At 46.2% G+C, this 498889-nt stretch overlaps 6 protein-coding genes across 15 annotated transcripts in view; 3 read left to right on the top strand and 3 right to left on the bottom strand.

Moving 5' to 3' along the window:
* Positions 1-28468: 28468 nt before the first annotated feature.
* Positions 28469-129066, bottom strand: LOC125448682 (protein phosphatase inhibitor 2-like). Its single transcript, XM_048524111.2, has 11 exons — positions 128901-129066; positions 127010-127065; positions 126194-126254; positions 122773-122823; positions 119678-121985; positions 112752-112859; positions 104886-104909; positions 100793-100861; positions 90896-90993; positions 85508-85624; positions 28469-28570 (listed from the first exon to the last, which is right to left on the bottom strand). Coding segments are annotated over exons 5-11 (507 nt in total). The 5' UTR covers positions 119767-121985; positions 122773-122823; positions 126194-126254; positions 127010-127065; positions 128901-129066; the 3' UTR covers positions 28469-28568.
* Positions 129067-141065: 11999 nt separating this feature from the next.
* neurl4 (neuralized E3 ubiquitin protein ligase 4) lies at positions 141066-259673 on the bottom strand. Of its 5 annotated transcripts, none has more exons than XM_059642604.1 (28): positions 259366-259673; positions 247157-247577; positions 238595-238863; positions 227128-227239; positions 222995-223083; positions 222034-222106; positions 219336-219597; positions 217859-218040; positions 217419-217504; positions 215471-215633; positions 213357-213555; positions 205942-206018; positions 200674-200779; positions 194112-194281; positions 192443-192571; positions 190735-190880; positions 180469-180684; positions 179262-179360; positions 177054-177197; positions 171901-172065; positions 169793-169951; positions 167725-167904; positions 162303-162396; positions 159758-159865; positions 156725-156869; positions 156180-156292; positions 152615-152774; positions 141066-147660 (listed from the first exon to the last, which is right to left on the bottom strand). In XM_059642604.1, the coding sequence occupies exons 1-28, from the start codon at positions 259528-259530 to the stop codon at positions 147456-147458; spliced, it is 4437 nt and encodes a 1478-aa protein (XP_059498587.1). In that variant the 5' UTR covers positions 259531-259673; the 3' UTR covers positions 141066-147455. The 5 variants fall into 5 exon arrangements, with proteins under 5 accessions (XP_059498587.1, XP_059498586.1, XP_059498588.1 ...); XM_059642603.1 differs by having other exon boundaries at positions 152615-152777; positions 259366-259672; XM_059642605.1 differs by having other exon boundaries at positions 152615-152777; positions 200674-200752; positions 259366-259672.
* A 108-nt stretch (positions 259674-259781) lies between these two features.
* gps2 (G protein pathway suppressor 2) lies at positions 259782-303180 on the top strand. 2 transcript variants are annotated; one of them, XM_048524278.1, is made up of 11 exons: positions 259782-259914; positions 260659-260786; positions 265626-265735; positions 270055-270173; positions 285552-285631; positions 287576-287649; positions 289321-289489; positions 291172-291258; positions 292733-292812; positions 300147-300230; positions 300771-303180. In XM_048524278.1, exons 2-11 carry the CDS (start codon positions 260693-260695, stop codon positions 300852-300854), a joined length of 981 nt encoding a protein of 326 aa, XP_048380235.1. In that variant the 5' UTR covers positions 259782-259914; positions 260659-260692; the 3' UTR covers positions 300855-303180. The 2 variants fall into 2 exon arrangements, with proteins under 2 accessions (XP_048380235.1, XP_059498591.1); XM_059642608.1 differs by having other exon boundaries at positions 259793-259931.
* A 12811-nt stretch (positions 303181-315991) lies between these two features.
* LOC125448714 (eukaryotic translation initiation factor 5A-1-like) lies at positions 315992-330603 on the bottom strand. Of its 2 annotated transcripts, none has more exons than XM_048524185.2 (6): positions 330580-330603; positions 324691-324884; positions 322333-322437; positions 322117-322248; positions 318570-318643; positions 315992-317456 (listed from the first exon to the last, which is right to left on the bottom strand). In XM_048524185.2, the coding sequence occupies exons 2-5, from the start codon at positions 324859-324861 to the stop codon at positions 318581-318583; spliced, it is 471 nt and encodes a 156-aa protein (XP_048380142.1). In that variant the 5' UTR covers positions 324862-324884; positions 330580-330603; the 3' UTR covers positions 315992-317456; positions 318570-318580. The 2 variants fall into 2 exon arrangements, with proteins under 2 accessions (XP_048380142.1, XP_048380141.1); XM_048524184.2 differs by lacking the exon at positions 330580-330603 and adding an exon at positions 330335-330420.
* Positions 330604-396786: 66183 nt separating this feature from the next.
* Positions 396787-437433, top strand: LOC125448626 (Y-box-binding protein 2-B-like). The gene is made up of 11 exons (XM_048524036.1): positions 396787-396934; positions 400343-400406; positions 403231-403264; positions 412873-412968; positions 416296-416415; positions 418147-418338; positions 422312-422424; positions 424015-424192; positions 434278-434496; positions 436280-436381; positions 437160-437433. Exons 1-10 carry the CDS (start codon positions 396883-396885, stop codon positions 436355-436357), a joined length of 1146 nt encoding a protein of 381 aa, XP_048379993.1. The 5' UTR covers positions 396787-396882; the 3' UTR covers positions 436358-436381; positions 437160-437433.
* Positions 437434-481488: 44055 nt separating this feature from the next.
* LOC125448720 (misshapen-like kinase 1) overlaps positions 481489-498889 on the top strand; it is a 256094-nt gene continuing 238693 nt past the window's right edge. For all 4 annotated transcript variants that reach the window (XM_048524198.2, XM_048524197.2, XM_048524196.2 and 1 more), the window contains exon 1: positions 481489-482184. In XM_048524198.2, coding sequence (XP_048380155.1) covers positions 482128-482184 — 57 coding nt within the window. In that variant the 5' untranslated portion in view covers positions 481489-482127. The remainder of the gene's footprint in view (positions 482185-498889) is intronic.

Genomic DNA, 498889 nt, shown 5'->3' with positions numbered 1-498889 from the left:
ATTGCCACAGATTGCAGTGGAGGCCGGGACGTTGGATGCCTTTAAGGCAGAGATTGACAAATTCTTGATCTCAGAAGGAATCAAGGGCTACGGGGAGAGTGCAGGGAAGTGGTGTTGAAATGCCCATCAGCCATGATTTAAATGGCAGAGTGGACTTGATGGGCCCAATGGCCTTACTTCCACTCCTATGTCTTATGGTCTTATGGAGTCCACGCCATGCCCTCAAAGGGCTTTCCCCACCCAGACCCACCCTATCCCTGCATTTCCCCAAGGCTAACCCACACATCTTTGCACTGTGGGAGGAAACCCATGCAGACATGGGCAGAACACGAACACACACACACACACACACACACACACACACACACACACACACGCACACACACACACACATGTCCTTGACGCTGTGAGGCAGCAGTGTTAACCACTGAGCCACCATGCTGCTCCTGCTTGGGGAAGGTGGGACTTGGTCACAGACCTTCTGGCTGCAAGATGGATGCTGCACAAGTGGAGAAAAGCTGATGTTTCGGGCCTAGACCCTTCATCAGATAAAGGGTCTAGGCCCGAAACGTCAGCTTTTGTGCCCCTGAGATGCTGCTTGGCCTGCTGTGTTCATCTAGCTCCACACTTTGTTATCTTGGATTCTCCAGCATCTGCAGTTCCCATTATCACTGCTGCACAAGTGTCAGGTTTACATGTGGGGACCCTTCGCATGCTGGGTAAATGTGAGAGCCACTTCGCTACAGAAACACAGCCCATGCCAGGTCTAAGGTTACACAAAAGGGGATTGGAGATGAACTGGGATGGTGCTTCTCGACAGCTGTCAGCTCCAGAGACAGTGCACCACAGGAAAACACAAGCTGCTACATAAACATTAAACAAACGTTGCTGTTAAGTACCTTAATCCCTGTCAAACTGTGTAACAAAGGACTAATAGTTTGCAATTTAGGACAGATATTAGCGGCTTTGAGTATGGGTGTTTTATACACTGGGAATTGGCGATGTAACTCCTGAGATTAGAGACATCCATCATGCAGAGGCACAAGGACATAATGCCACTTGTTTGACCAGAAGGAAGGAAGTTTGAATGAATTGTTCAAAGTGATGAGTGTGTTTTCATCAAAGAAAACATATGAAGAAAGGCAGAATTGTTCAGGAATATATCCATTGGAATTTAGAAGAGACGGCGGGGTCGGGGGGAAGCGGGTTGTCTCACAGAAACCTATAAAATTCTTATAGGAAGGATGTTGTGAAACTAGAAAGGGTTCAGAAAAGATTCACAAGGATGTCGCCAGTGTTAGAAGGTTTGAGCTACAGGGAGAGGCTGAATAGGCTGGGCCTGGAGCGTCAGAGGCTGAGGGGTGACTCTAGAGAGGCTTATAAAATCATGAGGGGCATGGATAGGGTGGACGGCCAAGGTCTTTTCCCTGGGCGGGGTGGGGACTCTAAAACTAGAGGGGCATAGGTTTAAGGTGAGAGGGGAAAGATTTAAAAGGAACCTTAGGGGCAATTTTTTCGCACAGAGGGTGGTGTGTGTATGGAATGAGCTGCCAGAGGAAGTGATGGAGGCTGGTACAATTTCAACATTTAAAAGGCATCTGGATGGGGACATGAATAGGAAGGGTTTAGAGGGATATGGGCCAAATGCTGACCAATGGGACTAGATTTATATCTGGTAAGCATGGGGAAGTTGGGCCAAAGGGTCTGATTCCGTGCTGTATATCTCTATGACTTTATGAGGACCAGGTAGCACAAGTGTAGAAAGGTTGTTTGCAATGACTGGGGAGTCCACCTGCAGGGTTCACAATCTAAGGATACAGGGGTAGGCCATTTAAGATTGAAGTGAGGAGAAAGTCTTCACCCAGAGACTAGTGAGTCTGTCACATTCCCTGCCACAGAAAGTGGTTGAGGCCAAAACATTAATTCTGATAAATGTGAGGCATTGCACTTTTGAAGAAGGAACAAAATGAGGGAGTCCTCAATGAATGGGCAGACATTAGGAAGCTCAAAGGAACAGAGGGATCTTGCAGTACTTGTGCACAGGAGGCAGAAGGGCAGGTTAATAGGGCAGTTAAGAAGGCATACAGGACAGTCACAGCATAGATTATTAAAGCAATGAGGTCATGTACAGAAATCTGGTTAGATCGCGGGTGGATTACTATGTACAATTCAGTTAACTGCATTATAGGAAAGACGTGAATGCATTGGAGAGGTGCATAGGAGATGGACCGGGATATTGCCATCGATTGAGCACTTTAACTATGAAGAGAGGCTGGATAAGAAGCGTCCAGACCCGAAACGTCAACTTTCCTGCTCCTTTGATGCTGCCTGACCTGCTGTGTTCCTCCAACTCCGTACTGTGTGGTCTCTGCATAAGCTTGGGTTGTTTTCTTTAGAGCAGGAAAGGTTGAGGTGAGATTATGAGAGGCATAGACAGGTTGAATAGAAAGCAGCTGAAGGGTCAACAAGGGGATACAATGTTACAGTGACAGACAGGAGGTTTCGAGGGGGTTTGAGGAAAAATCTTTTCAGCCAGAGGGTGGTGGGGGTCTGGAATGCACTGCCTGGGAGGGCCGTTCAGGAAGGACTACTTGAAATGTTATAACATTCAAAGCAATGGGCCTAATATGGGAAAGTGGGGCTGATGTAGGCTGTAGTATATTTTTGGAGGTACAGACTTGAAGGGCTGAAGGGCCTTTTCTGTACTGTATGATTTAATGATTTTAAAAAGTTAGATACGGTTCTTAGAGCTAAGAGTGACTGAAAGTTTGGGGAGAAGGTGGGCACAAAGTCAGAGATGGATGAATAACCCTAACCCTATCGCAGGTGGAGTTACTCCTACTTTGTGTGTTTACAGGAATCAGGGAAGTTGCTCTTTTATTGTTTTATCCATTACCACAGAACATCAACTTCATACCATCAGCAAAAAAACAGAAAAGGCGATGCTTAAGAGGGATTTCTTTTGACAACAAAAGATTGTTAGGACATAAAATGTTGGGTGGATCAGGTCCCCTGGAGTGGAACGGTGAAAGAGGTGCCTTCAACAGAAGGGGCAGGGAAATGACTGTCAAAGGAAGGGGCACAGTGCTAGATCCTGTGGCTCTCAGGTTAGAGGGAGCAGATTTAGGGCTGAATTGAGAAGGAACTTCTTCACTCAAAGTGTTGTTATTCCATAGAATTCCTTGCCCAGGGAAGTAGTTGATGCTACTTCAGCAAACATTTTTAAAGCTAAGGTAGATTTTTTTTTGAACAATGAAGGAATTAAGGGATACGGTGAGAATGCGGGTAAATGGATCTGAGTCCACGAAAAGATCGGCCATGATCTTATCAAATGGCAGAGCTGGCTTGAAGGGCCGAACGGCCTACTCCTGCTCCTAGTTCTTGTGTTCACTTCCCTCATGCTTTAGAATTTTGACGTTGCAGTAATTAAGAGACCAATACCACAGAATTGTTATTAGATTCGATTCCATACAGTGTGGAAACAGGCCCTTCGGCCCAGCAAGTCCACACCGCCCCTTGAAGCATCCCACCCAGACCCATTGCCCCATAACCCACACATCCCTGAACACTACGGGCAATTTAGCATGGCCGATACACCTAGCCTGCACATCTTTGGGCTGTGGGAGGAAACTGGAGCACCCAGAGGACACGGGGAGAATGTGCAAACTCCGCACAGAAAAATACCCGAGGCTGGAATCGAATCCGGGTCCCTGGCGCAGTGAGGCAGCAGTGCTAACCACAGAGCCACCGTGCCGTCCTTAGGGTGCAGAAGGACACCATTTGGGACAAGGTGTCTGCATGTGATCATGCAACGCTCCCTTGACGCCACCTCTTCCACAGTATAGTGCTCCCTCAGCACTGACCCTCCGACAGTGCCCCCTCCCTCAGCACTGACCCTCCGACAGTGCCCCCTCCCTCAGCACTGACCCTCCGACAGTGCGGCACTTCCTCAGCAGTGACCCTCCGACAGTGCCCCCTCCCTCAGCACTGACCCTCCGACAGTGCCCCCTCCCTCAGCACTGACCCTCCGACAGTGCGGTGCTCCCTCAGCAATGACCCTCCGACAGTGCCCCCTCCCTCAGCACTGACCCTCCGACAGTGCGGCACTTCCTCAGCAGTGACCCTCCGACAGTGCCCCCTCCCTCAGCACTGACCCTCCGACAGTGCGGCACTTCCTCAGCAGTGACCCTCCGACAGTGCCCCCTCCCTCAGCACTGACCCTCCGACAGTGCGGTGCTCCCTCAGCACTGACCCTCCGACAGTGCCCCCTCCCTCAGCAATGACCCTCCGACAGTGCCCCCTCCCTCAGCACTGACCCTCCGACAGTGCGGCACTTCCTCAGCAGTGACCCTCCGACAGTGCCCCCTCCCTCAGCAATGACCCTCCGACAGTGCGGCACTTCCTCAGCACTGACCCTCCGACAGTGCGGTGCTCCCTCAGCACTGACCCTCCGACAGTGCCCCCTCCCTCAGCACTGACCCTCCGACAGTGCGGCGCTTCCTCAGCAGTGACCCTCCGACAGTGCCCCCTCCCTCAGCAATGACCCTCCGACAGTGCGGCACTTCCTCAGCACTGACCCTCCGACAGTGCCCCCTCCCTCAGCAATGACCCTCCGACAGTGCGGCACTTCCTCAGCACTGACCCTCCGACAGTGCGGTGCTCCCTCAGCACTGACCCTCCGACAGCGCGACGCTCCCTCAGCACTGACCCTCCGACAGTGCCCCCTCCCTCAGTACTGACCCTCCGACAGTGCCCCCTCCCTCAGCACTGACCCTCCGACAGTGCGGCGCTCCCTCAGCAGTGACCCTCCGACAGTGCCCCCTCCCTCAGCACTGACCCTCCGACAGTGCGGTGCTCCCTCAGCACTGACCCTCCAACAGTGCCCCTTCCCTCAGCACTGACCCTCCGACCGTGCCCACTCCCTCAGTACTGACCCTCCGACAGTGCCCCCTCCCTCAGCACTGACCCTCCGACAGTGCCCCCTCCCTCAGTACTGACCCTCCGACAGTGCGGTGCTCCCTCAGCACTGAACCTCCAACAGTGCCCCCTCCCTCAGCACTGACCCTCCGACAGTGCCCCCTCCCTCAGCACTGACCCTCCAACAGTGCCCCCTCCCTCAGCACTGACCCTCCAACAGTGAAGCCCTCCTTCAGCACTGACCCTCCGACAGTGCGGTGCTCCCTCAGCACTGGCCCTCCAACAGTGAGGCCCTCCCTCAGCGCGGATCCTCCGACAGTGCAGTGCTCCCTCAGCACTGACCCTCCGACAGTGCGGCGCTCCCTCAGCATTGACCCTCCGACAGTGAGGCCCTCCCTCAGCACTGACCCTCCGACAGTGCGGTGCTCCCTCAGCACTGGCCCTCCAACAGTCAGGCCCTCCCTCAGCGCTGATCCTCTGACAGTGCGGTGCTCCCTCAGCGCTGGCCCTCCGACAGTGCCCCCTCCCTCAGCACTGACCCTCCGACAGTGCCCCTTCCCTCAGCACTGATCCTCTGACAGTGCGGTGCTCCCTCAGCACTGACCATCCAACAGTGCCCACTCCCTCAGCACTGACCATCCGACAGTGCCCAATCCCTCAGCACTGACCCTCTGACAGTGCGTTGCTCCCTCAGCACTGACCCTCCGACAGTGCGGTGCTCCCTCAGCACTGACCCTCCGACAGTGCCCCCTCCCTCAGCACTGACCCTCTGACAGTGCGGTGGTCCCTCAGCACTGACCCTCCGACAGTGCGGTGCTCCCTCAGCACTGACCCTCCGACAGTGCCCCCTTCCTCAGCACTGACCCTCCGACAGTGCCCGCTCCCTCAGTAGTGACCCTTCGGAAGTGTGGCATTCCTTTGTGTAATCCCAAAACTGAAGCTAACAGGATATTTGCGATTACTTCAGTGGGCTGTAATTAGAAAGTGAGTGTATTTTGTTTCAGGTGTAAGTACCTTGGTCAGTCCCCATACCCTTTGTTGCGAGGGGAATGGAGTACAATTGCATGTGGCCTTGATGAAATCACACCCAGTGGACTGTGTGCAGGTTTGGGTTCTGTTTTTAAGAGGTGCAGACTAACATTGAAAACAGTTCAGGGAAGGCTCAATTAGCTGATCCCTATGACAATGGGCTTGTTTTATGAGGAAAGGTACAGATGGACCTGTACTTATTAGAGTTTAGAAGAATGAGAGGCGACCTTATTGAAACATATAAGACCCTTGGGTGGTGAGGCGGGGGTAGGGGCATGGCAGGAAGGAAGATGAGTGAATGCCTCCTCTTGTGGGACAGGAATACTTCAGTGCACAGGGTGTCTTTCTGTGTGAATTGAAGAAACCTAGTGCAACAGGTAACAAGGAAGGCAAATGGAAAAATGGAATTTTGGCAGTTATTGCTAAAGGAATAGAGTGTAAATTGTTGCTGCAAATGTGTAAAGCATTAGTGAAACCTCATCTGGAGTACAGTGGGCAGTTTTGGTTCACTGACTTGAGGAAGAATGCAACTGCATTGGAGACAGTTCAGAGAAAGTCCACTAGATTCATTACAGAGATGAAACGCTTGTGCTCCGAGGAGGGATTGAATATTTTAGGCCTATGTTTCTGGCATTTAGAAGATTGGGAGGAGAGCAAATTCAGAGATTTATTCCTAAAGGGGTCTGACAAAGTAGATGTGGAGAGATGTTTCCTCATGTTGGGCAATCTAGAATGAGAGATCTAGATTTAAGAAAAAGGGTGGTAGGTTCAAAACAGAGATGAGGAGGAATTACTTCTTGCAAAGGGTCATGAGTCTGTGGAACTCACTGTCCAAGAGTGCGATTGATGTGGGGATGCAAAAAATTTGATGAGGAGGTCGATTTTTGCAAAGTAATGGGTTAAAAAGTTAAGGGGATCGGGCAGGAAATTGAAGTTGAGACTGACATGAGGTCAGCCATGATTGTATTAAATGGGGGAGCAGGTTCGAGGGGCTGAAGGGCCTGCTCCAAGTCCTTATATTGTTATGAATATATTCAATGACGTCCCTCCAAGATCATCCATGAGAAAAAAAATCTCCTCTTCGGCCTCCTCTTAAATGAGAGACTCATCTTCCGTAAACCATGTTCCTTTGTTCTAGTTTCTCCATTGAGATAATAAATTGCCTTTTTATCATGCTGTGCGAAACGGAGAACTGTTTCCTCCTTCCTGCTCCCCGCCTTTCTGAATAAAGCTGTTACATTCACATTTTTCCAATCCACTGGAACCTTTCCCACATTCAGGGAATTTTGGAATATTATAACTAATGGATCCCCCAGTCTTTACCAACCCCTTCCTTTCTAGCCTGGGGGCTTGTCTGCCTTTACTTCCAATCGTTCCGTCAGCACCTTTTCCCTAGTGATGGTGCTTCCTTTAAGTTCCTCATTTTCTGTAACTCCTGCATTGTTTATTACTGCTGGCATGATTTCAGTATACTCCACTGTGCAAACACAGGCAAAATATTTTGTTCCCCACGATTAAACCGCACCCCCCATCTCAATCTCCAATGGATTAACATTCACATTAGCTACACTTCTCCTTTCTATATTTGTATAGAAGCTTTTGCTAACCATTTTTATATTTTACATCAGTTTTCTTTTATTACTTTTAGAAAATTTCCAATCCTCCAGCCTGTCATTAACCTTTGCGATATGTTATACCTTTATAGAGCCGTTGAGACATATCGTACAGAAACAGACCCTCCAGACCAACCAATCCATGCTGAACATTATCCCAAACTAAACTAGTCCCACCCACCTGCTCCTGGCCCATATTCCACCAATCCTTTCCAATTCATGTATTCATCCAAATGTCTTCTAAACGTTGTAACTGTGCCCACATCCACCACTTCCTCAGGAAGCTCATTCCACACGCGAACCGCCCTCTTGTGTAAAAAAAATTGCCTTTCACATCTTTTTAAAATCTCTTTAATCTCCCCTTAAAAATGTGCCCCTACCCTTGAAATCCCCTATGTTAGGGAAAGAGACACCTACTATTCACTATATCTATATCCCTCACGATTTTATAATCATCTATAAGATCGCCTCTTAACCTCTTACTCCAGCGAAACAAATCCCAACCCATCCAGCCTTTCTCTGCAGCTCAAACCTTCCGGCAACATCCTGGTAAATCTTTTCTGAACCCTCTCCAGCTTATTAATATCCTTTCTATAACAGGGCGACCAGAACTGGGCACAGTGCTCCAGAAGAGGCCTCACCAATTTCCAGTGTAACCTCAACATGACGTCCCAACTCCTATACTCAAAGGACTGAGCAATGTAGATAAACGTGCCAAATTCCTTCTTAACCAGCCCATCCATATGTGAGGCAAACTTCAAAGAATGATGTATCTGCAACCCTAGATCCCTCTGTTCAATGACAGTACCATTAATTGTATTAGTCCTACCCTTTATGTTATCTTCCTTCCTTGGCTATGGATGCTTTCTCCCCTGGAACAATCTTTCTTGCTCTTTGGAATATATTAGTTTGAAGGAATTGATTATCTTGTCCTTTTTAGCCCTCTTGTTCATTCCAGAAGAGCCAAATCTGTCCTCAGGCCAATGTAATTACATTTGTTGAACCCCAGAAGACTGGTGTAGGACCTGTGTTACTCAAACTGAATCTAAAATTCCAACATGCTCTGACCATTCTTCCCCAAAGGATCCTTTAATGTGAGATCATTAATGATTCCTCACCCCAAAAATAGGCTTCATCGTTAGTCGCCCAACACAGCCCTCCAAGAAATAATCTCTCATACTGTCTAGGAAGTCTGCCATGATACTACAATTGCCAATTTAGGGCTGAGTTAGACAGATTTTTGATTAAGAAAGGAATTGAGGTCCATCAGGGGTGAGGCTGCAATCAGATCAACGCAAATTGCTTTTCAATCTTAATCTCTTTTCAAAGGATAATTCCTGATCCCAGGAATGAATTTGACGAACCTTTGCTGTGCCTTTCTAAGGCAAGTACATCCGAACCTCTTTTGGGAAAAGGCCAAAGCATTAACAAATTCAGTAACAGCCCAGTCACATAGTTTACATCTGATACAATAGGCAGTTTGAACCAGCGTGATCGGTGGAAGAATAGGGAGGCAGGGAGTGGTGAGGATCAGTGGAGAAGGTTTAACTGTCTGTAACACTGCTTCTTAAAGCAATGGGAAAAATAAGTAACATAAAGATCACACTGCAACTGCCTATAAAGTCAATCTGACTGTCAACTACTCCCTCAAAAACACGCCAGCTCATTATTTGTGCTTTTTTAAGCTAAATCTGAGGCCTCAAATTAAGTTTTATTTGATGAATGTGTAAATTGTTCATATTTAGCACCTTTGCTGACGTCTGCAGGTTTTACAGCCAATAAAATATTTATAAAGCACAGTCACTGATGGTAATTCAGAAATTGTAGCAACCAATTTCCAAAAGGGACAATGTCTCACATCATCTACTTTTGACATGTTGATTGAAGGGTAAATATCAGCTCCAGGGACTGATAGTTCCCCACCGTCCCTGCTCTTCTTCCAAACCAGACCATGTACCAACATGAGAGATGAGTTAGAATCTCAGCTGGACGTCTCATTGACGGATCACGCCTTCAGCAACACAGCCCTGGCTTGGTGCAACTTTGGGATTATCACACTCAGGGCTCCTGAATGGGGCTTGAACATCCAACTTGCCAACTCAGGAATGAGCATACTCCCCAAATGAGGCACATTGGATACTTTTACAATCAATACACTGAGGGAACTTAGCTTCAAGATATGGATTAACAAAAGTGGGCTTATACAATTAATGTTAGGGCCATGGGTAGTGTTGTGGGGTTCTGGTAGATAATTGTTTGAAATTTGTGTGACATGTAGACAGGGAGGTTAGGAAGGCATTTGGCACACTTGCCTTCATTGCTCAGACCTTTACATTTAGGAGTTGGGACGTTATGGTGAGGTTGTAGAGGATGTTGGTGAGGCCTCTAAAATTGTACTGTGTGCAGTTCTGGTTGCCCTGCTGTAGGAAGGATATTATTAACTTGAGCGGGTTCAGAAAAGATTCACCAGGATGTTGCCGGGAATGGAGGTTTGAGTTATAAAGATAGGCTGGAGGAGGCTGGGACATTTTTACTGGAGTGTAGGAGGTGCGGGGTGACACTATAGAGGCTTATAAAATCCTGAGGGGCATAGATAAGGTTAGTAGCAACGGTCTGTTCCCTAAAGTTGGGGGTTCAAAACGAAGGGGTGTATTGTTAAGGTGAGAAGAGAAGGACATATGGGGCAACTTTTTTACACAGAGAGAGGATCATATCTAGAATGAACTGCTAGAGGAAGCGATGGGTTTAGATATCTTAAGAACTTTTAAAAGACGTTCGGATAAGTACATGAATAGGAAAGGTTTGGAGGGATATGGGCCAAACGAAGGCATGTGGGACTAGTTTGGTGGTTCGGGAACATGGTCAGTGTGGATGGAGGGTCTGTTTCCATTCTGTATGGCCCTATGGCTTTATGACAATGCTTGGCCAAAGGATAACTGTGAGCATTGACTTTGTTGCAGCAAACACAATCAACAGCAAAGCTTTAGCCATAGGGCATAATCATCTCTAAATGAGACAGCCACGTGATAGCACAGAGACTGGGAATTGGTAGGATTTGATGGTTTGTGTTCACAAAGTGATTTCTCAGTCTGACTTAACACGAGGCCTGAATAATAGGAAGGGTTAGGGAGAGTGTGTAAAAAGGGCCCTGAATCCCTCGACACTACTTAAAGTGAGGAGCCAGAGAAGGACTGAGATTTCTGTTAACAGGACAGAAGTCTGATAAGATGAGGAGTATATTGAAGTTACCCTCGCTTCCAGTAGTGGTCAACATGTCAACATTCAAGATACAATTGGAGAAAAAGGACAGGATCAACCAAAGTTTAGATAGTGAAGCTTTGATTAGGGATAGTCAGCATGGATTTGTGCGCGGGAACTCATGGCTGGCAGATCTTTTAGAGTGTTTCAAAGAGGTAACTAAGAGGATGGATGAGGTTAAGAATGTGGGTCTTATCTATATGGACTTTAGTAAGGCCATTGACAAGGTACTGCATGGCAGGCTAGTCATGAAGATTAGGTCTCATGGAATCCAGGGAGAGCCAGCTAATTGGATTCACAATTGGCTCGATGGTAGGAAGCAGAGGGTGATGGTTGAAGGTTGTTTCTCAGACTGGAGGCCTGTGACTAGGGGTCGGTGCTAGGACCTTTGTTATTTGTTGTTTACATAAATGAACTGGATGTGAATGTACAAGACATAGTTAGTAGGTTTGCGGGTGCTAACCATGAAGAGGAGTCATTGATAGCGAATGTTGTCAAAAATTGCAGAGGGATCTTGATCAATGAGAAAGAGGGCTGAGGACTGGAAAATGCAATTCAATAGACAAGTGTGAGGTGTTGTACTTTGGAAAGTTAAACCAAGGTAGAATTTGCACAGTTAATGGTAAGGTCCTGAGCTGTGTTGTGGAATAGAGGAACCTAGGAATACAAATACATAGTTTGTTGAAAGTGGCGTCACAGATGGACAGGGTGGTGAAGGCATTTAGCATGCTGGCCTTCAATCAGTCGAGACGGTGAGTACAGAGTGGGGATGTTATGTTATAGTTGTGTAAAAGTAATTGGTGAAGCCGCACTTGGAGTACTGTGTACAGTATTGGGCACAGTGTTATCAGAAAGACCTAGTTAAATCGGAAAGGACGCAAAGATTTACAAGGACGCTGCAGGACTAGTCAGCCCGAGTTATAGAGGTTGGCCAGGATAGGGCTTTATTCCTTGGAACGCAGGAGAATGAGGGGTGACTTTATTGAGGTGTAGAAAAGCATGAGGAGCATAGATAGGATGAATGCATATAGTCTTTCCCCCAGGGTTGGAGAATTGAAGACATGAGGGCATAGATTTAAGAAGGGCCTGAGGGGCAACTTCTTCATGCGAAGATTGGTATGTATACGGAATAGGCTGCCAGAGGGAAAAAAAAGTGGTTGAGGCAGGTACAATACCAACTCTTTTTAAAAACATTTGGATAGGTACACGGATGAGAAGGGCTTAGAGGGATATGGACCCAATGCAGGTAACTGGAACTAGCTGAGTGGACACCATGGACCAGTTCGGGATGAGCAGCCTGCTTCCAACCTGTATCACCCTGTGACTTTACTCCACCATTCAATGGGACCATGGCTGATCTAATTATTCTCAACTCTACTTTCCTGCCTTTTCCCCACAACCTATGATTCCCTTACTATTTTAAAATCCTTCTCGACCATTGAATACATTTCAATAACCAGCCCTGACAGTCCTCTGCAGCAAAGAATTTCAGTTCACTCTCTTCTGAGCGAAGAAATGCCCCCTCAAATTCCTACCTCCAATGACAGTGCAACTTTCTCTAGACAAGGGGCCGAAACTGTTCACAGTATTCCAGCTGTCTAACTTGTGTCTTTGCTTACAGTTTCAGCTACGTTCTAGCTTTTATAAGATGTCCCGATATCTACATTCCATTCCCTTTGACATCAAGGTCAACACTGCATTTTCCTTCCCTATCATCTACTGAACATGAAGGCTAGCTTTAAGTGATTCCCAAAGTTCTCTGTTCCGTGGCTTTCTGTGTTCCTTCTCCATTAAAATGGTATTCAGCTCCTCTATTTTTCCCACCAAACCACATAACCTCATATTTTCTCAAATGATATTTTGTCTGCTAGGTTTCACTTCACCTGTCCATATCCCTCTGCAAACTCTCTGTGTCATCCCGACCGCTCACCTTCCCACCAATTTTTATGTCATCCACAAACTTGGCTATATATGATATATTTGCTTTCCTCATCCAAGTTATGAACACATATTGTGAATAATTAATGCCATAGCGCTGATCCCTGTGCTACTCCACCAGTTACAAGTTGCCATTCTTAAAATGCCCTCCCTTATCCCAACTCTCTGTTTTCTGTTAGTTAGTCAATCCTCTATTCGTCATAGAATCCCTTCAGTGAGGAAACAGGCCATCCAGCCCAACAAGTCCATACTGACTCTCCAAAGAACATCTCACCTAGACTCACCCTTTCCCCCAACCCCCAGAATTCTGCATTTTCCACATCTAATCCACCTAGGCTACACAACTCTGGACACTAATAGGCCACTTAGCATAGCCAATCCGCTGTAGCCTGCACATCTTTGGACTGTGGGAGGAAACCGGAGTACTCGGAGGAAACCTACGCAGACACGGGAAGAATGTGCAAACTCCACACAGACAGTCACTGAAGGCTGGAATGGAACCGGGCTCCCTGGCGCTGTGAGGCAGCAGTGCTAACCACGGAGCCACTGTGCCAATCCAGTGAACCCTGTAGGCAGGGGCCATTCAACTTCTTTACCCCTGCCCACAACCCCTTTGTCTTTGCCTGTCTGTATGTGTGTGGAGGGAGTGTTTATAAGGCCCTGGAGTTTTAATTAGTCGAGTTATTTGGCAACAGTTTATGGTTGTTGACCTGTAGTTAGAATAGTAATAAATAATAATGCTTGCCAAGTTGAGTTATTCTGAGTACTTTCTAAAATAAACTTTAACCTTTGTGTTGACTTTGGAAATAGTGGGGCTTAATTTTCAGCACATGACTCCAGTGAGACGTGAGACTTTGCAATTACCCATGTTTTCAAACCATGTTTCACCCTCTTAGTGATTATGTGGAACATTTTATGATCTTTTGCCCACTTATTGGCTAATAGGATTTTAAAGTACAGAAGAAGGCTGTTGGATCTATCTTGTCTGTACTGGTTCCTGAAAGAGCTAGCTTCTCAGCTAATCCCACTCACCAGCTCTATCTCAATAGCGCTCTTAATCCATCACTTTCGAATATACATCCAGCTCTGTTTTGAACCTATGGAATCCATCTCCACCACCTTCCCAGAGCATTTCAAATCCTAACAACTCTCACCTCACTGCTAGGTCTCTTGCTGACAACCTTGAAATTGTAATCCCAGTTATTGACACACCAACCAGTGGAAAAAAGACTATCCTTCATCACCCTGTCAAAATTGGTCATAATTTTGAACATCTTAATGAGGTCACCTCCTTAATCTTTTCTGCTCCAAGGAGAATGAGCCTAATTTCTCCAATCTTCCCTTATATCTAAAATCCATCATTCCTGGTACCATTCTAGTAAATCTCCTTCGCACTCTCTCCAGGGCTTAAATATCCTCCTTTAAGTGAGATGCCCAAAAATGAATGCAATGCTCCAAATGTTGTCTGACCAATAGTTTGTAGGTGTTTGGTGTATTTTGTTTTGGGTGTTGAATTCACTTGGTTTAAACAGGGTGTGCCTTGTGTAGTAATGGCTCTTTCAATCACGAAGAGTTTTCTGGGGGTGGAAGAAGTGGCTTCGGGAGGTTTACTTGGAGTAAGCAAGGCAAAGCTGTTGGAATTAGCAGACAAGCTGGAGGTGGGTTTGCCTTTGTCTGTGAGAAAATTGCAACAGCTCTATATTTAACTTTGCTGTAAATGCCTTCAGAATCTTTGGAAATAGCTAGAATTTAATCGCAGATGAAGCCGCTTGAACATGAAAAGGAAATGAAACAGTTAGAATTATGATTAAAAGCAGAAGATAAAGAAAAGGAGAAAAAGGCCCTTGCAGAAGAAAAGAGAGAAAAGAGAAGCTGAAGGAGAGAGAGTTTGAACTTTACAAGCTGGCAACTCGAGAGGGAAGTCAACTGAAAAGGGCGGAGGTGAGGGTAGAAGGGAGACTCAAGAAGGAGGATAATGATGATGAGCAAACCCATCATAGACAATGACCTGGTGGGGATCTGTCTAAATATGTCCAAGCATTGTCTAAATTTGACAAGACGGTTATAGAAGACATTTTCATTTCATTTCAGAAAGTGGCAAAACAAATGAAATGGCCAGTGACCAAGTAGGTTTTGTTGATTAAAACAAAGTTGGTAGGTAGAGCCACTGAGTTATTTGCATCACTATCAGAGGAGGTGTCTGGGGAGAATGAGGCGAACGAAGCCATCTTAGTGCATATAAGCTTGGACCAGAAACCTACAGGCAACATTTCAGGAATCTAAGGAGGGACTCTGATCAAATGTACATTGAGTTTGAAAGAATCAAACAAGGTAATTCTGATAGGTGGATAAGGGCATTAAAAATAGATCAAGCATGTAACATCTTAGAGAGACGATTATTTTGGAGGAGTTCAAAAAATCACTTCCTGAGGCAGTGAGACTCATGTGGAAGAGCAGAGAGTTAAAACTGCAAGATTAGCAGCTGAAACAGCTGATGGTTATGGGTTGGTTCATAAATCAAAGTTTGGCTTCCAGCATCAATTTCAATCTGTGAGGAATAGAAACTGGGGAAAAGAGAAACCCTCAGGCGGGAAGGGAAAAGGAGATCTCATTGAAGATAGTAACAATAGTTTACTATGGGGGAGAAAAGAAACTCATGAGGGAGGGAAGAGAAGTTAAAAAGCTCAGTTATTTTCACTTCAGTAACATCGGTCATATGAAATTGCAGTGTTAGTGGTTTAGAAAAAGCACAGGGAGATGGGTGTGGGAAAAAAGGATAAGCCAGGAATATTGTGGAAGTGGGAAAGGAAAGCACAGTGGAAGCTAAAAACCAGAATATCCAAGCTGGTCAGGGGCTTGTTGAGAAGAAAGTGCCCGATCTCTTTAAACCATTTGTTTGAGAGGGTAAGGTTTTTTCGATTATGTCAGGAGAAGCAGGTAAAGAAATTACAATTTTTAGAACTATGGAAGCGTGTTAATCTTTGATGGTGAGAGATGAAAAGATACATAATTCAGAAGGAGCATTGCCAGAAAAAGTGGTAATATGTGGAATTCAAGATAAGATGAGGAATGAGAATTATATGAACTGTGGTTGTGGTGTCCAGTGAAATGTGGAGAAGTGGTGGTAAGAATACTGGAGGAATTCTCAGCTCCAGGAATACAATTTGTTGTTAGTAACAATATAGCTGGATAGCAGGTGAGAGTGATGCTTACTGTGGTTGAAAAGCCAGTGGAACATCAGGCAACTGAGGTATTCCAGAAGTATGTCCTAGGATTTTTCCTGACTGTGTGATAACAAAGTCACAAAGCCACAGGTTGAGGCAGGAGGAGAAATCAAAGAATAAAGATACGGAGGTTGAAGTACAATCATCACAGGCCATGTTTGATCAAATAGGTGAATCTAAACATAAACAAGTGGAGGACAAAGTGGATACTTGTAGTTCAGAAAAATTTACTGATTTACAACGGAAAGATGAAAAAGCAGTTCTGCTGTTCTACTTTTAATCTTTCCCTAAAATTTGATACTTTATCCAAATGTGTTGTCTTGGAACTCTGACTCACTCAGTAATTGAGTTCAGTGGTCTTCTCACCTCAAGCCCAAAAACTAATTCAAATGGACTCAAGTTGGTGGATTCAATTGGTGCATCCCTTATTGCAAAATGTACAAGTGGAATTCCTTTATTCCAATCATCTGGATAGTTTTGGCTACCAGCCCTTAACATGGTCTTTAAAGCTTGATGCCATCTTTCTCATGCCCTTTGCAATTCTGGATGGTACACAGTGGATTTGAATTGTTTTATTGAATTGAATTTTTAGCTATAGCATTCATAAGCTGTTTGGGTCCAAGGAGAGTTGGAAGCTTCAGTAAATGATTCCTAGCTGCTCCTTTCTCTGAATTCTCTCTTGATGTTGTTTTCTCCTGGATTGGAGAACTGCACATAAGAATCTGCAATTGAATTTAACTTTTTACCAAGGTGTGTGTTTATGGGATGTTACTGTGTTATTTTCCTTTATTCATTAATGGGATGAGGGCGTTGCTGGCCGGTCAGCATTTATTGCCCATCCCTAATTGCCCAGAGGGCAGTTAACATTCAACCGTATTGCAGTGGGTCTGGAGTCACATGGAGGCCAGACCAGGTAAGGATGGTAATTTCCTTCCCTAAAGGACATTAGTGAACCAGATGGGTTTTTCCCAACAATTGACCATGGATTCATCATTAGATTATTAATTCCAGATATTTTATTGACTTCAAATTCTACCTTCTGCTGTGGTGGGATTCGAACCCAGGTCCCCAGACGTTATCTGGGTCTCTGGATGAATAGTTCAGTGATAATACCATCTCACCCATCACCTCCCCTTACTATACTGGAACAGTTAATTCGTAAAGGCTACTGTACCTGTTGCTTGGTTAAGTTTAACAAAAATTAAGTTATTCTAAGTTCTTCTTTCTTTTGTTTGTATTTTAACTATAGTGCTAAAATAAATACTGTTCTGCTTAAAATGTCAAGTAGTTTGACCAATTGGAACACAGTATTTCACATCTAACTTTAAAATAAGAAAAATATGTGTGTAGGTGACCTTCTTAAAATATTTTGAGGGGGTCTTGTCTGGTCCATAACGGGACACTGTCGACAAATTGGTACTGAGCTGTTGTTATGCTCAGGCCTGCAGCTAGGTGGATGTTCAATTGGTCAAATTAAGGAAGGTCCAACGCCAAAGAATGTTAATTGAAAATAGTAAAAAGAAAGCAAGAAAGAACTAGTTCTGATGGGGAGGAGGTAGCGTGATATTTGAAGTCTTCTGGAGATGGTGCTGCTCAGTTTTGCTGTCTCTAGTTTCTCTCTAGTTATCAAAGGTTCTGGGAAGAGTATCCCAGTCTGTAACAAATAAGTAACCATTTCGAAATGTCTGTGGAAACAGCTTGCATTAACTGGTATCTTGGGAATTCAAGCCAGAGATGCAGGTTTATTTACCTGTGAACTACCCATAGTCCAAGGATTTTATAAACGCCTGATATCAATTATTTAAAACTGTTTATTGAACTGACAAATTACAATTTTTTCATCTTTTTTAAAAAAACTCCCTAACTATGCCTGTTTGTCAGTGAGGTCATGATCAAAACAGTTGGGCTTTAGATCACAGATAACCTAATTGTTTATCTGAATTCTGTTAAAGTCACAATATTAATAATAAATTGCTCATTTTTATTTACATTTTAAAGCATTTGGTGTTGAAGGCCTGGTATTTGTAAAGTTTGGTTAGAAGCAATATGGCAGTTTGGTCATTGAATGTTTTAATTTCTCGCTGTTGCAAATCCAATGAGAGTGAGGTTTATTTGGCTTGGCTTGCTATCCTTGGGTCGCAACATCATGTAGTCCCTATTATTGATCATGCGGTACTCTTAGTGGTCATCTGGAAACTAATACTGATCATGTAGTTTCAATTAGTAACTGTGCAGACTCCACTGGTGATCAAATGATCCTTATTATCGATCGTGCAGAACTTATTAGTGATAACGAATTAGGAATCATATGGAATGTATTTGTGATCTTGTAGACCCCATTTGTGATCACTGCCTCCATTCATAACCACAGAATGTATTAGTGATGATGCAGACCCAATTACTGATCATGTAAATCCTGTTAATGGTCATGTAGACTTTATTAGCGATCATGTGGAACACAGAACTGTACAGCTCAGGAAAAAGTCCTTTGGCCCACCGTGTCTGTGCTGACTATGATGCTATTCTAAGCTAATTCCAACTGCCTGCACATGGTCGATATCTCTCTACCCCTCTATCCGCTGCCTGTTCACATGTCTGCCTAAATGCACCTTAAACTTTGCTACTGTATTTGCTTCTATTTAGACCCTTTTGGTGACCATGTCTTCCCTCATACTGATCATTTGGTTTTGATTGGCACAGACCTGATGGCCAGAGGGTTTTTCAGTGCTTTAAGATTCTCTGTAGAAACTATTAGTGATCATGGAGACTCCATTAGTGCCATGCAATTCCTATTATAAATCGTGTAAAACCTATTAGTGATCCGGGATCACGTAGACCGAGGGGCAGAACGGTGGCTCAGTGGTTAGCACAGCTGCCTCATAGCACCAGGGACCTGGGTTCAATTCCACCCTCAGGTGAGTGTCCATGTGGAATTTGCACATTCTCCCCGTGTCTGCGTGGGTTTCCACCGGATGCTCCGGTTTCCTCCCACAGCCCAAAGATGTGCAGGCCAAGTGGATTAGCCATGCTAAATTGCCCATAGTGTCCAGGGATGTGAAGGTTGGGTTGATTCAAGGGATGGGGGAGGGTTGGGTCTGGGTGGAATGCTCTTTGGAGAGTTTGGGCTGAATGGCCTCTTTCCGCACCATTTAGATTCTGAGTGATCGTGTGCCCCAACTAATGACCAACTGGAAGGGTCTCGACCGAAATATCAAACTTTCCTGCTCCTCTGATGCTGCTTGGCCTGCTGCGTCCATCCAGCTCTTCATCTTGTTATCTCAGATTCTCCAGCATCGGCAGTTCCTACTATCTCTGATGACCAACTAGCCTCTATTAGTGGTCAACCAAACACTGTTAGTGATCATATATTCCATGTAAGTGACAATGTTGATTCCATTAGTGATCATGTAGATTTGATGTGTGGTCATTTAGAATCTATAGAGACCTATAGCATAAAAGATACCCTTCGGCCCATCGTGTCCTACCATCTAACTATTCTAATCCAATTTCCTGCATTTGGCTCATAGTCTTGAAAGCACATGTGCACATCTAAAAACAGAAGTTGCTGGAAAAGCTCAGCACATCTCGCAGCATTTGCGAAGAGAAATCAGTTCTTTCAGCTTTTGTTTAATGCACATCTAAATACTTCTTCATTGTTATGAGGATTTCTGCCTCAACTATCCTAACCCTAACCCTGGGCAGTGATCTCTAGTTTCCCACCACCATCAGGTCCATTGTTCCCTGAAGGTGACAACGCAGGTCAATTGGGTGGTCAAGAAGGCATATGGCATGCTTTCCTTCATTGTGCGGGGTGTTGAGTACAAGAGTTGGCAGGTCATGTTACAGTTGTATAGGACTTTGGTTCGGCCACATTTGAAGTACTGTGTACAGTTCTGGTCGCCACATTACCAAAAGGATGTGGATGCTTTGGAGAGGGTGCAGAGGAGGTTCACCAGGATGTTGCCTGGTATGGAGGGTGCTAGCTATGAAGAGAGGTTGAATAGATTATTATTATTTTCATTAGAAAGACGGAGATTGAGTGGGGACCTGATTGAGGTCTACAAAATCATGAGGGATATAGACAAGGTGGATAGCAAAAAGCTTTTTCCCAGAGTGGGGGACTCAATTACTAGGGGTCATGAGTTCAAAGTGAGAGGAGGAAAGTTTATGGGAGATATGCGTGGAAAGTTCTTTACACAGAGGGTGGTGGGCGTCTGGAACGCGTTGCCAGCGGAGGTGGTAGACGCAGTCATGTTAGCGTCTTTTAAGATATACTTGGACAGGTACATGGATGGGCAGAGAGCAAATGGACACAGACCCTTAGAAAATAGATGACAGGTTAGACAGTGGATCTCGATCGGCGCAGGCTTGGAGGGCTGAAGAGCCTGTTCCTGTGCTGTAGGTTTCTTTGTCTCTTTGTTTGTTTCATCTGTGAAAACCGTTTTTCCCCTAAACCTTCTGCACCCTTACTTAAAATCTATGCCCCCAATCATCGATCCATTCATCGAGGGGAAAGGTTTCTTCCTACCTACTCTATCCAAGCCTGTCATAATTGTTTTTACATCCCAATCATGACCCTCAACCTTGTCTGGTCTAAGGAAAACAATCTCAGTCTGTCCAATCTCTCTTCATAACTGAAACTCTCCAACCCCAGCAACATCCCACTAAATTTCCTCTGCATCCTCTCCAGTGCTTTGATGTGCCTCCTATAATGTGGATTCCAGAATTGCACACAATACTCTGAACATGGCCTAGCCAACATTTTTCTATGGTTCTAGCATGGCCTCTTAGCTGCTGTGCGTCACACAATAAAGGCAAGAATCCCACAAACCTGCCTATCCACCTGCCCCGATATCTGAAGGGACTGGTTGACCTGAGCACCATGTCATTTTGATCATTGGTGCTTCCCAGGGTCCTACCATTCATCATGTATTTGTTGCCTAATTTGTTCCTGGTCAAATGTATCAGCTTGTCTTGGCCTGAAACATCAGCCTTTGTGCCCCTAAGATGCTGCTGGGCCTGCTGTGTTCATCCAGCCCCATACTTTGTTATCTTGGATTCTCTAGCATCTGCAGTTCCCATTATCTCTCATCAGCTTGTATTTGTCTGAAATAAATTCAATTTGCCATGGGTTAGTCCATCTTACCAGCAAGTATGTATCCTCCTGGAGCCTAAGGCTTTCATCCTCATGATTTACCACACCACCAATTTTTGTATCCATTGAACCGCAGACACAGCACATGAGGAGGCCATTTGGCCCGTCCTGTCTATGCTGACCTAAAGACATCCAGATGCCCTTTCTAATCACAACTTCCAGCACATGGTGCACATTGCCCATGGCCTTGTAACTTACAGCATCACAGTACCTGCAGATCTAGGTACTTTTTTAATAAAGAGTTTGGGATGTCTGCCTCCGCCACCAACACAGGCAGTGAATTCCAGGCATCCACCATGTTCTTCATCAAAAAAATGTTTTTCCCTCTGTCCCCTCTCATCCTTCTGCCCCTGAGCTTGAATCAATGGCCCTGGGCTTTTGAACTTTCTGCGAAGGCAAACACGTTCCTCCTGTCTACTCTATCTCTACCCCTCACAATGTTGTATACCTCAATCATGTCGCCCTTGAGCCTTCTCTGTTCCAAGGAAAACAATCCCAACCTCTCCAAGCTCTCCTCGTAGCTACATTTCTCCAGGCCTGGCAACATCCTAGGAGAGTCTTCGCAAAAATTTGTAGCTCAGGTTGTGGGTGCAGTTGTATGTTAGCTTGGCAAGCTGGTGGTTCTGGTGGGCAGATATTTTGTTACCTTTCTAGGCAACATCACCAGTACGGCCTCTAATCAAAGAGTTGGCGCTCTGCTTCCTTCTGGATTTAGATGATCCTCTGGTGTGATGGTCTTGTCGCTTCCAGTTCTGTTGTTTTAGCAGTGGTCTGTAAACAGGGCTTATTTCCGAGTGTCTGTTAATACAGTCCTGCGTTAAAACCCAGGGCTTCTGGACATCCGGATGTTCGCTTGTCCCAGTATGGTCACTTTGTCCCAGTCAATCTGACGGCCCGTATTGTCCGTGTGTATGGAGACAAGTGAATGTAGGTCGTCTCCTTTTCACTGCCAGCTGGTGTTTGTGATTCCCGGTCGTCAGTTCCCTCCCTGCTTGCCCAATGTAATGTTTATTGCACTCACTGTGCGGTATTCTGTGTATCACATTGTTTACTGTCAGTATAGGGTCTTTGATAACAGTTGATGCAGTGTTGCTGTGATAATGGGAACTGCAGATGCTGGAGAATCCAAGATAATAAAACGTGAGGCTGGATGAACACAGCAGGCCAAGCAGCATCTCAGGAGCACAAAAGCTGACATTTCGGGCCTAGACCCTTCATCAGAGAGGGGAATGGGGAGAGGGTTCTGGAATAAATAGGGAGAGAGGGGGAGGCGGACCCAAGATGGAGAGAAAAGAAGATAGGAGGAGAGGAGAGTATAGGTGGGGAGGTAGGGAGAGGATAGGTCAGTCCAGGGAAGACGGACAGGTCAAGGAGGTGGGATGAGGTTAGTAGGTAGGAGATGGAGGTGCGGCTTGGGGTGGGAGGAAGGGATAGGTGAGAGGAAGAGCGGGTTAGGAAGGCAGAGACAGGTTGGACTGGTTTTGGGATGCAGTGGGAGGAGGGGACGAACTGGACTGGTTTTGGGATGTGGTGGGGAAAGGGGAGATTTTGAAGCTGGTGAAGTCCACATTGATACCAGTGGGCTGCAGGGTTCCCAAGCGGAATATGAGTTGCTGTTCCTGCAACCTTCGGGTGGCATCATTGTGGCACTGCAGGAGGCCCATGATGGACATGTCATCTAAAGAATGGGAGGGTGAGTAGAAATGGTTTGCGACTGGGAGGTGCAGTTGTTTATTGCGAACCGAGCGGAGGTGTTCTGCAAAGCGGTCTCCAAACCTCCGCTTGGTTTCCCCAATGTAGAGGAAGCCACACCGGGTACAGTGGATGCAGTATACCACTTTGGCAGATGTGCAGGTGAACCTCTGCTTAATGTGGAAAGTCATCTTGGGGCCTGGGATAGGGGTGAGGGAGGAGGTGTGGGGGCAAGTGTAGCATTTCCTGTGGTTGCAGGGGAAGGTGCCGGGTGTGGTGGGGTTGGAGGGGAGTGTGGAGTGAACAAGGGAGTCACGGAGAGAGTGGTCTCTCCGGAAAGCAGACAAGGGTGGGGATGGAAAACTGTCTTGGGTGGTGGGGTCGGATTATAGATGGCAGAAGTGTCGGAGGATGATGCGTCGTATCCGGAGGTTGGTGGGGTGGTGTGTGAGAACGAGGGGGATTCTCTTTGGGCAGTTGTGGCGGGGGCGGGGTGTGAGGGATGTGTTGCGGGAAATGCGGGAGACGCGGTCAAGGGCGTTCTCGACCACTGTGGGGGGAAAGTTCCGGTCCTTGAAGAACTTGGACATCTGGGATGTGCGGGAGTGGAATGTCTTGTCGTGGGAGCATATGCGGCGGAGGCGGAGGAATTGGGAATAGGGGATGGAATTTTTGCAGGAGGGTGGGTGGGAGGATGTGTATTCTAGGTAGCTGTGGGAGTCGGTGGGATTGAAATGGACATCAGTTACAAGTTGGTTGCCTGAGATGGAGACTGAGAGGTCCAGGAAGGTGAGGGATATGCTGAAGATGGCCCAGGTGAACTGAAGTTTGGTGTGGAAGGTGTTGGTGAAGTGGATGAACTGTTCGAACTCCTCTGGGGAGCAAGAGGCGCCGCCGATACAGTCATCAATGTAACGGAGGAAGAGGTGGGGTTTGGGGCCTGTGTAGGTGCGGAAGAGGGACTGTTCCACATAACCTACAAAGAGGCAGGCATAGCTGGGGCCCATGCAGGTGCCCATGGCCACCCCCTTAGTCTGTAGGAAGTGGGAGGAGTCGAAAGAGAAGTTGTTGAGGCTGAGGACGAGTTCTGCTAGGCGGATGAGGGTGTCGGCGGAGGGGGACTGATCGGGCCTGCGGGACAAGAAGAAGCGGAGGGCCTTTCTGTAGGAAGTGGGAGGAATCGAATTTTCTCTTTTCTTTTCTCTTTTTTTCTCTCCATCTTCGGTCCGCCTCCCCCTCTCTCCCTATTTATTCCAGAACCCTCTCCCCATCCCCCTCTCTGATGAAGGGTCTAGGCCCGAAATGTCAGCTTTTGTGCTCCTGAGATGCTGCTGGGCCTGCTGTGTTCATCCAGCCTCACATTTTATTATCTTGGATGCAGTGTTGCTGTAGGTTTGTGTGCAATCATGATCTTACACGGTCTTAGGAGCCTGGTAGCCGTTTCTGACATATTTTTGATGCTGGGCTGCGTTGCTAGTGTCTTCTCTTGTACTGTGTCCTCTAACTGGTGTTTGTTTTGTAGGTGTCGTGGATGAAACTTCTTGGGTATCTGTTGTCAGTGAAAACTTTGTAGGTGTTCCTCTTCCATTCTCTGGAGTTCTGGGGTGTTGCAGTGTGATGCAACTTGTTTATTTAAACATTGTGCTTTGTACTTTGTTTCCTGTTACTAAACCAACCAATTTGACAAAATACCCTGTATCCCATGGGCTTTTGGGTTTTTTGACCATTCTGCCATATAGGACCTTGACTTAAATGCTTCACTAAAATCCATGTAAGACAATACCCACTACACAACCCTTATTGATCCTCCTTGTCATTTCCTCAAAGAATTCAATCAAATCTCAAAGCCATGCTGATTAACCCTGACTAGCCCATGCTTTTCTAAGTGACAGTCTGGCAATCTTTCAGGATTGATTCTAACAATTGGCCCACCAGCGAGGTAAAACTAAATGGCTTACAATTGTTTGGCATTTCCTTTACACCTGTTTTAAACAAGACAATCACATTTGCATGACCCTGGTTCTCCAGCACTCACTAATAAAGCTGGAAAATAATCTGCTATTTCCTCGCTGACCTCCTCCAACATCCTAGCAAGCTATCCATCTGACCCTGCATGACTCATCCACTGTCAAGGACACCAGCTCCTCCAACACTTCCTCTCTCGTTACAATTATTTTGTCCAGTATTTCCGGCTGCTCCTCTCGGATTACTGTATCCGCATCATCCCTTTCCTTTGTGAATCCTGAGTCCAAAAATTAATTCAAAATTCTTCCCATATCCATCTTCAGACAAGTTCCCCTTTTTCATCTCTGATAGGTAATCCTTTTGCTCTTTATATACTGGTAAAACATCTTTGAGATTTCCTTTATCTTATTTGCTAATATTTTTTCATGATTTTTCTTTGACTTCCTCATTTCTCTTCTCATTTGCTGCCTGTACTTTCTATACTCCTGTAGGCTATCTGCAGTGCTGTGATGTTAGTGACTATCATAGCCTTTATTTTTCTATTTAATCTTTCCCTGTATTCTTCTGAACAACCATGGGAGTCTAGATTTGGCAGGACCATGCTTATATCTGGGGGGCATATGTCTGCATTGTGCCCTAAGGATCTCACTATTTAGTATCTCCCATGGGTTTACCACTGATTTATCCATTAGCAGTCTTGTCCAGACCACCACAGCCAAATCACTTCTCAGTCTTGTAAAATTTACCTTCCCCCAGTTAAAAACCTTTACTCCTGATTTATCTCTGCCCTTTTCCATCATAGTAAATCTAACCAGATTGTGGTCACTATCCTGGATATGGTCACCAACTATGGTTACCTATGGTCACTTCACCCACTTGTCCATCTTCACTTCCCAAAACCAAATCCGGAATTGCATCCCGTCTCATTGGGTTTGTCACATATTGTTTAGAAAAAATGAATTTATTATCCTCAATGCCCCTTGTATTATTTGAAATCCATTTGATATTGCAATAAAGTCCCCTACACATATTGCTGTCTTATTCTGATTGGCAGAAATTTGTCCACATACATGTTCTTTCCCTCCCTCTCACTATTTGGGGGGCAGTAGTATACTCTTAGCAGTGTGACTGTTGCCTTTTCTGCTCCTAAACCCAACCCATAAAGCCTCATTTATTAATCCTTATCATGCAACCTCACTGGCCAATCCTCCTACATTCAAGTCTGAATCATTTATATAAACCACAAACAACAAAAGTCCCACCACTGACCCCTGTGGGGCACACTGGACACAGACTTCCAGCCCGTCAACCATCACCCTCTGCTTCCTGCCACTCAGTCAACTGTGGATCCTGTTTGCCAGGCCTCGTTGGACCATGGGGGCTTCTTACCTTTGCAATCAGTCTCTCATGCGGGGTCTTATCAAAAGTTCAAGCAAAGAACACATTCATGGACCTCACTGATACAAGTGGTCACCTCTTTGAAAGTTCAGTCAAGTTGGTCAGGCATGACTTCCCCCTGACAAAGCCATGCTGTCTGTTCTTCAACCCCTGCTTCCCCAAATGCAGAATAATTCTGTCCCTCAGAATTGTTTCCCGTATTTTCTCCACCATTGATTGGCAGCATCTGTGAAGGAAAAGGAGTTAACATTTCGGGTCCGGTGACCCATCCTTGGAACCGGGCACCACAAACAAAACATTAACTGTTTTTTTCCCTCCACAGATGCTGCCAGACCTGCTCGGCTTTTCCAGCTACTTTGTTTCTGTTCCTGATTTACAGCATCCGCAGTTCTTTTGGTTTTTATTGAAGTTAGACTGACTGACCTATAGTTTCCTGCTTTATGTCTTGCTCCCTTTTGTGAACAGCTGCAACACATTGGCTGCCCTCCAGTTACACAGCACCTCTCCTGTGGCCAAAGAGGAATTGAACATTTATGCAAGTGCTCTGCTGTTTCCTCCCTTGACTCACTCAACAACTTGGGATGCATTTCATCTGACCCTGGCAACTTATCTGAGTCTGTCAGATCACCTAAAGCCTCCTCTCTGACTTTGCTAATTTCTTAATTTGTAGCAGAGCCCTTCTCCCTGATTTTATACCCATCGTGTCTCTCTCACTAGTGGATACTGACACAAAGTATTCATTTACCTAAATCCTCTGGCTCCATGAACAATTTACTACACTGGTCCTTAATGGGGACTATTCTATCTCTTGTTATCCTTTCAACTGCTATGTATCTGGAAAACAATTTGGGATTTTCCTTTACTTTCCTTGCCAGTGTCCTTTCATTTCCCTTTTTAGCTTACTTAATCTCCCATTTAAATTCCATCTTGCAGATTCTATATTACTCTATGGTTTCTGCTGCTTTGAGCTCTTAGTATTTGACATAAGCTTCACTTATCTTAATCCAATGCTGTTATCTCCCTTTATAGCGAGGGTTCACATGATTTGATGGTGGCTCAGTGGTTAGAATTGCAGCCTCACAGCGCTAGGGATCCAGGTTTAATTTCACCCTCAGGCAGCTGTCTGTGTAGAGTTTACACATTCTCCCCGTGTGAGCGTGGGTTTCCACTGGGTGCTCTGGTTTGCACCCACAGTTCAAAGGTGTGCAAATTAGGTGAATTGGCCATGCTAAATTACCCACAGTCTTCAGGGATGTGTAGGTTAAGTGTGTAGGCCATGGGGAATGCAGGGTTCCAGTGATAGGGTAGGGGGATGGGTGTGGGTGGGATGGCCTTGGGGGGGGGTCAGTGAGGACTCATTAGGCTGAATGGCCTGATTCCACACAGTAAGGATTCTCTGCATTATTATGGTTACAACCAGTACTGTTATGTTCTTTACTTGAGCATGTTGGCTCTGTACTGTGCACATCTCCTTCTCGAATGCATGCTGCTGTTCTGGGACCTGAAATATCTGTTCCCAGTCCACCCTGGCCAAATCATATCTGATCTTATTAAAATTCCCCAGTTGAGAACTTTCATTTGAGACCCCTCCTTGTCCATTTCCATGACAATATTGAATCTTAGTGATCATGTCATCCTCTGTGAACGATCATGTAAATTCTGTGGTGAAAATATGGTGTGAATGTTCTATAGTAAATACTTGAAATGATAGGGTCTGGATTGTCACTACCGGTGACCATGTCCCCCATGTTAATAATCATTTGTCCCATCAGAGGTCCATGGTACCCTATTGATGACTTTGAAGATCCTAGTCCAACAGGAATGTCTCCATCATGAAGGTCTGTTGATAAAACAAAGGCCAGAAGTTGCTGGAAAAGCTCAGCAGGTCTGGCAGAAAAAAAATCTTAGTTAATGTTTCGGGTCTGGTAACCCTTCCTCAGAGCTGATGCTGCCAGGCCTGCTGAGCTTTTCCAGCAACTTCTGTTTTTGTTCCTGATTTACAGCATCCGCAGTTCTGTTGGTTTTTATTTTGTCTGTTGATAAATGCAATGGCCCACTAACAAGGCAGTAGGCCAGTACCATCAATTCTGTTATTCTAGTTTATTAAACCATACTGATAAAACATAAAGCACCATACACCAAAACAAAATTCTCAGTATTTACAAAATCAAAATCCCAAGATAAGTGTAAAACATTTATAAATGACAGTCCAGTCAAAAAAAATTTATGGGACACATCATAAGGCAACCACATAGGCAGTTTTTCAACAAAGTAAAATAGTCCAGGAAGCAGTTACTTTGTGCAGACATTGCAATTCCTAGGCAGCAATTCTTGGGAAGCTAGCAATTTGCAGCTCTCTGGGCTGGGATCTTGGAAGGATTCTGCAGAAGAAAGAAAGCAAATCAGATCTCCATGGAACTGACTACACAAACCATTTCTTAATCACGGCTGTCTTGGCATTTCGGTCCAATCTTCAGTCAAGATCAGTGGATGCAAGCCAGATGGGGAAAGTCACTTCGCAGTTTGGAATGTGAGCTGATTCCAACAGAACTAGATGGTATGTGTACACAGCCTGGTTTGATAAATGAAGAGAATGTGAATATACGTTGGCTCCTTTCAACATGGATGATCCCAGAGATCTATTGGCTTCCCAAGGATGGATATTAATTCAAACACAGGAGTTCTGGAACTAGGGTTTTGAGCAGGGCCTCAATGTAGTGTTATAGCCAGTCACAAGGTTCAAATCAGAAAGTCTTAGAGAAGGTGGCCATTCAGCCCTTCTTGTCAGTGCTCAGTTCTCCTTAAACACTATCCAATTTTGCCCCAATCCCTGCATCCCCCACCTACCAGCCCCAGTCTGCTTCTACATTGCCCTACAAACCAGTCCATGTTCTGGTCCTATCAGTTGCGGGATATTAAGAACCTCCATTGCCAACAAAATTATAACCGATAAAGGCCTGAGTACCTATTTAGCATGGTGTCTCATCATTCAAAAACAGCCCAAGGTGGTCAAAACTAGCTATCTGAGGCCAATGTAAATGCAATGTTGGCATTTATTTCAACAGGGCTAGAATACAAGAGCAGGGATGTACTGCTGAGGCTGTGTACTGTTCTGGTCAGGCCCCATTTAGAATACTGTGAGCAGTTTTGGGCCCCGTATCTAAGGAAGGACATGCTGGCGTTGGAAGGGGTCCACAGGAAGTTTGACAAAACTGAGCTTGTTATACGAGGAGCGGTTGAGGACCCTGGGTCTGTACGCGATGGAGTTTAGACAGATTAGTGGGAATCTGATTGTAGCTGACAAAATAATGACAGGTCTGGATAGGATGGAGAAGATGCTTCCATTAGTAGGAGAAACAAGGACCTGAGGGCGTAGCCTCAGAGAGAAGAGATGACCTTTTAGAACTGAGATGAGGAATTTCTTCAGCCAGAGTATGGGTAATATGTAGAAATCATCGCCACAGAGGTCTGTGGAAGCCAAGTCATTGAGTGTATTTAAGACAGAGATAGCTCTTGATTAGTAAACGGATCAAGGATTAGAAGGAGAAGGCAAGGGAACTATGACTCTTTTTAACGGAGTTGAGAAACAAACCAGCCATGATTGAATGGTGAAGGGAATCTGATGGGCCGAATAGCCTAAATCTGCTCCTATATCTTATGGTCTTGTGGACCACTTAGGAAACAAAAAAAAGGAGACCATTCAGCTTTGCAAACCTGCTCCACCCTTCAGTATAGAAGTTGGCATGGCAATGTTGGGTGCACAGTGAGATCCCACAAGTTACTCACGAGACGACTAAGTACTTCTGCTTTTTAAGTCAATCCTGAAAGGCTCGGGGGGAGCTGGAATGGTGTCTGTGATACTGAAACAACAGATCCCACAACAAACCAGCAAGGAGCTGGAGCAAGATTAACTTCATTATTGAACTGTGGTATTGCAATGGTAATGTCCCTACACAAGTAATCCAGGAGCACTAGGGAGATGTGCTGAAATCCTATCATGGCAGATAGTAAAATTTGAATTCAATTTCAAGAAATCTGGAATTAAAGCTAGCGATCATGTCAACTGCCATTAAATTAGGTCCATCTGGTTTGCTGATGTCTTTTAGGGATGGAAATCTGACATCCTTACCCAGTCGGACCTACACGTGACTCCAAATCTTAACTGCCCTCTGAGCAATTAGGGATTAGTAATTAAAGCGGACCCAGCCCGTGATGCCCATATCCTGTGAATTAATGAATTAAAAATGTAACGCCTGTTAATATAAATATGGTCAAATGTCACGCGATGGAATCTTGTGCAGGTACAATGTGCTGCCTGGGGAAGCTTCACTTCGGGATGTCTCTCCTTTCATCCTATTCCATTCTGTCCCATCTCAAAATGTTTACTGCATCTCATGTCCCTGTAAGACATCCACTGTCCACCATCTAGGCCAGGATAAGAACACTCAATGCATTCCAAAACCATGTGTTTCACCACACACACACCACCTCCCCCGCAACAAATCCCTGCTCCAAATCCTCACCCTGCTGACCAAACACTTTGAGGTCATTCAATTTCCTCCTGGCTGGAAGTCTCCAATGATAGGAATAAGCTGTGTAGAACGGGCATGTTACCAAGGCAACCTGTTCTATAGTCCAGCCTGTACCACCTGCAAAGTAAGCTGCAATGCACCATAGCAACACACCCGAACACCTTCTGCAAAGTATTTCCAGTGTAGCACCAGGGTCACTTGGCCCATCTAGCTGGAGTTTCTGCCCTTTATGAAGCTCCTCCCAATGCCCTCTGCATTTCTCCCTGTAAACATACCCTTCTCCTAACTTCATACAAGATGATCAGAGGATTAGATGGGATGGACAGTGAGAGCCTTTTTCCTCGGACAGAGATGGCTAGCACGAGGGGACATAGCTTTAAACTGAGGGGTGAAAGATATAGGACAGATGCCAGAGGTAGGTTCTTTACTCAGAGAATAGTAAGGGCGTGGAATGCCCTGCCTGCAACAGTAGTAGATTCGCCAACTTTAAGAGCATTTAAATGGTCATTGGATTAACATATGGATGATAATGGAATAGTGTAGGTTAGATGGGCTTCAGATTGGGTTCACAGGTCGGCACAACATCGAGGGCCAAGGGACCTGTACTGTGCTGTAATTTTCCATGTTTTCTATGTTTCCCCTTGTGAGTTCTTCCTGCTTCCGGTTAAATCTTTTGATATATACAAAAGAAAAAAACAGCATTCAGCCCTATACTCCTGCTCTGCCTCTTACTATTAATGGGGCTGCTTCAGTTCCTGCTTTTGCTCTGTACCCCTTTTGATCCTCTTAACACTGTTCATCTTGACCATTTTCTTCCTTTGGAGACACAATTGTCGAAAATATTAAAACAAATCCTTCAGCCCAGTTTGCACCAGTCAAAGACAACCAACTAACTGTGCTAACCCCATCTTCAGACAAGAATAACAGAGATTGCTAGGAAAATGCAGCAGGTCCGGCAGCTTCTGTGGATTGTAAACAGAGTTAACTGTTCAAAAACTGTTCAAAAAATTGAACTCAGAACATTGATTGATTAGAACAGAGCGGCAGACACGATCTTTATGGACTTCAGCAAGGCATTTGTCAATGTTCCTCATGGTAGACTGGTTAGCAAGGTTAGATCGCATGGAATACAGGGTGAACTTGGCACTTAGATGCAGAACGGGCTCGAAGGTAGAAGGCGGAGGGTGTGGTGGTGCAGTGTTACCTGTCAGGCTGGAGGCTGTGACCAACAGTGTGCCACAAGGATCAGTGTTGGGTCCCATTATTTTTCGCCATTGATATAAATGATTTGGGTGTAAATACAGAAGGTATGGTTAGTAAGTTTGCAGAAGATGCCAAAATTGGAGGTACAGTGGACAGTGAGGAAGGTTACCTCAGAGTACAATGGGATCTTCATCAGATGGGCCAATGGGCTGAGTGGCAGGTGGAGTTTTATTTATATAAATGCAAGGCGCTGCATTAAGGAAGGGCAAATCAGGCAGGATTTATATAATTAATGGGGAGTGTTACTGAACAGAGGCCTTGGAGGGCATGTTCAAACTTCCTTGAAAGTGGAGTCACAGGTAGGTAGGACCGTTAAGAAGGTGTTTTGGTACAATTAGACAATAGACCATAGGCAATAGACAATACGTGCAGGAGTAGGCCATTCAGCCCTTTGAGCCAGCACCACCATTCATTATGATCATGGCTGATCATCCACAATCAGTATCCTGTTCCTGCCTTATCCCCATAACCCTTGATTCTACTATCTGTAAGAGCTATATCTATCTCTTTCTTGAAAGTATCCAGAGACTTGGCCTCCACTGCCTTCTGGGGCAGAGCATTCCATATATCCACCACTCTCTGGGTGAAGAAGTTTTTCCTCAACTCTGTTCAAAATGGCCTACCCCTTATTTTTAAACTATGTCCTCTGGTTCTGGACTCACCCATCAGCAGAAACATGCTTCCTGACTCCAGAATGTCCAATCCCTTAATAATCTTATACGTCTCAATCAGATCCGCTCTCATCCTTCTAAACTCAAGTGTATACAAGCCCAGGTGCGCCAATCATTCAACATATGATAGTCCCGCCATTCCGGGAATTAACCTAGTGATTCTATGCTGCACTCCCTCAATAGCCAGAATTCCCTTCCTCAAATTGGGAGACCAAAACTGCACACAATACTCTAGGTGCGGTCTCATCAGGGCCCTGTACAGCTGCAGAAGGACCTCTTTGCTCCTCTTGTTATGAAGGCCAGCATGCTATTAGCTTTCTTCACAATTGCCTTTATTGGTCAGTGCATTGAGTCTAGGAATTGGGAGGGCATGTTGCAGCTGTACAGGACATTGGTTAGGCCACTTCTGGATACTGTGTTCAGTTCTGGTCTCTCTGCTATAGGAGGGATGTTGTGAAACTTGAAAGGATTCAGAAAAGCTTTAAAAGGATGTTGCCAGGGTTGAAGAGTTTGAGCTACAGGGAGAGGCTGAATAATCTGGGGCTATTTTCACTGGAGTGTTGAAGGCTGAGGGGTGATCTCATGGAGGTTTATGAAATCATGAGTCGTGGAAAGGGTGAATATTCAAGGTCTTTTCCCTGAGGTGGGGGTGGCCAATTGTAGAGGACATAGGTTTAAGGTGAGAGGGGAAAGATTGAAAAGGGACCTAAGGGGCAACATTTTCACACAGAGGGTGGTGTGTTTTTTGAAATGAGCTGCCAGAGGAAGTGATAGAGGCTGGTACATTTAAAAGGCATCCAGATGGGTATATGAATAGGAACGGAGTAGAGGGATATCAGCCAAATATTGGCAAAAGGGGCTAGATTTGTCTAGGATATCTGGTCAGCATGAGCTGAAGGGTCTGTTTCCGTGCTGTACATCTCTATGACTCTGTAACTGAAACTCTACAGCCCAGGCAGGATCTGACATGATTGCTTAGAGTCAGACTGGCCCATACTCAAGAACTCAGCAGCCAACATAAATGATTATGCCACAACCATCACAGACTTCATCAATAAGTGTGTTGAAGACTGCACGCCAACGAAGCGAAACCAAGCGTTCCCCAAACAGAAACTATGCATGTACTACAGCAGCCACTCCCTACTGAAGTCTTGGTCCGAGGCATTCAAGTCAGGTGGTGATCTTAACCTCTACAGGAAATCTAGGTATGATCTTCACAAAGCCGTCAGGGATGCCAAGAGACAAACTAGACTACCAGGCTGACCACACAAACACAAGTCAACTGTGTCGTGGCTTATAAGATTTAACAGGCTACAAAGTGAAGTCCAGTCGAATCGCTGACGACAACGCATCCCTCCCTGACGAGCTCAATCCATCTTATGCTCGCTTCGAACAGAAGGTCAGTGAAATGACCAACAGCCTCAGGTGTACCTGTAACCACAGTCACTGCCCACAGACATCAGATCGGCCTTTTTGACAGTGAACCCAGTGGCAGCGACTGGTCTGGATGAATTCCACGACTGCGTATTCAGATCTTGCATGGACCAGCTGGCGGGAGTATTTGCAGGCATCCTTAACCTCTCTTTACTGTAATGTGAGGTTCCCACCTGCTTCAAGACGACCACTATCATTTCAGTGCCAAAGAAAAATCTGGTAAGCACATTAATGATTATCACAAGGTAGCTCTGACAGCCATCATTATGAAGTGCTTCGAGAGGTTGATAATGGCACACATGTAATGGCTGCAGTTGCATCTGACCATGACAGTATCGCTGAGAGCGACCATTGCACAGTCCTTGTGGAGACAAAGTCCCACCTTCACATTGGGAACAACCTCCATTGTGTTGTGTGGCACTGTCACTGTGCTAAACAGGACAGACTTCGCACCGATCTAGCAACACAAGGCTGTGCATCCATGATGCACTGTGGGCCATCAGCAGCAGAATTGTACTGCAACACAATCTGTAACCTCAAGGCCCAGCATATCCCCCACTCAACCATCACTACCAAGCCAGGGGATCAACACTGGTTCAATGGGCAGTGCAGGAGGGCATGCCAGGGGCAGCACTAGGCATACCCGAAGATGAGTTATCAACCTGGTGAAGCCACCAAACAGGACTACTTGCACACCATACAGCAAAAGTAGCAAGTGATAGACAGAGCTAAGCAATCCCACAACCAATGGATCAGATCGAAGCTCTGCTGTCCTGCCACATCCAAGTGTGAATGTTGGTGGTCAATTAAACAATGCATCGGGGGAGGAGGCTCCACGAATACCCCCATCCTCAATGATGGAAGACCCTAGCACATCAGGGCAAAAGATATCAAAAGATCGAGGTGGATGATCCATCTCGGCCTCTTCCAATGGTCCCCAGCATTACAGATGCCAGTCTTCAGCCAATTCGATTCACTCCACGTGATATCAAGAAACAGTTGGAGATCCTGGACACTGTAAAGGCTCTGGGCCCTGGCAATATTCCGGGAATGGTACTGAAGACTTGTACTCCAGAATTTGCTGCTCCCTGAGCCATGCTGTTCCAGTCCAGTTACAATGCTGTTATCTACCCGACAATGTGGAAAATTACCTAGGTCTGTCCTGTACATAAAAAGCTGGACAAATCCATCCCGGCCAATTACCGCTCCATCAGCCTCCTCTCGATCATCAGTAAAGTGATGGAAGGTGTCAGTAACAGTGCTATCAAGCAGCACCTGCTCAGCAATAAGCTGCTCAGTGACGCCCAGTTTGGGTTCCGCCAGGGCCACTCAGATACTGACCTCATTACAGCCTTGGTTCAAACATGGACAAAAGAGCTGAATTCCAGGGGGGAGGTGGGAGTGACAGCCCTTGATATCAAGGCTGCGTTCGACCGAGTGTGGCATCAAGGAGCCCAAGTAAAACTGAATCAGTGGGAATCAGGGGCAAACCCTCCGGTGGTTGGAGTCATATCAGACACAGAGGAAGATGGTCGTGGTTGTGAGAGGTCAATCACCTCAGCTCCAGGACATCTGTGCAGGAGTTCCTGAGGGTAGTGTCCTAGGCCCAACCATCTCCAACTGCTTCATCAATGACCTTCCCTCCAACATAAGGTCAGAAATGGGGATGTTTGCTGATGATTACACAATGTTCAGCACCATTCATGACTCCTCAGGTACTGAAGCAGCCCATGTTCACATGCAACAAGATCTGGACAATATCCAGGCTTGAGCTGACAAGTGGGAAGTAACGTTCGCGCCACACAAATGCCAGGCTATGACCATCACCGATAAGAGACAATCTAATCATCATCCCTTGACATTCATTGTTATTACCATCACTGAATCCCCCACTATCAACCTCCCTGGGAGTTACCATTGACCAGAAACTCAACAGGACTCACCACATTAACACAGTGGCTACAAGAGCAGGCCAGAAGCTGGGAATACTGCGGCGAGTAACTCATCTCCTGACTCCCCAAAGCCTGTCCACCATCTACAAGGCACAAGGCAGGAGTGTGATGGAATACTCCCACTTGCCTCGACGAGTGCAGCCCCAACAACACTCAAGAAGCTTGACACCATCCAGGACAAAGCATCCCGCTTAATCAGCACCACATCCACAAGCATTCACTCCCTTCACCACTGACACTCAGTAGCAGCACTGTGTACTATCTACAAGATGCCCTGCAGAAATTCACCAAAAATTCTCAGACAGCACCTTCCAAACCCACGACCACTTCCATTTAGAAGGACAGGGGCAGCAGATATATGGGAACGCCACCACCTCCAAGTTCCCCTCCAAGTCACTCATCATATCGCCGTTCCTTTAGTGTCGCTGGGACAAAATCCTGGAATTCCTTCCCTAATGGCATTGTGGGTCAACCCGCAGCAGGAGGTTCAAGAAGGCAGCTCACCACCACCTTCTCAAGGGGAAACTAGGGATGGACAAGAAATAGTATCAGAGATAATAGGAACTGCAGATGCTGGAGAATCCAAGATAATAAAATGTGAGGCTGGATGAACACAGCAGGCCAAGCAGCATCTCAGGAGCACAAAAGCTGACGTTTCGGGCCTAGACCCTTCATCAGAGAGGGGGGATGGGGAGAGGGAACTGGAATAAATAGGGAGAGAGGGGGAGGCGGACCGAAGATGGAGAGTAAAGAAGATAGGTGGAGAGGTCTCTCCACTCTGCATCTGGATCCTCAACTTGCTGACCCAAACACCTCGATCAGTAAGGATAGGTAACAACACCTCCTCTACAATAATCCTTAACACTGGTGCCCCGCAATGATGTGTACCAAGCCCCTTACTATTCTCATTATACACTCAATTCTGTGTAGTCAAATTCAGCTCTGACCCATTTACAAATTTGCTGATGATGCCCCCGTCATTGGTTGGATCTCAAACACTGAGGAGACAGAGTACAGGGAAGAGATAGTCAGCTTCTTGGTATGGTGTAAAGACAGCAATCTCTCCCTCAATATCACCAAAATGAAAGAGCTGGTCATCGCCTTCAGGAAGCTGTACAGACCAGACTAAAGCCCCTCAAAATATATTAAGCAGATATTTAGCCTAGACCCTAACTTTTTATTATTTCAAAGGTAAGTGTAAGGCATTACATTCCAGATGCAATTCAATTGGTCAAACTACTCGACTTTAAGCAAAACACGCTTTATTTTAATACTGCAGTTAAAATACAAAATAAAAACACAAGAAAAGAATTAGCTTAGCTGTAAGTCTATTGAAATGTTTAACAAAATTACATATATATTCATTATTACTAATTAGCTGTTCCAATATACTAACATCCCATAAACACACACATGGCAAAGGCGATTTCAGGAAAGCAGATTGTCTCATATACAATTCTAGCAGCAGGAAGAGAACCCCACAGCTTTTAGCTGTAACATAGAGAGGAATAAGAGATTCTGCATCTAACTTCAAGACTCCAGGAACTGCAGAAAGCTAAAACTAAAAATCCTGCTTCTGTGGGAGCTTGATCCCACCCATTCAGGCTGCTTATATTGTTCCAACTTTAAACAAAAAATCAAGACCTCACAAATTGTTTCCTCTATTGGCATTGAGCAGACTGCTTGATATCTCTGTCTCAACCTTTTTTCACAAAAAAACCCTGGACAAAATACCCCTCTGAGAGCCATTGTAATGTCATAAAGTAGAGTGAAGGACATACCACTGTCTGTATCAATGGTGCTGAGGTGGAGATGAGATGAACAGCATCAAATTCCAAGGAGTAACTATGACCAATGAACTGTCCTGGTCTATCCACATCAATGTACAGTCAAGAAAGCTTCTACTTCTTTAGAAGATTAAGGAAATTCAGCACGTCCACACTGATTCTTACATTTTAAAAAAAAATACCATATGGCAACTGCTCTGGCAAGTCCACAAGAAACTACTGTTACAAAGTTGTGTAGAGTATGGTTCATAGAACATAGAACATAGAACAGTACAGCACAGGACAGGCCCTTCAGCCCACAATGTTGTGCCGACCATTGATCCTCATGTATGCACCCTCAAATTTCTGTGACCATATGCATGTCCAGCAGTCTCTTAAATGTCCCCAATGACCTTGCTTCCACAACTGCTGCTGGCAACGCATTCCATGCTCTCACAACTCTCTGTGTAAGGAACCCGCCTCTGACATCCTCTATAATTTCCTCCAACCAGCTTAAAACTATGACCCCTCGTGCTAGCCATTTCAGCCCTGGGAAATAGTCTCTGGCTATCAACTCTATCTATGCCTCTCATTATCTTGTATACCTCAATTAGGTCCCCTCTCCTCCTCCTTTTCTCCAATGAAAAGAGACCGAGCTCAGTCAATCTCTCTTCATAAGATAAGCCCTCCAGTCAAGTTCCCTATGCTATCCCTGATCGGCCCTACTCTTTCTTTGACCATTCTCTTATTCCTCACGTAAGTGTAAAATGCCTTTGTGTTTTCCCGGATTCCTTCGGCCAAGCCTTTCTCGTGCCCCCTCCTGGCTCTCCTCAGACCATTTTTGAGCTCCTTCCTTGCCTGCATGTAATCCTCTCTAGCTGAACTTGACCCTAGCTTCCTCCACCTTATGTAAGCTACCTTCTTCCTTTTCACAAGAAGCTCCACCGCTCTCGTCATCCAAGGTTCCTTTATCTTACCCCTTCTTGCCTGTCTCAGAGGGACATATTTACTCATCACTCCCAACAACTGTTCCTTAAACAGTCTCCACATGTCTATAGTTCCCTTACCATGGAACAATTGCTGCCAGTCCATGCTTCCTAAATCATGTCTAATCGCGTCATAGTTTCCTCTTCCCCAATTAAATATCCTCCCATTTTGCCTAATGCTCTCCTTCTCCATAGCTATGTATCTTTAATAGATAACGTGCTCTTCTAAGCTTTGATCTATACAGAAAAAAAAGAGTCTGCATGTAGCTGAAGATGTACGGCTGGTTCTGAAATTGAAACCTGTATCAATTGGAAACCTAAGCTTGCTTTGGTGTTTTGGAACCAGCCAATTAATTTAAACCAAGCACTTAGCGATTGAAAGCCAATTGAATTTAAAATTGATGGTCTTGACAACCTGGACCAATGCTCTTCTAAGAAGATTGATATGTCATCCAAGGTGGATAAGGAGAGGGTTTTTTGAAGATCAGTGTGAGAATAAGCTGCCATCTGAGAAATAGGCACCTAGCTCCTACAAGAAATTGTCAAGTTCTCCAAGAAAGTACCATTTTATCCATAAAAGGTACCAAGGCACTTACAGCTAACAGTCTTCATGGAGAAAACATCCTTGACAGCAAGAACGGAGGAAGAAAGACATTTATGACTTGAGAACAGCAGAAGAAAGGCATTTATGATTTAGAGAGACAGTGGCAAATACACAGCAATCTGGAAGACACATTCTGTGCAGACCTTGAGAGATCAAGTTTTAATTTTCTTTTCTTACTACCTGGGTTATATAGGTGGGACTTGTGTTTATTGAAATAGCATACCACTAGAACTTTGTTTAGTTAGGGAATATTTAGGAGTTGGGCGTGGGGGTAAACTTTTTCGGTTTGTTAGTGGTTCTGTTAATTTGTTCACTGTTAGGGTTAAACAGGGATTTTCTTTCAATTCACCTCGCCTTCTCTGTAACACTACAGAGAGCCAGCTTTCCTTCCATTGACTCTGTCTGTACTTTCCACTGCCTTGGGAAAGCAGCCAACATAATTAAACACCCCTCCCACCCTGGTTAAACCAACCCTACTCCATCAGGCAGACGATGCATAAGTTTCAGTGCATTTAAGAACAGCTTCTTCCCCGCTGTTATCAGACTTATGAACAGGCCTCTTATATATTGATTGCTCATTGCACTGTTAGAGTAGCGATTCTCTGTAGCTGTAATACTATATTCTGTATTGTATTCTATTACCTTGATGTACTTATGAAAGGCATGATTTGTCTGGTAGCATACAAAATAATACTTTTCACTGTATCTTGGTATGTGACAATAATAAATCAAATCAAATCATCCTGGTAAATTTACTCTGCACTTTTTCCTGTGAAATCACATCCCTCCTATAATGTGGATTCCACAACTGTACCCAGTGCTCCAACTGTGGCTTAACCAACATTTTATACAGTTCCAGCATAACCTCCCTGCTCTTCAACTCTATGCTTGGCTAAGAAAGGCAAGTATCCCACACGTTATACATCTGTCCTGATAACTTTAGGACTGGTGGGCATGCACACAGTGGCCCCTCTGATTCTCGTTACTTTCCAGGATACCACTGTTCATCGGGTGTTCCATAGCCCTGTTTGTCCGGACCAAGTGCACCCCCTCATAATCAGTTGTTGAATTCCACTTGCCACTGATCAGCTCATCCGACCAGTTAATCTACAGCCTCTGGTAATCAAGGTTATCCTCCTTACCATCTCACCCTTTTTCTTTATCATCTGCAAACTTTCTGATCAACCCTCCTACATTCGAGGATAAATCATTTACACCATAAGGTAAAGAGCAGAACTGGGCCATTGGTCCATTGAGTCTCATATCTGGTTGATGTATTTCTCAACCCCGTTCTCCTTGTAACCCCCTTAATAACCAAGAACCTATTTCGCTCTGACTTAGACTGCAATAGAATCAAAGATGGTAGCAGAGTTGGATGCTTCAGCGAGACCTCGTCCGCTCTGAGCGTTTCTTTTTCTTTAATGTTTTTTGTGTTTCTTTTCTGTCTTCTCTTTTCTTACTTCTTTCTACTCAACCTCAGATTCCCTGCCTCAGCCTGGACTTGAACTCCAGGCGTCAGACACCCAGCATGAACTCCAGGCCTCATCGCAGACCTGGCGAACATCCTCTTGGCCTGGCATGGTGGTCTCCCTTCTGGTCTGGCGAGACAAACTCCTGGACCAGCGTGGCAGTATTTTGATCTGGTGTGGTGTCTGTTGCCTAGTGTGATGATCTCTCAGCGACTCAGTGTGGTGGTCTTTTGGAGGTACGTGGAGATCTTTTCCCCCAGCATGGCCTCAGTGCGGACTTGCAGTCTTGAGGGGAATCCACTGTGGTCTCCCAGCCTTGAGAATCTTGAGGTGAAGCCTGGCACAGTCTGGAGTCAAGGCTTGATGCAGACTGAAGGCTAGCAGCTAGAGTGGACTGGGTTGGAAGGACGTTTGTTCTGAACTTTTAAATTTCTCTATTTTCTAATTTATTCCTACAATCTGCAATACTGGGCTTATTATTTCTCTACTTTCTAATTTTTTTCCCCAAAGAAATTGTGCTGAAGAAACTGTGCCATATTTTTCTTTTATTAATTCACAGGATGAGGGCATCGAAGGCCAGGCAGCATTTATTGCCCATCCCTGATTGCCTAGAGGGTGTTTAAGAGTCAACCACGTTGCTGTCACATGTCAGCCAGACCTGGTAGGGATGGCAGTTTCCTTCTCTAAAGGACATTAATGAACCAGGTGGGTTTTCCCCTTAACAATCGACAATGGATTTATGGTCATAATTTGACTATTAATTCCAGATATTTACTGAATTTAAATTCCACCACCTGCCATGGGGGGATTCGAACCCGGGTCCCCAGAACATTATCACTAGGCCATCGCCTCCCCTATGTCCCTAAAATGACAACTTGTAAACTTTTCACTGTAACACCTGAGTATGTGACATTAAAGCTAATTCAGTTCTTAAATACACTCAATGGCCTGGCCTCAGCAGCGCAATGAATTCCATAGATTCATCACCCTCTGGCTGAAGAAACTCCTCCTCATTTCATTTCTAAAGGGTTGTCCCTTCACTCTGGGGCTCTGATCCCGGGTCCTAGTCTCTCATATTAGTGGAAACATCTTCTCCATGTCTACTTTATCTAGACCGCTCAGTATTCTGTAAATTTCAGTGAGATTCCTCCCTCTACTTCTAAACTCCAATGAGTACGGACCCAGGGTCTTCAGCCGCTCCTCATATGACAAGCCCTTCATCCCCAGGATTGTTCTTGTAAACCTCCTCTGGGCTCCCTCCGATGCCAGTACATCCTTCCTTAGACAGAGAGCCTAAAACTGCTGACCAAGTTCCAAATGCAGTCTGAGCAGAGCCTTAAGCAGTCTCAGTATTACATCTCTGCTCTTGCTTTCTAACTCTCTTGAAATGAATTCTAACATTACATTTGTTTTTCTATCTACAACTGAACCTGCACGTTAGCCTTAAGAGAATCCTGAACTAGGACTCCCAAATGCCTTTGTGATTGCCTCTTTGTAGATTACGTGGAACAATCCCTCTTCCGTACGTACACTGGCCCTAAACCCCACCTCTTCCTCCCTTATAACGAAATGTGAGGCTGGATGAACACAGCAGGCCAAGCAGCATCTCAGGAGCACAAAAGCTGATGTTTCGGGCCTAGACTCTTCATCAGAGAGGGGGATGGGGTGAGGGTTCTGGAATAAATAGGGAGAGAGGGGGAGGCGGACCCAAGATGGAGAGAAAAGAAGATAGGTGGAGAGGAGAGTATAGGTAGGGAGGTAGGGAGGGGATAGGTCAGTCCAGGGAAGATGGACAGGTCAAGGAGGTGGGATGAGGTTAGTAGGTAGGAGATGGAGGTGCGGCTTGGGGTGGGAGGAAGGGATGGGTGAGAGGAAGAACAGGTTAGGGAGGCAGAGACAGGTTGGATTGGTTTTGGGATGCAGTGGGTTGGGGGGAAGAGCTGGGCTGGTTGTGTGGTGCAGTGGGGGGAGGGGACGAACTGGACTGGTTTTGGGATGTGGTGGGGAAAGGGGAGATTTTGAAGCTGGTGAAGTCCACATTGATACCATTGGGCTGCAGGGTTCCCAAGCGGAATATGAGTTGCTGTTCCTGCAACCTTCGGGTGGCATCATTGTGGCACTGCAGGAGGCCCATGATGGACATGTCATCTAAAGAATGGGAGGGGGAGTGGAAATGGTTTGCGACTGGGAGGTGCAGTTGTTTATTGCGAACCGAGCGAAGGTGTTCTGCAAAGCGGTCCCCAAGCCTCCGCTTGGTTTCCCCAATGTAGAGGAAGCCACACCGGGTACAGTGGATGCAGTATACCACATTGGCAGATGTGCAGGTGAACCTCTGCTTAACGTGGAAAGTCATCTTGGGGCCTGGGATTGGGGTGAGGGAGGAGGTGTGGGGGCAAGTGTAGCATTTCCTGCGGTTGCAGGGGAAGGTGCCGGGTGTGGTGGGGTTGGAGGGCAGTGTGGAGCGAACAAGGGAGTCACGGAGAGAGTGGTCTCTCCGGGAAGCAGACAGGGGTGGGGATGGAAAAATGTCTTGGGTGGTGGGGTCGGACTGTAGATGGCGGAAGTGTCAGAGGATGATGCGTTGTATCCGGAGGTTGGTTGGGTGGTGTGTGAGAACGAGGGGGATCCTCTTTGGGCTCTTCTTTTCTCTCCATCTTCGGTCCGCCTCCCCCTCTCTCCCTATTTATTCCAGAACCCTCTCCCCATCCCCCTCTCTGATGAAGGGTCTAGGCCCGAAACGTCAGCTTTTGTGCTCCTGAGATGCTGCTTGGCCTGCTGTGTTCATCCAGCCTCACATTTCATTATCTTGGATTCTCCAGCATCTGCAGTTCCCACTATCACTCTTCCTCCCTTACATTGATGACCGTATCAGTGCCGCCTTGTGTTTCGAAGAGGAGCTCGAACAGTTCATCCATTTCACCAACACCTTCCACCCCAACCTCAAATTCACCTTGACCTCTCTCTCTCCTTCATCGAACTCTTTGTCTCCATCCCTGATAACTACCTGGAAATTTTCTGTCTTCTCTCCATCTATCAGCTCCTCTATTCACCTTCTATCATCGCCTCCCCCTCTCTCTATTCATTTCAGAGCCACCTTCCCCTCCCCCATTTCTGAAGAACGGTCCAGACCCGAAATGTCAGCTTTCCTGCTCCTCTGATGCTGCCTGGCCTGCTGTGTTCATCCAGCTCCACATCTTTTTCTGAAGCCTTTCCCCATTTGGAAAATAGTCTATATCTCTATTCCTCTGGCCAAAGTGCGTAGTCTCAAGGTTATAATGGACTCTGAAATCTTACCAATGAGCGAGGTCAAGCTAAATGATCTTTAATTTCCTGTCTTTTGCCATTCCCTCCCTTTTTTAAATGGGGGGGGGGTTACATTAGCCATTCTCCAGTCCTCTGGGGCCCTGCTCACCTCCAGTGATTCCTGAAAGATCATCACCAATGCCTGTACAATCTCCTCAGCGACCTCCTTCAGAACTCTGGGGTGTTGTCCATCTAGTCTGGCTGATTTATCTACCTTCAGGTCTTTGATCATTAGTGATGGTCACTACACTCATCTCTGTCCCCTGGCTGTCTTGAAGTTCTGATGTGCTACTGATGAAGATGATGAGAAGTAACTATTCAAGACAACCAGTTAAGAAGGGAGAGAGGCAAAGACAGGAAATTATGAGCCAGTTTGCCTGCAACACACCTACCCCCCCACCCAACACACATACCCCCCACCCAACACACATACCGCCACCCAACACACATACCGCCACCCAACACACCTACCCCCCACCCAACACACATACCCCCCACCCAACACACATACCCCCCACCCAACACACGTACCGCCACCCAACACACATACCGCCACCCAACACACCTACCCCCCACCCAACACACATACCGCCACCCAACACACATACCCCCCACCCAACACACATACCGCCACCCAACACACCTACCCCCCCAACCAACACACCTACCCCCCCACCCAACACACATACCGCCACCCAACACACCTACCCCCCACCCAACACACATACCCCCCACCCAACACACATACCCCCCACCCAACACACGTACCGCCACCCAACACACATACCGCCACCCAACACACCTACCCCCCACCCAACACACATACCGCCACCCAACACACATACCCCCCACCCAACACACATACCGCCACCCAACACACATACCGCCACCCAACACACCTACCCCCCCAACCAACACACCTACCCCCCCAACCAACACACATACCCCCCCACCCAACACACATACCGCCACCCAACACACATACCGCCACCCAACACACCTACCCCCCCAACCAACACACATACCGCCACCCAACACACATACCGCCACCCAACACACCTACCCCCCCACCCAACACACCTACCCCCCCAACCAACACACATACTGCCACCCAACACACATACCCCCCACCCAACACACCTACCCCCCACCCAACACACATACCCCCCCACCCAACACACATACCGCCACCCAACACACCTACCCCCCCAACCAACACACATACCGCCACCCAACACACATACCCCCCACCCAACACACCTACCCCCCACCCAACACACATAACCCCCCACCCAACACACATACCGCCACCCAACACACCTACCCCCCCAACCAACACACATACCGCCACCCAACACACATACCGCCACCCAACACACCTACCCCCCCACCCAACACACCTACCCCCCCACCCAACACACATACCCCCACCCAACACACCTACCCCCCCACCCAACACACATACCGCCACCCAACACACCTACCCCCCCACCCAACACACATACCCCCCACCCAACACACCTACCCCCCCACCCAACACACATACCGCCACCCAACACACCTACCCCCCCACCCAACACACCTACCCCCCCACCCAACACACATACCGCCACCCAACACACCTACCCCCCCACCCAACACACATACCGCCACCCAACACACATACCCCCCACCCAACACACCTACCCCCCCACCCAACACACATACCGCCACCCAACACACATACCCCCCACCCAACACACATACCGCCACCCAACACACATACCCCCCACCCAACACACATACCCCCACCCAACACACATACCCCCCACCCAACACACACTTCCCCACCACCCAACACACACCCTCAACACCCAACACACACACCTACACCAACACATATACACCACCCACCAGGCAACACAAACACCCCCACCAAAAGCACAAACCCCACCACCCAACACACCCACCCCACCACCCAACACACACACCTCACCACGCAACACACACACCCCAACAATATACAACACACCCACCCCACCACATGACACACACACCCCAACAATATACAACACACCCACCCCACCACCCAACACACACACCCCACCACCCAACACACACACCCCAACAATATACAACACACCCACCCCACCACGCAACACACACACCCCAACAATATACAACACACCCACCCCACCACCCAACACACACACCCCACCACCCAACACACACACCCCAACAATATACAACACACCCACCCCACCACGCAACACACACACCCCAACAATATACAACACACCCACCCCACCACCCAACACACACACCCCAACAATATACAACACACCCACCCCACCACCCAACACACACACCCCACCACCCAACACACACACCCCAACAATATACAACACACCCACCCCACCACGCAACACACACACCCCAACAATATACAACACACCCACCCCACCACGCAACACACACACCCCAACAATATACAACACACCCACCCCACCACGCAACACACACACCCCAACCACCCAACACACACACTCCCATGCAAAACACGCACTCCCACCACCCAACACACACACCACCACCACCAACACCCAACACATTCGCCCGCACCAACACCCGAAACGCACACCACCAGCAACACCCAACACACACACATCCATCCACCACCCAACAGACATCCCCCCACCACCAAACACACACAACTACCAACACCCAACGCACACACCCACACCACCCAACACACACAACTACCAACACCCAACGCACACACCCCCATCAACACCCAACACACACACTTCCACCACCCAACACACACACCCCCATCAACACCCAACACACACACTTCCACCACCCAACACACACACCCCCATCAACACCCAACACATTCATAACCCCACCACCCAACACACACACCTCCCCACCACACAACACACCCCACCCACCACCAAACACACAAACCCCTAACAATATGCAACACTCACAGACCCCCATCACACACACATACCCCACCACCCAACACACACTCCACACCACCACCCAACACACACCCCCCCACCAATACCCAACACATTCACACCCCCCACCACACAACACACCCCACCCACCAACCAACACACACTCCACATCAACACCCAACACACACTCCACACCAACACCCAACACACACACCACAACAACACCCAACAGACACTCCACACCAACACCCAACAGACACTCCACACCAACACCCAACAGACACTCCACACCAACACCCAACAGACACTCCACACCAACACCCAACAGACACTCCACACCAACACCCAACACACACACCCCACCACCACCCAACACACATCCCCACCACTCAACACACACACACACCCCACCACCCAACACACACACCCCACTCAACACATACCTCCCACCACCCAACACACACCCCACCACCACCCAACACACATCGCCACCACTCAACACACACACCCCACCACCACCCAACACACATCCCCACCACTCAACACACACACCCCACCACCACCCAACACACATCCCCACCACTCAACACACACACCCCACCACCAACCAACACACATCGCCACCACTCAACACACACACCCCATGATCAAACACATGCCCTCACCACTCAACACACACACCCCATGATCAAACACATGCCCTTACCACTCAACGCACACACCCCACCACCCAACACATACCCCCATCACTCAACACACATACCTCCACCATCCAACACACATACCTCCACCATCCAACACACATACCTCCACCAACCAACGCACACCCCACCACCCAAAACATATCCCCACCACCCAACACACTTACAACTCCCACCATTAAACACACACCCCACCACCAAACACACGCCCCCAACACCCAACACATACACCCCACCACCCAACACATCCCCCACCCAACACATGCCTCTCACCCCCCACACACACGCCACTACCACCCAACACACACACCCCACCATCCAACAAACCCCCCCAACCACCCAACACACACCCCTCATGACCAAACACACACCACCTGTGTGTTAGGTGGTGGGGTGTGTGTGTTGGGTGGTGGGTAGTGTGTGTTGGGTATTGGTGAGGGTGTGTGTGTTGGGTGGTGGGGGGGTTTTGTGTTGGGTATTGGTGGGGAGGTATGTATTGGGTGGCGCTGGAGGGCATGTGTATTGGGTGGTGGGGTGTGTGTATTGGGTGGTGGGGGGCGTGTGTTGGGTGTTGGTAGGGGTGTGTGTGTTGCGTGGTGGGGGGCTGTGTGTTAGGTCATTGTGTGTGTGTTGGGTGGTGGGGGGCATTTGTTGGGTATTGGCGGTGAGGTGTGTGTTGGGTGGCGCTGGAGGGTGTGTGTATTGGGTGGTGGGGTGTGTGTATTGGTGGTGGGGGGCGCGTGTGTTGTATGGTGCTGGGAGGTGTGTATTGGGTGGAGTTGGGGTGGTGTGTACTAGGGGTATTTTTTACTGTGCAGTTCTTCAACTGTACCCACACAGATTCTAAGCCTTCCAATTCTATATCACTTCTTACTGTTGATTTAATTACCAACAATGCAGACTCTGCCCATCCTTTTGATAGGATGCATATCCTTGAATATTTAGTTCAGAGCCCTGATCCCCTTGCAGCCATGTCTCTGTGATACCTACAACATCATACCTGCCGATTTCAATCTGTCCAACAAGCTCATTTACCCTGTTTCGTACGCAGCATGCATTAAAGTACAATACCCTCAACCCTAAATTGACAGAACCTCTCATTCTCTATAATCTCCACCAGCCCCTATAGGCTCCCTCCAATACCCTCCTCCAGTCTCTATAGACCGGTGTAACCTCCTCCAGCCTTAAGATCTTCCCTTTCTCTATAACTGCCTCCAGCCTCAAAACCCTCCCTATCTCTGTAACCTCCTCCAACTACTTACACCCCCTCCCTATCTCTGTAACCTCCTCCAACTACTTACACCCCCTCCCTATCTCTGTAACCTCCTCCAGCCCCTCCATCCTTCCCTATCTCTGTAGCCTCCCCCACCCCCTACAACCCCTCCCTATCTCTGTAACATCTCCAGCCCCTACACACCCTCCCTATCTCTGTCACCTCCCCCAGCCCCTACATCCCCTCCCTATCTCTGTAACCTCCCCCAGCCCCTACACCCCTCCCTATCTCTGTAACCTCCCCCAGCCCCTACACCCCCTCCCTATCTCTGTAACCCCCTCCAGCCCCTCCCTATCTCTGTAACCTCCTACACCCCCTCCCTATCTCTGATGTCCTCCAATTCCAGTCTCTTCCTAATTCACAGCACTGCAGCACTGAAGGCCATATTTTCAGCTCCACGGGCTTTGATCTCTGCAATTCTCTCCATAAAATTTCCGTCTCTTCTCCCTCTCTTCGTCTAAACTTTGCATCAACTGCCTTCATATCTACTCAATGTGCCTTGATGTCAAAGGTCATTTGATAATTGTGTTGGTGAATCATCTTAGAAGGACCTTCCACTGAGTGAGAGGTGCCATATTAATGCACGGTATTATTATTTCTCTTGGGTACAGTGTGGGATCTAGTAAAGTCGTATAGCAGTCGTTCAAATCTTGGAAGACTTTAACTTTTAAACAGTTAAGTAGATCATTGATAGCAGCGAAGGACGCAGCTTTTGCAATGATAGAAATGCCTTGATGTTCATGGAGAAAATGAAGCAAGGAGAGTCTGTCAATGAAGAAATTGACGGATAAAGTTGATGTTGGCTATAGTGTGTTCTGGCTTTGCAAAGACATGAATGACGCTACGTTTTAAGGATGGACAGATTAAAAACAGAAAAAAAGGAAATGATTGTAGAAACCTAAAGGTGGCCAGGCAAGTTGAAATAGTTGATAGGAAGGCTATAGGATCCTTGGCTTTGTAAATAGAGGTACAGGTCCATGAATTCATCCAAATGCCTTTTAAATGTTGTTAATGTTCCTGCCTCAACCACTTCCGCTGGCAACTCATTCCATATGCGTACCACCCTCTGTGTAAAATTGTTGTCCCTCAGGTTCCCATGTATTCTTTCCCCTCTTACCTTAAACTGATGCCCTCTAGTCCTTGATTCCCCAACCCTGGGAAAAAGACTGAGTGCACTCACCCTCTCCATGCATCCCATGATCTTATGCACTTCTATAAGATGTCCCCCCTCAGCCTCCTACACTCTAAAGAAAATAGTTCTAGCTTGTTCAACCTCTCCCTACAACTCGGTCCCATGAGTCCTGGCAACATCCTTGTAAATTTCTTCTGCACTCTTTCCAGTTTAATAACATCCTTCCTACAGGAAGGTGACCCAAACTGAACACAATACTCCAAGTGCGGCTTCACCGACTGAACCATAACTTCCAAATTTCTATACTCTGTTCCCTGACTGATGAAGGCCAGCGTGCCACAATCCTTCTTCATTGCCCTGTGAACCTGTGTTAAAGCCCTGGAGAGAGTGCAAACGGAATTTACTAGGAGTGCACGATTTCAAATGCAAGCAGAGAAGATTAAGAAGGTGACCTTATTGAGGTGTCCAAAATTAGGAACAATTTTGACAGGGTAAAGAAGACACTCTGTTTCCACTGGTTGATATGTCAGCAACTAGGGGTCACAATTTCAAGCCTGTCGGCAAGATAGCTGGGCATGAGGTGAGGGAAAACGTCTTCACCCAGAGAGTTGTTAGGATTTGGAATGCACTGTCTAGGAAAGTGGTGGAGGTGGATTCCGTAGGAAGTTTCAACAGAGTGCTGGATATATATTTGAAAGTGATGCATTTAGATGGCTATGGAAATTAGAGCTAGGAAGTGGGACTAGCTGGGTACAGGAGACAGTATACACAGAAAGGGTCGAATGGTCTCCTACTTTATTGTAAAACTCTGTGACTTTATGATTCTATCTGATAACATTCCAAATCCTGACTGAAGTATAAAACCAGGCTGAAAGATGACCATAACCAGAAACATGTTCCTTAAGGAAATGGCTGACTGGACGCAGTGTACATGGGGGTGAGTGGAAATCTAGACTCATCTCTTCAAAAAGTGTCAGCAATGTTCAGTAGGTCACACACATTCGCTCTGAGCCAGAATGCTGTGTGTTTGAGACAGATTCCAGAGGCCTTCATCATCACTCCCTTGGCAGAGGCCTGAGGTAGCACTGCACGTCTGGCTGAGATTCCAGTCAAGGTAGACAGTCATCAGCGGGGGAGCACGTCTGTGGCACATTGACCTCATTGCAGCTTGTGGGATCTTGCTGAGTGTGAACATTGGTTCAATCCGTTTCAATCTGTTGTACGAAGTAAGCTCCTTCTTTGCTCGAATCTATACAAATACGTACTAATTGATGCCACTGCATGATTATGTTGAACAGGAGGCCATTTGGCCCATTGAGTCAATGCTGGATTTCTGCAAGAGCAACTTTACTAGCCCCATGCCCCTGCCCATAGCCCTGTGAGGTTTTGTTTTGTACAAATCTCTAGCTGGAGATTTACTAGGATGTTGCCTGGTATGGAGGGAAGGTCTTACAAGGAAAGGCTGAGGGACTTGAGGCTCTTTTCATTAGAGAGAAGAAGGTTGAGAGGTGACTTAATTGAAACATATAAAATAATCAGAGGGTTAGATAGGGTGGATAGGGAGAGCCTTTTTCGTAGGATGGGGACGGCGAGCACGAGGGGGCATAGCTTTAAATTGAGGGGCGAAATATATAGGACAGATGTCAGAGGTAGTTTCTTTACTCAGAGAGTAGTAAGGGAGGTAGTAGATTCGCCAACTTTAGGTACATTTAAGTTGTCATTGGATAAGCACATGGACGTACATGGAATAGTGTAGGTTAGATGGGCTTGAGATTGGTATGACAGGTCGGCACAACATCGAGGGCCGAAGGGCCTGTGCTGTGCTGTAATGTTCTATGTTCTATGTTCTATGTTTGTTCAATTTCCTTTTTAAAAGCCTCGAATGAACATGCCTCCACCACACTCTCAGACAATGTATTCCAGGTCCTGAACACTCGCTGTGTGAAGAAATTTTACCTCATGACTCCATTGCTTACATTGCCAATCACCTTCAGTCTGTGCTCTCTCACTCTACTTCTATTTCCAATGGGAGCTTTAGTCCACATTTGTCCATGTGACTATTACTTTTCTCCTGAATGATAGTTTCCTGATGTTTCCCTTATCACAGCAGTTAAACTGACTGGCCTGTAGTTACTGAACTTATTCTTATTCCCGTTATTGAAAAAGCATTTGCAATTTTCCACGTGTCTGGCACCAGCCAAGTATAAAAAGGATTGGAAAATTACAGCAGTGCCTTGGCATTTTCTATCCTTTCCTTCAGCGTCCCTAAATATAACTCATCAGGCTCTACAGTGTGGAAACAGGCCATTTGGCCAACAAGCCCACGATAACCCTCCAAACTGCATCCCACCCAGGCCCTCCCCCCACCCTTTCCCTGTATCCCTGCATTTGCCACGGCTAACACACCTAACCTACACATCCCTGGACACTATGGGCAATTTAGCACGGCCTATCCACCTAGCCTGCACATCTTTGGACTGTGGGAGGAAACCGGAGCACCCAGGGGAAACCCACGCAGACACAGGGAGAATGTGCAAACTCCACACAGAGAGTCGCCTGAGGCTGGAATCGAACCCAGGCTCCTGACACCATGAGGCAGCAGTGCTAACCACTGAGCCAGTGTGCCACCCGTTGGTCCTGGTGACTTATTACTTTTGAACACAACCGGCCTTTCTAGTGGTGGTAGTAAGAGCTGCCAATGCTGGAGTCAGAGATAACAAGGTGTGGAGCTGGATGAACACAGCAGGTCAGGCAGCATCAGAGGAGCAGGAAAGCTGACGTTTCGGGTCAGGACCCTTCTTCAACTTTCCTCTGCTTTCCTTCTTCTCTGATGCGCCTGGCCTGCTGTGTTCCTCCAGCTCCACACTGTGATATCTTAGCCTTTTCAGCACCTTCGCTTGATCAAGATTTAATACCCAACCTGTGTCTCAGCTTCCTGTTCTTTTCCTATGATTCTGGTAGCATTTGCTTCCTTGGTAAAATAAGACAAAGCACAGATACATATGGTCAAGCAGCAGGAGGAGGCCATTCAGCCCTTATGCCTGCTCTGCCGTTCAAAAAGGTGTGGCTCTGCATACCGTCTTCCCATCTACCCCGATAACCTTTCACCACCCTTGGTTACAACCACCTCTGCCTTAAAAATATTCAAGGGTTCTGCTTCCAACACTTTTTCAGGAAAAGCGCTCCAAAGGCTCCCTGAGGGAAACAATTTATCCTAATCTCTGTTAAACACTGACCCTAGTTCTAGATGTTCCCACAAGAGGAAATATTCTCTACACATCCACATGGTCATTACCCCTCAGGGTCTTCTGTTTTACGCAAGTTGCCTCTTAGTCTTCTAACACCCAGTAGATACAAACCCAGATAACAAAGTGTGGAGCTGGATGAACACAGCAGGCCAAGCAGCATCTCAGGAGCACAAAAGCTGACGTTTCGGGCCTAGACTCTTCATCAGAAAAGGGGGAGGGGGAGAGAGTTCTGAAATAAACAGGGAGAGCGGGGGAGGCGATTGAAGATGGATATTACAAGAGAGTTGCAGTGGGAGAGAGATCCCCTGAGGTTTGTCCGGAGGGAGGAGGGTAAACTCTTCAGGTTAGGCATCCCTGGAAGAGGCTTCGCAGTGAGGTTAAAATTGTATCAGAGATAATGGGAACTGCAGATGCTGGAGAATCCGAGATAACAAAGTGTGTGGGGCCTAGGCCTGAAACATCAGCTTTTGTGCTCCTAAGGTGCTGCTTGGCCTGTTGCGTTCATCCAGCTTCACACTTCGCTGTCTCGGATTCTCCAGCATCTGCAGTTCCCATTATCCCAGATACAAGCTTAGCCTGTCCACCCTTTCAAAGAACAAAGAACAAAGAAAATTACAGCACAGGAACAGGCCCTTCGGCCCTCCAAGCCGGCGCCGATCGAGAGCCTCTGTCTAAGCCTGTCATCTATTTTCTAAGGGTCTGTATCCCTTTGCTCCCTGCCCATCCATGTACCTGTCCAGGTACATCTTAAAAGACCCTATCGTGTCTGTGTCTACCACCTCCGCTGGTAATGTGTTCCAGGCACCCACCACCCTCTGTGTAAAGAACTTTCCACGCATATCTCCCATAAACTTTCCTCCTCTCACTCTTCCTCATAATGCAATCCAGCTATTCCAGGGATTAATCTGGTTAACCTTCTCCAAAGTGTCTCCAATGGAATTACATCTTTCCTTATATAAGGAAACCAATATCGTGCAACATGCTCCAGATGTGGGTCTCATCAGTGCCCTGTATAATTCAAACTTAACTTCCCTCCGTCTGTATTCAATTCCTGTCACAATAAACCATAACATTCTATTAACTTTTCTAATTACTTGCTGCACCTGCATACTAGCATTTTGTGATTCACTCACAAGGACAACCAGATCCCTCTGCACAACATGGACTGAAGGGTCTGTTTCCATGTTGCCAGTTCTATGACTCCATGGCTCTACACCGGAACTCTGCAATTGCTTACCATTCAAATAGTACGCTTTTTTAAAAAAAATTCTACCAAAATAGATAATGTCACATTCTCTCACTCTATTTGCCACAGCTTTGCCACTCACATAACCTATTAATATCTTTTTGCAGCCTCCCATGCTCTTCTCACAACTTACTTTTCTACTAACTTTGTGTCCTCTATTGACCCTTGGGGCACATTGTTTGATACATCCTGCCAACCTGCACCCATTTACACATACTTTCTGCTTCCTGTTAGCCAGCCAAGCTTCCAAACATGTCAACATGCTATCCCCTATTCTCTGAGCTCTTTAATTTTCCACAATAACCTTTGATGTGGGACTTTATCAAATGCTTCCAGGAAATTGGAGTACAGTACATCCACTTTGTCCACAGCATGTCACTTCCTTAAAGATCTCCAACAGATTGGTTAAAGATTCACAAAACCATGTTTATTCTGATTGATAAGCCTTGAAACTAGCCAAATGCCCTTCCTCAATAATCCTTAATAATAGCTTTAAGCATTTTCCCTGATTGATGTTAAACTAACTGACCTGTAATTTCTTGCTTTTCATTTCCCTCCCTTAATGAATAGTGGAGTTACATTCCTTATCTTTTAATCTAAAGGGATCTTTCCCAATTTAAAAGCATTTTGGATCATTTTAAAACCAATTCATCAACCATCTCACTAACTACTTTGTTTAAGATGAAGTCTATTAGGACCCAGGGACTTGTCAGCCCAAAATTTGAACAATTTTCTCTGGTGATAGTGATTTTCCTGAGCTTCCCCTACTCCCTTCCATGTCCAGACTTATTGCTCCTATTATGATATTCCTTGTACTTGCTTCAGTGAAGACTGATGGAAAACAGAACTTATCTGCCACCTCTTTATTTTTCCCTACTAATTTCAATACTCAATTCTGTAACTCCAATGCAAACTTTGCTAACTTTTCTTTTTTAAATATTTGTACAATTTGCACCTCTATTAGGTTTCCAGGCTGTGCATTTCGGACATGGGCCACTCGTTAAGTGAAAAAGATTTTTCTCACATTTGCTAGTTTTGCAAATCTGTGCCCTTTAATTCCCAAGCTTCTCACAAGCAAGAATAGATTAATCTTAGTAGGATAATAGGTCAGCACACTATCGTGGACCAAAGGGCCTGTACTGTGCTGTACTGTTCTATGTTCTTTGTTCAATAGTTTCTCCCTGTCTCTTTAGTCCAGACCCCTCATGATTTTGAAACTTTCCATTGGATCTCCTCTCACCTTTCTTCTCTCCAAAGAAAACAGTTCCAACTCCTAAAATCTATTCCCATAACTGAAGCGTCTCATCCCTGGAACTGCACTTGTAAATCTCTTTTGGGCCCTCACCAGACCATTCACTTCCTTCCTTTACAGTGGGGTTGAGAACTGTACACAAGACTCCAGCTGGGCTCTAACAAGTGTCCTGTATAAGTTCAGTATAGCCTCCTTGCTCTTGTACTCTGAGCTCTTCATCATAAATTCTACAATACTATAAGCTTTATCAACTTCTCTCTCCACTTATTTTGCAAGCTTCTCTGATGCATGTATTTACAGATCAAGGTCCCTCTGCTCCTGCACCCTCTTCGGTATCAAAGCTCTTATTTTGCTTTGGCTGTCCATGGTTTTCCTGCCAAAATGTATCACCTCACACTTCTCCACATTGAACCTCATCTGCTACCTACTTGCCCACTCCACCAGTCAGTCTATGCTCTTACGAAGTTCTACACTGACTGTCTCGCAGTTTACCACGCTTCAAGTTTTTTTTATCACCTGATAGCTCTGAAATTGTTCCCCGCACACTGAGATCATTAACGTACATCAGGAAAAATGAGGGTCCCAATGCCAACCTTTGAGGAACTCCAGTACAAACTCTCCTTCATTCTGAAAAATATTCATCGATCATTACTCCGTTTCCTATCATTTGGCCAATTTTCTACCCTGTCACCACTGTCCCTGTTATCCCATGGCCTGTAACATTCCCTGCATATCTGTTGTGTGGTATCAAGCACCTCAGAAAGTCGCTATACCACATCAACAGCATTACTCTCATCTACTCTTTCTGTTACCTCTTCAAAAAAAACTCCAGAAAATGGTTTCAACATGATTTGCCCTTGTGAAATCCATACTGACTCTTCCAAATCAACCCACCTTTTTCTACACGACTGCTAAGAACAATGAAGAATAATTTAGAAATTTCTCAACAACTGAAGTTAACCTGACTGCTCTGTAATATCTTATTGTTACAGCCTTAATCAAAAAGGCTGCAATATTTGCAACATTCCAGTCTCCTGGTATCTCCCTGAGTCACTAAGTAGAGACAGTGTCCAACAGTCTCTCTAACACTTCTTCCTGATCTATTTTGACCTCTTCCAGTGCCTTAATTTCCTCCTCCATCATCATGAACTGTGTAGCATCACTGCATCCTCCTTGGTAAAGCTGGAGTTGTCTTTTCACACTTATATGATTTCTCTTTAAGTCTGATTCTATCTTTTACTTTTCCAGTTAACTGTAGATGTAATGTATCTATTCTGTATCCTTCCCTATTTGCCACTGCATCAATGTTTGCAGATCCTTTAGCCTAACTTACCAATTCACTTAGAGAATTCCCATTTAATTTAGAAACTAAAACAGAAGTTGCTGGAAAAGCTCAGCAGGTCTGGCAACATCTACGGTGAGAAATGTTTCGGGTCCCAGTGACCCTGAGAAAGTTCTTAGGAAGGGTCACTTGACCTGAGAAGTTAACTCTGATTTCTCTCCGCAGAGGCTGCCGGCCTGCTGAGCTCTTCCAGCAATTTCTGTAGTTGTTTCAGATTTGCTGTATCTGTAGGCCTTTCAGTTTTATTTCCTATTTAACTTAATTTTATCCAATCTCCATGTAAATCCTTTTATTTGGTCAGTATTTGATCCCACTCCTCCTTTATATCTATTCAAAGACTTTTCAATTCCCTTTTATTTTATGGTCTTATGGTCTTATCAAATTCTTAATCTCAAAAGGAATCAAGGGCTACGGGGGGAGTGTAGGGAAGTGGTGTTGAAATGCCCATCAGCCATGATTTAAATGGTGGAGTGGACTTGATGGGCCGAATGGCCTTATGATCTTATGGACTTATTTTAGCTGCTGTTTTCTTCTCATACTCTATCTTTGCTGCCTCTGTATCTTGTTTCTCATTGCCCTTCTACATGCATTTGTATTATTGCGCACATGTATTATCAACCTGGTGTTTGTCATATGTTCAATCTCCTTGTTGTTATCCTACTCTCTGTTCTGTTCCCCATCCAAGGAATTATGGATTTGGTATTCCTACCTTCCTGCATCGCGGAATGCACCCAAACCTTTCAATCTTTCATTCCAGTTTCCCTGGTCCAATAGGCTACAGGTCCCCTCCCAGTCTGTTGTGAGAGTTCTTGGACCTCCTTGTACCGATGCAAATGAGTGGATGGAAATCTTCTGGACAGAGTTTAATTGCGGAATTACTCGGCACGTTAAGTGATATTAGCCCACTGTGTCCAAGAGATGAGAGGTCAATGGAAACGGTCAGCAGGATGCCTGCGTAAAGTCGTGTATGGGAAAACAGCCACAATTCCCTTTCGTGTGGTGATGAAGCATCATCAGCCCAAGGAATCTTGTGGGTCGGGTGGTGGGGGGTTTGCTCTGAAATGAGTCACAGTGCACGTTTCAACATCGCAACTGGTGAGCTCTAAGGAGAGAGATAATGGGAACTGCAGATGCTGGAGAATTCCAAGATAAAATGTGAGGCTGGATGAACACAGCAGGCCAAGCAGCATCTCAGGAGCACAAAAGCTGACGTTTCGGGCCTAGACCCTTCATCAGAGAGGGGGATGGGGAGAGGGAACTGGAATAAATAGGGAGAGAGGGGGAGGCGGACCAAAGATGGAGAGTAAAGAAGATAGGTGGAGAGAGTATAGGTGGGGAGGTAGGGAGGGGATAGGACAGTCCAGGGAAGATGGACAGGTCAAGGAGGTGGGATGAGGTTAGTAGGTGGATGGGGGTGCGGCTTGGGGTGGGAGGAAGGGATGGGTGAGAGGAAGAACCGGTTAGGGAGGCAGAGACAGGTTGGACTGGTTTTGGGATGCAGTGGGTGGGGGGGAAGAGCTGGGCTGGTTGTGTGGTGCAGTGGGGGGAGGGGACGAACTGGGCTGGTTTAGGGATGCAGTGGGGGAAGGGGAGATTTTTAAACTGGTGAAGTCCACATTGATACCATTAGGCTGCAGGGGGTATCAATGTGGACTTCACCAGCTTCAAAATCTCCCCTTCCCCTACTGCATCCCTAAACCAGCCCAGTTCGTCTCCTCCCCCCACTGCACCACACAACCAGCCCAGCTCTTCCCCCCCCACCCACTGCATCCCAAAACCAGTCCAACCTGTCTCTGCCTCCCTAACCGGTTCTTTCTCTCACCCATCCCTTCCTCCCACCCCAAGCCGCACCCCCAGCTACCTACTAACCTCAGCCCACCTCCTTGACCTGTCCGTCTTCCCTGGACTGACCTATCCCCTCCCTACCTCCCCACCTATACTCTCTCCACCTATCTTCTTTACTCTCCATCTTTGGTCCGCCTCCCCCTCTCTCCCTATTTATTCCAGAACCCTCACCCCATCCCCCTCTCTGATGAAGGGTCTAGGCCCGAAACGTCAGCTTTTGTGCTCCCGAGATGCTGCTTGGCCTGCTGTGTTCATCCAGCCTCACATTTTATCTTGGAGCTCTAAGGAGACCTCGCAGCTGTAATGGACAGAAGGGGACACTAGATGTCAGTGGCATGCTCCAGGCCATTGTGTGTCTCCTATACAAACAACAGCTTCGATTTCCTCCCATTGACAGCCTTTCGTCCCATCTCGCACCGTCCGACTGACAGGACAGCCGGTCACCTTCGGCATCAGGTTCGGGCTCTGACTCCCACACCTCCCGAATGGCGCCATTTGTCCCCCCACCCCCGCACAAACACAACACCCACACTCTTCCACTGACATCCAAAATATCCTTTTAATGCCCCTGGTCACTTCTCTTACTTTTGACTACCCTTGTCATTCCTGTGTCCTTTTGCTCTCTCTCTTTCTCTGATTGGACTCTCTCCTCTACTCACGATAGACAACAGCATTTGCCAATCTTCCTGATCAGGGAGATCTGCCAGTTCTTGGGATCTTCAGGCACATGGGTACCCGAGGCTGTGGCAGTGACAGAGATGGTATCACATTCAGAATGCAGAATTCCTTTTCCTCTTCTAACAGGCAGTCAAACCCCTAACAGACTAAACAGCAAGGTTTAGATGCCTCCTAATTACGAGACTGGACCCTAATGTCCTCCGCAGCCCCGTTCCAAGCTAAACTGGACCCTCTTGTGACTGCAAATAAAAATTGGAGCCTGACTCCCCGCCTTCCTTGACTCGGGAAGACCTGGAAAATCTGAAAAATGGCTAACGTGCTGCATGGCTCCCCAGTCACAAATGGGCTGTACCACAAACAGGTTCTGCCTTCCACAGCTGAACAGCCTGTTGGTAGGAATCCGAGGGGCGTAGCGCAGCAGCTGTCTGCCTCCCCTCACTCTCACCACACCTCCCCCCCCACCCACCCCGGCCCCCACAACCCGGGGATGGGTTTTTTGCAGGAGAATGTCATCCTGGGGAAATAACCAGCCTGCTGTCACAGAACGGATCGTGCTGAAGGGTGGGGATTCAATAGGAGGGCTGGATAAGCAAACACGGAGAAAGGAGAAGTGGGCTGGGGGAGAAAAGCGGCGAAAATGATAAAACCGAACAACGAGATCTCACGCAAATGGCCAAAAAGCCTCCAGCTGTTCAAGACAGTTCCAGAACCTGGGCATTCCAGGGTCACACGAAAATTTTGGGCATAAGGATATGTCAGCCAGCAGGCTTTAACAGACCAATATCCACATGGTATGTTAAGCAGCGAAAGACTTGCAGAGATTCACGGGTGTTGTATTGTGAATTTATGGTACAGTGCAGATATCAGAGTCCACCTTCTCATGTCCACAGGTCAATTCGTCTCTGGGGAAGAACTCTTTTTTAATCAACTTGTTCTGAGATGTTACTATACACTGCTGGAGCAAGTGAGAGTTGAACCCTGTGCCTCCTGGCTCAGACAGAGGGACAATACCACTGCACCACAATAGCCCCTTACAAGCTAGCTGTTAAATACAAAGGCCAAAGATCAGCACTTCTCAATAAATCCGGAACTGGAGCTGAAAATGGCCTGCACTTCTTTCACAGCTGTAACTTTAGCAGAGGAAGAGAGAACACTGGTAGATATGCTTCAACCTGGTTTTTCGTTTGTTTCTGAGCTAAGGGTGTCTCTGGTCCTTTCCCATCCCTAAGAGCCCTGGAGGAGATGGTGGTGAACCTTCTTGATCCACTTCAGTGCGTGTGTTAGAGGGATACCCACAAAGCCGTTAGGGAGGGAGTTCAAAAAATTAACCCAGTGACAATGAAGGAATGGAGATATATTTCCAAGTCAGGATGGTGAGTGGCTCAGAGGGGAACATGCAGAGGGAGGCGTTCCTGTGTATCTGCTGCCCTTGCCCTTCTAGATGATGCTGGTCACAGCCTCAGTGAACTTCTGCAATGCATCCTGTACATAGAACATAGAACAATACAGCGCAGAACAGGCCCTTCGGCCTTCGATGTTGCGCCAGCCTGTGAACTAATCCAAGCCCATCCCCCATACTGTGGCTAGTGAGTGATGGAGGGAGTGGATGTGGCGCAGATGCTTTGTCCTGGATGGTGTCGAGCTTCTTGAGTGTTCTTGGTGCTGCCGCACCGCGCCCCCCCCCCACCCCCCACCCCGACCCAGGCAAGTGGGGAATATTCCATCATACTCCTTACTTATCAACCTGGTAGGCACCCTGGTGTGGATAGGTGGTGTGTTAAGTGGAGTGGAATTACTAGCTTGTGGCATAAGAGGCCATTCAGCCCCTCTTAACCCTACTATACAGGAACAAACGAGGGCCATTCAACCACTCTGCAGCCTGTTCACAAAGAACAGGAGGAGGCAGAAGTTTGGCAGGGTCACAAAGGCCCCACAATCTGGGCAAAAGACATCTTCCATGTTGTGCCGATTCAGCACAAGGATTTCAAACAGCTTTCTGCGACAACCTCAAACCACCCCCAAGAGCTAACCACTTCAAACTCGACCGAGATCTGAAATAGGGGAGTAAGTCTTTGAGGAAAGGGTTAGACCTTTCTCCATTGGGTTTAGAAGAATGAGAAGTGATCTTAGGGAAGCCTGTGAGTTCCTGAGGAGACTTGCTGGTGGAATCTCAAAGGACGTATCCTCTCATGGGACTAGAAGTGCACAGTTTAAAAATAAGGAGTCTCGAATTAAGAAGGACACAAAAGGAATTACATCTCTTTAGAGTCGGATGAATCTTTGGAATTCCTTCCCTTGAAAGCAGTGGAGACTGACTCACTGAGTATATTTGAGGCTAAATTGGACAGATTTTAAATCATGAAGGAGGAATAGCATGTGGAGTTGAACCGCAATCAGATTGGCCGTGATCTGATCAAATGGTGGAACAGGCTTGAGCGGCCGAATGGCTCATTCCTGCTCTTATCTCATGCCTGGTGAAGCAGGCTGAGGCAAAGATGAGGAACAGAAGTGCTGTGTGAAGGTTATTGATCCCTAGTAGTTGGTCTGTCACTAGGTTTACAGCGATAATAATTGAAAGGCTTTAAGTGGACTGTAAAACAGTGACAGATTGATGGGACAGAGTGATGGGTGTCAGGTGCATTTTGATGGCTCAGCTTTTTTATTCACGATGTCATCACGTGGGTCAGTTTCTGTCTGATAATTCAGTGAGAGTGTGCTGGAGATTAGAGGTAGATCTGGTATCGGGGTCTGAGTAAGCTCTTGGATGTTGTATCAGATGGGGTTTGCGAAGTGCATAATGTGAATTGCATAATGAATTGAGAATTTAATAGAGGCTGACGAACATCTGGAATCATCTCATCCTATTGCTTAGGCTAATGTAAAGTCAAAAAAGACCTCATTCTGTGACTGATTATTGTGTATGAAAGGAATTAACTTGAACACTGAATCAAACCCAGCACAATCCCGGTGAGCAGACTGTCCTAGGGATACATTACAATGGATACCTCTCTCTCTCTTACAATTCTTTGCAGGGAACCAGTAGGAGCCTACTTTAGCTACGAAAGTGGGTTGGGCAGTGACGGTGAATGAGTGTCACATTAGGCTTTCTTCCTGCTGCTATCTCCATCCAGTGTGAGCTCTGACCCAATGAGTGGGTTGTGCTGTCTATGGAATATGCTTAAAGAGCTTCATGGAAGTTTGCTGACTCAGTTTTAATGATGCCCTGAGCCGGGTAAAACAGCCTAATGGGCTTCACATCAACAATAGGGTGGCACGGTGGCTCAGTGGTTAGCACTGCAGCCTCACAGTGCCAGGGACCTGGGTTCAATTCCAGCCTCAGGCGACTGTCTGTGTGGAGTTTGCACATTCTCCCCGTGTCTGCGTGGGTTTCCTCCGGGTGCTCCAGTTTCCTCCCACAGTCCAAAGATGTGCAGGCTGGGTGGATTGGCCATGCTAAATTACCCAGAGTGCCCAGGGATGTGTATGTTAAGCGGGTTAGCCATGGGAAATGCAAGGTGATAGAGTGGGGTGGGGGAGGCTTGAGTCTGGGTGGGATGCTATTCACAGAGTCAGTGTGGACTAGTTGGGCCGAATGGCCTGTTTCTGCACTGCAGGGATTCTAGAATAATCAGGCAAAAAGTGAATAGTGGCTCAGTGAAAAAGACAAGGGGTGTGGAGTAACGAGGAAACAAAGAATTGGGCTTCAACCGCACAGAAAGAAAGTGGTCAGACAGATGTTACAAAGCATTGGGTCCAGGCTACAGAAGGCACGGCTGCCGAAACTGGTTTCTCACATAGTTGTTTGTGGGATCTTGCTGTGCACAAATTGACTGCCACCTTACCTGCAGTGACCTGGCTTTGGAAAAACCGCTTCATTGACCGGGAGGGCTTGGAAGGTTGAGGGAATCTGGTTAGGTGCTACACAAATGCTCTTTATCTTGAGGAAGGAACTAATTGATCTTTAGGGAGTTAACTATCAACCGTTAATGGGAGGGAGGAGGTGGAAAACGGATGGCAACAGGACACGCAGTGAGATTCAACCTACAGAGCAGCTGGTTGTACCAGGGACAGGGACACTCTCTCTATAAAGACCTGACAGAAAGAACGGCTTTGGGTTACTGCAAAAGTGATTGAATTATCAAGACCCAGTTCAGGAGTGACAGGGAAATACAGCTAGAGATGAGCAGTGTGGTTTGTGGGGAATGGACAGTGGAGAAGGCCAGCCTCAGACACATGTGTGGAAGGATTTGAAAATCTCTCCCTGCTCTGGGAGTGTTTAAAGGGGACAGTGGATAACGTAGAGAGAGCTTTACTCTTATATCTAATCATGCGATGTATCTGTTCCAGGAGTGTTTGATAGGGACGGTGTACAGTAAGCTTTACATTCAGTGTGAAAGATTTAAGGAATTTTAACCCTGTACGCAGCCAGCTGCAATATCAGTGCTGGTGAAATTGATGAGGGTAGTTTACAGGGAGCTTTATGCCTAACTGTGCGATGTACCTGCACTGGGAGTACTGAGATGGTGAAAGTGTAGAGGTAGCTTCGCTCTGGATCTAATCGCTTGCTATACGTGCCATGTGAATGTTAGATGGTGACAGTGTAGAGATAGATTTACTCTGTATCAAATAATCAACAATAATTTTTTGCTGGGAATGTTCAATGGGGACAGCATAGACACAGTTTCACTCTTAATCCAACCCCATACTTTCCTGCACTGTGAATCTTTGATGGGAACTGCATACTGGGAGCTTTACTTTCAGTTTAGAAGAGTAGAGGCAACTTTAATCTGTATCTAAGCATGTACTATCCCTGTCTTGGGAGTGGGGGGAGGTTTAAATTCAATTTAAAACAATTGAGAGAGCTTTATTCTTTATCAAACCCCATGTTGGATCTGTCCTGGGAGTGTTTGATTGGGACATTGGACAGAAAGCTTTCCATTCAGATTAAAAGAGTAGATGAAACTTAATGAGATAACAAGGTGTAGAGCTGGATGAACACAGCAGGCCAAGCAGCACCAGAGGAGCAGGAAGGCTGACATTCAGGTCTGAACCTTTCTTCAGAACCTCTGATGATGTTTGGCCTGCTGTGTTCATCCAGCTCTACACCTTGTTATCTCAGATCCTCCAGCATTGGCACTTTCTACTATCGATGAAACTTAACTCGGTGTCTAACCAGGTGCAGTACATTTGGTATAAAATTTAAAGGGAGCTTTACCCCATAACTAACCACATGGTCTCCGTGTTCTGGGAGTATTCAGACGGGGACAGTGTAGAACGAGTTTACTCTGGCTCTAGCCTCCTACTGTACGTGTCATTTGAGTGTTAGATGGTGAGAGTGTAGAGGTAGCTTTACTCTGTACCAAAACATTTACATCAGTATCTTTGAGACTACTTGATGGGAACAGAGGGAGCTTTGCTTACAGTCTGAAAGGGTAAGAAAGCACTTTAATTTCAGTTTCAAAGGGCCACAGGAGTTTTAATCCGTGTTTAATTCTCTGTCCCTTTCCTGGGAATGACCAAATAACAGTGTTGAAAGCCCCTTCGATTCAGTTTAAGGGGGTTTTATTTTCAGTTTGAAAGAGAAGAGGGAGTTTTACTCTGTACTGAACCTTATGCTGTCCCTGAGCTGGGAGTGTTTGAAGGGCGCGATGCAGTGGGAGTTTACTTTGAATTTGAAAGAGTAGAGAGAGCTTTACTGTACATCTAACCCCTTGCTGAATGCGTTTGAGAGTGCTTGTTGGGTACAGTAAAGAGATAGTTTTCCCTATGTTCTGTTTGCCCTGGGATGGATGGATGCAGAAGTATAGAAGCACCTTTACTTGCAGTTAAATAGACGGAACTATATTCTACTTAATCACATACAGACCCTGTCCTGCGGGTGCTTTATGAGGACAGTGTGGAGGAGGGTTTACTTTCAATTTAAAAGTGTAGGGGGAGCTTTACTCTATACCTAAATACATGTTCTCTGTGTCCTAGGTGTATTTGATGGGGACAATGTAGAGAGAGATTCACTTTCCGTTTAAAAATGTTGCAGCAGCTTCACTCTGTACCTAAACTTGTGCTGTTCCTGTCCTGCAAGTGTTTGATGGGCACAGTGTCATGGGAGTTTGCTTCATAATTTGAAAGAGTAGAGAAAGCTTTACATTGATTCTAACCCCATGCTGCACTGGTCCTGGGCGTATTGACGGTGTTGGTGTGGTAACAGCTTCATCTTCCATGTGAAAATAAAGCTTTACCCAGTATCCAAACCCCTCCTGTCCCTGTCCTGAGAGTGTTTGATGGAGATTAGTGTTCAGGGAGCTTTATACTATAAGTAACCCTGTGCTGTTCCTGTCCTGGGAGTGTTGATGGGGACAGTATAGAGGGACCTTTACTCTGTGTCTAACCCCATACTGCCCCCATCCTGAGACTGCTTGATGAGGGCCAGAAGAGAGACAGCTTTGCTCTGTATCTAACCCCACGCTGTCCCTGTCCTGTGAGTGGCTGATGGGGGACAGGTTAGAGAGTGCTTTACTCTGTATCTAACCCCATGCTGTCCCTGTCCTGTGAGTGGCTGATGGGGGACAGGTTAGAGAGTGCTTTCCTCTGTATCTAACCCCACGCTGTCCCTGTCCTGGGGAGTATTTGATGGGGGACAGTGTAGAGAGAGCTTTACTCTGTACCTAACCCCGTGCAATATCTGACCTGAGTGTCTCTGATGCTGATCCAGTCCCCTGTGTGTATGACCCTCATTCCGACCAGCTAGGGAGAGAGATCATACCAAAAGTGTGAATTTCAAAAAGTAAACATACTTTCCATTTGACTGGGTTGTATTTTCTTGTTTGCAACTCAAATTTATCTGGCCACAGGCTTCGGTCTGAATTCTGAATGTGTGCTTGTGCATGCACATGTGTAAGTACAGTTTTAACTCAGAATTAGGAATTCGAGGCCCATCAGAGAGTTGTGTGAACTTGAACTCAGCGTGGGCCTCAGGAACTGAGCAATGTGACCCTGTCCTGTTCACCAGAGTGGTTTGCTCCTATCTAGACCTGCGCCATATGTCTGATACCCCCGAATGCCACCCCGAGGAACACTCTAGAATGATGTGCACCACCTTCACCACAGCGATGATGAGCAGGAATGCCCTGGCCCAAGTGCACAAAACATGGGTAGAAAATACTCAGGTCATGCCAGCTGTTGGGCTCGACTGGCACACCAGCTCTGCACAACAGTGGAATAGAGGGTATGTTCTCTGATCCACCATACAGGCCCTAAGCCGTTTGTGCTAACTGCCTGGTCCCTTGTTGCACCTGCCCTGTCTGGTTTTTACAGTTCTCCCCGAGCGCACGTTTCCAACGCAGTTGGTGGGCCAGGCAAGGAATCTATACCCACACCCCCTACCCCCAGCCCACTGCCTCTTCCTCTTCACTGACCCTCGGTCTGAACACATAAAACACGCTGTTTCATTACTTGAACCACACGTTCTGGGTGTCAGCAGAGGACTGGCACCAGGAAGATGCTGCCCCACCACTGGGGGCATTAGTTGTCAAGACCCCTAACCATAGTCTGACTCTCTGTGGAAGGGCAGACCAACAGGGGCATTGCCAGACATAACCGTACCCCCCTCCACCTGCATCAATCAGAGCTGTCTTCCCTGGCACCTCCTGAGGACAAGCTCACACCCATTGAGCATTTTGAAGACCGTCCCTGAATTCCAATGGTCTCACTGGATCAGGTAATGCAAATTGCAGGCTTTCTCACTGTTCCCACAGCCCTGAGGCCATTTGCTAAGTCAATCTGAGCCACTTCAGAGATAATGGGAACTGCAGATGCTGGAGAATTCCAAGATAATAAAATGTGAGGCTGGATGAACACAGCAGGCCAAGCAGCATCTCAGGAGCACAAAAAGCTGACGTTTCGGGCCTAGACCCTTCATCAGAGAGGGGGATGGGGAGAGGGAACTGGAATAAATAGGGAGAGAGGGGGAGGCGGACCGAAGATGGAGAGTAAAGAAGATAGATGGAGAGAGTGTAGGTGGGGAGGTAGGGAGGGGATAGGTCAGTCCAGGGAAGACACTTCAGGTTTTGTTTGAAATGAGAAGGTCTGCAGCGCAGTGTGGCAGACACCACTTGGAGCTGGTAAAGCTCCCTGGCCAATGGTACAGACTGGCACAGGGTATGCCATCAACACTGCCCATTAGTAACAAGTACAGCACCTAGGCACTGAGGTGAGACAGAGGACCTCTGACTGCAACAGGTGCAAAGGATTTGATGCGATTTTCTACCATTCGGGCCTGGCAGTGACCACCGCGCTGCCCACACACGTAGGTGGAACACCATCACACAGTCTGTAACTTTCAAACTGTAACAGCTGGCAAACACTCACTGTACAGATCGATTAAGGTAAAATTGGGGTTTCTTATTTCCACTGTGGTGAGAATGATGTGTCTTAATCCTCTCTTTCTCTCTGGGAAACAGCTGTACACTGACTTATCTCTCTCAGGGAGATATCTGTACACTGACTTATCTCTCTCAGGGAGACAGCTGTACACTGACTTATCTCTCAGGGAGACAGCTGTACACTGACTTATCTCTCAGGGAGACAGCTGTACACTGACTTATCTCTCTCAGGGAGATATCTGTACACTGACTTATCTCTCTCAGGGAGATATCTGTACACTGACTTATCTCTCAGGGAGACAGCTGTACACTGACTTATCTCTCAGGGAGACAGCTGTACACTGACTTATCTCTCTCAGGGAGATATCTGTACACTGACTTATCTCTCAGGGAGACAGCTGTACACTGACTTATCTCTCAGGGAGACAGCTGTACACTGACTTATCTCTCTCAGGGAGATATCTGTACACTGACTTATCTCTCAGGGAGACAGCTGTACACTGACTTATCTCTCAGGGAGACAGCTGTACACTGACTTATCTCTCTCAGGGAGATATCTGTACACTGACTTATCTCTCAGGGAGACAGCTGTACACTGACTTATCTCTCTCAGGGAGATGGCTGTACACTGACTTATCTCTCTCAGGGAGACAGCTGTACACTGACTTATCTCTCTCAGGGAGACATCTGTACACTGACTTATCTCTCTCAGGGAGATAGCTGTACACTGACTTATCTCTCTCAGGGAGACAGCTGTACACTGACTTATCTCTCTCAGGGAGACATCTGTACACTGACTTATCTCTCTCAGGGAGATAGCTGTACACTGACTTATCTCTCTCAGGGAGACATCTGTACACTGACTTATCTCTCTCAGGGAGACAGCTGTACACTGACTTATCTCTCTCAGGGAGACATCTGTACACTGACTTATCTCTCTCAGGGAGATATCTGTACACTGACTTATCTCTCAGGGAGACAGCTGTACACTGACTTATCTCTCTCTGGGAGATATCTGTACACTGACTTATCTCTCTCTGGGAGATAGCTGTACACTGACTTATCTCTCTCAGGGAGATGGCTGTACACTGACTTATCTCTCTCTGGGAGATATCTGTACACTGACTTATCTCTCTCAGGGAGATAGCTGTACACTGACTTATCTCTCAGAGAGACAGCTGTACACTGACTTATCTCTCTCTGGGAGATATCTGTACACTGACTTATCTCTCTCAGGGAGACAGCTGTACACTGACTTATCTCTCTCTGGGAGACAGCTGTACACTGACTTATCTCTCTCAGGGAGATAGCTGTACACTGACCGGCGTCTCTCAGACCCCTCTCACTTGGAGGTATTTGGACACTGATGGTGTCTCTTGGTGTCCTTTCTCTCAGTGACATACCTGTACATTGATTACTGTCTCTCAGTCACTATCTTTGTCTCTTCTCTTTCTCTCTCATAGATATCTGAACACTGACTGGTGTCTCTCAGTCCCAGCCCGCCTCACTCTCTCTCTCTCTCTCAGAGAGATATCTGAACACTGACTGGTGTCTCTCAGTCCCTCCCCGCCTCACTCTCTCTCTCTCAGAGAGATAGCTGTACACTGACTAGTGTCTCTCAGTCCATCCCCAACTCACTCTCTCTCTCTCTCTCGCTCTCTCTCTCTCTCTCTCTCTCTCGGAGAGATAGCTGTACACTGACTGGTGTCTCTCAATCCCTCCCCACCTCACTCTCTCTGTCTCTCGGAGAGATAGCAGAACACTGACTGGTGTCTCTCAGTCCCTTCCCACCTCACTCTCTCTCTCTCGGAGAGATAGCTGTGCACTGACTAGTGTCTCTCAGTACCTCCCCGCCTCACTCTCTCTGTCTCTCAGAGAGATATCTGAACACTGACTGGTGTCTCTCAGTCTGTCCCCGCCTCACTCTCTCTGTCTCTCGGAGAGATACCTGTACACTGACTGGTGTCTCTCAGTCTGTCCCCGCCTCACTCTCTCTGTCTCTCGGAGAGATACCTGTACACTGACTGGTGTCTCTCAGTCCATCCCTACCTTTCTCTCTCTCTCTCGGAGATATCTGAACACTGACTGGTGTCTCTCAGTCCGTCTCCACCTCACTCTCTCACTCTCGGAGAGATATCTGTACACTGACTGGTGTCTCTCAATCCCTCCCCGCCTCACTCTCTCTCTCTCAGAGAGATAGCTGTACACTGACTAGTGTCTCTCAGTCCCTCCCCACCTCACTCTCTCTCTCGGAGAAATAGCTGAACACTGACTGGTGTCTCTCAATCCCTCCCTGCCTCACTCTCTCTGTCTCTCGGAGAGCTAGCTGAACACTGACTGGTGTCTCTGAGTCCGTCCCCACTTCACTCTCTCTCTCGGAGATATCTGAACACTGACTGGTGTCTCTCAGTCCGTCTCCACCTCACTCTCTCACTCTCGGAGAGATATCTGTACACTGACTGGTGTCTCTCAATCCCTCCCCGCCTCACTCTCTCTCTCTCAGAGAGATAGCTGTACACTGACTAGTGTCTCTCAGTCCCTCCCCACCTCACTCTCTCTCTCGGAGAAATAGCTGAACACTGACTGGTGTCTCTCAATCCCTCCCTGCCTCACTCTCTCTGTCTCTCGGAGAGCTAGCTGAACACTGACTGGTGTCTCTGAGTCCGTCCCCACTTCACTCTCTCTCTCGGAGATATCTGAACACTGACTGGTGTCTCTCAGTCCGTCTCCACCTCACTCTCTCACTCTCGGAGAGATATCTGTACACTGACTGGTGTCTCTCAATCCCTCCCTGCCTCACTCTCTCTCTCTCAGAGAGATAGCTGTACACTGACTCGTGTCTCTCAGTCCCTCCCCGCCTCACTCTCTCTCCCTCTCTCGGAGAGATATCTGAACACTGACTGGTGTCTCTCAGTCCCTCCCCGCCTCACTCTCTCTCTCTCTCTCTCTCGGAGAGATAGCTGTACACTGACTGGTGTCTCTCAGTCCCTCCCCACCTCACTCTCTCTCTCTCGGAGAGATAGCTGTGCACTGACTAGTGTCTCTCAGTACCTCCCCGCCTCACTCTCTCTGTCTCTCAGAGAGATATCTGAACACTGACTGGTGTCTCTCAATCCGTCCCCGCCTCACTCTCTCTCTCTCTCTCTCAGAGAGATAGCTGAACACTGACTAGTGTGTCTAAGTCCCTCCCTGCCTTACTCTCTCTCTCTCTCGGAGAGATAGCTGAACACTGACTGGTGTCTGAGATAATGGGAACTGCAGAAGCTGGAGAATTCCAAGATAATAAAATGTGAGGCTGGATGAACACAGCAGGCCAAGCAGCATCTCAGGAGCACAAAAGCTGACGTTTCGGGCCTAGACCCTTCATCAGAGAGGCTCTCTGATGAAGGGTCTAGGCCCGAAACGTCAGCTTTTGTGCTCCTGAGATGCTGCTTGGCCTGCTGTGTTCATCCAGCTTCACATTTTATTATCACTGACTGGTGTCTCTCAGTTTTCTACCTCTCTGGGAAATATTTGTAACCTGATTGGCGTTTGTCTGTCCCCTACCTCTCAGGGAGAATTCTTACATTGCTCAGTGTCTCTCAGTTCTCTCTACCTCTCTCATAGTGAGATATATGTACAATGTTGGGCCTCTCTCTCTGTCTCTCCTCTGGGAGATACCTGTACCCTGACTGCTGTTTCTCTGTTGCCTACCACTCAGGGAGGTATCTGTATGTTGACTTAATGTTGAATCTCTGTCCCCTCTCTCTGTCCCTCTCGCTCTCTCTCTCTCTCTCTCTCTCTCTCTCTGACTGGTGTCTCAGTCTTCTTTCTCTCTCAGGGAGACATCTTTACATTGAGTGGTATCTTGTAGTGCCCTCTTTCTCAGGGATAGGTCTGGTGTTTTTCAGTCTCCTTGCAGATGTGGAGATATCTGTACACTGACAGGTATCTCTCAGTCTCCCCTCTCTCTCAGCGAGGTATCTGTACACTGTCTGGTATCTCTCAGTCTAGGATGAAGGGTCTAGGCCCGAAACATCAGCTTTTGTGCTCCTAAGATGCTGCTTGGCCTGCTGTGTTCATCCAGCCCCACACTTTGTTATCTTGGATTCTCCAGCATCTGCATTTCCCATTATCTCTGATCACAGGTATCTGTACACTGACTGGTATCTCTCAGTCTCCTCTCTCTCAGGGAGATATCTGTACACTGACTTATCTCTCTCAGGGAGACAGCTGTACACTGACTTATCTCTCAGGGAGACAGCTGTACACTGACTTATCTCTCAGGGAGACAGCTGTACACTGACTTATCTCTCTCAGGGAGATATCTGTACACTGACTTATCTCTTAGGGAGACAGCTGTACACTGACTTATCTCTCTCAGGGAGATAGCTGTACACTGACTTATCTCTCAGAGAGACAGCTGTACACTGACTTATCTCTCTCTGGGAGATATCTGTACACTGACTTATCTCTCTCAGGGAGACAGCTGTACACTGACTTATCTCTCTCTGGGAGACAGCTGTACACTGACTTATCTCTCTCAGGGAGATAGCTGTACACTGACCGGCGTCTCTCAGACCCCTCTCACTTGGAGGTATTTGGACACTGATGGTGTCTCTTGGTGTCCTTTCTCTCAGTGACATACCTGTACATTGATTACTGTCTCTCAGTCACTATCTTTGTCTCTTCTCTTTCTCTCTCATAGATATCTGAACACTGACTGGTGTCTCTCAGTCCCAGCCCGCCTCACTCTCTCTCTCTCTCTCAGAGAGATATCTGAACACTGACTGGTGTCTCTCAGTCCCTCCCCGCCTCACTCTCTCTCTCTCAGAGAGATAGCTGTACACTGACTAGTGTCTCTCAGTCCATCCCCAACTCACTCTCTCTCTCTCTCTCGCTCTCTCTCTCTCTCTCTCTCTCTCGGAGAGATAGCTGTACACTGACTGGTGTCTCTCAATCCCTCCCCACCTCACTCTCTCTGTCTCTCGGAGAGATAGCAGAACACTGACTGGTGTCTCTCAGTCCCTTCCCACCTCACTCTCTCTCTCTCGGAGAGATAGCTGTGCACTGACTAGTGTCTCTCAGTACCTCCCCGCCTCACTCTCTCTGTCTCTCAGAGAGATATCTGAACACTGACTGGTGTCTCTCAGTCTGTCCCCGCCTCACTCTCTCTGTCTCTCGGAGAGATACCTGTACACTGACTGGTGTCTCTCAGTCTGTCCCCGCCTCACTCTCTCTGTCTCTCGGAGAGATACCTGTACACTGACTGGTGTCTCTCAGTCCATCCCTACCTTTCTCTCTCTCTCTCGGAGATATCTGAACACTGACTGGTGTCTCTCAGTCCGTCTCCACCTCACTCTCTCACTCTCGGAGAGATATCTGTACACTGACTGGTGTCTCTCAATCCCTCCCCGCCTCACTCTCTCTCTCTCAGAGAGATAGCTGTACACTGACTAGTGTCTCTCAGTCCCTCCCCACCTCACTCTCTCTCTCGGAGAAATAGCTGAACACTGACTGGTGTCTCTCAATCCCTCCCTGCCTCACTCTCTCTGTCTCTCGGAGAGCTAGCTGAACACTGACTGGTGTCTCTGAGTCCGTCCCCACTTCACTCTCTCTCTCGGAGATATCTGAACACTGACTGGTGTCTCTCAGTCCGTCTCCACCTCACTCTCTCACTCTCGGAGAGATATCTGTACACTGACTGGTGTCTCTCAATCCCTCCCCGCCTCACTCTCTCTCTCTCAGAGAGATAGCTGTACACTGACTAGTGTCTCTCAGTCCCTCCCCACCTCACTCTCTCTCTCGGAGAAATAGCTGAACACTGACTGGTGTCTCTCAATCCCTCCCTGCCTCACTCTCTCTGTCTCTCGGAGAGCTAGCTGAACACTGACTGGTGTCTCTGAGTCCGTCCCCACTTCACTCTCTCTCTCGGAGATATCTGAACACTGACTGGTGTCTCTCAGTCCGTCTCCACCTCACTCTCTCACTCTCGGAGAGATATCTGTACACTGACTGGTGTCTCTCAATCCCTCCCTGCCTCACTCTCTCTCTCTCAGAGAGATAGCTGTACACTGACTCGTGTCTCTCAGTCCCTCCCCGCCTCACTCTCTCTCCCTCTCTCGGAGAGATATTTGAACACTGACTGGTGTCTCTCAGTCCCTCCCCGCCTCACTCTCTCTCTCTCTCTCTCTCGGAGAGATAGCTGTACACTGACTGGTGTCTCTCAGTCCCTCCCCACCTCACTCTCTCTCTCTCGGAGAGATAGCTGTGCACTGACTAGTGTCTCTCAGTACCTCCCCGCCTCACTCTCTCTGTCTCTCAGAGAGATATCTGAACACTGACTGGTGTCTCTCAATCCGTCCCCGCCTCACTCTCTCTCTCTCTCTCTCAGAGAGATAGCTGAACACTGACTAGTGTGTCTAAGTCCCTCCCTGCCTTACTCTCTCTCTCTCTCGGAGAGATAGCTGAACACTGACTGGTGTCTGAGATAATGGGAACTGCAGAAGCTGGAGAATTCCAAGATAATAAAATGTGAGGCTGGATGAACACAGCAGGCCAAGCAGCATCTCAGGAGCACAAAAGCTGACGTTTCGGGCCTAGACCCTTCATCAGAGTGGCTCTCTGATGAAGGGTCTAGGCCCGAAACGTCAGCTTTTGTGCTCCTGAGATGCTGCTTGGCCTGCTGTGTTCATCCAGCTTCACATTTTATTATCACTGACTGGTGTCTCTCAGTTTTCTACCTCTCTGGGAAATATTTGTAACCTGATTGGCGTTTGTCTGTCCCCTACCTCTCAGGGAGAATTCTTACATTGCTCAGTGTCTCTCAGTTCTCTCTACCTCTCTCATAGTGAGATATATGTACAATGTTGGGCCTCTCTCTCTGTCTCTCCTCTGGGAGATACCTGTACCCTGACTGCTGTTTCTCTGTTGCCTACCACTCAGGGAGGTATCTGTATGTTGACTTAATGTTGAATCTCTGTCCCCTCTCTCTGTCCCTCTCGCTCTCTCTCTCTCTCTCTCTCTCTCTCTCTGACTGGTGTCTCAGTCTTCTTTCTCTCTCAGGGAGACATCTTTACATTGAGTGGTATCTTGTAGTGCCCTCTTTCTCAGGGATAGGTCTGGTGTTTTTCAGTCTCCTTGCAGATGTGGAGATATCTGTACACTGACAGGTATCTCTCAGTCTCCCCTCTCTCTCAGCGAGGTATCTGTACACTGTCTGGTATCTCTCAGTCTAGGATGAAGGGTCTAGGCCCGAAACATCAGCTTTTGTGCTCCTAAGATGCTGCTTGGCCTGCTGTGTTCATCCAGCCCCACACTTTGTTATCTTGGATTCTCCAGCATCTGCATTTCCCATTATCTCTGATCACAGGTATCTGTACACTGACTGGTATCTCTCAGTCTCCTCTCTCTCAGGGAGATATCTGTACACTGACTTATCTCTCTCAGGGAGACAGCTGTACACTGACTTATCTCTCAGGGAGACAGCTGTACACTGACTTATCTCTCAGGGAGACAGCTGTACACTGACTTATCTCTCTCAGGGAGATATCTGTACACTGACTTATCTCTTAGGGAGACAGCTGTACACTGACTTATCTCTCAGGGAGACAGCTGTACACTGACTTATCTCTCTCAGGGAGATATCTGTACACTGACTTATCTCTCAGGGAGACAGCTGTACACTGACTTATCTCTCAGGGAGACAGCTGTACACTGACTTATCTCTCTCAGGGAGATATCTGTACACTGACTTATCTCTCAGGGAGACAGCTGTACACTGACTTATCTCTCTCAGGGAGATGGCTGTACACTGACTTATCTCTCTCAGGAAGACAGCTGTACACTGACTTATCTCTCTCAGGGAGATAGCTGTACACTGACTTATCTCTCTCAGGGAGACAGCTGTACACTGACTTATCTCTCTCAGGGAGACATCTGTACACTGACTTATCTCTCTCAGGGAGATAGCTGTACACTGACTTATCTCTCTCAGGGAGACATCTGTACACTGACTTATCTCTCTCAGAGAGATAGCTGTACACTGACTAGTGTCTCTCAGTCCATCCCCAACTCACTCTCTCTCTCTCTCTCGCTCTCTCTCTCTCTCTCTCTCTCTCGGAGAGATAGCTGTACACTGACTGGTGTCTCTCAATCCCTCCCCACCTCACTCTCTCTGTCTCTCGGAGAGATAGCAGAACACTGACTGGTGTCTCTCAGTCCCTTCCCACCTCACTCTCTCTCTCTCGGAGAGATAGCTGTGCACTGACTAGTGTCTCTCAGTACCTCCCCGCCTCACTCTCTCTGTCTCTCAGAGAGATATCTGAACACTGACTGGTGTCTCTCAGTCTGTCCCCGCCTCACTCTCTCTGTCTCTCGGAGAGATACCTGTACACTGACTGGTGTCTCTCAGTCTGTCCCCGCCTCACTCTCTCTGTCTCTCGGAGAGATACCTGTACACTGACTGGTGTCTCTCAGTCCATCCCTACCTTTCTCTCTCTCTCTCGGAGATATCTGAACACTGACTGGTGTCTCTCAGTCCGTCTCCACCTCACTCTCTCACTCTCGGAGAGATATCTGTACACTGACTGGTGTCTCTCAATCCCTCCCCGCCTCACTCTCTCTCTCTCAGAGAGATAGCTGTACACTGACTAGTGTCTCTCAGTCCCTCCCCACCTCACTCTCTCTCTCGGAGAAATAGCTGAACACTGACTGGTGTCTCTCAATCCCTCCCTGCCTCACTCTCTCTGTCTCTCGGAGAGCTAGCTGAACACTGACTGGTGTCTCTGAGTCCGTCCCCACTTCACTCTCTCTCTCGGAGATATCTGAACACTGACTGGTGTCTCTCAGTCCGTCTCCACCTCACTCTCTCACTCTCGGAGAGATATCTGTACACTGACTGGTGTCTCTCAATCCCTCCCTGCCTCACTCTCTCTCTCTCAGAGAGATAGCTGTACACTGACTCGTGTCTCTCAGTCCCTCCCCGCCTCACTCTCTCTCCCTCTCTCGGAGAGATATCTGAACACTGACTGGTGTCTCTCAGTCCCTCCCCGCCTCACTCTCTCTCTCTCTCTCTCTCGGAGAGATAGCTGTACACTGACTGGTGTCTCTCAGTCCCTCCCCACCTCACTCTCTCTCTCTCGGAGAGATAGCTGTGCACTGACTAGTGTCTCTCAGTACCTCCCCGCCTCACTCTCTCTGTCTCTCAGAGAGATATCTGAACACTGACTGGTGTCTCTCAATCCGTCCCCGCCTCACTCTCTCTCTCTCTCTCTCTCTCAGAGAGATAGCTGAACACTGACTAGTGTGTCTAAGTCCCTCCCTGCCTTACTCTCTCTCTCTCTCGGAGAGATAGCTGAACACTGACTGGTGTCTGAGATAATGGGAACTGCAGAAGCTGGAGAATTCCAAGATAATAAAATGTGAGGCTGGATGAACACAGCAGGCCAAGCAGCATCTCAGGAGCACAAAAGCTGACGTTTCGGGCCTAGACCCTTCATCAGAGAGGCTCTCTGATGAAGGGTCTAGGCCCGAAACGTCAGCTTTTGTGCTCCTGAGATGCTGCTTGGCCTGCTGTGTTCATCCAGCTTCACATTTTATTATCACTGACTGGTGTCTCTCAGTTTTCTACCTCTCTGGGAAATATTTGTAACCTGATTGGCGTTTGTCTGTCCCCTACCTCTCAGGGAGAATTCTTACATTGCTCAGTGTCTCTCAGTTCTCTCTACCTCTCTCATAGTGAGATATATGTACAATGTTGGGCCTCTCTCTCTGTCTCTCCTCTGGGAGATACCTGTACCCTGACTGCTGTTTCTCTGTTGCCTACCACTCAGGGAGGTATCTGTATGTTGACTTAATGTTGAATCTCTGTCCCCTCTCTCTGTCCCTCTCGCTCTCTCTCTCTCTCTCTCTCTCTCTCTCTCTGACTGGTGTCTCAGTCTTCTTTCTCTCTCAGGGAGACATCTTTACATTGAGTGGTATCTTGTAGTGCCCTCTTTCTCAGGGATAGGTCTGGTGTTTTTCAGTCTCCTTGCAGATGTGGAGATATCTGTACACTGACAGGTATCTCTCAGTCTCCCCTCTCTCTCAGCGAGGTATCTGTACACTGTCTGGTATCTCTCAGTCTAGGATGAAGGGTCTAGGCCCGAAACATCAGCTTTTGTGCTCCTAAGATGCTGCTTGGCCTGCTGTGTTCATCCAGCCCCACACTTTGTTATCTTGGATTCTCCAGCATCTGCATTTCCCATTATCTCTGATCACAGGTATCTGTACACTGACTGGTATCTCTCAGTCTCCTCTCTCTCAGGGAGATATCTGTACACTGACTTATCTCTCTCAGGGAGACAGCTGTACACTGACTTATCTCTCAGGGAGACAGCTGTACACTGACTTATCTCTCAGGGAGACAGCTGTACACTGACTTATCTCTCTCAGGGAGATATCTGTACACTGACTTATCTCTCAGGGAGACAGCTGTACACTGACTTATCTCTCAGGGAGACAGCTGTACACTGACTTATCTCTCTCAGGGAGATATCTGTACACTGACTTATCTCTCAGGGAGACAGCTGTACACTGACTTATCTCTCAGGGAGACAGCTGTACACTGACTTATCTCTCTCAGGGAGATATCTGTACACTGACTTATCTCTCAGGGAGACAGCTGTACACTGACTTATCTCTCTCAGGGAGATGGCTGTACACTGACTTATCTCTCTCAGGGAGACAGCTGTACACTGACTTATCTCTCTCAGGGAGACATCTGTACACTGACTTATCTCTCTCAGGGAGATAGCTGTACACTGACTTATCTCTCTCAGGGAGACAGCTGTACACTGACTTATCTCTCTCAGGGAGACATCTGTACACTGACTTATCTCTCTCAGGGAGATAGCTGTACACTGACTTATCTCTCTCAGGGAGACATCTGTACACTGACTTATCTCTCTCAGGGAGACAGCTGTACACTGACTTATCTCTCTCAGGGAGACATCTGTACACTGACTTATCTCTCTCAGGGAGATATCTGTACACTGACTTATCTCTCAGGGAGACAGCTGTACACTGACTTATCTCTCTCTGGGAGATATCTGTACACTGACTTATCTCTCTCTGGGAGATAGCTGTACACTGACTTATCTCTCTCAGGGAGATGGCTGTACACTGACTTATCTCTCTCTGGGAGATATCTGTACACTGACTTATCTCTCTCAGGGAGATAGCTGTACACTGACTTATCTCTCAGAGAGACAGCTGTACACTGACTTATCTCTCTCTGGGAGATATCTGTACACTGACTTATCTCTCTCAGGGAGACAGCTGTACACTGACTTATCTCTCTCTGGGAGACAGCTGTACACTGACTTATCTCTCTCAGGGAGATAGCTGTACACTGACCGGCGTCTCTCAGACCCCTCTCACTTGGAGGTATTTGGACACTGATGGTGTCTCTTGGTGTCCTTTCTCTCAGTGACATACCTGTACATTGATTACTGTCTCTCAGTCACTATCTTTGTCTCTTCTCTTTCTCTCTCATAGATATCTGAACACTGACTGGTGTCTCTCAGTCCCAGCCCGCCTCACTCTCTCTCTCTCTCTCAGAGAGATATCTGAACACTGACTGGTGTCTCTCAGTCCCTCCCCGCCTCACTCTCTCTCTCTCAGAGAGATAGCTGTACACTGACTAGTGTCTCTCAGTCCATCCCCAACTCACTCTCTCTCTCTCTCTCGCTCTCTCTCTCTCTCTCTCTCTCTCGGAGAGATAGCTGTACACTGACTGGTGTCTCTCAATCCCTCCCCACCTCACTCTCTCTGTCTCTCGGAGAGATAGCAGAACACTGACTGGTGTCTCTCAGTCCCTTCCCACCTCACTCTCTCTCTCTCGGAGAGATAGCTGTGCACTGACTAGTGTCTCTCAGTACCTCCCCGCCTCACTCTCTCTGTCTCTCAGAGAGATATCTGAACACTGACTGGTGTCTCTCAGTCTGTCCCCGCCTCACTCTCTCTGTCTCTCGGAGAGATACCTGTACACTGACTGGTGTCTCTCAGTCTGTCCCCGCCTCACTCTCTCTGTCTCTCGGAGAGATACCTGTACACTGACTGGTGTCTCTCAGTCCATCCCTACCTTTCTCTCTCTCTCTCGGAGATATCTGAACACTGACTGGTGTCTCTCAGTCCGTCTCCACCTCACTCTCTCACTCTCGGAGAGATATCTGTACACTGACTGGTGTCTCTCAATCCCTCCCCGCCTCACTCTCTCTCTCTCAGAGAGATAGCTGTACACTGACTAGTGTCTCTCAGTCCCTCCCCACCTCACTCTCTCTCTCGGAGAAATAGCTGAACACTGACTGGTGTCTCTCAATCCCTCCCTGCCTCACTCTCTCTGTCTCTCGGAGAGCTAGCTGAACACTGACTGGTGTCTCTGAGTCCGTCCCCACTTCACTCTCTCTCTCGGAGATATCTGAACACTGACTGGTGTCTCTCAGTCCGTCTCCACCTCACTCTCTCACTCTCGGAGAGATATCTGTACACTGACTGGTGTCTCTCAATCCCTCCCTGCCTCACTCTCTCTCTCTCAGAGAGATAGCTGTACACTGACTCGTGTCTCTCAGTCCCTCCCCGCCTCACTCTCTCTCCCTCTCTCGGAGAGATATCTGAACACTGACTGGTGTCTCTCAGTCCCTCCCCGCCTCACTCTCTCTCTCTCTCTCTCTCGGAGAGATAGCTGTACACTGACTGGTGTCTCTCAGTCCCTCCCCACCTCACTCTCTCTCTCTCGGAGAGATAGCTGTGCACTGACTAGTGTCTCTCAGTACCTCCCCGCCTCACTCTCTCTGTCTCTCAGAGAGATATCTGAACACTGACTGGTGTCTCTCAATCCGTCCCCGCCTCACTCTCTCTCTCTCTCTCTCAGAGAGATAGCTGAACACTGACTAGTGTGTCTAAGTCCCTCCCTGCCTTACTCTCTCTCTCTCTCGGAGAGATAGCTGAACACTGACTGGTGTCTGAGATAATGGGAACTGCAGAAGCTGGAGAATTCCAAGATAATAAAATGTGAGGCTGGATGAACACAGCAGGCCAAGCAGCATCTCAGGAGCACAAAAGCTGACGTTTCGGGCCTAGACCCTTCATCAGAGAGGCTCTCTGATGAAGGGTCTAGGCCCGAAACGTCAGCTTTTGTGCTCCTGAGATGCTGCTTGGCCTGCTGTGTTCATCCAGCTTCACATTTTATTATCACTGACTGGTGTCTCTCAGTTTTCTACCTCTCTGGGAAATATTTGTAACCTGATTGGCGTTTGTCTGTCCCCTACCTCTCAGGGAGAATTCTTACATTGCTCAGTGTCTCTCAGTTCTCTCTACCTCTCTCATAGTGAGATATATGTACAATGTTGGGCCTCTCTATCTGTCTCTCCTCTGGGAGATACCTGTACCCTGACTGCTGTTTCTCTGTTGCCTACCACTCAGGGAGGTATCTGTATGTTGACTTAATGTTGAATCTCTGTCCCCTCTCTCTGTCCCTCTCGCTCTCTCTCTCTCTCTCTCTCTCTCTCTCTCTGACTGGTGTCTCAGTCTTCTTTCTCTCTCAGGGAGACATCTTTACATTGAGTGGTATCTTGTAGTGCCCTCTTTCTCAGGGATAGGTCTGGTGTTTTTCAGTCTCCTTGCAGATGTGGAGATATCTGTACACTGACAGGTATCTCTCAGTCTCCCCTCTCTCTCAGCGAGGTATCTGTACACTGTCTGGTATCTCTCAGTCTAGGATGAAGGGTCTAGGCCCGAAACATCAGCTTTTGTGCTCCTAAGATGCTGCTTGGCCTGCTGTGTTCATCCAGCCCCACACTTTGTTATCTTGGATTCTCCAGCATCTGCATTTCCCATTATCTCTGATCACAGGTATCTGTACACTGACTGGTATCTCTCAGTCTCCTCTCTCTCAGGGAGATATCTGTACACTGACTGGTATCTCTCAGTCTCCTCTCTCTCAGGGAGATATCTGTACACTGACTGGTATCTCTCAGTTTCTCCCTTAGGGAGCTATCTGCATAATAATGTTATTAATGTTAATGTTATTGCCCTGAGATGTTATTAATGTTGTTAATGTTAATGTTACGGTTATCTGTTAATGCTACTAATGTTACAGTGTGGTATCTGTACACTGAGTGAACTGAGACCTCCCTCTTTCAGAATCATATCTGTAAACCGATTGGTGTTTCTCAATCACTTCTCTGTTAGAGTTAGATATATACACAGACTGGTGTCTGTCAGTCTGTCCGAGGGAGATAACTGTGCACTGACTGGCTTCTTTCAATCCCCTATCTTTTAGTGAAATATCTGTAGACCAATGGTCTCTCTCTCTCTCTCTCTCCATCCGGGAGATATCTATAGACTGATTGGTGTCTCTCACTTCCCTATTCCTCAGGGCAATATCTGTATACACACTGGTTTCTCCCAGTCTCACCCTTCCCTCTCTTAGGGCAATATCTGTACACTGACAGTGTCTCCCAGTCTCACCCTTCCCTCTCTCAGGGCAATATCCGTACACTGACAGTGTCTCCCAATCTCACCCTTCCCTCTCTTAGGGCAATATCTGTACACTGACAGTGTCTCCCAGTCTCACCCTTCCCTCTCTTAGGGCAATATCTGTACACTGAAAGTGTCTCCCAGTCTCACCCTTCCCTCTCTCAGGGCAATATCCGTACACTGACAGTGTCTCCCAGTCTCACCCTTCCCTCTCTTAGGGCAATATCTGTACACTGACAGTGTCTCCCAATCTCACCCTTCCCTCTCTCTGGGCAATATCCGTACACTGACAGTGCCTCCCAGTCTCACCATTCCCTCTCTCAGGGCAATATCCGTACACTGACAGTGTCTCCCAGTCTCACCCTTCCCTCTCTCAGGGCAATATCTGTACACTGACAGTGTCTCCCAGTCTCACCCTTCCCTCTCTCAGGGCAATATCAGTACACTGACAGTGTCTCCCAGTCTCACCCTTCCCTCTCTCAGGGCAATATCCGTACACTGACAGTGTCTCCCAGTCTCACCCTTCCCTCTCTCTGGGAAATATCCGTACACTGACAGTGTCTCCCAGTCTCACCCTACCCTCTCTCAGGGCAATATCCGTACACTGACAGTGTCTCCCAGTCTCACCCTTCCCTCTCTTAGGGCAATATCCGTACACTGACAGTGTCTCCCAATCTCACCCTTCCCTCTCTTAGGGCAATATCTGTACACTGACAGTGTCTCCCAGTCTCACCCTTCCCTCTCTCAGGGCAATAACCGTACACTGACAGTGTCTCCCAGTCTCACCCTTCCCTCTCTCAGGGCAATATCCGTACACTGACAGTGTCTCCCAGTCTCACCCTTCCCTCTCTCAGGGCAATATCCGTACACTGACAGTGTCTCCCAGTCTCACCCTTCCCTCTCTCAGGGCAATATCCGTACACTGACAGTGTCTCCCAGTCTCACCCTTCCCTCTCTCGGGGAAATATCTGTACACTGACAGTGTCTCCCAGTCTCACCCTTCCCTCTCTCGGGGAAATATCTGTACACTGACAGTGTCTCCCAGTCTCACCCTTCCCTCTCTCGGGGAAATATCTGTACACTGACAGTGTCTCCCAGTCTCACCCTTCCCTCTCTCGGGGAAATATCCGTACACTGACAGTGTCTCCCAGTCTCACCCTTCCCTCTCTCAGGGCAATATCCGTACACTGACAGTGTCTCCCAGTCTCACCCTTCCCTCTCTCAGGGCAATATCCGTACACTGACAGTGTCTCCCAGTCTCACCCTTCCCTCTCTCGGGGAAATATCTGTACACTGACAGTGTCTCCCAGTCTCACCCTTCCCTCTCTCAGGGCAATATCCGTACACTGACAGTGTCTCCCAGTCTCACCCTTCCCTCTCTCGGGGAAATATCTGTACACTGACAGTGTCTCCCAGTCTCACCCTTCCCTCTCTCGGGGAAATATCTGTACACTGACAGTGCCTCCCAGTCTCACCCTTCCCTCTCTCGGGGAAATATCTGTACACTGACAGTGTCTCCCAGTCTCACCCTTCCCTCTCTCAGGGCAATATCCGTACACTGACAGTGTCTCCCAGTCTCACCCTTCCCTCTCTCGGGGAAATATCCGTACACTGACAGTGTCTCCCAGTCTCACCCTTCCCTCTCTCTGGGAAATATCCGTACACTGACAGTGTCTCCCAGTCTCACCCTTCCCTCTCTCAGGGCAATATCCGTACACTGACAGTGTCTCCCAGTCTCACCCTTCCCTCTCTCAGGGCAATATCCGTACACTGACAGTGTCTCCCAGTCTCACCCTTCCCTCTCTCGGGGAAATATCTGTACACTGACAGTGTCTCCCAGTCTCACCCTTCCCTCTCTCAGGGCAATATCCGTACACTGACAGTGTCTCCCAGTCTCACCCTTCCCTCTTTCGGGGAAATATCCGTACACTGACAGTGTCTCCCAGTCTCACCCTTCCCTCTCTCGGGGAAATATCTGTACACTGACAGTGTCTCCCAGTCTCACCCTTCCCTCTCTCTGGGAAATATCCGTACACTGACAGTGTCTCCCAGTCTCACCCTTCCCTCTCTCGGGGAAATATCCGTACACTGACAGTGTCTCCCAGTCTCACCCTTCCCTCTCTCGGGGAAATATCTGTACACTGACAGTGTCTCTCAATCCCTTAGAATTCAGATTCTTATCTATTGGTGTTTCTCGGTGACCGGTCCCTTGGGGAGATATCTGTGCACTTATTGCTGTTGTCATTCAGTCCTTTCTCCTTCAGGGCAATACCTGTACACTGACTGGTGTCTCTCAGCTTTCTCTCTCTCTCTCTCTCTCTCTCTCAGGGAGATATCTGTACACTGACTGGTGTCTCTCAGTTCCCCTCCTCTCTGTCTCTCTCAGGGAGATATTTGTACACTGACTGGCATCTCTCAGTGCCCTCCCTCACTCTCTCCCTCTTTCAGGGAGATATCTGTACACCGACTGGCATCTCTCAGTACCTTCCCTCACTCTCTCCCTCTCTCAGGGAGATATCTGTACACTGACTGGTGTCTCTCAGTGTCCTCCCTCTCTCTCTCTCCTTCTCAGGGAGATATCTGGACACCGACTGGCGTCTCTCAGTTCCTCTCTCGCCTTGGGACATATCTGGGGACTGATTAGTCTCGATCAATCCCCTCTGAGCATCAGGCATCTTGCAATGGTCCTCACAGGCCCACCAACTCACCACTTTATATACATTCCTCTCTTACTTTCTGAATACAGAGATCTCACAGAGCCATCAGTAATGAGATTAAGAAGCGACCAAAGTGACTCACAATCGGAATCGTCATGGTCATCCACCTCTTCACGAGCTATAAGTTCACGGGCCCGCTGGATATTTTGCCCTTCATCATAAATCTGCTTCCGTTTCATCTCAAACTGGTGTCTCTTCTCTGTGAAGAGGAACGGTGTGATATGGAATAAAACACACAGCCAGAATCGGAGAAACACAGACACTCTAATGCCCTATTTCAATTTATTGCATGCTTTCAGTTTTCCTGAGTGACTATCAGTAACAGGCAGATTTCTAATTTCCTCGCCAAACTATTCCAGGGACAGGGACAGCATGGGGTTAGATACAGTGTAAAACTCCCTCTACACTGTTCCCCCACCCCCCCTATCAAAAACTCCCAGGACAGGGACAGCACAGGGTTAGATACAGAGCAAAGCTCCCTCTTCACTGTCCCCCATCAAACACTCCCAGGATAGGGACAGCACGGGGTTAGATACAGAGTAAAGCTTCCTCTACACTGTCGCCTCCCCCCCATCTAACACTCCCAGGACAGGGACAGCATGGGGTTAGATATAGACTAAAACTCCATTTTATGTCCTTCCCATTGGTCCTAGGACAGGGACAGCATGGGGCTAGTTTCAGCGTAAAGTTCTCTTTATACTGTCCCAATCAAAAACTCCCCACACAGGGACAGAACGGGATTTGATAGAGTATAAAGCTTCCTCTCCACTGTCAGACTCCCAGGACAGACACAGTAGGGGGTTGTCTCCCGGTGCCTTTAGGGAAGTGGAAATTGCAGTGGACATCGAGCTTTATCTCCCCATCTAACGCTATTTTCATTTAGTCCCTTCCTCTGTCCCGATGTCTCCCTCATCTTTGATGGTCTTTACCAGGCTTTGCATGTAAACTAATCAGTTAGAAAACATGGGTGTTTTACTGGTGGTGATTTAGAATGATAAATGCCACAGGTGAATTTCGGTGAAGGGAAAATGTGTTTGGTTAAGTGTCTTAGCACTTCCAGACATGAAAAAGGGCTAATTTTCCTCACTGCAGGGACCTGAGTGCCTTATCATTGCTTCATTTTGATTTCGCCTCATCCCTCTTTCCCTACCTCTCAGAGAGTCATACAGCTCAGGAACAGACCCTTCTGTCCAACCAGTCTATGCCGACCACAATCCCAACTAAAGTAGTCCCACCTGCCTGCACTTGGCCCATATCCCTCCAAATATTTTTGTATTCATGCATTCATTCAAAATCTTTAAACTCACATCCACCACTTCCTTTGGAATTTCACTCCACACACATATATAAAGTTGCCTTCATGTCTTTTCTAAATCTTTCTCCTCTCATCTTAAGTATATGCCCTCATCTTGAAATCCCCCACCCTGTGGAACAGACATGTGCCATTCACCCCATCTATCCCCCTCATTATCTTATAATCCTCTACAAGGTCACCCCTCAACCTCCCTATGCTCCAGTGAAAAAAGTCCCAGCCAAATCCAGCTTCTCCTTATAACTCAAACCCTCCATTCCCAGCAACATCCTGGTAAACATTTTCCGAACCCTCTCCAGTTTAATAATATCCTTCCTATAACAGGGCAACCAGAACTGGTACTCCAGAATAGGCCTCACCAAAATCCTGTACAACCGACGTCCCAACTCCTATACTCAAAGGTCTTAGCAATGAAGTAAGTGTGCTAAACACCTTCTTATCGCCCTGTCCACCATGATGTAAACTTCAACGAATTATGTACCTGAATCCCTAGGTCTCAGTTCTACAATGCTACCCAGGACCCTACCAGTAATTATATAAGTCCTGCCCTTGCTTGTTTTACTAAAGTGCAATATCTCGCATTTATCCAAATTAAACACCATCTGCCACTCCTCAGCGCATTGAGCCAATTGGTCAAGATCTCCTCGTAATCTCAGATATCCTTCTTCACTGTCCACTATACCACCCAATTTTGGTGCCATCTGCAAACATATGAACCAGTCTTCTATATTTTCATCTAAATAATTTATATAAATGACAAACAAAAGTGGACCCAGCACCAATGCCCGGGGGAACAACACTGGTAACAAGCCCCAGTCCGAAAACCAACCCTCCACCACCACTCTCTGTTTCCTGTCATTAAGCCAATTTTGAATCCAATTGGCAAGCTCACCCTAAATCCCATATGATCTAACTTTACTAATTAGTCTGCCATGTGGAACTTCGTCAAAGGTTTTACTAAAGTCCAAGTAAACAATGTCTACCACTCTGCCCTCGTCAAGCTGCTTGGCTACTTTCTCAAAAAAACCTAATCAAGGTTGTGAGACACAATCTCCCCTCGCACAAAACCATGCTAACTAATCCTATTCATTCCTTGCCTCTCCAAGTACATATAAATCCTATCTTTCAGAATCACTTCCAATAACTTACCCACCTCCGAAGTCAGACTCACAGGTCAGCAGTTCCCAGGCTTCTCCTTACGTCCCTTTCTAAATGAAAGCACAACTGGTACCTCACCTGCAGTTACAGATGATACAAGTATTTCTGCAAGATGCCTTGCAATTTTCTCCCTAACTTCCCATAAAGTCCTAGAATACATGAGATCACATCCCACAGATTTATCCACACGTACATTTTCTAGTACTTCTTCTAATATCATGTGAGCGGTTTTCAAAATGTCAATATTTATTTCCCTGAATTGTCTCGTCTTTCTGCACAGTTAAAGCAGACGTGTAATATTCACTTGATAGCTCTCCCATCTCCTGAGGTGCAACACAAAGGGTAGCACGGTGGCTCAGTGGTTAGCACTGCTGCCTCACAGTGCCAGGGACCCGGGTTCGATCCCACCCTTGGGCAACTGTCTGTGTGGAGTTTACACATTCTCCCCGTGTCTGTGCAGGCTTCCTCCGGGTGCTCCGGTTTCCTCCCACAGCCCAAAGGTGTGCAGGTTAGGCAGATTGGCCATGGGAAATTGTCCCTTAGTGTCAAGGGGTGTGTAAGTTAGGTGGATTGGAATTTGGAAATGAAGGGTTAGGGGATTGGTCTGGGTGGGAGGGAGGGGTGGTGTGGGCTTGTTGGACCGAATGGCCTGTTTCCACACTGTAGGAATTCTTTGATTCCATGGAAGATAACCTCTTTGATCTTTAAGGGCTCTTAATGTGCTGGTCGAGTCTCCTTGGAATGTCCTTAATATTATCTGTGTCCCCACCTTTGATGGGCTGCATTACCCTTGCCAGGTATTACATGTAATTTGATTAACTGGAAACACAGATGATTTAGTGCTGGTGGTTCATAGATGAAAACTACACGGGGTCGGTGGGGGGGGGTGTGGTTTGGTGATGGGATAAAGGCTGTTCAGTTGTGGGTAAGAGCATTCCCAGATATGTAAAAAGAGCCGGTCTTCCTCAGTGAGTGACGTTGAGAAAGATGATAGACAGCAGGCTGGAGATTGTATTGAACCATGGAATACAAATCAACAGATATGGAGGCGAGTAGACTCCTGCTTCCTGCTGACTAGCGGGTAAAGCAGTCAGATCTGGAAGGTGCTTACATCCTGAACCCAATAAATCTTTGCCTGTGGATTATCAGCACCCAGTCAGCAGGACCGACAATGCAAGTTCAAACTCTGCTAATGACCCTGCAACCTCGTTACCGTATTTTATACTATAACCACTTCCATTTGTATTTTCTAATCGATCTCATCAAAGATGTTATGAAGCTCCTCCAGAGCAGGTGTGACTTGGATTCGGGCCTCCTAGCTTAGAGGTAGGATCACTACCGCCACACCACTAGCGGCCTTTGACCAATTCCCTTGTTCTGTTTGGAAACAGAACTGCCACCCAATCTAGCTAGATAGGGGGAGGCAGATGGAAGATGGATAGAGGAGAAGATAGGTGGAGAGGAGACAGACAGGTCAAAGAGGCGGGGATGGAGTCTGTAGAGGTGAGTGTAGGTGGGGAGGTAGGTTCGAGATGGGTCAGTCCAGGGAGGACAGGTCAAGAAGTCGGGATGAGGCTGGTAGGGAGGAGATGGGTTGGGGCTTGAGGTGGGAGGAGGGGATAGGTCGGAGGGATAACAGGGTTCAAAATCTTCCCTCTCCCGATGGCATCCCAAAACCAGCCCAGCTCGTCCCCACCTGCCTAACCTGTTCTTCCTCCCACCTCAAGCTCCACTCCCATCTCCTACCTACTAATCTCATCACGCCCCCTTGACCTGTCCGTCCTCCCTGGACTGACCTATCCCCTCCCTACCTCCCCACCTACACTTACCTTGACTGGCTCCATCCCTGCCTCTGTGACCCGTCTGTCTCCTCTCCACCTATCTTCTTCTTTATCCATCTCCATCCGCATCCCCCTCTCTCCCTATTTATTTCAGAATCCCCTTCCCCTCCCCCATCGCTGAAGAAGGGTCTAGACCCGAACTGTCAGCTTTCCTGCTCCTTTGATGCTGCTTGGCCTGCTGTGTTCATCCAGCTCTTGTTATCTCAGATTCTCCAGCATCGGCAGTTCCTACTATCTCTCCCACCCAATCTAAACCTTTTTCATTTGGCTACGATTTTGCCCATGAGTTTGAATTTTAACCTTTCATCGAAAGTGGTGCAGGTTCTTAACTGGAGTTGTGTTTTTAGCAAACATGCGTTTGAAGCCTGGGGAGGGGGAGAGAGATTGGTGACCTGAATAAGATGTCTGATAGGGTGGAAGGAAGGACAGGGAAAATGACAAAGGGGAAGTAACATCAATTCCATGTGAACTCTGTTTCTCCCTCTCTCTCTCTCCCTCTCCACAGATGCTGCAGACCTGCTGAGTTTCTCCAGCAATCTTTGTTTTTTGTTTCAGATCTCTAGCATCTGCAAGATTTTGCTTTTGCATAAATTAATCTTGCACAGTCTGTCAGGATGAGAAGATTTTGGGCTTAACAAGGGTTAAATCTAACACTTGTTTTGTCACAATGAACTTGTGTATTGCTGATTAATGCTGTCATAGATTTTCATCTCGTGCTCATCAGGGAAGTTTGCAAGATTAGGCAGATCACTACCACCTTGTCAAGGGCAACCTGGGATGCACATTAATGCTGGGCGGCCATCAGTAGCCACACTACTCAAAGGATAAATAAAAACAAGCTCAAGGGGTAAGATGAACATTTACAGTGTATGCGAAGTCAGTGCTGACTGGGTGGCAACAGGGTTCTGGTACAGGCTTTGCCTTGGAGACTGAGGCCAGTAATTATGAGTGGCAGTTAACTGCCAACACTCTCGGTGCCAGGAATGGAAACAAAACTCTTTCAAAGCCAGCTATCAATCAATTGTTACAAGTGCCCTGACTCCAACCTGGGTGAGCGGATTGAGAGTTGGTAAATAAAGTTGAGACACAGATCAGCCATCATCTAATTGAATGAAGGAATAGGCTCATGGGGCTGAAAGCCTCCAACTGCTAGACTCACCTCGGTCAACGAGTGGAATATCTTCCTCATCAGAATCTTGTGCTTTAACCTTTGCTGTCTGTTTTTTGCCTTTTCTGGTTTTATTCAGATTGCTCATCCTAAACCAGGCACAGACAATTACATGCAAACAATATGAGCCAGCCTCCATTTAAACCCTTCCTAGCTTCCAGAAAGCAGTAAGCCCGAAGAGATCAGTCCCTGGTCGATACCGCAGAGTTGAATCAGGAACCCAACCCCACTCCCCGTCCCCAATCTTTTGTATTCCTGACCTCACACCTCCTTAACCCTCATGCCCCCATTCCCACTCCATCCATCCACCTAGTCCCCCACCCCCCCCACCCCTCATCCTCAGGAGCCTTGAGATTGAGTGAATGGTCCTTGTTGAGGAGGAATGAATGGGGAAATGGGCGGCTTTGACAACAATGTTAATTCAGAGACTGGCAGGATCAGTTCGGTAAAGATAGCCTAGCTTAGGAGTTCATAGGATGTTCTCGGAATGGATTCTTACAACAACATGTTCTGAAACCAGCTAGAGCAGGTTCTACTAGACTGGTGTTGTGCACTTAGATTAATTAATTGTCTCAGACTGATGATAAACCCATGACCATAATATAACTGATGTTGCATTCAATAGGAGATAAGAGATGGTCCAAAACCAAAGCTGTCTAGAGGAAGCAAATGAGGTTAAGAGATAGGTCAATAAATTTACAGCAGCAGACATGTAAGAAGATATTTCAGAATGCACAGTTTAGATACATCCCAATGTGAAAGAAATTTTCAAAGGGGAGGACCCATCATTTGTGGCGAACAAAAAAAAACAAATTAACAAGCAGGTCTGGAAGCACCTGTGAAGGAGAAAACAGTTAACGTTTCGGGTGACCCCAGCTGCCAGGCTGGCTGAGCTTTTCCAGCAACTTTGTTTTTGTTCCTGATTTACAGCATCTGCAGTTCTTTTGGTTTTTAAAAGAAATTTCAGATCGCATCAAAGTTTTGGATAAAGCATACAATTGGGCACAGATAGGTGTAGGTGAGAAAGGTCGAAAGAAGATAAAGAAAAAGCAAAAAAAAAAGATAAATTAATTGATGACTTAAAGCTAGCTAGAAATGTGAACCGAGAGCAAAGGTTTCTACATATATTTTAAAAAGTTGATAAAGTGAGCACTTATTCAAGGAATTGAGTCAGGGCATTAATAATGGAAAATAAGGGGAGGGCAGATGAATTGGATAGGTATTTTGCAGTGGTCTTCACTGTAGAGGTTAAAAATAATATCTCAGAAATATCTGTAAACTAGGAAAGGGAAGGGCCAAGAACTCAAGTAAATTACAAGCACCAGGAGAGTGGTACTGGGTAAATTGTTGGAGCTGTTTCCGAAAAGCCCTTCAGTCCTGATCGACTACATCACAAGCTCTTCAAAGAAACAATGACGAGAATAGGTGAGGCATTGCTTTTAATTTTCCAAAATTCCCTCCAATCATGGAGTGAGAGCTTGAGACACCCTCATTGATAAATCACTGAGGGCTAAAATGCATGTGCAACAAACTCCTGTGAAGGCAACTTTATTTCAAGAGGTTTGAGCACAGGAGCAGTGAAGTCTAGCTTCAGTTGTATAAGATAGCAAGGTCCAGAAGGGTCCAGACCTGAAACGTCAGCTTTCCTGCTCCTCTGATGCTGCCTGGTCTGCTGTGTTCATCCAGGCACACACCTTTGTTATCCCAGACTCCAGCATCGGCAGTTCCTACTATCTCTCAGTTGTATAAGGGTTTGGTTAGACCATAGCTGGAGTAGTGTGCGCAGTTTTGGTCTCGTTATTTTGAGGAAGGTATTATTGCCATAGAAGGAGTGAAACAAAAGTTCACCAGACTTGTTTCTGGGATGAAGAGAGATTGAGCAAACTGGTCCTATATTCTCTACTTTGAAAAAATGAAGAGTGATCTCATTTAAACGTGCAAAGTACTAAAGATCCAGGTAAGATGTATTCCCTGGCTGTACAGCCTAACATCAGAGGCATGATTTAAAAATAAGGGGCATGCCTTTGGTCCGAGGTGAGATATTTTTAATTGTGATTTTGATTTCACTCCCACAGAGTGCTATGGAGGCTCAGCCTTTCAGTATGTTCAAAGTTAAGACTCAGAGATTTCCAGCAGGGTACAGAATTTATAGGGGTTGGCTGGGTAAAAGTGTTCACTGAGCCCATGATTGTATTAAATGGTTGGGCTTGTTAGATGGGCTGAACAGCCTGTTCCTACATTCCTAAACCTCTGTTCAACTGGAAAGTAGCAAGTTTGACGCCATGATTTAAAAGCGAGTCCAGACCGCAGGAAAAAGCAGGTCAGTCAGTTTAACATAGTGCACGGGAAAGAAATGAGTACATGTTATTGAAAATGCTACAGCAGGGCTTTTGGGGAAGCTTGGGATGGATAGGCAGAGTCAACATGGGGTTTTGTGAAAGAATAATCATGTTTGACCAATCTATTGGAGTTCTTTGAAAAAGTAAAATGCTATGTGGGTAGACGGGACCTGGTAGACACATCATACCTGGATTTTGATAAGGTTCCATATTAGATTCCCTACAGTGTGGAAACAGGTCCTTTAGCCCAACAAGTCCACACCACCCCTCGAAGCATCCCACCCAGACCCATCCCCCTGTAACCCACACACCCCTGAACACTGCGGGCAATTTAGCATGGCCAATCCACCTAGCCTGCACATCTTTGGACTGTGGGATGAAACCCACGCAGACACGGGGAGAATGTGCAAACTCCACACAGACAGTCACCCCGAGGCTGGAATTGAACCCAGGTCCCTGGTGCTGTGAGGCTGCAGTGCTAACCACTGAGCCACCATGCCGAGCAAGGTTATTATGGAAAATGAAAGGGGTAACATGTTAGCACAGAGAGAAAATTGGCTAGCTGGCAGAAAACAAAGAGGAAGCATAAGTGGATCTATTTTCGGTCGCAAAATGTAATGAGATAATTTCCACAGGGATTGGTACCGGGAGGTCTCAAGTATTTACAATTTACACAAAAAGGCCTGGAAGAAGGAACAACAGGTATAGTTGCCAAATAAAACCGAAAGAACTGCAGATGCTGTAAATCAGAAACAAAATTAGAAATTGCTAGAAAAGCTCAGCAGGTCTAGCAGCATCTGTGGAGAGAAATCCAAGTTAATGTTTTGGGTCGAGCGACCCTTCCTCGGACAAATCAGTTATGTGGTCAAACAAGGACAGCGCAGATGGCGTACAGAGTGGGAAAATGTGAAACTGTCCATTTCAGCAGGAAGAATAATTAAAAGCCATTACTTAAATGGAGAGGGATTTGGGAGCTCTGAGGTGATTTTCTCATTCATGCAGCACAAAAGGTTATGATGCAGGCACAGCAAGTATCCAGGAAAGATAACAGAATTTTGTCCATTTATTACAAGGGGAATGGAATACAAAAGTAGAGAGGTTATACTTCAGTATTACAGGGTACTGGTGAGATTACGCCAGGAGTCATGTGTTCAGTACTGTTCACCTTCGAAAACAGCACAGCACAGGAACAGGCCTTTTGGCCCATCATGGCTGTACTGACCGTGATCCTATTCTAAATTAATCACATCTGCCTGCACATGGTCCATAAATCCCTCTATTCTCAGCCTGTTCATGTGCTTTACTGTCATATCTCCTTCTACCACCTAACTCTGGCAGCAGATTCCAGGCACCTACTACCCTCTCTAAAAAAAATTCCTCACACATCTCCTTTAAACCTTCCCCCCCAACTTTAAACCTATGCTCCCTGGTATTAGACATTCCCAACCTGGGACAGAGACTCCAACTATCCAACCCTCTGTGCTCCTCAGAATTTAATACTTCCATCTCTTGCCCTATCCCAATCTCAGCCTCAAATGTTCTAGTCAAAACTATCCAACATCTCCTTATTGCTGACACTATTCCAATCCTGCTGACCCACCTAGCCTGCACAGCTTTGGACTGTGGGAGGAAACCTGATCACCTAGAGGAAACCCACACAGACACGGGGAGAACGTGCAAAGTCCATACAGACAGCTGCCTGAGGGTGGAATCGAACCTGGGTCCCTGGTACTGTGAGGCTGCAGTGCTAACCACTGAGCCACCGTGCTGCCCCTTATATATTACAAGCCACAGAGTCCCAGCACTAATCCATGTGGAAAATCACTGGTCACAGATCTCCAGTCAGAAAAACGACCCTCCACAACTACCCTCTACCTTTTGTGACCAAGCCAATTTTGTATCCAACTTTCCAACTCACCATGCATTTCATGCAGTTTGGTCTTCCAGACTGGGCTACCATGATTTGGTAAAGTCCATACTGCCCTACGTCCATCAACATCTTTGTCATTTCCTCAAAAAAATCAAGTTTGAGAGTCAAGACCTTCCCTGCATAAAGCCATGCTGACTGTCCCAAATAATTACATTCTTGTCCAAGTGCAAGTAAATCCTGTCTCTGAGAATCTTCTCCAAAGTTTCCCTACCACTGATGTAAAGATCACTGGCCAATCATTTCCTGGATTATCTCTGTTGCCCTTCTCGAACAAAGGAATAACTTTGGCTATTCTCCAATCCTCTGGGACCTTGCCTGTGACTAAAGAGGATACAAAGATACCTGTCAAGGCCTCAATAATCTCCCCCCTTGAATCTTTCAGTATCCTGCGATAAATCTCATCAGGCCCTGGGGACTGACCTACTTTAATTTTTTTCAAGACACTCAAAACCACCTTCTTCTTGATACCAACATGCCTTAGAGTATCAACAAACCACAAACTGAACTCACAATTCTACTCAGCTTTAGTGGACAAAATTCCTGCTCCTCTGATGCTGCTTGGCCTACTGTGTTCATCCAGCTCCACACCTTGTTATCTCAGATTCTCCAGCATCTGCAGTTCCTACTATCTCTAAGCTTACCATCTTCAATGTCCTTCTCCTTGGTGAGTAATAATGTGAAGTACTCATTAAGGACCTCACTCAATTCCTTTGCTTCCACAGATAAATTCCTCACCTTGTCTTTGACTGGACCTACCTTTCCCTAGTTATCCTCTTCCTCCTAATATACATATAAACTACCCTGGGATTCTCCTTCATTCTACTTGCTAAGGACCATAAGACCATAAGACATAGGAGTGGAAATAAGGCCATTCGGCCCATCGAGTCCACTCCGCCATTTAATCACGGCTGATGGGCATTTCAACTCCACTTCCCTGCACTCTCCCCGTAGCCCTTAAAATTCATTGTGAGGTCAAGAATTTATCGATCTCTGCCTTGAAGACATTTAATGTCTCAGCCTCCACTGCGCTCCGTGGCAATGAATTCTATAGGCCCACCACTCTCTGGCTGAAGAAATGTCTCCTCATTTCCGATTTAAATATACCCCCTCTAATTCTAAGGCTGTCCCCACACGTCCTAGTCTCCCCGCCTAACGGAAACAACTTCCCAGTGTCCACCCTTTCTAAGCTATACATTATCTTGTAAGTTAGATCCTCCCTCAACCTTCTAAACTCTAATGAATACAATCCCAGGATCCTCAGCCGTTCATCGTACGTTAAACCTACCATTCCAGGGATCATCTGTGTGAATCTTCGCTGGACACTCTCCAGTGCCAGTACGTCCTTCCTGAGGTGTGGGGCCCAAAATTGGACACAGTTGGACATTTCATGGTTTCTTCTAGCCCTCCTAATTTCCTAGAGTCATACAATCATACAGCATGGAAACAGACTCTTCGGTTCAACTAATGGACCGGTTGGATCAAACGGCCTATTTCCATGCTGTATGACTCCAAATGTTTCCTATTCGTGTAATAATCCAAATGTCTTTCAAATGTTCTAATTGTACCTGTGCCAAACTCTTCCTCAGCAAGTTCATTTCACATACGAGCCACTCCCTGCGTAAAACAAAAACTGCCCCTCATGTGCTTTGCAAAATTTCTCCTCTCATCTTAAATATACGTCCCTAGCTTTGAAATCCCCTACCCCAGGGAAAAGGCCTTTGCTCTTCACCTTATCTATGTCCTTCATGATTTCATATACCTCCATAAGGTCACCCTCCAGTGAAAAGGTCCCAGCCTATCCAGTCCTTCATTATAACTCAAACACTTCGTTCCTGGCAACATCCTGGTAAACTTTTCTGAACCATCTCCAATCTAATAATATCCTTCCTGTAGTAGGGCAACCAGAACTGCACATAGTACACCAGAACAGGCCTCACCAACGTTCTGTAAAACGTCAACTCTTGTACTCAAAGGTCACAGCAATGAAAGTAAGCATGCTAAACACTTTCTTAACCAACCCATCTATATGTGACACAAATTTCAAGGAATTATGTACCTGCTCTCTGAGGTCTCTCTTCCTCAGAACATTTCTGAGGAAGGGTCACCAGACCCAAAACGTTAACTCTGTTTACTCCTTCATAGATGCTGCCAGACCTGCTGAGCCTTTCCAGTTACTTTGTTTTCATTCTTGATTTACAGCATCTGCAGTTCTTTTGGTTTTTACCTAGGTCTCTCTGTCTTCTACAAGACTACCCATGTCCCTACCAGTAACTGTATAGGTCCTGCCCTTGTTTATGTAATATCTCACATTTATCCAAATTAAACTCCATCTGCCACTCCTCAGCCCATTGACCCAATTGATCATGATTCCTTTGTAATCCCAGATAACCATCTTCACTGTCCACTATACCCCCAATTTTGCTGTCATCAGCGAAATTACTAACCATGTCTCCTGCATTCTCATTCAAGTTGTTTATATAAATGACAAACAAAACTGAACCCAGTACCAATCTCTGTGGAACTCTGCTGGTAACAGGCCTTCAGTCCAAAAAGCAACCTTCCACCACCATCTTCTGTCTTCTACTGTCAAGTCAATTATATATCCAATTGGCAAACTAAACCTGAATCCCATGTGACCCAACTTTGCTATTTAATCTATCATGCAGAACCTTGTCAAAGGTTACTAATGTCCATGTAGGGGCGGCACGGTGGCTCAGTGGTTAGCACTGCAGCCTCACAGTGCCAGGGACCCAGGTTCGATTCCCGCCTCCGGCAACTGTCTGTGTGGAGTTTGCACATTCTCCCCGTGTCTGCGCGGGTTTCCTCCCACAGTGCAAAGATGTGCAGGCTAAGTGGGTCAGCCGTGCTAAATTGCCCATAGTGTTCAGGGGTTATAGGGGGATGGGTCTGGGTGGGATGCTTCAAGGGGCAGTATGGACTTGTTGGGCCAAAGGGCCTGTTTCTACACTGTAGGGAAGCTAATCTAATCTCAACAATATCTACTCCCTTGCCTTCCACAATCTTTTTGGTTACTTGCCCAAAGAAAAACTCAATCAAGTTTATGAGATAATGAGTCCTTGCCTCTCCAAATGCCTGCAAATCCTATCTTTCAGAATCACCTCCAACAACTTACCGACCACTAATATCAGGCTCACAGGTCTATCATTCCCAGACTTACATACCTTTTTAAATAATGGCACAACATCAACCACCTTCCAGTCCAATGGCACCTGGCTTGTGGTTATAAATGATACAAATATGTCCGCTAGGGGGCCCTGCAATTTCTAACTTCACTTCCCACGACATCCCGGGATACACTTTATCAGCCCTGGAGATTTATCCACCGTTACGTTTTCTAAGACCTTCAGCATTTCCCTCTTGTTTAAGTTTTTTCTCTGCTTCCTCTATACTCCTCAACGGCCTTATTTTATTTCTGTTTCCTAAACCTTACATTTGCTTCCTTTATCTTTGTGGCTGCACTTCCAACATTTCTCATCACCCAGTTTCCCAAATCCTTATCTTTCATTCTCACTGGAACATGCTGGTCCTGAACTCTGGGGTCAACTGGTATTTAAAAGTCTCCCATGTGTCAAAATGGACTCACCTTCAAAAATCTGCCCCCAGTCCAATTTTTCCAGTTGAGGTCTAAGACTGTTGTATTTAACCTTCCCCCCAGTTTAGATCACTGATCACTGTTCCTAAAATACTCCTCAACTGAAATTTCAAACACCTGGGAAGGCTCATTCCCCAACACAAGGTCCCTTGTACAGTCCCTTACCTGGTCTACATATCGTTTTAAGGATCCCTCCTGGATGCACTGAATGCATTCTGCACCATCTAAACCCTGGCATTCAGTAAACATTGGAAAAATTAAAATCACCCGCTATCACAACCGTGGTGCTTAACATCCTTCCATGACCTGCTTACATATCTGTTCTGCTATTTCCTGTTGCCTATAGGGAGGCCTACATTTTAAACCCATCATAGTGATTGCATCCTTCTTATTTCCAAGGCGTACGGATATTGCCCGGCTGGATGAGCCCTACCAGCCCTTCTCTCTAAGTCGTAGCTGTGAGATTCTCCTTAAACAGTAATGCAACTCCCCCACCTCTTTAACATCCCTCTCTATCTCACCTGACTCCTGGAACATTAAGCCCTGTCCTTTACGCAACCAGGTTTCTGTAATGTCTACCATAATTTAATGCCATGTACCAATCCAGGCTCTAAGCTTCTCTGCCTTATCTGTTGTAGTCCTTGCATTAAAATGAATACACTTCATACCACTAGGTCTGCCATGTTCATTAATTTGACCCTGCCTGTTCTTTTTATTAGACTTCTTTGATTTAGCCCCTCTCTTCTCTTCACACTGACTTCCTCCTCTGGTTCCCAGCCCCCTAGTTTAAACCCTCCCACGTGACACTGGCAAGCCTCCCCGCGAGGATATTGGTGCCTATCCAATTTAGATCAGAGATCATAGAATCCCTACAGTGTGTAAACAGGCGACTTGGCCTGTTGAGTCCACACTGATCCTCTGGAGAGACGTACCCCTACCTTATCCCTGTAACCCAGCAATCCCATGGCTAATTCACCTGGGCCTGCACAATCCTGAACACTCTGGGCAATTTAGCATGGCCAATCCACCCTAACCTGCACGTCTTTGGACTTAGGTGCAGCCTTATAAAGTCCGCCTGCCCTGTAACAGATCCCAATGATCCAGATATCTGAATACCTCCCTCCTACACCAACTCTTTAGCCACACATTCAAATGCATTACCTTCCCTTTCCTGGCCTGACTAGCATGTGGCACAGGCAGTGATCCCAAGGTTATAACCTTCTTTCAGGAAGGATCGGAGACAATTTGGAGAAAGTTTACCAGACGAATCCCTGGAATGGGTGTGCTGTGCAATGAGAAAAGGTCAGGCAGGCTGGGTGGGCTTGTACCCCCTGGACTTCTGGAGAGGAAAAAACAGGTTGGTTGAAATCTGTAAGATTGATCGAGTAGATGTGGAAACGGTGTCTCCTCTTTAAGGAGAATCTAGAACCAGGGCTGTCCACTTAAGACAAATTAGAGAAGAAATGGGTCATGAGCCTTTGCAATTCATTCTTGCAAAGGAGATGGAAGCAAAGTCTTTGACATATTTTGGGCAGAAGTCAAACAGATTCTTGTTCAGCATGGGGGTGAAAGGTCATCTGTAGCAGGCAGTGGAGTACAGTTATAAGATCAGCTGGGAGTTTGAACTGCCTTCTGCTGCTTTTAAGTCATATTCTACTAAAAGGACAGGGTGGTTATATTATTTGCAAGCAATCTCTGAAGTCTCACCATCATCCTGGGTGGAGATGAGCAGAAGTGGAAGAGGGTGAGAGGGAATTATCCAGGGCTCTTCTGTGGGTTCACACCGGGTCTGGCTGGTATTATGAGTTTCAAAGGAACAGCGAGGGAGAGGATCCGCATCATATGTCACTTTCCTTCCCCTCATCCCAACCCCAAAGAACCGCAGTCCAAGCCCTGCCACCCACCCAGCACGCCCTCCCTCCCAGGCTCCACGCTTTAACACACCATCTCATCAATCTGGCCACTAGCAGGGAATAATTTCAGCATAGAAATGTCGGCTACCCCACCTTGCTGCTAGCTCCTCCATGGAAAAAGCAGGATTGGAGCTGCTCCCCGCTTCAGCATCGATATCGTATCTGACCAGAGGGGAAGGGGGGGAAGTGAAACACGTTAGCATTTGTGTATGCAAGACACTTGAAACATTTGCGCACATTCTGAACAAATCCCGAAACTGATATCTTTTTATATAACTGATATCATTTTCTTTCTGAAGAAGGGTCTAGGCCCGAAATGTCAGCTCTCCTGCTCCTCTGACGCTGCTTGGCCTGCTGTGTTCATCCAGCTCCACACCTTGTTAATACTGATATCGCATGTATTTCTGAGATCTCACCCTACAGTGTTGTGGAACAATACAAACTGTTCGGGAGATTGGTGAACTTCAGAAGGTCATTGAGAAATGCCAAATCAGTCATATATTCTTACTGGTAAGGTCCTGGGGAGTGTTGCTGAGCATAGAGACCTTGGAGTGCAGGTTCATAGTTCCTTGAAAGTGGAGTCACAGGTAGACAGGATAATGCAGAGAGCATTTGGCACGCTTGCCTTTATTGGTCAGTGCATGGAGTATGGGAATTGGGAGGTCATGTTGTGGCTGTACAGGACATTGGTTAGGCCACTTTCGGAATACTGCATTCAATCCTGGTCTCCCTGCTATAGGAAGAATGTTGTTAAGCTTGAAAGGGTTCAGAAAAGATTTACAAGGGTGTCACCAGGACTGAAGGGTTTGAGCTACAGTGAAGGGTTGAACAGGCCGGGGCTATTTTCCCCAGAACATCGGAGGCTGAGGAATGACCCTATAGAGGTTTATAAAATCATGAGGGGCATATGTGAATAGTCAAGGTCTTTTTTTCCCCAGGAATGGGAGTCCAAAACTAGAGGGGCATAGGTTTAAGGTGAGAGGAGAAAGATTTAAAAGGGGCCCAAGGGGTAACTCGTTCATAGAGAGGGTGCTGTGTGTGTGGAGCGGCGGAAGCTGGTACAATTACAACATTTAAAATTCAAGTGGATGGGTACATGCACAGGAAGGGTTTAGAGGGATATGGGCCAAATGCTGGCAAATGGGATTAGACCAATTTAGGATATCTGGTCCGCATGGATGAGTTAGACCAAAGGGTCTGTACAGATGAAGTTCAATGCAGGGAAGAGTGAGTTGATCCAGGTAGTGTATCCCCAGACCTGAAATACTCGCTCAGTGAAAATATTTTTTCCTCAACTTTGCAAATAAAACAACTTTTTCCCTCTTGTTTTCAATCTTTTTATAAGTGAGAACTGTTTCTCCCAATCCAACCATTCCAGACACCTCAGGATTTTGAAAACGTCTATCAAATTTCCTCTCAGTCATCCCCTCTCCAAGGAAAATATTCCCACCATCTCCTTATTGCTGAAGGGTTGGAACCATTCTGGTAAACCCTTCTATATTCTCGTCCTGCCTATAGTGTGATGCCCAGAGCTGTTAGCAGTTCTCCAATTCAGGTCTAATCAGTGACTTTGACATGTTCAGCATTACGACCCTCCTTCTGTCCTCTATGTCCCTGTTAATGAAGCCAAGGAAACTGTGTGTTTTATTAACAGCCATTTCTAATTGTCAGACAGCATAGTAGATAGGCCATAGAACACAGAACAGAACACCACAGGAACAGGCCCTTCAGCCCACAATGTTATGCCAAACATGATGTCAAATTAAACAAATCCCTTCTGCCTGCCCCTGGCCCATATCCCTCCATTGTTCACATATTCATGTGCTTATCTAAAAGTCCCTCAAATGCCCTTTTTGTGCCTGCCTCCACCACTACCCCGGCAACACGTTCCAGACTCCTTCCACTCTCTACGTAAAAAAAACTTACCCCTTGTGTCTCCTTTGAACTTTCCCCCTCTCACCTTAAATGCATGGCCTCCAGTTTTGGATATTTCAACTCTGGGAAAAAGATTCTGACTATCAACCCTGTCTGTGCTTCTCATAATTTTACAAACTTCTATCACGTTTCCCCTCAGCCTCTGCCCCTCCAGAGAAAACAACCTGTGTTTTTCTACCTTCTTCTTGTAACTCATACCCTCTAATCCAGGCAGCGTCCTGGGAAAGCTCTTCTGCACCCCTTCCAAAGCCTCCACATCGTCCCTGTCATGTGGCGGCCAAAATTGAACGCAATACACTAAGTGTGTCCTGCCACCTGTAATGCACACATACCCCCGAGTCTCTCTGCTCCTGCATGGAGTTCCTACACTGTTTCTTAAAACAGCTCCTTTTAGCTTATACTGCCTTTCTATGTTCTTTGCATCAAAGTGTGTCCTCACCACATTGAACCTCAGGTGCCAGCTGTCCATCCGTCCCACCAACTTGTCAAAATATCTTCGAAGTTCCTCACTGCCCTACTCCATTACAGTATTCCCAAATGTTGGATCATCTGTGAACTTGTGCCCTGCACACCAAGATCTAGATCATTAATATGTATCAGGAAAAGCAAAACTGACTCCTGGTCATAATGTAAAACATAACATTTGATAACACAACTTCATTAGTAATGTTAAATAACAAAATACGATAAGCACATAATAAAACCATGTCAATCATTAATTTTTTAAAGTTGTCGAAACAAAGAGGGTTGTCAATTGACTTTTATAATTTAACATGCCTTTTAATACCTGTTTTCATTTACCGAGAATATCAACTGGTGCATTTTTTAAAATTAATTCATGGGATGAGGGTGTCGCTGACCAGGCCAGCATTTGTTGCCCATCCCTAATTGTCCAGAGGGCAGTTAAGAGTCAACCACATTGTTGTGGGCCTGGAGTCCCATGTCGGCCAGACCAGGTAAGGATGGCAGTTTCTTTCCCTAAAGGACATTAGTGAACCAGACGGGTTTTTCTCCCAACAACGGATTCATGGTCATCATTAGACTCTTAATTCCAGATATTATATTGGATTCAAATTGCACCATCTGCTGTGGCGGGATTCCGAACCCAGGTCCCCAGAACATTCCCTGGGCCTCTGGATTAACAGTCCTGTGATAATACCACTGGGCCATCACCTCCCCATCATTTGGGATGGGGGAATGTTGTGGCTCCATCTTGCAGATTTGGCCTCTACTGGAATCAGTGATGAATTGTTATGCTACACAGGCTATGCCTGTAGCTCCCAGCATTACAGGGGCTTTGACTGATGTCGTTAATGTTGTGTAATTTGTTGGTAACTTTGTTAATGCATTAACGCCTGTCAACGAAGCGTCTGGCCTTCTCTTGCTGGTTAGTGATGTCACCAGTGTTGCAGATCTCTCAGGCTTTTCCAGCTCAGGGGCAATTTGAACATGGATGCTGCTCTTTCTCAACTTGTTTGCCCGTCTCAATCTCAAACAGGCCTTCATCAACAACATCCACTGGGTTCCAGATTTTCAGGAGCAGAACCTGTTCTTGCATAGATTGTGCTTTCACCCTCTTGGCACTCAGAAGGCAAGACCGTTAACTTCTTTCTACCCATCCGACAATGAGTTGTTGTGGCACGGTGACTCAGTGCTTAGCACTGCAGCCTCACAGCGCCAGGGACCCAGGTTCGATTCCACCCTCGGGCGACTGTCTGTGTGGAGTTTGCACATTCTCCGTGTGTCTGCGTGGGTTTCCTCCGGGTGCTCCAGTTTCCTTCTACTGTCCAATGATGTGCAGGCTAGGTGGGTCGGCCATGCTAAATTGCCCCATAGTGTTCAGGGGTGTGAGGGTTATAGGGGGATGGGTCTGGGTGGGATGCTCAAGGGGCGGTGTGGACTTGTTGGGCCGAAGGGCCTGTTTCCACACTGTGGGGAATCTAATCCAATTTCCTCCTGGTCACTTCGGTGGGCAAAGGTGTCTTATACATCCTTCAATTCAGCAGCTCTGCAGGTGATTCCAAATGACCTGCAAGAAGTGCAGATCGGTGCAACTAAAAGCCAAGGTTTCGGTCTCCATCCACCACTTGGCCTTTCCTGAAGGGCCATCTGGGCATGTATCTCTGCAAAGCCCTGACACCAGGATGCCAATGTGATGAGGTGCTGGTGCTGTAGCCATACTGATGAGTAATTTGCCCATGTTATCTGGGATCCGTTCCCCCTCATGTTATTTATTCAGGGATTCCCGTGCTTGGTGGTTATTGTAGCCTTAACTCTGGAGATAAAAGAGAACTTTGAGTCACAAACTGTAACGATGAGATGCCATTCTTGAGGTTGTGTGAATAAACTGACTCCTTCAGAATGCTGTGGCCTGGTCGGGCCCTTTTTGAAGCTGAGATGAACAGAATTTCCTTTCATTGACACCTGTAGTCCATTGCAGAAGTACTGTGAGAAATTTTCACAACGTCTGCCTCCTTCTGGTAACATCTCAGGTACCAGCACCTCGGTACAATTTTTGAATACAGCAATGGAATAAATGTCATTTTACTACTTTACAGTGTTTAAAAATTAACTTTAAAATAGGACACTATTGCAGGTAGGCAATTTCAGATAAACATTACATTGCAGTGGCTCAGCGCAGAGGCTCCACACATGATCTGACCGCCCGCGCCAGACCCCTGCCCAACAGCCGTCCCCACTCCAGTCCACTCTGTATCAGCCCTCCAAGGAAAGTTCCAGGACTGCTTCCTCTGAGTTGGTCTCTGCCCAGGATTTGCTACCAGTGTGCTACACTGGAACCGCTTCCCTGCGCCGTTGAAATTGAAATCCCCCACCCCAGGGTACACTCTAGACCATCACCAGCCTCAGTGCTTCCACCAAGTTCTGTTCAACATGGAGGAGCACTGATTCATCAGCCCGGGGTGGGGGGAATGATGACATGGTAATCAGCAGGTGATTTCGACGTCTGACCTGCTGTCATGCCATCCCATGGGGTCCAGGGTCCTCCTGACTGTATAGCCCTGAGCTGCCATCTCTGCTGGGTCTGTGTGCCAGTGGGATGGGACTTGTCTAGACTTGGTGATGATGGTGTCTGGCACCTTGTCTGCAAGATACAATTCTGTGAGTATAACTATGGGATGCTGATACTTGTGTGGTCTGTGAGTTAGCTCTCCCAGATTGGCTCCAGAAGTTATTAAGGTTCACTTCACTGGGTCAACAGGGCTGAGTTCACCATTAACATTTCTGATGCCAGGTAATTCATCTGGTTTCATTTCCTTTTTCCTCTCAGCGATTGTTACTATTGACTGGCTTCCTTAGCAATTTCAGAAGGCATTTAAGTATTGACCACACTGTAGTTCGGATGGAATCGCACATGGGTCAGTCTAGTTGAGGACATCAGATTTCCTTCCCTGAAGGACGTTAGTGAACCAGATGGGTTATAATGACCAACGTTTCATGGTCATCATGAGGCAATTTTCTTCCCAAATTAAAATTGTTGTGGTGGGATTGTTTTCTATAAATCCAAGTGCTACACTAGCATCCCAATTATTTCGGCCATGCTTTAGAACTGACTGTATCTAGGTATATGTGCAGAAGACTGTGTCTAGGTATACGTGCAGAAGACAGGGTCGGGGGGAGTAAGGAGTGAGCGGATAGGCGGAGATGGAGCCCAGAGCGAGAAAACAACTGCTAGGGAGACAAAAGTATAGATGGTAGTATGCCAGAAAGAAAGAAAAGTTGATATTAGGGACCATAAGTAGGTGAGAATGGGTGGGCTGTACTGACAGTTGGGTTATATGGGGATGGGTCTGAGGGTCAGTGTGGACTAGTTGGGCCGAAGGGACTGTTTCCACACTGTGGGGATTCTAAGGATTCTAAGAAATGCCATGTGGGGGTGGGTTAAGGACATGGAAGAAGGTGCTCAGGCTCTAAGATTATTGATGTTGAGTCTTGAAGGCTGCAGGGTCCCCCAAGCAGAAAATGAGACGCTGTTCCTCCAGCTGGCGCTGAGCACTGCAGCAGGCCCCAGATGGGCAGGTTGGCCAGGGAACATGGCAGTGTGTTGAAGCTGCAGGCAACTGGAAGCTCGGGCAGATTTTTGTGGACAGAATGTAAGGTGTTCTGTGAAGTGGTCACCCGGTCCGGTGCTTTGTCTCCCCAGCGTAGCGGAGACCAAGCTGGGAGCCGCGGATACGGCAGAGTAGATTGTGGGAAGTGCAGGTAAAGCGCTGGAAGGTGTGTCTGGAGCCTTGGATAGCAGGGAGGGAGGATGGACATGTGGTAAGTGTGCACTTACCGTGATTGCATGGAAAGGTGTCTTGGGGCATGAGGAAGTGTTGGGAGTGCAGTCGGAGTATCCTGGAGGGAATGGTTCCAGTAAAATGTGCCCAAGGGACGGGATAGTGTCTGGGGTTGGGGTGGGGGTTGCAGTTAGTGGCAGTGAAGATGCCAGCTTCTGATCCTGTGGTGGAAAGGAGAGGGAGGTCCAGGGGGATCCTATCATCGAGGGTAGAGAAGGGGTGGGAGCAAAAAGTAGGTTGAACACAGCTAAGGGCACCATCAACCACTGTAGCTGGTTATTCACACTGGAGCACATTACAGTGGACATCCCTGAGGCCTCTCTGCGGAAGGTGGCGTTATCAGACCAGATGAGACAGACACAGAGAAACTGGGAGAATGGAATCGACTCTTTACAGGAAACAGGGTTTGCAGTTGGCATGGTGGCTCAGAGGTTAGCACTGCAGCCTCACAGCGCCAGGGACCCGGGTTCGATTCCAGCCTCGGGCAACTGTCTGTGTGGAGTTTGCACATTCTCCCTGTGTCTGTGTGGGTTTCCTCCGGGTGCTCCGGTTTCCTCCCACAGTCCAAAGATGTGCAGGCTAGGGTGGATTATTCATGGTAGATGTGGAGTTACAGGGACAGGGGTGAGGGTGTGGGTCTAGGTGGGATGCTCTTCGGAGGGTCAGTGCAGACTCAATTGGTCGAATGGCCTCAATTTGCACTGCAGGAATTCTATGAAGTACTGTCCAAGTAACTGTGGGAGTCAGTGGGTTTGAAACAGTTATTGGTGGCCAACCTATCCCCAGAAATGGAAACAGAAGTGTTGAGGAAGAAATGGAGGAGTCAGAGATGAAAGGATGTTCTTTGGAGGGTCGTGCAGACTGGATGGGCTGAATGCCCTCTGTCCGTCTGTAGGTATTCTGTGACTCCATACAAACTGTTCAAATGCCCTGGAGCCAATCACATTGTTGGTGAATATTAAGGGGACCAAGCAGTGCTCCACGTGCCCCAGAAAGACACAGGCATGACTGGCTTTCTACAGGCTTCAAGCCTTATCCCCTGCAGTGTGAGAAACTACCACCCATTCCAGGGAACCGAAGAACTTGTGGCCATATCCAGTCCAAAGATGTGCAGGTTGTGTGGATTGGCTGTGCTACATTGCCAGTGTCTGGAGATGGGAGGCTGGTTATAAGTACAACATTTAAAAGACATCTAGCTGGGTAAATGAATAGGAAGGGTTTGGGGGGATATTGGAAAATGGGACTAGATTAATTTAGGATATCTGGTCGGCATGGTCAAGTTGGACCGAAGGGTCAGTTTCAATGCTGTACGGCTCTATGACTCTCGATGTGTAAGCTAGCTAGGTTAGCCATAGTTAATGCAAGGTTACAGTGATAGGGTGGGGGGTGTTGTGGGAGGGATGTTCTTTGGAGGGTCGTGCAGACTGGATGGGCTGAATGCCCTCTTGTCTGTGCTGTAGGTATTCTGTGACTCCATACCGTTCATAGCCACAAACTGTTCAAATGCCCTGGAGCCAATCACATTGTTGTTGTTAGTCAATGTGGCCTTTGTCAGCCAATCCAAATTGTTGCTTGTTATCAGCTGGATCTCACTTCATTTGCATCCCTGGCGCTTCGCCTCCCCAGCCAAGCGGAGACCAGGCTGTGAGCAGTGGATGCGGTAGAGTAGATTGTGAGAAGTGCAGTGGGTCTGCAGCCAGTCTCTTCCACTGGCGCAGCAAAACAACAGTGTTTAGAGCATTTACTTCGAAGGAGTGCCAATAATTTCCTTTTAGAAAGGGCAGCAGTCTATTTCACAAATGCTTGGTTTTGAAAAATAATGCTTTCCCGTCATAGGCCACAATCAAAAGCACATAAAAACAAAATTACCACAGTCTTTAAACAACACTTTCGGGACAGTGGGATTAGTTTGTGCTTGATACAGACCTACTGGCAGAAACCAGGACAGTGGGTTAGTCTGGGGGCTGAAACAAGCTAAGGTGATATCAAACTGTAGGGGGCGTAGTTTGGGGATTGATACAGGGCTATAGGCAGCAGAGAGTTAAAGTGGGATAGATTGACAATGGTATGGGGAGAGACTGGAGGGGAGAGTGCTGTACAGTAGGAAAATTGTGTGAATAACAGGGCCACTGGGCAGCTGGGTTTAGTTTACGGACTGGTACAGGGCTATGGGCATAGAGAGTGGTGCGGTCGGGTAGGTTAGGAACTGGTATTGGGGCAGTGGGATTAATTTGTGACTGAGACATAAACTTTACATAAATAATCTGGATGTGAATGTATAAAGCATGATTAGTAAGTTTGTGGATGATACAAAATGAGGACGTACTGTTCATAGCGAAGAAGGTTATCAAAAATTACAGAGGAATCTAGGTCAGACAGGGAAGTGGGCTGAGGATTGGCAAGTGCAATTCAATAGATAAGTGTGAGGTGTTGCACTTTGGAAAGCCAAACCAAGGTAGGACTTACACAGAAAATGGTAAGGTCCTGTGGAACAGAGGGACCTAGGAGTACAAGTACATAGTTCATTGAAAGCGGTGTCACAGGTGGGCAGGAACAGGGCATTTAGCAATGCTGGCTGTCATCGGTCGAGGCAATGAGTATAGGAGTTGGGATGTTATGTTACAGCTGTGTCAGTTGTTAGTGAGGCCGCACTCGGAGTATTGTGCACAGTTTGCAAATCCATTTATGAGCACGTTACCAGAAGTAGTAGACCTGAGTTATAGGGAGAGGTTAGCCAGGATAGGACATTATTCCTTGGAACGTAGGACAATGAGGGGTGACTTTATTGAGGTACATAAAATCCCAGAGACGGGGAATTGAAAACTACAGGGCATAAGTTTAAGGTGAGAGGGGAGGACCTGAGGGGCAACTTCTTCACACAGAGAGAGTGATATGTACATGGAATGGGCTGCTGGAGAAAGTGGTTGAGGTAGATACAGTCGCAACATATAAAAAAAATTTGGATAGGTACATGGATGTGATTGATTTCAAAGGACATGGACCAAATGCAGGCCATTAGAACTAGCTGAGTGGGCACCATGGTCAGGATGGACCAGTTTGGGCTGAAGAGCCTGTTTCCATGCTGTGTTACTCTATAACTGAGACAAGGCAATGGGAAGATGTTGGGAAAGTAGGATACGTTTGGGGATTTTCCAGAGCTATGGGAAGAGAGATGGGCAGCGGGAGTGGTTTGGGATTGATACAGGCCTATGGGTAGTGAGTGTGATACTGGGATAAGTTTGGGATTGACACAGGCTAGGAGGAGAGAGTGGGGCAGTGACATTAGATTGGGACTAGTGCAGCGTTGTCAGAGAGAGAGTTCACATGGTGATAATTTGACACTGTACAGGGAGAGGCCGAGGAAAACGTGCCTACAGTAGGAATCACTGATGGAGTCACTGGGAGAGAGGTGGGCATTGGGAGTAGTTTGTAACGATACGAGGCAATTGGGAGTGAGTGATACTGGGATCAGTTTGTATTGATGCAGGGGATGTGGAGAAAATGGGGCAGTGCAATTAGATTGGTTTTGATGCAGGGTTACAGGGAATGTTCAGGGGGATATAATGTGGCAATGGTACAGGGAGAGGCTGTGAGGACTGAGCTCTACAGTGAAATTGTGAGATTGATATAAGTCCATTGAGAGAATCTAGAGAATTCAGACTATTTTGGAGATTGATACAAGGCCATGGGGAGAAAGTGAGACAGTAGGATTAGTGTGGTGATTGATAGAGGGCTACGCAGAGTGAGGAGAGCAATAGGGTTTGTTTTGAGATTCATAGAGGGTTTTGGGAGAGAGTGGTGCAGTAGGATGGATTTGGGATTAATGCAGGGTTGTGGGGAGAGAATTTACACAAGGTTGTGGGAGAGAGCAGGGCATTGTAGCAAACCCCACACTAATTCCATTGCCCTTTTCATCCCAGTCCACAATTAATCTGGGGATTAATTGTGGACTGGGATGAAAAGGGCAATGGAATTAGTGTGGGGATTGCTACAGAGCCTTGGGAGGGATTAGGGCTGCGAGATTAGTTTGGGTTTGATGCAGGTCTATGGTGAATGAGAATGATACTGGGATCAGTTTGTGATTGATAACGGTGCACAAGGAAGGAGAATAGTGGTATTAAATTGGGATTGATTACAGGGCTATAGGGAGAGAGCGTTTAAGTGGGAGTGCCTTGACAATGAGACAAGATGCTGCAGGGAATGTGCTCTACAGCAGGAATATTGTGGAATTGATACAGGTCCATTGAGAGAGAGTAGGAAAGTCAGATTGGCTTGGGAATTCTTGCAGAGCTACGGGATTAGAGCAGGGCAGTGGAATTAGTTTGGGAGTGATATGGAGCTACAAAGTGGGAGCAGGTGTAATGGGATAGTTTGGGATTGATACAGGGCTGTGGGAGATAGTGGGGAGTGGATTAATTTGGGGATTGATTCAGGCCCACTGGAGGGAGCAGAGCAATGGGATTAGTTTGGGGATTGATACAGGAAATTCCATTGATATGAGGAAAGAGTGGGGAAGTAGGATTAGTTTAGGTATTGATGGTGGGAGTGGGAAGTGGGATTGATGCGGAGCAATGAGGAGCATGTAGTGCAATGAATATTTTGGGATTTATTCAGGGATTTGGGCAGTGGGATTAGTTTTGTGACTGATACAGAGCAAAGGGGAGACAGTGGGAAAGTGGGGCAGTGGAATTAGTTTAGGATTGATGCAGGGCTTTGCAGACAGTGTAAGAGCGCATTTAGTTTGTCAAATGATTCTGGGCTATGGGGGATTACTTCCGTACAGAGAGAGGGTGGGGGGTTCAAATTTAAAAAGAGGAATCATCAAGTTGCTCACAGCCCCTTGTAAGGAAGCTGCAAAAAGTTGGTTGAATAGAAATGTGATAGCTGTGATTTCTCTGGACTGGAGCCTCTGCAGCATATAGTGTTGGGAGACAGGTTGCAACTTGGATATTCTGTGGGTATTAGATCATTCTATTTTCTATTTCTAAGTAGCATTTTATATCAAGATCTGTAATGGTAAGGTCCTGGGGAGTGCTGCTGAACAAAGAGACCTAGGAGTGCAGGTTCATGTTCTGTGAAAGTGGAGACGCAGGTAGACAGGAGAGTGAAGAAGGTGTTTGGGACGCTCGCCTTTCTTGGTCAGTGCATTGAGTGTACGAGTTGGAGGTCATGTTGCAGCTATTGGTTAGGCCACTTTTGGAATACAGCATGCAATTCTGGTTTCCTTACTATAAGAAGGATGTTGCTGAACTTGAAAGAGTTCAGAAAAGACTCACAAACATGTTGCCAAGGTGGGAGGGTTGTGCTATAGGAAAAGGTTGAATAGACTGGGGCTATTTTCCCTGGAGGGTCGGAAGCTGAGGGGTGACCTTACGGATCTTTTCTCCAGGGTTGGCGGGGGGGTCCAAAACTAGAGGGGCATAGGTTTAAGGTGAGAAGTGAAAGATTTAAAAGGGACCTAAGGAACAACTTTTTCACTCAGGAGATGGTGCGTGTACGGAACGAGGTGCCAGAGGAAGTGGTGGAGGCTGGTACAGTTACAGCATTTCAAAGGCATCTGGATGGGTACATGAATAGGAAGGGTTTAGGGGGATATGGGACAAATGCTGACCAATGGGACTAGATTTATTTAGGATATCTGGTTGGCGTGGACCGGTTAAACTGAGGGGTCTCTGTGACTCTAAGTCAGTTTTAATTGTAGGATCTGGCTTGCCCAGCGGTACCATCAGCTTGAATCAATAACAGAAGATGGAAGCTAGAAACATTCACTATATTCTAGGCATGCAGTAGGCTCTACACTGTGGAGCCTCTATTACCTGTAAGGAGTTTTAGGTTCATTAATACTCATGAGCCCATAGTCCTTTCCTGGAGGTTTGTATGTGGACAATATGTTCATTTCATCCCAGGACTGAGATTTCTTTTGACTGGAATTAGACAGGAGAATGCAATGTCAGTACACATGACTCTGAACAACCGCACCTGCTGCCCACAAACCCGGAAATTCCCAGTGCCTGGAATGTTTGAAACTGGCCATGTCACAAGAACTCGCCCACACTGTTTAAAACACATCTGTCACAACCTCACCACATGCACTCTGCAGGGGCACTTGCTGCCAGCAGTCCAGGGACTTTGTGCACAGTAAGATCCCACAAATAACCGCTTGATGGGTGACAGTCTGCTCTGCTTCCAGTGGACGGAGTTTCATATATTGTACCACTCGCTGTAAAGGGCAATGAAGCCATCACAGTGTTAAGTGTTCCAGTGGGCCACACTCACAGCTGCACTGGAGAGTCAGGGGATATGAAACAGGGCTCTGCTCTGTTACATTCACCACCAAGTCTTCACAGAGAGGTACAGCCTTTCCCTCCAAATCCATTTGAAGTTAACCAGCCCCCACCTCTTTCCCTTGTACTGGGCCTGGTGGGCCTTGCTTGTATGACGTTACTCTCATGAGAGGCCTGAGTTATTTGGTGGTGGTTTAATTTTAGAAGGAGACGGTCTTCAATCTAGCCAGGATGGCATCTTACACCCAACGCAAAGATCCCTGAAAATCTGTTGTGTGATTAAGTCAAACCAGAAGATACGACCAGGAGGAATGTAGACCAGGACACGGGCAGACACACCTAGAGATATCCCAGTGAACTTTATAGCCAATGGAATATACTTTTATGGGCAGCCAATACACAGGCAGCAACTTCACACAAAACCCCAGTGAGATTATGGCCGCTTTTCCCCTCCAGTTGGTATTAGCTGATGGACACATGTTGGCCTCAGGACACCAGGGGGGAAATGACCAAGCACTTTGGCCATTAGCAGCTTTGGGATCTTTGACATTTTGAAAGGTTAACATTTCAACCGACAGCTTAGGGATCCCACCGTATTGACCCACAAGAATTGCGTTAGCTCAGTACTGCCCCTTTAATAGTGCAGGGATCCCCCGTATTGACCCACCGACAGCACTGCGCTAGCTCAGTACTGACCCTTTAACAGGGCAGAGCTCCATCAGTACTGACCCCGCCGACAGTGCGGCGCTCCCTGAGCACTGACCCCCTGACAGTGCTGCGCTCCCTGAGCACTGACCCTCTGACAGTGCTGCGCTCCCTGAGCACTGACCCCCTAACAGTGCTGCGCACCCTCAGCACTGACCCCCTGACAGTGCTGCGCTCCCCGAGCACTGACCCTCCAACACTGCTGCGCTCCCTGAGCACTGACCCTCCGACACTGCTGCGCTCCCTGAGCACTGACCCTCTGACAGTGCTGTGCTCCCTGAGCACTGACCCCCAGACAGTGTGGCGCTCCCTCAGCACTGACCCCCAGACAGTGTGGCGCTCCCTGAGCACTGACCTCCTGACAGTGCGGCACTCCCTCAGCACTGACCCCCTGACAGTGCTGCGCTCCCTGAGCACTGACCCCTCTGACAGTGCTGCGCTCCCTGAGCACTGACCCTCTGACAGTGCTGCGCACCCTCAGCACTGACCCTCTGACAATGCTGCGCTCCCTGAGCACTGACCCCCTGACAGTGCTGCGCTCCCCGAGCACTGACCCCCTGACAGTGCTGCGCTCCCTGAGCACTGACCCCCTGACACTGCTGCGCTCACTGAGCACAGACCCCCTGACAGTGCTGCGCTCCCTGAGCACTGACCCCCTGACAGTGCTGCGCTCCCCGAGCACTGACCCTCCGACACTGCTGCGCTCCCTGAGCACTGACCCTCTGACAGTGCTGCGCTCCCCGGGCACTGACCCTCTGACAGTGCTGCGCTCCCCGAGCACTGACCCTCCGACACTGCTGCGCTCCCCGGGCACTGACCCTCTGACAGTGCTGCGCTCCCTGAGCACTGACCCCCTAACAGTGCTGTGCTCCCCGAGCACTGACCCTCTGACAGTGCTGCGCACCCTCAGCACTGACCCCCTGACAGTGCTGCGCTCCCTGAGCACTGACCCTCTGACAGTGCTGCGCTCCCTGAGCACTGACCCTCTGACAGTGCTGCGCTCCCTCAGCACTGACCCTCTGACAGTGCTGCGCTCCCTGAGCACTGACCCTCTGACAGTGCTGCGCTCCCTGAGCACTGACCCTCTGACAGTGCTGCGCTCCCTCAGCACTGACCCTCTGACAGTTCTGCGCTCCCTCAGCACTGACCCTCTGACAGTGCTGCGCTCCCTGAGCACTGACCCTCTGACATTTCTGCGCTCCCTGAGCACTGACCCCCTGACAGTGCAGCGCTCCCCGAGCACTGACCCCTCTGACAGTGCTGCGCTCCCTCAGCACTGACCCTCTGACAGTGCTGCGCTCCCTCAGCACTGACCCCCCGACAGCGCGGCGCTCCCTGAGCACTGACCCCTCTGACAGTGCTGCGCTCCCTCAGCACTGACCCTCTGACAGTGCTGCGCTCCCTGAGCACTGACCCCCTGACAGTGCAGCGCTCCCCGAGCACTGACCCTCTGACAGTGCTGCACTCCCTGAGCACTGAGCCCCTAACAGTGCTGCGCTCCCCGAGCACTGACCCTCTGACAGTGCAGCGCTCCCCGAGCACTGACCCTCTGACAGTGCTGCGCTGCCCGAGCACTGACCCTCTGACAGTGCTGCGGTCCCTGAGCACTGACCCCCTGACAGTGCGGTGCTCCCTGAGCACTGACCCTCTGACAGTGCTGCGCACCCTCAGCACTGACCCCCCTGACAGTGCTGCACTCCCTCAGCACTGACCCTCTGACAGTGCGGCGCTCCCTAAACACTGACCCCCTGACAGTGCTGCGCTCCCTCAGCACTGACCCTCCGACAGTGCGGCGCTCCCTGAGCACTGACCCTCTGACAGTGCTGCGCTCCCTGAACACTGACCCCCTGACAGTGCGGCGCTCCCTAAACACTGACCCTCTGACAGTGCTGCACTCCCTCAGCACTGACCCTCCGACAGTGCGGCGCTCCCTGAGCACTGACCCTCTGACAGTGCTGCGCTCCCTGAACACTGACCCCCTGACAGTGCTGCGCTCCCTGAGCACTGACCCCCTGACAGTGCTGCGCTCCCTCAGCACTGACCCCCTGACAGTGCTGCGCTCCCTGAACACTGACCCCCTGACAGTGCTGCGCTCCCTGAGCACTGACCCCCTGACACTGCTGCGCTCCCTGAGCAGTGACCCCCTGACAGTGCTGCACTCCCTGAACACTGACCCTCCGACAGTGCTGCGCTCCTTCAGTACTGGTCCTCCAACACTGCAGCACTCCCTCAGTTATGACCCCGACAGCGCAGATCTCCCTCAGAACTGACCGTCTGACAGGGCACCGCTCCCTCAGTGCTGACGGTCCGAGTGATATAATCACTGGACTATTAAAGCAGAGACCCAGGTAATAGAACATAGAACATTACAGCACAGTACACGCCCTTCAGCCCTCGATGTTGTGCCGACCTGTCATACCGATCTCAAGCCCATCTAACCTGCACTATTCCATGTACGTCCCTATGCTTATCCAATGACAACTTAAATGTACCTAAAGTTGGTGAATCTACTAATGTTCTGGGGACCTGAGTTCAAATCCCATTGTGGCAGATTAACAGACTAATGATGACCATGAAACCATTGCTAACTGTTGGGGGGAAACCCATCTGGTTCATTAATATTTTTCAGGGAAGGAAATCTGCCATCTTTACTTGTCTGTGGCCTACAAGTAGTTGACTTACAACTGCCCTCTGGGCAATCAGAGATGGGCAATAGATACTGGCCTGGCCAGTGATCTCTACATCCTATGACTGGATAATAATGGAATAGTGTAGGTTAGATGGGCTTCAGTTTGGTTTTACAGGTCGGCGCAACATCGAGGGCCGAAGGGCCTGCACCCCGCTGTAATGTTCAATGTTCTATGAATAAAAAATAAATGGTGCTGCATTACCTGGTCTACAAGGGTCAGCTGTACTTTGGGCTCAAACCTCTGGAGTCGTACAATTTGTTGATTCAGATACAAAAATATTACTGGAACCAAAATGCTATTACATCTTATTAACTGTAAAATTTTACCATTAATATACAATTGCATTATTTCATAAAATATTCAAATGTTTTCACACATATGATGCCAGGTCATTTATAGTCAGTCACACATGGTTACATTATACACCAAAATTTTGTACAGTAATCTGATTTTTTCTGTGCTTCTGGGTCTCACAGTGAGTAATCTGCCAAGTTCCCAGTGAGGACAGCAGACACACTGACCGGTGCCACCTCTTCATTTGCTGAATTGTGCCATTGGAATTTGCCAGTAATGCTACATAAAAAAGAAACTGCATTAAAAAAAATACCCACGGCACCACTGGCTACTCTCATTGCCAGGATGCACCTCCAGCTTTTCGGCTATGGTGGGCACTGTGCCACCACGCATAGTATGGCACTCCCTTTCAGTATTGGTGAATAGCAGCTTCAATCAACCTGCCACTCACAGGCCACAGCTGGGATATTAGCACTCTGAGAATGTCGTGGAGAATGTGGTCATCCAAACTGGGGTGGGGGTAGAGAATGTGATTGACCACACGTTAAAGTGGGCATCCCTTATCTCTGAGCAGCCACGCCTCGAGTGAGTGTGCAGTGACTGGTAAACATTGGGAAAGGCTGAATGACTCGGGCTGACGGTATTCACCGGTAAAATGCTGGCACGTATTTCTAAAGAAGGATCTAGACCCGAAACGTCAGCCTTCCCGCTCCTCTAATGCTGCTTGGCCTTGCTGTGTTCATCCAGCTCTACACCACATATTGAATGCTCTTACCTCTCTGACATGTGTGCGCCTCATGGGAGCAGTCAATGGCCCCTGCACCACTGAGATCTTGCTATCCCAGTAGAATAAAAGAAGACGGCATAGTTCTTCAATATTGGGAGGTTGGGAAGTGCAGGTGCCCAGGAGATCTGAGTGTCCTTGTCCATGAGTCACTAAATACAAGTGCAGCAAGTGATTCGAAAGTAAGTTGGGATTTCAGTACAGCAATAACAGGGTCCTGTTGCTGGGGCGGCACGGTGGCTCAGTGGTTAGCACTGCAGCCTCACAGCGTCAGGAGCCTGGGTTTGATTCCAGCCTCGGATGACTGTCTGCGTGGAGTTTGCACATTCTCCCCATGTCGATGCGGCTCCCTTTCCTCCCACGGTCCAGATGTGCAGGGTAGGTGGATTGGCCATGTTAAATTTCCCATAGTGTGGCCAGAGGTGCATAGGTTGGATGAGCTAGTCATGGGAAATACTAGATGGAGGATGGGACTGTGGGTGATGCCCTTCAAATTCAAATTAGTACACTGATCCTGTTTTCTCCCCATATCCTTTGATCCCTTTAGCCTGAAGAATGATACCTAACTCTGAAGCACAGCTATGCCCATTCCTTCCTTTTAGGGGAGGGAATGCACATTTACTGCCTTTGGGCAGCATTGTTCATTGATGTCATTTAAAAAAAAATTGATATGTGCATTTCTATAGCACCAATCTTGGTCTCAAAACATCACTGAAAGCTTTACACCAATGAGAAAGTGTAGTTTGGGTCATGCATAGCAATTTCACTCAGCAAGCTCCCAAACACAGCAATATGAATTATCACTGGACTCAACATGGTACCTGTTTCTCTTTCCACAGATATTGTCAGATATGCTGAGTTTTGTCACCACTTTCTGGTTTGGTTTCACATTTCAAGTATCTAAAGTGCTTTGCTGTTTTTATTTAAATGTACAGATCATGCTTCTTTTTTTGATATTGGTTGAGGTATAAATATTGGCTATTCATACTTGGGATAACTTCCCCTACCATTTATAGAATTGTTGCAGCTCAGAATGAGGCCATTCAGCCCATCATATCTGCATGGCCCACCTAATCTGCATTCCACCTCGTGCCATTTACCTGCTTTGTCTTGCTGTAACCCTGCATATCCATCGCTTTCAAATAACTTCACCTGCATTCAAGGCCTCACCCACTTGCTATGTGAAAATATTTATTTTTTTCATGTGAGTTTGGTTCTTTCGCTTTAAACTTGTGCCCCCTGGTTCTCGATCACTCAGGAACGGGAGCAGTGTCTCCACATAGACCCTGTCTTAGTCTTGGACACCACCTTTTAGAACCAGCACCACAGGAATCTTTCACAACCACCCATGTGAGTGGGCAACAGGGGCTTCGAGTTAACATCTCTTTGAGAAGCCAACACCTCAATAGCGCAACAATCTCTCAGTCAATTAGTGGCACTTTTAAGCTTCACAAAAGGGCAGCGAGCAGCACGCTCTCACTCGAAGGCACGTCCTTGTGGTCACAAAGCTCCAAACATAAGTAGTTTTGTTTTAAAACAGCTTTCCTCATTCTTTCACGGGATATAGGCAACATTGGCAAATCCGGCATTTGTAACCCATCCCTAACTGCCCTGGAACAGATCATGCTTTGCTTAGCTATGCCAGACCACAGCAAAGAGTCACTCGCATTGCTGTGGATCTGGAGTGACATGTCAGTCAGACTGGGTGAACGTGGCAGATCTTCCTTCCCTAAAAAGTGTTAGTGAACCCATGCGGATTTTACAACTTTTCATGACACTTGCGCTCAGGCATTCTGGCCCACTCTGCCTCTCCAGGCATGACCATCTTCCCCTATGCCCATCAGTGGCAGGAGGCAAAGCAATGTAAGGTGGCAATTGCGATAGCAGGCTTGTTGCATCTTCAGCAGCCATGCTTGTAACTCCACCAAACTAATACCACTGCGGAAGGAGGTAGGAGACTTGAACCCCCCCAACCACCAACTCACCTGTCCTCTTCAGAAAACTTTCGGCCCTTGGCAAGGTTGGAGCTGCTGGTCTTCTTAAGGATGCCTTTTACCGGTTTGCCACGGTCCATTGTCTGTGTCTTGGGCGGTGGGTGCAGGGGAAGGGTGGGGACTGAGCTGGGGGGGGGGGGGGGGGAATAGGGTAGTGGGAGAGGGGTGTCTCTCTGGGTGAGAGGATTTCAGGGGTATAGGCTTAGGTCCTTCCCCAGGGTCTGAGAGGCTTCCATGGGCTTCTCAGGGTCACTCATGACCCCCACTTTTGCGCCACTGCTGAGGTCTCAAAGACCCCCATGCAAGGAGGTGGGTGGGCGTGGCCCACACCATGACCGCACCCCTTCCTACACATCATAGTGGGCAGAGTCAACTCTATTGTGATGTCTTTCTGGCATGAGCTGGGCCAACAATGGCAACAAAAGTTTAAAGGGACAGCTACCCCAGAACAGGCTTTTGCCTGACAGAATGAACCACTCCCTCAGGAGATAGCAAACTTACTTGTTGTAAAAGGTTCCCCATTTAAGGGCATCGTTCCTCTCAACTCCAGAAAGACTGGTGAAAAAAAACTGAATCACGTGGGAGTCAGACATACTTTGAGAACCGTCTGCCCTCAAACATCCCTTGCTTCTTCCCACTAGGAAGCTTGAAGATTTTAATGGCCCCCTCTAAGAGGATTCTGAAATTGGGAAGGCAGGGCCTGCTGAAGAAGAATGCAGTTATTCCACAATTTCAGCAAGCCATCCCAAGTGGGGGTCCAGCCTCCTACCACTTTGGAAAACCTTGTTACAGTTTCAGGAAATTCTAGTCTAACCTCTCCCATACTAGGCCATGGACTCTTCTGATGTGTCAAGGTGTCACAGGGGGAAAAGATCCCAGCATCTTGGCAAAATCATTTTCTAATTAACTTTTGGGGCAGCACAGTGGTTAGCACTTCAGCTTCAGGTGACTGACTGTGTCGAGTTTGCACATCCTCCGTGTGTCTCCCACAGTCCAAAGGTATGCTAAATTGCCTGCAGTGTTCAGGGGTGTGTTGGTTATGGGGGAAGGGGCCTGGGTGGGATGCTTCAAAGGGCAATATGCACTTGTTGGGCCAAAGGGCCTATTTCCACACTGTAGGGAATCTAAATCAATCAATCTTCCACACTGTCTGAACAAAAGCATATTGGTGAGCACTCACCAATTTATGGCATTGTCACACTGGGTAGTGTATTCAAAATTAATGAGTGATTACAAAGAAAATACTAGACAACAATGTTTTCAAGTGATAATGGGAAGTGCCAACATTGGAGAACCTTGAGATAACAAGGTGTAGGAGCTGGGTGAACACAGCAGGCCAAGTAACATTAGAGGAGCAGGAAAGCTGACGTTTTGGGTCTGGACCCTTGGCTTGGCCTGCTGTGTTCCTCCGGCGCACTATCTCAAGATTACACAAATAGGACGAGTTTAGAGGGATATGGAATTGGGGCTAGATCAATTTAGGATACTTGGTTGATACAGACAAGTTGGATTGAACCAGCCATTTGTGCAGTATAACTATTTCCTCAACCAGCAGAGTCAATTTTTAAAAATGTAGGTTGTCTTTTAAACCTTTAGACCATTTGAAGACTTAAAGTAGACTAACCAATTAATGTTTACTGTACTCTCCAGTTGCAATCTGGAGACATTCACAGGAAATGTAACTGAACATCCTTCGGTAGCATAACATTATAAAATAAAGGCTGTATAACCAGAGTCAGCAAGATCACAGCCAGAGCATTTCTTCTACTTGTGGGATAAATACTGATCACAATCAAGATGGTGGCCATTAACACCGATTGAAATGCCAACAAGATTGAGCCAGGCTGGGTAGAAGGACGGAGAGAAATACCAGTCAGAAACCCACCATTCTGAAGGAAGTTTCTCATTCAAAACACAGAACTGTCAATGATTTTAATCAACAGGCAATTCAACATATTGAAAAATGCCACAACAAGAGTTTCATCTAAGAGTCCAAATTTATTTGGGAGTGTTCGACTGTGTGTGGAGCTTGCACATTCTCCCGACATCTGCACAGATTTCCTCTGGATTCCCCTCAGTCGAGAGACATATAGGTTAGCTGGATTGGCTGTGTTAAAACTGGCCAGATAGTGTTCAGGAATGTTCAAGTTGGGTGGGTTATCCATGGGAAATGGAGAATTATGGGGGTAGGTTACTGGGCACATGGCTGGTGTGGACTTGTTGGGCAGAATGGCCTGTTTGCACTGTAGTGATTCTAAGAATATCAGGCCCTGGTATCACCAGTCAAAGACTGGAAAATCTGTGAAGAAAAGAACAATTGATTTATGTAGCACTGCTCACAATCACAGAAAATCACAAATCAACTTACACTTTGCAGGGCCCCCAAACACTCCCAGGACAGGTACAGCAGAGATTGTAGGTACACACATCCGGATAGCCTTTCAGTGAATAAATACAGGTTATTCTGATGTAGAGTAAAATTTGAGTACAGTGCCTTGCAGGCCAAGTGTGTTTCACTGCTTCAGTTTGCCTGTTCAATGGAAGAAGGGCTTCTGGGACCCCATTCACTCATCCCCAGCTGGAGGCTCACACAGCTATCATGAAAAAAAGTTTAGCTCCTAGACCACCCGGCAGCCGGAACTGGATTATAAAATAAGCTCTTAGAGCTGAAGGCCCTGAGGAAAGTACAGCAAAACCCAGTTCCTCCAATGGTTTCAAATAGGGGTTGACCCTCCACGTTGGTGTAGTACTGAACATTCTACAGGGTCACAGACATCAGGAGGCTTAGGATACCACCAGCTTAAAAGAGATCATGTCTGACAATTGGTCAAACATGCTGCAAAACCTCACAGCATACATCATGCAGCATGGTGACTACTGACTTCAACAATCAACTACAAGGTGAAGCTTTGAATCTGTTTCAGTGGATGTCGGCACAGCTGGGCCACAGGTCAGACCTTTGCTGCTTCCTACACTGAAATTGTTACTCTGAGCCTTGCCTTGGCCATACACACTCATGGGACAGGAGGTGGTACGATGGCGGTGGGCTCCGAGAGGCAGAACATTGCAAAGAAAAATGTCATTACCTGCAACGGTGCCAGACAAGAAATCGCTTTCACATTTCATGAGATTCCAAACTGTAAATCAAAAGTTAGAATGGATTTAGGAAGTCAGATACAAGATGATTTCAATATAGAAGAGGTTTAAGAAAATTGCACTAAAATTCCACTGACGACCAGAACATTACAGGTTAGATACAGTAAAGCTTCCTTGCCACCAGCCCCAACAAACCCAAAAAGGTCCAGCAGTAGTAAAATGTCATAAAAGTCAAACAGCATGGAAACACTTGGGATTAACCAGTCCATGCTGACCATAATCCCAAACTGAACTCAGTCCCACTTCTTCCTCTCCCCGATTTCTGATGAAGGGTCTACCCCAAAAGGTCAGCTTTCTTGCTCCCAAGATGCTACTTGGCCTGCTGTGTTCATTCAGCTCCACACCTTGTTTTCTCAGCACCACCTGCTTGCATTTCACTCATACCCTTCCAAACATTTCTTGCTCATGTACTTACAACTGTACCTGCATCCACAACATCCTCTGCAAATTTATTTGACAAGAAACAAAACTGCCCACGTGTCTCCTGAATCTCCTTGCAGCTCAAAAATACACCCCTCGTCTTGAAATCCCCCAACCTAGGAAAGAGACACCTTACCTATACCCTCCATGACTTTATAAACCTGCATAAAGGTCACCCCTCAACCTGCTAGACTCCAGTGGGGAAAAAGTCCCAGTCTATCCAGCCTCTCCTTATAACTCAGACCCATCAAACCTGTCAATATCCTGGTAAATCTCTCTTGTGCCCTCAGCATCTTAAGAGCAACCTTCCTATAACTGGGTGACTAGAACTAGGCACATACTCCAGAAAAGGCCTGATGTCCTGTACAACCTCTATATAATGTCCCAACTCCTATATTCAAAACTTTTCAGCAATAAAGGGCAAGCATGCGAAGTGCCTTCTTAACAACCCTAAGTGTGATGCAAACCTCAGAATTATGCTCTACAAGACCCAAGGCTCTACTTTTAACTGTTTCTCTGTTGTACAGCTCATTACTATTTCCCTCAACTGGCACCGTATTGACAGGTGTCAATTAATGATGGTCAGCAAACAAGATTACAATCCACAGCAAGTCCTGCTCTTGCTTGTTTGAGCCAAAAACACAATACCTCATGTTTATCCAAATTAAACACATGTATCACTTCAGCCATTGACCCAATTGATCAAAATCTTAGAAATCTTGGATAACCTTCTTCACTGACCACCAACTTTGATGTCATCCATAAACTCAGTAACCATGCTGTCTATCTTTTCATCTAAATCAATCATTAGATAAATTACAAACAAAGACTGGAGCTTGGCTAACATCCACTATTTCTGAAAGGTGGTAAGGAAAAGCCAGGGAACTTTAAGCCAGTGAGCCTGGCAAGTTGTTGGAGGGAATCCCAGGGACAGGACTTACATGTATCTGGAAAGGCAAGGACTGATTAGGGAGTCAACATGGCTTTGTGTGAGGGAAATCATGTCTCACTACTTCAAAAAAATTCAACTGTTAGTAAAGGAGAGGACTGACGTTATCTAGACAGACTTCAGTAAGGCGCTCAAAGTTCCTCATGGTAGCCTGGTTAGCAAGGTTAGATCACAGAATACAGGGAGAACTAGCCACTGGCTTGAAGGGTGAAGGGCTGCTTTTCAGACCGGAGACATGTGCACAAGTATCAGCGCTTGAACCCACTACTTTTTGTCATTTACATCAGTGATTGGGATGCGAACACAGCAGATGTAGTCAGTAAGTTTGGAGGGGACACCAAATTTCAAGGTGTAGTTGACAGTGAAGGTAACCAAGTACAGTGGGATTGGATCTAATGTGCCTATGAGCTGAGGAGAGGCAGCTGGAGGTTAATTTAGATAAATGGTGCTACATTTTGGAAAGGTAAATCAGGGCAGGACTTACACACTTAAACAGTAAGATCCTGTGGAGTGCTGCTCAACAAAGAGTCCTTGGAGTACAGGTTGAAAGTGGAGTTCAAGTTGACAGGATAGTGAAGAAAGCATTTGATACGCCTGTGTCTTCATTTGGTCAGTGCACTGAGTGTAGGAGTTGGGATGTCACGTTGCAACTGTACAGGCCACTTCTGGATTACTGCATGTAACTCTGGTCTCCCAGTTACAGGAAGAATGTTGTGAAACTACAAAGGGTTCAGAAAAGATTTATGTATGTTGTCATGGTTGGAGGGTTTGAGCTACAGGCAGAAAGCTGAATAGGCTGGGGCTATTTTTCCTGGAGTGAAGGCTGAACAGGAGGGTGAATAGCCACGGTCTCTTTCCTCAGGTGGGGAGGTGCAAAACTGTAGGGCATAGGTTTAAGGTGATTTAAAAAGGACTTAAGGGGCAAAGTCTACATGCAGAGGGTGGTACATGTTTGGAATGAGCTGCCACAGGAAGTGGTAGAACCAGGTACAATGACAACATTTAAAAAGCATCTGGATGGGTACGTGAATAGGAAGGGTACAAGAGGGATATGGGCCAAATGCTGGCAAGTGGGACTAGATTAATTTAGGACACCTGGTTAACACAGATGATATGGGCCAAATGGTCTGTTTCCATGCTGTACACGCTATGACTTGAAGTGGACACATCACCAATCCTGTGGAACACTGCTGGTCTCACACCGAGTCCAAACAAAACATCCTTCCAATATATGTGTGCTACATTCCCCCTCAGTGCTCCATATTCCTTAATAACAATCACAAGATATCAAACAAAATAATCTAAGTTGCCCTACACACTAACTGAATTTCTACTACAGCCAGAGATAGTAGAAACTGCTGATGCTGGAGAATCTGAGTAACACGGTGTGAAGCTGGATGAACAAGCAGGCCAAGCAGCAGAGCAGGAAAGCTTGACATTTTGGGTTGGGACACTTCTTCAGAAATCTATTACAGTCAAGCTGGTTCTGTGGGATAAAGGTGGAATCCCCAGCTTGAATCAATGAAGCCAAAAACTTTATTCCCCACCAGTATAGGAGCTGAAACTGGATTTAAAACCATCTCTCACAAATGAAGGCCACTGAACAAGTACAACAAAACACAGTCCCTTTAATCGTCTACAATGGCTTCAAACAGAGGGTTACTGAACATTCTACTCGATCACAGCCATCAAGAGGCTCAATTTACTGCCAGTTTAAAAACAAATGTCTGAGTCAAACACAGGTCAATCCTCTGCATACATCAATGCTGCACGGGCAGCAAAAACCCTTCTCGGTTAGCAGTCACCAGCAACCAACACAGGGTGAAGCTTTGAATGTGATTGAGTGGATGTCGGCACAGCTGGGCCACAGGTCCGACCTTCGCTGCCTCCTACTCTGAGCCTTGCCTTGGCTGTACACACTCACAGGACAGGAGGTGGTACAATGGCAGTGGGCTCCAGGTGACATAGCAAGAGATTCATACCTGCAACACTGATGCCGCCAGGCTAACAGAACATTTTCACAGCTCACTCTCAGATTCCAGCCTGTAATTCAAACAGAAAAATTAAAACGCATTTAAAGGAAGTCAAACATAACAACATTTACACATGGCTAGATGACCCAAGCATCAAGGGTTAGATTAAACCTCCCTCAACTCATTTAAACAAGAGGAAAGCTCCCTCTGTTTTGTTTTTAAAAAAACAAAATTTATTGCTCCTCAACGCTGTCCTCAAATACTCACAGGGCAGGCAGGTATAGCACAAAGTTCAGTTCAGAGTAAAAGTCCTCAACACTGTCTCCATTAAAAATACTCCAGGACAAGAACAGCATAGTAAAGTTATGGCACATGGTATAGGAGACAATGTGGGCATGGAGTACCGACTGGCCAACAGGCAGTAAACAGCAGGAATAAGGGGGATCAGTCTCACTTGGCAGACTGTGACCAGTGGGGTATTGCAAGGATTTGGCCTCCAGTCCTTCAGGACATTAATTAATTATAACGGATGCAGAGATCAAAAGTAAAAATTCCCACAAAGCTCCAAGAATCAAGAGGAGGATGCAATGATGCTTCAAGGGCAGAGGTGCCTTCCTAGTGACTCCAAACAACCAATACAGAGTAAAGCTTTGAATCTGTTTCAGTGGATGTCGGCACAGCTAGGCCACAGGTCAGACCTTCACTGCTTCCTACACTGAGACTGTTACTCTTAGCCTAGCCTTGGCTGTACACACTCACAGGACAGGAAGTGGTACGATGGCGGTGGGCTCCAGGTGAGATGGAACATAAGAAAATGACTCCTACCTGTGATGGTATCAGGCAAGTGCTCACATTTACACCACAGTTTCAGATTCCAACCTCTAAAACAAACAAAGAGTTAAAGTGCATTCAAGTATAACAAGAATAAAAACAGAAAAACTACATCTATGTAACGCCACTTAAGACCAGACATCATGGGTAAGATAGTAAAGTGAGTGTTCCTATACATTCCCAATATAGGTACAGACTGGAGATCAGGCAGGAGTAAACCTTCCTCAGCCAAAGTGTAATGAAGGTTCAGTTGATTGAACTTTGGGATGGTGGGGTTGAGTATTGAGGAGAGGGGGAGGCAGGCTGGGTCTGCAAACGTGACACATGCAAAGTAGAAGAGCATATAAATTCTGGCAGGATTCTACAAACAAGATGCAGCAAGGGGAGGAGATGGTGCTGGAGGATTATGATGATGGTTCTAATACAGGAATAAAAAGGAGGCAAGCCACATGGTTAGGATACGAGCTGCCAGACAAAGAGGCCGATAAAATTACAACTTTTAAAAGTCAGCTGGATGGCTACATGAATAGAAAGGGTTTGAGGGATATGGGCCAAAGGCTGGCAAACAGGGCTCCATCAGCTTAGGATAGCTGGTCGGCACTGACAATTTGTTTCCTTGTTGTATAACTAGCTTATCAGGATTACTGGTCCAGAGACCTTAGGATTAGATTTTAGTCACCAATTCAAGTACAGAAGGAGTAGTGAAAAATATGCAATGTTAGCATTCCCCACACCATCTTAGGCACAAAATCTTAGGACAAAGTAGAAAAATAAAGAAACTAGGTTAAAGTTAATATTAAGAAGGCCTGTAATGTTAGAGTAGAAAAGTTTTGAAATAAAATGGAGGGCCAACAGTCTGAAGTGCTTAGCTATGCTGGCGTGCACTCCCTACCAGGCCTCAATATCCTCGACTTGGGCCCCCCCCAAGACTGCCTGCTGTCTGTAGATGCCAGGGGACTGACCTCACCACCGCCACACTGGACTCTATCTTCAGTGCGAAAAGCCTGCTGCTGCCATGCTCTGGATCTGACAAAGCTATGGATGCCATCACCGCCACGAGCACACCCGAGTTCGCTCCATGAGGTAAGTCAGCAGGAACCAAAAAAACACACAGATGAGTCACAAGGACTCCCGCCACCACCTCTTGAATTTTGCAGGAAAAAGAATGGAGACACCGCTACATCTCCATGCACTACAAATTACCATTGTGAAGTGGACAGCAGACTTGTGTTGAAACAAATGCCATTCATATGGTCTTGCCAGAACAAAGCATTTGATTGAAGGGATACAAACTTAATAAATACACAACTTCATTTGAGAAAATACCAAACCATAATTTTATTTCAGTTAGTTATGTATCAAGTGATCAGGAGAGGTGGGGATTCCACCACCCCACTGTATTCATGAGGGTTTAACACCTGAAACTGTAGAAACCCTTAAAATTTAAAGACACTTGGTAAAGCACCACAATACAAAGAGTGGGAAGATTGGATTAAATTGACACTCATTTTTTCCAGTTTGTACATCAACAACCGGCTGAGTAGCCTTTTTCTGTACATTTTCTATACAGGCAGTCTCTGTCACAACTTCCCTCCAGAATTGCTAGATGCCCATTCACCCACTTATGCTATCATTTAACATCAAGGCATGCCCAACATCAGGAAGGAGCTTTTTTTACCCTATATATGAGGGCAGGAGTGAATAAATTATTGCAGATTAAATGTTTGCTTAAGCAGCCGACCGCTTCCCAGATGTTGTTACTTTAAATTTTTCCCTGAAGTTGCAGACTTGTTTAGGAAGCCGCCATCCGCTTGCTTTCTGCAAACAGCCATAGGTGAGACATGGCCACGTTTTACCCAAAACAAATCGCGCCGCTTTCAAGTACCGTTTAATTACATCTTGGCGAAGGTTTACTCGAAGGAGCCGCAGCAATCACATCCAGCCATCGGCGAATTTGTCCGAGGCTCCACGATGGAGGATGCCGATGGATACAGAAAGGATGCTCCACGACATCCTCCGCCATCTTGCTGCTACCGAGAAAGAGAGAAACTCGCCGGCGACAGCGGATATAAAGGCGCGCAACTTCCGGAACCCACCGCGCCCTGTCCAATGAAGTGCCTTCGTAGATTTCCGGAGCCCACCCCGCCCTCGCCGAGGAATGTTCGTACATTTCCGGAGCCCACCCCCGCCCTCGCCGAGGAACGTTCGTACATTTCCGGAGCCCACCCCGCCCTCGCCGAGGAACGTTCGTACATTTCCGGAGCCCACACCCGCGGTAGCTTCGGGAATCTCCGGCAAAGGCAGCCATGTTTGTTACTTCGAGTTAACACCATTAACGTCCATTTTCAATTCTTCTCATTACAAATGAATTCATAGAACATAGAACAGTACAGCACAGAACAGGCCCTTCAGCCCACGATGTTGTGCCAACCATTGATCCTCATGTATGCACCCTCAAATTTCTGTGACCATATACATGTCCAGCAGTCTCTTAAATGACCCCAATGACCTTGCTTCCACAACTGCTGCTGGCAACGCATTCCATGCTCTCACAACTCTCTGCGTAAAGAACCTGCCTCTGACATCCCCTCGATACTTTCCACCAACCAGCTTAAAACTATGACCCCTCGTGCTAGCCATTTCTGCCCTGGGAAATAGTCTCTGGCTATCAACTCTATCTGTGCCTCTCATTATCTTGTATACCTCAATTAGGTCCCCTCTCCTCCTCCTTTTCTCCAATGAAAAGAGACCGAGCTCAGTCAACCTCTCTTCATAAGATAAGCCCTCCAGTCCAGGCAGCATCCTGGTAAACCTCCTCTGAACCCTCTCCAAAGCATCCACATCTTTCCTATAATAGGGCGACCAGAACTGGACGCAGTATTCCAAGTGCGGTCTAACCAAAGTTTTATAGAGCCGCAACAAGATCTCACGACTCTTAAACTCAATCCCCCTGTTAATGAAAGCCAAAACACCATATGCTTTCTTAACAACCCTGTCTACTTGGGTGGCCATTTTAAGGGATCTATGTATCTGCACACCAAGATCCCTCTGTTCCTCCATGCTGCCAAGAATCCTATCCTTAATCCTGTACTCAGCTTTCAAATTCGACCTTCCAAAATGCATCACCTCGCATTTATCCAGGTTGAAGTCCATCTGCCACCTCTCAGCCCATCTCTGCATCCTGTCAATGTCCTGCTGCAGCCTACAACAGCCCTCTACACTGTCAACGACACCTCCGACCTTTGTGTCGTCTGCAAACTTGCTGACCCATCCTTCAATCCCCTCATCCAAGTCATTAATAAAAATTACAAACAGTAGAGGCCCAAGGACAGAGCCCTGTGGAACCCCACTCACCACTGACTTCCAGGCAGAATATTTTCCTTCTACTACCACTCGCTGTCTTCTGTTGGCCAGCCAATTCTGTATCCAAGCAGCTAAGTTCCCCTGTATCCCATTCCTCCTGACCTTCTGAATGAGCCTACCATGGGGAACCTTATCAAATGCCTTACTGAAGTCCATATACACCACATCCACAGCTCGACCCTCATCAACTTTTCTAGTCACATCCTCAAAAAACTCGATAAGGTTTGTAAGGCATGACCTACCCTCACAAAGCCGTGTTGACTGTATTTGATCAAGCCATGCTCTTCCAGATGGTCATAAATCTTACCCCTCAGAATCCTTTCTAACACCTTGCAGACGACAGACGTGAGACTTACCGGTCTATAATTGCCGGGGATTTCCCTATTTCCTTTCTTGAAGAGAGGAATTACATTTGCCTCTCTCCAGTCCTCAGTTTCAAGATGGATTTTTTGAGTGAATGTGCTCTTTTTGTGAGGTAACCTGTTGCATAAGAACACATGAAAAGGGACATGAGGGGAAGGCTATTTGGCCTGTTCAGGTTGTGCAGCCACTCAGTGCTACACGTGGCTGCCCTTAGACTTCAATTCCACTTTCTTGCCCTGTGCCCATGTCCCCAAGAGACCAAAAATCTGACAGGACATTCCTAAATATATTGAACGGAGACCGCCTGTGGAACAGAATTTGAATAATTCACTACCCATTGAGTGAAGAAATTTCTCCTCCTCAGTCCAAAATGATCAGTCCAGTGCATACAGGACTTTCTGGAATTTTTTGTGTGCCAAGTTCTGGACTGTGGGCATCCTGAGACTCTGAAAGTAGTTCTGCTGGGGAGACTAGTGTGTTAGTAACGGTGAGTTTGTGTGCCAGGGAACAACATGAGCATTTGGGGAGAGTTGCCTGCACAGGACAAAGACGACACGCACCGTAATTGGATATTTTGTTGGTGGAATGTTGCAAGCATCTGGTTTATCCTTTTTCTTGTGCAACTCATCCGAACTTCCTTGACTCTGTAGACACTGTGCACTTCCCTATAACTTGCACGTGTTGCCTAGTCAGTGGTTTCAGAATCCGATCCAATCCCCTGCCTGAGATCTCACCAACATCCACCAAGCTCAGTCAGGAAACTTGCCAGTGCCACCTGGTTAGATTGTCCGTTATGGTGCAAGCTGCTGTCTCTAATATGCAAACAACACTTTTCACTGTATGTCGGTGCATGTGATACCAATAAATCAAACTCTGACTCAAATGCAGCATTGGTCACCATGCAGTGTTCCAGGTTCCTGAGCTTGGGGAAAGAACCTCTGAAGTGTCTACCATGCTGAGCCCATTCACAATCTTGAATGATTAAATAATATTACCTCATTCTTCTAAATGCCAGAGCATAGATCCAATTTACTCATTCCCCAAAGGACAACCCTTTTATCTCAATGGTGAACCTTCACTGTATCACGTCTATCACAAATATGTCCTTCCTTAAATATGGATATCAAACCATGAAGTATTCCAAATAAAAGAACGAACTGCAGATCAGAAACAAAGTCAGAAATTGCTGGACAAAATGAAGTAGGTCTGGCAGTATCTGTGGAAAGAAAGCACAATTTCAGGTCCAATGACCCTTCTTCAGAATTGTAGTATTCCATCTGTGTTCTCGTCAAAACCCTGTACAATTCTAACAGGATTTCTTCAATCATTTACTCCAATCCAATATAGGCCAACAGACCATTTAGCTTCTTAATTGATAAATTGTTTTCAGTGACTAGGAGATAGCAAGCACTGAAGATGCTGGAAGTCAGAGTCTGTCGGAGGAGACCTGTACCTGGCTATGTTAGGTGGCTTGTACCTGAACACACTAAGCAGCCCATGTCTGATTACAAGATGGCATACAGAAGCAAAGCAAAATGAAGCAGCCCGCTCACACAGTGAAATACAATGGTACCCTTGAACAGAACCTCTAGGAGGTCAGTAAAAGAACGCTGATTTTATTGGATGTTGTTGAGCTGCGCCATATAATGTCGCTTTTTGAAAGCAAAAAGAGGATGCAAGTCATTACTGAAAACGGCACCCAGAATCTTACAGGTTGAGGAAATTCTGCCCAGCAACAGCTAATTGGTTGAGTTGCAGAATATTAAAAAGATGTGCTAAGAGCAGGAGTGAGCTTCACGTAAACATTGCCCTTATTGGGCCTTGCTGGTTACTGGCCAAATGGGCATTTTCCTGGTGGTGGAAATATTGAATAAAAAGATTCTTGCAGAATGGGTCTTCACTGAGTTCCTGCACTTACACACACACACGCGCGCTCATACACATCATGGGTATTAAAGAAGAGAAAACAGCAGGAGTAAAACCGTCCAGCCTGCAGGCATCAATATCGCTGTGTGTTCACATGGGAGAATTAATGATGGAGCTATGCAAAACTATCTGCCAGCTGAAGCCCCACACTGGCTGTATCATTGCTAAATGCGGCAAGTGGAGCATAGGAGTTGCAGGGTATTCCAATGGAAGTGGACACCCTTCCCAGTCTGATTGAGCTTGGGGAACATCACTTGAGTGAAGGCAATTGCATAGCCTCACTCAGGACAGTTCCAGAATGGAGGGACTCAGGGTCAGCCCGTAGCAAAACTCCGAGACAAAGCCCAGCCTCAGCCAAGCGGTTACAATTTTCTTGAGGATCTGGACCAGCAAGCCATTATAGTTGCTGCCAATATGTGGACTCAAGGCAGCAAAAGATTCCCAGGAGATCGAAGGTAGACAAACAGGAGGCTGGAAGAACATAGCAAGCTAGGCAGAGAATCTAGAGGAAAGGAGAAGTCAATGTTTCAGGTATTACCCTTCAGGACGCTGCCTGGCTTGCTGTGTTCTTCCAGCCTCCTGTTTGTCTACTTTGGATTCCAGCATCTGCAGTTTTTTTGTGGTCCCTAACCCACTAGAACTAAATTGAATAAAATAACTCATAGGCTGGTATTCAGGAGAGTGCACACCTTGGAAAGTCTACTGAAATCTGATTTGGAACAGTTAAATTGCTTGGTAACATCCAAATCAGAACCAACCAAAATGGTCTGATTAAATGGTCACACTGTTCTAATGGAGATTGATACTATTGCAGCCATATTTAGTGAAGGCACAACCAGTCTTTAACAAAATTTGCTCTGGACTCCAGCCCTTAAGTTTGCGCAAAACCTCAGCTAGACTGAGAACCTATACCGGGGGACCTTTACAGATTAAGGGCACAACTTTGGTTTCATGCTCATATGAGAAGCAACTGGTTCAGTTATCACTGATTGTAGTAAAAGGCTTGGGCCCAAGTTTGATTGGGCGAAATTGGTTGAGAAAGATTCATCTTAACCGGTTCAACGTATTTTTATTAGAAAATGGTTGCCTGAGTGAAGTCCTAATTAAATAACTGGAAGTTTTTCAGGAAGGCCTGGGGACTATCGAAGGAGAGAAGACCACCTTGTGCGTTGACCAGGAAGCAATTGCACAATTCTGCAAGGCCTGCTTAGTGCCATCTGTCTGATGGGCAGAAGTAGAGACAGAAATTAGGAGGCTGGACATTGGAGGAATCATCAATCCAGTCCAGTTCGCTGAATGGGCAGCACTGGTTGTACCACTTGTGAAGCCTGAAGGGTCATTTCGTCTGTTGTGGGGAATTTTAAACATACGGTAAACAGCATTTTGCAGCTGGATATTAACCCAGTTCCTACCACAGAGGATCTATACTCAAAGCTGGTGGGGAGGGTGGATGTACTTCATGAAGCTGGATATGAGCCCTGCGTACTTACAGTTGCGGTTAGATGAGGATTCCTAAACGTAGCCTACAATTAATAGCCAAAAGAGTTTGTACCAAAATCCGAGATTGCCGTTTGGGGTATCGGCAGCCTGTGTAAGTCTTCAGTGGATAATAGAGAACATTTCACAAGGTTGCCATTTATCCAGATGATGTGCTAGTGACAGGGAAGACCGTAAAGAGCACTAACAGAACTTGGACATAGTCCTTAGATGTTTCTCTCAGATGGACATATGCCTTAGAAGGGAAAAATGCATGTTCCATGAACCCCAAGTGACCTACATGGGCTACAGCGCTGACAAGACAAGAGTTGACAAGTTGGAAGACAAAGATGGGGTGATCAAATGTGCCCCTGCTCTTTTGTCTGTACTGGAGCTTAGGTATTTCCTTGGGCTGGTGAATTACTACGGAAACGTCATACAGAACCTGGCCTCCATCCCTGCATCTTTGTATCAACTCTTAGAAAAGGGTCAGCCTTGGAAATGGTCATGTAGCCATAACACAGCTTTCAGGGAAGTGAAGTAACAGCTATCATCACCTAGTATGAGAATTAGAATTAGCTTTAATGTCACATGTGTTCAATAAGTACAATGAAAAATTTACAAGTCACCATTCACAGCACCATCTCAGGTACCATGGCACTTAGGTGGAGATTCTTAAATACAAATTTTTGGGGAAAAATTAGCTACATAAAGAAATTAAAACTCCCTCAATAAATTAGAAAATCAGAAAAATAAGAATTCAGAATAATAGTCCTTCTGCCCAGGCTGTGCTGGGTTTATCTCAAGGCTGGGAGTCCATGCTGGCTTTCACCACAGACATCACTGATGCTCCCCAAGGATGGAAGCTAGAAGTTTTCTTTAAAAATGTGCAAAAGGAGAGAGAGAAAGAAGAAATGGAGAGAGTCGGTGAGCTCCAGCTCAGCTCCTACAACCCCGTTATCTTGTAAGTAGCTCAGGAAGCACAATAAAGTAACACACTATGATCCCAAGTGAGATCTGATATTGACATGTGATGCCCCCTTGTATGGTAGCGTGGTCACTCAGAGGAGGCCCAATGGAGAGGAATGCCCAATAGCCTATACATCCAGGACTTTGGCTCATGCAGAGCATAAATACACCCAGACAGAGAAGAAAGGTTTGCTGGTCATATTTAAACTCAGGACGTTCCACCAATGCCTTTACAAATATAAATTTGTAATAATAATGCACCACAAACCACTGCTAAGTCTACTTAAAGAGGATAAGGCAGTGCCGCCCATAACTTCAGGCCAAATTCAGCAGTGGGCTCTAATTCTAGGTGCATGAAATTACAAGTTGGGACACCCTCTGGGAAGTCAAGTAGCAAATGCAGATGCATTGAGCTGCCTCCCGCTGACTGGGACACCGCTGGAAGGTTCTGTCATGGTTTTAAATTTTCTGGACACATCTCTGGGTCACAGCTGACGATTTCAGACTTTGGGTGCAGAAAGACCTGGTCCTTGTACGGGTGAAACAGCTGGTGGTGGCAGGGGAAAAACCAAAGGGCCATCACAACCAGAGCTGAAACCTTTTCAGACCCAGAGAGACCACGTCACAGGAGAGGATGGCATATTATTATGAAGAGCAAGAATCAGCGTACTGAGCTAAGTTCGCTGCCAGATACTGGCTGAACTTCACCAGGGCCAGGGTTTCCAAGATGAAGATGTTGGCAGAGATTATGTCTGGTGGCCAGAACTGATGCAGACATAGACACATTGGTGGCTAGTACCCAGAGTGCCAACAAGGACAAAATTTACTACCAGCATTCCCCCCACATTTGTGGGAATGGCTGGGTAAACCCTGGGCTCAGTTACATGTCGACTATAAGAGATAGGGTTTATAATCATCTAGCAAGCAACAATTTGATTGGAGATAGTCAATATGGATTCATCAAGGGCAGATCGTGTCTCACAAATCTCACTGAGTTTTTTGAGAAGGTGACCAAGTATGTGGATGAGGGTAGGACTGTTGACGTGGTGTACATGGACTTCAGTAAAGCCTTTGATAAGGTTCCACATGGTAGGCTATTGGAGAAAATACAGAGGCACGGGATTGAGGGAGATTTAGCAGTTTGGATTAGAAACTGGCTTTCTGTAAAAAGGCAACGAGTGGTGGTTGATTGGAAATATTCAGCCTGGAGTCCGGTTACTAGTGGTGTGCCTCAAGGATCGGTTTTGGGACCACTGCTGTTTGTCATTTTTATAAATGACTTGGACACAGGCATAGGTGGATGGGTTAGTAAGTTTGCAGATGACATGAAAGTCGGTGGAATGGTGGACAGTGTGGAAGAATGTTGCAGGTTGCAGGGAGACTTGGATAAACTGCAGAATTGGGCTGAAAGGTGGCAAATGGAGTTCAATGTGGATAAATGTGAGGTGATTCACTTTGGGAAGAATAATAGGAAGGCAGAATACTGGGTCAATGGAAAGATTCTTGGTAGTGTGGATGTGCAGAGGGATCTTGGCGTCCATGTACATGGATCCCTGAAAGCTGCCACCCAGGTTGATACTGCTGTTAAGAAGGCTTACGGTGTGTTAGGTTTTATTGGTAGAGGGATTGAGTTCCAGAGCCGTGATGTCATGCTGCAACTGTACAAAACGCTAGTGCAGCCTCATTTGGAATATTGCGTACAGTTCTGGTCACCCCATTACAGGAAGGATGTGGAAGCATTGGAAAGGGTGCAGAGGAGATTTACCAGGATGTTGCCTGGTCTGGAGCGAAGGTCTTATGAGGAAAGTCTGAGGGACTTTGGTCTGTTCTCAATGGAGAGGAGAAGGCTAAGAGGGGATTTAATTGAGACATACAAGCTGATCAGAGGATTAGATAGGGTGGACAGTGAGAGTCTTTTTCCGAGGATGATGACTTCAGCTTGTACAGGGGGGGCATAGCTACAAATTGAGGGGTGATAGATTTAAGACAGATGTCAGAGGCAGGTTCTTTACTCAGAGAGTGGTAAGGACGTGGAACACCCTGCCTGCCAATGTGGTTAACTCAGCCACATTAGGGGCATTTAAACAGTCCTTGGATAAGCATATGGATGATGATGGGATAGTGTGGGGGATGGGCTTAGATTAGTTCATAGGTCGGCGCAACATTGAGGGCCAAAGGGCCTGTCCTGTGCTGTATTGTTCTATGTTTGTTCTATGTTCAATGACTATGCAGGTCCATTCACGGGCACAATGTTCTTAGGCATTGTGGACATCCATTCAAAGTGGTTGAACGTGTTTGGAGTTCGTTTATCAAACAAGGGGATGACAATAGACAATCTGCATGCATCTTTTGCCTTCTCAGACATGTTGGTCACAGACAGTGGGCCATCACTTAACAGCACTTTAATAACATTGAATGTTATTCATCATACAAGGATAGCTCTATACCAAATATCATCCAATGGTCTGGCAGAGAGACCAGTCTAAACTTTGAAGGCTTAAGAAAACAGCCTATAGCTTGACTGGATACCAAACTGTCCCAGTTCCTATTTGATTCTCGGATCACCCCTCATGTAACTACAGGGATAACTCCAGCAGAGTTGCTAATGGGGAGAAAACCCCACAATGGGTTAAATCTGATCTTCCTGTACTTGGGCAGGGGAAGGTGAAAAGCATCAGGAGCACCAATGCTGGACACAAGACTCTGCCAAGTGAGAGAAAGAATTTACTTCAGGAGATGAAGTTTAGTGTATGAACCATAGGAATGGCCCTGTATGGGTAAGATGCACGGTCAATGCAAGATCAGGTGTAGTGACATTTAAAGTTGGGTAGGTGCAACAGTCCTGAACAAGCAATGCACCATATGAAAGCTACAAACTGTGAGAGCAAAATATGCCCGGCTCCTGGACAGCCTTTCGCTATGCTCTAGAACCCGTTGGTTATCCCTCTCTGTCATGCATGAAAGATACCTTGGAATCTGAGATGGGCATGGTGGATGTCACTGCCTTGATGCCTTTAGCTTTTGCTAACTAAAGAAGAGAATGAAATTTTTCCAAGATACTCTAGATGCTAGAGGTGAGCTACTGTGTGTTACACACTGCCTGTATCCGAGGCAGAGTCAAAGGAACCTGACTGGTGCTAAAATGCCCCAGGAAGAGCTACAAATAAAAACAAGTTTATATCCTTGGACTCAGGGGTGGAGCGATGTAACAATTCCATTCCCAGTTTTTTCCCATACTCTATGATCCTGTTAGGCTTCAAAACTATATCTAACACCTTCTTGAAAACATTCAATGATTTAGCCTTTTCCCTCTTATGTGACAGAGAATTCCCACCGGCTCATCACTCTCTGGGTGAAGAAATTTCTCCCCATCTCAGTCCTAAATGGCCTATCCCATAACCTTAAACTGCGACCCCTGATTCTGGGCTCCCTAGTAATTGGGAAAATCCTTTCTGCATTTACTGTGTTTAATGCTTTCGGAACTTTAAGGGTTGCTATGAGATCCTCCTTCATTCTTCTGAACCCCAGTGACCGTAATTCTAATCCAGCCAGTCTCTGCTTTTGTGCTGTGTCAACTGTCTCTTCCCATCTTTTGCGATCAAATTGTGCAGTTAATTGATGGCGATGTTACGGTGATGTAATATACTCTCGCAATCATTACCATTTCAACAGAGCACTGAATCACCCAGAAACCAGCACAGCTCTGTAAATACGTCCATGAGGTAGGCATGGTGGTGGTGTCGGCCTATAATGTTGTGGATGAGGGATAAAATAAATCAAAACTTAAATTTTAAAAACCTATTAAACTGATGACAAATTTGTATTAGTGAATAAAAGTTATTTTCAGTGAAGGCTAACACGAACTGGAGGAACATCACTGCATCTTCTACTAGGGCACTTTAGAGTCTTCTGGACTGCAACGCTCAGATCAGAAGAAAAACTAAGTCCTCCATTTTGGTTACCCCCATGTCTTGTTTCTGTGAATTTGCTCTCAGTAGAGCTGACCTGGTTTTTACTTGAACTCTTCATACTATCATCCAAACAAATGGACCTGTCAGACAATTGCAATGACTGAGCCATCTAAAGTGCTAACTCTTCTGGATCTGTGTCTGCTCCATTTAAAGTCACACCCTCCCATTCTTGACCAAATCGGGAGTACCTAGCCCAAGATGTGCAACTGTCTCCCGGAATAAACATGTCCAGGTAATTTTTGCCCTCTCTCGTGTATGTGATGGTCAGACTGCATTAGAGCAACCTGGAGTCCAAGATCATTAAAGTATTAAAAAGCTGCACCTCCTTTTCTCCCTGCATGAAATGCTTCACATTTATTCTTTCATGCCATATATTTCATAAAAACCCTCCAGTGTGGAAACAGGCCCTTTAGCCCAACAAGCCCACACCAACCCTTGGAGCATCTCACCCAGACCCATCCTGTTATAACCCACCTAAGCTACACATCCCTGAACACTACTGGCAACTTAGAACGGCCAATCCACCTAACCTACACATCTTTGGACTGTGGGAGGAATCTGGAGTACCTGGAGGAAACCCATGCAAACACGGAGTGATAATGAGAACTGCAGATGCTGGAGAATCCAAGATAACGAAACGTGAGGCTGGATGAACACAGCAGGCCAAGCAGCATCTCAGGAGCACAAAAGCTGACGTTTCGGGCCTAGACCCTTCATCAGAGAGGGGGATGGGGTGAGGGTTCTGGAATAAATAGGGAGAGAGGGGGAGGCGGACCGAAGATGGAGAGAAAAGATAGGTGGAGAGGACAGTATAGGTGGGGAGGGGATAGGTCAGTCCAGGGAAGATGGACAGGTCAAGGAGGTGGGATGAGGTTAGTAGGTAGGAGATGGAGGTGTGGCTTGGGGTGGGAGGAAGGGATGGGTGAGAGGAAGAACAGGTTAGGGAGGCAGAGACAGGCTGGACTGGTTTTGGGATGCAATGGGTGGAGGGGAAGAGCTGGGCTGGTTGTGTGGTGCAGTGGGGGGAGGGGATGAGCTGGACTGGTTTTGGGATGCGGTGGGGGAAGGGGAGATTTTGAAGCTGGTGAAGGCCACATTGATACCATTGGGCTGCAGGGTTCCCGAGCGGAATGTGAGTTGCTGTTCCTGCAACCTTCGGGTGGCATCACTGTGGCACTGCAGGAGGAGAACGTGCAAACTCCACACAGTCACCTGAGGGTGGAATCGAACCCAGGTCCCTGGTGCTGTGAGGCAGCAGTGCTAACCGCTGAGGTATTGTGCCACCCTATAGATACCACTGGTTATAGACAAAGATGTCACTGGTTAGGTCAGAATTTGTTACCTGTCTCAACTGCACATAAACTGAATGGCTTGCTCGTCCATTTCATAGATCAGTTAAGAGTAAATCACATTGCTATGAATCTGGATTTACATGCAGACCACATCACATGGGCATGAGTAAACCACAGTGGCTCTTACAATAATCAATGCTAGTTGTCACTCCAGATCGTATAAATTGTATATTTAAATTCTACCAAGTGGCCTGGTGGGATTTGAATCCACATGTCCAATGGAATAGACTGGGTCTCTGGATTACTCATCCAGTGACATTACCACCTCTCCCCCCAGATTCCAAAGTTAGCACTTGTTCCCTGGCTTCATCCTGTGCAGTCACAGAGCCTATATGGAGGACTAGTGACTGTCATGTTTATGAATAAGTCAGCTTTCTGCAAAACTCATTCAGAGCATTACTTACAATTTGTTGTCAGATAACTACTGCTGCCAGCCATTTTCTACTAAGCTAAGCTTATGAACCCGCTTGCAGTTTAATTTCTAAGTCAGAATCTGGCTGTTCATCTAAATTACAGGAAAAGAAAACCTTTCCAGAAATTCTCACATGCACCAGTTTCTCATTCCTAGTTCCAGTCATTATTGTCTTCACTCTGTACTTCCAAAAAATAGACAGTGTTATTATAGTCAGTGAAATGTTTATTGAAAAAAAACTTGTTTTATCTTAATATTATTACAGATCAAACCATGGCTTTCCAAAGCGAACTGGAAGCACCTAAACAGAAAATATTTGCAGGGCTAGGGGGAAGTCTGTGCATGTGTGAGGGGTAGGAGTGGTTGTAGGAATACTTGATGTACTCTTGCAAAGAGCTGGTATGGACACAAAGGACGGAATGGCCTCCTTCATATTGTAATAGTTTTGTGATTCTATGTAACTTATGGACATTCCAGACAGTGGAACTCTCATAGGGATCATCCCCTTTTCCCTTCATTTTCTGATTTTTGGGAGGGTTACTGTGAAAAGAAATATCTTCACAGCTGCCAGACATCTCAAAGTTTAGTCACAGGAATCATGTTGGAAATACAGCAAACATGTTGTACATTGTACCTCCCAAACACAACAATGTAACATTGACCAGATTATTTTAGTGATGCTGATTGACGAATAAATGTTGGCCAAATACAGTGCACAACTCTAAAATATAACAAAGAATTGTTGATGCTGGAAATCTGAAACAAAAAGAGAAATTGCTGGAAAAATTCAGCAAATCTGGCAGGAGCTGTGGAGTGAAAGCTGTGTTAATACTGAGTCCAGTGTCCTTTTACAAAACATTCTGAAGGAGGGCCACTGGACTCGAAACTTTAACAGTGCATAATTCACCTGCTTTTCTCCAAATAGCAGTAGGATTTTGCACATCAATCTGAGCAGGTATGTTGGGACACCGTTTAACATTCCATCTCACAGTCTGCACCTCCAGCAGTCCCTTAGTATTGTCTGCAAGGCACAAGCCAGGGGCACGATGGAACGTGCTCCACTTGTCTGGATGAGTGCAGCTCCAACAACGCTCAAGAGACTCAACATCATTCGGAACAAAGCATCCTACTACATTCAAGATTTACATTTTTCACTGTAAATGCAGAGTAGCAGCAGTGTGTACCAGTTACAAGATGCACTGCAGCAACTCATGAGTTTCTAAACCCACGTCCCCTACCACCTGGAACGACAAAGGCAGCAGATACATGGAGACAAAGCTGCAAGTTCCCTCCAAGCCATAAATCCTCCAGACTTCAAATTACACAGAGTTCCCTCATGTTGTTAGGTCAAAATCCTGGGGAAACTCCATTCCTAACAGCACTAGTATTGATCCACCCATGGTCCGTAATGTTTCATGAAGGTAGCTCCCCACCAGCTTCTTAAGGGTAATTGGGGATGGGTAACAGATTCCATTAATACTCCCATTCTGTGAAAGTATTAAAAAAGATCAATAGGAACCTTCAAATATTTGAAAGGGGAAAAGGAATCTGTATTACCTTTGACAAAATTGGATAAATCAGTCCAAGCTCAAGTTGCTTGTGGTGTCATTCAAGTTGTTTGGCTGAAGATCAAATGCCAGTGGTAGCTTGCCAATCATGTCATCATCCGGTTCAGCAGGAAGTTTGAAATGGGTAAGTGTGACTAACTTACATTTATACAATGAACAACTTCAGCACATCTCAAAAGCATTTCCCAACCAATTGGAGTAATTGAGTGGTCACTGCTGCAAATGTAGAAAATGCAATGACCAATGGGTGTAAAAGGGCCTGTTTTAGTGATATTGGTAGAAGCAAATAAAGATTAGCCAGGACACTGCAGTTAATTGCAATTGCAGATGTGAGATCTTTTAAAATCACCTCTGAAGGCAGATGGAGTCTTGACTTAATGTCTTCATGGAGAGACAGCACCTGTGACACTGCAGCATTTACTCAGCAGGGCATTAAAACAGCAGCTTTGAACACGGTCTCAGGACCTATACAAGAGTTTGTCAGTAAGTGTGAAAGTGGACAAAACTGGAGGCAACCTTGTAAGGTGAACTGGAAATTGAGGTGACAAATGGGGCAAAAACAACCTGTCTTTGTCAGGGTAAAACAAATGCAGGGTGGTGGTGATATAGCTGTCATTTCACCAAATGAGTAATCTAGAGGCCCAGGCTAACCTTCTAGGATTGTAAATTCAAATCCCAAAATGGAAGATTGCATAATTGGAATTCAATGCAAAAGAAAAACTGGAATAAAAAGTTTGTCTGATGGTGACCACATCAATAATTTTTTCCGTTCACAGCACGTGGGTGATGCTGGCTAGAGAGGCATTTGTTGTCCGTCGTTAGTAGTCCAGAGGGCAGTTAAGAGTCAACCACATTGCCATGGATTTGAAGTCACATATAGACTGGACTAGAGCAGATCATGATGGTAGTTTCCTTTGCTAAAGAACATGAGTGAACAGATGGGCTTTTATCCCAACAATTGACAACGGTTTCATGGTCATCATTGGACTCTTAATTCCAGACATGCTGCTGAATTCAAATCTCACTATTTACCGTGGTGGGATTTATATGCGGGTGCGCAGAACCCTATCAGAGTCTATGGATTAACGATACCATCACCACCTGTGCTGTAAAAGCCATCTGGATCATGAACGTTCTTTTGGGAAGTTGTCTTTCCCCAACAGCTCTACATGACTCCTGACCCACAGCAATGTCATTGACTCCAAACTGCCCTCTGGCCATTTAGGAATTAGCAATAAATACTGGTCTAGTCAGTGATACTCGATATCCCAAAAGTCAAGTGGTTACAGAAGGGGTATGGAAAGAAAAGTCAAACAAACCAAAGCAGACTCTGAATCAGCAGAAGACTAAACAGAATGTTTTCTTCATGACCAAGGTAAAGAGAATCTGTCGTAGAATCAAGGAATTGGAAGTGTTTTGACGACGAAGATAGCACTGGTCTCGCAAGTAAATCATAAACACTATGAAACATTAGTCTTCATCTGAAGGGACGTAGGTTGCAAAAGTGAAATGCTCCACCACCCCCTCTGCCAAACATTTCATCCCCCTCCCTTTACAAAGTGCACATTGAAATATCAGCACAGGCTGAAGCAGCTGATGATGGACCCCGAAGCATTGTGCTCAGTGCTCCACAACCAGCAAGAGGGGCTGGTCCTTGAAACAGATGAAGTCTCTTCAAACCCAAAGAAAACACAAATTTGAGAGGACCTTTTCAGAAGTGACAAACTACCACATTGACTACAGTTGTTATACTGGTTCAAGCTGGAATAGGATAATGATACAGGGAGAAATCAGGCAAGTCAAGTTCCAGCTTGCTGTGAGGAACATGGTAAGTGTTATAGTTAAATATAAAGCTGCATAGTCTGGGCTGGTATTCTCTCCACTAAATTTTAAGAATAATCCAACAGTGGCATCTGAGCTAAGTGGCAGTGTTAATAGAAAGAAACAATTGTTTTAATGTGGTACCTCAACTCCTGGGCATTCCAAACCATTTTAAGCCAATCACAGACTTTTGAGATGATAGTCACTGCAATAGTTATGATTATTTATAATCAACTGCTAGGCTTTATACAAAACCTGGCATTTTACTGTTAATTTATCGTTAACTGCTGCATTCTCCTTGGTAATGCTGTTACCAATACTCGTTTTGGCTTCAAATTACAGCAAGGGTTGGCAGATGGCAACTAAGATGAAGGGCGGGCACATAATCTAACAGGATACAGAAATTTCAAGGGGCTGAATAGCCTACTCTTGTTTCCTTGGTGTTTAAATACCTGGGAACAGTTGAGGAGACAAACTCTCTAAAAACATTTGCCAGTTCTGGATAGAGGAAACCGCAGATCTAATTTTTTTGGGGTGTGGACAATGTTGGACAGGGCACGTTCCTTGGTCCCTGGTAGAAGCTCTCCTTGAATCACTGCACACCTTGAGGTGGAAACTCCTCGTGCCACTCCCACAAGTCTCAACCTGCTTACATTCTAAAAGTAGATCCTTGAACAGCAAGACATTTCCTTTGAAATAAACTTTTGTGAATGTTGAACGTAATTGTCTCTGAAAATCATTTGTTCCCTTTTTTGTTAAAAACAGACTCTCATCGGTAAAGGAAGAGGGAGAGAAATACAGATGTCTCCATTACAATAAAGATAAAACAGTGTGGATATTGAAACTTTGGGGGGAAAAAAAGAGTGCTGGAGAAAATTGGGCGATCTGGCAATGTCTGTGGAGAAACAGTCCTCGTTGAGTCCATTATGACAATTCTTCTGAAGTCATACTCAACTTGAGAAGTGAACTCTGTCTCTCTCTCTCTCTCTCTCTCTCTCTCTCCACAGGTGCTACCAGACCTGCTGAGTTTCTCCAGCATGTTTGGCGATTTTTTTTATTAGTCTCTGACCATCGACTGCAGTGTTCCACTTCCTTCTCTCTTCTCCCAACCCTCACGGTTCCCCAGGCTAAAGAACAGAATGTGATTAAATCACTTTAATAAGAGGGGATGTGCATCTAGCTAGTAAGACACCTTGCCAGGGAAGGTCAAGTTGAAGGAAGGAAAAAGAAGCAAGGGAAAATGAAGAATCTCATGTAACTTAAAAAGTTTCCAGACTGCAGTCTTATATTCCTCTGACAGTGTTATATTAATTCAGTTTAAACACCAATGGACACTTACCATCTCTATTAAAAGTGCCAACTCCCACTCTGAAAACTGCTTCCAGTCAGGATTATTCATCACAGAAAATTTGAAAACTGTTGAAAAATTGCTCTTGAAAGGATAAATCAGCCACATGGCTTGAAGTGGTAAATGATCGGAGAGTAGGTGACCTTGCATTTAGTCTGACATTAGACTGTGAAGGGCTAAACAACTCAGCAGAACTGATTGTCTAGAGTATGTCTGAATGGGGTGTAGGATATACACAGCCCAGGAATGACTCCAACCTCTCCATCAATCCCATTTCTCTTCCAGCTTCCTGCGCGTCACAGCCTAAACATGAACAAGTTACAACATATGCACATGCATTTTGAGTTAACGTTTTAAAGCAGTCTGCTTTGTTCGCAAGAAGGTCTGCATTGGTGAAAAAAAACCTTCCAGTGCAAAATACATGAAGCCATCAAATAAGTCCAGGTGGTGTTTTCAGTCAGCTGTTGTCTTCACCAGTTCACACTACAGCAGTGGGACCTTCTCAGTTTATCCCTGCATTCCTTAGTTGCAGTCATACTCACCCCGTAACTGCTAGCCCATCCCATAAGATTGTGATCCCTTCCAATTTCCACCAGATACTAAATGGCAGCTTTACATCAAACATGAAATGGCAGAAAGGTGACAACAGGCAGCCAACAGACAGTCCAAAGATGTGCAGGTTATGATGGATTGGCATTGCAAAATTGCCCCACTGTGTCCAGGAATGTTGCAGGCGTGGGGTCGGAGAGTCAGCCATGGGAAATGCAGGGTTACAGGTATGGGGGTGGTGTTGGGATGCTCTTCGGAGGGTCGGTGTGGACTCCATGGGCCGAACTGCCTGCTTCTACACTGCAGGGATTCTATGGAGTCCAACTTATGTCAACAAACCCCACACTGATCACAATGGGATATGTGCCAGTCCACACTGCAGTTGCTGAGCTCAGAGGGTGAAGGCAGGCTGCAATTACTTGCTGGAGGTGCTGCATCACACTCGAGTCTCTGGCGATTCCTTGGTGCAGTAACCGGGACAACTGACAGGGGGCAACACCATGCCCTCATATTGCTTCTCCCTTTCATCCTGAGATTTGGGCAGATTTAGAAGATCTATGTAACCGTTTCCCCCTTTCCAGCCAATTTACTGACAAACACATGGTCATGCCCATCCTTCCCTGCCCTGGCAGCTCACACATGACACGTGTTTGTAAGTTTTTCTGTGGTTGGCATGCAATCATGTGCACAGTTCAGAAGAAAGTCTTGCTGCCTTAAATGTTGCTATAGCATTTGCACACACCTGTCCCTCCGATGGGGACACTTTTACCTTTCTGTGCCCCCTCTTTCCAATCCCAACCCCCTCAAGAAGAGGAAATCTCCAGTGTTAAATGTTCTATATTTTAGTAATGAATCAGGCTTCTGGCCTGTCCCTCAGGCTGTGTGCAGCCCAGGCCTCAAGTTTCTATTGTCCAGGGAGTTAAATGGAAACTTCTTCTGAAAATAAAACAAACCTACAAAACTGTTCACCTCAGTGGAAACCGGGCCCACACCCGTCCCTAACAAGAATACCTCCCCAAAATGCAAGATTAAACTCAACTGAACATTTTAGTTTGAGGTTTTTTCTTGTGTGTGTTTTTTTCTCTTTTGAACATAAGAGTCAATAGAGCAGCATTCCACTGGTGTAACAGCAAATTGTGTAAAACTGTGCAAATGTGTCCCAACTCTGTGCTCTCTCGCCACCCCAAACCCCACCCAATACACCACTGTTGCTGTAGCACCAAAGTGGGATCATCCCCTGCTCCCCTAGGGTTTGGTCCATGCTCGCAGTCTTTCTCTCCTCCAGAGGTTCACAGGGGCAGGTGGGTTAGATGGGAAATCCTTCATTCCACACGGATTAACAGGCCATAAAGGACCGTTGAGGCTCTCTCCTTGGTGATCCACTCGATTTCATTGTTGCTGAACCTGGGATCGATTGACTCACTGGCCCCCACAGACTGTGGGCCCACCTTATACGATCCTGGCCGCACGCACACCTGGAAGGCCACTTGAGCATGGTGATGTCGTTGGGATTTCAGGTCCTTGAACCTAAGGAATGAATTAGCATAATTAACCAGAATAAAAGATGAGAATTATTTAACAGCTTGGAAAAAAAGATGAATTTGTGCTGCCTCTTTGGAAGATTTATCAAATTTATCCCAATCCCCACAATCCAGTTAATGCCACCTTTTCAGTAAAAGGATCACCTTGACCAACCAGACTCAACCTGCAATCTCCTTTCATGCTTTGCAAATGTTAGTTTGCCCCTTGAATTGGTATTCTTGTCAGTGGCCCTGAAGTGTGCAAGCTGAAAAGACTTGTCAAATTGTGTAGCTTTTATCAATAATACTCCTTTCTCAAATATTGATCCTTTTCGAAATTTCCAGTGAATCTGCTTCGAACAGCCTCTTTAGGTGACGCTGAATTAAAATCTTCCTGTCGCTTCTTCTGTTTCTTTGGCAAACGACTAAATCTGTGTCCTCCTGTCACTGAAAACATTTTAAACACCTCAGTTGAATGTCTTCTATTTTCTCTGTTTTGATATGTTTGCTTGTCTTTATAAGGTAGACAGGTGAGTAGGGCAATTATGAGGAGAACGGTTTTATAGTTTTTTTTGTTTTAGAAGAAGTTTCTTTTAAATCCTTGGACAGTAGAAACTTGAGGCCTGGGCTGCACACAGCCTGAGGGACAGGCCAGAAGCCTGATTCATTACTAGAATATGGAACTCCTGACACTGGATATCTCCTCTTGACGGTAAAAGGTAAAAGTGCCCCTATCAAAGAGGGACGTATGTGCAAATGCTGTAGCAACATTTAAGGCAGCAAGACTTTCTTCTGTGATGTGATAATGGGAACTGCAGATGCTGGAGAATTCCAAGATAATAAAATGTGAGGCTGGATGAACACAGCAGGCCCAGCAGCATCTCAGGAGCACAAAAGCTGACGCTTCGGGCCTAGACTCTGATGAAGGGTCTTGGCCCGAAGCGTCAGCTTTTGTGCTCCTGAGATGCTGCTGGGCCTGCTGTGTTCATCCAGCCTTACATTTTGTTATCTAAGACTTTCTTCTGATCTCTTCATGCCTCGGGCCTAATCTTACAGCTTCAGTGTAGCACACACCCAAGGTAACGGTAAGTAGGAGCACTTAATGCAGAGCCTCAAGTAACAGCACAAGTAGCTGGGCTCTGAGCACAACTTCCTGGATGTTTATTCCACAGCAAATGTAGCAGTCAGCGGGTTCAAACTCACACGTTATGTACACATAATACAGGCCGACATTCACATTACTAATACTGAGCGGGTTTATCCCTTCACAGCGTCAATAATAAAGGAGTGCCACTCTGTCGGAGGGTCAGTAGAGGATTTTTGAAGATTCATTACTAAGAGGGCACTGCATTGTCAAATATTCTGCCTTTCAGGATGAGATGCCAAACCCAGGCCCCAACTGTAATTTCAGGCAAATCGAAAAGATTCCACGGAAATGAACCCAGCAGTTTGGGGGGTACCACTTTTGCGCTCACCAATCAATTACTCAACATCACCAGATTGTTGTTTTAGGGATTTTGCTGTATCAAAATTGGCTAAAGCATTTCCTGCAGCAGCGACTGACTTCATAGGGTGCTCCATTGACTCTGAAATACATGGCAATGTTCAAAGGTTGTGAACTGGGCTATATTAGTGTAAATCTTTCTTTCAAATCACCTTCTGCACCTTGCGAGGCACAGAGAGTGTGGCATAAACAAACAACCAATAAAGTTTCAAGGTGATGGACAAATCAAGTCTCACTAGTTGTGAGAAAATCTAGTTTGAAAGCTTAGCGTGGGACTGGATGCTGAAGAGTAAGAAGGGGTGGAGATTTGGATTTGGGTCCAGTTACTCAGTTTCTGGCTGCAGTCAGACAAGATACCTTAGCTCTTGTGTTGGGAAAAAAATTGGTTCATGAAACTTGATACCAGGGTGCAAGGGAAATTCATGAGCCCCCAGAATAAAGTAGTCCATGTCCAAATGTAGCAAGACCTGAACATCACCCCGGTCTGGGCTGACAAAGAGAAAGTTATACACATGCCACACAAGGGCCAGACAGTGACCATCTCCAACAAAAGAGAACGTAACTTCTTTGAGGATGTGACTAGAAAAGTTGATGAGGGTCGAGCTGTGGGTGTGGTGTATATGGACTTCAGTAAGGCATTTGATAAGGTTCCCCATGGTAGGCTCATTCAGAAGGTCAGGAGGAATGGGATACAGGGGAACTTAGCTGCCTGGATACAGAATTGGCTGGCCAACAGAAGGCAATGAGTGGTAGTAGAAGGAAAATATTCTTCCTGGAAGTCAGTGGTGAGTGGTGTTCCACAGGGCTCTGTCCTTGGGCCTCTACTGTTTGTAATTTTTATTAATGACTTGGATGAGGGGATTGAAGGATGGGTCAGCAAGTTTGCAGACGACACAAAGGTTGGAGGCGTCACTGACAGTATAGAGGGCTGTTGTAGGCTGCAGCGGGACATTGCCAGGATGCAGAGATGGGCTGAGAGATGGCAGATGGAGTTCAACCTGGATAAATGCGTGGTGATGCATTTTGGAAGGTCGAATTTGAAAGCTGAGTACAGGATTAAGGATAGGATTCTTGGCAGCATGGAGGAACAGAGGGATCTTGGTGTGCAGATACATAGATCCCTTAAAATGGCCACCCAAGTGGACAGGGTTGTTAAGAAAGCATATGGTGTTTTGGCTTTCATTAACAGGGGGATTGAGTTTAAGAGTTGTGAGATCTTGTTGCAGCTCTATAAAACTTTGGTTAGACCGCACTTGGAATACTGCGTCCAGTTCTGGTCGCCCTATTATAGGAAAGATGTGGATGCTTTGGAGAGGGTTCAGAGGAGGTTTACCAGGATGCTGCCTATACTGGAGGGCTTATCTTATGAAGAGAGGTTGACTGAGCTCGGTCTCTTTTCATTGGAGAAAAGGAGGAGGAGAGGGGACCTAATTGAGGTATACAAGATAATGAGAGGCATAGATAGAGTTGATAGCCAGAGACTATTTCCCAGGGCAGAAATGGCTAGCACGAGGGGTCATAGTTTTAAGCTGGTTGGAGGAAAGTATAGAGAGGATGTCAGAGGCGGGTTCTTTACACAGAGAGTTGAGAGAGCATGGAATGTGTTGCCAGCAGCAGTTGTGGAAGCAAGGTTATTGGGGACATTTAAGAGACGGCTGGACATGCATATGGTCACAGAAATTTGAGGGTGCATACATGAGGATCAATGGTCGGCACAACATTGTGGGCTGAAGGGCCTGTTCTGTGCGGTACTGTTCTATGTTCTATGTAACCACCTTCTCATGACATTCAATGGCATTACCATCATTGAAGCCCCACTATCAATATTCTGAAGAGATAACCATTGTCAACAGACTGAGCTGGGCTAATCGTATAAATGTATAAACATAGAATTGTGCACAATTCTATGGAGGCTTTGAAGAAGGTGCAAAAGAAGTTCTCCAAAACATTGGCTGGATACTAGCGAAAAGGAGAAGTTGGACAAACCTGGATTGTTTTCAGCGGAGTGCCGGAGGCTGAGGGGGTGATCTGATAGAAATATGTAAAACTTTGAGAGGCATGGACAGGGTGGATATTTGGAATCTTTTACCCCCAGGGTGGAAATGTCAAATACTAGCAGAGCAGGTTTAAGATGAGAGAAGAAAAGTTCAAAGGAGTTATGTTCGGGAAGTTGTTTTGTTTTTAAACATAGAGGGTGTAGCTGCCTGGAACAAGCTGCCAAGGGAGTTGGTAGAAGCAGATACAATAGCGAAGTTAGAGGCATTTAGACAGACATATAAACAGGCATAGAACAGAGGGATACACACCACGTGCAGGTGGATGGGATTAATTTAGAATGGTATCATCGTTGGCATACGCATGGGGGGACAAAGGGGCTGCCCCTCTGCTGTACTGTTCGATGTTCAATGTAAATAACGTGGCAGCAAGAGTAGGTCAGAATTCTGCAGCAGTAGCTCCACAGCTTGTCCACAATGTACTTGGTACAAGTCAGGAGTGTAATGGAATGCTCACCACTTGCCTGGATGACTGCAGCCCCAACAAAACTCAAGAATCTCGACACCATCGAGGCCAAACCAGCTCGCTTGACTAGTACCACATCCATAAACATTCACTCCCTTCAGCACAGACATTCAGTACCAGCAGTGGGTACCCAGCTACAAGATGCACTGCAGAAATTCACCACAGCTCCTTCAGTAGCATCTTCCAGACCCAGAGCCACTACCATCTAGAAGGACAAAGGCAGCAAATATATGGGAACACCACCAAATGCAAGTTGCCCTTAAAGACACACACATCCTGGCCAGGAACTATATCACTGTTTTCTCAGTGTCACTGGATCAAAATCATGAAACTCACGCCCTAGTAGCAATTGCAGCGACACAGAGGAGTCCCACTACCACCTTTTGGAATAGCTGTAACAAAAGTTGGCTTAGTCAGCAACGATCACTTCCCGTGAAAGAATTTAAAAAAAAATTGGCATACACTTCCAAGTAATCTTTCTGACTGTTTCTTGGGATGTGGCTGCACCATTACTCACCCCTACTATCATGGGACTACCACTGTGCTTTACCACAATGATCCAGAGAGCAGGGTAGGGAAAGCTACGAAGTGGGATTGGACTACTGCAGAGACGAGACCGAGCAGCAGTTGGTAGCTTTCATCTCCTGAACAGTAGTAGTTTATGGGCAATTAATGCTTGGCCCGGCTAGTTCTGTTTTCGTGCCAAATTAACAGATATATAAATTTAAATTTCATAACATGCATCAGTGGGATCTGAACACCCATTCACCTCAATTTCTGCCAAACAAATATCAAACCATCCTCCCAGTGAACATGGGCTCTGGGCTACAAACTGAGCAGCAGTATTATTTTGTGCCTTCACTGTCCCCCAACTCACCCTGCCCAACGAAGGGGTAATATTAATTTGACCACATACATGGATTTGCTCAGTACGTACCGTATTTTAGGACAGAACCGGTCAAGACCAATATATCGCATTGTTGGAGAGAGGCTGACTTTTACAACGTCCTTTTCCTGAATACTGTTCTCCTCAGGATCATTGTATCCATTCTGGAGCTCAACTTTAGCCTCATTGGTGCAGAAGATCGAGGAGCTCCCTGCTTTAATGTGGAGGCGGCCAGGTTGAGCAGTACAGTAACGGTATGGAGGCAAGGTGGCAGAGGGCAGAGGCAGGGAGGAGGAAAAGAAATTAGAGGACAAAAGCAAAGATTTTACTTGTTTCTCTTATTTCATCAGAAAACAAAAAAATGCATAGTTACACAAGTTTGGACTGGCAAACATGACTGCTGCCTCAGCTCAGACACTGGCTTTTTCGAAACACATGCTGCACCTCGGAGTGTTTAGTGGGCACAGTGCAGAGGTAACTTTACTCTTTATCCAACCCAGTGCTGAAGCTCTCTTGGAGTCGTTTTATGGGGTTAACTTAGATGGAGCTTCACTTTCAATTAAAAAGAATAGATAGCTTTGGCTTCAAATAAACGGCTTTACAAATTGACAAACATTTGTCTAGATCTCCTTTCTGTTGAAACAGGAAGGCCAAGGGGTGATCTCATCAACATTCTTACAATGATAAACAGTGTTGACCGAGTGAATGTGGAGGGAAAGTTTGCTCTTGTGGGATACAGTAGTAATAGAGGCTGTAGGAATGCAATAATTATGAGAAATCAGGTTGGGAATCCAATTTACTCAGAATATGAAGCTTGGACCCACAGAGAACAGAAGGCCATTCAGCCCCTTGAGTCTATCCCACCATTCCAGATCATGGTTGATCATATGCCTCAAACCACGATCTCTTTACATCATTAGTAACCAGGAATTTATCAATTTGAACTTGAACTTATCAATGATTGAATTTCTACATCCCTCTTCCGTGAAAAATTCCAAGCGTTACAATCCTCAGATTGACAAAATTCCTCCTCAAATCAGGCTTGCCTTGCATTCTGAGACTGTGTCCATGGCTCTTGACTCCACAGCTGGGGAAACATCCTTTCTGCATCAACTCTGTCCCTTCAAGAGTTTTGAAGTTTCTATGAGAATGCTTCTCATTTTTCTAAAGTCCGAGAGTGCGAGCCCAATTTCCTCAATCTTTCCTCGTGGTGCAATCCCGCTATCCCAGGAATCAGATGGGTGAACCTCCGCTGCACTCCCTCTAAGGCAGGAACATTCTTCCTTAGGCAAGGCGAGCACATCTGCATACGATATGCTATGTATAGTCTCACCAGCGTTCTATACAATTGACTGCTCCTGCATTCAAATACCCTTGTAATAAAGGTGAACATGCTCTTTTACTTGTGAATTGCTTGCTCCACGAGCATGTGAGTTTTAGATATCGATATAACAAGGTGTAGAGCTGGATTGGCAGTTCATACTATCTCTGAATCATCTTTACACATCAAGAGTTATGGATCTCTTCTCATTGAATAAGTAACCTGTAGCTCTGTTCCTCCTACTGAAGAGGATGACATCTCACTTCTCCATATTAGATTGTCTGTCATGCTGTTGCCCACTCACTCAGCCTGTCTAAATCCCCCAGAAGTTTCTCTGCATCCTCTTCAAAACTCTCATTCTCCGAGCTTTCTATTGTCAGGAAATATTACAAGCAGCTCCACACCCGAATCATTCTCACAGATCATGAAAAGCATTCATCCTCGAGATATCTGACTGGTATCACTGGTTGGAGTCAAGCTCCCACAGAACCAGGATTTTTAGTTTTACATAGAAAATAGGCACAGGAGTTGGGCCTTCGAGCCTGCACCATCACTCAATATGATCATGGTTGATCACACTACTTCAGCATCTCACTCCTGCTTTCTCTTCATATCCCTTGATCCCTTTAGCCATAAGCTAACCAACCTGCAAAGTCTCCCACCGCTTCTCTCTATTTTCTGAGGTAAGAGTGCGCACAATACAAAAACACAAATATCTCACTCTGTCAAGAGTGCTGCAGTCTGCAAACATTCCACTACTTCACATTGTTTCAAAGGAAGTGTGTCAATAAACAGTACAACTCTCCCTTCCTGAATGATGCTTTGCGGTGTTAAGCTTTACCTGCGTATGCGAAGAGGGTACGTGCTACATATGCATCTCAATGTCCTGACAAGTTTCTGGCATCAGACAGAATGAATTAATGCAACTGTCACAAGGTAAACTTTAAACAGGGCTGAGGCAAGAATCTCTCCACAGCTCAGAAGGCTGATCTACGAGGGAAATGTTAACTGATTACTGTATTCACAAACATAAAAAAATCAAAATATAATGAGCCATATAACTTCACTCAGAGGGATGTTAATCTATGGAATTCCTTGCCCAGGGAAGTAGTTGATGCTACTTCAGCAAACGTTTTTGAAGCTAAGGTAGATTTTTTTTTGAACAATGAAGGAATTAAGGGATTCGGTGAGAACGCGGGTAAGTGGATCTGAGTCCATGAAAAGATCGGCCATGATCTTATCAAATGGTGGAGCAGGCTTGAAGGGCCAAATGGCCTACTCCTGCTCCTAGTTCTTATGTTCTTATAACCACAAATGAATAGGAAGAATTCAGACAAGCTGAGGGTATCTCTCTTTCTGCCTGCATGTCGCTATTGTGAATGGCACCTTTATGTATCTTTGATCTAAAGAGATCAGGGGAGTAATTAAAGCTGAATTAGTATGACAGCAGTGAACAAACCACAGTATTATGTTCTCATGTTGAATTGTGAAGCAACATGGAGATCTCAGATTGAACATAAACGCATGTAGGATCCACCAACAGATGCTGGAATTAAGAAGTGTCCTGTCTCATTAATGACCTGATTCTCTGGTTCTTTTGACCAATGCCAGTAGGAATGAAATCAATTCGAAGATGAAAACAATCCTTATATCCATAATTTGTCCACTGACACATTTGGTTGATGTCACCGTGCTATCTTTGACCTGTTTTGATTTCACTACTCCTTAACTACCTAAGCATCTGTCTGTACTCAGCCTGGAAATGGCTCTCCAGAGTACGCTGAGAGTGTTTGGCTTTCTGTCTGACCTACAGAAGGAATATTTCCATCTCTGAACCAGATGGTGGAGATTTCAAGCCCTGTCTGGGACCACTCCTAGCCAGTGCTGACTGGAGCTCAGGATTTTAAGTGGTAACCTAGGAGACACTTTTTATCACAGCAGAACCCTCCCACCAGACAGGACCAGGATTGTAACAATGTGGGGACAGATGGGATGCGCAGCCAGCAGGTGGTGGTGGGGAGGGGGAATACTTTCAGTGTGGGGTTGGGAAGATAAGAAGCAACAAGCTTAACTCAAACAAACCATCCAAAGTTGAACAGGCTACTCACTCAGTAAAGGCATATAAGATACCAAGACCGTCATAAGATGAAATGGTACATCTAGACAACAAGATAAACCTTTCTGCACATGAACGATGGGGACAGTGGTGGTTCCAGTGTGTTAAAGGTGAAATGATTTCCTCCCTTCCCCAGTCCTCAACCCAACAACCCACTGAGATTTTGCCTGGTCACATACCTGATACCAGCTCCCCGTGATCCAAGGTTCGTCGCAGGGAGCCCACACACGTTCCATGATACGCTGTGTGCCACTTCTTGTAGACATTAGCAACTTCACAGCGTGGATTCAGCCTGCAGAATACAACAGTTAGCACAGCTCATGCAACATACAAAACAAAGAAAAACTTACAAAGCTAAAGTCTCTGTGTTTATACATCAGTTTCTGCAATTTGTTTAGATGGCCTCAGAATGCAGCGTGGCTAATAAAATGCACGAGCTATGGCCAAAAACCTCAGGTGCTAATAGCAACCAAAGGTCACCACTCAGAGGTGGGACAAGTACTTATGGTGACCGACCAAGCCCATGGTCCACCGGTTACCTCCCCCACCATGGCATCCATGTGGGTGCATAGATGGACAGCCCAGAATCTCACTTTGTTGATTAAATCCCACAAGGTTATTCCAGCCCTTGGTTAGCTCGGCAGCCTTCTTAAAACTCCCAGATGTGCTGCCACTAGGTGTGTTCAGACCAAACAGCGCAAGAACCAGCCCCTTAATCATTTACCTGAGTGCGAACCTGCACCATCCGAATGGAAGGGCGTAGTCCTTTGGCGGGTCACCCCGCTTGTAGTAGGCTTCATCTCCACGCAGTTTGTGGCAGGATTCACAGTAGCACAGGTTGCACTTCAGCTCCTCGTCGAAGTAACCATCTGCAATGCAAGCCCATCTTCATGACAACCAAAACTCATTCCAGTCACTCTGACAGTAATATTCCTTCTAACACTTCCAACCGTTTCAGTCCATTGTTACAGAATCACAGAATTATTCCAAAACACCCTTAACCCTTGAATATCCCTCTCCTCTGCAGACTGAGCTACTGATTGCTGGCATAATGATAGCCCTAAGACCACCACCTTTGCACGGATCTTGAATGGTGCACGGCTGCCAAATTAACTGTAGAAGGTATCAAAGGTCATTCTCAAATTCATCCACACTTAACCTCCTTATATGGGGAGGGGTCATTGGGTGAAAACCGATCTTTCAGCAGGACAGGCCTGTACTCACCTCATTCCATTCTTATGCATCTAACTGTAGCTGCAGAATCACCTGCAACAGCTTCTCTTCTTGAGCCCACACCATCAGGTCTGGTGTTTTCAGAGAATCAATCCCTGGTCAGTTCATGTTTCTTGTCGACATGTTGCCTCTTGGTGATATAATTGGAAAACACACCCAATTCTATAAGTCTATGCTGACAAACCGTTACTCCATCTCAATACCAAGATAATAAAATGTGAGGCTGGATGAACACAGCAGGCCAAGCAGTATCTCAGGAGCACAAAAGTTGACGTTTCGGGCCTAGACCCTTCATCAGAGAGGGGGATGGGGTGAGGGTTCTGGAATAAATAGGGAGAGAGGGGGAGGCGGACCGAAGATGGAGAGTAAAGAAGATAGGTGGAGAGAGTATAGATGGGGAGGTAGGGAGGGGATAGGTCAGTCCAGGGAAGACGGACAGGTCAAGGAGGAGGGATGAGGTTAGTAGGTAGATGGGGGTGCGGCTTGGGGGCGGGAGGAAGGGATGGGTGAGAGGAAGAACCGATTGGGGAGGCAGAGACAGGTTGGACTAGTTTTGGGATGCAGTGGGGGGGGGGGGGGGGGGGGGGAGGAGAGCTGGGCTGGTTGTGTGGTGCAGTGGGGGGAGGGGACGAACTGGGCTGGTTGAGGGATGCAGTAGGGGAAGGGGAGATTTTGAAACTGGTGAAGTCCACATTGATACCATATGGCTGCAGGGTTCCCAGGCGGAATATGAGTTGCTGTTCCTGCAACCTTCGGGTGGCATCATTGTGGCACTGCAGGAGGCCCATGATGGACATGTCATCAAGAGAATGGGAGGGGGAGTGGAAATGGTTTGCGACTGGGAGGTGCAGTTGTTTTTTGCGAACTGAGCGGAGGTGTTCTGCAAAGCGGTCCCCAAGCCTCCGCTTGGTTTCCCCAATGTAGAGGAAGCCGCACCGGGTACAGTGGTTGCAGTATACCTGCGATAGGGTTAGGGTTACCCTAACCGCTTTGAAGAACACCTCCGCTCAGTTCGCAAAAAACAACTGCACCTCCCAGTCGCAAACCATTTCCACTCCCCCTCCCATTCTCTTGATGACATGTCCATCATGGGCCTCCTGCAGTGCCACAATGATGCCACCCGAAGGTTGCAGGAACAGCAACTCATATTCCGCCTGGGAACCCTGCAGCCATATGGTATCAATGTGGACTTCACCAGTTTCAAAATCTCCCCTTCCCCTACTGCATCCCTCAACCAGCCCAGTTCGTCCCCTCCCCCCACTGCACCACACAACCAGCCCAGCTCTTCCCCCCCACCCACTGCATCCCAAAACCAGTCCAACCTGTCTCTGCCTCCCTAACCGGTTCTTCCTCTCACCCATCCCTTCCTCCCACCCCAAGCCGCACCCCCCGCTACCTACTAACCTCATCCCACCTCCTTGACCTGTCCGTCTTCCCTGGACTGACCTATCCCCTCCCTACCTCCCCACCTACACTCTCTCCACCTATCTTCTTTACTCTCCATCTTCGGTCCGCCTCCCCCTCTCTCCCTATTTATTCCAGTTCCCTCCCCCCATCCCCCTCTCTGATGAAGGGTCTAGGCCCGAAACGTCAGCTTTTGTGCTCCTGAGATGCTGCTTGGCCTGCTGTGTTCATCCAGCCTCACATTTTATTATCTTGGAATCTCCAGCATCTGCAGTCCCCATTATCTCTCTCTCTTACCCATTTCTTTGCCTGGTCATCTGATGTTCTCTCCGGCCTCCACCTCCGTCTATTGTTTACTTCTCTCTTGATCCCACCTTCAGCTTACATACCAACCTTTCCCTAGCTACAATCCATTCTGAAGAAGGGTCACACTGCACCCTTAACGTTAACTCTGATTTCTTTCCACAAATGCTGCCAGACCAGCTGTGCTTTTGCAGTAATGTCTGTTTCTGCTTCAAAAGTAATGTGGAGGCAAGTGTCCAGTGAAAGCTGCTCTGTTAATATGCCCCCAAACAAACCCGAGGTAATGCTAACAGTTTGGGCCTCTGACGCTGTGCAATCTTGACATGGGCTAATCAAGGCCTTGCAGTTCTGTGTTACCTGTCAAAGTCTCCCCACTCCCACTGCGGTCTCCCTATAGCACCTGCAGGAGTATTCCTTGCAAGCGTCTGTCTGATTTCCTTTTGAAGTTGTTCATTGTCACTGATTAAACCTGCATCCCCTAGTCCTTGCACCATCAACTGACAGAAACTGTTCCTTGACTGTCTCATTTGATCTTGTCATCACTGTATGCTCCTTGTTCGAATCTCTCCTCAATCACCTTCGCCCTGAGGAAAACAAGCCCAACCTCTCCAATCCAACCATGTTGCTTGATGAAAGCCCCATATGACAATGACACCTTTTCTCAGCCAGAAGCTGTGATGTTCTCGGTCTGACCATGTTCCAATATATCTGCCAGTTGTTGAAACTAATGATACCCTGGTGCAGATCAACAGCACCTCTGTCCCCAGAATGTTTTTTGTTCAAATCGGTCCCAAAGTATGAAAATCTCTCTGTTCACCTGGCAGTGGGAGGAGTTCCTTGAATCTTGCACAAAGGGCCTGATATTCACAGGTTTTCATGGGATTCACTTCAGGTGGTGGTGTCCAGCACAAATTCTCCTTAATACCTGAGAAAGGAACAACCAAGTGTTTAATGGGAAAAAAACAACAATATTACCTGTTGGATACCTCTCTGCGGCATGGCACCTCAATGGTTAGCACTCCTGCCTCACAGCGTCAGGGACTTGGGATCAATGCCAGCCTCGGGCAACTGTCCGCACATTCTCTCCATGTCAGCGTCTGCTTCCTCCAGGTGCTCCAGTTTCCTCCCACAGCCCAAAGATGTGCATGCTAAGGAACGTGTAGGTTAGAAATATTAGCCACAGGAAATGCAGGGTTATAGGGAAAGGGTAGGGGTTGGTGGGATGCTCTTCGAAGGGATGGTGTGGACATGATGAGTTGAATGGCCTGCTTCCACACTATAGGGATTCTGTGATGATACCTGGAGGAACAAGGGTTGAGTGCTGAGTCCATCCCCATCAGAAAGCCAATGAATCATAAAGTCATACAGGGTCAATGAGTCAGCACTGACATAACTACCACAAAAAGTGCAGTAATGCTAATTTCCTGCACTTGTCCCAAATCGTTGAATGTTATGAGCAATAAGGTGCTCATCCAAATTTTTTTTAAGCTTATAAGGTTTCTGACTTTCACTACCTTCCCAGGCAGTGCACTCCAGATTCTTACCATCCTCAGTGATTTCTTTTTTCTCGACTCCCCTCTGAATCTCCTAACCCTTACTCGAAAATTATGTTCCCTTGCGATTGACCCTTCAACCAAGGGGAACAGCTGCTCTCTATTCACCTTGTCCATCCCCTTTATAATCATGTACAACTCAATTATGTCTCCCCGAGTCTTCTCAGCTCTAAAGAAATCAATCCAAGCCGATCCAGTCTCACCTTAAAGCTCAATTTCTCCATTGCAGGCAACATCTGGCGACCTTCCTCTGTACCCCCTCACATCCTATCTGTAATGAGGTGACAAGAACTGCACACAGTACTCCTGCTGTGGCCTAACCCATGCTCCGTACAACTCAAACATCATCTCCCCGTTTTTAACTCTGTGCCAGGGATGATGAAAGCAAGTGTTCCATATGCTTTCTTAACTATCCTATTCACATACTCTGCTGAGTTCAGGGATCTGTGAATAATTACCTCAAGATCACACTGTTCCTTTAAGTTACCCAGCGTCCTGTCATTCACTAAATACGCTCTTATCTTTTTGTTTCTTCCAAAGTGCATCACCTCGCACTTATCAGGGTTAAATACCATCTACCACTGCTCTACCCCAGATAGCTTGATAGATCAGAAATTTTACTTCTGCAGTGTGGCTACCATGGTGGTGAGTCACTGAACGTACGAATACAAGGGTGACAATTGTTTTTAAACAAAATAACAAAAGTTTATCTCACAGAAGATAAAAAAAATCACAAAGCTATCAAAAACAATTTAGAAAGATAATAGGATTCAGTCCAAAGACAAATTCAACCCATTTCCCTGTAATATCCTTTACAGACACTCAAATGCTGCAAAGTATCACTCCTATCTTAACTATTTAGTTTCTTACAAACTGATAAGGTTGCAAAATCTTGATTCAGTGACTTTGTACATTGGCCCAACGCAATTCTCTCCATTACTGTTTCTCCCTCAGATACATGGGCTTCTTTATTGATTTTTCCATTTGTTTGAAGTGCTAAAATAAGTTAGGAGACTTCTTGCCAGATCTAACAGCTTGAAACTGCAACAAGCTAAACTGCCCTTCTGCTGGCATGAAACTGTTCTCCTCAACTGAAACCTGATTGCAGCCACTTTCTCAATGTCAAAAAGGTCCAGCTTTATAAACATTTCCTCAAATAACTCCCCAGGCAGTTTATCAAGTCAGTTGGCTCAAGCAAAATGCTTTCTTGAAAATGATGTTTGAACTTGCCGAATAGAATTTTTAGAGGATTTTTAAATTAGAATCCTTATAATGTGAAAGCAGGCCATTCAGCCCATTGAATCCACACTGACCTTCTGAAGAACAGCCCACCTGAACCCACCCCACCTATCCTATCCATGGGCAATTCAGCATGGCCAATCCATGTAAACTGCAAATCTTTGGACGGGAGGAAACTGAAGCACCCAGAGGAACACACACAGAACAGACATGGGAAGAATGTGCAATCTCCACACAGACAGTTGTTCAAGGGTGGCACTGTGAGGCAGCAGAGCTAACCACTGAGCCACAGCGGTGTCCAGAATCTTAACTGTTAAGAAGTGGCTTTGGAAAACGAAATTAACCTCACAGAACTGAAAGCTAAATCTATTTAGTTCAATTTTAAATTCTCAAATGGTAATATATTATTAACCTTCACTATCACTGGCAGTGATTACTAGTAGAAAAATAACTGCTTGCACCACCAGTTTAGGCTTAAATGGAAGTCTTGTCATGCTTATAGTATCCTTACTTGCCATCTACACTAAAAGATCATCTGAGATTAGGTACGTCCAGACTGCATTCACTTACCATCGACGACATCAGCTTTTTCCACATCACCTTGGCAGCGTAAATGGCCACTATCACCTCCTATAGCCATGGCGTCATTGGTCACTATGGTAACCTGTCAGACATGAAGATTCATTAATCTTGAGGCATCCAGACTGGGAAGGCCAGACAGCAGTGGAAATTTTGTTGAGGCCCACTGTCAAAAACACCAAGTGAAGCCACACGTGATCGAATCAGAGAACAGGTACAGGTCAGTTAGAGGCCATTCAGCCTATCAAATCAAGTTATGATGCAGGGGTAGTAAAAGGAAGTAAGTGAGGAAATTGCAGAGTAAGGATAGCTAGTGGTTAGTGATTTTAACAATAGACTATTAATCCAGAGACCCTGGGTAATGCTTTGGGTACTTAGGTTCGTATCCATGATGGTGAAATTTGAATACAATAAAAAAAATTCTGGAAACAATGATGAGCATGCTTCCATTGTCAATTGTCAAAAATACCCATCTGGTTCACTAGTGTCCTTTAGGGAATCATGCTGGCCTACATGTGACTCCAGACCCACAGCAATGTGAGTGACACTTTAAACTGCCCTGTGGGCAATTAGTTGAAGGCAATAAATGCTTGCCTTGGCAGTGATAGCCAGGTCCCGTGAATGAATATTAAAAAAAATCGTGAAGTTGCGTTTTGTCTAATGATCTAAGCTGATAGCTCTGAGGAAGCAATTTCTGTTGAAGGGTTGGTTGATAGACATCCACAAACATTCTTAAGCGGATCACATGAAAGACTCAGAGCTAAAGTTAAAGGAAACAGAACAGAGGTCAAACTGCTGCCCTGGTCAGGTTATTGGTCAGAGAGTAGGGATAACGTGTAGACATTTGAACTAGAAGCTGGTGATTAGTCAGGTCCCATAAAGATTTGTGTTGGGGCCTCAACTATTCTATATACTCACTAACAACCCTGCTAACATAATAAAAATCAAAGTTTTAAGCTTGTTAATGACAAAGATTGGTGGTAATCAGTAATCTAGGTATAGAAAAAAAATGCGAAGGGACATTGACAGATTAACTGCACACACCAAACTATGGTAAGTGGATTACCTCTGCAGATGTGCAAGACAGTTTCTTTGCACTGAAGTGCAAAACAGTACAGAGAAGGCCATTCTTTTGTTTTCTATTCATCTGTGGGACGTGGGCATCGCTGGTTGGTGAGGATTTCTTGCCCATCCCTAATTGCCCTTGAGAAGGTGGTGAGCTGCCTTTTTGAACTGCTGTAGTCCATCTGCTGTGTGTTGACCCACATTGCCATTAGGGAGGGAACTCCAGGATTTTGACTTAGCAACAGTGAAGGAACAGCGATATATTTCCAAGTCAGGATGATGAGTGGCTTGAAGGGCAACTTGGAGGTGGTGGCATTCCCATATGCTTGTTGCCCCTGCCGTTCCAGATGGAAGTGGTCACGGCTTTAGAAGGTGCCGTCTGAGGATCTTTGGTGAATTTTTGCAGTGCATTGTGTAGATAGTACACACTGCTGCTCCTGATCTTTGGTGGTGGCGGGAGTGGATGCTTGTGGTCCCAATCAAGTGGGGGCTGCTTTGTCCTGGATGGCATCAAGCTTCTTTAGTGCTGTTGGGGCTGCACCCGTCCAGGCAAGTGGGGAGTATTCCCTCATGCTCCTGACTTGTACCTTGTAGATAGCGGATAGGCTTTGAGGAGTCAGGGAGTGAGTTACTTGCTGCAGTATTCTGAGCCTGCCGTGTCTCAGTTACAGCTGCTAAGTCATACTCATGATCCTGCATTTCCCAGTTAACACAATTCACTTCTTTCTCAACCTAGCTGGAACCTTAATAATTCATACACTTGTATCTTGGAGATCCCGGTGCTCTATAAACAATCTTCTGAATTGTACTCAGTTCGGGGGGAGCCTGTGTTCCAAAGGGATTAAGGGGTGCACCGGTCATTATATGTCATTATACATGCACAAACATAATCAAGATGGAATTTTAGTTTGTACAGTGAGGAGGTCTTGAATTTGAAAAGAAGGGAGTTTCACAAAAATTGTAGAAAGCACTGATCAAGCAACATCTGCAATACAGTTCTGGGTCCACTCTCAGGTGTATTGCCACGTAATCCTGAAAGGTGTGCTGAGGTTCACTGGAATGTTACCGGGTCTCAGAATGAAGATTATGAGAGGAGATTAGGTAAACTAGGTTTATAGTGCCTGGAATATACAAGGCCAAGGTGCAAACTGATTGACGTTTTAAGGATTTTGAACACAGTCAGAAATTTTTCCTGCTTTTTTGGAACAACACATCTATCTTTAAGATTTTTAAGTATTTGGACATAGTCTGCATTGAAAAGAGTTTTTGCCAAGTGATTTCTTGGAAATGAAGCCAACAACTTAATGAGTGCTATGGATTACCAACTGTTTACAAGAAATCAGGAGACTTAGGAGAAATAGTCAAGCAAAGCTTCCAAGGAAATACGAGTTGTTTATTGCCATAAACACTGGGAAATTATGGCTTCAGAAGAACGGGGTGCTGTGGGGTAAAGACACTGTGGCTTTAAGAAGTATATTTTGTCTTTTTTTAATTGGAGAGGTTTTAAGACAGAGGTACAGAGCTGTCTATTCCAACCCAATAAAGTAAACAGCTTGTGTGGCCTTGGGGTGTGTGTTCTTCTAAAAAAAAAGCTGAAACAATAGAAGCAGCCTGAAAGCATGGGGGTCAAGCTCTTCCAGAGCCAGGATGTTTAGTTTTAGTTTTTCAGTAGCAGTTGATGGGGTTTTGAAGCTGGGTTTGGGAGTACATTTCTCCCTGCAACTCTCTCTCACAGTTTTCTCAATGTTTTTCCCTCCTGAAGAGTAGCATGTGAGATAGTCCCTGGTACAGTGAGACAGCAGTGCTAACCACTGAGCCACCTTGCCACCTGTGACCCAAGTTTTTAATTTCTCCTGGCCCCAAGGGAAGGTGCCAGCAGACTGGAGGGCAACTAATGCAATTCCACTTTTCAAGAAGGGCAGTAGAAATAAACCAGTGAGTCTTACATCAGTGGTAGGGAACTATTAGAGAAAATTCTTAAGGACAGAATTAATCTTTACTTGGAGAGGCAAAAATTAATAAGAGAGAACATGACTTGATCAGAGTGCATGTCTAACAGATTAACTGAAATTTGAGAATGACCAAGTGTGAATACAAGGGTAATGTAGCTGATGCAGTTCATATGGATTTCAGCAAAGCCTTTGACAAGGGCCCACATGGGAGACTGATAAAGAAGGTAAAAGCACTTGGGATCCAGGGTAAAGAGATAATAAAGGGAGCTGCAGAAGCTGGAGAATCCCAGATAACAAAGTGCGAAGCTGGATGAACACAGCAGGCCCAGCAGCATCTCAGGAGCACAAAAGCTGACATTTCGGGCCTGGACCCTTCACCAGAGAGCTCTCTGATGTAGGGTCCAGGCCCGAAACGTCAGCTTTTGTGCTCCTGAGATGCTGCTTGGCCTGCTGTGTTCATCCAGCCTCACACTTTGTTATCTGGGATCCAGGGCAACTTGATAAGTTGGATCCAAAATTAGCTTTTGAGGTGGGTGACACAGGGTGCTTATAGAAGGTTGTTTGTGTGACTGGAGCCCGGTGTGAAGTGGAGTACCAAGGGATCAATGACAGGTCCTTTACTATTTGCAGTTTATATAAAAGATATAGAAGAAAATGTAGGGCATGCTAAGTTTGGAAAGACACAAGGATTGACCAAGTGGTTTATAGTGAAGAACAAAGTCTTAGATTACAGGAGGATATTGCTCAGTTGGGCAGATCAGTGGAAGATGGAATTTAACTTAGGTTAGTGTGAAGTGATGCACTTTGGAACAAGTAACAAGGGATTACTAGATGGATGGCAGGACACTAGGAAGTTGAGAGCAACAGAAGGATCTTGAAATGCTTGTCCTCAAGCCCCTGAAGGCAACAGAAAGGTTGACAGGTATTTAAGGCGGCATACAGGGCACATTTTTCTGAAGGGTCCCAGCCCGAAATGTCACCTTTCCTGCTCCTCTGATGCTGCCTGGCCTGCTGTGTTCCTCCAGCTCCATACAGTGTTGTCTCTAACTCCAGCATCTGCAGTTCTTAATATTGTACAGGACACTTGCCTTTATTAGTCATACATATATTATAAGATTTATAGGAGATGGGAGGTCATGTTGGAGCTGTACCAAACTTCAGTTAGGCCACAGCTGGAGTACTGTGAGCAGTTCTGATCACCACTGGAGAAGACGCATGGGAGATTCACCATGATATTGCTTCGGATGGTGCAACTTAGCTGTGAAGCGAGACTGGACAATCTCAGGTTTATTTTTGAGCAGAGAAGGTGGAGCAGGGACTTGATTGATGTTTATAGGACTATGAGGGGCATGGATATAGTGGATAGAAGGCTGCTGTTCCCCAAAGTGAAGGAGTCAAATATCAAGGAGGCATAATTTTTAGGTGAAAGGCAGGTGGTTAAGAGTGGATTTGAGGGTGGTGGGAATCTGGAATGCATTGCATGGGAGATAAGATGAGGCAGGAGACCATATAAGCTTTAAAAAGTATTTGGCTGAGAACTTAAAATTACATAACATTCAATGCTAAGGGCCAGCTGCTGGAGAGAGGGCAGAGTATAGATTTAGAATAGTTCTTTTCTTAGTACAAATGCAATGGGCCAAACGGCTCGTTCTGCACTGTATGACTCTATGTATATCATGGGGGCGTCTCTCACTGGGGATGTGCATTTCTTGACATTTGTATGGCACGAATGTCATTTGCCAGTTTTCATCCCAAGCCTGTGCATTGTCCAGGTCTTGCTACATTTGGACATGCATTGCTTCAGTATCTGAGGAGCTGTGAATGGTAATGAACATCGTGCTATAATCAGCAAACGTCCCTACTTCTAACTTTATGATGGAGGGAGGGTCATTTATGAAGCAACTGAAGATATCTGGGTCAGGGACCCTACCCTGAGAAACTGAGGTATCCTGGAACTCTGATGGCTGACCTCCATCAACCACAATCATCATCCTTGGTGCTAGGTATGACTCCAGCCAACGGAGAATTTTTCCTCTGATTCTCACTGACTCCAGGTTTGCTACAGCCTCTTGATGCCACACTCTGGTAGTGATGTCAAGGGCTGTCACTCTCACCTCACCTCTGCAATTCAGCTCTTTTGTCCTTCTTGAAACAAGACTGTAATGAGGTCAGGAAGGGAATGTCCCTGCAGAACCTAAACTGGGTGTCTGCAATTGAAGTAAATAGATTGGCGTTCAGTCATTGAGATTGTTTGTAACAAGTTTTAATAATCCATTGACATTCATGTACTGGGAGTGATCAGGGTCAGGCTGATCCACTGAGATTGAATATAAACATTTAAATGGATTTCAACCCTCTCTGCAACACCCAACACTGCCCCCAGAGGTGCCACTCACCTGCTCGCACTGGCCATACAGGTCAATCACAACAAAACATGGATTGGGAATGTCTTGGGCAGCTACACCTTGGTCCATTCCATTAACAAACAGATGAAGACTGTGTGCATTATCTACCAGGAGTCCAAGAATGGTTCCCTCAGGGCATGTATCCAAGTTGGGACCATAATTGTCACAAATCTGACCAAGAAACAAAAACAGTAGAGAAATAAAAATGGATATTCTGATACTCTTTATTTAATTGACTACATTGGCCAACAGTTGACTGGCATCACCAACCTGCACAAAACAGTGTTTCTCTCAGACACTCATCAACATTCTATCTGCTAGTGCTGCCCATTCACTTAGCGCATTCCAAGTCCCAATAACTCGCCGCATAGAAATGATGAGCATCAAATCACCACTTTCAACATTCATCTCCTACACTATTGATGCCCTGTGTGTACCATCGATAAGATGCACCGCAGCGACTTGTCAAGGCTCCTTTAATAGCATCTTCCTAACCCATGACCTTTACCATGTTGGAGCAGCACACACACAGGATCCCCAGCACCTGCAAGTTCTCCTCTGGGCAACACACAATCCTGGCTTAAAAACATATCACTGTTTCTTCACTGTTGCTGGCACAAAAACCTGGAAGTCCTTCCTAACAGCACTGTGGGAGTCCATGTATCACAGGGGTTGCAGTAGTTCAAAACCACCACTCACCACTACCTTCTCCAGGGCAAATGTGAATGGTTTTAGCCAGCAACTTTCACAACACATCAAACAATAAAAATGAAAGCTTCTGTTAGCACCTATTTTGGATCCATCTATTCTCTCTACTTCTTCAGGTCTACGCCTCTAGAAAGTAGTTCTAGAGCTATGTTTGTTTTTCTTTTAATTGGCAATATTAACCTGCACAGCTATTTTTATGTGATTTATGTCTCTATGGTTTGAAGAGGAACGTGCTGGGCTGGTAAAATAGCGCACTCACAATTCAATTCCCCCTCTGCTACACCTCTCAGGTCAGGAAGAACAATGCACCATCTATGAGGAGGCAGGTGGTGAAGTCCCTTGAGTACCATGTTTATCTTGTGAGGCAGCCAGTTTGTGAAACACCTAAAAATCAGAAGGGTTTTCCTGCCTTACGTAACGAGAAGTGTGTGCATTGATGTTGTTTTTAAATACGACTGCACTGTATGTCTCATGTGAATTAGGCAGACATATAAACAAGAATCGGTCAAAACTATTTGCTTTCAGATTCTGCCTTTTAATTAGAGAGATGCAGCTGGGTGATGTCAATCTCTGCACCAATGTAGTCAGGAACCAAGGGGATAAGGCCAAGATGGAAGTAGGGTCAAAGTGCTGGGAATGGTGGCGATCAGGTTGAGGATATCGGGACGGAGCTAGTGAGGAATCTGGGGAAAATGTTAGGGATAAAGGGTATGGGGAAGAAGTGAGTATAGATGGAGCCAGGAAGGAAGGAGTGGCAAGTTGTGGGTGAGGGGAAATGGGGAAGCGAAGGAACCCAGGCAGAGTGGAGAATGTGGATGAAGGAGTGTGCGAGTGGACGCAAGCAAGGGCGAGGTGCTCTGGGATGAATGCAGGGAGGGGAATGAGGCAAGGGCCTTCCTGGGGTGATTTTTGGCAGTGGTGGGGATTGGGGGAGGGAGGAGAGTGGGGAGAAAGTGGGAGGTGGGTGGAAAGCAAGTGGAAGTGGACTGGGTGGAGTATTAGGATAACGATGTAGCAACTATTACAAAATATTTGCTCTTTTATTTGAAACAAAAGCAGATTGCTGTTCAGAATCTAAACTACCTTCACTCTCAATTCCTGGTATGTTCTTTGTGCACATTCTCTAAACACACACCTCTAAGCACTGCTCTGTATGTTGTTCAAGAGGATTGTTTAAGAACAACAAAAACTGCTGTTGAATGTCACACATTCAGACCTGGCAATAATACAGCTGATCGAATACTCATGCTGAGTTCTTCTGGGGCCAATGAGATTCAGGTCAACAAAGAGCTCTTGAGGTGAGTTTGCCCACGGAGGGCTCCATGAGAAGAACACTGTTCAGGACTCTCACCTTTAATGAATTGTGAAAAACAGAATCTCGCTGGATCAGCCATGCAGAGCGTTTGATCGATGAAGCAGTGCCTGGGAAATTAAACCGTTCAGGGGAGTTTCCAATCACACCTAGTGAGAGTGAAGATGTCCACTGTGGGTTTAAACGATCAATCTGTATCTGAGTAGAAATACATTAAAGAATGATTGGTTAATGGTTTCCGACATGCCTCATCCGCTTTCTTTAAGTAGGGGAATCCAGAACAGGGGAGAACAATCTTAACATTCATTCAGGACATTTGCTATGGACCTAAAGCTTATCAAAACAGAAGAAATTAACCTAGGTACATCAGCTTTACAGCAAATTTGTTATACATCTGTGCAGGAAGTGTTAAATTCTGGTCAGACAGAGTCCAGATATATAGTTTTCTACTCAGAGCTTTATTCACAACCAAAGATGCCAACGTCATTGATTATTTATTCCCTCTATACATATTATATTTATATCATTTTTGGTTATCGCAGCTCCAGGTCATGTCTTCAGGAGTTCCTCAGGGGCATGTCCTAGGTCCAACAACTTTCAGCTGCTTCATTAATCACCTTCCCTCAATTGTAAGGTGAGGGATGCTCGGTGAAGACTAAAAAATGTTCAGCACCATCCTTAGATACCGAAGTAGTTCATGCAGGAAGGTCTGGACAACGTCCAGGTTTGGGCTGACAAGTGACAAGTAACATACAGACCCGACTGCCAGAATGTAACAATTACTCCTTGACAATCGATGGCATTATCATCACTGTATCCCCTACTATCAACATACAATTGGCCAGAAACTGAACTGGACTGGCCACATACGTACTGTGGCTACAAGAGCATGTCAGAAGTTAGGAATTCTGTAGTGAGTAGGTCACCTCCTGACTCCTCAAAGCCTGCCCAACATTTACAAGGCTCAAAGTCAGGAGGCTGATGGAAATCTGCCCCATTTACCTGGATGAATGCAGCTCCATCAGCACTTAAGCCTGACGCCCAGGGCACTGCAACGCGCTTGATTGACACCATATCCACAAACATTCACTCCCTCCACACTCAGTGTATACCATCTCTAAAATGTACTGCAGAAATTCACTAAGGATCCTTAGCACCTTCCAAACCAGCCACTAACATTTATCAGGACAGGGACAGGGTATATGGAAACACCACTACCTGCAAACTACCTACACCATCCTGACTTGAAAATGTATCACCATTCCTTCAGTGTTGCTGGGTCAAAATCCTGGAAGTCCCTCCCTACCAGCACATGAATTGCAGTGATTCAAGAAGGCAGCTCACCCTAACCCATCTTTTCACGGATTACTACAAGCAGGCAATAAATGCTGATCCAGTCAACCACTCCACATCCATGAATAGACTAAAAAAATGCATGAGTACAGTACAGTTATTTTTAATCAATTTGTGTGGACATGGTATGACATGTTACCAGGTCAGATGCTACTTCAACTCACTGTGCTGCCCTCTAGGCCAGTAAGCCTATCACTGCATCACAAGAGCCCCTCTATTTATACACGTAATTCAGGCACACAATCACCCAACTACCCTTTAATTTATCCATGAGCATCTTCTACTTCTGGGTTTTGATATTGGGCATTTGGCAGGTGGTGCAGGGAAAATGTTACTGCACCAATAATCCAGTGGACAAAACTCAAGATCTCTGGATACAGATTCAAATCTGACCACCGTAACTGGTGGAAATTATATTTAATGTGTACATCTGGATTTGAAAACTAAAAATGCTGCCCATTAAACTATCGTCGATGGCCATAAAAGCTTATTTGGCTCCTTAAGGGAAGGAAATCTGCTGTTCTTACCAGCTCTGGCCTACATATGATGCTAGGCCCATAGCATTGTGGTTGGCACTTAAGTATCCTCTGAAATGGCCTAGCTAGCTAATCAGTTCAAAGGAAATTAGGGAGGGCAATAAATGCTGGCAAATGTGCATTCCCTGAAAGAATAAAGAACAAAAAACCTGCCAGAATCTATGAAATGACAACAGGAATTGTTATCCAGATCTGACAGGCCAGGCATAGCTCATTGTGCTCACTGGTATCCAGCTGAATTTCCTGTACACCGATTACCTGAAACAGCAGTTGCCGGGGTAATGGCTGAGCAGATGCCACCACGCCTTGGTTGTAGCTGGCCACTCGGGTGGCAGTGTGGCCAATGTTGGACAACAAGATGTTTCTGCCATGATTCTCCATGAACTCAACGGTGGCCATGAAGACTGATGTTTCATTCTCACACTGAAAGAGAAACAGTACGTGATTAACAAGGAGTGTCCCGATCAAACATTTCCTGGGCAGATTTAGAAGCTTGATGGGCTCCAACAACAAGTGATTCTTCCTTTAAGCCCAAGTGATGTTGCAATTTCTGTTGCATATCAGGTAAATATGTGAACATATAAATATATGTGATGTGAGTCCCATAATTTCTCAAATAGAGATGCAAGCTGCCTATGTCAGGCAGAAGACATTTAACTCTTAGAAGCCTTTGGAAGAGTTATATTAGACACAAAAATGTTAACTCATTTCATTGCTACACAGATGCTGCCAGATTTCTCCAGAATTTTGTGTTTTTACTAAATACACATCTCATTCGGGGCTGCATGTGTTTAAACTCAAGTTCAAAACGTCTCCTTATTTCTGTGGGAAGAAAACATTGCATTCCTATATTCCTATTCACTTATCTTTAACACACTGTAGGGAATCTACGAGTCCATGACTTGCATATTCACAATTAATGTGTTGCTGTTTTGATGATCTGTGACTTTCATTGGGATCCATGAAGTTGTCATTTTGTATGCAACACCATGGCGCAGACTGCAAGGGTGGATGAAGCAAGTATATTGATGAGATCATCTGCTGCATATTCTGACTAATACTCCAATAAGACCTTTCAATTAAAACTATGCACCAGCTCAGTGGAATTATGTCTTAGCTGAACAACGGCACCTTCAAGGCAAAGCAACATAGAATCATACAGTGCAGAAAGGGCCCTTTGGCTCATCGAGTCTTCACCAACATGTGAGAAACACTTGAGCTTCAACCTAATCCCATTTAGTAGGACTTGGGCCCATAGCCTTGCATACTATGACATGCCAAGTGCTCATCCAGGTATTTTTTTTAGAAGGACGTGAGGCAACTCACTTCTACCTCCTTCCCAGCACATTCCAGACCATCATGAGATTCTGGATAAAAAGTTTTTCATAATATGCCCCTTAAGCTTCCTGCATCTGACCTTGAACCTGTCTCCCCTTGTGACTGACGCTTCAACTAAGAGAACAGTTGTTCCTTATCCACTTTGTCCATACCCCTCATAATCCTGTATTCCTCAAACAGATTGCCCCTCAGTCTTCTTTGCGCCAACAAAAACAAGCCAAGCTTATCCAACCTTTCCTCTTAACTTAAACCTTTCCATCCCAGGCAGCATCCTGCTGAATCTCCTCTGCACCCCCTCCACTGCAATCATGCCATTTTTTGTAAGGCAGCAATCAGAACGGCACAGTCCTCCAGCTATGGTCTCACCAAAGTTCTGTACAATTCCAACATGACTTCCCTGCTTTTGTAACCTATTCCTCGACTGACAAAGGCAAGTATCCCATATGCCCTTTTCACTACCCTACTCATATACCCTTTCGCTTTTAGAAACTCATGGACGAACACACCAAGGTTTGTTTGTTCCACCGAACTTCCTAGTGTTATGCTGTTAATTGAATGCATTATTGTCAAATTACATTATATTCTGCATTCTAATCCATTACTTTGATGTATTTATGTAAGGTATGATTTATCTGGTTAGAATGCAAAAAAGTACTTTTCACTGTACCTTGGTATACGTGACAAGAATAAATCAAATCAACTGCACTACCCCCATCTCTACATCTGGTCACCTCCTCAAAAATTTCAATCAAATTTGCTAGACATGACCTCCCTCTGACGAAGCCAAGCTATCCCTGATTAAGCCTGGTCTCTTCAGCTGCAGATAGATGCTCTTCTTCAGAATTTTCTCCAGTAGTTTCCCTACCACTGACATGAGACTCACTCATCTGTAGTTCTCTGGTTTACGTCTACAGTCTTCCTAAAATATTGGAATCACATTTGCTGTTCTCCAGTTTGCTGGCATCTCCTCATGGCCAGAGAGGAATTAAAAATTTGGGTCAATGTGTCTGCAATTGTCTCCCCTGCATCCCACAGCAACCTGGCACACCATTCATCTGGACCTGGATGTATGTCCACTTTTAAGCCTGCCAACCCTTCCAGTGTTTTGTCTTTCCCTCCATCAATTTGGTCAAAAACCTTGCAGTCGCTCTGTATCCCAGGTTCCTTACCTTTATCCTCATTCTTTGGGACAAAGATGGATGTAAAGTATTGGCTTAACATTCTACCAACGTCCTCTGGCTCTACCCATAGATGCCCTCTTAGTCCCTGGTTACCTTCTTCCTATTGTTATACTTGCAGAACATCTTGGGATTTTTCCTACTGTTACCAGCCAGATCTTTCTTACGTCGTCTCTTGGCTTTCCTAATTACTTTCTTAAATTCCGCCATGCACTTTCTGTACCCAACTAAGCCTCCGTTGATTTGTTCCCTTTGCACCTGCTAAAAGCCTCTCTTTTCATTCTCATCATATCCTGACCATCCCTGGTCATGCATGATTCTCTGGGCTTCTTACTACTTCTTATCACCCTAGAATGAACATGTTGGGCTTGTTATCTCTCCATTTCCTTTTTGAGCACTCTTACAGCTCTTCGATAGACTTCCCCACTAGTAGCTGTTGCCAGTCCACCTTGGCCACATCTTGCTATATTTTACTAAAATTGACTCTCCCCAGTCCAAAACTTTCTTTTTCAATTTGTCCATTTCTTTGTCCATAAGAAGTTTAAACAATTGCACCATGTGGTGTTTGCTATCAATAAAGTGCTCTCCCACCACTATCTCAACGATCTGTCCAACTTCATTCCTCAGAATGAGGTCCAGAACAGTTCCGTACGTTGTTGGACCCTCCACATATTGGCCTAAAAAAGTCTCCTGTACACATTTCAAGAAATCCACTCCATTCAAGGCCTTAACTCAGTCAATTTTGAGGAAATTGAAATCATTTTGTGTAATTTTCTTTTTTCTTTTACACACCGCTGCAAATCATGCACAAATTTCTTGCTGGCCCCCTGGGTGTCTGTAATAAACACCCAGCATTGGCTGCCCCTTTTCTATTCCTAAGGTCTACCCATAAGGTTTCATTTGATGCCAACTCAAAGATATCATCTCTCCTTACTGCAGTAAGTGATTCCTTAACTAATAATGCAATGCGTTTTCCTCTTTTACCCTCCTGTCTCACCAGAACATCCCTGGTCCTGCGAGGGAGACTGACATTAGACCAGAGGCCTGGTCTCCTTATGATGATCTGAGTCAGAGAATTCTAGCAGTTGTCACTAGAAAAGATTTACAAGGATGATGCCAGAACTGGAAAAGTGGATAATCAGGACAACCATACCGAATAATGGGGGCAGCTTGAGGGGCCTATTCCTATTTCTCGTGTTCTTGTGTGAATGAGAGGCTATAGTTACTAGAAAAGGCTGATCGTGCTGGCTCTTTTCACTTGGAGAGAGAAGGGCTGAGTGAATAACCTGATGGAGGTTATGGAGACGTTTGTTCCACTCAGTGTGAAGTCCACAACTAGGGACTGTTGAAAACAAATGGGTTTATTTATAATCTAAAGCTTTCAGAACACTGCTCCTTTGTCAGGTTCACTTCACCTGATGGAGGAGCAGCACTCCAAAAGCTTGTGATTTTAAATAAACGCGTTGGGCCATAACTTGGTGACATGTGACTGCTGACTTTGTCAACCACAGTCCAACACCAGCATTTCCACAGCAAAATCAAACAGGGAATTCAGGAGAAAGGTCTTTATCCTGAGAGGGTGAGAGGTTTAGAACGTGCTTCCAGAGAGAAACGAAGTTAAATAGCTATGTACCACAGCACTTTCTAACCCATGACTTCTACTAATTAGAGGGATTAGAGCAAAAAGAAATCACGGGAACACCACTACCACGTAAGTTCCCCTCCAAAACACTTACCATCCTGACTATATCATTGTTCCTTCACTGGGTCAAAATTCTGGAGCTGATTCTGTTTTCAAAAACAGACCTGTGAAAGTCTCAACACCACATGGACTGCACTGTTTCAAGAAAGCAGCCCACCACTACTTTCTCAAGGGATAATTAGATAATAAATTTCAGCCGAGCCAGCAATGTCCACATGCCATGGATTAATAAAAGAATTGAGTAGTCAAACCCATGAGGGGGAAGGGAACAAAGGGATATACTAATATGATATGAAGAGTGGACAGAAGGAGGCCTATGTGGAGTGGAAACAGCAGCAAGGAATAGATGGGCCAAATGGCCTGCTCTTGTGCTGGAAATTTCAATGTGATCCTATGTAAATGTAGATCAGTAGTGCTCTAGCTGTGGGCTATGGAGCACATGTGTGCCATGGAAACACAAGCAATCAGGCCCATTTGTGTCTTTGATTTGTGTTAATGAACTTCGACAGTGGGAAATTTATTGGAGTTTTCAAAATGGCACTTCATTCAAAATGGTTACTTCATTGGTGAATGGTTCCTAAAATCAGAATCCCTTAAATCCAAAAAGATCCGAAATCTGAGGTGTATTGGGATAACAGAAACAGGGATTCGATTAACACCTGAGCCCAAGGCTCTGGGATTATGCAGGCCAACAGTACAAAACCCACACGTGAAGGGCAAAAACACACCATGTCAACTATTCAGACTGATCACCTCTCATTAGGTGGACACCAACCACCCTCTCCTCTTCCCCTCAGCCCCTGTTTCTTGAAAACATTGTTCATAGTTACAGGAATCCAGAGTTTCAGACTCAACATTGCCTTCTGATTTGTAAGGTTCAAAACCCAAGGGCAAAAGGTGAGAGCACATTGATTTATGGGGAACACTGACAAGATCTCAAAAAGCTTGCCAAATACACTTTGCCTCAAATGAGATCTTTCAGAAGAGTTGCTGGGTCACAGCAGCTGAGGGCTGGTGTGAAATACCATGCCTATCATTCTGATCATTCAATCGGCAACTGTCCAGGAGTCATACACACGTGAGAATAAACACAGGCGTCCCGACAGACAGTTCCTATCCCACTCTGTCCCTGTGGGATCCAGTTTTTTTTTATGGAAAGGAGGAGAAAGAAACACAATAGAGACATTCCTTACAGGGCTCAGCTCTTCTTCCTCCTCACTGCCACTGTCCGAGGACATAGAGGGTGGTTTCGTACTCTCTGCTTCCTCTAGCACGCTGGAACTCACAATGGACACCGATGCAACTTTACCGTACAAGTCCACCACTGCAAAAACATTCTGCAAGGATGATGAGAGAGGGAAAGAAATATCCATTATTCATCAAAAACAACAGTCAAACCAGACAGAGACCAGCCGTGTAGGGACTGGAATGAAATATATTACATCTTCTTTCAAGCACAGCAACAGGCCATTTGGCCCTCTGCTCTGTGCTGGTACTTCTGAGGCACACGAGCTCCTACCATTCCCTCTTCAACTTGCTCAATTTGCATGGCCTTCCATTCCTTTATCCCTTATGCTTATACAGCTTCAATGTATCAATACTACTTTCTTCAACTATTCCTTGTGAAAGGGAGTTGCTCACCCTTTTGCTAAGTGAAGTTTCACCATTTAATTTACGAACATGAACGTTAGTGCAGGGTTGATAACAGGTCCCAAACCTATCATTGATACAATGTAAAAGGATAACAGCAGCAAATTCAGGGAAACAAAATACATTCTTGTAATAACTGTAAATCAGGAGATGGAATGGAGAGAAGAGCTTGGTGAAATTACAATCGGAGGGAGTGGTACCGAGCAAACTGATGGAGCTACTTCTAACACCCTAGGATGAAATTCATTAGGACCTGGAAGCTTGTCACCTTGCAGTTCAATTTGCTCAGTACGACTTCCTTGGCAACTGCAATTTTGAGTTCTTCCCTCCCTTTCAATTCCCGAGGTCAGAAGTCACACAGCACCAGATCATAGTCCTAGTCATTTCACCTGACAAAGGAGCAGTGCTCTAAAAGTAGGTGATTTCAAATGAATCTGTTGGACTATAACCTTGTGTGACTTCTAACCTCTTCCTCCCCAATCCAACAGCGGCACCTCCACATCATGGCTTCAATTCCTGGCCCCTGGGATTCTACTTGTATCCTCTCTAGTGAAGACTGACACTATCTGTTTGTCTGCTATCTCATTACCTTCCTTACGAATATGACGGACTTATTTTCTATATAGCCAAAACTTACTTTGTTAACTGTTTTTTTTTTCTAATTACCTGAGGAAACATTTTCTATTTACTTTTATATTTTTGGCTAACTTTCTCTTGTAATCTAACTTTTCCCTCCATATTAATCTTTAAAGTAATTCTTTGCTTCTTTAAAAAAATTCCGTCCAATCTTCTGAATACTACTTTTGACTTTCTCAGTTATTCGTAGATGAAGGGTCCATGCCTTAGAATTTTCTACATCTGTTAGAAGAAGGTTAAGTCACCCCCAAAATTGTTTTGCATCAGGATAGCTGCACTTGGATGCTTACATCTTTACACAGTTCTTTGCTTCTCACCATTCATAAAATAGTCTTCCCAATATTAGATCATCAATTGTCCATAAATTACTGTACAAAATGCAGGTGCAGCAAGCAATTAGGAGGGCAAGTTGTGCGTTGACCTTGATCAAAAGAGGATTTGAGCACAAGGGTAAAAGGTGTCTCATTGCTTGCGCAGAACCTTGGTGAGACCACATTCTGTGTGCAATCTGGCTTTCTTTCAAGAAAGGATATAGGGTGATTTACCAGACCAATTCCAGGCATACTGGGAATATCCTTTCAGAAGTGATTGAGAAGACAGTCCCTATTTTTCTGAGGTTTAGAAAAATGAGAGGTGATCTCGTCTGAACTACAAACTTCATATAGAGCCACCAGGGGAGATGCAGGAAGGAGAATTCCCCTGGTTGGAGTGCAGACAAAATCCAAGTTTGAGAGATTTCTGACATCCAATGACATTAAGGAAATTGATGATCAGCTAAGATCCAAATGGCAGAGTAGGTCTGAGGGTTGCAACAGCCTGTCCTATGTGGCTGAAATTGATTGCTCAGTGTTTGCCCATGCTGATGATGTGGAGGTGCCATTGTTAGACTGGGGTGGACAAAGTCAGAAGTGACCTGGCACCAGGCTATAGGCCAACAGGTTTCTTTGGAATCACAAGCTTTCAGACTGCTACTCCTTTGTCAGGTGAAGTCACTTGTGATTTCAAAGAAACCTGTTGGACGCTAACCTGGTGTCGTGTGATTTTTGACTTTGCCTATGCTGAGATCTAGCTGCTGTGGTTTTGGGTCTGTATTGAGTTGACTGGAGATCTCTTACCTTAGCAATGCCTGCTGCTGCCACACCCATGTCCTCTCCATCAATGAAGATATGCATGGTGTCATCACTGGCACGCTTTACTCCAACTCGATTGCCAACCTGCAGTGAAAAAATGCAACGTGAAAATGGCCTTGGCTCAAAAGAAAGCACACATTGGGATGGTTTCCATGCAATCAGCATCAACATGGGTTCAGCTGCACAGAGACTATGGAGTAATCCCTGTAGCCAATGACTGTGAGCAAGAGAGAGCATGCCCGCGCAAGAGATTGAGAGCGCGCAAGAGATTGAGAGCGCGCAAGAGATTGAGAGCGCGCAAGAGATTGAGAGCGCGCAAGAGATTGAGAGCGCGCAAGAGATTGAGAGCGCGCAAGAGATTGAGAGCGCGCAAGAGATTGAGAGCGCGCAAGAGATTGAGAGCGCGCAAGAGATTGAGAGCGCGCAAGAGATTGAGAGCGCGCAAGAGATTGAGAGCGCGCAAGAGATTGAGAGCGAGAGCAAGAGAAAACCAGAGAGTCAGAGACAGAGACACTGACATGTAGTTGGATGAACTGCAGCGACCCATGCATCTGTTTGCTTTACATTGCAAACTGTTGGTGGACACTCAAGGGAACTGGGATGCCCTGGTCCCAACTGGAAGCCCTGTCCCGCCCAGGCCAGCTCCAACCCTGAACTTCTGAGATCAGCAAATGCCACACAAGGCAAGGTGAGATGTGCCAGTCCAAATAGCTCAGTGCCACTGCTTGCCAATTCCCTCCAAACTAAATAGCTCAGTGTCAGTCCAAAGCAGTGCTGGCTTCACACTGACCAAAAGAACCACTGACAACCCACTTTTCTGAAATAAAGGGATTTTTTTGCCCACTTGATGAGGCCAGAAGCACCTTGGTTTTGAAGGGCCCATCTGCAAAATGGCACCTCTGACAATGCTGCACTCCCTCATTCCTGACTTCTGCAAAGACCTGCTCAGATGAAGAATGTGCTGAGGTCTTCAACAAGGAGGCAACAGAGGGGGTGCTCAGTGAGTCACTGTTGACATGCAAACATTAATAAAGGAAGAACTCAACTCAGGTGAAACCGCGATGTTAGATCACCAAAATAAAATTATCCCATTGCCAGGTCATACCCTACGTTCAGGATCCATGCATGTTTGCAGAATAACAGGCCTTACTGTGAAACCCAGACTTCATCAGACTCTAACATCCCCTCTCACCGTCAGCCGTTCCATCGAGAAACCGTAGTTCTGCTTCTGTAGCATTCCGTTGCGTCTGATCTCAGAGCCACTGACCAGCCAGCTGACTTTTGACCTCAGCTCCAGTAACGAAGACGGAAGCCCGGAGGAGGAACAGGAGACATCCAAAGGCTGAAGGGTAGTCAGCCCAATGTGCAGAGAACCAGACCACTGTTCGTTGATCTCATCAATCTTAACCTGTGGGCGGCAGTAACATGACAGGAATTTGAGAAGTGAACAAGGGCAGATGAGAAGGGTCCTGAGGGATCGTTCTACACTGCGATACTGCTAAGATTTACAGGAAAACACTTCATTATGCTCGAGTTCCCTTCCATGTGGGATCTGGATGGCAGGAAAACAGAATAAAGTCTCACTGGTTTTTGTTCACGGCTCTCGGATACAAAGGAATTTGTATAGTCTCAGCCCATGCTGGGCTCACAGCAGCATACTGACAATTCAAATCAATTTGATATCAAATGTAAATCAAATTAAAGGAGGACTTCTAAAAAATTATCCACAGGATGAATCCACTTATTGTGCACTGCTGCATGCCCAGAGGGGAGTTTAGAGTCAACCACACTACTGTGGGTCTGGAGTCACATGTAAGCCAGATCAGGTAAGGATGGCACTTTTCTTCCTTATAAGACATTAGTGAACTAGATGGGGATTTCCAATAATTGATAATGGCTTCATGGACATCATTAGACTCTTATTTCCAAATTATTATCGAATTCAAATTCTACCATCTGCTATGGTGAGAATCGGACGTAAGTCCCGATATCATTACCTGGATTAATAGTCTAATGATAATACCACTTGGTCATCACCTCCCCAGCACGGCATGATAGGTGGAAACATTTGATATTGGTGCTCTTCTACAACTGGTAGAGATAGAAATACCATTGTGCACAGTATTTCATACATGTTGTACCAGTCTGATGAGACACCGTACAGGGAGCATTTCCTTGTATTTAATCCCATGCTGTACATGTTTAGGGCTCATTTGGAAATAAAAACAGAAATTGTTGGAAAAGGTCAGCAGGTCTGGTAGTGCCTGAGAAGAGAAATCAAAGTTAACATTTCGGGTCCGGTGACCCTCCCTTATGTGATAAAACTCATTGAATATGCTTAATGATCCGGTCTCGGTGGTCCTCTAAGGTAAGGAATTCCACTGATTCACAGACCTCGGAGAGAAGACATTCCTATACATCTCAATCTTAAATGGGTATCTCCTTGCCCTGAGATTATGCTCTGTGGTCCTAGGTTCTCTCACAACGTAAAACAACCTGCATCTACTCTGTCCAGTCCCGTAAGAATCTTGCGTCTTGATACATATCCCATCGATGCTCAAAAGCAGCAGTGTGTACTAACTACACAATGCACTGTTGATATTCAAAGATCCTCAGACAGCATTTTCTAAGCCCACGGCCACTTCCATCTAGAAGGACAAGGGCAGCAGATACATGGGAACACCATTCCTTCAAGTTCCCCTCCAAGCCACTCACAACCCTGACTTGGATATATATCGCCATTCCTTCATTGCCACTGGGTCACAGTCTTGGAATTCCCTCCCTAACGGCATTTGCGGGGGGGGGGGGGGCAACCGACAGCAGGTGGACTGCAGCAGTTCAAGAAGGCAATTCACTATCAAATTCTCAAGGGGCAACTAGGAACAGCTAATAAACGTTGGCCAGCCAGCGACATCCACATCCCACAAGTGAATAAAGTATTTTCTCATTCTTCTAAATGCCAATGAGAAAAAGCTCAAACTTCTCAATCTCTCCTCATAAGACAGACCTTCCAGTTCACCTTTGTGGACTGCCAGCAATGCCAGTATATCTTTCCTGGCAGTTGTTGGGGGGGCGGGGGGGAGCATTTCAGGAACGGGCTAAATACCGTGAGTTAAGATACTCATAGATTGGGATACAGCAGTCCTTGGGTGAAGATGTCAAAATGGGGGCAGGCAACCTACAACAATATTTGGCAGGAACTGCAGAATTTTGATTGGAGGTGACAGTTTGAGAGTAAATCGACATCAGACATGAGGGGGTATTTCAAATGGCAGTTGTTAAGAGTTCAGGAGCAGCACATTCCTGTGAGAATGAAGGATAAGCATGGCAAGTTAGGTGAACATTGGATGCCCAGGGATGTTATGACCTTGGTCAAGAAGAAAAAGGAAGCATATGTAAGGCCTAGAATGGGCACTAACTAAGCCCTTGAAGTATATCAGGAAAGTAGGTAGGAATTTAAGGAATTAGAATGGCTAAAAGGAGATGGCAAACAGGATCATGGAGAATCCAGAGGCTTTTTACACATATATAAAAAACAAGAGGATAGCAAGGGAAAGGGCTGGCTGGCCCCCACTCTAGGGCAAAGGAGAGAATCAATGTGCGGAGCAAGAAGAGCTAGGCGAGATTTTAAACTGATACTGTGTGTCAGTATTCACCAAAGAGAAAGAATTGCTGCAGGATAATCTCAGGGAAGGGAGTGTCGAATTTCTCAGCCAAGTTGCTATTAAAACGGAAGAAGTGCTGGGTGTCTTAAAAAGTATTAATTATAGAGTCAAGGGTTAGGTAGATAAACCCCCAGGTCCTCAGTGGATACATCCCAGAATATGGAGGGAGGCAAGAGAACAAATTGCTGGAGCACTGACAGACATCTTTGTATCTTCTTTGGCCACAGGCGAGGTCCCAGAGGACTGCAGAACAGCCAATGTTGTCCGATTGTTTAAGGAGGGTAGCTAGGATAATCCAGGAAATGACAGGCTTGTGAGCCTCACATCATGGTAGGGAAATTATTGGAAAAGTTTTTCAGGGAAGAAATCTATGTGCCATTTAGAAGCAAATGGGCGTATTAGCGACACACAGCATGTGGAGGAGGTCATACCTCACGAACTTGATCAAGCGTTTGAAGGATGTGACATGTGATTGATAAGGGAAAAGCAGTTGTCACCAGGGGCTTCAGTTAAGCCTCTGACAAGGTCCCTCATGGCAGATGGGGAGCAGTGGAAGGATGTTTTTGGAATGGAGGGTTGGGACTACTGGTGTTCCACAGGGATCAGTGCTGGAATCTCTGCTGTTTGTAGTCTACATAAATGATTTTGAGGAAAATGTGGCTGGTTTAATTAGTAAGTTTGTGGACGATACAAAGATTGCTGGAGTTGTGCGTAGTGAGGAGGATTGTCAGAGGATACACCAGGATACAGATCAGTTGTAGGCATGCGCAGAAAACTGTCATATGGTGTTTAATCAGGACAAATGTGAGGTGATACATTTTGGAAGGTCAAGTACAGGTGGAAATTATACAGTGAATGGCAGAGCCCTTAGGAGTATTGATATGCAGTGGGATCTGGGTGTGAAGGTCCGTAGGTCTCTGAAGGTGGCAGTGCAGGTAGATAAGGTTGTGAAAAAGGCCTATGGCATGCTTGCCTTCATCAGAAGGGGCACTGAGTACAAGGATAGACAAGTTATGCTGCAGCTTTATAGAAGTTTAGTTAGGCCACACTTGGAATATTGCGTGCAGGTCTGGTTGCCACACTACCGGAAGGATGTGGGGTGCTTTGGTGAAGATATGAAAAAGGTTTACCGGGGGGGGGGGGGGGGGTAGTTTTAGCTATGGAGGAAGGTTGAATAGACTGGCTTTGTTTTCACTGGAATGCAGGAAGTTGGGGGGGGTGACCTGAAAGAAGTTCATGAGATTGTGAATGGCATGGATAGAGTGCAAGTATGAGCCTTTTCCCAGGGTGGAGGGGTCAATTACTAGGGGGCAGAGGTTCAAGGTGTGGGGGATGAAGGGAGGTAGGATTTAGAAGAGATGTGCGAGGCAGGTTTTTCACACAAAGGGTGGTGGCTACCTGTAAAGCGTTGCCACAGGAGGTCTTAGAGTCATACAGCACAGAAACATACTCTTTGGTTCAACCAGTCCATGCAGAAGGTAATCCCAAGCTAAACTAGTTCCACCTGCCTGCTTCTGGCCCATATCCCTGCAAATTCATGCATCCATCCAAATAACTTTTAGAAGTTATAATTGTACCTGCATCCACCACTTCATCAGGAAGTTCATTCCACATGAGCCACCCTTCGTGTAAAAACATTAGCCCTTCCCTTTTCTCAAATCTCTCTCCTCTCACCTTTATTTTATAAACTTCTGTAAGATCACCTCTCAATCTCCTATGCTCCAGTGAAAAAAGTTCCAGCCTCTACTTATAACTCAACCCTTTCATACCCGGCAACAGCCTGGTAAATCTCTCATGAACCCTCTCCAGCTTGACATTATCCTTTTTCTAACTGGGATATCAGAACTGGACACAGTATGCCAGAAGCGGCCTCACTAACGTCCTGTACAACCTCAGCATAACGTCCTAACTCCTATGCTCAAAGGACTGCAGCAATGCAGACAAGCATGCCAAACGCCTTTTTAACCATCCTGTCTATTACACACACAACAGCAGCATTCAAGACGCACCTGTCGAAAACATGAATAGGAAGAGGGTAGAGGTATATGTATCCTGTAAAAGACGACAGTTTTGGTGTGGAGGGCAAGATGTGTCGGCACAGGCTTGGAGGGCCGAAGGGCCTGTTCTTGTGCAGTATTGTTCTTTGTTCTTCGGGTCCAAAACTGATCACAGTATTCTAGCTGTGGTCTGATGAATGTGTTTTATAGCCTCAGCAAGACCTCCCTACTTTTACATGCCATTCCCTTTATTTCAAAGGCCAACAATCCATTTGCCTTCCCTATTACCCACTGAATGTGGATGCTAGCATGCTGTGGTTCATGCACGAGGACTCCAAACTTCCACTGTGCTGCAGCTGTCTGCAGTTTCTCTCCATTTCACTAATATTCAGTTCTTCTATTCTTCCTTCCAAAATGCATAACCTGGCATTTTTCCACATTACATTCCATCTGCCAGGTTTTCTGTCCAGTCATATATATCCTGTCTATATCGCTCTGTTCATTCTTTAGGTTATCCCCCCCACTTGCCTTCCCACTGACTTTTGTATCATTTATAAACTTGGTGAAAGTCTATTCACTTCCTTCATGTAAGTCACGAATACATATTCTAAATAGTCGAGACATTGATCCTTCTGGCACCCCACTAGATGCCATTCTGAAAATGCCTCCCTTATAGCTATCATCTATCCATGCTAACACACTATTCTCTCAACACCACTGGCTCTTATACTATTAAGCTGAGGGACTAATTGGCTTTCAGTCCCATTAGTTTCCCCAGTTCTTTTTCTCTAAGCGATAGTTATTATATTTATTTCCTCTCCCCTTGACTATTTTATGTTTTTGGAATGCTGTTAGTATTCCTCTATCTTAAGAGGCGACACGGTGGCTCAGTGGTTAGCACTGCTGCCTCACAGCACCAGGGACCCGGGTTCAATTCCATCCTCAGGCGACTATCTGTGTGAAATTTGCACATTCTCCCCACAGTGCAAAGATGTGCAGGCTAGGTGGACTGGCCATGCTAAATTGCCTGTAGTGTTCAAGGATGTGTAGATTAGGTGACCTATAGGGGGATGGGTCTGGGTGGGATGCTGAGGGTCAGTGTGGACTTGTTGGGCTGAAGGGCCAACTTCCATACTGTAGAGATTCTAATAACCTAATAAAAAATAATCTAATAATAAAGGCTGATGCAAAGTATTTATTTGGTTCTTCTGCCATTTTCTAGTTCCTCATTATTTTCTCAGCCTCATTCTCTGAGATGGCTAAGTTCGCTTTGCCCCAAGTCTTTGTTTCTTTGTCTTTTAGAGAAGCTTTTATTCTCAGTTCTGATATTACTTGCTAGTTTACCGTCAGTTTATTTTTTGTGTTTTCACCTTTTTTGTTGGTTTTTAAGACTTTCACAATTCTTTGCTCCACCACTAATCTTTGCCATGTTGTATGTTTCTTTCCTTTAATTTTGATTTTATCTTAAAATTTCTTTGGCTAATTTATCCACTTCAAAGAATCCTCCTTCCTCAACAGAATTTTTGTTTGCTGCAGTTCATGAGCTAGTTTCTCTACTGTCTTTTCTACTAAACTCCTTTCCAAGTTCACTTCAACCGTGCTTTCATCCATATGCAGTTACCCTTATTTAAGTTTTGTACAGCTGTTTCTGATCCAAGCTTCCCACTCTCAAACTGAAGAGTGGCTGAGAAGAGAACCAGACTCTTGAGAAATAGATAAAAATGTGGAGTTGAGAACATAGTCAGATCACATTTGATCTTATTGAATGGTGGAATAGGTTGAATGACTTCCTCCTGTTCCTATTGTCTAATCAGGTATCATCTTGCAGGTTGGTGCTATTGGCTGTATTCAACTGTGTACTAGGGAGCCATTTGCAAAACTGATCAAGCACCTTCAGACCTCACACCAGAAGTAGACAAAGCTTCCTCATGATGCTGGTTGAAGGCCCACAAATCCATTCTGCACTCAACCTGGGACAGAAAAGCCTGGTCTAACTTGGTGCTGACCATGTCACGCTCACATAATCAAAGCTGTGAAGGAGCTTGCCAACTCAGAACATTTCTGCCCTCCATGACCCATCTCTCCCAAGTCTTTCTTCCGATCACTGTTAAGTTCTCTTTCCAAGTATTTATCCAAATCTCTTTTCGAAAGTTATAAATGAATTTCTGTTCATTGTCCTTTCAGGCATCTGGTAGATCAAAATTACTGCTAAATAAAAATATCATTATCAGTTGCTCCACCAATTATCTCACATCTGTATTGTTCAGTTACCAATGGTTCTCCCATCAGGGGTCCAGTTGTATACTGAGTTCCCATCTATTGCATAACACTGACCCAACCATTAATAACAAGACAGGGGGATCAACTCTGGTTCAAAGGAGATTATAGGAGGGATGCCAGCAGCAGCACTAGGCATGCCTCAAAAATGAGGTGCCAATGTGGTGAAGCTATCAAACAGGTCTATTTGCATGCCAAAGAACATAAGCAGTAAGTGGTTTAAAAAAAAGCTAAGTGATCCCACAACCTATGAAACAGATCGAGGCTCTGTAGTCCTGCTACATCCAGTCATCAATAAACTTCCCTCCATTGTAATGTTCTTGGATGACTGCACAATATTCAGCACCATTTGCAACTCCTCAGATACTGAAGTAGTACAGGTTCAAATGTAGCAAGACGTCAGTTCAAGCCTGGATATTGTCTACAAGTGTCAAAGTCACAGGGATGTCGAGCACAGAAGCTAACCTTTCGGTCCAACTTGTCCATGCCAATTATATTTCCTAAATTTTTTTCAGGTCATATTGGCCAGCATTTGGCCCAAATCCCTCTTAAACCCTTCTTATACATATACCCATCCTTTTTAAATGTTGTAAATGTACCAGCCTCCACCACTTCCTCTGGCAGCTCATTCCATATACACACCACCCTCAGCGTGAACACACTGGTCATAGGGTTCCTTTTAGATCTTTCCCCTTTCGTCTTAAACCTATGCCCTCTAGTTTTTGACTCCCCCACCCTAAGGAAAAGACCTTGTCTACTCACGCTATCTGCGCTCCTCATGATTTTATAAACTATAAGGTCACCCCTCAGCCTCTGACACTCTAGGGAAAACAGCACCAGCCTATTCAGCCTCTCCCGAAAGATCCAACCCTGGCAACACCCATGTATATCTTTTCTGAATCCTTTCAAGTTTAACAACATGCTTCTTAAAGTAGGGAGACCAGAACTGCACACAGTATTCCAAAAGTGGCCAAACCAATGTCCTGTACAGCCACAACATCACCTCCCAACTCCTATACTCAATGCACTGACCAATAAAAACAAGCATACCAAAACACCTTCTTCACCATCCAGTTTACTTGGGACTCCACTTCCAAGGAACTATGAACATGCAGTCCAAGGTCTCTTTGTTCAGTAACACTCCCCAGAACCTTACTATTAATTTGTATAAGTCCTGCCTGGTTTGCCTTTCCAAAATACAGGACCTCACATTTATCTAAATTAAACTCAATCTGCCACTCCTCAGCCTATTGGCCCATCTGATCAAGATCCTGTTGTATTCTGAGGTAACATTCTTCACTGTCCACTACACATCCAATTTTGGTGTCATCTGTAAACTTACTAACCGTACTTCCTGTGCGCACATCCAAACCGTTTATATAAATGGTGAAAAGCAGTGGGCCCAGCAATGATCCTTGAAGCACACCGCTGGTAATAGGCCACAAGTGTGAAAAATAACCCTTCTCCATCACCACTCCCTATCTTCTTCTCTCGAGCCAGTTATGCTCCAAATAGCTAGTTCTGCCGTATTCCGTGCGATCTAACCTTGCTAACCAGTCTATGAGGAATGTTCATGACACACAAATGTCAGGCAATGGCTGTCTCCAAAAAGAGATAATCTTAAGCACTGCTCTGCTGGACTCACCATACAAATTTTGAGAAGATTTGTAACATACAAATACTGTGGCTACAAGACCATGTAAGAGTTTCAGAATACTATAGCAAGTAACTCACAGCCTGGCCCCCACCATCAATGAGGCACAAATCTGCAATGTTACGGAATACTCCTCACTTGCACAGATGGGTGCAGCTCCAACAATATTCAAGAAGCTTGACTGCATCCAGAACTAAGCATCCTGCTTGACTGGCACCACAATGGCGAGGCAATGGCCCTGTGGTATCATCACTGGGCTGTTAAAACAGAAACCCAGGGTTCAAATCCTGCCACAACAGATGATAGAATTTGAATTCAATAAAGAGAGTCTGGAATCAAGGTCTGCTGACAACCATGAATCCATTGTCAGTTGTTGGAAAAACCCATCTGATTCATTGATGTCTTTTAGGGAAGGAAGCTGCTATCCTTACTGACTCCAGACCCAAGCAACGTGGTTGATTTTTAACTGCCCTCTGAGCAATTCGGGATGGGCAATAAGTGCTGGCCTGGCCATCGACCGCCCACATCGCATGAACGAATAAAAAAAACCCACAAACATTCATTCCCTCCAACACTGATGCTCAGCTGCAGCAGTGAATATTCTGAACAGCAGAAAATCACCCAAGATCCTTGGACAGCACCTTCCAAACGCACCAGTATTTCCATTTAGAAGGTCAAGTGCAGCAGATATATGGGAACACCATCTATTCTCTCCAAGCCATTCATTATCCTGACTTGGAAATGTCTCTCCATTCCTTCTCTGTCGAAATCCTAGAACTCCCTCCCTAAGGGCATTGTGGGTCAACATACAGCCCATGGACCGTAGTCGTTCAAGAAGGCAGCTCACGACCACCTTCTTAAGGGCAACTAACAGTGGGCAATAAATATTGGCCAGGCAGCAACACCCGTGGCCTGCGAGTAAATGAAAAGAAGTCCCATTTCATTGACTGATGGTCAAAGAAGGTGCGACTTCGTGTGGTTCACTGTCAATCTGCAGACTCTTCCAATATGTAGATTGAACAGATTCTTGCTGTGAGCTAGTCTCACCCTTGATCTGAGCAACTACCACACACATTTCTGGTATCAAAACTCCTTGCTTATTTTGAACACCACTTTTGGAAGGAGACAAGTTCAATCCAGTTAATCTCATGCTCTTTGATTTTTTTCTATTGCATGGCCATGTTTTTTCACCTTTAAATATTTACCCAATTCAACCTTTCAATCAGAGAATTTCAAATTCTAATCATTGGCCGTGTCAAGATTATTTGCTGATATTGCCTCTGGTTCTTTTTGCTGATCAGATTTAATCTGTGGCCTCTGGCTAGCAAATGGTCAGCCATTGGAGGTGGTTTTTGTTAATCCATCCCTCTAAATAGTTGATGATTTTGAATGTATTAATCTAATCAGTTATTAAGAGAGATTGGAAAGGCTGGCGTTGTTTTCATTGGAGCAGAGGAGATTGAGAGGGCATGTGATTAAGATGTATAGAATTATGAAGGGTGTAAATAGGGTAGAGAGAAAGAAACCTTTTCCCTTGATGGAACGACCAATGACAAAGTGGCATAGACTTCAAGTAGGAGGCAGGAGGGCTACAAGTGTGAGGAAAATGTTTTCATCCACAGGGTGTTGGGAATCTGGAGCTCATTGCCTGCAAGAGTGGTAGAGGCAGAAACCCTCATAACACTGAAATATTTAGATGACCACTTGCAATGCCAGGGCATACAAGTCTATGGGCTAAGTGCGGTGGCTGTGTTTGACTGGTACAGGGACTCTATGGGCCAAGTGCCTTTTTCAGTCTGTAGATTTATATTACTCTAATTGCCTCTTTGGCATGTCAGCTGCAAGAAGATTATTGTTTGAGTTACCTCGAAGAGCTCATCAGACCTCAACTCCTTCATGCTTAGGACAACTCCATGGGAAAAGCCATGGATCCGAACAGCTCGACATCCGTCATTCTGCAATGCCACGTTCTTCCCGCAGTTGGAATGGAATCGGTGCGCGATTCCTGGAACTGAAAGGTGAGAGTGTGCGTCAGTTTGAAGCGTCAACCACATTTGCCATTCACCTGCCTAAATCCCACACTTGTGCAACCCCTTTAAAGCAAAAGAACTATTGGCATGACGTGTTCATTGGAGAAACTGGACTGCTGCGGTAAGCAGGGATGCACATCAGTGTTTGCGGTGTCTGGACCTTACCTCAGGGGTCTGAATTGGACATTTATTATCCAGGCTACACATGGGTGGTACAACTGTTGCTCTGCGAAGAAGGGGTGGCGCTGATAATTTGACATGCCCGTGAACCACTGCTGTTCAGGTACCTTGACCAAACGGCCATCTTTCATGGGCAAAACATGGAAGGTGGATCTTTGATAATGGGAACTGCAGATGCTGGAGAATCCAAGATAACAAAGTGTGGAGCTGGATGAACACAGCAGGCCAAGCAGCACCTTAGGAGCACAAAAGCTGACGTTTCGGGCCTAGACCCTTCATCAGAGAGGGGGATGGGGAGAGGATTCTGAAATATATATGGAGAGAGGGTGAGGCAGACCAAAGATGGATAGAAGAGAAGGTAGGTGGAGAGGTGGTTTTGGGTGAGGGGATAGGTCAGTCCGGGGAGGGTGGACAGGTCACAGAGACGGGATGAGGTTAGTAGGTAGGAAATGGAGATGCGGCTTGAAGTGGGAGGAGGGAATAGGTGAGAGGAAGAACAGGTTAGGGAGGCGGGGATGAGCTGGGCTGGTTTTGGGATGCAGTGGGGGAAAGGGAGATTTTGAAGCTTGTGAAGTCCACATTGATACCATTGGGTTGCAGGGTTCCCGAGCGGAATATGAGTTGCTGTTCCTGCAACCTTCGGGTGGCATCATTATGGCACTGTAGGAGACCCAGGATGGACATGTTGTCTAAAGAATGGGAGGGGGAGTTGAAATGGTTCACGACTGGGAGGTGCAGTTGTTTGTTGCGAACTGAGCGGAGGTGTTCTGCAAAGCGGTCCCCAAGCCTGTGCTTGGTTTCCCCAATGTAGAGGTAGCCACACAGGGTACAGCGGATGCAGTATACCACATCTTGGGGCCTGGGATGGGGGTGAGGGAGGTGGTGTGGAGGCAAGTGTAGTACTTCCTGCATTTGCAGGGGAAAGGTGGGTCTTTGTTAGGTTATCTGGGCTGCAGAAAGCATTGCATTGAAACATATCACTGCCTCTCTGCTACTCGGGTGGAGCCGGTGAGGACAACAGGCAGGAGGGCCAAGCTTTCTCCCCATCCCGGACCCTTAGACCCAAGGATTGGGAAGCAAACATGTGGTGTCATTATACCCTTTCCCCAGCTAGTGGTAAACAGGTATTGCAGCAAAGAGCTTGAGACTCTGGTGGCCAAAGTATTCTTATCTGGTTAAGTAAGTTGCAGTGGGAGGGATGGGGCTAAGATGGCTGGGGTTAGAAAAAAGATCTCTAAGATTTGCAGCAACATCTCAACCCCAGGCTTTCTACTGAACAACAGACTACTGGAAGTGCTGAGTGACAGAGCAGGTGCTGCTGGTGATGGCAGAGGAACACGAATGGCAGACGTTATATGCATACCTGGGGATTGTATTGGGAAGGACTTCTCTGTGGCATTGCTCAGTGACAGGCTATTGTCCACAGGTGGTGAGCCGCTGGTAATAGATACTTGGACGCACTGTCCATATAGATCAACCACAGCATAAAGCTCTGTAGGCAGAGGACACAGGACAGTAAATAGCAGCTGCAGTACACTCGCTGAACTTCAATTAAAACAAACACCTCCTGCCACTCTTCATCAGAAACTGAGGGGGACTGTAGGGGTAAGTGCGGAACAAGAAGCAAGCTCATAGTAGGTAGCCCTGTCTCCGAGATGTAACCGAACATGAAAATCTAACAGAGGTAAGAGGTGCTGCAACTGTGCACTGAGTGTTTTGTTCATGGTCCTTTCTTTGCTGAGGAATATGATGGAGGCAGAGATCACTCTTCTTAGAGCCTATGGATTCCCTTTGAACAGCCTAATGACAGGTATTTCTACAATGCCACTCAAGGCTTCATCTGTCATCCCACAGTTTAAAAGGATGACACTTGCACTGTTAGCTCATTGGTAAATTCGCCTCCCTTTGCTCTCAGGCAATTCTCTCCCACTTCATCTTGAATCATGCCAATTGGGAGACAAGCAGTTTCAGAGGCAAGGGCAAGACCTCCTGACAACACCAGCTTCTGCTGAGTTAATACACTGCAAGGCTTCTGTGCCCCTGGACTAGACACAAACTGATGCAATTTTTCCCTGACTCCTGACTGTTGACCTCACAGTAATTCCTTTCTCAACGCGCTTATGCATTATGTCATGCACTAGCCAATTGGAGTGCTGATTCAAAGCTGAGCATCATGGGGGACCGAAGCTCTTCTCTCCAGTGAAAAGTAGAGAGGGGTTCTGTGCAGGGGTCCTAAGTTTTAAACACCTCTTCTCAAAAGTACTGCTTTCACAACTGGGCAGTGTCAGTCTGGGAATAATAGCCCGAATCCCGATAACAGGGGTTAAACCAACAAGCATTTGGCCTAGAAGGAAGAGCAAGTGACGGAAAGCGATAGAGTGTGAAAGATGAAATATAGAATCTTTAAAATTCCTCTGAGGCACTCACTACCCTGGCTTGGAAAAATATTGCTGTTTCTTCATTGCTGCTGGATCAAAATTCTGGAACTCCCACCCTAACAGTATTCTGCAACATATTAACAACATAGCAGATCAAGAAGGCAGCTCGACACCATTTCTGTAGGGCAATTAGGGATGGACATCAAATGCTGGCCCAGCCAGCAGTGCCCACATCCATGAACGAATATTTTAAAAAATTAAGGAGAAGGGGAAAGAAAACAAGATAGCACAAGAGGCCATAAGAGTGAGGGAACAAGTGTGAAGGAACGAGAGAACAAGACCAAGCATGAAAGACAGCAAGACATTATGACACCGTAAAAAACTGAAAGATCAAGGCTGAGGGAACATGAGTAGAAGTGAAGTAGAATAATTCAGCAATGGAATGACAGCATCATGAGAGAACGAGAGAGAGAGCACGAAAGAGGAGAAAAAGTGCTACCCCTATTTAGAGAAAGCAGTCAAATTGAGCGACAGATCGCTGTCTCCATATGCCAGGTATTGGTGAAAACTGGCTAGTAGATCAATGTTTGCTAATGGTTCCTCTCTTCACCAGGGTTGGACACCAAGCACATTGATTTCACAGTGATAATTTACCTGGCGGTAGGCCTGAGCACGCCACTCCCTGATCCACCCCATTGATGTAGTAATGGAGGTCACCATTCGAGCTGCGCATCATCCCAATTCGCGAGCCAGTGGTTAATGAGTCCAGATCGCAGCCATAATTGTTGCGCATCGTGTTCCCGTCTTGCATAATAGCTGTGCCACTGAAAGCGGGGTTGGGATGACAGGTCAAGATCATCAGAAAGATGTTTAGAACTGTAACCACTCATGACAGGCAATGATAGACGCCCATGCATACCTATGCAGCAAGGCCCCAGGGAACTGGCCATCATTAAAGACTGGGGTAAGCTCTCTCATGATTGGTCAGGAAAAACATGTGCAGACCCTCAGAGGCAACAGGGCTCAAAGTAAGGTCAGTCAGGATCTAAAAACGTGAGCACAGGCTCGAGACCAAATGGCCTTCTGCGCTAATGAGCCGCAAATGCCGACAACATCAAATGTTGAAATTCTCATGAGTGTTTTCAAAATTGATTGGTGACCTTGCCCTCCTTAACTAAAATCTACACTAGTTCCCAAAATCTCCCCACCTCTGTAATCTACACCTCTTCCTAACTGTATAACCTGATCTAGTTTTGATGTCTCTTCCTATCTGTAATCTCCTCCAGCCTCTCCATCTCTATAACCTTCTCTCGGCACTATAGCTCTCCCTGTCTCTGTAACCTGATCTAGCTCTGATGTTCCTCCCTATCTCTAACCTCTTCCAGCCCCTACACCTCTCCCCATCTTTGTAAACTCTTCAAGCACTACAAGTTTGTCCATCTCTGTAATCTCTTCCAGCTACTACAATCCTACAAGATCTCTGCCCTCCTGTAATTCGAGTATCTCCAGATTTGTACTGGTCCACAACAGGTGGTCTCTCTCTCTCTCACTCACTCAAAATTTCTCTCTCCCCCCCTTTCAGATGTTTCCATGAATCTCCATCTCTGCCTGAGTTACTGACCTGTCTCTACGGTGTACTTGTTGAGAGATCTGCTAGGTGATGCTCTGTTCAAGCACCTCAAACAATTTACTACTTTTAAGGTGCATGCTGTTACTGTAGGACACACAGTAAAGTCAACAAAATTATCGCATTAAAGCACATCTTCCTAATTTGGGCTTCCAACTCCTTTTGCCCAGGCCTTTCAACTTACTGCAAGGCACGTGGAACGAGAAACCACTGGACCAGTAAGATCCACTGGCTGGGTGATTCATTTACAGAATCATACAGTACCAAAGAAGCCCTTTGGCCCATCGAGCCTGTGCTGCCAAAAATATACTAATACCTGCACTAGTCTCACTTTCTCTCATTAGGCCCATAGCCTTGAACTTTTTTTTAACAGAATCCCTGCAGTGTGGAAACAGGCCCTTTAATCCAAGTCCACAACAAACCACACAGCATCCCATCCAGACCCAAACCTCTACAGACCTACCTAATCTAAACAAGTTGGAGTGCTCATCCACATTTTTAAAGATTGTGAGGTTCCCACTTCAACTACCTTCCCAGCCAGTGCATTCCATACCACCACCACAACCCTCTTGGGTGAAAATATTTTCCTCAACTCCCCACTAAACTTCCTGCCTTTCACTTTGAAGGTGTATTCCCTTGTTATTAACCCCTTAAGAGGAACAGCTGCATTCTATTTACCCTGTCTACGGTCCTCATAATCTTACAGACCCTGATCAGGCTCCCCGCTTCAACCACGTCTGTTCTCAAGAAAACAACCCAAGCTGATCTAGCCTCTCTTTGACAATAAAGAGCTCGATCTCAGGCAACATCCTGGTAAGCCTCTTCTGTATCTCCTCCCAATCACACGCTTCTCAGTGTGGTGTGGAGACCAGAACTGCACATAGTTGTGGCTTAACTGAGATAACAAGGCATCGAGTTGGATGAACACAGCAGGCCAAGCAGCATCTTCAGAGCAGAAAAGCTGACGCCTTCTTCGTTTTCTGATGAAGGGTCTAGGCCCAAAATGTCAGCTTTCCTGCTCCTCTGATGCTGCTTGGCCTGCTGTGTTCATCCAGCTCTACATTTTGCAATCTCAGATTCTCCAGCATCTGCAGTTCCTATTATCTCTGTGGCTTAAGTGAAGTGCTATATAGTTCCAACATGACGCCCCTGTTCTAATGCCACTGCTGATAAAGGCAAATGTCCTGTATACCTTCTTAGCTACCTTATTAACCTGTCCTGCCACCTTCAGGGATCTGTGGACAAGCACTCAAACATTCCTCTGAGCTTCCTGGTGTCTGCACCCAAAGATTCCTGAGCTTCCTGGTGTCTTCCTACTCATTGAATTCTCCTTTGTTCCTTCTTCCAAAGTGCGTCATACACATCCATACAAACTATATCAACTTCTCCACCCTCATCTAAACTCATCATCATTTTCTCGAAAAATTCCACTGTATTTGTTTGGTATGACTGCCCTGACAAAGCCATGCTGACTATCCCAGATCAAACTTTCCGTTCTGACAAAGAACCACTGGTCCCAAAATGTTGATTCTGATTTCTCTCCACAGATGCTGTCAGATCTGCTGCAATTTTGCAGCAATTTTTGTTTTGGTTTCAGATTTCCAGCATCTGCAGTTCTTACTTTTTTTTGGCCTGATCAAACCTTGATTCTCTAAATGGAGATTAATTTTATCCTTCACTATTATCACCAATATTTTCCCTAACATAGATGTTAAAGCCACTGTTTATAGCTCACTGTTCTACGTCTACCACTCTTCTTGTAAAATGGAACCTCATTAGCTATCCTTCAGTTCTAGGCACTTCCCTTGATTTGATTAGAAATTTGGGCCAGGGGCCTCTGTAATTTCTTCCCTCATATCCCACTGCAGCCTGGGATACAACTCATCCAGGCCTGGGGATCTGTTTATTTTTAAATTTGCCAAAGCCTCAAATACCTCCTTGGTTCTCACATTAATATGTTCAAGAACTACTGAAGGATCTACATTCACAAACTCTGTACTTGGATCCTCCTACACCTGAATAAGGACTGGTGTGAAGTAATTATATAACACTCTACCAAACATCCTCCAGGTTCACACTCAGATTGTCCCCTTGGTCCTAGTCCTTTCCTGGTTATTCTCTTCTTTGACATACTTGTGGAATATCTTGGGATTCTCCCTAATCTTGCCTGCCGGCATTATCACATACTCACTCATCGCTATCTTCATTGCGTTCCTGAGGTCCTCCCATACTTTCTCTACTCCTCTAGGGCTTCTATTATTTTTCTCCCTTTCTGCCTGTAACACATCGCTCTTCTCCCTTTTATCCAGTCCTTTTTGTTCATAGAATCATGGAGTCATACAGCATGGAAACAGACCCTTCAATCCAACTTGTCCACGCTGACCATAATTCCAAATTAAACTACTCCCACCTGCCCACACTTGTTGATACCCCTCTAAACATTTCTTATTCATATTCTTATCTAAATATTTTTTACACAACGTAACCGCACCCGCTCTGGATGTTCATGAACCAGTCTCTTTTAAAACAAAAAAAGCTTTCTCCTCTCACCTTAAAAATATGCCGCCTTGTCTTGAAACAACACTTGCCATTCACCTTATCTACACCCCTCATGATTTTATAAACCGCGATAAGGTCACGTCTCAGCCTCCCATGCTCTATCCAGCCTCTCGTTATAACCCAAACACTCCATTCCCAACATTTTGATAAATCTCTTCAGAAGCCTCTTGAGCGTAATAATATCCTTCTTATAAAAGGGAGGACAGAACTGAACACTACGCTCTAGAAGAGTCCTCACCAAGATCCTGTACAACTTTGACGTAATGTCCCAACTCCTATGCTCAAAGGTGTCAGCAGTGAAGGAAAGCATGCTAAACACATTCTTAACCATCCTATTCACATGTAATGCAAACTTCAAACATTTATGCATCTGAACCCTGAAGTGTTTTGGTTCTAGAACATTACCCAAGGTCCTACTTTTAATTGTACAAGTCTTGCCTTTGTGTTTATTTTACCATAATGCATTCATCCAAATTAAACTTCAATCTTCACTCCATTGACCCATTTGATCAAGATCTTTTTGCAATCTTAGATAACTTTTTACACTGCCCATTACAGCACCAATCTTGGTGTCGTCCACAACTTAGGAAACATGCTTTCTATATTCGCATCTAAATCGTTTATATATATGACAAACAAAAGTGGGTCCAGCTCCGATCCCTGTGAAACAACGCAAGTCATAGGCCTCCATCATTGACAAACAACATTCTACCATTTCACACCGTGTTCTCTCAGATTCTCCAGCATCGGCAGTTCCTGCTAACTCCACCACTCATTGGTTAATCATGAGGGGTATAAATAAGGTGAATGGCAAGTGTCATTCCCTAGGGTGGGGGATTACAAGACTAGGGGGGCAGATTTTTAAGGTGAGAGGAGAAAGCGTTTTCTTTTTTAAAAAAAAAGAGTGGTTCATGAACATCCAGAGCGGGTGCAGTTACAATGTTTAACATCTCTTGCTGTTGAGCCAATTTTGTATCCAATTGGGAAGCTCGCTCTGAATCCCATGTGATCTAAATGTACTAATCAGCTGACCATGTGGATCCTTGTCAAAGGCTTTACCAAAGTCCACGTAAACAATGTCTACCACTCTGCCCTTAATTTTCTTGGTTACATTCAAGAGTTCAAGTTCAACAGACACGATTTGCCTTGTGCAAAACCATCCTAACTAATCCTAATCATTCCTTGTCTCTCCAAATACATATAAATCCTATCTTTCAAAATCACTTCCAATAACTCACCCACCTCCAAAATCAGACTCACAGATCAATAATTCCCAGGTTTCTCCTTAAACAAAAGCACAACATAGCCACTCTCCAGTCATTAAGCACCTCACCTGTGTTTATAAATGATGAAAATATTTCTGCAAAGGGCCCTGCAATTTCCTTCCTAGATTCCCTGGGATACACTAGATCAGGTCCCAAAGGTTTATTCACCCTTATATTTTCCAAGACCTCCTTCCTCTTCCTAGATATCCGCGATTCTCTGCATTTGCTGCTGCTCCTTTTGACCCTAAAGGGAACATGTTGGAACTGTACTCCGCCCTCAGTAACTTTCTGAATGCCTCTTACTGTTCTGCTGTAGATTTACCCTGGAGTAGCTGTTCTTAGTCTACTTTGACCAGAAAACTGCTCCCCCTAAACTCTTTATGGCATGATTATCCCATTTATGTTGGAGTAGTCAAAATCCCCTTATATAATTACTGTATTGTTGTTTGTACACACCCTAGTGAATTGACTACATATCTGCCCCTCAATTGCCTGCTGATTGTTTGGGGCCGTATAATTCACTTCTAAGTGTGACTGCCCCCTTCTTATTTCTAAATTCTATCCACAAAGTCTCATGGCAATTCTTCCAAGATATCCTCTTTCCTTACTGCAGTAACTGACTTCCTATCTAATAATGTGACACCAGTTCCACTTTTGCACCCGTCCCTGTATTGCCTGAAGATTCTTTATCCCAAATCATTAAGTTGTCCCTCTCTCAACCACATCTCTGTGACAGGAACAAAATCACAGTTCCATGTGTTAATCCATACCCTTAATTTATCAGCCTTACTGCTAATATGCCTGACATTAAAGTAGAGGCCATCCAGCCTCTCCTTCCTCCCTTGAGGTAACATATGGCTGAACTTGCTCTGCCTTAGTTGCTTTTCCAGCTATGTCGTAGTGCTACTGAATTAGACACGCACTAACACTAGGTTCCATGCTCTCTTCGTCACCCCTATTCACCTCTCCCCACCTTGATTCTGATTGACAGCTAATGACCCAGTTCCTCTCAATGCCTGAAATGGTTCCAATATTAGATAAATTGCCACAAAATGCCCACAAAGGCTTTATTGTCCTCTGATCAGAATACTGAATGGCCTGGACAGAGTGGATATTGGGAAGATGTCTCCACAGGTAGGAGAGATTAGGACTCAAGGGCACAGCCTAAGAGTAAAAGGAAGACTTTTTAGAATGGAGATAAGGAGAAACTTCTTCAGCCAGAGAGTAGTGAATCTATGGAATTCACTGCTACAAAAGGCTGTGGAGGCCGTGTCATTGAGTATATTTAAGACAGATAGATAGGTTCTTGATTGTGAATGGGATCAAGGATTCTGGGGAGAAAGCAGGAGAATGGGGTTTAGAAGCTTATCAGCCATGATTGAATGACTGAGCAGACCCGATGGGCTGAATGGCCTAATTTCTGCTCCCAAGTCTCAGTGTCTTATGATCAATGGCCCACCTGACTTTTTCCTGCAGGTGTCAGAGCAGAGAGGAGGAGGTGGGGAGCCACTTTGCAAAGAGTATCATGTGCCTCTCAAACTCCAGCCTGCTGGCTCTACAGCCATCTACCAACACTCTGGGCTAGTTGGAGCTCAAACCACGGCTTGACCAGTATAAGCGACATTCCTGGTCACAGCTCAAAAGTGGAAGCCTCCCTGGACAAGGAAAAGTGAATCAAGATAAAAGTCAGATTCAACATGGAATAAATTCACCACCCTTTCTACCACAAACCCCACTAAACAGAGCATACCAATTTTGGAATTACCTCAACATCCAAGTGTCATAGTCTATATCTGTCATAGTGCTGGGAAATTCGAGGTCCTCCGGACGGATTGCTGTAACTCCTAAATAAGGGGGAGTCTCAATATTAACTATGACAGGAAAAATGTGATTAAAGTGGACAATATGGGAAAAATACACAGCAGAATGAATACAGTACAACCAGTGGACTTAAAACAGCTTGTTCAAACAGAACATATACAAACAGCATGCAACACCAGGAACTTACAACATAGGCACAGGCTACATTATCAATGCAGATATGTGCATATCCAGAACACTGTCAGAAACATCCCTCAGACTTCCCAACATAGCATTTCTAGATTCACACACTATATAGGCACGTGCACAGTAATGCAAAGCTGTCTAAAATAGTCGTGTAGTCATCCACATCATTTGGCTACACAGTCCATCAGTAACTGCGACAGATGCATTCACACCTAATTGGTCTAGAATAAAAACAAATACCCAGCAGGTCAGACAACATCTACTTACACTTCACCAGTAGGTGAAAAAGGTTGGGAGCCATAAAAAATTCTTTTCTTTACTCTTTCATGGAATGTGGAGTATTGCTGGCAAGGTCAGCATTTGCTGTCCATTTCTTACTGCTTTTGAACTGAATGGCTTGCTCAACCATTACTTAGAGCAGTTGAGAATCAACCTCAATACCATGGGTCTGGAGTCCTATGTAGGCCAGAATGGGTAACGAATCATAATTCCTTTCCAAAAGGACAACTGTGAACTGAATGGGTTTTTAATAACTCAGCTGTAGTACTTTGCACACAGTTCTGGGTGCTACTCAAAACCAATTTGGGCATAAATCAATCTTTTCTCTATCTGCAGTCTCTTTGAGGGTCTGTGGCATGGTAACTGGTGAGCCAACACTGTTTATGGCATTGGCTTCTGGCTCTGGAAGTCACTGCCACACACAGATTAATGGGCCTGCCCTGAGAGAGAGAAATGATGAGCAACATTGATGTCGACATATTGGAGAGAGTGTAGAAGAGGTTTCACGGGAACAGGGGAGGCAATGGCCTAGTGGTACTATCACTAGACTGGTAATCCAGAGACCCAGACCAAGTTCTGGAGGCCCAGGTTCTAATCCTACCGCGGCAAATGGTGGAATTTGAATTCAACAAGTATTGGAATTAAGAATCTAATGATAACTATGAATCCATTGTCGGAAAAACCCAACTGGTTCAGTACTGTCCTTTAGGGAAGGAAACCGCCATCCTTACCTGGTCTGACCTACATGTGATTCCAGACCCACAGCAATGTGGTGACTCTTAACTGCCCTGTGGGCAATAAATGCTGCCTGGCCAGTGAAGTGCCTCATTCCGTGAACAAATAGATAAAAATAATCCAGGAATGAGACACTTCAGTTATGAATAAAGATTGGTGAAGTCGAGATGCTTTCAGTGGAGAGGAGATGGCTAAGAGGACGTTTGATTGAAGATTTCAAAATCACGACTGTTCTTGACAGAGTGGATAGAGAGATGTAAAAGGACCAACAAACAGAGGGCACGGTCTCAAAGTGTTTGCAAAAGAAGCAAATAGGAAATAAGGATAAAACGCCCTTGTACAGCAAGTGGTTAAGTCAGTGTACATTGCTAAAAGTGTGGTGTTAGCAGGTTTAATTGAGGCCTTCAAGAAGGCATTGGATTCTTATTTAAATGAAAACAGTGTATAAGATTAAAGGGAAAAAGGAGGAGATTGGCACAAAGTTAAAAACCCAGACAGCCAGTGGAGATATGGTGCCTCCTGTAATAATGCTATGGCTTTAAGAGGTATATTTTGTCCTGTGTTTTTTTTTAAAGGTTGCAACAGAGGTGTTAAGTGGTCTCTTCCCAACCAATAAAGTAGACAGCTTCTGGGTTTTACTTTAAAGTTGGAACAATAGAAGCAGAATGAATGGGTGGAATCAGGCTCCCACAGAACCATGGTTTTAGTTTAGCTTTCAGTGACTATTGGGGTTTGGAAGCTGTTATACATCTCTACCTGCTACAACAAAACCATTGAGTCCCCCCTCTCTCTCTCTCACTCACACAGAGAGTTTTCTCTTGAGGTTCTGTCCTCCTGGAACTGGAGGATTGGGTGTGATACACTCTATACAACCCTGGGGTTTTCCATGATTCTATCTGCATGAGAAAACTGTGGCAGATAGGATCAAGGAAGACCCCAAGGCATTTTACACGTATGTGGGGAATAAGATAACGACCAGGGAAAGGGTAAGGCCGATCAAAGATTGTAAAGGGATTTTGTGCATGGAGCCCATAGAGATAGGAGAGGTCTTTAATGAATACTTTTCTTTGGTATTCACAACTGAGAGGGAACTAGTTGTAGGGGAGGACAGTGTGAAACAGTCTGGTAGGCTAGAGGAGGAGGATGTTAGTAAGGAAGATGTACTAGCAAATTTGAGAAACTCGAAGATAGACAAGTCCCTTTGTGATGATCTTTTCGTCCTCACTGTCCATGAGTATAATGCTGGAAGATTGGAGAGTGGCAAATGTCATCCCCTCGTTCAAATAACCCTGGAAATTACAGGCCAGTTAGTCTTACTTCAGTGGCGGGCAAATTATTGCAAAGGGCTCTGAGAGGAATTATGATCGCTTGGATAGGAACAGTTTGATTCATGATAGTCAGCATGGATTTGAGGGGTAGATTGTGCCTCACAAACCTTAGTGAATTCTTTGAAGAGGTGATCAAACGCATGGATGTTTTGGAATACATGGATTTAAATAAGGCATTTGATAAGGTTCCCCAATGGTAGGCTTGTGCAGAAGGTAAGGAGGCATGGGATAGGGGGAAAAGTGGCAGACTGGATTCAGAATTGGCTGACCCTTAGAAGGCAAAAGGGTGGTAGTGGGTGGAAAATATGGTGCTCAGTTATGAGTGGTGTACCACAAGGATCTGTTCTAGGTCCTCTTCTACTTTTGTAATTGATTTGGATGTAGGAGTGGAAGGGTGGGATTAGTAAGTTTGCAGATGATACGAAGGTGAGTCAACTAGTAGACAGTGCGGAGGGCTGTTCTAGGTTACAAAGGGACATTGATAGGTGGCAGAGCTGGGCTCAGAAGTGGCAGATGGAGTTTAACCCGAAAAAGTATCAGACTCATTTTGGAAGGGCAAACTTGAAAGCAGAATACAGTGTTAAAGGGAAGATTCTTGGCAGTGTGGAGAGGCAGAGGGATCTTGGGATTCATATCCCCAGTTCCCTGAAAGCTGCCACCCAAATGAATAGAGTTGTTAAGAAGGCATACGGTGTGTTAGCTTTCATTAATAGGGGGATTGAGGTCAAGAGCCATGAAGTTATGCTCCAGCCATACAAAAGCCTGGTTCAGCCACATCTGGAGTATTGTGTCCAGTTCTGGTTGCCTCATTACAGGAAAGATGTGGAAGCACTGGAAAAGTTGCAGAGGAGATTTCCCAGCATGTTGCCTGGAATGCGGCGGGGCGGTTGGGGGGGGGGGGGGGGGGGCGGGGGTGGAATCTGTCTTTTGAGGGAAGGTTAAGAGGTCTAGGGATTTTTTTTCTTTAAAACGACGAAGGATGAAAGGTGACTTGATAGAGGTGTACAAAATGATCAGAGGTATAGATAGAGTGGGCAGCCAGAGACATTTTCATAAGGTAGAGGTAGTTATTACGAGCGGGTATAGTTTTATAGTGAGTGGAGATAGATGTGGGGAGACAGAGGTAGGTTCTTTACTCAAAGAGTGGTCGGGGCATGGAATGCATTGCTGGAGAGGGTTGTGGAATCGGCTTCATTGGGGGCATTTAAGCAACTATTAGACAGGCATAAGGATGCTTGTATAAGGTAGGGGTGGAGGTTAGATAGACTTTAGGTTTAAGATAAAAGTTCGACACAACATCGTGGGCCAAACAGCCTGTACTGTGCTGTGCTGTACTGTTCTATGTTCTATTTTACTGGATTTGCCTTTGCCAGGGGAATGTTTATGGGATGTCACTGTACTGGAACAGTTGCTGTTTAGTAGTTAAATAATCTATTATTCTGTTAAGTTTTCCAACAGAGTTAAGTTATTCCAATTCTTTCTTCCTTTTGTTTGTATTTTAACTACAGTGAATCAATAAAGCATGTTTGATTCAAGCCGAGTAATTTGGCCAAATGAACTGTCTCCAGAACAGAACGCCTTTCACTTGCCTTTTAAAAATAAGAGAGCATTAGGGCCTAGGCTATTTTCTTAATATATTTTGAGGACCTTTGGTCTGGGCCATAACACTCCTGCTTCAGAATAATATTTCTGTGACTTGGTAAACGATCTGTGATAGATTTGTGGTCACCACTACTGAGACTCACTTTATTTTCCAGATTTATTGGCGGAACTCAAATTCTACCAGCTGCCGTGATGGAATTTAAGCCTGTGTCCGTCGAGACTGAATGTGAGTCTGAGCCTTGAGATGGCTAGTCTTGTAACATTATCATTACATCACACCTTTGTCCCAAAGGTTTCAAGGAAGTGTAAATGTCAGGAGTACCACATTTCCCAGGACATGACATCACCCCTTGTCACAGCTTTTAATACCTCTGAACTTGGTTAAAATTCTTTCCAGTTCTGATGAAATGTCTCAAACTTCAATTGTTTCTCTGCCTGACCCACAGAGTGTTTTCTGCACTTTCTGTTTTTATTTCAGATTGCCAGCTTCTGCAATGCATTGTTTTTCAAACGCATCCCAACTTGGGAAACACATGGGCCACTGTGAAGCTCACTGGCCCTGCAACTGGATCCAGAGGATTAGATTAGAACAGGGAAAGTTGACATGAACGGGACTTTAGATTGTGTACTTGGGAGGTGGTTCTCCATGAGATGATTCAGAACGAAGCTCACTGGTCGACAGAAACCCAAAGCTGCAGCACCTGGGTGCTGTCAAATGCAGCCTGGAATTCTGGGTAGCCATGTGGAATTGATAGCTAAGCCGTCCGCAGAGCTGGATCTGATCTTGAGGTGCCAACTTCTGGGCATCAAGGCCAGAAACATTTTGAACGACCCCACCACAGGCTTCTGTGAAAACCAGCGTGGTGGCTACAAATTGTTACTTGACCAGTGACCTCATTGCTTCCTGGGCGAGTCACAGGCTCAGTCACCGTCCACGGGTAGAGTCTTTACAGCAGGGAATGGGCGGTAGGGGGTTGCAAACCTTGGTCGCCATGCTGGGCCAATACAGCCCCCTTCCAACGTGAGCCTCAGTTCAGCTCTCTCTATATTCTCTAAGGAAAGCCACCTATCTTGTTACTCACCTGCCTCGATGGATCCAGACCACCGGTCTACCATCTTCTGAATCAATATTTCAAACATCTCTCCTTCCCTCAATGCTCTGAAAAGCAAATCAACAAGCCAGCGGTTGAAAATAGTTTTTAAAAAATCAGTAGCTCAGAACATCACAAATAGAAGCAGAAGGCATTTTAACCCTTCAAGCCTGCTCCTCCAATAAGATCAGTCACCTCAACTCCACCTTCATGCCTGATCTTTATACACCTCGATTCCATCTGTGCCCAAAAATCAACGGATGAGTCCCAATATTCTCAACAATACCTTGTGTAGAGAATTCCAAAAAAATGGAGGCCCTCATGGTGAACAAACCCTTTCCTCATCTCAGTTCAAAATGGTCGAGCCCGAGAACATCAGCATATTCTACTCTATTCAGTCACTCCCGGCTAGAAAAGTCTCTTAACCAAGGAATCAGTGGACCTCGATTCTGGAGTGAGTCGTAGTTCCGAGGAAACTGCATCAGAATCTTTCACTTGTCCCTGAATGACTGCAGGAACTTAAAACCTTTAATGAAAATCAAGATTCCTCTTTTTCAACTGAATATGTGCCTTCCCTTATCAGGGTCAAAATTCTGACAGAGGACACAACAATGATCCTTCATAGCAGAAAGACTTACGTTTCCACTGCACCTTTCAAGGTCCGAGGATGTTTTAAGGGGCTTCATAACCAATCTAAGAGCCTGTCCCTGCCTCCCTAACCTGTCTTCCCTCCCACCTATCCCTCCTCCCACCACAAGCCCCATCCCCATCTCCTACTACTAACCTCATCCTGCCTCCCTTGACCTGTCCGTCCTCCCCGGACTGACCTATCTCCTGCCTAACTCCCCACCTACACTCACCTTTACTGGCTTTTTGACCTGTTTACCTCCTCTCCACCTATCTTCTCCTCTATCCAGCTTCTATGCCCCTCCCGCGCTCTCCCTATTTATTTCAGAACCCCTTTCCCTCTCCCATTTCTGAAGAGGGTCTAGGCCTAAAACGTCAGCCTTCTTGGTCCTCTGATGCTGCTTTGCCTGCTGTGTTCATCCAGCTCTATATCTTGTTATCTAGGAGCTTTGCAGCCTAGTTCATGTTATAGTGGAGGCATGCTAACCTCTGCCAACGCCCTTTACCTCACACCTCTTCACACTGTCCCAAGTTCACATTTTGTGATGATAGCAAACCTTTACCGTAGTCTCCCAATGTTGTCCTGATTCCACGCCTCTCAACATCATCCCTGACTCCCCACACCTCCTGACATCTCCTGACACCCACGTCTCTCAACCCCAGCCCGTGATCCCATGTCTCCCAACATCATCTCTTGACCCCATGGCAACACCAGATCAGGTGTGAAGCAATTAGACATTTGTAACCGAAAAGGTGGAGTGGTGGATGGAAAGAGGGAGGAATATTAGGGATAGATAGATAGCACAGAACTTGCACATTGATGAAAAAAAATCTTCTCAAAGTTCTTCATCTTGCACTCAGAGACAATTCAAAATTGCAGAAAGAAAGAAAGAAAACAACATCTATAATGAACCCTCAATTCACACGAAGCAAATGTTGTTCTTTTAGTTTGAAATTCTTATGAAGTATCCTGATAAGAGAAAAAACAATAAATCTTCAACAAAACCTGCCTTTTTCAGCAATGTTGCAGGAGAATTGGGATGCCACAATATAAAATGGGGAATGCAATGCCTTTGAGAGAATAGAGAGTCTCCGCTGTGGCAGCTGCTCATGTTCTGTGCACTTCTGAGGTACAGCCGGACCAAACCGTGATTGGATCAGAGTTCACATCACATTAAACAAATATAAAAACAAAAAGCACATTTCTTGAGTGCCTCCCACAACTTCAGCACATCCTAAAGTAGGTTTGCAGCCAGTAACGTTCCTCTGACATACAGTCACTGTTCTCATGGGCAGTGAAACTATGCATAGCAAGATCCAAAATTCAGCAACGCGAAAATGAACCACATAACCTGTTTCTTTTGCCAATGTTAATTGAGGAATAAATAAAGGGTCAGACATTCTCTCCCCATTTTGCAGCTAAGGTCTCTGAGTGGAACTTGAACTGATGACCTTCTGACTTAGGTAAGAAAGCTACCCTCTCAGCGTGGAGACTGAATACTTTCCTGGACTTACTCAATTACCTAATCAACGGCCTGAGAAGAGGTTATGTGGCTTTTTGGGGAGGATGCATGTGGGGAAAAGTGTGGAATGACAGGGCAGGGGGAGCAGTATTGTGTCTAGACATCATATTCCAGTTAGGATGCTGCATTTATTTGCTGGACTGACTCATCTTTTTAGGCTTGTGTGTCTGTCGCATGATTTGTTTGATTGCTTCAATGAACACACCACTGACCATCCTCCCCATGATCCACGAATCAGGAAATACAGCCAACTAAATTCTGACATCCATGCCCAAATTTCTAACCGGACTCGTTTACCAATTGAATTCTCTCAATTCACTTACAATGCCTCCTAGTTACAGAAGCCTCATTCTGGTTATTGAAGCACTGCACAGAGTCATCTCTCTTGAAACCTGACAGCTCCTCCTATCCTAAACACCTCCCTATCTCTGTAATCTTGGTAACTGGGCATAATTTGTCTGTGGAGTCAGATGGTGTAGGTAGGGTCTAAATGAATACTGTATGTTGGGTGCAAGAGGGATGATATCAGTATAGAAATCACGGAGAAGGTCTGTGATACAAGTAATAAAATTAGCATACGCAGTGAGGAGATTGAGTGGTTTGACAGGCTTCAAAGTAGATAGATGTCTACTGGATGAAATACATCCAAAATTGTTCAGTGAAGCAAGAGAGGGAATTTTCAATTCCTCTCTGGCCACAGCAGATGACTGGAGGACAGCCAACGTTGTGCCATTATTCAAGAAGGGAACAAGGGATAAACCAGGAACTACAGGCCAGTCAATCTAGTGGGGAACCTATTGGAAGCAATTCTGAGGGACAGAGTTAATCTGGACTTGGTGAGGCAGGGCTTCATCCAGAACAGTCAGCATGGTTTTGTTAGGGGGGAGGTCATGTCTGACAAACTTAAGTGAATTTTCTAAACAAGTGCCAAGTGCGCAGATGATGGCAATGACGTTGTCTACTTGGAATTTGGCAAGGCTTTTGACAAGGTTCCACACAGACTGATAGCAAAGGTAAGGGCCCATGGGATCCAAGGAAATTTAGCAAATTGGGTCCACAATTGGCCAAGTGACAGGAAGCACACGGTGATGTTTGACGGGTGTTTTCCAACTGGAAGTCTATGTCTAGTGGGGTTCAAATGGGGTCAATGTTGGGGCTCTTGCAGTCTGTGGTTGATATATTTGATTTAGGCTTGAATGTAGGACAATTGATCAGTGAATTTGTCGATGATTCAAAAATTGGTGGAGTGGTAAATAGCCTTAGATTACACGAGGTTATAAACGGCTGGCCAGATTGGCTTATCAGTGGCAAATGGAATTCTATCCAGACAAACGTGAGATGAAGCACTTGGTCAAGACAAACAAGGCCGGGAATACATGATGAATGGTAGGACCCTGGGAAGCACTGAAGATCAGAGCAACCTTGGTGTGCACATACACCAGTTCTCTAAGATATCAGGGCAGGATAAAGTGGGGAAAGAGAAAATAGAATATGAGGATATAAAAGACTTGGTTAGTAAGTTTGCGAGTGAAACCATGAGTGAAAAAAGTTATCTGAGATTACAAAGAGATTTTGAACAATTGGATCAATGAACTGAAGAGTGGCAGAGGGAGTTTAATTTGGTATATTCTGGTATATCAAACAGGGGTAGGACTTATACAATTAAAAGTAGGGCCTTGGGTAGTCTTTAGGAACAGAGACTTTGGGTTCATGTACATAATTCTTTGAAGTCTGCATTACATAAAGACAGGGTGAGCAAAGAACAACACAGTCCAGGAACAGGCCCTTTGGCCCTCCAAGCCTGTACCAACACATTTTGCCCTTTCATACTAAAACTGTCTTCACTTACAGGATCCGTATCCCTCTATTCCCTTCCTATTTATGTACTCATCCAGGTATTTCTTGAATGCTGCTATTGCGTCAGCTTCTACCACCTCCTCTGGCAGCAGGTTCCAGGCACTCACCACACTTTGTGTGAAAATCTTGCCTCGCACATCTCTTTTAAACATTCCCCCCATGCCTTGAACCTACTTCCCCTAGCAATTGACACCTCTTCGCTGGGAAAAAGCCTCGTACTTTCCACTCTATCCATGCCATTCACACTCTTATAAACTTCTATCAGATTGCCCTTCAACCTCCTGCGTTCCAGTGAAAACAAACTCAGTCTCCCCTTTGCTAAAATCCCCCATACTAGGCAATATCCTGGTAAACCTTTTCTGTATCCTCTCCAAAGCATCAACATTCTTTGGGTAGTGTGGTGACCAGACCTATTTGCAATATTCCAAGTTGGCCTAATTAAAGCTCTATAATGCTGCAGCATAACTTGTCTATCCTTAGACTCAATGCCCCTTTCAATGAAGGCAAGCTTGCCATAGGCCTTTTTCACTACCTTATCTAGGAGGCGCTGCCACCTTGAGTGCTCTGTGGACCTGCACACCCAGATCCCTCTGCATATCAATACTCCTAAGTGCTTTGCCAATTACTGTACAATTTCTACCTGTACCTGACCTTCCAACATGCATCACCTCACATTTTTCTGGATTAAACTCCATTTGCCATTTTTCTGCTCATGCCTCCAACTGATCTGTATCCTCTGACAATCATCCATACTATCCGCAACTCCAGTAATCTTCGTATCAAATGCATACTTACATATTAAAACAGCTAAGTTTTACTCAAAATCATTTATATAGATCATGAACAGTTGAGGTCCCAGCACTGATCCCTGTGGAACACCACTGGTCACAAATCTCCGTTTCAAAAAGCAGTGGTGGTTAAGAAGTGGTTAAGAACGTGTTTAGCATGCTTGCCTTCATTGCTCAGGCTTTTGAGTATCGGAGTCAGGATGTTATATTGAGGTTGTACAGGATGCTGGCGAGGCCTCTTCTGGAATACTGTGTCCAGTTCTGGTTGTCCTGTTATAGGAAGGATATTGTTAAGCTGGAAAGGGGTATGAAGAGTTTTATCAGGCTGTTGCTGGGAATGGCGGGTTTGAGTTATAAGGAGATGGTGGATAGGTTAGGACTTTTTTCACTGGAGATAGGAGGTTGAGGGGTGACTTTGTAGAGACACATGAAATCATGAGGAGTACAGATAAGGTGAATGGCAATTGTCTTTTACCTAGGATGGGGGGCCTTCAAGAGTAGGGGGCACAATTTTTTAGGCAACAGGAGAAAGCTTTAAAAAGGGGGTAAATTTTTTTTTTATACAGACAGTGGAAGAAGCTTCCACAGGTGGCAACGGATGCTGATACAGTCACAATGTTTAAAAGACATTCGGGTAAGTACATGAATGATAAATGTTGGGAGCAATATTGGCCAAGTGTAGGCAAGAGGAACTAGTCTAGCTAGCAATTATGAGGACTCTATGGAGAATAAAAAGCATTTATGTTGTAGAGCCGTATGGCCTACAAACACCTTTGGCCCACCACGTCTATGCCGACCAACAAACTCCAAACTATACTTACCTCAGTTACTTGGACTACTGCCTGACATTTTACGCGATCGTCCAGCTGCTTCTTAAATGTTTTGAGAGTACCTGCCACCACCATCCTTTCCGTCAATGCATTCAATATTTTTACTACCTGCTGGGTGAAAAACCTTCTCCTCACATCTCTTCTGAACCACTCATTCATCACCTTAAAAACTTATGCCATCCATCTTAAACGCATCAGCCACAGGGAAAAGACCTACTACCTCCACCTATCAATTCCTCTGGTCCAGGAAAGACAATCACAGCCTACCCAGTCTCCTTTCATAACAGACTTTTTATCCCAGGAACTATCCTGGTGAATCTTCTCTGCACTCTCATCCTTCCAATTGTGCGGCGCTGGTCGCCACACTCAGCATCATCTACGGCCTGACTAATGTTTTATAAAGTTGCAATAAGACTTCCTTACTCCTTTATTCTATGCCCCGGCCAATGAAGGCAAGTAGCCCATATGCCGTCTTCACCACCCTGCCTACCTGTGCTGATACTTTCAGGAATCTACGGGCATATTGAACAAAAGTTCCATTTGTTCCTCAGTACACCTGAATGAACCTATTATTCATTGAGTAAATCCTTCCATTATTAGACCGCTAAAAATGCACTATCGCACACTTATCAGGATTAAATGCCATCCATCATTGCTCTGCCTAATTTACTAGCCGACAATATCAGATTATAGCCTGACATCATCCTCCTCACTACCAACACCATCAATTTATGTGCCATCTGCAAAATTAATAATTACATGGTCTATATTCACATCCAAGTCGTTAACGTACATGACAACAAGCATTCCAACATTTCTGCAGTGATGGCCTCTTTCATCAAAAATGTAATGCCCCCACATGGTATACTCGCCCTTATTAGCTGAGGCATAGAGTTTAAAAGCAGGGACGTTATGCTGACACAGTACAAAACATTGGTTAGGCCACAGCCAGATTACATTGCGTGCTCTGGAATCCGCATTATAGGGTATACATGGCAGCTCTGGGAAGGGTGCAGAGATTTACCAGGACATTGCCTGGGCTGGAGAGTTTCAGTTATGAAGACAGGTTAGACTGACTGTGATAGCTTTCCTTTCAGCAGAGGAAATTGAGAGGCCACGTAATTGCAACGTAAAACTTTTGAGGGGTACAGATAGAGTAGACGGGAAGGAACTTTTCCTCTGGACGGAGGGGTCAATGACCAAGTGGTGTACAATTTAAGGTAAGAGGCAGAAGGTTCAAGAGAAGATGGGAGGATAAACCTTTTTCACCCAGAGGGTAGTGGGAATCTGGAACTGACTGCTTGTGAAGGTGGTAGAGGCAAAAACTTGCATCATATTTAAGAAGTATTTAGACATGGCGCTTGTGATACCAAGACATACAAGGCGATGGGCCAAGTGCTGGCAAAAAGGATTAGAATAGTTAGGTGGCTGTTTTGGACCAGCTACAGTTCTCACCATCTCTGTGACCTCTTCCAGCTCTGACATCCCTCCCTATTCCTGTAACCTCCTCCAACCTCACACCACACTGAGTTTTCAAGGTTTGAAGCTGATGAATTTTCTCTCTACATCTGCTTTCTTTGCAATGCTCTTTAACAATCTTTTATTTTAACCAAGCTCTCATCTAATTTTCCTTAATATCTCAATCTGAGCTTTGGTGTCAAGCAATTCTCTTGTGAAGCACACAAAAATGGTTTATTACACTGCAGATGCTAGACAGATAGTTATTATTGAAAATTCCCCTGTCTGGGAATAGGTTTGCAATTTGCAGCTTGCAGCTTTACCTGCTGGACATGACAATAGCATCATTGAATTCGCTGCGGCAGTTCTGCCGAAAGGCAGTGCGGCCACCGTTAGTGATCACAGCATTATTGCCATGGAGATGGTGGAAGCGGAGGTCATTGCTGGGGGTTAGTGAGAAGAGGCTGCAGGGAGAGATCTGGTTGTTGCCATCCAAAGGCTCATCGGGCAGAGGCGGCAGATCTGGAGAGGGTAACAGAATAATAGATCACGTCAGGGATCAGACACGGACCCTGAGACATACACACACACACACACACACACACACACACACACACAGGCTCCGACATCACTATTCCCCAGAGGCAGGCACCCCAACAGGTTGCCAACCCCTAGAGAGACTTACCCGGATGTCACCAACCCATAGGAACAGGCACACATGCCACCCCCATCAAATTGTTGCTGGATTGATCACTCACACACGAAGCCTGATCAGACTGACACAGGATTAATCAATGATGGATAGATACTGCCATCAGATTTACCAAATATTCATTTCACATCCTCCCTCCTCAACATCCCCCACCCCATCAAATTAACCCAGGATCAATCCCTCACACATTGTTATCAGACCATTGACATCCAGCAATTGAATATTTACAGTTATTTGTAAATACTTGGAAAACTGGTGATAGAGTATGAGGAATTGAACAGGAGGGATCAGAAGAGATGGGATTGAAAGGAGAAGAACTGGAAAGGGGATGGGGAAAGAGATGGGAATTGTATGGTATGGGTACATGAGCCACTGTGAACAGATCAGAACAAAGATGAAAGTTCAGATAATTCAGAAAGACAGCAAGCAGGTTACTAAGGGAGTCGAGGAGTCCCAGTCTTTGGAGGAAAGCTTGTTATTAGGGCTGGAACACTGTGAGGACACATGCAGGATTCCCACAGACAAGGAAAGCCAGACAACCACCAGCTGCAAGATGAAGAAACAAGGATAGTTGCAATATTCTAACGGATCTTTGGGATTAATACATTGTCCTACGAGGAAGGATGGAGTTAATTGGGGAGAGCGAGAGCGAGAGCGAGAGCGAGAGCGAGAGAAAGAGCGCGCGAGCGAGAGAAAGAGCGCGCGAGCGAGAGAAAGAGCGCGCGAGCGAGAGAAAGAGCGCGCGACAGCGAGAGAGAGCACGCGACAGCGAGAGACAGCGTGAGCGAGAGAGCGAGAGCGAGCGCGAGAGCACGAGAGGCGCACGGATATGGGGGTGGGTCTGGGTGGGATCCTCCTCAAAGGGTTGGACTCTGTGGACCAAATAGCCTCTGTATGCACTACGATTCCAAGGGGCTGCAATTCATAGGCCAGAAAGTCTAGAATCATCTCAGAATGAGGGGTCAACCATTTGGGACTGACAGGAGGAGAAACTGGAACAGCACAGTGGCTCAGTGGTTAACACTGCCGTGTCATACTACCACTGACCCAGGTTCGACTCCAGTCTGTGTGGAGTTTATACATTTCCCCAATGTCTGCACAGGTTTCCTCCAGGTGCTCTGGTTTCCTCCCACAGTCAAAAAATGTGTAGTTAGGTGGATTGGCCATGCTGAATTGCGCACAGTGTTCAGAGATATGCAGGTGAGCTGGGTTAGCCACTGGAAATGCAGGGTTACAGGGTGTCAGTCTGGGTGGAATGCTCTTTGGAGATGTGGTGTTCACGTGATGGGCCAAACGGCCTGCTTCCACACTATAGGGATTTTACAATTCCATGAAATTCCTTCAGTTGTGGAATTCTCTACTGGAAGAAGTTGTAAATGCTCAATCGATGATTAGTCAAGACTGAGATCAAGAACTGGGCAGTAGGGGAATAAAGCTACTGTATATTCAAACAAAGCAGGCAGAAGTAGCTTAGAAGATCAGACATGATTTCATTAAATGGTGGAGAGGTCCAAATGGCCAACTCTTGTTCTTATAACCTGAGAAATACTTGAGGTACAAGACAAACTTAATGGGAGATCTGGTCTTTTCCCACTCAAAATTCCATGTATTCAGAAGGAGGAAGTGGATGCAGGGCATAGAAGGGCATGAGGAGCATTGACTGTGCTGGGTTTGGTAAAATGGCATGGATTCAAGTGCAGCCAAGGCTAGTTAAACAACACTCACCTATATCATCAATGATAGTGGCTTGGGCAGCTTGGCCGTACAGATCCACAACGGCATAAACACTGGACGGCACGTTGGATGCTGCAAGACCCTGGTCCACATTGTTCACAAAGAAATGCAAACTTCCATCATCCTTGCGCATAACGCCAACGGTGTCACCCGCCTTTGTCCAGCCAATAATGGAGGAAGAATGATGTAAGATGTTAGAATGGGAAGTAATAGGGGAGGAGTGAGAAACCAACATTTACTGCCCTTCCATTTACCTATTATTCATGGGTCCCAGCAATGACTAAAAGAGGTGGCACACACGCCCTCAATTTGACTGTCAAATGCCTCATGCCAGATAAAAGTTTTCACCTCACTGTCACTGGCCACATCAAAGCTCTGCATAGTGTCATTTACATTCTACTTATCACTGCAACCTGTACTGACTTAATTTGTAATTAAGTATAATGGTGTGCTGCCCAGTCTGAGGGTCAGCACTAAGGGAGCACTGCACAGTCTGAGTGCCAGTGCTAAGGGAGCACTGCACTGTGTGAGGATGTGATAATATTCTGAAAAATCAACTACATTCTCAAAATGGTAACCATCACCCAATCTTCCAAGATTCTGGAAGGAAAAGTGCAGCTTGAAAGTGTGCAGCCACCCTCTGAATTTTTAAGAAAGGAGCATGGGCAACAAAATACACAACGACAGACCAATCAGCCTTCCATCAGTGGTATGGAAAATGCAAGAATGTAAAACATGATTAACAGAAACTGGGACAAAAATGATCCGACTGGGCACAGTCAGCATGGATTTACAAATGGAACACGGTGCCTGACAATCTTGTTGGAGTATTTTTGAGCGTGTAACAAACAAAATTGATAAATGGAAGTTGATGGATGTACTAGATTTGGATTTCCCCACAGGAAGTTAGTTAGCAAAATTAAATACACAGCTTGGAGATCGTTGGCGTGGATTAATAATTGGCTGACAGGAAAGACAGTACAAATAAATAGATAATTTCCACATTGGCAGGCTGTGACGAGTGGGGTACCACAAGGATCAGTACATGGGTTCCTGCTGTCCACAATATATATCAAAGATTCCAAGGTAGGGACCAAATATAAGTTTTTAATTGATCAGATGACAAAAAGGTACAGAGGAATGTGCTGAATCTTTCTAATTTTGTACTTTACAAGTTTGTGAAAGCTCAGTCTTTGAGTGTGTTTAAGGCAGGGGTTGTTGGATTTGTAATTACCAATGCTCTTTGGATTATTGAGTTAGTATGGGTAAAACACATTGAAGCATTTGATCAACCTTGAATGCGATAAATGGCAGAACATGATGGAGGGGTTGTGTGGCCTACTCCTGTGCTTGTGTCACTAAAACAAATTTAGTTCAGTTGAAACATAAAATTCTTACAGAATCTAAGAGATCAGATGCTGGACTGTCAGGACTACTGAGGTCATGCTTTTGTGGACTGTATTATGCAGGTATGTGCTGTGAGCATGCATACTGTCTGTCCCTGTTCTCTATGTGCGTATCGTACTGTACGTGTGTTGTGTATGACTGGTCACTGTGTTTGACTGATCATTTTCACGTGCAACGGGGAGGCACTTCACACAAAAAATTGTGATTTTAGATAATAAATATATCAATTGGCATGGAGATAGCATTGGAAAACGACACTGAGGTACACATTCAGCCATCTTCTTTTAGAATGGAGGAGCAGGCTTACTCCTGCTCCTATTTCCCATGCATGTTTTAAATTCTCAAATGCAGGGCATTGTGAATCTCCAGTTGTTTAGCATTTTCAGTGCAGAAATTGATAGATTTAAGGATAACATGGGAATTAGGATATATGAAGATAGTGCAGGATCATTTACTCAGAAAAATTCACAAACGAGCAATGAGACAAGGCTGTCTTCAACTGCAGTAACATGTTAATACTGAACGATCCCACCTTCAGTCGATCAAGGTTGTGTCCGTACTCATCAAGAATTGTGGTCCCGTTATGCATCACACCGTTACCAGTCATCATCCAAGTACCTAAAGAGGGAAAAGTAACAGCATTTTTCCTTCAATGACAAGTCAGCAAGCAGAAACACAAACTTGCTTCTCTTTTCACCAGAGCTGCTTCCGCCAATAGCAAGTAGTTAGTTGGCTGGATTTATCTTGGATGTTCTCCAGGAAAAGTCCGCAACGCAAAGGCTGTTTTCTGCAGAGAGGTGAGGAACTAGCACGAGAGGAGAGAGGTGGGACGATGATGAGTTCTGGGCAAAGGGAGTGGGAAGGATGGCAGGAGGGCAAAGATTTTGGTGGGGGGGGGGGTAGAAAATGGGGGACGACAGACGACAATGACGGAGGATCAAGTGAAAGGTTGTGTGACCCAGGAAAACCCACCAGAACGGAGATTGGTCATGGTTGATGGTAACTGAAGGTAAGCAGGATTGTGGGTAGTCACGCCAATCTCAATGGATCCCGCCCACTTGTCCACCATCTTGTCAATACGGACTTGGAAGATTTCATTGCTCCTGAGGGAACGGTTGCTGAGTACCACCCCGTGGTTGAAATCATCTGTCGCGCTGTTGAGAAAGAATGACAAGAACATTAGGTATGTTTACATGACTCAAGCACTGAAACACTTATGTAAATGGTGTGAACACACTGGGGACAAATAATTAGTGTCGAAATATCCTTTTCTTGACCCTAAAACACTTCTTGAAGTCCAGTTGTAAAGTAAGAAGCACAGCTGCCAAACGATGCACAGCAAGATCCCACATACCACAACATCTTAGAATAATCTACAGTGTTTAAAGACTGGGTACATTTCGACTCAAGGCACCTTGGAAAAGTCTCCTGTTCATATCTGAAAAGACCATGTGAAAGACAAGACCAGGAAAACTTAGCGTCATATCCAAAGGAGAGTAGCACAGACAGTGCAGCATTCCTTCCAAACCACACAGAAAATGTTCACCACAATTTTCTTTATGCCCCTCTGGATGAGGCTTGAATCTAGCAGTTTGGCATTCCAAGATTTGAGTTGCAACTCAAAATAGAGAAATTGAAAGGACTCCAAAAGCTTCAAGTTATGTACGTGTTGGAAAGCAAACTGTGCATAAAATATTCACCAACAATAACATTGTGAAGCTGAATTAAAACACTCTCAAACAGTTCAGAGTCCACTTCCACCTGTATAATGGATTTTCCAGACTGGGAAATGTGACCAGACTAGAGCATCTTTTACATCGCTGTAGCTCAAGTACAATCATTTACCTTTCATTCTTTTATCTGAAGAAACAGGAGAAGGCCATCCAGCGACTTGAACCAACAGCAAATGTACGTCAATGTTTTCTTCATCCATCGTTACTCCACAAACACTCACCACTTGTCCAGTAATATCATCTCTCCATACCTAATTTAACATTTTCAACAAACCCTGCTCAGCCACTTCAACATTTTGCGGAACAGAGTTTCAGATTTGTGCTCACTTTTGTACGAGGAATTGCTTCCTGACATCACCCCAATAGGCTGGGCTCAAATTTAAAGTTCAGTCCCCATGGTCTGGATACTCCCAGGCCAACTACAGCATTGGGTCAGACACAGAGTGAAGCTTCTTCAACATTGGCCACATCAAATAATCCCAGGACATATACAGTATGGGGTTAGATTCAGAATAAAGCTGTGCACTATGGGACTTGATACAGAGCACAGCTGTACAGCATGGGCTTAGATACACAGAGTAAAGCTATAATGTTCCCCAGCAAACACTCCCAGAACAGGTACAGCACGCGGTTGGATACAGAGTAAAACTCCCTCTACACTATCCCCATTCTTCCAGGACAGGTACTGTACAGTTCAATTCCTCTTGCTTACTTACTGGGGCCTCAGTGCTGTCCTGCCATCACACACGATCGCTGCCTTCTGCCCACAGTTGGGATGGAAGAGCAGCCGCTCCACCTCGGTGTCACCTGAGTCGAATACTCGCCGCCCCACGTCTGGCGACAGAGCCCGCATGATGGCGTTGTTCCTGCGCAGTCGGTCAGAGTGGTTGTGGTTGTGGACAATGGTCACTTTCACTGCCATGCCATAGAGATCCACCACCCCGTAAACAGTGGGCAGAGTCTGGGTGGCAGCAACGCCTGTGAGAGACAGAGGGACAGGGAAGGAGACCGAAACCAAGAGAGAGAGAAAGATAGAAACAGACAGAGAATGGGGGAGGCAATGGACAAGACAGAAAGAGATACAGATCGGGGGTGGGGGTCAAGAGAGTGCACAGAAGATGGGGAGAGAAAGAAAGATGGTGAGAATGGGAGAGGGAGAACAAGATGGTAGATGGTGGGGAGTGGAGATTGAGGGTGGGATAGAGAGAGGGGGAAGGGGGCAGAAGAGCGAGAGCGAGAGGGAAGAGAATGAGGGGGAGGAGGAGAGGGAAGTGGAGAAGGCAACAGGCGGACGAGGGTAGGGTCAGAGACAGAGAGAGGGGTGAATCTGCACACTTTTGAAAGAGCGACAATATACCCACTGTTGTTGTTGAACAGTTTCTGGCAAAGTACAACTTGCTTGGCATGGCAGGATGCTGGTTATGGCATTAGACAGGCCGAGTGCCGAGCTGGGACCAAGCAAAACCATCATGAATAAAATGTAACCAGTTCAGAGAAGAAGCTTTGCCATGACCAAGACTCAAATCTGATACAAGTAGTTCGGGGATTGAATAAAACTCTTCATACCCAATTTTATGGTAAACTGTTCAGTCAGAGCAAATGATTCTTGCTTTGGTGATTCAAATTTGAGAGAGATTCTGGCTTCAAATCCCAGATGAGATTTTGCATATCACAATCAGTATAGCATACTGGCAGCACTCTTCCTTCCAAGTCTGGAGGTGAGAAGTTCAAACCTCCCTTGAGGACTTGAAAGTATAACATCGGCTGACGTTACTATGTACTCTCGGGGAATGCCATCTTCCCAGATGTAATGCTGGACCCGATCTGCTGCAGTGAATAATTCAGGTACTGTGACACTCCAACAAAAGGCAACTGCACTTATATGGGAACATTAATGTTCAGGGCTGTGGGATTAATTTGGGCACTTTTTTCAAACAGTATGATTGCTAAATGGTTTGATGTACTCGAATGTTCTATGATATCCCAGAAATGGGTAGCCCTGTTGCTTGGAACTCTTACACACCAGTTACTCGTAATGTTAAGATTTTGAGAGGGTTGCGTCTCAGCACGACACAGTGGATCACCATATTTTAGGTCCAAGTTTTAGGTCCGTTGGTAGCAGCCTCACTTCAGTTGAAAGGTTTTGGGTTCAAACTCTGATCCAGAAAATGAGTGCTTAGGCCAGGCTGATACTCCCAGGGCCAATGCTAAGGAAGCAACATTCACTCAAAAGAATCCAAATAGAGGAGGCACACAGCCGAGAGCACAGCTGCTCTCCTGAGTGGGTGCAAATGAATCTCTTGCCATTATTTTAAAGAATCATGGATAAAGGACAGCACAGAAAGTGGTCTAATCATGTCTGTACCAACCAGGAAAGAGCTATTCAGCATATTCCTACTTTCTAGTTCTCGGTCCATACCCGCTGTGGCTTATATTAAGTTTCTTTTAAAATACAGTAAGGACTTCTAACTCCATCACACTCAGGCTGTATTCTCCAGACTCCGCCACGCTCTGGTAATAATATTTCTTAAAATGCTCTCCAATGGAAGGGGAGGAACCGGAGCATGGACGGTGGTGCAGTGGTATTGTCATGAGACCTATAAATCAGAGGCCCAGGCTAATGAGGCCGAGAATCACAGAGTGCTCCAACTGTGAACCAACGTGTGTTTTAGAGTTCCAGTTCGATCTTCCCATTCAAATATTTAATTCAGCTAATAAATCTGACTCCTTAACTATGTTATCTTTCCTGTTCCATTGAGGATTTGTGTGCCTGCCCACAAATCCTCGCATCACCTTTACATCTCGCCTTACCAGCAAATGCTCTATCCTTTCTTCATGTCTATCCAGCCTTTCTCTTCAATATATCAATTCTGTCCCTCTGCTTTCCAAAATGAGGAAAGCATGCGAGTGGAGAACATTGTACAGTGCAGTGCAATGGTCTCCCGCTCAAGTGGAAACACTTGACAACACAGAACAGGCCCTTCGACCCATCCGGCTTTCATCAACCTGTCAACATCTTCTCCACCTAAAGTTCTTCGTATAACTGGAAACATTCTCTGTGTTTCTTTATTAAAATCTCTGTTTTGACACCTTCAACTGGGAGACCCTATCAGTTCTGGTACCATCCTTGTAAGTCTTTTCTCATACTCAGTATGGCTAGCTGAACAGTGTCACAAGCAGAGCCTTAGCAAAGGATCAACACAAGTCTCAGATAATTATTTTCTAATTCTCTCCAAATAAATGTTAGATCCTGGTCTGCATGTTTTTTAAATGGCCTTATTAACCTGTGCAGCTACTTTGACTGATCTGTGTATTTGCCCCTCTACCAAAGTTGGAATTTTATCCCTTTCACACTGAACAAGGACACAGAGACCAAATTAACCACAGGTTAACAGCAGCAAGTGAGGATCTTACCTTGATCGATGCCATTTATGTAAAAATGCAAAGCCCCATTGGACTTTCGCATGAGTCCAATGTGATCTCCTTCCTGCGGACACAAAGGAAAAAAAAATGCTCAAAACAGTGAAAACTGTTCTGTTTCCTGGGAAGCCGAACAACAATTTCCAGCTACACATGGACTTTGGCTTTTTGTCTATGGCTGCTGCATTTCAAGCATGAGAATCTCCTTGCTACATTCATGAAACAGAAACTGGATGATGAAAGGTACCAGGAATCAGCTGATGAGATAGTAGGGACTGCAGATGCTGGAGAATCGGAGATAACAAGGTGTAGAGCTGAATGAACACAGCAGGGACAAGCAGCACAGGAGCAGGAAGGCTGATGTTTCGACCCTTCTTCAGAAAAATTGTTTGGCCTGCTGTGCTCACCCAGCTCCACACCTTGTTATCTCTAGGAATCAGCTGATATTCCCTCCTCCTCTGTTACCCACTGCCATTGCAACCACCTGCAGAGCTTCTGTCCAGTAGCACAATGAAACCTGTCCCCAACCGCTACAAGATTGGCACACCCAATGGATTAAAACTGACGCATTTCAACATCTTGGCCTTGGGTCCAGACAACAGTGGTTGGGTTGTTTGTTCGTTTTCCTGATTCTCATTGCTAGAAATAGGGGGATGTACACATAGAATGTACAGCATAGACAGACTATTCAGCCCAACTGGTGCTTGCAGCTCTATAGCACCACAACATCAGAGGATCTTCCAGTTTCTTTCTCCCTTTTAAAATGTCCTTTTAAATACATTTGCAATACCCAGTACAGCTACTCCGTGTAGTGAGGCCGCCATTCTTACCACTCCCCAGTGATTTTTTTCTGCATTCCCGATGGGAATTATGAGTGCCTATTGCACATTGCTAGCACTTGGTTCTGATCTCCCCCTCCATTGGCCCCTTGTTGTGAGAGAAGCAGTTATATTACCTGCAGCTCATCCAGGCTAAACTCACAGTATTCCCTTCGTGTCCCCTTCCCATTGGTTAGAATTCCACAGCCGCTCATCATAATTGTTCCTGAAAAGGGAAAGGAAGGATTAGACATAGCTCCCACAACCGAAGCCCAGCACACACAATGCACCGACAGGATTCTTCTTGATGCATTGTCTGAAATGACAAGGGAAGTGCTTGCTTGGAAGTGACACAATGTTAATTTCACCACTGAACTGAAAGTATTGTGGATCTTGCAGTTGCTCCTGAGATTCAGGCTTATTTCTAGATTTACTTCTCGATTTTATTTTTAAGGGATAATGGCCAAGCACAGGCAGGTGGGACTGGTTTAGTTTGTGATTATGGTTGACATGGACTGGTTGGACCAAAGGGTCTGTTTCTGTGCTGCATGACTCTATGGCTCTTCAATAGCATTCTTCAAACACAAGGAAACTTTGCCAGTTGAGATCATCACAACACAGCAGGTGCCATACTGGGCTGACAGTCTAGTGACAACTTTAACATTTCATCTCAGAATTCTCCGATTAGTCAACATTCACCCACTTGTGTACCATCTTCAGGTCACACCATAACTGGCTAGGGTGTACTGCACAGCATCAGTTGGACCCCTTAATTTATTAATTCATGCGAATGTGAATGTTACTGGCTCGGCCAACGTTTACTGCCCATTTGTAGATGCCCTGGAGAAGTTGGTGTGATTTATTTTTCAACAATTTGGTATAGGCCAACAATTCCATTAGGGACAGACTTCCGGGATTTTGACCCAGTGACAGTGAAGGAACAGCAATGTCTTTCCAAGTCAGGATGGTGAGTGGTTCAAAAGGGAACTTGCAGGTGGTGATGTATCTGCTGCCTTTGTCTTTCTAATGGTCGTGGTCACAGGTTCGGAAGCCTTGGTGAATTTCTAAAGTGCATCTTGGGACCAGGGTCACACTGTTGCTAACATACATCAGTACGGAAGGAGTGAATGTTTGTAGATGTGGTGCCAATCAAGACAGCTGCTTTGAACTAGACAGTCACAAGCTTCTTGAGTGTTGTTGTAGCCGCAATCATCCACAGTACTTCTATAATGAGTCAAGTTCAGTTTCCAGTCAATAGTAGCCCTCAGGATATTGATGGTGCGAGAGTCAATGATGGTAACACCATTGAATGTCAAGGAGAGATAGTTGGATTTTCTTCTGTTGGACATGGCCTTTGCCTGACAATTTTGTGGTGCGAATGTTACTTGCCGCATGTTAGCTCAAGCCTGAATGTTGCCCAACTCTTGCTACATTTGGATATGGACCATTTCAGTCTGGGGTCTCATGAATTGTCTGAATATTGAGCAGTCATCAGTAAACTTCCCCACTTCTGACCTTGTGATGAAGGGAAGGTCACGGACAAAGGAGTTGGCCTTGTAACACCTAGCAGACATCAAGCACAGTTAGCACAATGAAACAGCACAAATCCCCTCCATGGTGTGCATCATTCCCACTACAGCAAGCATCAGCCACTGATTCATTGTTGCTGGGTCAAAATCCTGGAATGTCCTGACAGCAATGCGAAAAACGTAGTGCAGCAGTTCAAGACGGCAGCTTACCCTCATCTCTTCAAGGTAGGGGATAGTAAACGGTGGAAATAGTGGCATAGCAATAATGTCATTGGACTAGCAATAAAAACCTCAGAAATTTTGGGGGGCATAGGTTCGAATCTGACTATGGTAGATGGTGACATTTGAATTCAATTAAAAAAGCTCACCTATTGGTCAATCATCATAAAAACCTATCTGATTCAGAATTTGCCAAATGATCCAGCCTACATGTGACTCCAGAACAACAGCAATGTGATTGACTTTTAACCACCTTTTGGGCATAAGAACATAAGATGACCAATAAATACTGGTCTCCAAGTGAAAATAAAACAATGCCGGCCTTATCAGTGAAGGCCACATTGCAAGCATTTATATTAAAGGAAAATTTTAGTGCCTTTGAACTCAAGGATAGAATGAAAAGCAAAAGGAGAGACTTGAGACATGGGATTATTTTCACTGGAATAGGAGTGACTGTGTAGATCTAACAGGCATCCATGTATTTTTTTTAACCAGAGGTGGATTATTTCATACATGCTGTCCAACAGCAAAATCATATCCAGTCCTGGATGCTACATTCTGGAATTTGCAAGCATTGGCAGGCTGAGTACAGTCAGCACGTTGTTTGCTGTGAATCAAAAGGACGTGTTGTTTGATCCAGTTTGCCAGTCATTGAAAGCCACGGTCTATATATCTAGTATCACATTGCTCATTGTAGGTGACATGTCTTTTTGGTTTGATGGCAGCATCCTGTTGCTGGAGAACATTATTTGTGCATTTACTGCAAAGTAGCAGTGTGGGCACTCCGTTCACCTTAGAAGGCAAGAGTGTCGCAAATATTTGAACAACAGGTGATTCCAGCCTCCTGCACTGCTACTTGAGTCTATCAAATGCCCCTTTGACAGTCTGCAACGGGGAATGTGCTGACTGCGCCTCACCAGCCACACCTGCACTGTGTCCTAAAATAAATATTTTCCTGTTTTGGACATTTATTAAATAACCCAGGTTTTAGCGTAAATTTTAAAATACTGAAGGTTATTATAGAGCCCAGGCTGTTTTTGCTGCAGTGGATAGCTTGAGGCAGAGACCAATGTATGTTTCAAACTAAAACAAGATGAATGGCTGCCACAGAGGAAGATAAGAGGATTGCATGCATTTTGGATGGTCCTAACACATGTTGGCACTCAGAAAATGAGCCAAGAGCCATGTCCCATTACTAACTCCTGTGAATCAATGCGAGTGGTCAGCATTGACATCATCAACAATCTGCTCGCCCTCTTGGATGGTGCCCACATCAGAATGTTCGGCAGGGGTGGGAGTTGGCTCGGCTGCAATGCCACACAGTCCATCTGGTGGGCAAACACCAATCACCTGGGAGAGGTTTACATACAGTACCCACAAACCCACACCCTGGCAAGGGATATCAGTGAATGGCAGACAATGTCACAATGTGGGTAATTGCAATAAGATTCCACAAACAACAGTGTTTATAGAGAGATTCAGTTTGCCCAGTGACCATGCTGCTCTTCTTCCTTCAGAATCAGTACTGAGAGAGTACTACACAGCTGGAAGTGCTGATTCTTTTCGATGACACATTAATCCAATACCCCATCTGCCCTTGCTCAAACAGCAACTATTTAAAGGAGAACACGGGAAGTTCTCTTGTGTTCTGACCCAATATTTATTTCTCAAGCATCAGTCAAAGGGCCTTTTGCAATGCTGTAGATTTCTATGACTCTATGACTAAGATATGTAAGAGGTTGCTAGGGCAGTTGGCTAAAATCTGTGTCAAAGAGGTAGCTGTTAATGAGCGTCTTATTGTGACGGTTGGGGCAGAGGGATAGAGGAAAGGTGTCATATCGGGCTACAAGACAGAAAAGGCTGATCAAGACAATAACAGTCAAAATAAACATCTAACCATTCTAATCCCATTTTCCAGCACTTGACCTTTCGCTTTATACGCTGAGAGATGGGCAGAAAGTTTTAGTAAGGATATTCCAGAACTCAGGGCCTATGCAGCTGAAAGAACAGCCACCAATAGTGCAGAAAAGGAAATTGGGAGATGCTTGAGAAGCCAGAGTTAGAAGACTGTAGAGATCTTGGAGGGTCATGGGGCGGGGGCAGGTTTACAGAAATAGGGAGAGTTGGGTCTTAAGATGGATTATCAAGATAGTATTCTAGGTGCTGAGAAGGTCATCGTGATAGGAAGGAATGTAGGTGTTGGAGGAGGTTGCTAATACTGTGAAGGCTGTAAGACGTTACCAAGTTCAGAAGCATGGCGGGGGCTGGAGGAGGTTACAGAGATAGGGAAATGGCAAGGCTATGGAGAGATTTCAAAACGAAGATGAGAATCTAAACTCAAAGTACTGCTTGACTGGGAGTCAAGAAAAGCCAGCGAGCATGGTCAGAGGACAGTGGTGATGAGAAATGGACGATCAGAAACAGGAGACACTGTTGCAAATGCGTTGAAATTTATGAAGGTGGGAAGGCAATAAATCCAAAGATTATTTCCCCAGTGCAAGGGCAAAGGAGAATCTCCCAACCTGAACGGAGATTGGTCATTGTTGCTGGGTAGTCCAAATTGTTTGGGTTGTGCACAGTGATACCAATCTCGATCGAACCCGACCACTTGTCCACCAACTTGTCTATCCGGATCTATTGAGGAAGCAAAGACAAGTTCATTAATGATTTTTAATGCATACAAAGCCAAGTGAAATGTTACATACACATTCAATTTTAAATCAACTTATTTATTTGATTATAACACTTACAGAAACAGAGACAGGGTATACAAAGATAGTGCCTCACACAACAATCATAATGACATTGTCCTGAATGTCTGCAACGTCATATTCACCTTCATAGCTCCATATTTAAGGGGGAGAATATCAGGGATTTCACCTTTAATTCTGACTTCCAACATGAAGTGTGACTAAGTTCTGAATGACCTCATCTTGTTTCAGCTACAGAATACAGAACTCGTGATCTCAAAAACAAACAGAATACACTTCTCTTTGTACTAAATAACATCCTTTTTATATCATCTGATACATAACATTATTGTATCAAAGATACATATTGTATCAATGCCACGTCAGATTTGCCAACAAAGGAAACTACTTCAAGAGGAGGACTGATAAACTCAGTCACTGAGCTGTGCAGCGTAAGGGTCAATAGTTTTTTTAGACACTAATAACATCAAGAGATATAGGTCAACATGTGAAAATGACACTGAAGTAGACGATCAGTCATGAAAATGAATGTTAATGCAGGCTCAAGTGGCTCAATGGCATATTCCTCCTCCCATGTGCCTCATAGGCAGAAGAGGAGTCAGAATTATACAGCACAGAAAAGGCCCTTTTCGGCCCATTGAGTCTACACTGACACAACTACAGCAAAGGATCGCTAATCCCAATTTCCTGCACATGTCCCATATCCCTTAATGTTATATTTCAAGCGCTCATCCAAACACTTTTTAAAGGTTCTAAGGTTTCCAACCTCCTCTACCTTCCCAGGCAATGCATTCCAGATTCCCACCACCCTCTGTGAAAAAGTTTTTTCTCTAATCTGCTCTGAATCTACTGCCCCTTACCTTATAACTATGCCCCCTCATGACTGACCCCTTGGCCAAGAGGAACAACTGCACTTTATTCACACTATCCATACTCATCACATCAAAAAGCAATTATCACTCCCACCAAAAGCAAAGTTGCTGGAGAAGCTCAGCAGGTCTGGCAGCATCTGCAAAGGGAAAAATCTGAGTTAATGTTTTGGGCCCAGTTTTTTCCTTCACAGATGCTGCCAGACCTTGCTGTGCTCCTCCAGCAACTTTGTTTTTGCTCCCGATTTACAGCATCCACAGCTCTTTCGGTTTTTAATAATCACTCCCAGGGCTGATTCTTGTGGTACACCACGGATATCGGCCTCCAGTCATTCAAACAGCCTTTGTGTCCCGCTATTAAGCCAGTTCCTGATCCATTTCACCAAGTTTCCCTGACTTCCACGTGCTTTAACCTTCACAATCCGTCTCCCATGTGGGACCTTGTCAAAAGCTTTGCTAAAATCCATGTAAACTACATCAGCTGAACTTCCCTCATTCACACAGTTGATCACATTTTTAAGAAATTCTAACAAATCTGACAGGCATGATCTTCCTTTTACAAAGCTACGCTGGCCACCAGAATTTTCTCCAACACTATCTCTACAACTGATGAGACACTGACCCGGTGCACAATTTCCTGGTTCATCTCTACCATACTCCTTGAAAGGTGGAACCACATTAGCCGTCCTCCAGTCTTCTGGCACTTCCCTCATGCCAGGGAGGAATAAAAATTTATGTCAGAATCCCTGCAATTTCCTGTGTCACCTCCCACAGCAGCCTGGGATGCAATTCATCTAGGCCAGGAAATGTCCCCATTTTTAAGCCTAACAGAGCCTCACACCTCCATGGACCTCCAAGAGGCTTTGGGAATCCTGTAGATATATACGACACTGGGACCTTGAATGTCATAAAATTTCCCCAAAATGCTTCATAACAGCACTAACACTTACACATTTAAGGAGACAGTCAGGGAGATGATTGAAGGCATTGGTTGGTTTTAATGACATAGAAAAAGAGTTCTCTAGCTGCTAGGTTCAGGGATACAGCTCCAATATTCAGGGTCATACATCTGACAGCACAGTCATTTATAACGAGCAAAGGAAACTAAAAATATTGAAAAGATTAGACGGGAAGGGGTATAGATATTCTGAAGTGATGTGAAATTGGTAGGGGATGAGAGAGATAGGGTTAGGGCAAAGCAATGGAGGAATTTGATATGGTTGGAAATTTTTAACACCAAGATTCTGCTTAACCAGAAACTGATGTAGCTCTGCAGGGAGTGAAGACAAAGTGGCAAAAGAAGAAAGCACACTTCACCTGCTTTTGGTGACATTGTTAGATAGAAGGGAATGTGTAACAGCAACATTGTCAGATCCCAACAATTACTGTACAACTCAAGTGAACTAGGATGATTAACAGAGGTGAAGGCACTGGATAATTGTAGCACAGTATAGAAAGGTAGGAGTTACGAAATCAATCAAACTCTTCAGAGAATTTGGAAAAGCCAAGTTATGGGAAGTAGCCTTGGAGAAAATAATCACAATTCATGTGAACCAAAGATGCCCACCACTTCATCCCACAGTTTGGTGAGTCAGACCATAAGGCTGTGCTTCTTTTCCTGGCTTACAAGCAGAAACTGAACCATGAGGATCTGGTACAGAAAGTCATACAGGGCTGGTCTGAGGTAATGGATGGGCTCCTACATGTCTGCTTAGAGTCAGACTGGCCCATACTCAAGAACTCAGCAGCCAACATAAATGATTATGCCACAACCATCACAGACTTCATCAATAAGTGTGTTGAAGACTGCACGCCAACGAAGCTAAACCAAGCGTTCCCCAAACAGAAACTATGCATGTACTACAGCAGCCACTCCCTACTGAAGTCTTGGTCCGAGGCATTCAAGTCAGGTGGTGATCTTAACCTCTACAGGAAATCTAGGTATGATCTTCACAAAGCCGTCAGGGATGCCACGAGACAAACTAGGCTCCCAGGCTGACCACACAAACACAAGTCAACTGTGTCGTGGCTTATAAGATTTAACAGGCTACAAAGTGAAGTCCAGTCGAATCGCTGACGACAACGCATCCCTCCCTGATGAGCTCAATCCATCTTATGCTCGCTTCGAACAGAAGGTCAGTGAAATGACCAACAGCCTCAGGTGTACCTGTAACCACAGTCACTGCCCACAGACATCAGATCGGCCTTTTTGACAGTGAACCCAGTGGCAGCGACTGGTCTGGATGAATTCCACGACTGCGTATTCAGATCTTGCATGGACCAGCTGGCGGGAGTATTTGCAGGCATCCTTAACCTCTCCTTACTGTAATGTGAGGTTTCCACCTGCTTCAAGATGACCACTATCATTTCAGTGCCAAAGAAAAATCTGATAAGCACATTAATGATTATCACAAGGTAGCTCTGACAGCCATCATTATGAAGTGCTTCGAGAGGTTGATAATGGCACACATTAGCTCCAGCCTCCCAGAATGCCTTGACCCACTATCATTTGCTGACTGTTGTAATAAGTCTTTGGCAGACACCATCTCCCTGGCCCTATGCTCATTCCTGGCACACCGAGATAACAAGGGCACCTATGTCAGACTCCTATTTACTGACTTTAGCTCCACCTTCAACGCCATAATTCCAACCAAACTCATCTCAAACTTGGGCACCTAGGACTCTGCTCCCCACCCTGCAACTGGATCAACTTGCTGACCCAAACACCTCGATCAGTAAGGATAGGTGACCACACCTCCTCTACAATAATCCTTAACACTGGTGCCCCGCAATGATGTGTACCAAGCCCCTTACTATACTCATTATACACTCAACTGTGTAGTCAAATTCAGCTCTGACCCATTTACAAATTTGCTGATGGCACCATTGTAGTGGGTCAGATCTCAAACAACAAGACAGAGTACAGGAAAGAGATAGATAGCTTAGTGGCATAGTGTAAAGACAGCAATCTCTCCCTCAACGTCAGCAAAATAAAGGAAGTGATCATTGACTTCAGAAAGTGGAGTGGAGAACATGCCTCAGTCTGCATCAATGGGACTGAGTGGAGTAGGTCAACAAGAGCTTCAAGCTCCAAGTAGCAAATATCACAACAATCTATCCTGATCTGTCCAGGTCAATGTTACAGTCACGAAAGCTCACCAATGCCTCTACTTCCTCAAAGATAAGCAAATTCAACATGTCCCACAATGACTCTGACCAATGTGAGTTTGCTCGCTGAGCTGGAAGGTTAGTTTTCAGACGTTTTGTCACCACTCTAGGTAACATCATCAGTGAGCCTCCGCTGAAGCGCTGGTGTTATGTCCCGCTTTCTATTTATTATAATAAATAGAAAGCGGGACATAACACCAGCGCTTCAGCGGAGGCTCACTGATGATGTTACCTAGAATGGTGACGAAACGTCTGAAAACTAACCTTCCAGCTCAGCGAGGAAACTCACATCGAGAAACTCAAGCTGAGCCACAAATCTTCTCAAAACTCGCTAGGCTCTGACCAATTTTTATAAATGCACCACAGAAAGCATTCTATCCAGATTCATCACAACTTGGTCTGGCACTCTCTCTGCTCAAGACCGTAAGGCATTACACAAGAGTTGTGAACGAAGCCCAGTCCATCACAAAAACCAGCCTTCCTTTCATTGACTATGTTCACACTTTCTGCTGCCATGAGAAAGCAGCCAACAGAATCAAAGACCCCTCCCATTCCAGTTATACTCTCTTCCACCGTCTTCCATCAGGCACAACATAGAGAAGCTTGAAGCCAACAGATTCAAGAACAGCTTCTTCTCTGCTGTTGTCAGACTTAAGACTAGATCTCTTGTATATTAGAGTTGATCTTTCTCTGCAGCTGTAACAGTTTATTCTGCATTCTGTTCTATTTCCCTAATGTATTTACAATTTGTCTAGTTAGCACACAAAACCCTAACCCTATCGCACACAAAACAATGTTTTTCACTGTATCTCAGTATGTGACAACAATTAAATAAAATCAAAATAGCAGAAGTCATGAACAGATATAACAAGAAGCCTTATATGTGGCAGTGTCATATTTAAACTATGGTGAAGAAAAGCATGGTTTCAGACAGATATTTAGAACATACAAAACAGAGATTAAAAGCCATCGTGCTTATTTAAATGAAGCAATTGCCTCTCCTGCCTATGAATTAAGCTTGCTCCATGTTTATATTTATCCTGTTTATCTGCAGTACATCATATGAAACACACAAAGGTGGTTTGACGAACAGTAAATATTAGTGACTCACCAGTCATATTCCTCAATATTACAAAATAAACATCCATCAAACTTGGCTCTGAAAGTTTTAATTAAGCCAGCACCCAGTGTGTCTTGGAAAAGAATATTTCAGCTGGGGAAATATGTTGCTCATCTCTTTTTAAAAGAGCTCACTATCATTCTAAACTGATGAACCCCACCCACAGACAACTGATTCTCTATTAACCCCATTAAAGCCCTTTTATGATTTTGAACATTTCACGAACAATCACAGCTGTATAACTTCTAAACTTAGAGAAATTTGATGCAGTCTGTTGACATACATTCAACTCCTTCAAGCCCTACCAGTAACCTGGTGAATCTGGAGCCTACTCCCAACCAAAGTCAATATATCTTAACTAAGTGCAGCCGCTCCAGCTGAGGTTCCTGAAGTATTTCTGCCTCATATTCAGACTCCAATGCCCCCAAGATAACAGCCACACTTGACTCACCTCTGACTTATCTTTCCTAAATTGTGCACAAGTTTCAAATGATTTGTGAATCTGTCTCTGTCCTCCCAAGCACCTCATGGATTGTCAAGAAAAAACCATTTTGATGTGCCTTTCTCGGATGGTAGAAGCCTCACACTTTCTCATGTTGTCCATCCAGGAAAAAGCAGCCCTGACTAAGCAGTGCCACATTTGCCACCTTCAACATTCATCCCCTCCACTCGCAATTCAAAGTAGCAGCTGTGCACATCATCTACAAGATGAACAGAAATTTACCAGTGCTGTTCTGACAACACCTTCCAAACTCACACCACTACAATCTAGAAGGACAAAGGAATAGAAGATACATGAGAACTTCACTTAAAAGTTGTCCTCCAAGAAATCTGACAAATATACCACTGATTCTCACAGTTACTGTACCATAATCCCTGAACTCACACCCTAACAACATTGTGGATGCCCCTAGACCACGTGGACAGCAGTGGCCCAAGAGGCAGCTCACCACCACCTTCTCAAGGGAAACTAGGGATGGACCACAGTGGTTCAAGGATACAGTTCACCACCACCACCTCCAGGGCAATTCGGGATCTGAAATCCATATCGGCCCAGCCAATACAGATAGCCCATGAACAAATAAATTTGAACGGCTACTGTTCTGGCCATTCATTTCTTCAAAATCAATATGGAGTCTCCTGCTGCCATCTATACAATTTTCCATCTCCTGCCTCCAATTCAATGTCAGCTGCTAACCTGGCTGCACATCTCCCTCTTCCCTTCCCAATTCATTATAAACATGGGAAAAGTGGTGGCTCCATAAGAAAACATTCAGCATCATCGCTAGTCACATCCTATTTACTCAAGATATTGCATTTATTGCAAAATTGCATTTGCCCTGACTCTGATTTCTACCTTCACATCCATGTTGCAAGCTTAAATCCAATTCTGTGCAAGATCTTTTTTACTTATGATTGCTCGTATAGAACACAGAACAGTAGAGTGTAGGAACAGACCTTTTAACCCACCACATCTACACAAACTATTGCGCTATTGTGGACTAATCCAATCTGCCTGCAGATGGTACACATTTCTGTCAGTCATGTATCTGCCTAAATGCCTCAAACTTTGCTACTGTATCTGTTTCTACCACTTCCCCTGGCAGTGCATTCCAGGGACCTACCATACTCTGTGTAAAACACTTAATTCCCAACATTTCCCTTAAACTTTCCCCTCTCTCACCTTAACCCCATGGCATGTAGTATTTGGCATCTTCACCCAAGGAAAAACACACTGATTATCTACCTATTCATGCCTCTCAATATTATTCACTTCTATCAGATTGTCCAATGCTCTACCAAAAACAATTCAAGTTTGTCCAACCCTCTTCTTATAGTCGATACACTCTAAACCAAGTAACATTCTGGTAAGCCTCTTTTGCAACTCTCCAAAGTTTCCACATCCTTTCTGTAGTGTGGTGACCAGAATGGCACACAACGCCCCAAACGTGGCCTAAATAAAATTTTGTACAACTGCAACATGACATCCCAATTTCTAAACTCAGTGTCATGACCAATTAAACATACTGAATGCCTTTTACCCATCTTATCCACTTGTGTTGCCACTTTCAGGGAGCCACACTCCAGTATCCCAACATCCCTCAGTATATCAATGCTCCCAAGAGTCCTGCCACTTACTGTACACTTTCCTCTTGCATTTGACCGGCCAAAATGCATTTACATTTGTCCAGATTAAACTTTAGCTGCCATTTCTCTGCCCAATTTTCCAACTTATCGATATCCTGCTGTACCCTTTGACAAGTATTTTCATAATCCATAACTCTGACAATTTTTGTGTCGTCTGCAAACTTACTAATCAGACTATGTATCTTTTGTCATCTAAATGATTTATATACATATTACAGAATTAGGTCTCAGAGCACTGATCCTTGTGAATCAGTAGCCTCAAAGTTAAGTCATGCCAGAAAATAAATTGTACCTAACTGAAGTATCTCAAAATAAAACCAAAGAACTGCAAATGCTGGAAATCAGAATAAAAATAAAAAAAAGCTGGAAAAACTCAGCAGGTATGCTAACAGCTGTGGAGAGAAAGCAGAAATTTCAGGCCCAGTGACCCTTCTTCAGAAGTATCTCAGTGTGTCAGTCGTAAACACAAAAGCATTAAGTTGGACAGTGAGACTCAAATGACGTTTTCAGTTCCTGCTCCAAACTCATTTCCTAGTCACTGACTATATCCATTCCTCAGGCAAAAGCCTCGAGATGAAACCAGTTTGTTCACAATCAGATGTCCTTCTGACTGCTATCCATGGTGCCACTAAGACCACCTATAGCCACCTCCAAAGTATCATACGTCATTTCCCGCTTCAGTTCATCTGCTGCTGAAAACTTCATCACCTCTGAACTTGACTTTTCAGAGGCTCTCGTGGCTGGTCTCCCACATTGTCCCGTCTGTAAGCTTAACAGCATCTAAAAAACTCTGCTATCCACATCTTAACTTGCACAAAGTTCTGAAGGCCTATTCTACCCAATAATTTTAAAATTCTCATCCTTGTTTTAAAGCTCCCCTGTGATCTCTCCTCCTGTTATCCTGAAACCTCCTTCAGACTGCCAATTCAGAGAGATCTTTCTGCCCTTCTAATTCTGGCCTCTTAAACATCCTCCATTTCCTCTTGCTCCATCACTGACAGCCAGGTGATCAACTGTTTGGGCCAAAAGCTTTGGAATGCCCTCCCTGAACCTCTTTGAGCCCTAGTTCAATTTCCACCTTTAAGATGCTCCTGTAAACACAATCTCATTGACCAAGCTTTATGTCATAGAATCTCAGAATTTACAGTAAGGCCATTCGACCCATTGGGTCTGTACCAGCTCGCGAAAGAATTATCCAGCTAGTCCCATTCTCTAACTTTATCTCTGTAGTCCTCTTAATTCATCACTTCCAAATACACATCCAGCTCTCATTTGAAACTTCCTATGGAAATCGCCTCCACCACTCTCCCAGGCAGCGCATTCCAAATCCTAACAACACTCTGAGGAAAGAAATTTCTCATCTCATTTCTAGCTCTGTTGCCAACAATCTTGAAATTGTGACCCCTAGGTCGAACATAACAAGTAACGAAAACAGAATATCCCTCTTTACTCTGTCCAAATCTTCATAATTTTGAACACCTCAATAAGGTCACCTTGTTATCTTAATAAAAACTGAAAGAATTGTGGATGCTGTAAATCAGGAACAAAAACAAAGTTGCTGGAAAAGCTCAGCAGGTCTGGCAGCATCTGTGAAGAAAAAAAAAATCAGAGTTAACGTTTTGGGTTCGGTGACCCTTCCTCAGAACTGAGGCTATCTTGCCTGCACCAAGCAGAATAAGCCCAATTTCTCTAATCTTTCCTTGTACTCAAAATCTTTCACTGCTGTTATTATTCCAGTACATCTCCTTTGAAATCTCTCTGGGGATCTTACCTACCATCTCCTTATGAGAGTTGGTCAAATTTAGTTTTTGAATGTTCATGTGAAAGACATGAAACAAATAAGTTGTTGCACTGGCGCACATATTCTGCAATGAAAACCATGTTTGTTGTACACAACTTCTACACTGTATGCCAACCTCTAAAAATGGCAACATTTAGGGAAGACAGTTCCAAAAGGACACTAAATTTGACTGGGTTCCAAAATATTAGTTACCTTCAACACGGTCCAGGAACAAGGCAGCTTTATCATACAATTCCTACAGAGTGGAAAGAAGCCATTTGGCCCATCAAGTCAGCACCGACGTTCTGAACAGCATCCCACCCTGTCCCAGCCTTACGCTCTATCCCCGTTACCCCACATTTAGCATGGCTAATCCACACCTGGACAGTGTAGATAATTTAGAGTGGCCAATTGACCTAACTCTCATCTCTGGACTGTGGGAGGAAGCCGGAGGAAGCCAGAGGACGCAGAGGAACCCAACACAGACACCAGGAGAACGTGCAAACTCTGCATAGATAGCCTACCCAGGGCTGGAATTGAACTTGGGCCCCTGGTACTTTTAGGCACCAGTGCTAACCACTGTGCCAGTGCAACCTTTTCAACAGCCCAATTTCAAAGGACAATGAAAGGCAGGTTCAATTGTGAATGGCAGTTAAAAAGCAAATGCATATGAAAGACACAGAGAGAAAGGGAGAGGAAGCAAGCTCCAGGCAGCAACAGTGCTGCCTTTTACTGTAATGCCGGAAAGGCAAACTGACCTATACTGGTTCTGTGCAGGGGACTCAATGAGGAGTCCCAAAATCAATTGGATAGCTCCATTCGGCTAGGAGTTCAGAAAGGCCTGGAAGACGCAGGAGCTTAAAAAAGCTTGGAAATAATTCAGCACAGCTGAGATTGGGTTTTAAAAAGCCCACAAATACTATTTGCTTGATGCAACTGAGTAAGAATAGAGTTTAGGGGAAATTCAAGGTGCAATACTAGCATGGTAAACCTGACAGACAGTGAAAAGCTGAAAATACAAGTGTGGCTAAGTGCTGGAGTGCAGTGTCCAGAATCCAGCCGACGGCAGACCCCCAGAAAAGGTCTTGAAATACAAGAACGTGAGTTATCTGTCAGGCTGTCCATCATGGAGAATGAGCTTGAAGGCCAGATCATCGATAGTGATAAATGGGAATGCTTTGCAAAGTTTGACCAAGAGCTGATTATCCACTGTGTCACTGACATTTGGGGCTGGGGCGAGGGGGAGGCATTGTGGAGAAATCCACAGGATTCGCATTTGCACTAAGCTGAATATTTGATCACAAATTGTTACCTGCATTTGACTTGTGTTAATTCTGGATGTTAGAAAACAAATTGTACACACATTGTTGATTGTACTCCTGTTCTGTATAGAAAAACCATGGAATCGTGCCTTTACTCTCTTAATAAGTGCATGGAATCTAACACTTTTGTCAACTTTTAAAATAAATTGCTGGTCAGATGAAAACAAAGTTACAAGTCTGACCCAGCATCGTCACAATTACCCCAACAGCCAGTAGTGTGCAGATATTGGTCATTATTGTCTAATTATTTGATCTCCAGCCTCTTTTGTCAGTTAACTGCAGAAAACCTGCCAACTGTTGGCGTTGTACATGCAAAAACTATCTGGGGAAGAGGACAAACATGCTGGTATGCTTACCAGACCAGTTATCCACAGAACAGGAGTTTAAAATCACATTTTGCAGTTAGGAAAATTAATTTATTTAAAAGAAAATGGCATAAATCAGAAACCGGTATCAGTGTAGCAAAGTGAGAGACTGTAGGTTTGCGGAAATAACCACCAGATTGACAAGTTGCCCTGTACAGAGTTAACTTTTGTCTTTATTTGCGCTGGGTTTGTAAATGGCTCCTGTGGCCTTATCAATGGGGATGAGCTTCCTGCCCTCAGTTATACCGAACTACTTCAGATCAAGAAGACTCAACACTAACATTCCAAGATCACAAGGTCAAAGCACAACAGCAACCGCCACATACAGACCATGATAAGCAGGAGGGTGGAAACGGTTTGACTTTGTCAAGTCAATTCTAAGCAAAGCATTGGAGGCCACGCTGGTGGGAAGGCAAGATGGAGAGGGGAGGAAAAGATCAGTTAAAATGCAGGGATCAATTAACACGACCTGATACTAGACAGCTAATTAAGCTACCACTGCTCACCTCAAACATCTCATTGTCCCTCAATGGGCGGTTGGTCATGACGACGCCATTGTTGAACTCGTCAAGCGGGCGGCGACGCTCGGCTGTCTTGTTGTTGTTGCTGAGCTTGATGAGGGTGCCACACTTCTCGTGGAAGAGAAGGGCATCGTTGGAAGTGACTGAGCAGCTGCCATCCAGCGGGCTGCCTAGGCTGACGTTCAGCAAGCTACCACTGTACGCTGAGAGAATAGCATTGTTCACAACATCCGACAGCTCCATCCCAACAAAACCTGGAGAGGAATGGGAGGAATGTGGTGCAAGAGTGGGAAGGGTTGAGACAGCAAATGGATAGGCAAGAGGGAGAAAATGATGGGGGTGTGCAGGAAAGATGAGGGAATATGGGGAGCAAGAGAGAGGAAAGTGGGGGGAGTGGGGGCGAGAGGAAGGGAAAGTGCAGGTGGAGTGGAGAGTGAGGGAAAGTAGGGGAGGATGAGAGGTGTAGCAAAGAGGGAGGGAAAGTGGGGGAGACACAGAGACAAAGGGAAAAGAGAGATAAGTGGAAAGCGGGAAGAGGAGGGAGGAAGGAGCGAGGGGGGAAGGGAAAGGGGGAGAGCAAAAGCAAAGCAGAGGGAAAACAGTTACAGAAGTAGTAGGTGGGAAGACAGAGTGGGCAAAATGTTACAGGCAGTCACCTAATAATGAAACGTTAAAAATTCCATCTACCACCAAATGTTGAGTTTAAACCAGATGTCTTTTGGACTTCTGGACAGCACTTTCACTCCCTCCCCTTGAGGCATATCTTCTCCTCCCATACAGTGCTATCTACACTCCCGCCCTTGGGAACATATCAAAACAGAACTATTTTATCTTTGCACCTCTAGACCAGGTTGAACCATATCAAGCAACACAGTCTCACATTCTTGTATCAAAACAAACTTTCTGTCCTCCAACATCTAGCTGCTGGCTGTCTGCTGAAAAGATTCCTCACTGCCCTCTCCACACTCACCAATTCCAGTAACTTTGAGTCACACTTGTACTATACATTAGGATTATACCTACCATTCCCCAACAACTAAAGATTCTCCTTTCAAGTCCCTGTGATTCCAAATCTTTCTCCTTCCAGTCTCATCTCCCTTCGTACTCCCCAGTTCATCTCCACAGCAGTTCACTCTATTCACTCCATTTTCACACATTCCACTATAAAGACCACAATGTATCATTTTACTTTATTTTGATTGAGGATGGAAATGGGAAAGTGGCTATTTCAAAATCAAATACCGTGGATGAAATTGCCAGATGTTGGAAAACAACTTGCTGAAACTTATTGAGAGTTGTATTTATGCGCTCCTTTGTTCAAGCAGGTAAGATAAGAATGTTTGTGACCAGGTTGTGAACAGAGTGAGGTTCATCCAGCGACAGGTAGCTGATCAGTTTGCACAATTGTGACTGGTTGTGGATGCCAGAGGGTATCAGCCGAAAGACAACTGGTTGGAGGGCAACTGAACAGCTAGTATGTGACAGCAATACATGGAGGAAGCTCACAGACTGGAAGAAGGAGTCGCGGACTCTCCCTCGCTGCCTGCAGTAAAAGTACTGAAGCAAATCACTGGTACAGTTATATATTGATAATTCGCAGTTTTGTTTTGTCGGTGGTTAGCATTAATTTGCTTGGAAAAAATAGGAGATCCTGTTGAGCACAGGAACCTGGCCCATGATTACTGTTCACTTGATTACATCAGACAGGTACACTGGGGACTTATATACTTTGCTTAAATCGTTAATGTTTATGACCACATTGGGAGTCATGGGGCTTGGCAATCAGTGCACTTTTCCAAGTGGACCATAACAACACTTTTCTCTTAACCCACAGCAAGTTGTTGTGATCAGAAAATCTGGGAGAAGATTTGGAAAGGAGATTTGGAAAAAAATCCACAAAAGAAAAGTAGGGCAACTGGGAAGGAGTAGTGTTATGAGACTAATTGAACATTACTTGTTAATAGCTACCCTGGGCACCATGGGCTGAATGTTCTCCTGCACTCCATCAATGGTTCTGTCCCAACCCAAACATCGGTGAAGCCTTCACTTGTCATAAGACACTTCAGACTGGACTATTCCATTGTCCTCCTGTTCTTTCCTTAGTCATGGGACGTGGACTTTGCTGGTAGGCCAGCATTTATTACCCGATTCTAACTGCCCTTCAAAAGGTGGCGAGTTGCCTTCTAGATCTTTGTCAGTCGTCGATTGCAGGGACACCACAATGCTATTAGGGAGGAAGTTCCAGAATTTTATTTATTTAAATATTGAACAAGGAGAAAATAAACATTGCGGGTAAACTTGCAAGAAATATCAAAATGGGCAGCAAGAGCTTCCCTAATCACAGTATAAAAAGAAAGAGAGGTGCACAAAAGTGAATATAAGCTCTTTAGAGAATGAGACTGGAGAAATAATAATAAGGAAACATGAAACAGCAGAGGACTCGAATGAATACTTAACATCAGTCCGCACAGTAGAAGATATTAATGCCATTCCAAAGACAGTAAATAATGAAGGGACAGGAGGAAAAAATAAAAAAACTGAGAAAAAGCATAAGGGAAACTAATGGGGTTAAATACCAATAAGTCCCCTGGACCTAATGGAATGCATCTCAGACACAAAAAAAAAGTCATGCAGAGATAATGGATGCATTGGTCGCAATCTTTCCAAGTTTGCTTAGATTCTAGGAGTGTGCCAGAGGACCAGAAAATTGCCAATGTAACATCTTTACTCAATAAGGCAAGAGACCAAAAAACAAGAAAAAAAACCTAAAGCCAGCTAGCTTAAAATTTGTTCTTGGGAAAATGTTACAGTCTATAAAAAATGTTACATAAGATCAATCAGAAACACATAACATAATCAAGCACAGTTAGCATATTTTGATGAAGGGGAAATCATGCTGTACAAATTTATTAGAATTCTCTGAAGAGGTAACAAGCAGGACAGATTAGCAGGTGGTGGTAGATGTAAGTATACCAGCTCAGCAGCAATGGGCTCATGTGGCACAATGGTAGTGTCCCTACCTCAGGGACAGGAGGTCCAGGTTTAAGCTCTACCTGCTCCAGGAGTATATAATGTCATTTCTGAACAAGTATTTATAAAATATTGGTAAGTTTAGCAAGTAATATGGAAGGCAAATGGAATGTGGTCTTCACTTCAAAGGAAATGGAATATAAAAATTGGATAATATGACACTAATTAGATCATACATGGAATACTGTAAATAGTTTTGGTCCCTTACCCAAGGAAAGATACCCTGGCATTGCAGGCAGTCTAAAAGTATGTTCACGAGGTTGATTCGGGTATGGAAAGATTGTCTTATGAGGACAGGTTGACAAGGTTGGCCTGTACTCATTGGAGTTAAGAAGAATGAGAGGCAACCATATTGAAATATCCAAGATTCTGAGGGGACTTGACAGGGTTGATGCGGAGAGATTGACTCTCCTTCATGGGGAAACAAGGGCCAGGGAACACAATCTCAGAATAAGGGGTTGCTCAGTTATGATGGAGATGAGAAGGAATTTTTTCTCTCAGACCATTGCGTATCTGTGGAAATCTTTGAAGCAGAGGACTATAGCTGCTGAATAGTTTATTAAAGGCTGAGATAGACAGATTTTTAATCAATAACGGAATCCAGGGTTACGGGGAAATAGCATAAAAGTGGAATTGAGAATTATGCAATCAGCCATGATCTTCCTGAATGGTGGTACGGACTTGATGGACTGAATGGACTACTTCCATTCCTACATCTTAAGGTTTTATTTTGATTCAGCAACAGCGAAAGAACTACTAGTCTTTTGAGTGTACAAATGCCCATACAATGTAGCTAGAGAAGGAGTTCCACGATTCTAACACAATGACAGTTGAAGAAACAGTGATATGGTTTCTTGACAGGATGTTATGTAGCTTCTAGGAGAACCTCAAACTGTGATATTCCCATGTATGTGCTGCCCTTGTTGCTCTTGTTTAACATGAATGTGCCACTTGTTACACTCGTCAGCTGCTGTAAATTGTCCAGGTTTTGCTGCATTTGAACATGGACTGCTTCAATATCTGAGGAGCCACAAGTGGTGCTCAACATTGAGCAATCATCAGCTCACATCCTCATTTCTGGCCTTGAAATGGAGGGCAAGTCATTGGTGAAGCACTTGAAGATCATTGAGTGATGTTCTGGAATGGAGATGTTTGACTACATAGCCATGTGTGTTAGGTATGCTTCCAACCAGCCAACAGTTTTCTCCTGCATTCCCCTTGATTTCAGTTTTGCCAAGGCTACTTGATATCGTGCTCAGTCAAATGTGACCTTGCTATCAAAAGCAGAAACTCTCACCTAACCTCTTATGTCCATGTTTGGAACAAGTTTTTAATGAGTTTAGCGGCCCTGGGAGAACCCAAACTAAGCATTAGTGAGCAGGTTATTTGTGGGGAAGGCTTGGCCTAGTGGTGTTATCAATGGACTGTTAACCAAGAGACCTAGAAAATGTTCCGGGGACCCGGGTTAATCTCGCCATGGCAGATGGTGTAATTTGAGTTCAATAAATATCTGGAATTAAGAGTCTAAAGATGACCACAAATCCATTATTGATTTGTCAGGAAACCCGTCTGGTTCACTACATGTGACTGCAGACCTGCAGCAATGTGGTCGACGCTTAACTGTCCTCTGGGCAATTAAGATAGGTATTAAATGCTGCCTAGTGAGTGACACCCTTATCCCGTGAACGAATAAAGATGATTACCATTGAGAAGTGTTTGATGGCACTGTTAACAACACAGTACAGATGGCTAAGTAGACTGATGAGGTATAATTGGTCAGGATTGATTTGTTCCACTTTTTGGGAGACTGTACATACTGAGACAAATTACATAATGCTAAGTAGATGCCAGTGTTCTACCTGCATTGAAACAACATGGCTAGGTGCCAGCTCTAGACTACAGATATTCAGTATTGTTACGAAATACTGTCAGACCCTATCAGTTTTGAGGAATCCACTGCCTTCAGTTGCTCTCTTATCTCATGAAGTTGAGGACTGAAATCTGTGATATGTGGGATCTCTGGAGCTAAAATGGATCATCCACTTGGCTGCAATTGACTGCAAATACCTCAGCCTTTTATTTTTTGCTCTGATGTGTTAGGTATCCCTAATCATTGAAGAGGGGCACTCTTGCGGAGCTGCTTCTATTTGTTCCCTTCTTAATTGCCTTGTACTAGATGTGGTACAACTGTACATCTTGGATTTGACCTTCAGTTGTAGTCTCACATTGCAACTTCAGATTGAAGCCTTATTCTCAGAAATATCTAGTATTGCACCTGGTACGAACACTTCATCAAACCAGGCTTTATTGTAGTGGTAGAGTGGTGACATGCACGAGTTTGCAGCTGTGGTTGAATACAATTCTACTGCTCATGGCCCTCGTGCTTCCTCTTGGTCAGGCCTCTGCATGCCAAGTCACACTAAGTCTGGTTCATTCACTCTTCTGTAATCCTTTGAACCGCACTGGCTGTTCGTGTTTGATGCTCTAACTTAATGAGGTGATCTTCATGGTTAAAGCAACTTTATTATCTCTCCTTCCTGTGTTTACAGCATTCTGTAATTCTTCAAGGATGCCCCTTCCCTCCAAAGTTGGTTTCACCACGTACTGGTAGACATGAACCGATAATACCCCAATCTCCCATTTAGCTGTCTGCTTCCCTCACTCCTTAAAAGCCACACAGACTATCCTCTCCTTCAACACGTCTGCTACCATTCTGTTCTTGAAACTCTAATAGAAAATAGGACAGTACAGCACAGGAACTGGTCTTTCAGCCCAGGATGTTGTGCTGAACATGATGCCGAATTAAACTAATCCCTTCTGCCTGGCTTTGATCCATGTTGAGGCCCTTCACAGGGCTGGGTGATGCCCATGAGCTACAGCCACTGCAGTGCACATTTTCTCAGGTGGACTCTAAGCCATCTCCTGATCTAGGGTGCAGGCTATGGAACTGTGCCATTGCAATGGGGTGGCACGACGGCACAGTGGTTAGCACTGATGCCTCCCAGTGGTAGAGACTTGGGTTCAATTCCACCCTCGGGCAATTGTGTCGATTTTGCACATTCTCCCTGTGTCTGTGTGGGTTTCCTCCTGGTGCTCTGGTTTACTCCCACAGTCCAAAAATGTGCAGGTGAGGTGGGGTGGCCATGTTAAATTGCCCGTAGGTGTCCAGGAGTGTGTAAGTTAGGTGGATTAGCCATGGGAAATGCAGGGTTATAGGGAAAGGATGGGGGGGTGGGGGTGGATGGGTTTGGGTGGGATGCTCTTCAGAGGGGTGGTGTGGGCTTGTTGGGCCAATTGACCTGTTTCCACACTGTAGGCAATCTATTATTCTCTTCTGCAGTCATCCTTCAAAAGCCTTGCTGTCCGACCCCATTACTCACATTGTGTGGAATATCATTCAGGTTACTGAGTCCTGGATCACAGAAAATTTTGATAGCATTGCCTTCAAGAATGATTATTGGTTTCCTTCACTTCAGAATGACAAATGGGAGATTCTTTGCACAATGTGCCATTTGCGTCACCTAGGAGTAGTATCTGCAGTCTAAATCAGTGTAAATTGTTCTATCAGCTTCAGCTGGAATGCTGAGTCCAATTCTGGGCAGCACCTGAGGAAGGATGTGGATGAAGAACTTCAGTTATGCGGATAGATTGAAGAAGTTGGGACCCTATTCCTCATAGGTCTGGATGTTTAAATAAAATTTGACAGAGGTATACAAAGTCATGATTGGTCTGGATGGATACAACAAAGAGAAACCTTTCCCATGGGCAAGTGGAATCAAGAACTAGACAGTGAATGGTAAAAGAAGCGACAGAGACACAGAGAGAACCTCTTTCATGGAGTAGTTAGGGTCAGACATGCACTGTCCAAACGTTAGTGAAAGCAAGGTCAAGTGTGGCTTTTAGGAAGGAAATGGGCTAATTAGACTGAAGAGCAAAACATTGTTCTGCTATGGAGAACTGGCTCGGGATGAGTTACTCTTGTAGAGAAATGGCACTAACACGATAGGTTCAGAGGCCTCCTCCGAGCTATATTCTACATCGCTGTTGATTCATTAGGAAGAAATCAGTTGTAAAGGGGATGTAGGGAATCCTTGGTGCTTGGAAAAGCATTTTATTCCCCTAAAACAGAATGGAAGTATTCATAAAATATAGTGGAATTACAGGCCATTCAGCACTGCAAGCCTGTTCTGCCATTTGGTTAGATTACACATAATCGGTATTCCAACTTCAATTACCTGCCTTCACGCATACCCTCAAGTTTCCTAACTAAACAAAATCTACTGACCAGGAGAAAATATCAATTGAGCTCCAGTCTTTGGGAGGTTTGGCAGGTTTGTACTATCCTCTATGTTGGGAACTGAATAGCTTGGTTCTATATTTCAAGATTGCACTCCCATGTTATGATTTTTCTCCCCCCCCCCCCCCCCCAAGAGAAGACATCATTTCTTTGATCATTTATCCAAGATGAATTCAATCAACTCTCCCCACTACTTTATTTAAGTAAATGCAAATTATGTCTGTGCAAGTTGTCTTCATTGTTTAACTCCACTCATTCCACCAAATTGAGATTGAACACCTCCAACCCACCCTCAAAACCCTAAACCTAATGCTCTCACCTCTCAAACTAAACTTGTGCAAACTACATTATGAGCACCATGAATATCTCTGATCACCATGTTACATAAAGGATATCAAGACAATGAAAAATTGTCAGAACTGGCAGGTTTTACCAATCAGGAGAACCTGAACTGGCCAGAAGCTCTTTAAAGAAGGCCGAGGGATGCCCTGACCACAGTCTTTAATGTTTTAATGAAGATCTACAGTTTGAGTTGTGGTTGGAGCTGTTGGTTGGTTTGCTGAGCTGACTGGTTTTCGTGCAACCGTTTCATCCCCTTTCTAGTGATGTTGTCATCGCTGTGTAGCCTCCGTTGAAGCAATGTTGTTCTGTCGTGTCCTAAATTTGTATAGTCTGCTCTGTCACGGTGGGCTGTCTTGTTCCAGGCTTTGTACTGTAGTGCTATGTAGACAGGGTCATTAGACCGGACCATATAAATTTAGAATGGGACAGAACAACAGCACTTCAGCGGAGGCTGCACAGCATTGATGACGTCATCTAGATGGGAGACGAAATGTTTGCATGAAAAACAGTCAGCTCGGGGGTCGTGGTGAGCAGAAACACCAGCAGACAGACCGAATGGTCCACTTCTCTGCTGGAAGTACCATGGATACAATGCAAATCACTCTCCTACTTTTAGTAGAAGTGGAGCAAATGCATGTGAGGTGTTGGAATCTCATTTACCAGTGAGCTATTATTAGCAACTTAATTTTCAAAGTTAAAACATGAGAACCGAGTTGTACATATATAGATCTTTCAAGAATCCACATCCTCTACAACAGACTACGTACTCTGTGCAGAAACAGCTTCACTGCAACCTGTTAATAGCAAGTTCCCACAGAGTGCAGAGAGATAAATAGGTGGATCTGTTTTACAAGAGATGGAAAGACATGAGCCGTTACCTTCATCAGTGCTGGTGGTGGTCGTGGTGGTGGCGGCAGTGGCAGTGGGTCTCCGTGTTTCTTCCCGTCGAGAGATGGTGTCACAGCCCAACACGGTCACCTGAGTACACTTGCCGTACAGGTCAACCACGCCCCAAACCCGTGGGGGCAGCCCTGAGGCTGCTACCCCACAGTCTCGCCCATTCACCCACAGGTGCAGTTCACCCCCAGCAGTCCGTTGAATGCCCACTTTGTCACCCTCACTCAGCTGGTCCAGATCTTGGCCGTACTCCTCCAGAACTGAGCGCCCATCCCGCAGCACTGAGCAGCCCGAGATGATCCAGGAGCCACCCTTCAGCCCAGTGGCACTGCTGGGGAAATCCAACGTACTGGGATCCAAGGCAGTCACTCCGATCTCAATCGAGCCACTCCAGGAATTTACCTGCACAGCAGAGGCAAAAGAAGCAATTAGAAACATTGAAACAAATAAAGTGATTACTTTTACTAATCAATTTTGTGACATCTGATCATTGGCAAGCCCAGGGTCTGTTGTCTCTTACGTGTGGCGTGAAAAGCATGCATTTTCATTTCTATGTGCTTTTGATAGTGGGCTGCAAAGGGAAAACTGTTTCAAAGATCAAGGATTGCTGATGGATTACCGCAGTTTTGAAAACACTGACACTCAGTCAATGCCATTTTACAGAGTTCCTTGTTCAAGCAGTAGTTGAAGTGTATTAGTGATAATGGGAATTGCTGATGCTGGAGAATCCGAGATATTAAAACGCGAGGCTGGATGAACACAGTAGGCCCAGCAGCATCTCAGGAGCACAAAAAGCTGACGTTTCGGGCCTAAGCCCTTCATCAGAGAGGGGGATGGGGTGAGGGTTCTGGAACAAATAGGGAGAGAGGGGGAGGCAGACCGAAGATGGAGAGGAAAGAAGATAGGTGGAGAGGAGAGTATAGGTGGGGAGGTAGGGAGGGGATAGGTCAGTCCAGGGAAGACGGACAGGTCAAGGAGGTGGGATGAGGTTAGTAGGTAGGAGATGGAGGTGCGGCTTGGGGTGGGAGGAAAGGATGGGTGAGAGGAAGAACAGGTTCTACGCGGATGAGGGTGTCGGTGGAGGGGGACCGGTCGGGCCTGCGGGACAGGAAGAAGCGGAGGGCCTTGAGGCCATCTGCATGCGGAATACAGGTGTATAGGGACTGGACATCCATGGTGAAAATGAGGTGTTGGGGGTCGGTGAATTGGAAGCCCTGGAGGAGGTGGAGGGCGTGGGTGGTGTCACGGACGTAGGTAGGGAGGTTCCTGGACCAAAGGGGAGAAAATGGAGTCCAGATAGGTGGAGATGAGTTCGGTGGGGCAGGAACAGGCTGAGACAATGGGTCGACCAGGGCAGGTAGGTTTGTGGATTTTGGGAAGGAGATAGAAACGGGCCGTGCGGGGTTGGGGAACAATGAGGTTGGAGGCTGTGGGTGGGAGGTCCCCTGAGGTGATGAGGTCATGAATGGTGTTGGAGATGACGGTTTGGTGCTCGGGTGTGGGGTCATGATCGAGGGGGCGGTAGGAGGTGGTGTCGGAGAGTTGGCATTTGGCCTCGGCGATGTAGAGGTCAGTGCGCCATACGACCACTGCGCCGCCCTTGTCTGCGGGTTTGATGGTGAGGTTGGGGTTGGAGCAGAGGGCTGTCCATTCTGCAGGGAACCACACATCAACGAATACCAGTCACGGTTGGACATAGAACAGTTTTTCCGCCGCCTTCGCCTCCACGTCTACTTCTTCAACCGGAACCTAACCCTCCCTCCACTGACCCCTTCTCCCACTTCCAACACAAGTCCTCCTCCTGGACACCACCCCCAGGCCTCCTACCTTCCCTCGACCTCTTCATCTCAAACTGCCGTCGAGACATCAACCACCTCAAGCTCTCCACCCCTCTCACCCACTCCAACCTCTCCCCTGCAGAACGGACAGCCCTCCGCTCCAACCCCAACCTCACCATCAAACCCGCTTCTTCCTGTCCCGCAGGCCTGACCAGTCCCCCTCCACCGACACCCTCATCCGCCTAGAACCTGTTCTTCCTCTCACCCATCCCTTCCTCCCACCCCAAGCCGCACCTCCATCTCCTACCTACTAACCTCATCGCACCTGCTTGACGTGTCCATCTTCCCTGGACTGACCTATCCCGTCCCTACCTCCACACCTATACTCTCCTCTCCACCTATCTTCTTTTCTCTCCATCTTCGGTCCGCCTCCCTCTCTCTCCCTATTTATTCCAGAACCCTCACCCCATCCCCCTCTCTGATGAAGGGTCTAGGCCCGAAACATCAGCTTTCATGCTCCTGAGATGCTGCTGGGCCTGCTGTGTTCATCCAGCCTCACATTTTATTATCTCAGTAGTTGAAGTGTAGTTTGTAGATCAGTAGAGACCATATACAAATGGAGACTTGGCCAGCAACAAACAGCTGATTTGTCTGCAGACTGGTGATCAGTTTTCCACAATAAGGGTCTCCTGCCTGTCAATAACAATGTGATTCATTTTAAGGTAGTTGAACAGCTTGGGGGTCCAAACTAGAAGTCATCAAACCTCTACCAGATCAAGAACTCTGACAGATCAAGAACTCTGACAGTTTATGGTAGAATAACTAACTTGAATGCTCATGAAAACCAGGTTATAATTTACAGCAGTTGCTGAAGAAACTAATAAATAAGACAAAGGCCTTTTATAAGTGTGCACTGTTCAACCTGGATCTCCGGCAACCAGTAAAAGCAGCATTCTGATGTGCATAAGAACCACCTCAGTTGATCTAATAAACATAGATGACTGATTGAATTGCATTCCCAGTTTTCCATCTATCCATGACACTCATTTTATTTTTCCTGTCCATGTGTGTGTAAGGGAGAGTTAATAAGGAAATTTACATTTTATTTAGCACAATTATGTTGACAATTTTTAAATCATTTACGTGGCTATTTACTTGTAATAAATAGCAATTCTTGTTAAATATAGGATGGGCATGAGTGGGAAGGGTTTGGGGGAAATAGGGACAATATGCTGGCAAATAGGACAAGATGAGTTTGGGATATCTGGTCAGCATGGATGGGTTGGACCAAAGGGTCTACAGCTCTATGATGCTAACCTCAAGGTAACCCCACCGTCCCAAGAATCATTCAAATGAATTTCTCTAGCAGTTACTTCATATCCTCTCACAGAATGTGTGAAACTGTACACAGTACTTCAGATGTGGTCTCAGCAATGCCCAGTACAACTACAGCAAATCTTTCCTACTTTAATACTGCGCTCCCCTGTCATAAACAGCAACCTTATTTGCTTTCCTAATCATTTGCTGTAACGAGTACTTGTGTTTTGGAAGGTGATGGCCGACTGGTATTATCACTAGACTTGTACGTGTTTATGGAATGTTTCTATATTGGAACAGTTCATTAGCAGTGGTTAACAAGCGATAATTTTCCAATAGAGCTATAAAGTTTTCCAATAGAGTTATGCAGCAAAATTAAATTACTGCCTTTTAAACCTTGAAACATCAGAACCAAAGCCGTTGGTCCAGAGCTAGCTGTACCCTGCTGGTGCTGGAACCTGGAGCTTGGAGCCTCACCTGTAGCGGGCACTACTGACTGAGGCCTAGGGCGTGTGGCCCTTGACTGCTGCTGCTGACTGGGGCACACCACCTGCAAAGCAGTTTGAGGCCTGGAGATCGGGCAACACTGCATTCCCAAAAACCTGGAAATTGGCAGGCCATGCTGCCCGCTGGTTCTGAGGAAAGGTCACTCCACCTGAGTTCTCTCTGCAGATGCTGCCATACCTGCTCAGCTTTTCCAGCAATTTCTATTTTTTGTTTGAATACTGCCTGAAGGCATGGATGTTAGGAGGCAGTGTTGCATAAAATAATCTAATTTTTTGGAAAATGGGGTGGGGTGGTGCTTTGGAGGGATGATGACATCAGGATCATGAACGTCAACATCAGTGACAAGGCCCAACCGTTCTTGATCTTCTGCAACCCCCACGCCTCGGTGGGGGCCCCATGGCCTTCCTCTCTCGTAACCAAATAGCATGGAGTGAAGTGCAACATTCACCCCGAAACAGCAACCAAAGCAAGTACAGTAGCCAACGGTGGTGGTGTGGGGGCAAGAGTAATCAGTTCTCCTGCCATTAATCGCCGAATTCGAAATGTACAGGAAGACAGTGTTCTTCTTGAGAACCAAGCGGGTGAGGTACCTCATTCTGGAGGAGAAGCTCACTGTAGGTGGGATATTCTTATCAACTAGCTCTCCAGAGGTTTTGATTGACGTTTTGTTGAATGCCTCACCCTTTGTTCCATTCCCTTCTCCCCAATTCTGCAAGTTTGAGGGCAGCGAGATTAGGAGTGGCACCCATACTGCTTGGTCTTCACAATGCATACCTTCACCACATCGACTCCTTCTGGTCCCAGTTGTTTATCTGCCTGACCTAAGAGATGATCCCAGAGGGTGTGTTGTCAGTGGAACATAAAGGAGCTGCTTACTGTGCGTTCTGGTCAACGGACGGTGCGTGGTGCTGCGCTTGTGAATAGGTGCAGCACCTTAGAAAGAACTCTCCCATCTCCAACGCCGTTGCATCCAGCTGAGCAACCATGGGTGGCACTGCTGACCCTCCCCTTACAGAGCCTCCTGCAGGAGGGAGCTGTGCTAGCTAGTAATATCACAGTCACTGCTGAGGATGCGGGCAGAGCACCGGCAGGGTAGGAATCACCAACAGATGTAAACACAGTGACGGTGGTACAATATTTTTGTTAGGAAGATGTCCACAGCTAGCCTCAACATCAATGCCAGTAGAGAGGCACAATGCAGGTTTCGTAACTTTACATTCCTCAGGTAATGGGAGTATGCGGTGGAAACCCATACTATTATGCTCTGGCAGAGTGGCAGTCTTGATGGCAACATGATTTCAACCTCAGAACCGGAGGGTCATGGAGCATGTGCCAGTCTGTTTACTCCAACTCACCGTTTAGTTTGGGGGGGTACACTGCTTCACTTTGTGAACACATACATGCCTCAGCTGAGACCAGAGCAGACATGCTTCTTCCAACTGTCTAACTGAGCTCCATCGATGAGGGCAAAAATCATTCTCCTTGGAGCAAGATTTTAATTGTCCTCTCAAGGGGAGGGTCTGTAAAGGTGATCAGAATAATTCGGTATTAGTGGGGAAGTTGAGGGACTTGGTCAAGTCATTTGACTCGGTAGACATTTGGCAGAATCTCAAGTCTGGAGTTAGACCATCCAAGATTGACCAGCTCTACACGGTCAGGTCATACATCTCCTGCGTCTGATGGCCTCCACGTGGCAGGTGCCATTCATCGATCACAAACTGGTGTGGGAGGCACGTGTTCCCTTCTGCATAAGGGGGAGGCTGGCATACTGGCACAACCTGCCGTTGGAGGACAGGCAGTTCCAGAACTTGTTCTGACACTTCTGGGCCAACTGGAGAAGGAAGCTGAGAGGGCTTTGCGCCTCCTTTAGGCTTTAACGTGGGCAAGTTTCATAGAATCATAAGAATTCCTACAATGCAGAGAGAAGTTTTTTGGCACATCGAGTCGGCACTGATCCTCCGAATAACATCCCACCCTCCCTCCTCATCCCGTAACCCTTTTGCTATGGCCAATTCACCTAACCTGAATGTGGAACGTGGGAGGAACCGGAGCACACAAGGGCAACCTAGGCAGGCATGGGGAGAACTCACATGCATGTCTTCAAGCAGCAGTATGCGTGGTGGTCAAAGGGGCGGAAATCCAGATGCAAAGAGTTGGAGAAGGAGACGCTCAATCTGGAGAGCCCAATGTCGACCAGTTCCTATTGAGACCGTACGAAGAGAAGAAGGACATGCTCCGAGAGCTGCATCTTGTTGAGTCCTGGGATGCGTATGTGAGGTTGCAGATCCAGTTTCTCAAGAACTAGACTGTGGCTCCTTCTCTTCTATTCGTTGGAAATAAAGTACCTTGTGCTGCTTGCTGACAACAGATCTCACATCTTGGATCTGGACAGTATCAGAGTCCAAGTAAAGGACTTCTATTCCCATGCTTTTCTTTCCAGATCTATCCAGTGAGGAAGCTCACAAAGTTCTGTGGTAGGACCTGTCACAGGTCAGCCTGGAGGGTGGGGAGAGGATCAATGCCCCTCTGAGGATGTCCTTGGGGACGACTACATCTGGGTCATCAAGGAATATATCATGACTGATGAAATGCCCCCTTGTTGGCAGAGAGCTGTCATAACTCTATTGTCTAAAAAAGGGGCATCTCCATTTATTGAAGAGCTGGTGTCTGGTCTCCCTACATAGCTTGGACTACAAAATCTTGGCCATGGCACTTTTGTCTCACTTCAGTACCATGCTGGATCACGTAATCCACCCATATCATACTTACCAGTCCCAGGCTGGAGCATTCACAAGAGCATCAACCCAACCGGGATGTGACCCTTCATTCCCAGAGGACTGGTCTTGAGTGCCCTTTCTCTCCCTTGATCAGGGATAGGCATTTGACAGAGTGGATCACAAGTGTCTACTTGGGCCTCTTTGAGCTTTTGGGTTTGGGACACACTTTGTCGCCCAGATTCAACTTCTGTACACTGCTCTGGAGTACCTAGGGAAGGTAACCAGGTCCCTCATGGGACCCGTGTACTTCCGGAGGGGAGCGCACCAGGGTCACCCTCCCTGTCTGGACAATTGCATTCTCCTTGTGTGGAGTCATTCGAGTGCCTCTTGCAGAGGTGGCTGTCGTCTCAGGTTCTGTGAAGGAGCTGGGGTGGTCCTTTCAGTTTAAGCCAACGACATGCTCCTCACGTTTGTGGAAGCGGCTGACTTACGGAAGAGGCACAAGTGCCAGATGGTCTACTCTGTGGCGTCCTCCATGAGGATCAAGTGGAGTAAGTGTTCAGGACTTCTGGTGAATCTGTGGCAGTTGGACTTCCTGCCGGAGCAGCTTCAGCGGTTCTTGTGGAGTATCACTCACCTCCTCTACCCGGAATGCCACGTTTGCCCTGCCGAGGAATCCTGGCCAGTGAGTTAGCACAAATAGCCAAGGTGATTACTCACCAAAGACACGAGACAGGGCTACTTGAAGAGTCATTTTACAGGGCACGAGGTCTGGTCATAAACCAGATGGGAGCTGCCACATTATGGTACTGGCTGCTCACTTTGGTCCCAACCCCTGGCTTTGTCAAACCATTCACAAAAGGGTCATAGCATTTTTCTGGGACAAAAAGCAACACTAGGTCCCTGCTGCAGTTCAGATGGGGGTCTGGCACTGGTGTGCCTCCACACCTGGGTAATGACTTTTTGCCTTCAGACTCTGCAGTGACACCTTTACATTGGCCCTCCAAGTTGTTGCGCCCTGATGATGTCATTTTTCTGTCAGGTGCACAGCCTCTATACTGACATGCAGTTCCTGTTCACAGAATAGTCTCGCTCTTGAATCTACTCCCAAGAATTGCCTGTCTTTTACTTGGACTTGTATCTGGAACATGGTCAGCTCATGTTGGATTGCCACTCCTATAAGAGTGGCAGCTATTGTGAGGGAGCCACTGCTCAGGAATGAGTTCCTCCATCAGCGTGAACTCTGCTGGCTGAAGTAGGGGAGGGCTTGGGATGCTGGGCTGACCAGGGTCAAGGCTGTGTTAGATGGAGGAGGAGTGGGCTGAGTGACACTGCTGCAGCTGGCCGAGAGGGTTCACAGCCTGACCCATACGTAGCCTGAGGCACAACGTGCTCAGCCCCGATGCCCTATGCAAGACCCAGACAGCTCAGGCGTGTGCGCAGCGGGCTCCCGGCTGAATTGACTCCTGTACGTTCGGAACCCGACATCAGTCCTGCACAAGCCACCCTTCCCCATGACGTGGTGCCTCACAATCTGAGCTGTCTTTCAGAAATCACTGCACAGAGGTATTTCCTGTACTGGCTGCTGTTGCACTCTCCACTTCTGCACCTTCATCTGTTGCTTCGAGACTATTTTGCCCTCCAGCTGCAGAGATCCCCAGCGGAGGGCCATTTACAAAGAGGTCCTTCCCCTTTCCTCTGGGGATCCGGGGTGGAGAGTGCTGCATGTGGCAGGCCGGTACACCATAGGATGTGAGTCCACTGGATGCCAGGTGACGCGTAATTTTTGTGCTTGACATCGGTGTAGAATGTTTCCGTTTGCAACTCCTTTTTGGTTTTTGAAGGGGTTGCTTCTTCAATTTTGCTTGCACTTCAGTCCCATGGTCCTGATCTACGGACACCTAGTGCAGGCTGACAAGTTGGTGGGCCTTCTGCTGGGTCTGGCCAAGATTTCCCCCATTCCTGATGGGGTGCCACGCTTTCACAATTATGTTTGAGCTGGGGAGTTGCTGAAGACAGAGCAGTGCTCACAGATACAGCAAAGTTCTTTGGAGACCATTGGGCACCACAAAGCCTGGGCAGCATTGAATCACAGGCTGACAGGGTGGTGAAGGCAGCATTTAGCATGCTTGCCTTCATTGGTCAGTGCATTGACTATAGGGGTTCGGATGTCATGTTGTGGCTGTACCAGACATTGGTAAGGCCACTTCTAGAATTTTGCACACAATTCTAGATGCACTTCTACTGGAAGGATGTTGTTAGACTTGAAAAGGTTCAGAAAAGATTTACAAGGACATTGCTGGGACTGGGAGGCTTGAGTCATAGGGACAGGTTGAGGGAGCTGGGGCATTTTTCACTGGAGTGAGGGCAGCTGAGGTGCAATCTTACAGGGGTTTATCAAATCATGAGGGGCATGAATTCGGTGAATAGTCAAACTTTTTCGAACGGGAGGGGAGTTCAAAATTAGAGGGGATAGGGTTTAAGGCAAGACAGGAAAGATTTACAAGGTACCCAAGGGGCAACTTTTTCACACAGAGTGTACTGTGTGTATGGAATGTGCGGCCAGAGGAAGTGGAGGAGACTGGAACAATTACAACATTTAAAAGGCATCTGATGGGTATATGAATGGGAAGAGCTGAGAGGGAGGTGGGCCAAATGCTGGCAAATGAGTAAGCCCTCCAGATTGGGGTCCCATAAGTCGAACGAAAGGATCTGTTTCCATGCTTTATGGCTCTATGGGTCTACAACATTATTTTGACATGGGTAATTTCTGTTTGGTTCTGTAAGTTTCCATTTGACTGTTAGTTTATGTTCAATTGCAATACGATGCACAGCAGTAAGCGTTTCATTATTATTATTTTGGACTTCCAGTTTTCATAAAAGAAATAGAACATAGAACAGTACAGCATTGTACAGGCCCTTCTGCTCCCCATGCTGTGCTGAACTTTTACCCTAAACCTAAGGTCTATCTAACTCCCACTGCTACCTTATACTATCATCCATGTGTCTATCTAATTGCCGCTTAAATGCTCCTAATGAGGCTGAGGCTGACTCCACTACCCTCTCCGGCAATGCATTCTATGGCCCAACCACTGTCTGAGTAAAGAACCTACCTCGGATGTCTCCCCTATATCTACCGCCATTCACTTTATAACTATGCTCCCCTCATAATAGCTACCTCCACCCGAGGAAAATGTTTCAGGCTGTCCACACTATCTATACCTCTCATCATTTTGTACACCTCTATCAAGTCACCTCTCATCCTTCGTTGTTCTAAAAACAGAAAGGCCCTAGCTCTCTCAACCTTTCCTCATAAGACCTTCCCTCCATTCCAGGCAACATCCTGGCAAATCTCCTCTGCACCTTTTCCAACGCTTCCACATCTTTCCTGTAATGAGGTGACCAGAAATGGACACAATATTCTAGACGTGGCCAAACCAGGTTTTTGTATAACTGGAGCATAACTTCACTGCTCTTGAACTCAATCCCTATTAATGAAAGCTAACACACCATATGCCTTCTTAACAACTCTATCCACTTGGGTGGCAGCTTTCATGGAACCGTGGACATGAACCCCACGATCCCTCTGCTCCTCCACGCTGCCAAGAATCTTTCCGTTAACCCTGTGTTCCATTTTCAAGTTTGTCCTTCCAAAATAAACCATTTCACACTTTTCAGGGCTAAACTCCATCTGCCACTTCTCAGCTCAGCTCTGCATCCTATCAATGTGCCTTTGTAACATAGTGCGGAGGGCTGTTCTATCTACAATTTGACCCACCTTCATGTCGTCTGCAAACTTACTAATTCACTCTTCCACTCCTACACCCAGTTCATTTACAAAAGTCAAAAACAGAAGGGGACCCAGAACAGATCCTTGTGGTACACCACTCATAACTGAAAATGAAGGAGTTTATTCTGCATTTAACCCTGTGCTGCCACAGTTCCAGAGTGTTTGATGGGGATGGCATCAGTGGACCATTACTTAAAGTTTACTTTTAGTTCAAAGAGTGGAGATGGCTTTACTCTGTACTTAACCCTCTGTTGTTCCTGCCCCGGGAGCGTTTGACACAGATGGAGGTGCCTTTCAGTTTTAAGTGTAGAGGAAGTGTTAGTTTCAGTTTTAAAACCGTAGAGGATGCTCTGATTTCAGTTTACCATAGAATCCCTACAGCATGGAAGCAGGCCATTTGGCCTGTCACACCAACAGCGGCCCTCTGAAGACCATCCCATCTAGACCCACCCTCCTGCCTTAACCCTGCATTTCCCATGTCTAATCCACCTAGCCTGCACGTCTCTGGACATTATGTCCAATTTAGCATGGCCAATCCACGTAATCTGCTCATTTTTGTGGGAGGAAACTCAAGCAGACATGGGGAGAATGTGCAAATTCTATACACAAGGTTGCCTGAAGGTGAAAGTGAACCCAGGTCCCTGGCACTGTGAAGACAGCAGTGCTAACCACTGAACCACTGTGATCTTTACTCTGCACCAAAACGCCTGCTTTATCTCTTCTTGTGGTGTTTTAAGCAGACGTTGTTGAGGGGGCTTTACTTTCAGTTTAAAAGTGTAGAAGTATATTCTGTATCTAGCCCTGTGCTGGGAATGTTTGATGTGGACAGTGTACAGACAGCCTCACTCATTATGTAACCCTGTGATGCCCCCATCCTAGACATGTTTGTTAGGGTCAATGTTGAGCAAGCTTTACTTTCTATTTATTTTCAGTCTGAAAGACTAGAGAAATCATGTGCTGTTCCTCCCCTGGGAGTGTTGGATTGGAAGAACATAGAGGCAACACTTTGTATCTAATCATACGTCACCCTTGTCTTGGGAGGGCTTAGTGGAGACACAGTCAAGTACCCTGTAACTAACCCTGTGCTGTACCTGTTCTGAGAGTATTTGATGGCTGACATCTGGTGCAAACCATCACATGGAGCACACAAGGGCCCTCGAAACCAGATGGTGCAGTCCCACTGACAAAGCTGTGGCACCAGGCCAGTGAACCAAAGCATCACCTTGGTTTCCTTCTCTACACTAGCACTGCCCAGTCTTTTGCGCCCTTCCGGGACCTTCTACCAATGTTCCATTCCCTGGCGCCTCTGCACCTGGCCCTTGCCAGGAGTTGGCACTGTCCATCACATTGGGCTGCCTTCACTTGGGGGCTGGGGGGGAACCCTCGAGATGGTGTCCAAGGGCATGCTGGGGAGGAACCTTTACAAAATGACCAGAGAGGGATTTTGAATTTTTAAAACTGGGGACGGCAGGGGGCTACTTGACAAGCCACGTCGAGCCGACAGACAAATACCAGCCCGGGGGGGGGGGGGGGAAGAGGGGGTGCTTAGGGTCCTCTCTGCTGCAAATTGGGACAAGCTCCAGCTTTTTTCTGCTGGACCAAGTTCCACTCATTACATTTAATCCTCTAGCGATATCCACGATGTTTTTTTTTGGGGGGGGTGTCGCAATTATGATTAAATATGATTTAAGAAAATAAAATCACAAAACCTGCTATAGCGATGTTAAAGCTGGGGGGGGGGGTGTGTTCCCCCTTTTTACCTGCTGAGATTCCCCTTCCCGTGCACCTTCTGGTGTAGGCCTCAATCACCGGTGTTTCTTACTGAGCTTACCCCTGGGTATGAGGGTGGGGGTGAGGGTGAGGGTGGGGGTGAGGGTGAGGGTGAGGGTGGGGGTGGGGGTGGGGGTGGGGGTGGGGGTGAGGGTGGGGGTGGGGGTGAGGGTGGGGGTGGGGGTGAGGGTGAGGGTGGGGGTGGGGGTGGGGGTGGGGGTGGGGGTGAGGGTGGGGGTGAGGGTGAGGGTGGGGGTGGGGGTGAGGGTGGGGGTGGAGTTACAAACATCTACATCTCCCCCTGGACTCACCTTCCTGTCGATCCGGACCTGGAAGAGCTGCCCGTCCCCCAGCGGCTCTCGGCTCATCGCCAGCCCGTGGTTGAACTCCTCGGTCGGCTTGTTACGCTTGGCCGTGCGGTTGCCGTTCAGCAACGCCACCAACTTGCCGGTCCTCAGGTGGAACTCGGCCGCCATTCCGAGAGCGGAGAGAGGGGCTTACCGCCCCCTCCTCAGCCCGCTCCTGCTCCACGACAGCCTTCTCAACCGGGTCCTAAAGGAGTAACAGGGCCGGGGAGACTAACCCGCTTGACGGCTGCGGGGCAGCTGTATCGAAATCCGCTTTACGACGGCAGCGCCGTTTGATTTGACCGCCCCTCCGCGCTGGAAACCGGCGGCTCCGCTTTACGATCCCGTCGCGCGCCAAGGCCGTCGCCCGCTTCTCAGCGTCCGTCTCGCTTTACGGCTGCGGGGCGGATCTGACGGTGGGCGGGCGGAGTGTGATGGCGTTGGTGGAGTGAAAAGAGAGAGAAGAGAGAGAGAAAAGGAGGAAAGCGGCCCGGGGCCTGGAAACAGGGAATGGTGAGGGGAAGAACAGGGTGAGGGTGATGGGGACCTGGAGCTGCGGGATGTGGGGGAGATCAAGGAAAAGACCCGTGGAGAGAGGAGAAGGGTAGGTGGGAGGGGTGTTTGTGGAAGTGGTTGGGTAGAACAGTGAGAGGGAAATGGAGAAGGGAGGACATACCGATGAGAGTGGAGGGAATGGGGCACAGTTCTTGAGAATCCGGGAAGAACAGGGAGATTTGGGGAGAGCACAGCACCCTATGTGTAGCCAGCGTGTTTTGAAAGAGAATGCAATCTGTGGGAAGCCTGGCCTCTTGTCCTCCTGGGGTCTAATCCAGTATGGCTCTGGCTGTGGCTCATTCTGGGTTTCAAGCGAAACAGAATGGTATTGACTGGTTGATCCGGAGTTATTTGTTTGTGGTACGTTCTGTGTAAAGTGTGGGCTTCACTAGCCGAGCCAGCATTTACTGGTCATCCCTATTTGCCGTGGTGGTGAGACGCCACCTTAAACTGCTGCAGTCCCTGAAGTATAGGGACAGTGCTGTTAAGGGAAAGTGGGAAGTGTGACCCAGTTGCTGTGAGGAAACAGCACTGTAGGTCCAAGTCAAGTGTTTCAGAGGGGAACTTTTAGGAGTTCTAGTTAGCTGTGCTACACCGGGTGGTCTTGGGAAACAGTGTGGTGACTGTAGGTTTTCCAGATTTACTCTTGCGATTCTGTACCTCACACAAAGCTGATTTATGGCTTTTTCTCACCTGTTTTAGGTTCTAGTGTCTGGATCCTTCTGAAACAGAGACGATGCCCGCCCTACTGGAACGACCCAAGATGTCGAGCGCGATGGCGCGAGCTCTTCACCAGCACATCATGAAGGAGAGAGCACGGAAACGACAAGGTAGAAGTGCTGGGAAGGAAGTGTGAGTGTGCTCACACAATGTCTGGCAGGTAGATCAGGGCGGGACAATCTGGCAAAATGCTCAACAGAAAAATCTGCATGTGTCATGCTGTCACTGGCTCCCTGGGATATGTGCTGTTGTTATATCAGAATGCTGTGTTGTTATTGTTATGATCTGGTAGATGCCTGAAAGGGCAGCTTAAGCAGATCCAACTGGGCTTTCCAGAAGGGGAGTGCACAAGAATTTTGCAGGCCTCTGGGACAAAAGTGCTCGAGACCGTTGGACAAAGGAACACAGGGGAAGCCATTTGGCTCATATCGACCTTTATGCCAATCTGGGAGATGACGACTAATTATTCAAAGACTCTTTCTCCATGTTTTTGTGTTTCTCCCCTGGCTGGGGAGCATTCTTCCTTCTCGAAGAATTTTATCCATTTTAATTAGATCTCTGCTCATTCTTCTAAACTCAAATATATTGGATCTGTCTGTTCAAATTATACACGTAGAATAATTTCAGTATCCAAGGGATCAGGTTGAGATCATCTGCAAAGAATGTGGGTGCAACTCACTCAATCATTCCTCGCAGGACCTTGCCCACAGCCTATTAATCAATCCAGGGAATCTTCAATCCTATGCTACCCATAAGTCAGTTAAGGCATAAACTGGATAACTCTCACTCTTTTCTGGTGCCCTCCCCCTCTGCCTTGCCGGTGCCCTCCCTCTGCCTGTTGACCTTGCCATTGTTCTGTCTGTTCCTCCTATCCACTCCCATTCTGCGTGTTGCTCCACCTGCTTTGCCAAGCTTCATAACTCTCTAGCTCCACCTATGTCCCCCACTAGTTGGTCTATCCATCCCTGAGAGATCTACCCAGCTAGTTTCATTCTCCAGAGCTCTCCATCTCCACCTCCACCACTCTTCCAGGCAGCTCATTCTAAATCCTAACAACACTGAATAAAGATTTTCTCCTCATCTCACTCCAAGCCACCTTGCTGACAATTTTGAAATTGTTGTTACTGACATACCAACCAGTGGAAACAGAATATGCTTCTTTATTCTGTCAAAATTATTCATAAATTTTAACACTTCAATAAGGTCATATCTTAATCTTCTCTGCTCCATGTAGCATAAGCCAGATTTCTCTAATCTTATCTTGTATCTAAAATTCCTAATTCCTGGTATCATTCTAGCAAATCTCCTTTGCACTCTTTCCAGACCTTTAATGTCCTTCCTTAAATAAAGTGCCAGGACTAAGCACAGTCCTCTTAATTTGGTCTGATCAATGATTTGTAGAGGTGTAGCATCAGTTCCTTCCTTTTCTATGCTATACTTCTTTTTATAAAGTCAAGACTCCTATAAGCCTTAGTAACAACTGCTCCAACTTGTCTGGCCATCTTCAGAGAATTATACATGTGAACCCCGAGGTCCCGCTGCTCCTGTATTCCCTTCAAAGTTGTACCTTTGAGCCCATACTGTCTCACCCTGTCTCCTCTGTCAAAGTGCACTATCTTGCATTACTCTGCATTGAAATTCAGGTATTGCATATTTGGAAAACTTGCCAATATCTCTGCGAAGCCGCTCAATGTCATCCTCTAATTCACTATTCTACCTCAGTTAGTATCATGTGCAAATTTAGAGATTTTTCCCTCAACACCTATCTCCAAATTGTTCTTTTAAATCAGAAAAGGCAAGGGTCCCAACACTGATGCCTGAGATACATCACTTTCAACTTGTCTCCAATCTGCAATATGCCCACTTTACCCTCTTGCTCCTACCTTTTAGCTAAATTCTAATCCATGCTGCAAGATTCCATCAATACCAAACATTTCTAATTTGCTAACCATCCTGGCATGTGGCACCATATCGAATACTTTCTAATGTCCAAATATACAACATCCACAGCACTGCCTTCATCTGCTGCCTGGATCACCTTGTTAAGGAACTCAATTAAATTTGTCAGACATGACCTGCTATTGGCAAAGTCATGTTGACTGTCAAATATGAACTTACTTTTCTTTAAGTGTAAAACAGTCCTAAAACAGTGGCCCCTAATCACAAGAGGAGACATCTTTTCCATGTTCTCTTTGTCAAAACCATTTAGTATCTTATATCTTTCAATCAAGTCACTCCTCACTCTGCTAAACTCCAGTGGAAGCAAGACTGGCCCATCTAACCAATCCTCGTAAAACAACTTGGTCCAGCTCTCAAGAGTAAATCTCCACTGAACAGTCTCCAATGCATTTAATCCTTCCTTAAATAAGGAGACCAAAACTGAATGTAGTATTTGAGATGTGGTCTCACCTATGCCCTGTTTAACAGAAGCATAACATTCAAACTTTTATATTGAATTTCCCTGGTAATAAAGCATAGCATTCCATTAGCTTTATCGGTTACATGTTGTACCTAGATACTAAAGTCTTGTGACTTCTGGACTAAAATACCAAGATATAGCTACCTATCCAGAGTTCTAAAGTTATTTTCTGTTGAGCAGCACGGCATGGTGGCTCGTTGACTAGTACTGCTGTCTTCACAGCAGCAGGGACCTGGGTTTGCTTCCACCCTTGGGTGACTGTCTGTACTGAGTTTGTGCATTCTACCCTTTTCAGTACGCGTTTCCTCTGGGTGTTCCGGTTTCCTCCCACAGTCCAAAGATGTGCAGGTTTAGTGTATTGACAATGCTAAATTTCCCACAGTGTCCACGGATGTGCTGAGTGGATTAGCCATGGGAAATGCAGGTCTGTAGGGATAGGAACGAGGGTCTGGGTGCTCTTGGAGGGTTGGTGTGGACCCGATGGGCTGAATGGTCTACTTCCACACTGTAGGGATTCTATGAATACTCTGCCTTTTGATTCTTTCAGTGTGTCAACCTTGATGGAAAGAGATCACTGGAAATTAAGTGCCTGTATTCCACAAGTTTTAGGATTACCAATTTAATCTCTAGGATGGTTAATATCTGATTGTGATCACTGTCTAAGAGAAAAGTAGCTCACACCAGGTTTTAGCAATGAATGAGAAACCAAAAACGTATTTATTATACTAAGCTTATTCTCTCATGTGTGACAAAAACAGATTATTAATTACTAATGTGCAAATTTAAGCTGAAGCCCTTGAAATCCAAACACACACATTGATAAACGGCAAGGACAATGCAAACAGTTTTTCGGGAATATTGTTGGGGGATAATAGGCAAAATCAAACAATGTCTGTGGATCAAGAGTCCAAATGCTGAAATAAGTGTCGTGACTTTTTCATTATTCTTTGATTTTTGGTGCTGTATTGTTGTTGACTTTGGCAAACCTCATGTCAGTAACTAGTCATTTGGGCTTTGGCCTTGCTTAAGCTCTCTCTTGACAAAGCCTCTTCAGTGTTAGTTTGTTTCTATTCAGAGCGAGGGTGGGCGAGCACAGTCTGGTTTGCTGAGGGTTTTTGGAGTCATGGCAGCCCAACTGCGCTCTCTCCTCTCAGTTCTGTGATGAACTTCTGCTTACAACCAGTCCAAAAGCTGTTGCTTGCCAGTTTATGTTTTTCCTAACTAAGGATCTTGGTGCCAGCATGTGTCTCAGAAGTATCAAATCCAATTTGTCTCAAATGTCATAAATGCTTGTGTGGCCCAGGAGTGAACAGCGCACAGTCCAACTTTTGTTTCCAGTTATAAAGATAAAATTTGGTTTGCTGGTTTATATTTCCAATAAAATACGTAGTCCCTACGCCTGCCAAAGTAAACGACTCACGTTTGACCACATTGCACTGAATGTACAAGACCTCTGCCAATTGGCTCAATCTTTGTCTGTCTGCAAACTCCTCCTCCATAGCATACTTTCCTACCTATCATAGTGTCATTTCTGAATTTAGCAACTCTGCCTTCACTTCTCTCATTGATATATAACTATAAATGTTAAGGCCCCAGCAAGTGTGGGACCCCATTCATCACATCCTGCCAATGGATCCGTTTATACACACTCTCTGTTTTCTGCTAGCCAACCAATCTTCTATCCATGTGAATACATTACCCCCAAAACCATGACTTTTTCTTTTCCACAGTTGCCCTAGTATCCCAGAGACTGAATGGGACCTGGCAGGATAGAGCTAAGGGCCTGAGACCCAGTTAGCTGTCTTTGATCCACCAAAACAAGATGGTGGGGAGTGGGTGTGGGTGGCAGGAATATGGATGGATATGGTGCCTGAGGCTTTGTGCACTAAAAGATTTGAAACCCTCTGAGTGTCATGGAGCTAGCCCCAAGTGTTATCTTTTCTGCAACCTCTTATTCAGTGCAGCAGGAGGCTATTCAGTCCCTTTTGAGCCTGTTCCATTATACAGGAAAGTGGTGGCTGATCTATGACCTAATTCCATGTAACTGGCTTTACTGTGTAAGAAAACTGCAAACCTCAGACAGGAGTCGGAAGAGGCCATTTGGCCCTTCAATTCTGCTCCACCTTTCAACAAGATTGTGGCTAACCTGTTTGTGGGTTTCAGTCCACTTGCCTGATTTCCTCCTCTAATTTTCCAGTAACTCCCTTATTGATCAAAAATCTACCTATCTCAGCCTTTAATAAGTTTAAAATCCCAACCTCCACTGATTTCTAGGGACGAGAATTCCACACACTGTAATGACCCTCTGAGAGAAAACTGTTCTCCTCATCTCTATTTTGTTTGAAACAATGTCCTGCAGTGCCAGTCTTCCTCATAAGAGGAAACAGCCTCCTGGTATCTTTCCACTCCCTACAGGACCACGCATGTTTCAATATGATTACCGCTCATTCTTCTAAACCCCAATGGATACAGGCATCTAATTTAAATTGAGAAATGAAATCTGTAACTGCTGCCCTTGTGGCCATTGCAGAGGAAGAGGAGGTGGACAAAATGATGGAGCAGAAGATGAAAGAGGAGCAGGAACGGAAGAGGAAGAAAGAGATGGAGGAGCGCATGTCACTGGAAGAGACGAAGGAACAGGTAAAGTTTGTGCCTGGTGGGGGTGGAAAAGTTTGTCTGGCTACTGAATCTAGACGCAGATTGAGGTGGCGATTGGTGATTGAGGCATCGCCTCAACTCAGTGGGAATAAGTGCCCTCAACTGGCATGAATCCATTGCCTTCGTTTCAAGAGGGCACACATGCCTGTTGTGGGAAATCAATGGGATATGGTTGTGACACGGAAGGATTTTTAGATGCCGGAAACAGGGCATTGCCTGTGCAACAGTTTTCTAGAGGTTTACAGCACAGAAAAACACTCTTTGAGCCATTCAGTGATAATTGGAAGTGCAGATGCTGGAGAATCTAAGATAACAAAGTGTGAAGCTGGATGAACACAGCAGGCCCAGCAGCATCTCGGGAGCATAAAAGCTGACGTTTCGGGCCAGGACCCTTCATCAGAGAGGGGGATGGGGAGAGGGTTCTGGAATAAACAGGGAGAGGGGGGGGAGGCGGACCGAAGATGGAGAGAAAAGAAGATAGGTGGGGAGGGGATAGGTCAGTCCAGGGAAGATGGACAGGTCAAGGAGGGGGTGATGAGGTGGTAGGTAGGAAATGGAGGTGCGGCATGAGGTGGAAGGAAGGGATGGGTGAGAGGAAGAACAGGTTAGGGAAGCAGAGACAAGCTGGGCTGGTTTTGGGATGCAGTGGGGGGAGGGGAGATTTTGAAGCTTGTGAAGTCCACATTGATACCATTGGGCTGCAGGGTTCCCATGCGGAATATGAGTTGCAGTCCTTGCAACCTTCGGGTGTCATCATTGTGGCACTGCAGGAGACCCATGATGGACATGTCGTCTGAGGAATGCGAGGGGGTGTTAAAATGGTTTGTGACTGGGCGGTGCCGTTGTTTATTGCGAACTGAGCGGAGGTGTTCTGCAAAGTGGTCCCTGAGCCTCCGCTTGGTTTCCCCAATGTAGAGGAAGCCACACCAGGTACAATGGATACAGGATACCACATTGGCAGATGTGCAGGTGAACATCTGCTTAATACGGAAAGTCATCTTGGGGCCTGGGATGGGGGTGAGGGAGGAGGTGTGGGGGCAAGTGTAGCACTTCCTGCAGTTGCAGGGGAAGGTGCTGGGTGTGGTGGGGTTGGAGGGTAGTGTGGAGCGGACAAGGGAGTCACGGAGAGAGTGGTCTCTCCGGAAGGCAAACAAGGGTGGGATGGAAAAATGGCTTGGGTGGTGGGGTCAGATTGTAGATGGCGGAAGTGTCAGAAGATGATGCGTTGTATCCGGAGGTTGGTGGGGTGGTATGTGAGAACGAGGGGAATCTACTTGGGGCAGTTGTGGCGGGGGTAGGGTGTGAGGGATGTGTTGCGGGAAATGCGGGAGAGGGCATTCATGACCACTGTGGGGGAGGATGTTGCGGTCCTTGATGAACGTGGACATCTGGGATGTGTGGGAGTGGAATGCCTAATCCTGGGGGCGGAGGCGGAGGAACTGGGAATAGGGGATGGAATTTTTGCAGGAGGATGGGTGGGAGGAGGTGTATTCTAGGTAGCTGTGGGAGTCGGTGGGCTTGAAATGGACATCAGTTACAAGCTGGTTGCCTGAGATGGAGACTGAGAGGTCCAGGAAGGTGAGGGATGTACTGGAGATGGCCCAGGTGAACTGAAGGTTGGGGTGGAAGGTGTTGGTGAAGTAGATGAAATGTTCGAGCTCCTCTGGGGAGCAAGAGGCTGCGCCGATACAGTCATCAATGTAACAGTGGAAGAGGTGGGGTTTGGGGCCTGTGTAGGTGCGGAAGAGGGACTGTTCCACATAACCTACAAAGAGGCAGGCAGAACTTGGGCCCATGCGGGTACCCATTGCCACCCCCTTTGTCTGGAGGAAGTGGGAGGAATCGAAAGAGAAGTTGTTGAGGGTGAGGACGAGTTCGGCTAGGCAGATGAGGGTGTCGGTGGAGGGGGACTGGTCAGGCCTGCGGGACAGGAAGAAGCGGAGTGCCTTGAGGCCACCTGCATGAGGAATACAGGTGTATGGGGACTGGACGTCCATGGTGAAAATGAGGTGTTGGGGGCCAGGGAATTGGAAGTTCTGGAAGACGTGGAGGGTGTGGGTGGTGACACGGACGTAGGTAGGGAGTTCCTGGACCAAAGGGGAGAAAATGGAGTCCACATAGGTGGAGATGAGTTTGGTGGGGCAGGAACAGGCTGAGACAATAGGTGCCATGGCAGGTGGATTTGTGGATTTTTTGGGAAGGAGATAGAAACAGGCTGTGTGGGGTTGGGGAACAATGAGGTTGGAGGCAGTGGGTGGGAGGTCCCGTGAGGTGATGAGGTGATGGATGGTGTTGGAGATGATGGCTTGGTGCTCGGGTGTGGGGTCATGATCAAGCAGGCGGTAGGAGGTGGTGTCGGAGAGTTGGTGTTTGGCCTCGGCGATGTAGAGGTCAGTGCGCTATACTACCACTGCGCCTCCCTTGTCTGCGGATTTGATGGTGAGGTTGAGGTTGGGGTTGGAGCGGAGGGCTGCCCATTCTGCGGGGGAGAGGTTGGAGTGGGTGAGAGAGGAGGAGAGGTTGAGGCGGTTGATGTCTCAACAGGAGTTGGAGATGAAGAGGTCGAGGGAGGGTAGGAGGCCTGGGGGTGGTGTCCAGGAAGAGGACTTGTGTTGGAAGCGGGTGAAGGGGTCAGTGGAGGGAGGGTTAGGCTCCGGTTAAAGAAGTAAGCGTGGAGGCGAAGGCGGCGGAAAAACTGTTTGATATCCAAGCGTGACTGGTATTCGTTGATGTGTGGGTGGAGGGGGACAAATGTGAGCCCCTTGCTTAGGACTGACTGTTCGTTTTCAGTCAGTGGGAGGTCTGGGGGGATGGTGAAGATTCGGCAGGGCTCAATGTGGCTGTCTTCTCTGGGGTGCTGGCTGTGGAGCCCACTGACTCCCACAGCTACCTAGAATACACCTCCTCCCACCCACCCTCCTGCAAAAATTCCATCCCCTATTCCCAATTTCTCTGCCTCTGCCACATCTGCTCCCAGGATTAGGCATTCCACTCCCGCACATCCCAGATGTCCACGTTCTTCAAGGAGCGCAACTTTCCCACCGCAGTGGTTGAGAATGCCCTTGACCGCGTCTCCTGCATTTCCCACAACCCACCCCTCCCACCCCGCCCCCGCCACAACCGCCCCAAGAGGATCCCCCTCATCCTCACATACCACCCCACCAACCTCCAGATACAACGCATCATCTTCTGACACTTCCGCCATCTACAATCTGACCCCACCACCCAAGCTATTTTTCCATCCCCACCCTTGTCTGCCTTCTGGAGAGACCACTCTCTCCATGACTCCCTTGTCCACTCCATACTCCCCTCCAACCCTACCACACCCAGCACCTTCCCCTGCAACTGCAGGAAGTGCTACACTTGCCCCCACACCACCTCCCTCACCCCCATGCCAGGTCCCAAGATGACTTTCCGCATTAAGCAGAGGTTCACTTGCACATCTGCCAATGTGGTATACTGTATCCACTGTACCCGGTGTGGCTACCTCTACATTGGGGAAACCAAGCGGAGGCTCGGGGACCGCTTTGCAGAACACCTCTGCTCGGTTCGCAATAAACAACGGCACCTCCCAGTCATGAATCATTTTAACTCCTCCTCGCATTGCTCAGACAACATGTCCATCGTGGGCCTCCTGCAGTGCCACAATAATGCCCCCTGAAAGTTGCAGGAACAGCAACTCATATTCCGCTTGGGAACCCTGCAGCCCAATGGTGTCAATGTGGACTTCACAAGCTTCAAAATCTCCCCTTCGCCCACTGCATCCCAAAACCAGCCCAGCTCGTCCCCTCCCCCCACTGCATCCCAAAACCAGCCCAGCTTGTCTCCACTTCCCTAATCTGTTCTTCCTCTCACCCATCCCTTCCTCCCACCTCGAGTCACACTCCATTTCCTACCTACTAACCTCATCCCGCCTCCTTGACCTGTCCATCTTCCCTGGACTGACCTATCCTCTCCCTACCTCCACACCTATACTGTCCTCTCCTCCTATCTTCTTTTCTCTCCATCTTCGGTCCGCCTCCCCCTCTCTCCCTATTTATTCCAGAACCCTCTCCCTCTCCCCCTCCCCCTCTCAAGTTTTGGGTGGGGCAAGGGAAAACTCTCTTCTTCAAAGATCCCGCCTAATGGATGCAACTCAAAGGGTGGAGACAGTTATTGCATTCTCTCACTTGGAGAAAGACAGCTAAAACATCACGTGGAGTCAGTGTGGCTGTAGCTGTTAGGATCTTTCATCAGTCTCGCCCCGTGCTGTGAAGCTCTTAACTTACCACCCTCACTCATTTCTCCATTACTGTCCTCAGATCTCCAAGATGGAGCTGAAACTACAAAATCTGCAGGAGGAGAAGCACCAACTCTTTCTGCAGCTGAAGAAGGTCCTGCACGAGGAGGAGAAGCGACGGGCCAAGATGAAGGAACAGAGGTACGGCTCCTACTTTTGGATGTGCCCACTTGGATTCTGGATAGGTCTGCACGAAGCTATTAGGCTGCCTGCAGTAGAATAATGGGTTTTGTAGCTGCTGGCTGACCCCTGGTATTTGTCAGTGTGCGGGCATTGACTACTCTTACACAGCTCAACCAAATGCAAGCCTGACTCTGTAGGGAGGCTTGGGCAATGTGACTAAACCTGATCCTGCCATCTGTATTTCCGGTGTCTGCACACATACTATTCGAAATGAGCTGATGTTTAGGAAGGGGATTTCCTATTTCCCAGGGGTTTTGGTTGGTCAACACTCTGTGCACCCATCTGGACACCTTCCTTAATGGCACTTGCAGTCAAATAGCTGGCCAAAAATTTGCACCTTAACTTCAGACTTGGAGCCAAGTATTGGAAGGAAATGAGCAGGAATCAGGAGAGCAATGGGAAGTGAAAACGAGGCTGTGGTTTGCCTAATGATAGGGTTGTTCTGTCAGGAGTGTCAGGCGGAGTAAATGGAGTGAATCATAGCATCCCTACAGTGTGGAAGCAGGCCATGTGGCCCATCGAGCCTACAGCGACCCTCGGAACAATCCAGCCAAACCCTATCCTGTGTAACCCAGCATTTCCCATGAATAGTCCATCGAGTCTGTGCACCCCTGGGCACTATTCGTAATTTTAGCATGGCCAATCCTCCTAACCTGCCCATGTTTGGACTGTGGGAGGAAACCAGAAAACCTGGAGAAATCCCGTGCAGGCATAGAGAGAACGTGTAAACTCCACACAAACAGTTGCCCGAAGGTGGAATCGAACCTGGTCCCTGGTGCTTTGAGGCAGCAGTTCTAACCACTGAGCCACCCGTGAGTGGTTCAGCTTTGGTTTCAACCCAAAACAAAGCAAATTCAACAACTCTCAACGTGACCCTCAGTGTAACATCAGCTACCCCGGTTCAAAGTTTTTCAAATTTTATCCACAGGAAATGGGTGTTGCTGGCTCGGAATGTATTGATTGCCCATTCCTGATTGTCTATGAAAATGTGTTGGGCTGCTTTTCTGAACTGCAGCCATTCATTTGGGTAGTTAGACCCACAGTGCTGTTTAGGAAGGAGTCCAGTCACGCTGAAGAGAAGATACTATGTTTCCCCGTTAAGAATGGTAAGTGGTTTGGATGGGAATTTGCAGGTGATGGCATTCCATATATCTGCTGCCCTGGTCCTTTCAGGTGCTTGTCACCATGAGTTTGAAACGTGCTGTCGAAGGAGTATTGGTGAAATTCTGCACTGTATCTTATGGTATACACTGCTGCTGCGTGTCAGTGGTAGAGGGAGTGAATATTTGTTGCGAAGGTACCAATCAAGTGGATGGTGTCAAGTTTCTTGAGTGTTGTTGGAGTTGCACCTATCCAGGCAAATGGAGAGTATTCCATCACACTCCTGTCTTGTGCCATGCAGATAGTGGATAGGCTTTGTGAATCAGGAGATGAGTTATCACTGCAGGATTCCTAGTCTCTGACCTGCTTTTGTAGTCATAGTATTTATGTGCTTAGTCCAATTCAGTTGGTACTCCATGGTAGCCCTTAGGATGTTGATTGTGGGGATTCGGAGATGGTGATGCCTGGAATATTGCGTGTAAGGTATGATTCTGTGAATATGTCTCTCCAGCTATTGCTTAACTAGACTTAAGTGTTTTGCTAGGCTATTTTAGCGGCAGTTAAAAATCAACTACATTGCTGTGATTCTGAAGCCATGTGGCCAGACCAGGTAAGAACAGCAATTTTTCCTTCGCTAAAGGACTTTTAATGAGCAATGTTATACCTCACTGGGGTAGAACTTCAGAACATCAAGCCCTGCCATTCTTGAAGTTACCACAAAAAGTTAAAGCTTTTTAAAAGTGTACAATACCCAAATTTACCTAGCTTTCAGACACAGTTGACAGAAAGCGTGGACCAAGTTTCTGTGCTTAACAAATCACTATAACTAAATAGACACTAGCTACTGGGTGACAGTTATGAACTGCCAGCATATGACTACTTGTTAAAACTAATCTCTTTAACCACCACGGCCCCCCGTAGACACACCTTGTCAAGCACAGGGTAAAAATCATGGGTGTTGTAGACAAAGGAAAAGACTAGGAAGGCACTTCAGTCGTTCCTGTTGACAGGCCTGCTGAGATGGTGAGTATGCTACTTATTGGTCTTACTTCTTTGGATGGTTCCCCTAGTTTACGGGAGGCATTGCCTGATTGGTTCACAATTGTAGATTGTCTTGATTTAATTAATAAAAAGTCACAGCTTACAGCAATTGATGAAGAAAATGTAACCTAATTTTCTTTTGGCTTAAAGCTGCTTTTCCTGCAGAGAGCAGAGCTCCTGAGCTGGTGGAGGTGAGAAGATTTCTCTGTGTCTTGTTCACAGCCTTGAGCAGTTGAGCTGCCTGAGAACCAATCGCATAGTTGTTGAAGGGCAGAAAGCCTTTGTCATTAATAACTGGTCGCTAGTTCACAGATCAATCAGCTGCAGTTGCCAGCTGAAGCTCAGTTTATATGCAGCCCTTGCCTCCAGCTCGTCAGCAAGCTACACTCAACTCCTGCTGGAGCCAGCAACTGTATAAACTGCGCTTACGATGATTGTCCGATTAGTTGCTTCCAAAGCATGCAGCAATCCTCCAGCCATCCTTGGTTTTAAAATATTTCTCCTTTCAGTCCCCTGTTACAGACGCAGAAAAGTAAAAGGACCTGGTCTTTACAATAAGGTGTTTCCTTTTCCACAACAATTAGCAATTGTTTAATGGTGATCATTAAACTTTTAAATTCAGATTTAAGCCAGAACATTACCTAGATTACTGGTCCAGCAACAATATGATTGAGCTATTGCCTCCCCAGGTGAGCTTGACCCTGGCGGCTGGCACTTGCATGGTCACTCTCCAGTTTCCCCTCATCACCTCTGCGTGCCTGTGCTCAAATAATTCGTGACACGCTGATGTTTCTGAGGGAGTTTACCATAGAAACCCCACTACCTGATGCAGTGAAGATCCAAGAGCATGTTTTATGCCCAACAGGCAGACATCTGAAAGATGAGAAGTAGTGCCTTGGTTTCCATATTTAAGGAAGGATGTCAATGCATTGGAGGAAGGTTTAATTGTCTAATATCTGGAATAGGTGCATTGCCTTAGAAGTAATGGGTGGACAGGTATATTTCAACTGGAGTTTGGAAGGACCGAGAGGTGTCTTGATTAAAACATGCAAGAACCTGAGAGGTGTTGACAAGATAGATATAGTCATTGAGCTGTACAGCATGGAAATGGACCCTTCGATCCAACTCCTCCATGCCGATCAGATTTTCTCAATTAATCTGGTTACATTTGCCAGTTTTTGGCCCATATCCCCCTTAAACCCTTCCTATTCATGTATCCATCCAGATGTTTAAATGTTGTAATTGTACCAGCCTTGACCTCTGGTTCATTCCATACACACACCACCCTCAGCCTGAAAAAGTTGCTATTTTGGTCCCTTTTACAGCTTTCTCCTCTCATGTTAAACCTATGCCCTTTATTTTGGACTCTCGCATCGCGGGAAAAATACCTTGGCTATTCACCCTGTCCATGCTCTTCATGATTTTATAAACCTCTATAAAGTCACTCGTCAAGCTCCAATGTTCCAGGAAGAATAGCTTCAGTCTATTCAGCCCTTCCCTTTAGCTCACTTCAATCCTGGCAACATCCTCTGAAGTCTTTTCTGAGCCCTTCCAATTTTAACAACATCTTTCCTGTTGTAGGGAGACCAGAATTGAATGCAGTATTCCAAAAGTAGTCTAGCCAATGTCCCGTACAGCCACAAAATGACATCCCAACCCCTACACTCAATGCACTGACTAAAGGCAAGCATACCAACACCACCTTCACTACCCAGTCTAATAGCAATGCTACTTTCAAGGAACTATGAAGCTGCACCCCAAGGTCCCTTTGCTCAGCAACACTCCTCAGGACGCTACCTGAAACTGTATAAGCCCTGTATTGATTTGTCTTGCCAAAGTGCAACATCTCACGTTTTTCTAAACTCCATCTGCCACTCCTCAGCCCATCTGATCAAGCAACACGCAAATGCTTGTACTCTGAAGTAACCTTCTTCACTGTCCATTACACCACCAGTTTAGGTGTCAACTGCAAATTTACTCACTATTCGTCTTGTATTCCCATCCAAATCATTTCTGTAAATGACCCAAGATAAGACGATGTTTCCACTCTGGGAGAACCTAGAACGTGGTTCAGATATCAGGGGTCACCCAGTAAACTGAGATGAGGTGTGATTGCTCATAACCTTCATTGAAAATCAATCTTCCCTCTAACTTTTTTTGTCTACAGCATGGACCTCTAGAACCAGAAGCCAAAAGTTGCAGTTGATGTCTGCAAGCCAATCACGATGCATCAAACACTGGAGCAGCGGCATTTGCGTGTTGCTGGGCAGCTTAGAGGGGACATTGGTCATGAATATTTGGAGTCCTTGTCCTGAAAAGGTGGTGGAAGGAGTGTTTTTGAATATTTTTAAGACAGAGGTAGATAATTTCCCACCTTTCTTAACAAGAATCTGCCAGTGGTAGGTGGGAATGTGGATCAACCATTAACTTTTTGAATAGCGAAGCAGACCTAAGGAAAACCGAAAGTACTGCAGATGCTGTAAATCAGGAACAAAAACAGAATTGGCTGGAAAAGCTCAGCAGGTCTGGCAGCATCTGTGAAGAAAAATCAGTGAACTCTTTGGGTCTGGTGACCCTTCCTCAGAACAGATGGCAGCTACAAAATTGTTGGTTTATGTAGGGAAGGTTGGGTTTGGGTTGGTGGGGCGGTGGGTTAGAGGTAGACGTAGGGGTAGATGGGGTAGGGAGTAAACAGTCGGTGGGGATAGAGACCAAAGAGAGGGAAGAGCAGTTGAATAGACAAAGAAGTTGATAACAATCTGGCTCGGAGGGTGATTAGCTGTTAATGGGGACTGTTAGTGACTAATAATAGGTAGTGTGTAATGGCAGGCTATGTGATGACCAGGCCTTTGTGTGGGGTAAGGGGCTAGGACATGGCAGAGTTTAAACCCTAAAATTATTGAACTTGATGTTGAGTTCTGAGAGTTGCAGGGTCCTCAAGCAGAAAAGGTGGTGTTCTTACAGCTTGCTCTGTGCTTTGCTAGAACACTGCAGCAAGCCTGAAACAAAGATGGGGGCAGATAGGAGAAAGTAGCTGAGAGCTGGCACTAGGCCTCCGCAATGTAGCGGTCCATATGCCAATCTGCAACAGCACCACGCTTATCAGCAGACAATAACAAAATCAGGATTGGATCTAAGTGCACAGAGTGCAGTCCGTTTGGAGGATGATAGGTTGGAGTGGGTGACAGGAGCAGACTATTCCTTGCCTCAGTTCTCAATGCTGGGATCTTGCTGTGCATTACCACCTTACCCTGTGTGCCAAAAGCCATGCAGCTTCACTTTAATGCGCTTCATGTGAAGTATATGGTTCGAGATGTACCAATGCATTGCCTTATAGAAATACTGGTATTTTTAACATAACTTCATGTTCACGTAATACATCCTTGCTAAGTTTTATTCATAATTTCCATATTGGCTACCTGATGTTCTAAAATTTTATTTATTTTTTACCTGCCTCAGAAAATACTGACTCTTGGCAGTGCAGGTTGAGGTATTCAGCTATGCTCCAACTTTGCAGGGCCTGTTTGTCTCAACCCTGAACCAAACATTTCTAGCCTTTGTCACTCAGCCACAAGATCAAGAGCTATGTGATGCATTGAAAAGCAAAGGAGTGACAATGTGGAATCAGTTGATTTCCCTGAATACCAACCTATCAAATAGCAACCTTCCTAAATGTAAATGCCTCCTTGGATGAGGTTCGAGTGTATAACTGCTGGCCAGTGATGGCATTTAGTCACTGCTTCATGACATAGCCAGGTTCATAGCTGGCCTAACTTTCCAACAGCCTAATAATACTGCACAGTCTGTGGTATAATTAGGCGGTCAAAGGGCACTGACTATGAGGCCGTAATCTTGTGTTAGAGTTCAAGTGACTTTCACAGGCAGAACTGATACCCTGTTTACCATTTAGCAACACAGGATTTACTACCTGGACTGGATTGCCCTGGAGAAGGCGGTGGTGAGCTGCCGCCTTGATCCACAGCAGTTCATTTGCTATAGGTACACCCACAATGCCGCTAGGGAGAGAATTTTAGCGTTTTGAATGACAACAGTGAACACACAATCTCAGTGTGGAACTATATCATTATGTAGAGCTCAGAGGGGAAACTTGCGGGAGGTGGTGCTCCTATGCATCTGTCCTGTAGGTGATGGAGGTGCTTTTGAACGAGCTTTGGTGATTTACTGCTGTACATCTTGTATGTGTCAAATACTCTGTTGTTGTGTGCCAGTAACGGACAGCGTGAATGTCAAACATGTTGGGATAGGGTGCCTGTTAAACAGGCTGCATTGTCCTGGATGGTGCAGAGCTTGAGTCTTGTTGGAGCTAGACTCACCTAGTCAGGTGGAGAGTATCACACTCCTAATGTTGGATGGGCTTTGGACAATCTGGAGTTTACAAGGTTTTTTCATCTTCCTGGTGAGCTTATAGTCTCTTCCTCGTTCTGAAGGCCAGGAGCTGACTCCTTTGTCATCTAACTCTGTTGAGTTTCTTCGTCCAGATGCATGCATCTGTTTTAAAGATTTACAAATTATTCCTTTCCAGGAAGGCCAGTTCCGCTATATCTCCTTGAACCAGTTGATGGAGCTGTGAAAAAATCCAACAGTGGGTAGACAATTTCCCCTTTAAAAAGGCAATATTTTAAGCCCAATGGCCTAGAATTTGGTTCAAGGTCCACAGTGAGGAAAACAATTTAAACAGTTGTTGATTTGCCACTGTGGGAGCATCCTGGCAGCAGAACAGTTGGATATAACCAGAAGAAATTGGAACCCAGCAGTGGGAAAGTTGGCCTCTTACGAATTTCCTGATCTCCATCAACTGACCACAGGCAACGATGCCTTCAGCTGCCTTGGCTCTGACTCTGGAATTCCCTGCCTAAGCCACTCTGGCCATCGTTCTCTCCACCTCCCTCTTTCCAGCCACTTGTCTCCTTTTCCTATTGTACCATCCACCGACCCCGGAATGCCACAAAAGGAACATTGAAGGGCAAATAAAGGCTCTTAGCCATAATATCATTATTAGACAGAAACAGGAACATCCAACACATTTGCACCTTGGAGAGCTGACACAACTGAGAACAACTCAATTTTCAAATTGTATAGGTGTCATCTGTGGGTCAGTGCGTAGAGGTCCTGTTAGCAGTGTTGTACCATGCATTGGAGACCTGTGCTCAAAGTCTGTGGCTCGTGCATCAGGACTGAAAGGCTACTGCAACCATCAGATTTTTGTTCGTGGGACGTGGACATGACTAGGAGTGCCAGCATTCATTGCTTGTCCCTAGTTGCCCTGGAGAGGATGATCATGAGCTACCGTCTTGAACTGCTGCAGTCCATGCACTGTTGGTTGACCCGCAATGCTGTTGGGGAGGGAATGGTTGACTTGTTTGTAGATTGTTGAAAGATTCCAGACAAATGCCTTTGCCCTCCCCTGCAGGCACTCTCACCGTGATTATCAATGAATTGGCAGCTGGAATCGGCTGTACAGCCTTCTTCATTTGGCTTTTGCCAAAGGTCCCCAGTATCACAGCCTTTAGCCAATTCAGTTCACATCACATTGTCAAGAAATGGTTGGTGGCACTGGATGCAGCAAAGTTTATGAGCTCTGACAACATCCCAGTTATGATACTTAAGGCTAGTGCACCAGAATTTGCTACTTCCCCCGGCCAAGCTGTTCCAGTACAGCTGCAACACTGGCATCTACTTGACAATGTGGAAAATTACCCAGGTATGTCCTGTACGCACAGTGCAGGTCAAATCCAACCCAACCAATTACTAGCCCGTCAGTCTACCGTTGATCATCAGTGAAGTGAGGGAAAGTCTCATTAACAGTGCTACCAAGCAGCACCTACTCAGCAATAACATGCTCAGTGACATACAGTTTGGGTTCTGCCAGGGCCACTGGATTGTTGAACTCATTACAGTCTTGGTTCAAACATGGACATAACAGCTGAATTCCAGAGATGAGGTGAGGGTGACTGCACCTAATTGTCCGAGTGTGATGTCAAGGAACTGTAGCAAAACTGGAATTAATGGGAATGAAGGAAGTTGAGGAGGGGTGGGGGTGGGGGTTGGGGGGGTGCGGGGGAAGGTTGGTGGATTTCTTTGCTGGTTGGAATCATACCTGACACGTGTTTGTTGAAGGTCAGTCATCTTGGCTTCAGGAACTGCTCAGGATAATGTCGTAGGACCAACCAACTTCAACCTCTTCATCAATGATCTTCCTTTCCTATGGTAAGAAGTGGGATGTTTGCTGATGAACACCATTCACAAATCCTCACATGCTGAAATAGTCCATATCCAAATACAGCAAAATCTGGACAGCATCCAGGCCTGGACTGAAAAGTGGCAAGAACATTCATGCTAAATATGACTACCTACAATAAGAGATAATCTAATCACCACCCCTTGATAATCAATGGCATGAGTATCACTGAATCCTACACTATCAACACCTTGGAAGTTACCATTGACTAGAAACTCAACTGGACTAGCCATTTAAGTACAATGGCCACCAGAGCAGGTCAGACGCTAAGAATACTGCAATGAGTAACTCACCACCTGACGTCCTAAAGCATGCCCACCATCTACAAGGCTCAAGTGAGGAATGTGATGGAATACTTACTACTTGCTTTTGTCAATATAATTGCAACAACACTCGACAAGGCACCATCCACCTCATTGCATCCTGCTTGACTGATGCCATCCACAAACATTCACTGCCTCCTTCAGTGACACTTGATAGCAGTAGAGTGTACCATCTACAAGATGGATTGTAGAAATTCATCGAAGGCATCATCTTCCAAACCCATGACCACTACCATCTAGAAGGACAAGGGTTGCGACACAACTTACAAGTTCTCCTCCAAGCCTCTCACCAACCCGATTTGGGGAATATAGTGCCATTCCTTCAGTGTCACTGGGTCCAAATCCTGGAATTTCCCCTCTTAACAGCATGGTGCGCGTCCTTTCACCAAATAGACTGCAGAGGTTGAAGAAGGCAGCTAATCACCACCTTCCAAAGGAAGGGAAGTGCAATAGATGCTGGCACCCCTAACAGTGCCCATGTCCTGCGAGTGAAGTTTTTAAAAATCCCCTTCAATCTTGGTTGGAAGACTAAGGCTGGGATCTGCTTGTGGCCTCTTTTGCATTTATACCCATCTCCCAATATCCATTGACTTCTCTGTAGATCAGGAACTTACCAGCCTCCACCCCTAAATGTATTCAAAGACCCTGCTACCTACACTTTCATAGACTCTTAACCACCAAAAAAAATTTCTCCACCCTCTGTCTTCAATGGGAGATCCTTTTAAAAATGTATCCAGTAGAACTGCTAGTCTCTCCCACAAGAGCAAATATCTTTCCAGCATTCCCCCTCTACGTCCAGGAAGCATCGCATGTTTTAACAATTTTGCCTCATCCTTATAAAAGCCAATGGATACAGCGTGCACAACATGTGCGAGTGAAAGTAGGAACAAAAGGATAGGGTAGATGAATGCATGGCTGAGGACCTGGTGCAGGGACTGGGATTCATATTTTTGGATCATTGGAATCTCTTCTGGGGTGGAATTGACCTGTATAAGAAGGATGGATTGCACCTGAATTGGAAAGGGACCAATATCCTGGTGGGGAGATTTGCCAGTGCTGCTCTGGAAGCTTTAAACCAGTAGGGGGAGCCCAAAGATATAGTGAGGAAATATAAGTCTGAGACTTGTACTGTAGAGAAGAGGTGCAAATCAAATAGCCAAGGCAGGGAATGAGGTAAGACTGATAAATTAAACTACATTTATAGAATGTAATAATAAATAGAAAGCGGGACATAACACCAGCGCTTCGTCGGAGGCTCACTGATGATGTTACCTAGAATGGTGATGAAACGTCTGAAAACTAACCTTCCAGCTCAGCGAGCAAACTCACATCCAAAACTACATTTATATCAATACAAGAGGCTTGATGGTAAGGCAGATGAACTCAGGGCATGGTTGGGAAATTAGGACTGGGATACCACAGCTTTTACAGAAAGGTGGCTCGGAGAAGGACAGGCCTAGCAGCTTAATGTACCAAGTTATAGATGCGAGAGGAATGAGAAAAGGTTCAAGAGAGGAGGGGAAGTGGCGTTCTTTTGGTTAGGGACAACATTATGGCTGTACTTGGGGAGGATGTTCCTGGGAGTGAGTTATTTTGGTGGCTCTGAGGAATAAGAAAATAATGATCACCTTATTGGTATTGGCATACAGACCCTCCCCCCAATAGAGAGTGGGAAATAGAGAAACAAATTTGTAAGGAGGTCTTGGTTATCTATAAGAATAGTAGGATGGTTATGGTAGGGGATTTTAACTTTCTAAACATAGACTGGCATTGTAGTAGTGTTAAGGGCTTTAACGGAGAGGAAGTTGTTAAGTGAGTACAAGAAAATTTTCTTATTCAGTATGTGGATATACTTACTGTTGGGAAATAAGACAGGGCAAGTGACTGAGGTGTCAGCAGAGGAGCACTTTAGGACCAATAAATAAAATTCTATCAGTTTTTAAATAGTTAAGGAAAAGGATAGACTGGAAGTGTAAGTCAGAGTTTTAAACTGGAAGAAGGCCAATTTTGATAGTGTTCGGTAGGAACCTTCTAAAGTTGATTGGCACAGGCTATTTGCAGGCAATGAAGCGGTTGGAAAATGGGAGGCTTTCAAAAATGAGATAACAAAGCAGATGCAGTATGTACTTGTTAGTGTGAAGGGCAACGCTGGTAAGTGTACAGAATGATGGATGTCTGGAGGAATTGAGGCTCTGGTCAAGAAGAGGAGAGGCATATGTCAGGTACAGACAGCTGGGATCAAGTGAATCCCTAGAGGAGTGTAAGGGTAGTAGGATTATATTCCAGAGGGAAATTGGAAGGGCAAAAGGCACATGCTTTGGCAAATAGGATTAAGGAGAATCCAAAGAGATTCTACAAACATGCTAAGAACGAAAGAGTAATGAGGGAGATAGTAGGGCTCCTTAAAGATGAACAAGGATAGGGTGAAATGTCAAGGTTTTTTTTCCAGTTAAGGGGAGTCCAAAACTAGAGGGCATAGGTTTAAGGTGAGAGTGGAAAGATTTAAAAGAAACCTGACGGGCAACGTTTTCACTCCGAGGGTGGTGCATATATAGAACGAGCTGCTAGAGGAAGCGGAGGTGGATGATACAATTACAACATTTAAAAGGCATTTGGATGGTTATATGAATAGGAAGGGTTTAGAGGGATGTGGACCAAATACTGGCAATGGGGACTGGATAAATTTAGGATATCCGGTCAGTATTGGACCGAAGGGTGCGGTACACCTGAGTCTGACTCTTTGCTCGCAAGATAACCTCCATGTCCCAAGAATCAGTAAAATGAACTCCTCTAGCTGCTTCTTTCATATCCTTTCTCACAGAATTTGTGAAAAACTGTACACAGTACTTCAGATGTGGCCTCAGCAATGCCCTTTACAACTGCAGCAAAACCTGCCTACTTTAAACTGCGTTCCCCTGTCATAAACAGCAACTTTATTTGCTTTCCTAATCATTTCCTGTAATCCGCACTATCATATTGGAAGTTGAGGCCCGAGTAGTATTATCACTAGACTTTTAATATGCAGACCTAGGTAATAATGTGGGTACCCAGGTTCAAATCCTGCCACAGCAGATGGTAGAATTTGAATTCAATAAACATCTGGAATTAAGAGTCAAACGACGACCATGAGTCTGTTGTTGATGGGTGAGCCGGGAAGAAAACTGCCATCCCTACCTGGTCTGGCCTGCAGTTATGTACACCCACAGAAATGTGGTTGACTGTCTACTACCTTCTTGGCAACTAGGAGTAGGGAATAAATGCTGGCCGAACCAGCAATGCTTTCATCCCATGAATGAATTTTAAAAAGTACCAGGACTCTTAGATCCCCATGTTCTGCAGTCTTTCTCAAATAATGTTGGAGTTTTTTTTGTCCCTGTCAAAGTGGACATTTCATGATTTATCACATAATTCTCCATTTGAATCAGCTTTCCCCCAGTGGTCAGGCACTCACTAGGTGTGTCAGTGATGGGGCCATTCTTTATCCGTGAGTTCAGCTGGTGTTACTGGTTTATTTAAGTACAGACAGAAGAACCGTGGGGGAACACTGGTGAGCCATAGAAACAATGTGAAGGTGCCTACGTCGGATTGGAGTTGACAAGGTCAGAAATGACATGACACCAGGTTATAGTCCAGTAGGTTTATTTGAAAAGACAAGCTTTCGGAGCCATGCTCCTTCTCTACAGCAAGCGTTGTAACTTTGAAATCGCAATAGAGACTATATTCTCAACATATTCTCAGGATACAGCAGTACGATTAAGGGACACTGCAGAGCAAATGAGGCAACAGAACTACACCATGTACATGCACATCAAGAACAAGAAAGTACACTTCTTTGCAGTAGTCTGTTCTATTCTTTGTGAGAAGAAACTTCGCATCACCACCACACCCCCACCACCACCTCCCGGTACCGTGGTTGAAAGTGGTACCACCATGGAAAAGTCCATTGTCAACTTTTCTGACCACATCTTCCAACTGGACGAGATTGAAGTTCTCAGCCGATGACTACATTTCTACACCACCACTAAAGTGACCCCCACTTCCGCCAGATGCAGAGGAATTCATCAGACAAATAAGACTCCAGCAATTCTTGCAAGGAGTCAGCAGTAAGCCTGATGAGCCAACCACCAGACAGGATCAGTCAACAGAGATCCATGGGGGAAGCGGGCAAAGAAGGATTTGAATTGGACTCCTCTGGAGGGCGCTTGCCTGGGGCTTGATAAGTATGCTCAAGCGTCAGAAAATGTGTGAACTCCAGATTATTCAGCCACACTCGCAAGGTAACGCAAAACGTTACTGCACCACATTGCAACACCATCCAAGCTCTCTTGACCAATTGTAATGTTGTCATCAAACCAGCAGACAAGGAGCTATCATCACAAAGAATAGAACAGACTACTGCAAAGAAGTGTACCGACAGTTGAACAACCAGGAACATTACAAACAACTACCTGCCAATCCAACCAGAAAATGGTGTTGCAGTGTGGTACGGTAACATGTTGCGTTACCTTGCGAGTGCGGCTGAATAATCTGGTGTTCAACCAGAAAATACACCCTTCAACTGAACAGACTTTTCAAAACTTTTGATCCAGTCCTTCAGAGTACCCTACGCATTCCCATCCTGCGTACTTCTCATGTAGGGGACTTCTACTGCCTTCCAGAGATACACAAAGGCAACGTACTTGGATGTCCCATGGGATCCTGTGTGAGAACCTCTCCAGCTATGTCGAAGGCACCTTGAAACCCATTGTACAGATAACCCCCAAATTCTGTCGCAACTGCAGATTTCTTACAAAACCTCAGCATCCATGGACCAGTCAAACCAGGAACATTTCTCATTACAATGGATGTTTTGGCACTCTACACCCACTTCCCCCATGGATGTTTTGGCACTCTACACCCACTTCCCCCATGGATGTTTTGGCACTCTACACAAGCATCCCCCGACCATGACGGCATCGCTGCAACAGCCTTAGTATTCAATGCCACCAACTGCCAATTTCCGGATGCCATCCTACAACTCATCCACTTTATCCTCAACCACAACATCTTCACCTTTAACAACCAGTTCTTCGTCCGGACACACGGAACAGCCATGGGGACCAGATTTGCTCCCCAATATGCCAACAAGTTCATGCACAGGTTTAAACAAAACTTCTTTGCTTCACTGAACTTCCAGTCAACGCTATACACCTGATACTTTAATGACTTTTCTTCCTTTGGACTCATGGTGGAGAATCACTGAAATGACTGCATAGCAATATCAATAAGTTTCATCCCACAGCCAGACATACCATGGACTACTCTTTAGAATCAGCCTCATTCTTGATGCATCTCCATCAGGGACGGACATCTCAATACCTCACTCTACCGCAAGCCTATGGCTAACCTCATGATGCTGCGTCTCTCCAGCTTCCACCCTGAACATATGAAAATAGCCACCCGCTACGGACAAACCCTGTGCATTCCCAGGATCTGTTCAGATGAGGAGGAACGAGATGGATATCTGAAGGTGTTGAAGATGCCCCAAGGCACGGTAAATTGGCGAAATCATGCAGACACTATGACTACGGATGAATGGATACTGCACAACAATCGCAAGACTGGAATGTTCCCTCCCATTGGGGGAGCACTTCAGCAGTTATGGATGTTCAACCTCAGATCTTTGGGTAAATGTCCTCCAAGCCGGACTTCAGGATTGACAACAAAGCAGAGTTGCTGCAGAGAGGCTGATAGCCAAGTTCGGTACCCATTGTGATGGCCTCCAACAGGGATCTTGGGTTCATGTCTCACTACAAGTGACCCCACCACACTATGTCCTCTCATGCACACATGCGCAAGCATGCACCTAAGCTTGCTCTATCTCGTTCTTGGTCACCCGTTTACCCTTTCACTCACTCACTCTCTCTCTCTCTTCTCTCCTCTCTCTCTCTCTCACACACACGCACAGACACACACACACACAGACATACACACAAATAAATCTATGGGGTGACTGTATTTGCAGATACATTCTGTTCTATTCAAAAAGCGCACAGTTTTTAGACAGGCAGTCAATGTGATGTTTTATAAATTCCTACTTTAGAAATAAGACCAGTCTGATTTTAAATCAAAGCACAAACAGATTAGAAACAAGGCCTGACACCTAACATGCATTGTCTGGAAAATGTCAGTTCTTCTTTACGCTAATTAAAACCTTCAATTTTCTTAGGGCAGAGAGTTGAAAGAAATTTGGGGATTTACATATACATATTAATCCATTAAAACCTTCTAACAAGTTAAAGATTTGACAGCATTTTAGATTTGTTTAATACATCAATACATCAACACAGTGATTACTTATAATTGCTTATAATTTCTGTATTTGATACCACCTCACTAACATGTGGAGAAGGAATGAAGCTCTGAAAGCTTGTGTTTTCAAGTAAACCTGTTGGACTGTAACCTGGTGTGGTGTGATTTCGACCGAGCCATAGAAACACAGTCTGGGACTGTTGTGATGCATTAAGTGTAGATCAGGCTGAGCAGCACAGAGATTGGAGCTCCCCTTGTACATGCTTTCATCGATTGCATCAACAGTGTGGTTATTCCTCTGCCTTGTGCCTTTTGTTCCAGTGATATGAGCACCCTGACCCAGGCAACTTACCCACAGGCGCTAGCTGTCCACTCCAGCCAGCATCTCATCAACATTCAAGGTAAGATCAGCCTCAACCATCACAGTGTGAACTTTCAAACTGCTTTTGGTAAAAGAATCAGGAGGGTGTCTTTCACCCATCCCTTCAAACCTGGGCTGCCATTCAATTGCATCAAGGCTGATTTGTGTCCTAACTCCATATAGTCGATAATCAGCTTGGTTCACTAAAACTGAATATCCTTACCCCAGCAAAAATCTGTCAGTTTCAGTTCTGAAATATTCAGTTGAATAGGTTTGGACCGGGCAAAATTTCTAGATTTCTACACATATTTAAGGGAGGACTTCCTGACATCACCCTGCCTAGCTCAGATTTTAAGTTCTTCCCCACATTCTGGACCCTACTGTCGCCCTCCCTTCCCAACTAGAAGAAATAGTTTCTCTCTATTGAATATTTTAACCACAATGAGATCATTCCCTAACCAACACAATATGAGTTGAGTCACTTTTTATGAAATTCTTTCTACATCCTGCATGCATTATGTGAGTTTGAGCCGAAAAGTGCCTCAACTACATGGAACCCTGATCAGCAACATTCCTGGGAAAAAAAATCAAAGCATTAGTACTGGATTCCACTCTTTCAGTCTCGGAGACTGCTGGGTGATCTAATTGAGGTTTCAGATGATTAAAGGATTCAATTGATTGGTTGCTAAGGAGGAACTGTTTTCATGAGGTGGATGTTCTGGAAGAAGGAGGCAGGTCCTTTAAAAGTCAGACGAGTTGCTTGGGAGTTATGTCAGGTACCACTTCCTCACACAAAAGAGAACAGAAATCTGGAAATCCATGCCCCCCTATTGAGGCTTGGAATCAATTGTGAAAATTTCACAAGTAAGCTGGATGTCTTTTTCTATTGGGTACTTTAATTCAGGATTCCGGAGTTAAAGTTACTTGAGTGGAATCCAGTACTAATGCTCAGAATAAGCTCAGACAAATCAAGAAGGATCTGATTGAAAGGGAGAACAGAGTTGAGGGACTATTGTGACCTCCGATTTCAATGAAAGACCATTGACACCTTCCAGATTTTCACTCTTTGTTCCCAGTTTCACTTTCAGTCCTTTTTCTCTGAAGGAGGCTCTGGTACCACAGCACCTAATCACACCTCACCCAATTGGCTGATCTTGAAGATGGTACATGACAGTCCAGTTCAGCTTTGCTTACTTCTCTGCCCCACTTTGCAATGGGAAAGAATCGGGGATGGAAGCATGATTGGCTGGCTGACTATTATTGAATCATTGTCTTCACCACTTGTCCGTGCCCTCATTGCAATTAACATTATAAACAATTCTTTATATTTATTGAACTCAAAGCATCAAGTGGCTATTATGGACAATCCCAGAAGCCTCTTGCAACATATTGCACTGTGATCAAACTGCTGGCTGCAGTCCTGAGATGCTGGCTGCCTATGCTTTTCGGGAGAAGATGGAAACAAGATACTGAGTTGGATGATCGGCCATGATCATGTTGAAAGGGTTCAAGGGCCAAATAACCCACTCCTGTTCTTATTTTCTATGCTTCTATGCTCCCAGAAGTTTTACCTGCCCCCAAGACAAGTCCCAAATCTCCAGCAGCAGCCCTTGTTAATACTGCAATTCTCTAGAATCTTCGATTCTAAAATACAGAATGGCAATTTGTCAGGATTCAGTGGAAGTTATTTTGAATATTTAACATCAGTTACTACAATCCCTTGTACTATATTGTGAGATTGTTGAGTCTCAATCCTATAAACAATATAGGAACTGTGATGAATTCAGCGGGAACCATGCAAATGAATCTGCCTGCTGCGAGCAGGCAGAAATATCTCCTTGGGTCATTTTTAGCTTGTGCTGACTGTGGATGGGAGGAGGTTTGAACATAGATGATGTTTCCCCTCATCACTGACCCCTCTTGCCAGCAAGCAGTCAAGGACAGATAGTATTTTCACCTTAATCCTCTTGTATTCATTCCACAGAAGGCCATGGGAGACCAGGTGGACTGCTGGGCGATCGGCCAAAATCACAGATGTTCACATCAGCCATTGCACAGGTAAATATTCCCCAGGGCTGACTGAGCTCTTGGAAGTTCAGAGCACAGACCACTGCCTGTGGTCAGTAGGTAGCGCTCTAGCCCCTTCATCAAGAGGTCGTGGATTCCAGTCCAGAGGCTGCAGTGCCTCACCTAGTCTGACACTTAGAACACTTCGGTGAGGTGCAGCCTTTCTGTTGATTAATTAAAACTAAGGCCCCTTAAAAAGAAATGGCCAAAAGAGAAACATTGGCCTTGAATGTGATGAGTAGAGGAGCATGTTAGACCAAAACCGCACTGCCACAAAATTCTTCATCCTCCTAGTTGGTATTTTAGAATCTTGATAAGGCAGAACCAAGGTCTCCTTTCGCATATAGTTATCTTTCGCCAAATCTTCAGCAGTAGTCTTATGTGGGTTTTTAAAATCAGGAACGTTACTTATTGGCACAATTTTCCTGGAAAGATTTATCACTGCAGTGTGTACACACGGGTAAGATACGATAATAGAAAATGGGTTCCACTTGAGAATAAACCAAATAGTTAATGTTTCATGTTAGGAATCCAATGAGGGTCATGGTCTGGAAGTTCAGGAGCAGCTCACATAATATCATCAGATATAAGAGCAGGAATTGGCCATTTACTCCATTGAGTCTGCTCTGTCATTCAAGCATAGATCTGCTTCTCAACCCATTCTCCTGTCTTCTGTCCATAACCATTGATCTTCTTTCTCATCAAGAACCTATTGATCTGTTTCTTAAGGACACTCGATGACGTCGCCCCCATGGCCTTTTGCAGCAATAAGTTTCACAGATCCACTACCCCCGGCTGATAAAATGCCTCCTCATCTCAGACCTAAAGAGTCGTTCCTTCTCTCTGAGGCTGGGCCCTCAGTTCCCAGTTTCTCCTATTGGTGGAAACAGCTTCTCTACATTCACTGTATCCAAGCCTGTCAGTATCCTTCAATAAGATCTCCCCCCACTCCGCTGCATCCTTCTCAAGGTCCATCCAGTGTAGACCCAGAGTCCTCAACTCCTCCTCACATTTCATGCCCTTCATTCCCAGGATCATCTTTGTGAACCTCCTCTGGGCCACTTTAATGCCAGCATATCCTGGGTGCAGAACTCCTTACAATATTACAAATGCATTCAATCAGAATTTTATGAGGCCTCAGCAGTACACCCTACCTTCTGCCCTACTCATTAGTCTTCCTTGTGATGAGCATGAGTGGGAAAGGGGCTGTTCTTCACTATGCCAGGCTCAATATAATAAGCATTAAATTGAAAAAGAGCCAGAACCCTAACCAAAACCCTCACTTCCTCTCCTCTATCCTATGGTTTATCTCCTTCTCTATGTCACTTCCTTTTTGAGTGTATTACTGTATCACTGTATATCTGGTGCGGTGTATGCCCATTCTGCTCCCTTGCCTTGTCTCTTTCACCTGTGGTCACTATCACTTGCTTTCTCTGGCCTGGGTGCTGTTTCCTCATTGACATCCCAGGTGTCTCATTTGTGCCTTTCCTTGGTTATCTCTCTCTCTCTCTCTCTCTCTCTCTCTCTCTCACTCTCACTCCTTTCTCCTATCCCACCCCCCAACCAGGCTCATCTCATTGACTTATTCCAGACCTGCACCGACATCTTTCTCACTGTCCGCCCAGGAGCCATGTCTGATTATTTCTCCTATTTTGTTCACAGAGTCGTGCGTTCACTGCACAGGCTGGATTCACAGCTGCTCAGCCAGACCATGCTCAGTACCAGACTGGACAGTCAGGACATAGCAGTTACCCAGTAAGCCAGCCCCAACATGGAGCACCTTACGGTCCGGGACAGGCTGTCACCTACGCCAGCAGCCAGCAGCTCCGAGGTGAGTCCAGGAAACCACTTAGCTCAGAACAGTTCGTCACCTCGGATACTGAATCCTGGAGTGTCTCCCTTGCCCCAGAAACTAAACGTCAGAGTATGCCCTTGCCCTGGATCTGAATCTAGGAGCTTCCCCTTCAGCTCAGGTAGCAGAACCCTGAGTGAACTTAGTCTGCAGACTGATAAAAACTATTGTGGTAGTTGGGTGGATTGAGACAATGTTTAACTGGGTTTTAATCAGGAAATTCTCAGTCACCTGAGCATGAAATATTAATTACACATTTGTTATGGACATGAATTGGGCAGTGATTCAATTCTGTGAGAAATAAACACAGACTGTAACTTGGTTGCTTTTTTAGACGAAGTTGGCTTGCAATGTATAAGTCTGTAAATAAATTAAAATTGTGGAAACATTGACTTCAGTTCTACCCCTTACGTCCAGGCTTTTATGGAATAAAACACTCAGCCTTGGAATTCTCTGCCTCAACCACTCCTCCTTTAAAATGCATCTTAAAACTTTCTTTGCCTGGATTTATGTTCTAATGTCTCCTTGTGATTGAGCATTGCATTGCTGAACAATCCTCTGAAGTGTTGAGGCTGGTAGGCTCACCGAGCTGGTTTGTTGTTCCGCAGATGTTTCGCTATTGTGCTTGGTAACATCCTCAGTGCAGCCTCTGATGAAGCATCAATGTGTTTTCCCGCCTGGTTTTTAAACTCTGGGGTTTGTTGCGATGGAATGCCTCACTTCCAGGTTTCCTCCGTAGTGAAATGTATATGGGGTTGAGTTCAATGTGTTTACTAATAGTCTGCTTCGTGGAGTGCCATGAACAACACACTACAGCAACATGGAACCACGCCGTGACGAGGAGGAATACCTCTTCCAAGTGTTCAAGGACAATGGATATCCAAAGAACTGAGTCAGGAGATGCCTACAGGAAAAGCATCAGAAAAATTCTACACACCCCGATACACTCATCACACTACCCTACACCAGGAACATGTCAGAACTCACAAGACTCATACGACCGCTGGGCATCAGAGTGGCACACAAACCCACATCAACCCTACGACAAGTGCTCACCTGAACTAAAGACCCACTCCCCGCCATGGACAGGACCAGTGTCATCTACAAGATCCCCTGCAGAGACTGTGAGAAACACCACATCGGACAAACAGGAACGAAACTAACAACAAGAGTACATGAACATCAACTGGCTACAAAAAGACACGACCAATACTCACTCATCTCAATCCACTTGGTCAAGGAGGACCACCACTTTGACTGGGACAATGCCAGGATCCTGGGATAGGCTAGACAGAGACAAGCACGAGAATTCCTGGAAGCACGGGACTCCACGAAGCATGCTGTTAATAAACACATTGAATTCGACACCATATACATTCCAGTACGGAGGAAACCCGGAAGTGAGGCAATCCATTGAAACAGACCCAAGAGTTTAAAAACCAGGCTGGAAACACACCGACGCTTCATCAGAGGCTGCACTGAGGATGTTACCAAGGACGGTAACGAAACGTCTGCGGAATAACCAGCTCAGGGAGCTAACCACCCTCAACACCCACAGATCTACTCCAAAACCTTAGAATCCTCTGAAGTGCTGTGTGGCTATGTTAAAGGTGCTCTGAATGCACATTGTTGTCAATGATTCTCTTGTGTTCTTGTACCAGGCCCATCTGCTTTCCAGGCAATGTCTGCATACCTCCCACATCAGCAAACAGCCTACGCTGTCCATGGGCATTTTTCGCCTCAGCAAGGTAAGGACCTCCAAATAGGAGAAGGCCAGAAGCTCATGCTAACCATTAGGGCATTACTGGTGCCTTCCCTATTGGCATGATGGTGGTAGCAGCTCTTCACTGCTGGCTGTTCGACTAACTGGGGGTCAAGATTTAGCCTGGTAACTATGGATTACAGAGACGCTGCTCAGAATCTATTGCAGAGACGTGTGCACATAATCCACCGAGTCCAGGTTGTGAGGGAGTGCAGTACATATTTTCATTTGAAGTTCTGCATTTGCCCTCTGATGTGAATAAAAAAGAAACAGCAGCAGAGAGATTTTCCAGACATCCTGGGCGATATTTACCCATCAGCTAACATCACTATCGAATGCTTGGCTGTTTGTCATGTTGGTATTTGTAAGATCACGCTGTGCATAGATTAGCTGCTGCATTTCTGGCACTGTATTTGTGACTGCATTGGGGAGGTGATGGCCTAGTGGTATTATAGAACATAGAACAATACAGCGCAGAACAGGCCATTCGGCCCTTGATGTTGCGCCAACCTGTGAACTAATCTAAGCCCATTCCCCCACGCTATCCCACCATCATCCATACGCTTATCCAAGGACTGTTTAAATGCCCCGAATGTGGCTGAGTTAACCACATTGGCAGGCAGGGCATTCCACACCCTTACCACTCTCTGGGTAAAGAACCTGCCTCTGACATCTGTCTTAAATCCTTCGCCTCTCAATTTGTAGCTGTGCCCCCTCGTACAAGCCAACATCATCATCCTAGGAAAAAGACTCTCACCGTCCACCCTGTCTCATCTTTCTCTGATCATCTTGTATGTTTCTATTAAAGGCCCTCTTAGCCTTCTTCTCTCCAATGAGGACAGACCCGAGTCCCTCAGCCTTTTCTCATAAGACCTTCACTCCTTATCATTGGACTGTTAATCCAGAGACTCAGATAATGTTCTGGTGACCTGGGTTTGAATCCTGCAACGGCAGATGATGGAATTTCAATTCAATAAATATCTGGGACTAAGACTCTGATGATGACCATGAATCCATTGTCAATTGCTGGGGAAAAACCCCTGTGACTCATTAATGTCCTTCAGGGAAGGAGACTGCTGTCCTTGCCTGGTCTGGCCTACATGTAACTCGAGATCCACAGCAATGTGGTTGGCTCTTAACTGCCGTCTGGGCAATTAGGGATGGGCAATAAATGCTGCCTAGTCAGCGACGCCCCGATTCCATGAATGAATAATGGAAAAAAATGTACACTTTAAATGTGTATCTATGTGCACACACATGCATGAACATACCAAGAAAATTAGGGTGATGAATCAAGCCCCTTCTTCAGTTTCAAAGTATTGAGATTACCATGGGCCTGGTTTTTTTCCTGGTGGCTGGATCCTAGCTAATCTTTAAGCAGTGTTAGGTGCTGACGACATTTCCACTGTTTGATCTCTGCTCTAGGTTCTAACCTATATCTCCCTTGCCTTTCCTTACAGGCTTCATTCCCCCGAGTACGGCAATTCCTCTGCAGAAACAGCTGGAACATGCAAACCAACAGTCTGGATTCACTGATTCTGTATGTAGTCCTGCTAACCGCATTCTCACTACACTGTTCAACACCGTCAGGTTCACACAAGTAATTCGATTTGATTTCCTTGAGGCAAACTACTGCCCATTATGCACAGTTCCCAAGGATCAAACCCCTTCGCGTTTGTTCGCATTGAACACAATCTCAACATAGCAAACCCCTTCCTGTTCATTCCCATTGTGCACCATCTCAATGGACCAAATCTCCTCCCACTAATGCAACTGTACACAATCTCAATGTGCCGAAACGACCTAAGTCTGTCACCCCCATATGATACGAATTTATGACTGTTTTTGCCTCGGGTCCACAGATTTTTAACTTTCATTCTTGCTGCTATATTGACTGAACATTTACAGTCGGTGTCTGGTCTTCCCTCAGTTGTCCTTTGTATAATCACAGTAACTATTGCCTGAATGCAAGAGTACGTTCTAAGCATATAATTTCAAAGCCTTTGCTGGAATCTCAGTTGTCCCTGGTGCTGAGTCAGTTTTGGAGGAGGCTGTGATCAACTTCAGTAACCCAGGATCAGGGGAATGATTTACACTTCTAATTGAGTAAGCCCACTTGGTAAGATTATGTAAGTACTAAGAAAGCTATGAAAAAGGATAAGAGATGGGTGAGATACCAAATGAGTATTTTGCATCAGCATTTATTGTGGAGAAGGATATGGAAGCCAGAGAATTTGGGGAAATAAATAGCTATACCTTGAAAAATGTCCATATTACAGAGGAGATGCTAGACGTCTTAAGACGCATAAAGCTGGACAATCCCTGGGACCGGATCAGGTGTACCCTCAAACTTTATGGGGAGTTAGTGAAGTGATTGCTGGGCTCCTTGCTGAGGTATTTGTAACATCTATATCCACGGGTGAGGTGCCAGACGACCAGAAGTTGGCTAACGTTGTGCCATTATTTAAGAAACATGGTAAGAGAAAGCTAGGGAACTAGAGACCAGCAAGCCTGACATGGATGGTGTGCAAGTTTTTGGAAAGGATTCTGAGGGCCAGGATTTACATGTATTTGGAAAGGCAAGGATTGATTAGGATAACAAGGTGTAGAGCTGATGAACACAGCAGGCCAGGCAGCATCAGAGGAGCAGGAAAGCTGACGTTTCAGATCTGGACCCTTCTTCAGACATGGAGGAGGGGAAGGGTGCTCTGAAATAAATAGAGAGAGGGGGAGGCAATGATAGAAGGTGGATAGAGGAGCAGATAGATGGAGAGATGATGGACAGGTCAAGGAGGCGGGGATGGAGCCAGTAAAGGTGAGTGTAGGTAGGGAGTTGGGATGGGGGTTGGTCAGTTGGGAGGGAGGGGCAGGTAGGAGGGAGAGAAGATGGACAGGTCAAGGAGGCGGGGATGAGGCTAATGGGTAGGAAGCGGGGGTGAGGGTTGGTCAGTGAGGTGGCAGGAGCGGATAGGTGGGAGAAAAGATGGACAGGTCAAAGAGGTGGTGACAAGCTGGGCTAGTCTTGGGATGAGGTCAGGGCTGGGGAGATTTTGAAGTTTGTGAAGTCCACATTGAGACTTTTGGGCAGCAGGGTTCCCAAGCGGAATATGAGGTGCTGTTCCTGCAGCCTTCGGGTGACATTGTTGTGGCACTGCAGGAGGCCCAGGATGGACGTGTCATCCAAGGAGTGGGAGGGGGAGTTGATGTGGTTCGCAACTGGGAGGTGTTGTCGTTTGTCATGAACCGAGAGTAGGTGATCCACAAATCGGGGATAGTCAAGCTTTGTGCTTGGGAATCATGTCTCAGTAACTTGATTGTGTTTTTTTTGACGAAGTAAAGAAGAAGATTGATGAAGGCAGAGCAGTGGATGTTGTCTGTATGGACTTCAGTAATGCGTTTGACAAGGTTCCTCATGGTAGACTGTTTAGCAAGGTTAGATCAAGTGGAATACGGGTAGAACTGGTCATTTAGATAAAATTGGCTTTTAGGTAGAAGACAAAATGTGGTAATGGAGGGGTGCTTTTTGGACCAGAGGCTGGCGACCAGTGGTGTGGCACAAAGCTTGGTGCTGGGTCCACTGTCATGATGTGAATATGGGAGGTGTGGTTGGTAACAAAAATAGAAATTGCTGGAAAAGCTCAACGGGCCCGGCAGCACCTTTGGAGAGAAGTCAGAGTTAATGTTTTGGGACCAATGACCTTCCTCAGAACTGTTCTGAGGAATGGTCACTGGACTCAAGACATTAACTCTGCTTTCTCTCCACAGCTGCTGACAGACTTGCTGAGCTTTTCCAGCAATTTCTATTTTCGTTTCTGATTTACAGCATTCACAGTTCTTTCAGTTTTTATTACGTATGGTTAATAAGTTTGCAGGTGACAGCAAAATTGGCGCTGTAGTGGACAGCAAAGGAGTTTACTTCAGAATACAACGGGACTTTAGTCAGATGGGCAGATATGTTGAGGAGTGGCAGATGGAGTTTAATCTAGGTAAATGTGAGGTTTAAGGTTTTTGCAAAGATTTGTAGCTTGGGTTGTGGGTGAGGTGGTTGACGAGTTCGCCGAACTGGCTTGTTTTTGTTCAGCCATTCCCTCCAAATAAGTGATGTTGGTCTACTCCGTTTGGAATTTATACTGTCCGGTCCGTTATGGTGACTTGAGTCATTTACAGTTCCGTAACCATAGTGGCCCAAGCCAAACGTAGACATCCATGGGAATTCCTTGGGGTATGGTTCTCAAGCCATAATGTAATCACAAACATATAGAATTGGACCCCATATACAAACCCATATAGAACAGAACCGGAAATGACACAGCTCACCATAAAAGGACTGTATAAATTCCTAGCAGAATAGAACAGCATTGCTTCATCGGAGGCCTCACTGATGATGTTACCTAGCACGGTGACGAAATGTCTGAACGATAAAAAAAACCAGCTTGGCGAGCAAGTCAGTAAATGAAATGCTACATTTTGAAAAGGCAAATTAGGACAGGACTTGTACACTTAATGGTAGGATCCTGGGCAGTGTTGCTGAACAAAGTGACCTTGGTGTGCAAGTTCATAATTCCTTGCAGGTAGACAGGGTAGTGAACAAGGTGTTTGGTATGTTTGCCTTTATTGATCAATACATTGAATATAAAAGTTAGGATGTCATGTTGTGATTGTACGGGACATTGGTTAGATAACTCTTGGAATACTGCATTCAGTTCCAGTCTCCCTGCTACAGGGAAGATATTGTTAAACTTGAAAGGGGTCAGAAAAGATTCACAGGGATGTTGCCAGAGTTGGAGGGTTTGAGCTAAAGGGAGAGGCTGAATAGGTACGGCTGCTTTCCCTAGAATTTTGGAGGCTGAGGGCTGACCTTACAGAAGTGTATAAAATAATGAGGTGTATGGATGGGATAAATAGTCAAGATCTTTTTCCCCAGGGTAGGGGCATCCAAAACTAGAGGGCATAGGTTTAAGGTACAAGGGTATTTAAAAGGACCAAAGGGGGAACGTTTTCACAGGGTGGTGTGTGTATGGAATGAGCTGCCAGAGGAAGTGGAGGAGCCTGGTATAATTATAACATTTAAAATGTATTTAGATGGATATATGAATAGGAAGGGTTTAGAAGCGTTATAGGTCAAATGCTGGCAAATGGGATGAGATTAATTTAGAATATCTGGAGGCATGGATGAGTTGGACCGAAGGGTATGTTTCCGTCCTGTACATCTCTGTGACACCACTCAGGACCTTACGTGAAGATATTAAATTGGGGGAGGGCAAATTACATCAGTGACCGGCAGGAATTAGCGAGTCATTGGAAGCAATTGACGTCGGACAAATTCGCATTTGACATGTGGGAGTTATTTAAAGACCCACTGATCAGAGCTCAGGACCGGCATCTTCCAGTAAGGAGGAAGGACAAGGATAGCAAAGTAACGGACCCTGGATTACAAGGGAGGTTGTGAAATTAGTCAAAAGGAAAAAAGAAGCATATGTGAGGTTTAGGAAGTGAGACTTGTCTGCTAGGCCATTTTGACACCAAGAAAGAACTGGTGTTGGATCTCATGAAGATCATTAAGGTCTCCAGGGCCTGATGGTATCTACCTCAGGTTATTGAGAGAGGTAAGAGAGGAGATTTCTGCGGCCTTGATCAGGATTTTTGTACTCTCAGTAACCATTGGAGAGGTTCCGGAGGACTGGTGAGTAGCTAATGTTGTTTCTCTGTTCAAGAAGGGAAATAGGGATAATCAAAACTATGGACTGATGACCCTCAAATCAAAGGTTGGGAAGCTATTGGAGAGAATTCTTTGGAAATGATTTAAACGATTTGGAAAAGATACCCTAATTAGGGACAGTCAGCCTGGCTTTGTACGGGACAGGTCGTGTCTTACTAACTTGATTGGATTTTTTGAGGAGATGATGAGTGTAGTGCAGTGGATGGTCTTTACATGGATTTTGACACTGTCCTTCATGGTAGGCTCATCCAAAAGATTGAGATGCATGGGGTCCATGGTGATGTGGCTGCTTGGATTCAGAATTGGCTTGGCCATAGAAGGCAAAGGGTAGTGGTGTAAGGCTGTTCCCCAGGCTGGAGGTTTGTCACTAGTGGTGTTCCACAGGAATCCATACTGGGATCTCTGCTGTTTGTGATGTATATAAATAACATAGATGAAAATATAGATGTGTGGGTTACTATGTTTGCAGACGATACAAAGATTGGTGGAGTTGTGGATAGTATAGAAGGTGGTCAAAGGATACAACGGGATATAGATCAGTGGCAGATATGGGTGGAGAAAAGGCAGATGTAGTTTAACCTAGGTAAGTACAAGGTGCTGCCATTTGGGAGATCAAATGTTAGGGAAATGTATATAACTATGAACTGCATTGATGTACAGAGGGATCTTGGGGTTCACGTCCATAGCTCCCTGAAAGTGGCCGCGCAAGTAGATAGGGTGGTAAAGAAACTGTATGACATGCTTGTCTTTATCGGTTAAGGATTTGAGTACAAGAGTCAGGATGCCATGTTGCAGCTCTATAAGACTTTATTTCGGCCACACTTAAGAGTATTGCGTTTAATTCTGGTCACCACATTACAGGAAGGATGTGGAGGCTTTGTAAAAGTTTGCAGAAGTTTACCAGGATGCTGCCTGGATTAGATGGCATGAGATATAAGGAAAGGCTAATTTTCTCTCAAGTAACGGGAGGCTGAGGGGAGACTTGACAGAAGTAGGTAAAATTGAGATACAAATATGGGGTTGACAGTCAGAATAGTTTTGCCAGAGTTGAAACTTCTAATCAAAAACAGAAATCGCTGGAAAAGCTCAGAAGATTTCACAGTAGCTGTGGAGAGAAATTAGGGTTAACATTTCGGGTCAAGTGACCCGTTCTCAGACCCGAAACACTAACTCTGATTTCTCTCCACAGATACTGCCAGACCTGCTGAGCTTTTCCAGCAATTTCTGTTTTCGTTTCTGATTTACAGCATCCACAGTTCTTTTGGTTTTGAAATACCTAATACAAGGGGGGCATGCATTTAACGTGAGAAGGGGAAAGTTCAAAGGAGATGTGAGGGGCAAGATTTTTACACAGAGTCGTAGGAGTCTGGAACAAACTGTCATGGGTGGTGGTGGAGGCATTCAAAAGACTTCTGGATAGACAAATGAATATGCAGGAAATGGAGGGATATGGACCAAGGGCAGGCAGAAGGGATTGGTTTAATTTGGCACAACATCGTGGGCTGAAGGGGCTGTTCCCATGCTGTACTGTTCTATGCGTATGTGTTCATGTTTGCATGCGGGCTTTATGCACATGGAGTGAGTGTCAGATTAGGCCCAGGCAGGGAATGCTGATACTTCTGGTGATTGCTGTGGGGTTCATTCTTATTTCAGAAAGTGCAAACATCATCTGATGGATAGAGGATTGAACAAGGTTAAATTCCCAAGGAGTGGATGCTCGTTTTTTGACAGGAGAGGAATGATGCTCAGAGTTTTGAGGTTTTAAACTTCTTCATGTTGTAGTCAAAAAGGTTTGAAAGCCTTTATTTTTGTATCAGTGACGAACGTTTTGACTTTTCTGTTCTTGTCGAGTCAATGTGTTCACAAGTCCTTGTTCCAACAAGAACCTTCTCCTGACCCAGCTGAACTTCGTCGATATCCAGCAAGGCAATGAACCAGTTCCCCGCCAGCCCTCCTCAGGGCCAACATCACTTCAAAGGGCGCTCAATAGCAAACCGTACCATGGCTGGCCAAGGGTTCCGGATCATTTTAAAGCTGATTCATTGAATTTCAACAGGAGAACATAGTTGAGGGACAATGGCCAAAACACTGAAACCAAAGCCTTTTTTCAAATATAATAGTGACAGCACAGACAGAAGCCATTTGGCCCATCTGCTGAGGTGCTGGTGTTTCTGCTCTACATGAGCCTCCTTGCAACTCCCCCCTTCATCTCCACCTTTCAGTCCCTTCTCCCTCATGTTTACCCCCTTCAATACATCAATACTATTCCTATCAACCGCTCCTAGTGGGAGCAAACTCCACATTCTCCCCACTGTGTGGGAGAAGACATTTCTCCTGAATTCCTGATTGGATTTATGTGGGCCGATCTGAGATTGGTAGCCTCCAGGGACAGCAGGTTCTGGACTCCTGTGCAGGTGGAAACATGCTTTCCTGCTAAACTACCTCAGTCGTTTTAAAGACCTCGATCGGGCCACCCCTTTCACCTTCTCTTTCTAATCTCCACCTTTTCGGAAGCTGCCGCTTCCCAAAACATTCTGCTTTCCTCTCCCAATTCTTGGCCTGGTCCTGTCGGGAAGGATGGAGGGCAGGTGGGGTGAGTGGGCTTTGAGAGAACACTCCGATTGCATCCTTTCTGCGCCCTGCACAGCTGCAGCCAGCCCCACAACAGGAACCCAGGGAGGGCGAGGAAAATATGTCCGCTGTGGTGACTGCATTTAACTGGAGGGCAGGGTGCAGGGATAACATCCCAATTCTTCAGCGATTGTTAAACCGTCGTCATCACGTTCTCTCTTTTCAGTTTCTCAGCTCAGATTCGAAGCCCCTTGAGACGATATAAGGCTGATGTTTCTGCTAATCTGACACCCTTCGTTACTAATCCAAGGTGGGAGAGCAGTAACGTATCCCCTTTGACCCAGCAGCACAGTGGGTTTAACATGAGGAAGAAAATCACCCAGAGCACGCTGAGTCTGGCCAAAGCCTGTTAAGCTTCCAAGAGGTGGGGGTGGTGTCAGAGCTCTTGTTTCTCCTTTGACCCACCGTGGGCTATCCTCTATAATAATGTTAACAGCTTCCCTCAAAGAGGGAGAAAGTAATGAACAGTGTGAATCAGGGTTTACTGCTGCCATTTAAATGAGTCTGCTTCTCCTGTTTTTCAGGCTGGGTTAACCTATGTCCACCCTCAGAGACCAGCATCGCCCGGGGGATTTCCACATGGGACCCCACCTCAGCAGACCCTGCCAGTGAGTATCTGACAATCGATGAGTGAATCACTGTGCTTTTCTGAGAATGGGGGCTATGGTTAGTGATCAGTTCCCTCTTGTTTGTCAGACTGGTTTCATTCAATAATTGCATGACCAGGGAACTGGTGCAGTGAGCCCTAAGCTCAGCTGAGGCTCTGTGAAGAGGGAGAACTACTCTATCTAAGCCCATGCTGCCCCATCCTGGAGTGTTTAATGGAAACACTGTCAAGAGACGTTTATTTTCTGTTTAAAAGACGAGAGGGGGCTTTACTCTATATCTAACCTGGCTCTGTGTCTGCCTTGGTGTTTTGATGGGGACAGTGTCCAGGGAGCTTTCCTTTTAGTTTAATTTCAATTTAAAAGAGTATAGGGAACTTAACTCTATACATTTAATTCGAGAGCAATTAATTTTGTAAGTTAGCAGGGTTGCGCTAGACAGATACCCGATGGGTTAATGGGTCTCAATCTGTTGTTGTGGTTTTCTTCCTGTGATCTTACATAACTGTATCTGACTGAACTGTTTTCTTGTGTCGTTACTAGGCTGGATTCCAAACAACTGGCCAGCCTGCTCCCCGACACGCCTACCTTCAGCACAGTCAGGGGCAGCGCTACTATCATCAGTAAGAGCGGTTCGAGAAGTTTCAGTCAGCCTGGCCCCACTCCTCACTGTGGCTTAGCCCTCACCGTTTCTCAGCTTGTGGGAAAGAGGAAAATGTTCTTCAAGTCACCACTTTCAGGACGGATGCCTCTTGTGAATAGTGAAACATTAGCCATTGCTTCTACGTACAAATGGTGACAGATTTCCGTCAAGTAAATTATCTCCGTTTCACCGCAGATTCTAATTGAAGAGAGAGGGAAGGGTAGATTTTAGCTTGCCGTAATCAATGAAGCCCCAGCCAAACAGAGCAGTGTGGTACCTCTGTGGCCTTGTGTGTTGATTGAATGGTGATGCTTTTTGCACAACAGACCCTATGCCCCAGGTTGCTGAAGTGGTTGTTGTTGATGTACCAGGTCTAAGTTGCAAGAAACTGACAATTTGAGTTCTTTCTTTGCCACCCCCCCACCCTAGGTTGGAATCCTCTGCAGTTCTGTACTTCCTCAGGATGTGGGCGTTGCTGTCAAGCCTGGTGTTTACTCTGCATCCCTTATTACCCTTGAAGTGAAGGGCTATTTCAGAGGGCTGTTAAAATTCAAGCTCGTCACTGTGGCTCTGGAGTTGCATGTAGGTCAGACTGGTTAAGGTGAGCAGATTTCTTTCCCTGCAGGATACTCGTGAGCCCTCTGCTCATCCTGTGGTGCATCCCTTTAATCCGCAACTTCCTGTGGCTCATGACTTTTAAAGTTCTCTTTGTGCTTTTGCTTTTCTCTCTTTTGAGATGAAATATATTGTGTGGGGACCTATCAGCATTCATGTGCTCTCAGGAGATTGCTGGTCTTCATCAGCAATTCCCACCCTGCTGGTAACCCCCTCCCCAGCTGACTGATATCAGATTGGTCTCATGCCAGCTGAGTGTTGCATGAGGGGCTTTGTAACCAGTGGAGTGAGTTGTAAAGTGCAGTCAAGTTGGACAGCACAATCCCACCATAGACAAGAGACTGAGTAATGAGATGCTTTGCTAAGTGTTTGTTGAGGGGTAAATATTGATCAGGGCCCAGTGAGGGTTCTGTACTTTCATTCAGTACTGAGCTTTCACATCAAAATGAGACAGTAGATGGTGAGAGGTGCATATCTTTGTCTAGATTTTCATCAGAAATACAATACCTTCCACGCTTGCTCACCCTTTGACACGTGGTTGTGGTCCTGTCAGTCATGACTGCCTTGTGGTGGGAGATGAATATGGTCTGTGCGTAAGCAGGTTGGCAAGTGTGTGCAGGAAACTTTAACCCTGTGGAATTCTGCTCCACTCGAAGCATCTCCCCTTCGATCAGTCATTTTAGTCTTGTTAATTACAAGACTGTACCTTTAACTATCTATTTGTGCCAAATATGCTTTACCATCTAAATCAACGTATGTTGAGATTATCTGAATTTCTGCGTTTGGTTTAAGTCAGCCATGGTGCCAGATGGTCTCCAAATTTGGGACCAGATTAACAATTGCTCAGAGAAGGCATTGGAGAAAATCATAATGAGATTGATCCAGGGCAGGTCAGCACCTCCGAGACGGGGACTGAAAAATCTTTGTAGAGTCAGGGAAAAAAAAGAGCTTTACTCTGTATCTCACCCTGTGCTGTCCCTGTCCTGGGAAGTTTGATGGGGACAATGTAGAGTGAGCCTCACACTGTAACTAAACTTGTATCACTGTTTGATTAGCAGTGCTGCCCTCAAGATAACTAAATAATTGAGCCTGTAATGTCAATAGACATGCTTACAGATCCATGTGGACAATGACCTATTACTGTAACCTATTGCTGTTTACCAACGCTGGAGTTATTCATGGCGTGGAATTGACGAAAGTTTTAATGGGCGATTGCCAGACATCTTATTTTCAGGGTGACCCTGTCCTTTCTGGCTGTTCTGTGGGTGATTACCAGCTTCCTTGGTCTTACTGCCTGCCATTCCCCGGCCTTCAGTATCAAAGCAGCAAGTGTGGTGCTGAAACGGTGAGCTGAGGGATTCACAGAATGAGAATCTGTCACTGAGTAGACCCACATCACCTCTTTTTCAGAGAACTCTGCAATATGAAACTGACCGTTCGGCCCATCGTCGGTCCACCTGCATTTTCAGCAACCTGTCCCCAATTTGCCCCCCACCTGGCCGTGTCCTCACCCGTGTCCTTTTCCAATATTTTTTGAATGGGCCTGCTTCTACCATCCTTCAGAAAGCAGCTTGTTTGGAATGTGTGACTTTTAACAAAACATGTGTTTTCGACTGAGAAAATTTTGAAATCTGGCACCTTTGTTCTGCTGCTTAGAGTGAATTGTAGAAATTAAATATGTATCTTAAGACTGAACATAGTGTCTCTGTGCTTACAGTTAGTATGAATGGCAGAGCTGTGTACAGAAGGCCTGTGACTGGGCAAATGTCACTTGTTACTCTGATCTAGAATCTCCTGGCAAAGAAACCAACTTGTCCAATGTGGACTAGGCCTGGGAGATATTCTCAGCCTTGATGAACTGGTCTCAATTGGGAATCGATATCAGATCCCCTAACCAGGGGCCAGGGCCACTCAGCTCCTGACCTCATTACAGCCTTGGTTCAAACATGGACAAAAGAGCTGAATTCCAGAGGGTGAGGTGAGAGGGACAGCCCTTGATATCAAGGCTGCATTCGACCGAGCAAAACTGGAATCAGTGGATATCACGGGGCAAACGCTTTGGTGGTTGGAGTTGTACCAGACACATAGGAAGATGGTCGTACTTGTGGAAGGTTAATCAACTCAGGTCCAGGGCATCTCTGCAGGAGTTCCTCAGGGCAGTGTCTGAGGCCCAACCATCTTCAGCTGCTCCATCAATGACCTTCCCTCCATCATAAGGTCAAAAGTGGGTATATTTGCTGATGATTGCACAATGTTCAGCACCATTCATGACTCCTCAGATACTGAAGCAATCCATGTTCACATACAAGAAGATTGGGACAATATCCAGGCTTGGGCTGACAAGTGGCAAATGACATTCAACGCCAGGCTATGACCATCACCAATAAGAGACAATCTAACCACTGCCCCTTAACATTCAATGGTGTTACCATCACTGAATCCCCCACTATCAACATCCTGGGGTTTACCATTGACCAGAAACTGAACTGAACTCACCACATTAACACAGTGGCTACAAGAGCAGGCTAGAAGCTGAGAATACTGCGGTGAGTAACTCATCTCCTGACTCCTCAAAGCCTGTCCACCATCTACAAGGCACAAGGCAGGAGTGTGATGGAATACTCCCACTTGCCTGGATGAGCGCAGCCCCAACAGCACTCAAGAAGCTCGACACCATCCAGGACAAAGCAGCCTGTTTGATTGGCACTATATCCACATGCATCCACTGCCTCCACCACCGACGCTCAGTAGCAGCAGTGTGTACTATCTACAAGATGCACTACAGAAATTCACCAAAGATCCTCGACAGCACCTTCCAAACCCATGACTACTTCCATCTAAAAGGACTGGGTAGCAGACATACGGGAACAGCACCACCTCCAAATTCCCCTCTGAGTCACTGACCATCCTGGCTTGGAAGTATATTGCTGTTCCTTCACCTGGAATTCCCTCCCTATTGGCATTGTGGGTCAACCCACAGCAGGAGGACTGCAGCGGTTCAAGAAGGCAGCTGACCACCACCTTCTCAAGAGGCAACTAGGGACGGGCAAGAAATGCTGGGCCCAGCCAGCGACGCCCACATCCCACAAAATGAACAGAAAAAAAATGTTCAATGACCCAACATCCCCCGGTCTCTGGGGAATAAACTTCCATAGACTAACAATTCTCTTCCTCTCCGTGTCCCTCTTCATGACATGTTTCTGTTGTGGCAACAGCATCGCACTGCCGTGTGCGCCTCAGCAAATCTCTTTTATTGATTGTACTCCTATTGCTGATATATTTACAACTACTAATCCTGCCAAATTCCTCTGCCTTACATCTTTCTTCTGAAGGGCTCCCCTAACAGTTTCCTCTCGAGCCGCTTTCACAACATCATTCGATTCCTACATAGGTTCACTGATATCATCATGGACCACAATCTCTGAAATAGCCTCGAGCGGGAGAAGGTGCTGAAGCCATTTTGTAGCAGCGTTTACCTTGACACTGAAAGGTATCATATCACCCTGGTGTCATGTTGACGGCTGCAGAAATGCCTGTATGACTCCCCGACTATGGAATCCCCTTCTGCTATTAGTCTATCCTTCCTATCCCATTCCCACTCCAATATGGTTGAGCCATCCATGGTACTAGCAGTTTGGCTGTGGCTGCACTCTTGAGGAATTATTGCCCTTATCAGCATCCAGAATAAAACATCTTTTCGCCATCAACATAAATTCAAGAGACTCCTAAGGTCTACCTGGTTTTCTTAGAATGCCTCCTTCTTCCATTCCCTCACTGGCTGGACACTTCTAAACTGCGATGTGACCACCTCCTTAAATATATTATTCAGATAGTCCTCGGCCATGCAATTACATAGCAGTAGCTCTAAACACCACTTCTCAAGTTCTGAAACCCAGAGCTCAAACGTGCAGCTGGAGCTATCTCCTGCAGATCTTCCTGGCACACAAGTGTCAATGACTTCACACATACCATGAAATATACACACCATTTAACAAAGCTGGAGTGTGAATTTGAGATAGTAAGAACTGCTGATGCTGGAGTCAGAGATAACAAGGTGTGGAGCTGGAGGAACACAGCAGGCCAGGCAGCATTAGAGGAGCAGGAAAGCTGACATTTTGGGTTTAGACCCTTCTTCAGAAAAGGGGGAAGGGGAAAGGAGGAAACTGGAGGAGCAGCACCTCATATTCCACCTTGGGAGCCTACAACCTAATGGTCTCAATGTGGACATTACTAACTTCAAAATCTCCCCACCGTGGCCTCATTCTGTGACCAACCCTCCCTCTCATCCCCGCCTCCATGACCTGTCCGTCTTCTCTCCCACCTATCTGCCCTTTCCACCTCACTAACTAATCACCACCATTACCTACCTGCACTCACCTATCGCCATCCCACCTACCTTCCCCAGCCCCTCTCACTCCCACCTCCTTGACCTGTCCGTCTTCTCTCCCACCTATCCACTCCTCCCACCTCACTAACCAATCCCTGCCACTCCCTACCTGCACTCATCTTTTTCCATCCCACCTACCTTCCGCAGCCCCACCCTTCCTCTGTTTATTTCAGAGCCCCCTCCCCCATTTCTGAAGAAGAGTTCTGACCTGAAACGTCAGCCTTCCTGCTCCTCTGATGCTGCCTGGCCTGCTGCGTTCCTCCAGCTCCACGCTGTGTTGGCCTGTGATTTTTGCCATTTATTGTAATTAGAACAAGAATAACTGACCAGCAGCCACCAATCAGCTTCTTCCCAGTAAATGCCAACACTAGGAGGCTAAAAATACAATCAAATAAGAAAACCCAACTCCACCAAACTGCCCGTTTACACCATAGGGGCACTTGGGGTAGACATGGCAGCAGGAAGGTCTCTGTGCTTCCTGAAATTTACTGGAGCACGTGGGTTGTGAACCTGGGCCTCTTGGAGCAGAGGTAAGGACACTTCCACTGTGCCACGAGGCATTGTACGTTCCTGAATTAAGGCTGCAATGAAGCTTCTCTTAACATAGTCATGTCTACTTAATCGCTAATTTGAAGAAAAAATCCAGAATTTGGATAACAATTAAGGCTTAGAACTATCACTCACCAGCTACCAGTGCAGGCATTTTTCTTCTCCCATGAGATGTTTCAACATTATTATCTGTTCCAAATTGTCCCTGGGAAGGTGGTGGTGTGCTGCCTTTTTGAACCACTGCAGTTCATGGAACGTGATCTAGAATGGTGTTGGGGGGAGTTCCAGGATTTTGACTAAGTGACAGTGAAGGAAGAGCAATATATTTCAAAGTCAGGATGGTGAGAGGCTCGGAGAGGAATTTGAAGTTAGTGGTATCCACATTAACCTGATGCTTTTGTCCTTCTAGCTGTGGAGGTCATGGGTTTGGAAGATGCTGCTAAAGGAAGCTTGGTGCACCTTGTGGATAATAGACACTGATTAGCAGACAGTGCTGCTGCTGATTGTCAGTGGTGAAAGGAGCGAACGGTGAAGGTTGCAGATGGGTTGTTGATTAAAGGGTGTCACGCTGTTTGTGAGTTGGTCTTATTAAACTGTAGCTCATAATTCCAATCTTCATCCATTATGGGAATTATCAATTCAGCATCCACCCGTGAAGTGTGTCAGGTTCTTCCCTGTTTCAATAAGATCCCCTCTCATTCTTTTAAATTCCCTGTCTCTTTTATCTCCGCCAGTCATGAAACCATCTGACAATTCTCTGCTTCTTGCATTCTGGCACCTTGCCATTTCCAAATCTTACTCCATTCATCGTCAGTTACTGTGATTATAGCAGCCTGGATCCCAACATCTGAAATTCCCTTCTTTACATTGTTCTACCTAATACCCCCGTTAAAACAACATGTTTGACTAATTGTTTGGGCACCTGCGTTCATACTTTTTTCTTACACTTTGTTTATATCTTACATGGCTCACTATCAAATTTTATTCTTCTGATGCTTCTGTGAAGCATCTTGGAATGTTCTGATGTGCAAGACTGCTATACTATAACTGCCAGTTGTTGTCAGGCAAGATGGTCTATATTGTTGCTGAATCCATCATTATTGACTATCCCAGCTCAAGCAGCCATGCTGTAGTTCTGTGGATTGAAATCAGAGTTAATGTTTCAAGACGAGTAACCTTCCTCAGAACTTCATTAGCTTTGATTTCTTTCCATAGATTCTGCCAGACCTGCTGACCTTTTCCGGCAATTTATGTTTTTGTTTGTGATTTACAGCATCCGCAGTTCCTTCAGTTTTTATTTATGCTGTAATTCAGACTTGCCTGGATGAATATAGATTCCAGAAGCTCAACTCCACACTTAAAGCAGCCCATTTGACTGGCACCTGTTCCACGCTGACACACTTTTGAAGCAGTATGTACCATCTACAAGATGCACTGCAGGAACTTACCAAAGCTCCTCTGATACCACCTTCCAAAACATCTAGGTGGACAGGGGCAGCAGATACATTGGAACATGCAAGTTTCCCTCCAAGTCACATGCCATCCTGACTTGCAAACATATCACTGTTCCATCAGTGTCACTAGATCAGAATGTTAGAAAACCACTTTGTTAACAGCATTGTGGGTATGCTTATTGAATTAACTCTACAGAGGCTGGTCTCCTGTCACCAAGCCACCCTTTATTTACATATGAACAGTCCTTGACTATAGTATAATTCAAACAAAGTATCCCTGACACAACCTTTCCTTGTCAGCTACGCCTTCCTGTTTGGACCACATTAACATGCCCTATCAGGGAACTCATTCTATGAGGTCCAGCTGGCTGACCTCATTACACCAACTATATTCCTCTGATTCCATGGACCTTTGGTTCTTTTTCTTTGAGGACTTCCTGGGGCATTTTAGCACCGGGTCAGTTTCCGCCAACCCAGTGTCTGACATTTGCACCAGGAGCAGCTCAGCAGATTTTCCTCCTTCTCCCAGCAGCAAAATTGAGGCAGCTTCTCCTGTGATGTCCGTCTCTGATTTAGAGAACTTGACAACATTTGGCAAACAGGGTGAGCCCATGGATTCCAGCAGCGTTTTGCTTCTGCACCATTTGTGAATTTGTGGCTTTCATATGGTCCATCTGCTTACTCAGCCCTCTTGGACCTACCCGAAATTTATATATTACTGGTCCTGACCTCACGTCAACCATGCCTTTTACCCGCATGGGGCCATTTCCAAGATTTTTTCACCAAACTTTGTCTCCTAATCAAACTGTCACTCGCTTGTTGGAGTCTTGGGTCTGGCATTAGAATTCCTGATGCCATTTCCCCCTCTTCCCCCAAGCCTGGAAAGATCAGACTTAACTGGTATGGAGACTTGTACCCATTAGTATCTCAGCCAGTCCCAGCATGTGGAGTTATCCTATCATCAAATAAGAACTGAGAGAGCTCGGTATCACATGAGGCTGTAGACTTTTTCTTCAATCCAGCCTTCATAGTTTGGACCGCTGTTTCTGCCAGGCCATTGGATAATGGTTGATAGGGAATTGCCCTCATATTTTGATTCCCATTGGAATTAAAGAAGTAACAAAATGTCTTGCTGGTAAACAATGGCCTGTTATCTGCGACCAACACTTCAGGCGCATGTCCAGCTTCCGCACAAGGAGATGTGTTCCAACATGTGCACAGTTTTTCTATCATGCATGTCTAACCACAATGTTGTGTCAAACTTTTACCTTAAACCTAAGGTCTATCTGACCTCCACCCCTACCTTATACTATCATCCACATGCCTATCTAATAGCCACTTAAATGCCCACCACCTTGACTTCTCAGTCTTCTCTCCCACCTATCTGCCCCTCCGTCCTCACTGACCAACGTCCCATCCCACTTCCTACCTACTAGCCTCATCCCCACCTCCTTGACCTGTCCATCTTCTCTCCCACCTATCTGCCTTCTATCACCGCACCCCCCCACTTTATTTCAGAGCCCCCTCCCCCTCCTCCATTTCTGAAGAAGGGCCCAGACGTGAAACGTCAGCTTTCCTGCTCCTCTGATGCTGCTTGGCCTGCTATGTGCCTCCAGCTCCACACCTTGCAACATCACCATCTTGATGGGTAATAAGTGCTGATCTTTTCAATAATGCTCAGAGTACATAAATTAATGTTTTAGGAAATAATTTTTTTTTACAAATCCAACAACTATCTTCCCCACATTTGTGGTCTCTGGGCCAGTCACCTTGTAATTAGATTAGATTCCCCACAGTGTGGAAACAGGCCCTTCGGCCCAACAGGTCCACACCGCCCTTGAAGCATCCCACCCAGACCCATACCCCTATAACCCACACACCCCCTGAACACTACGGGCAATTTAGCATGGCCGACCCACCTAGCCTGCACAGCTTTGGTCTGTGGGAGGAAACCCACGCAGACTCGGGGAGAACGTGCAAACTCCACACAGACAGTCGCCCGAGGCTAGAATCAAACCTGGGTGCCTGGCGCTGTGAGACTGCAGTGCTAACCACAGAGCCACTGTGCTGCCCTAAATGACACTCTTGCACCACTGGTTGACCATGTCGGCTGGAGACCATTCAAGACTGGCATTTTTGTCCCACCTTTCACAGGGCCAGGACGTCCCAAAGTGTGTCACAGCCACTTTTGAAGCACTGTCATTTTGGTAAGGTAGGCAACCTAGCAGCCAATTTGCACACAGGCCACTCCTACAAACAGCACGGCAGGGATGACAAGAATCTGATGCTTAAGGATTGGGTTGCAACTCGTGGTAAACCCTTGTTGCCCTTGTCATTCTGATCATGGTCATAGGATCTTTTCCATTGACTGAAGATGACTGCGGAGGCTTTAGTTTTAATGCTTCATCTGAAGGCTGGTACTTCCAACAATACCATGCTGAAGAGTCAGCCACAATTACATGCCTCAGTGATTGCAGTGGAGCTTCAATTCAGAGTGTGCTACTGTTAATAAGTCTAAAGGGCAATTCCATTGTGACTGTCAGAGTGTACACAGGACGACAGAAGAGGATGTGTATTTACTATTTACGCACCACTTATTTGAGTAAAACCCAAACGTGGCTTCTAAATGGTTAGACTGCAGATTAATGGTATTCTCATGTTGAAGTTCTCTTCCTTGGTTTCTCTATTCACTTATATTACTGAAATGAATGCACATACAGATAGGATTGTAGATAATTAGTGTGGGGTAGATCTGGCAGCATTTGTAGCGAGAAGGTAGTGTTAATATTTTCAGTCCAGTAACCCTTCTTCAGAAGTGGCCCTTCCATTCTGAAAAACGTCTCTGGACTCAAAACAGTAACAGGCCCAACTCAGGCCCATGCCTACCAGATACCTTAAATTAATCTAGCCACATTTGCCAGCAATTTGGCCCATATCTCTTCAAACCCTTCCTATTCATGTTCCTATCCAGATGCCTTTTAAATGTTGTAATTGTACCAGCCAATCCTGTCACTATCTTGTCTGCTAGCAACTCCATTTTCAAGGAAATATGAACCTGCACCCCAATGACTCTGTTCAGCAGCCACTTTGGATCCTTATTATTTTGTACCCTGCCCTGATTTGCCTCACCAAAATGCAACACTTTGCAATTATTTGAATTAACCTCCACCTGCCACTTCTCAGCCCATCTGATTGCATTCCATTGTATTCTGAGATAACCTTCTTTGCTGCTCCTACACCACCAATTTTGGTGTCATCTGCAAACCGTGCCTCCTCTATTCAGATATAAATCATTTGTACAGGTGACAAAATGCAGTGGACCCAGCAGCAATTCTTGCAGCACACGGCTGGTCATAGGCCTCCAGTCCAAAATGCCTTTCTTAAATAGCGGTACCACATTAGACAATGTTGCCTTCTGGCACCTCACCTGTGGTTATCAATGATACAAATATCTCAGCAAGGGGCCCAGCAATCAATCAATTCCCTAGCTTTCCACAAAGTTCTGATCCCAGGGATTTATCTACCTTTATGTGTTTTAAGACATCCAGCACCACCTCCTCCATAATAGGGACATTTTTCAAGATCTCATTATTTATTTCAAGTTCTCTACTTTCCATATCCTGGTAAACAGTAAAAACTGGTGTGAAATACTCTTTTTGGTATCTCATGCATCTCCTGTGCTTCCACCTATTGACAGCCTTGTTAATTACTCTTTTGTCCTTCATGTATTTGTAGATACCCTTTGGAATCTCTTTGATGTATCTGTCAAAGCCAGATCGTGTTCCCCTTTTGCCGTTCTGATTTCCCACTTGGGTATACTCCTCTAGGGATTCACTCAATCCTAGATGTCTATACCTGACACATGCCTCCTCCTTTTTCTTGACCAGAGCCCCAATTTCTCCAGTCATCCAACATTCCCTACACCTACCAGCCTTACCCTTCACACCAACAGGAACATACTAATTAAGAAGCCAGATGGAAACTTGGCCTTTGCTAGGAGTTTGGAAATTGGAAATAGGAAATAGAGATCTGTTAAGAGTCAGTCCCCACTGACCAACCACAATAACCTCCGACCTGCATCCACTTATCTCCGTCTCACCTTCCCTCCCCCCAGCCCCACTATTTATTTCTGGGCTTCCCTTCCTAGTCGTGAAGAAGGGTTTCCTCCTGAAACATAGTATCTGTCTTCTCAGCTCTTCAATCTGAAGTACTGTGCTCTTCCAGCTCGTTTTTTTGTCTCTAGCTTCTAGCATCTGCAGTCCTTTCTGTCTCCTACTCTCAGTGCACTGTCCACAAAGGCAAGCGTACCAAATATCATCTTCACTATCTTATCTACCAATGAATCCACTTTCAAGGACCAAGAACCTGCACTCCAAGGTCTCTTTGGTCAGCAACACTCCCCAGGACTTAAGATAAATGCAGTACCTCACATTTATCTAAACTCCATCTGCCACTCCTTGGCCCATTTGTCCATCTGATCAAGATACCATTATACTCAAGGGGTAACCTTCTTCGCTGCCCACGACACCTCTAATTCTGGTGCCGTATGCAGACTTACTAAACTTATCTCTTAAGTTCACATCCAAATCATTTATATAAATGACAAAAAGCAATGGACCTAGCACAGAACCTGGTGGTACACCACTGGTCACAGGCCTCCAGTCTGAAAAGCAACACTCTACCACCAACCTCTGTCTTCTACCTTTGAGCCAGTTCTGTATCCAGAACTGCTCTGCCCTCATCCATCGTTTTGGACCCTGCATTTTTAAAAAGCTTATTTAAGGTTTTGGAAGCAAGTCAGGAGATTCAGAAGGCTGATTCTTGGGTTGAAGGAATTGATTTATTGGGGACAGCTACACCTTTATTCATCAATGTTTAGAAGGAAGGAAGAGAGGCGATCTTATCAAAACATGCAAAATCTTTTGGGGGGGGTGGCATGTCGGGTAAATTTTAAGACGACTGTTTCCATTAGTGGGGGAAATCTCAATGAGGCAACATTGTTACTTACTACTTTGGCATGGTATGTTGGCATCACTGCCTAGACCAGCATTCATTGCCCAGGCAGCAATTAAGAGTAAACAACTTTGAAAACATGGGCAGGCCAAATCAAGTAAGGACAACAGATTTCCTTTGTGAACCAAACGGACAAACCCTTTATAAATTATTTGGATGAATACTTGAAGCATCATAATATTCAAGGCTATAGGCCTAGTGTGGGAAAGTGGGACTACTGTAGGTGGTATATTTTTGACAGTAGACTTGATGGGACAAAAAACTGTATGATTTGGTGATCACTGACCATCCTAACCTCAATGGTCAGAGCTGGGAATGCTGATGATTGTAAGTGATCCATAATCAAAGAACAAAGAAAATTACAGCATAGGAACAGGGCCTTTGGCCCTCCAAACCTAGGGTCTGTATCCCTTTGCTCCCTGCCCATACATGTACCTGTCCAGATATAATCTTAAAAGACACTAACATGTCTGCACCTACCACCTCCGCTGGCAACGTTTTCCAGGCACCCACCAGCCTCTGTGTAAAGAACTTTCCACGCATATCTCCCATACTTTCCTCCTCTCACTTTGAATTCATGACCTCTAGTAATTGAGTCCCCCACTGAGAAAAAGCTTCTTGCTATCCACCTTGTCTATACCCATCATGATTTTATAGACCTCAATCAGGTTTCCCCCCCTCAATCTCCATCTTTCTAATGAAAATAATCCTAATCTACTCAATCTTTCTTCATGGCTAGTGACTCCACACCAGGCAACATCCTGGTGAACTTCCTCTGCACCCTCTCCAAAGCATCCACATCCTTTTGGTAATGTGGTGACCAGAACTGTACTGATTCTTGGCTTCTGGAACCAAAGTCTTATACAACTGTAACACTACCTGCCAACTCTTGTCCTCAATATGCCGTCCGATAAAAGAAAGCATGCCATATACCTTCTTGACCACTCTATTTTGACCTGTGTTGCCACCTTCAGGGAACAATGCATTAGTCCAGACCTGGGGAAATTCTTTTTATTGGAATTTGGACTTGCAGCAACACTGTGCACATTAGGCTGAGACCAAACTCAAGAGGTTTTACTTACATACCTGATTAAGAAGAAATCTGTTCAATCAGGAAAAACATTAGTTTTTCATGTGATCACAAATCAGTGGCTCAAACATTTATTTGCATGACAGACTTCCATTCCTGTCTGATCAGTTGATACTTTTAAGGATGTAGCAAGTGCAATTCCAAAAGTTACAAATATGAGAGTTTAAAATAATTTCCACACTTATTGGACACGCATAAGGCAGAGATCATGAATGGGCATGGAGAGTCTTTTCAATAGGTTTCCAAACCCTGACTCTGCTTCACAACTCCTGCAAGGGACCATGATCCCCTAACCATAGAGAAGGTAGCCTGACAGTTGGGAACTCACCAAATGCCACAAACTAAAATAGAAACCATGGTATCAGTTTCCACTGGTGATTTTGTATGGCTTAATGTTCCATCTCAGCAAATATCTGTCCCAATGCCAAAAGTTGCAGAGTTTAAAGGGAGAGGTATATAGACAAATCATCAAGATGTTTTAACAGATAGACAAGACTTAAATTGCCTACAATTGCTATATGGTTTCAGAAGACTTAGAACTGAAGGTTACAACAGTCTCTGGAACTTTGGTTTGTTTTGCCAGTATCAGTCATTTGGTAAATGCTAATCCTTAAGAAAATAATGGGAGACCCCTTAGTGAAATATTTCCTGAGAATCAGAGACAAATGCATCCCACAGTGAATCCAAATGACAATCCGAAATACAGGACTATCCACATGTTGAAATTAGTGAAAACAAGCTTTCTCAAACCTGAGTTTTGAAGGATGAAGGGAATGTGAACAAACCAGCTGCAGGAATTTTCTTTTCCTTGGTTGTCGAGTTAAGAAACAGGGGGGATATGGGTAAGCTATTTCAGCCAGATAAAAGTTCACCTCAGAGGATAGTGAATCTGTGGAATTCTCTACCACAGAACACTAGAAGCCAAGTCACTGAATATATCCAAGGGAGGAAACTTTTTAAAAGGCATCAAGAATATGGGTAAAAGAAAAAGCCAGAATTTGGCAGACCAAAGATCAGCCATAATCAAAGAATGTAGGAACAGGCTCAAAGGGCCTATTGGCCTACTTCCATATAGTTTCCAAGCTGTTTAACTCCAAAAAGACTTGATGTTTTAAAAAAATTCAGATTTCAGTGTCACTAGTCAGCCAGCATTTATTGCCCAACCCCAGTTGCCCTCAGAGACTTTATAGTGAGCAGTACAGATGAATGGCTTGTGGGGCCATTTCAGATGGCAGCTGAAAGTCAACCACATTGCATATCTGGAGTCACATGTAGGACAGACCAGATAAGAATGGCAGGTTTCATTCTCTGAAGGTCAATAGTGAACCAGATGAGTTTTTCCAACAGTCTACAATAATTTCATGGTCACCAGTAAGTTCCTAAGGCCAGATTTAAAAAATTAGATCCAAATACCACCATGTGGTGTGGCAGTACCCAGAATAATCCAGCAATGTCACAAAGCCATCCTCCCCGCCTCCCCACAGGTGATCTAACTCAAGCAAGGGCAATTACTGGCCCAGATTTTCTACTGAACTAGTCCAAGCGAGTAAGGAGAATGGGGAAAGTGTCTCTTCCTTGCCTACACACGAAGATGAAGTGCTCGTATACAGAAATGAAGCACCGCTGATTGAAACACTTTGTAAGGTTAACTTTATTTTAAACTGGTTTGCATTTAGTTATTCAGAGTAATGTTAGACCCCCTCCACCCCACACCAACCCCCTCCCCAAACATCAACAAAAGCTGGAGTTGGGTGTTGCGAGTGACAGAAGTGATAGTTTACAACCGGCAAGGGGTAGCCATTGCTGCTTATGATGTTTGAGACACTGGGTAGCCACTTACTGTGGTCAGAGCCAGCCACAACCTACAGGGAAATGAGGCAGCCTTGCAGGCACCAAAATGCTTTGCAGCTGTCTTCACGCACATACACACAAATTAAGCTATTCATTCACATGAGAATCCATACAGTAAACTACTCATTCACACAAAGCAATTCACAGGCAAACATCACCAAATTTCAAGGCATAACAAAACGTGTGTTTATTTTCTTTTAAAATGCGGTGGAATTAAGCCAAATAGGTGTACACAGTTTAATTGTTTGCAAGGTTATTTTGAATTTAAAACAGGGATTCCCATTGAGAACAGAGCTGAGCCTATTCAGCAACACAGTTGAGACAAGGTTCATAGCACCATGTCTGATGGCTCAGCACCCCCTCATGAGAAAGTTCTTATAATAGCAACCCCCTCCTGATTCACAATATTGTTATGGCGCACAGGATTTGCTTGTTTGGAGGGGGGAGGGGGCACACAGGGTTGATGGCGGTAGGAGCAATTTGAAGAGGCCTAGCTTCCCCCTTCTACTAAAGGCTGGGAGAGAAGTGGGGCTGGGGTATCCCCCCAAGGGGACCAAGCACCATTTACAGTCATACCAAGCAGTTCAACCCTGAGTTAGAGTCAAGCTGTTAGGTGACTTGCTGCTCTTTAGCAGGTCCTCTGCTCATATGCTTCCCACATTCAATCTTATAGCAGAGGCAGGATGGATGGAAAGTTAACCTTCAAAACTGGTGCAAACAAAACAAAGGAAGCAGGGGCAGGGGTGGGATGTGAGAGAAAGAAAATGTTTGACCTGCGTTGAAACAAAGTGGCACTGCCCTTTCAAAACTCAAATTCTTATTAAAATTCAGACTTTTCCCACTTCGAAGAAGGAAATCCAGCCCCAAGCCTCAAAACTCCCCCTGATGGTGTAAACAGGTGAAGGCAAGACAAAATTCCACAACACAGGGGTAACACACACTTTATTTCAGCTGAACTACTACCCACTGGCTATTCAAACCCCTCCCCAAAAATAAAGACCAGGCTTGCTACAGCATCAGAGTTCACACCTACATTCTGTAAGTCCCACATTCCTCTCTGCAAAAGACAGGACAGTAAACCACGTGTGAGATCTATGTATAGCCAATGAATGAAGTAACCTTGACTAAAGTGACCACACATACAGACCAGTACAGAATGATGACAGCTAAGAACTGGAAGCCAAATGAAAATAATCAAAAAAGTAAAGCCACCATTCCCATTGGTAATTAGGGAGTGGTTTGTAAACTTGGAAGAGAGGTGATTGGAGTAGGACAAAGGCTGGGTTGGGGGGGGGGGGGGGGAGAGGAGGTGGTCACCACTCAATTCAATGCCTTTCTCAGACAGAACACAATCATCTCACCAAGTTTCCCCAGCAACAGTGGGGTAAAAAGAATCAGGGCTCCAAAATAAAACCCGTTTGCTTATGTCTACAGAGGGGCTTGTTTTATTGCCAGGGTTTCTGAAATAAAGTTAGTGTTCGCTTGCAAATTTTTTTTGTTTTTTTTTTGGTTTTTGATTAAATTATACTTTGTCATTTTCTCACTGAAATAAAAAGTCTCTCAATCCCAAAGCGCACTTTTAGCCTCTCAGGTCTGGGTTTTTTTTTTAAAAACCAGAAGCGGTATCCTGAAAAAAAACAAAAAGACAACTCAGTACAAAACACAAGACAATCAATTTGACAAGCTGAAATCACAAATTTGTTCCTGGTTAGTTTTGTGGGGAAAGGGAGAAAGAGAAGATGCTACTGCACAACTGATGGATCTGTATTCCTCTAGTACCTTTCACAGCTTTAGTATATCCCAATGCGCTTTACAGCCGATGAGCTGCTTTAGAAGTGTGGACCACTGAATTTTTAGAAAGAACACACAGGATGTTCATGCCACTGGCTCCACCAGTGGCTTTTGCCCACTTCTAAATACCCTTAAATTGAATGGGGGTTGCTCAAGGCATTTCAGAGCACAGTCAAAAGTCAATATTGCTATGGATCCAGAATCACACTCTTGCCCCTAAAAGACAACAGCAATCAGATGGGAGTTTTACAACTAGACAGGGGCTACATGGCTGCCTTCAGCTTTTCAATGGACATTTTATTGAATTCTAATTCCACCACCTGTCAGGGTGGGATTCAAGCTCTCAGTCCCAGAACATTAACAGTACGCCAACACTGATGTAGGAAACATAGCAACCAGTTGCTATACGCAAGCCCCTAAAAAACTCAATCATTTAGTTAACAAAAGAAAGGGAGTGATAAATAATCAATGCTGGAAATACTCAGCATGTCTGGCAACATTTCTGGATAGAGTTAAAGTTTCCAGTCTGATGTTACTGGAGTTTCTCCAGTGCTTTTTATTTCCGATTTAGAGCAGAAATATGAATTTACAGGATAATTGTTGGCCTCAGATCAAAATGGCACCTGCCACCCCAGGTTCTACAAAGCTGCAGCCATCTGATCCTTTGTATTTGGAGGACAGTGATTAAAAGCACAAGAGGGACTTGGAGTGACAATGCACAGCTCATCTGCTGCTTCACCTTCCATTCCTATTTAAAATTCACTAAATTAGATCCTATTCAAATGTGATGCCCCTTGCGAACAGCAATCCTGATGTTGTGCCAATGGAGGGGAGGTGAGAGTAAAACAGAGCAGGAGTTCAAACAGCAAGGCCCTGGATGGAGTTTGTGTTTTTCTTTGGGCCACAAGGTTAACCGCCAGCTAGCATGGCACTGTCTCATAACACTAACCTATGTCGCAGTTACTTGCTCATGACCTTGGCAGCAATAGCAGATTCTTCATTCATGGCGCTGAGGACAGTGATCTGAAGAGTGAACAAAAGAAATAAAAAAGTATAAGAACATACATAGCCTGTGCAGTAATGTAAAATGTCGCAAGCTTTCTCAATCGTTCGTGTCCTGAACCAGATAAAAGCAGGAAGCCCATTCGTGGACTGTTATCTGTGTTAATGTTCTGGGGACCCAGGTCCCAACCGTGCCACAGCAAATGGTGAAATTTGAATTCAATAAATATCTGGAATTAAAGAGTCTAATGATGATCATGAATCCAGTGTCAATTGTCAGGAAAAACACATCTGGTTCACTAATGTCCTTCAGGGAAGGAAACTGCCATCCTTGCCTAGTCTGGCCTACATGTGACTCCCAAGACATGGCAGTGTGGTTGACTCTTAATTGCCCTCTGGGAAATTAGGGGTGGACAACAAATGCTGCCTGGCCAGCAACGCCCTCATCCCATGAATGAGGAAAGGAATCAGGATGTCAGAGATTGCCATTTGATGCTGGGACAGGGCTTGGAGACAGACTGCCAAAGATTAGGAGTTGGCCACACTTGGCTATAAGGGCGACTCGCCAGACATGTACACAAATTAGACCATTCAGCCCCAGAGCCTGCTTTGCCATTGGATAAGATCACAGCTTACTTGATCATGGCCTCAGGGTCACATTTCCATCCGAGTACCAATAGACTCATTGCAAGTCAAGAATCCAACTCAACATTAAAAATATTCACTGACCCCACCACCACTGATCTCTGGGCTAAAAGAAAAGTTCCTCAGACAGACACAGCCATCCAAATGAAAGCAGATCTCATGAGAACAATGAGACTGGAGACAATTTAAGAGTAATACACTCTGCCTACTTTCAAATGTTATTAAAATCAATCTGCTGTGTGTGTGTGTGTGTGGGGGGGGGGGGGGGCGGGGGGGAGGGAGGAGTGACAGGAACAGGCAGACGAAGTGACACATTCACCCTGTCAACTTTCACAGAGGACGATTCAGGGACAAAGTAGTCCAGGGAACATCTATTCATCCATTAATTTCCACCTAATGGGGTTGTGGAGTTAGCATCTCAAATACTGAACCTGCTGACAGGAACATGGTCCCTCAGCACAGCCTATGAACACTAGCCTGGATTTCTGTGCTTTAGATTTGAATGGGTCCCAAACCCAATAAATGGAAAAATGCATGCAGGCTACTTGCTCAACAGCCGGAATCTTTGGGGAAAATGGCCAACGCAATGATCACATTAAGTTCTTTTTAGATACTAGAATCAGAATCCCCACAGACTGGAAGGCAGCCATTTGGTCCAACAAATCCACACAGGCCTTTGGAACAGCATCCCACCCAAACCCCCATCACCACCCTCCCCTCACCCTGTTCCTACATTCCTCTTAGCTAATATGCCTAACCTAGACATCCCTGAACACTATGGACAATTTAGCATGGCCAATTCACTAACTTGCAAGTTTTACGACTTTGGGAAGATGATATCAGAGCACCTGGCAGAAACCTTAAATACACAGACCCAAGATTTATTTAGCAAAATGCAATGATCTTTTCACTGCAGACCTGCTGAGACCATCATTTTTTCAAAAAAATTGGCCATTCACACCAGTCTGTTACAAGTTATGCAACAAGTTATGGAAGACACCAGCTGTCATTATTGACTCCCCACAGGTAGTTCTGTGATATTGTGTTTTGTCGATGCAAATTGGCTGTGATTGATGAATAGTGGACACTTCAGATAACTCAAACCTTATACCTGTACAGGTATAGCAATTTCCCATTTTGCACTTTTCTGTAGCACAACATCACACAAGAACACGGCTATCACGTTATACCTGTATTTCCTCACGATGCAGCACAGAGTGGCAGTTCAAATTCCTTCAGTCACACCAACACAAACAGGTTATGGCCATTCAGCACAACCATGGCTGATCTAGTGCTTCAATGCCACAGTCCTGCCTGCACCCTCAATTCCCAAATTCATCTACAACACTCGGGTCCAGAATTCCAAAGACTGACAACAGTCAAAAAATTTCTCATTTCAGTCCCAAACAGCAGACTCCCTATCCTAAGCCCTTTTTTTCTGGTAACAAGAACCTGTATCAATCTTGTCAAACCTCTTCCAAACATTGTTTAAATGAAGTCACCTCCCATAAATAAAGACATCTCAATTGTCTTTCCAAACCTACATGCTGACTTTCTGCATCCCTTAGCAAGTTCACCCAATGAGCATAAAGATTTGTTGGATATTTTCTCAATTTCCTTTTTATAAAAGAAAGTGTCAGTTACACAGTACAGAAACAGACCCTTCAGTCCACCCATCCATGCCAACCAGATATCCTAAATTAATCTAGTCCCATTTGCCAGCACTTGGACCATATCCCTCTAAACCCTTCCTATTTATGAATCCATCCAGATGCCATTTAAATGTTATAATTGTACCAGCTTCCACCACTTCCTCTGGCAGCTCATTCCAGACATGCACCACACTCTGCATGAAAAGTTGCTTCTTTGGTCCCCTTTAAGTCTTTCCCCTCACCTTCATGGTATCACCACGGCACACCCTCACAGGTGAGCTAACATATTCCATACTCCCCTACGAGAAACGTTCTGATGGAATGAACGTGTGCTTCTTAATACGTGCTCATTTACAACATGCAATCTTTGAACCTGTAATTGTTAAGGCCAGTCGGCCAGCTTTCTTTCTCCCCTTTGAGGCAATAAGGCCGCAGGCTTTATTGAATCTTAGTCACTGGAGTTTCTCCAACAGTCTCTTATGTTGGACACCTTAATTTCCCATCACATTTTAAGCCCGGAAGACAAATCACCATCCTGAATGGGTTTTAGCCTGTCTTCTGTGAAGACTATTTCCTCACTCCCCATATGTTTTTTACATTTCAAGAGATCTAGCATGGTTTAGCTACTCTCTTTTTTTTAAAAAGAGACAAAGATCTTATATTTTGGCCCAATTTACTTTCATCTCACTTTCCCCCCGACATTTTAAACTTTTTGATCTCAAAACACTCAGAACCCTCAATGTGCTACTGCCTTTTGCAGTATAAGAGTCTTCCTTAATGTAATATGATGCAGAACTTACAATCTGCTTTTTTGAATGAAATGTGCTCTAAATATTAAAAATCCAAATATAGCTCATTTACCACAATACTTGGAGTAACACAACAGTTGTGGCAGATCACTCACCCTCTATCAATACAAAACCTCTGAACTGTATGAAGCAGTGCAGAGGCCTTTACGTCCATCAATTTAACCTATTTTCCAAACAGAATTAGTCAACCCTTCTCTCAAACTTAAAGCAGATGACTTTTATATATGACTTTTGTTTGCACCTCCATGAGAAAGATCAAAACCCAGTACTGAGACTGACCAATGTGCCTTGCCTTTCCAACTCCACCCTAAAATAACAAGTAAAACAGCACTGGAAAGAAACAAAATACCAGAGAGGGAAGGAAAACAAAGCTTAAAAAAATACACACCAGTGTCTCCTCGCCAGCATTGTAACGTTGTTCAATATCCTTGCCCAGGTCTGAATCAGGAAGTTTCAGGTCTTCACGCACCTCACCACCATCACCCAACAGAGACAGGTAGCCATCCAGAATGCCAATCAGCTGCAGAGGAAACAGTAAGTATGACTGGGTAGTCCATTCCCCATACACAAAAACCCCCATCACCCACTCCCCTAACAACTATACCTGATAATCAGATCTTCTGATGTTGGGAACATCCATGTTATGGGTGGAAGGGCAGATGTCCTCATACTTTCTGCCAGTGAACAGATCAATGCCAACCAAGTGAACCTAGAGGCAAGACAGATCTGGTGAGGAATCATGCACGAGAAGCTGACAGTCACTTACACGCGCTATACAAATAGTGTGATTTATAATGGAAAAGCTATGAGATATGACAACATTTTTAATGAGTGAAGCTCACTCAGTCGGTAAATGGTCTCATCAGCAAAGGTGTGGAGACTGCAAATCTCAGGGGAGTTGGGTCTGGGCGAGAACAGCAACAAGGAAAAAAGGAGGCAGCAAAAAGGAAGGAAGGGAAGCAGAGAAAGAGACACTTGGGAAGGAAAGTGTGAAGACAGTCAGAACGCAAACATTTTAGTAGAACAGAAGAACATAGGGGTTCGGTACAATTCAAGTACAACCACAGGGTGGATAAAAAAAGCGTTTAGCATGCTGGCCTTAAATCGGTCAGTCCTTTGAGTGTAGGAACTGGGAAGTCACGTTGAGGTCGTACAGAGTAAGGCGTCTTCTGGAGTACTGCATCCAGTTCTGGTTGCCCAGTTATAGAAAGAATATCAGTAAGCTGAAGGGGATTCAGAAGAGATTTACCAGTATGTTGCCAGGAATGCAAGGTTTGTGTTATGAAGAAAGGCTACATAGGCTGGGAGTTTTATTACTGGAACATAGGAGGTTGACAAGTGACCTTTTAAAAAGTTTGTAATATGAGAATTTAGTAGAGTCAATGGTAGTGGTCTTCTCCCTGGGATGGGGGATTTCAAGACTAGGGGCACTTTTTAAGGTGAGGAGAGAGATTTAAAACAGACGAGTGGAATTAAAAAAAACACGCAGAGGGTAGTTCGTGTGTGGAATGAACTTCCAGAGGAAGTGGTGGTCGTGGCTGCAATTACTATGTTTAAAAAAACTTGGATAAGTACATGAATAGGGAAGGTTGGGAGGGATATTGACCAGGAGCAGACAGGTGGGACTAATTTAGTCTGGGATTATGGTTGGCATGGACTGTTTGGAAAGAAGGGCCAGTTTCCATGCTGTATGACTCTACAATTCTATAACTCCAGCACAGAGGACCTGCAGATAACCAGGGTCCATACTGGCTGACACATCCCTGAGGCACGAGTACCAAAATTAGTCACTATTACAAAGCACAGGCAATTTACTTCAGCAATGACAACAGTGGCAACTTTCTCTGCAGACCACCTCAAGAAACCTCACACCTGAGAACAAGTCAAAATTGAGCAGTTTCAAATTCTGTAAGGTATTGATGATAGAGAAACTGTTGCTAGTGACAGAAAGGTGGCTTACCAGAGATGGAACAGACAGAAAAGAATAAAATTACAAAATAAAAGGGCGATGCGGAGAATATTTTTCTCCAGTGAGTTGTGATTTGGAACATGCTACCTCAAGTCAAATAAGATTCAATAGAAACTCTCAGGAGAAAAAAAAGGGGAGAAACTGGAAAAATATTTGGAGGTGTGCAGACTCATCTGGAGAGAAGGGGTACAGGATTAATAGAATTCAGCCAGCACAGGTATAATAAGCTGAATGGCCTCCCTTTACACTAAGCCTCAGGCTGATCAGATTTTGTGTTGATCCAGTGTCTGACTGTCTGCCAGCCACAGCACACTGTCTGCCTCTGTGACAGGAAGAACCTCACTCAGAGCAGGGGAAGCACAGGTTACTGCACACCATTAGAGGAGCAAAATGCAAGCGTGCAGCTATCCAAGAAGGCTCAGCATTGTTCACCAGTTGACAGTCAAATTCACAGGTACTGCAGAGGGAGGGGTAACACAGAAAGCTGTTTTTTTAAAAAAACAGTAGCACTAGCAACCAAATTCATTTCAGGGAAGAGTCGCCAAAACTTGAGTGAGCCGTAGGAGTTTTGACCACTTTGCCTGTCAGGCCTGCCTAACAGGGAAGTTAAGGAATTTAAAAGGAGATTGAAGAGACACGGAATTTTACAGCAGGGATTCTAAAACTCAAGGTCTAAACAGCCAAAGGGACGGCTGCCATGGTGCCAAGGGACAGTGAACTGAAGACTGGGGAATACTCAAGAAGTCGTTATTTAAGTGTTCATCCCCGAGTACCTTCAGAGGTTACTGAAATCAAGTGGGCTCTCACCTAGAGGGGTCTGAAGAATATGATATTTAAAATATTACTGTACCAGAAGCCAAGGCAGGGGATGTTGAGCTCAGTGCTTTCGTTTGGTGTACAAGACAGTGCCAGTTAGAACACTTTCAGGATGAGCTTTGATTTATAGAGGGAGGCCAGTAAAGCCTTGAGAAGTTGCCATCACACCACTCTTACCTTGGCATGGCCATGTTTGCCAGTTTTAGAAGTTGACATGTCCACAATCTTGCATGGACGCCCTTTCAGCACCACAAAGCCATTTTTGCGCAGAGCAGAGCATTGCATTGGATAGGTGGTGGAAGCCCCAGAGTGGCCAGTCTCAAAATCCACATCGGAAGGATCAGCCATCTTTGAACGTTGATTGAGTGGTGCTGCCAAAGAGGAAGCAGAGGCAGTGAGCTATGGTCAGTTAGCCAAGTGTCTTATTTGCATAGCTCTGACATTTACTAACATAACCGATTCATAACAGACACAGAAAGCCCATTTCAACATGACGAAGCAGGAATGTTCAACCACACCCTTCTCAAACTACTTCCCATCCACTCGTACTTGTTCCAGCAACACTGGAATCTTATTCAAAAAGTCAGTGACTGGAAGTAAATTTCAAGACCCAGACAAGGAATTTACAGCCTCGGCTATTTAAGATGCTTCAGTCATCAATGACTGTTCATGAAAAATCAATTCTCTCCAGAACTGTGATTAAGCCTAATCTGATCAGGCAACAATTTGCAATTACATCACAACTATTGAAACTGAGGCACTTCACAGCCATGTTATCAAGCCATAACTGGCACTGGGACACAGCATGCAATCTAGGCAGCTCAAAGTCCTTTTATTTCCAAACAAGCCAGATTTTAACAGTTAAATACCCAATAACTAAGTGACCTTCATTGTTCTCTCTCCTTGTCTGCCCTTGTCTTAAGCACAGAGAATGTTAATGTTTCAGCAGACACATTCTCCTGACTATGTTAACCCATCTCCACAGACTGTATTACCACATTGTGGTTCAATGGGTTGCAGTTTCTCCTCTGAATAAGGTGTTTGGGGTATAACTCACTTCAAAAGGCCTGAGCACATTCAAGCACTGCTGCACACTCAAAGGCCCTGTCCTGCATGGTGTATAACTGGGTTCCATCTCCAATGGGCCAATAGGTCCCACAGGGGACAACAGCAGGAAGATTGCTCTCTGCCCCACGGCAGTTAGTGAACATAGCCGAGACCACTTAAGCGTCAGCTAGAAGCCACCTCGTCTGGTTCTAGAATAAAAAGCAGTCAGGCCTTTGTGGTGATGTCAGGAAGCACTGGTTCACATGAAAGGGAGTGGAAATCTGTAACAGATTTGAGAAACAGTAGACTATTCAGCCTGCTCAAAATGATCATTACTGACTTTTGGCTTAAACTTCTTTCTGTCCTGCTTCCCATATCCCTCAAAACACCAGAATCTGCTGACTGCTCCCTCCGAAATATTCAAGGGCAGATCCAACTTAACATTGAGTGAAGAAAATTCCCTTCATCTTTGTCCAAAATGGCTGATCCTTCACCCCAATACTCGGTGCTTTGTGTTTCAACTCCCCAGCCAGGGTAAAAGAACCTCATAGCCGACCCTGTCAAGCACCTCCAGAATCTCACCTATTTTCATGAGACTATCCTCATTCGTATAAATAAGGGACAATAGGCAAATTGTTCAGCCTGAGGACTAAACGCTTATTTGCGAAGACAAATTCAGTCAACCTTTATCTTGCAAGCACATCCTTGCTTAAACAGAGCAAAACTGCACACTTGTACCAATTGTGATCTCAAAGTCTGGTACAAAAGTAGCAAGATTACCTTACGTGCTAAACCCTTGTAAAAAGGCCAACATGTCAATTGACTTCTTAGTCACTTGCTATACTTACAAACTAACATTTTGTTTTCAATGCACAAACACTAAGTATTTTTGAAAAGCAAGATTCCTAAAGTTTCACGCTTTACAAAAATATTTTTTATTCTTATAAAGAAAATGACTAATTACACATTTCAAATCTTCTTCAGCTAGAAGTGAATGATCCATCATGGCCTTCTCAAGGTTCCTGTTGCACTGATGCCTGTGAAACGAGTAATGAACACACTAGACCCTGAAAAAAAGCTATGCTCTAGAACTAGCCAAGCTCATTGGTAAACTGTTCCAGTACAGCCACACTGGTATTTGCCTGATGCGGAAAAATCACCAGTCATACTCCAGACAACTAAGACGACAATTTCAGCTGTGACAATCATCACATCAACTATTCTTAATCGAAGTGATGGAAGGGGTCAATAGTAGCATTAACAAGCAGCAAACAAAACTGGATCATTAACATTTTGTTTGGACCTCTCAGCTCTTGACCTCATTGCAGCCTTGATCCAAACACGGGCAAGATAGCTGAACTCCAGGGCTGAAGTGAGTGACTGACTTCGATATCAAGGCAAAATTCGAGTTTGTCGACTTGCTCACTGAACCTGTGTGTTCGGTTGCAGATGTTTTATCAGTCTGTGAGGTAAATCATCAGCGCGCCTCTGGTAAAGCACTGGTGTTCTGTTCCGTTTGTTATTTACATGCTTCGGTTCGCTGGATATGGTTTGGCCAAACAAACATGCCAGGGCATTCTTGGAGGCCTGGCATTCCAACTAGAACTCCAACAAACAATGGTTTAGACCCTGTGCACAAACCACCGAAAAACAGAACTGCAAGTAATACCACCCACCCCAGCAAAGAGAGGCATGTATATAACAGGCAGGACAGAACAATGCTTCACTGGGGGTGCACTGATGACGCTGCCTAGCAGGGTGAAGTGTTCACAACCAATGGCTCAGCCAGCAAGTTTAAACCTTATCCATAACCCAAGCTACAAATCTTCTCCAAAACTTTGACAGCAATATTTGACTGAATGTGGCTTGGAGGAGCCTAAGAAAACTGCAACCAATGGGAATTTCCAGGCTCAGGCGTATGAGTGGCTAGTGATATTTGCACCACACAAGTGCAGGACAATGACATTTTCCAAAAAGAGAGAATCTAACCACCAGTCAATGGGATTACCATCAGAGAATCCCCACTATCAACATCCTAGGTGGGGGCGGGTAGATGTCAACATTCGTCAGAAATTGAAGTGGACTAGCCATAATTATAGCAGCCACTAAAACAAGCTTACAGCTCACATACTAACTGGTGAAAGCCTGTCCCACCATTTACAATACAATCATGGTGTGTGTTGAACTACTCCCCACTTGTCTGGGTGGGTGCAGCTTCAAAACACAAGCTCAACATTAATCAGGATTAAAGTACCACTTGACTGGCACCTTGAACCAGTGATGCTCAGAAGTAGCAGTACCCTTTGCAAAATGCACTGCAGAAATCCACCAAGGCACCTTCTGTCTTTCTTTATTCTAAATATGCCACATTGGTGTCACGGGCAACATCGGCATTTGTTCCACATCATTCGTTAGATTTGAACTGATCGAAATGGTCATTTCGCTGGAAAGAACCACATACCTGTGGGTTTAGAGTCACATGTAAGGCTTGAAAGGGTAAAGATTAGTTACCAAACCTACAGCCACCTCCACCTCGGAGGAGGACGGCAGCAGATACATGGGAACATCACTTCCCGCAAATTTCCTCTCCAAGCCACTCACCCACTTGATTTGGAAATACCTCTGCTCCCTCATTGTCACCAAGTGAAAATTCTGGAATTTGCTCCTTAACAGAAGTGGTCGGACCTAACAGAATTCAGTAGATCAGGGCAATTAGGGATGGGCACATCCCATGAAAGGAATAAATTATTTTATATCTCACGTGCCATTCAATTATCTTTGATACCTGTGAGCAGTCCACAGCTCATTTCTCCATCTAGCTTTGTATCATTAACAGAAATGTACCACTGCGTGGCTTTCATCTAAAATTATTAATATAGATTGTGAATAGCGGAGGCCCAATGATTCCTGCTGCACTCCACTCGTCTCAACTCAAATACTCACTTTCTGCTTCCTGTCTGTTAAGGAGTCTTCTATCAATTCAAACAGGTCACAGCCATGAGCTTTTCTATTAAAAGCATGGCACATTATCCAGTCAATATTACACCATTGTCTGTGGGAGCGTGCTGTATACAGATCAATTATCCTGTTTCGCACATCTGGAAGTTGAGAAAAGAGCTGACAGAAGCAGCATCACTACATCAGGGGTCAACGACACCCGATTGATGAAGAAAATCTGAACTGCCCAATTGCTGTGGCCAACCTTTTCGAACAACTGCTCAGATGTACAATGAGTGTGGGCGTGACTATTTCAGGTCATGACATGAACTTCTTTACAACTGACATGCTGAACAAGCTATTCAAGAAGTGACAAAGGATCCCAGAAAAGTGTGAAACCAGAATGTGGTATTTTGAGAAACTGGGGACCAAGCTAATCAGCAGGTAACTAACTACAGTGGTATTGTGGAATCTAAGTGAAACAAGCTGCAGAAACCCTTCCAGTTAGGAAGAATTTACTGTACAAACTACCTCAAAGCATTCAGATGCAAATGTAGTTTGCTACATAAAATTACAGAGCTTCTGGAACAACTTTACAAACAGTGCTTAAGTTTCATGTGCACATGCTCCCACCATCAGGATATCCCTTTCTCCCACACTTTTATATCCAGCTTCCCCCTTCAATTTACCAATGCCATTCCCCTCAACCAGTCCCTGTCAGACTAAGTTTAATACTGTCTTTGAATTTATTATGTTATCCTGACCTACCCAACCCCCACAAGTGCAGTATGGTTACAGATATCAGGATGCTCCCAAAATCAGAAATTCAGCAAGCCTATATCAAACATGAATCAGATCCAAGCATGGTTAGTCAATAAAACACCATCTACACTAAATGACATCTTACAAACTACTGAAAAAACAGCTCATAATGCAACACATGACTGGGCAAAGCACATTTCTCCATCACCACAGTCAATGGTAAGATAGTCCTTTCCAGTCAGAGCACAGCTATTACTAACAGTGCAGACCAAATTGAGTGTGTCAAGAGACACTCCATGCGGTATACTAGAATCAGCTCACATTCCCCCTTTACCAGGCAGCCCAATATAGAAACTTCTCCAGCAGTAGGCCTCAGGGACCACCCATTGCTACCTTGTCTCATTACTGCCTTATCCTCATTGCCCATGATTTCACCAAGCATTCTTCCAGCACTGATACCCTGAATATAACACCTCTGCCCCAGATGCCAACGCCTAACTTACCCCAATACCTTCTACCCACATATAAGTGAACCCACGAGGCCCAGAAGAAAATCACCTTGTCCCCTACCAGGGTCAGGGACCAAACCACTTTACATCCTCCCCCCACGGCAGGCTTTCCGTCCAATCTCATCCCTACATGACCAGCCTTCCTGGATTTTACCCCAGTATCTATCCCGGGCCTAGGATTTATAGCCAGTCTCAACCCTCTTGCCTAGGTTTGACCCCAGCCATCCTTACCCCGCCACATCAGTCTCCTATTTTCTCGGTGTTCTGACCACCCCCCCCGGGTTTTACTTTATCGCCCCGTAGCTCTTATTTCGCCCGGCTTTTCCTTCCCAGCCCCCACCCCGTCTCTCCCCTTCTTCCACAGCCCAACCCCAATGGCGGCCGCGGCCTACGCTCCCCTCCCTTCCTCCAGCGCCACACCCTGCGCTGAAGTCGCCGCCACCCCCTGCCCTCCCCTCTTCGGGCCACCCCATCTACTCTAACACCGCTCCAGGCGGCCACAGTCGCCTGCCCGCGGGACCGTTACCGCCGCCGGACCCCGCCGCCGCCACATGGACGCCACTCACCGTCCGAGAGACTGGCAGGAAAGGGCGGTGCTGCGCATGCGCCTGCCCGGCTGATACCAGCCGCTGCGCCTGCGCCCAACCGAGTCCCGCCCCCTTCAACATTGCGCAGGCGCGATCCTCTCCCACGAGGGGCGAGAGCACGGGCGGAACACCTATGCGCCTGCGCAAGACCGTCTTGGCCCGACCCGCCCTGTTAGCGCCTGCTGCGCTCTGAGCCTGCGCTAGATGTCCACCCACTGGCTCACCTAACCATTATTTCGACGTGCGCCTGCGTGTGGCTCCCCTTCGCTTCCTTACATGCCTTAGTCACGCAAAGTGCCTGCGCATAAGGTCTCCGTCCCTGTACCGCACGAGGCCGTCAAGCAGTGCGCGTGCGCGGTTGATCCCTTCCCCCACCCTCTACTGTTGCGCACTGCGTCCTCGCGGCCCCGCGCTGCGCATGCGCAACATTCTGCTGACTCTGGCCCTCTCAGACTCTGGGTTTGGGGGGGGGGGACCCTTAAAGGGCCATCCCACCGTCCCTTTCCCCACCCCCACCCCCATCCTCATCCCCATCCCCATCCCCATCCCCAAACCTCTCGCCTTGCCACTCAACCAAGGCCTACCAGTATGGAGTTAGCAACAGAAAGTAGATGCAGGGTAAAAGGAAAGTTTCATTCCATGTTAAAGCCTGAAGTGGAAGATTATTGTAATGGGGTTCTCAGGCTTGAAGGCATTGACTGGTGTATTCCTGCTTCTGATTTTGATGCTACATAGTTAAAGCCATCCCCAACGGTACTACTGAAATGATGTGGCACTTCAGTCATTGATCTTATCTATGCCAATAGTCATGAGGCCACAGTGTTGCCTGAGGGAGTGCCATGTTAATGGTGGAACTGTAGGTCTGGTTAGAATGGAGTATGAATTTAGCCACAATGAGCCAAGTGCCCTTTTTCTTTGCCATAAACCCCCAATGACTCTGGAGAGCTCCTATCGACTCTCCTTCCAATTGTGGCGATGGGATCTTTTACATCTATGTAAAAGGTTAGACAATGGAAGGTGCTCTAGACTTAACATCACCCGTAAAACAATGGGCCTTTGATAGTGTACCACCCCCTCCTGGGAGTGTTGTCTTGCATCATAAGCTCAATTATCTGCAGCGGGATTTGGACTCACAAGTTTCTGAATCAGAATTGAGCAAAGTGATCCAATCAACGGTGCCAGAACACACTTTGATTCTCAAAATAATGCTTGACTATTTTGTCATATGTATATCTGCATTTTTAACCAAATTTTACTTTGTTGTTCATATGGAGCACACAGCAATTTAACATGCCCAGATGATCCAGCCAGCAGCTCAGACCCTATCTAACAGTGGAATGTATTTGATCTCCTAGCTTGAAGATTTAAGTAACAACTCAGAGATAGCAAGATCCACCGTGGATATGGTAAGTACTACACAAATCCCACATATTTTCTTCAGCTTATGGTTTGCAGTCAAGATGTAAAACCCATTATGACTTTAATTTGCATTGATACAAACTCTTTAAGCTGGTCATCATATCCTGAAGCACTGTCCCAAGTGATCAGGATCCAGGAAGTTGAAGGCACAGCCACCAATGGGGGAGTGATGGGATTGGGGTCAGAAAATACATCAAAATTTCTTTCCTGGCATAGCCCTATTGTAGCTCCCTCAATGGAAATCTTTCATAAGAATGTAAGATGTATTTAGGAACAAGAGAATGCCGTTCATTCTCTCAAGCTTGGCCTGCCAAACAATGAGGTCACAGCTGATCTGTAGCTTAAGTCCATATATATGCATTTGGCCCATATCCTCAATGCCTTTGCTCAACAAAAATTTCAGATTTAAAATTAACAAATGATCTAGCATCCAGTGCCGTTTGTGGAACAGCGTTCTAAACATCTCCCATCCTTTGTGTGCTCAAATGCTTCTTAAGTAGGACCAGAAATGGGCCATTTGGCCCCTCGAACTCTTGCACTATTCGTTAAGATTATGGCTGATCTGATCATAGCCTTAACTCCACTTTCCTGTCTGATCTCCATTAACCCTGACTCCCCTATGGTTAAAAAAAATCTGTCTAATTCGGCCTTGAACATATTCAATAATGCAGTCTCCATGCTATCCAGGGAAAAGCGTTTCAAACACTAACAGCATTATGAGAGAAGACATTCCTCCTTATTTCAGGCTTAAGCCTCTTAATTTAAACTGTCCCGCTGTTCCCCTAAAGGAAAACATCCTTTCACTGCCTACCCTGTTGTGTAATGTTTTAATAAGATTGCCTCTCATCTTCTAAACTCCAATAAGTACAAACCCAATAAGTTCAACTGACAAACCTTTTGACCCAAGATTTAGCTTAGTTAACCTTCTGTCACTGCTTTGTTGCAAATATGATCTTAAGGAGACCCAGACCTGTACACTAAATTGTAAATGTGGTCTCGCTAAGGCCCCTGTACATAGAGTCACAGACATCTACAGCTCAAAAAGAAGCACGTTAGCCCACCATGCCTACGCATGTCAAAGACACGTGCCTAATGAATCTAATCCAATTTCTCAGTGCTTGGCCCGCAGCATTATTTGCCGTGGTGCCACAAGTGCACATCTTAATACTTCTTCAATGTTATGAGGATGTCTGTCTCAACCAGCCAACAGACAACCAGTCTATCCAATCTCTGTTCATAAACTATTAAAACTCTCCAGCCCTGGTAACATCCTGCTGAACCTCCACTGCACCTTCTCCATTGTAATCACATCCCTCCGATGTGAATTCTGGAACTGCACACAATACCCAAGCTGTGGCGTCATAGATCATAGAATCCCTACAGTGTGGAAACAGGCCCTTCGGTCCAATGAGTCCACACTGACCCTCAGAGAATCCCACCCAGACCCATCTCCCTATAACCCACTTAATCTACACACCCCCGAACACTATGGAGCAATTTACCACAGCCAGTCCACCTACACTGTACACCTTTGGACTGTGGGAGGAAACCCGTGCAGACACGGGGAGAATATGCAAGCTCCTCGCAGACAGTTGCCTGAAGATGGAATCAAACCCAGGTTCCTGGTGCTATGAGGCAGCAGTACTAACTGCTGAGCCACCGTGCCACCCCAAAGCAAGGACACCCAAATCCCTTTGTACTGTAGCATTTTACAGTCTGTCTCTTTCTCCATTTAAATAATGTTTTGCTTTTCTATGCTTCCTGCCTGGGTAGATAAGTTTATTGTTTTTCCATGTTATATTCCAACTGCCAAATATTTGCCTACTCATTCAGTCTATCCATATTCCCATGCACACTTTCTGTATCCTGTCAATGCTCAAACCTGATGTCAATACAGTCATTACCTTCTTTCAAGTCAATGATATAGATAGAAAAGAGTTGAAGACAGAGTACTGATATCCGTGGCACTTCACTAAGTCCTAGTGGGCCAACCTGAGAATGACCCATTTATTCGATTTCTTTGTTTCCTGTTAGATAATCCTCAATCTGGCTGAAACATCACCCTCAACACCATGAACACTTCCCTTGTGTAGTACTCTTTAGGTATTACCTTATCAAATGTCTTTTAAACATCCAAAAATACCGTAAGGCCTTAAGATGTATGAACACAGCTGAGCCGTTCGGCCCACCAGATCTGCTCCACAATTCAGTGAAATCGTGGATGATCTGATAATCCTCCACTCTACTTTCTTGCTTTATCCCAATAACCTTGATTTCCTTGCTGATTAAAAATCTGTTTATCTCACATTTTAAACATATTTAATGACCAAGCCTCAACAGCCCTCTGCAATTAAGAATTCCACAGATTCACCACCCTCTGAGAGAAGACATTCCTCTTTACCTCTGTCTTAAATGGGCAACCCCTTACTCTCTGGCCCTAGTCTCTCCTGCAAGAGGAAACTACCTCCCTGCATTTACCCTGTTGAGCCCCTTAAAAAATTTATATGCTTATAACGTCTACTGATTTCTGTCTATCCGCACGGGTTGTTACATCCTTGAATAACTTTAATAAATGTGTCAAACGTGATCTCCCTTTCACACAACTATGATGATTCTGTCTAATTTGTAATTTTGTTTTATTTTAACCTTCCAGTTATAACCTTCCAGCATTTTCCCATTGACACATCTTAGTCTAACTAGCCTGTAATTTCCTGCTTCCTGTCTCCTTCCTTTCTTTAATAGTGGTGCTCCATTTACAGTTTTCCGATCCACTGGCATCCTTCCAAATGGAGGGAACTTTGGAAGATTACAGGCTATTGCATCTGAATTCTCTGCAGCCACTACCTCAAAAACAACAGAATAGAAGAGCTTTTATTGTCACGTGCAGTGAAAAGTTTTAATGTCGCCTCTCTGGCGCTACCTCAGGTACAGATAGAATTGAAAGAATTTTTTTAAAAAAGCCTAGCGTAGCAATCAGATAGTAAGAACTGCCGATGCTGGAGTCAGAGATAACACAGTGTGGAGCTGGAGGAACACAGCCGGCCACGCAGCACCAGAGGGGCAGGAAAGCTGACGTTTCAGATTGGGACCGTTCTTGGAGGACAGAGGGGGAGACAATCCGAGCCCAGGACGACCTTTTCTGAAGAAGGGTCCTGACCCGGAACGTCAGCTTTCCTGTTCCTCTGATGCTTGGCCTGCTGTGTTCCTCTAGCTCCACACTGTGCTGGCATAGGAATGCAATGTTTTAAAAATTATTCGAATTACTCAAAGTCCAGAACAAGAATAAAATGTATAGTTAAGGTACTCAAATTATATTCCTTTTCACTGAATCTGTGCCTGCTGGGCCTCAGAACATGAGGCCTCGCTGTATTCATGCTCTGGACTCACATTCGGGATCCGACTCCCAGGCCGTCTTGAGTTCAGATTATCTCCCACTCTGTGCTGTGGCCTGCAACTAGCCTTTGGGACACAGCTCCCAGGCTGGTTTGAATTCAGATTATCTCCCACTCCGTGCTCTGGCCTGTGGCTAGCTTTTGGGACACGGCCCCCAGGCTGGCTTGAGTTCAGATCATCTCCCACCCTGTGGTCCGGCCTGCAGCTAGCCTTTGGGACATGGCTCCCAGGCCGGCCTGGGCTCCTGCTCTGGCTCCAACTGCGACGTGCTTCTGGGACTTGCCCCCTGCGCTGGTGTGATCTCCGATTTGTTCCCCACGCGGGTATGGACTCAGACCTGCCTCCATTCCTCTGGGAGGGGCAATTTAAGAAATTAAATTTTGTGGGAGAGGGGAAGAAAAACTGCAGGAAAAGGGAATAAAAAAAGAAAAAGGAAAAGGAACTAGCTGGAGCTCTGGCTGGATTGTCCTATTCTTCTGCTCCTTTGGATTTTGGATGAACTGTGTCAGAGTCCAGCCTTTACTCCTGTTAATAAGTCCAATACTTTTCTTTAAACAGTACTGTTTCTTTTAAGTTCCTCCTTTTAGTTTTAATTTCTCTTCTTTGAATTTTTTTACATCTGCTAGTAGAAAGCCATGCAAAATACCTGTTCAAAACAAAGTCAAAATACTGACGATGCTGGAGATCTGAAATAAAAACAGAATATGGGCAGGTCTGGCAACGTCAATGGAGAGAGAAACAGAATCGGCATTTTGAGTCTAGTGTGATGTTTACACACAGGAGACCATTTGGCCCATCATGTCCATTTTGGCCAACAAAAGATCAGACTACATTACTGCATCCCAAAACCAGCCTAACCAGCCTCCCTAACCATTCCTCCCACCTCAAGTCCCACCCCCATCTCCTACCAACAAACCTCATCCTGCCTCCTTGACCTGTCCGTCCTCCCTGGACCGACCTATCCCCTCCCTAATTCCTCACGTACATTCACCTTCACTGGCTCCAACCCCGCCTCTTTGACCTGTCTATCTCCTCTCCACCTATCTTCTCCTTCATCCAACTTCTATCCGCCTGCCCCCCTCTCCCTATTTATTTCAGAATCCCCTTCCCCTCCCCCATTTCTGAAGAAAGAGCTGGACCCAAAACGTCAGCTTTCCTGCTCCTCTGATGCTGCTTGGCCTGCTGTGTTCATCCAGCTCTATACCGTGTTGTCTCAGATTCTCCAAATCGGCAGTTCCTACTATCTCAAACTACATTAATCCCATTTTCCCGTATATGGCCCATAGTCCTGGAGGCAGTGCAAACACAGCTGAATATCTACATACTGCTTAAATGTAATGCAAGTTTCTGACTCAACCATCCTGTCCAGACTCCCTCCCAGGCTCCGGGTGAAATATTTCTCCCCAGCTCCTCTCTTAGTCTTAAATCTATGCCCCCTGGCTATTGGAATGGAATGGTAAAAGTGATTTCCTATCCATCCTTCCTGTGCTTCCCCCCCCAACCCCCCAAGTCTTATACACCTCTATTTGGTAACAACTCTAGCCTTTCCAATTGTTATTTATAGCTCAGGCCCTCCAGCCTGGGTAGCATGCTGCTAAATCTCCTTTGCACCATCTCTGGCACAATAACATCCTTCCTATCATGTGTTGACCAGAACTGTGCTCAGTTTTCCAGTTGTGGCCTAACTAGTGTTTAATACAGTTCCAGCATATCCTCCTTGCTCTTGTATTCTGTGCCTTGGTTAATAAAGGCAAATATGCCTTATGCCTTCTTAACCACCTTATCTGCTTGCCCCGTTCCTTACTTCAGGGATCTGTGGATATGAACACCATCTTATTTTCAGTATTTTCTGGGCTCCTATGTTTCATAATGCAATTTCTTACTTTGTTAGCCCTCCCCAAGTGCATTATCTCACAGTTTTGCTGGTTGAATTCCATTTGCCGTGAATCACACAAACTCTTACTTCCTTGATCAGTTCGTCTTCTTCAGAACTCACTTGTTCAAAATCTCTTCCATTTCCTCAATCCTCCCTATTAGTTCCTGTAAGGGACCAATACTCACAGTACTGTTTTTCTGTTTGTATACTTGAAGGAGCTTTTACTTTATTTTCATTTCATGCTAATTTTTACCTGTACTCCAATTTCTCCTGTTTTTTGTTAGTTGCCTTTTGCTGCTTCCTAAACTTCCATCCTACCATTAAAGACCTCAGCATTGAGACAGGCTCTTTCAACTTGATAAAGTCCTTAATTTCTTCAGTTCTCAACAGATGTGATAGTATTTCCTTCTCAGTGGAAGAGTATTCTGAGTTACGACACATCTCCTTTAATGTTTGTCATTGCTTTCTTACTGTCTACCATTTAACCTATTTTCCCCTCCTACTTTCATCAACTCTGTCCACATTTCTTTATATCTGCCTTTATTTAGTTGGGAGGCTTGTTTCACACTTCAATTTCTAAACCTCAAATTAAGTGTGATGCGCTATCATTGTTGTGATCAGTTTTACCCGCTGTGAGATCGTTAATTAATCCTGTCTCGTTGCGTATTATCAAGTCTAAAATAATCTGTTCTCCAGTTAGTTCCAGAATTTACTGTTTTGAAAAGCTATCCCAAATACGCTTGAAACCCATTTCCCAGGTGATCTTTGCCAATTTGTTTCATTCAGTCTAGATGCAAACTAAAATCACCCAGAATACAGAACTAGAGAGAGGTTGTGGCACAGAAAAAGGTGTTCAGCCCACTGAGTCTGTGCTGACCAGTAAAGAGGAAAACAAAACTAGGTTCTCATTTTAATCACACTTTCTAGCACCTAGTCCTTGTAGGTTACAGCACCTTAGGAGCAGATCTGGAACCTTTTAAATGAGCTGAGAGTTTCTGTCTCAAGCACCAAACTGGGTGGCAATAATGCAGAGATTAGTGCCCTTGAGGTTCTGCCTTTTAAGGTAACCCTGATCTGCTATTAGCAGTATCTCAGCAGAACCCCTTTTTTTGGTCCTAACTCTGACATTGGTACCTCAAATGATGATGGTGTATGGACCTTCCCCTTTCAATGCAAATCCCCAACCAGGCACGGGGAGTTTTTTGTTTTTATTCACTCGTAGAATGTGGCCGTTGTTAGTTGGCTAGCATTTATTGTCTGACCCTAGTTGCCCTTGAGAAGATGGTGAGGAGCTGCCTCCTTGAACTGCTGCAATCCATGTGCTGTAGTGGCCTTCGGGAAGGAATTTCAGGATTTTGACCCAGTGACTGGGAAGGAGCAACAACCTAAGTGAGGCTGGTCAGTGGCTTGGAGGGGAACTTGCAGGTGGTGGTGATCCCATGTATCTACTGCCCTTGTCCTTCTAGAAAGAAGTGGTTGTGGATTTGGAAGGTGCTGTTGAAGGTCTTTGGTGAATTTCTGTGTTGCAACTTTTAGATAATATGGACTGTTGCTACTAAGCGTCAGTGATAGAGGTAGTGGATGCTGTAGATGCAATGCCAAACAAATGGGCTGCTTTGTCCTGAATGGTATTGAGCTTCTTGAGTGTTGTTGGAGCTGCACCCATTCAGACAAGTGGGCAGTATTCCATCACACTCCAGAATTGTGCCTTGCAGATGGCAGACAGGCTTTGAGAAAACAGTATGTGAATTAGTTGTGGTATTCCTAGCCTCTGACCTGCTCTTGTAGCCACTGTATTTATGTGGAAAGTCCAGTTGAGTTTCTGGTCAATGGTAACCCCCAGAATGTTGATGATGTGGAATTCTGTGATGATAACACCATTGAATTTCAAGGGGCGGTGGTTAGGCCATTTGTCTAACTGATGATGGTAATTGCCTGGCACGTGTGATGTGAATGTTACTTGTCAATTATCAACCCGTGCCTGCATATTGTCCAGATCTTGTTGCATGTGAAAATGGACTGCCTCAGTCTCTGAGGAGTCACGAATGGTACAAACATTGATGAACCTCCCCACTTCTGACCTTATGTTGGAGGGAAGGTCATTGATGAAGCAGCTGAAGATGGTTGGGCCTAGGATAGTACCCTGCGGAATTCCTGTAGAGATGTCCTCGAGCTGAGATAAGTGACCTCCAAAAACCACAACTATCTTCCTTTGTATCAGAGTTATTGAGGAACTGTAGATGCTGGAGAACCTGAGATAACAAGGTGTAGAGCTGGATGTACACAGCAGGCCAAGCAGCATCAGAGGAGCAGGAAAGCTGACGTTTTGGGCCTAGACCCTTCATCAGAAAAAAATCTTCCTTTGTGCCAGGTATGACTCCAATTAGCAGAGAGCTTTCCCCCGATATCCATTGATTCCAGTTTTGTTGGGGCTCCTGATGCCACATTTAGATGTCAAGGGCAGACACGCTGAACTCACTTCTGGAATTCAGCTCTTTTGTCCATGTTAGAATGAAGACTATAATGAGGTAACATACTGAATGGTCCTGGTGGAACCCAAACTGGGTGTCACTGAGCAGGTGCTGCTTGATAGCACTGTTACTGACACCTTCCATCACTTTACTGATGATCGAGAGGAGACTGATTGGGCGGTAATTGGCTGGATTGGATTGGAGGTGTCCTTAAACTTGGTGCCAGATAGACAAAACAGCCATTGGGATTTGGGCCCTCAGCTGCAGAAAACATCATTTATCCTCCCTAGCCATACAGCTCCCTACGCACCTGCATATCTTTTGCTGGAATGGCACCATGTACCACGGTGTGATAGTCAGTTTTCTTGTCCTTCCCAAAGTCCTGGCTCTGGTCCATGCAAGCTGCAAAAACCCTGGACATTTTGAACAGTTGCCAGGGCCAAGGCTCCTCCAGTTGGTACCTTCTAGATCCCCATACTTGCCTCATTTATTGTCAAACACCCTGGGCCATGACTGCTGACCAGATCAGAAGTATCTAGCCCAAGAGGTATAACTGCTTCCTTCAGCAAGGAGTCCAGGCATTTTTCCTTGTCCCTGATGCATAACAGTGTGCAGTGCACAGACTTCAGCTCATCAACTTAGATTCTGATTTCCTCATGTTGCAGGTACTATGTGCGTGATAAATATTTGATGTTTCTCCTTGTATTGGTAGTCTTGCAAATTGTCTTGAAGAGTGCAAGACTGAAAAGCTTTGACAAGATATGCCTGTTTCTCAGCAATTTTCTGTTGTGCAGAACAATAATTAAAATACCGCTCCCACTTTTCCTTAAGCTGTCTGTGATGTTTATTCCCACATATCACTTGCTGAAGCCCTGACAGTTAGTGACAAAGTAAGAAATGGGAACAGGAGTTGGCTGTTCGACCCCACATGCCTTCTGTACCATTCATATAGATCATGAGAAAAGACGGTGGACTTAAAGTTATGTCTTTGGTCGCAAGACAGAGTAATAAGTCATCAACAACTTGCATTTATACAGTGTCCTTAGTATGGTAAAATATGCCCAGCAAATTCACAGGCAAAGATTGGAGGAGACTTTAAAATCCATAAATTTTTTTTTGAGCGTATTTATACTTCAGAAAAGCAGTGAAAAGACACAATGTTACCTCAATATTGGCACAATGTCTTTCCAAAATTGGTCCATCTTGACGTGAAATGTTTCAGTGAGTGTACACAGACCATGTAAAGGTCACAGCATAGAACGTCCTGTCCGCATGCACATCATTCTTGTGGGATTTGTAACATAGGTTTTGGATCTTGAATTGGGCTGATTTTCTCCTCTTTGTCAAATGAGCTTCATAGCACCTGTGGCTGAGCACAACTTTATCATGCTATCTTCCAACCTTTATAAATTAGGCCGCCAGACTTTCAGGTGTTTTTCTCGGGGAATTGCATGTCCAGAAGATGGAAGTATTACCACTGGCGGGACCGTTTGAAGTAACTGTATTTAAACCCCAGGAAAGCTTGGAGGTATACTGATGAATGGGCTTGTGAAGGAGAGTGCAGTCCTTTTTCCCTCAAACCACCACAGAAAGCTGCATTGCCAGATCCCAGCCAGACTGAACACAGATTGCAGCCCGAGCCAGTGCTGCTTCCCGAGTGAAGTTGGATGCCCAGTAGTGCAGGAAGAAGGTCAATGCTCTTCTTCACTCTGTAAAGGTAAGTGCCATCATCTTTCTTTGCTACCTCACACTTAGCAGGCCGCCGTTTGCTTCAGCTTTCTGGCTGCACACATCTCTCACCAAAGCTCATGAACCACAATTCCCACTATCGCATGGATTATGACCACTTCTATAGCTTTCGTCCACCTTATCCTTCTAAACTACTTCCTGCCTCTGCACTTCCTACTGACTCGTTGGGGACAGCTCACAACCTCCCCTGCTCACACATCTCCTTTAAAGGCTCTTCCATCCATTTCCATTGTTTTCGATTCTTCCTAAAGTCTCATTGCAGGAAATATTGGCCTACCACCCTGGATTGATGTCTGCATTAAATACCAAATGAGTTACCTGTGATCCCCAGACTGTTTACACTTGATGTGCAGGGCTGACTTTGGCCCAATCCCCAGATTGCAAAGACATGGATTCCCACACTCTGGAAAAATCAACACCAGACTTATTTTGGCTGACCCTATTGTCTGGAATCAGACTAGCCTATTGACTGAATGTGGCTGTAGTTCTGACTGATTGTAGGCACCCTTCACCCCACAAAGGACTGTTCCCCTTTGACTTTCACACATGGCCGTTTGCATGAAGCACATAGTGTGCTTGCTATGTAACCCCTGGCACATGCTGCAGGTCTGATACTGATGTAGAGTGGTGCTGCAGACGACCTTATCGAACAGAGATTGTTCAGTACTCCCTACTGTCATAAGCTGCCTTTTCCTCTGCACTCAAGAACAATACCTGCCACAGAGGCTAAGCAGGATGGAACTAATGATCTGGTTTGATAAGAAATAGTGTAAAGTGTGCAGAGGACGGCAGCTTTTAAATGAGTATAAAATGAGTGAGGGCTCTGAAAGTGAGCTAAGACTCATTAGATGGATCTCGAATAACTGCATGAGTTGCATTTATGTCCCTGCCTTCAAAGTGAACTGATAGAAGCATACAAGTAGTCGTGCCCAAGGTTACTTATTGACGTCTCGAACTTGGAATTCCAACATGTTTTTATTTAAAAGGATGTACAGAGGAACAGGAGTAGGCCACTCAGCCTGTCCACTCCCTTACACCATTCAATGACAATGTGGTTGAACTGTGGCGTAACTCCATACACTGGACCTGCCTTTGGCTCATATCCCTTAAATACCTTGTACTTAACAAATATATAATAGATATATCTATCTAAGATTTAAAATTAACAATGGATCTTGCACCCGCTGCAGCTTATTGAAGAGAATTTGAAAAATGTACCACCCTTTGTATGTTGAAATGCTTCCTAACATCTTTCCTGAATGGCCTCGCTCTACTTCTCAGACAGTGCCCCCTTGTTCTGGAATCCCCAACCTGTCGAAATAGTTTGTCTTTACCTACCTAAGACTAAGATTGGTGGAGTAGCAGATAGTGAACGGGACTGTTGGAGAATGCAGCAGAATATAAATAGATAGATTGGAGAGTTGGGCGGAGAAATGGCAGATGGAGTTCAATCCAGGCAAATGCGAGGTGACACATTTTGGAAGATCCAATTCAAGAGCGAACTATACAGTAAATGGAAAAGCCCTGGGGAAAATTGATGCACAGAGAGAACTGGGTGTTCAGGTCCATTGTACCCTGAAGGTGGCAACACTGGTGGATAGAGTGGTCAAGAAGGCATATGGCATGCTTTCATTCATCAGACAGGGTATTGAGTACAAGAATTGGCAGGTCATGTTACAGTTGTGTAGGACTTTAGTTCGACCACATTTAGAGCACTGCTCACAGTTCTGGCCGCCACAATACCAAAAGGATGTGGATGCTTTGGAGAGGGTGCAGAGGAGGTTCACCAGGTGTATGGAGAGTGCTAGCTATGAAGAGGTTGAGTAGATTAGGATTATTTACATTAGCGAGATGGAGGTTGAGGGGGGACCTGATTGAGGTCTACAACATGAGAGGTATAGACAGGGTAGATAGCAAGAAGCTTTTTCTCAGAATTGGGGACTCAATTACTAGGGTTCACGATTTCAAGGTGAGAGAGGAAACGTTTAGGGGAGATATGCATGGAAAGTTCTTTACGCAGAGAGTGGTGGGTGACTGGAACGCGTTGCCAGTGGAGGTGGTAGAGGTGGGCACAGTAGTGCCATTTAAATGTATCTAGACAAATACATTAATGGGCAGAGAGCAGAAGGATACAGATCTTTGGAAAATAAGCGACAGGCTTAGACAGAGGATCTGGATCGGCGCAGGCTTAGAGGGCCAAAGGGCCTGTTCCTGTGCTGTAATTTTTTGTTCTTTGTTCTACCTTGTGTTACATCCAGAGTTGACTGGAGGTAAAATAATTCAGTGACTGCTTTGGGGTGGAGAAGGAGTGAGTTTGTGGAGAGGAGGGAGAGAGAGAGAGATACACACACAGACACACTCTGGAATGTCACACCTGATGAGGTGCCAAAGAATCTTTTTAAAATGAAAAAGTGCACTCCAAACTGAATTTGAAATCTGTGCATATCTTAGACTATGAGCATGATTGCTAAAAAGATTGAAGTCTGGGTGACAGACATTGAATCTCTACAGTGTGGAAACAGGCCATTCACCCCAACAAGCCCTCACCGACCCTTCGAAGACCGACCCCCGAACCTATCTCTGCATTTCCCACCATAGATACTTTGAGCAATTTAGCACAGCCAATCCACCTAACCTGCACATCTTTGGACTGTGGGAAGAAACCAAAGCATCCGGAGGAAACCCACACTGACACTGGGAGAACATACAACCTCCACACAGATAGTTGCCTGAGGCTGGAATCAGTCCCAGGTCCTGATGCTGTGAGGCAGCACTGCTAACCACTGAGCCACTGCCACTGTGCCACTCCATTTGCATTTTTCCCCTTTCAAGAATGCAGTGTCAGAATCCTGAAGCCAGAATTTACTATTTTAATCATTTTTAGTTTGGAACTGAGAGCTGAAGATAGCTTTTGACCTGTCAGCTGCAGCTTGTTACAAGAAAAAAACAATAAACAAACTGATAATTGTTTATGAGGCCAGGTCTGGAAATTATTTGCAATCGATTCTTCTTCGAAGGACTCTCGACCTTTCAATTCCAGAGATGCTTAACGTCAAACAGATAGCGGATGTTTGAGTGTTAACAGTGGCCATCATAGGGAGGCTGGTTCCGAGCAGCCCTATGAAGAGAACTTGGAAAAAAAGGCAAAACCAATGTTTGAGAGAGATCGTAGGAACTGCCGATGCTGGAGAATCTGAAATAACTAGGTGGAGAGCTGGGTGAACACAGCGGGCCGAGCAGCACCAGAGGAGCAGTAACACTGACCCTTCTTCAGAAACCAATGTTTGAACTAGTCTTGAACTGTATTTTTTGTCAGAAGGATTGTGGCTGTCAACGCTACAGGAAGGAGACCTGACTGCTCTGCAGTTGTCTTCCCTGATTTAATTGAAAGTTCAGAGAATAGAGTCTCAGTTATAAGTATTAAGTGAATATTCCTTTGAGCCTACTGGAAGCTATTTTTATTCCCCACTGTCTTTGGAAACCAATGGAGATATAATCCCATGGGCCTGTGTTATTACAGACTATGGGAACTACTTAAGTGAACTGGCCAGTTACATCTCTTTTTTTACTTTTGATTTATCCTTTAACTATGTCAGTTTGTCCATCAGTCTTTGTGTGGGTGGGGAGTGGGAGTGGAAAAACGCCACAGAGGCTGGTATCCTGTCACCAAGTCATCCTTTATTTACTGTGCACAGTATTTGACACTCTTTTAGCTTCCACAGAGCCAGCTGTCAGATTGAACAGGTCCACATTAACAACTCCAATCAGTGAACTCATATTCTATGAGGTCCACTTGGCTGACCACATTCAAATTGCTACACCTCTCCTCTGCTGGCCTGGGGATGCAGGCGTGTGCTTTGTCTTGTAGCCTCTCCTGGTGAGTTTTCACACTGGGTCCAGTTTGTCCCAACTTGGCCTTTCCCTCTTTGAATAGCCCGAGCAGGGGTTTATGATCTGTTACTGTAACAAACTTACATCTGTAAAGGTGTTGGTGGAGCTTCCTCATACCAAAGATGGTGGCCAAACCTCCCTTTAACTGGCCGTATTCGCGCTCCGCATCAGGCAAAGTCGGGGAAGTATACATTTGGATGTTCCTGTCTGTTGGACCATGTGTGAGCCAAGACTGCCCCGATACCGGAATGGTGGTTGGGAGCGGGGGCGTGGTGCGGTGGTGGTGTGCATGTCGTATCAGCACCAGATCTCACTTGGGATCATAGTTCGCCAGCACCTTAGACTATGATAGCTGCTTCTTCTCTTCCCTAAAGGCTGTGACTTAGCTACCGAGGCTGCCCATTTCTCAATAGCAGGTGTAAGGGTGCCAGGTTGGAGGCCAGCTTTCTGTAAGAATTCACCAATCTAAGGACAAACCTAAGCACCAATACAGGTGAGGGAGCCGGGCACCTTTGATCGCCCTCTCTCTGTCTTCCAACAGGTGTAATCCAGTCTTGTCAGCAGTAGAGCCCAAGTAGGTCACTTGGGGTGCCTGGAACACACATGTTTCCCTTCTAAGGCATATGTCTGCCTGGGGGAAACACTAAGAACTTTTACCTCAGTCAGTGGTAACTGAAGCACCTGCTTCTCATACAAGACTGTAACTGAAGTTGTACCCTTAATCTGTAAAGGTTCCCCGGTATACATTCTCAGTCCAGCCAAGGTCTTATGCAAACCTAAGGGTCCAGGGCAAATTTTGTGAAAGTCTTATTTTGCAATCACCAATATGGCCGCGCTGGTATCAACTCCATTAGAGCTGGGTGACCATTTAACCAGATGTTTACTTTTGGTTCTGATTTGGATGCTGCTGAGCAGTTTAACTATTCCAAGCCTGTTGGCTTTCCAGGATGTGCACTGGCCTGGCCTTTGAGCTCTCTCATACAATTCAGACTTAGTGAGACTCTTTTGCTGTCTCGATTCCGCGTACTGGTAGCAACTACAGTGGCTTACTGGCCTAGATCTTGAAGAAAATGTCAATCATTTGGCCAAAGCTTGTCTTTGTTTTGCAGTTTTGTTGTGGACTGACCCAGAGTCCCTCTGTTCAGGATATGTTCTGAGTGAAACTATGCAATTGCCTTCACTCAAGTGGTGTTCGCCAAGCTCAATCAGCCTGATGAGAGTATCCACTACCATCGGAATACCCTGCAACTCATTTGCTTCACTTGTCAGATTTCCGAATGATAAACCTGGATATAGTGCCTGTTTGAAGTCCCGTGGAGGAGCCTCAGAGGAGCAGGAAGGCTGACATTTCGGGCCTAGACCCTTCCTCAGAAATCTAGGCCCGAAACGGCAGCCTTCCTGCTCCTCTGGTGCTGCTTGGCCTGCTGTGTTCATCCAGGTCTACACTTTGTTATCTCAGATTCTCCAGGATCTGCAGTTCCTACTATCCCTTTCCTCACGAGCGCTGCCAGTCAGCAGCTGCACAAAGGGTTTCGATCGATCTCCAAAACTAAAGTTCCTGGAATTGACAATTTAACCACCAATGCCAACGCTATTGGAAGTATTTACTACAATGGCTGCAACAATCAACTATCCTGTCTTCACAAACAATTCAGCCACTGACCCTTTTTTTAAAAACCTTTATTTGTGTTCACCTTCCTTCTAATCTGTGCACAGCATTATTATTTCTTCTCAAGCTCAGTAATAAATGCACTAATTCTGTTATTCAAGAAAGCTGCTTAAATTGGCTTCTTTTATAACGTAAGTTCATTTGGGTCTGGAAGAAAGGTATCGACAAGGTGAGGGATCCTTTTTAAAATTAAGCTTGTTGTCACCAAATGAGGGCATAGATGAGCAAAGGAAGTCAGCCATTCCTTCTTTGGCAGGAGCCTAATAGTTTGGGCAGCCTGCCTGGAACCATAACAAATTTGGTGGGGCCTGACTTGGAGATTGGTCATAGTTATCCCTGAGCTCCAAAGTGAAGTCCTAAAGGGGTAAAGGATTTGGACTGAGAGCAGGTGGGAGGCATGGTTTGCAGATACTGACTGGCGTGAGTAGTGCTCTGTAGCCAGTGAAACTACTTTTTGATGTGAAATCACTGGCATTACGGAGAAAAAAACAGCAGCTGGTTTGTGTATGGCAAGCTCCTGGAGCATTGCAGTAATGACCCAAATAATCTGTAATTTTTTGGGATGCAGATTGACCGATAATTATTGGCTAGGATTACCAGGAAGAACTGCTCCCAGTCTTCTTTAAACATGGATCCCTCATATTCACCTAAATAGACTAATAGATCCTGAGTTTAATGTCACATCCTAAAAGACTTGGTACTAGTTAGAGCATCTCATTGGAATTATGTGTTCCAGCCCTGGCTAGTAAAGAACTACCATTAGGGACTGTCCCTAAATAACCATAAATTTTAATAAATGTATCATGAAGCATTAACTGAAACACTTGTTAGGCGCTAAAAGGTATCTAGGGAAAGGGTAGGCCCATTCGAGGACAAAGAAGGGAATTTGTGTCTGGAGCCAGAGGAAGTGATGCGATCCTTATTTAATCAGTTTTCACCACGGGGAAAAAATGGATTAAATTTAAGAGATAATGGGAACCGCAGATGCTGGAGAATCTGAGACAACAAAATATGGAGCTGGATGAACACAGGAGGGCAAGCAGCATCTCAGGAGCACAAAAGCTGATGTTTTGGGCCTAGACCCTTCATCAGAGAGGGGGATGGGGAGAGGGTTCTGAAATAAATAGGGAGAGAGGGGGAGGCGGACTGAAGATGGCTAGAGGAGGAGATAGGTGGAGAGGAGAGTATGGGTGGGGAGGTAGGGAGGGGATAGGCCAGTCCAGGGAGGACGGACAGGTCAAGGCAGCGGGATGAGGTTAGTAGGTAGGAAATGGAGGTGCAGCTTGAGGTGGGAGGAGGGGATAGGTGAGAGGAAGAAAAGGTGAGGGAGGCGGTGATGAGCTGGGCTGGTTTTAGGATGCAGTGGAGGGGGAAGGGGAGATTTTGAAGCTGGTGAAAACCACATTGATACCATTGGGTTGCAGGATTCCTAAGCGGAATATGAGTTGCTGTTCCTGCAACCTTCGGGTGGCATCATTGTGGCGCTGCAGGAGGCCCAGGATGGACATGTCATCTAAAGAATGGGAGAGAGAGTTAAAATGGTTCATGACTGAGAGGTGCAGTTGTTTATTGCGAACCCAGCATCGGTGTTCTGCAAAGCGGTCCCCAAGCCTCTGCTTGGTTTCCCCAATGTAGAGGGAGCCACACCGGGTACAGCGGATGCAGTATACCACATTGGCAGATGTGCAGGTGAACATCTGCTTGATGTGGAAAGTCATCTTTGGGCCTGGAATGGGGGTGAGGGAGGAGGTGTGGGGGCAAGTGTAGCACTTCCTGCGGCTGTCGGGGAAGGTGCCGGGTGTGATGGGGTCGGAGGGGAGTGTGGAGTGGACAAGGGAGTCCCAGAGAGAATGGCTTCTCCAGAAGGCAGACAAGGGTGGGAATGGACAAATGTCTTTGGTGGTGGGGTCGGATTGTAGATGGCGGAAGTGTCGGAGGATGATGCGTTGTATGCGGAGGTTGGTGGGGTGGTATGTGAGGACGAGGGGTATTCTCTATTGGCGGTTATTGCGGGGACAGGGTGTGAGGGATGTGTTGCAGGAAATGCAGGAGACATGGTCGAGGGCGTTCTTGACCACTGTGGCGGGGAAGTTGCGGTCTTTGAAGAGCGAAGACATCTGGGATGTACGGGAGTGGAATGCCTCATCCTAGGAGCAGGTGCGGCGGAGGCAAAGGAAATGGGAATAGGGGATGGAATTTTTGCAGGAAGGTGGGTGGGAGGAGGTGTATTCTAGGTAGTTGTGGGAGTCGGTGGGCTTGAAATGGATATTGGTTTTGTGGTGGTTGCCAGAGATGGAGACAGAGAGATCCAGGAAGGTGAGGGATGTGTTGGAGATGGACCAGGTGAACTTGAGGTTGGGGTGGAAGGTGTTGGTGAAGTGGATGAACTGTTTGAGCTCCTCTTGGGAGCATGACGTGGCACCAATACAATCATCAATGTAACAGAGGAAGAGGTGGGGTTTGGGGCCTGTGTAGGTGCGGAAGAGGGACTGTTCCACGTAACCTACAAAGAGGCAGGCATAGCTGGGGCCCATGCGGGTGCCCATGGCCACCCCCTTAGTCTGTAGGAAGTGGGAGGAATCCAAAGAGAAATTGTTGAGTGTGAGAATGGATTCGGCGAGGCGGATGAGGGTGTCGGTTGAGGGGGACTCGTTGGGCCCGTGGGACATGAAGAAGCGGAGGGCCTTTAGGTCAGCTGCATGGGTAATGCAGGTGTATAGGGTCTGGACGTCCATGGTGAAGACGAAGTGTTGGGGACTGGGGAATTGGAAGTTCTGGAGGAGGTGGCAGGCGTGGGTGGTGTCACAGACATAGGTAGGGAGTTCCTGGACCAAGGGGGAGAAAATGGAGTCCAGATAGGTGGAGATGAGTTCAGTGGGGCAGGAGCAGACAGTCAGTGGGTCGACCAGGGCAGGCAGGTTTGTGGAGTTTGGGAAGGAGATAGAAGCGGGCGGTGGGGGGTTGTCTAACAATGAGGTTGGAGGCCGTGGGTGTAACATGACCTCCCAACTCCAGTAATCAGTGCACTGGCCAGTAAAGGCAAATGTTTGAAATGTCTCCTTTACTATATCCTGTCTACCTGCGGCTCCACTTTCAAGGAACTACGAACCTGCACGCTCCGGTCTCTTTGGTAACACTCTCCAGGACAAAGAACAGTACAGCACAGGAACGGGCCATTCAGCCCTCCAAGCCAGTGCTGACACATTTTGCCCTTGCGTATTAAAACTTTCTTCACTTGCAGGATGCATATCCCTCTATTCCCTCCCTAATTATGTACTTGTCCAGGTGCTTCTTGAATGTTGCTGTTGTGCCAGCTTCCACCTCCTCCTCTGGCAGGGTGTCCCAGGCACTCACCACCCTTTGTGTGAAAGTTGCCTCGCACATCTCTTTTGAACATTGACCCCTGTGCCTTGAACCTATTTCCCCTTGTAACTGACCCCTCCACCCAGGGAAAAAGCCTTGTACTTTCCACTCTATCTATGCCATTTACAGTCTTCTAAATGCCTATCAGATCACCCCTCAACCTCTTGTGTTCCAGTGAAAACAAAACCAGTCTATGCAACTTTTCTTCACAGCTAAAATCCTCCACACCTGGCAACATCCTGGTAAATCTTTTCTGTACCCTCTCCAAACCATCCATGTCCTTCTGGTAGTGTAGTGACCAGACCTTATGCAATATTCCAAGTGTGCCTAACTAAAGTCCTATAAAGCTGCAGCATAACTTGTCTATCCTTATACTCCATGCCTCTTCCAATGAGGGCAACATGCCATAGGCCTTTTTCACTACCTTATCTACCTGCGCTGCTACCTTCAGTGCTCTGTGGACCTGCACACCCAGATCCTTCGGCATATCAATACTCCTCAGTGCTTTTCCAATTACTGTACAATTTCTACCTGTACCTGACCTTCCAACATGCATCACCTCACATTTGTCTGGATTAAACTCCATCTGATAGTTTTCTGCCCATGTCTCTCACTGATCTGAATCCTGCTGTATCCACTGACAATCCTCCTCACTATCCAGAACACCACCAATCTGTTTATCCTCCACAAACTTATTAATTAGACCAGCTTTGTTTTTCTCAAAATCATTTATGTAGACCATGAACAGCAGAGGTCCCAGCACTGATCCCTGTGGATCACCACTAGTCACAGCCTTCCATTTCAAAAAGCATCCTTCCACTGCTACCCTCTGTCTCCCAGGACTAAGTCAGTTCTGTATCCATTTTGGCAGCTCACCCCAATACTATGTAACTTCATCTTTGTACCAATCTGCCTTGTGGGGCCTTGTCGAAAGCTTTACTGAAGACCACATAGACAACATCAACTGCTTTTCCGTCATCAATCGTCTTTGTCACCCTCTCAAAAAACTTGATCAGGTTACTGAGGCATGACCTCCCCTGCACAAAACCATGCTGTCTATCCGTAATAAGTTCATTTGCTTCTAAAAGCGTGTAGATCTTGTTCCCGAGAATCTTTTCCAATCACTTCCCTACTACTGACATGAGGCTCATAGGCCTGTAATTTCCAGGGATTTATCCTATTCATATGACACGTTCTGAGAGTTTTCCTTCTATCTGGTGTTTAATATACAATATACCTCACTGAATTTCCTGTCAATTTGATCAGGCTCACTTCATGTTGCGTTTAAAGGTTCATCTACCACTGGTAGTAATGCTCACTATTTATCTTCACCAGTGAAATTACAAACTTTAGATTTCTTGTCTGCTTCCTGTTTCATTACATACTATGCTACTTTAAATGCTGTCTAGCCAACTCACCTGCTCTATTTAATCTCTCCCTAACATTTGACATCGTCCAGTAATGTAACCCCTGAAATTAAAAAAATGATAATTGCTGGAAAAGCTCAGTATCTGTGGAGAGAAATCAAAGTTAACATTTTAGGTTGAGTGACCCTTCCTCAGATCTGATAGTAGCTAGGAAGTGTTGGTTTATATGCAGAATGGTGGGGACAGGGAATAAGGGGTAAATGATAGGTGGGGCTAGAGTTCACAGAGAGAGAACAGCCTTGATAATGATCTGGCTGGGAGGGTGAAAAGCTATTACTGGGGAATGTTAGTGGCTAACAATGGGAGATTACATGTGGGAATTGGGGTAAGGACATGGGGGAACTCAATATTTTTGAGTCCAGAGGCTGCAAGATTCCTAAAGCTTGAAAATGAGATGTTGTTCTTCTAGCAGGTGCTGAGCTTTGCTGGAACACTGCAGCAAGCCTGAGACAGAGATGTTAGCCAAGGAACAGAGTGGTATATTGAAGTGGCAGGCACCTGGAAGCTTTATTGTGGGCAAAATGTAGGTGCTCTGTGAAGTGGTCACCCAGTCTATGCTACGTTTCTCTAATGTAGAAGAGACCACATTGTGAGCGGCAAATGCAGTAGACTAGATTGAGTGAAGTCCAAGTAAAATGCTGCTTCACCTGGAAGGTGTATTTGGGCCATTGGATACTGAGGAAGGAGGAAGTAAACGGGAAGGTGTTACACCTTCTGTGGTTGCAGAGGAACGTGCTAAGGGGGTGATGTTGGGAATGAAGGACGAGTGGACCATGAAGTCCTGGAGGAAACAGTCCCTGTGGAAGGCTGACGAGGGAGGTGAGGGGAATATGTATCTGGTGGAAGTGGGTAGAAATAGCGGCTAATGACACTCTGAATGTGGATGCTAGTGGGATGGTTGGTAAGGACAAGGTGGACCCTAGCCCTGTTGCAGGAGGGAATAAAGGGTGTGAGGGCTGAAGTGCAGGAGAGGGGTCAGACACAGTAGAAGGCTCAGTCAACAACAGTGCTGGGGAATCCTCGGTTAAGGAAGAAGGTAGACATTTCGGAGGCTCCCTCGTTAAAGTTGGCCTCATGGGAACATCTGTGAAGGAGATGTAGGAACTGGGAGAATGGAGTAGAGTCTTTACAGGGCCCAGGGTGTGAGAATGTATTGTCAAGGTAACTGTGGGAGTCAGTGGGTTTATAGTGGATATTGGTGGCCAGGCTATTTCCAGAAATGAAACAGAGATGTCAAGGAAGGGAAGGGAGGAATCAGAGATGGACTAGGTGAAAGTGTAACAACGGTAAATGACATTTGAACAGTTACATGAATAGAAAAGATTTAGAGGTATATGGGTCAAACACAGGAAAATGGGACTAATTTAGTTTGAGAAATTTGGTTAGCATGTACAAGGTGGATTGAAGGGTGCATTTCTATTTTGTATGACTCTATAACTTCTGCCCATTTTTCATCTGCCTTAATATATAATGGCCTGCATTTCCTCATTAAGACTGCACTTTTAAGATAATAACATAGGTAGAAGAAGGCTACCTCAGAGTACAACAAATTTTTGATCAGATGAACCAATGGGCCGAGGAGTGGCCTATGGAATTTAATTTATCTAAGTGTGAGGTGCTGCATTTTGGAAAGGCAGATCATGGCAGGATTTATGCACTTAATGGTAAGGTGTTCCTCAACAAAGAGACTTTGGGAATGCGGGTTCATAGTTCCTTGAAAGTGGAGTTGCAGGTAGATGGATTACTGAAGAAGGTATTTGGTATGCTTGCCTTTATTGGTCAGTGCGTTGAGTATAGGAGTTGGGAGGGCATGTTGTAGATGCACAGGACATTGGTTGGACCATTTTCAGAATATTGCATGCAATTCTGGTCTCCCTATTATAGGAAAGATGTTAAACTTGAAAGGGTTTGGAAAAGATTTACAAGGATGTTGTCGGCGTTGGAGGATTTGAGCTATAGGGAGAGGCTGAATAGGCTGGGGCTAATTTCCCTGGAGTGTCAGAGGCTGAGGGGTGACCTTTGAGAAGTTTATACATTCATGAGGGGCATGGATGGGGTGAACAGACAAGGTCTTTTTCCTGGGATGGCAGAGCCCAAACCTAGCGGGGCATAGGTTTAAGATGAGAGGGAAAGACTTGAAAGGGACCGAAGGGGTAGCTTTTTCATTGCACAGGACGGTGCGTGTATGGAATGAGCTGCCAGAGGAAGTGGTGAAGGCTGGTGCTGTTACAATATCTAACAGGCATCTGGTTGGGTATATGAATAGGAAGGGTTTAGATTAGATTCAAGAATTAGATTAGATTCCCTACAGTGTGGAAACAGGCCCTTTGGCCCAACCAGTCCACACCGTCCCTTGGAGCATCCCACCCAGACCCATCCCCCCATAACCCACACACCCCTGGACACTATGGGCAAGTTAGCATGGCCGACCCACCTAGCCTGCACATCATTGGACTGTGGGAAGAAACTGGAGCACCCAGAGGAAACCCACACAGACACAGGGAGAATGTGCAAACTCCACACAGACAGTTACCCGAGGCTGGAATCGAACCTGGGTCCCTGGTGCTGTGAGGCTGCAGGGCTAAACACTGAGCCACCGTGCCGCCCCAAAGATTTAGAGGGATATGGGCCAAGTGCTGGCAAATGGGACTAGATTAATTTAGGATATCTGGATGGCATGGATGAGTTGGACAGAAGGGTCTGTTTCTGTGTTGTACATCACTATGACTCCATAACGTTCTGAAATATACTCATATTCTTCCTCTGTGTACATTTTTTTGATACAGCTGCTTTAATTTTCTTTGTTCCTGTTGTAATTCAGCTAACCACGAACTAAAAATATCCACTTTGTCTTTTACCGTGCTTGTTTATTTCTCATTCGTTGGTCAAACATCGTTTCAGACCATTGAACTTCAACCTCCTTATCTTTACTCGTGTAACTTATCCTTCTGCTTTAACCTGTGGCTTTGTGACCTTGTTTCCACACAGTCAGGAAAAATCCCAGGGTATACTTCCCGTAACACCTCAATTATCTGATTTTCCACTGGCTTTTCAACCACTGTAAGCATCGCTCCCCGCTGTGATCAACTACAATACTATTGAGGATAAACTGTATTTATGTAACAGAGAATTCTTCCTTTACTCCTATCATCACTTCACCAATTTTCACCAGACTCTCCAACCCCATCTTATATAACACTACTCTTCCTACCATGAATCCCACATAGTACCACCTTGTCTTGTAATATTCCTTCTGAATCACATATCTCCTCATCTCTCAACATCAAAGACTGACTTACTCCTGTATCTCTTAAAATCTTAGTTTGTTTCCTATTCCTCCTGGAATACATAAGGAGATCTAGCAGAGATAACAAAGTGTGGAGGTGGATGAACACAGCAGGTAAAGCAGCATCTTAGGAGCACAAAAGCTGTCGTTTTGGGCCTAGATCCTTCAACAGAGAGGGGGATGGAGAGAGGATTCTGAAATAAATAGGGAGAGACGGGGAGGCGGACCGAAGATGGATAGGGGAGAAGGTAGTTGGAGAGGAGAGTATAGGTGGGGTGGTAGGGAGGGGATAGGTCAGTCCGGGGAGAACGGACAGGTCAAGGGGGCGGGATGAGGTTAGTAGGTAGGAAATGGGGGTGCGGCTTGAGGTGGGAGGAGGCGATAGGTGAGAGGAAGAACAGGTTAGGGAGGCGGGGACGAGCTGGGCTGGTTTTGGGATGCAGTGGGGGGAGAAGAGATTTTGAAGCTGGTGAAAACCACATTGATACCATTGGGTTGCAGGGTTCCCAAGCGGAATATGAGTTGCTGTTCCTGCAACCTTCGGGTGGCGTCATTATGGCACTGCAGGAGGCCCAGGTTGGACATGTCGTCTAAGGAATGGGAGGGAGAGTTGAAATGGTTCACGACTGGGAGGTGCAGTTGTTTATTGCGAACCGAACGTAGGTGTTCTGCAAAGTGGTCCTCAAGCCTCCGCTTGGTTTCCCCCATGTAGAGGAAGCCACACTGTGTACAGTGGATGCAGTATACCACATTGGCAGATGTGCAGGTGAACCTCTGCTTAATGTGGAATGTCATCTTGGGGCCTGGGATAGGGGTGAGGGAGGAGGTGTGGGGGCAAGTGTAACACTTCGTGCAGGTGCAGGGGAAGGTGCTGGGTGTGGTGGGGTTGGAGGGCAGTGTGGAGCGAACAAGGGAGTCACGGAGAGAGTGGTCTCTCCGGAAAGCAGACAAGGGTGGGGATGGAAAAATGTCTTGGGTGGTGGGGTTGGATTGTAGATGGCAGAAGTGTCGGAGGATGATGCGTTGTATCCGGAGATAGGTGGGGTGGTATGTGAGGACGAGGGGGATTGTCTATTGGCGGTTATTGCGGGGGCGGGTGAGAGGGATGAAGTGCAGGAAATGCGGGAGACACGGTTGAAGGCGTTCTTGACCACTGTTGGGGTGGGGTGGGGGGGGCGGCACGGAGGTTGTGGTCCTTGAAGAACGAGGACATATGGGATGTGCTAGTGGAATGCCTCTTCCTGGAAGCAGATGCGGTGGAGGCGAAGGAATTGGGAATTGGGAATTTTTGCAGGAAGGTGGGTGGGAGGAGGTGTATTCCAGGGAGCTGTGGGAGTCGGTGGGCTTGAAATGGACATTGGTTTGTTGGTGGTTGCCTGAGATGGAGACTGAGAGATCTAGGAAGGTGAGGGATGTGTTGGAGATGGCCCAGGTGAACTTGAGGTTGGGGTGGAAGGTGTTGGTGAAATGAATGAACTGTTCGAGCGCCTCTTGGGAGCAAGAGGCGCTGCCGATACAGTCATCAATGTAATGGACGAAGAGGTGGGGTTTAGGGCCAGTGTAGGTGCGAAAGAGAGACTGTTCCACGTAACCTACGAAGATGCAGGCTTAGCTTGGCCCCATGCGGGTACCCATGGCCACCCCCTTTGTCTGTAGGAAGTGGGAGGAATTGAAAGAGAAGTTGTTGAGGGTGAGGACGAGATCTGGCACTTTCTTTTCAATGAGCTCCTGCCCAGGCTGTGCATTCTTTTGCAGCTTTTCCACTGTGGTCTCCCTTATCTGGCTTTACCACGTCTGTCTTCCCAGTGCTGTTTTGAAAAAAACATGAACACTGTGACTTCATGTGGCCAATTTATGACGGTGAAAACAGTTGAGATATTTTACTGAGATAGTAGGAACTGCAGATGGTGGAGAATCTGAGATAATAAGGTACAGAGCTGGATGAACATAGCAGGCCAAGCAGCATCAGAGGAGCAGGAAGGCTGATGTTTCGGGTCTAGACCCTTCTTCAGGTTTTTCTGATGAAGGGTCTAGGCCCGAAACATCAGCTGTCCTGCTCCTCTGATGCTGCTTGGCCTGCTGTGTTCATCCAGTTCTCCACCTTGTTATCAAGATATTTTACTTCTCTTCTCCCCTCGAAGGTTTCCTGAGGAAGGGTCACCAGACCGTTAACCCTGTTTTATCCTTCACAGATGTTGCCAGCCCTGCTGAGCTATTCCAGCAACTTCTATTTTTGTTCCTGATTTACAGCATTTAGTTTTTATTTTGTTCCGTTTTATGCTGTGGTAAACTATCTTTACTATCTTCAGTAAGATCTCCTTTTTCGTCTCCCACCTGAGGATTTCTCTTTTCCCCAATTTCTATCCATCGCAGATCAAAACTGCAGATCTTAAATGAAATGAAAAAGGCTTCTGTGCCCTTCTTGCTGAACCTAGGAAATGTTTGGACATACTTAAACAGATCCCAAGCAGGCCATTGGTTCACTCTTTATCACTGTTCTCATCACCGCTACCTTTACCTCCACCTTTTTAAGTTGACTTTCACTTTTCAGCTCCAACTCCAAAAGTTCTCTCTTTCTCCCTTCTCTCTCTTTATCTGTTTCTTCTGCTAGGGCTATTGTTTATTTCTGTTCTGTCTCTACTTCAATCTGCTTCACTTTGCAATTGAATTTTAGCCATTTCCAATGATTCCAATTGCATTCCAGACAATTATAAATACTGACCCAATGCAACAAGTCTCTACCTTTCCTCATTGACACAGGCAACCTCAGCTTCAGCATGTCTGTCAATTCTGAAAGATTTGCCTAATTCACCTTCTGTAAATGACTTCTTCCACACCCAGGAGTCATTATTATACATGGCACCCTCTATTCAAACCAACGAAATGCAACACCCGAAAAGAGAACATCAACACGCACCACGTGCTCTGTTTGAGTCCAATAATCCTAAACCCAACCTGGAATTAGAGATTTTGATCCTGAGAAAAGAGCCCACTTTGTTACTGATCAGACCAAACCTCCTCAAGATTTATTAAGGATTAAAGCCCGGATCCTAACCTTTAATTTAAAGGCAAGTAGAAGGCAACTGTGTTCCAAATGTATAATGTTCTAAAAGGGGAGGGCGAACAGCCAGAAATCGTGTTACATATTGGCACAAATGATATAGCCAGAAATAGGATTGAGGATATAAAAAGTGATTTCAGGGAGTTAGGATGGAAGCTGCAGAGCAGGACGAACAGAGTAGTGTTCTCTGGTTTACTACCGGTGCCAAGAGATAGCGAGGTGAGGAACAGGGAGCGGGCGCAGCTGAACACGTGGCTACGCAGCTGGTGTAGGAGGGAGGGCTTCAGATATGTAAATAATTGGGATGCCTTCTGGGGAAGGTGGGACCTGTACAAGAAGGACGGGTTGCATCTGAACTGGAAGGGGACCAATGTCCTGGGTGGAAGGTTTGCTCGAGTAGTTCGAGAGGGTTTAAACTAGTATGGCAGGGGGGTGGGAACCTGAGCTGTATACCAGAGGTGAGCGTTGATGCAGGTGAGGCAGTAGCAAGAGGTAGACCAGCTAGTGGGAAGGATTTTCCTGGGAAGGAACCAAGGGATCGGTTAAAGTGTGTTTGCTTTAATGCAAGGAGTATCAGGAATAAAAGTGATGAACTTAGAGCATGGATCAGTACCTGGTGCTATGATGTTGTGGCCATAACAGAGACATGGGTTTCTCATGGGCAGGAATGGTTGCTGGATCTTCCAGGGTTTAGAACATTTAAAAAGAATAGGGAGGGGGGAAAAAGAGGAGGGGGTGTAGCACTACTAATCAGAGAGGGCATCACAGCTACAGAAGCTTCCATTGTTGAGGAAGATCTGCCTACTGAGTCAGTATGGGTGGAAATTAGGAACAGCAAGGGAGTAGTCACCTCGTTAGGGGTTTACTACAGGCCCCCCAATAGCAGCAGGGAGATTGAAGAAAGCATAGGTCGACAGATTTTGGAAAAGTGTGCACGCAAGTAGGGTTGTTGTAATGGGTGACTTTAACTTTCCTAATATTGATTGGAACCTCCTTCGAGCAGAAGATTTGAATGGAGCTGTCTTTGTAAGGTGTGTTCAGGAGGGTTTCCTAACGCAGTACATTGACAAGCCGACGAGGGGAGAGGCCATTCTAGACTTGGTGCTTGGAAACGAGCCGGGGCAGGTATCAGATCTTGTGGTGGGAGAGCATTTTGGTGAGAGTGACCATAACTGCCTCACATTCTACATAGCTATGGAGAAGGAGAGGATTAGGCAAAATGGGAGGATATTTAATTGGGGAAGAGGAAACTATGATGCGATTAGACATGAGTTAGGAAGCATGGACTGGGAGCAGTTGTTCCATGGTAAGGGAACTATAGACATGTGGAGACTGTTTAAGGAACAGTTGTTGGGAGTGATGAGTAAATATGTCCCTCTGAGACAGGCAAGAAGGGGTAAGATAAAGGAACCTTGGATGACGAGAGCGGTGGAGCTTCTTGTGAAAAGGAAGAAGGTAGCTCCACATAAGGTGGAGGAAGCTAGGGTCAAGTTCAGCTAGAGAGGATTACATGCAGGCAAGGAAGGAGCTCAAAAATGGTCTGAGGAGAGCCAGGAGGGGGCACAAGAAAGGCTTGGCCGAAGGAATCCGGGTAAACACAAAGGCATTTTACACTTACGTGAGGAATAAGAGAATGATCAAAGAAAGAGTAGGGCCGATCAGGGATAGCATAGAGAACTTGTGCGTGTGGAGTCTGAGGAGGAAGGTGAAGCCCTAAATGAGTTTTTTGCTTCTGTCTTTACGAAAGAAACGAACTTTGTAGTGAATGAAACCTTTGAAGAGCAGGTGTGCATGCTGGAATGGATAGAGATAGAGGAAGCTGATGTGCTGAAAATTTTGTCAAACATTAAGATTGACAAGTCGCCAGGCCCGGACCAGATTTGTCCTCGGCTGCTTTGGGAAGTGAGAAATGCAATTGCTTCGCCACTTGCAAAGATCTTTGCATCCTCGCTCTCCACTGGAGTTGTACCTGAGGACTGGAGAGAGGCAAATGTAATTCCTCTCTTCAAGAAAGGAAATAGGGAAATCCCCGGCAATTATAGACCAGTAAGTCTCACATCTGTTGTCTGCAAGGTGTTAGAAAGGATTCTGAGGGATAAGATTTATGACCATCTGGAAGAGCATGGCTTGATCAAATACAGTCAACACGGCTTTGTGAGGGGTAGGTCATGCCTTACAAACCTTATCGAGTTTTTTGAGGATGTGACTAGAAAAGTTGATGAGGGTCGAGCTGTGGATGTGGTGTATATGGACTTCAGTAAGGCATTTGATAAGGTTCCCCATGGTAGGCTCATTCAGAAGGTCAGGAGGAATGGGATACAGGGGAACTTAGCTGCTTGGATACAGAATTGGCTGGCCAACAGAAGACAGCGAGTGGTAGTAGAAGGAAAATATTCTGCCTGGAAGTCAGTGGTGAGTGGGGTTTCACAGGGCTCTGTCCTTGGGCCTCTACTGTTTGTAATTTTTATTAATGACTTGGATGAGGGGATTGAAAGATGGGTCAGCAAGTTTGCAGACGACACAAAGGTCGGAGGTGTCGTTGACAGTGTAGAGGGCTGTTGTAGGCCGCAGCGGGACATTGACAGGATGCAGAGATGGGCTGAGAGGTGGCAGATGGAGTTCAACCTGGATAAATGTGAGGTGATGCATTTTGGAAGGTCGAATTTGAAAGCGGAGTACAGGATTAAGGATAGGATTCTTGGCAGCGTGGAGGAACAGAGGGATCTTGGTGTGCAGATACATAGATCCCTTAAAATGGCCACCCAAGTGGACAGGGTTGTTAAGAAAGCATATGGTGTTTTGGCTTTCATTAACAGGGGGATTGAGTTTAAGAGTCGTGAGATCTTGTTGCAGCTCTATAAAACTTTGGTTAGACCGCACTTGGAATACTGCATCCAGTTCTGGTCGCCCTATTATAGGAAAGATGTGGATGCTTTGGAGAGGGTTCAGAGGAGGTTTACCAGGATGCTGCCTGGACTGGAGGGCTTATCTTATGAAGAGAGGTTGACTGAGCTCGGTCTCTTTTCATTGGAGAAAAGGAGACCTAATTGAGGTATACAAGATAATGAGAGGCATAGATAGAGTTGATAGCCAGAGACTATTTCCCAGGGCAGAAATGGCTAGCACGAGGGGTCATAGTTTTAAGCTGGTTGGTGGAAAGTATAGAGGGGATGTCAGAGGCAGGTTCTTTACGCAGAGAGTTGTGAGAGCATGGAATGCGTTGCCAGCAGCAGTTGTGGAAGCAAGGTCATTGGGGTCATTTAAGAGACTGCTGGACATGTGTATGGTCACAGAAATTTGAGGGTGCATACATGAGGATCAATGGTCGGCACAACATTGTGGGCTGAAGGGCCTGTTCTGTGCTGTACTGTTCTATGTTCTATGTTCTATGTATTCAATCACTTTCCACTGAAGGAGTCATGGAACGTCACACCCACAGACTGCCAGGGGAACATTATAAAAAGAAAAATGACTGGAAGAGATAATAGAACATAGAACAGTACAGGCCCTTCGGCCCATGATATTGTGCTGAACTTTTACCTGAAACCTAAGGTCTATCTAACCTCCATACAAAGAAGCAAGAAACAAAGAAACCTACAGCACAGGTAGGTTTACCTGAAACGATGGGGGACAGTTGTAACTGGAGAAAGAGAGAACTGGAGCCCAGGTTTCTGCACTGTGCAAGTATATGGGACCTTATAGGAGTGTTAACTCTTGGTGACCTGGTTTGAGTGCCCCCTTGTTTGTTGGTTGCTAAATGTTGTCTTGTACAATTAATGTGTTTTTTTGTTCCTTGGAGCTCGAGATCTAGAGTTACTTTGAAGTTAGTTTGTATTTTGGGAACGTATGGTGATTTGAAAGTGTGTTGTGTGCCTGTATCTATGTGGGACATGTATGTTTAATGTAATGTCCTTTTAAGAAACCATCAGTGTTGTGTAAAGTAAAAATGTGCAAAATGTTGATGCAAAAATTTGACTTGTGAAGCTTGGTAAAAATGTACCTTTTTGGAATTGGCTCTGTGTTGTGTTTGGACTTACGTAGATTTTAATCATAGAAATTACTATGTTTAGAATTTCATGTTCTGGCTAGAGTAAACTTCCAAATACTGTTTTAACACATTTAATTCCAACTGATAGGATTGACCGACTCATTGTTAATATTCAAGTGATAGGGACATAGGGAGTTGCATTTTCAACATTGCAGTGTGCGAGGAGTTTTGGAAAGGCAAATTTAACAAAGGGGTTGGTTTTTCTTTCCTTCAAGGGGGAGGAGAGACTGACATAATTATGTGCAGGAGTTTACACCCCACCCCCTTTTCTGAATCCACAGTTGATGAATACCATTTAACCCATTCCACTTGACATGGAATGGATGCTGTGTGTGTGTGTGTGGTGTGTGTGTGTGTGTGTGTGTGTGTGTGTGTGTGTGTGTGTGTGTGTGTGTGTGTGTGTGTGTTTTTTTAAGAAATTGGAGACTCTGAAGCCTGAACCTGTTTGCAGAATTTCAATGTCGCAACACCCTCAACCCATCAAGCCATTCACAAACTGCACATTTCAGTGTTGGGGACGTACTGTGGAAACATCCATTGTAGTGAGTGTTCGGAATCTTGAAACCACTGATCCTGGGTACGTTTAAGCATATCATGACGAAAACTACATTTAGACGCACATGCCTTGGTACTCTAAAACATTAAAATGAATTGTTATCTGAAAATTTAAAGGGATTCTGTGTGCATGCACACAGTCTCGATGGTTTCATTGCATGAAAATGGTTAGTCACTTTAAGAGAGTCAACAGAATATTGAATTTGGACAAATTTACGTACAGATATATCAAATATCTAGAATGAGTCATCAAGTAATGTTAAGAGAAGTGGGTCATCGTTAGAAAATGAACAAACAAAGCATGTTGAGCTTGAATCAAACAGAATTTAAAAAGAAAAATTATTCATGGGATGAGGGCATCATTGGTTAGGCAGCCTTTATTGCCCATCCCTAATTACCCAGCGGGCAGTTAAGAGTCAACCACATGGTTGTTGGTCTGGAGTCATGTGGGCCGGACTAGGTAAGGAATATGCTTTCCTTCCCTAAAGGACCTGAGTGAACCAGATGGGTTTTTTTGGATATTTGACAATGGATTCATGGTCATGATTAGATTCTTAATTCCAGATATTTATTGAACTCAAATTCCACCATCTGCCATGGCAGGATTCGAACCTGGGTCCCCAGAACATTATCTGGGTTTCTGGATTAACAGTCCAGTGATAATATCGTTGGGCCATGTTTAACTTCTTGTCTTAAAATGTTCCATGGACTACAAATCTTGACAGATCTCTGGAATGAGAAATGGTGGTAATAGTGAAATTGCAGAATTAGATGAGATGGAGTAATTAAGGGTGGAGACTTGTGGCAGAAGACAAAAAAAATTAGAATAATGAGTTGAAGCGGCAGTTCAAGTTAAAATGTTACAGAAATGAAAAGGGGGTTTAGATGAGAGCACGAAACTCATAGCTTTCTCTTGGTGATGTTTGTGTTCTTGCCTTTCCTTTTAAGAAAGATAGAATTGGTGGTCATGCCACCGGCTTGGACCAGACATGGAGAGGTAACTAAAACCGAGAGATCATTTGATAAGATCTTGTGGGAGTCAAGAATGCATGACATGGCCTTGGGATACTGATGTAAGCACACAAGTCTCAAGGGGGATACAGATGAAGAGAGCTGTAGAAATTTTAAGTCCATGTATTGTACTTTTATTGGGTGAAGTGATCTGTGGACGGGGAACTGGAATATAAAACATGCACACATGCACGCGCACACACACGCACACAAATTAAAGAACCTGAATCTAGAATATACTGAATTTTAGAGCAAATTTTGTAAATAGATAAACTGAAAGAAAGAGTAGGCAATATTCTGGTCAACTCAGTCAGGTAGCATGGTCTTGACTGTGCATTAGGGGTAGGATATATATTTAAGGGTTGGTCCCCAAAGGCCACTGCAATCATTAATTTGGTGGGACACCCTATTGTTGTATTCTTTGTATTGATGCTCGTTATTTTCATTGTAGTTTTATTCTTCTAGTGCAGGTTACATACTCATTATGCATTCTTGTGCAGTTGTCATTGATTTGCATCTGCATCTGTAGTAATTGTGACATGCACTGTCAATTATCATCAGGGATGGGATGTATAGGATGGCCAAAGGGCTAAAAGTTAATGGTAATATTTGACAGCTGCACGGCCTTGAATGAGTCCTGTCAACATTCCTTTATGGGCCGAAGACAGCACCAGCAGCTTGTTTTCTTTGCTGTAGCTATGTTTTCCCTATTAGACAGTAGTTTTGTCTGCTGTATTTGTTTTCTTGGTGCTAGCTGTTTGTTATGCTGTATAAGAGAAAGATAGTTTTCTTCCAACTAGCTGAACATCACCTTGGACCAGGATTGCAAATGGTGCCAGGAACAAGCTCAGACTCCAGACCAATCGTTGATCGAGGGGTCCCACAAGGGCATGAGGCTTATTTTCCTCTCTTTTTCATTCTTTTTATTTACTGAATAAATGTCCCTTTCTTTTGAGCAAATTGCTATTGGTGAGTCTTCTCTTAGCTACATGTAACAGAATCTGAAAGGGACCACTTGGATACATCCCATGACACGAAGCACTGGGCAAACATATTGAAAACCATGAAGCACCTCACACTGGCAGCGAGTGATTACGTGATTCTAGTACTCGTGGGAACAAGTGGATACAGGATGTTGGTGACAGAAAATTGGTGCTGAAAGCTGAAAAGGCAGTTGTGAAGAGTTATGTTTCCAACAGTGATCCTGTATCACCTACATGTGTTCAGAGCTGAAATTACAGTTTAACAGCCAAGACTAAGGTCAGCAGTTCTATCAAAGCAAGAAGCTGCCTCTGAGCTCTCTTCCCACTGTCTTCACAAACAACGGCAGGCCAGAGTTGAACTGATTTGAAAAAATTTTTAAAAAAGGGACTTTTTAAAGACAGCTCTAACCTAGCAATCCTAGAAAAAAAAACACAGGAAAAATAAACTGAAGAAACCATTCTAAATATCGAGAAGTGAGATGATTTTACTATTTGATTTTCTCAAAGTCAGCTATTCATTCTTTTTAGGTGTAAACGTTGTAGATGCAAGCATGCGACTGTTATGAAAATAACCTCGAAGCAGTAAGACAGAAAGACAAGTTCCAGTTATTTGAGGAATGAATCTTCACTTTAAACCTTCTATAATCACAGACAAAAAGAGACAAACTGTCAACATTTTTATCGCTTTGGGGTAATGAAAGTTAAGAAGAATTAAATCCTCCTGTTTATCAAGAAATGATCACAAAGATCCTGATGAGATTCCTTGGGAAAACATCAATCAATTTGTAGGGCAAATGCTGATCATAGAATCCCCTCAGTGTGGAAACAAGCCATTCAGGCAAAAAAGTGTACACTGACCCTCTGAACAGCATCCCACCCAGACCCATGCCATCCCTGTAACCCTGCATTTCCCACGGCCAATCCACTCTAACCTACACACCTTTGGATGCCAGAGTACACAATGTAATTCTACCAAAGCTAACAACTGCTTGTTGACCAAATCATTGCTTCCACACCAATCGAGTTAGAAACATAGATAATAGGAACAGGATGTGAGGCCACTTGGCTTTTTGACTCTGCTCCAGCATTCAAATGATCATGGGTGATATTATCTTACTTCATACCCGATTCCTGCTTCATCCTTCCAGGTGAGATGCAACCAGTCAAACTACTCGATGTTAAGCAGAACATAATTTATTTAAACAGCATAGTTAAAATACAAACAAAAGAAAGAGGAATTTAGAATAACTTAAATATTGGAAAATGTAACCAAATAATAGATACAGTACCTATTACTGTGTGTTTGCGCATATGAGTAAGTGTGTGTGTGTGTGAGCAAGAGAGAGAGCGCATGAGAGAGATTCCATGTGAGTGAATGTGTTTGTATGAGAGAGTCTGTCTGAGTGTGGGTGTGTCTGTGTATGTGCAACGTATGTATGATGATTTTACTATTTGAATTTCTCAAAGTCAGCTATTCATTCTCTCATATAATAAAATGTGAGGCTGGATGAACACAGCAGGCCAAGCGGCATCTCAGGAGCACAAAAGCTGACGTTTTGGGCCTAGACCCTTCATCAGAGAGGGGGATGGGGAGAGGGAACTGGAATAAATAGGGAGAGAGGGGGAGGCGGACCGAAGATGGAGAGTAAAGAAGATAGGTGGAGAGAGTATAGGTGGGGAGGTAGGGAGGGGATAGGTCAGTCCAGGGAAGACGGACAGGTCAAGAAGGTGGGATGAGGTTAGTAGGTAGATGGGGGTGCGGCTTGGGGTGGGAGGAAGGGATGGGTGAGAGGAAGAACCGGTTAGGGAGGCAGAGACAGGTTGGACTGGTTTTGGGATGCAGTGGGTGGGGGGGAAGATCTGGGCTGGTTGTGTGGTGCAGTGGGGGGAGGGGATGAACTGGGCTGGTTTAGGGATGCAGTAGGGGAAGGGGAGATTTTGAAACTGGTGAAGTCCACATTGATACCATATGGCTGCAGGGCTCCCAGGCGGAATATGAGTTGCTGTTCCTGCAACCTTCGGGTGGCATCATTGTGGCAGTGCAGGAGGCCCATGATGGACATGTCATCTAGAGAATGGGAGGGGGAGTGGAAATGGTTTGCGACTGGGAGGTGCAATTGTTTGTTGCGAACTGAGCGGAGGTGTTCTGCAAAGCGGTCCCCAAGCCTCCGCTTGGTTTCCCCAATGTAGAGGAAGCCGCACCGGGTACAGTGGATGCAGTATACCACATTGGCAGATGTGCAGGTGAACCTCCTGCTTAATGTGGAATGTCATCTTGGGGCCTGGGATAGGGGTGAGGGAGGAGGTGTGGGGGCAAGTGTAGCATTTCCTGCGGTTGCAGGGGAAGGTGCCAGGTGTGGTGGGGTTGGAGGGCAGTGTGGAGCGAACAAGGGAGTCACGGAGAGAGTGGTCTCTCCGGAAAGCAGACAGGGGTGGGGATGGAAAAATGTCTTGGGTGGTGGGGTCGGATTGTAAATGGCGGAAGTGTCAGAGGATGATGCGTTGTATCCGGAGGTTGGTAGGGTGGTGTGTGAGAACGAGGGGGATCCTCTTAGGGCGGTTGTGGCGGGGGTGGGGTGTGAGGGATGTGTTGCGGGAAATGCGGGAGACGCGGTCAAGGGCGTTCTCGATCACTGTGGAGGGTCACTGTGTGACACGAATCCAAGATCCCAGTTGAGGCTGTCCTCCTGGGTACTGAACTTGGCTAGCGGCCTCTGCTCAGCAATTCCGTGTTGTCGTGTATCCCAAAGGCTGCCTTGGAGGATGTTTACCTGAAGATCCAAGGCCAAATGTTGACATGTTGTAATGTCAACACCAAGCTCAAAGTCTCCTTCTCAATTGTGGAATGTTTCTGTTGATGAGTATTCAATTTTCTGGAAAAAAAACCCCAATACTTGAGAGGGTAAGGGTTACTCACACAGGCTATGGGGAGCAGGTAAAGAAATTACAATTATAAGAGATATGGGAGAATGTCGCTGTTTGATGTTGAGACATGAGGAGATAAGTTATTCAGAAGTACTTTTGTTAGAAGAAGCAGTAATATGCCGAATTCGTGATGAGACAAGAAGAGCTCCAATACGTAGAGTGAGGTTGGAGTGTCTAATGCAAAATAGAGAAGTGGAGGTAAGAATACTGGAGCTACATTCAGCCCCAGGAATACAAGCTGTCGTTGGTAATGATACAGTTAGATCACTGGGTAGGAGTGCTGTCTACTGTTTTTGAAAAGCCAGTGGAACATCGGGCAAATAAGTTATTACAGTAAGTATATCCAGGGGCTTTTCCTGACTGTGTGATAACAAAGTCACAAAGCCACAGATTCAAGCACGAGGAGAAATCAAAGAATAAAGATAGGGAGGTTGAAGTGCAATCATCACAGGCCATGTTTGATCAGTGTTTGAGACCAAACAAAAACAGCTGGAGTACAAAATGGATATTTTTAGATCAGAGAAGTTAACTGAGTTACAACAGAAAGATGAAAAACAGGACGTAGACAAGAAATCCAAAATTCCCAATTTTCCTCATGGAGACAGTGTTACTTCCAGTGGGAGGTGAACCTTTAAACGCCAGGTTTAGTGGATCTTGTCAAATGGAAAGGTGATTGAGTGAGGTGAATTTTTGATAAGAATGCCAGATAAAGAAATCTCACAGTGTGTCATGTGACGATGTTCAAAAGGTATTTTGATAGGGAAGGGAAGCAAAAGGAGATTGTGTCACTGGTTACAATGCAGAGTGAAGAGCCAAGTTCACAGGATTCAGTTCTGAGGGAGGGTCACTGGACCCAAAACGTTAACCCTGATTTTTCCTGCACAGATGCTGCCAGACATACTGAGCTTTTCCAGCAACTTCTGTTTTTATCACAGGATTCTGAATTGGACATGCCTCAAATTAAATTGGAAGTTCTCAAAAATTGGGATAAGTTATTCAGTTGCCTTTTCCCCAGTTTCTAACCCGCACAGATTGAAATTGATGCTGGAAGCCAAACTTTGTTTTATGAACCAACCCATAACCGTCAGCCATTTCAGCTGCTAATCTTGCAGTTTTAACTCTCTGCTCATCCACATGAGTTCTCACTACCTCAGGAATTTTTGAACTCCTCCAAAATAATCGTCTAAGATGTTATGTGTTTGATCTATTTTTAATGCCCTTTTCCACCTATTAAAATTACTTTGTTTGATCCTTTCAAACTCAATGTATGTTTGACCAGGTTCCCTCCTTAGATTCCTGAAACATTTTCTGTAGGCTTCTGGCACATATGCACTTAAATTGGTTTTTTTCACTTCCTCACACTCCCCAGATACTTCCTCTGATAGTGACGCAAACACGTCACTAGCTCTACCTACCAACTTTGTTTGGATCAACAAAACCCACATGGTCACCGGCCACTTCATTTGTTTAGCCACTTTCTCAAATGAAATGAAAAACTCTTCTACGTTCTTCTCATCAAATTTAGATAATACTTGGACATATTTAAACAGATCCCTACCAGGCCTTTGGCTACAATGGATTTGTTTGACATCATGATCCTCCTCACTGAACCTACCTCTACCTTCACCTTCACCCTTTCAATTCGACTTTCCTTGCAGCTAGAAGCAGGTGCATTCATAATGGACAACAAAGAGATAGCAGACGAGTTGAACAGATACTTTGGATCAGTCTTCACTCCGGAGGATGCAAATAACCTTCAGGAAATACTAGGAGACAGAGGGTCAAGCATGAGGAGGAACTGAAGGAAATCCTTATTCGTCAGGAAATTGTATTGGGGAAATTGATGGCATTTTAATCAGAAAAGTCCCCAGGGCCTGATGCTGTGCATCCCAGAGTACTAAAGGAAGTGGCCTGGAAATAATGGATGCATTGGTGATTGTTTTCCAGCATTCTGTAGACTCTGGAAGAGTTCCAATGGACTAGGGGGTAGGTAATGCAACTTCACACTTTTAAAAAAGGAGGGAGGGAAAAAATTGGGAATTATAGCCTGGTGACCCTGACATCAGTAGAACGTGCTAGACAATTATTAAGGATGTAATAACCGTGCATTTGGAACGTGGTGACAGAATCCATCCTAGTCAGCATGGATTCACTAAAAGGAAATCATACTTGACAAATCTTCTGGAATTTTTTCAGGATGTGAACAGAAGAGTGGACAAGGGTGAATCAGTAGATGTTGTGTATCTGGACTTTCAAAGGGCTTGTGACAAGGTTCCACACAAGAGATTAGTAAATAAGATTAAAGCTCATGGTATTTGGGGTAATGGATTAACATGGATAGAGAACTGGTTGGCAGACGGGAAGCAGAGAGCTGGAATAAACTGGTCCTTTTCGGAGTGGCAGGCAGTGACAAGTGGGGTGCCGCAGTGCCAAGACACCAGCTGTTCACAATATACATTAACAATTTAGACAAAGGAATTGAATGCAATATCTCCAAGTTTGCAGATTACACTAAGCTGAGTGATGGTGTGTGCTGTGAGGAGGATGCTAACAGGCTGCAGGGTAACTTAGGTTGGCAGGCTGAAGGGGACAACACTTGGCACGCAATATAATGTGCACAAATGTGAGGTTATCCATTTTGGTCACAAAAACAGGAAGGCAAACTATGATCTGAATGGTGGTACTTTAGGAAAAGGTGAGGTGCACCGAGACCTGGGTGTCACAGTCGCTGAAGGTTGGCGTACAGGTGCAGCAGGCAGTGAGGAAAGCCACTGGCATGCGAGCCTTCTTAGCGAGAGGATTGGAGTTTCAGAACATGGATGTCTTGCTGCAGGTATACAGGGTCTTAATGAGGTCACATCTTGTATATTGTGTGCAGTTTTGAGGAAAGACATTCTTGTTATTGAGGCAGGCCAGCGAAGATTCACCAGACTGATTCCCGGGTTGGCAGGACTAATATATGAGGGAAGACTGGATTGACTGGGATTGTACTCGCTGGGATTTAGAAGAATGAGGGGGAAATCACAGAAACATTTAAACCCTGATGGGACTGAACAGGCTAGATGCGGAAAGAATACTCCTGATTTTGGAGAGGTCCAGAATAAACAGTCTAAGAAAAAGGGATAAGCAATTCAAGACTGAGATGAGGAAGAATTTCTTCTCTCAGAATTGTGAACCTGTGGAATTCCCCCCCACAGGAAGCTATTGGTGTTGATTCATTCGATATGTTTGAGAGAGCTAAGTGTGGCCCTTGTGGCTAAAGGGATCAAGGAATATTGAGAGAAAATGGGTCCCCAGTTGGTTCTGGACCAGGCCAGACCCCTTCAAAATATTGTAGGAAGGTAGCCTAGACCCTAACTTTTTCTTACTTTAAATGTAGATGTGAAGTGCTATGTTCCAGACATGATGTGACTTGTTCTCCTACTTAAGGTTAAGCAGAACACAATTGTAGTTATATAAACACCAGAAAGAGGAATTTAGAATACCTTATCTATTGGAAAAGTTCACTGAATAATAGATACAGTACCTATTACTAATTAACTGTATCAATATAGTAACATCCCATAATCACTCCCCTTGGCAAAATGGCAACCTCCGACACACATTCTTACATGCAGTTCTTCAATCCAAGAGCAAGCAACATCAAGAGAGATTTCAGAGAATGTAGCCATTAGGAATCATTCATTGAAGCTTCCAACCCTTCTGGGACCCAAACAGCTTCTGAATGCTACAGCTAAAATAAACAAGGAAGCCTGGTCTGTGAGAGCTGGCCCAGCCCTTCTATTGTTCCAACTGTTTTAAAAAAACTTCTAAGGGCCTTCTAAATTATTCAAATATGCCATTTTCAGTAGCCAGTTGGCATGTCTGCCTTTACAACCTTTTTTAAAACCCAGGACAAAATAACCTTTCTAAAGTAACAGCATCATCACAGTCCCCATATTCACCAATCTCTGGGTAAAAGAATTTCTCCTCACAGAACCATAGTCATAGAGCTGTACAGCATGGAAGCAGACCTTTCGGCCCAACTCGTCCATGCCAACCAGATATCCTGAATTAATCACTTCCCATTTGTCAGCATTTGGCCCACATCCCTCTAAACGCATCCTATTCATATACCCATCCAGATGACTTCTAAATGTTACAATTGTACCAGCCTCCACCACTTCCTCTGGCAGTTCATTTCACACATGCACCACCCTCTGCGTGAAAAAAAGTTGCCCCTTAGATCCCTTTTAAATCTTTCCCTTGTCACCTTAAACCTGCGCCCTCTGCTTTTAGACTGCCCTTCCTGGGTAAAAGACCTTAACTATTCCCTATCCATGCCCCTCATGATTTTATAAACTTCTGTAAGGTTAACCCTTAGCCTCCATGCTCCAGTGAAAATAGCCCCAGCCTATTCAGCTTCTCCCTGTAGCTCAGGCTCTCCAACCCTGGCAACATCCTTGTAAAGCTTTTCTGAACACTTTCAAATTTCACAACATCCGTCCTATAGCAGGGAGACCAAAATTGCATGCAGTATTCCAAAAGTGGCTTAATCAATGTCCTGTACAGCCGCAACATGACCCTCCCAATGCTTATACTTAGTGCACTGACTAATAAAGGAAAGCATACCAAATACTTTCTTCACTATCCTGTCTATCTGCGACTCCACTTTCAAGGAACTGTGAACCTGCACCCCAAGGTGTCTTTGTTTAGAACTCTCCCAGAGCCCTACCATTAAGTGCTTAAGTCCTATCCTCATTTTCCCTACCAAAATGTAGCACATCACAATTATCTAGATTAAACTCCATCTGCCACTCCTTGGCCCATCGGCCCATCTGATTAAGATCCATTGTACTCTTCACTGTCCCACTATACCATTAATTTTGGTGGCATCTCCAAACTTATTAACCATACCTCCCTTATTTACATCCAAGTCATCTCACTCCTGAATGGTCTACCCTGTATCCTTAGACTATGATCCCTGGCTCTGGATTCTCCAGTCATTGGGAACATCATTTCTGTCCACTTCTGTTGGATTTTATAGGTCTCTATGAGATACCACCCTGTCCCCGACCCCCACAATCCCCAACCATGTTTCTAAACTGCAGTGAATAAACTCCTCACCGACCAGTTTTTCTTCATACATCAGATCTATCTTACCAGGAATCAGTCAGGTAAATCTTTGTTGCACTTCCTCCATAGTGAGAATATTCTTCTTCACGTAAGGAGTACAAAACTGTACAAGATGCTCCAGGTGAGGTCGCGCCAAGGCCCCGTACAATTGCAGTAAGACATCCCTGCTCTTGTACTTGGATCTTATTGCTTTGAAAGTTAACATGTCATTTGCATTCTTCACAGCCTGCTGCACCTCGCTGTATAAGGACACCCAGGTACACCTGTCCCTTTCCCAGTCTATCACCATTCTTTCTGAAAATTGTTCCGAAAGGCACGTGTGGACAAAGCTAAAAAGTGTAGGGTAGCACAGTGGCTCAGTGGTTAGCATCGCAGTCTCACAGTGCCAAGGACTTGGGTTCAATTCCACCTTCAGGATTTGTACATTCTGCCTGTGTCTAATTGGGTTTCCTCCCACAATCCAAGGATGTGCGGGTTAGGTGGATTGGCTATGCAAATTACCCTATAGCGTCCAGGGATGAGATAATGGGAACTGCAGATGCTCTCTGATGAAGGGTCTAGGCCCGAAACGTCAGCTTTTGTGCTCCTGAGATGCTGCTTGGCCTGCTGTGTTCATCCAGCCTCACATTTTATTATCTCAGCGTCCAGGGATGAGCTGGTTAGGTGAATTAGCCATCGGAGATGCAGGGTTTCAGGGTCTGGTTGAGTCTGGGTGGGATGCTGTTCGTAGGGTAAGTTTGGACTGGATGGATGAAAGGGCTTACTTCCAGATGGCAGGGATTCCACATGATTGACACACTGCTTTTTCACATTCAATCACTGAATGGTCAGCATTTAGTGTAAATCCATGATTGTGTTTGAGATGGTGCTGGTGGGCTGCCTTCATGAACTGCTGAAGACCATACAGTGTAGGGACACCCACGTTGCCTTGAGGGAGGGGATTGCAGGATGTTGAGCCAGTGACACTGAAGGAACAGTGACGATTTTAATTGAGGATAATGAGTAGCTTGGAGGGGAATTTGCAGGGGATGGTGTTCCCATGTATCTACTGTCCTCGTCCTTCTAGATGGTGATGGTCATGGGCTTCAAAAGCTCTGTCTAAAAAAGCTTGGTGAATTTCTGCAGTGCATCTTCTCGACGGTACACACTGCTGTCACTGTATATCTGTGGTGAAGATGTGAATCTTTATGGATGTGGTGGCAATCAAGAGGCTTGCTTTGTCCTGGATACTGTCCACACTTCTTGAGTGTTGTTGGGGTTTTGCTCATCCAGGCAATTGGAGAGTATTCCATTACACCGCTGAACTGTGCACAGTATTTGCACAGTACAGCATGATGGCTCAGTGGTTAGCACTGCTGCCACACGATGCCAGTGACCCAAGTTCAATTCCACCCTCAGGCAAATGTCTGTGTGGAGCTTGCACATTCTCCCCGTGTCTGTGTGGGTTACTTGCGGTGCTCCACTTTCCTCCCACAGTCCAAAGACGTGCATGTTAGGTGGTTCGGCCATGAAAATTGTCCGTAGTGTCCAGGGATGTGCACGTTTGGTGGATTAGCTACGGGAAATGCAGGTTGACAGGGATATGGTTGGGGTCTGTCTGGTGGGATGCTTCCGGCATTGATATGGGCTGAATGCCCTGCTTTCACACTGTAGGGATTCTATGATTCTATCAATGGGATGTAAGAGGATGCAAAGGAGATTCACTAGGATGTTGTCTGGAATGAAAAGTCTGTTATGCGTAGAGACTCAGTAGGCTGGTTTTTTTTTCCTTTGGGCGGGAGGAAGCTGAAGGGATTGAGATATACAAAATTATGAGAGGCATAATTCGGGTAGATTGTGAGAATCTTTTCCCATGGCAGACATGTCTAAGAGGGCATGAATTTAAGGTGAGAAGTAAATGGTTCAGAGGGGATCTGAGAATATCTTTTTCACCCAGGGGGTGGACGAAATATGCAATGGCCTGCCTGTGGTAGGGTAGGGGCAAGTACTCTTGTAGCCTTCATGAAGTATCTGGATGAACACTTAAAATGTCAAGACATCATAGGCAATGGACTGAGTGCAGGTAAATGGGATTAGCATAGTTTTGTTTTAGCATCATAGAATCCCTACAGTGTGGAAAGAGGCCCTTCGGCCCAACAAGTTTACACTGAACCTCAAAGCATCCCACACAGACCCATTTCCCTATAACCCATACATTCCTGAACACAATGAGCAATTTAGCATGGCCAGTCCACCTAGCCTGCACATCGTTAGACTGTGGGAGGAAATCGGAGCACCTGGAGGAAACACACGCAGACACCAGGAGAATGTGCAAACTCCACAGAGACAGTCACCCGAGGGTGGAAGCGAACCTGGGTCTCTGGCACTGTGAGGCTGCAGTGCTAAGCACCGAGCCACTGTACCACCCTAAGTATTTGTTGGTTGGTACATGGTGGCCAAAGGGCCTGTCTCAATGCTGCATGACTCTAAATTTATGAATCTAAGAAAATAGTGTCGTTAGTAACAAATTTTCATTAACCAATGGCAATCAGGAAATATGAATTGTTAATTTATAACTCTACAATTTAAACTGTACATCTTCTGAAACTCCCCCTTCACAAACAGAAGTGGTATAGACAAATGGATCATGGATATTAAGGGTGGAAGTAAAAACATTATTAATGCAAACCGATGGTCTCTTTCCTACAATGGTTGAGAATGCATCCTTTACTGTTGGCTTATTCCTCCTTCAGTTGGGGATATGCTGAGAAAAACATGCTTTTATTATTCATTCATGGGATAAGGGTATTGCTGGATATAGAACAGAATAGAATCCGATCCCCACCCCTGTCTGCTTTCCGGAGAGACCACTCTCTCCGTGACTCCCTTGTTCGCTCCACACTGCCCTCCAACCCCACCACACCTGGCACTTTCCCCTGCACCTGCAGGAAATGCTACACTTGCCTCCACACCTCCTCCCTCACCCCCATCCCAGGCCCCAAGATGACTTTCCACATCAAGCAGATGTTCACCTGCACATCTGCCAATGTGGCATACTGCATCCACTGTACACAGTGTGGCTTCCTCTACATGGGGGAAACCAAGCGGAGGCTTGAGGACCGCTTTGCAGAACACCTCCGCTCAGTTCGCAATAAACAACTGTACCTCCCAGTCGCAAACCATTTTAACTCCCCCTCCCATTCTTTAGATGACATGTCCATCATGGGCCTCCTGCAGTGCCACAACGATGCCACCCGAAGGTTGCAGGAACAGCATCTCATATTCCGCTTGGAAACCCTGCAGCCCAATGGTATCAATGTGGACTTCACAAGCTGAAAAATCTCCCCTCCCCCCACTGCATCGCTAAACCAGTCCAGTTCTTCCCCTCCTCCCACTGCATCCCAAAACCAGTCCAGCTCGTCCCCTTCCCCCACTGCATCCCAAAACCAGCCCAGCCTGTCTCCGCTTCCCTAACCTGTTCTTCCTCTCACCCATCCCTTCCTCCCACCTCAAGCCGCACCTCCATCTCCGACCTACTAACCTCATCCCGCCTCCTTGACCTGTCCGTCTTCCCTGGACTGACCTATCCCCTCCCTACCTCCTCACCTATACTCTCCTCTGTACCTATCTTCTCTTCTCTCCTTCTTCGGTCTGCCTCCCCCTCTCTCCCTATTTATTTCAGAACCCTCTCCCCATCCCCCTCTCTGATGAAGGGCTTAGGCCTGAAACGTCAGCTTTTGTGCTCCTGAGATGCTGCTTTACCTGCTGTGTTCATCCAGCTTCACACTTTGTTATCTTGGATTCTCCAGCATCTGCAGTCCCCATCATCACATGGAAACAGGGCCTTCAGTGCAACAAGTCCACCCCACCCTTGGGGCATCCCACTCAGACCCATCCCCCTATATCATACCTAATCTACACATTCCAGGGCACTATGGGCAATTTAGCATGGCCAATCCACCCTAACCTGCACAACTTTGGACTGTGGGAGGAAACCGGAGCACCCGGTGGAAACCCACGCAGACACGGAGAGAATGTGTAAATTCCACGCAGACAGTTGCCTGAGGGTGGAATTGAACCTGGGTCCCTGGCGCTGTGAGGCTGCAGTGCTAACCACTGAGCCCCCGCAAGCATTTATATATACAAGCATGTACCAAGACTCTATCCCCGAAACTGTCTGTGGCAAGGAATTCCGAAGATTCACAGCTATCTGATAGAAAAAAGGTTACTCCTCATCAGAGGCTTAGATCGGGTCCCTTAATTCTGAGACTTGCCCTCTATTCCTAGTTGCTCTCATGAAGGAAAACATCCTCTTAGCATTTGCCCTGTAAAGCCCATTAAGATTCCTAAATGTTTCAAAGAGATCACCTCTCATTCTCCTAAAATCCAATGAGTAGAGTCCGAGCCTGTTAAACCTTTGCTCATAAGGCAATTCCTCCATACCAGGGACGATCCTAGTCATAGAGTTAATTTGCCCTTGTTGACCAGGTTTCCCAAATGATCCAGTCCCATATGCATGCATTTAGTCCATGTCCCTCTAAAGCTTTCCTATCCATGTACCTGTCCAAACGCCTTTTAAATGCTGTAATTGTACCCGTCTGTACCACTTTCTCTGGCAGCTCATTCCTTCGATGCACTGGCCTCTGTGTGGAATACCTGCCCCTCAGGTCCCTTTTAAATTTTTCCCTCTCACCTTAAATCTATGCCCTCCAGTTTTGGGCTCCCCTACCCTGGCAAAAAGACATTGGCTTTTCAACTTATCAGTGCCCCTCAAGATTTTATACACCTTTATAAGATCTCAGCCTGCCAGGCTACAGCCGACCCAACTCCTCATTATAATTCACACCCTCTAGTCTTGATAACTTTGTTGTAAATCTTTTTGCACTGTTTCCAGTTTAATAACATCCTTCTTGTAGCAGGGAGACCAGAATTGTATGGCAGTACTCCAAATGTGGCCTTACCAATGTCTTGTTCAGCTGTAACATGATGTTCTAGCTCGTATACTCAGTGCCATGACTGATGAAAGCAAGCATGCCAACACATTCTTTGCCACCCTGTATACCTGTGACGCCACTTTCAAGGAAATATGTAAATGCACCCAAGTCTCTCTGTTTTATGAAACTCCATGGGGCCTTACCGTTAGCTGAGTAAGTCCTGCCTGGTTTGTCTTACCAAAGCTCAACACCTCACATTTATCTGAATGTGTACCCTTCTATACTTTACATTCTATAAATTCCATCAGGCCCAGTTGATGAAGGTCCTGTTGTGCTCAGATGACCTTCACTGTCCACTATGCCACCGGTTTGGCATCATCTGCAAACTTACTAATCATGCTTTCTACATTATCATCCAAGTTGTTTATACAAATGATGAAAAACAGTGAGCCTTATGGCACAGTGTTGGTCACAGGCCTTCCCTGAACCTTCATTGAGCCTACTCTGAATTGCATCCAGTGAAATAATATCTTTTTTTAAATGCGAGGATGAAAACTATTCTCAGTGCTTTGGATATGATCTCACCACACTTTGTACAGTTGCAGTAAAACCTCTCTAGTCTGTACTCCAACCTTCTTGAAATAAGGGCCAACACAAAGACCATTAGCCTTGCAACATCAAGTCTATTCATGTCTAACCTCTGCCCAGACCCTTTTATTCCAATCATAACTTTAAAGGCTAAGTGAAGCGTCATACAAACATGACAATGTTTATACTGACCAACAAACTAATTCCATTTACCTGGTCCATAGCCTACAATGCGCTGGCATTTTAAACTCTCATCCAGATGCTTCCTAATTGTGACAAAATATCTGCCTTCACCACTATGTCAGGCAGCAAGTTGCATATATATCTACTACGCTCTGGATGGAGTTTCTTTTTCCCAGATCTCGTCTAAACCACTTGCTTGTCATCTTAGACTTACAGCTTTCAATCTTAGACATGTCTGCTATGAGGAAGAAATTCTCACAATCTACCTTGTCAATGCCTCTCATAATTTTATATAGTCACAGGAACAGTCAGATTCCGCTGTTCCAAGGAAAACAAAGCCAGTCTCTCCTCATAACTGAGACTTTTCATCCCAGGCAACATCCTGGTGAATCTCCTTTGAAATTTCTCCAGTACTGTCATATTCTTCCAATATTATGGCAAATAGAGCTACAGACAGCATCTGTGGCCTGACAGAAGTTTTATAAGGTTGTAATGAGACTTTCTTGCTCCTGTATTCTATGCCCCAGCTAACGAAGACTGATATGGTTTCGCTGTCTCCCTCCATCATGCAGTAGTAGTGTTACATCTTAAAAATGATGTCCAAACTAGCATTGTAAGTGCAGCTTTCATATTCAAGATAAAGTGAATCTAGGCTGGACTCCATGGTACTAAACACCCTAAGTTGCAAACATAAGCATCACACGAACTGGTGCAACACCACAGCTTTGATTTGGAGAAAAATGGCATTCCATGTGTGTTTATTTCCAAGGTGACTGAATATTTGTTAAAATGATACTGCCACAAGATTCCTATCCTGGAAGAGCTAAATCCCAAGTTCTCAGATGTGAAACAATCTTTCAAGCTGGATTCCAAGAATGTATATTTGTCCATACATTGTTTCCCAGATTCACAGGAACCAACAACTTTTAGATTCAGTAAGTCCTGTTTCAGGTTAACATTTGGATTCCCTGTCAACCACAATATAATTAGACAGCAAGCTAATAAAATGTGAGGCTGGACGAACACAGCAGGCCAAGCAGCATCTCAGGAGCACAAAAGCTGACGTTTCGGGCCTAGACCCTTCATCAGAGACGGGGATGGGGGGAGGGAACTGGAATAAATAGGGAGAGAGGGGGAGGCGGACCGAAGATGGAGAGTAAAGAAGATAGGTGGAGAGAGTGTAGGTGGGGAGGTAGGGAGGGGATAGGTCAGTCCGGGGAAGACGGACAGGTCAAGGAGGTGGGATGAGGTTAGTAGGTAGCGGGGGGTGCGGCTTGGGGTGGGAGGAAGGGATGGGTGAGAGGAAGAACCGGTTAGGGAGGCAGAGACAGGTTGGACTGGTTTTGGGATGCAGTGGGTGTGGGGGAAGAGCTGGGCTGCTTGTGTGGTGCAGTGGGGGGAGGGGACGAACTGGGCTGGTTTTGGGATGCAGTAGGGGAAGGGGAGATTTTGAAACTGGTGAAGTCCACATTGATACCATATGGCTGCAGGGTTCCCAGGCGGAATATGAGTTGCTGTTCCTGCAACCTTCGGGTGGCATCATTGTGGCAGTGCAGGAGGCCCATGATGGACATGTCATCAAGAGAATGGGAGGGGGAGTGGAAATGGTTTGCGACTGGGAGGTGCAGTTGTTTTTTGCGAACTGAGCGGAGGTGTTCTGCAAAGCGGTCCCCAAGCCTCCGCTTGGTTTCCCCAATGTAGAGGAAGCCGCACCGGGTACAGTGGATGCAGTATACCACATTGGCAGATGTGCAGGTGAACCTCTGCTTGATGTGGAATGTCATCTTGGGGCCTGGGATGGGGGTGAGGGAGGAGGTCTGGGGACAAGTGTAGCATTTCCTGCGGTTGCAGGGGAAGGTGCCGGGTGTGGTGGGGTTGGAGGGCAGTGTGGAGCGAACAAGGGAGTCACGGAGAGAGTGGTCTCTCCGGAAAGCAGACAGGGGAGGGGATGGAAAAATGTCTTGGGTGGTGGGGTCGGATTGTAAATGGCGGAAGTGTCGGAGGATAATGCGTTGTATCCGGAGGTTGGTAGGGTGGTGTGTGAGAACGAGGGGGATCCTCTTGGGGCGGTTGTGGCGGGGGCGGGGTGTGAGGGATGTGTCGCGGAAAATGCGGGAGACGCGGTCAAGGGCGTTCTCGATCACCGTGGGGGGAAAGTTGCGGTCCTTAAAGAACCTATCTGGACTCCATTTTCTCCCCTTTGGTCCAGGAACTCCCCACCTACGTCCGTGACACCACCCACGCCCTCCACCTCCTCCAGGACTTCCAATTCCCTGGCCCCCAACACCTCATATTCACCATGGACGTCCAGTCCCTGTACACCTGCATTCCGCATGGAGATGGCCTCAAGGCCCTCCGCTTCTTCCTGTCCCGCAGGCCCGACCAGTCCCCCTCCACCGACACTCTCATCCGCCTAGCTGAACTCGTCCTCACACTCAACAACTTCTCTTTTGACTCCTCCCACTTCCTACAGACTAAGGGGTTGGCCATGGGCACCCGCATGGGCCCCAGCTATGCCTGCCTCTTTGTAGGTTACGTGGAACAGTCCCTCTTCCGCACCTACACAGGCCCCAAACCCCACCTCTTCCTCCGGTACATTGATGACTGTATCGGCGCCGCCTCTTGCTCCCCAGAGGAGCTCGAACAGTTCATCCACTTCACCAACACCTTCCACCCCAACCTTCAGTTCACCTGGGCCATCTCCAGCACATCCCTCACCTTCCTGGACCTCTCAGTCTCCATCTCAGGCAACCAGCTTGTAACTGATGTCCATTTCAAGCCCACCGACTCCCACAGCTACCTAGAATACACCTCCTCCCACCCACCCTCCTGCAAAAATTCCATCCCCTATTCCCAATTCCTCCGCCTCCGCCGCATCTGCTCCCACGACAAGACATTCCACTCCCGCACATCCCAGATGTCCAAGTTCTTTAAGGACCGCAACTATCCCCCCACGGTGATCGAGAACGCCCTTGACCGCGTCTCCCGCATTTCCCGCGACACATCCCTCACACCCCGCCCCCGCCACAACCGCCCCAAGAGGATCCCCCTCGTTCTCACACACCACCCTACCAACCTCCGGATACAACGCATTATCCTCCGACACTTCCGCCATTTACAATCCGACCCCACCACCCAAGACATTTTTCCATCCCCTCCCCTGTCTGCTTTCTGGAGAGACCACTCTCTCCGTGACTCCCTTGTTCGCTCCACACTGCCCTCCAACCCCACCACACCCGGCACCTTCCCCTGCAACCGCAGGAAATGCTACACTTGTCCCCAGACCTCCTCCCTCACCCCCATCCCAGGCCCCAAGATGACATTCCACATCAAGCAGAGGTTCACCTGCACATCTGCCAATGTGGTATACTGCATCCACTGTACCCGGTGCGGCTTCCTCTACATTGGGGAAACCAAGCGGAGGCTTGGGGACCGCTTTGCAGAACACCTCCGCTCAGTTCGCAAAAAACAACTGCACCTCCCAGTCGCAAACCATTTCCACTCCCCCTCCCATTCTCTTGATGACATGTCCATCATGGGCCTCCTGCACTGCCACAATGATGCCACCCGAAGGTTGCAGGAACAGCAACTCATATTCCGCCTGGGAACCCTGCAGCCATATGGTATCAATGTGGACTTCACCAGTTTCAAAATCTCCCCTTCCCCTACTGCATCCCAAAACCAGCCCAGTTCGTCCCCTCCTCCCACTGCACCACACAAGCAGCCCAGCTCTTCCCCCACACCCACTGCATCCCAAAACCAGTCCAACCTGTCTCTGCCTCCCTAACCGGTTCTTCCTCTCACCCATCCCTTCCTCCCACCCCAAGCCGCACCCCCCGCTACCTACTAACCTCATCCCACCTCCTTGACCTGTCCGTCTTCCCCGGACTGACCTATCCCCTCCCTACCTCCCCACCTACACTCTCTCCACCTATCTTCTTTACTCTCCATCTTCGGTCCGCCTCCCCCTCTCTCCCTATTTATTCCAGTTCCCTCCCCCCATCCCCGTCTCTGATGAAGGGTCTAGGCCCGAAACGTCAGCTTTTGTGCTCCTGAGATGCTGCTTGGCCTGCTGTGTTCGTCCAGCCTCACATTTTATTAGCTTGGAATCTCCAGCATCTGCAGTTCCCATTATCTCTGATAATTAGACAGCATATGGGTTGTACTGAAAATTGGCCAGATTGTTTCTGTATCGCAGATGCCATCACCATCCTCAGGAAAACTAAAGTTACTAGTGGTGTACCGCAAGGGTCGGTGTTGGGTCCACTGCTGTTTGACATTTTTATAAATGACCTGGATGAGGGCGTAGAAGGATGGGTTAGTAAATTTGCAGACGACACTAAGGCCGGTGGAGTTGTGGATAGTGACGAAGGATGTTGTAGATTACAGAGAGACATAGATAAGCTGCAGAGCTGGACTGAGAGGTGGCAAATGGAGTTTAATGCAGACAAGTGTGAGGTGATGCACTTTGGTAGGAGTAACCAGAAGGCAAAGTACAGGGCTAATGGTAAGATTCTTGGTAGTGTAGATGAGCAGAGAAATCTCGGTGTCCATGTACACAGACCCTTGAAAGTTGCCACCCAGGTTGACAGGGCTGTTAAGAAGGCATACAGTGTTTTAGCTTTTATTAATAGAGGGATCGAGTTCCGGAACCAAGAGGTTGTGGTGAAGCTGTACAAAACTCTGGTGCGGCTGCACTTGGAGTATTGCATACAGTTCTGGTCACTGCATTTTAAGAAGGATGTGGAAGCTTTGGAAAGGGTGCAGAGGAGATTTACGAGGATGTAGCCTGGTATGGAAGGAAGGTCTTATGAGGAAAGGCTGAGGGACTTGAGGCTGTTTTCATTAGAGAGAAGAAGGTTGAGAGGTGACTTAATTGAAACATATAAAATAATCAGAGGGTTAGATAGGGTGGATAGGGAGAGCCTTTTTCCTAGGATGGTGACGGTGAGCACGACGGGGCATAGCTTTAAATTGAGGGGTGAAAGATATAGGACAATTGTCAGAGATAATGGGAACTGCAGATGCTGGAGAATCCAAGATAATAAAATGTGAGGCTGGATGAACACAGCAGGCCCAGCAGCATCTCAGGAGCACAGAAGCTGACGTTTCGGGCCTGGACCCTTCATCAGAGAGGGGGATGGGGAGAGGGTTCTGAAATAAATAGGGAGAGAAGGGGAGGCGGACCAAAGATGGAGAGAAAAGAAGATAGGTAGAGAGGAGAGTATAGGTGAGGAGGTAGGGAGGGGATAGGTCAGTCCAGGCAAGATGGACAGGTCAAAGAGGTGGGATGAGGTTAGTAGGTAGGAGATGGAGGTGCGGATTGGGGTAGGAGGAAGGGATGGGTGAGAGGAAGACCAGGTTAGGGAGGCAGAGACAGACTGGACTGGTTTTGGGATGCAGTGGGTGGAGGGGAAGAGCTGGGCTGGTTGTGTGGTGCAGTGGGGGGAGGGGATGAACTGGGCTGGTTTTGGGATGCGGTGGGGGAAGGGGAGATTTTGAAGCTGGTGAAGTCCACATTGATACCATTGGGTGGAAGGTTTCCCAAGCGAAATATGAGTTGCTGTTCCTGCAACCTTTGGGTGGCATCATTGTGGCACTGCAGGAGGCCCATGATGGGCATGTCATCTAAAGAATGGGAGGGGGAGTGGAAATAGTTCATGACTGGGAGGTACAGTTGTTTATTGCGAACCGAGCGAAGGTGTTCTGCAAAGCGGTCCCCAAGCCTCCGCTTGGTTTCCCCCATGTAGAGGAAGCCACACCGGGTACAATGGATACAGTATACCACATTGGCAGATGTGCAGGTGAACCTCTGCTTAATACGGAAAGTCATCTTGGGGCCTGGGATAGGGGTGAGGGAGGAGGTGTGGGGGCAAGTGTAGCATTTCCTGCGGTTGCAGGGGAAGGTCCCGGGTGTGGTGGGATTGGAGGGCAGTGTGGAGCGAACAAGGGAGTCATGGAGAGAGTGGTCTCTCCGGAAAGCAGACAAGGGTGGGGATGGAAAAATGTCTTGGGTGGTGGGGTCGGATTGTAGATGGTGGAAGTGTCGGAGGATGATGTGTTGTATCCGGAGGTTGGTGGGGTGGTGTGTGACAACGAGGGAGATCCTCTTTGGGCGGTTGTGGCGGGGGTAGGGTGTGAGGGATATGTTGCAGGAAATGTGGGAGACGCGGTCAAGGGCGTTCTCGACCACTGTGGGGGGAAAGTTGTGGTCCTTGAAGAACTTGGACATCTGGGATGTGTGGGAGTGGAATGCCTCATCGTGGGAGCAGATGCGGCAGAGGCGGAGGAATTGGGAATAAGGGATGGAATTTTTGCAGGAGGGTGGGTGGGAGGAGGTGTATTCTAGGTAGCTGTGGGAGTCGGTGGGCTTGAAATGGACATCAGTTGGTTGCCTGAGATGGAGACTGAGAGGTCCAGGAAGGTGAGTGATGTACTGGAGATGGCCCAGGTGAACTGAAGGTTGGGGTGGAAGGTGTTGGTGAAGTGGATGAACTGTTCGAGCTCCTCTGGGGAGCAAGAGGCGGCACTGATACTGTCATCAATGCAACGGAGGAAGAGGTGGGGTTTGTGTTCTGTGTTGGTGTGGAAGAGGGACTGTTCCACGTAATCTACAAAGAGGCAAGCATAGCTGGGGCCCATGCGGGTGCCCATGGTTACCCTCTTTGTCTGTAGGACGTGGGAGGAATTGTCAATGTCAGAGACAAATGTCAGAGGTAGTTTCTTTACTCAGAGAGTAGTAAGGGAATGGAACGCTTTGCCTGCAACGGTAGTAGATTCGCCAACTTTAGGTACATTTAAGTCGTCATTGGATGAGCATATGGACATACATGGAATAGTGTAGGTTAGATGGGCTTCAGATTGGTATGACAGGTCGGCACAACATCAAGGGCTGAAGGGCCTGTACTGTGCTGTAATGTTCGATGTTCTATAAGCAGGTCACATTAGCTCACTGCTTCAGCAAGGAATGATGTCTGATTTTTAAACATCAAAATGCGTTGAATCAAATGAATCAAATCAACTTGTTTCCATTCACATATTCTTCAAGTGTATCAACCTGGTCATATCAAAATGAAGAGCATTCAAAAAATGCCTACGCCACAAAACAAAGTTCACTCCTCTCCACCTATCTTCTCCTCTATCCATCTTTGGTCCGCCTCCCCCTCTCTCCCTATTTATTTCAGAACCCTCTCCCCATCCCCCTCTCTGATGAAGGGTCTAGGCTCGAAATGTCAGCTTTTGTGCTCCTGAGATGCTGCTTGGCCTGCTGTGTTCGTCCAGCTTCACACTTTGTTATCTTGACTTTTAAAGGTGCCTTGGTTTTGTTAACATTTTATCCCTGTCTATTCTGAATTTTTGTGACCAAAATATCTTGCACCAACTGTATTATGATCCATCTGATCTTACCAAGTAGGTAAGTCCCAGAAAGGTCTCAGAACATGTCTGTTCCTGGAGGACAAGTCTATCATGGTGGGTTCTAATATCCTAATGAAAGCTCAGGTGAACTGCTCCAACAAAGAAAAGAAAACTCACTCTCCAGTTTTAGAATTCAAAAGTTCCACACATACCTACACAACAAGTATTTCATTGATCGTACTGATCACAAGCGATTGGAAATACCCTTTGGATAACCTCTCACAAGTGCTCCTACATGACGATATCCACTGGGAAAGATCCAAGGGCATGATTTCAAAGTACAATGCAATCCAAGTCATATTACTGATTCTCTCAACAGACTTCCATGTCCAATTAAAAACGCATATTCCTCCAGATCAACAAAGCAGATATTAACAAATCTGAGTTAGAATATAGTGTGCACATCTTTCTCATTCATTTTGGTCACAGCCGAGCAGAGGAGATTCAGCAAACTATGTCTGACCACATCAAGCTGCAACAACTCAGGAATCAGCAGAAAGGTTACACAAACACATTCAACTGAGCAAGCATCTTCATGCTGTTCATTCAGAGATGAGCTAAGACTCTCTAGGAATGTAATTTTCAAATGCAAACAAAGTGATTATTCTAGAAACTCGACATGGAGATATGCTTGATTATATGCACAGAAATCATATGGGGGCGGGGAGAGAACAAAAGGTGCAAGTGGAATTTGCAAAGACACTGGCAAAGTCTTTAGTCTTCCCTGAATACTGGGATGGTGCCGGAGAGCTGGAGAATTACAAACATTATGCATTCGCCAAAGGCTGCACAAGCCCAGCAATTTCAACTTCAGAAGCGGGGCAACTTCTAGAAACAATTATTTGAGCTGGAATTAGTAGTCATTGGGACAAATTTGGATTGGGTAGGAAGAGCAATTATGGGGTTCTTAAGGGAAAAACTTATTTAACTAAATTGCTGGAGTTTTTTGGAAGAGGTAGCAGAGAGGTGTGTAGTGGGGAATTCATTTAGTATGGTGCACAATAACTTCAGAGCGATTCCACACAAAGGGCCTGTGGGAAATGTTAAAGCTCATGAAATGTAAGAAAGAGTAGCTAAGCAAATGCAAAGTTGACTGAGATATAGAGAACAGAAAACAATGGACAATGGATTTGGGAAATCCCTGCCTGGAAGCATGGTGGAGGTAGGTTCAGTCAAGGCATTCAAGAGGACATTGGATGATTGTTTGAATATAAACAGTGCACAGGGTTACAGGCAAAGGACGGGAGAACAGTATGAAATCATGGTGCTCATTTGGGGAGCCAATGCAGCTCAATGGGCTGAAGGGCCTTCTTCTGCACCATAACAATTCTGGTTCTGAAAATCATCAACTTGAAATGTTAACTCTTGTCCTTGCCTCCACAGCTGCGGGATATTTTCACTGTTCTTGAAACTAAATCGATCAGATGTGTAAAAACACACCTTCGTGGTGGCTGAGATATGAACCCAGTCAAAACGGTAGGCGCTGCAACACTGTGCCACAAGATCTTCCAGCCTTGTTCTAATTTAAAAAGGGATCTCTAAGTCAAAATAAAGTTTGTAGGCTGGCTAAGCAGTGGCATGCAGACAGACAGGAACAAGTTCCTAGTGGTTGTCACTGGCTGGTCCAGCTCTTATGGCCCATTGTAATTGCTCATGAGGAAGTGGTGGGTAGCTGCCATATTGAACTAACACAGCCTTTGTGATGTAGGTAGACTCACACCTCTGTTACGGAGTAGGTTTCAGGATTTTGACCCAGTGACTGCTTTTTTTTTTTAATTATTGCAAAAATATGAGCATAGAAATTCTTGATCCACTTGCACAGGTACTAAAGCAGTTCTGTGCAGCTTTTGCATTTCAAGAAAAACGAACACTGGAATTTGACATTGCCCGCAGTTGCAAAAAACAGTGCAGTACTCACACATTGAGGCTACGAGAGGGTCTGATAGAAGAACAGACCGTCACTATGTTTCGGCACTAAGTCCTCAGACAGTGGTCCTTCCCCACTGTGCCTTAGTGGGAGCTGCCCCAAGCTTTAGTGCATCCCTCAGCAAGTACCCCCAGACCTTGGAATGTGCCAGTCTGCAACATTTGGTCCAGGTTGACTCTACACTGGAAAACCAACAAGTTTCATGCAGACCAAAGAGTGACTTTCACCGAGTTGATGGCCCTCCAGGACCAGTCGATGTTTGTTTCAACATGCGTCCACAGAACAGAGGCCAGTGGCATGTAGATTCTTGGGACAAAGGTCAACAAAAACCGTTGCCTCCCGAAAAAGCACATTCCAGAAGAAGAAAGAGTAGGAACTGCAGATGCTGGAGGATCTGAGATAACAAGGTGTAGAGCTGGATGAACACAGCAGGCCAAGCAGCACCAGAGGAGCAGGAAAGCTGACATTTTGGGTCTGGACCCTTCTTCAGAAAATGCTTCTTTGGAATTTCATTCCAGAAGAAAATGTGTGACAATCTCTTCACTGGCATAGCTGTTTTGAGGGTAGTGCGTGGCACTGCACAGAGACGGGGTGTGCATCAAGAATCTGACGGGTCGTGCCCTTCTCACCACTAGGTAAGCCTTTTGGAAAGTTCTGGCATTGAGGCATTCCAACAAATAACTTTAGCTGTCTGCTCAAGGGCAACCTGGTGGGTTCCACCCTCCCCTATATCCCCACACAGTCTCGAGGGTATCATCTGCTGCTCACTTCCTGATGGATTTGTGGTCAAAGGTATTTCATACACAAATTTTTCCACAAGGGACAGGTGATGCAAGATGATAAAACAAGTTGGTGCATTCAGTGGCAACAAGGCCAGATCCATCCTTTGTAAAACCGGGGACAGGTTGAACCACAGTATGTAGTGACGCTTCGTGTTTGCACACCAAGCGTCTAAACACAGACCAATGCAGCCATGCGTAAAGGTGACCAACAGGGTGAGACTAGCGTTAGGTGCATTCTTCCCTATCAGAAACTTTGTACATGGTGTCCATATTGACACAGTCTGGCTTTAATCTCTGGATGAAGTGGAAGATGTTTATTTGCCTGCAATGGCACAGGTTCTGGGATTTGGCTAGACCTGTGCCACATATCTCAATAGAGTGCATCACACCTGATTTGTAGGTTCTTACCGGCAACAGAGAGGGAGTGGTGCTCCCTTCTGCTCAGTATCTGCCTCACCTTGGAGATATGCTTCTCCTAAGGCTTTGCCCACAACCCAGCCCCTCTGAACCATATTGCCAGCATCTTCAGGTAATCTGTCCTGACGGTGAAGGGGAGAAAGAATCGGTCGGCAGGTTCCCAAAACAACATGGCTTCACTCTAGCCTTGATTTACCTTGACCACTGAGGCCAGTTTGAACTTGTCACAGATGCTCATGCTTCTGCTTGCTGACAGCGGATCTGAGCAGGAAGTGGCCACATTATCCATGTACTTTGACCTGCACTCCCTGGAATAATCATCCCTTTTAGGCTCACATCCTTCCTGACATTTTTTTTTCCTTTATTCATTCATGGGATGAGGGTGTCACTGGCTGGGCAGCATTTATTGCCCATCCCTAAATGCCCAGAGGGCAGTTCAGAGCCAACCACATTGCTGTGGGTCTGGAGTCACAGGTACGCCAGACAAGGTAAGGATGGCAGTCTCCTTCCCTGAAGGACATTAGTGAACCAGTTGGGCTTTTTTAGCTGTTGGCAAAAGATTCATGGGCATCATTAGATGCTTAGTTCCAGGTATTTAATTGGATTCACATTCCATCATCTGCCCATGGCAGGATGTGAATCCGGTTCCGCAGAATGTTATCTAGGTGTCTGGATTAACAAAGCAGCAATAATACCACTAGGCCATCGCCTCCCCAGTGTCAGCAAACAGCATTGTACAACATGCAAGTACAGCAGGAGAGAGTGGGCAGCCCTGCCTGACTCCAGATTGAATCAGAACCTTTCTGATTCCCATCCACTGATTGAGACTGTACTAACGATGTTGGTGTCGGTCAGAAATCACATGACACCAGGTTATAGTCCAACAGGTTTCTTTGAAAACAAAAGCTTTCAGAGCCTTGTTCCTTCTTCAGGTGTTAGTGAGAGAGATGAATCAGACACAGAATTTACAAGTAAAAGATCAAAGTGCCCCACTACTGATGAGGATATATTAAACAAACCTAAGATGCTGTTAATTTTATAATCAGTTAGAAGGTTTTAATTGATTAATATGTATATGTAAATCTCTGAATTGCTTTCAAGTCACTGCCCTGAGAGAACTAAATATTTTATCAGTGTAAAGAAGAGGTGACATTTTAGGTCAGACATTGCATGTTAGGTGTGAGGCATTATTCTGTTTGTGGGTTTTGGTTTGGAGTCAGACTGGCTTTATATCTAAAGTAGGAATTTATAAAATGCCACATTCATTGACAGTCTGGATGTGAGTTTGCTCGCTGAGCTGGAAGGTTAGTTTTCAGACATTTCATCACCTTTTTTTTTTATTTGAAAAAATATACTTTATTCATAGAATGTACAAAAAATAAAACATTTATACACCTACCCAGTCATGCAAGCCACTCCGGGTTACCCGGGGGTACGTACACCAACTAAAGGGAAAAAAAAACAAAACAGAGAAAAAAGAAAACAAAGCAAAGAAACCGCCCCGGCAGTCGTCACCCCGCACAGTCCCAGTTGGCCCCCTGACCAGTTGGGGAAGGCGCCAGCTGGGCCCAGTTACCAGATAGGATTCTTTTCCCTTTTCTGGACGAGGGGGCTCATATGGTGGTCTTTCCCCACCGCGCCTTGGCGGCGGCTGCCCCAAGCTTTAGCGCGTCCCTCAGCACGTAGCCCTGGACCTTGGAGTGCGCCAGTCTGCAACACTCGGTCGGGGCCAGTTCTTTCAGCTGGCAGACCAGCAAGTTGCGGGCAGATCAAAGAGCGTCTTTCACCGCATTGATGGTCCTCCAGGCGCAGTTGATGTTGGTCTCGGTGTGCGTCCCTGGAAACAGCCCGTGGAGCACGGAGTCCCGCGTCACGGAGCTGCTCGGGACGAACCTCGACAAATACCACTGCATCCCCCTCCAGACCTCCTGCGCATAGGCACACTCCAGAAGGAGGTGATCAACAGTCTCGTCCCCCCCGCAGCCACCTCGAGGGCAGCGTGCGGTGGTGCAGAGATTCCGGGCATGCATAAAGGATCTCACTGGCAGAGCCCCTCTCACTGCCAGCCAAGCAATGTCCTTGTGCTTGTTTGAAAGTTCTGGCGATGAGGCATTCTGCCAAACGACTTTGGCAGTCTGCGTGGGGAACCACACGACGGGATCCACCCTCTCCTTTTCCCGAAGGGTCCCGAGGATACTACGTGCTGACCACTGCCTGACGGCCTTGTGGTCAAAGGTGTTTCCTTTCAAAAATTTCTCCACGAAGGACAGGTGGCACGGAACGGTCCAACTACTCGGAGCGTTCCGCGGCAACGAGGCCAGGCCCATCCTTCGCAACACCGGGGACAGGTAGAACCTCAGTAAGTAGTGACACTTGGTGTTTGCGTACTGAGGATCTACGCACAGCTTGATGCAGCCACACAAAGGTAGCCGTCAGGGTGAGGGTGGCGTTCGGTACGCCCTTTCCCCCCATTTCCCAGGTCTTTGTACATGGTATCTCTGCGGACCCGGTCCATCCTCGACCCCCAAATGAAGTGGAAGATGGCCCGGGTGACCGCAGCGGCGCAGGTCCAGGTAATAGGCCAGGCCTGCGCCACATACAACAGTACCGAAAGCCCCTCGCACCTGACAACCAGGTTCTTACCCGCGATGGAGAGGGACCGGAGCGTCCACCTGCCCAGCTTCTGCTTAAATTTGGAGATACGCTCCTCCCAAGTCTTAGTGCATGCCCCAGCTCCACCAAACCAAACACCCAGCACCTTCAGGTAGTCTGTCCTGACGGTGAAGGGGATGAAGGAGCGGTTGTCCCAGTTCCCGAAGAACATGACCTCGCTCTTACCCCTATTGACTTTGGCACCCGAGGCCAGTTCAAACTGGCCGCAGATGTCCAACAGCCTACTCACCGACCGACGATCGGTGCAGAAGACGGCGACATCATCCATGTACAGGGAGGTCTTGACCTGAAGGCCTCCGCTGCCTGGGATAGTCACGCCCTTCAGGCTCACGTCCTTCCTGATGGAGGCGGCGAAGGGCTCCACACAGCACACGAACAAGGCAGGAGAGAGCGGGCAGCCCTGCCTGACTCCAGATCTAACAGGAAAACTGTCTGATTCCCACCTGTTGATCGAGACTGCGCTAACGATGTTGGCGTAGAGCAGCCGGATCCAATTGCGGATGCCCTCCCCGAACCCCAATTTGGAGAGGACGTCCCTCATGTAAGCATGAGAGACCCTGTCGAAGGCCTTCTCCTGGTCCAGGCTGACGAGGCAGGTGTCCACCCGCCTGTCCTGTACGTAGGCGATCGTATCCCTGATGAGCGCGAGGCTCTCAGCGATCTTCCTGCCCGGCACAGCACAGGTTTGGTCAGGGTGAATCACCGACTCCAGGACAGACCTGACCCGGTTGGCAATGACCTTGGCCAGGATTTTGTAGTCCACGTTCAAAAGTGAAATGGGACGCCAATTCTTAATTTCTTCCCTCTCCCCCTTCCTCTTGTAAATGAGGGTGATGATGCCCTTCCTCATGGACTTGCACATTTCCCCTGCCCGAAGCGCACTATCGTACACCTCCAGCAGGTCCTGGCCGACCAGGCCCCACAGAGCAGAATACAGCTCGACCGGTAAGCCATCGCTTCCGGGAGTCCTATTCCTCTGCAAGGACATGAGGGCTCTGGCCAGCTCGTCCAGGGATATCGGCCGGTCCAGCCACTCCCTCGTGCCATCGTCTAAGACCTCCGTGATAGACGACAGGAACGACTCGGAGGCCGTGCTGTCTGTGGGCTTCGTGTCGTACAGTCCGGCATAGAAGGATCTGCTGATCCTCAAAACGTCGGGCCGAGACGACGTCACCGAGCCATCGTCCTCCTTCAGCCGGCTAAGCACAGAGCTCTCTTTGTGCACCTTCTGAAAGAAGAAACGCGAGCACGTCTCGTCCTGCTCCACAGAGCGGACCCTGGACCGGAAGATTATCCTGGAGGCCTCCGCGGCGAAGAGCGAGGCTTGCTGGCCCCTCACCTCGGGGAGGTCCTCCGTGACATCGACCCCCATCAACTGCAGAAGGAGCAGGTTCTGCACCCTTTTCTGGAGTCGCGACAGCTTTCCCCGCCTCTCTCTTGCCTTCTGAACACCCTTGATGTTCTCCTTCACCATCTCCCACCAGTCGCCTGGAGACTCAAAGAGGGGTTTCACGGTTCTCCAACCGGTGTACTCCCTCTTAAGCTCCTCGACATTCTCTGGGGTCAACAGAGTCGTGTTGAGCTTCCACGTCCCCTTGCCGGCCGGCTGGTCGTCCTGTAAGTGACAGTCGGCCAACAGGAGGCAGTGGTCAGAGAAGAACACCGGCTCGACACCAGTGGACCTGACCGAGAACGTCCGTGACACAAACAGGAAGTCTATCCTTGAGCGGATAGACCCGTCTGGCCGCGACCAGGTGTACCTCTGCTGCGCTCCGTCTGCAGGGGTGCTGAAGACGTCGAGCAGCTTGGCGTCCTTCACCGTGCCCATCAGGAATCTGGACGTGACGTCCAGTTGAATCCCCCCACCCGCTGTCCCCACGCCGGATCTTCCATCTGCATCAATGATGCAGTTGAAGTCTCCGCCTAGGATGACCGGCCTGGACGTAGCCAGCAGGGGTGGAAGCCGCTGCAGGACGTCCAACCGCTCACTCCGTACCACTGGGGCGTACACGTTGATCAGCCTCAGGGGAGCATTCCTGTAGGTGATGTCAGCCACTAGGAGGCGCCCCCCCACCACCTCCTGAACTTGAGAGATGGTGAAGTTGTGCCCCCGCAGCAGAATAGCCAGGCCCGAGGAGCGACAGTCGTTACCCCCCGACCAGATCGAAGGCCCACAGGTCCAGGCGCCGGACCATTTCTCGTACCTGCCGAGGTGCGGTATCCCGCACTCCTGCAGAAACAGGAGGTCCGCCTTGATGGTGGTCAGGTAGGCCAACGTGGACACACATCTCGCGGTTGACTTGACGCTGCGCACATTAATGCTCGCAATTCGTACCCCCATTGTAGGCAGTGACCGCAGTACCCTCCCCAAGTCCAAGGTCCAGCCCCTCCATCTGTCCCTTCATGCCCATTGCCCGGGCTAACTGCTGGACGCTCTCTGGGCTCAGGAAACCGTCTGTGCTGCCTTCCGGGTGGCATCCCCCCGTCAGGGGTGCGGAGGCAGGAGGGTCCGGCTCCGGATCAGGCTGGGGACGTGCTGTTTCCTCCTTCCCGCCTGGAAGTTCTGGGGGGCCCTCCAGTGCTCCAGCGGCACTTGACTGGGTGTCGGAGTGAGCCTCAGGACGCCTCCCGTCACCTGGAAGCGGGGTGCTGCTTTCCTTCCCCCTCAAGACCTTTAACTTCTGCTTCGGGTGGGCCCTCTCCGAATCCTCCTCGTCAGAGGAGCTCTTATAGCCCCCCTGTAGCTGTCTCTTCCCTCCTGATTGTTGCGGTTCCTGGGCCCGTCGACGCACCTTCCTCCTCGCTTTCCGGACTGTAGTCCACTCCCCGGGTCGCCTGTCGCCGCCTCCATTGGCTCCGGGTTGTCGGGGGGGATTGGAGCCTGCAGGGGTGCTTTGCTGGCCTCGGGCCCATCCTGCAGGGCTGGGCCCTCCTGCACGGCCTGGCCCTCCTGCACATTAGTGGGGTCCTTGCTGGGTCCTGGTGCCTTCCTCTCCTCCGGGGGGGCTGGCCCCGCATTTCCCCTGCCGGCGACCTGGGCGTAGGTGGTACCCCGCCGCGGGCATGCCCTGTAGAAGTGGCCCGCTTCCCCGCAAAGGTTGCAGCTTCTCTCTCGTGGGCAATCCTTTGCAAGGTGTCCCTCCTCCCTGCAGATGGTGACTTTGCAGTCGGCCGCCATGTGACCTGACCTACCACAGGCATGGCAGACTTTAGGTTGCCCTGCATAGGTCAGGTAGCCCCTGCTCCCGCCGATCGCGAAGCTGGACGGTGGGTGTGCGACATTCCCGTCTGCGCCCATCCTCAGCATCACCTTGACCTGCCTCTTACTCGTCCAGATGCCAAAGGGGTCCACCATGTCAGTTAGGTCCCCTTCCACCTTCACATACCTTCCGAGGAAGGTCAGGACATCAACTGCTGGCACATGCGGGTTGTACATGTGTACAGTCACCATACGGCTCCTCTGTGCTGGCATCACAAACAGTGGGACAGCGGTCAATACAGAGAGGGGGCCCTCACCTCCTTTCTCCTTGAAAACCTCCAGGAAGCGCTCGCAAAGCTTGGCACTCCAGAAGGTCACATCGTAAAAACCCCCTCCGGGGAAATCCTGCAGGCAGTAAATGTCCGCAGCAGCGAACCCACAACAGTCCAACAGGACCCTCTTCACGAAGAAGGTGCGGTCCACAGGTGCACCTTCATCCACCTTCTTTACGGAAACACAGATGGTGTTCCGGACCCCCTGTCCTGGGGCACGAGCACTTGCCGCAGCCATCGTTGCAGGTTGGCTGCTCCCCTGAACCAGCGTTAGGCCGAAGCCAGCATTAAGATCCACTGGTCACAAGGGTGCACAGCCAACCCGACGTCCTCCTTTCACCTCCAAGACTGCACTCTCGTCCTCTCAGTCCACAAGAGAGTGGGTCTTTATTGTGTTCGAGATGTGAGCTGGTTCACTGAGCTGTAAGGTTTGTCCCCAGATGTTTCATCACCATTCTAGGTAACATCATCAGTGAGCCTCCAACGAAGCGCTGGTGTTATGTCCCGCTTTCTATTTATCTGGTTAGGTTTCCTTGGGTTGGTGATGTCATTTCCTGCGTTGGTGATGTCATTTCCTGTTCTTTTTCTCAGGGGATGGTAGATTGGCTCCAAGTCAATGTGTTTGTTGATGGAGTTCCGGTTGGAATGCCATGCTTCTAGGAATTCTCGTGCATGTCTCTGTTTGGCTCGTCCTAGGATGGATGTGTTGTCCCAATCATAGTGGTGTCCTTCCTTATCTGTATGTAAGGATACGAGTGATAGTGGGTCATGTCGTTTTGTGGCTAGTTGATGTTCATGTATCCTGGTGGCTAGCTTCCTGCCAGTTTGTCCAACATTGGACAAACTGGCAGGAAGCTAGCCACCAGGATACATGAACATCAACTAGCCACAAAACGACATGACCCACTATCACTCGTATCCTTACATACCGATAAGGAAGGACACCACTTTGATTGGGACAACACATCCATCCTAGGACGAGCCAAACAGAGACATGCACGAGAATTCCTAGAAGCATGGCATTCCAACCGGAACTCCATCAACAAACACATTGACTTGGAGTCAATCTACCATCCCCTGAGAAAAAGAACAGGAAATGACATCACCAACCCAAGGAAACCTAACCAGATAAATAGAAAGCAGGACATAACACCAGCGCTTCGTCGGAAGCTCACTGATGATGTTACCTAGAATGGTGACGAAACGTCTGAAAACTAACCTTCCAGCTCAGCGAGCAAACTCACATCCAGAACCTCAACCTGAGCTACAAATCTTCTCAAAACTCATTGACAGTCTATAAATTGTGGGCTTTTGTTGGTGTCGGGCAGTCAGTTCCAATTGCAGATTCCCTCCCCAAAGCCCACTTTTGGAGGGCACGTCCCAGGCTGATGATCAATATAGTTCCAGGTCAGGGTGATGAGTGGCTTGTGAGGGGATGGCGTTCCCATGTACCTGGCCTTTGATGCTGGTTCCAAACGTAGAGTTGGCAGGTATTGTTGGAAGAGCCTTGGGGAACGTGAGAGTCTTGTTTTTAAAGAGGATGAATTGTCAAACTGAGTGAGAGAAGTTGGGGGGAACAACTTGAGGCCAATCTCTGTTTTGTATGAAGTTCCCATTTGAAAGAGAAGGGCTTTTTTTTCCGCGGTGGGTGGTTTCAGCCAATGGGAGGCAGCGTGTTAATTTCAGGACGGCCAATAGCAGCGCGACTGGGGGCACGCAGCCCCGCCCCCCGGGGGGCTTTAAAAGTTGCCGCAAAAGTTTGGAGGTTTGTTCAGGGCTGTTTCCCGGAGGGAGCAAGCAGGAGGTGACTGAGGAGGAAACCGGCTCCTAGGACTCACCACCAGGGGCGAGAGCAATGAGCGAGGCGGAGAGCTGTTCCCCTAATCCCGGGGAAAAGAAAGTCCTCGGTATGCTATGTGCAGAGTGAAAAGCTCCATCCTTTACCCACAGCCAGCCCGCCCCTTGCTGAGGGGGGGATAAATATTAATAATAACTCAATCCCGCCCTAGAGGCTTTACGGCTGCAAGTTTAAACACTTGCGTTTTGAAAGGGTGTTTTAAACTTTAGCATACCTTTTAACTTTTACATTTTCTTTCTTTAAAAATGCAGACCCTTGAAGTTTAGTTACTTTTCCTTAAGTGCATGTTAACTTTCATTTTCAAAATGAATTTCCGTGGGTTGACAGCGTTTGAAATTCTGGTTATTTCGGAATATCGGTGGCGGTTTTTTTTCACTCAAATGACCTTTGGTTTGTTGTCTGGCTTGTGGAAGGCCCCCACCCTCTTAAAATGTACTCTGCCCTGTGTGTGCTTTTTTTTTCCGGAGGGAGCTGGTTACTGGGGACTAGCACTGAGTAAAGCGTGATTTCACTTATAAATGATGCAAGCTTAGATTTGAAATGTTTGTATTTCCATCCGCCGTTCCTCTGCTCCCTCGGTTTCTTTCACCTCTAGTTTTGATGGCTAAACTTCAGTTGTTTTGGGTTGCAACTTTAAGTGACGCTAGCTGTTTTGCGGAGGCATAATTTGAACTGTATGCAAATTAATTGACATCTCTAATAGGCTATTGGTGAGTTAATGCCTCTAATTGAGTTAAATTATTTCCTCCTAATCCTCGCTTTGAAGCTGTGAATACAACTGAAGGTAATCCCTCATGCTGGCACAGTATACATAGTCTACTGGGTTTGAACTAATTGGAATCCATGTAGGGAGCAACAACAGATAACAGGTAGTGAGTGAAGTGTTGGGATGCCACTTTTTGGATTATTGTGTGCAATCCTGGTTTCCTTCCCTGCTGTAGGAGAGATGTTCTGACCCTTGAAAGGGTTCAGAAAAGACTTACTTACAAAGATATCACCAGAGTTGGAGCTCTAGGGAGAGGCTGAGGCTATTTACCCTGGAGTATTGGGGGCTGAGGGATGAACTTGGTTTATAAAATCATGAGGGGGCAGCCAATGCCTTTTCCCCAGGGTAAGAGTGCCCATAATGAGGGGCATAGGTTTAAGGTGAGGGGATGGATTTAAGGGGCAACTTTTTGTATGTAGACAGTGATGTGTGTGGAATGAGCTGCCAGAGGAAGTGGTGGAGGCTAGTACAATGACATTTAAAAGACATCTGGCTGGGTATATGAACAGGAAGGGTTCAGAGGGATATGGGCCAAATGTTGCCAAGTGGGACTAGATTGATTTGTAGAGGTACTGGGGTTGACAAGGACAAATCTCAACACCAGCTTATGGTCCAACAAGCTTTGAGCATTGCTCCTTCATCAGGTGCCCTGGTGTCATGTTTGTTTTGGGCATGGATTAATCTGGGATATCTGGTCAGCATAGACTAGTTGGACCGAAAGTCTGCTTCCATGCTGTACAGGTCAAGACTGATGGTTTGCTAGTATTTCTGACTTCATAGTTTCCCTACCAAGTCCACAGTCTCTTGAGCATCTCACCACTACAGGCTTGCAATTCCCATGGGTCCCCCTTGGGGAAGGAGGTCTGAATGAAGCTTGTCACTTGCAGGTTAAGCAGACATCCTGAACTGTCTGGTCACCACACTACAGGAAGAAAGTGATTGCACTGGAAAGGGTGCAGAGGATATTCACTAGGATGTCGTCTGGTTGCAGCATTTCAGATCAACCTAGCCTACATGTCCCTGGACACTATGGGGTAACTTCCCATAGTCAATCCACCTAACCTGCACGTCTTTGGACTTTGGGAGGAAACCAGAGCACCTTGAAGAAACTCATGCAGACTGTCTGGAGTTCACAGACCATCATCTGAGGCTGGAATTGAACTCCAGTCCCTGGCACGGAGGCAGCAGTGTTAACCACTGAGCCACTGCCACCTATTTTGGTAAATGAATTCCAAGTACAGAACTCTGCCTGTCCAACACTGGAAGAAATGTGAGCATCTTCAGTCAGGTTTTTATTTCAAAAATCATAGAATGTTTGTAGAAAGAGGCCATTTTGCCCATCAATACACCACTGACCCTCAGAGCATCCCACCTAGATGCATCCCCATAATCTGATCCCTGTGACCCCTCTTCAGTCCCACCCAGCTTTGTGTCTTTCTTGTTTATAAAGATACAATGGCACAGCCAAATTTTTCCTTTCTGAAGGTGTGCAACATTATCTGAAATAGAAAAACATGGCTATCAGTTGATGCCTATGTGAGCCTCCACATTTTCTACATTAGCAGGAGTTGCACATCCCAAAAGCTCTTTCTTGCTAAATGCTGTGGGATATCATGAGGTGTTGAAGGGAGTCCTTTCTCTTAGAGTCATAATCAGAGATAGTTAGTTTGGAAACAGACCTTTGGTTCAACTTGTCCATGCAGACCAGATACCCTACATAAATCTACTTACTTGGCCTGCACCAATCCTGATGCCTTTTTAAATGTTGTAACCCTAGCAGCCTTCAGCTTCACCCACTTTGCGCCTCCTTCCTTCCCATTCCAACTTATTGCTGTGCTTCGTGGCCCAGCAAGTCTGCACCTGCCAATCTACACCAATCCTGTTTGCTCTGTCGCCTTGCATGTTATGACATTTCAAGTCATTGTCTGGCAACCTTTAGTAGGTTGTGATTGCCTGCCTCTGACCCTCTGTCAGCACATTCCAGATACCTATCACCCTCTTGGTGAGAAATGTCCCTTAAACCTCCTGCCCTTTATCTTAGATAACGAAATGTGAGGCTGGATGAACACAGCAGGCCCAGCAGCATCTCAAGAGCCAAAGCTGATGTTTTGGGCCTAGACCCTCCAGAAGGGTCTAGGCCTGAAACATCAGCTTTTGTGCTCCTGAGATGCTGCTGGGCCTGCTGTGTTCATCCAGCCTCACATTTCGTTATCTTGGATTCTCCAGCATCTGCAGTTCCCATTATCGCTGCCCTTTACCTTAGTTATGTCTGTTTGCTGTTGACCCTTCAACTAAAGGGAGCAGCTGTTTTTAGCCAGTGTTCCTGTCCCTCAATTTTATCTGCTCAATCAGGTCCCTTCCTCGCTTTCTCTGCTCTAAAGTGAATGACCCCAGCTTATCCAGCCTCACTTACATCTGAAATGCTGTAACCAGACAACATCCTGGTGAATATCCTCTGCACTCTTTCCAGTGCAATCACTTTCTTCCTGTAGTGTGGTGACCAGACAGTTCAGGATGTCTGCTGAACCTGCAAGTGACAGGCCTCACTCAGACATACCCCCCCTTCCCTGAGGGGGCATTTCTTGCAAAGTGAGTTTTTTCTGGAGATGGTGCTATTTTGGGGAAATGAGCCTGACTATTTCTTCATGGATATTCTGTGTACCCTAACTTGCTCTCTCTTGCATCTCTCAGCTAAAGGTGTTCTTGGTACGGTGAAGTGGTTTAATGTCCGAAATTGCTATGGATTCATAACAAGGTAATCTTCCCCTGTCTAACCAAGATTTGTTGCCTGTTCTCTAACTTCTAGGGACAGGTTCTGTGCTGACTAACTATTACCTAGACAATGAAGGGAGCTGTGTTTTCTGTCCTGTCTCCATTGGTTGAGGTAATTTTAGAATGAAGGGGTAGAGTCAAAATATTTGCGTCAGATTCTGGAGTGAAACTATTGATAGAAGTTTGGAATGGTCTGTTTCAAATGGCAATTGATCCATTGTGTTTTTTGATCTAAGTGGTACATGTCTCTATGTTGAACTAACTGGTTGAGCCAGTATTTGCTTCAGTCGTTGATTTGGGTACATCTACTAGTGTCATCTGGGTGTTCAGTTGCCCCACTGGCAGCAGGCAATTGGTTTTATCTCCTTTACTTTCCCTCTGCCCTCAGTCTGGTTTCTGGCCAATATGGTCTAACAGGTCTGGATTCCCAAAAATAAAGTTATCTGGTTTTACTGGGATAACAAGGTGTAGAGCTGGATAAACACAGCAGGTTGAGCAGGAAGGCTGATGTTTTGGGTCTAGACCCTCTTCTGGAAATCTCGAGGTGCTAGACACACAACGTCAGCCTTCCTGCTCCTCTGCTTGGCCTGCTGCGTTCATCTAGCTCTAAACCTTGTCACAAATTCTCCAGCATCTGCAGTTCCCACTATCTCTTGTTTTTATTCTGTTCTGTGGATGATGCTTCACACCCTTTCAGCTCTAGGACAACTGTCCCCTCCAGCTCTTGTCAAGATATTCACTTAGCTTCTGTAGGTAGAGCCCTTGGGACAAGAAATAGGCTGAATAAAAGTAACTGACTTGGCTTGAGCATAAATCAACCAGTTAGTTGAAATGCTGTGTTCCAATGGCTTTAGGACCCTGGAGAAACCTGTTTAGTAATGACATTGAGCAGCTCCTGACTGTATATAAATAGGCAGAATGAGTAGCCTGGTGTCATGTGATCTGACCTTGTCTATAGTCCAACAGGTTTACTTGAAAACACAAGCTTTCAAATAAACCATTGGCTCTAACCTGGTGTTGTGATTGCTGAACTTGTCTACTCCAGTCCAACACTCTACCTCCACAGAATGGATAGAGAAAAAGATAGTGAGTTTTAAGTCAAACAGCCCAACATTAGACACCTGCAAAGAAAGGTTGTTGGCTTGCTTGCCAAGCAGGCTGGCTATCATGCACTGTCATGTACAATAACCAGCCATCTTGGCAAATCGGCTAAACCTCATCTACAACCCAAGCTCCAACTCCTCAAACCTTAAACATGTGCTACCCTGACTGGCATTAGATTGTAATGTTTACAAGGCCTCCATGTTAATTCATAAATATTCTGTAGTTTGATTTTCAAATCCTCAAACCTTAGACCTTGGATGTTGCTTTGACCTTTCTGACCAGTATGTCTTGATCCCAAACTCATGAGAGGGCATAAAACGCAATGCAGATGTTCCATATGAACCAACTGTTTTCTCCACCTCCACCCCCCCCCCCCACCCCCCCACCGTGCTTGCCTATCAGTACTCTTATTCCCTTCTCACTTCTGTTTATCCAGCTTCCCTCTTAAATGTATCTATACTATTTCCTCAACCACTCTGGGAAGCTAGTTTGATGTTTACCCCACTCTGGGGGAAAGATGCTTCTTTGGATTCTGGGAATTGTGCAGGACTGTCTGATATGACTAAAGTTCTGAGATCTCCTGCAAACTAAAGCATCTTTATTTGCCCCATCAAACCTCTTCCTTCAATGATTAAAGACCTCTATTTGTGTCACCACTCTAGGGGTTAGGGGGGCCCTTGCTCATTCAACCTGCTGTTGCGGGGGGGGGGGGGGGGGGGGGGGGGGGGGCGGGCGGGCGGCATGGTGGTGGAGGAAAGGATTGAGCTCACTAATCATGCTGATATGTTCTGCAACATGACCACATCTTCTTATCTAACATTTCGAACATCAATGGCTTCTACTTCAGAAGACATGAAGCCACTTTAATAAAAGCTTGTGGTTTCTATGATGTAGACCTCAGTGTTGGACTACAGCAGCCAATGTGAAGGGTCACACCACCAGGTCATAGTCCAACAGATCTATTCGAATACTTGCTCTTCAGGTGTCTCTGAAAGCTTGAGACCAAATCTTGTCTTCAAATAGACCACTTGGACTATGACCTGGTGGTGTGATTTCTTGGCCTTGTTGTTTCTGTGGTGATTGAGGTTTTTGGCCTAAAGTCTAGTCTTTCTCACAGGTAACTGAGGGAGGCAAATTATGTTAAAAGACTGAACATTTTAATTAAAATTTCAAAGGGTAAAGTTTGAGTATTCCTCCCTTATGCTTTGTGCCATGTCACACTGGACCTAGCCTGGCCTAAGCAGCTTTGAGCTAGCCCCTTTGCTTGCTGGCTCAGGTGAACTTGATGTTTCACATTCAAATGGTTTCGGCTCTTGGTGGTACAGACTTGCTGGGTTGCAGGGTTTATTCCATACTGTGTAGCTATAAGGTATAATTTTGCTGGAAAAGGTGAGGGAATAAGCAATCTTTTCACTGCCGTCCAGATGGGAGACAGTTTTATCGTATTCTTCCTATCTTGTGGCTTGATCTGAAGAACAAGTTCCCTGAGTCAACCAATACCTGACACTTCTGACAGATGAGGTTGGCCCTTATTTGTGGGAGTTTGCTGAGCAATCTAACTCTTGTATTTCAAAAATAGTTGATTGGTTAAGGTCTTAAAGTATAATTGCAAAATTCATTGTTCAAGTTTAAATATGTTCACTGTTTGCTTTCCTTTTCTCCTTTATTCCTCCCCTGTCCCTCATTGCCTTTTTAAAATCTAGGCATGACACACAACAGGATGTATTTGTTCACCAGGTATGAATTTTAAAGTGCACTCTAATTAGCTCCTTATCAGGAATGTTACTTGGCAGCCTGGATAGTAGATTGAGTACTTGTTTACTAGGGCTTACTTGAAAGCTTTCTCTGTGAGAAGCAAACTTCAGAATGCTCCCATGACTGTCACTATTCACCATCCTTGCAAAGTCTTAATTGGCATATTGGTTAGTGAGTGGGGTGGTGTTTTATCATTAAGGTGTGATCTATTAGGCACATCTCAATGCTTTCAGATCTGTGCTAACTGCTCAGGGTAGTGAGGGAGTTTTAATTTGTATTCTAATCTTCTCTGACAGTATTTCTAAACCTGAACTTAAAAGCAATAAGTATTGAACTTTTAGCTAACTTTCTGGTTGTGGCCTTGTTAATCTGTACCTATGACTACCCAATTTCAGCATTGTATCCATTTCTTTGCCTCTCCTTCTAGGGAAAGTAAATATCAATCCAATTAATTCATGTAAATTTTCAGTCACTTGAAAGACAAACCCAGAAAAGGAATTAAACACTGGGGTTGGGTCATCTGTTTATCTAGGTCTCCATTAGAAGTAATCTCCTGTCTTTGCAACAACCCAAAATTTCAGACCCTGGTGCTGAGGACAGAAGAGCAACATGCCCTTCAGCCCATGTGTCAAACATGATGCCAAATTAAACCACCTTCCAGCCATATTCCTCCACGCCTTGCACGTCCATGCTTGCTTAAAAGTCCATCAAATGCCTCTATTGTATCTGTTCCAGATTCCTACCATTGTATAGAATGGAAATAACTTGCCCCTCATCTCGTTTGAACCCTTCCACCTGAAATGCATGTTCCTTTTAGTATGAGATGTTTCAACACTGAAAGATTTTGACAGTCAACCTGTCTATGCTTGCATTAATTTTATTGACCTCTATCAAGTCCCTGCCACTTAGTGTCCACTGCTCTGGAGAAAATAACCTGTCTCCTTTTATAGCTGAAACCCTCTAAGGCAGCCAGCATCCTGGTAAATCTCTTCTGCACCTTCTCCAAATCATCCACACTGTTCCTGTAATGTGGTGATGATAATTAAATGCAAGACTCTAAATGTGGCCAAATAAAGCCTTATAAAGCTGCAACATGTACTGTGTACACAAATGCACTAGTCAGTGCCCTGACCAACAAAGGCAGGTGTGATATATTCAGATAAGCAAGGTGCTGTGTTAAGCTCCACCTGCCCTATCTCTACCCACTTCTGCAACTGATCTATAACCCTATCCTTTCTACACTATCCACAGTCCACCAATCTTTGTTTTCAAACTTACTAACCCACCTGTATTTTCTGCCAAGATGACAAGGCGTAGAGCTAGATGAACACAGGTTCAGGAACAGGAAGGCTGGTGTTTTGGGCCTAGACCCTCCTTCAGAAATGGGAAAGGAGGTTCTGAAATAAATGGGGAGAGGGGAGGTGGATGGAAGATGGATAGAAAAGAGAAGTGGCGAGGAGACAAGTCCAAGAGGCAGGGATGGGGCCAGTAAAGGTGAGTGGAGGGTGGACTAGTCAGGGGGTGGAATGAAGTTAGTAGGTAGGGAAAGGTGTGGCCTGAGGTAGGAGAGGATAGGTGAGAGGAAGAAGAGTGAAGGAGGCAGGGACAAGCTAGGCTGGTTTTGGGATTCAGTTGGGGGAGAGGGGATTTTGAAGATTGACATCCACATTGATACCATTGGGCTGCAGGGTTCCCAAGCAGAATGAGTTGCTGTTCCTACAACCTTGAGGTAGCGTCATTGTGGTACTGCAGGAAGCCTAGGATGGATACATTTCCTATGGAATAGGAGGTGGGAGTTAAAATGGCTTGCGACTGCAGGGTGCAGTGAACCATGAGGGACCTTAAATCCATGTAGACAACATCCACAGCTCTCTGCTCACTGACCACCTTTGTCAACTCCCTGAAAAATTCAGTCAAGTTCATAAGATGTGCCCTGGCAGGCAGATTGTCCCTAACTAGTCCATGCTTTTCTAAATGCATGTAAGTCATATTCCTAAGAATTCACTCAAATAGCTTCCCAACCATTGACGTGAGACTCACTGGTCTGTGGATTATCCCTTTCCCTTTTTGAAAAGAGGAACAACATTAGCCAGACCTCCAGTGGCTAGTGAGGGTATGAAGATCTTGCTAAAGGTCCAGCAATCTCCCCTCTTCACTCAATAACCTGGGGTAAATAACATCAGGTCCTTGGGCACTTTCCACCCTAAATGCTCCTCAAGGGATCCAACACCACTGTTTCTTGATCAGAAAACACCCTGCACACACCCCACCTCTCTATCCTCCATATCCTTCTCTTAGGTGAATGTTGACACAAAGTACTCATCTAGGATTTTCCCCACGTTGTCTCCAAGGAGTTCCCTCCTTCCACCTTGGAGTGGTCCTACCTTGTTATCCTCTTAATATATCTGTAGAATGTCTTGGGATTCTCTAACTGTTCTGCAAGGTCATTTCATGGTTGCTCCCTGCTTGAATACTTTCCCACATTGTTCCTCACAGGTCCTGTCCAAGTTTAGCTTTTTAAACATTACATGTTTGTTCCTTTGTGACTAAATTCACAACCTCCCTTGTTGTTCAATGGTCGCTTACCTTGTCATCCCTAACTTTCCTCCTTACTAAACACACTGGTCTCGAATGCTCCCCAGTCATCACCCACTGAACTGTCTTTATTGTCTCTCTTCATAGACTGCCTACACTGTTCCTCAATGTCTTGGTGGCTGTTTGGGGGGCCGACAGCATAGTCCTATCAGAGATTGCACCATCTTATTTTTGAGCTCTAGCCATATTGGCTCAGTGGATGAGCCCTCCAGTATGTCCTGAGTGCAGATATAACATTCTTCCTGACTTAATAGGGAGACGAGTTACATTATTACCTTCCCCACTTTGTTTCAGGGTTTCACTGCTCTGGAAAACATTGAGCAGCCAGACATGACACTTTATCAACCCAGTCTGTGATGGACATAACAGAGCCTGGAACAAACAATTGCTGGAGAGGCTCAGCAGGTCTGGCAGCATCTGAAGGACAAAACAGCTAACACTTCAGGTCCAGTGACTGTTCCTCAGAGCTGAGATCAGTATGTCAGACTAAGCTCATCTGCCTGACCCATAATATTCCTTGCAGTGAAACAAACAGTTCAGCCCAGCAGTCTAATTGCTCACTTACCTGACTTTGTCTGACTGGTCCTAACAGCCACCTTCCCTTAAATCTCATTTGGCTAACCTGCTGCTCTGGTTCCTAGCCCCCTGTCATTCTAGATTAAACTCACCCAAGTTGCACTAGTGAACTTCCCTCCCCTTTAATTTGGGTGCAAACTGTCCACCTTGTACATGTGACCCTTGCCCCAGAGGAAGTCTCAATTATCCAACAGCCTGAAACCTTGTTCCTTTCACCAGCTCTTTAGCCCCACACCTTCATCTGTCCTATCTTTCTATTCCTTGCCTCATTAGCACATGGCAGTGATATTAATCCAGATATTACTACCTCAAGTTCTTGCTTCTGCCTCTTTCCTAATACTCTGTACAAGCTTGTCCCTCCATCACACTTTCCTCAAGAATTTCTTGCAACTGCTCAGATGTCTTCGACACTGGCACCAGGGAGATGACCACACCATTCTACTAGTTGCAAACTCTGACACAGATGCCTGTCTGTGCCACTAACCCTATCGCCACCTAATGCTCACTGCTTGGGCTTTGCCTGACCCTGCTGCTGATAGTCCTCTGAGGCTATTCTGCCCAATCACATCCAAATCAGCATTGCTGTTAGAAAGTGGAATATCCACAGGACACCCCTGTACTATCTAACCTCCTGGCAGTCACCCATCCACCTGACTGAACCTGTGGAGTGATCACCTCCTGTAACTGGTTTATCACACTCTCTCTGATCTGAGATGCTCCTCAGTGTCCAGCTGCTGTTCCAGCTGAACCATGTGGTCAGGACCTGCAGCAAGTCCCCACTCTCCCTCTGAAGACATCCCATTTCCCCCTCCCTAACCCTGTAACTCAGCATTTCCCACTGACAACACCTACACATCCCTGAACACTCTGGGAAACTTAATCTGGCAAATTCACCTAATTGCATATCTTTGGACTCTGGGAAACTGGAGTGCCTGGCAGAAACACATACAAAATGTGCAAACTCAACACTGATGGTTGCCCAAGAGTGGAATTGACCCAGGTCCCTGGTCCTGAGCAGCAGTGCTAACCACTGAGCCACCCTGCAGACAGCTGTTACACTAGCCTCAATAATGAAGTGTGAAGCTGGATGAACGCAGCAGGCCAAGCAGCATCTCTGGAGCACAAAAGCTGACACTTTGGGCCTAGACCTCCTCAGAGGGGAATGGGGTGAGGGTTCTGAATAAATAGGGAGAGGCGGACCAAAGATGGAGAGAAAAGATAGGTGGAGGGGAGAGTGTCGAGAGGGGATAGGTCAGTTCAGGGAAGACGGACAGGTCAAGGAGGTGGGATGAGGTTAGTAGGTAGGAGATGGAGGTGTGGCTTGGGGTGGGAGTAAGGGATGGGTGAGAAGAACAGGTTAGGGAGGCAGAGACAGGCTGGGCTGGTTTTGGGATGTGGTGAGGGAAGGGGAGATTTTGAAGCTTGTGAAGTCCACATTGATGCCATTGGGCTGCAGGGTTCCCAAGCAGAATGAGTTGCTATTCCTGCAACCTTCAGGTGGCATCATTGTGGCACTGCAGGAGGCCCATGATGGACATCCCATCTAAATGGGAGGGGGGAGTGGAAATGGTTTGCGACTGGGAGGTGCCATTGTTTATTACGAACTGAGTGGAGGTGTTCTGCAAAGCAGTCCCCAAGTCTCCGCTTGGTTTCCCCAATGTAGAGGAAGCCACACCAGGTACAGTGGATGCAGTATACCACACTGGCAGATGTGCAGGTGAACCTCTACTTAATATGGAAAGTATCTTGGAGCCTGGGATGGTGGTGAGGGAGGAGGTGTGGGGGCAAGTGTAGCACTTCCTGCAGTTGCAGGGGAAGGTGCCAGGTGTGGTGGGGTTGGAGGGCAGTGTGGAGCAGACAAGGGAGTCATAGAGAGAGTGGTCTCTCTGGAAAGCAGACAAGGGTGGGGATGGAAAAATGTCTTGGGTGGTGTGGTTGGGTTGTAGATGGTGGAAGTGTCGGAGGATGATGTGTTGTATCTGGAGGTTGGTGGGGTGGTGTGTGAGAACAAGGGGATCCTCTTTGGGTGGTTGTGGCAGGGGCGGGGTGTGAGGGATGTGTTGCGGGAGATGTGGTTAGGGGCATTCTTGACCACTGGGGGGGGGGGGGGCGGGGAGCAGGGGGGAGAGTTGCAGTCCTTGAAGAACTTGGACATCTGGGATGTGTGGGAGTGGAATGCCTCATCCTGGCAGCAGATGCAGCAGGGGAATAGGGAATGGAATTTTTGCAGGAGGGTGGGTGGGAGGAGGTGTATTATAGGTAGCCGTGGGACTCGGTGGGCTTGAAATGGACATCAGTTACAAACTGGTTGCCTGGGATGGAGACTGAGGTCCAGGAAGGTGAGGGATGTGTTGGAGATGGCCCAGGTGAAATGGAGGTTGGGGTGGAAGGTGTTGAAGTGGATGAACTGTTGAAGTTCCTCTGGGGAGCAAGAGGTGGTGCCGATACAGTCATCAATCTAACGGAGGAAGAGGTGGGGTTTGGAGCCTGTGTAGGTGCAGAAGAGGGACTGTTCCACATAACCTACAAAGGCAGGCATAGCTTGGGCCCATGCAGGTACCCATGGCCACCCCCTTAGTCTGCAGGAAGTGGGAGGAACACTAACCTGCTCCCTGACATAGCACAGTCCTAACTGCCATCTCCGACCCTTACACTAGGATGAAAATCTTATTCTGGCTTCTCTCTGAAGCCTTGTATTTGCCTAAGGCTGCATTTATACCAACTTCCACCACAGCAGCAGCCCCTCAATATTCTCTTGGCAATTTCTAAATAACCAGTTACTGAAATTGCAAAAGAACCCACTGTCCAGGAACAGTAATCCACTTAAGTCAGTGACTGCATTCTCCAGGATGCTCCTTGGCGTGTCTCTGCTGCCCTCTGCTGAAATGTTCTGCCTTCTCTCTGCAGGATGCTATCAGTCCTGTTTCTCCAACAATTTAACGTTGCTTCAGATTTTTGGTATCCAGTTCCACTTACTGTACTGCTTCTGCATCTCGTTATTGGGCCAGACAGACAACCTTCTGTCTACCCTGTCAAGTCCCATAAGAATTTGTTGTTTCTCAACTCAGTTGAGTAAGGACTCAACTACACCACCTCAAGTCAGTCTTTCAGCCTTGTGAACTGTTTCCTGACTGATCCCAATGCCAACAGATCTTTCCAGATGTGGTTAAACAAGTGGCTTGTGAACTCTTAACAAGATTTCCCTATTTTGTACTTGTTCTGCATTTGTAGTCATACAGCATGGAAACAGACCCTTCACTCCACCGAGCCCATGCTGACATTCCCAAACTAAACTAATCCCACCTGTCAGTTTGGCTTGTATTTCTCACCTTTCCTCTGCATGAGCTTCTCCAAATGTCTTTTTTGAGCTTAAACTGTCCCTGCATTCACCACTCCTCCTGGCAGTTTCTTCCATGCATTAATAATTGTTTAATGTTTTTTAAAATTCTTCTCCTTTCAGCTTCAAAAAAGCCCCTGGTGTTGAACTGTGCCACCTTCAGGGGAGTAAACATTAACTATTCACTTAGTGAGGGGCCCAGATAAATTTATAAGGTTACCTGCACTGCCCCCCCCCCCCGACATGCAAGGAACCCAGCCTATCCTTGTAGTTCAAACCCTCTAGTGCCAGCCATATCCTGGTAAATCTTTTTCTGAACCTTCTCCAGTTAATATCCTTCCCATAACATGGTGATCAGAACAGCACACAGTACTTGGGCCTTGGAGTCCTCTACAACCTCAACATGACATCTCCACTCTTACCTGATGCCTGAGCAGTGAAGGCAAGCATGTTACTGGCACCTTAACCACCCTTTGACACAAACTTCAAAGAATTATGTATCTGAACCCCCCAAGGTCTCAGTTCTATAACACTACCCAATGCCCACTTAATGGAAACAAATTGCTGGACAAGCTCAGCAGGTCTGGCAGCATCTGTGAAACTTTAATTACTATTTTTAAATGCAACACTTTGCATTTATCCAAGTTGAACTCCATCTGCTACTGTTCAGCCCATTGGCCTGATTGATCAAGATCTTTGACATCCTAGCTAATGTTCACTGGCTACTGTGCCACAATTTTGGTGTCATCTGCCAACTTGGTAACCATGCCTCGCTTATGTTCTCATCAACTAATTTGTATAACTCAGCACAAGTGGACACAGTGCTGATCACTTAGAGCTCTACTAGTTACATGTCTCTAGTCTGAAAAGCAATCCTCATTCATTACTGTCTCTTGACATTAAGACAATTGTATCTAACTGGCAAGCTCAGCCTGAATGCTGCTGTGTAATCTAACCTGACTAATTAGCTTACCATGTGAAACCTTCTCAAAGGCTTTACCAAATCGAAGTAAACAGTGGAGGCAGAGCAGTAGATAATCTCTTTGTCTCAAACTTGGAGTTTGAGGAAGTAACCACTATTTTCCTGCACAAAAATGACTCTATAGTCAGACCCTGCCTCAACATAAATCCAATCTTTCAGAATCACCACAGACTTGCTCTGGTCTGTAGCCCCTGGGTTCTCTTCCTTGCAGCTTTTCTTAAAGGCACAACATTAGCCATCCTCTAGTTCACTGGCACCTTGCCTGTGGTTAGATGATGCAAATATTTCTGCTAGGTGCCCTGAATCTTCCTCCTAACTTCCCAATGTCCTGGGATACACTTGATCAGATCCTGGAGTTTTATCTGTACTTTTATGCTAAGATTTCCAGCACTTCCCCTTCAGTAATTTGAACTTTTCAAACATTAATGTTTATTTGAGTTCTCTACCCTACATTTCTTGATCAACAGTGGAAACTGATACAAACATGTGGATTTTAATATTGCTGTCAACTCAACAGTCAACAGGCTGATCTTTGATCATTGATCTTAAAGGGGCTGTACTCTTCAGCAGCTCTCTTGCTCTTAATGTATTTGTAGAATCTATTGAAAATATAGCCAGCACTTTAATTTGACTTCCCTACTGATCTTGTCATCCTCATGCCTTGCCTTCCCACCTCTCTTACTATCCACAAATTGGTAATGTTATGATCACTTTCCTCACCCAAGTCATGACTATTGCAAGTAATGTGATAGCATCACTGATCCCTGTGGCATTCCTAGTTACAAGTTGCCATCCAGAAAATGCTTCTTGTCCAATGTTTTTAAACCAATTAGCCAATCATCTGTCCTGGCTGGTAAGTGGTCTCCAACATCTTGGGTAGACTAACATGTGGTAGCTTATTAATGTCTTCTTAAAATCTAAATGTAATCCATCTTCAGGGAGGGCAAGGAAGGGGTTGACTGGCTGCATAGGTCAGGAAGCTTTTGGTGCTGCTTTCCAGACTAATTATCAACTAACTGAAGGTCCTTTGCGAATGCTCCAAGGTTGTCTTGGCTAGCACCTCATTGTTGTTGGATCCACTGGTTCTGGATGTGAGTTTGCTTGCTGAGCTGGAAGGATAGTTTTCAGATGGTTCGTCACCATTCTAGGTAACATCATCAGTGAGCCTCTGACGAAGCGCTAGTGTTATGTCCCACTTTCTATTTATCTGGTTAGGTTTCCTTGGGTTGGTGATGTCATTTCCTGTGATGCCATTTCCTGTTCTTTTCTCTGGCTTGGACCCAATCTACCATCCCCTGAGAAAAAGAACAGGAAATGACATCACCAACACAGGAAATGACATCACCAACCCAAGGAAACCTAACCAGATAAATAGAAAGCGGGACATAACACCAGCGCTTCGTCGGAGGCTCACTGATGTTACCTCGAATGGTGACAAAACGTCTGAAAACTAACCTTCCACCTCAGTGAGCAAACTCGCATCCAGAACCTCAACCCCCTGAGCTCAATCTTCTCAATTCGCTAGGATCCATTGGTAACAAGTGACCTTGTATCTGATCTTGTCCACAATCCTGTTATCTGCTCTGCCCTGAGCCCATTAACTGCTCTTGCCACCATAACTGGCACCCTCTATTTTAAAATCAGCAGCATGTGTTCAAATTGCTGTGACCTTGTCCTGCTGACACTAACCTGCCCTGGCCTTGACTCTATCAGCCTCTGTCTGTAATTGATCTACCATGGGGCAGCCTCTAGAATTTCTTCATGATCTCTCTTCTCTAAAACCCATCTGATTACCTGACTGTTAATATTTCCACACTTAATCAGGACAAATTTGACCAAACCATCTCTGCTGTAGTGACATCAAAACTCAAATTATATGAAAGGTGCCAGGCAAATGTAGTTGTTTCTGTAGCTGAGTTGCTTGTGGAAGTGACATCTGCCAGCTTATTTACCCATTATGGCCATATCTGCATTCCTAGACTGGGTGCCAAGTTACATTCTGTCTTCTATAAGATTCTGTTGTGCCATACCCTTCATTTCCTTGCTGCTAACTCTCTGGTATCTTCTCCTCCCCCTCACCCCCAACTGCAACCCCTGAAGACTGCCATCACCCGAAACAATCCCCGTAAGTACCTACGCAGTGTTGGGAATGGAGAGATTGTGGAGTTTGATGTCGTCGAAGGAGCCAAGGCAGAGGTATTCTTCCAGTTTTCTGGTGCTCTTGTGCTGTGCAGGGCCCCGGCTGACATGCTTCCTGGGGAACTTCACCCTCATCCTGTCCACTTCGTAATTCCTGAGTTGTGCCTCTATGGGGGTGGCTGGCAATGCAATTGGAGGGGGCATCTTGCTAAACAGAATTCCTATTTTGTTGGATCTGGGGGAAAGCAAACTAAACTGCTCCAAATTTCTTCCACCATCCCCACCTTTATTGCTGGGTTGTTTTTCCCTTAGCTAAAATGATGGATGCTATAAAACACCATGGCAAGTGTAGACTGACTCAAAGCCGCCTACCCTTTTGAACATAATTATTGCTGATGTTATCTTAATGCCATACTGTACTCTATCCCTATTTCCTTGGTGTCTTTTTGATTTGGTCAGATGTAAGGCATGGAAATGTTGTTGTTTTTAAACTTTGGTCCAACTTGTTCATGCTGACTAGACACCCTAAACTAATCTAGTCCCATTTGGTGTTAATGCATGTCTTCTGTCTGGATGCCTTTTCAACATTGTATCAGTCTCCTCAATCTTTGGCAGCTCATTCCATACTTGCACCATGGTCTGTGGGGAGTAGGGTTGGGGGAGTAAAGAGTTGCCATTTGGGTCCCTCTTTTGAATCATTTTTTCCCTTTATTCCCCCCTCACCTTAAACCTATGCCCTCCACTTTTTTTGGACTTGCCTGCCTCTGGGGAAAAGACCTCGACCAATCATTCTATGCTTAATGATTTTATAAACTTCCCCCTCAGCCTCCAACACAACAGGGAAAATAGCTCCTACCCTAGCAACACCCTTAAATCTTTTCTGAACCCCTTCAAGTTTCTCAACATCTTCTCTATAGCAGGGAGACCAGACATGACCAGCTCCTATACTCAATGCACTGACCAATGAAGTCATTACATTGAGCTTGCTTTACCTTTACACCTTGAAAGATAGGTGATGACCCTGTGAAATTGAGTAGGAAAATCCTTCCTGTTCTGCCCGAGGTAATGCCCTGTATCAAGATGGTGATCTCTTGTTCTGAACCCTCTGGCCGAGGCAAATATTTCAGCTTCCAGCCTCAGTTGTTTCAATGAATCTCTTACTAGCTTCAGTTTAGAAGCCCTGACACCACCATCACAGACAACAAATGTCACTATGGATCAGTCTTGAGCTTTTGCTCTTTTCCATAGAAAAGCAGAGCATGTTTTCCTGGGTCAGGGGACAAAGTACACCATGCTCCAGGCATGGTCTCCAAGTCTCCTGTCACTGTCTTCCTGACTGCATGCTCCATCTGCTTGCTTTCTTTCATTGACTGGTGTTGAAGTAGATCCACATCTCAACTATTCCCAACCTGTTTCCAACTTCACTGTTATCCATGTCATACTGTATCCTCAATGTGTTCCTGCTAATTCTCAATCCATGCCTCCAGTGCACCACACATCACGCACTATTTGGTTTTGTGCAATAATCTGTCTGGACCTCAAAGCTTTCTGAAAATGCAAATACACTGCATCCACTGGATTTCCATCTATTTTATTACATCAACTCCAGATTTGTCAAACATGCCCCTCTCTAAATAAATAGATGTTGATGTTGTGGAATATCATTTGGTATTTGATCAGTTGTAAGGATGTGATAACAGGACACTCTTCTGTATGACTAGGCCAACTGGTCTAATTCTTAGTTTGCTATTAAGCCTGAATAATGCTTACCATCTTCATCTGCTGTGCTGTTCCAAGCATCCATTTTGGAAGAGGATGATACGTGCTTCCACTACTTCCATGGCCACCTCCAGCATCCTGGAATATAGATTTGAGGCTCTTGGGACTTCAGAATTGATCATGTTAATTTATCCATGTTTTTGAATTCCTGCCTTCAGTTATTCTCCTCCCCCCCCCGACTCTCTTTTTTTCTATTTTTGTTTCATAATGCAGGCATATTTTCCACTAAGAATTGTGGCTGATTCATGTTAAAGACTTGTTGTCATCAATTAAGACAAACTTATCACTGGGTTAATTAGCTTGCCATCTTTTGTTCCTCATCATGAACCCCCTTGCCTGTAAGGGGTCTATATTTGACTTCAGTTACTTTCTGTAGGTATGTGAAGTGATGTTTCCATTTACTTTGTGTTCCAAGCAAACTTGCTTAGAGCTCTTTGGTGGAGAAAGTGGATAAATGAGCTTTTCCACTTTGAAAGTGCAAACAGAAGGCAAATTAGCTGAAAGATGATAGATTAGGAACAGGGCAGGTACACCTAGGCCTTGTATACCAGTTGCTCAAAGTAAGCTAATGGTAAACGAGGAAACTGTTGGCCTTAATAGGGAGAAGATTAGTGCAAGAGTAGAAATGCCTTGGTGCAACCATGTGGACAACGTATCTTTTGTCATCAGGATATGACCTATATCACCAGAATGATGCCTGGGATAGCAGGACTCCAGTATGAAGAGACCGGATTGGTTAGAACTGTATTCACTGTTTGAGGGAACCTCCCCTATGCTCATGTAACTAGGACTAAATAAGTGAACAGATATTTCACAATGGATGTGGAATCCAGAGCTAGTGATCTGGTTAAGGATAATAGTAGGCAATAGGTCAGGGGAATCTCTCATGCCTGTGAAATTCTCTTCCACTGAAAGCAGCTGAGGTCAAAATAAGGAGCTACAAGGAGTCAGATTATAATTAAGGCTAAATGAGCAAGGGCATACAATAAAGCAGGAACAGGGTACCAAGCTGAATGATCAAACATACTGAAGAGTGGCATAGCAGGCTTGAAAGGCTACTTCTGATATTGTTTATGCATGTTTGTAGAAACTTAGTCTCTAAGCTTAAGCAAAATTAAACTTGCTCTGTTTATCCCCCTCTTGATTAACCTGGTACATTTGCATCTGGTCGGGCCTTCCATTTTTTTGGAAAAGAAATGGCAGACCAGTGGCATTAGTTGACTGAGCAGGTTTGTGTAAACTCCTCGCTCATGTCACACTTTTCAATGGACCTTTTCAAGCACCAAAACATTAATTCCCTGAGGTATAAAAGTTCTAGGCCAGTCAAATACAGACAAGAAGTTGAGGATTATACAAGATTAGAAAATGTTTCACGTGAGTGGTTAGGATTGGGAAGGAGGTACTAAATTCACAATTAAGATTTTGAGTGGCAAATTGAAGGAAGAATGTGCAGGTCAGAAGTGAGGAGGTTGCTCTTGCAGAAAGCTGTAACAGCAATAATGGGTTGAATGGCCATCTGTACTATAAAATTAGTATTATGATTCTGACGCCCATATGTAATGGATATTACCTGACTCCCACATTCTCTTGCTTTGTGCTATGTAGACTGTTGAGGCTGCAAATGTGACTGGCCCAGGAGGTGTTCCAGTCAAAGGCAGTCCTTATGCCCCAAACCGCCGTCGATTCCGCAGAGGCTTTGTGAGACGTCAGGCTCTTGTGGCTCAGGCAAGTGACCAGAGACTTTCAAATCGGCCATTTGACCCCTTATTGTGACACGTCTCTAACTTCTTCCACACTTGCGGTTACAACCCCTTGTACTACACACCCACTGCCATTCCCTAGTAATGGGCAATGTGTGGCAGCTTTGCCAAAAGTCTTCCCAGCAGAGAATTAATCTGGGTGGCCAATCATGCATGCATGATACAATTGTCAATGGTCCATTTGTCAGAAGAATTCATGGTAATGCTTATCAGTGCCCAACAGTAGATGGTAGAGGGGCATGAAGTGAAGCCTGCATAAAGGTGGCCTAGGGCATAATGGACTAAATGGTGTGGTTTGTGCTTCATGATCCATTCCATTTCTATATCCAACTAGATTTAGAGTGGCACAGTAACCCCCTTGTCTGGGGCCTTCACTTTAATCTAGACTGTAACGCCAGAATGCTGGCAGAGAATTTGGCTGGTGCATGGAATTGCTAGCAAGCAGGCTATTGGTCTCATTGTGGCACCAGTTTCTGCTGAGCAAAATCTACCTCCTGCCTGCATATTAGGGCAGCTCAGTGGTTAGCACTGCTGCCTCAGTGCCAGGGACCCAGGTTTGATTCCGTACTCTGGTGACTGTGTGGAGTTTGCACTTTCTCTTCCCCATGTCTGTGGATTTCCTCCCATAGTCCAAAGATGTACAGACTAGGGTGGATTGGCTATATGAAATTGCTCAGTGTTTAGGCATGTGTAGATTAGGTGGGGAATGGGTCTGGGTGTGCTGCTGAGGGTCAGTGTGGACTTGTTGGGTCAAAGGGCCTGTTTCAACACTGCAGGGGTTCTATGAACACATTCAATTTTACCTTAGTGTTTATTCAACTTTCCCTGTCTCATTACTACCCTCTTCCACTTCCTGTTCCATGTTCCCTTCAGTCTGGTAGACGCTTCTGGAATTCCCAATAGGATTTGTAGGGACTATCTGTTGAATTCTGGCCCCCAGAACTACAAACTTCCTACCTCTGTCTACCATATCAGATCACCCAACACATGTTTGGTATGTAGGCCACTGGTAGATGGACAGACAAAACGTGCTTTACTTTGATCAGATTCCATCTTATGAACTCTGGTCACCTGTAGACTCGTAACAAAATTAAGACTTTAGTGTGACTGAGGTCTCCTTGAGCCAACAGCCAGCGTCACTCTGGTCAGGTCCAATCTGTCTTCTCTGGAAGATGCCCAGGCTACTTGGTTAGAGCTCAGTCTCACCACAGAAACTGGCCCTTATGGTCCACCCAGTCCATGTCAGGCATAATATCAAACTAAGTTAGTCCTGCTTGCCTGGTCCTTGCCTGCATTCATATACTTTGCAGGCTGTTAGAACTGCTTGGACTAAAGTCTTGCAGATATGATCACTACTGACATGACAAAGCACCTTTTTGCTAGGATATCTGCCCTTAAAGTAGATGAGTGCTTAATATTCAAGACTGGCAGCTGTCCTGTTGAGCTGAACTTGTGGGTAGCGATGATATTTTCAGCATGCAGCACTTCAGGGATTTGTGGGCATCTTAGAAGCAAGATTAATGTTGAGGCCCTGACCAGAATGAAAGCTTGTTTCCCCCCTTTAACCTGGTATTTGCATTTACTAACGCGATCTGACTGGAACTATCTGGACCCTAAGTTGTACCTGTCCTGAGGGGACAAGCAAAGGGAGTTTTCTTTCTTTCCCTCCCTTTGATCGCTTATCTTTTTGGCACAGGGTGGCCAAACAGTGACGCGTGAGTCAACAGAACCTTCAGCTGAGGGGGGCTCAGTGGAGACTGTTAATGGGCCACAACAGACCCTCGAACAGCGTCGGCGACCCCCACTTCCCTATTTTAACCGAAACCGGTTTCGGCGGCGGCCGAGAGCCCAGACCCCTCTGCAAGATGGAGAGGGGCAACCAGTTGCAGTGAGTGACCATTGTTCCTTTTTTAGTTGTTTTCCAAAAATTCTTCAAGTTTAAGGGCAATGTTGGTTCTGCTGTTAAGTTCAAGTCTGGTGCTCACATCACCACTTCTCCAGTAACAAGTGGGAAGAGGCAAAAGTAATGGTGTAATTTTTAATCTTTGAAGTGGTTTACAATTGGCCTCAGAACCCCTTGAGGGGTGTAGCTTCTGTAATCTACTGGGATGTTCCTGCTCCACTGCAGTTTTCTGCTTTGAATGGCCCTTGGTGTTAGAAACTAGCAATAGAACACAACAAGTACTGTACAGGCCCTTCAGCCCACAATGTGCCAAACATTTACCCTAATCCTAAAGTCTACCTAACTGCCACCCTACCTTGTGCTCTCTATATGCCTACCCAATAGCCACTTAAATGCCCCTTGGGAGACCAACTCCACTAGCTTCTTCAGCAATGCATTCCACACCCTTGCCACTGAGTCAAGAACCTACCCCTATGTCTCCTTACATCTCCACTCACTTTAAAACTCTGCCCCCCTCGTAATAGCTGTCTCTACCCTAGGGTAGAGTCTCTGGCTGTCTACTGTACTACACTCATTTTGTACACCTCCAAGTCACCTCTCATCCTCCTTTCTTTCTAAAGAGAAGCCCTAACACACTCAACCTTTCCTTGTAAGACCTTCCCTCCATTCTAGGCAACATCCTAGTAAATTTCCTCTGCACGTTTTTCCAACACTTGCACATCTTTCCTGTAATGAGGCTGCCAGAACTGGACAATACTCCAGATGTGGCTGAACTAGACTTTTGTATAGCTGGACCATGACTTCATGGCTCCTGAACTCAATCCCTCTAATGGAAGCTAACATACTATAATGCCTTAGCTCCATCCCCCCACCTGGGTGGCAGCTTTTGGAATTGTGTGGACTTGAACCTGAGCTCCATCTGCTCCTCCACCCTGCCAAGAATATTACTTAACCCTGTATTCTGCTTTTAAATTTATCCTTTCAAAATTAATCACCACAAACTTTTTAGAGTTAAACTCTATCTGCCACTTCTCCATCCAGCTCTGCATCCTATCAATGTCCCTTTGTTACCTAGAACGGCCCTCCACACTATCTACAACTCGACTCACCTTGTATCATCTGCAAACTTACTAATCCTCCTTTCCCTCTTGCATACAAATTATCTATAAAGATCATAGAGGACCCAGAACAGATCCTTGTGGTACACCACTCGGAACTGAGCACCATGTTGAATATTTTCCACCCTTTGTCTAAGGGTCACCCAATTCCAAATCTAATCTACCACACACTTCCTCCCCCCCCCCCCCATCCTGTGCCTCACCCTCTGCATGAGCCTACCATGGGGAACCTTATCAAATACCTTAAATCCATGTATACCACATCCACTGCTCTACCCTCATTCATGTGTTTCGTCACTTGCTCCTCTCAGCTCTTTCCAATAACTTGCCTACCACTGAAGTAAGACTAACTGGCCTGTAATTTCCAGGGTTATCCCTATTCCCTCTTTGGCATGGCAAACATCATGCCTTGTTCAATCTTCTGGCACTATACCTGTGGACAGTGAGGGTGAAGAGATCATTGCTAAAGGCCCTGCAATCTCTTCCTCACTTCCCATAGAATCTTTGGATAAAACCTATCAGACCTGGGCGACTTGCCTATCTTTAGGTTCCTCAAAATTCCTAGTACGTTTTCCTTACTAACATTGACCTCCTAGCCTACCACCCAATTTCTCACTGTCCTCCCCCTCAACTAGGTCCCTCAGTTGTGAATACTGAAGAAAAGTATTAAGAACCCCTCTTTTATCTCTTTAGGCTCTGCACAAATTCCCTTTACAATCCCTGATCAGCCTTACCCTTTCTCTGGTCATTCTCTTGTTCTGCATATATGTATAAAAAGCCTTGGAGTTTTCTGATCCTATCCACCAAGGCATTCTCGTGCCCCCTTAGCTCTCCTACACCACCTCCTTTTTAGTTCCTTCCTGGCTAATTTGTATCCCTCTAGAGCCTTTTCTGTTCCCCCTCTTCCTAAATCTTTCGTAAGCCTCCTTCCTCTTAACCAAGCATTTGACCTCTCGAACCAAGGCTCCATCACTCAGCTGCATCTTTCTCTGCCTCCTGGGGACAAATGTATCAAGCACATGCAGTATGCATTCCTTAAACAATCTGCACACTTCCAATGTTCTTCCCTGATGGCATCTGTTCCCATTTTGTTACCCGTTCTTGGCTAACAGAATTCTAATTACCCTTCCCTGCCCCCCCATCATAAACCTTGCCCTGATGTACCTATCCTTTTCCATGACTATTGTAAAAGTTATGGCTACTGCCAAAATGCTGTCCTACCAACAGGCCTGACCCTTGATCTGAAAATAGGGTGTAGAACAGTAGCTCAGTGGTTAGTACTGCTGCCTCAGTGCTGGGGACCTAGTTTCAATTCCAGTCTTGCCCAAGTGTCTGCAGTTTGTACATTTTCCTTGTCTGCATGTGGGTTTTCTCCCACAGTCCAAATGTGTACAAGTTAGGTGGATTAGTCATGTTAAAATTACCCTTAGTGTCCAGAGATATGCAGGCTTGGTCGCTTAGTGATGGGGGAAAATGCAAGGTGATGGGTCAGGTCTGGGTGGAATGCTCTTCAGAGAGTCAGTGGAAGCCAAATGGCCTGCTTCTACACTAAGGATTCTGATTGGGGTATGGGGAAAGGGGTTTTAAGGGTTTCTCTGCCATTCCACTGAAGTGGAAATGGCACAGAATGGTCTCTGCAACCAGTGTGCAAATTATGCCCCATTCTTCCACAAGCTGTCTCTCTCAATTCCACGGAGGCCACCTGAATGACCAACTGTCAGACCCTATCAAGACATTTCGGTAAGTTCCATCAATAAATTCTGTCATAATACAGCATCTTAACAGGCAGTCAAGAAAACTTCCAAGGTTTTGATAGACAAGTGGATGAGCTAGGATATATTTCTCTAGTGTAGGAGATGGTGGGGCCATCTTAGTGTGTATAAGATCATGAGGCATGAATGGAGTGAATGCACAGCCTCTTTCCCAGGGTTGGGGAATTGAGGACTAGAGGACACCAGTTTAAGGTAAGAGGGTATGCATATGGAATGAGCTGCCAGTGGAAGTGCTTGAGGTGGGTACTTTTAACAACAAAGGCACTTGCTACCCATGTATCGTCCCAATGTTTAGGAGGATATGGGCCAAGTGCAGAGAAATGGGGTTAGCATGGATGGATATCTTGTTTGGTATGGGCCAAAGGGCCTGTCTGTTGCAGGTTTGTACTATGGCATATTATACCCCTTCCAAATCTTCACGTGCATTCCAACTCTGCTAAGAATACAAAGAATGAACTGTTTACTTTGCTACCAAAGTAGTGTTTATCCAGGTAAACAAAAATCCAGAGGTCTGTCACAAGGTAATTTGTTTTCCAGTTTTTGGCTTTTCTGCAATAGTGTTGTCTGTATGGTGATGACCATTTTGACTTTAGTGGTTGATCAACTGAGCTTGGGTCTGGTCTGCCTTTCCAGCATGCTTGGTTTTTGCCTTCTTACATAAAAGGAGATGAATACTTTGTCTGCAGGCTTGATGTTTCGTGTACTCTTCTGCGTGCAGAACAGCCTGGCTCAAACCAACTGGAGGGCTGCAGTCGGGCAGAATATCCTCAACTTGCACAGTTGTTCAGTCTTGCATTCTGCCTCATGGTTTCCAAAAAGTGACAATTTTGCAGCTCAATATGTAGCAATTGAAAGAAAACCTCAATGGAAATCTCCCATGGTATTTCAGTTGTAGTCCTCCAACTTCCATATTTGGTGTCTTTGGTCCCAATGGTGAATTCAGCATCCCATTTGAAGTTGATGGAATGTAAGTAAATCAGTTTGACTTTCAGTTCATTGACAAAACTGGCTCATAATTGGAGAGTGCTTCTACAGTGTCAAGTGACAAAACCTGCTTTCCTTTTTCAGGGTGATGTGGTTTCCACTAACCAAGAGCCAGTGTCCGATTCTGGTCAGGCCCAATCTCAACAGCAAGGTCAACAAAGGACACCCAGAAATAGACCCCGATCCCAATTCCGCAGGTAATGTGCTGGAACAGTGACCCTTCTCGCCTGTGGGCTTCAGCTGAACATGGAATCTCGCAGTGCTCCTGTTTATCAGAACATGTATTGACACTCTGATCACTGAACTTTGTTTTAATCATTACTGGGAATTAGATGTCACTGGCTAGGCCAGCACTTATTGGCCATCCCTAATTGCTCAGGGTAGTTGAGTTTCTCATAATGGCCCTACAGTCACATGTAAACAAGGCAAGGTGACGAAGTTTCAATGCAGTCTGGAGCTAGAGAAACAGCCCTGAAAAAGTGTGTAAACCCAAAAAACCAGAACTGTGGGTGCTGTAAATTGGGAACAAGTTGCTGGAAAAGCTCAGTGGGTCTGGCAGCATCTGTGGAGGAGAAAACAGTTAATGTTTTGGGTCCAGTTCTGAGGTCCAGGTGACCCTTCCTGAAACACTAACTTTCCTCCTCCCAGATGCTGCCAGATCTGCTGAGCTTTTCCAGCAACTTTTTTTTTTGTAAACTCAATGTTGATCTTCCTGTTCCTGCCTGACCTTAGTGTCAATACAGTCTGGAGCTTGAGGAACACAGACTGCAGTGTCTCCAGTTCTAGCCTTTCTTTGAAGGCTGGCAGTTTTCTTCCCTAAAGGACACTTTAGTGTAGGGGGATTTTCCTGATGATGACAACCACCTAAGCCATTGTCAAGACTGAATTCCTGACACTGAAATGCTGCTGCTGGCAAGATTCTTATGTCTTAGAATTAAACCCAGATACCCTGGTGACATTAAGTCTGGTAATACCACTGGGCCACTTCCTCCTCTATATTGTCCTAATCAGTTAGAATCTTTTTTGAATAAGGCAGTTTATAATGGAGCATTTTACTAATTCTCCCTAAACCAGTGTTTCTATATATCCACTCATGGGTTGTGGCATCTCGGAGGATTTTTGGGCCATCCCTCAGGTGCTCTTGAGCATAAAATGTTCTATTATTTCACAAGGTAGTTTAGAATGATGGGCCTATAACCACACAGGGCAGGTGAAGATGGCATTCTTAAAATCCCAGCTGTCACTGATTTCTTTACTATCAACAATAGCTGTCAAATGTGAATTAAAAAGCTAGTCCAGTTTATTTATTTGATCTCCTGCCCCACAGTAACCAGGAACCCAGGTTAATGCTGAGCTTGTGAAATTTCTAACGAATGCAAATCTGTCACCTAGGACACCATTTGATCTCAGGCTGTCATGATGATCACCTCCTTGAGGCTTAACATCACTGATTCTAATGCTGTAGAGAAATACCTAAAGCATTTCACTGCTTAATGGTGCAAGATGCCCACTGCCATGCCCAGGGAGCTGTCAAAGTCCAAGTGATGGTAATCTTTATGTTCAAGAGGCAGGATGGAAGACTTCAAATCCTGAGCAATGGGGAGTCTGAGGTCCAATATGGAGTGTGGTAGGGGGTGAGCAGGGGTAAGAATCTCAATAGGGGCTGGAGAAGATGGATAAACCCCCAAACTGAATCTAACTTAATGCAGTTGAGTGAGTGGGAGTGGGTAGTGTTAAAGCAGTCAGTCAACAGTTGTCCCTAAGTGGTAACTGACTTTCTCCTGCAGGCGACCTTTCCGTCCACGCCCACCACCTCAGGAGGTGTCAGCTGACCTGGATGAGAACAAGGAGCCCAAGACTGACCAGCCACAGCCTGCACGCCAGCGTTTCCGTCGTTCATTCTTCCGTCGCAGGGAAAGAGCTCTTGCCCAGCCTCCTGTGGCACAAGAGCCAGCTGCTGCTGAGGTGTCTCCTCCCACTGTGTGCAGGGCATCATTCAGAAACTCCCAGCATTGAGCTGAAGGCAGTGTAGAACTTCAGGAGTGGAGCTGTTAAGCTCAATGTAGTGGAGCAAGGCCATTTCGTTTGGTTGGGAGATAAGAACTTGCTGTGGTGCAGGAGCACAGACCTGGGTATAATTCATTTCTGAAGGTGGAAGGAAAGTTGAACTGAAAAATCTAGTTTTAATAGGGCTGCAGAGTAATAGAGCAAGGGGGTAGTGCTGAACTTGTATGAAACGATGATTCAGCCTCTCCTGCTCAAGGAGCTGGATTTTTGTGAAGGATGTGGAGGCATGAGGGAGGCTTAGAAAAGATTGACAACTCTTCCAGGGCTAAGGACTTGAGCAAAAACAAAGTTGGGTCAGATCTCCTTAAAGGGTTGAGAATTGATTTGAGGGCCTCCATAAGGTGTCCAGCCAGACCAGGTGGGCTGGAACTCTGACACTGAAGGAAGGCATCCCTCTAGCACTATTCCAAAGATATGGAAGTGATCAAAGCTAACTGAGTGGCTTGGAATGCGTTGCCTAAATAGTTTTGAAACTGGTGAATTGAGGCTTTGTAAAAGAGGATGAGACCACCCTCTACAGGTCTGTGGTCAGATAGCAGGAGAGTGGCACTGCTCAGAGCAACAACCTCTGCCAATTCTGACCTCTGTTCACTTGCACATGTGCATTTTCATTGCACATTATTGCAAAAAGCACATTAGCTGGTTGTTTCAATGGGCATCTTGTTAGGCTTTCTTACAACTGCCCATCCAGTAGTCAGCTTGTTGAAATTGAGCAGTTGGAAAGAAAATTGTGGGTTGAAGCATAACTTGCATGCACCTGAAGATTTTTGCAGCAAAATGGGATTTTTCATGAACTGAAATGGCTAAAGGGTAGGAAGCTAGCGATTTTATTTCAGTCAAGATTGAGGGACATTGGTATGGCCTCTTGTGGTATGGTGTCCAATTCTGGTCAACACCACGGGATGGATTGTATTAAACTGGAGAGGGTGCAGAAGAGACTTGCTGAGGTATAGAAGGTTTGAGTGAGTGGAAGAGGTGACTTATTTTTATAAATGGGGGTTTATGTAGAGTCCCTGTCTTCCTTCTGCACCCCCACCCCCCACCATGGGATTAGGATGAGGGGGTGCACTAAGGTGTGAGCAGAGATATTAAAGAAATGAGGGACAAATTGAGGGTGGTTTGCATGTAGAATGAAATTCCTGAGGAATTGGTGGATGTGGGTATAATCTTGAAGATACTTGGATGACTACATCAGTAGGACAGGTTTGCAGGGATGTGGGCCAGGAGCAAGCAGGTGGGACTAGTTTAGTTTGGGACTGTTTGTCATAGAACATAGAACAGTACAGCACAGAACAGGCCCTTCAGCCCACAATGTTGTGCCGACCATTGATCCTCATGGATGCACCCTCAAATTTCTGTGACCATATGCATGTCCAGCAGTCTCTTAAATGACCCCAATGACCTTGCTTCCACAACTGCTGCTGGCAACGCATTCCATGCTCTCACAACTCTCTGCGTAAAGAACCTGCCTCTGACATCCCCTCTATACTTTCCACCAACCAGCTTAAAACTATGACCCCTCGTGCTAGCCATTTCTGCCCTGGGAAATAGTCTCTGGCTATCGACTCTATCTATGCCTCTCATTATCTTGTATACCTCAATTAGGTCCCCTCTCCTCCTCCTTTTCTCCAATGAAAAGAGACCGAGCTCAGTCAACCTCTCTTCATAAGATAAGCCCTCCAGTCCAGGCAGCATCCTGGTAAACCTCCTCTGAACCCTCTCCAAAGCATCCACATCTTTCCTATAATAGGGCGCCCAGAACTGGACGTAGTATTCCAAGTGCGGTCTAACCAAAGTTTTATAGAGCTGCAACAAGATCTCACGACTCTTAAACTCAATCCCCCTGTTAATGAAAGCCAAAACACCATATGCTTTCTTAACAACCCTGTCCACTTGGGTGGCCATTTTAAGGGATCTATGTATCTGCACACCAAGATCCCTCTGTTCCTCCACGCTGCCAAGAATCCTATCCTTAATCCTGTACTCAGCTTTCAAATTCGACCTTCCAAAATGCATCACCTCGCATTTATCCAGGTTGAACTCCATCTGCCACCTCTCAGCCCATCTCTGCATCCTGTCAATGTCCCGCTGCAGCCTACAACAGCCCTCTACACTGTCAACGACACCTCCGACCTTTGTGTCGTCTGCAAACTTGCTGACCCATCCTTCAATTCCCTCGTCCAAGTCATTAATAAAAATTACAAACAGTAGAGGCCCAAGGACAGAGCCCTGTGGAACCCCACTCACCACTGACTTCCAGGCAGAATATTTTCCTTCTACTACCACACGCTGTCTTCTGTTGGCCAGCCAATTCTGTATCCAAGCAGCTAAGTTCCCCTGTATCCCATTCCTCCTGACCTTCTGAATGAGCCTTCCATGGGGAACCTTATCAAATGCCTTACTGAAGTCCATATACACCACATCCACAGCTCGACCCTCATCAACCTTACTAGTCACATCCTCAAAAAACTCGATAAGGTTTGTAAGGCATGACCTACCCCTCACAAAGCCGTGTTGACTGTATTTGATCAAGCCATGCTCTTCCAGATGGTCATAAATCTTATCCCTCAGAATCCTTTCTAACACCTTGCAGACGACAGACGTGAGACTTACCGGTCTATAATTGCCGGGGATTTCCCTATTTCCTTTCTTGAAGAGAGGAATTACATTTGCCTCTCTCCAGTCCTCAGGTACGACTCCAGTGGAGAGCGAGGATGCAAAGATCTTCGCAAGTGGCGAAGCAATTGCATTTCTCGCTTCCCAAAGCAGCCGAGGACAAATCTGATCTGGGCCTGGCGACTTGTCAATCTTAATGTTTGACAAAATTTTCAGTACATCAGCTTCCTCTATCTCTATCCATTCCAGCATGCACACCTGCTCTTCAAAGGTTTCATTCACTACACAGTTCGATTCTTTCGTAAAGACAGAAGCAAAAAAACTCATTTAGGGCTTCCCCTACCTCCTCAGGCTCCACACACAAGTTCCCTATGCTATCCCTGATCGGCCCTACTCTTTCTTTGACCATTCTCTTATTCCTCACGTAAGTGTAAAATGCCTTTGTGTTTTCCTGGATTCCTTCTGCCAAGCCTTTCTCGTGCCCCCTCCTGGCTCTCCTCAGACCATTTTTGAGCTCCTTCCTTGCCTGCATGTAATCCTCTCTAGCTGAACTTGACCCTAGCTTCCTCCACCTTATGTAAGCTACCTTCTTCCTTTTCACTAGAAGCTCCACCGCTCTCGTCATCCAAGGTTCCTTTATCTTACCCCTTCTTGCCTGTCTCAGAGGGACATATTTACTCATCACTCCCAACAACTGTTCCTTAAACCATCTCCACATGTCTATAGTTCCCTTACCATGGAACAACTGCTCCCAGTCCATGCTTCCTAACTCGTGTCTAATCGCATCATAGTTTCCTCTTCCCCAATTAAATATCCTCCCATTCTGCCTAATCCTCTCCTTCTCCATAGCTATGTAGAATGAGAGAGTGTTATGGTCACTATCACCAAAATGCTCTCCCACCACAAGATCTGATACCTGCCCCGGCTCGTTTCCGAGCACCAAGTCTAGAATGGCCTCTCCCCTCGTCGGCCTGTCAACGTACTGCGTTAGGAAACCCTCCTGAACACACCTTACAAAAACAGCTCCATTCAAATCATCTGCTCGAAGGAGGTTCCAATCAATATTAGGAAAGTTAAAGTCACCCATTACAACAACCCTACTGCGTCCACACTTTTCCAAAATCTGTCGACCTATGCTTTCTACAATCTCCCTGCTGCTATTGGGGGGCCTGTAGTAAACCCCTAACGAGGTGACTACTCCCTTGCTGTTCCTAATTTCCACCCATACTGACTCAGTAGGCAGATCTTCCTCGACAATGGAAGCTTCTGTAGCTGTGATACCCTCTGATTAGTAGTGCTACACCCCCTCCTCTTTTTTCCCCCCTCCCTATTCTTTTTAAATGTTCTAAACCCTGGAACATCCAGCAACCATTCCTGCCCATGAGAAACCCATGTCTCTGTTATGGCCACAACATCATAGCACCAGGTACTGATCCATGCTCTGAGTTCATCACTTTTATTCCTGATACTCCTTGCATTAAAGCAAACACACTTTAACCGATCCCTTGGTTCCTTCCCAGGAAAATCCTTCCCACTAGCTGGTCTACCTCTTGCTACTGCCTCACCTGCATCAACGCTCACCTCTGGTATACAGCTCAGGTTCCCACCCCCCTGCCATACTAGTTTAAACCCTCTCGAACTACTCGAGCAAACCTTCCACCCAGGACATTGGTCCCCTTCCAGTTCAGATGCAACCCGTCCTTCTTGTACAGGTCCCACCTTCCCCAGAAGGCATCCCAATTATCAACATATCTGAAGCCCTCCCTCCTACACCAGCTGCGTAGCCACGTGTTCAGCTGCGCCCGCTCCCTGTTCCTCACCTCGCTATCTCGTGGCACCGGTAGTAAACCAGAGAACACTACTCTGTTCGTCCTGCTCTGCAGCTTCCATCCTAACTCCCTGAAATCACTTTTTATATCCTCAAACCTATTTCTGGATGGTTTGGACCAAAGGATCTTGGTCTATGCATTTGTTGTGGGACTGGAGGAAAACATTAGCTGCTTGGCCTGGAGGAAATCCTGTGGCAATACCATCTCTTTAGGCATACATGATATTTAGTTCATGTAGTCTGATTCATAGGTTCATGGAACAAGAGGAGGCCACTGTCAAAGATCTGCTACACTAAGTCAACTTTTCCACCTCTTGACCCATAGCCCTGCAGGCAATGCAAATATGAAGATATAAACTTGTGTTGAGGTGGTTTATTCAAACTTGGGCAGCAAGTTCCAGGTTCCAACCACTGAAGAATTCTTGGGTTGTCTGACCCTTCTACCTCCATTTTAAACACTGTACTTCTCTAAACAGGGGTGGGGTTGGGGGGGAGGGGGAGGGGGGGGAGAAAGTAGCTTCCTATCCAGTCCACTAACACTTTTTTGCTACTGCTGAGGAAAACACCCCAGCCTAGGGCAGCGTGGTGGCTGTGTAGCCTCACAGCTCCAGGGACCCTGGCTCTAACAGCCTCGGGTAACTGTCTGTGTGCTTGTTGGGCTATAGGGAATCTAATCTATCCAACCTTTTGCTGACAGCCTAGGGCCCTCCAGATGAGGTAGCATCCTACTGAATTTCCTCTAGTGCAATCAGTCTCTTCAGATCACATTGTGGTGACTAGCTACAGTAATCTTTTGTGACCTAACCAATATAATTCAGCTTTTTTTGTCTTCTATCCCACATACTAACAATCAGTGCCTGAGCTGTGGGTATGCATGCGAAAGTCCTTCTGATGTTTTTAAAACTCTGTTGTTTTCCTTGCTAGCCCTCCCAACTAACTTAGCTCCTGCTTCTGGATTGAATTTTGTTTTAGTAATGCCCTGCTCAGGTCAGCTCAGGGTGTTCAGTTATTTTCATAGTCAGAAAATTTAGTTTAATTGCATGATTCCATAGTGCACAACACAGCTCCCTACAACCTGTCTAAAAGTTGGAATATTGGAGTGCCTGGATATAGTTATGTACAATATATGAAGCTGTCCTTCATGATATATCTTACACACTGTCCATCTTCAATACAAAGCTCAACCACTTGGCTGTTTTGTATTGTGCTCAGTGAGGGACTACTTTAGTAGCCTACACATGACAATTTTGAGGATTGTCAATGCAGCATAGTTTAATGGCTATGTGACTTGTAGCTGTTTTTTTGTGCAGGGCTATGCAGTTATCTTGACAAATGTGAATTTAGTTTCCTTTTGGCAAATCCTCTGCCAATTGACACTTGTCCTATATTTCTGATTATCCATTATTACATACCTGAAGCAAGCAGGACTTTTGAATCCAAGGGTAGGGACCCTACCCAAAGAATGCACTTTCTCCTATGGCAGAAATTTAAATTTGGTTGCATTTGTACTTATGAGAGCTTGGTGTTCAATCCTTGGTTTGCTGGACAAGGTGCAATCACTTTTGGCTTAAACTCAGACTTTAGGCCACTGGCTGCAGGTGAATTGACAATGGAGCATGCATGATGCAGAAAATGGCACACTTGGCCAACTGGTTGTGGTAAGGGCTATGCAAGTGGAAAAGATTGACATTAGACAGTAAGTGTGGGAGTTTTCTTTTGGCTATCACCACTGAAATGGGATAGCCTCTTGAGTTTCAGGCACCATAGTTACACCCTTCTGTACAGTAAGGGAGAAATGCTTTTCAGCAAGAGACTTTATTGTAAGAGGAACTTTAGTTCCGTGCTGGCAAGCAAGACTTGTGCATGATATATTCCTGACCCTGGCACCAGGGAGGTGATGTCTGGCTACAGGCCATGCTGAGAATGATTTTAGGATCATTGAGACAGTTTCTGGGCTGGAGGGGATCTTTACAAGCTAGTCAGATGTACAGCATTGAAGCAGACACTTTGATGCAACTTGTCCACACCATTCAGATTCTAAATCTCTAGTCCCATTTGGCCCTGTAAACTCTTCATTTACCCATCCAGATGCCAACTAAAAGTTGTAACTGTACCAGCTTCCACCAGCAGCTCATTGCATCACTGTAGAAAAGGATGCCTCTTTAAACCTATGCCCTGTAGCTTTGGACCTCCACCCTTGTGGGAGTGGGTGTGGTGGAAGACCTTGGCTGATTGCCCCATCCGTGGCCCTCATGATTTTATAAACTATCAAGTATTCTCTGCTCCAAGGAAAATAGTCCCTGCTTATCCAGCCTCTTCCTATAGCTCAGACCTGCCAATGCTGGCAATGTGCTTAAAGATTTAAATTTCACAACCTCTCTACAACAGGGACACCAGAACTGAACACAATATTCCAAATGTGGCCTAACCAATCTTCTGTATAGCCACAACATGACCTCCCAACTCCTATATGCAGAATACTGATCAATAAAGCCAAGCATACCAAATGCTGCCTTCACTATCCTACCTACCTGTAACTTCACTTTCAAGGAACTGAGCTGCATTCACAGGTCTGTTTGGCAACAGTCCCCCAAGGCCCCACCAGAGTGTATAAATCCTGTCCTGATTCACCCTGATCAAATGTAGCACCTCACACTTAAACTGATACTCCTCAACGCTTCAGATCAACATGCTGTTGTACTCGGGTAACCACCTTTGCCTGTCCATGATACCACTGATTTTGGTGTCATCTGCAAACTTGCTGACCAATATCTACTATACTCTCTTCTGGCTTAGTCTTAAGTGAGAAAAGGCAGTGGACCCAGCACTCCAGTCTGCAAGACAGCCTTCCACTACTTCCTCTGTCTTATTTTCAAGCCAATTTTATACCCATATAGGTAGCTCCTCCTGGATTCCTTGTGATCTAACCTTGCTAACCAGTCTACCATGCAGAACCTTGTCAAACACCTCAAAGTCCATATTTACAATGTCCATGTCACCTTCAATCTGAGCTTCTTGAAATAGTTATTGAGACATGATTTCCAAGCACAAACCCATGTTGACTATTCCTAATTGGTCCTTTCCTTAAATAATACATAAGCCCTATCTGAGTGCCCACTATTGACATCCGGCTCTCACTGGCCTATAGTTCCCTGACTCTTCTTTACTGCCTTAGACAATGGCACCTCACTTGCTGGGCCCCTTGCTGAGTTATCACTTCCCTAGTTTCCCAAAGTTCTGAGAAACACCTGATCAGGTCCTAGGGACTTTTTGACCCTTCATGTATTTTAGGATGTTCAGCACCACATCTGATACATTTGAGATATTGCTATTTCCTCAGTTCTAAGTTCTCTAGCTTCCATATCCTTCTCCACAGTAAATACTAAAGCAAAATGTTCACTTACTGTCTTCCCCCCCCCCCCATCTCCTGCAGTTCCCCAAACAGCCTTGAGAATCTATTAAGGGGTCTTATTCTGTCCTTAGTTACTCCTGCCCTTAATGTAATTGTGGAATCACATTTTTGATTCTCAACTTTGGCATATAGGGTTATCTTGTGTCCTTTTTTGCCATCCTGACTTCATGAGTCAGAATGGGTCCAAAATCCTTTGCTGGAAAGCACATTTGTGCTTTTCTTAAATGGTTTTAACTCCTTGGGAGGGAGGGGGCACGGTGTCAATTCAGAAGGAATTGGACAGTTCAGTTGGTGCAAAAATGGGAGGTCTAGGAGGCTAAATTGTTTTGTTTCATAACTCACTTGTGGGTTGTGGGCATCCTTGGCCTGGCAGCATTTATTGTCTGTCCCTACTTCACCTTGAGGTGGTAGTGAGCTGCCATCTCAAAGGCAAGGAGTCTGACTGGTAAGTTTGAACTGAGCATTCATCAGGATATGAAAATATCCTCTGGAGGAGCAACAGTATTTGCATTTCAACCATTCCAGGGCACCGAGGTTTTAGGCACAGGTGTGTAACACCAATTGGGCTAGTGTTAGGGGGAGTATTGCACTAATGATTAAAGGAAACTACCATGACAGTGCTATCCTAGAAGGATTCTCAAATAAGCAATCTGGGTAGAGCTTGGAAATACAAGCAGTTACTTTGTGCTGACCACCCAACAGCCAGAGGTGCAGGAGCAGCTATGCAGGGGAGAGAAATGGGGCCTTGGTTGTACAGGATTTCAACTTTGACATTAACTGGGATCACCTCAGTGTGAAAAGAGGGGTTGGAAGTTTGTGGTTCCAGGAGATCTTGTGCCAGTATTTCAGCAGTGCTACTAGAGATCGGGCTGTACAACACCTTATCCTAGGGAATGAAACCAGTGAAGTTCAGGTTCTAGTGGGTGAGCATTTTGGGATAGTCAGTTTCAAAGCCCTTGAAGAAAGGTCAAGCATAGTGCAAAAGTTGCCTAAATAATGGGTGAAAACACCATTAGACCAGGTTTGGCAAGCATAGACTAGCTATTTGCAGGCAAACTGACTACTTGGAAAGTGGAGTCTTCTAGAAGCTGTATACTAATCATTCAGGGTGCAGAGGAGTTTCGGGATGTTGCCTGGGATGAAAAATTGAGACTAGATAAACTGGGCTTGCCTTCCTCTAGAACAGCAGAGGCTGAGGGATCTGATTTGAGGTAAACAAACTGAGGCATAGACTGTCAGAATATTCCCCTGCGTGCCCCCCCCCCCCCAAGCCCTGGTGGAAGATGTGTGTGGGGTGTAAGACAAAGGGGTGCAACCTCAAGGTGAGGAGCAAGTGTTAGATGTTCCTCAGCTGCCTGTCATCCAGAGGGCAGCAGATGTATGTAACATTCTACTTGGAGGGGGCAGGTCTTCTGGTGACACTTGAGAAACATTAGGATGAGGACTTCAAATGTCAGGGCATAGGATATGTACCAAGTGTAGGTAGTGTTTGGTCAGCATAGATGTGGTGGCTGGCTGTCATATGGCATGACAAGACTGACTCCTGATTAAACCCCAGTTGGAAATTAGCCATACTCCCCACTTTGGAGAGAAATGAGTCTTGCTTCCACACAGGTCAAGGAGCACAACTATTCAAGGAGTTTTGAGAAGAGACCCAGTGTACTAGTGAGATGAGGGGTTGAGGATTGTGTGCAGCAGAATCATTGTCACAGACCCAGTTATTCAAATGGCCTGTGTATCAGCTGTAGTCTTGTTTGTTTTCCTCAACTGATTTGAGGGCAGGGTGGCAGGTGGGGTTCATGTGTACATAACATGCAAATAAACAGTTAAATGTTAGCTGTTTGTGACATTCTCCTGCCTACAGCAGATTGACCAACAAAAATTGAGTCCCTTTTTGTCTAGTCTCTTAGCCACCTGCTTGAGCACATTCAGATGGTAAGAGTGCAGATTTTAATGAACTGTTTCCCTCCCTGATGTCTCATTTTTGGTGTGGCCTTGAGGATGATTCCATCTGTGATTCTGGCTTGAACTATATTTGGGTATACTTTTACTGAACTTTCCAGGCCAGGCTCCAACTTCTAGGATTTTGAGACTTAACCTCTGTTTTGCAATCTTCCTCTCCACAAGGAACAGAAGGATAATCCCACTGACAGCTCTGTCTCAGCAACCTTAATTGAAGGAGCTTCAGAGACTGTTCCTGTTCCAGTCCAAAGTCCAGTCCTGGTTGTTCCAGAAATGCCAGTGACCAAAGAACTTCCAGTTTTAACAGAGACTGCCTCCATAGTCGTGACCACAGAACCAGAAAATGTCATGACCCAGGAGTCTGCAGTAACTCAACTGCTCAATGTAAGCATCTTTTTGGGGTTGGAATTATTTTTAGCTTTAAAGTATTTCTTCAATATTGACTGCCAGTCATTCAGCCTATACTTTCTAGAACAATCCAGTCGGTCTTTACTTCAGCTCCTGCAAACTTCTTGTCCTGTCTCCTTTTTGACATGGCCCGCTTCCAGTGTGCACCCCCAGCGTTGAGTTCCAGATCACTCACTAAAGACCTTCTACCTCCATCTCTTCATATATTTGCTTAAATCTGTCCTTGTCCTTGTACAATAAATGGGAACAGCTTTAGTCTGTTTTATGCAAACATCTGGTCATTGCATACACTTCAGTTAAACACTGCCCCTCTTCCTTTCAACTCCAAGTATAACCCCAGCTGGACACTAAACTCAGTCATAATCATACTGCATGGAAACAGACTCTTCAACCTAACTTTTCTGTTCTGACCAGACTCCCTCATTCCTGGATCATTCTGGGGCATCTACCCTGCACCCTGTCAGACCTCCCATCTTAGTGTGGTGACTAGAACTAGTCAAGTGCTGTAGTTTGGGCCATAAGGATTTCATTTAAGGCAATGTGATGTTCCTGTTACTTCTGAACCTAATACCTGAGGCTGATCCATATATGCATTGCTAATGCTGCTGTCCTTCACCTTCATATATTGCACTTGAATCTTCTGACCCATTAATTCAGTGGGCAAGGAACAGTGCCATGTGAAGTCATATTGTGCCTGCTTGTCCCTCTTCTGTGCCCCCCCCCCAACCAGAATGCACTTCCCCTTCCCCTTCCCCTGGTCTCTGGGTCTCCAGTTGTTAGATTCTTCAATAGAAAAAAAACTCCTGGAGATATCCCCTGCTCACTGTTTATCCTGGCAATTTCACACTTTCTCAACTGTTCAGTTTGTTTCTCTTTGGATATCCAAGGTGCTCTGGTCTTGAAGATCTGTCTGATCATATCTGGGCTTTAGTTGACTTTCCTTAGTAAACCATTCTATTTTTTAAAACCTGCAAAAACAAACAGGAACCTCCCTGGCAAATCTGGAGTTGGGATGTCCAGTATAATGAGATTATTGGGGCCTATCTGATTCATCCTTGTTCTAATCTGCATGTCTCTTTATTCCTCTTATCCTGCTTCCCCATCAATGTTTTGATATTTGCTTCCACCACTCCTGTGGGAGATCATTCTCCTGAAGAAAATGTATTACGTACTGTCTGAAATTTGGTGTCAAAGTTCTGGTCTCTTCCAAAACAGCTTCATTTTTTAAAAAGCCCTCATCAGGTCATCCCCAGAGCCCTGGAAGTGGGTGGTGGGGTGGGGGGAGAAACCTGGTCAGTTTGGTTTTTCTGGCAGGATAATCTCAGCTGCTGGGAGGTTAGATTTTTAAAATGTTTAATCCAATGGATGCAGGAGTCCATTACTTCAACATCTTGTACCTGTACCAGTGTCCTATTTGTTAAAATTCCTCCCAACCCCTTGCGTAGACCTTGACCTTCCCTTCCTATCCAAAAATTGGATAGCCTCAAAGTTATAAACTCCCCTATCACATCCTTTTATAGTTGTTTCGCTTCTCTCCCCTTTTTTTAATTGGAAGACTGAATTTTCCTTTTGGCAGAATCATTACAGTACAAACAGATGGAGGCCACTCACATCTTTTTTAAACTTGTCTCTAAATTTGACAGCTTGCAAGTATGTAAACCCTTGCCTTTCCACAAAACAGCACACCCCTTGTGCATCCTAACTTTGGGCATGGCACATCTTGCAGGTGAGTTTAATTTCACCACTTTTTTGTCTACAGAGAACAGAAGACCTAGTGCCAGACCAGCTTGGCATTGCTCCCAGTATTAAAGCAGATCAGGAGAAAAGTAAGGCCTGAACTGAAGGTGCTCACTTTAGAGTGGTAAGTATTGGAGGGCTTGGTAGACTGCAATAGGATCAATACTAGGAACTGCTTATTCCTGGTTACTGATCAGCTGTGAAATCCTTTTTCTGTTGAACACTAGATCAATACTTAAATGAAGGAAATTTCTGAAGTTGCTGTCCTCAGCAGTTGCTCCAAACTCCATCCTCCCCCTCCCCACCCTCTAGCCATTGAACAAATGCTTTCAAATCCTTGGTCCCTAAGCTGATTTTTACTCTATCTGACTGAAGCATCCTGATCGCCATTTCTTGCCGTATCATCCACCCCCCTGCCCACTTTCTGCATCCAGCAGCTGATGAAAAGATCATCCATGCTTTTGTCCCAAAACTTGTTTTCTCTTGCATTACAACCTAGTCATCTGACTCCTTGTCAATAAGTTTCAGTTTGTCCAGTGTGCTGCGCCTCTCTTTTTAATTTGCAGCTCCATGGCCTCTTGACTCCCTCTTTTTTACTCCCCTCCTATTTTGCAGCCTCTTCCAGCCTAGCCAGGACTAGTCTCTTGTGCATTCTCTTCCCCCAACACCCCAGCTTCCATTGCTCCACTGTTTTTTGACCAAATCTCCAGCTACCAGTGACTTGAGCTGGAAGAATTTCCCTCCCTAAACCTCTTCCTTTTTAAATACTTTTCTTACCTGAGCTGTAATCTCCTGTCCTAATGTTCTATTCCTGTTTGTTTTTTGTCTGAATGAGATTTGGTTTATGTAAGGAAAGGTTTGTGCAAAAACACTGACTGACTTTTCTACTTTTTCTGCTGCAGGTTTCCTGCTAACTGCACTTGAAGCTCTCGGAATTGTGGGCACAAGGTCAAACAAACCTGGACTGCCCTATAATGTATGTTGTGACCCTGACTTTTGGGATTTTCTTTTTGATTAGGAGCGCTTGGATTTAGTTTGTCCCCCTTCCCTTTGGGAGACTTTGTACACATGACATTGTCCCGGACACCATTCTGCACAGTTTACATGACTTGGGTTTACTTTTTCATGTACTGATTTAGGGTGATGTGCAATAATAAAACTGCTTGCTAAAGATCAGCTGGTTTGCATCCTAGGTCTGTTCATTTGGCAGTTTAGTGATCTGACTGTAGATATGTCTCCTTCCATGCAATGCTATCCATGACCACTATCCCTATGGTCAAGCAAATCTTCCAGCCTTTGGGTATTTAGTCAGGCATTTGAAATTGACCCTTCAGTCCAGTCAGTCCTTGCTGCCCGTGTTCCCCAAACCAAAGTTCTCCAACCTGCCTGTCCCTGGTTCTCTCTGTCCTTCCTATAATTACCTTACTCAAATGTCTTTAACATTTTTGTCTGGTTCCCTTCTTGAAAATGAGTATTCAATTTGTTCTTGAACAGATTTTTGGGGAGTAACATGACCTGAGTGGGAATAGCCTTGAACTTACTACCCCTCAAAGATAATGTCATGCTGCCTTGGGATAAGATTGAAAATTAGGCCGTGTTCCTGGAGTTGCAGTTAGATTTGGAAAAGTATGCACAACTGCAGATGCTGGAGAATGAGAAGTATAGGCCAAGCAGCATCAGAGGAGCACAGAAGCTGCTTGGCTTGCTGTGTTCATCCAGCTCTACACCTTATCTTAAGTGTACAGAGCTTCTTTTCTTAATTTGCATATTTAGACCCAGGCTGACAAGGCAACTTTTTTGTGCTTGACTGTGTCTAATTTACTTCTAACAAATAGACACTAGTTATGCACGAGTTAATAAGAACCATTGACAATTCCTGAGAGGCAACTGTACAAAAACATTTCAGCCATTTTCTCAAGACTATCAGCAAATTCATAAGGCTACAATGTTACCAAAAAGTTTAAACTGGTGAGGTTTGCAATATTTCTAGCAATCCTTTCCAGAATGCTGGCTTACATTCTTAGGAAAGTTTACAGATGTGCTTAACTGAAGCAACTTTGCATAAGAAAATCAACCTCTGACAAACCCTCCAATGGTAGTGTATTCTCAATGTAGAGGTGACAATGTCAAACTGTTCTGGATAAGGTCAGAAGCCACAGTGCACTGTTATAGCCCAATGGGTTTACTTGAAGTCACAAGCTCAGTGCTGCTCCTTCAGGTGAGGTCATTATTAATCAGTTGTAAATTCAATAAAATCCTTAAGTCAGAAATAATTAACTTTGAGGGAATCATTTTTTGAATATTCCTCTCCATTTCTGGCACATTCTGCAGCATTTGGTAGACATATATAACTAGCTGAGATAGCAGCTTTGCACAAGGAAATGAGAACCTGTAACACATTCTACACCATTTGAGAGAATCAACTCTCCACAGTGTGGAAACAGGCAACCCCCCCCCCGCCATCCCAAACAAAGCATTCCACCGAGACCCATTCCCCTATCCCTGCACTTCCCATGTCTAACCCAAACATCCCTGGGCACTACAGGCAACTTAGCATAGCCAATCCACCCAGCCTGCACATCTGTGTAGGAGGAAACCCACACAGACCTGGAGAACATGGAAACTCTGCACTCAGTTGCCGGAGGTGTCCCTGGTACTGAGGCAGCAGTGCTAATCACTGAGCCACCATACTCCCCACAGTAGTTGAAGATCAGCACTGCAGCAAAACTCAACTTGTTGAATTAGGCACTGGTACCAGCAGATCACAAGTTCCATCAAGCCTTGTTTTGGCACCCTTGTGCATTTTGGCAAACTACTGAACTCAGTAACTGAATTCATTTTACATAACTTGCCTGTGTTTTCAGCAATCCTCTCCGTAATGCTGGCATATTCTTAAACCAGATCAGTTACCAAAATGTGTAACTTAAGCAGGCCTAGACGACAAAGTCAACATTGTCTGCAATCCTCTCATCTTGCAGAATCTGTTATGAAAGGTTAAATCAAATAGCATTGAACCAGAAAATAAAGATCTAGCTAACCTGAGCAAAATTGCTAGTCCATCAAGATTGTTGAAGTGAACAAATGGATGAGAAGTAAGCTTAATGTTTCCAGAAATCCTCACCAAGATACTGGATTCTCTAACAGATTTTAATGTTGCAGTTAAAATGGCAGAGTAGGACTCCTGAGTTAGGGTTCATCTACTCTGCCCATTCCCTTTTTAACTTGAGATAATAGGAACTGCAGATGCTGGAGAATTCCAAGATAATAAAATGAGGCTGGATGAACACAGCAGGCCAAGCATCAGATGAAGGGTCTAGGCCCGAAACGTCAGCTTTTGTGCTCCTGAGATGCTGCTTGGCCTGCTGTGTTCATCCAGCCTCACATTTTATTACCCTTTTTAACTTGTCTGTCCTGAGCTTGGATGGCAGTAGTCGCAGAGGAACCCCACTGGCCTTCATGGCCATCATAGTTGAGCATAGGACCTGCTATCAGGGCAGGGCAGGTGATAGATGGCATCTGCAGATTGGTGACTTGGCTATTGGTTGGGTCTGCTGAAGTGGTGAAAGAGCGGAATCAGACCTGCTGTGGAAGGTGGCATCAGAAGAGTGCAACTTCAGTTTGGTTGGGCTTTGCATAGATGGCACTGCAGGTGTCACTGAGCTGGTTCAGCAGCTTGGGCTCTCAAGCTATATTTTTCCCCTTAACCCAGCACCATGTTGAATAGTTATGGCAACAGTAGGGGGGAAAATGCTTATTCACTTTATTGTTTCTCAATATGTGATGACAAAATCATATGGTGAGATAAGCATGTTAGCCAAAAGATTTCTAGCAAACCACTCCAATGCTTGTATATTCTTAATAGCACTTGTGATTGGTACCCAGATACAACTCAGAAGCAACTTTGGATAAAACATGAACGCTTAGTAATTCTCCCATACTGCCATGTACCTAAAATTTGTATATGATTAGGAAAATGCAGAATGTGGTGAGAAACTTTGATTCTGACACAAGTTTCAACAACTTCTTCAAATGCTGATATATTCTTAGTATGTTACAAATGCATAACTCAAAGCAACTTTGTCAGAATCAAAAGTTCGTGCTATCCTTTGCAAAAGTCTGGCACGTTCTTAATCTATTGTGATTCTAAAATGTACAACTTGGTGAGGTATGCAACTTTACAAGGAATATTTGATTTTATTACAATCTTTAAATGCTGAAGTACTCTTAACCTGTATGTGTGGCTAGAGTACATAACTCAGTGAGATAAACAGCTAACATCAAGAAAGAGAAGTTCCAGCAATATCTGCAAATGCAGGAATGTTCTTCATCTGTTACCAAAATGCATAACCTGATTATGGTTTGCTTATTTAAATCAACAATGTCAACTTCTTGGCATTCTTTAAATCTGCTGAACATGTTACTAAAATCATAAACAAGTTTTCATAATATCTAAATTTTTATTTCTAACAATGTTCAAAATGGTTGTAGAATCTTGATCAGTAGTAGATGTTACAAAAATGCATAACATTAAGCAACTTTGAACTAGAAAACAAAGTTACAGCAATCCTCTCCAATACTGTCACATTCTTTGATTAAAACATAATTCCTGAACACTACAAAAGCAGGAGTCAATCTACCATGTCTATGCCAACCATGATGCTGTTCTAAATTAATCCTGTTTCCCTGTACATGTTCCATATCCCCTCTTCTGGGATATTCATTAGTCTGACCAAATGCCTTCGGCTTTGCTGTCATATCTGCTTCAACCATCTTCCCTGGCACCACCACATTTAATATCAACAAGTTTGTGTTGACCAACTTAACATCTATGCCCTCCACTTCAGTGAATACCAATGTAAGGTACTCAAAGGACTATCTTTTGGCACCACACAATCCTCTCATTGTACTTGAGTGAACTGAGCTTTTTTCTCCTTTTGTGCTCCTAAATATTTATAGCATCCAAGGCATTAGCACTTGTCAATGATGTTTCACGGCCCTTTCTTCTCTTTTTAAAAATGTTCTTTCCTGTTTACTTTTTATACTGGTCAAGGGTCTTGTTTGATTTGTTTCTTAAACCTTCCATGTTTGTGTTGAGATAACAAGGTGCAGAGCTGGATGAGCACAGCGGGCTGAGCAGGAAGACTGATGTTTCGGGCCTAGACCCTCCTTCAGGGAAAAAATTCCAAAACATTAGCCTTCCTGCTCCTCTGCTTGGCCTGCTGGGTTCATCCAGCTCTACACCTTGTTATCTCAGATTCTCCAGCATCAGCAGTTCCTCACTACCTCTGAAACATATCATTGATTTTTTTTTGTTTTTTTCTTAACTAAACTTGCAAAATTTCTCCATCTACATATCTCAAATCTTGCCATCCTCCTCTTTCATGGGCACAGGGACATGCTGGTTATAAACTGACCTTTTAAGACTCCCATGTTTCACATGTGGATTTACCTTCAAATAGCTGCTCCAATCCAGCTTTTTTCCCAGTTCCTACCTATATCACTCTTGTCATTAGCCTTTTTTCTCCCAATATAGCACTTTCACCTGAGGCCCCCTTTTATCCCTTTTTTGTTTTCATACCTAATGCAGTTATGATCACTCTGCTCAAAATTCAACCCCCCCCAAAAAAAAAACCTGGCGAAACTTCAATCACTTGGTTAGGCTCGTTCCCTAATACAGCCCTTCCTCAGTTGTACTATCCACGTCTGGTTTCAAGAATCCTTTGTGGATGTACCTAACAAATTCTGCCCTCTGTACCTGGCTCTAAGGCAATATCACTAAATATTGCAGGAAATTAAAATCACCTGCTACCACAAACTATTCTTTTTCCATCTTTGTGATCCATTTACACTTCCTCTCATTCCTGCTGGCTACTTGATTCACCCTCCTTGTTACTTCAATCATTCAGCTTATGCTGACCTACTGCTATGATTCCCACCCTATTGCCACACTTGTTAAATGTGGCATGTCCTATTAGCAAATCTCCCCAGCATGAGTATTGTTCCTTCAGCTTAAGTGCAACCCATCCTTGTACAGTTCCCATTTTCCCTTGAAGAGATCCCAATGATGCATATATCAGAGTCCTTCCTTTCTGTGCTAGCTCTTTAGCCGTACGTTCAATTGTATTATCTCTCAGATAGGAACTGCAAATGCTGGAGTCGGAGATAATAAGGTGTGGAGCTGGATCAACATAGCAGGCCAGGCGTCATCAGAGGTGTAGGAAAGCTGACATGTCAGGCCTAGACCCTTCAGAAATGGGGGAGGGAGCAGGGATCTCTGACATGGTGGGGTGGGGAAGGTAAGTGGGATGGTGATAGGTGCGTGCAATTAGGGAGTGGTGGGGATTGGTCAGTGAGGCGGGAGGAGCGGATAGGTGGGAGAGAAGATGGACAGGTTGTGTCAGGTCAAGGAGGTAGGGGATGAGAGGGGAGGGTTGGACTTGGGATGAGGCCAGACCGCGGTGAGATTTTTGAAGCTAGTCAAGTCAACATTGAGACCATTAGGTTGTAAGCTCCCAAGGTGGAATATGCGGTGCTGCTCTTGTTATGACACTGGAGGAGGCTCAGGATAGACGTGTCACCCCAGGGAGGGGGAGTTGAAGTGGTTCATGACTAGAAGGATGTCATTGTTTGTTTGTGAACGGAGTGCAGGTGCTCTATGGAGCGGTCTCTGAGCCTCCACTTGGCCTCCCTGATTATAGAGGCGGCAGCAGTCGATACAGTAGACCACATGGGAGGGTGTGCAGGCCTTCGTCAAGGATGCTGCTGTCACCCCCAGCTCCTGCTGCTAACATCAAAGATGGATGATGTCACTTCCACCAATTGTTACCCCACCTACTGCTGACATGGTCCCTAACTGCACTCCCACAGCCACCAACTCTACGTCTAAGCCCTGCCAGAACTTTACCTACCGCCACCCCCCCCCCCCCACCAACACCCCGACCTCTCCCTCACTGAGGATAAATGGTCAGTCCCTCAGCAAAGGCCTTACCTTCATTCCCCTCCACCCACATCTATGAATTCTGATCATACTTGGAGGTCAATCAGCTTTTCCTCCGCCTCCACACCTATTTCTGTAACGTGAGTCTAACCCACCTTCTACAGACCCCTTCTCCAGCCTCCAGTCCTCCTCTATTTATTTCAGATCTCCTTTCTTTCCCCCCACCTCCCATTTCTGAAGAAGGGGTCCTGACCTTAAGTGTCAACTTTCCTCCAACACACCCCATCCTCCTGGACACCACCCCAAGGCCTCCTACCCTCTCACCCTCTCTAAACCTCTTCATTTCTAACTGCTGTCATGACCTCTCCAACCCTCTGTCACTCTAGCCTCCTCCTCTTTCTTCTCTCCCCCCCCCCCCCCACCCCCACCAGAATGTGCAGCCCTCTGCGCTAACCCTAACCTCACTATAAACCCACGGACAAAGGAGGTGCAGTCATAATATGGCTCTTTGAGGCAAGGTGCTGACTCTCTGACACCGCCTCCTACCACCCCATTCCTGACCACCCAACCATTATCTGCTAGACCATTCATAACCTCCATCACTTCAGGTAACCTCCCACCCACAGCCTCCAACCTCCTCGTTCCCCAACCCCGCACTGCCCACTTCTATCTGCTTCCCAAAATCCACAAACCTGACAGCCCTGGTCAACCCATTGTCTCCACCTGCTCCTGCTCCTGCCCCACCACACTTATGTCCACTTATCTCGATGCCACTTTCTCTGCCCCCCCCCCCCCAGGTCCAGGAACTGCCCCCTATGTCCGTGTCACCACCCACACCCTCTACCTCCTCAAACTTCCTATTCCCTGACCCTCAACACCTCATCTTCACCATGGACGTCCAGCCCCTACAGACTTTTTGCAGACAAAAAGGGTGGCCGTGGGAACCCGCATGGGCCCAAGCTATACCTGCCTTTCTGAAGGATACATGGAACAATCCCTCTTCCATATCTCCACTGGCCCAGGCCCCATCCCCCACCTCTTCCTCAGTTATATCGATGACTGACTGTATTGGCACCATCTCGTGCTCCCACGAGGAGCTCGAACAGTTCATCAACTTTGCTAACACCTTTCACTCCAACCTGAAGTTCCGCTCGCTCACGCGCTCTCGCTGTCCCCCTCCCTCCTGGACCCCTCTGCTGGCATCTCTGGTGACTGCCTCAAAACTCATGTCTATTTCGAGCCCACTGACTCCCACCTGCCTTCATGCAAGAATGTGATCCCCTCCTCCCAATTCCTCTGCCTTTTACCACATCTGCTCCAAAGATGGAGCATTCCACTCCGGCACATCCCAGATGTCCTCCTAATTCAAGGACCACAACCCTTCAGTGGTCAAAAATGCTCTCGACTGCATCTCTTGCATTTCCCATACTTCTGCCCCCACATCCCCTCCCCTCCCCTCCCCACCACCACCACCAAAAAACAAAGACAGAATCCCCGTTGTCTTCATGTATCACCCCCACTAACCTCCGGATTCAATGAATCATTCTCTGCCACCTGCAAAATGACCCCACCCTTTAAGTCTTCCAGAGGCACCATGCTCTCTCCGGCTCCCTCGTCCACTCCATGCTCCCCACCACATCTGGCACCTTTCCCTGTAACAGGAAGTGTTACACCTGGCCTTACACCACTCCCCTCATCTCCATCCCAGGCACCGATTTCACATCAGATATATTCACCTGTACATCTGCTAATGTAGTCGACTGCATCCGCTGTTCCTGATGTGGCCTCCTCGACATCAGTGAGACCAAGCGGAGGCTTGGAGACCTGTTTTATTCACGACAAATGGCAACACCTTCCAGCTGTGAATCATTTTAAATCCCCCTCCTTCATGACATGTTCATCGTGGGTCTCCTCCAGTGTCACAATGATGCACCTGAAACTGGAGGAGCAGAACCTCATTCAGCCTTGGGACCCTACAGCCCAATGGTCTCCATGTGGGCTTTACCAGTTTCAAAATCTTCCATCCTCGGCCACTTCCCTTGACCAACCCTCCCTCTCGTCCCCTGCCTCCTTGACCTGACACAACCTGTCCATCTTCTCTCCCACCTATCTGCTCCTCCCACTCCACTGATCAATCCCCATGACTGCCTATCTGTACTCACTTATCACCATCCCACCTACCTTCCCCTGCCCCACCCCTCCTCTCTATTTATTTCGGATCTCCTTTTCCCCCCTCTCCTATTTCTGAAGAAGTGTCCTGACCCCAAGCGTCAACCTTCCTGCTCCTCTGATCCTGCCTGGATGGCTGTGCTCCTCCAGCTCTACACACTGTGTTACAACTGTATTAGCTGCCTTTTTCTGGCTTTGCTAGAACGAGTCACAGGGAGCAATCCTAAGATTACAACCCTAGAAGTCCTGCTTTTCAATTTCCACCTTACACCCTAAATTCCCTTTTCAGGACCTTGTCTCCCTTTCTCTCCTTGTTGTTAGCACCAATATGGACCACAACCGCTGTGCAGGCTCAGACACCCTTTGATCCTGGTACCAGGCAGGCATTATAACATCCTGGAGTCTCATCCATAGCCATTGAAACGCATATCTGTGCCCCTAACTGTAGAGTCCCTTATCATTACTTCCCTGCTGTACAAGAGTCAGTCATTGCTTTCTCCTGAGGAGCTCCAGGGCACTCCTGTACTGCTCCCCTAACCTGTTCTTCCTCTCACCCATCCCTTCCTCACACCTCAACCTGCCTCCTTGATCTGTCCATCTTCCCTAGGCTGACCTATCCCCTCCCTACCTCCCCACCTATACTCTCCTTTCTACCTATCTCCTTTCCTCTCCATCTTTGGTCCGCCTCCCCCCTCTCTCCCTATTTATTCCAGAACCCTCACCCCATTCCCCATCTCTGATGAAGGGTCTAGGCCCGAAACATCAGCTTTTGTGCTCCTGAGATGCTGCTTGGCCTGCTGTGTTCATCCAGCTTCACACTTTGCTGTCTTGGATTCTCCAGCATCTGTGGTTCCCATTATCACTGCTTAGCCATGCTTACTGGGGGTCTTAGCAGTCACCCAACTTTTTTCTGGTTGTGTAACCCTTACTAATGGTATGACCAACTTGGTAAATGTGCTACCCATGATATTCTCAACTTCATGATACTCCATAATGAATCCATCCACATCTCCAGGCACTCCCTGCAGCAAATCTATTGCATGTGTTAGTTAAAAACAGTGAATTAAGCAACTTTTGTATCAGATAAACAAGAGATACTGCTATCCTCTCCAAATTTCTGACACATTCTAAAAATCATGTTAATAAAATGCATAAATTGGTGAGATAAGCAGCCTTGCGGAAGAGAATCAAAACTTCTAAAAACCTCTTCATAATTTTTATAGTCTGTTGCACATATTAATAAAATATGTAACTCTGTGATAAACAAATTTGTACCTGGAATACAAGTATTCCAGCAGTTTGTGGTTAGCGCTGCTGCCTCACAGCACTGGAGACTCTGGTCAGATCCCACCCTCAGGCAACTGTCTGTGTGGAACTCCCCATGTCTGCGTGGGTCTCCGGGTGCTCCGGTTTCCTCCCACAGTCCAAAGATGTGCAAGTTATGTGGATTGGCCAGGCTAAATTGATGTGTACTCTAGGTGGGGTTAGCCATGGGAATTGCAGGGTTACAGGGATAGGGTAGGTCTGGGTGGGATGCTTTTCAAAAGGTTGGTGAGACTTGATGGGCTGAATGGCCTGTTCCACACTGGGGATTCTATGATTCTTTCCAGATGGTTGATACATTTTTAAAATTTAGTAATACATGTGACTAAAATATATAACTCATTGAATTAAGCAACATTTTACCAAACAAAAGCACCAGTCATCCTCTCAAATTGTTGACTTATAGTTAAAGTCATTGTCAGTTAGTAAAATAAATAACTGATTGAATTAGCAACTTTTACCCAGAATTTCAAAAGTTTGAACAACTGTCTGCAAACTGCTGGCACATTCTTAAAATCATTAGCACATGGTAGGTAAATGCATAATATGGTGAATCAAGCAACTTTGCACAAGAAAATCAATATTCTTAACAAACCTCCCCAAAATGTGTATTCTTAAAATCAGCATTCCTCAAAATGAATAGTTGGAGTCTTTTCCCCAGGGTAGAAAATGTTAATTACTAGGAGATATAGGTTTAAGGTAAAAAGGGAAGGTTTGAAGAAGATGTGAAAGGCGAGTTTTTTATACAGGGGATGGTAAATGCCACAGGAGATGGTAGATGCAGATTCAATAGCAACATTTAAGAGACACCTTGACAAATATACAGAGCTCAGAATAGACCGAGAATGGAGAGATGTGGAATGCGTAGAGGCAAAAAGTTTTGAGTTTGGAAGGGTGTCACGTGCATTCCAAGATAGTGGCAGGGTAGGATCCTCCAGCCAGAGCTCCTCCACTCCATCTGTTTATTTCTCATTTACTTTTTTTTTCTTTCCTATAAATCTCTTGATGTTTCTTCACCTCCATCCCCAATGGCGGTGTTTCTTGGCCTGGTCTCTCAGCGGCTTCTGGTGCCTCTCAGCTTGGTGTCTTGGCAGCTTTTGGTGCATCTCGGCCTGGTCTCTTGGTGGTCCTTGGCCTGGTCACTGAGCAGCTCGTGGTGGATCTCGGCCTGGTCTCTCGGTAGCTTTTGTCCTGGCCTCTTGGCGACCTGTCGGCCTGGTTTCTTGGTAGCCTGTGGCTGCCTCAGCTCAGCGTGCGAGTAAGTCCCACCTGGGCATGTTCCTGAGGCACTCGGAGATTGGAGAGGCAGCAGGTTCAGCAGCAGAGACAACATTGCAGGCCAAAGCAGAAAGAGCGAGCAGTGAGGGGGCTCCCCTGGTATCAGAGGCAGCAGTGTCAAAAACAGGTAGCTGAAGTTTCCTGGAGAGCAACATAAAATGAAGGACTCATCAAAGACTGTTGAACATTTAATTCAATCTTTTATTTTCTAGTTTAAAATAAGATGGAATTTAGTGTTAACTATTACCTTATTTCTTTATTTTTCTATTTAATCTGAAGTAATGCTTATCCCTTTAACTCTGTTTCTCTTCCTACTTAGGGACAAAAAAACTGAGGTAAAAAGTATCTTGGTACTTGAGACTGCACCTTGTGTGCAACACTATATACCCCCTGTACCCCTGTGTAGAAGTGAAAATAAAATCTAATTCTAAACGTGTCAGTTCAGGGCTGAAGGGCATGTTCCTGCACTGCTCTTTGATCAGATGGTAGAATTTGAATTTAGTTTTAAAAAATCTGGAATTAAAAGTCTAATGATGAGGGTGAAACCACTTGTATTGTTAGGCTGGAAGTACCTAACAGGTGCTTTTATAGTCTGATCAAAATAATAAGAAAATGCCCACATGTCAATATATTTATTTTTATTAAATAATTTATTAACTTAATCTACTTTTGTATATGTACAAACTAATGATTTGACCCATTAATTTAAACCATTTTATATATATGCAAACTATTGCCCACCCTGCTGCTGGGATTTTTGTACGGTTGGCATTTGGAGATCCAGGTCAGAGTCCATGGTATCAGTATCTCAAACTCAGTCCAAGGGGGAAAGTCCAATGGGTGGAGCAAAGCCGAAAATACTATTCTGGTTACATGCTGTATCACTTTCAGTGCCTTTCCAGACATTCCATTTGTGCAGAAAACAAGTTGAAGTTGCAATCTTGTTCCGGTATCTGTGTAAACCACAAAGGATGATTCCCACACACAATCAGGATTATGTGATTATCTCCCAGCCAAAACCAGGCCATCTCTGTATACCACACAACTGGGTAATCCTGAAATGACCTTATTGGTTAGTATCTGAAATGTGGCTGGCACATTCTTCATACCAAATAGCATGAATTAAACATGTACAGCCCATTGATGTCATGAAAGCTAAACATTTCCTTTGTTGTTTCAGATAAAGGCACCTGCTAGTATTCTGAGTAAGTCCACCTTAGAAATACAAGTTGCTTGTCCCACCTCTAAATGCAGCTTCTAAATGTAGAATAGGATACAAATTGGACTTTGTAACAGCTTTGATTTTGCAGTTCATATAGTTGTTGGGTAGTTTGGTTTTGGCACCATTATTATAGGTAAGCTCCATTTGCTGCAATTCACTTCAATCATGTCATTTCAAAGCATGCTTTCAATCTCATTTTGAACCTGTGTAAGTTTCCGAGGGAAAAACCTTCTAAGGTTGGTTCTTCATTGGAACAACAGTTCCTGAATGCACGTCATGTGTGATCAGTTTAGTACTTCCCAGTGTATTCCCACATATCTGTCCATGTGATTGTGTGACAATACTACAGATTTAAGGAGGCATATTTTGCCCTTTAGCTTTCTGAAGAAAGGTTTAGACAGAGGACCAAGCTGCCTGCTCAAAGCCAACAAAGTAAACTGCTTATGAGTTCTATGAGTTGTTTCTTTTAAAAGCTGGAACAAAAAAAGCAGCCTGAATGGGTGGGATCAAGCTCCCACAGAACCAGGATGTTTAGTTTTAGCTTTCTGCAGTTGCAGGAGCCTAGAAGCCCTCACTCCTCCCTCTGTTACAGCTACAACCTGGGGTTCACTTCTTGCTGCTAGAATTGGATCTGAAACAATCTATTTCACTGAATTTGTCTTTGCCAAAGGGTGTGTTTCTGGGATGTTACTATTTTGGAACAGTTAATTAATATTAGCTTCTGCATGAAAAAGTTAGGATCTAGGCTATCTTCTTAATATATTTTGAGGAAGTTTGATCTGGACCATAACAATTGTAATAATTCTTTCAGGTCATTTTGATTTTCCTCTGGAAGGTAACTCAATACTTTATCCAAATTTTTGACAACTTCCTCATTGCCCAATTTATTTTGAGTTATGTTCGATACAGAATCCTGTGAACTTGGTTCTTCACTCTGTGTTGTAATCAGTAACACATTCGCCTTTGGCTTTCCTTCCCTCTCAAAATACCTTTTGAGCATATTCACATGACATAATCTTTTTTCTATCTGGTGGTCTTACCAAATAACTCACCTCACTCAATTTCTTTTTGAGTTGATAAGGTCCACAAAACCTCTTGTTTAAAGGTTCACCTACTGTTGTGAGTAACTTTATCTGTGCTAGTGAAACTACAATTTTTGATTTCTTGTTTGCTTCCTGTTTCATCGTATGCTGTGCTAATTTTAAATGCTGTCTAGCCAACTCACCAGGTCTGGTTAATCTCTCCATAACGTTTGACCCATAGTCCAATAATGTCGTCTCTCAACTCACTTTTTGCTTAATTAATTTCAGTGGTCTTCTCATCTCAAGCCCATAAACTAATTCAAATGAATTGAATCTTGTAAATTCATTTGGCGCATTCCGAACTGCAAAAAATTCAAATGGAATTCATTTATCCCAATCTTCTGGATAGTCTTGACTATAAGCCCTAAACGTAGTCTTTAAAGTTTGATGCCACCGTTGTAAAGCTCGCTCCAGTTCTGGATGGTACACAGTTGATTTGAATTGTTTTATTCCTAAGCTATCTAACTTTCTTGAATAACTTGGATGTAAAATTTGATCTTTGATTCCATTGTATTCGTGGGTAGTCAGCATAGAACTTACAGTAGATAGAACAGTACAGGCCCTTCGGCCCATGATGTTGTGCCGACCCATTATCTTACTCTAAGGTCAAACTACCCTGCATCCCCTACATTTGATAAAATGAATCTCGTAAAAAAGAAAATTGACTAACTCTTCTAAAATTCTTTCAGCTGTGATATTGCAAAATGAAATGACCTCTGGAGATCTGATGGACGGGTCCATTATGTCAACAAATACTGATACTCACTTTTGTTTTAGGGTGGGGTCCTACACAATCAATTAAGACTCTTCTTAGGATTCCTCAACTGCTGGAATCTGTATTAATGGTGTTGGTCTTATCATTGCCTGAGGTCGTTTTTAAGTGTCTGGCAAAATTCAACCTCATGTTAAATGGTCCAGGCCAATATAATAACTCATGCATTAACTGCACACCTCCTTTCTTTAACCAACTAGTAATGCAACTTGATGAATTTCTGCCCATTTTTCACTCCTCTGAATATGTGATGGTCTCCATTTCCTCATCAAGACTTCATTTTAAGATGGATACATTCGGCTGCTTCCTCTATGCATGCTGTTTTGATCCAGCTGCTTTAGCTTTCCATCTTTGTGTTATAATTTAGCCAATCTCTTAATTAAAAATTCCACTTTGTCCTCCACCTGTTCTTATTTTTTCCTCATCCCTATGATAAAACATAGTCTCTGATAATTGACCTTCAATTTCCATATCTTTGTTCCTTGATTTCTCCTCCTGATTCATCTTGTGACCTTGTTATCACAGTCGGAAAAATATCCCAGGATATACTTCCCGTAACACCTTGGTTGTCTCACTTTCTGCTGCTTTTTCAACAACAGTAACCATCGCTCCCACCTGTGATCCAGCTATGTCATTACTGTGGATATTTCCGGAGCTGAGAATTTCTCAGATGCTCCTATTACCACTTCACTGCTTTTCACCGGGCTCTCACCTTATATAATGGAACACTGCACTTCTCACAAAGAATTCCACTTCTTACCAACTTTTCTGGAAATACTCGAGTTACATATCTTCATTTCTCTCCATCAAAGATTGACTTGCTCCTGTATCTCTTAAAATCTTAATTTTACATGAGTAAACTTTACTCACACGGGTAAATTCTTTGAAGAGATCTGCCACTTTCTTATCAACCGACTCCTAGCCAGGTTGTATATTCTTTTGCAGCTTTTTAGCTTTGTCTGTTCTTTCTTTACAAGTTTAATAAAACCCACTGGCTTATCCTACTTGCCCACATCCATTTTTCCAGCGGTTTTTCATCAACGTGACTTCATTTGGACAACTTTATCATTGCGTTAAAAACTGAGCTTTTTTAACTTCTCTTTCCCTCCAGTGGGTTTCCATTTTACCCTGTGGTAAACTATCTTTACTATCTTCAATAAGATCTCCTTTTCCCTTACCACCCGAGGATTTCTCTTTTTCCCCAATTTTTTTATCCCTCACACATTGAAATTACGTAAGTACATAAGAACATCAGAACTAGGAGCAGGAGTAGACCATCCAGCCCCTTGAGGCTGCCCGCCATTTAATAAGATCATGGCTGATCTTTTTGAGACTCAGGTCCACTTACCTGTCTGCACACTGTAAACCTTAATTCTTTACTGATCAAAAATTTATTGAGCCTTGCCTTAAACACATTCAGCAAGGTAGCTTCAACCACTTCACTGGGCAGGGAATTCCACAGATTCACAACTCTTTGGATGAAAAAGTTCCTCCCAACCTCAGTCCTACATCTGCTTCCCTTTATTGTGAGGCAATGCCCCCTACTCCTAGTTTCACCTGCTAGCGGAAACAATCTCCCTGCCTCTACCTTATCTACTCCCTTCATCATCTTATATGTTTCTATAAGATCTCCCCTCAACTCTAGAATGTCCTCTGTACCCCCTTCAGTGCTAGTATATTCCTTCTCAAGTAAGGAGACCAAAACTGCACATAGTACTCTAGGTGTGGCCTCACCAGGACCCTATACAGCTGCAGCATAGCCTCCCTGTTTTTAAACTCCATCCCTCGAGCAATGGCAGGCAAAATTCCATTTGCCTTTTTAACTGCCTGCTGCACCTGCAATCCTACTTTTACCAGTTCATGCACAGGGACACCCAAGTCCCTCTGCGCAGCAGCGTGCTGCAATTTTTTACCATTTAAAACGTAGTCCATTTTGCTGTTATTCCTACCAAAAAGGATGACCTCACACTTATCAACATCGTACTCCATCTGCCAGACCTTTGCCCACTTACTTAGACTTTCTATAATCCCTCTGCACACTTTGCTCTACCACTCATCTTAATGTCATCTGCAAATTTTGGCACACCGCACTTAGTCCCCAAATCCAAATTATCTGTGTAAACTGTAAACAATTGCAGTCCCAACACTGATCCCTGAGGCACACCACTAACCACCAAATAGAAAAACACCCATTTACTCCTACTCTTCACATTCTACTGGTCAACCAATCCCCTGTCCATGCCAATACATCACCTGTAATACTGTGCAACTTTATCTTATGTTGCAGCCTTTGGTGTGGCACCTTGTCAAATGCCTTCTGGAAATCCAGATACGCCACGTCCACAGGTTCCCCATTGTCCACCATGCAAGTAATGTCCTCAAAGAATTCCACCAAATTAGTTAAACATGACATACCTTTCATGAACCCATGCTGGGTGTTCCCAATGGGACAATTTATATCTAGATGTCTTGCTATTTCTTAATGATAGATTCAAGCATTTCCCCCACTACCAAAGTTAAGCTAACTGATCTATAGTTAGCTGCTTTTTGTCTACTTCCTTTTTTAAACAGTGCTGTCACATTGGCTGTTTTCCAATCTGCAGGAACCACCCTAGAGTCCAGTGAATTTTGGTAAATAATTACTAGTGCATTTGCTATTTCCCCCATCACCTCTTTTAGTACCCTGGGATGCATTTCATCAGGGCCAGGAGACTTGTCTACCTTTAGCCCCATTAACTTGCCCAGGACTGCCTCTTTAGTGATAATGATAGTTTCTAGGTTCTCAGCTGCTATAACCTTCTTGCCATTAGATTTTGGCATGTTATTTGTGTCTTCCACTGTGAAGACTGACACAAAATAACTGTTAAATGCCTTGGCTATTTACTCATTCCCTGTTATTAAATTGGCCTTCTCATCTTCTAAAGGACCAATATTTACCTTTGCTACACTTTTATGATTTACATATTTACAGAAGCTCTTGCTGCCTGTTTTTATATTCTGAGCTAGTTTACTCTAATAATCTGTCTTACCTTTCTTTATAACTTTTTTGTGGCTTTCTGTTGGCCTGTAAAGATTTCCCAGTCTACTAGTTTCCCAATACTCTTTGCTTTTTTGTATGTTTTTTTTCAATCTGATACTTCCCTTTATTTCCTTAGGCATCCATGGCTGGCTCTCTCTTTTCCTACAGTTCTTCCTTTATCACTGGAATATACTTCTGCTGGGCACTGTGAAAAATCATTTTGAAAGTCCTCCACTGTTCCTCAATTGACCCACCATAAAGTTTTTGCACCCATTCTACCTTAGCTAACTCCTTCCTCATTCCTTCATAGTCTCCTTTGTTTAAGCACAGGACATAGGTACTGGATTTAACCTTCTCATGCTCCATCTGTATTTTAAATTCGACCGTACTGTGATAGCTCCTTCTGAGAGGATCCCTGACTGTCAGATCATTAATTATTCCTGTTCCATTACACAGGACTAGATCTAGGATAGCCGGCTCCCTCGAAGGTTCCATTACATATTGTTCAAGGAAATTATCCCGGTGCATTCTGTAAACCCCTCCTCAAGGCTGCCATGACTGACTTGGTTTGACCAATGAATATGTAGATTAAAATCCCCCATGATAATTGCTCTACCATTTTTACATTCATTAGCTATTTCTCTGTTTATTGCCTGCCCCACCACGATGTTATTATTTGGTGGCCTTTAGATCGCACCTATCAGTGACTTCTTCTCCCTGCTATTCCTAATTTCCACCCAAATGAATTCAACCTTTTGTTCAGTAGAACCGATATCATCTCTCACCACCACTCTGATATCATCCTTAAAAATCAGAGCAACACCACCTCCCTTACCTTCCTGTCTGTCCTTCCAAACAGTTTGATGCCCCTGGATATTTAACTCCCAGTCATGACTATCCTGTGACCATGTCTCTGTAATGGCCACTAAATCATACCCATTTGCCATGATTGCACCGTCAACTCATCCACCTTGTTTCGAATGCTCCGAGCATTCAAATAAAGAGCCCTTATGCCAGTTCTTGCACCATCTTTTTGGGTCCTGTCACTTCCATTACTAACAGCTCTTGAGTTCTCCTTCCCTTTAACTTTTTTCCTAATTTTCAATGGAGTTGAAGCTTCCTTGTCACCTGCTGCTTTGCCTTTATATTAATTGTTCTGGATGTGAGTTTGCTCGCTGAGCTGGAAGGTTAGTTTTCAGATGTTTCGTCACTATTTTTTATTTGAAAAAATTTACGTTATTCATAGAATGTACAAAAAATAAAACATTTATGTACCTACCCAGTCATGCAAGCCGCTCCAGGCTACCGAGGGGGTACATACACCAACTAAAGGAAAAAACAAAGCAAAGAAAATACCCTGGCAGTCGTCTCCCCGCACAGTCCCCGTTGGCCCCCTGACCAGTTGGGGAAGGCGCCAGCTGGGCCCACTTACCAGAAAGGGCCCTTTTTTCTATTCCGGACGAGGGGTTTCATACCGTGGTCTTTCCCCACCGCGCCTTGGCAGCGGCTGCCCCAAGCTTTAGCGTGTCCCTCAGCAGGTCGCCCTGCACCTTGGAGTGCGCCAGTCTGCAACACTCGGTTGGGGTCAGTTCTTTCAGCTGGCAGATCAAAGAACGTCTTTCACCGCATTGATGGTCCTCCAGGAGCAGTTGATGTTGGTCTCGGTGTGCGTCCCGGGAAACAGCCCGTAGAGCACGGAGTCCCGCGTCACGGAGCTGCTCGGGACGAACTTCGACAAATACCACTGCATCCCCCTCCAGACCTCCTGCACATAGGCACACTCCAGAAGGAGGTGATCGACAGTCTCGTCCCCCCCGCAGCCACCGAGGGCAGCGTGCGGTGGCGCAGAGATTCCAGGCGTGCATGAAGAATCTCACTGGCAGAGCCCCTCTCACCGCCAGCCAAGCAATGTCCTTGTGCTTGTTTGAAAGTTCTGGCGATGAGGCATTCTGCCAAACGACATTGGCAGTCTGCATGGGGAACCACACGACGGATCCACCCTCTCCTTTTCCCGAAGGGTCTCGAGGATACTACGTGCTGACTACTGCCTGACGGCCTTGTGGTCAAAGGTGTTTCCTTTCAAAAATTTCTCCACAAAGGACAGATGGTACGGGACGGTCCAAATACTCGGAGCGTTCCGCGGCAACGAGGCCAGGCCCATCCTTTGCAACACCTCAGTAAGTAGTGACACTTGGTGTTTGCGTACTGAGGATCTACGCACAGCTTGATGCAGCCGCACACAAAGGTAGCCGTCAGGGCAAGGGTGGCGTTCGGTACGCCCTTTTCCCCCGTTTTCCAGGTCTTTGTACACGGTGTCCCTGCGGACCCGGTCCATCCTCGGCCCCCAAATGAAGTGGAAGATGGCCCGGTTAACCGCAGTGGCGCAGGACAAGGGAATAGGCCAGGCCTGCGCCACATACAACAGTACCGAAAGCCCCTCGCACCTGACAACCAGGTTCTTACCCACGATGGAGACGGACCGGACGGTCCACCTGCCCAGCTTCTGCTTCAGTTTGGTGATACGCTCCTCCCAAGTCTTAGTGCATGCCCCAGCTCCACCAAACCAAACACCCAGCACCTTCAGGTACTTTGTCCTGACGTTGAAGGGGATGAAGGAGCGGTCGTTCCAGTTCCCGAAGAACATGGCCTCGCTCTTACCCCTATTGACTTTGGCACCCAAGGCCAGTTCAAACTGGCCACAGATGTCCAACAGCCTACTCACTGACCGACGATCGGTGCAGAAGACGGCGACGTCGTCCATGTACAGTGAGGTCTTGACCTGAAGGCCTCTGCTGCCTGGGATAGTCACGCCTTCAGGCTCATGTCCTTCCTGATGGATGCGGCGAGGGGCTCCGCACACAAACAAGGCAGGAGAGAGCGGGCAGCCCTGCCTGACTCCAGATCTGATGGCAAAACTTCCGACTCCCACCCATTGATCGAGACTGCGCTAACGATGTTGGTGTAGAGCAGCCGGATCCAATTGTGGATGCCCTCCCCGAACCCCAATTTGGAGAGGACGTCCCTCATGTAAGCATGAGAGACCCTGTCGAAGGCCTTCTCCTGGTCCAGGCTGACGAGGCAGGTGTCCACCCGCCTGTCCTGCACGTAGGCGATCGTATCCCTGATGAGCGTGAGGCTCTCAGTGATCTTCCTGCCTGGCACAGGTTTGGTCAGGGTGAATCACTGACTCCAGCACAGACCTGACCCGGTTGGCTATGACCTTGGCCAGGATTTTGTAGTCCACGTTTAATAATGAAATGGGACGCCAATTCTTAATTTCTTCCCTCTCCCCCTTCCTCTTGTAAATGAGGGTGATGATGCCCTTCCTCATGGACTTGGACATTTCCCCTGCCCGAAGCGCACGATCGTACACCTCCAGTAGTACGCCCCCCCACCACCTCCTGAACTTGAGAGATGGTGAAGTTGCGCCCCCGCAGCAGAATAGCCAGGCCCGAGGAGCGACAGTCGTTACCCCTTGACCAGATCGAAGGCCCACAGGTCCAGGCGCCGGACCACTTCCCGTACCTGCTGAGGTGCGGTATCCCGCACTCCTGCAGAAACAGGAGGTCCGCCCTGACGGTGGTCAGGTAGGCCAACGTGGATACACATCTTGCGGTGGACTTGACGCTGCGCACATTAATACTCGCAACCCGTACCCCCATTGTGGGCAGTGACCGCAGTACCCTCACCAAGTCCAAGGTCCATCCCCTCCATCTGTCCCTTCATGCCCATTGCCCGGGCTAACTGCTGGACGCTCTCCAGGCTCAGGAAACCGTCCATGCTGCCTTCCGGGTGGCATCCCCCCGTCGGGGGTACGGAGGCAGGAGAGTCCGGCTCTGGGTCAGGCTGGGGACGCGCTGTTTCCTCCTTCCCGCCTGAAGGTTCCAGCGGGCCCTCCAGGGTCCCAGCGGCGCGTGGCTGGGTGTCGGAGGGAGCCTCAGGACACCTCCCGTCACCTGGAAGTGGGGTGCTGCTTTCTTTCTCCCTTGAGATCTTTAGCTTCTGCTTCGGGCGGGCCGTCTCCGAATCTCCCTCGTCAGAGGAGCTCTTATAGCCCCCCTGTAGCTGCCTTTTCCCGCCTGGTGGTTGCGGTGCCGGGGCCTGCCGGTGCACCTTCCTCCTCACTTTCCGGACCGTCGTCCACTCCCCGGGTCACCTGTCGCCGCCTCCACTGACTCCGGTTTGTCGGGGCGGGGGGGGAGCGGAGCCTGGAGGGGCGCTTTGCTGGCCTCGGGTCCGTCCTGCGGGGCTAGGCCCTCCTGCATGACCTGGCCCTCCTGCACATTAGGGGGGGTCCTTGCAGGGGCCTGGTGCCTTTCTCTCCTCCAGGAAGGCTTTCCCAGCATTGCCCCTGGGCGTAGGTGGTCCCCCGCTGTGGGCATGCCCTATAGAGGTGACCCGCTTCCACGCAAAGGTTGCAGCTTTTTTCTTGTGGGCAATCCTTTGCAAGGTGTCCCTCCTCCCTGCAGATGGTGGCTTTGCAGTCGGCCGCTACGTGACCTGACCTCCCGCTGGCATGGCAGACTTTAGGTTGCCCTGCGTAGGTCAGGTAGCCCTTGCTCCCGCCGATCGCGAAGCTGGACGGTGGGTGTATAATGTTCCCGTCCGCGCCCATCCTCAGCGTCACCCTGACCTGCCTCTTACTGGTCCGGATGCCAAAGGGGTCCATGATGTCAGTTAGGTCCCCGTCCACCTTCACGTACCTTCCAAGGAAGGTCAGGACATCAACTGCTGGCACATGCGGGTTGTACATGTGTACAGTCACCATACGGCTCCTCTGCGCTGGCATCACGAACAGCGGGACAAAGGTCAATGCAGAGAGGGGGCCCTCACCTCCTTTCTCCTTAAACTTCCAGGAAGCGCTCGCAAAGCTTGGCATTCCTGAAGGTCACATCGTAAAAACATCCTCCGGGGAAATCCTGCAGGCAGTAAATGTCCGCAGCAGCGAACCCACAACAGTCCAACAGGACCCTCTTCACGAAGAAGGTGCGGTCCACAGGTGCACCTTCATCCACCTTCTTCACGGAAACACGGATGGTGTTCCGGACCCCCTGACCTGGGGCACGAGCAGTCGCTGCAGTCATTGTTGCAGGTTGGCTGCTCCCCTGAACCAGCGTTAGGCCGAAGCCAGCATTAAGATCCACCGGTTGCAAGGGTGCACAGCCAACATGACGTCTTCCTTCCACCTCCAACACAGTCGCGCTCTCCTCCTCTTGGTCCACAAAGGAGTGGGTCTTTATTTTGTACCGGATGTAAGCTGGTTCACTGAGCTGGAAGGTTCGTTTTCAGACAATTCATCACCCTTCTAGGTAACATCATCAGTGAGCCTCTGGTGAAGCGCTGGTGTTATGTCCTGCTTTCTATTTATCAGTTTAGGTTTCCTTGGGTTGGTGATGTTATTTCCTGCGTTGGTGATGTCATTTCCTGTTCTTTTTCTCAGAGGATGGTAGATTGGCTCCAAGTCAATGTGTTTGTTGATGGAGTTCCGGTTGGAATGCCATGCTTCTAGAAATTCTCGTGCATGTCTCTGTTTGGCTTGTCCTAGGATGGATGTGTTGTCCCAATCAAAGTGGTGTCCTTCCTTATCTGTATGTAAGGGTACGAATGATAGTGGGTCATGTCGTTTTGTGGCTAGTTGATGTTCATGTATCCTGGTGGCTAGCCTTCTGCCTGCAAGAACTGTGACAAACACTACATTGGACAAACAGGCAGAAGGCTAGCCACCAGGATACATGAACATCAACTAGCCACAAAACGACATGACCCACTATCACTAGTATCCTTACATACAGATAAGGAAGGACACCACTTCGATTGGGACAACACATCCATCCTAGGACATGCCAAACAGAGACATGCACGAGAATTCCTAGAAGCATGGCATTCCAACCGGAACTCCATCAACAAACACATAGATTGGCTCCAAATCAACCATCCTCTGAGAAAAAGAACAGGAAATGACATCACCAATGCAGGAAATGACATCACCAACCTAAGGAAACCTAAACAGATAAATAGAAAGTGGGACATAACACCAGCGCTTCGTCGGAGGCTCACTGATGATGTTACCTAGAATGGTGACGAAATGTCTGAAAACTAACCTTGCAGCTCAGCGAGCAGACGCACGTCCAGAAACTCAACCTGAGCTACAAATCTTCTCAAAACTCACTATTAATTGTTATTCTCCCACTACGTTCACTTCTCCCTTTCCCCCTACTTACTAGTTTAAAGTCCTATTAACCACCCTATTTACCCTTTTTTCACCAGAACACTGGACCCGGCCCTGTTCAGGTGGAGTCCATCCCAGTGGTATAGATCCCTCCTGTCCCAGAACTGATGCCAGTGCCCTGTGAAAAAGAAATCCTCTTTCCCACACCACTCTTTTAGTCACCGTGTTTACTTCCCTGATCCTCCTCTCCCTATGCCAAATTGCATGTGGCTCAGGCAGCAATCCAGAGATTATGACCCTTGAAGACCTGCTTTTTAATTTTGTTCCTAGCGTTTCATAATCTCGAAACAGGTGTATTTCCCTAATCCTGTCTATGTTGTTGGTACCTACGTGAACCACAACTGGATCCCCCCCTCCCTCTCTAGTATCCTCCCAAGCTGGTCAGAGATGCCTCGCACCCTGGCATCAGGCAGGCAACACACCATGCGGGATTCTGTATCCTGCTCACAAAGGATATGGTATATCCCCCTGATGATGGAATCCCCTACAACTACATTCTGTCTTTTTGATGTCAGAAGCAAAATTTTGATGTATGAACCAACTCCTAAGCCCCTGCTATTTCCATTGCTAGTCTTGCAGTTTTAAATCTGTTCATCCACATGAGTTCTCACTACTTCAGGAAGTGAAATTTTGAACTCCTCCGAAATGACATTCTGTCTAAGAGTGTCATATGTCTGATTCTATCTTCAATACTCTTATCCACCTGTCAATGTTGCTTGTTTAATCCTTTCAAACTCAATGTACGTTTGACCAGGTATCCTCCTTAGATTCCTGAAATGTTGTCTGCAGGCTTCTGGCACCATTTCATATGCACTTAAGATGGCTTTCTCCATCTCATCACACTCCCCAGATGCCTCCTCTGATAGTGATGCAAACACCTCTCTGGCTCTACCTACCAACTTTATTTGAATCAAAAATACGCACATGGTCACTGGCCATTTCATTTTTTTAGCCACTTTATTCAATTAAATGCAAAAGACTTCTATGTCCTTTTAACCTTGCTAAACTTAGCCAGGCCTTTGGCTACGATGGGTTTGCCCTCCATCACTGTCCTCATCACTACTCCCACATCTCCCCTCTTACCACTGCCATTTTATGTTGACTTTCACTTTTCAGTTCCAATTTCCGATGTTCAAACATTCGCTCTTTATTCCCTTTTTTCTGCTTTCAGTTGTGACTCAAACTGCTTTCTTTTCTTTTGTTATGAGGGTGTGTAAAATACTCATGAATTGGAGGGCAGGAAGTTAGAATTTGTTCATAAAAATGACAGTGGGGAAAGGCATTGCACGGTCCCTATAAAGGGCTCTGCTTTGTCTGTGCTTGGAAGTTTGTAAGTATTGTACAGAGAGCTCTAAATCAAAACAAGTGTATCAAAACACTTTATAGTTCACAGGCAAAGCATCAGTCTTGTTTTGATGTTTTGGCAACAAGGTGGACTTAGCCAATTAATTTAAACCAAGCACTTAGCGTTTGAAAGCCAATTGAATTTAAAACTGATGGGTTTGACAATCTGAAACCAATCATATTATAAGAAATTTATGCGTTAATGGGGCTATATAAGAAGGGGGGTTTTGAAAATTGGGGTGAGAGCCAGATGCCATCTGAAATGAAATCAAATCTGCCATCTGAGATATAAACCTAGCTCACACACAAAATCGTTAAGCTGTCTTAAAAGAAAAGCACCATCAAAGGTATCAAGGCACTTCTGGCTAAGAGTGCTCACAGAAAAAATTACAGAGAAAACATCCCTTGCAGCAAGATCAGCAGAAGAAAGGCTGAGGAGGCAGAGGAGAAGGCAGAGTATTCCAGAAGAAATATTCAGTGTGAACTTTGACAGATTAAGTTTTAATTTATTGTTTTTTTATTACTTGGATTTATATACGTGGTACCTGTGCTTATTCGAACAGCATATGATTAGAATCTTGTTTTATTAGGAAATACTTAGTAGTTTGAGGGGAATTGTCCAGTTTGTTAGTAGTTCTGCTAATTTGTTCACTGTTAGGGTTAAATAAATGAATAGTTACTACTTACTTATAAAGTGAGTCAGGGATTCCTTTCATTTAACTACTCTTTTGACAGATTATGAGGGGCAAGGCAAGCTTCTCTGGGAGTTTTAGGTTTAATTATTAAAAGGGAACCTCTACTCCTGTCATAACAGATTGGGCTGGTGTTTCGGGTTAATTATCAGAGGAATTTGACATTCCCCTTTTCTGTAACACTTTCTATTTTCAAGTTGTTTTATTTGCAATTGAAGTTCAGCCACTTCAATCATTCTGATTGCGTTCCTGGCAATTGTAAATACTGAGCTTTTGCTGCAATTACCTCCCCTTTCCTCATAGACACAGGCAACCTCAACTCCAGCTTTTCTGCCAATTTCAAAAACTTTGTCTTATTCACCATTTGTAAACCAATCTAAGTAACTTCCACATTCATGAAATGATTAGCCATGAAAACAGCCATTATTACACAAGGCACACCTTATTTAAACTAACCAAATGCAATATCCTAAAATAACCACCACTCACTGTCTTTGGGGCCAATAATCTTAAACCCTACCTGACTATGATCGCAACAAGGGCCCCCAATTTGTTATGGACCAGACCTAACGCCCTCAAAACATATCAAGGAGATAGCCCAGACCCTAACTTTTATCTTATTTAAAGGCAAATGTAAGGTGCTGTGTTCCTGATATGATTTGATGAGTCAAACTAGTAGGCTTTAGGAAAAACACACTTCATTTTGTACACCAAGTTAAAATACAAACAATAAAAGGAGAATTTGCACATCTAACTCTATTGAAATACTTAACAAAATAATATATTATTTAACTGTTCCAATACGACAGCATCTCATGAACACACCTTCTTGTAAAGGCAAATTCAGTAAAACTGATTTTCCTGAGTCTCCTCCAGCCCAGAAGAATGAACATTGAAGGAATGAATCTAGCAGCAGAGAGAATGCTTTTGGTGGCATCTCGCAGCTTCAACTCGACAAACTCCAAATTCAACAACTGAAAGCAAAACTGAAACTTTGGGACTGTGTGAGACAGATTCTACCCACTCATTCTTCTTTTGTTTAATTTTAGAAACAACAAAGCAAGTTTCTCTGCTTTCCATGAAGCAGATACGTCCGTGCCAGATTTACGAGCCTCCCCTTCTAGAGAACCAGGGCAGACCAATCCGTCTTTCAAGGCATTTATTATCATGCCTGGTCGACACATGACTCCAAACCCAAAGCAATGTGGTTGGCTCTTATCTGCCCAATGGACAATTAGGAATGGACACTAAATGCTGGACTAAGTGAATAAATTAAGAAGGAGACAGAGAGATACTTGGGATGATTTATGAAGCTGTCAGGGGCAACTGAACAGATTGTTCCATTATAGTGGTTCAGAGGTCCATGACTGTTGTTGAAGGTACTGCGTGGCTGCAAAACAGGAATTTAAGGAGATTCTTTGCACAAAGGAAACACACAAGTGAAGGGCAGGAGAGGCCATTTTGACCTTGAGAAATTCAGATTCATCATTGCATTCCATGATGAAATTGAAGTGGTAAATGCTTTTGACCAGGCCTGACAGTTCAGCTAGATCTGGTGATGGATGGCTAAACTGCTTGTGAGCCAATTACACTGAAGTCTGTATCCCTTGAACTTGAGGCAGAGAAAGATCATTCTCGGAGAAAGCAGGGTGAGAGACAGAAAAAACCCGGAAAGGACTGCGGATGCTGTGAATCAGGAACAAAACAAAGTTGCTGGAAAAGCTCAGCAGGTCTGGCAGCATCTGCGAAGGAAGAAACAGAGTGAATGTTTCGGGTCTGGTGACCCTTCCTCAGAACTCAGTTCTGAGGAAGAGTCACCGGACCCAAAATGTTAACTCTGTTTTTTCCTTCACAGATGCTGCCAGACCTGCTAAGCTTTTCCAGCAACTTTGTGCTTGTGTGAGAGACAGAATAGTTTGACCTGTTAGAGAGCTGCAAACAAGGAAATGACAGCAGATTAAATCAGATTTTTGCAATTGAATTAATGGATATGAAAGGCCCAACAATTGAAAGATTGATGAGATTTGGAACTGAATGGCTAAACAGATAAATTCAAATGAAGTAGGGAGCTTGCAAATATTGGTGGGGGGTGGAGGTAAAGAAGTGAGCAGGATTATTTTTGTCAAAATCTAGAGGCCATGTCAGATGACAACACAAAACAAAAATTCAGTGATCACGCTGCTCAGGCAACGTTATGAAGGGAGTCTGATCTCATTTACTCTTCTCGGTCTGGTAACTCCTATTGCTGGCCAGCTTATTCATTGTGTCCCTGGTGTTTGCAGGAAATTCTGGATCTCAAAATCTCTCATTACTCATGGACACAGGAGGGTGTATGTGAGATATTTTAAAGTGCAGCGTATGGAGGAAGTGAAATGAATCTCAAATGCCTTTATCTGAAAGCACAAGCGCAAGTTTTGTTATGTATGTCAACAGCTCCTATTCGTATTTCACCAGTATCTCTCTCAACTCCATTCACTTAAACTGTCAGGACTTTGACCTAAGTAGGCAAGGGGCAGAGAGGTGGCTGGTTCAGATGAACAGAGATTTAAGAATACAAATGATATATTCAGCAATACCATAAACGCACGGAGAATTGTCGGAGGGGATAGAGAAAATTAATAGAAAACCCGTGCAATATCAAATAAGTTACATTTTAGATTTAGATTTAGATTTTATTGTCACATGTTTTCAAGTACAATAGTGAAAAGTGTATAGTGTTGCCATACAAGGTGCCATCTTAGGTACCGAGGCATCTTAAATGCAAAAAACTTAGGTACAAGGTAGTAAGAGAAATAGAATTAAAAAGTTAAACATTACTTAGAATAAGTAGAAAAATAAACAACTGAGGTAATAGCTAGCATTAAACATGTAGACAGTACTAGGACAAATTAAAATTAAAGGCGTTTATCTGAATATATGAAGCATCTACAATAAGATAAATAAACTTGTTGCTCAAATAAAAACACAGCAGACTTTGTTTTCATGTTTTTACGTAGATTTTTTTGGAGGATGCTCATGTTTCAACGCTTTGCTTGACCAAGGCTTACCGTAGTTATATGTACCTCTTGGTTATCTGGAATGTTTGATCATCTGGCATACTCCTGGTCCTGTAGGTGCTGGTTAATAAAACATATGCTGTAAATGCATTTGGCCTAATCACCAATACAGGGCACATGGCATGGTTGAGAAAGAAGTACTCCAGTGTACACAACATTTTGGAAGAATGGCAGTGGTCGCTCTGCTAATTAAGGATAACTTAAGGACATTAGTGAGAAAGCACTGGGGTCAGAAGATCATGAGATCGTAGAAGTATACAGAGGTTAGGAACAACCAGCACAAAAAGTGCTGGTAGGAGTACTTTGTAGGCCCCTTCACAATGGTCATAGCATTGAAACCACCATTAAACAATAAATTATTGGAGTTTTACACAAAGGCAATGTGTTAATTAATGAGGAGCTTAATTTTCATATAGACTAGGATAGTCAAATTGACAAGCTAAGTTTATTGAACATATGTTGTAGAACAGTATGTTACAAGAACAGACCCTTTGGCACATAGCGTCTGCAATGACCATGACGACCATCTAAATTAATCCCATCTGCCTGCACATGGTCTATATCCCTTTATTCCCTGCCTGTTCATGTGTCTGTCTGAATGCCTCTTAAATGTTGTTATCTTATCTGTTTCTATCACCTTCCCAGCAGCACATTCCAGGCATCTACCAGCTTCTGCATAAAAATCTTGCCTCACATATCTGCTTTAATCTTTCCCCCTCACATTTTAAACCTCTGCTCCCAATTATATGACATTACCACCCTGGGAAAAAGACTCTTACTATCCACCCTATCTGTGCCTTTTATAATTTTATAGCTCTATCAGGTCACCCCTCAGCCTCCCGACGCTCTAGGAAAAGCTTTCCAAGTTTGTCCAACCTCTCCTCATAGCTAATACACTCAAATTCAGTCAATACCCTGGTAAACCTCTTTTGCACCCTCTCCAAATCATCCACATCCTTCTTATAGTGTGGTGACCAGAAATACACAAAATACTTCAAGTATGGCCTAACGAAAGTTTTGCACAGCTGCAACACGACTTCCCAACTTACAGCCAATGCCCCGTCTAATGAAGGCAAGCATGCTATATGTTTTCTTTACCACTTGTGTTGCCACTTTCAGAGAGCTATGGACTTGCACCCCAAGATCTCTCTGTATATCGATGGCCCTGCTGAAAGTTTTTTTAAAATTTGTTCACGGGAGGTTAGTCACTGGCACGACCAGCACTTATTGCCCTGGAGAAGATGGTAGTGAGTTGCTTTCTTGAACATTGCACTCCATGTGGTGTAGGGACATCTAGAGTGCTGCTGGGCAGGCTGTTCCAAGATTTTGACCCAATGACACTGATGAAAAAAATGACATTTTTCCAAGTCAGAAAGGTGATTGATTGGGAGGGGAACTTGAAGGGAATTTTGTTCCCCGTGTATCTGTTGTCCTCCAGATATCATGGGACTGGAAGGTGTTGTCGAAAAAGCTTGGTAAGTTGCTGCAATGCATCTTGGAGGTAGCACACATGTTGCTACTGAGCAACAGTGGTGGATATTTGTGGATATGGGTGCCAATCAAGCAGGCTGCTTCTTCAGTGTTGTTCGGGCTGCATTCATCCAGGCAAATGGGGAGTAGTCCATTACACACTTGACTTGTGCCTTGTAGATGATGGACAGGCTTTGGGGGCTGTCAGGAGGTGAGTTACTTACTGCAGCGTTCCTAGTCTCTCACCTCGTGTTGTAGTCCAGTTCAGTTTCTGGTCAAACATTTAAAATTTAAAGGAGACTTTTGGTAACTATTGGCACAGGTTTATCTCAGTGGCACTTTATGCAGGGTTATATGACGAAATAAAGGAGTTAAGGATTGTGTCAAATTGAAATAAACATAAAGCTGCAAGGATGTCTACAAAATGCGAGGAGGATAAATCAAATAGCAAATTGGGGAAGAGAATTTGCAGACTGAGCAAGATAGTTCACTGGGAAAAGCCCTTATGTAACATTTAATCTTATTTATTGTTGTCACATACATCGAAGTTTTGTTTTGCGTGCAGTACAGACAGATTATAACAGACAAGGACATACAGGTATTTAAACAGAGCAAAGCACACATGGTTACGGCTGCACAGGAGGTACACAAAAGCAAGGTCAACATTGATTTCAAATTTGACAGGTCCATTCAGCAATCTAATAACAGTGGGAAGAAGCTATTCTTGAACCTGAATAACAAGGTGCAGAGCTGGATGAACACAGCAGGCCAAGCAGCATCAGAGGAGCAGGAAGGCTGACGTTTCGGGGCTAGAGCCTTCTTCAGGCCCTTACTGAAGAAGGGTCTAGGCCTGAAACATCAGCTTTCCTGCTCCTCTGATGCTGCTTGGCCTGCTGTGTTCATCCAGCTCTGCACTTTGTTATCTCAGATTCTCCAGCATCTGCAGTTCCTGCTATCTCAATTCTTGAACCTGCTGGTTTGTGTGTTTAGGCTCTTGTATCTTCTGCCTGATGGATGAAATTGCAAAAGAGCACTTACTAGGGTGGGAGGGGTCTTTGATGATGTCAGCTGCCAACAAGAAGTGTAGATGGAATCCATGGATGGGTGGTTGGTGTGCGTAATGGTCTGATCTGTGTTCACAACTTTCTGTGATTTCAACATATTCTACCTAATGCCTGGGAGAGAGTGCCTCGTGTTCTTGAGTTTACCTCAGAACTGTCAAAGGCTGTTCAATGAAGCTGCTTGTGGTGAAGTGAATCAGGTTCATGGGCATTTAGAAAAGAGCTCAAGCACACAAACACCTCCCTTTCAGAATGTCCGAGTAAAGGAATTACATCTCAGAGCTGCTTTTGAAATGGTGAAGTGCTGGTGATCAGAACAGCTAGACTGGGATGTGTCAGAGCTGCAGCAGATCAGCAAGGGTCAGCACTGAGGAATTTTGCCTGTGAGTTGTGACGGGCTACTCCTGAAACTCCTTGTTCTCTCACTGGGGTCGAAATGCTGTATTTCCTCTGTAACAAATACAGTTCAGTCTGTATGTTGAGTGAAATATCTTGATCATTATCTTCAAATTGAGCTTGTTTATGATGCAGCAAGTTCATTCAACCAAATTACGACCAGTGAAGGAAAATCAAACATCAGAGACTGTGTGGATTCAACAAAATGCACAAGGCTCATTCTTAGTAGAGTTTCAGGAAAAATAAAGTTACAAACTCCAGAAAAACTGGGGAAATGAATGTATTGGAGTTCCATTTTCAGATATACAAGACAATTAAGATCAGTTTGCACCATTTCCAAGTTTAACTTCTTGTTTCCTCCAGAGAGAATCGTTGTATTATCACTACATTTGAGAGACTGGATAAATGTCCCTGGAACCTGGGTTTGAATCCCTCCAAGGTAGATGGTTCAATTCAATACTTAAAATCTAATGATGCCTGTGAAACCACTGTCAATGCGAACCATTGCAGGGGAAGGGTAGGAACCTATTGTATCAGTCTGTGTTACATGTGACTCCAGGCCCACAGCAATGTGGTTGGCTCTTAAGTGTCCTCTGAAATGGCACTTGCAAACCACCTGGTTGAAATAATTGCAAGTCTCATGTGGGTTGCAGTGATTTAAAGTTGTAGACAAACCAGGGAACCCTCAAATACTTTAAAATCCATTTGAAGGTTGCAGTATTGGCCTTTATCATATTTAGTGAGATCCAAAAAAAACACAACAGGAAAGAACCCAAGAGCAGGATTTACTGGATTGCTCTTCCAGAGAGATAGTACATAATGGTCTGAATTGACCTCCACCTCTGCTGCATTATTCTATTAATCATTCAACAACAATTTAGATTTATATAGCACCTTTGAGGCAGTGAAGCTTTCCCAGGGACTTAGCAGCAGTATAAAATGGAGTATGACATTAAGCTAGAAGACCAAAAGCTTTGACACAGAAGTAGATTTTAAAAATCATCTTTTACACAAGGGAAATAGGGTGTTGACAACAGAAAGGTTTAGGGTCGAAATTCCAAATGAGGCTGCTGAATGCAAAGCTGCAAATGGTTCACTGGGGATGCTTAACAGGTCAGAGTTATAGGAACACAAGGCTTCCAATGGTTACTGTGGTTGGAGGAGATTACAGCGATACTGAGTGGCATAGGGCTGGAGGTTGAGAGGGTTAAGGCTTTTCTCTTTAGAATGACAAATGATGAGAGGTGACTTGATAGAGGTGTACAAAATGATCAGAGGTATAGACAGAGTGGACAGCCAGAGACATTTTCCTTGGGTGGAGCTACCTATTATGAGGGAACATAGTTTTAAAGTGAGTGGAGGTCGATATGGGGAGACGTCAGAGGTAGGTTCTTTACTCAGGGAGTGATAGGGGTGTGGAATGCATTGCCGGAGAGGGTAGTGGAGTCGGCCTCATTTGGGGCATTTAAGCAGCTATTAGATAGGCATGTGGATGATAGTATAAGGTAGGGGTGGAGGTTAGATAGACCTTAGGATTAGGGTAAAAATTCGGCACAACATTGTGAGCCGAAGGGCCTGTACCGTTCTATGTTCTATGTGGTTACAGATATAGGGAAGGGTGTAGGAGCTATAGGAGAGAACAGAGATGTGGACAGAAAATTGGTTGACAGACAGGAAACAAAGAGTAGAATACCTTTCTCCACATGGCAGGCTTGTGGGATACTGCAGGGACCAGTGCTAGGATGCCAGCTATTCGCTGTATATATTATTGATTTAGCAGTATCTCCAAATTTTCAGTTGCCGTAAAGCTATGTGGGAGGGTGGAAATTGTAGATCTGCCAGTGGGAGGACAAACTGTGAGAAGGAAACAGAGATTTGGATAAGCTTAGTGAACAGGGAAATGCGTGCCAGATGCAGTATAATGAGGATAAATGTGTGGTTATCCAATTTGGCAGGAAAAACAGGGAAGCGGCAATTAATGTACTGAGGGACATGTACAATGAGCTCTGGGTGTCCTCGTACACCAGTTGCTGAAGATATGCATGCAGGTGAAGCAGGCAATAATGAAGGCAAACAGTATGTTGATCTTCATTGCAAAAAGATTTGAGTACAGCAGCAGGGATTTTTTGCTGCAATTATATAGAGCCTTGGTGAGATTGTAAATATTGCAATTACTTCGCTTATCTAAATCAATAATATATACAGTGAATAGCAGCCACCCTGAAAAAAAAGTCATCAATATAAGAGATGGCTTCATGTTTAAAACCCTTTAGTCTTATGCCATGGGGTGGCATGGTGGCTCAGTTGTTAGCACTATACCCTCAGAGTGCCAGGGACCCTGGTTCAATTCCACCCTTGGATGACAATCTGTGTGGAGTGTGCACATTCACCCTGTGTCTGCGTGGGTTTCCTCAGGGTGCTCTGGCTTCCTCCCAAAGTCCAAAGATGTGCAGGTTAGGCAGATTGGCCATGCTAAATTGCCCGTAGTGTTCAGGGATGTGTAGCTTAGGTGGGTTATAAGGGGATGGGTCTGAGTGGGATGCTCCAAGGGTTGGTGTGGACTTGTTGGGCTAAAGGACCTATTTCCTCACTGTAGGGGTTCTATGATTAGTACACAACAATACATATACATTACATTGACTTTCAGCATGCAAACATTTAATACAATAGCCCACTTCTTCCACCACTGAACACCTTCAACAAAGTTGTGACAATGTGTCAGCAATTATATTCTCTCATCCTGCCATGTGTATAATTTTCAAATTAAATAGTTGTAATGATAAGTTCCCTCTAAACAGTCTGGCATCTTTAAATTTTTCCAAGAAGGTCAAGGGGGTATGACCAGCATATACAATCCTCTCAGACACATTACAGGCAACATAAATGTTACAACACTGAAACACCAACACCATACTCAAGGTCTCCTTCTCAGTAATGGAGTATTTCTTTTGATGACTATTCAGCTTTCTGGAAAAATGTCCAATAGGTCTTTTTGATGACTTCTTGCAAAAGTACAGCATCGGTACTTATATCATTTGTATTGATAGCCAACTTGAATGATTTTGTGTAATCAGCTTTGGCAGGCACTGAGATGGTAGTTAAAACAATTTTAAGGCTGTCAAATGTCTTCTGACATTTCTCTGTCCACTGAAATCTTCTGCACTCCTTCAACCAGTCAATCAGTGAAGCAACCACATTGCTAAAATTCGGTATGAATTTCTGATAAAAACCACTCAGTCCCAGGAATCATAGTACCTCCCCTTTCGTCAATGGTATGGGAAACTCCCCAGTTACCTTTGTTTCACATCCCATGGGATGACCTGTTCATATCCAATAACATGGCATAGGAACATGACTTGGGCATTTGTGAACTCACTCTGAGCCAGATTTTTCACCAAGCTTGCCTGAAAGTTGAACAAACAATCCCACGAGACGCTCCACATGTTCCTTCCATATATAACTAAAAAATCACTAGATCATCTATGTACACCACAGGATTGGATAGTTCTGAAATGACTTTATTGGGTAGTCTTTGAAATGTGGCTAGTGCATTTTTCATACTAAATGGTATAACGTTAAACCGGTCTCATGAAAGCCAAAATAGTCTCTGCTCTCTTGGTTAAAGGTACCTGCCAGTATCCTTTGAATAAGTCCAGCTTCAAAATATAAATTGCTTGTCCCACGTTCTCACTGCAGTCTTCCATCTATGGAATAGGATATGAATTAAATTTTGTAGCTGCATTAGCGTTGTGGTAATTAACACATAAATGTTGGGTACCACCTGGCTTTGGTACCATCATAACTGCTGAGATCCATTCACTGCAACTCACTTTGATTATATTGTCTTCCATGCTTTTATCCTAATTTTAAACATGTCCCAATCTTAGAGGCTTAAGTCTATAAGGATGTTGCTTAATTGGAATAGCATTTCCCTATCTACATCATGCATAATTAAGTTAGTACTTCCCAACTTATACCTAAATATCTCTCCATGTGATTGTAATAGCTCTTTCAGGTCATTTTGATTTTACTCTGGAAGGTAACTCAGTAACACATCACAATTTTGAGGACTTCAAATTTATCAAAGTTGTGCACTTTGTATTCATTTATAGCAGATTTTTAAGAATATGCCAGTAATTTGAACAAGTTTACGAGAAATGTTAGTTCGGTTCTGTAAAACTGCTTATCTTGCTGAGTTATGCACTTCAGTGACCCCCGCAACACAGTTTAAGAAGTTTGCTAGCACCAGTGATGTTGTTGTGTAAAACAGGTTTTCTCACAGAGTTATGAAATTCAGTTACATTTAGAATAAAGAATATGTAAGAATATGCAAGGATTTTGGACAAATTTGTTTAAAATGTTGATTCTGTTCTGTAAAGCCAACACTTAAGAGATTTTTAGAATATGCTGACATTTTGGAAAATTTTCCTAGGAAAGATGGTTTTGTTGTGCATTTGTAACACTTATAACAGATCTTAAGAATATGCCAGCATGTTGGAGAAGTTTGCTTGAAATATTGATTTGGTCGTGTAAAGTTGCTAATCTCACTGTGTGAGGCACTTTACTGACATAACAAACTTTTAGAAAATGCCAGCACTTTCAAGACATTTACTAGAAATGGTAATTTTGTTGTGTAAAATTTCTTATCTCACTAGGTTATGCACATTAGTATCACTTAAAACATATTTTACGAAGATGGCAGGATTTTGAAGAAGTTTGCGAGAAGTATTTATTTAGCAGTTTTAAATTGTTTATCTCACTGCGTTATGCACATTAATAATACATAGAACAGATTTTGAGACTATGCCAGTATGTTGGAGAAATTTCTTTGAAAGGTTGATGTGGTTGTGCAAAATTCCTTATCCCACCGAGTTATACACTTTACCAACACGACACATTTTAATTGTCAACCAGTTATAAAACCTACAGCATATTTCATGAATATGGCAGCATTTTGAAGTGGTTTGCTATGAATGTCGTCATTGTCAATGGCGTAGTGGTATTATTGCTGGGCTGTTAATCCAGACATCTGGATAACATTCTGGAGGACCTGGGTTCAAATCCCACCACAGCAGATGATAGAATTTGAATTAAATAAAAATATCTGGAATTAAGAATCTATTGATGACCATGAATCCATTGCCAATTGCTAGGAAGAACCCACCTGGTTCACCAATGTCGTTTAGGGAAGGAAACTGCCATCCTTAGCTGGTCTGGCCTACATGTGACTCCAGACTCACAGCAATGTGGTTGACTCTGAACAATTAGGATTGGACAATAAATGTTGCCTAGCCAGTGACATCTTCCTTACATTATCGAGTAAAGGAGAAAAAAAAATGTAAGTTACTGATTTATGCACTTTCATATCACTTACAATATATTATTAGATAATGCCAGCATTTTGGGCTTGATTATTAGAAATGTTGATTTTGTTGTGTAGTGTTTCTTATCTCATTGATGTATCCACTTTAGTAATGCTTACAAGAGATTGTAAGAATAGACAAGCGTTTTGGAGAATCTTGCCAGAATTGTTGATTTTATTGTGTAAAGCTGCTGATCTAACCGAGTTATACACTACAGTATCATCTACAACACATTTTACGAATATAGTAGCATTTTGAAAAGGTTTGCAAAAAATGTTGATTTCGTTTTGCCAAATTGCTTATCTCATCAAGGTATGCACATTAGCAACACAACATATTTCATGAATATGGCAGCCTTTTGAAGAGGTTTGCTATGAATGTTGCTATCATTGTGTTGATCTCACTGATTTATGCACTTTATTATTGCTTAGAACATATTAGTAGAATATGCCAGCGTTTTGGGCTTGTTTGCTAGAAATGTTAATTTTGTTGTGGAAAGTTGCTTATCTGACTGAGTAATGCACTTTAGTGACACATACAATATATTTTATGAATATGGCAGCATTTTGAAGAGGTTTGCTAAAAGTATTGATTTAGTTGTTCTCAGTTGCTTATGTAATCGAGCTATGCAGTTTAGTAACAGAACATATTTTACAAATATAGAGTCATACAGTAATACAGCATGGAAACAGGCCCATCGGCACAAACTGGTCTATGCTGACCATGGTGCACACTCAGCTAGTTCCAGTTGCTTGCATTCGGTCCATATCCTTCTAAACTCGTCTCATCTGTGTACCTATCCAAGTGTTTTTTAGATGTTGCTATTGTACCTGCGTCAACTATTTTTTCCGGCAGCCCATTCCACTCACTGTGTGAAGAGGTTGCCCCTCAGGTTCTTCTTAAATCTATCCCCTCTCACTTTAAACCTAGGCCTTGTCGTTTTCAATTCCCCACCCATGGGAAAAACATTATGTGCATTCATCCTATCTATGCCCCTCACTATTTTATACACCTCACTAAGGTCATCCCTTATTCTCCTGCATTCCAAGAAATAAAGTCCTATTCTAGCCAATCTCTCCCTATAGCTCAGGCTTTACTGGTCCTGGTCAATCTTCTTTGCACACTTTCCAGTTTAATTATGCCTTTGACGCAGGTACAGGGGGACCAAAACTGTACACCATACTCTAAGTGCAGCCTCAACATAGACAACATCCCAACTTTAATAGTCAATCCCTCCACCGATGAAGCCAGTATGCTAAATGCATTCTTCACCACCCTGCCCACCTGTGATACCGCTTTCAGCAAACTACATATTTATACTCCTAGGTCCCTCTGTTCCATAACACTCCTCAGGACCTCACCATTTACTGTATAAGTCCTACATTGGTTTGACTTTCCAAAATGCACCACCTCACAGCTTACCCTGTATTGAATTGCATTTCCGATTCCTCAGCCCACTTCTCCATCTGATCAAAATGCCTCTGTAATTTTTGATAACCCTCTTCACTTACCAATAATACCTCCTAATTTTGTAGCATCTGCAAACTCACTAATCATGCCTTATCCATTCACATCCAGATCATTTTTGTAAATAACAAATAACAAAGGCCCCAGCACTGGCCCCTGTGGCACACCACTAATCACAGGCCTCCAGTCTGAGAAACAACCTTCAACCATCTCCCTCTGCTTCCTACCACTGAGCCAGTTTTGAGTCCAATTAACTACCTCTCCCTGGATCCCACGAGACCTAACTTTCATGACTAGCCTGCCGTGTAAGGCCTTTTCTAAGGCATTACTAAAGTCCATGTAGACAATATCCGCTGCCCTACCCTCATCTATCCTCTTGGTTACCTCTTTGAAAATTTCTAAGAGATTTGTCAGACATGAGTTCCTGCAGATAAATCCATGCTGACGATCTCTAATCAGACCTTGACCAGCCAAATGCTGGTTAATCTTGTCCCTCAATATCCTCTCCAATAACTTGCCTCCCACTGATGTCATGGCCTGTAGTTCCCTGGCTTGTCTTTGCTGCCTTTCTTCAACAATGGAAACATTAGTCACCCCCCAGTCTTCTGGAACTTCACCAGTGGCTAAAGTAGCTATGGCCATGGTAGTATTTTGAAGAGGTTTGCTAGAAATACAGATTTTATTGCATAAAATTGTTAATTTCTCCCAGGTATTCATGTCAGCAATGCTTACAAGAGAGTTTGAGAATAGGGAAGTATTTTGGATTTGTTTGCTAGAAATGTTGATTTTGTTGTGTAAAGATGCTGATCCCGTTGAGTTATGCACTTTAGTAGCAATTGAAACACATCATATGCATGCAACAGCTAATTGAAGAAGTTTGCTAAAAACATTGATCTAGTTGTGTTAAATTTCTTCTATCACCAAGTGTGCACTTTAGGAACACTTACAATGTGTTTCATGAATGTGGCATCATTTTGAAGAAATGATGATTTTGTTGTGGAATGTTGATTTTGTTATGCACTTACTATCACTTCCATTGGATTCCAAGAATAGATCCATAGATCCCTCAAAGTTGCTATCCCTCAAAGAGCCCTCAGATTTGCTACCCAAGTTGACAGGGTTGTAAAGAAGGTGTATGGTGTGTTGGCTTTCATTGGCAGGGGAATTGAGTTTAAGAGACACAAGGTTATGCTGCAGCTCTATAAAACTCTGGTTAGACCACACTGGGAATATTGTGTTCAGTTCTGGTCACCTCATTATAGGAAAGATGTGGAAGGTTTAGAGAGAGTGCAGAGGATATTTACCAAGATGCTGCCTGGATTGGAGGGCAGGTCTTTTGAGGAAGGGTTGAGGGAGCTTAGGTTTTTTTTATTGGAATGAAGAAGGATGAGAGGTGACTTGACAGAGGTGAACAAGGTGATAAGAGGTACAGATAAAGTGAATAGTCAGAGACTTTTTTCCCAGGACAGAAATGACTATTACAAGGGGGCATAATTTTAAGGTGATTGGAGGAAGGTATAGGGGAGATATCAGAGGTAGGTTCTTCACAGAGTGGTGGCGTGTGGAATGTGCTGCCGGCAGTGGTAGTGGAGTCAGATACTTTAAGAGACTTTTAAGCGAGTCTTTCATGGGCACATAGAGCATAGTAAAATGTAGGGTATGCAGGGTAGATTGAGCTTAGTGGGATAATAGTTTAGCACGACATATTGGGCCGAAGGGCCTGTACTGTGCTGTACTGTTCCATGTTTTACGTAATATGGCAGCATTTTTGATTTATTTGCTAAAAATGTTGATATTGTTGTCTAAAGTTGCTGATCTCACTGAGTTATACACTTTAATATCACTTACAACACTTTACGAATATGGTAGCATTGTGTAAACATTTACTAAAAATGTTGATTTAGTTGTGGTAAACTTCTTATCTCACTGCGTTACGTACTTTAGTAACTCACGTATGAACATGGCAGCATTTTGTAGAAGTTTTCTAGCAATATTAATTTATGGTGAAAAGTTGCTTATCTCTCCAAGGTATTCATTTTAGTAAGGCTTAGAGATTTTAAGAATAGGGAAACATTTTGGATTTTTTGCTAGAAATGTTGATACTGTTGTCTAATGTTTTTGATCTCACTGAGTTACGCACTTTAGTAGCACTTATAGATTTATAGAATATCCCAGCATTTTGGGCTTTTTTCCTAGAAATGTTGATTTTATTGTGTAATATTGCTTATCTCACTGATTATGCACTTTAGTAACACTTAGAACGTATTTTACAAAAATGAAAGCATTTTGAAGAGGTTTGCTGAAAATGCTGATTTAGTTTTCCTAAATTTCTTAACTCACCGAGTTATGCACTTCACTATCACTTGCAGCATATTTACAAACATGGCAAGGGCAAGGTAATATTGTGCTCTTTGTCTTGGTGTAAAGGGGTAGAGATGGTAGTTGGCCATGGTATGCTCCTCCTGCCAGATGTGGGAGATCAGAGAGCAGTCCAGTGTCCTCGCTGACTATATCTGCAGCGAGTGTGACCAGCTGCAGCTCCTCACAGACCATATTGTTGGTTTACAGCATTGCAGGGGGAAGAGAGTGTTATAGACACTAGTTACAGTGATGTGGACACACTCCAGGTTCAGTCAGGTAGATGGGGGGGCTGCCAGGAGTGGTAGGAAGGCAGTGTAGCACTCTCCTGTGATTATTCCCCTCTCTAACAAGTATACCATTTCAGAAACCGGTGGGGGCGTGGTAGCCTCCCAGGGGAGTATAATAGCAGCAGTCAGGCCTATGACACCATGACTAGCTCTGCTGTAGAGCCGGGTCAGACAAAGTCCAAGTGAGCATGAATAGTAGAGAACTTGCTAGTCAGGGGCACAAACAGGCATCTTTGAGGCTGTGTTTGAGACTCCAGGACAGTGCGTTGCCTCCCAGATCCAGGACGTCTCTGAGCATTGTATGAAATTCTTATGGGGGAGGGTGAGTAGCCAGAAGTCGTTGTACATACTGGTACCAACAGCACAGGTAGGAAAAGGGAGTTGGTCCTAAAGAGGGATTACAGGGAATTAGGCAGAAGGTTCAAATACAGGATCTCAAGGGTAGTAACTTCTGGGTGAGTTCCAGTGCTACATGTTAGTGAAAATAGGATGAGCAGGATTTGGCAGATGAGTGCATGGCTTGAGACCTGGTGCAAGGGGCAGCGATGCAGATTCATGGATCATTGGGATCTCTTCTGGGGCAGAGGTGACCTGTACAAGAGGGACGGTTGCATCTGAACTGGATGGGGGTCAACATTCTGGCAGGAAGACTTGGAAGCAACTTGGGAGGGTTTAAGATAACAAAGTGTGGAGCTGGATGAACACAGCAGGCCAGCCAGCATCAGAGGAGCAGGAAAGCTGGCATTTTGGGTCTGGGCCCCTTCTTCAGAAAGGTTCAGACGCGAAACTTCAGCTTTCCCGCTCCTCTGATGCTGCCTGGCCTGCTGTGTACATCCAGCTCCACACCTTGCTATCTCAGACTCCAACATCGGCAGTTCCGACTATCCTTGGGAGGGTTTAACCTAGTCTGGCAGGAGTTGGGGGCATGGGATCAAAAGCAGTACGGAGACAACAGAGAAGGTTTAGGGCAGTACAGAGGTTAATGAAAGCAAATTAAACAGTAAAGGCAGTGTTGGTAATCCTAGTACTAGACACAGCAGGCAAGAGCACAACAGGAAGCAAGGGAGGTCTCAGCTAAACTGTGTTTACTTCAATGCAAGAGGCCTGACAAATAATACAAATGAACTTGGGGCCTAGATGAGTACATGGGGCCGGGATAATAAATCTATTACAGAAACATGGTTGAGGGGAGGACAGGGCTAGCAGTTCAATGTTCCCGGTACCGATGTTATAGGAAGGAGAGAAAGGGAAGCAACAGAGGAGGAAGAGTTGAGTTTCTGCTCAGGGAGAACATCACAGCAGTACTGACAGTAGACATGCTTGAGGGCTTGTTCAGAATCTATATGGGTGGAACTGAGAAATATAAAAAAAAGCATTGTATCTAGGCTGCCCAATAGTCAGCAGGAGACTGAAGAACAAGTATGTAAGGAGTTTGCAGATGGCTGCAAGTAATAAGGTTGTAATAGTAAGTGATTTTAACCTTCATAACATCGACTGGGGACTGTCATTGTGTAAGGGTTTGTTTGCAGACAAATTTGTTTAGTGTATTTAGGAGGAATTTCTCATGCAGTATGTAGATGGCCCCAATAGACAAGGAGCAAAACTTGATCTCCTCTTGGAAAATACAGCAGGGCAAGTGATGAAGAGTTAATAGGGGAGCACTTTGGGACCAGTGACCATAATTCCATTAGTTATAAAACAGCAAAGGAAATGAATAGATCCAGTCCACAAGACAACATTCTAAATTGGGGCAAGGTCAACTTTGATGGCCTTTGACAGGAATGTTCAAGAGTTGAATGGGGGAGGCTGTTTGCAGGCAAAGGGACGTCTGGTAAATGAGATGCTTTCAGAAGTGAGTTAGAGGGTTCAGGGCCAGCATGTTTCTGTTAGAATGAAGGGTAAGGCTGGCAGGAGTAGGGAAAGTAAGTATGGAGAGCAATGGGTGGTTTTTGTCAAGGCTTATTCTGTGTAGCTCCATGATTCCTCTGTGCTGGGATGCATAGAGACAAACATCCACTTGCACCTGGAGGGCTATCAACTTCCTGAACAGACAGTCCTTGGTATGCCAAGATCTGTTGGTCTTCCAGTGCGGAGGTGATCTTGACTGAATATTGCAGACTGGCACATTCCAAGGTATGGGATGCACTGAAGCTTGGGCCAGCTGCTGCGAAGGCACAGTGGGGAAAGACTACTGTCGAAGATATTTCTGCCAAAGTTAAACAGGGGTCTGTCCAGTCATCGGACGCCTTTCCTGTGCCTCAAATTGATGTAAATATAATCACGTATCAGTAAGAAACAGCCTTGGGTTAGTTTTGTTGGGTATAGTGAAACTCCAACATTAGTTTGTTTCTCCATCTGTTACTGTACAGAACAGGACTGCTTTAGTGACTTTGCATGTATTTAAAGATTTTTTTATGACCAATGCACATTTTTGAAAATAAAAAATATCGATCTCTGTCTTGCATGGACATCTAAATCTGGAACGTTAAGCTAACAGTCTTGTCCTTCTTGCAACCAGGTCTATAATAGCTACAACATTATAGATATAGAGTCATACAGAATGGAAACAGACCCTTTGGTCCAATCAGCCTATGCTGATCGTAATACTGAACTAAATTAATTCCACCTGCCTGCTTTTGGCCCATATCCCTCCAAACCTTTCCAATTCATGTACCTGTCCAAATTTTAAAAAAAAATTTTCTAACTGTGCCCACATCCACCACTTCCTAATGAAGTTCATTCCACAAAAACCACCTTATGTAAAAAGATTTTCCCCTCACAGCTTTTTAAAATCTCACCTCTGCCATTAAAAATGTGCTCCCTAGTCTTGAAATCCCCAATCCTAGGGAAAAGATACCTTCCATTAACCTTCATGATTTTACAAATCTAAGTTCACCTCTCAAATTCCTATGCTCCAGTGAAAAATATTCCAGCCTTTCCTTATCACTCAAATTTTCCATGCTCACCAACAACCTCTTTTGAATCCTCTCCAGTTTAAGAATATCCTTCTTGTAACCTGGTGACCAGAACTGCATACATTACTCAAAGAACAGACCTCACCACCATGCTGTACAACCTCAATATGACATCCCAACTCAAAGGACTGAGCACTGAAGACATGCGTGGCAAATAACCTTTTAACCAACATGCCAAAAACTTGCCTGCACCCCTGGTTGCTATGTTCCACCACATTATCTAAGGCCCTATCATTAATTGTATAAGTCCTGCCCTAGTTTGTACGTGGACTAACGCTTAGATTTCGATTTGCATTGTATAGAGGCGTGTTATCCATTCAGGTACTCAGTAGGTTGACGTCTGTATTAGACTGAGATGCAATGTCTGTGGTAAATCGAAGGCCCACTTTCCCCTCACCTGAGGTCTGGTGACCCTCAGGTTAAACCACCAGCAGTCTTAGTGAGAACTGTCCCATTACCATCCTGTATGCTCTTACACAGAATATCCCCTCCCTCTGGTTTCCAATGGAATGAAGCCTTCATTTGGAGCTCATCAAAGCATCATCAACCAGGTACATCATCTCAGACGCGCCTTCGGCTCGGAGTACGCAGGCGCAATGTTGGGGCTTAAGGACGAGCTGGAGCGCAGGCGCGAGCACGTTTCACGAGGGGAGCGAATGGCATTACGGCTTGTCGGTGACGTCACCCAGGTCCGGTGGTTAAGTGACGTCCGCGTCTTTCATGTTAGGAGGCCGTGACGTCAAAACAGTGCGGAGCGACAGCCGGCGGGGAGGCGGAAACGGAGAACTGCACGGACCGGGGGCGCGTCAGGTGGTGTTCCGATTGGTCTGAGGGGACGGGGCGTGGAGAACCTGACGTTCTCATAGGAGGGGTAAAACCAACGTCACGCGGCTGGGCCGGCCTATGACGTCCGACGGAGGTCAAACGTGGGGGCGGGCATCATGACGCCCTACAGTGGGCGGGGTTAAACGTCAGGAGTCTGGGCGTGTCGGCGGCGTTGCCCCTGGTTACCGGTCGAGGGTTGGCGTTGGGGAGAGAAGTAGGTTGTCGTTTGGAACCGGGGAATGGAGGCGGAGGAGAGGACGGAACGGTGGCAGATCTTCACCAACGGCAGCTGCCCCCGCCCAACACCGTAAGGACAGGTCCCGTTTCACCTGACCCCATTCGCCCAGCCGTAGCAGAGTAACAAAAGGTTGAGGTGGAGAGATCTAACCGCACCCCCACAACCCCTCCATCCTCCGCCCCGTCAGTCAGTGTCCGGCGCCCGTGAGTCTGTTGAAAACGGGGCCGCGGGCTCGGCCTCTGCTCACGGTTGAACACAGAAAGGGCCCGAACCCCTCTCCCCGGCCATCAGGCGGCGCAGGAAGATGGCGAACGAGCCTCCCGCCCGCAGTCTGGACGACATCGACCTCTCGGCTCTCCGGGTAAGGCAAGGAACTGACTCCCCGCCCCCCTCCACTATCTTGCCCCCCCCCCCCCCGCCGCTCCCCGATTCCCCCCTTTCATCCCCCTCACCCCTCTCTTCCCCGATTCCCCTCTCTTCCCCCCCTCCCCCCTCTCTTCCCCCCCTCACCCCTCTCTTCCCCCCTCCCCGATTTCCCCCTCACCCCTCTCTTCCCCCCTCCCCGATTTCCCCCACCACTCTCTTTCCCCCCTCCTCCCCGATTCACCCTTTCCCCCACCCCCTCCTCCCCCCTCCCCAATTTCCCCTTTCCTCCACCCCTTTGCTCCCTGATTTCCCCCCTTTCTGCCCCCTCCCCGATTTTCCCCCTCCCCGATTTTCCCCCTCCCCGATTTTCCCCCTCCCCGATTTTCCCCCTCCCCGATTTTCCCCCTCCCCGATTTTCCCCCTCCCCGATTTTCCCCCTCACCCCTCCCCGATTTCCCCTTCTCCCCCAACCCGTCCCTTCTCCCCCAACCCGTCCCTTCTCCCCCAACCCGTCCCTTCTCCCCCCACCGGTCCCCCGTCCTCCCCGATTTCCCCTTTCCCCCGTCCTCCCCGATTTCCCCTTTCCCCCGTCCTCCCCGATTTCCCCTTTCCCCCCTCCCCGATTTCCCTTCCCCCCCCCTCCCCGATTTCCCCTTCCCCCCCTCCCCGATTTCCCCTTCCCCCCCCTCCCCGATTTCCCCTTCCCCCCCTCCCTGATTTCCCCTTCCCCCCCTCCCCGATTTTCCCCCTCCCCGATTTTCCCCCTCCCCGATTTTCCCCCTCCCCGATTTTCCCCCTCCCCGATTTTCCCCCTCCCCGATTTTCCCCCTCCCCGATTTTCCCCACCACTCTCTTTCCCCCCTCCTCCCCGATTCACCCTTTCCCCCACCCCCTCCTCCCCCCTCCCCAATTTCCCCTTTCCTCCACCCCTTTCCTCCCTGATTTCCCCCCTTTCTGCCCCCTCCCCGATTTTCCCCCTCCCCGATTTTCCCCCTCCCCGATTTTCCCCCTCCCCGATTTTCCCCCACCCCGATTTTCCCCCACCCCGATTTTCCCCCACCCCGATTTTCCCCCTCCTCGATTTTCCCCCTCACCCCTCCCCGATTTTCCCTCCACCCCTCTCTTCCCCCGTCCTCCCCGATTTCCGATTTCCCCGTCCTCCCCGATTTCCCCTTTTCCCCGTCCTCCCCGATTTCCCCTTTCCCCCGTCCTCCCCGATTTCCCCTTTCCCCCGTCCTCCCCGATTTCCCCTTCCCCCCCCATCCTCCCCGATTTCCCCTTCCCCCCCCCATCCTCCCCGATTTCCCCTCCCCCCCCTCCCCGATTTCCCCTTCCCCCCCCCCCTCCTCCCCGATTTCCCCTTCTCCCCCAACCCGTCCCTTCTCCCCCAACCCGTCCCTTCTCCCCCAACCCGTCCCTTCTCCCCCCACCGGTCCCTTAACCCCCCCCCCCCTTTCCCCCGTCCTCCCCGATTTCCCCTTTCCCCCATCCTCCCCGATTTCCCCTTTCCCCCCTCCCCGATTTCCCCTTTCCCCCCTCCCCGATTTCCCCTTCCCCCTCCCCGATTTCCCCTTCCCCCTCCCCGATTTTCCCCCTCCCCGATTTTCCCCCTCCCCGATTTTCCCCCTCCCCGATTTTCCCCCTCCCCGATTTTCCCCCTCACCCCTCCCCGATTTTCCCTCCACCCCTCTCTTTCCCCCGTCCTCCCCGATTTCCGATTTCCCCGTCCTCCCCGATTTCCCCTTTTCCCCGTCCTCCCCGATTTCCCCTTTCCCCCGTCCTCCCCGATTTCCCCTTCCCCCCCGTCCTCCCCGATTTCCCCTTCCCCCCCCCATCCTCCCCGATTTCCCCTTCCCCCCCCCCCCGATTTCCCCTTCCCCCCCCCATCCTCCCCGATTTCCCCTTCCCCCCCCTCCCCGATTTCCCCTTCCCCCCCCTCCCCGATTTCCCCTTCCCCCCCCTCCCCGATTTCCCCTTCTCCCCCGTCCCCGATTTCCCCTTCCCCCCCCCCTCCCCGATTTCCCCTTCTCCCCCAACCCGTCCCTTCTCCCCCAACCCGTCCCTTCTCCCCCAACCCGTCCCTTCTCCCCCAACCCGTCCCTTCTCCCCCCACCGGTCCCTTAACCCCGCCCTTTCCCCCATCCTCCCCGATTTCCCCTTTCCCCCATCCTCCCCGATTTCCCCTTTCCCCCATCCTCCCCGATTTCCCCTTTCCCCCCTCCCCGATTTCCCCTTCTCCCCCGTCCCCGATTTCCCCTTCCCCCCCCTCCTCCCCGATTTCCCCTTCTCCCCCAACCCGTCCCTTCTCCCCCAACCCGTCCCTTCTCCCCCAACCCGTCCCTTCTCCCCCCACCGGTCCCTTAACCCCCCCCCCTTTCCCCCATCCTCCCCGATTTCCCCTTTCCCCCATCCTCCCCGATTTCCCCTTCCCCCCCTCCCCGATTTCCCCTTCTCCCCCGTCCCCGATTTCCCCTTCCCCCCCCTCCTCCCCGATTTCCCCTTCTCCCCCAACCCGTCCCTTCTCCCCCAACCCGTCCCTTCTCCCCCAACCCGTCCCTTCTCCCCCAACCCGTCCCTTCTCCCCCCACCGGTCCCTTAACCCCCCCCCCTTTCCCCCATCCTCCCCGATTTCCCCTTTCCCCCATCCTCCCCGATTTCCCCTTCCCCCCCTCCCCGATTTCCCCTTCCCCCCCCTCCCCGATTTCCCCTTCCCCCCCCCCGATTTCCCCTCCCCCCCTCCCCGATTTCCCCTCCCCCCCCGATTTCCCCTTCCCCCCCCTCCTCCCCGATTTCCCCTTCCCCCCCCCCTCCCCGATTTCCTCTTCCCCCCCTCCTCCCCGATTTCCTCTTCCCCCCCTCCTCCCCGATTTCCCCTTCCCCCCCTCCTCCCCGATTTCCCCTCCCCCCCCTCCTCCCCGATTTCCCCTCCCCCCCCCTCCTCCCCGATTTCCCCCCCCTCCTCCCCGATTTCCCCTTCCCCCCCCTCCTCCCCGATTTCCTTTTCCCCCCCCCTCCCCGATTTCCTCTTCTTCCCCAACCCGTCCCTTCTCCCCCAACCCGTCCCTTAACCCCCCCCAACCCGTCCCTTAACCCCCCCCAACCCGTCCCTTAACCCCCCCCAGTCTCTTCCCCCTCCCCGATTTCCCCCTCCCCGATTTCCCCCTCCCCGACTTGCCCCCCCGACTTAATTCCCCCCCCCCGACTTCATTCCCCCCCCCGACTTCATTCCCCCCCCCCGACTTCATTCCCCCCCCCCCGACTTCATTCCCCCCCCCCGACTTCATTCCCCCCCCCCGACTTCATTCCCCCCCCCCGACTTCATTCCCCCCCCCCGACTTCATTCCCCCCCCCCCGACTTCATTCCCCCCCCCCGACTTCATTCCCCCCCCGACTTCATTCCCCCCCCCGACTTCATTCCCCCCCCGACATTTCCCCCCTCCCCGATTTCCCCCTCACCCTCCTCCCCGATTTTACCCCCTCCCCGTTTCACCCCTCTCTTCCCACCTCCTCCCCGATATTCCACCCTTCCCCGATATCCCCCCCCATTCCCTGAAATCCCACCCCACCCCGTGCCCCTCATTCCCCCCCCCACTCCGTGCCCCTCATTCCCCACCAACTCCGTGTCCCTCATTCCCCTGCCCCTCCCCCACGTCTCCCCTCCCCACCTGTCTCCCCTTCCCCTTCCGCTCCCCTCCCCTCCCCACCTGTCTCCCCATGACCCCTCCCCCCCGTGTCTCCCCTTCCCCTCTTCCCCCGCACCCCGTGTCCCCCCATTCCCCTCTTCCCCCCCCCCGTGTCACCCCTTCCCCCTCCCCCCCGTGTCACCCCTTCCCCCTCCCCCCCCGTGTCACCCCTTCCCCCTCCCCCCTCCCGTGTCACCCCTTCTCCTCCCCCCCCCCGTGTCACCCCTTCTCCTCCCCCCCCCGTGTCACCCCTTCACCTCCCCCCCCCCGTGTCTCCCCTTCCCCCCCCCCCCGGTGTCTCCCCCTCCCCCCCGTGTCACCCCCCCGCGTGTCTCCCCTTCCCCCCTCCCCCCCATGTCTCCCCTTCCCCTCCCCCCCCTCCCCGTATCTCCCAGTCCCCTCTCTCCCCCCCCACCCTGTGTCCCTCTTCACCCCCATCCCCCGTGTCTCCCCTTCCCCCCTTCCCCTCCCCCCCACCCCGTATCTCCCAGTCCCCTCTTTCCCCGCCCACCCCCCCTTGTCTCCCCTTCCCCTCCCCCCCCACCCCGTATCTCCCAGTCCCCTCTTCACCCCCCATCCCCGTGTCCCCCCCATCCCCGTGTCCCCCCCATCCCCGTGTCCCCCCCATCCCCGTGTCCCCCCCATCCCCGTGTCCCCCCCATCCCCGTGTCACCCCTTCCCCTCCGCCCCGTGTCACCCCTTCCCCTCCGCCCCGTGTCACCCCTTCCCCTCCCCCCCCCGTGTCTCCCCCCCCCCCCCCCGTGTCTCCCCTCCCCCCCCCCCGTGTCTCCCCTCCCCCCCCCGTGTCTCCCCTCCCCCCCCCGTGTCTCCCCTCCCCCCCCCCGGTGTCTCCCCTCCCCCTCCCCCCCGTGTCACCCCCCCGCGTGTCTCCCCTTCCCCCCTCCCCCCCATGTCTCCCCTTCCCCTCCCCCCCTCCCCGTATCTCCCAGTCCCCTCTCTCCCCCCCCACCCTGTGTCCCTCTTCACCCCCATCCCCCGTGTCTCCCCTTCCCCCCTTCCCCTCCCCCCCACCCCGTATCTCCCAGTCCCCTCTTTCCCCGCCCACCCCCCCTTGTCTCCCCTTCCCCTCCCCCCCCACCCCGTATCTCCCAGTCCCCTCTTCACCCCCCATCCCCGTGTCCCCCCCATCCCCGTGTCCCCCCCATCCCCGTGTCCCCCCCATCCCCGTGTCCCCCCCATCCCCGTGTCACCCCTTCCCCTCCGCCCCGTGTCCCCCCATCCCCGTGTCACCCCTTCCCCTCCGCCCCGTGTCCCCCCATCCCCGTGTCACCCCTTCCCCTCCGCCCCGTGTCACCCCTTCCCCTCCGCCCCGTGTCACCCCTTCCCCTCCGCCCCGTGTCACCCCTTCCCCTCCGCCCCGTGTCTCCCCTTCCCCTCCGCCCCGTGTCTCCCCTTCCCCTCCGCCCCGTGTCTCCCCTTCCCCTCCGCCCCGTGTCTCCCCTTCCCCTCCGCCCCGTGTCTCCCCTTCCCCTCCGCCCCGTGTCTCCCCTTCCCCTCCGCCCCGTGTCTCCCCTTCCCCTCCGCCCCGTGTCTCCCCTTCCCCTCCGCCCCGTGTCTCCCCTTCCCCTCCGCCCCGTGTCTCCCCTTCCCCTCCGCCCCGTGTCTCCCCTTCCCCTCCGCCCCGTGTCTCCCCTTCCCCTCCGCCCCGTGTCTCCCCTTCCCCTCCGCCCCGTGTCTCCCCTTCCCCTCCGCCCCGTGTCTCCCCTTCCCCTCCGCCCCGTGTCTCCCCTTCCCCTCCGCCCCGTGTCTCCCCTTCCCCTCCGCCCCGTGTCTCCCCTTCCCCTCCGCCCCGTGTCTCCCCTTCCCCTCCGCCCCGTGTCTCCCCTTCCCCTCCGCCCCGTGTCTCCCCTTCCCCTCCGCCCCGTGTCTCCCCTTCCCCTCCGCCCCGTGTCTCCCCTTCCCCTCCGCCCCGTGTCTCCCCTTCCCCTCCGCCCCGTGTCTCCCCTTCCCCTCCGCCCCGTGTCTCCCCTTCCCCTCCGCCCCGTGTCTCCCCTTCCCCTCCGCCCCGTGTCTCCCCTTCCCCTCCGCCCCGTGTCTCCCCTTCCCCTCCGCCCCGTGTCTCCCCTTCCCCTCCGCCCCGTGTCTCCCCTTCCCCTCCCCCCCACCCCGTATCTCCCCTTCCCCTCCCCCCCCGTGTCTCCCCTTCCCCTCCCCCCCCGTGTCTCCCCTTCCCCTCCCCCCCCGTGTCTCCCCTTCCCCTCCCCCCCCGTGTCTCCCCTTCCCCTCCCCCCCCGTGTCTCCCCTTCCCCTCCCCCCCCGTGTCTCCCCTTCCCCCCCCCGTGTCTCCCCTTCCCCCCCCCGTGTCTCCCCTTCCCCCCCCCGTGTCTCCCCTTCCCCCCCCCGTGTCTCCCCTTCCCCTCCCCCCCACCCCGTATCTCCCAGTCTCCCCTTCCCCTCCCCCCCGTATCTCCCCTTCCCCTCCCCCCCACCCCGTATCTCCCAGTCTCCCCTTCCCCTCCCCCCCCGTGTCTCCCCTTCCCCTCCCCCCCCGTGTCTCCCCTTCCCCTCCCCCCCCGTGTCTCCCCTTCCCCTCCCCCCCCGTGTCTCCCCTTCCCCCCCCCGTGTCTCCCCTTCCCCCCCCCGTGTCTCCCCTTCCCCTCCCCCGTGTCTCCCCTTCCCCTCCCCCCCACCCCGTATCTCCCAGTCTCCCCTTCCCCTCCCCCCCGTATCTCCCCTTCCCCTCCCCCCCCACCCCGTATCTCCCAGTCTCCCCTTCCCCTCCCCCCCCGTGTCTCCCCTTCCCCTCCCCCCCCGTGTCTCCCCTTCCCCTCCGCCCCGTGTCTCCCCTTCCCCTCCGCCCCGTGTCTCCCCTTCCCAACCCCCCCACCCCGTATCTCCCAGTCTCCCCTTCCCCTCCCCCCCCCGTGTCTCCCCTTCCCCTCCCCCCCCGTGTCTCCCCTTCCCCTCCCCCCCCCGTGTCTCCCCTTCCCCTCCCCCCCGTGTCTCCCCTTCCCCCCCCCCGTGTCTCCCCTTCCCCCCCCCCGTGTCTCCCCTTCCCCCCCCCGTGTCTCCCCTTCCCCCCCCCCCCGTGTCTCCCCTTCCCCTCCCCCCCACCCCGTATCTCCCAGTCTCCCCTTCCCCTCCCCCCCGTATCTCCCCTTCCTCTCCCCCCCACCCCGTATCTCCCAGTCTCCCCTTCCCCTCCCCCCCGTGTCTCCCCTTCCCCTCCCCCCCCGTGTCTCCCCTTCCCCCCCCCGTGTCTCCCCTTCCCCCCCCCGTGTCTCCCCTTCCCCTCCCCCCCCGTGTCTCCCCTTCCCCTCCCCCCCCGTGTCTCCCCTCCCCCCCCGTGTCTCCCCTCCCCCCCCGTGTCTCCCCTCCCCCCCCGTGTCTCCCCTCCCCCCCCGTGTCTCCCCTCCCCCCCCGTGTCTCCCCTCCCCCCCCGTGTCTCCCCTCCCCCCCCGTGTCTCCCCTCCCCCCCCGTGTCTCCCCTCCCCCCCCGTGTCTCCCCTCCCCCCCGTGTCTCCCCTCCCCCCCGTGTCTCCCCTCCCCCCCGTGTCTCCCCTCCCCCCCGTGTCTCCCCTCCCCCCCCGTGTCTCCCCTCCCCCTCCCCTGTCTCCCCTCCCCCCCCGTGTCTCCCCTCCCCCCCGTGTCTCCCCTCCCCCCCGTGTCTCCCCTCCCCCCCCGTGTCTCCCCTCCCCCCCCCGTGTCTCCCCTCCCCCCCCCGTGTCTCCCCTCCCCCCCCGTGTCTCCCCTCCCCCCCCCCGTGTCTCCCCTCCCCCCCCCCGTGTCTCCCCCCCCCCCCGTGTCTCCCCTCCCCCCCCCGTGTCTCCCCTCCCCCCCCGTGTCTCCCCTCCCCCCCCGTGTCTCCCCTCCCCCCCGTGCTTCCCCTCCCCCCTGCCCGTGTCACCCCTTCCCCTCCCCCCCCGTGTCTCCCCTCCCCCCCCGTGTCTCCCCTCCCCCCCCCGTGTCTCCCCTCCCCCCCCCCGTGTCTCCCCTCCCCCCCCCGTGTCTCCCCTCCCCCCCCGTGTCTCCCCCCCCCGTGTCTCCCCTCCCCCCCCCGTGTCTCCCCTCCCCCCCCCGTGTCTCCCCTCCCCCCCCCGTGTCTCCCCTCTCCCCCCCCCGTGTCTCCCCTCCCCCCCCCGTGTCTCCCCTCCCCCCCCCGTGTCTCCCCTCCCCCCCCCGTGTCTCCCCTCCCCCCCCCCGTGTCTCCCCTCCCCCCCCCCGTGTCTCCCCTCCCCCCCCCCGTGTCTCCCCTCCCCCCCCCGTGTCTCCCCTCCCCCCCCCGTGTCTCCCCTCCCCCCCCCGTGTCTCCCCTCCCCCCCCGTGCTTCCCCTCCCCCCTGCCCGTGTCACCCCTTCCCCTCCCCCCCCGTGTCTCCCCTTCCCCTCCCCCCCGTGTCTCCCCTTCCCCTCCCCCCCGTTTCTCCCCTTCCCCTCCCCCCCCGTTTCTCCCCTTCCCCTCCCCCCCCGTGTCTCCCCTTCCCCTCCCCTCCCCCCCCGTGTCTCCCCTTCCCCTCTCCCCCCCGTGTCTTCTCCCCCCCCGTGTCTCCTCTCCCCCCCCCGTGTCTCCTCTCCCCCCCCCGTGTCTCCCCTCCCCCCCCCGTGTCTCCCCTCCCCCCCCCGTGTCTCCCCTCCCCCCCCCGTGTCTCCCCTCCCCCCCCGTGTCTCCCCTCCCCCCCCGTGTCTCCCCTCCCCCCCCGTGTCTCCCCTCCCCCCCCGTGTCTCCCCCCCCCGTGTCTCCCCTCCCCCCCCGTGTCTCCCCTCCCCCCCCCGTGTCTCCCCTCCCCCCCCCCGTGTCTCCCCTCCCCCCCCCGTGTCTCCCCTCCCCCCCCCGTGTCTCCCCTCCCCCCCCCCGTGTCTCCCCTCCCCCCCCCCGTGTCTCCCCTCCCCCCCCGTGTCTCCCCTCCCCCCCCCGTGTCTCCCCCCCCCCCCCCCGTGTCTCCCCTCCCCCCCCCCGTGTCTCCCCTCCCCCCCCGTGTCTCCCCCCCCCCCCGGTGTCTCCCCCCCCCCCCCCCCCGTGTCTCCCCTCCCCCCCCGTGTCTCCCCTCCCCCCCCCCGTGTCTCCCCTCCCCCCCCCGTGTCTCCCCTCCCCCCCCGTGTCTCCCCTCCCCCCCCCGTGTCTCCCCTCCCCCCCCGTGTCTCCCCTCCCCCCCCGTGCTTCCCCTCCCCCCCGCCCGTGTCACCCCTTCCCCTCCCCCCCCGTGTCTCCCCTTCCCCTCCCCCCCGTGTCTCCCCTTCCCCTCCCCCCCGTTTCTCCCCTTCCCCTCCCCCCCCCGTTTCTCCCCTTCCCCTCCCCCCCCGTTTCTCCCCTTCCCCTCCCCCCCGTTTCTCCCCTTCCCCTCCCCCCCCGTGTCTCCCCTTCCCCTTCCCCTCCCCCCCGTGTCTCCCCTTCCCCTCTCCCCCCCCGTGTCTTCTCCCCCCCCGTGTCTTCTCCCCCCCCCGTGTCTTCTCCCCCCCCCCGTGTCTTCTCCCCCCCCCGTGTCTTCACCCCCCCCGTGTCTTCTCCCCCCCCCCGTGTCTTCTCCCCCCCCCGTGTCTTCTCCCCCCCCGTGTCTTCTCCCCCCCCCCGTGTCTTCTCCCCCCCCCGTGTCTTCTCCCCCCCCCGTGTCTTCTCCCCCCCCCCGTGTCTTCTCCCCCCCCCCGTGTCTCCTCTCCCCCCCCCGTGTCTCCTCTCCCCCCCCCCGTGTCTCCTCTCCCCCCCCCCCCCGTGTCTCCTCTCCCCCCCCCCGTGTCTCCTCTCCCCCCCCCCGTGTCTCCTCTCCCCGCCCGTGTCTCCTCTCCCCCCCCGTGTCTCCTCTCCCCCCCCGTGTCTTCTCTCCCCCCCCGTGTCTTCTCCCCCCCCCCGTGTCTTCTCCCCCCCCCCGTGTCTTCTCCCCCCCCCCCGTGTCTTCTCCCCCCCCCCGTGTCTTCTCCCCCCCCCGTGTCTTCTCCCCCCCCCCGTGTCTTCTCCCCCCCCCCGTGTCTTCTCCCCCCCCCCGTGTCTTCTCCCCCCCCCCGTGTCTTCTCCCCCCCCCCGTGTCTTCTCCCCCCCCCCGTGTCTTCTCCCCCCCCCGTGTCTTCTCCCCCCCCCCGTGTCTTCTCTCCCCCCCCCGTGTCTTCTCTCCCCCCCCCGTGTCTTCTCTCCCCCCCCCCGTGTCTTCTCTCCCCCCCCCCGTGTCTTCTCTCCCCCCCCCCGTGTCTTCTCTCCCCCCCCCGTGTCTTCTCTCCCCCCCCCGTGTCTTCTCTCCCCCCCCCGTGTCTTCTCTCCCCCCCCCCCCGTGTCTTCTCTCCCCCCCCCCCGTGTCTTCTCTCCCCCCCCCCGTGTCTTCTCTCCCCCCCCCGTGTCTTCTCTCCCCCCCCCCCGTGTCTTCTCTCCCCCCCCCCCGTGTCTTCTCTCCCCCCCCCCCGTGTCTTCTCTCCCCCCCCCCCGTGTCTTCTCTCCCCCCCCCCGTGTCTTCTCTCCCCCCCCCCGTGTCTTCTCTCCCCCCCCCCGTGTCTTCTCTCCCCCCCCCCCCGTGTCTTCTCTCCCCCCCCCCCGTGTCTTCTCTCCCCCCCCCCGTGTCTTCTCTCCCCCCCCCCCGTGTCTTCTCTCCCCCCCCCCCGTGTCTTCTCTCCCCCCCCCCCGTGTCTTCTCTCCCCCCCCCCCCGTGTCTTCTCTCCCCCCCCCCGTGTCTTCTCTCCCCCCCCCCCGTGTCTTCTCTCCCCCCCCCCCGTGTCTTCTCTCCCCCCCCCCCGTGTCTTCTCTCCCCCCCCCCGTGTCTTCTCTCCCCCCCCCCGTGTCTTCTCTCTCCCCCCCCCCCGTGTCTTCTCTCCCCCCCCCGTGTCTTCTCTCCCCCCCCCCGTGTCTCCTCTCCCCCCCCCCGTGTCTCCTCTCCCCCCCCCCGTGCCTCCTCTCCCCCCCCCCCGTGCCTCCTCTCCCCCCCCCCGTGTCTCCTCTCCCCCCCCCCCCGTGTCTCCTCTTCCCCCCCCCCGTGTCTCCTCTTCCCCCCCCCCGTGTCTCCTCTTCCCCCCCCCCGTGTCTCCTCTTCCCCCCCCCGTGTCTCCTCTTCCCCCCCCCCCGTGTCTCCTCTTCCCCCCCCCCGTGTCTCCTCTTCCCCCCCCCCGTGTCTCCTCTTCCCCCCCCCCGTGTCTCCTCTTCCCCCCCCCCGTGTCTCCTCTTCCCCCCCCCGTGTCTCCTCTTCCCCCCCCCGTGTCTCCTCTTCCCCCCCCCCGTGTCTCCTCTTCCCCCCCCCCCGTGTCTCCTCTTCCCCCCCCCCCCGTGTCTCCTCTTCCCCCCCCCCCGTGTCTCCTCTCCCCCCCCCCCCGTGTCTCCTCTTCCCCCCCCCCCGTGTCTCCTCTTCCCCCCCCCCGTGTCTCCTCTTCCCCCCCCCCGTGTCTCCTCTTCCCCCCCCCGTGTCTCCTCTTCCCCCCCTCCCGTGTCTCCTCTTCCCCCCTCCCGTGTCTCCTCTTCCCCCCTCCCGTGTCTCCTCTTCCCCCTCCCGTGTCTCCCCCCACCGTGTCTCGTCTACTCCTCCTCCCCATGTTCCCTTCCCCTCCCCTCCCCTCCCGTCTCCTGTTAACCTCCTGTTGCCCATTTCCCCCCATCTTGCCCCCCCGCCCCTCCACTATCTCACCCCCTCCTCCTTGTCTCCCACCAGGTGGAGGAGGTGGAGGCTTTTAGAAATTTATCAACTGTTGTATAAAATGATTAAATTTAAATTGTATACATTTTGGGGAAAAGAAATCATGGTTATTTGCAATAACATGGTGTGAAGCTGGATGAAGACAGCAGGCCAAGCAGCAACAGAGGAGCAGGAAAGCTTCACGTTTTGGGTCGGGACCCTTCATTTCTGAAGAAGGGTCCTGACCCGAAACATGAAGCTTTCCTGCTCCTCTGCTCCTAGGCCTGCTCTGTTCATCCAGCTTCACACCGTGTTATTCTCAGATTCTCCAGCATCGGCCGATCCTGCCGTCTCTGTAACAATGGTTATTTGCAATTACTTTTGTTTCGCTTTTAAATAAAGCTGTGTTTCACTTTTTATTTTTGTATGTTTGCTCGCTAGCTTTTCTCATTTACTTAATTTGTTAATAATCTCTATTATACTGTTTATACATTTAGATACCCCTTTATGTATTCGGCCAAGAGACATTTAAATCATTGTGATCCTTCTCATTTTTGGATTGGCTTTCATGTTAACTATAGTCTGTGAAGCATCCAGATGAATTTATTGTCTAACTAGTTGGGTGGACCCCTTTCATAGTATTTCTGATAATTCATTTGCCAGCACCCTTTTATATTATCTGCCAGCCTGTATTCAAGGGGCTGAAATGATCTCCTGTACTGTAGTTATTCGGTAACTATATCAATATCTCACTGGTATAGATGACCTGATTGACCCTTCTCAACAGCACATTTTTTAGAATTTTGTATTTTCTTGAGGCTTGTTAGAAGTGTAGCAGCTTAAAATGACCTTTGAATAAAACAAATTCCTTTGCACTCTGACTTTTCCAAAATTTTTGTTGACATTTTAGGCATTTCTTTCCAGCGTTGACGGTTTATATTTAGGGCTATTGGCTTACAGTGCCCGATTAAGATAACATTCCTTTTGTTGCATGGATTTTCCCAGGAATGTCACTGGTATTTTGGGGAATTTGTTGCGTATTTCTTGCTACCTTTTGTGTGTGAGTCAGATCTAAAGCCCACCATGTCCACACTAGTCAAAAACAAGCACCTAATTATTTTAGAGACAACTCAGTATGGAGCTGGAGGAACACAGCAGGCCAGGCAGCATCGGAGGAGCAGGAGAGTTGATGTTTCAGATTGGGAAATGGGGAGGGGGAAAGGGAACTGGAACTAGAGGGAGGACGGTGGGGTTAGGGAAGGTAGGTGGGATGATGATAGGTGAGTGTAAGTAGGGAGTGCTGGGGATTGGTCAATGAGGTGGGAGGGGCGGATAGGTGGGAGAGAAGATGAATAGGTTGTGTCAGGTCAAGGAAGTGGGGATGAGAGGGAGGGTTAGATGTGGGATTACGCTGGGGTTGGAGAGATTTTAAACTGGTGAATTCCACATTTAGGTTATCAGGCTGTAGGCTCCCGAGGTGGAATATGAGGTGTTGCTTCTCCAGGTTGTGTGTGGTGCCATTGTGGCACTGGAGGATGCTCAGGATGGACATGTCATCAAAGGAGTTAGAGGGGGAGTTAAAATGGTTGGCAACCAGAAGATGTATTCTAGCTCAATTTTGCAGCACTTGGGCAACAGGCTTGCATGCATTGTCTTGATAAGGATACATCTAAATAATTCTTTGATAAGAGGGAATCTGCCTTAGTTAACATTACATGAGTCCTAAATTCCCACCAGCAACTTGGTGAAAGAGTTTTTCCTCATACTCTGCTAAACTTTGCGCCTGTTGCCTTAAAATCTATGTATCCACCAACCCTGCCACCCAAGTCATTGATCCAATCATCAAGGAAAAATAAGTTTCTTCCTGTCTATCCTGACAGTGCTTTTCTTACTGTTCCAGCATAACTTCCCTGTTCTTAAGCTGTAAGCCTTGGCTAACAAAGGGAAGAAATATCTGTGCTGTCCTCTGTAATGAGAGATATTATACATGCATCCAGTTGAGAAAATGGGCCCTCAGTTCAACATCTTATAAGAATCAGTGTACCTCTAACAACACAGCACGACCTCATTTCTGTGCTGGTGATTCAGACACAAGCTTTGCAGTAAGATTTGAACCTGCAACCTTGTATTTTAGAAGTAGGGGTGCTATCTACTGAGTCACTTAAATCCAGTTGTTAGACTTGCTGAGAACAGTTCACTACCAGGTTGCCTTGATTACGTCTTAGGCAGTATGTTCATGGATGTTAATGGTTCCCTTTCCAGATAGGCCATCTCTTCTGCCCTTCCCACCCCCAAAGAAAAGTGTTAAAAAATTTCAATATTATCTCCTAGGAGGAGGACGAAAATGCTGGTCTTTGCAAATTGCAAATCATTTGCTTTCCCTCTCCAGAGCCCTTGAAGGTGTTGTCGTTCAAATCCAAGCTTTTTTTTGTGCAGCTACATCTTTCAACCCTTCCAATGTGTTTTCTTTCCTTGCAGTGACCCTGAGGCAACTTTTGTTAAAGTCACAAACATCCAAGAGAAACTGGTTATGACGATTTATCAATACTCCTTGTTTTTGATCTGTCTGCAGCCTTAGGCGTGACTGACTTAATCATTGCCCTCCAACAGCTCCTCTCCAGTGGCACTGCCTTCTGCTTACTCATCCAGTCATTGCTAAAGAATCTCCTACTGTAGCTTCTGTTCCCAATCCTTCCCCAACTGCTGGACTTCCTCAAGGATCAATCCTTTGTCCTTCTATTTCTCATCCATACACTGTGCTTTGGTGAAATCTTTCAAAAATGTGTTGATGACAGTATGCCATCTGACTGCTTGATCACCATCTTTCTGTCCTGGGAAAATGTTGACTGATATTAATGGTTTCCTTTCCAGACTGTGTCTTGTGCACATGTGTCTGATATTGCTTGTCTCCCTAGCATTTCTCCTGCCTGGTCACTCCCTCCCCCGCTCTCTTGTCTCTCTCTCTCTCCATTGCCTTTGATTTGTTGCACCACAATTATCAAGAATGTCTTCCAATTAATTACTGTGAAGATAGAAAACAGCTTTTGTTCTTGAAACAAATCAGTGCATAGCTATTCTTACCTGAGTCAGTGCCAAATTCTTTGCGATCTGTCCAATATGATTCTTGTTGGAAGCTACTTATACTCATGTACTGGGTCTTCGCTTCTGTAAACAAAAGCAACATATCCATGATTTGCCCCTTCTTTGAATTAAACGAAAGATTTCAAATGCAGAGTGGGGCAATAGTTAAAAACAACAAAGAAGAATGAACAAGAACAGGTCGTTCGGCCCACCAAGCCTATGTTGACTCCTCCTCTATTAAGACCTGAAACTTATTGCCCATATGTGGTTTCTATCTATTTATTTGCCTCCCTTTCATGGTTGATAATGTGGCTGTTTTCTTCACCTCCACTGGCAATGCGTTCCAGGCACCCATGACCCCCGTGTGAAAAAACTTCTCTGAGTTTATCCAACTTCTCCTCATAGCTAAAACCTCCAGTCCAGGCAACATCCTGGTAAATCTTTGCACTTCTCCAAAGTAATCCACGTCCTTCTGGTAGTGTGGCAACCAGAAATGCATGCAATATTCCAAATGTGGCCTAACTAAGGTTTTATATAGGTAGCATCAGAGGAGCAGGAAGGCTGAAGTTTCGGGCCTAGACCCTTTCTTAGAAACAATTTTTTTTTTCTGAAGAAGGGTCTAGGCCCGAAACGTCTTTCTGAAGAAGCAACCAGACCCGAAATGTCAGCTTTCCTGCTCCTCTGACGCTGCTTGCTTGTGTTCATCAGCTGTACACCTCATTATCTCAGATTCTCCAGCATCTGCAGTTCCTATTATTGCTATGGTTTTATATATTTGTTAGTAATTTGCCAATTATGCTATTTTTTGTATAGTTTGTACCTGAATTTGATCTTCCAAAATGCATCACCTTGCATTTGTCCGGACTAAACTCCACCTGCCAGTTCACTGCCCAAATCTGCAATCCTATCACTAACAAGTCCATTTGCTTCCAGATGTGAATATATCCTTTTCCAACAGCTTCCACAATACACCAGCCTGTAATTACCTGGATTATTTCCGCTTTCCTTCTTAAACACAGGAATGACATTGGCCATTCTCCAGTCCTGTGGAACCTTGCTTGAGGCCAAGATATCTGTTAAACCCTAAGCTATTTTTTCCCTTCCCTCCTCCCACAGTATCCTGGGAAAGATCCCATCTAGTCCTGGAGACTTGTCTACCTTAATGTATTTCAAGACACCCAACGCTTTCTCCTTCGTTATGTTGATTTGCCCAAGAGAATTCATGCACCTAACCTCAACATCCCTCTTGCCCCTCTCTTTAAATACTGATATAAAGTACTCATTAAGGATCTTACTCGCTTCCTGTGGCTCCACATGTAACCTCCTTCCTTTATCCTTGAGTGGGCCTGTTCCTTCCCTACTATCATCTTGCTCCTAATACATGTATTTGGGTTTTCTACCTAGCTCCCTGAATTACCGTTGCAGAACAATGGTCACTCTTCCTACCTATGCCATTTCTGCCAATGTGGACAATGACTTCAGTCTGTTTACCCTCCAGTTTCAGTTCCTTGTCAATGGCAGCCCCTTAAATGATCAGAGTTGACTTGCCAACCAGTCAGCACTTTCTTCTCATAGTGTAAGTTCTGGTTCCCTTTGGAATGTGATATTTGTGTCTGTCCTGAGGAGTGAGGGCTGAAATATTGCAACAGCATGACCTCTTCTGAAGCAAGACAATTTGATTCTCTCAATTACTAACGCTGCCTTAAGGCACCCAGTCTCCATCCCTAGAGATAATGGGAATTGCAGATGCTGGAGAATCTGAGATAATAAAGTGTGGATATCGCCCCACAAAACCCTGAGATGAACACAAACAGCTGAACTGGATTGTAAATTTTTTTTTATATAGATGAAGGGTCTAGGCCCGAAACATCAGCTTTTGTGCTCCTAAGATGCTGCTTGGCCTGCTGTGTTCATTCAGCTTCACGCTTTATTATCTCGCAATTTTCATCCCGACCTCAGCTCACCTGTTTCTGAAGCCCTGATCCTTTGTTAGCTGTTGATTCTGCCATTCCAAAGTGTTCCAGGCTGACCTCCAACCTCCCGCACTCTAAACATGAGCTGCTCTAAAAATCTGTTGCCCGTACGCAACTTGTGACAAGTCCTGCTTGCCCACAGTTATAAAAACTGGAAGAACTGCGAATGCTGTAAATCAGGAACAAAAACAAGTTGCTGGAAAAGCTCAGCAGGTCTCGCAACATGTGTGAAGATAAAAGTCAGGATTGATGTTACGGATCCGGTGACCCTTCCTTAGTACTGAGGAAGGGCTACTGGACCTGAAACGTTAAACTGATTTTTTTTTCTTCACAGATGCTGCTAGATCTGCTGAGCTTCTCCAGCAACTTATGTTTTCGCTGATAGTTGTTTGCTGCTGTATGCCATTTGGAAGATTCTCATTT

Source organism: Stegostoma tigrinum, chromosome 45 (assembly GCF_030684315.1).
Source record: "Stegostoma tigrinum isolate sSteTig4 chromosome 45, sSteTig4.hap1, whole genome shotgun sequence".
Lineage (NCBI taxonomy): Eukaryota > Metazoa > Chordata > Chondrichthyes > Orectolobiformes > Stegostomatidae > Stegostoma > Stegostoma tigrinum.
The sequence above is the reverse complement of the archived record's forward strand: the minus strand, read 5'-3'. Positions and strand labels throughout refer to the sequence as shown.

Excerpts from the sequence above, each read along its gene's own strand:
- LOC125448682 (XM_048524111.2), bottom strand. The coding sequence starts at position 119,766 with ATGGACCGTGGCAAACCGGTAAAAGGCATCCTTAAGAAGACCAGCAGC. Across the intron at positions 104,910-112,751 it reads GAACCTAAAACTCCTTACAG|AGTTAAGGCTACAATAACCA; the intron begins GTAATAGAGGCT and ends TTTTATCTCCAG. Across the intron at positions 85,625-90,895 it reads TATTCCACTCGTTGACCGAG|AGAAGAGACACCAGTTTGAG; the intron begins GTGAGTCTAGCA and ends TCCTCTTCACAG.
- neurl4 (XM_059642603.1), bottom strand. The coding sequence starts at position 259,530 with ATGGCGGCCGAGTTCCACCTGAGGACCGGCAAGTTGGTGGCGTTGCTG. Across the intron at positions 247,578-259,365 it reads AGGTCCGGATCGACAGGAAG|GTAAATTCCTGGAGTGGCTC; the intron begins GTGAGTCCAGGG and ends TCTGCTGTGCAG. Across the intron at positions 206,019-213,356 it reads GCTATTGTCATGTCCAGCAG|AGCATTGAGGGAAGGAGAGA; the intron begins GTAAAGCTGCAA and ends TTTGCTTTTCAG.
- gps2 (XM_048524278.1), top strand. The coding sequence starts at position 260,693 with ATGCCCGCCCTACTGGAACGACCCAAGATGTCGAGCGCGATGGCGCGA. Across the intron at positions 265,736-270,054 it reads TGGAAGAGACGAAGGAACAG|ATCTCCAAGATGGAGCTGAA; the intron begins GTAAAGTTTGTG and ends TACTGTCCTCAG. Across the intron at positions 291,259-292,732 it reads GCATTTTTCGCCTCAGCAAG|GCTTCATTCCCCCGAGTACG; the intron begins GTAAGGACCTCC and ends CTTTCCTTACAG.
- LOC125448714 (XM_048524185.2), bottom strand. The coding sequence starts at position 324,861 with ATGGCTGATCCTTCCGATGTGGATTTTGAGACTGGCCACTCTGGGGCT. Across the intron at positions 322,438-324,690 it reads GCAAACATGGCCATGCCAAG|GTTCACTTGGTTGGCATTGA; the intron begins GTAAGAGTGGTG and ends TCTTGCCTCTAG. Across the intron at positions 322,249-322,332 it reads TCAGAAGATCTGATTATCAG|CTGATTGGCATTCTGGATGG; the intron begins GTATAGTTGTTA and ends TTTCCTCTGCAG.
- LOC125448626 (XM_048524036.1), top strand. The coding sequence starts at position 396,883 with ATGAGCGAGGCGGAGAGCTGTTCCCCTAATCCCGGGGAAAAGAAAGTC. Across the intron at positions 396,935-400,342 it reads CGGGGAAAAGAAAGTCCTCG|CTAAAGGTGTTCTTGGTACG; the intron begins GTATGCTATGTG and ends TGCATCTCTCAG. Across the intron at positions 434,497-436,279 it reads CAGTAACTCAACTGCTCAAT|AGAACAGAAGACCTAGTGCC; the intron begins GTAAGCATCTTT and ends TTTTGTCTACAG.